Source organism: Nyctibius grandis, chromosome 17 (genome assembly GCF_013368605.1).
Source record: "Nyctibius grandis isolate bNycGra1 chromosome 17, bNycGra1.pri, whole genome shotgun sequence".
Classification (NCBI taxonomy): domain Eukaryota; kingdom Metazoa; phylum Chordata; class Aves; order Nyctibiiformes; family Nyctibiidae; genus Nyctibius; species Nyctibius grandis.
In genome coordinates this window covers 8,962,595-9,428,713 of record NC_090674.1, presented here as the reverse complement: position 1 = coordinate 9,428,713, position 466,119 = coordinate 8,962,595, and the positions used below count along the sequence as shown (strand labels likewise).

Here is a 466,119-nt window from a genome sequence, read left to right as displayed (position 1 = left end):
TCCCGGGGCACCGCCCGCCGCAGCGGGAAGCGTCGCTTGAGGCGGTGGCGCGCATGCGCCTCAGCCCCGCCGCGCATGCGCCCTGCGCGCCGCCCGCGTGGCCCCGGGGCGGTGGGAGCCCCCCGGGGGTTGGGGGTCGCCCCCTCCGCCATGGCAGCGGCTCCCCCTCTTCCATGGCCCACGTCCCCTGGGGTCCCTCCGTCCCCAGTGGGCCTCCCTGTGCCCTATGGAGTTCCACCTTCCTCCATGGGACCCCCCATGCCCCGTGGGGACCCCATCCCCTATGGGCTCTCCATCCGTGGGGGGGGCTCTGCTCTCTCCTGTGGGCCCCCCCTTTCCCTCATGGGGCTCCCCAATGCCCCGTGAGCCCCCCATGGTTCCCCCCTACCCCCATGGGGCTCCTTCTTCCTCCATGGTCTCCCTGTTTCCCGTGCGACTTGCCTCACCCTCATTTAGTGTGGCCAGCAGGACTAGGGCAGGGATCGTCCCCCTGTGCTCGGCACTGGTGAGGCCACACCTCGAGTCCTGGGGTCAGTTTTGGGCCCCTCACGACAAGAAAGACCTTGAGGTGCTGGAGCGAGTCCAGAGAAGGGCAACGGGGCTGGGGAAGGGTCTGGAGCACAAGTGTGATGGGGAGCGGCTGAGGGACCTGGGGGGGTTTAGCCTGGAGAAAAGGAGGCTGAGGGGAGACCTTCTCGCTCTCTACAACTACCTGAAAGGAGGGGGTGGTGAGGTGGGTGTTGGTCTCTTCTCCCAGGTAACAAGTGATAGGACAAGAGGAAACGGCCCCAAGTTGCCCCAGGGGAGGTTTAGGTTGGAGATCAGGAACAATTTCTTCCCCAAAGGGTTGTCAAGCACTGGTACAGGCTGCCCAGGGCAGCGGTGGAGTCCCCATCCCTGGGGGGATTTAAAAGCCGTGTAGATGTGGTGCTGAGGGACATGGGTTAGTGGTGGCCTTGGCAGTGCTGGGGTAACGGTTGGACTCGATGATCTTCAAGGTCCTTTCCAACCAAAACGATTCAGTAATTCTATGATTCTATTTTAATACACGTTTTTTAATGCCAGAGCTGCCCCTCCAGGCAAGGCCCGAGTCACATCCCCCGCCCCGTCCTGGGAAGATCGAGACATTCCCCTCCCTGATCCCAAACCAGGCACAGCCTCCGGTCCCGGCAGATCCTCCCTTTCACGGGCAAAACCCCTCCTAATCATGTGAGTTAGAAAACGCCCGGCAGAGAACAGATTGTTCCTGTCTGCTGCATCGCCGCGTGCGTGTAAATAGTTGTGTGTCATTTACCATCTGGCAGAGAGAGCCGAGTACCGAGACAGCGACGGCGCTGGGTGCCAGGCGGGAGCTCTACCGGCACCGCGAGTGGTTCATACGGCTCGGAGGCTGCCGGCAGCTCGGGGCAGAGCACGGTACAACCGGTGAGCCATAGTCACACCTAGGACCATCAGACTGGGAGACCCCAGCCCCTCCTACCAGGGTGGTGGTTGCGGAGGGGAGCCAGGAGGGATGGGCACGGGGTCTGGATGCATTTTAGGGGGCCATATGCCTCCACTTGCCTATGAATGAGCAAAATGCACGAGGACGAGCTCCTCAGAGGACTCTGGTCCCCACCAGCAGCTCCAGTCCCAAAGAGATGGCGGCTGTGTGTGCCTTCAGGTGGGGACCCTCCACCCACCGTGGCTTTGCGAAGGCGTTTCGATGAGCCTGGAGTCACCGCAGGCACACAGAAACGGTGAGTCAGGCCCCAGAATTGCCAGGCAGGCTCAGGTTCAGTAACATTTTTTTGGAGCCGAGGTTGAGGGTTGTTCAGGGTTCGTTTGTTTTTTTTTTCCAGGTGATTTCTGGATTCAGAGATTTGGGGGCTTGCGTTTCCCAGTTTGGTTTTGGTGTGGGGTGGGTATTTTCTGTAATGGGGAGATTCATTTTCTAAAAAAGGACCCCTCCGCCAACTGAAATTGTCCCATCTTCATTCCTAGGAGGATTTGGGTACACAAACCCCCCTGCCTGGTGTGAGGCTCACAGCAGACCTGCAAACACTGGGGGTCAGGTACTACCAGTCCACGTAAGCAGAGTCTCCCACCCACTCCGCCAAAGCACGAATGACTCCGCAGCACACGACGAGCAACTCCTCAATCTGTTCTTTGGGTTTTTCCCCCCCCCTTTTAATTGCTTGTGATCACTCTGAAGCTTTAACCCAACCTCAGTGAACGTGATTCATCTTGGCTGCTGTTAGGGCAGAACGGGAAGGTTACAACGCTGCGTCAATGTGATACATCCTGCCCAGGAAATAATCGCTGGCGTGGTGGGGCCGTAGAGCCTCTTGAATTGCAACAGCCTAAACGCAACAAACAGCCGCTTCATCCATACGAGTCCTTTCTCCGTTCTTCTTTATGGAAAACTGGGCAGACTCCCAACCTGTTTCCATAGGAACGGGCTGGGAGACTGGGAGAACCGCCGGCTGCCCAAGGCCCGGTGTTACCGGCTGCCTCGCGCCGGCAGAAGCTCCGGCGGCCTCCTGCCATCGCGGCCACGTAAAGCCGAGGCGATTTGTGCTGGAGATAAGGAGCTGATAACCCGCTTACGTGCGGGTACCTGCCTTATCCCCGCTGATTTTGGTGGAGGATGGAGGGGGCTCCTTCGCTCGCTCAGCACCAGCATCCTGCGATGTTGGGGCTCATCCTGCCCTCCTGCTTCCCTGGGGGCTCCCCCAAACCCACCCACTTCGCCGGGGCTGAGCAGAAGCTTCCCCGCGCGATGGCAGCATTTGTTCAATCTCCGGCGCCGGCCGGAGATGCCTCAGGTGTCTGCTTTGTTTTGCTTCTCTCTTATGAAATGAAATGCGAGGAAATAAATTGTAGCACAGCTCCCCCGCCCGACTTTTCTGTTCAAATGCCAGTTCTCGGCTCAGGCTATTGTTCCGCAGAGTTTCATTTTGAAGTGCTTTATTGGAGGCTCTAAAATATCACTTCCTCGCTCTTGAAGGCAGCCTGTTCCTACAAGAGAGATAAAAAGCTGATGGCTTGCCTGCAAAAGGGACGTTTTGTTACTTCTCCTAAATCAGCTGACTGCATTTTTTTAATTGCAGGCAGCCCTGGGAGTGGTGGTGCATTATTAGCCTTGCCGGTGCTTGCTCCCCTCCGCCCCAGGGGCAAGCTCTGCTCTCGCACTGCCGAGGCAAGAGGTGCAATTACGTCTTGGCCTTCGCACAGAAGCGCCCGTCGAATGCTCCAGGCTCCTCGTATGCGGAGCGAGGAATTGGGCCGAGTCAGTTCCCACGTCCTCCCAAATGTTGCTCTTTCTTGTGTCTGGCCACAGACACACAGCTGGGAACCAGCGTGGAAAATCTCCAGAACTCCAGTTTCCCCTTGGAGGGGAAAAAAATACTTTATTTTCTTCTGATAGATTTTTTTTTTGTAGCTATAAGCGTGGTGCAGGTAACGCCCAAGAGACGCTGCCCCATCCTGAGCCTGGCTTTGGTCTGGGCACCACAGAAAGCTGCTGGTTCCCAGAAAAGTGATTTTTTTTCCACCCGCTTTGCCTCCTCCTGCTCCCGAGGGGCTGGTTCCCAGCTGGGGAAGCAGCAGAACTATCCAGGGCGTTGCACAAGCTTTTTCTCTCAAGGCTCCTTGCAGCTCGACGAAGGAGTGAACCTGAGCTTCGATACAGCCCCGGCAGCTGCCATGTCTGTGCTTCCGAGACGTCAGCAGCGATTACTCATCTCGAGAGCTCCCGGTGCAGAGCACAAGGGAAGGGGGGGACTCTGCTATGTCTCCTGGCACCTCTGTCCCCATGTTGCTTATTCCTCTCGGGCATCAGCGTGCTCCAGGGACACGACGGCGCGCTCCCACGGCCTTCAGCCTTGGCTCTGAGCCGCCAGAGAGCCCGGCGGGGAAAGGCAGGTGGGGCTGGCACAGCTGCGGCGGGCGAAGGAGCCGGCGCGGTGACTCCCACGGCAGCTGCGAGCGGTGGGAAGCAGCACGGGTTTTATTCCGGCTGTTACAAAAGGTACCCTTGAAAATAAGCAGGAGAAGGCAGACTGCGGCGCAGCCACCCGCGTGGCCGGGGACGCCACGTGAGCACAGCCTTCACCTTTAGCTCTTGGATGCTAACGGCCTCACCCATTGTGTTTTTATAGCCATCGTGGCATCTGCTTGGCAAGACCTACCCTGCGGGGGTCTCCTCCAGCCCAGTGCCACGATGGCCACGGGCTTCTCTGGCTGAGAGAGGGTCTCCCACCATGACAAAGCGTGCTTCAGTCTCTGGCGTTTTCTTCTTGGCGTGGCTCCAGCCTGCTCAGCCTCTCCTTTACCGAGTTGTCATCTCCTGGGTGATGGCCAAAGCATGGCTGCAGGGGGTCAGACGGGGACCCCAGGCAGACCTCGGGCCACCCAGCACCTCTCAGAGCTTGTTCTTGGAGGGGAACCAGCAAGGAGAAGGGGGTTACTGTCACCGCTCTGAATTAGTGCACCTGATGCGGCGGTTCCCAGAGAGTGAATCAGTTAAATTAATGAATCCTCCCTAATACCAGAATTCAAAGAGCTTCCTAATACGTGCCAGTCGACACGACATTAATACTCTCTTCTGTGACCTTTACATCGCCACCCAAGCCCAGGTTCCCCTTTTTACCCTTTCATATTTAATATTAAATCCGATTTAGCTGCAAGAGGGCTTTATCGTGCGCTCAGAAAAATCGAAAGGATTTCACAGTCCCTCCCTGGGGCAGAGCTGCGGGTGGGAAAAGCGTCGGCCTGAGGGTAGAAGGCATCCCAGGGTAAAAGGCATCCCGTGCAGAAGGCTCTCTGCCACTGCTCCCCTCCTCACCACGCATTTTCCCCTGCATCGCCCGCGGTCCGTGCCGCAGGGCTCCCTGCTGACCCCACAATTTTCTTCAAGGTCAGCGCTCAGCAAACCCCGGGGGCGGCAGCTGCTGCTCTCCTCTCCTCTTTGATTTATGTTGAGCACAGAGAGACTCTAATGGACCATCTCGCAGGGGAAAACCTGGCGCAGCCGGGTCTCCGAAGGGCTTCCTGGTGTGGAGGACTCCTTTGTGCCTCCCACGGGATCCTATTACACCTCCTGCGCTGCTTTTGCTTTATTCGCTGCGGATTATTATATTTTTTTTTTCTTTTTTCCCCCACGCAGCACAAATTGACTGCCAGAGCCAGCGCTGATGGAGAGGCAGGAGGGCGGCTGGAGGGAGTGATGGATGGCACAGGAGGTGCCGGTTGCGGATCTCAGGGACATGTACAGCACTTTAATTGGTCGCCCTGTACAGATTTCCTCCCAAACAGCGTTTTTTTAATCTAAAAGCAAGCAAGAAACTGGAACGTGTCTTGCTTCTTTCATGACTTCCCTGGAGGCAGCAGCAGCACATTAAGGAGAAAGAGAAGGAGGAGGCAAAAAAAAAGAGTCAGAAGCACCAGGTGGCTGAATATCTTGCAGCCTAATTGATTCCTCTTTAATTAGTACAAAACCTGTTGCTCTCAACCAACGTTCAGTGCCAGCTTTGGAGCAAGCAGCATCCTCCCCGGCCCTGTGCCAGCGCGGCTTGGCGTGGCGGAGGGAGGAGAGGAGCCGCAGGGAACGGTGCGGGGTTGGTGGTGCCTCTTCCGTACCTGGGAAGCGAGGCCACCTCCGGCTCCTGGGACTTCCTTCGAGGCAGCGAGAGCAGGAAGGGGGAGAACCGGCTGTGTCAGCGTCCGTCGCACACCGAGGGGCTTGGACGGGACCGTGCGGAGAAACTGCGACTTCACAGGGATTTCTGTGCCTGTGCCTTGGGAACCGCTCACGCCTTGTCGCCCAAATCCACCAAAAAAGTTATTTTTCAAATGGCAAAGAGCTCAACTTCATCTTCAGGGAACTTGCTTCTCTGCTTTTTGCCTCCTGACTTTCCAAAAGACATCCAAGCCCTTGCGTGGGTTTGAAACCAGCCTCTGCGTTGGCAAGGGCTGGGTTAGGCAGTGACTTTGCCAAGCACATCAAACCTCCCCCCCTGCAATACCCGGCCACATCTTAAGCACTTCTGGAAATGCCGCCGTATGGTTTGAGTTCTTTGATCCTTCTGACCTGTGCGAGGGCTTCCCCCAGCACAGGGTGGCTGCGGGGACTCTGCTGTCACCCAGCAGACCCATGAGTCAGAGCCCACTCCTGGCCCTGGGTCTCTGGTTCTGTCGAAATATCGTCGTGGATGAGGTGATAACTTGTCTGCAGGCTTTGCAGCAAAGCCCCTGCCACCAGCCGGCTCGCGACGGTTGCTGTTGCTCCAGCACAGCAGCTGCTCCCCAGCAGGAAACCCAGAAATACCCATTTAGGTAGAAAAATGTCATTTACCATCGTGTTTTACAGCTGAAACCCTTCCAACTCTGCGAGCACCGGGCCAGAAGGCTCTGGGAAATGGAGATGGCTTCTTCCATCCCCGTCACCACGCAAAGAGACACGAACACCATTGACACGAGCCTGGCACCTTCTCGTGCAGACACATCCTCCGTGGGCGCTCTTGGGAATTGCAGGGAGAGGAGAAGCAGCTGATGTGTAAATCATAGAATCATAGAAGGGTTTGGGTTGGAAGGGACCTTAAAGATCATCTAATTCCAACCCCCTGCCACGGGCAGGGACACCTTCCAGCAGCCCAGGTTGCTCCCAGCCCCATCCAACCTGGCCTTGAACACCGCCAGGGAGGGGGCAGCCACAGCTTCTCTGGGCAACCTGGGCCAGGCTCTCACCATCCTCACAGCAAACAATTTCTTCCCAATATCTCATCTCAATCTCCCCTCTTTCAGTTTAAAACCGTTCCCCCTTGTCCCGTCACTCCATGCCCTTGTCAAAAGTCCCTCTCCCACTTTCCTGTAGCCCCTTCAGGTGCTGGAAGGTGCTAGAAGGTCTCCCCGGAGCCTTCTCTTCTCCAGGCTGAACAGCCCCAGCTCTCCCAGCCTGTCTCCAGAGCAGAGGGGCTCCAGCCCTCGCATCATCTCCGTGGCCTCCTCTGGACTCACTCCAACAGCTCCATGTTGTGGCCTGAGCGAGAAGCTCAGGAGCTAAAATACACCCTTGCACGCAGACCCAGCCCCGCGTGTCATCACCGGGCAAAAGTGCCACCGTCACAGGGTGCAGCGACTAACGAATCCCAGAATGAATGAGGTTGGAAGAGCCCTCTGGGCTCATCGAGTCCAACCATGGCCCTGACACCACCATGGCAACTAGACCAGGGCACTAAGGGCCATGTCCAGGCTTTTCTTAAACCCCCCCAGAGATGGTGACTCCCCCACCTCCCTGGGCAGCCCCTTCCAGTGTCTAATGACCCTTGCTCAGAAGAAATGCTTCCTAATGTCCAACCTGACCCTCCCCTGGCCAAGCTTGAGGCTGTGTCCTCTTGTCCTATCCCTAGTTGCCTGGGAGAAGAATCCCAGCGGTACGGCGCAGGAGCAGGAGCTGGAGCATCCCTCTCCAGGCTCTGGAGGGCTCAGGAGCGGTTTTCACCACGCCGAGCTGCTCGGCTTGATGTTGCACAGACCTCTGCGAAGGCGCGATCTGGCTTGCAGACCTCACACCGCCGCGCGGATAATTAACAGTAACAAACGACCCCGTCGGTGCCTGGAGTCCCAAGGCTGGGGTGATGAATTAGCAGCTGAGCAGCCTCGATTTTACCTTGGAAAAGGAGCTGATCTGAGATGGAAATAGCTGCAGGACAGACCCTCAGCTCGTTTTATTTCTGCAGCGAGCGCAGGAGGGGGTTTACAGGAGGTTTTTTCTGCCTGGGCTCGGGAGCTGTGGACCAGATCTGGATTGCCCAGCTGGAAGCCGTGGCTCCCCGTCGCTCACCGCCCGCCCCATCCCCTCAGGAGCAAAAGCTGCTCCGCGGGGAGAGAAGCTCAGGGCTCACGAGCCGGAGAAAACGCCGGCGTGCAGAAGCCGCAACTCAGCGCTGGAGCCATTTTCCTGCGGAGCCTGATCCAAAGACCCCCCCGGTCCCCCCCTGCCCTGGGAGCTGCCTCCCACATCCCACTCGCTCCCAGCAGGCGGGTGCCGCTTCAAACCCCTGCCTTGCACTGCCTTTTGCCTGTGGTTTTCCCCTCCCTTGCGGAAGGCCAGCAGTTCCCCTCTGTTTATAAAAAGCTCTATCTGTAAGGAACTGCTGAGCAAAAAAATAGCTTTTACCGTTTTTCCCCCCTCTTTTCCTCCAAAATGTGTTTCCCTCCTGTCACCGCACACCTCGGTGCTGCCGTGGGCACGTCGCCTTGGGGTGGGTGAAGATGCTCAGACCCTCTCATCGACAGCAGCATCCTCCCTCCCTCCCTCCCACCTTCCTCGGGCTGGGAAAGCGAAGGGCAAACAGCCTCAGGGAGGCGGAGATCGGCGTTACGGACATGATTCTCTTTCTCCTCGGAGAAGCCTTAATCCGAAGCCATTAATAAAAACAGATTTCATGCCACGTGCAAAGATTAAATGAATTTCGCCTTGTCTACGTGGGCAGTATCAGAAGCACAGCTGCCTTCGTGCTGCGCTAAGCCGCTAATACTGGAAACGAAGCGCGAGGGTTTTAATCACTTATCAAAGTGTCCCCCAGACCGTTAGAGGTATTTTTAGGATTTACAGGTATTAGCTCAAAAAGAAAAAAAAGCCCAATTTATTGATTCATTGCAATTCAACTGCTGCACATCACCCTCCTCCTCCTCCGCTGGCCCCGCAGCCGGCTTAGCCAGGGGGATGTGGTGCCTGTTGGCACCCTCCTACCCCACGTATGGGGGCATTTTGGGGCAGCTGGTCCCTCAGGCTGCTGCCTCAGTGCCAGCTCGCTGGCGGTGAGAGCCAAAGCTCATGGCGCAGCCTTGCCAGGCTCTGAGCAAGGCTTTGGACTCGTCGCCTGGATTTAGCGGCGCTCAGCAGGAAAGGCTCCAGCTTCCCCTTCCCTCTACTGACTCCTTCCCCCTGGGGCAGTTTTTTTCATGCCCTTTGCACCCCAGCCAGCTTCTATCCTCATTTATTTCGAGGTGAGGGATGAACTGAGCCATTAGCTGAGCTGGAGGGAGCAGCCCAGCTCTGATGTTCGGGTGAGCAGGAGGTAAATCCTTGGGAAGCCTCAGGGCAGAGACAGAGGAAAGAGCATCCATCGTGCCATCAAGCTCCTCTGCTCTCTCCTTGAGCCACAACCCAAGCGCACGGGAGCCCCGACCCTCTTCAAAGAAGCCCCTTGTGGGATCTGCTTATGGAAAACCCCGCACGTCAAGAAAGATGTTGAGGTGTTGGAGCGAGTGCAGAGGAGGGCGACCAAGCTGGGGAAGGGTCTGGAGGGTCTGACCTCCGAGGAACGGCTGAGGGAGCTGGGGGTGTTTAGCCTGGAGAAGAGGAGGCTCAGAGGTGACCTTAGTGCAGTCTACAACTACCTGAAGGGAGGTTGTAGCGCAGTGGGAGTCGGCCTCTTCTCCCAGGCAACCAGCGCTAGGACAAGAGGACACAGCCTCAAGCTTGGCCAGGGGAGGGTCAGGTTGGACATTAGGAAGCATTTCTTCTCAGCAAGGGTCATTAGCCATTGGAAGGGGCTGCCCAGGGAGGTGGTGGAGTCACCATCTCTGGAGGGGTTTGAGAAAAGACTGGACATGGCCCTTAGTGCCCTGGTCTAGTTGCCATGGTGGTGTCAGGGCCATGGTTGGATTCGATGATCCCAGAGGGCTCTTCCAACCTCATTGATTCTGGGATTCTGAAAACAAGGCAGCTGCCTGGGAGCCGGGGACTCCTGAGAGGCAGCAACTCGTGCGTGTGGTTTTACAAAGCACCCAGCAGCTCCCGGCGTGGAAGCTCTGGAGATGCTACCCCAGCATCCCGGTGTCACCGCGGCAAAAACACCTCCACCGTCGCTCCCCAACCCCGGCAGCAGGAAGAAGAGAAGCCCCCGAGCCCAGCAGAACAGAGGGGTCTGAGGCGTTTGTAGCTGTGACGTATATATCATATATTTGTGTGTGTAACTATACATCCATCGCTGCATACTTACACACCCGCACAGGTAAATATTTATAGATACTGACCTCTTCAAGATTAAAGTCCAAGGCACTTTTTACAGTGAACAGGTTAAAGCCATAGTTTAAAACATGCCTGTTTCTGGGTACAGCTCTTGGGTTTATGGCAATGCTGTGGGGACGGCTCGGTCCCCGCTCCCCCTCGCCCGAGAGACCCAGCCACGACGGGACCAGAAGGAGGGATGTGAGCCCGGGGCTGGATCCTGACCACGGCTCCCACTGGGAGGGTGTCGGTGTGCTGAGACCTCAGCATGGGTGGGGGGAAGAACACTTTGGGCAGAAGAAGGAGCGGAGCTGGGCGCACGTCTCGCAGCGCCCGGAGCACCCAGCTGAGAGCACCCGCTGGGCAGGCGGTGCCGGAGCCCTGCCCGGTGCCCCACGGGGCTCATCCCACATGGAAATAACTAATCCCACGGAGCAGCTTTTCCTCTCCCCTACAAAAACTCCTCTGTGCCACCCCAAGCCCTCTGGGTGCCTTTGGGGAGGGAGCTCAGAGCAAGGAGAAGGTGAGGACCAACGCAGAGCTTTGCAGCAGCATCTTCCCCTTCTCAAACTGCTGAGAAATCACCTTCCTCCCCCTCAGCAAACCTACCTCGTGGCCCATCACGCAGGGCTCCGAGCCAGCTGGGAGATGCTGGGCAGAAGAAGCCCGAGGGAGAGGAGTACGGAGGGTCGAGCACCCTAAAAATCCCCAGGCAGACCCAACTGGCAGCAGGAGAAGCTCAGCCCTTCCCTCCCAGGGGAACCAGCCCCTCGTCCTTTAGCAGAGCTATAAACCCCGGCCGTGTCCCAACGAGGGGCAACTGCCCCCGACAACCACCCCACAAGTGGGGGTGGATGTGTGGGGCCAGGAACAGCCCCAGCCGGGCAACCCCAACAGCCACCCTCCGCCAGCTGGTTTCTGCGGGGCGGATTTCAGGTCTAGGGGCCAGCAAGGAGCTCCCAGCAGCTCGTTGCTGATGGGACCTGACCCTACTGGGTTTAACTGGCCTGGGGGGGCGGTCAGGCCAGCACAGTTGTGACAGTAATAATGGTGACAACGATGACAGCACGGCAGTGACGGCGACTCTGACGGGGAAGAGCTGGTGTGGGGGCTTCTAGGCTTTCTCTGGACAATTGGTCGCTTAGGAGCTGGTCGTTCCCAGACATGGTCACGCTCCGTGCAGGAAAACCGGCCGGGAAGGGGCATCAGGGCAGCAAAAGAACATTTGAAGACTTATTTTCCTATAAATCTTGATCTGATGGGAATCAGGTCCGGCAGCTGAGGGGCTGGAGGGAAGGAGGAGATGCTCGCCAAGGCTGGAGGAGCACCTCAGCTCCAAGGCGGAGCGGTCCCTGCAACCTCATCGCGTTATTGGGTCGACGGTTGGACTTGATGATCTTTTAGGTCTTTTCCAACCTTAATAATTTATGATTCTCTGATTCTCTTTCGTGCTCGGGGGCTTTGTCCTCCTACGCCATCACAGCCTGAGGTTGAAGGGAGCAAAAGCCACAGCTTGAAGCCCAAAGTGGACAATTCCTGGGGCACAGCGGCTGCGTTCCCTGGGGATAATTCTCCCTGGGGAGAGCGGGATCGCTCCCCAGAACACAGCACCTCGCCTACGGCAGTGCCAGCTCACCGGACAGGGCTGCCCTTACCCCAAAGCTTAGAAATTAGGGTGTTGACCTGAGAAGAAAAAGCGAGCGTCCTATTTCTGTCTCCTTCGGAGCAAAACCCCGCGCAGCCCGGCTCCGCGTCTCGGGAGCCGAAGCAGGCAGGATCAGTCCCGCGTGTTTCGGCAGCCGGCGCGGCACAGAGCGGCTTTGCCAAGGAGGAGGAGGAGGGTGTTTGCACCCTCACGCTTCCCTGGGCACGAGGGACTCCTGGATCCTGCCCGTGCTGAGCCAAAATGTGCCGAAAGCCCGACACGGAGGAGGGGAAAGCGCCGCGCCCAGCACCGCTTCTCCATCTTGGGGAAAAAAAGGGGAATTTTGGCTCTTGCACAGCTTGAGCCAGGGGACCTGGGTCCCTCCTTCAGATCGAGGACATGGGGGGGGGCGAATGGCTTTCCAGAAACTTCTGAGACCCCAAGAGAAAAAGAGGAGGGGGGGGGCAGAGCTTTCCCTAGGGAGAAGCAAAGCCCCGGTGCCAGCGGGCCCCGTGGCTCTGGACCAGCTAAAGGCCAGTTTCCAGGTAGTGGGATAAGGATAATTCCAGGTAATAAGGATAAGGAGGGTGGGGAGCCTTTTCGGCTGGGGTCCTGCGCCCCCTCCTCGGCCACCCCTGGCCTCTGTCCTCACCGGCGGCGGCGGCTGTACTCAGAAACAGACATTTTTTTGGCAGCAGGCTGGCGTGGCTGCCCGCCGCCGGCCGGGTGTGGGTACAAAACCATCATTGAAAGTTACAATAACCTTGATAATATAGCAATATATTTCATAGTTAAAATAAACTATTATGCTTTCCCCTATTTTTTTTTTTTTTAAAAAAAAAAAAGAGAAGCGAGCGGTACAGAGGCAAGATGCAAACCCAGGTCGAAGCTCCTTAAGTCTGGACAGAAAGGGCTGTGAGTTTGCAGAGGATGTGGTATTTTTCGGGTGGTTTTAGGACGTTTCCTCGCAGGCGGCGCAGGAAGGAGGAAAGAAAAGAAAAAAAAAACCCCGAGGCTGCACCGAAAATGAGCCTCGGCTGTGGCTGGGTGGGTCCTGGAGGGGGTTTGGGGTTCGGGCCCGGCGGGGTGGGGAGTTGGATGGGTCCTGGCTGCGGGAGTCGGCGTCTCTTTGGGATTCTGCCTCTGCGTCGCAGGTTTTGTTCTTGTGCTTTTCCTCCGCCTCGGTCGCTGGGCCCAGCTCTTCTCTCTGCTTGTCCTTGGTGCCCTTTGGCATCCAAAGTGATGCTCTCAGCTGGGGAGCATTTACCGGAGCCGGTTACCGGAGGCGTGCCGGCCGCTGCCGGGAAGGGAAGCTCCAGCGTGGGCTACCACGGTCCCCCCGGCCATGAGCTGGGGGCTGCTGCCGGCACCGAGGCTGCTCAGCTGCCGGGGACCGAGAGCAGGGCAGCAGCTCCAGGTGTGCACCCCCAGACCCAGAGCCCCCCAACACCGGGGACACCGCGGGCTGGACCATGCCTGGCCCTCACCCTGGCCTCAGGGCGGCTCCCCGGTCCCGGCAGCGGGGCTGGGTGGGGGGTTAGTCCCAGTGCTGGCCTCGGCGAAGTGCAGTGGGACCAGTGGGTCAGGGCTACTGGCACCAGTGTTGAAACACTGGCAGGGGGTGGGTGTAATATGGGGGTGCAGGGGGTGGGATGCAGGGGGTGGGATGGGGTGTAGAGGGTGGGGTGGGGGCTGTAGGGTGGGTGGGGTGTAGAGGGTGGGGTGGGGGCTGCAGGGTGGGTGGGATGTAGGGTGTGAGTTGGGAGGTGCGGGGTGTGGGATGGGGGTGCAGGGGTGTGTGGGATGGAGGGTGTGGGATGGGTGCAAGGGTGAGGCTGGGGGATTCAGGGGTATGGGATGGGGGTGCAGAGGTTGCAGGGTGTGGGATGGGGGTGCAGGGGTGTGTGGGATGCAGGGTGTGGGATGGGGGTGCAGGGGTGTGTGGGATGCAGGGTGTGGGGTGCAGGGGTGTGTGGGGTGCAGGGTGTGGGGTGCAGGGATCACCCCGCCCCAGCCCCGCTCCTGTCAGCCCCGGTGACATCCCGCTGAAGCCGTGACTCTGCCCCCAGACAAGGATCTCCTGCACCGGTTGCACTCCCGGAGCTCTCGCCGCTGGTCCTTCCCTCCCCGCCAGCGCTCGGGTCCCGGCGAGCCGGCACCGCCCGGCTCTTCTCTTAATCCGGTTGATTTCCCACACTTGATCGCTCGCCCGTAAGGACGTTCCCGCTGGCGATATCGATTCTGGAGCATCGATGCTTCCAGGCCACCTCTCTGCACCTCCCCTCGTGCACAGACCCCGCTGCACGTCGCGGTTTGAACCCTGGGTGACGTGGGGAAGGGTTTTTCTCCGCTGGCCGCCTGCAAGATGGGGCAGACGCTGCGTTTCGGGCTCGTTCTCAGAATTTGCAACCATTTCTCCATCGCCACGCTGGAAACTTTCTTCACGGAGCTTCTCCTGCCGCGGAGGTAGGGCTGAGGGTCACCCGTTGGCACCCGGGGCTAAGAATAGACCTTGGGGTGCTGCCAAGGCAGCGACGCTCTCCCAACCGTCCTGCCCACCCTGCAATTACACTAATGACAAGAGCTTGGACGACGAGGGGGAGGAAGAGCAGCTCATTCCCAGAAGCCAAATCATCTCCCGCCGGCTGAGGACCAGAAAAAGCCGGTGGCATCGCCGCGTGCTCCCCCGAAGGTGACGGTGACCACCACGGCTCGCTCCCGGGCTACCAACGGGCTCAACGCAACCTCCTGCACCACCAGCAGCTCATTTTGCAGCATCGCCTTGCAGCCTTCCTCCTCCTCCTCCTCCTCCTCCCACCAGGGCTGGAGGAAGCTCTCCTCGTTAACTACGGCTCGTTTTCGAGGTGACTTCGATTGCAGGGCGCGAGGAACAAACCACCTACCGCCGGCAGCGAGAGGAGGTTCGGGGCTGAGCCGTCCCTGCCCACGTGCGCGCGAAACCCGGCGTTAATTAGGGGAAGGGGAAAGAGTTACCAAAAAAAAAAAAAAGGAGGAGATTACAGGCTGAGTATACCTGGAGTAACACAGTGACTTTGATTACAATTAACTGACACCGCTGGGTGAGGTGTAATTAATATCGCGGAGTAATTACACGGTTCCTTCATCTGTTTAAAAAAAAATAATAATATATATAAATAGCCTCTGGTGAGTTTTCGTGGGAAGCAGCAAACCCCAGCCCCAAAGCTGGAGCCCAGCAGGGCTCCGTGGAAGGAGCTGGCAGAGCCCCAGAATTGGGGAGGAAAAAGGGGGAAAATGGGGAAAGGAGGATAGAAAATGGCTGGTTCCAGGTGGAGCCAGGTGATGCCCAAAGGTACGTCAGGAAAAATAAAAATAGAAATAAAAATAGAAATAGAAATAAAATAAAATAGAAATAAAGCATGAAGGGCTGCGCTTCGGCCGGCACGGGCAGCGGCTGACACCCAGCGCCGCGCCACGGCCGAGGTGGCACCGGACGGTGCCACCGATCCCCACCAAACCCAGCAGAAGCAGCACGAAGGCGACGGGCTTTGTTTTAAACAGATGAAGTCCCTGCTCCCCCCGCGCCCCGGCTACTCCATCCCTCGCCAGCGAGCCCCACGCTCAACCCTGGCAGGTTGGGGCTCGAGCGCGGCTGTTCCCGGTGCGAGCCGAGGTGGTTGTAGCTGATGGGGTTGGTTTTTTTTTCATCCAGCAGTTCTGAGCCCGGTGGCTTCCAAAAAATGATGGGGAGGGGGGCGGGCCGGTGTCCCAGCGCTGTGAGACCCCTCCAGGTGCCCAGGCTGGCCTGCCAGCCCTCTCAATGGCCATTGACATCGGCTCCGGGTAGCCCCGCGTCCCCACACGCTTTAGGCACTGCTTTCCCGGCTCCCACACGTGTCTCCACGCAGATTATGACACCAAGGACCAGCAAGAAGAAGTGTCCTTTGTTCTGCTCGGGGGAGGAAACACTCACAGCTCCAGAGAACCCCCCCCGCCAGGGCAGGTTACGCCGTCACCCACCCGGCAACGCGAACGGCGGCGGGGGGGGGGGTCGTGTGGGTCCCGGGATGGAGCGTGGGCAGCGTAGGGCAGAGCCTGTGCCAGGAACCACCACGTTGGCATCCGCCCGGCGGGGCTTTGCGATGGGGGGGGCGAGGGGAGCACCCCGGGCCCCAGCGGGGTCCACACCGGGGAGGGCAAACTCTCCCTCCGACGTCTCCATCGCTTCAGTGCTTCGGACTTGTTGTTGTTGGTTTTTTTTTGTTTGTTTTAGTTTTGTTTTCTAACGTGAAGACCTGAGATTGAGCGTGGGTTTTCCGTCTGCCACCGGACGCCGCGGCGCGTCGCCTGCCATCCGTCCCCTTCCTTCACCACGTGTAGAGGCACCTGAACGGGGATGCGATTCCCGATACCAAGGCGTTGGCAAAGCTCCGAGCGTCGCTCGGCGCTGCTGCTCCCACCAAAGGGTCCTACGGAGGTTTGAGGACCAGAAGAAAAATCCACGGAGACCTTGGGACACTCCCCATGTCCGTGGAGGTGGTGGTGGGGGGGGCTGCGTTTTAGCAGCTGCTTGAGCTCGTGTAAGGGGTGGGGAAGGAGGTGGAACTGACCCCGATGGGGCTTTCGGAGAGAGGAGTTTGGGGGGTGCCCACGGGCACGCCGACCCCCCGCGCGTCCAGCACGGCGGCGAGGAGACGCTGCTGCTGCTGGCGCAGCATGTCGGCCATGAGCAAGGGCAGGGAGTTGAAGCTGGCGCTGAGCTGCTCCAGTTTGGATTCCAGGCTGCCGATCTGCTTCTCCAGGTCCTCGCTGCGGTCGTTGAGTTCGGTGATGAGGTCGTACATCACGTTCTGCATCTGTGGAGGGAGAGGAGAGGGGGGGGAACAGAGGGGACAGCGGAGGGGTTAGTGCCACTCTGAACCCTTCAACCCCTTTCTGTGAGCAAAGGCCCAAGAACCACCCCGTCACAGCCTGCTCCAGCAGCTATTTCTGGCAGATATCTACTGAGCCAGAGCATTTCGTGGTCGCAGAACCAGTCCCATCCTGGCTGGGATGGGAAGGGACCTCTGGGGATCCCCCAGCCCACCCCCTGCCCAAGCAGGGTCACCCAGAGCACGTCGCACAGGGTCAGGCCAGGCGGGTTTGAATATCTCCAGAGAAGGAGACTCCCCCCTCCCTGGGCAGCCTGTGCCCGGGCTCTGGCACCCTCACAGCAAACAAGTTTTTCCTCACATTCACATGGAACTTCCCGTGTTTCAGTCTGTGCCCGTTGCCCCTTGTCCTGGCGCTGGGCACCACTGAGAAGAGTCTGGCCCCATCCCCTTGACACCCGCCCCGAAGGTATTTGTGAGCATTGAGAAGATCCCCCCTCAGTCTGCTCTTCTCCAGCTGAACAGCCCCAGCTCCCTCAGCCTCTCCTTGGAGCAGAGATGCTCCAGCCCTCGCACCATCTCCGTACCCCTCCGCTGGACTCTCTCCAGTAGCTCCTTGTCTGTCTTGAACTGGGGTCCCAGAACTGCCCCCAGTTACTCCAGGTGTGGCCTCACCAGGGCAGTGTAGAGGGGCAGGAGAACCTCCCTCAACCTGCTGCCCACACTCTTCCTCATACACCCCAGGACACCATTGGCCTTCTTGGCTGGTCTACCATTGGCCTGTCCTGGCCAGTCTTGGTTCACCTTGCTGGCTCATGGGGACCTTTTTGGCCATCAGAAGTTCACCAAATCATCCAGCCCCACTTTAGTTTTTTCCAAGTGACAAGAGAAACACTCGGACAGCCTGGCCGAGCCGAGAGGTCACCGCGGGGACTTGCCTTGGAGAGGTCGACCAGAGTGTTGGCTTGGTCACTCAGCTTCCTCTGCTCCATCTTCACGCTCCTCAACCTGGGGAGGAGGAAAGAGCAACGTGGCTGCAGCCCCTTCCCCAACTGCAAAGCACAACCAGACCCCTACCCACATCTGGGGCCATGGGAAATTCTCCCCACGTCCCTGCCAGGGGCTGGACCATGATTCCCCCGAGGCTGGGGCTCAGCATCCCACCATCCCAGTCCTCCCACCCGGTGCGCAGCCCCTTACTGGTGAATGGCTTGGAGGAATTTCCTCTGGTGCTTCCTGACTTTGGCGTGGTCGATCTTCTTCAGCAGCTTGGTGTGCTTGTAGATGAGCCACGTCTCCCGCAGGACGTTGGCTGCCGCGTTCTTGATCTACAAGAGGAGAACCGGCTGCTGCAGGTCACCAGGCCCCGGCCGCACAGGATCTCACCGAGACACCGGTTTGGCTCTCGCTGTGAGCTGCCGGGTCGTGAGCCGGTGCTGCAAGAGCTCTTGACTGGTCCCAGCTGGAGCGAGGCGCTCGGCTCCGCTCCCGCACCGTCTCCCGCGTCTCCGCGAGGGATCACGGGCGGCTCGAGCGGGGGCTGGTCTCAGCCCCCGGTGCGCCCGCATCCCCATCCTACCCCGCACCCACGCTCCGCCGCCGGGCTCCTCATCCCCTAAACCTCGTACCCTAAACCTTGAGGAAAATAAAATTAAAAAAAATAAAATCCCCGAGTTTTTCTCGGTTCCTGCATCCATCCGCCGCTCTCGGGCTGTCGGCGCGAGGACGCGGCTTCCGCAGGCTCCTCGGCTGAACCGCGGCTCTGCTGCTCGCTCCGAGATGAACTGGCCGCCGCCCGCCTGGCGCGGAGCCTGCGGATCCGTAGCCATGGCCAGGGGGACTGGCTGCTTTCCCCACCCCAAGAACCCCGGCCATCCCTGGGGTGTCAGGCCTCCTGCCGGCTCCTGCTCTCGGGGTGCACCAGCCACCCCCCGGCACTGGGATGTCACCCTCCCGAGGGCTGCACCAACCTTCGCTTCGCCACCGTCCCCCCCGTATAAAATATCCCTCCTGCCACCGGCGCGAGGAGCCCGTTACGCCACGCAGCACCGTCGGGTTGCCATGGACCTGCACCCAGGGGTGCCGACACCTCCCTCCCACCGTGGTACCCACAGGACCTGCACCCAGGGGTGCCGACACCTCCATCCTGCCGTGGTACCCATGGGACCTGCACCCAGGGGTGCCCACAGCTTCATCCTGCCGTTGTACCCGTGGGACCTGCACCCAGGGGTGCTGACACCTTCATCCTGCTGTGGTACCCATGGGACCTGCACCCAGGGGTGCCGACACCTCCCTCCTGCTGTGGTACCTGTGGGACCTGCACCCAAGGGTGTTGACACCATCCTCCTGCCGTGGCACCCACGGGACCTGCACCCAGGGGTGCTGACACCGTCCTCCTGCACTGGTACCCACAGGACCTGCACCCAGGGGTGCTGACACCTCCCTCCTGCTGTGGTACCCATGGGACCTGCACCCAAGGGTGTTGACACCGTCCTCCTGCCGTGGCACCCACGGGACCTGCACCCAAGGGTGTTGACACCGTCCTCCTGCTGTGGCACCCACGGGACCTGCACCCAGGGGTGCTGACACCTTCCTCCTACCGTGGTACCCACAGGACCTGCACCCAGGGGTGCCGACACCTCCCTCCTGCTGTGGTACCCATGGGACCTGCACCCAAGGGTGTTGACACCGTCCTCCTGCTGTGGCACCCACGGGACCTGCACCCAGGGGTGCTGACACCTTCATCCTGCCATGGTACCCACCATCCCCAGCTCCCACAGCGCGGTACAGCCCCCCCAGCTCCCCCCACTCCCCCGTGGCACCTTACCCGCTTCGTGAGCTGCGTGTCCATCATGAAGTTGTGGACATGCTTCTCGGCTTTGGTGAGCTCCAGCTTCCTGGCCACCACGGCCACCACCAGCGCCGTGCAGCCGGCGCCCTGCGCGGGGACACCAGCCAGGGAAAAACCTTTTATCACCCTCCAGCCTTTGTGTGACAACACCCTCACCATCGCGACCCCCTAATTAACTAAAGCTCCACGGCCCCCCACCCACATCCCCCTAATGAGGAGATATGACAGAGCCTGGGTGTCCTTGAGCAGCTGACGATGTCCTGGGTAATTAAGGGGCTGATTTATGAGGTTGGTGATCAGCAACGAGCCTTTGCCCGTTAGAAATGGCCCGGCTAAGCCTGGTTACTGGTGCCACCGCGGGTTGGGGACCTGCCCTGTGTGATGGGGACCCTGCTGCTCCGGAGAGGGGTCTGGGGTGGAAGAGTGGTGGGGAAGCACCAGGTGACCTTGGGGAGAGCGGGGAAGGGGACCCCTGAATCGGGACCCCCCCGAATCGCCGCGTCTCCCAACGGCGACAGCTGGGAGCTGGCTTATCCCGGTGATTAGGTGCGGAGCGATGCTCCGGTGCTCTGCCCGCACCAGCTGAGCCGCTCCCCCCTCCCGGCACTCTGGCAGAGGCCCCCGATCCTGGCAAAAGCTCCTTAATTTATTAAAGAGTCATTAATTAACGTGCTCTGAGCTGAACCCTTTCATGGCCCCGAAGGTCCCGCTGCGTCGCTCTCGGCTCCCAGCCGGTCCCAGTGCCGTGGTTCGGGGAGCCCAGGGGACCCCAGTGGGGGGGTCCCCATCCCTGTTGGGGGGGGGCTGTGATTCTGGGTGGGCGCTGGAGTAACGGCTGCCTGGGGGGGAGCTCTGGGGTGGATCAAAGACTTGATATATGATATAAAATTAATAAAAGCCAACGGCTCTAACGGTGCACGGTGGTGGCAGAACCGAGCTCGGGCTGCCCCGGCTGGGAAATGGGGGACAGGGACGGCTCCGTCCTCAGGCTCTGGAGCTGAGGGGGCAGAACCGGGGTGCTGGGGGCTGGGGTGGGTCTGTGGAGGGCCCCTGGCTGCTCCTTTGGCCCGTCCCCAGCTGGGACATCTCACGGGCGTCCTGGAGCAGGTACAGCAGGAGGTCCCCAGGGGACGGTGACCTTCTGGCCACGAGGAAACATGGAGCGGTGATGCTGGGGGGAGCGCAGGGGGGTGGAGGGCTCCCAGCTGGTCCTTGCTTTCGGTGGGAGCCGGCAGCATTTGGGATCGCTCCGGGCGATGGAAGCCAGCCGGCGCGAGCGGGGACGGCCAAGGGATGCTCGGGGTCCCCTGGGGACGCCCCCGGCCCCGCCGCCATCCGGCTCCCCCCTCCCTCACTGAGCGCGGATCCAAACCCACCCCAAACCCATCCCCGCGGGGCAGGGGACCGGCTGCTGTCCCACACCCCACGCGACTGCAGCACCCACTGGACACGCACCCAGCCTGCGCCATCACCTCCTCACCCAAACCGCCCCGTCCTGCTAATTACCGTGCCGACAGTAATTGCAATTAGAGCTCGATCAGCTCCCAGGCTGTGAGACCTCGCAGGCGAAGCCGTTACACCTCGTGCGTGGACAAGCCAGTGGGGAAGTGGGTCCCCATAAAACCTGGTGGCCCTGCTGCTGTGGTGGGCACCGGCAGAGCCCGTGGGACTGGCACCCGGCTCGTCACGGCGCTTACCATGATGCCGGTGAGCAGGCAGACGCCCTTCCCGCAGTAGGTGTGCGGGACCATGTCGCCGTAGCCGATGGAGAGGAAGGTGATGGAGATGAGCCACATGGCACCCAGGAAGTTGCTGGTTACGTCCTGCTGGTCGTGGTACCTGTCAAGGAGACACGGGCGTCATGGCACGAGGGGAACCGGGGTTAATAACGCGGCAGGATGCCCCGCAGCAACGGCGGTTGCGCAATTTCTGGCACAGGGAAACCCACATGGATAAAATCAGAGCGAAAAGCTCAAGGGAAAGGGCTTCTGCTTTCGGTCAGACCTGTCACCACATCCCGGGCCCGCCGCCCGCGTCCCCGGTGCCACGTGGTGCAGCGGTGAGAGCCGGCTGATGGGAGAAAGGGCTGCAGCTCTGCGAAGCCCCCGGGCACGGCGGGTCACCACCGGCATCCCTCCTCGGTGTCCCCCCCTCCATCCTCCTCGGTGTCCCCTCACCCCAGGGGGACAGTGCCGTCGGTGGCCCCGGCAGAACCGCCGGGGACGGACCCTGCCGAGCCTCTGGCACACACTCGGCTCTCGGACGGCGGCGGCGGGGAGGGACCGCTCGCACGCTCGAGATGAAGCACACGTGGAGCAGCTGCGGCTTCGGGGATGCTGCGAACTTCCCGTGGCCACGTCCCCGCTGAGCTACGAGGTCACCGACCGCCCTGGCCGGCCCCGTAGCCGGCTGCGGCTCTTCCGGCAAACCCACCCCACCGAGCCCGGCCGAGGCGTGCGGGGATGCTCCTGCCTGCGCCATCCCCCTCCCCGGCAGGCTTCTCCCAACCTCCTCACGAAACCATTCGAGGGAAACCAGATGGAGCTGTTGGCAATGCTCCCCCCAGCGCCGGTTCATCCCCAGCTCCTCGCTCCCGCAGCACTTGGGTTTTCTCCTCTTCCGAAATGTTTTTTCCCCCCAAGGAGACTCGAGTGAGATCCTGGCACACGAGAAAGCGCCCAGAGCCACGGGGAGAGCCGCTGCCGCGCTCTGGGAGACCTGGAGCCCATCACCGTGGCCACGGTGGGGCTCCCCAAAATCCCAGCAGCGGTGCGCACCCCTGCTCCGTTCCCACCCCGGGAAAGGCTGTTTGGGGGGGGCAGGATGTGAGCTCTCGAGCCACCACGGGCACGACCCCGGGAGCGTCGCGCTGGGGAAGAGGGTTATGGTGCAGCCGGACAGACGGATGTTGTCTTTTCTGAGAAGCACTTTGAGCAGAAGGAGCTGATAAATGAGGGGGGGGCTGCCACGTGCCGCGGCAGGACGAGGGGCCGCCCGCTCGCGCCGCAGTTAGACCCCAGCGCCGGTTCCCATCGCCCCCTCGTCCACATGCCCCCACCAAGGGCACGGCCGCTCGTCCCTGATGCCACAAGCATCACCCCAGCACTGCGCCGTGCCACCGCCGAGCTGAGCGTGGCCACGCCGGGGAGCTGCGGCAGCACCAGCTCTGTTGGACAGGCAACCAGCGACAGGACAAGAGGACACAGCCTCAAGCTGCGCCAGGGGAGGTTCAGGTTGGACATGAGGAAGCATTTCTTCTCAGCAAGGGTCATTAGCCATTGGAAGGGGCTGCCCAGGGAGGTGGTGGAGTCACCATCTCTGGAGGGGTTTAAGAAAAGCCTGGACATGGCCCTTAGTGCCCTGGTCTAGTTGCCATGGTGGTGTGAGGGCCATGGTTGGACTCGATGAGCCCAGAGGGCTCTTCCAACCTCATTGATTCTGGGATTCCATGACAGACACCAGGGAGCTCCGGGCTGTGCCCTCGCACGTGCGCACACACACTTGCCACCGACCGCGGGCGCCGTCGGCGAGCGGGGCCGGCAGCGTTGCTGGCACCACAGGCAGCTCTGTGTGGCGAGCGGGCGAGTTGCTAAGCGACTCGATGCCTTTGGAGAGCTGCGTCCCCCCGGCACGCACGGCAGGATGCCAGGCAGCGATGCTGTGCCTGCGGGCACTAGAGCAGCCCACGGGGCCGAGGGGACATGCCACAGCCATGCCACCCCAGCCAGGGGACCACATCTCGGAGTGGCAGACCCATGTCCAAGCCGCCTGACCCCAGTGGTTCTGGTTGGAGATATCCCCACAAGTGACAGCAAACTGGTTTCCAGCACTGGTGCAGCAGCCTGCCATCGATGGGGACACGGGGACACATCCTGAGTGGCCTTGCTGGGAGCTGTGTGGCACCCAGGGCTGGGCCATGCCCCAGGGATGGTGCATCCCTCGGGGATGGAGCATGTCCCAGGGGTCCTGCATTCCAGCAGGTCCTGCATCCCCCAGGTCCTGCATCCCCCAGGTCCTGCATCCCCCCCGGTCGGTGCATCCCCCTGGGTCAGTGCATCCCCCCGGGTCGGTGCATCCCCCCGGGTCAGTGCATCCCCCCGGGTCGGTGCATCCCCCTGGGTCCTGCATCCCCCTGGGTCAGTGCATCCCCCCGGGTCAGTGCATCCCCCCAGGTCCTGCATCCCCCCAGGTCAGTGCATCCCCCCGGGTCCTGCATCCCCCTGGGTCAGTGCATCCCCCCGGGTCGGTGCATCCCCCTGGGTCCTGCATCCCCCTGGGTCAGTGCATCCCCCCGGGTCAGTGCATCCCCCCAGGTCCTGCATCCCCCCAGGTCAGTGCATCCCCCCAGGTCCTGCATCCCCCCAGGTCAGTGCATCCCCCCGGGTCAGTGCATCCCCCTGGGTCGGTGCATCCCCCCGGGTCCTGCATCCCTCTGGGTCCTGCATCCCCCCAGGTCCTGCATCCCCACCCTGGCCAGGACCCGCCTGGGTTTGTCTCTGCCACTCTAGACAGAGGCAGGCGGTGGCAGCTGTGGTGCCGGTGATCAGCAGTGCTTCATCTGCATCGTTTCTATTTTTTTGTTGTTGCTAATGGTTCTTTATTCACATTTGTGTTTTCCAGCCCAAGCCCTTCAGGTGCAGAACCGACTCCATGCGCATCCCCCCGGGAGCCCGTCCACCCGCTCCCCATTTAGGAGGCGCAAATAAAATGCAATTAAGCAGCTCACGACTATCCGGCGCTTCCTGAGAGCATCGTTAAGGGATCAGGAAGGCTTCAGGAAGGCCAACACAGATGGTAAAAGCTCGTAAAATCTCAGCGAGCCGCTTCGCTCCGCTGCTCCTTAAAGCTGCTCTAAAGCCCCTTCACGGGGGGACTGGGGTGAGGGGTCCCACCCTGGGGAAGAGGAGGGGTGCCCTTGGAAGCACCCAGAAGCAAGCTGGAGGCACCTTGGAGTGCTGGTGGGTGCACTCCTGGTCCCGAGGTTGGCATGAAGCTGCCACAAGGATTTCGTGCCGTTTCGCCAGCCCACGGCCACCAAATCGTGACACGCGCGGTGTCTTCGGCGCATTCCCACAGACCAGCCCCGGCTCCGAGCGCTCTGCGGGGCCGTGAGCCCTGCTTTGGTGGCAGCAGGGTGACACTCAGCCTCCCGGGGATGGTGATGGCCCCGCGCTGGGACAGGACACAGGACACCCTGCGAGGGACCTGCTCTCCCTGCCGCGGGAGGGACGGGTGCTGCCGGCACCTCGCGCCGCAGCCGGGGAGAAACCCCTCCAGCGCAGCGCTGGGTGGGCTGGGGGTGCCCCGCCACAGCCACCCCCTGGTTCCCTTTTGGGGACAAAGGAGGTGTCAGCGCATCCCCGAGAGATGGAGGTGCCGGGGCCGGTCGCCACAGCAACCCCCCACGCCGAGCACGCCGCTGCCGGCGTGATGCCATCCGGCAGCGGGTTTGTCACCGCCGTGTTGTCATGGCAGTCGCTGGCAGCGACGCCAGAGCCGGAGCCGGGTGCTGCTGCTCGCCAGCCTCGGGGCACCTCCAGCCTCTCCCCGTGCATGGTCCCCCCGGCTCCCACCGCTCCCCGTGTCCCCCACCCAACCTCCTGGGGCTCCGGCTGGCACCGCGCGCTGACCCCTCGCAGGGGGACCCTGCGTGTCCCCAAGCACAGGGCTGTCCCTGCCTCTGCCTCCTGCCCGGGATGGGGGCTTGTCGGTGGGAACCTGCAGCTGCCGAGCCCCCGGATCTCTGCATCGCTCCCACGGGGCGCTGGGACATCACAGCTCCGCCGAGCATCCCGAACGGCTGAGCAGCCCAAACCGCCACGTGTCCCGAACTGTTGAGCATCCCAAACTGCCCCACGCATCCTGAACCGCTGAGCATCCTGAACCACCACACATCCCAAACCACCACACATCCCAAATCCTGAACCACTGGGCATCCCAAGCCACCACACATCTCAAAACACCACGCATCCCAAACCGCTGAGCATCCCAAACCACTGAGCATCCCAAACCACCATGGGTCCTGAACTACTGAGCATCCCGAACTGTCGAACATCCCAAACCGCTGAAAATCCCAAACTGCTGAGCATCCCAAACCACCACACATCCCAAACTGCCACACATCCCAAACCACCAAGCATCCCGAACCACCATGTGTCCTGAACTGCTGAGCATCCCAAATCACTGAGCATCCCGAACCGCCACACATCTCGACCCACCGAGTATCCTGAACTTTTGAGCATCCCAAACCACCACACATCCCAAACTGCAGAGCATCCCAAACCACTGAGCATCCCGAACCGCCGAGCATCCTGAACCACCACGTGTCCCAAACCACCACACATCCTAAACTGCTGAGCATCCTGAACCACTGAGCATCCCAAACCACCATGAGTCCCAAATTGCTGAGCATCCAAACCACTGAGCATCCCAAACCGCTGAAAATCCCTAACTGCTGAGCATCCCAAACCACCACACATCTCGACTGAACACATTACTGTGTCCAGTTCTGGGCCCCGCACTTCAAGAAAGATGTTGAGGTGTTGGAGCGAGTGCAGAGGAGGGCGACCAAGCTGGTGAAGGGTCTGGAGGGTCTGACCTACAAGGAATGGCTGAGGGAGCTGGGGGTGTTTAGCCTGGAGAAGAGGAGGCTCCGAGGTGACCTTAGTGCAGTCTACAGCTACCTGAAGGGAGGTTGTAGCGCAGTGGGAGTCGGCCTCTTCTCCCAGGCAACCAGCGACAGGACAAGAGGACACAGCCTCAAGCTTGGCCCAGGGAGAGGGTCAGGTTGGACATCAGGAAGAATTTCTTTACAGAAAGGGTTATTAGTCATTGGAAGGGGCTGCCCAGGGAGGTGGTGGAGTCACCATCTCTGGAGGGGTTTAAGACAAGACTGGACATGGCCCTTAGTGCCCTGGTCTAGTTGCCATGGTGGTGTAGGGGCAGCGGTTGGACTCGATGATCCCTGAGGTCTCTTCCAACCTGGTTGATTCTGTGATTCTGTGATTCTGTGACCCACTGAGTATCCTGAACCACCAGACGTCCCAAACCACCACACATCCCAAATCACTGAGCATCCCAAACCACCATGCATCCCGACCCCCCGCCCTGCAGCCCCAGCCCCTCTCACCTCTCACACACCCGGACCGTCCACGCAGCGATGATCCAGAGGGAAATGCTGAAGACCAGCAGCACCGTCCCGGGGCAGATGGTCATGAGGGTTTTCATGACGAAGCGGGTGTTGAAGTTGATCTTGTTGAGCGCCCCGATGCTGCGCGAGGAGGCGTCGGTGAAGAGCTTGCTGTGCAGCAGCATCACCCGAGCGATCAGGTAGAGGCGTAGGAACATGGGGATGGACAGGATGATGTCCACGTCCGCCTCCGCCCGAGAAGGCGTGTAGGAGAAAGCCAAACGGGCTGTCCAGAAAAATTTGTACTCCCCGGGGATGGGGTGTATGGCACAAACCAGCATCTCCAGGCTGATGTAGAGGATGCGCTCGTACGTCATCGCTATCCGCCAGTCGTCAGCTCCGTTGTCGATCACAAAGAGCTGCCAGGACAAAAAACCACACGGTTACCGGCTGCCCCGGCTGCCCCACAGCATCCCACCGTGGGCAGCGGGGGGGGACCGACACCAGAGCCCCAGGGAGCTGGGGACGGCTCCAGCCAGGAGGGCTGGGGGTGGAAAAGGGGAATGAGCCTCCGCCGTCCCCTCCGCTGCTCTGCCTGCGCGTTCAGGGGACGGTTACGGCGCTGGGGACACCCCAGAAAGCTTTAGGGTGCTCAGCCTCGAGTACACGCCCAGGCATGGCATAGGGGTGGCTCACACCGACCCGCTCCGGCACAGCCTCCCGGCCTGGGGCACAGAGATGGGCGAGCCGCGGTGCCACCGAGCACCGGCACAAGCTGCCCTGGCCCCTTCGCTCCCGCCGGTGCCACACCGGTGTCACCGACAGCCACCGTGCCCCGAGTGCCCGGGCGACTTTTTGGGGAGGGACCGCCACAGCCAGAGCAGCCGGTGATGGGATCCGGTTGTCATAGCAACAGCCGGTTCATTCTGGGTACCGGCTCCTCTCCCACCGCCGGCGACAGAGTTGGGGTCTCTGCCGGAGCCGGGGGCACGGCAGCTCGGGTTGGCCCCTCCAGGATGGCACCAGACCCCCGGGGGTCACCGGCCCCGGGCAGCCTCAGGGCGAACCCGCTGAGGCAGGACATCGGCTTGTCCCTGGCACAACGGGGACACCGGTGTCACCTACGGCAGCGGGGACGCGCCCGCGGCCTCCCTGCGAGCAGCGCTTGGCAAAGCCACCGCCGGGAAAGGCTCCAAGGGGGATGTGGCAGCCGGCGCTACCGTCACCAGCGTGTCCTCGACCCCTTGTCCCAGGGGCCGGGAGCTGCCGTGGCTGCTCCAGCCCGGCGCGGTGGGTGGGAGCGTGGCCCCGGTTGGAGCCGTGCCTGGGAACAACCGGAGACCCCGGCGCAGCCTCGCCGGCACGGCACGACACAGGGTTCTCCCCCGGGGATGGCGAGAGCTGCCGGGACTGAGTCACGTTCCCCCGGCCACCTCCCGTTCGTGCCTGGGAAAGCTCCGCTCGCCTTTGAGCTGCTTTGTTGGAGAAATTGTTTATATATCTATAAAAAAAAAACAACCCTGCTCCAAGCTGTCAAGGGAGATTCCTCAGGCAGTCAGCGAGCTGACAGCCCGGTTCCTGCCGGGAAAAGGGTGTGAAAAATAAACAAATTAGCGAGAGGAAAAAAAGGCAGGGAGCCCTTTGGACTGCGCGGGGGAGGCTCGTGCCTGGGCCGGGTCGGGGAAGGGAAGGAGCACGAGGAGGGGGATTCAGGCAGGATCCCCCCGCGCCAGCCCCAGGCATCGCTGCGGGTTGCCATGGAAACCCTGGTGCAGGCCAGCGGTACCCGATGGGGCATCCCCAGCATCCCCAGCATCCCCCCCAGCATCCCCAGCAGCATCCCCAGCAACATCCCCAGCAGCATCCCCAGCACCCCCAGCATCACCCCAGCATCCCCAGCAGCATCCCCAGCATCTCCAGCATCACCCCCAGCATCCCCAGCAGCATCCCCAGCATCCCCAGCATCCCCAGCATCACCCCCAGCATCTCCAGCATCACCCCCAGCATCATCCCCAGCATCTCCAGCATCACCACCAGCATCCCCAGCATCATCCCCAGCATCCCCAGCATCACCTCCAGCATCCCCAGCATCACCCCCAGCATCTCCAGCATCACCCCCAGCATCATCCCCAGCATCTCCAGCATCACCACCAGCATCCCCAGCATCATCCCCAGCATCATCCCCAGCATCTCCAGCATCATCCCCAGCATCCCCAGCATCACGCCCAGCATCCCCAGCAGCATCCCCAGCATCCCCAGCAGCACTCCCAGCATCCCCAGCAGCATCCCCAGCATCCCCAGCATCACGCCCAGCATCCCCAGCATCCCCAGCATCACCCCCAGCATCCCCAGCATCATCCCCAGCATCCCCAGCATCACGCCCAGCATCCCCAGCATCCCCAGCATCACCTCCAGCATCCCCAGCATCACCCCCAGCATCCCCAGCAGCATTCCCAGTATCCCCAGCAGTATCCCCAGCATCCCCAGCATCACCCCCAGCATCCCCAGCATCACCCCCAGCATCACCCCCAGCATCCCCAGCATCCCCAGCAGCACCCCCAGCATCCCCAGCAGCATTCCCAGTATCCCCAGCAGTATCCCCAGCATCCCCAGCATCACCCCCAGCAGCACCCCCAGCATCCCCAGCATCCCCAGCATCACCCCCAGCATCCCCAGCAGCACCCCCAGCATCCCCAGCATCCCCAGCATCACCCCCAGCATCCCCAGCAGCACCCCCAGCAGCACCCCCAGCATGCCCAGCATCATCCCTAGCATCCCCAGCATCACCCCCAGCCTCCCCAGCAGCATCCCCAGCATCCCCAGCAGCATCCCCAGTACCGGCTCCGGCAAGAGAAGGCGCGAGCGCATTGGTCACCGCGGTTCCAACCGCTGTTGGGGGTGGAAAAACCTTCCCAAGGACCCCACGGCGCCCCGAGGACGGGGACGAGGGGGCTGTGGTCCCCCCCAAACCCTGCACTCCGGCGTGCGCCGCGGTGCTAAACGAGTGCTGGCAGGGGACGGCACGCTCCGCACCACGCCGGGGCACCGCGGCGGTGGCACAGCCTGTCCCAAGGTGCCATCAGGAGCATTTTGCTGGCCTGCGGCCCTGACTGGTGGGTGATGGGCGTGGGGACACCCCTGGGGACACGCTGCCATCCCAGCCCATCGGGTGACAGCCGGGGAGGGGACACACAGCACCCCAGGAGCTGGCCTCAGAACCCTGGGCACAGCGATGCCCCGGGGAAACTGAGGCACAGCGTGAGCTGGAAATGTCCCAAAGGACAATTAACGCAATTAATATTGAGGGATGAGGCTGGAGCTGCTGTCCAGCCTTTCCAGGAGGCCGGGGAGGTCCGGCAGTGCCGCGGCGGGGCGAGAGGGGCGAGAAGCTGCGGATTTACGTCCCCACCAGCCCCGCTCCCGTCCCCGCCGGATTATCAGCAATCCCTTATAAGCACCTCAGAGATACCGGCGCGATGAGCAGCCACCACGGCTTTATCCGGAGCAAATCAAGCCAAACCCAGCTCATTCCCTTCCCCGCCACCGTAACCAGCCCGGCGGAGCAGCCGGAGCCGCGCGGCCGAACCGCGGTGACGTTGGGCACCCACACCGGCACCGGGACCCCGCGGTGGGATTTCGGCTCCGGTGTAGCGGGGGGGAGGAGGCGTGAGGCCGTGGGGCCGCTTGTGTTTGCACACCCAAGAACAACAAGCGGAGGAACCCGGCGAGCGCGAGGGCACGGCGCGGCTGCTGACCCCAACCGCCGCCACCCCCCCGGGGTAAATATTATTCTAGTAAAAAAAAAAACCCACCCCAGAGCGCTCAAATATTTGTTTTGAGTGACCCAGAGCCGGAGCGGGGCGGGCCCAGGATGGTCCCTTGCAGGCAGGAGACAGGCAGGGAGTGGGGTCCCAGCCTCCAGCCCCCCCAGAGCTGCCCCATTCCCCAGCCTCGAGCCCCAGGGGCTTCAAGCCGGGGGGGTTTGGTAGCCCTTCTTGGCGATTCGTTCCTCCCGGCCCCCCAAAACCATGTCGGCGGCGTCGTGCCGAAGCCGGATCCCGCGGGGAAGCGCGACCTTCCTGGAGCAAACCGGGCAGCCCCTTTCCTCCCCCGGGGCGGGCAGGGAGGAAGGGGCCGGGCAGCCCTGATTAGGACAGGATTTCACAGCTTTCCTTGGCACCTCGGCTGCCCCGAGCCCTTCCTGCCCGCAGCCTCCTCCAGCCGCCGGCAGCTCCGCCGGTCACGCCGTACCCGGGCGGACCCCTCGGTGCCCGGCGTCGTGTCCCCCAAGACCCCTCGCCATCCCCCTGCGACGCTGCCAAGGAGGGAGGATGCTCCACGTACCCACCAGAGAAGCTGGCAACCCCCCAACCATCCAACCCCGGTGACCCCTCGCGCCGCGCCGGCGACGCCGGGACCTACCTGCACCTCCCGCGTGTGGTAGGCGATGATGAGGCCGAGCAGGATGACGGTGGAGAGGCTGATAAGGCATTTCAGGGCCAGGGAGAACATGGAGTCCTGCAGGGCGAGAGTGGGGAAGGCGTTAAGGGGCAACCATGCCAGTGCTGACCGTGATGCCAGGCTCTGGGCAGGGCATTAAGGGGGCACCGTGCCTGCGCTGGCCGCGACGCCGGGCTCTGCACCACCGGGGGGATGCTGGCACCCCCCAACACCCACTTACGCCAGCACCGGCACGTCGGCCGCGCTGGGTCCCAACCCGGGTAGCGAGGGCACCGCCGGCACCACGGGCATCACTGGCACCATGGGCATCACCGGCACCGCCGGCACACCCTGCCCGGTGTAATTACCAGCCTCCTCTCACCAGGACGCGCAACGCCACCGCCCCGGCTGCATCCAGCACGAGCCCAATATTATGGCACCCTAATGGATGGTCTAATTAGATCCTTTCACTAATTAGCTCGTTGTAAATTAAACCAGCCCCTGGTTCGCTGGTGACCGAAGCGGCTGCTCCCTGGCACTCGGCTGGGAAGAGCAGGACGCACCGTCCCCTCCCGCGGGCTCCCCTCCGGACCCCGGTTCGGCCGCCGGCGAGGCCACGCTGCTGCTGGCCACCACCCGGCCCCGCCGGTGCCCAGGCACCCACTGAGCACCAGCGGCCCCTTGCCAAGGTGTTGTCTCCAAACCAACCTGCCCTGCCACCGCGCCTGGCCCAGGCCTCCACCCCATCCCCGGCACGCCGAGACCTGGCACGCTCATGGCATGCTGAGACCTGGCACACTCATGGCACACTGAGACCTGGCATGTTCATGGCACACTGAGACCGTGCCATGCTCCTAACACGCTGAGACCCGGCACACTCATGGCATGCTGAGACCTGGCACACTCATGGCACACGTGAGACCCCAGCACACTCACAACACGCTGAAACCCAGCACACTCATGGCACGCTGAGTTCCCAGCACGCTCATAACACCCTGAGACCTGGCACACTCATGGCACGCCGAGCCCCCCACATGCTCATGGCACACTGAATCCTGGCACACTCATGGCACACTGAGCCCCCAGCATGCTCCTGGCGCACTGAGACCTGGCACACTCATGGCACAGTGAGACCCAGCACACTCATGGCACCCTGAGCCGATAACACGCTCATGGCATGCTGAGACCTGGCACACTGATGGCACCCTGAGACCTGGCACGCTCATAACACGCTGAGTCTCCAGCACACTCATGGCATGCTGAGACCTGGCACACTCATGGCACAGTGAGACCTGGCACACTCATGGCACACTGAGACTGCAGCACGCTCATAACACGCTGAGACCTGGCATGTTCATGGCACACTGAGACCTGGCACGCTCATGGCATGCTGAGACCTGGCACCCTCATGACACACCAAGACCCAGCACCCTCACGTCACCCCGCACCCCCCCTTTGCCCCCAGCCCCCCGTGCCACCTTCACCCTCGCCCCTCTCCCTCTCCCCCCCGCTCTCCAGGAGGGACCTTTTGCCGCGGAGGCGTCGGCGTCGCCGCATTGTTCCCGACTTGGCTCCGGCCGCGCCGATTGTTGTGGATATAATGGCTGGTGCTGAGAGAAGCGCCGGGGACCAAACGAGGGCTATTAATAGCCACACTCCGGGCTAGGGCCAGACCCGGGACTAATCCTGCTTTACCCAAACCATGGGGCTGGTGCGCCACCCGGGGACCCACCAGCCCTTTTGGCAAAGGTCACTGGCCCTGGGCGCTCTCTGGTTGCCCATCAGGGGTTACTGGGGAGGGGGATTATAGATGGTTGCCCACTGCTGTGGTGCTTGGGGAAACCAGGAGCCAGGGACCCCCCCTCTGTGCTGGGGCAGGGGTCGGGGCCGCGGCTGCACGGTGGCAACGCTGACTCACGGGGGGTCTTCTCCGGCTGACGCAGCAGCTCTGTAGCCAAACAAGGGTGGCCGGTTGCCCTCTGGCACCAGGCACGTGGGCCCAGGGAGCCCTGCGAGGGCTCAACAGGTGACGGGTGCGGGTGGGGGACAGCGGTTCGGCCCCGATCCTGCCGAAAGGGGCTGGGAACCGCCGGGGAAGAGGCTCCGGCAAAGGGAAGCGTCCTCCTCCCTTGGCAAGATGCCGGCCGGAGCAGAGGGAACCGGTGGCCACCGCGCTCCCACCAGTAGCCGTGGGCAAGCAGGAGCCCCCCGCCACCACCCTGGCACCTCCGTGGGGTCCCCAACACCCACAGGACCCCCCACCCATGTCCCTCCCTCCACCTGCTCCTGCTCCGGCGCCTCCACCGCCCGCGCCGCCCTCCCCACCGCCGCCCGCGCCGGATCGCGCCGAGCAGCCCCTTCCCCACCCCGGCGGCACCGCGGCACACGGAGGGCGGGGGGGGGTCCCGGCCACCCCCTTTCGTCCCGCTGACGCCCATGGGTGCCCCGCGGGCCCCGCCGGCGCGGGTGCCGCCGCCTTCCCCTCGCCGGGTGGGTATAAATAACGTGACAGATGTCGGTACCGAGAGTTATTCGTGGCACTGCCGGGGAGCGGGCGCTGGAAGGGGCGTGGGGCGAGGGGGGGGGGGGGAATCCTAAATAAAATCCATCGTCCTGCGATAAAAAATGAATTAAAAAATGGAAGGGAAAGGGGTGTGGAGGAGGAGGGAGGGCTCCGCCGCGGGCACGGTGCCTCGAGGGGTGCCCGGGGACGGGCACGGTGGGTCGGTCGCCAGCGCTGCTGGCGCGTGGGGCAGCTCTGGCAGGACCCGGCCCGGCACACGCGGCCCCGGTTACCCCCAGCCCGGCACCTGTAAGGCCCCGGGGATGCCCCGTTGGTGCCCAGCCGGCCCGTACGGCCCCGTCCCGCGCCATACGGGGGGCAAACGGTGCCAGGTTTATCCTATGGGGCAGCATAGGGGGTAAATCACACCGCGCTCACCGCACCGGGTGTCAGATGGGGCGGCCAGCTCCGCGCTCACCCCACCGGGCACCGGCCAGCACCAACAGCCCCGTGCCCACCCCACCGGGCACCGGCCAGCACTGACAGCCCCGTACCCACCCCACCACGCACCGTCCATCACTGTACCCAACCCACCAGGCACTGTCCATCACCGTACCCACCCCACGGGGCACTACCCAGCGCTGACAGCGCCATACGCACCCCACCGGGCACTGGCCAGCACCGTACCCACCCCACCGGGCACCAGCCCCATGCCCACCCCACTGAGCACCGTCCATCACTGTACCCACCCCACCGGGCACCATTCAGCACCGTACCCACCCCACTGGGCATCGTCCATCACCGACAGCCCCATGCCCACTCCACCGGGCATCGTCCAGCGCTGACAGCCCCGTACCCACCCCACTGGCCACCATCCATCACTGTACCCACCCCACTGGCCACCGTCCATCACCGTACCCATCCCATGGGGCACTCTCCAGCACCGTACCCACCCTACCAGGCACCATCCAGCACCGACAGCCCTATGCCCACTCCACTGGGCACCATCCATCACCGACAGCCCCATGCCCACCCCACCGGGCATCGTCCAGCGCTGACAGCCCCATACCCACCCCACTGGCCACCGTCCATCACCATACCCACCCCATGGGGCACTATCCATCACCGTACCCACCCCATGGGGCACTCTCCAGCACCGTACCCACCCTACCAGGCACCATCCAGCACCGACAGCCCTATGCCCACTCCACTGGGCACTATCCATCACCGACAGCCCCGTGCCCACCCTACCAGGCACCATCCATCACCGACAGCCCCGTGCCCACTCTACCAGGCACCATCCATCACCGACAGCCCCGTGCCCACTCTACCAGGCACCATCCATCACTGCCAGCCCCATGCCCACTCCACCAGGCACTATCCATCACCGACAGCCCCGTGCCCACTCTACCAGGCACCATCCATCACCGACAGCCCCGTGCCCACCCCACACCCGCCCAGGCCCCCGGGGGTACCTTGGAGTAGAGCCCCCAGGAGAGCTCGGTCTCGATGACCATGACGACGATGCCGAACATGCCGAAGATGAGCGCGTAGTCGCTGAGGCGCTTCCTCTTCTCGAAGAGCGCCCGCCGGTGCCCCAGCCGGTACCCGATGTTCTGCGCTTTCCGCTTGGGCCCTTTGGCGAAGGCGGCGGGCGGCGGGCGGGCGGGCGGGCGGTCGGGCCGGCGGGCGGCGGGCGCGTGGTTGTCCTCCCGCGACACGACGATTTCGGGGGGGCCGGCGGTGCCGAAGAGCTGTAAGGGTTGAGCCTCGGGTTCGGCTTCGATGAGGTTGCGGCGGGAGGCGCTGAGGCGGCTCAGGGGTTTCATCACGCCGCCGCTGTACTTGCACGAGCTCATGGCGATCTCGGTGAAGGGGTTACTGTCGCGGCGGTGAACCAACGGGCTGGCTTGACGGTGTTTGGCGCTACCGGAACCGGTGGGGTGGTCGCCGAGGTTGAGTTGGCTGCCGTGGCGGGAGGAAGGGTGGAGGGCGGCGGGGGCGGCAGGAGGAGGAGGAGGAGGGGCCCGGAACGACCCGGGCGAAGAGTGCAACAGGCTGTGTTGGAGCGGTGGCAAAGCGGCGGCGGGTGCCCGGTCATCCCCCGGTAACGGGCACCGACCGTCTTCATCCAAATCACCCACCCCCGAATCATGGAGATGCCCCGATGTTTCCATCACGGCGCCGGTTCACCCTCGCCTTTACCGGACGCCGCCGCCGCCACCGGCCGCTGGCTCATGAATGGGCTCCCGTGCGCTCGCCCGCCGCCGCCGCCGCCGCTCGCTCTCGCCGCCTCCGCCGCTGCCGTTAGCCCGGCCCCGCCGCGCCATTGGCCACGCCGGGGCTCCCCGCAGGCTGACATCATCCCCGCCCGCTCCCCGCTTCGTGTATCCCCCCCCCAACCCCACCCTCCACGCACCCCCCCTCCCAGTTCTTCCTTGTGGTCCGTCGGGGTGCACCGGTGCCGGTACCGGCGTACTGCCGGTACCGGCACCGGTGCACCCCGACGGACCACAAGCCCCGCACAACCCCGCTTTCACCCACCCCGAGGACCCCCTGCACCCCCCTCGATGGCTGCAGGACCCCTATAGCCCCCCCCCTTTATATAAAACCCCATTAATCCCCTTACAGAACCTGGAGATTACGGGGCAGCAGCTGCCACACTGGGGGGGGGGGTCACCCCATGTGTCCCCACCCCATATGTGTCCCCCCCCCACCCCAAAAATGTCCCCAAGGAGGAATCAGGGTGCCCCCCCCCTATTTCTACAGCAATAGGGTGCAGGGGATAGGACCCTAATCCCTCTCCCTGAGCCCCTTGGGCCCCCCCCACCAAGGACACCCACCCCCCCTCCAGCTGTGCCCAGCTGTTGCGGGAGAGGGAGGAGGTATTAGGGCAGGAGGTGGCTGCTGGGGAAGGGGATAATCCGCAGGGTGAAGCCTATTAGAGACCCACCAGCTGGCGGAGGGGGAATTAAACTGCACCACGGACCCCCCCCCCCAAAAAAAAACCCACCCGTGTCCCCTCAGCCCCGTGTGATGTCCCCGCCCTCCGGGCAACGAGCCACGGCACCGCGGTGGCAGCGGGTCCCGGTGTCGGAGCTTTATTTGTAGCAGAGGGGGTTGGCACGAGGCGAACTGGGTGGTGATGCCATGTGGGGGGGACACCCCCCCCGTCCCCAAGCCCCGGCGGAGGGTCACCGGGCTACAACCGGCTGCGGAGCGACCGCAGCAGCGTCTCCAGCTGCTCGTCCAGCGCCAGCTCGTCGCCGTCGTTGGTGATGACCCAGTCGAAGGTGACGCCCTGGTCGAGGCCGCACTCGGACTCGGCGTCGTCCACGCCTGGCGTGAGGGTCAGGGTCCGTCCGTCTGTCCCGCACCGCAGCGTCACCCCCCGCCCCAGAGCCAGGGGCTGGTGGAGGCGGCGGTGCCGGTGGGGCAGCCGCGGTGCCGGCACGGTGCCACGCTTGCTCGGTCGCTCACCGGTGACGAAGGCCCAGTTCCTCCTCTTCCTCGTCTCCTCGGTGGCCACCACGCGCACGGTCTGCACCGCGGCCCCGTACACGTCCCGGAACCACTCCACGTCCGAGAGGCGCCGCGTGTCGCTCACCACCTGCGCGGCGGCTCCGTCAGCGCCCACGTCCCCCGTGTCCCCCCGTGCCACCCCCACCCCGCGCCGCTCACCCACACCGGCTGCGCCGCCCCCTCCACGGCCGCCCGGCAGAAGAAGCCGGGGTCGGCGCGGCGCTTCTCCTCGCCCCAGCGGATCATGTCCTGCCGGTACGTCTCCTTGTAGGCGCTGGCGTCCAGGAGCCGCTGGAAGTCCAGGCCGTGCTCCTGCGGGGACAGGGGGCAGCGGGCACGGCCTGTGCCATGGGGCACAGCGTGGCATGGCAAAGCATGGCATGGCTCAGCACAGCACGACAGCGCAGCACGGCACAGTTCAGCACGGCACAGCATGGTACGGCACAGCATGGCGCAGCATGGCATTGCATGGCATGGTGTGACGTGGCATGGCATGGTGTGGCATGGCACGGCACAATATGGCACAGCATGGCACGGCGCGGCGCGGCAAGCCGTGGAATGGCAAGACATGGCGTGGCACGGCATGGTGTGGCACGGCATGGCATGGCATGGCTCAGCACAGCACGACAGTGTGGCACGGCACAGTTCAGCATGGCACAGCATGGCATGGCACAGCATGGCGTGGCACGGCACAGTGTGACACGGTACAGCATGGTGTGGTGTGGCACAGGTCAGCACGGCATGGCACAGCACAGCACGGCACGGCACGGTGTGACATGGCACAGCATGGTGTGGCGTGGCACAGGTCAGCACAGCATGGCATGGCACAGCGCAGCACGGCACAGCATGGCACAGCATGGTGCGGCACGGCGTGACACGGCACAGCATGGCATGGCATGGCACAGCACGGTGCTGCATGGCACAGTTTGGCATGGTGCGGCACAGCACAGCGTGGCACAGGTCAGCACAGCGCAGCATGGCACGGCACGGCGTGGTAGGACATGGCACAGCACGGTGCAGCACGGCTGAGCGTGGCATGGCGTGACGTGGCACGGCACAGCACGGCACGGCACATGTCCTGGCACGCCTGGGCACGGCATGGCGTGTCGGGGCGCGGCCGTACCTTGGCGTACTGCTCCTTGAGGGGCCCGGAGAGGCGCAGGACGGTGCAGACGTCGGGGCCCAGCCTGCGGGAGGGGGGTCAGCACCACCGGCACCGGCACCGGCACCGGCACCGGCACCGGCACCGGCACCGGGACTGGCCCCGCCCCCCCAGCGCTGGCCCCGCCCCCGGCACAGGCCCCGCCCCTGGAACCGGCTCCACCCCCCTGTACTGGCCCCCTCCCCCGCCCCGCCCCGTTCCCCCCCGGTACCGTGCCCCGGTACCTCCCCCCCCGGCCCCGTTCCCCCCCCCCGGTACCGCCCCCGCAGCTCCTCCGCCACAAAGTCCTTCCCCGATTTCCTCTTCCCGCTCAGCAGCAGCACCGCGCGCGGCGCCGCCATCCGCCCGCCCGGACACGCCCCCCCGGCCCAGCCCATCGCGCCACAGGGGAGCCCGACCCTCTGGCCCCGCCCTCACCCCTGGGAACACCCCCTTCCCCCCCCCCCCAGAGTGGTACGGCCCGAGGGAAGGGGGCGGGGCGCGGCGGCGCTGACTCCGCCCCCTCGGTGGGCGCGCCCGCCTCACGGCGCCCCCTGCAGGCGGGGCCGGCGCAGCGCCGCGCTCCTCGGCGGGGGGCGGAGGGGGCACCCCGGAACCCCGCTGAGACCCTGCGACACCCCCGCATCCCTCCTCCCCCCCGCACCCCCCTTCCCCCAGCACCCACTTCCCCCAGCACCCCCCGTTCCTACTCTGCCCCCCCCATACCACCCCGTTCCCCCCCAGCACCCCCTTTCCCCTCGCACCCCCTCCCCCCCACAGCACCCCCCTTCTCCCACAGCACCCTCCTTTCCCCAGCACCCTTTTCCCCCCACCACCCCCCTTTCCACCTGCACCCCATTATCCCCAGCACCCTCCTCCCCCCCAGCACCCTCTGCTCACTCTCTGCACCCCCCTTCCCACCAGCACCCCCATCCCCCCCAGCACCCCATTCCTCCTCTGAACCCCCTTTCCCCAGCACCCTTTTTCCCCCAGCACCCCCTTTCTGCCTGCACCCCATTACCCCCAGCACCCCCTCTTCTCCCCCAGAACCCCATGTTCCCCACTGCACCCCATTACCCCCAGCATCCTGTTCCCCCCAGCACCCCTCTTTCCCCCAGCACCCCGTTCCCCCAGCACCCTTTTCTCCTCCAGCACCCTTTCCCCCCAGCACCCTCTCTTTCTGCCTGCACCCCATTACCCCCAGCACCCCGTTCCCCCCAGTCCCCCCTATCCCCCCAGCACCCCATTCCCCCCACCACCCTTTTTCCCCCACCACCCCCTTTCTGCCCGCACCCCATTACCCCCAGCATCCTCTTTCCCCCAGCACCCTTTCCCCCCAGCACCCCCCCTTTCTGCCTGCACCCCATTACCCCCAGCATCCTGTTCCCACCCCAGCACCCCTCTTCTCCCTTAGCACCCCATTACCCCCCCAGCACCCCATTACCCCCCCAGCACCCCATTCCCCCCAGCACCCCCTTTCCCCCAGCACCTCTTTCTCCCAGCACCCTTTTCCCCCAGCACCCCCCCTTTCTGCTTGCACCCCATTACCCCTAGCACCCTTTCCCCCCCCTGCACCCCCTTTCCACCCCCCCGCACCCCTTCCCCCCACACCAGCCCGGCTCAGCCCAGCGGTGACTTTATTGGTGGTGGCCCTGCAGCATCACACCGTGCACGTGGTCGGGGATCCGGCGCTACCCGGCCCGGGGGGGCACGACGGCAGCCCCCGACCCCCCAAAAAACACCCTGTGGGGTCCCCCCCTTGCCTGGGGGGGTGGTGGCGGTGCTGGATGGCAGCTCGCGGTGGGGCAGCCGCCGCGGCTCTACCCCCCGGTGCCGTGTCCCCCTCTGCGACCCCGCTCCTTCCCGGTGACGCTGCAAGAGAAGCGGGTGCCGTTATGGGGTGCCATGATGGGGTGCCGTTATGGGGTGCCGTTATGGGGTGCCAGGGCTCAGCCCCCCCCCCCAACACCCCCTCCCCACCCCGTACCCGCCGTAGTGCCGCAGCACGTAACCCTCGAAGGCGTCGGCCGCCTCCTCGTCGCCGCGCTCCCGCCGCGCCACCTCCTCCAGCAGCTCCTCCACGTCGTCCACAAAGTCGACAAAGCGCAGGCGGTCGTGGGCGAAGGCGCCGTCGGGCCCGAACGCTCCGTCCAACCGCGCCGCCAACCCCCCGAAATGCTCCCCCCACCCCAACCTCCCCATAAACCCCTCCAACAACCGCAGGAATTGCTCCTTCTGCACCGGCTCCAGCGCCGTCCCCAGCACCTCCCGACCCTCTTTGCGGGCGCAATCGGCCACCCCCGAGCACCCTTGGGGTGCCCGGTACCGGTTGAACGACGGCAGCTCACGCTGGGGGGGTCCGTGAGACGACTTCCCCCAGGATTTGCCCTGTTTGTGCTCCCGGTGGGGCCGGGGGTCCTTCCGGGGGGGTTTGCCCCGCTCCCTCCTCTCCTGCTCGCGGGGGGCCGCGCCGGCACCGTGCCGCTTGTGCCGCTTATTCTCCTTGTGTGGCTTCTTCCAGGGCTCGGCCCCCGCCAGCTCCCGGCCCAGGCGCTGCTCCAGGGCGCTCAGCTCCTCCACGAGCCCCTCGAGACCCCCGGCGCCCCGCGCCCGCTCCAAAGCACCCGCCAATTCCCGCCGCACCGCAGCCAACCGGGCACCCTCCTCACCCGCGCCGGGGGGCCGCTCCGCCGCCGCCGGCTCCCCGGTGCTGCCCGGTGCTCTCCGTAGGCGCTGCAGCTCGGCCCGGGCGTCGCGGAGGGCGGCGGTTTCCCGTTCCAGCGCGGCACGGAGCCGGGCGTTGTCGGCGGCCAGGCTGCGGTGCTGCGCCCCGGCCGCCGCCGCTTCGGCCTCGCTCTTGCGCAGCAGCGCCTGCAGCTCTTCCTTGTGGGTCTGGGGGAGCGAGACGGGGGGGACATGAGCAGCGCCGGGACGTGGCACCCGGTTGCCACCCCGGCACGGCCGCACTCGCCCACCTGCAGCTCCGCCTGCATGAGCCGGATCTCCTGGTTCTCCTTGGCCAGCTTGTCGAGGAGGAGGCCCACGGCCTGCGCGCTCTGGGGGTCCCCGGTGTGCGGCGCGGGGGGCTGCGGCGGTGAGTCCTGGTGGGGGGGAAGGATGGGGACCCCCGGGGTGCTGGGGACACCCCTCGGCCAGCGCCGGGGGGCTGAGCCCCGCCGCGGCCCCCCCGCTCCTTACGTCGCCGTCGGCGGGCGGCGGTGCCTCCTGCTCCCCGGCCGCCACGTCCCGGCTCACCACGCTCTCCACGGGGCCTGGGGGGGGACACCGGACGGCGACGTCCCACCGTGGCCGTACGGCGGGGCTGCCGCGGGGCCGTGTCCTGCCCGGGCGGGACTGTGCCCTCTACTCACCGTCCGCCGGGTCGTAGATGCCACCTGGGGAGAGGAAGGGACAATGAGGGGGGTGCCGGGACCCCCACCCTTTCTCTGGGACCCCCACCCTACCACTGGGACCCCTGCCCTGCCTCTAGGACCCCCACCCTACCTCTGGGACCCCCACCCTGCCCCTGGGACCCTCACCCTGCCTCTGGGACCCCCACCTCGCCTCTGGGACCCTCACCCTGCCTCTGGGACCCTCGCCTTGCTCCTGGGACCCCTGCCCTGCCCCTAGGACCCCCACCCCGCCTCTGGGACCCCTGCCCTGCCCCTAAGACCCCCACCCTACTACTGGGACCCCTGCCCTGCCCCTGGGACCCCCACCCTTTCTCCGGGACCCCCACCCCACCTCTGGGACCCCTGCCCTGCCCCTAAGACCCCCACCCCACCTCTGGGACCCCCACCCCGCCTCTAGGACCCCCACCCTGCCCCAGGGACCCCCACCCTGCCCCTGGGACCCCCACCCTTTCTCTGGGACCCACACCCCACCTCTGGGACCCCCATCCTGCCCCTGGGACACCCACCTTGCCTCTGGGACCCCCACCCCGCCTCTGGGATCCTCGCCTTGCTCCTGGGACCCCTGCCCCACCCCTGGGACCCCCACCCTTTCTCTGGGACCCCCACCCTACCACTGGCACCCCTGTCCTGCCCCTGAGACCCCCACCCCACCCCAGGACCCCCACCCCACCTCTGGGACCCCCACCTTTTCTCTGGGCCCCCCACCCCGCCCCTGGGACCCCACTCACCGGTGACGACCAGCAGCCCCACGGCCACCAGCGCCAAGGCGCCCAGCAGGTACTTGCTCATGCTGAGCCCGTCCTCAGCACCGGTGTCCGGTGCCCCCCGGTGTGGGGCAGGCGCGGAAAGGGGGGCCCCGGCACGGGGCTCGTGGCCCTGCCGTCGCCGCAGCCCCTCCAGGTCATCGTCGCTGCTGGTGCAGCTCCCCTCCTCCCTTGGTGGCCCTGGGGAGGGACGAGGGGACACCCAGGGAGGGTTGGCACGCTGGCACTGCCAGCACAGACCCCCCCGGCTGGTCCCCTGCGAGGGTCTCACCTGCTCTGGGGGGGTCCGGGCAGCGTCCCGGCTCAGCCTCGGCGTCGGGCTCCTCCTGCTCGGCACCATCCGGCACGTCGGGCTCGGAGCCGCCTGTCCCGGTACCGGGGTGCCAACGCTCCTCCAGGTCCTGCGGGCACAGGCGCTGGGGTCTCACGCGTCACCGTGGGGCGAGCAGGACCCCAGCCACCCCCCAGCTCCCCGGCTCACCCCCAAACCGCTGCCCTCGGGGCGCGGGGGCTCGTCGGCGACGGCGGCTGCGCCGTCGGTGGCCGTGGCTGGGGAGAGGCAGAGAGCGGCGGTGAGCCGGTGGCACCGGGGGGACACCGGGTCTGCCCCATCCCCGCGGATGCCGCCTGCCTGTGTCGGTGTCCTGGGTGCCTTCCTCCTCCTCCTCCGGCTCCTCATCCTCAGCCCCGTGGGAGGCCGAATCCTGCTGCGGACCCACCGTCTCGACGGGCAGCCCCTGGCAGGAGGCGGAGGGGGGTGGGTGGCACCTTCGGCCTCATCCCCCGTCTGCCTCCCTGTGCCCGCAGCCCCGGGGCCCCCCGCGGTGTCCCCCCGCCCCCCGCACCTCGCTGCCCGCCAGCACCCAGCTGCTGTCCGAGTCCCGCGAGTCCGAGTTGTCCGCCATGGCGACGGTCCGGGGCCACCTGCAAGGGGATGGACAGAGGGATGGAAGGAGGGGGGACAGGGGGACGGAGGGACAGAGGGATGGAGGGACAGGGGGACGGGGGGACCCATCCCAGCTCCCGGCACCACCGGGGTCTCACCGGGAAGAGCCCCCCCCGGTCCCCGCAACAGCCGCTCCCCAAACCCTGCCCCGGGAGCCGCCCCAGCCGCAGCACCGGCCCCCCCCCGTGTCCCCCCCTCCCGGCCACCAGCTGCCGCCGCCGGGTATTTTTAGCCGGTGATGCCGCCGGGCAGGTGCACGGGGGGGGCCCGGTGTGGGGACACCGGCACCGGGGATCTCGGGCAGCCCCCCCGCACCCCCCGGGACCCCAGAACCGGCCCGGGGCGGGGGGGTGACAGCCCTGCCGGTGACACCCCCCCCCCACTTCCCCATCCCCGCGGTACCGGACGGTGCCCGTTCGAGCCGCGCCCGCCGCCCCCCCCCGGTACCGCCGAGCACCCCACGGAGCCCCCCCCGGTTCCGCTCCCCCCCCCGCTCCCCGGGGCCCCTCCCCGGTACCTCCTGCCGCTGCCGCCGGTAACTTTTACCCCCCCCCGCAGCTCCCGCTACCGGTCACCGCCCTGGGGACGGGGCGCGCACGTGACGCCCGCAGCCAATGGGAGCGCGCGGCGGCCGCCACGGACCAATAGGATGGCGCGGGGAGGTGTGGGGGGGCGGGTTCATGTGGGGGGACCCCTCCGGTACCGGACACCCCCCCCACACTCATTCCCCATCCCCGGTGGGAGCGGAGCGAGACACGGACACGCCGGTTCGAGAGTTTTTATAGCGACGGTACAAAAGTTTCCGTTAACGATCGGTTAAAACACGGCGGGGGGGGAAGCGGGGGGGGGAACCGGGGCTGCCCCGAGCACCGGGAGTGGCTGGGGGTGGCACCGGGGCTGCCCCGAGCACCGGGAGAGGCTGGGGGTGACACCGGGACTGCCCCGAGCACCGGGAGCGGCGGGGGAGGGGGCACTGGGGCTGCCCCGAGCACCGGGAGTGGCCGGGGGTGGCACCAGGGCTGCCCCGAGCACCGGAGGGGGGGCACCGGTACCATCCCAAGCACCGGGTGTGGCAGGGGGGGAGCACCGGGGCTGCCCCGAACACCAGGGGATGGCACCAGGACCATCCCGAGCACCGGGGAGGGAGCCGGGGGCACCGGGACTGGGAGCCATGGCTATGGCGGTGGGCACCGGATCCCCCCCCTCCACCCCGCCCCACCAAGGGGGGGGTCTGGGGTGGCACCGGGGGAGCCTCAGCCGCCCTCTCTGAGGGCCGGTGCACCGGGGCTGGAGCCTCCCTCACGGCAAAGGGCTGGCGACGGTGTGGCCAACACCGGCCACGGTGGGTCCCAGCAGCAGCCGGTACCGGGCCCCGTCCCTCGGGGGGGTGAGAGCTACATAAAAAAAAAATGGGGGGGAATTTGGTCCTAAATCGTCCTAAATCATCCCAAATCGGCGGGGGAAGCCGGTAGCCGGTGGCGAGAGGGTGGTTCAACCGTCGTTGGCGGCCACCAGCTGTCCCATGCCCTCGCGGACGTAAACCGACTGGATCTCCTTGGTTTTGAGGCAGAAGTCGCAGGCCCACACGGCCGAGGCCTCGGTGGTGAGCAGCCCGTAGGCGTTCTCCGTCATGCCCGTGCACTCCCGGTGAAACCATTTCTGACACGAAGCTTCGCATAAAATGGCGTCTTGGTCATCGTTAACCTCGTTACGACAAGCGCCGCATGGATACACCAACCCGGGAGGCGGTTGGTGACCGGAACCGCCCGCTGCTTTACCGGGAGGAGGAGGAGGAGGAGGCGGCGGCGGCGGCGGGAGGCTGTTGGTTTCGGGGGTACCGGCGCCGCGGGCTGCGGTGGCGGGGGCGAAGGTGGGTTGTGCCCCGTTAACGGCGGCGGGAGAACCCGAATGTTGCTCTTGGGGGAAGGTGCTGGGAGGGGGGTTGAGGTTTTTCCCCCCTTCCTCACCGCCGGCGGGGAAAGCGCCGGGATCGGCCCCGGCGAAGGGGCTGGCGGTGGGGGGCAGCGGGGGCAGGTTCTGCCCGGGGCGCTGCAGCGGCGACTGTCCAAAGAGGTTCCCGGGCTGGTTGAAGCGTTGCGTCACCGTTGGCCCCCCGGGAGGGTTCAGAGCCGGTCCTGGCCCCATATCCCCCCGCGGGGGTTGCCCCAGAGTAGGGGAGATCATAGGCCCGAAGCCCCCGACCGGCCCCTGCAGGAGCTGCCCCGTCGGGGGGCTGAAGTTCTGTCCGAGGGGCTGCCCGAAGGGCTGCGCGGGGAAGCTCAGCCCCCCGGGCTGGACGTACGCGGGGTTCTGCGGGGCCATGCTGAAAGCCGGCCCCATCTGCCCCGGGGCGAAGGGAGGGGGTTGTCTCCGCAAGGGCTGTGGCCCCCCGCCGTAACCGGGAGGTACCTGCGGTGACATCCCCCCCCCGCCGCCCTGGACGCGGAAGCCACCGAAGGGGACGGGGGTGCCCAGGAAGGGGGCGGGGGCCGCCCCCACTTTGGGGCTGCCGAAATCATCTTCGAAGGGGTTGGAAGCCACCAGATGATCCACCATGGGGGTGGGCGGCGGGGCGAACTCCGAGAGGTGCGAGTAAGCGGGACCCTGCGGGGGAGAAGGCGGCGGTCAGGGCGGCGGTCGCCCCTCCCGGTACCGGTGCCGCCCGGAGCCCCGACCCTACCTGCGTGTTGGATTTGCGCCGCTTCTTTTCGGGGCTTTTCATCTGCAGCCCTGCGGGGACAAGCGGGGCCGCGTCAGCCAAGGCCGCGTTAACCGGGGCCGCGTTAACCGGGGCCGGTTCCCCCGCCCGCCACCGGCCCGGCCGCCCGCGCTCACCTGCCTTCCCCTGCTTCCGCCCGGGCCCGCCGGCGGCAGCGCTGCCCGCAGGGTGCGGGGGCCCCGGCGGGGGCGGCGGGGCCGGGACGCCTCCCTCCAGCTTCTCTGCGTGCGGGGCCGCCATGGCCCTCACAGCCGCCGCGCCGCCATGGCCCCGCCGCCGCCACCGCGGCTCGACCGGAACCGGAAGTCGCGCGGAGCCAATCAGCGCGCGCAGGGCGGGGTGATTGACGTATCCACGACGCGCCTGGCGGAGGAGGCGGGGTCAGGGCGGACCAAGTGCAGCGCGCTGGTGGAGGGGGGGCGCTGAGCGGGACGAACCATGTGCAAAGTCGGGGGGGGGGGGGGGATGGACCAATCACAGCGCGCTGAGGCGGGGTAAAGCAGAGCGGGACAGACCATGTGCAGCGCCCGTAGGGGAGCGCGGGACGTACCATGTGCGAGGCCCGCGGGAGGAGAAGGAGCCATGTGCCGATCGTAGGGACGACGCCGACAGCCGGGGCGGGGGGGGCTGCGCCCGGTGCCCCCCCCCCCGGTATTCCCCCCCCCCTCCCGGTGTCCCCCCCTCCTCACACCAACCAGGGCCTAAAGAAATACCAACTTTAATACCAACCGCCGGTTCCTTTGGTATAGCGGGGCCCGGGGGTGGGCTGCGCTTTGGCTTGGGGGGGGGGTAACACCGTGCATGCAAGGGGAGAGGGGGGGGACACCCTCCCACCCCCCCCCACCCCGTGGCTACCGGGGCCAGTGATAGCCAACCGGGCCCCCCAGGGGGTGGTGGGTACAGGGCGGGGGGGTGCGGAGGAGCACGTCCCGGGAAGGGGCACGGCCGGGGCTGGGAGAGCGGGGAGGGGGGGGGGCTCTGTGTGTCCCCCCCCACCCCAACCCCGCGGCTTTGCATAAGAGTGTGGGACCTGCGGGGGTCAAGGCACAGAGTTAACACGTCAAGTGATGGGGGACAGGGGGTGCGGGGCCGGGCGGGCGTTGTGCTTGGGGGTGCTGAGCTCCCCCGCAGCCCCCCCGGGCAGGGGACGAGGCCTGTTTGCCCCCCCACACCTCGGGGGGGGGCTCGGCTCTGCCAGCCCTGAGCCTGGGCCCACGCCGGTGGCACGGCAGCGGGGCATTGTGGTAGGAGCTGAGCTGCTGTGCAAAGGCCGGAGCTGGGGGGAGGCGGGGGGGGCTTTGGCAAGAAGAGCCCCCCCCCCAGCCCTGCCGACAGCTCACGCCACGCTGCCCGCACCCCCCGGCCCCACGTAGGCAGAGGGGGCCAGTCCCCATCCCCAAGGCCAAGTCCATGCTCAGTCCCAGGGCCGAGCACCCAACAAGAGTCCAAGGGCTCCCTGGGGGCAGCGAGCAGGGCTGGGGGGGGGGGCCGTGTACGGGGGCCCCCCCACCCCGGGGCGCTCACAGTCTCCTCTCCACGGGCTGCTGCAGGCACATCTCGCTGCCGGCCGAGATGATGGGCAGGTGATTGTCCATGTGGTAGCTGATGAGGTGGCTGACGCTCTCGAAGCGGTGGTCTTTCGTCCGCACCTGGAGGGGGGGGGGACACCGGGGAAGGGGCACTCGGGAGGCTGCCGATGCCCGTGGGACACCAAAGCCACCAGCACCGACCCGGGGGGGAGCAGCCCCTCACCCCCACGCTCCGCCAGGCCTTCTCCATCCCCCAAGCCAGCCTAGAAGCACCCCCAAGGAAACCCAATGCCCTGGGGTGGGCTCTTGTGACCCCCCAGCCCCCCCCCGAGCTGTCCCCGGCACATTACACGGACTCACCACTCCCTCGGGATCGACGAGCAGCAGATGTTTGGGCTGTCCCCCCTGCAAACCCGTCAGCACGTACTGGCCGGGGGTGGTGGTGCTTTCCCGCACCAAAAAGTCGCCGTTGACCTTCAGCAGCTTCTCGGCCTCTTTACGGTTCATCTTCCCGTGGTACCAGGGCTCCCGTCTCAGCTGCTCCTCCATGGAAGCCACCACCTGAGGCGGGGGCAGCCCCACGGGCACGGACGGGGGGACACGAAGGGCGTCGTCGAAGGGCTCTGCGGGGAGAGAGGAGTGAGGGGGGGTCTGGGACCGACCTCACAGCCACCCCCAGGCCTGATTGCAGCCGCTGTGGCACTCACTCATGTCGAAGAGGTCCCTCTGGGCGCTGCCGTTGGCCGTCGCGGCGGGGCCGGCGGCCGACGCTTGCCGGGTCTTGTCCATGTTCTGCACGTTGACGTAAGAGGGGTCATCGAACAGGACGGACGCGCCCGCCGGAGCCGGGTATTTCTCTCTCCCTGCTGTCAAGAGCACCGTGGTCAGTCAGGGTCTGGGGGCCAGGAGAGCAGCCGGGGACTGGCCACGGCCACCACGTTACCTTGGGCAGGAGCGTGCTGCTTCCGCGGGTCGTAGTCCCCGCCCGACGTCTGGCCAACGGGCTGCAGGGAGAGGCGGGTGGTGAACCCCGCTGCACCCCCCAGCCCTTCCCGCTCCCCACCCCCACGTGCCACGGCTCCTCGTGGTGGGATAACCCCGAGGGAAGCACCCACGTGGCCCGGTCGGGGTCCCCACATCTCCCTCGTAACGTGGAGCCCCACCACGAGGACGTGCCCAGAGCCTTACCAGCGTGGCCCCCAAGTGATTGGGGCTCTGAGCAGCCCCGTCCCGCAGCCGCATGTCCACGACCCCCCCGATGGGAGGTTCCTTGCCGGGGAAATCGTTATAGTACTGGTGATCCGGGGCTGGTTCCTCCTCTTCCTCATCCCAGGCAGAACCATCAAACCCCGCCATCCTGGGAGGGCACAGCAGAGATGAGCAGCTGGCAGCGGCTGCGTCCCCCAAAACCAAACCATCTCGGCCACCTTCCTCCTCCTCCTCACACAGCCCTGCCCTTACCTGTCGTGGGGGGTCACCAGCTTCGGGGGGTTCTTCAGGTACTGTTTGAAGCGCAGCTCGAAGGCCTGCCCGATGGTGCTGATCACGTCCTGCGCCAAGCCCTCGGGGCACTCCAGGATGTGGCACGCTGCGGAGGGAAGGGTGGGATGGCACCGGGGGCACCCCAGTGTGAAGTTCTCCACCCTTAAGCTTGGCCTTGTGCACCCCAGAGCTTCCTTAGGGGGGGGCCCAGTCCCTCCCCACCACCTAAACACCCACAAAACAGCTCTGGCATTTAGGACCCGCGGCCTCACCTCTCTGATTAACGGGGTCTTTGGCAACGTAGGCGACGTACTCGGCTGTGTCCTGCGGGCGAGATGCCGGCGGTGAGACGGGGCTGCCGGCGAGCGCGGTGCCCGAGGCGTCGGGGTAAGGGCAGGAGAGGCACCGATCCCCGGGACGGGGCAGGACGGGGACGCTGCGTACTCACCGGGTCTCCCCCCGACGCGAAGGAGATGGACTGCATGTGGTGGTTGGCGATGATCTGCAAGGCAAAGAGTTTGTGGCACGCAGCCAGGAGCTCTTTGGCACCCAGCTGGCCTGGCACGGGGGCTTACAAGCCATTATGAGCCACAGGCCAGCAGGAAAAGGGCTGGGACACCAACAGGGCCACTGAGAGTGGGGACAAAACCAGGAGAGCTGGCCCCAGCCGAGGGGACTGAGGTCTCACGCTCCCCAGGACAGATCCTACAAAGCACGTGGGGTATCGCTCCAAGCTCTTCGCCCCCAGGGGAAGGTGGGCACTCGGCAGGTCACCCAGCCCACCCAGACGTCCCTTAGGGACGGTGGGGACATCCCCTGCCCCGGCAGGTCCCAGGGTTGGGGACAGGAGGATTTGTACACGTCTAAAGCCGGCCCCTCCCGGCTCTCACCTGCTTGCAGTCGGACGCCATGAGGTTGAGGCTGCTGGTGGAGATGGTGAGGGTGATGGGCATGCCGGCAAACTTCAGGTTGCTCTTCCCCAGGATGGAGTTCAGGGAGCGACCGCAGGGCTGGGGACAAATGGCAGCGTGGGGAAAGGGGTTGGAGGGGGACACGGGGCACGTCCTGCCACCGTCCTGCCGAGCCGCAGCAGGAGGTCGGAGCCCCAGGGCTGCCCAGGTCGGGCACGGCTGGGCTGGGATCCGGCCCTCAGCCCCGGCCACGCTGCCCCTCCCCGGCACCTCCCCAGCCCAGCCTCACCTTCCTCCTCCTCACGGCTCCCTTGGCGCCCGGCACGGCCTCGCACACCAGCCCGATGGCCTCCCTGCAGGGAGCACAGCGGGATGTCAGCGTCCCCCCCCCCAATTCCTCCATAATCCCCCCAGCCACGGGGCTGAGGACACGGGCACCAGCGCAGAAGGGACAGGGTGACAAATGGAAACCCCTGGGGCAGCACCGGCTGGGGCTCTGCAAGCCAGGGAAGCTTGGCCCCCACCGAACACCCCCCAGGGGCTCGTGTGGGGCTCAGACCCCCCCCCGCAAAAAGCAGCAGCCCCCGGGGAAGAGGCAGAGCTCACCTGGTGACCTGCGTCCTGGTGTTAAAATCCAAAGCCCTCATGGACTGGAGAACTTCCACGCAGCCCATGTACTGCGGGGAGAGAGGCAGGGTCAGCCCGGCCAGCCCTGGGGTTTGCTCCCCACGCAGCCGGGGAGGGGGCCGGCACCCCGAGCCCCCCCCAGGAATCCCACTGCCCCCCAAGGAGCACAGCAGGTCCCCAAATCCCCACCGTGACCCTTCCCCACGCCCCCCTCGAGCCCCCAGCACTCACCCGGACGTGGTAGGAGACGCCGGGGCCCATGACCTTGTCATCGGGGTGCAGCCAGCCGCGGGTGGGCTTATTGACGAAGCTGCCGTGACGGGTCCATTCGTCACCCCCCAGCTGCCCCCCTTCCACCCGCGTCTTCTTCCCACAGCTCAGCTTGTTCATATCCTGAGAACAAACAGCGACAGCACCCGCTGAGTCGGCGCCGGCAGCACCCACCGGTGCCGGTGCCCCGGTGAGCTCCCCTGGGTTGCCGCCGGCCGAGGAGCCCCGCAGGCTGAGCAGGTTGGCGGGGTTGGAGAGCTTCAAGTTGGCCATTTTGGGGAAGAAAGAGCAGAGGGTGGTGGGGCTGTCCTCCGATTCGGGCGAGAGCTCCCCGAGAGCCGCCGCGGGGCCGAGGGAGGAGGAGGAGGAGAGGGAGGCAGGCAGGGACCGCGTGCCTCCGAGGGGCTCCACCGGGGAAGCCGGGCCCCCCGTTGCCTCCTCCAGGGAGGAGATGGACTCGTTCCGCAGGTGGCTGTATTTGCTCTTCTGCAGGAGATCCATGCTGGAGAGCGGAGAGCAGGGCCGGGATCGGCCCGTCCCGCGCAGCACCGGGGTGGAGGCAACCGGCTGGGTCTCACCGGGGCCCCACGGAGAGTCCGAGCGCCGGCAGCCGCCGGGAAGCCGCCTCGGAGCAAAAGCCTCGGCCGTGCTCCGCGCCACGTCCACGCCAGCCCCGCATGGCTGGCAGGGAGAGCCGGCCCCGCGGTGCCGGGGGGCTGCCCGGTCTCGAGCGATCGGCGTCAACGAGGATGCGCGGGGAGGAAAGGGGGGTGCCGGCTCGGGTCGGGGGGCTCAGCACGCTCGGTCCCCGGCCTGGAGGTCCTCAAACTCCGCAGCCCCGCACCGCTCCGGAAACAAATCCCATTGTCTGCAGCCGGGGCAGAATCGGGCCCTCTCTGCCCCACGGCCGGGTCCGGCACGGCTGCCCCTGGCCGGCTCGCTGCCCTGCCGCCGCCAGCCGCTCCGAGGAAATCAAAGGCATGAATATTTAAAGTCCTGAGACAAGGCAGCCACAGAGCGCATCCAAGCCCAGCCCAGCCCCGCTCCCAGCACCATCCAGGAGCGAACAAGGTCCCTCTGTGGTGACCAGCGCTACGCAAGCCACGTGCCGGCGGCGAGCAGCCGCCGTTGGCTCCCCGGGCTCTGCCGGGGGGGAGCGGTGCCCAGAGCCGGGCGGGCTGCGATGCCGAGATGCCGCCGGTACCCGCAGCCTCCAGGGATGCAGGGACACGCAGTGCTCCGAGATCTTGGTGGGAGGAAGAGGAAGATGCCGGCGAGCAGGGTACAGGTGGGCTGCGCGCCGGGCGAGGAAGGGCTCAGCACCAGCGAGGAGCCGGCAGGAGAGGCGGCCGCTGCTAATTGCTGCTGCTAATTGAGGCTGCTGCTGCTTCCCGCATCCTGGCTGGGCGCTGAGCGGCGGCGGCTCCTCCCGGGAGAGGGGGAAGAAGGGGCTGCCGGTGCTGGGAAGGGCCGTGCTGACTCACGGGCGACGGGGCAGGCTCTGCCCGCGGCGGGGGCTGCGGGAGGGCTGGGGCGCAGCGCAGGAGGGGCGAGGGGGGGGGAGCCAGCGCTTCTCTGGAGCGGAAAAATCAAGGTCACGGGCGGAGCTAACGGGAGGCGAGTGTGCCGGGGGGCAAACCTCGGCCCCTTCTACCGCGGGGAGCCGGGCTGAGCCCCCATCTGCGGGTTGGGGGGGTCAGGGGCAAGTTTCCCCCCATCCTTAATGCATCCCCCATCCCAGGCCAGCCCGATGGCACCTGCGCCGCTCCCACACCAGCGTCCCCGGGGTGCAAGAGCTCTCCCCACCTCCCGTGGGTTGCAGCAGGGATTTTGGGTGCCCAACCCTGTAACCCACCACGGGCCAGGGCCTTCCCGGGCACCAAGCACTCCATCAAACCAGTCACCGAGCCAAAACGGGGTAAATCCAGCCCAAAAGGATGGGCTCTCCCTGACTGGACCCACCGCCGGCTGCCTGGCACACCGCCACGGGGACAGGGACGGGGCTGGAAACAGCCGCCTGCGGCTGACGACGGCGGGTCCGTCACCCTCCTCCTCCTCACGTCGCCTCCACGACCGCCAGCCCCCACCTCAGCCGCCGCCGGTGGCCCCACGGGCGCAGCGAGCCCGCGTCCCACGAAGCGTTCGTCCCCGCCGAGGGCCCCTCGGCGCTGTGACCTTCCCGTGGCCGGCACCGCGCCGCTGCTCGAAAGAAAAGCAGGAAACCCGGGGCCGGGGAGCCAGGAAGCCGCCAGCCCTGCGAGGGGCCAGCCGGAGCCCCCGGCTGCTGGGGGGGGGAGCCCAGTTGGGCGGCATCGAATGGGGTTTGCCCACGAGGGTCCGGCTGCTGGCAGACGTGGGGCTGGGGTCCCCCAGCACGGGCTGAGCCCTGACACTTCCCCAGGGCCGTGCTGGGGTAAGAGCAGGAGGGAATTGCATGGGGGGGGTCTCCTCAGCCCCTTCCCACCACCCCAGGGCCAGGCTGTCACCCAGACAAGGGACAGGGCTGGGAGTAGCCGTCCCCGCCACGCACCGAGGGGCTGGCACGCCCCGGGAGCTGCAGCCCCCTGCTCAGACAGGCCTCTGCTTTCAGAAAATGGAATAATTTCTGATTTTATCACAAGCTCCCGAGGCCAGCCGGCCCACGTCACCCCGCACCGGCTGCCAACACGCCGCTCCCAGCGCTCGGAGACCAGCGGTGCCACCGCCGTGGCTGCCCCCGCCAGCCCCAGAGCCCACCCCAGGGTGTCAGAGACCCCTTCAGAGTGCAGAAAACAAACCAAGACGCGTGTAGAGCAGCAGAACAACAGCCCTGCCTGAACGGGCAGCCCTTCCCCTCACCAGCCAGGCCGGCAGCGACCTCCTGCCCCTGCAACCGAGGGGAGCAGCCAGAACAACCACCCCGAGGAGCTCCCAGGACACGTCCCGGCCCAGCCGCTCCTCGTGCCCCAGCAGCACGGAAAGGATCAGCCGGATCCTCCCCGGGGAGAGGGACCCGGGCTGCTTTGGGGCGCCCGAGGCTGGGACTTCGCGTATAGCCCCAGGGGTGAGGAAGACGAGTAAAGAGGGGGACGCTCGGGGCCTCGCTACCGGGCCAGCGCCCAACATCCTCCCAGGAAACACAAAGTGGGAGCTGAGTCAGAGACCTGGAACACGCCAGTGGTTTGGCAAGATCTCGCAAGCCAGGAGCAGACAGCAGCCGGCCGCTGCCGCACGTACGCACCTCACCCGGGGGCAGGAGACCCCCAGGATCCCACGGCGGCGACACCGGAGCCATCCCCCGGCCTTCGGGGCAGGGAGGAAGCAAAGAAAAACACTCAAATCCAGCCAACAACTGTTTTTTCCCCCCCTAAACATCACGACAGCACCTACACGTTCCTGTGGGCAACCTCTCTGCTGCTCAGAAGGGCCCGGAGATGCCACCGGAGACGTGGGGAGGAGGCGGGGGCCCTGCCAGCGAGGAGAGGGAGGAGGCAGGATCCACCACCGAAGCCACCTGAGCCTCCACCGAAGTCCTTACCACGTACTCCATCGGCGGCGGAGGGCAGGGCAGGCCCCGGGCAGGGAACAGAAACACACAGCCCCTCTCGTCTGGCACTCCGACCTGCGGTTCGGGGACAAACAGGCAGTTAGCCAGCCCCGCCGAGGCGGTAGCCATGGCGCCAAGAGGCAAACCCTGCTCCTCCTCGCTGACCGCAGGCGGACGGGGCCGTAGCAGCAGCACAAGGCGCTGCCGACACACGGGGGGAGAGAGCCAGGGAAGCCTCCGGAGGGAGGATGGAGCTGGGATGTGCCAGGGCGGGAGCACGAGGCCGAGCCTGGCTCTGCTCCGGCCTTGCCCACGCCGGCAAACGGTGTTGTGGGGGCTGAGAGTCGCTCCACGACGCGAGACAAGTGTCGGAACCGATCCCTGCCCGGCCCCAAAACCAGCGCCCAGAGGCCACACACAAGGGGGGAGAGCGGAGGCAACCCAGGGTGGGCAGAGCTGCCCCCTCCTGCCACCCGCCGCAAAAGGAGGTGAAGAAGGGAGTCGTGGGCAGAGGCTGCGAGAGCGGAGCCAGGAAACCCTGCGAGGGGCAAACAAGCGAAGCAGGAGCAGCTCCGGAGCCGCTGCTCTACCCGCTCCCCCCGCCCAGGCGCCGCGGTGGAGGCCGGGCAGCGCCAGGGCAGCAAATGTGATTGATTTCCTTGCAGCTCTTATCTGGGGCCCAGGCGGGCGCTAACACAATTAGCTGGGGAGACAGCGAGATAACGAGAGCCCTGCCCGGCGAGAGCGGCGGCACGGCCCGGCTCCACCGCGCCAGGTCACTCGCTGCCGAGCAAAGGTGGCGACGAGGCGCTTTGGACGCCGAGGGCCGAGGTTGGCGGCAGGGAAGGAGGATCGGGACGGCGACTCGGGGTGCTCAGCCTCGCCGAAGCCTCCTCGGGGGCCAGCTGTGCCCCACAGCGAGGGGACGGCGCAGGTGGCCCAGCCACGGCGCTCGGGTGGGAAGAGACGGCGTCTTCGACCCCTCTGGCCCAGGCCAAGGGCAGGGCGGCCCCGGGGAGCGCTGCCGAGAGCTGCCCTTTGCCCGCAGGCTTCCGCAGCGCCGGCGGGCAGGGCCCGGGTCACGTTTCCTCAGAACCCGCATCCGGGTGAGGCCACACGAGAGATTCAACCGGAGGAGCAGGGAGAGGCTGCGAGGGACTGGGGGGGGAAGGCGAAGGCCTGCAAGGGGGAGTGCCCACCCCTGCCCACGACAGCCGGCTCTGCGCAGGAGACTCGCCCCCGCCACCCCCCAAAGCACCGAGGCGCAGGCAGGGCTGAGGCAGGACGGCGGGAGGGTGCACCGGGCAGCGCGGAGGCCAAGGATAGAATCACAGAATGGTTTTGGTTGGGAAGGACCTTGAAGATCATCGAGTCCAACCGTTACCCCAGCGCTGCCAAGGCCACCACTAACCCATGGCCCTCAGCACCACATCTACAGGGCTTTTAAATCCCCCCAGGGATGGGGACTCCACCACTGCCCTGGGCAGCCTGTGCCAGCGCTTGACAACCCTTTTGGGGAAGAAATTGTCCCTGATCTCCAACCTAAACCTCCCCTGGGGCAACTTGAGGCCATTTCCTCTCCCCTCAGCCTCCTTTTCTCCAGACTAAACCCCCCCAGGTCCCTCAGCCGCTCCCCATCACACTTGTGCTCCAGACCCTTCCCCATTCCCGTTGCCCTTCTCTGGACTCGCTCCAGCACCTCAAGGTCTTTCTTGTCGTGAGGGGCCCAAAACTGCACCCAGGATTCGAGGTGCGGCCTCACCAGGACCCCTCCAAACGCAGCCGGTGCCCTGTCCCTGCTGGGGGTCACGCCAGTTTGAGGTCCAGGGGCGGGGGGGGTTCCCCCAGGCCCGGACAGCGTCCCTCGAGCTGGTCTCCTCCTGTGTACGGCACCGGCGTGCTGAGCTGCCACACCGGGGGAGGTCCAGGGCACCGGGGGGGGGGTCCAGGACACTGGAGTCACCCTGACACCTGGAGGCAACGGAGCGGCTGGCACAGCCTGGCACCACCTCCGGCCCTGGCTGGGCCGCCGAGGGGAGGGGACCGGCCCCCCCGCACCAGGCACGCAGAGGCAGCGGGGAAGGGCGGCCCAGTCCCCGCAGCACCGGGGGACGCAGCACCGGGCTCCGGTGGCGGTTGCGGCGGGTCCCCCCGTCCGCTTCGCAGAAGGTAGCGGCGGCGGCGGCGGCGGCGAGCGGTGCGCGCCAGCGAGTGGGGAGGCCTCAGCCCCACCGGCACCGCCGCCGCGGGGGCTCCCCGGGACACGGCCCGGCCCCGCGGGGCCTCACCCGCCCCGGGAGCTCGGGGCCTACGCGGGCCCCACACGGCGCAGCCGCTCCCACGGGGCTGCGCAGGCCGCGCTGACCCCGCCGCGGCCCCCCCCCCGCCCCGGGCCGGCCCGCGCGCTCACCGGGGCACCATGGGTCTCGCGCCGGTCTCCTCCGGTCACCGGCGCCCGCCCTCCGCCCCCCCCCGCCGCGCCGCCACTCACTTCCGGCCCGCACCCTCCAGCGCGGCCTCACCGCGCCCCCGTCACGTGACGAGGGGACCAAGAGCGGGCCGCGCCCAGCCCGCGAGGAAGCACAGCCATCGCCCCGCCCCGCCTCGCGAGCACCGACCAATGGGATGTCTCCTCGCCTCATGACGTACCGCCCACCGCGCGGAGCGGGCCAATGGGAGCGCGGGGCGGCGGCATTTGAAAGCGCCGGGAGAGGGGGGGCCGCTAACGGCCCGGTGAGGCGAGGGGCGGCGGGGGCTGCCGGGAAGGGGGCGGACCGCGGCCTGCCGGCATGGCGCACAAACAGATCTACTACTCGGATAAGTACGACGATGAGGAGTTCGAGTACCGGTGAGGAGGAAGAGGGAGGCCCGGTAGCGGCTCCGGGGCGGGGGGTGCGCGGCCCGGTAACGGCTCCGGGGCGGGGGGGAGGGGCGTTACCCCGGTAACGGCTCTGGGGAGGAGCGTTACCCCGGTAACGGTTCCCGGGCGGGGGGCGTCCCGGTAGCGGCTCTGGGGAGGGGCGGGGGGCGTCCCGGTAACGGCTCCCTGGTAGGAAGGGGGGCGTCCCGGTAACGGCTCCCTGGTAGGAAGGGGGGTGTCCCGGTAACGGCTCCGGGGCGGGGGGGAGGGGCGTTACCCCGGTAACGGTTCCTGGGCGGGGGGCGTCCCGGTAACGGCTCCCTGGTAGGATGGGGGCGTTACCCCGGTAACGGCTCCGGGGCGGGGGGGGCGTTACCCCGGTAACGGCTCTGGGGAGGGGCGTTACCCCGGTAACGGTTCCTGGGCGGGGGGCGTCCCGGTAGCGGCTCCCTGGTGGGGAGGGGGGTGTCCCGGTAACGGCTCCTGGGCGGAAAGAGGATTGTCCTGGTAACGGCTCCCTGGGGGGATCGGGGGGGAAAGAGGTGTCCCGGTAACGGCTGCTCAGTAAGGAAGGGAGGAGTGTCTCGGTAATGGTTTCGGGGAGGAAGGGACAAGTCGTGGCTCCCCGGTGGGGCGGGAGGGGAATTATTCTGGTAACAGTTCCCCGGTGGGACGGGAGGGAAGCTGTCTGTGTAACGGCTCCGGGGCGGGGCGGGGGCGACTCATGGCTCCCCGGTAGAATTATCCCGCTGAGGGTTCCTTAGTGGATGGTAGTGGGGGGGGGGGGTGTCCCGGTAACGGCTCCGTGTCGGGGCAGGGCCCGTTAAGAGCTCCCCGGTGGAGAATCTCCGGGGTCCCTCGGGACACCCTTAACCGGGGCTGAGGGGTTGTGGGGGGGTGCTGGTGCCCCGGGACACCGCAGTACCGAGCTGGGGGGGTGCTGGTGCCCCGGGACACCCCGGTACCGAGCTGGGGGGGTGCTGGTGCCCCGGGACACCCCGGTACCGAGCTGGGGGGGTGCTGGTGCCCCGGGACACCCTGGTACCGAACTGGGGGGGTTCTGGTGCCCCGGGACACCCCGGTACCGAGCTGGGGGGGTGCTGGTGCCCCGGGACACCCCGGTACCGAACTGGGGGGCTCTGGGGGGGCCGCAGGCACGTGATGCTCCCCAAGGACATCGCCAAACTGGTCCCCAAAACCCACCTGCTGTCGGAGTCGGAATGGCGGAACCTGGGGGTGCAGCAGAGCCAGGGCTGGGTGCACTACATGATCCACAAGCCAGGTGAGCCCCGGGGACACCGGGGGGGGGGACGGGGACACCGGGGGCGGACCCCCGCCTGACCCCCCTGTCCCCCCCCAGAGCCCCACATCCTGCTCTTCCGCCGGCCGCTGCCCAAGAAACTTGAGAAGTGAGCGGCCCCCGAGTCGCCGAAGCCCCCCCGAGAGTTGAGACGGTGCCTTCTTTTCCTCCTCCTCCTCCTCGGTGTTCCCCGGGGGCTTTGCCCTGCACTGGCCGGTGCCCCCCCCCCGGTGCCACCTCGGTGTGGCGGTGGCTCAGCCCCGGTACCGGGGTCCGTCCCGCTGTGAGGAACCTCAATAAATGGATGTTTGCGAGCTGCTGTCTGCTGTGCTGGGGGGGCGGGGGGGGCTGCCGGTATCTCAGAGCATCCTGCCTGCGGGGTGCAGCCGTGCTCCCGGTAACCGGGGGGGTACAGGGAGGGGCCTTCTCCCGGTGGTTTGGGGGGAGGGGGGCGGGGGGGCTCTCCCGGTACCGGGCGGGGGCATCTTGTGGGTGGGAAAAGATGCAGGGGGGTCCTGAGGGGGTGGGGGGGCTCCGGTGGGGGGGCGGGGCGGAGCGGAGCTCCCGGTGCCCCGGGGAGGCGCACGTGCCACCGCCCCCAGCCTGCTGGGCGAGCCCACGGCCGCAGTGTGGGGGGAGCGGGCGTCGCTCCCTCCGCTCCCCGCTGCGATGGTTCCGTCCCCGCGGGTCCCGCCTCTCAGCCGATTCGTATTGGCAGCGGCTGGTGACGGGCGTGCGGCTCGACCAATGAGAGCGCGGGGCGGTGTCGCGGCCTGTGCGGGCGGTGGTGACCGGCCGGGTCCATGTGGGGAGCGCTGAGGGGGGCGGGCGGGGCCTTGCGCGCCGCTGCCTCCCGCCCCATGGCGGCCTCCAGCCCCACGGCGGCCCGGGGCTCCGCAGCCGCCACCGCCGGTATCATCGTCATCGGCGACGAGATCCTCAAGGTACGGGCCGGGGGTGGGGGGGGGGGGCTGGGGACGAGCCGGGGATGCGGGGTCGGAGGGGCCGGGGCCTGGTCCGGGCCTAGGCCTGGGCTGGGTCCGGGGCCTGGTGTGGGGCCTGCACCGGGGCCTGGGCCTGGGCCTGGGCCTGGGCCTGGGCTGGGGTCGAGGCCTGGTGTGGGGCCTTCTCTGGGGGTCCAGGCCTGGTGTGGGGCCGGGGCCTGCTCCGGGGGCCGAGGCCTGCTCTTGGGGCCGGGGCCGGGGCCTGGTCTGGGGGCCGGGGCCTGGGCCGTGGCCTGCTCCAGGGCTGGGGCCTGCTCTGGGGCCGAGGCCTGGTCCCGAAGCACCCCGCTGTCACAGGTGTCTCCGTCCCCCCCAGGGCCACACGCAGGACACGAACTCCTTCTTCATGTGCCGGCGGCTGCGTGCCCTGGGCGTGAGGGTGGCCCGGATCTCGGTGGTACCCGACGAGGTGGACACCATCGCCAGCGAAGTAGCCGCCTTCGCCACCCGCTTCACCTACGTGCTGACCTCAGGGGGTATCGGCCCCACGCATGACGACGTGACCTTCGAGGCCGTGGCCAGGGCTTTCGGGGAGAAGGTCGCCCCCCACCCCGAGCTGGTGGCCCTGGTGCACAAGTTCTTCGGTAAGACGGAGGCGCAGTGCCCCGAGATGAAGCTGGCTCGCGTCCCCGAGTCCTCCCGCCTCAACTACGGCACGGACGGGCGCACGGGCAGCGCCTTCAAGTACCCCCTGGTCAGCGTCCGCAACGTCTACATCTTCCCCGGCATCCCGGCGTTGATGGAGCGCGCCCTGGACGGCCTCGCCCACCTTTTCCGCAGCGAGCGCACCCGTTTCCACTCCCGTGCCATTTACGTGGCGGCCGACGAGATCTTCATCACGCCCGTGCTGAACCAGGCCGACGCCGCCTTCCAGGGCCGCGTCAGCTTGGGCTCCTACCCGGACTGGGCCAATAACTATTACCGCGTGAAGCTGACGTTGGACTCGGAATCGGAGCAGGACCTGGAGGAAGCTTATCGCTTCTTGCTGGAGAAGCTGCCGCCGGGCGTTGTGGTGCCGTTGGTGACCGATTGCGTCTCGCCGGCGGCTGTGGAGGTTTATGGCCTGGCTGAGTCAGGTAGAGGGAAGCGGTGGTGCAGCACCGGTGCCTCCGCGCTGCTCCTGCGCAGCCCAGTAGAGCCGGGGCAGTGGGAAGACTGGGAGTGGAGCTTACCTGTTGTGGTGTGCTGGGGGGCTTGAGGGGTGCTGAGGCTTCGCTGGGGCCGTGGCTGCAATGGGCCTCGTCCCACACAGGTGGGAGTGGGACCCATAACCCCGGTTAAAGCTGTCCGGTGCCGGTCTCTGGGAGCGGTGCTGTGGCTCCCCCGTGCAGGCAGGATCCCTGTCCCACCCCTGGCACAGGCCTCCAGGCTGTGGTGCTGGCGGTGTGTCTGGAGACAAAACGTGCCCGGAGGGTGAGGTACCGCAGGCCCTGGGGCACTGACCGTCCCCTCCCGGCAGGCTCAGCCCTGGGGCAGAAGGTGGCAGCGGCGCTACGGACCATCGAGGAGGCTTTGGACCGGTACAGCCTGGCCCAGCTCTGCGTGGGCTTCAACGGGGGCAAAGACTGCACGGCCCTGCTGCACCTTGTCCACGCCGCCCTGCAGAGGTACCCGGCCACGGGGCTCCACCAGCCCGGCGCAGGGGGTCCCATGGGCCCCAGGCGGGGCCACAGGGCTCTCCCCTGCCCCGCTTTGGGGGACGAGTGGGTTCCTGGGGCCCAGTTTGCGGGGAGCGGGCGGCTGCCCTGCCTCCGGTCGCCGTTTGAGCACCGGGTCTCCCCGCAGGCGCTACCCGGCGAGGCAGGAGAAGCTGCAGGTTCTCTACATCCGCATCGTGTCCCCGTTCCCCGAAATGGAGCAGTTCATCCAGGCGACCGTCCCCAGGTCCGGGGCTCAGCGGGGTGGGCTGTGGGGGGGCAGGGGGCTGTGCAGCATCTCCCCCAGCTCAGCGGGCAGCTGCCTGTCCTGCCCGCGCAGGTACCAGGTCGAGCTGTGCACGGTGGAGGGCTCCATCCGGGAGGCGCTGGCCCGCCTGAGGGAGCAGCGGCCGCAGCTGGAAGCCGTCCTGATGGGCACGCGACGGACGGACCCCTACTCCCGCACCCTGACGCCCATGTGCCTGACGGACCCTGGCTGGCCTCCCTACATGCGGGTCAACCCCTTGCTGGTAGGTGACTGCCACGTGCTCAGGGGCTGTCCCTGCTTGGCAGGGGAGCGAGCCTGGCACGATGGGGCTGGAAGCCAGCACTCACCCACCCCACTCCCAGGGGTCTTCCCTCCCCTTCCCCCCTCTCCCCAGAGCATCTCCTGGTGGAGCCATGCTGCCATGGTGGGTGCCCCTTGCTGCGGCCAAGCTGCCAATGCCATCAGGCGGGGCTGGTTCCTGCCCGCTGGGGTCTGGGGGGGCACCAGGGGGGGTGGTGGGTCCTGTGGGACCCCCAAGGCCCAGCTGGCTCTCCCGAGGGGGCAGCCCCTCTGCCTCTGCACCAACCCCTACCCAATTCCTCGTGCAGGATTGGACCTACCGGGACATCTGGGAGTTCCTGCGCAAGCTCTTCATCCCTTACTGCGTTCTCTACGACAAGGGGTGAGTGCCCGGTGCTGCCGTCCCCGCTTGGCACTACCGGTGCCCCTGGGCACAGCCTTGCAGCCGCCTCCTCCCTCCGCAGCTACACGTCCCTGGGCAGCACCACCAACACCCTGAAGAACCCGGCGCTGCGCTACACCGACGCCGGCGGCCGGGAGAGCCACCGCCCCGCGTACGAGCTGGAGAACGAGGAAGAGGAGCGCACCTCCCGCCGGTGAAGGCCCACGGGCCGTGTTTGGGGAGGCTCTGCTGGCAGCCGGCTCCCCTGGCACTGCCGAGGATGACACTGAATAAACCCGCTGACTAAACCCGCTGCGCTCAGCCCGTGGCGTGCAGCGCGCCGGCGCCCGGCCGCGCCGATCCCTGCGGGCCCCGCGGGGCTCTGGCAGGAGCGGGACGCGGGGGTGAGGCCGGCTCTGCCCGAACAAAAGGGTCCCCGGGCAGTGCCCGCTCCCCGCGCCCGCTATTGTGGAGCCTTTTGATGCTCAGAGAATAGAGCAGGTTCCAGCGCTTGCCGGGGCCCGGCGTGTCGGCGCGGCTGCCTCCCCCCCGCCGTCAGACCCCGCCGAGCCCTCGTCGGCCATGCGCCTCCTCCGCACCGCCGTGACCCGTCCGAGGCGAGCGGTGGCACTGCCGGTGCCCGCCGGAGCCTCGCTGGGGCCGCGCCGGGGCTCCTGGCTGCTGCGGCTGCTGCGGGAGTTCGTCTACCTCCTGCTCTGCAGCTGGTGCATCCGTGAGCTGCTGGACTAAGGGACGGACCCCCCCCACCGCAGGACCCCCTGGCACCCCCCCTGTCTGCCCTGGCATCATGGGTGAGTGTCCTACCCTCGGCTGCCTGCTTGGCATGGTGCTGGGGGGGTGACAGGGGCCCAGCTGTGGTGCTGGGGGGGTGACAGGGGCCCAGCTGTGGTGCTAGGGGGGTGACAGGGGCCCGGCCGTGGTGCTGGGGGGGTGACAAGGGCCTGGCTGTGGTGCTGGGGGGGTGACAGGGGCCTGGCCATGCTGCTTGGGGGGTGACAAGGGCATGGCCGTGGTGCTGGCGGGGGTGACAAGGGCCTGGCTGTGCTGCTTGGGGGGTGACAGGGGCCCAACCATGGTGCTTGGGGGGTGATGGGGGCCCAGCTGTGGTGCTTGGGGGGTCCTGGGGGCCTGGACATGGTGCTTGGGGGGTGACAGGGGCTTGGCTGTGGTGCTTGGGAGGTGACAAGGGCCTGGCCGTGGTGCTTGGCAGGTGACAGGGGCCTGGCTGTGGTGCTTGGGGGGTGACAGGGGCTTGGCTGTGGTGCTGGGGGGGTCACAGGGGCCTGGCTGTGGTGCTTGGGGGGTGACAGGGTGACGGGGGCCCAGCTGTGGTGCTCCTGGGGGTGACAGGGTGCAGTCGTGGGGCTCTAAGCGGTTCCTCACCCCCCCTGTGCCTCTCTCCCCTCCCCAGGACCGCTCGGCCGATGGAGCTGATGGACCCCCAGGGCTGGCACCCCCCCGGCTCCAACCTGTGCCCACCCCCCCCCACCCATCCCAGAGACCCCAATAAACCTGCGCAGCACCCGAGGGCTGCGTGTGTTTGGGGGGGGGCCCTGGGACCGCGTGAACCCCCCCACAACCTTCTGCCCCTCACCCCGGGTAGCACCCATGGGCGGAGGGGGCCTCTGAGCTCCGGTGCTGCCGGTGCCTGGCCCCGGCGCTGCCCTCGGCCGCGTCCCCGGTGCGGGGGGACGCTCCGCGCGCCCCGGCCTCGCCGGCAGCGCCTGGCGCCAGCGCGGCCGCCCTTATCTCGGCGGGAAGCCGGGAGCAGGAAGCGCGGCCCGGCGCGGGATCAGGGTCCCGTTTACATTAGCTTTGTTGTGGAGCCGGCTCCCACCCGCGCCCAGCACCCGCGGGGGGGCCCTGGCTCCAGGGTGCTGGGGGGCAGCGGGGACCCCCAGCTGGGGTGCCAAGGGGGGGGTCAGGTTGTCCTTGTGTTGGGGTCCAGGGGCTGGGGGACGGTGCCCTGTGGCTGCCCCCCCGCGGCTCCCCCTTGCCCAGCTCAGCTCCCGGGGCCGCATCCTGCCCCGCCGGGCTCCTGGCTGTGCCCACGGGGCCACGCTGGTTCCGCTAGCCCACCGCTAGCCCACGCCTTGGCACCTGCCCCGCTGTGACCTGGCCCTGGTGGTGACGGCGGCGGCGGCTCAGCCCCGGGACGGGGCGAATCAATGAATTCCCCAAACGGGGAGATCCGGGGGAGGGTCCGGCCCGGCACAGGAAAAACTCCTGGCGACGGCGCGGCGCGGGCAGAGCGGGGCCGGCCGCCCCGAGGACGCGGCCCCACGCGCAGCCCCGGCCCCTCGCACCCGGCTCCACCGTGAGTGAGACCCCGGAACCTTCCCCGGGGACCCCGGGGTGGGGGGCTGCGGGCAGGGGCGTGCGGAGCCGGACCCTCGCCGTATCGGCACGGGGGGTTGGTTTGGGGTCACCTCTCCGTGTCACCTTGGGGACAGGCAGCGACGTGGGGGACGGGCTCTTGGGGTGGCCTCACCGGGAAGGGGAGCGCGGCTTTACCGGGGTGGGAGGACGTGCCAGATCCTCACCGGGGACCCCGGCGACCACCCCGGTTGGTTTTGGGGTCACCTCGGGGATGCGTCTGTGGGGACAAGCAGTGACACGGGGGATGTGCTGCCCCAAACTGGGGCTGGGCGGCCTCACCGGGAAGGGGAGCGCGGCTTTACCGGTGCCAGCTCCTCACCGGGAACCCCCACGGCCACAGCACCCTGGCAGAGAGGGGGGTGACACTCGTCCCCGTCCCACAGCTCGTCCCCATCCCGCAGCTCGTCCCCGCCGCCGCCCCATGTTCCGCTCGCGCCGCGCCGCGCTGGTGAGGCGGCTGTGGCGGCAGCGCTGTGCGGCCGCCGGCCCCGACGACGCTCCCGGCGCCCTCAAACCGGCGGCTCACGCCCTCTTCAAGAAGCTGAAGGACGAGGAGCTGGAGCTGCTGGCGCAGGCGGTGGAGAGCCGCGGCGCCTGGGAGTGCGGCTGCGTGTGGGTGCCGCGGGGGGAGCCGCGGGGGGCCAAGGCGCCGCTGCCCCCCCAACTCTTGCTCTGCCGGCTCTACCGGTGGCCCGACCTTCGCCAGCTCCACGAGCTCAAACACCTCTGCTACTGCGCCGGGGGCCGGGGGGGCTGCGGGGACGCGGCCGCGCTCTGCTGTAACCCCCATCACTTCAGCCGCCTCGCGGCGCCCGGTGAGTGCCGGCGGCTCCGCCGCAGCCCCCTCCTCACCCCCCCACCCCTCTGACCTCTGGGCTCCAGGGGGACTTTAGGGGCTTCTTGGGGGGTGGGACACTCACCCCACCCCCTTTTTCCCCCCTTAGAGACCCCACCACCCCCCTACTCGAAGGCATCCTGTGGGCCCCCTCGGCCGGACGAGCCGCAGCACCCCGGCACCCAGCTCCTGGAGTTCAGCTACGGCGGCGGCGACCGGCGCGGTAAGAGGGTCCCACCGCGGTGAGAGGGTCCCACCCCGCTCTGCCCCCACCCCGCTGCGGGACGTAGAGCCCCAAAATTGGGAGGAAAGGCTCCGGCGAGGGGTTCCTGGAGGGAACCAGCCCGGGGCCTGACCCCCCCCACTCGCCTTCCCCTGTTATTTTTGGCGGCGCCGGGCTCCCCGCCGGAGGAAACGCTGCCCACGGGGACGCACACAATGTGCCTTGACGCACACGGCCGCCGCTCTGGCCTGGCTGCTGGCCACCGGGCCGCTGCGTGCCGCGCCTCCGCCTTCCCCTCGCCCCGGGGACCCCCCTCACCGCGGTCCCCAGGGACGGTTTGGCCCTACGTGTGGGCACGCGGCGGCTCCGGTGCCTCCGGGGACATCCCTGGGGTCCTGTGTCCGTCCGTCTGTCCGCTCCGCTGGCCCCTGCGTGAACTGGGGGGACACACGGACCCCCCTGTGCCCACCCTCGGCCCCTCCGGGTTCACGGCGCGTGGCTGTGCCGGCGGCGACGCCTCTCCTTCCTCTCCCCCACCAGACACCAGCCTGTCGCGGAGCACCGGTAAGGATGGATACTGGTGCAAACTGGCTTACTGGGAGCACCGCACGCGCGTGGGTCGCCTCTACACCGTGCACGAAACGTCGGTGAACGTCTTCTGCGAGCTGCCGCGGGGCAGCGGGTTCTGCCTGGGCCAGCTGCCCGCTGCCCACCGGAGCCGCGCCGTCCGGCGAGCCCGCGGCAAGATCGGCCGGGGGCTGCTGCTGAGCCTGGAGCCGGGAGGCGTGTGGGCCTACAACCGCAGCGAGCACCCCATCTTCGCCAGCTCGCCCACCCTCGCCCCCCCCGGCGCCCCCGGCCTCACCGTTCTCAAGGTGCTGCCCGGTTATTCGGCGAAGGTGTTCGACTACGAGCGGGTGGGGGGCGCGGGGGGCGGCCGGTGGCTCCCCGGGGAGGGGCCCTGCGACCCCCACAGCGTCCGCATCAGCTTCGCCAAGGGCTGGGGGCCCTGCTACTCCCGGCAGTTCATCACCTCCTGCCCCTGCTGGCTCGAGGTCCTGCTCAACCGGCCGCGCTGAGGGGCTGGGGGGGGCCAGGGACCCCCCCCAGGGTGGGGGCGATGGGGGACAGGAGCCAGGGGACCCTCTGCCCCAGCCCCATGGCGGGGCCGGTGCCCCCCGTGCCTGGCTGCCCGCCCCGCCGGCACCCGCAGGTCTCTCACTGACGCAGGGCGCTATTTAATCGCTTTCTCTTTTATTTTTAATTATTTTAAGGGTTAATTTTATTTTAATTTATCTTATTTTTTTCTAAAAAAAAAAAAAAAGCCAAGCACGATGCGGGAGCCCCCCCCCGGCGCTGCCAGTGGCCAGGGCCAGGCCCGGGGAGGCCAGGGGCCGCAGGAGGGCATGGAGGGGCATGGGGGGCACTGGGGGGAGCTGGCACGGGTGGGGTGAGGGGCTGGGAGCACAGCTGGATGAGTGGGGGGGCTGGGAGCACAGCTGGAGTGTGCATGGGGGGTGGGGAGCACATCTGGAATGGGGGGACTGGAGAGCGCAGCTGGGTGAGTGGGGGCTGGCAGCACAGCTGGAGGGGGTGAGGAGCACAGCTGGATGAGTGGGGGGTAAGGAGCACAGCTGGATGTGTGGGGGTTGGGAGTACAGCTGGATTAGTAGGGGGCTGAGGAGCACAGCTGGATGGGTGTGGGGCTGGGAATCACAGCTGGAGTGCGTGGGCGGTTGGGGAGCACATCTGGAATGTGGGGTTGGGGAGCACAGCTGGGTGCGTGGGGGGTTGAGGAGCACAGCTGGGTAGGCGCTGATGAGAACAGCTGGATGGGTATGGGGCTGGGAGCACAGCTGGATGGGGTTGAGCACAGCTGGATGAGTGGGGGCTGGGAGCACAGCTGGATGAGTGGGGGGTTGAGGAGCACAGCTGGATGGGTATGGGCTGGTGAGCACGAATGGGTATGGGCTGGAGAGCACAGCTGGATAGTTGGGGGCTGTGGGGCACAGCTGGATGAGGGGGGTTGGGGAGCACAGCTGGACGAGTGAAGGGGCTGGGAGCACAGCTGGAGTGGGGGGTGAGGAGCACATCTGGAATGTGGGGCTGGGTAGCACAGCTGGATGAGTACGGGGCTGAGGAGCACAGATGGGTATGGGCTGGTGAGCACATCTGGATGGGTATGGGGCTGGGAGCACAGCTGGATGGGTGTGGGGCTGGGAGCACAGCTGGATGGGTGTGGGGCAGGGTCTGGGGCAGGTGGGCACAGCTGGAGGGAGTGTGAGGCAGGTGAGCCCCCCTGGGGCGGGCGCGGGGCCCGGTGCAGGGTCTCCCGGGGCGGGTCCCCGGTCCGGGGGACCCCCGGGCCCCTCCAGCTGCTCGGGGGCGAGCGGGGGGGGGGCCCCCCCGGGGGTGAGCACCACCTCGGGGGTCCCGGGGTGCCCCGGTTCTGGTGTTTGTAACCCCAATAAACGGTGTCACCGGCACCACAGCCCCCCCCGCCTCCTCTCCCGTGTCCCCACGCGTGTCGGTGCCGCCGAGGCCCCGCTCCCGGGACCGCCAGTGCCCTCTGCAGGCGACCGCCCCCGGGCCGCGATGACCGCCCGGTCCTTCCTGCCACGCCGCCGGCCCCGCTGAGACGGGCCTGGCGGCTCCGCGGCCCCCGCCCGGTGTCCCGGTGTCCCGGTCCCACGGGCACGAGGTGAGTGTGGGGCCGCGCCGTCGGGGCCACCCCCCCTTCCCAGCCACCGGGAGAGCCGGTACCGGCATAAAGCAGCGGCTACCGGCTAGAGGCGGCCCGTGGGGACGGGGGAGGCCGGTTATGGGCCGGTGGGGACGGGAGCGGGTGGTGGCGGCGGCGCGGAGGGGGGGTTCCCCTTACTCCCCGCCGCCGCCCCCACCGGGACCCCCGAGCCCGGTACCGGACAGACGTGATGCAGGTGCACGGACCGATGGGCGATGTGCACCGGGGAGGGGAGGCAGGTGGACGGACAGACCGACCGACGGCAGCGGGGGTCGGGGCCCGGGGAAGGAGCAGCAGCAGGTGCCCGGTACCGGGGCCCGGTGAACCGGGGAGGGGAAGAGGGGGGGTGGGTGCTGGGGGGGTGCCCCCCGGCGCGGCCGCCCCCCCCCCCCCCCCCCCACGGCTGACATAACGTCTGCGCGGGGCCGTGTTTGCCTTGGCAGCCCCCGGTGGCGGCGGCGGCGGCTCCGGTTCCTCACACTTTCCGCCAGCTCCGGGCAGCGACCGGGCTCTGAGTCAGGAGCCGGGGGGGGCCGGCGGTGGGATGGCGGCGGGGGGGGGGACCGGGGTGAGGTGAGGTGAGAGCCGGGCCCGGCCCCGCCGCCGCCGCCTCCCGGGGACCGGCGGCCGCCAAACAGGTTGCGCCGGGTCCCCGCCCAGGCACCTGCGGAGGGGCCGCTCCCGGGGGGCCGCCGCGCCCGGCCCCAGCGCCGCCGGGAACGGGGGGGTTGGCAGGGGGGTGCCCCGCCGCGCCCCTCGGCATCCCCCGGCTCCCCGCATCCCCCCGTGCCCGGTTCTCGGTGCCCGGTTCTTCACCCCCCCCGCCCGGTGCCCGGTTCTCGGCTCTCCGCCCCCCGCGCCCGGGACTCGGTACCCGGTACTCCATGCCCCCCCATGCCTAGCTCTCCGTGCCCGGTACTCCATCCCCCGCCTCAGTGCCCGGTCTCCCGGTGCCTGATTCTCCACGTCCCCTCCCGGTGCCCAGTTCCCGGTGCCCGGTTCTCCACGTCCCCTCCCGGTGCCCAGTTCCCGGTGCCCGGTCCTCCATTCCCCTCCCGCCCCGTACCCGTCTCTCCCATGCCCGGTACTCCACCCCCCGCCTCAGTGCCCGGTCTCCCGGTGCCCGGTTCTCCGTCCTCCCCCCCAGTGCCCGGTCTTTCGGTGTCCGGTTCTCAGTGCCCGGTTCCCTACCCCCGCCCCGCTCAGTGCCCGGTCTCCCGGTTCTCCATCCCCACCCCCGGTGCCCAGTTCCCGGTGCCCCGTTTTCCATCCCCCTCCCGCCCCGTACCAGTCTCTCCCATGCCCGGTTCTCTACCCTCCCCCCGCGCCTCAGTGCCCGGTCTCCCGGTGCCCGGTTCTCCGTCCTCCCCCCCAGTGCCCGGTCTTTCGGTGTCCGGTTCTCGGTGCCCGGTTCTCTACCCCCGCCCCGCTCAGTGCCCGGTCTCCCGGTTCTCCATCCCCACCCCCGGTGCCCAGTCTCGCGGTGCCCGGTTCTCCACACTCCCCCCACCCGGTGCCCGGTCTGACGGTGCCCGATTCTCCACCCCACCCGCTCCTTAGTGCCTGGTCTCCCGGTGCCCGGTTCTCGGTTCCCTGTTCTCCATCCCCCCCCGGTGCCCGGTTCTCTCGGTGCCCGATCCCCCAGCCCCCCGGTGCCCGGTCCCCCAGCGCCGGTTCTCCATCCACCCCCCCCCTCGGTGCCCGTTCTCCTCCCCCCCCACCCCACCCCGTACCCATCTCTCCCGTGCCCGGTTCCCCCGCCCCTCCCCGTGCCCACGGGGCGGAGCGGGGCGGGCCGGCCCCGGGGCTCAGCGGCCGCAGCGGGCGGGGCGCGTTCGGTGCCAGGCACCGGCCGAGGCACCGGGGGGGGGGCGTCCCCCCCCCCCGACCCCATCCCCCCCCCCCAAGCCCCGGGGGTCCCCCCCCAGCGCGGCCCCGTTAATCGCCGCCGTCCCGCGCCTCTGACTCAGCTCTTCCCCCCCCACCCCGCACCCCCCCGGTCCCCGGGGGGGGCCCCCACCCTCCCGGGGGGGGTGTGGCAGGGTTGATGGACAGCCCCTTCCACCAATAGGAAGCCGGAGCGCCGGCTCGCTGCCCAATGACCGGGGAGGGGGGGGCGGGCCCTTCCTGGAGCCCCGGTGGTGGCGGGGGGGGGGGCGGTGGCGGCAGGTGAAGGCGGAGGCGGGGCCGGACCCCCCCCACACCCCCCCCGGGAACCGGCCCCGTAGTTCGGGTGGGGCCGTTCAGGTGAGCGACGGGTGGGAACGCCGGGACGGAGGTGGGGGGGTACCGGTACCGGGAGGGATTTTCCAGCGCGGTTTACGGTGAGTCGCGTGGATCCGGGATGCTACCGGTAACGGGCGGGTACGATCGGGGTGCGGAGCACCCACCGCCCCCGGCGCACGGCTCCGCACCCCGATCGTGCCCGCGCCGGACACCCGCGGGGTGTGTGGGGGGGGACACGGTCACGCGTGGGCTCTGCCCGGTCTCTCCCGTTGCCCCGGACAGGTCCCCGTTGCTTCCAGCGGCGGGGCCGGTTGTGGTGCTGCCATCCCGGTGGGGTCACCCCACGGGCGACGGGGTGCTGCCACCGTCCCAGCCTCAGCCGCATCCCCGGTGTCACGGCACCGTCGTGGCGGGGGGGGAGCTCAGGACCCCCCCCAGCTGCACCGGTAGAAGGCAGAGGGGAACGGAGGGTGGGTGTCCCCGTGTCCCGGTGACTTACCGGGCCTGGCACCGCTGGCACCAGCGGTGGGTCCGTACAGGGGTGCCCACCGGGCCCGGTGATCCGGTAGCACCCGCCGAGCACCGGTGGACTCTGCCCCGCGCGCACCCAGCCCTGCTTTACCTGTCCCCCCCCGTCCCTGGCTGGCTGCCCCCCCGGCCGGCTGTTTGCCCGGGGTGGGGTGCGGTATTTACCCTCCCGCCGCGGCCGGACCGGAGCCGCCGTCTTGGGCTGCGGCCGCCCTTGACCTGGGGGGTTGCTTTTGCCGGGCGAGGGGACGCGGTGCTGAGTCGGGTGCAGGGTGAGTCTCGCCGTGCCTCAGTTTCCCCCCCCTCGCCGTAACCAGGCTGGCAGCGGGCTCACGGGGAGGGGGCTGGGGGTCCCCCGGCGACTCGAGGCCGCGGCGGTGATGCCGGTGCCGGGGCTGAGCTCGGGAACGCGAAGTGGAAGCTGTGGGGCAGGGGAGGGTGTGGGGCAGCGGCGCTGGGGGTGCCCTGGGTGGCGATGGGGGCACTGGGTGGGTGAAGCCCCCAGGCCTGGGTGTGGAGGGGTGATCAGCGGGTGGGGGCCTGATCCTGGGGACCCTCTGAGGCCGCCCACCCCCCCCTTGTTGGCCGAGGCCGGCGCGGCGCGGCTCTGCCAGCTGCTGCCGTGCACCCTCGGTGCACACGTGGCACGAGCGCGACGGGCCTCAGCGCAGCGGGCGGTGGGCGCAGCGGGGGGGTTCAGGGCCAGTGTGTGCCCCCCCCCACCCTGCACCCCAGTAGTCGAGGGGTGGCCGCTGCCCGCCGCGCCGAGCAGGAACTTCTCCTCCGGGGCGGGCGGCGGATGATGAAACCACGGAGAAATCTCCTGGCAGCGCGGGCTGCTGGCGGGAGCCCCCGGGAACCCGCGCTCCCCCGCCGCCGCCGCCTCCCCATAGTAACCCCCCGGCGGGCGCTGGCACAGGGGAGGCCGCCCTGGCTTGGCAGGGGAGCTGGCAGGGTGGAGGGGGGGTGTTTTGGCGCCTGGCCGGCTCGCCATGGCAGCGCTGGCGTCCCCGCCGTGCCCCGGGAGCTGCGTGTCCACACCCCAGCGAGCCCCGGGGCGGCTGGAAGGACCCGGCGAAGGGGCTGGGCTGAGACCCGTCAAACTCGCTTCGTGCCAGGGAGGTGACACGCTTGGGTGGCCGCACAAGGTGGGGGGGAAGGTGGTGGTGGTGGCCGGTGACCTTCAGGGCAGCGGCCACGCTCCGTGGCTGGGGATGGGTGGCAGGTCGGTGGGAGCCGTGGGTGCCCCGTGTCCCGCGGTGCCGGTGGTGGGGCTCGGCGGTGCCGCGGGCGGGCGAGGGGGGACGGAGCGGTGGCGAGGGAAAATGAAAGCAGGTGATGCGGAAGGAGAAGTAGGTCAGGCGAGCGCTGGCCTCTCCCGGCAGCCTCGGCTGCGCGGCGTGCTCCGCTCTGCCCCGGCTGTCCCCGCCGTGTCCCCATGGGCAGCGGCTGGAGGGGGCGGTGAGTAGGGCGGGGGGGGTCCTGGCGCTGGGTGCCGGGCAGGGTGGGTGTCCCACGCCGCCAGCCCTGGGTGCCGGTGGGCTGGGGAGCGCGGCCGGGCTGGCTGGCACGCGGTGGGCACGGCAGCGCCCCAGTGATTTTGCTTCGGTTCCCCCCACCGGTGGGTATCACCGGGGCCGTGGGGCTGCGGGCGAGGGTGGGCAGGGGGATGCTCCGCTTGTGGCTGGCACCGGGGAGGGGAAGGGGATTCCCGTCCCGCTGCGGTTGTGCCGGGCACGGTGGGGACACCCCGGTGGTGCTCGGGGTTGGGGACGGCCCCGTGTGCCGTGGTGGGGCTCCACGGCTGCCCCCCAACTCCCCTCCACCACGGGGCTGTGAGGCCGTCGCCGCGGCGTGGGGCTGGCCGGGGCGTCGCTGGCGGTGCCGGTGGGTCGGGGAGGCCGCGGCGGGCACGGCCTCGCTGGCGGCAGCTCCGTGGGCTCGGGGCTCGGGGGGATTAAAGGCTCCTGCCCCCTCCTTCCCCCCGCCGGGATCAGCCGTGGGCAGCGGGGAGCTGGCGGCGGGCAGCTGCCGTGGGGGCGGAAGCCGGGCTATTTCGGGGGGTGCAAAGGGGGGGGCCGTGGGCTGGCACTGTCCTTGCCGGGTGACCCCACCGGGACCGGCACCGCTGGAGCATCGGGGCCTGTCCTGTGCCCGCTCCGGCTGGCGGGGCTGAGTCCCCGGGGTGCCCCGAGGACAGGGACCCCCGGCAGGGAGGAGGAGGAGATGCCACCGGCGCGGTGGGACCCGGGGGTCTGGCTGCCCTCCAAGGTGCTCCCGTGACTGTGTGCCAGAGGGGAGCGGGACCAGCCGCGGGCAAGGCTGCCTGGCCCAGGCTGAGGGCTGGCAGCGCCGCGTCCCGCTGCCACCGGCACCGCTGGGATGGGGATGGGGCTGCTGGGGTGCTGGGGACCAGGGTGCTGGGGACCAGGGTGCTGGGACAGGGCTGCTGGGGATAGGGGTGCTGGAGATGTGGCTGCTGGGGTGCTGGGGACCAGGGTGTTGCGGATAGGGGTGCTGGGGTGCTGGGGACAGGGCTGTTGGGGTGCTGGGGATGGGTCTGCTGGGGTGCTGGTGACGTGGGGTGCTGGGGTGCTGGGGACCAGGGTGCTGGGGTGCTGGGGATGGGGCTGTTGGGGTGCTGGGGTGCCCCTGGGCAACCGAGTCCTGCTCCATCCCAGCGCGGTGCTGGGCAGGGCCGGGATGCAGTGGGGTGCCCAGCTCCACCGTGCCCCTCGCGGTGCTGACAGGGGTGACCTGGGCACTGGCTGGACTTGGACCCCTCCGAGTGCCACCCCCCTGACCCCAGCCCTGTCACACCGGGGTGATCCAAACGTGGGGTTTGCTGGTGACCGTTTCCTTCCCGTCCCCCCCCACGCCGTCCCCCCGCTCCGTTTCGGCAACCCCTTCCTTCCTTCCCTCCTTCCCTCCCCGTGCCTGGCCCCGCTCCCCGCACCACCCTGGCCAGGAGCACCCGGGGACACGGCCCGTGCCCAGCCTCGCGTGGCCTCTCCCCGGCGCTGGCGATGGCAACGCTCACCCAGAGGTGACCCCCAAGGGCCACGCGCCCTCGGCTGTGTCTGGCCACCCATGGGCGAGCAGGTGGCTGTGGGACCCCCGTGTCGTGGCAGGTCAGGGTGCTCCGTGTTCGTGGGAGATGGGGGTGCCCGTGGCTGGGGTGGCGTTGGGAGAGGGGTCGGTGCCATGCGGGAGCCGGGATGGTGCCGGAGCTCGTCCCGGCTGCGTGTGGGATGGCTCCGTGTCCCATCACTGGTGCCACTGGCCAGGGTGCCACTGGCCAGGGTGCCACTGGCCAAGGCAAGGGTGGAGCGTGGAGGAGGATGGATGAAGGTCAACCCAGCACCTCCACTGCTGGTGCCCACCTTGGCTGGGCACCCTCGGGTGCCCCCCCCGAGCCGGAGCGAGCAGCAGTTTGTGGCCGTGGCGGGCGCGTGGGGCCATTGCGACACCCCCCCGGGGTGGTGGTGGGGGACACACGGGACGTGGTGACTCACTCCGGCGGGGCCTGGCCACCAGCGGGAACCCTGAGTCAGGGCTGCGTGCCCATGCCGTGCCCCTCCCTGCCCGCCTCGCCCACCTTATCTCCCGCCCTTGGCACCTGGCACACCTGGGCTGGGGGGGCTGGCGCCGTTCCCCTCCTTTATGGGGAGCAAAGGGCAGGCGGAGGGTTGGCAGCCGGGTGCCACGTCCCTCCCGGTGACACCTGGGACCGTGCCCCCCGCCGTGCCCACCGCCGCGGTGACCGGCGAGCCCGGAGCATCGCGGCAGAGCCATGGGTGATGCCACCTGAGCCCCGGGCATCCGGCTGACCCGGCGCTTGCCCGGTGATGGAGGCGTCAGGATGCCGTGCCGGGGCGTGCTGGCCCACGTAGGCGAGATGCCGGCGCGGGCGCTGACCCCCTGTGCCCGCTCGCTGGCCCCCCGGCTCTTGCACAACCCGGCTCTTTCCGTGAGCGTTGCCGGAGCCGGAGGCCCCCCCCTCGCCCGCCCGCGCGGCTGCGCCGCCACCGGGCTCTTCCCCTTTCTGCTCGGCCTCGTGCTGCCGGGAACACCGGCACGGCCGCTCAGAGCCTGGCCGGGGCTGTGCCAGGGTGCCACGGCGGGGCTGCCCCCCAAAAGGGGATGGGGAACCACTCCCCCCCCCCCCAAAAAAAGGGGGGCAGCCCCACCGTGGCACCCTGGCATGGCCCTGGCCGGGCTGGTGTGGGCGGCCAGGGCGGGGGCCAGCGGTGGGGTGTGGAGAGCGCTCCCCGGGCTGCTAATTAATTGCTGTTTAGCTGGGGATGCAGAGGGTGTAATTAGGGGGGGGGGGATGGCATGAACCTACAGCCGGCCCCGGGGGGCTGCGGTGGGGACAAGGGGGGCCGGTGCCCCTGCCCAGGGAGCGGAGGGCACCAGGCGCCGCGGTGCAGCCGGGACTGTCCCCACGGCCCCCCTGCCCCGGGTCACCGGATCCCCGCCACGGGCCCGCGCTGACCCGCTTTGGGGCCGTCCATCTGCGGGGTTAGGGGGTGGCTAGTGGGGCCGGGCAGGCAGTGGCACGCCGTGCCCAGCCCTGCGGAGCGCAGGCGCCCTCCCGGCTCAACCGGGGCCGACGGCGGCCAACGGCGAGCGCCCAGCGCCCTACCCCGGGGCGGCGGGAGGGCGAGGACCCATCGACGCCTCGGCGCTGGCGGGGACCGGGGGGTAGGTGACGGCGGCGGCGGTGGCGAGGAGGGGGATGCCCGTTGTGCCAGCGTTGGGAATTTCCTCCTGGTGGGAACAGGGGTTAGGGGCTGTCCCCCCCGCCCTGTGCCCGGTTCCGGCGTGGCGCCCCGTGGCACGGCGCCGGTTACGAAGGGTTAATGCCGTGTGTGTTCTGGGAAGCGGGGCTGGGAGGTGCGTGACCCGGGGTGTGGGCGTCGACTCCTTTTGAGGTGGGATCCTGCGCTCAAGTGCACCAGGGGAGCCGGGGCCAAGTTCACACAGCGCCTCTCCCCTCCCTCGCCGCGCCACGGACCGCCGAGCCGGCCCCGCGGCACAGCCACGCCAGGTGAGCCGCGTGCCCACCCTCGCCGTCGCGGCCGAGAAGGTGCCGGGGTGGCGGGGAGCCGGTGTGGTGGTGCTGGGGGTGGTGGGGACGTGGTACGGTGCCACCGGGCATGGGTATGGCTGCTCTGGCACCGACCGGGTGGCTGCCGGGATGCCGGCGTCGCCCGAGCCCTGCACCGCCCTCGCTGCCGGTGGGATGGGATGGGAAGGGACGGGCGGCGAGGACCGGGTCACCGGGGCCTGGCAGAGCGGGGCCGGCACCCCACGGCGGCGATGCCAGGCAGCTGGACGTGCCTCTGCTTGGCCAGGGTGGTGGGGAAGGTTTTGGCAGCGGGCCGGGGGCCGCGATGCCAGCGTGGGGTCGGCGCGGGGGCTCGGCTGCTCGTCCCTGCCACAGGTGCCGGCGTTGGCACCGCAGCCGTCTGTTCCACCGTGGCAGGGCTGCCCGTGCCCAGCCTCCAGCCCGGCTGTTGTGCCAGGCTGGCACCGGGCCCCAGGGAGCCGCGGCGGGGCTGGGCCGTGGCGTTCGGAGCCCCTTCCCCGGTGCCGATGGCCACGGTGCCTTGGCCGCGGCACACAGCCGTGCCCGCCGGACAGCTTGAGGTGCCCAGGGACCGGGAGCTCTCCGGGTGGCACCCGAGGAGCCGGCCAGCGCTGGGGTGGTGCCGTGGGGCTCGTGCCCCGGTGCCGCGGGGTGTGGGGGGGTCTGTTTATCCTCTTCTCTCTTCAAACCATTTCCTTTCGGCTCCGCTCGCTGGTTTCTGCTTCTTGCGAAGAGCGGGACCGCTTCCCCCCTCCCCTCGGGCACCGCGACCCCCCGGCACGCCGCCGGCACATGCCCGCTCCAGGGCCACCAGCCCAGCCAGACCCTAGCCCACCGCCTTGTCACCCCCTGGCACCGCGGCAGTGGGCGCCGGGGCCACCCACCGGCTCCGTGCAGGGCGATGGGTGGGTTGGGGGATGCACGGCCCCACCCTGGGGTCCCCATCGCAGGTGCCGAAGGGGGTGGGGGGCCCCGGCGGGGCGAGGGGCCGGGTGCTGGGTGCCGGGCCGGGTGCTGGTGCCGCGCTCACCTTCCTGGGTGACTCATTCTCCCCGGTGCGGCTGTGAAGTCCCTCGACAGCGTTTGGTGGCTCTCGGGACCGAAAGTGGCGACACTCGGCAGCAGCTCCGGGGTGGGGGGGGACCCCTGTCCCCCTTCCCCATGGAGGAACAGGTTTGGGGAACCCCCAGGCACCGCGTCCCACCCCACATCTCCCACCATCCCCAAGCCATGACCGGCGCCTGGCACAGCCTGGCACCGTGCCCGCGTGCTGGGTGCCATCGTGGCTTGGTGGCACGGGACGCAGCCAGTCCCCACGCAGGGTGGGTGCTGCAGGGCCGGACCCCCCCCCCGCTGTGCCAGGGCAGCCGGACCCCCCCAGGGCTTCGGAGAGGGGGGGGCTGGCAGGTGAACGGGGGCTGCGGTTGTGCCAGCAGTGCGATGTCAGGGTGACCTGGGCACGTATTGTTCCCGTTGCCACCTGCCCCGGCACAGGAGCCAGCTCAGCGTGGGGAGCGACCCCCCCCCCCCTTCCCCGGCCGCTGCCGCAGCCGAAACAGGCCCGGCCGCAGGCATTGACGTAACCGAGAAAGCCTGGGCACGGCGGGGGCGCGGGCACGGCCGCCGGCCCCCTCCCCACCCTGCGCACCCCCTTCGCCATCGCCCAAGGAACGCCGGGGGGGTGTCGGGGGCGGCTCCGGCGCCCTCACACCTCGTCCCCCCTCGTTTCCTTATCGCCGCTGCCATCTCCTCGATGGCGGCATGTGACTTCGCTCCGGCGAGGAGGATGCGCGGCGGCGGCGGGGGGGGGGACAGGGGAGGGGTGTCGGGGAAGAAGCCGTAACGGGCGGTTTGGTTACGATGGAAAATCCCCCTCCTGCCGCCGCTTCGCCCCCGCCCTGCGCCAGCCCCGCGCCTGCGTCCGCAGGCATCCGGCCCCGCGCCCGCTCGCGGGGGTCCCGGCACCCTCGTCTTTGCCGGTGAGCTCCGGCGGCACCGGCAGCGCCAAGGCTGCTCCTGCTTGGGCCATGGCACGGTGAGGCCGGTGGCTGTGCCGGTTCCTCGCAGCACAGGGGTACGGCCGGGGCCTTGGCCGGTGCCGGAGCCCCCACATGGGCACGTGCCGGTGGGTGCTGGGCACGTGCTGGTGGGTGCTGGGCACATACTGGTGGGTGCTGGTCACATGCCGTTTGGTGCTGGGCACATGCTGGTGGGTGCTGGGCACGTGCTGGTGGGTGCTTGGCACACACCAGTGGGTTCCAGCCCCGGCCCTGCAATTGCCCCGTGCCCGGGTGTCCCCTGGGGCCGGGGGTGCCACAGGGACCAGCGGACAGGGGGGTCCGTCCCGCCGCCGTCAGCGTTCGGCCGAGGGAAGCAGTGATGGAGGATGTGGGTGCTGCCCCATCCCGTGACAGCCCCGGGGGTGCGCAGGGCTCCGGGGTGCCCTCGGCGGGCGCCGTGTCCCTGTCCCCCCCCTCCCTGCAGCGCGGCGCGGGGCTAATCCTGCCCCCGCTGCTAATCCCGCCTTAATCCCACCGGGGGCTGTCGCTGCCCGTTGGCTCCCAGGGCCCTGATGGCTTTAATCGCCCCTAATCCCCTCGCCCCCGCCCCGGCCAGCAGCAGGGACCCCACGGCCGGCGGCAAAGGGTGGGCTGGTGGCCGCGGGCGGTCGGCACTGCCCGGTTCCCAGTTTCAGGGGCGGCTGCCGCCTGCCATGCCGGTCGGGCCTGCTCGGCAGCGGCTGGGGCGGCTCCGCAGCCGGTTGCTCCCGGGGGCCGTTCCCAGCCGCCTGCCGAGGCAGCCCCAAGCTGGCCGTCGCCCAAGCGTAGGGAGCGGCCGGCGCGGGGATGGGCCCCTACGCCGGGGGGCCACCGGCCGCGCCGCCCCTCCGCGGGCAAGAGGGGGCACGTCCCCCCGCGCCCGCCGACGGCACGGCGTGGCTTGGCATGGGCCGCGGCAGTGCCGTGTGCCAGGGCGCTGCAGCCACCGGACGGGCCTCCCACCCCAGCGTCGCCCAGCAGCACTGGTGTCACCTGGCAGCACCAGTGTCACCCAGCAGCACTAGTGTAGCCCCGGTGTCACCCAACAGCCCCGGTGTCACCCAACAGCCCCAGTGTCAACCAGAAGCACCAGTGTAGCCCTGGTGTCACCCAGCAGCCCTGGTGTCACCCGGCAGCACCAGTGTCACCCAGCAGCCCTGGTGACACTGAGCGGCACCAGTGTCACCCAGCAGCACCAGTGTAGCCCCGGTGTCACCCGGCAGCACCAGTGTCACCCAGCAGCCCCGGTGTCACTCAGGGGCACCAGTGTCACCCATCAGCCGCAGTGTCACTCAGCAGCGCCAGTGTCACCCAGCAGCACCAGTGTAGCCCCGGTGTCACCCGGCAGCACCAGTGTCACCCAGCAGCCCCGGTGTCACTCAGGGGCACCAGTGTCACCCATCAGCCCCAGTGTCACTCAGCGGCACCAGTGTCACCCAGCAGCACCAGTGTAGCCCTGGTGTCACACAGCAGCCCCGGTGTCACCCAGCGGCACCGAACAGCCGGGACGCCGTTACCCCCAGCTGGCCGTGGCGTTGCAGGCCAAGTTGCGGCACCGGTGCTGCCGTTGCTGCGTGTCCCCTGCCTGGAGGTCGAGAGGGCAGAGGGGTCCCTCTTCCCACAGCCTCCACCACGCGCCGGCTCCGTGGGGACCCGCATGTCCCCACTATGGGCACCCCTAAGCACTGGCGCCGGCTGTGCCGGGGTTTATGGCTGCGGCCAAGCCTTGCCAGGCGCAGCGTGGGAAAGGCCCGGCTCGCTCGGGCAGGGCTTGGCTCGGCTCGGCTGGGCGAGGAGCGGCCCCGGGCTGGGGCAAAGAGGGAGGGAGGGGAGCCGGGCCCCCACCGGGAGCGGGGGCAGGAACCGGCGGTGCGGGTGCTGATCCTAATCTGCGGCGGCAGGAAGCGTGGCCCCCGTTCCCAGCCCGGCTGGGCTCCGCGGGGCGGCCCCCCGGCCCTCGGGGCCCTCTTCCCGGCACTCGCCCGCCCACCCGTTGCCCGCCGCCGGCGAGGCCCGCGTTCCCAGGATGGGGCTGCCGGGAGCCGGCGGCTGCGCCCCGGTTGTGCCAGGAGGCCGAGGGGCCCGGGGTGGTGGGTAGGTGGGTGGGTGGGTGGGCTGGCGCAGGAAACGCCGCGGCTCGGCGCCGCGTTCAAAGGCGCCGTGCTGAGATTTCCCCCCTTTGCTGTGGCGGCGCGGGGGGCCGGGCGCCGGTGGTGGAGGAAGCGCGGGGGGCTGCGGCAAGGGGGCCCTGCCACCTGCCGACCTCGGCGTGGGGTACGGGGGGGGGTGCGGGCAGCCCACCTCGGTGTCCCACCAAAACCCCGTGCCGTGGCGGTTTCCTCGCGGCCTGGTTCCGCGGCGAAGCCGACGCTCGTAGCCGCGACGTTTCCTCCGTGTGCCGGTTGGCGACCGTCCCCGTCCTTCCCGCAGGTGAGGAGGACGATGGCCAGCCCGGAGGACGACCTGATCGGCATCCCGTTCCCCGAGCACAGCAGCGAGTTGCTGAGTTGCCTCAACGAACAACGGCAGCTGGGGCTCCTCTGCGACGTCACCATCAAGACGCAGGGTCTGGAGTACCGCACCCACCGCGCCGTCCTCGCCGCCTCCAGCCGCTACTTCAAAAAGCTTTTCGCCGGACCGGGCCCGGGCCAAGACGTTTGTGAGTTGGATTTTGTCGGACCGGAGGCGCTGGGAGCGTTGTTGGAGTTCGCCTACACGGCCACGCTCACCATCAGCAGCTCCAACATGGGCGAGGTGCTGCGGGCCGCGCGGCTGCTCGAGATCCCCTGCGTGATCGCCGCCTGCGTGGAGATCCTGCAGGGCAGCGGCCTGGAGGCGCCCGGCCCCGACGACGGCGACTGCGAACGCGCCCGCCGCTACCTGGAAGCTTTCGCCTCCCTCCCCGAGGGCGACGCTCTCCCCCCGCCACCCCCTCGCCCCGCCGCTCGCCGCAGCAAGAAGACCCGCAAGTTCTTGCAGGCCCGCGGCGCCCGCCTCAACAACCACGCCGAGGAGGAGCCGGCGCCGGGCGCCGAGGCCGAGGGCTGCGGCAGCCCCCCGCCGCCCCCCCAGCCGCCATCGCCGCCCCTCCCCGAGGGGCTGCCGCTGCCCTACGAGAGCTTCGAGCTGCCCGAGGAAGAGGAGCTGCCCCCACACCCCTTCCCCTTCCCCTACCAGCCCCCCTTGTCCCCCGAGGAAGCCGCCTCGGATGACGACGCCATCGACCCCGACCTCATGGCCTACCTGAGCTCGTTGCACCACGAGTCGCTGGCGCCGGGCCTGGATACGCCCGACAAGCTGGTCCGCAAACGCCGCTCGCAGATGCCCCAGGAATGCCCCGTTTGCCACAAGGTCATCCACGGCGCCGGCAAACTGCCCCGCCACATGCGCACGCACACGGGCGAGAAGCCCTTCGCCTGCCAGGTCTGCGGGGTCCGCTTCACACGGTGAGTGCCGCCGGGCCAGCCCTCCCTGCCCGATGGGGACCCGGTGGCATCCCCCGTGGCACCAGCCGCGCTGGTTCCTCACCACATCCCTGGCACGGTGCGGTGCGGGTCTGTGGGGTCACCCCATGGGTGCTGCTGGACCGACCCTCCCTGCCTGACGGGGACCCAGAGGCTTCATCCATGGCACGTCCCCTGCCAGCTGTGCCGGTTCCTGGCCACATTCCTGGCACGGTGCAGGTCCATGGGGTCTCCTGCACCCCACGGTGGTGCCGGACCATCCCTCCTTGCCTGACGGTTACCCAGTGGCATCCCCCATGGCACCTCCCCTGCCAGCCGTGCCGGTTCTGCGCCGCATCCGTGCCACGGTGCAGTGCAGGTCCATAGGGTCACCCCATGAGTGCCACCAGACCGTCCCTCCCTGCCTGACGGTCACCTGATGGCATCCCCCATGGCACCATCCCTGCCACCCTTGCCAGTTCCTGGCCACATCCCCGGCACGGTGCGGGGCAGGTCCGTGGGGTCACACCATGAGAACTGCCAGACTGACCCTCCCTGCCTGGCGGGGACCCAATGGCACCCTCCATGGCACCATCCCTGCCACCCTTGCCGGGTCCTGGCCCCATCCCTGGCACGGTGCAGTGCGGGTCCATGGGGTCACCCCACAAGTGCCACCGAACCACCTCTCCCTGGCCAACGGGTACCTGGTGGCAACCCCCATGGCACCTTCGCTGCCAGCCTTGCCAGTTCTTGGCCGCATCCCTGGCACGGTGCAGTGCGGGTCTGTGGGGTCACCCCGTGGGTGCTGCTGGATGGACCCTCCCTGCCTGATGGGGACCCGATGGTGTCCCCCATGGCACCATCTGTGCCAGCTGTGCCAGTTCCTGGCCACATCACTGCCATGGTGCGGGTCTGTGGGGTCACCCCACGAGTGCTGCTGCACTGTCCCTCCCTGCCTGCCACCCAGGTGCCACCATCCCTCTGCCAGCACCTCCACGGCACGATACAATGCAGAGACCCGTGAGAGTTGGGGCTGTTCAGCCTGGAGAGGAGAAGGCTCCGGGGAGACCTTCTAGCACCTTCCAGCACCTGAAGGGGCTACAGGAAAGCTGGAGAGGGGCTTTTGCCAAGGGCATGGAGTGACAGGACGAGGGGGAACAGTTTTAAACTGAAAGAGGGGAGATTGAGATGAGATCTGAGGAAGAAATTCTTTGCTGTGAGGGTGGTGAGAGCCTGGCCCAGGTTGCCCAGAGAAGCTGTGGCTGCCCCCTCCCTGGCAGTGTTCAAGGCCAGGTTGGATGGGGCTTGGAGCAACCTGGGCTGGTGGAAGGTGTCCCTGCCCGTGGCAGGGGGGTGGGAACTGGGTGGTCTTTAAGGTCCCTCCCAACCCAAACCAGTCTGTGACTCTGTGATTCCCTGGCGATACGGAATCCCAGAATCACTGAGGTTGGGAGAGCCCTCTGGGCTCATCGAGTCCAACCATTGCCCTGACACCACCATGGCAACTAGACCAGGGCACTAAGTGCCATGTCCAGTCTTTTCTTAAACACCTCCAGAGATGGTGACTCCACCACCTCCCTGGGCATCCCATCCAGTGTCTAATGACCCTTGCTGACACCACCCACCCCGTACCAACATCCCCCCCTTTCTCCACCCCCCCAGGAACGACAAGCTGAAGATCCACATGCGCAAGCACACGGGCGAGCGCCCCTACTCGTGCCAGCACTGCAGCGCCCGCTTCCTCCACAGCTACGACCTGAAGAACCACATGCACCTCCACACCGGCGCCCGCCCCTACGAGTGCTACCTCTGCCACAAGGCCTTCGCCAAAGACGACCACCTCCAGCGGCACCTCAAAGGGCAAAATTGTTTGGAAGTACGGACCCGCCGCCGGCGCCGCGACGAGCCCCAACCGCCGCCGCCGGCAACCGGAGCGCCGGGGCTCGACCTCTCCAACGGGAGGCTGGAGGGGTTACGGCTTTCCATCGCGCGGTACTGGGGGCCGGCACAGCCCGAGGAGGAGGATGAGGAAGCAGAGGGGGAAGAAGGGCAGCAGGCGGATGGCGACGTGCCGGTGGAGACGGCGTAGGGCCGTGCCGGGCCGCGCCAGGCCGTGCCGGGCCATGATGGGCCGTGATGGGCCATGATGGGCCGTGATGGGGTTTCTCTTCCCGTCTGGCCCCGTCACGGTTCATTCCCAGTTATGCAAAGTGGGGTGGGAGGGGGAAACTCCCCCTCCCCGCCCCCGGCTGATTTGCACAATGGGGTGTGTGGGGGGGTCCCCACTCCCCCACCGTGCCCATGTCCCCCCGGCTGGGGTGGGGGGGGCACAGTGGGACCGGGGTATCCCCCCCCCCACTCCAAATGGGGTCGGGACCGAGCAGGGGGGCACCCACAAACCGACACCCCCCCTCCCCTGCTGCCAGCCGGGGTGAGCACGGGACCCCCTGCCCTGTGCCCCCCCCAGTTGCCAGCAGAGACCCCCCGTTGTACATAGCTTGTGTGCCCCCCCCCCAAACACCCCCCAAACCCTGAGCAGCCCCCCCCCCCCCGGCGAGCCCCCCCCCTCGCCCCTGCACTCCCGGCTGCTTTAACTCTTGGTTGCACTATTCGGGTGAACCCAGCCCCCAGGGTGTGGGGCAGCCCCGGCCCCCACCCCAAAACCCACCCCCCAGGCCCTGTGGGACCCCCCCCCCCCATTTCCCCTGGGGTGACCGGGCTCCAGCGATCACCCCTTTGCCCTTTGCACATGCCCCCCCCCCCCCACCCCAGCTCCCCCCACCCCCCAGGGCGCATCCCCCCCCACCCCAGGGCGGGGGGGGCAGGGGACCGGCACTATTTGCCTCAAAGAAGAGTTTATCTATATTTAAAAAGATGATGTAATATATTCCCCCCCCCACCCCCTTCGCTGCTGTCCCCCCCCCCCCTCCTCGCACGTCTGTCCTTTGCCATGGGGTGCTGGGAGGGGGATGAGGGGACACCCCCCCCCCGCCCCAGTCATGGCTTTAAAGTGCCTTAATGGTGAACTTGAACTTTTTTCGGCTACTTGAACCTCTCTGGTGTCAGGAACCAAACGAATCATGGGTGGGCGGCCCCCCCCCAGCTCCCCCCTCCCCGCCCCACCGGGCCGCCTCTGTCTGTCTGTCTGTCTGTTTGTGGTTTGTTTTTTTAAACGAAGGCTGCTTGGTAATAAATGGAGAAGCAGGGACCCCCCCCGGTGCCCGGCTGTCTGTCCTGGGGGGACGGAGTGGGGCTGGGGGCACTGTGGGGATGGGGGCACTGCGGGGACAGGGACAGGGCTGGGGGCATCACAGGGATGGGGACAGGGGCCCTGTGGGGATGGAGATGGGGGCACCATGGGGCTGGGGATGGTGGTACCATGGGGCTGGGGGCCCTGTGGGGACGGGGACAGGGACAGGGCTGGGGGCACCACAGGGAGGGAGATAGGGGTACCATGGGGCTAGGGGCATGGCAGGGATGGGTATGGGGGCACTATGGGGCTGGGGGCACCATGGGGATGGAGGTACCATGGGGATGGGGATGGAGATGGGGGTACCATGGAGCTGGGGGCCCTGTGGGGACAGGGACAGGGCTGGGGGCATTGTAGGGATGGGGACAGGGGCACTGTGAGGATGGAGATGGGGTGACCATGGGGATGGGTATGGGGGAACCATGGGGCTGGGGGCACTGTGGGGCTGGGGGCCCTGTGGGGACAGGGACAGGGCTGGGGGCATCATGGGGATGGGGACGGGGGCACCGTGGGCATGGGGATGGTGGTACCATGGGGCTGGGGGCGTCACAGGGATAGGGACAGGGGCACTGTGGGGCTCAGGGTACTGCAGGTATGGGGATGGGGGCACCATGGGGCTGGGGGCACCATGGGGATGGGGACAGGGGGACAATGAGGCTGGGGGCATCATGGGGATGAGGGTACCATGGGGATGGAGCTGGGGGCACCATGGGGCTGGGGGCCCTGTGGGGACAGGGACAGGGCTGGGGGCACCACAGGGATGGAGATAGGGGTACCATGGGGCTGGGGGAATGACAGGGATGGGTATGGGGGCACTATGGGGCTGGGGGCACTGTGGGGCTGGGGGCACTGCAGGGATGGAGCTGGGGCTGGGGGCACCTCGAGGTGGGGACCACCATGGGGTACCGGCCACCAGCTCAGGGCACCAGGATGCTGGTGCCTCAAGGACTGGGCGCTTTTATTATATAAAAGCAGCGTGGCCAGCAGGGCGAGGGGGGGATTGTGCCCCTCTGCTCCGCTCTCCTGAGACCCCCCTGCAGTGCTGCGTCCAGCTCTGGGGCCCAACAGCAGAAGGACACGGAGCTGGTGGAGCGAGTCCAGAGGAGGCCATGGAGATGATGCGAGGGCTGGAGCCCCTCTGCTCTGGAGACAGGCTGGGAGAGCTGGGGCTGTTCAGCTGGAGAAGAGCAGACTGAGGGGGGATCTTCTCAATGCTCACAAATACCTTCGGGGCGGGTGTCAAGGGGATGGGCCAGACTCTTCTCAGTGGTGCCCAGCACCAGGACAAGGGGCAACGGGCACAGACTGAAACACGGGAAGTTCCATGTGAATGTGAGGAAAAACTTGTTTGCTGTGAGGGTGGCAGAGCCCGGGCACAGGCTGCCCAGGGAGGGGGGAGTCTCCTTCTCTGGAGATATTCAAACCCGCCTGGCCTGACCCTGTGCGACGTGCTCTGGGTGACCCTGCTTGGGCAGGGGGTGGGCTGGGGGTTCACCATCATCTTCACAACCCCGACCCTGCCGCAGGCGGTGTCGCTGCTGGAGTCTTGCTACCGGCGTTGGCCGCTCCTGCACCGCTGGATGCACCGGAGCTGCGCGGTGTGCGGGGTGCCCGAGACCCCCCGCAGAGATACGTGGTGTAGAGTCACAGCCTGGTTTGGGTTGGAAGGGACCCTAAAGACCATCCAGTTCCCACCCCCCTGCCACGGGCAGGGACACCTTCCACCAGACCAGGTTGCTCCAAGCCCCATCCAACCTGGCCTTGAACACTGCCAGGGAGGGGGCAGCCACAGCTGCTCTGGGCAACCTGGGCCAGGCTCTCACCACCCTCACAGCAAAGAATTTCTTCCTCAGATCTCATCTCAATCTCCCCTCTTTCAGTTTAAAACCGTTCCCCCTCGTCCTGTCACTCCATGCCCTTGGCAAAAGCCCCTCTCCAGCTTTCCTGTAGCCCCTTCAGGTGCTGGAAGGTGCTAGAAGGTCTCCCCGGAACCTTCTCCAGGCTGAACAGCCCCAGCTCTCAGCCTGTCCTCGTGGCAGAGGGGCTCCAGCATGAAGGCGTGAGGGCGCCCGGCAGTAAAGGTTGTGACCCCCCTCTGTGCACAGTGTGAATTGGGGGGGATCTGTGGGGTGCACCTGCAGGGGTGGGGGTCTGTGGGTGGGGGAGCGGTGAAAGGGGGTGTAAGGGTGATGAAGGTGGGTGTCTCCACAGCACGGGATGGTGAAGGTGGGGTTCTTCAGAGCATGGGATGGAGGAGGTGGGGGTCTCCACTCTAGTGGGTGATGAAGGTGGGGGTCTCCAGTGTTCAGGGTGACGAAGACGAGGGTCTCCAGTGAATGAGATTGTGAAGGGGGGGGGGTCTCTGCTGTACTGGGTGATGAAATTGGGGGTCTCCAGAGCATGGGGTGGTGAAGGTGAGGGGTCTCCACTCTACTCGGTGATGAAGATGGGGGTCTCCAGAGCACGGGATGGAGGAGGTGGGGGTCTCCACTCTACTAGGTGATGAAATTGGGGGTCTCCAGTGTGTGGGATGAAGGTGGGGGTCTCCAGAGCATGGGATGGAGGAGGTGGGGGTCTCCACTCTACTGGGTGATGAAGGTGGGGGTCTCCAGTGTATGGGATGGTGAAGGGGGGGGTCTCTGGATCATGGAGTGGTGAGGGGGGGTCTCCACTCTACTGGGTGATGAGGCCGGGGGTCTCCGCAGCACGCCATGGCCAAGGCGGGGGTCCCGCTCCCCAGCAGCAGCATTCGGGGGGGGGGGCTCGGGGCCAGCAGCAACCTCCTCCCACCGCACACGGAGCCACCCCCCAAGCACCGCCCCGTCCCCCCGTGTCCCCCCCGCTGCTCCGGGGGCGATGCCGGCATCGGGGACGGGGCGGGGGGGCGGCGGGCGGAGCCGGGGGGGGGAACCGGGCGGAGCCGGGGGGGGGACACGGCCAGGAAGTTCCTCCTCCCGGGCCGGGTGGTGGCGGTGGCGGTGCCATGCGCGACGGGGGTGGCCACGGGACCGGGACAGCTCGGGAGTCACTTGCCCGGGGCTACCGAAGCCCGTTTGGGCTACGGGGGGTGGGGGGGGGTGATGGGGGTTTGGGTGGTGCGGGTGTTACTCGCCACCGGGCTGCTACTCGCCACCGGGGCCAGCGGGAGCGCTGGAGGTGAGTGGGGATGGCGGGGGGGGGGGTCCGTGTCCTTGTCGCCTCCGGGGACCGGGGGGGACCGGGGGGGTCGTTGGGGGTCGGGACTGGGGTGAGACCGGGGCTCGTAGCCCACCGGGATGCTCGGTGACCCCCTCGGGGTGCTCGGTGCCCCCCCAGATACTCGGTCCCCCCCCGGGATAGTCCGTGGCCCCCCCCCGGGATGCTCGGAGCCCCCCCCATCCCGTGTGCTCGGTGTCCCCCTCCCCCGGGACGCCCGGTGTCCCCCCGGGATGCTCAGTGGCCCCCCCGCGATGCTCGGTGGCCCCCCAGGTGCTCGGTCGCCCCCCCGGGACAGTCCGTGCCCCCCTCGGGGTGCTCGGAGCCCCCCCGGGACGCTCGGTGCCCCCCCGGTTTCTCGGTGCCACCCCCCGGGTGCCCAGTGCCCCCCCCCAGGGACTGTCACTCCCCGGGCTGGTGGGACCGTGGGGAGGGGGGGGGTCTATGGGGCACCCCCCACCCCTCCAGCACCCTCCGGCCTCCAGGAGGGTGGGGGGGTCCCCTGGAGAGCCAGGAGGAAAGAGGGGGAGTGCGGGGGGGTGGGGGACACTGAGTCAGCCGGGCCGGGCCTCCCAGCCCTGCCCCAGTCCCCGAGCTGGTTATACTGGGAGGCTGGGCCGGGGCTGACGCAAGGCCTGGGGGGGACCCCGGGAAGCCCGTCCCGAGGTGGGGGCGTGCACCCCCCCCCAGTCCCCCTGTCACCTCCCACCGTGGGGGTCACCTCGGGTGTCCCCCAGGCTCCGCTGGGAGCTGGGACCCTGGGGGGTGCGGCCAGGTTGCCTGGGGGCACCCCGGGAGGTGCTGGGGTGAGTGTGGGTGTCCCCGGTCCTGCTCCGCACCCCGAAAGCCTGCCCTGGCCCTGGGGGACCGGGCAGTGACAGGGGACAGGGTGTGACAGGGGACTGGGCTGTGATGGGTGACCATGGGGGGACAGGGTGTGACAGGGGACGGGCAGTGATGGGTGACCATGGGGGCCGGGATGCGATGGGTGACAAAGCTGTGACGCAGCGGCTCTGGGTCCCCCGCAGGTGACAGCGGGCGGCAGCGCCGTGCAGACCTGGGACGCTCCTGGCACGTCACCCCCTGGGTCCTGCGGGACAACCGGACGCTCAGCCTGGCCGAGGCGACCCAGGTGAGCCCCGAGCCGTGTCCCTGGGGTGCCCGCGCCACGCGGGGGCTTGTGACAGTGGGGTGGGGGGCTCCCTGCACCCCGCCACCTCCCCATGCCCCCTTCCTGGCACCCAGGTCCCCTGGCCCCAAGCCCCTGGTGGCCCAAGCACCCCAGTCCCGGGTGGCCCAAGCACCCAAGCCCCCGGGGGTCCGAGCACCCAGTCCCCAGGGGTCCAAGCACCCAGAGCCTCTGGGTGCCCCAGGGGTGGTGGGGAGGGGACTCCCAGAAAATGCCCCCCCTCTCCTGATGCCGGGAGGGCCCTCCTGGATCGGGGCACCCACACCCCGCTCCCGGCACCCCTCCCGGCGGGGGCGGAAGGGCCCGGCCCACCCCACCGCCGTTGGGAGCCTCGCTGGCGTTTCCGCCGCGCCGCACCGGGCAGGAAGCACGAGGGGTGGCGGGTGCGGGGGACACCCGGCTCCGTCCCAGCCCACCCCCCCCGCCCGCCCCGCTGTTCCCCGGCACAATGAGCTCGGGAGGGAGGGACGCTTCCTGCGGGGTGCGGGGGGGTCCCTTCCGTCCCCTCCCTCCGGGCACACGCCAAGGCCGGGCGGGTCCCCCCCACCGACGCCCCGCCGGGGGGTCATGGCGTCGCAGAGGGTGGGGAGGGGACCCGCGGGATGGGGTCCCCGTGGGGCAGAGGGTCCTGCCGTAACGGGTGCCCGTGGCAGGGGGGGGTTCCCTGCTCGGCTGCGGGTCCGGTTGGAGCTGGAGGGGACGCGGTTGGTGCTGGAGCTGGAGCAAAACTGGTGAGTGGGTGACTGGGTGGGGCAGAGCGGGGTGGGGGGAGAGGGTGGGGGTCCCGTGGGGTCCGGCTCCATCCGTGGTGCACGTGGGGTGGGGTTTGGGGGCTGTGGTGCATGTGGGATCCCTTGTTCCAGGATCCTTGTTCCATGGGCACCACTTCTCCATCCATGGTGCCCATGGGGTGGGGTTTGGGGGACCCTCTCTCCATCTGAGGTGCCAAGGGTTGGTGGTTCCTTGTTCCCCTTCTCCATCCATGGTGCCCATGGGGTGGGGGTTCCTTGTTCCCCTTCTCCATCCATGGTGCCCATGGGGTGGGGGTCCCAGGGACCCTCTCTTCATCTGTGGTGCCCATGGGGTGGGGTTTGGGGGACCCTCTCTCCATCCATGGTACATGTAGGGTGGGGGGGGTCCCTTGTTCCCCTTCTCCATCATGGTACACGTGGGGTGGGGGTCCTGGGGACCCTCTCTGCATCCGTGGTGTACGTGGGGTCCCTTGTTCCCCTTCTCCATCCATGGTGCCCATGGGGTGGGGTTTGGGAGACCCTCTCTCCATCCATGGTGTCAAGGGGTGGGGGGTCCCAAGGACCCTCTCTCCATCCGTGGTGTACGTGGGGTCCCTTCTTCCCCTTCTCCATCCATAGTACATGTGGGGTGGGGGGTCCCAGGGACCCTCCCTCTGCCCATGGTGCACCCGCCGCAGGGTGGGGAGCTCCCAGGGTCCCCATTTTCCCCAGTGCTCAGAGCGGGGTGACTGGGGGGGGGTGTCCCTGCTGCGGGGTGACGCGTGGCTCTGGCAGGGATCTGGTGCCGGGCGCCGGGACGCTGCTCTACTACCTGCCCGACGGCACGCGGGCGACGCAGGAGGCCAGCGAGCGGGTAGGGCCCGGGCGCGGCGTGTCCCCAGCGGTGTCCCCGAGCCGTCCCCGTGCCCTGGGGGGGGACCCCAGGACAGGGCCACCTCCTGACCCCCCCCTCTCCGCTGCAGGAGCACTGCTGCTACCGGGGCACGGCGCGGGGTGTCCCCGGCTCCTGGGCCAACCTCTGCGCCTGCGCCGGACTCAGGTGAGCCCCGCGGTGCCGGCGGTCCCCAAAACGGGCTGTCACCGCGCCCGCTGATGCCTCCTGTCCCCTTCCCCAGCGGCCACCTCCGGCTCTCGGACACCAGGAGCTACGGGCTGGAGCCAGACGCCGGGAGCTCGCCGGGGCGGCACGTGGCGTACCGGCTGCGGGTGCCGCGGGCCTGCGGGCAGGACCCCCCGGACCCTCCCCGGGCGGTGGCGGAGGGGACAGAGCCCCCCGGGCCGCAGAGGGTAGGTCACCAAGGGTGGGGGGTCTTACCCCACCGAAGAGGGTCCCGTCACCCACACCCCGACCCTCCTCCTCCTCCCCAGGGCAAGCGGGCGGTGGCGGAGCAGCGCTTCGTGGAGCTGGTGATGGTGGTGGACCACGCCGCGGTGGGTGCCGGGTGCTGGGGGGGTGCTCCCCCCACAACCCCCCCCCCACCCCCACCCTGACACCCCTCCCTGCACCCTCAGTTCCAGAATTACCCCGACCTGGAGCGTGTCCGCGTCCGCGCCCTGGAGATCGCCAACCAGGTGGATGCGGTGAGTTGCCACCGGGCACCGTCACCCCCGGCGCGGTGCTTGGCTCGGGTGGTGCCAGGGGGGTCTCTGATCCATCCCCTGTGTCCCCCCTTGTCCCCCCCCAAGTTTTTCCAGCCGCTGGGGGTGCGGGTGGCTTTGCTGGCGGTGGAGGTTTGGAGCGAGGGCGACAGGATCGCGGTGGGCGGCAGCGCCCGGGCCACGCTGGAGCGGTTCCTGCGCTGGCGGCACGAGGAGCTGCTGCCGCGGCTGCCCCACGACAACGCTCAGCTCCTCACGTGAGTCGGGGGACGAGGGGACACGGGGGGTGGCACAGATGTCCCCCCCCCGCCCCCCAACCCCTCCGCTTTCCGTCCCCAGCGGTGCCCGCTTTGCCGACGTCGCGGTGGGCATCTCGGCTCAAGGCTCCATGTGCTCCCCGGCGCGGTCCGGGGGGGTCAGCATGGTCGGTACCACCCTGTCCCCTCCCTGTCACCCCCCAGTGTCCCCACCCTGACCCCCCCCCACCCACCTCATCCCCCAGGACCACTCTGTCAGCGTCCTCGTCGTCGCCTCCACCGTAGCCCATCAGCTGGGCCACAACCTGGGCATGCGCCACGACGCCGCCGGGCGCTTCTGCCACTGCAGCGACCTCCGGCACGACCGCGGCTGCATCATGGCGTCACCCACGGGGTGAGGACGGCGGGCACGGCCCCGGGGGGGTGGCGACGAGCCCCCTCCCCACCTCACCCACCCCTCGCTCCGGCTCCGCAGGCTGACGCCCGGCTTGAGCTTCAGCAACTGCAGCGGGCAGGACCTGGAGCGCAGCCTGCGGCGCGGGCACGCCCGGTGCCTCGCCAACGTCCCCGAGCCCCCGAGCCTCGCCGGGACCCCCCGCTGTGGCAACCGCTTCGTGGAGCGTGGCGAGGGCTGCGACTGCGGCCTCGGCGTGGTACGGGGGGGCACAGGGTGGGTTGGGGTCCCCCCCTGCAGCCGCCACCCGCCCTGTGCCGTGGGGGTGGCACGGGAGGATGCCGGTGGCACCGGCTCACCGCAGCCCCTGTGCCGTGGGGGTGGCACGGGGGGATGCCGGTGGCACCGGCTCACCGCAGCCCCTGTGCCGTGGGGGTGGCACAGGGGGATGCCGGTGGCACCGGCTCACCGCAGCCCCTGTGCCGTGGGGGTGACACGGGGGGATGCCGGTGGCACCGGCTCACCGCAGCCCCTGTGCCGGCAGGAGTGCAGCGATCCCTGCTGCAACAGCAGCGTGTGCCAGCTGGTGCCCGGGGCCGAGTGTGCCACGGGGGACGCCTGCTGCCAGGACTGCCGGGTGCGTGGGGACGGTGGCACCGGGGTGGGTTTCTTGGTGGGGGGGGGGTCCCTGTTTGACCGTGCCCACCCCGTAGCTGCGCCGCGCCGGGCACCCGTGCCGGGAGCCGCTGGGCGAGTGCGACCTGCCCGAGTTCTGCGACGGGCTCTCGCCGCGGTGCCCCCCCGACGCCTTCGTGCAGGATGGGCAGCCCTGCGCCGGCGGGCGGGCGCGCTGCTACGGCGGTGCCTGTGCCACCTACGAGGGCCAGTGCCAGCAGCTGCTGGGGCCAGGTACGGCGGGGCCGCGGTGGGGGGGGGGTCAGGGGCTGGGGCGGGGGGTGCTGAGCCGCGCTGTGCCCACCCTGTCACCGCTGCAGGTGCCAGCCCTGTCTCTGCCTCCTGCATGGCCTCGCTGAACGCCAACGGGGACGAGCGCGGGCACTGCGGGCACCTCCCCAACGGCTCCTACGTCGCCTGCGCCCAGCCGTGAGTGCCACCCCCCTGTCACCGTCCCCCCCTCGCCGCCCCCATCCCACCCCTGACCCCTCTGTCCCCGCAGGGACGCCGGCTGTGGGATGCTGCAGTGCCAGCGCGGCAGCACCCGCGGGGACACGCCAGAAGGGTCCTGCCAAGGGACCCTCGTGCCCGGGGACGAGGACGTGAGCGATGCCACCATGGTGCTGCCTGGCACAGCGTGTGGCACCGGGAAGGTGAGCACAGGGGCGGTGGGAAAGGGTGGGGGGGCACACGTGGTGCTGACACCCCGTCCCCCCCGCCAGGTGTGCCTCCAGCGCCGGTGCCAGGACGTCACCGCGCTGGGTGACCCGCAGTGCCAGAGCAAGTGCCACGGGCGCGGGGTGAGTGTGGGACCAAGGCGGGGGGTGGGGCGGTGGGTGCTGCCGGCGCCTGAGGTTCGGTGTCACCCGCTCAGGTGTGCAACAACCACGGGCACTGCCACTGCGAGCGGGGCTGGGCACCCCCGGGCTGTGACACCCCTGGCGCGGGGGGCAGCCAGGACAGCGGCCCCGCCGGCCTGGAGCGAGGTGAGGGCAGAGGCGGGCGGGTGCCACCGTCACCGCGATGGGGCACAGCCGGGGGGGGATCCCTGACGTGGCGCTCTCCGCAGGGGGCAGCGCCGTGCCCACCGCCCTGGTGCTGAGCGCGGCGCTGGGGCTGGCGCTGGCGCTGGGGCTCTGCTGCGCCCACCGCGCCGGGCTGCACAAGCGCCTCTGCCAGCTCGGCAAGGGCACGTCCTGCCAGTACAGGTAACCGGGCCGGCGGCGGGTGGCACGGGGGGTGGCACACGGGTGGCACGCGGGTGGCTTCTGCGTGCGCCGTGGCACGTGCCGGAGCTGCCTGCCTTGCATGTGAGCACGCACACGCGTGTGCATGCGTGCGGCGCGTGCCGTGGCGGCGTGCATGGCGGGGTCCCCGCGCAGGTGACAATCTCTGTGTGTCTGTGTGCGTCCCCCCCGCACGGCGCAGGTGGCAGGGCCTGTCATGCGTCGTCCCCACGCGTGGCACCGCGGTTCCTCAGCCCTGTGTCACCGTGGTTGCTCGTGCCATGTCACCGCGATTCCTCGTCCCATGTCACCGCGATTCCTCATCCCACGTCACCGTGGTTCCTCGTCCCATGTCACTGTTGTTCCTTGTCCCATGTCACCGCAGTCCCTCGTCCCCGTCTCACCACGATTCCTCGTCCCACGTCACCGTCGTGCCTTGTCCCATGTCACCGTCTCTCCTTGTCCCATGTCACCGTCGTTCCTTGTCCCATGTCACCGCAGTCCCTCGTCCCCGTCTCACCATGTTTCCTTGTCCCATGTCACTGTCGTTCCTCGTCCCACGTCACCACGATTCCTTGTCCCATGTCACCACAGTTCCTTGTGCCCGTGTCACCACGATTCCTCGTCCCACGTCCCCGACGCTCCTTGTCCCACGTCACCGCGGTTCCTCGTCCCTTGTCACTGTGATTCCTCGTCCCATGTCACCGTCGTTCCTCGTCCCATGTCACCACGATTCCTTGTCCCATGTCACCATCGTTCCTTGTCCCACATCCCCACAGCTCCTCGTCCCATGTCACCACGGTTCCTCATCCCACGTCACCATGATTCCTCGTCCCCGTGTCACTGCGGCTCCTCGTCCCCGTGTCACCATGATTCCTCGTCCCACGTCCCCACGGCTCCCCGTCCCCGCCGCTGTCCCCCCCCCGCCCCCCGCTGAGTCCCCCCCAACTCTCTCCCCACAGCGCTCAGACCCGGGTGCCATTCCTGGGTCCAGAAGCCCCAGACGGCCGGAGCGGGTAACGTCACCGGAGCGTGGGCGCGGGGCTGTCCCTTGAGCCATCCTGCTTCGCAAGGCCACCGGTGCTGCGCTCTTCCCCTGACAGTGCCGCCCGCGGGGGTGCAGGGTGACCCCGGGGGGGGGGTGCAGGATGTCACCGGTGCCGAGGGGTCCGTTCCTGCTGGTGGCGGCGGCGTGCGGGTGCCGGTGCGGGTGCCGGTGCGGGTCCCTTCGCCCCCCCTCACCCTGCCCCTCTCCTCTGTAGGATCGCGCAGCCGCAGCCCCGGGCACGGCCCCCCGAGCGCCCCCGACCACCGCAGTGGCGTCGGGGCACCGAGCTGCAGGTCCTGAGCAAGGTGAGGGGGGGGAGGGATGGAGGGGGGGGGATGCTGTCGCCACGGTGACAGCGGCGGTTGCCGTAGGGACCGGGGTTGTTGCCGCGGAGGCGTCTGCGGGTACCAGCTGTGGCACATCCCCACGACACCCTGGCACAGCCTGGCACTGCCCTGTGCCACCGGGATCAACGCCCAGGCTGGGGGTGGCCACAGTGGCCACCACCCAAACCCCGGCTGGGCCCCGCTGTGGTTTTGGGGGGGGGGTCTCTGCTTGGCGGTGGGCACGGGGGGGGGTCCCCGCATGCTGCACGGCTCCGCGCCCGCATGGCACGCCCGCCCCCCTCTGCCCTCTCTCCGCAGCCGGCTGCCCTCGGCCCGGCCCGGCCCGACCCGCCCGCCCGGCCTCTCCCACCGGACCCACCACCCAAGGTAACGCCTGAACCGGGGTGGGGGGTCCCCGGGAGCACCCCCCCGGCCACCGCCGCACGCCCACGGCACCGGCTCCCGGCAGAACCGGCACCCAGAACCCCTCGCTGCTCCCTGCTCTCTCGCTGTCCCCCCCCCGCTGTCACACTGTCCCCCCCCAGCTGTCACACTGTCCCTGCTCTCTCTGCCCAGGCCCCCCCCTCGGACAGGCCGCCCCCCCCCACACGCCCGCTGCCCGCCGACCCCGTGACGCCGGGCGCTCAGGTAACGGCAGCACCGGCGTGTGGGGCAGGACGGCAGGTGCCTGAGGCCCCCCCCACCCCGGGGCAAGAAGGGGTTTTGCCCCCCCCCCCCCCTTCCAAAGCGCTGACACCCCCATTCCTCTGCAGCCCCCAGGTCCGGCCAAGCCCCCCCCGCCTCAGCGGCTGCTGCCCTTGAACCCCCCGGGACCTTCGCTGCCCCCCAGCGAGACCCCCCCGGGTCACCCCTATGTCACGGTGATTCCCTCCAGGTGAGTGTGGGGTGGATGGGGGGCGGCAGAGGGTGGGGGGGCTGTAGGGGGCCAGAGTGGGGGGCAGGTGGGGGCTGTGGGGTGCAGGTGGGGCCTATGGGGTGCTGGAGTGAGGTGCTATGGGGTGGGGGGGCGGTCGGGGTGGGGGGATGTGGGGGGCACAGAAAGGGGGGCAAGTGGGGGCTGTAGGGGCCAGGGGGGGTCTGTAGGGTCCAGAGTGGGGGGGCTGTAGGGGGCCAGAGTGGGGTGCAGGTGGGGGCTGTGGGGTGCCAGGTTGGGGGGGGGGGCATGGGGTGCCAGTGTGAGGTGCTAAGGGGTGGGGGGCACAGAGAGGGGGGCAGGTGGGGGCTGTAGGGGCCGGGGGGGGGGGTCTGTGGGGTCCAGAGTGGGGGGGCTGTGGGGGGTCAGAGTGTGGGTGGTGTGGGGGGCCAGAGTGGGGTGCAGGTGGGGGTTGTGGGGTACCAGCGTGGGGGGCTGTGGGGTGCCAGGGGGGGTCAGGGTGGGGGGGGGGAGCTGTGGGGTGCCAGGGTGGGGGTGGGCTGCAGGGGCCAGAGTGGGGTGCAGGTGGGGGGAGCCAGGAGGAAATGGGGTGCTGGGGGGGGGGGCTGGGGGCTGCAGGGACCAGGGGGGTGGTGAGGGGGCAGAGAGGGGTGCAGGGGGGGGTTGTAGGGGCCAGAGTTGGGCGGGGGGGCTGTAGGGTGCCAGGGTGGGGGGGGGGGGGTACATGGCACTGGAGTGAGGTGCTGAGGGGGGGGGGCATAGAGGGGGGCAGGTGGGGGCTGTGGGGTGCCAGGGTGGGGGGGCTGTGGGGTGCCGGGGGGGGCTGCAGGGGCCACAGTGGGGTGCAGGTGGGGGCTGGGGTCTGCAGGGCCCGGGGGGGTGCAGGGGGTCGGGGGGGGGGGTCAAGGGCCCTGTGGTGGCCCCCGGCCCCGTCACCGCCCCACTCTCTCCCCCCTCCCCCAGGCCGGCCCCGCCGCCGCCGCCCGCCGCAGCCCCCCGGGAGGCCTGAGCCGTGGGGAAGGCCCCGGGCCGGGGCCCCGCCGCCCGCTTGTGCCCCCCCCTCGCTAATAAAGGGGCCGTGACCCTCCGTGAGCCGCCTCCGCCGCACCGGGCCCGGGCCCGCGCCTACAACTCCCGGCAGCCCCCGCGGCACAGCCGGAAGTGCCGCCCCCCCCCCCCGCGGCGGGAAGTGGCTCCCGCCGGCAGCGCCCCCTGGCGGGGAACGAGCGACACCGCCGCGGGGGGCGGGGCCCGGGGGTCACGTGGGTGCGGGCACGTGCGGGGGGGGCGGGGCTGTCACACATGGACACGCGTGTGCGGGGACACGGGCACGTGCGGGGACACGCGTGTGTGCGGGAGCCTGGACACAGGGACACGCGTGTGCGGGGACACACGTGTGTGCGAGAACCGTCACAGCGCATGTGCACACGCGTGTGCAAGGGCCCCGCGTGTGCAGGGACACGCATGTGTGCGGGAGCTGTCACACACATGGACACACACGTGTACAGGGACACACGCGTGTGCAAGGGCCGCCCCATGTGCAGGGACACAGGCATGTGCAGGAGCCGCCCGGTGTGCAGGGGCACACACGTGTGCGGGAGCTGCCACACACGTGGACACACGTGTGTGCAGGAGCTGCCCCATGTGCACGGGCACACGGCTGTGCAGGAGCTGCCACACCTACATGTGTGTGCAGGAGCTGCCGTGTGTGCAGGGACACACGTGTGTGCATGAGCCGCCACACACATGGACACGCGTGTGCAAGAGCTGCCCCGTGTGCAGGGACACATCCATGTGCAAGAGCCACCGCACCCGCATGCACACAGGCATGTGCAGGAGCTGCCACACACGGGGACACACGCATGTGCAAGAGCTGCCCTATGTGAAGGGACACACACGTGTGCAGGAGTTGACACGTACATGGACACACGCTCATGCAGGAGCTGCCCCGTGTGCGCAGGCACACGCATGTGCAGGAGTTACCACACCTCCTTGCACACGTGTGCCCTGTGTGCAGGCACACACACGTGTGTAGGAGCAACCCCATGTTCAGGGACACACGCGTGTGCAGGAGCCACCTCATGTTCAGGGACATACGCATGTGCAGGGGTTGCCACACACGTGGACACATGCATGTGCAAGAGCTGCCCCGTGTGCACGGGCACATGCGTGTGCAGGAGCCACCACACCAGCACACACATGTGTGCAGGGACACACGCGTGTGCAAGAGCTGCCCCATGGGCACGGGCACACACGTGTGCAGGAGCTGCCACACACATGAACACGCGTGTGCAAGAGCTGCCACACCCGCACACACACACTCACACGTGTGCAGGACCCGCCCCGTGTGCAGGGACACGCGTGTGCTGCCACACACATGAACACGCGTGTGCAGGAGCCGCCCCGTGTGCAGGGCCGTCCCCGTCGCCCCCCCGGTGCCGGTGCCCGGTGGGTGCTGATGCCCGGGGGGGGCGCGGGGAGCCCCCGGTGCTGCCAGTGCCGGTGCCCGGGGCCGTGCTGGGCGGTGCTGGTCCATGTTCACGGTACCGGGGCGGTGCCGCCTGGGGTTGGCATTACCGGGAGGGTACCGGGGCTGCCGGATTGGGGCGGGGCTGCCGGTGCCGGTGCCGATGGATGGCGGAGGTGCCGGTGGGTCGGTGCCGGTCCCGGTGGCTCGGTGCTGGTGCTGGTGGCTCGGTGCCAGTCCCAGTCGATCGGTGCCAGTGGCTCGGTGCCGGTGCCGGTGGGTCATTGCCGGTGCCGGTGAGTCGATGCCGATTCCGGTGGCTCGGTGCTGGTGCCGGTGGCTCGGTGTCGGTCCCAGTCGATCGGTCCCGGTGGCTCGGTGCCGGTGGCTCGGTGCCGGTCCCAGTGGCTCGGTGCCGCCGGCTCGGTGCTGGTCCCAGTCGATCGGTACCAGTGGGTCGGTGCCGGCGGTTCGGTGCCGGTCCCAGTCGATCGGTGCCGGTGGCTCGGTGCCGATGCCGGTGGGTCGGTGCCGGTGGCCCGGTGCCGGCGGCTCGGTGCCGGTCCCAGTCGATCGGTGCCGGTGGCTCGGTCCCGGTCCCGGTGGCTCGGTGCCGGCGGCTCGGTGCCGGTGGCTCGGTGCCAGTCCCGGTGGCCCGGTGCCGGTGCCGGTGCCGCCCCCCAAGGGTTAATGGTACTCGGGGAAGTTGCCGGGCGGCGGCGCGGGCGCGGATTGGCCCGAAGTTGGCCGGGGCGGGCCGGGCCGTGCCGTACCGGGCCACCCCCCAGCCCCGGCGGCCCCCGGCCCCGCCGCCCCCCGCCGCCCCCCGAGCCATGCGCCCCGCGCCGCTGCTCGGGCTCCTGCTCTGCGCTCCGCTGCTCTCGGTACCGGGGCCGGTGCTCGGCCTCCGCCACGGCGTCCATTGGAACGGCAGCAACCCCAGGTACCGCCGCCGCCCCGGGCCCCGCCGCCGCCGCCGCCTTTGTGCGCCCCGGGCCCCGCCGAGCCCCGCGCACCGGGAGGGGCGGGGGGGGACCGGGGGGCTGCGGGGAGGGGAGGGGCTGGGGGGCACCGGGGAGACCGGCTGACACCGAGACGGTGAGTGACTACCGGTGGTACCGAGCCCCGGCGGGTACCGAGCCACCGGGCACGCCCGGGTGGTACCGAGCCGGTGAGTATCCCCGGTTGTACCGAGCCACCGGGCAGCCCTGGTGCTCCCGGGAGCCCCCCCGGGTGATACCGAGCCCCGGGTGATACCGAGACGGTGAGCGCCTCCCGGTGGTACCGAGCCCCAGGAGGTACCGTTCTACCGGGCACCCCCGGTGGTACCGAGCCGGTGAGTGCCTCCCGGTGGTACCGGGCCCCGGGGGGCACCGAGCCACCACGTACGCCCCGGTGATACCGAGCCGGTGAGTATCCCCGGTTGTACCGAGACACTGGGCAGCCCTGGTTCTACCGGGAGCCCCCCCGGGTGACACCAAGCGGGTGAGTGCCCCAGTGGCACCGAGCCCCGGGTGGTACCGAGCAGGTGAGTGTCCCCCGGTGGTACCGAGTCACCGGGCACCCCCGGGCGGTACCGACCCGGTGAGTACCCCTCGGTGGTGCAGTACTGAGCCACCGGGCATCCCTGGTGGCACCGAGCACCAGGGTGGCACCAAACTGGTGAGTATCCCTGGTGGTACCGAGCCACCGGGCACTGCTGGTGGCACCAAGCTCTGGGTGTCACCAAGCCGGTGGGCACCCCCGGTGGCACCAAGCCCCAGGTGTCACCAAGCCGGTGGGCAGCCCCGGTGGCACCAAGCCCCAGGTGGCACCAAGCCCCAGGTGTCACCGAGCCGGTGGCCAGCCCGATGGCACCAAGCCCCAGGTGGCACCAAGATGGACATGGGGTTGGTGGGCACCGAGCCTGAGGTCACCCTGGGTGCCATCAAGCTGGTGGGTGGCACTGCCAGGGCTGTGGATGTCCCCGCTGGTGGGGGCCATAGGGCATGGCCCAGCCCGTGCCCAGACAGGGGTGCTGCCCGCCGGCTGTGCCATCACCGGGGGAGCGGGGAGGAGGGTCGGGACGCTGTGCCAGGGGCTGCGCTCCCCCACAGGGGTCTTGTACTGGGCAGGGCCGGGGGCTACCGGGGCCCTGTGGATGGGAGCCATGGGTGCCATGGGGGTGCTGCGTGCCCCTCGACAGGGCCCCGGTAGCCCCCGGCAGCCTTCGGCCGTGCCCGGGCTCGTCCTGGCCAGCGTCGCCCGCCGGGGTGCTCTGAGTCAGCGGGCAGCCTGCGCCCTGTGCCCGCAGAGCCCCCGGCCCCGGGGGGCACCCGGGGCCTGAGTCTCCCTGGCCCGGGCACCGCTGCCAGCGCGGTGATTAACGCACTGGCCTGTGCCGTGGCTGCCGGAAGTCTGTGCCCGGTGTAAACACCGCCTGTGCCCGCACCGGGGTGCCAGGATGGGGCTGGGGGTGGCCAGGGTGTCCCCACGAATGCCCTGCCCTGGCAGGACGGGGTGACCCTGGCAGCTGGGTGGCAGTTTGGCAGCACCATCCCCATGGCGGCGAGGCCTTGCCGGGCCGGTGCGTGCCCAGGCTGCGGCAGGATCGGGCCCGCTGGGAGACGTGGGGGCAGGTTACGGGGCAAGAGGGGCTCCTGCCCTGGCACCTGCCCCGGGTGGGGGGGACCTAAGCGTGTGCACACGCATGTGCGTGCGTGTGGGGGTGTCTGTGCCACACCAGCCTGGCTACACGCGCTGTGAGCTCACACCGGTGCCAAACCACCCGGGCTGAGCCCCCTCCCCTGCCTGCCCGGCTGGCAGAGCCCCCCGTGCCCCCTGCCCCGGCTAATCGTGCCGCCGGCAGCGTGGCGTGTTGGTGCCAATCGGTGCCCCCCGTGCCCCCCGCCCTGGTAGCCATGATGCTGCCGTCGTGGCATGTTGGTACCAATCAGTGCCCCCGGTGCCCCTCACCCTGGTTAGCCATGATACTGCCGTCGTGGCGTGTCAGTGCCCCCCGTACCCACCGCCCCGGCAAGCCATGATGCTGCCATTGTGGCATGTTGGTGCCAATCAGTGCCCACCCGTGCCCCCCCGCCCCAGCTACCCGTGATGCTGCCATCGTGGTGTTTCAGTGCCACTCGGTGCCCCTGGTGCCCCCTGTGCCCCCCGCCCCAGCTAGCCACGATGCTGCCGTCGTGGCGTGTCGTTGCCCCCCCGTGTCCCCCACCCCAGCTAACCATGATGCTGCCGTCGTGGCGTGTCGGTGCCAATCGGTGCCCCCCCGTGCCCCCCGCCCTCCCTAGCCATGATGCTGCCGTCGTGGCATGTCGGTGCCAATCGGTGCCCCCCCGTGCCCCCCGCCCTCCCTAGCCATGATGCTGCCGTCGTGGCATGTCGTTGCCCCCCGTGCCCCCCCACCCCAGCTAGCCATGCCGCCGGCGTCGTGGCCCCCTGCCAGGGTGTCAGCGCCGATCAGCGCGGAGGGCGCTGAGGCGGGTCCCTGCGGGGCGAGGGCCTTTGTGCCGCGCTTGGGCTCCCACCGGCCGCGCTGGCCGAGCCCATTGAGCTCCAGCGGCCCGCGGCTAATCCGAGCTGATGCCTGGTTGCGTGACACACCCCGGGGGGGGGGGGGTACCTGTGAGTTATTTTGGCAAAAACCTTTGCCCACTCGATGGGGGTGCCCATCCCCGGTGGGGGTGATGCCAACGCCGCGGTTGCCCCGGCCCCGGCAGGTTCCTCCGGGACGACTACGCCATCGAGGTGGCCATCAATGACTACCTGGACATCTACTGCCCGCACTACGAGGGCACCGTGCCCGCCGCCCGCGTGGAGACCTTCACCCTCTTCATGGTGGGCATCGAGGGGTATCGCGGCTGCTACGAGAGCCCCGACGCCTTCAAGCGCTGGGAGTGCAACCGGCCCCGCGCCCCCTTCGGCCCCGTCCGCTTCTCCGAGAAGATCCAGCGCTTCACCCCCTTCTCGCTGGGGTTCGAGTTCCAGCCGGGCAGGACGTACTACTACATCTGTGGGTGCCCCCCCGGGCGGGCAGAGGGGTGGTGGTACCGGGGGGGGGCAGAGGGGTGGGGGTACTGGGAGGGGGTGGGGGGAATGAGGGGGTGGGGGGGATGTGGGAGGGTTGGGGTGAATGGGGGGGGGGGTGTGGGTGCAACTGAGGGTTGGGGTGCCCCGGGGGAGTTGGGGGGGCACAGATGGGGTTGGGGGGCACCAGGGGTGTGGATGCAACTGGATTGGGGTGCACAGGGGGAGTTGGGGGGCATGGGGGGAATTGGGGGGCACAGGGGGAGTTGGGGGACACTGGGGGGTTGGGGTGTGTGTGGGGGAGTTGGGCTGCCCCAGGGGTCTGGATGCAACAGGGTTGGGGGGCACAGAGGGGGTTGGGGGGCACTGGGGGAGTTGAGGGGCACAGGGGGAGTTGTGGGGCACAGAAGGGGTTGGGGAGCACAGAGGTGGTTATGGGGCACAGATGGGGTTGGGGGGCACGGGGGGAGTTGGGGTGCCCGAAGGGTCTGGATGCAACGGGGTTGGGGCAAATGGGGGGGGGGCCTGGATGCAACTGAGGGTTTGGGTGCACAGGGGGAGTTGGGGGGCACTGGGGGGTTGGGGGGCACCAGGGGGTCTGGATGCAACAGGGTTGGGGTGAATGGGGGGAGCTGGGGAGCACAGGGGGGGCTGGGGGGCACCAGGGGTGTGGATGCAACTGGAGTGGGGTACGTGGGGGGAGTTGGGGTGTGCGGGGGGAGTTGGGGGGGCACAGAGGGGGTTGGGGGGCACAGAAGGGGTTGGGGGGCACTGGGAGGGGTTGGGGTGCCCCAGGGGTCTGGATGCAACAGGGTTGGGGCAAACGGGGGTGGGTGGGGGGGGGTTGTATGCAACCAGGGTTGGGGGGCACAGGGGGTTGGGGGGGCACCAGGGGTGTGGGTGCAACCAGGTTGGGGTGCACCAGGGGAGTTGGGGGGCACAGAGGGGCTTGGGGTGCACAGGGGGAGTTGGGGGGCACTGGGGGAGTTGGGGGGCACAGATGGGGTTGGGGGGCAGAGGGGGGTTGGGGGGCACAGAGAGGTTTGGGCACAGGGGGAGTTGGGGGGCACAGAGGGGGTTGGATGCCCCCGGGGGGGGGATGCAGGGGGAGGTGTGGGGGGGTGTGGGGCGCCCATCAGGGGGCACCCCAACCCCGGTTTTCACCCAGCCCGAGGTGGGGTTTGGGGGGGGCACACACACACACCCGCCCCCCCCCCATGATGTGCCCCCTGTCCCCAGCTGTCCCCAGCCCCGAGAGCGCCGGGCGCTGCCTGAGGCTGCGCGTCTCCGTCTGCTGCAGGAGCACCAGTGAGTCCTGGGGCACCCCCCCCCCCGCCACTGGGGCAACTGGGCCCTGCTGGGGGCGGGTACTGGTTTATACTGGGGCCTTGGCGGGGGGACACCATGTCGGGCAGTGACACCGGCTGTGCTGGTTTCAGCGCCGGAGCCTGTGACGGAGGGTCCCAATTCGCAGCCCCGCGGACGTGGGGGGCCGGAGGGTGAGTGTGGGGTGGGCAGGGGGGGGGGTTGGGGGGCTGGCAGGGGGGTCAGGGGGTGAGTGTGGGGTGGGCAGGGGGGTTTGGGGGTGCGTATGGGGGGCTGGAGGGTGAGTATAGGGTGGGCAGGGGGGTTGGGGGGCTGGCAAGGGGTTGGGGGGTGAGTATGGTGTGGGCAGGGGGTTGGGGGCTGGCAGGGCGTTGGGGGGTGAGTGTGGGGTGGGCGGGGGGGGGTTGGGGGGGCTGGCAGGGGGTTGGGGGGCTGAGTATGGGGTGGGCAGGGGGGGTTTGGGGCTGGCAGGGGGTTGGGGGGCTGGCAGGGGGTTGTGGGGGTGAGTGTGGGGTGGGCAGGGGGTTGGGGGGCTGGCAGGGTGTTGGGGGGGTGGGTGTGGGGTGGGCAGGGGGTTGGGGGGCCGTCGGGGGGCTGGGGACCGGCTGACCTCGTGACCCCTGCCCCCCCCAGCCCCGGTGCCCGCCCGCGCCGCCGTGGCCCCGCTGCCGCCCCGCACCCCGCTCCTGGCGCTGGGGCTCCTCACCCTGCTCCGGCTCTGACCCTCGGCGGTGCCCATGGGGGGTGGGGGGCACGGGCTCCCCTGCCCCCCCCCCCCCCCACCCCCCCCCACACTCCCCCTCCGCCGCCGTCCCCCCAACCCCACATCCATGGGGCAGCCCCAGGCCGCGACTCACCCAGCGGAGCTGAATCGGGGCCACAGCGCTGCGGGCTGTGAGGTGAGGGGGGTCTGGGGGGGGGCTCTGGGGGTGTCCCCCCCCCTGCCACCCCGCAGCACCCCATAACCGCGCTCTCCCCCCCCCCCAGGGATCTCCCCCCCATCGCCAGCTCTGCCCCACGGCCGGCGCCTCATCTCGTGCCTCCCCCCATGGACCCCCCCCACCCCCCCCCGACACCTCAGGGGACCTTGGGGACCCCCCCAGCCCCGGAGCAGGGTGGCAGCTGCTCCGCGGGGCCCCTCCGTGTCCTCCGGCGAGGACACCCCGATCTGTCTTCTGGGAAGACGCCGTCTGTCCGTCCGTCCGTCCATGCCCGGCCCCGCGGTCGGGTTCGCACCCGGGGACTGACTGAGCCGAGCAAATACAGTGTTGGCAAGAGCGTGGTGCCCCCCGTGCCCTCCTGCCCGTCCCCTCCTGCCCACGGTCCCCCCCTGCCCGTGCCCACCTCCCTGACATCCCCTCCTGCCTGTGCCCTCCTGCCCATGCCCCCATGCCCACCATCCCCTCCTGCCCACAGTCCTCCCCTGCCCGTGCCCACCTCCCCATGGTCCCCTCCTGCCTGTGCCCACCCACCCGTGGTCCCCCCCACCTGTGCCCACCTCCCTGACATCCCCTCCTGCCTGTACCCCCATGCCTGCTTTCCCCTCTCTGCCTGTCCCCTCCTGCCCACAGTCCCCTCCTGCTTGTGCCCACCTGCCTGCCATCCCCTCCTGCCTGTCCCCTCCTGCCCATGCCCACCTCCCCACAGTCCCCTCCTGCCTGTACCCACCTCCCCGTCCCTTCCTGCCCATGCCCACCTTCCCGCTGCCTCCTCCTGCTCATCCCCTCGTGCCCATGCCCCCATGCCCGCTGTCCCCTCCTGCCTGTTCCCACCACCCACAGTCCCCTCCTGCCCGCTGTCCCCCTCTGCCCGTGCCCTCTTGCCCCTGTGCACCTCCCCACAGTCCCCTCCTGCCCGTGCCCACCTGCCCATGATCCCCCTGTGCCCACCTGCCCCTGCCCACATCCCCACCGTCCCCTCCTGCCCACGGTCCCCGTCCCCGCAGGGACACCGGAGCACAGGCTGGGGTGGCCGTTCCCGGGGGGGGGGCAGTTGGGGGGTGCCCTCACCCTCTCCCCACACCCCTTAACGCCAGGGCGATGAATTGAGCCCCTGTCACAGGGCGAGCGTTAATTACAGACGAGCTGCCCCTAATTAGCGCCCGGCAGCGGGACACGGAGGCGGCTGCCAGCGCCTGGGGGGCGGGGGGGAATTGGGGGACCCCCCCCAAATGGGTGCCCACCCCCCAACCCACCAAGTGGGTGCCCTCGTAGCCCTCGGTGGGGCTTGGGGTGCCCTGCCTGGGTGGCCCGAGGTTCCTGCCCCCCCCACCCCATGGGTGCAGCCCCCCCCCCCCATCCCATTACCCCCAAAAAGGGGGGTGGGGGGGGCCCAGCTCCCCGCGGGGGCCACCAGGAGCCGCGCAGGCGTTGCCGCCCGCTTGCCGCAGCGGCGCTGGGCACGTCCGACGGGTTTTATGGCTCCGCCGCAGAGGAGTCGCTTGGCAAGAGGCTGAGCCAAGGCAGCAGCGCCCGCGCTGCCCCCCCCAGCACCCTCCCCCCCCCCCCCAGCACCCCATCGCCACACAGACAGGGGCACCCCCACCCCGGGGGGGCAGCGGGGGTCTGGCCCCACTGTGGGGCTGGCAATGGGGCCCAGAGGCTGCCTGGTGTGGGGAGGGGGGCACCATGCCCTGTGGGACCCCCCCCCCCCACCTCATGCAGGGGTGTTGGGGAGACTGGGACCCCCCCCCCTAGTTTGGGGGTGATGCTATGGGGGGGGTCTGCACCCAAGGGACCTCCGTGAGGGATGCTGGGAGCGACTGTGACCCAAGGGACCCCGTGTGGGGTGGGGGCACCCCCCAAAGGACCCCCATGGGGGGTGTTGGGGGTGGTGGTGCCATGGGGGACACCCGTGTGGGGGTGCTGTGCCCCATGGGACCCCCATGTAGGGACACCAGGGGTGATGGTGACCTGGAGGACCCCCATGGAGAGGTGCTGGGGGGGGGGCTGTGCCCTATGGGACCCCCATGTAGGGGTGCTGGGGGGCTGTGCCCCACAGGACCCCCATGTAGGGACACCAGGGGCCAACCGTGCCCTGTGGGACCCCCACAGAGGGGTGTCACAGGTGACAGTGACCTGGGGGACCCCCATGCAGGGATTGGGGGGGGGGTCCCCATTCCCCCACCCCCACACCCCCTTCCCCAGCCCCCTGGGTGTTTCCGAGGGGTCCCTGCGGGCACCCAGGGGTGGGTGCTGGTGGGTGCTGGTGGGTGCCAGCCCCTTGCCCTTGAACCTGGGGGGTGGGGGGGCTGCTTGGCATGCGGGAGCCGCCGCCGCCAGCCCCCCATGAGCGAGGCCATCAATAACGTGCTCATTGCTGGCGCGGCCGCCCCACAGCCCAGCCCCGGCCCCCCCACGCCATCGCCGGCCCCGCGCCCCCCCGCGCCCCCCCCACAATTGAATCTGCTCCGGGAAGAGGCTCCGTCAGCCCCGGCCCCGCTGTCTCGCCAGTCCCTGTCTGGGGGGTGCCCCCCACCCAGTTCCAGCTCCCCCCCACCCAATTCCAGATCCCCCCCACCCTGTTCCACCCCCCCCAACTCCACCTCACCCCCCAGTTCCAGCCCCCTCCAATCCCATCTCCCCCCCCCAATTCCATCTCCCCCCCAGTCCCACCCCCCAACACCCAATCCCAGCTCCCCCCACCCAGTTCCAACTCCCCCCCACCCAATTCTAGATCCCCCCCACTCAATTCCAGCTCAGCCCCCCAATCCCATCTCCCCTCCCCAGTTCCAGCTCCCCCCACCCAATCCCAGCTCCCCCCACCCAACTCCACCTCCCCCCCCAATTCCAGCCCCCCCAATTCCAGCTCCCCCCCACCCAATTCCAGATCACCCCAACCAGTTCCAGCTCCCCCCACCTCCAGCTCCCCTCCACCCAGTTCCACCCCCCCCCAAATTCCACCTCCCCCCCAATCCCATCTCCGCCCCCCCAGTTCCAGCTCCCCCCCCAACTCCAGCTCTCCCCCACCCAATCCCATCTCCCCCCCCCCAATTCCAGCCCCCCCAATTCCAGCTCCCCCCCACCCAGTTCCAGCTCCCCTCACCCAGTTCCACCCCCACAATTCCACCTCACCCCCCCAATCCCACCTCCCCCCCCAATTCCAGCTCCCCCCACCCAATTCCAGATCCCCCCCACCCAGTTCCAGCTCCCCCCACCCAGTTCCACACCCCCAATCCCATTTCCCCCCCCCAATTCCAGCTCCCCCCCAGCCTAATCCCAGCCCCCCCACCCAATTCCAGCTCCCCCCCCAACTCCAGCTCCCCCCACCCAGTTCCACCCCCCCCAATCCCATTTCCCCCCCCCAATTCCAGCCCCACCCCCCCCAGGTTGCTCAGGCACTGGGACACCCCTGTCCCACTGGCGTGAGGGTCCCTGGGTGCCCCCACACCCCTCACCACCCCGGGGTGCTGATGAGGTCAGGCCACCCCAGGACCCCCCCCAGGACACACAGGGTGGGACACGGCACCCTGTGACCCCCCGCCAAGGGCTGGAAGGGAGGAGCAGGACCCCCCAAGGGCGGTGGGGTCCCTCCCTGCCTGTCTCCCATGGGTGCAGCCCCCACCCAGGAGCATCGGGGAGATGGGAAATGGCTCCGTGTCACCATGGAAACGGGGCCACCCGCTTTGCCACGCCGAGGGGACACGTGGGGACACGTGTGCCGAGCCCCGAGGAGCGCGGCACCGGGGCGTCCAGCCACGATGCACCGGGGTCACACCGCGGGGTCACACCACGGAGCCCATCACCCGCCTCGGGTCCCGCTCCAGCGTCACCCAGCACACATGGTGACACCCCAGCGCGGTGACACTCCGGTGTGTTGTCACCGCAGCCGGTGTGCGGGGGCCGGGTCCGGTGCTGGGACCCTCTGTGGGTCCCCCAGGATGGGGCTGGTGGCCCACGGGACCCCCAGCCCAGGGGGCTGTGGTGGGTGCCCACCCAGGGTGGCATCTCCTGAGGGTGCCCGAAGGGGGACGGCTGGGTCCTGGCACCGAGGGCTGGAGCTGCAGGTGTGACGCTGGGGCACGGGGGCTGCGGTGAGTCCCCGGGGGGCTGCACAGGGGGTCCCCCCTCATGCCAGGGGCCCCGGCGTGGTGCCCCTGTGCCCGCTCCCCGCGTCCATCGATCCACCCCGTGCTCCTTTGATCGTCCGCCCGCTAACGAGCTTCCCTGGCAAAGCCCTCGTTAGCCACGCCAGAGCTCTGGGCCAGCATCTGCCTTGGGTGGCCATGGGGCTTGGTGTGCCCGGCTTCACCGCGGGCAACCCCCCGGGTGCCTGTGGGTGCCAGTCCTGGGGACAGGGATGGGGACAGGCGGGTCCTGGGGGGTGGCAGGACCCCCCCACCTACCCCAGCCAGGGTGCACCCGCCTGGGGTGAGTCACCCGGGGCCGGCTGCTGACTCAGGCGATTCCCACCAGGTAGCCCCCGCTGCCGGCGCGTGGGCCATGGGGTGAGGCAAGAGTGGGCAACTGGGACCCTGGCACCGCTTGCCACCCGTGGTGGGGTGGTCCGAGGTGAGAGCGGCGTGGGTGCTGGTCTGTGCCGGGCACCGCGGTGACCTGCTTATACCCGGGATCACCTGGGGCGGCATGCGGGGACCGTGGCTACCGGGAACCACGAGGAGCTGGCCACCCACACCCCCACCTGGCACCTATGGGTGCCCGCATGCCCAGGGCTGGTGGGATTTGGCAGGGGGACACTGTGGTTCTTCCCCACCACGGGGCTGGCAGGCAACGGGGCTGGTAGCCACACACGGCTTCACCCGGTGGCTCCGCCGGACCTGTGGCTCGCCAGGGAGGTGGCCCGGTGGCCATCAGCCCTGCCACCCATCCTCACCTCCCCGGTGCCGTATCCCTGCCCTGGATGCCCAGCGCCAGGAGACCCTGCGGGCACGGGGAGGGGGGCCAGCACCCCACGGCCTCGCCGGGGCCGAGCTGGCCCAGACGCTGACGCGGCGCGACCATCCGTGAGGCCCCTCATGAAAATTTAACCACCCGGCGCGGCGAGCAGACACGGGCAAGCGAAGCAGGGCGGCCACGAGCCCACCCTGGCAGCACCACGCCACGAGGAGCTGGCAGGAGCCGGGGGCTACTCAGCACCGTGCCAACATGCCAACACAGCCGGCTACCTGCTCCCGAAGCCGTGTGCCACGTCCCCGTGGCCTTGGCCGCCGTTGCCGTGGCTGGCTGGCCGCGTGCCCGCACCCGGCTCCTCCCGGCCCTGAGCTCAGCGTGTTTGCGGCGCGGCCGGTGAATATTTCATGCCCGGCGCTCACCGGGCCCTCCCTTGGTTACCCCCCCGCCGCCTCCCCGCGCCCGCGCCGTGTTTATTTATTTAATGAATTATTTATCGCCCCCCCCTCGCCCGCAGCCGGGCGCTGCCCCCCCCTCTGCCTGCTGCCCCCCGCCCGCCCCGGCTCCCTCTCGCCGCGGTGATTTATGAGCCCGGCGCTGCGCCGCGGCTGCGACACGCCGGCACAGGAAGCCGCGGGTAAATATTAACCAGGGTGGGTGGAACCGGTGCCCGGACCTGTCGGGCACGCGCGGCCGGTGGCAACCCCGGGCTTGCCCTGCTGTGGGCATGGTGGCTACCATGGCTGGTGGCCACCATGGCCAGTGTCAACCATGGGGCCACTGGCCATTGCCCACCATGGCTGGTGCCCATCATGGCCAGCACCCACCATGGCCTGTGCCCACCACAGCCAGTGCCCACCATGGCTGGTGCCCACCATGGCCAGTACCCACCACAGCCGGTGCCCAGCACAGCTGGTGGCCACGACGGCTGGTGCCCACCATGGCCGGCACCCACCATGGCCAGTGCCCACCACAGCTGGTGGCCACCACGGCCTGTGCCCACCACAATAGGTGACCACGACAGCCAGTGCCCACCACGGCCGGCACCCACCATGGCCAGTGCCCACCACAGCTGGTGGCCCCCACAGCCGGTGCCTACCACAATAGGTGACCACCATGGCCAGTGGCCACCACAGCCAGTGCCCACCATGGCCAGCAGCCACCATGGCTGGCGCCCACCACGGCCAGTACCCACCATGGCCAGTGACCACCATGGCCAGTACCCACCATGGCTGGTGTCAACCATGACCGGTGACCACCACAGCTGGTGCCCACCATAGCCAGTGCCCACCACGGCCAGCACCCACCATGGCCGGTGCCCACCACAGCTGGTGCCCACCATGGCCAGTGCCCACCACAGCTGGTGCCCACCATGGCCAGTACCCACCATGGCCTGTACCCACCATGGCTGGTGACCACCATGGCCAGTGGCCACCACAGCCGGTGCCCACCGTGGCCAGTGCCCACGGCTCTCGGTCACAGCCGGCGGATGGGGGGCTTGGCTCTGATCCTCCCCTGCTCTGAAGCCGAAACCGGCTGGATCTTGGTGCGACGGGCACAGGGTGGCCACAGAATTTAGGCACGGGCAACCATGCCCCTGCTCTCCTGGAGAGCTCGAGGCCACCCAGTTGCGGTGACCCCGGCTGTGCCCACCGCAGACAAACCCTCCGTGAGCCGGTTGCCACCGTTGGGCTCCGTCCCCGAGCTCCCAGGTGACGCTGGTGGGTGCCAGCACCCAGGTGCCAGCACCATCCTGTCCCGGGGTGCCCCGGTGCGGGGGTTCCCCCCGCGGTGCCACGCGCGGTGCCACGAGCCGGGGGGGTTTGGGGAGGGGGGTTACACGCGGAGGCGTGTGTTGCCATGGGTTTGCCGCGCCGTTGCCATGGCGCCAGCGCGGGGCTGCCGGGGCCCTCCCAGAGGTGCTCACCCCCCCCAGGGATGCCCAGCACCCGGTGGGGGCCATCACCACCATCACCACCATCACCACCATCACCACCATCACCGCACCGGGGTGTCCCGGCAGCCCCTCCTGCCCCCCCCCAGCACCCCCCGCTCCGCCGCGCCGGGGCAGCCGGGGCCCTTTGCCACGTGCCGTGTTTTCCTTCACTTCATTTCTCCGGATGAATAATTAATAAAGGGTTTTTTTGGTCCTTCGGGCCCTTCCGCCGGCCCCTTCCCCCTTCCCGGCAGGGGCTGGGGGGCTGTGGCACAGCCCTGCCACGGGCACCGCCGGTGCCAGGCCCCCCCCGGCGCTGAGTGGCACCGGGGGGGCCTCAGGTGGTCACCACCATCCCTCCGTGGGCTGGGGCATGGCCACAGGGGTGGTGGTGGCCGGGAGCCACCGCGGTGGGGACGTGGGGACACGGCGTTGGGCCCTGCCACCCCAGCGAGCCCAGCCGCGGGTTCGGTAGCCTCCTGGTTTCGTTTGCCAGCTCCTCGGGCTGCCAAATCTCCGGGCCGTGGGTGAAGCCGGCGGTACCGGAGCCGTCGCGGTCGGTGCGCACGCGCTCAGCCCCGCTCCGGCGTGGGAGCGCCCGGGGAGCTGCGCGTGCCCGGCGCTGGTGCGAGCGTGCTCGTGCGCGCACACGTGTGTGCACACGTGTGCCGGGGCGGGGATCCCCTGGCACGCGGGGAGCGCCGGGCGGTGCCAAGGGATCTCACTGGGGAGCTGGCACCCGGCTCGATCCCTTCCTGAGTGGCTGGCGGGGACTGGCACCCAGGGAGCACCCACTGGCACCCAGGGAGCACCCACCGGCACCCAGGGAGCACCCACTGGCACCCAGGGAGCACCCACCAGCACCCAGGGAGCACCCACTGGCACCCAGGGAGCACCCACCAGCACCCAGGGAGCACCCACTGGCACCCAGGGAGCACCCACTGGCACCGCGATACCGGCACCCAGGGAGCACCCACCAGCACCCAGGGAGCACCCACCATCATCACGGCTGCCGCTGCCCCCCCAGCCCCACGGGTGGGTGCTCCTGGGGCAGGACGGGGCGGGTGGGAGCGCCCAGCACCCTGGCCGTGCTCCCCCGGCACCCTGACCCCAGCCCGCCCGTGCCGGTGGCCAGTGGCTGGTGCCCACCCTCCCGCTCGCCCCCGTGTCCCCGTGGTGACCAAACCCCTCTGCCAACCTGGCACCAGCGTCGCCCCCGATGGGGGTCCCAGTGACACCCCAGTGCCAGCGGGACCCGTCCCTGTGCCCGCACCCACGGAGGTCCCAGTGAGACCCCAGTGTCGGTGGGACGTGACACTGGTGTCCCCCGCCACAGGGGTCCCAGTGACACCCGAAGGCCGGTGTCACTTGATCCCGGTGCGACAGGGCCCCGGTGCCCCCACCCGCGGTGGCACCCACTGCCCGGTGCCGATGCCAGTGCCATTACTGGGTGCCTGTGCCATTAAAGGGTACTGGTGCCGTTACTGTTCCCGGTGCTGTGTTACCGGGGGCTGGTGCCGTTACTGGGTGCCAGTGACATTAACGGGTGCTAGTGCCATTACCGGTCCCAGTGTCATTACCGGGTGCCAGTGCTGTTACCGGGAGCTGGTGCTGTAACCAGTCCCGGTGCCGTTCCCGGGTGCCGGTGCCGTTCCCGGGTGCCAGTGTCATTACCGGGTGCTAGTGCCGTTACCGGACCCGGTGCCATTACCAGGTGCCGGTGCCATTACCGGTCCCGGTGCTGTGTTACCGGTCCCAGTGCCATTACTGGTCCTGGTGCCATTCCCGGGTGCTGGTGCCATTCCCGGGTCCCAGTGTCATTACCGGGAGCCAGTGTCATTACCGGGAGCCAGTGCTGTAACCGGTCCCGGTGCCGTTCCCGGGTGCCGGTGCCGTTACCAGTCCCGGTGCTGTTCCCGGGTCCCGCTGCCATTACCAGGTGCCGGTGCTGTTACCGGTCCCGGTGCCGTTCCCGGCTGCTGGTGCCATTACCGGGTACCAGTGCTGTAACCGGTCCCGGTGCCGTTCCCGGGTGCCGGTGCCATTACCAGTCCCGGTGCTGTTACTGGGTCCCTGTGCCGTTACCGGGTCCCGCTGCCATTACCGGGTGCCGGTGCCGTTCCAGGTCCCGGTGCCGTTCGCGGGTGCCGGTGCAGGCGGTCCCCGGGGGTGGCGGCGGGCGGGCGCGCGCACGCGGGGGTGCGGCGGCGGCGGCGGGCGCGCGCGGGGCGGAGCTGGGCCCCGGGAGCGCGCTGGGGCGCGGGCGGCTCCGGTCTCTCCATTCATCGTGCTCGGTGGCGGCGGCAGGATGGCTGCTCGGTTGGTCCCGTTCCTGTCCCTATTCCCGTTGCTCTTGTTGTTACCGGACCGGGGGCTACCGGGAGCGCTGGGCAACCGGCACACCGTGCACTGGAACAGCTCCAACCTACAGTGAGTGCGGGGCGGGGAGGGCGGGGGGGGGGAAGCCGCCGGTACCGGTACCGGGGAGGCACCGGGGGTGTCTCCGGGCTCGGGGGTGCAACCGGGAAGGACGCGGCGGCGATCGCGGTGAAGGATGAGCGCAGCGTGGGGGAGGGATGTGTGTGACACCGGGACTGCGGGACCCCCCCGCCCGGTACCGGTGTGTTGCCCCTCCCGGTACCGCGCACCTCGCCGTGCCCGCGGAGGCGGGGGCTGCTCCGGGGACCGGCCAGACCCGACCGGCTGCCCCGGGGCCGCGCTACCGGGTGGGGCGCGGGGGTTACCGGCAGGGTCGGGCTCGGTGGCTCCCGGTGCGGACACGGGCGGGTCGGTGGTACCGGGGACCGAGCCCGCCGCCCCCCCCGCTCCTTCCCCGACGGTGCTGCGGGAAGGGCACGATCGGGACCCCCCCGTCTGCCGGTGCGGGGGGGTGGTCCCGGTGCGGTGCCCCCGGTGCCAGACGCACCCCCCGCCTGTCTGGGTGCGGGAGCGGCACCGGTGGCGGAGGGGGGGTGTGACGGGCGCCCGCCGCCCCCTCCCCGCTCCGGTGGGCACCGGTGCCATCACCGGGGCAGGAGCGGAGGGTGGCGGGGCTGGGGGCTCCCGGGGGGGGGGGGTGCGGGGGCGATGGGGGGGGGTGCGGTGTGGAAATCGCCGTCACGCCCACGGTCACCGGGGGAGCGAAGCCACCGGGAGCGAAGCCACCGGGAGCCCCGGGGCGGTTGGTGGCCACAAACCGGTGGCCACGGCCCCGCGGCACCTCCCTCGCACCCGTGTGTCGGGGGGAGCCGCACCCTGCCCTCGCCCACCCGGGGGGTCTACGAGGGGTGCGTGGCACCCGTGTTTGGAGCTGGGGGACGCGGGCACCGCGCAGGCTTTGGGGTGACAACGGGCACGTTGCGGGGGGCGACGCGTCCGTGTCCCCTCCCCGGGGACCGGGATGCGCTGCCGTCGCCCGTCTCCTCGCCGGTGCGAGCGCTCAGGGTGTGGCGGGGCCGTTCGCCCGTAGCCGGAGCAGCCCCCGGTACCCATGGGTGCTGGGGGGGGGGGGGTGCCAGCCCTGCGCCCCTTTGTCCGTCCCCCGGCAGCTCCGTCCCCTCCCTCTGAGGTTGTGTCGCCAGGCGGAAGCCGAGCCCGGGCCCCATAAATTGTGCGTGTGTGCGACGTGCCGAGGCGCAGCACAATGGCGAGGCTCCGGCATCACCAACCATCACCCTGCCATCGCCCCACCATCACCCCACCATCGCCCCACCATCACCAACCATCGCCCCGCCATCGCCCCACCATCCCCCCGCCATCGCCCCACCATCACCCCGCCATCGCCCCGCCATCCCCCCACCATCCCCCTGCCATCCCCCTGCCATCGCCCCACCATCACCCCACCATCGCCCCGCCATCACCCCGCCATCCCCCTGCCATCCCCCTGCCATCCCCCTGCCATCGCCCCACCATCGCCCCACCATCACCCACCATCACTCCGCCATCACCCCACCATCACCCCGCCATCACCCCACCATCGCCCCACCATCGCCCCACCATCACCCCGCCGTCACCCCACCGTCACCCCACCATCACCCCGCCATCCCCCCACCGTCACCCCACCATCACCCACCATCCCCCCACCATCGCCCCACCATCACCCCGCCGTCACCCCACCGTCACCCCACCATCACCCCGCCATCCCCCCACCGTCACCCCACCATCACCCACCATCCCCCCACCATCGCCCCACCATCACCCACCATCCCCCCACCATCGCCCCACCATCCCCCCGCCATCACCCCACCATCCCCCCGCCATCCCCCCGCCATCACCCCACCATCGCCTCACCATCACCCCACCATCGCCTCACCATCACCCCACCATCACCCCACCATCACCCCGCCATTCCCCCGCCATCGCCCCACCATCACCCACCATCACCCCGCCGTCACCCCACCATCACCCCGCCATCACCCCGCCATCACCCCGCCATCACCCTGCCATCGCCCCACCATCGCCCCACCACCACCCCGCTCCTCCAACCGGACCCCACTCGCCCACCAGCCTCGTCCCCCTGTGCCATGACATTGCCGGGACATCACCACACACCGTCACCGACGGGGGGGTCACCTCTCCGTGCCCCCTCACCGTGCCCCACCGCGCCTCCCAAGGCATGGCACGGGGTGGGGGGATGCCGGTGCTCCCCGGCCACACCAACCCGGGGGTGCCGCAGCCAGACACCCTCCCCGCACGAGGCTGGGGGCCCGGGGGCGGCGCGGCGGGGGCCGTTGCGGCAGAGACGCGTGTCCCAGGGACTCCGGGCGCGCCGATATTTATTGTTCAGCGGTGCGGCAGCTCGGCCGCGATTGTCGCCGCGCGGCGAAGTGTCTGGGTGAGATAAATTATGGGGTGGGGAGGGCGGAATTGAGCTCCCAGCGAATCCCAGCAACCCCACGGTGATAAACCAGCCCTGCGCGGCCCCGCGGGGGTCTCCGGGGACGGGGGACGCGGGGTGGCTCCTCGGGGACCGTGCCAGGCACCCCAGAAATGTATCCGTGCCGCCCTGGGCACCGCCGTGGTTCGCCTCGGTGGGAGGATGGGGACCCCCAGGCTTGGGGAGCGGGGGGCTGGCGGTGGCTTGTCCCCCTTGGGCACGTGGCCACGGTCCTCTGGCCACCACAGCGGGTGGCTAGTGGGGCTGGGGTGGCCACCGAAGGGGCCGGGCACCCATCCTGCAGCAGGGTCGGGGTGCTGATGGCGAAGCCCCGGGGGAGGCGCGAAGGTGGGGTGTGAGGCTGGGGGGCAGCGGAGGCTTGTTGGTCCGGCTGCGGTGTCCGTCTGTCCCGGGGGGCACGGGACAACCCTTGGCCGGTCCCTTGCCCTTTGCTCCCGAGCGCTGCTGGGAACAGGCGTGGTGGCACAGGGCGAAGGTGCGGGGTGGCCACGTGCCACCCAGCGTGGCATTTTGAGGTGGGGGGGGGCTGCATCCCTGGGGTGCCCTGTGGTGTGTGGGTGGGGAGTCCTAGGGGTGTCCCCAGCTGAGCCAGGCCCCGGCGTGCTGATGCCACCTCCATGCCGATGCCACCTCCATGCCGATGCCACCCCCGTGCCGACGCCACCTCCGTGCCGGGTGTCCTGTTTGGGGACAGCGGTTTGTCCCCATGCATGGGCACAGGCACAGCCCCCCCCGACGCTGCTGCATCCCCCGGGAGCCCCCCCAGGGCGGGTTGGGGTCCCCAGCTCCGGCGCAGGGACCGAAGGTGCTGGTCCCCGAGGCCTTGGTGGCACCGGGTGCCACGGAGTGGGGCAGAGCGGGGTGGCCGTGGGATGGGGGTGCCGGTGCCTGGGCGGGTTGGAGCCCAGGGATGTGCGGGGAGGGCCCGGTGTCGCGTGGGGTGCAGAGCACCCATGGGTGCTGGTGGGGGGGGCAGAGGGTGCCGTGCCACCTGTGTCACCGCGCTGGGTGGCACCGAGCCCCAGCAGCGCAGCCGGGGGTCCCGTGGGAGAAGGGGCCGCGGCGTTGGGGTCCGGGGGTGTCGTGGGGTGCCCGCTCCTTCCCAGGGTTGTTAATTGAGTCACCGGTTGCAGATTGATGGTTTAATTAAAACCCAATTAGAAACCTCATCGATCTCGTTAGCGAAGCGGGAAGGTACTGGGCTTTAGCCGGGATTAAAGGGATCAGGTGGCTGTCGGTAGGGATTGGGGGCGCGCGGGCACCCGGGGGGCGATGCCGGGGGTCCCGTGGTGGGCTGTGCCCGTCACCCCAGCGTGGGTGACACCGCGGTCCCTGCACCCGCCACCGCGTCCCCTGGGGGAGCAGCCGCCGTCTCCCCAGGAGCGTGGAGGTGGCCCCGGGGACACCGTGTGCCGGCGATGGCTTTTGCGGCTGCGCCGGGGCGAGTTGGGGGGGGATGGCGGAGCCTCGAGGGGGGGGGCTGTGCCGTGCCGTGGCACGGTGCCGTGCCGTCGTGCCACCCGCACGCGTGGGCTGCGTCGCGGGCGCTGTCTGGGCGCCGTGACTGTGCCTGCGTGGGGACGGCTGGCACCGGGGCGGGGGGCCCGGGCTGCGTGATGGGTGCGGGTGGGTGGGGGGGGGGTCTGTCCGTCCGTCCGTCCATCGAGGGCAGAGCGGCCGTGGCAATCGATGCGCCTTCGCCTCTCGCCGTTGCGGGGTGACGGGAGGGGGACGGCGTCAATCAATGGCGCTTGTTTGTTCCCCGGCTGATCGATGGGGCCCCGGCTGTGACAAAAGGGCAAACAAAGGACCCGGCTGGGCTCGGCGGGGGGACCCCAGTGCCGGGGGGCACCAAACCGTCACCCCGGTCCTCACCGCTGCCGGCGCCGACGCGGGATGCTGAGCCCACGCCGCCCCCCAGGCCTTGCCACACCGCGGGGCCGAGCCGCCGCGGCACGGGGGGTGCGGGTGGGTGGGGGTCTGGGCCCCCCCGTGCCGCCGGGGCCGTGCTGCAGTGCACCAGCGCCTGATTTATGGTGGTGGATGGGCGCCGAGCCCCCGCCCCGGCTCACCGGTGGCTCCCGTTTGCCAGGTAGCCTGTGTCTTGCCAGCGCGAGGCCGGTGGGCGCCGGGCCCAGCCTGCGCTCGGGATGGCTTTGCCAGGGGACACCCATCCATCTGCCCGGCCCCGACAGGCTGCTGGGAGGTTCCGCGCCAAACCCTGCTCTAGAAACGCAGCCGGGCAGAAGCGATGCTGCGCTTAACCCTTGGGGCACTGCCGGAGCCCGCCGGGCCCCGCCGGCTGCCGGAGCCCGCGGGGGTCCGGCCTGGCCCACGTCGCCTGTTGCTGCGGCTTCCCGACAGCCGCGGGGGCTGGCAGGGGGCTGGCACGGGGCTCGTGCCGGCTCTGCGGTGGGTTTCGGTGGCGATGGGACGCTGAGAGCATCACTCTGGGGGTCTGTTGCCATCCTCCTGCGCCAAAACAGGGTCTGGGGGCTTCCCACCCGCTGCTGGGGCTGGGCCGGTGCCGCTGGCGGTCACGGTGCGGGAGCCGAAGCTGCTGCTGGAGTCCCCCGGCCATGCCCTGGGCCACAGTGGCCCCGTGGCTCTGCCTGTTTGGGGCCGTTCTCCGGCCTGGGAGGGTTTAGCCGGTGCCTGGAAGCTCCCGGCACGCGGTGGCGACCGGCGACATCCATGGGACTCACCGTCACGGTCCCCAGTGTCACGGTGCCAGTGTGCCCTGGCACAGGGGGGTGCCCCGGGGGCCGTCGCTCGTTAGCGAGGGCTGTTTATGAGAAGCTTCTTAACGAGCCCCGGCGCGGGGTCCCCGGGGGGGTGCGTGTGCCTCGACACTGGGTGCCGCGGGGGAGCTGGGGGGGGGGTCACAGCTCCCCCGGCACAGCCGCGGCCCCACTGCGGTGAGCACCGGCTGCCGGCCCCCTCCCCGTGCCGGCGTCCCCCACCCCGCGTCCCGCACGGAGTTAATTACAATTTTCTCCTTGGGGCCATTTCTTTAATAACGAACCTTTTTCTTTTCCCCCTCCACCCCCCCCAAAAACCCTTCCCACCACATCAAAGGAAGAAGATGAAAGGTCCCGGCACCGCGCGGCACAAGGGCGGCTGCCTCAGCACCTCGCTGGCACGGGAGCCGCCGCGATGGGTGCCGGGCGGCGAGGGGGGTGCCGCGTGGGTACCCCATGAGTGACAGGGTCTCAATGACCCCCCCCCATAGCCGTGGTGCTGTGGGAGGTGGCACTGTTTGGTGGCCGACACCACGTCCCCCCGCTTCGGTTCTCGCTGCCGTGGTGCCGCGGGGGTGCCAGGGGCTCCCCGAATAGCACGCGGGGAGGGGGGCAGTTGTGTAGGGTAGGGTGGGGTGCTGGGACCCCCCCCATAGGGTGAGGGGACCCCAAGTGCTGGGCAAGGGGCTCACGGAGCCGGGTTTGCCGTGATGGTGGGGAAAGGGGCCCTGAGCCGGAGCGATGCACCACGGGGAGCCCGGTGACACGTGGCACGATGCCGCGGTCCGTGTCCCTGGGGGAGGCAGGAACAGGGACCTCCCAGTGCAATGGGGTGCAGGGGGGCACCGGTGCGGTGGGGGGGTCACATCGGTGCATGGAGGGGTCACACCAGTGCATGGAGGGGTCACACTGGTGTGTGGAGGGGTGACACTGGTGCGGTGCAGGGTCACACCGGCGCGGTGCAGGGTCACACCATGTGTGGAGGGGTCACACCGGCGCGGTGCAGGGTCACACTGGCATGGTGGAGGGGTCACACCGGCGCAGTGGGGGGTCACACCGGTGCATGGAGGGGTGCTGAGGCAGGGGGTGGAGCGAGGGTCCGGTTGGGGCTTGGCGGTGCCGCGGCAGCTCGGTGCCGAGCCAGCGCCTCGCAGCGCGGCTGGTAACGAGTTGGCAGGAGCAGCGGGTCAAGGCGGCGGGGAGGATTACCACGGCCGGGATTTCCGTCGGGGCCCGGATTAGGAGCCACCGGAGCCTCTGTGAGCTGGATCTGAGGGGATTGCCGCTCCTAATCAATGCAAATGAGGCTCCCCCAGGGCCAGCCCTTTACAGCATTAACGAACTAACGGGATTAACGAGAGCGGGGTGAGAAATCCTCGCTCTGAGCCACGGCACGTGGCGGGGCCGGCACCGCGGTGGGTGGCCGCGGTGGGTCGGCTTGAGGGCTGCCGGGGAGCGCCGGGGTCTCGTGTTCACCCCGAACCACCCAGGGCTGCATGGGGGGGACCGGGGGCCGCATCCTGCGGGGTCCCTGGTGCCCGTCAGCCCCATGGCTGGGTCAGTCTCTCTGTCCCGCTGGGTCTGTTCCCTCCTCGAGGCTGCTGGCAGGACCCAGCACCGCTGGCTCATGCACTGGTGCACCCACAGGGCATCCCACCCGTGTCCTGGCACCCATAGCAGGGTCCCTCCCAGCCCAGCTCGTGCCCCCCAACACGATGACACCATCACAGAATCAACGAGGTTGGAAGAGCCCTCTGGGATCATCAAGTCCAACCATTGCCCTGACACCACCATGGCAACTAGACCAGGGCACTAAGACGGTGACTCCCCCACCTCCCTGGGCAGCCCCTTCCAATGGCTAATGACCCTTGCTGAGAAGAAATGTTTGGAAAGGAGCTTTTGGTTGGGAAGGACCTTAAGATCATCGAGTCCAACCGTTACCCCAGCACTGCCAAGGCCACCACTAACCCATGGCCCTCAGCACCACATCTACACGGCTTTTAAATCCCCCAGGGATGGGGACTCCACCACTGCCCTGGGCAGCCTGTGCCAGTGCCTGACAACCCTTTGGGGAAGAAATTGTCCCTGATCTCCAATCTAAACCTCCCCTGGGGCAACTTGAGGCCGGTTCATCTCATCCTATCACTTTTTACATTGGAGAAGAGACCGACCCCCACCTCCCCATCCCCTCCTTTCAGGCAGTTGTAGAGAGCGAGAAGGTCTCCCCTCAGCCTCCTTTTCTCCAGGCTAAACCCCCCCAGGTCCCTCAGCTGCTCCCCATCACACTTGTGCTCCAGACCCTTCCCCAGCCCCGTTGCCCTTCTCTGGACTCGCTCCAGCACCTCAAGGTCTTTCTTGTCGTGAGGGGCCCAAAACTGCACCCAGGATTCGAGGTGCGGCCTCACCAGTGCCGAGTACAGGGGGATGATCCCTGCCCTAGTCCTCCTGGCCACACTAGTGCTGACACAAGCCAGGCTGCTGGTGGCCTTCTTGGCCACCTGGGCACACTGCTGGCTCATATTCAGCCACCATCGACCAACACGCCCAGGGCCTTTTCCAGCCACTCTTCCCCCAGCCTGTAGCGGGTCCTGCCCCTTCTCCAGCCTCCGCGGCCCTTTCGAGGGGGACGTCGGCGTTCGGGATGGCACAGGGGTGTCCCTGACCCCCGCCTCGTCCCTGACCCCCACCTTGTCCCCCCCATTTCCCTCACAGCCTGCGACGGGAGGGTTACACGGTGCAAGTCAACGTCAACGACTACTTGGACATCTACTGCCCGCACTACAACGCCTCGGTGCCGGAGCACCGGCTCGAGCAGTACGTCCTGTACATGGTGAACGCCGAAGGGTACCGGACCTGCAACACCAGCCAGGGCTTCAAGCGGTGGGAGTGCAACCGGCCCCACGCGCCCCACAGCCCCATCAAGTTCTCGGAGAAGTTTCAGCGTTACAGCGCCTTCTCCTTGGGCTACGAGTTCCGCGCCGGGCAGGAGTACTACTACATCTGTACGTGGGGTGGGACCCCCTGGGTGGGACCCCCCCACTACATCTGTACGTGGGGTGCTGGGGTGGGACCCCCTGGGTAGGACCCCCCCACTGCATCTGTACGTGGGGTGCTGGAGTGGGACCCCCGGGGTGGGACCCCCCCACTACATCTGTACGTGGGGTGCTGGGGTGGGACCCCCTGGGTGGGACCCCCCCACTGCATCTGTACGTGGGGTGCTGGGGTGGGACCCCCTGGGTGGGACCCCCCCACTGCATCTGTACGTGGGGTGCTGGGGTGGGACCCCCCCCCCCGCTACAGCCCCCCGCCATCACCGGTTGAGCCCCCCGTGTCCCACACCAGTTGGTCACCCTGCGTCCCACCCCAGGGCTCCCGTGGGTTCAGGGGTGCTGGTGGGGGGCAAAAATCAGGGTGCTGGTGCAGGATTGGGGTGCTGGGGGGGTGCCCGGTTTGGGGGTCACCCCCCCCCGGCCCCCCCAGCCCGGCTCTCCCCCCGCAGCCTCACCGCCCCCCGGCCCCCGCCGCTCCTGCCTCAGGATGAAGGTGTTCGTGTGCTGCCCTTCGGGTGAGTGACCCCGGCCACCCGTGTCCCCCATCCCTCCTGTGTCCCCCAACCCCTCCGTGTCCCCCAACCCTCTGTGTCCCCCAACCCTCCCATGTCCCACATCCCTCCCGTGTCCCCCAGCCCCTCTGTGTCCCTCATCCTCCAGTGTCCCCCACTGCCACCATGTCCCCCAACCCTCCCATGTCCCCCAACCCTCCCATGTCCCCCATCCCACCCGTGTCCCCCATCCCTCCTGTGTCCCCCAGCCCCTCTGTGTCCCTCATCCTCCAGTGTCCCCCACTGCCACCATGTCCCCCAACCCTCCCATGTCCCCCAACCCTCCCATGTCCCCCATCCCACCCGTGTCCCCCATCCCCCCTGTGTCCCCCAACCCTCCCGTGTCCCCAACTCTCCCATGTCCCCCACCATGTCCCCCAACCCTCCCATGTCCCCAACCCTCCCATGTCCCCCACCATGTCCCCCAACCCTCCCGTGTCCCCCAATCCCCTCTTGTCCCCCATGCTCCCGTGGCCCCCACCCCCTCCGTGTCCCCCAGTCCCCCCTTGTCCCTCACTCCCTCCGTGTCCCCCAATCCCCCCTTGTCCCCCATCCCCGCCTTGTCCCTCAACCCCCCCATGTCCCCCATCCCTCCCATGTCCCCCCATCCCACTCCACGAGGTGACCCAGCCGCGTGACCCCCGTCCCCTCCGCCCCGTCCCCTCTCTCCCTCTCGCAGCGTCGCACTCCGGCGAGAAGCTGGCCCCCACCCTGCCCCAGCTCACCCTGCGGCCCGAGGTCAAGATCGAGGACCTGGGTGAGTCGGGCCGAGCCCCTGCCACGTCCCCCCGTCACCGCGGGGCTGGGGGGTCGGGACCACCCCCCCGGTGCCACCTTCACCGCCTCCGTTCTTCTTCTTCGCAGAAAACTTCAACCCGGAGATGCCGAAGCTGGAGAAAAGCATCAGCGGCACCAGCCCCAAGCGGGAACACTTGCCCTTGGCCGTGGCCGCCGCGCTCTTCCTCATGACCCTGCTGGCTTCCTAGCTCGTGCCGCCGGCGGGGGCCCGCGGCCAGCGCGGCTCTGCCCGACCGGGACCCCCCGACCTTGGCAGAGCCGGCGGGGAACCACCGCGGGACCCCCACCACCACCCCGTCACCCCCCCATCGCCCGGAGAGCCACGCCGTGGGGTACGGGGGGGCTGCGGCACCCACCGGGACTCACCCCCCATTGCCCAGAGAGCCACGCCGTGGGGTACGGGGGGCTGCGGCACCCACCGGGACTCGCCCGCCATCGCCCCACTGACGGCTCCAGCCACGCCGCGGGGTACAGGGGGGCTGCGGCACCCACCGGGACTCGTCCCCCATCGCCCCACCGACGGCTCCAGCCACACCGTGGGGTACGAGGGGCTGCGGCACCCACCGGGACTCACCCGCCATCGCCCCACCGACGGCTCCAGCCACACCGTACCTACCGCCGCCGCCGGAGTCCTGCCCGTCCCCCAGGTTGGGGGGGGCCACCCCAGGGCCCCCCAGCGCCGGGCAGCCTGTACATACCCATCTAGGCCCTATACATACTGTACAGAGAGCGCCTATAGATATCTATACTGTACCATAGGCAGCGCCGCCGGCCCCCGCCCCGCCGCGGCGTCGGCTTGTACATAGGCCAAACGTGTTGGATTTTTCTTCGTCTTCCGTGAAGACTTGACCTATGCAAACGCACAGACACTTTTTTTTTTGGGGGGGGAAAAAGAAAAATAAAAAAGATTAAAGGAAACGGGGAAAAAAAAGGAAATGGAACAAAAAAAAAATGGAAATGAAGAAAAAATGGAGATGAAAATGGGAATGAAAAAAAATGGGAATGAAAAAGAAAATGAAAAGGAACAAAAAAAAGTGAAATGAAAGAAAAAAAAGAAACAAAACGAAAGAAAACGAAACAAAACAAACAAAAAAAAAGAAACAAAACAACAAAACAAACCAGAAAAGAAAAAAAAACAACCGAAAAAAAACAACTCAACCTTTTTTCCAAGTGCTTTGGCTGGTGATTTTCATATTCTGCTCTTAGTCTATTAAAAAAAAAACAATAAAAGGATGAAAAAAAAACAACCCCAAGCCCTGTCACGGCAGCGTCCAGCGTCAGTGCCCCAAGGTGGGGGTTAATACCCCAAGGTGGGGGTCAACACCCCAAGGTGGTGGGGCAATACCCCAAGGTTGGGGGTCAATGCCTCAAGGTGGGGGGGTCAATGCCCCAAGGTTGGGGTCAATGCCCCAAGGTGGTGGGCCAATGCCCCAAGGTGGGGGGGGGTCAATGCCCCAAGGTGGGTGGTCAATGCCCCAAGGTTGGGGGATCAACGACCCAAGGTGGGTGGTCAATGCCCCAAGGTGGTGGGTCAATACCCCAAGGTTGGGGGTCAATGCCCCGAGGCTGGGGGGTCAATACCCCAAGGTTGGGGTTCAATGGCCCAAGGTTGGGGTCAATGGCCCAAGGTGGTGGGTCAGTGCCCCAAGGTGGTGGGGCAATACCCCAAGGTTGGGGGTCAATGCCTCAAGGTGGGGGGGTCAATGTCCCAAGGTTGGGAGGTCAATGCCCCAACGTGGGGGGTGCAGCCACTCTCCCCCCGAGGCAGCGTGGCACCAGGGGGTGACCACAGCTCTTCTCGCTGCAAACGACCTGCTGCAGACGTGGCCTCGGCCGAGGGGGTCCCAAGGGCCACAGCGGCGGCGCGGCCGCTCGCCCCACACCCCGGCGGGCGCTGCTGGGTGGTGTCTCGCGTCCCGTCCCGCCGGCCTGGGCTTGTCCTGGTGCGGGAGGAGCCGGCGAACCCGTCAGACGGGTCCTCCTGGTGCTCCCGGCAGGCGCCGGGGCTCCCCGCGTCCCACCCCGCGCTCCCACAGGCCTGGCCCGCTGTGGGGCTGGGGCACCCCCTGCCCCAGAACCACCCCTGGCCCTGGGGGCTCAGGGTGGGTGGGTATGGCATGGCCGGGGCGGCATCACCCGGCACTGCCGAGGGCGGGATCCCCCCTGGATGGGGCCCGGTCGCAGCCCCTGTCCGGTGCGTGGCCATGGTGGTGGCACGGTGGGCTGGGGACCCCGGCGTGGCCGCGTTGGCCGGTGTGTCACCGGGGGAGCACGGGACGGAGCCAGCGGCCCCAGCGCAGCGAGCCCCGCTTGCCAAACCCCTCCCGCCGCTCGCCTCGGCCTTGGCACTGCTCCCCGGCACTGGCAGCACCGCTGTCACCCCGGGGGGACCCAGCTCTGCACCGTGCCCTTGGGCGGGGCGCAGCGTGGCACACCGGGGCCAGCCACGAGACTCCTGGGGTGTGGGTACGGGGGTCCCCAAACCCCGCTGGCTGCCCTCGTGGGACCCCAGCGCCGGCACAGCCAGCTCCGCGTGCGCCGGGACCGGCCGCGTCGTCCCCATGGTGTGTCCCTGGCCGGCCGCGGTGAGGGCCAGCGTGACTGGGAGGCCTCGGGGCCACGGCCGTGCCACGCGCGGCCTGGCGCCGGGCCGTGCTACCTGCCGGGCCGCACGCAGCCACCGCAGCACGTCACCACGGCCTTTGCTCCTGGCCGCTGGCCGGCCGGTGCCGCTTCCTTCCCTGGGCTGCGGTGACGGTGACGTCAGGCCGGGGCGCACATGGGTGTCCCGAGAAACCATAAACGGTTGGTCACGAGCGCGGTGGCCTCTGGCCGGCACCGCCTGCCCCGTGCCGGGAGCGTTTACGGTGTGAAATGGCTTCACTCTTTGTCCCACGAAGGGCGGCGCAGCCGTGGCCGTGGCCGTGACCGTGATCACGCGCACCGGCACCGCTGGCACCCCCAGCGCCCACCCTGCACGCGGTGCTGCCCGCCGTGACTGTCCACCGCTCGTCCCCCTCGGTCCCGCACGGGGAGGTGACGGGGCACCCTCCAGCCCCAGCTTGTCCCCAGGGCTGTCCCCAACAGGGGACACGAGCTCGTCCTTCGTCCCCAGGTCCGGCCACCCATGCTGGCGCTGGCACTGGCACCTGGCCAGGTCCCCGTGGCTTCGCTCCCAGCTCTGCCCCGGCGCTGGGGACCACAGTGAAGGGGACAGAGGGACCCCCGCAGCCGATGGCGCTGGGGACCACGTGCCGTTCCCACAGGATGTGGGGGCTTGTCACCATCAGGGCTGGCACCAGCCACGCCGTGGGGACAGCCCTGGGCGCTGGGCTTTGCCACGGGCTGCATGTTCCCCCCCATCACCACTCCCTGCCTCAGTTTCCCCAGGATTGTGGCACAGGCCGCAGCGGGGGCAGCACCAGGGCGATGCCAGGACCCCGGGGAAGGAGGCGGCTGCGGTGCTGACCGTCCCTGTGGCACGTGTGAGCCCCCGGGGGGGGGCTCCCCAGTAGGAGCCGCGGCAGCGTCGGCTCCCCAGGAGCACGAGGCCTCGCGCGGTCGTTGCGGCGCTGGGTGTGATGTCAGCCGCGGCCGCGGCGAGGGAGGATGAAAGGGACGGAGGGTGTCCCCTTGGTGTGGGTGGGGAGGGAGGGGGGACACGGGGGATACGGGGGGGGACACGGGGGATGGGACAAGGGTGGGACATGGGGGACGTGGGGGGGATACGGGGGATACGGGGAGGAGATGGGTGGGACATGGGGGACGTGGGGAGGACACGGGGGATACGGGAGGGACACGGGGGACACGGGTGGCCCACAGAGCACCCAGCCCCCAGCCTCGCCCGCGCAGGAGCCCCTCGGCTGCTCTCTGGTTCCCGCCGCGGTGCCGGTGCCTGCCCGAGCCCCCTGCACCGCGCCAAGGGGAGGGTCCCTCGGTGGCCACGCAATGTCACCCGCCACCGATGTCACCCGCCACCGATGGATCGTTGTGGCAGAAACAAGAGGGAAGTTGGGTGGCGAACGCGGCCCGAGTTGTGCCCATGGTGCCCATAGCCCCCCCCAGCACCCAAGGGTCACGGTGTGGGGGGGGGGTGGCACGATATCGAGTGGGGTGGGGGACGGGTGCTGGAGCGAAGGCCTGGGAGAGCGGAGGCAGGGGATGGGGGCAGGGGAGGAGGAGGAGGAGGAGGAGGGGGGCTGCCCCTGTCACCCCCAGCCCCTCCTGGGCCCCCCCCGCTGCAGCTCCCCAGGCCCCGCTAGCCCAGGGGCTCCTGCTGGCCACCAACATCTCGGGTCAGGGGGTCCCCATGGCGAGGGGACAGGCCTGCAGGGTCCCCCCCCTCTGCCAGGGTGTCCCCACCACCACCCATTGGCCCCTGTCCCAAAGGGGACAGTCACTGTTCAGACCCTTCACCCCGAGCCCCCGGGGGGGTCCCACACTCTTCCCCCCCCCATCATCACCCACCACCCCACGGGGTGACCCCCACCCATCACCCCATGGCGTTACCCCCCCCATCATCACCCACCACCCCACAGCGTGACCCCCCCCCCACCCACGCAGGACCACGAGTGACGGTGCCACCGAGCTCCACCTGCCCCCCCCACCCCGGGACCCCCCGCAGGTGATGTGGGGGGGGGGGTGTCCCTGCCCGGTCCCGGTCGCTCGTGGGGCTCCCCCCCCCCCCCCTTTCCCCGTGTTGTTGTTGTGTCTCGGTGCCGGTGCTCGGGGCGGGGCGCGGGGGGCGGGCGGGGCACCGGGGGGGGGGATGGCGGGGCCGTACTTAAGGCGGGGCCCGGCCCCGGTGCCCCCGCCCGGTGCAGCGCGGCCCGAGGAGCTCATGGAGCGGCCGTGGGTGCCCCGGGAGCGATCGTGGGTGCCCCGGGAGCGATCGTGGGTGCTCCCGGTCCTGCTGGGGCTGGCGTTGTGCTGGGGGGGGGGCCGCTGCCGAGCGCCATACCGTGTACTGGAACAGCTCCAACCCCCGGTAAGTGACCCCCCCCCCACCTCCGTGACCCCCCCCCACCCCTAAAATCCCTCCGGTAACCGGTAACCCCGAGGGCGCGGACGGTACCGGGCGCTCCCCGGTGGCCTTTGTCCGAGGTGGGGGGGGGACACGGAGCCTCCGTGGGGTTTTTTGGGGGTGGGGGGGTGTGGGGGAGGTCGAGTGGGGTGTTGGGGGGCGGCGGGGCCGGGGTTTAACCCCGGTGGGGCCGGTGGTGGCAGGGGGGTGCTGAGCCCCGACGGGGCGGGCCCGGTGCGGGGCCGGTCCAGGTGCGGCTGGCGGAGGTTGGGGGGGGTCCGGGGGGGCCCTTTCCGTTCCCAGGGCTGAGCCGGGGCCTCTTCCTTCCCCGCGGGGGTGGCGCGGAGCCAGTCCCGGCGCCGGGGCCCTGGGAAACGTGTTGACAAACACCCGGGGCCGTCACGGCTCCGGCCCCCCCGGGCAGGATGTCCTGGAGGGGGGGGACACGGACACACACCGGGACTGGGGCCCCCCCACCAACCCCCCCGGGCACTGGCCTCCGGGGTGGGGACCCCAGCCCAGGTACCGGCACCCCAAGCTGTAGGGGGGGGGGTGGGGGTGTCCCAGGGCTGTGACCCCCCCCTCGGTTGTAGGGGTGCCCTCCCCAAGGCATCAGCCCCCCCCAGATTGTAGGGGTGCCCCACCACCCTTTAGGGGTGCCCCCCCCCCAGGTACCAGCCCCTCAGGCTTTAGGGGTGCCCCCCCCCCAGGTACCAGCCCCTCAGACTTTAGGGGTGCCCCCCCCCCCCCAGGTACCAGCCCCTCAGGCTTTAGGGGTGCCCCCCCCCCCCCAGGTACCAGCCCCTCAGGCTTTAGGGGTGCCCCCCCCCCAGGTACCAGCCCCTTAGACTTTAGGGGTGCCCCCCCCCCCCAGGTACCAGCCCCTCAGGCTTTAGGGGTGCCCCCCCCCCCAGGTACCAGCCCCTCAGGCTTTAGGGGTGCCCCCCCCCCCCCCAGGTACCAGCCCCTCAGGCTTTAGGGGTGCCCCCCCCCCAGGTACCAGCCCCTCAGGCTTTAGGGGTGCCCCCCCCCCCCCAGGTACCAGCCCCTCAGACTTTAGGGGTGCCCCCCCCCCAGGTACCAGCCCCTTAGGTTTTAGGGGTGCCCCCCCACCCAGGTACCAGCCCCTTAGACTTTAGGGGTGCCCCCCCCCCACGTACCAGCCCCTCAGGCTTTAGGGGTGCCCCCCCCCCAGGTACCAGCCCCCCAGGCTCTAGGGGTGTCCCCCTGTCCCGTGACCCCCAAGGCTGTCGGGGTGCCCCCACACCCAGCCACTAGCCCCCTAAGTTTTAGGGTTACCCCTTCCCCAGGCTGTGATGCCCCCCCCCCCCCAATTTGTAGGGGTGACCCCCAGCTGTAGGAACCCCCTCCCACCCCACACTGGGCACCAGCCCCAAGTTGTAGGGCCGTCCCCCCACCAAGGGTGAGCAGGGGCTGACCCCCATGGGTGGCCACCGCAGCCAGCGGGGTGAGAGGACCCTACAGAGGGGGGACCCCCCCCCCCCAGCTGCCAGGCCATGTGTCCCCCCCCCGGGGTGAGGTGTGGGGAGCAGCCGGCGCTGGAGCCAGGCCGGTTGCCCCACGGGCGAGCGTTGGGCTGGGCAGGGTGCGCGTCCCGACGGGTCCCCTCCCTGCTCCCCGGGGAGCGCTGGGAAAGGGGGGTGCAGTCACCAACCGGGGGGGGGGGGCTGGGTTTGGGGTGGGGGGGGTCCTCCCAAAGACACCCTGGGTGCTGCGTGGGGAAGGGTGGACCCCAGGTTGCCCCACGTTGGGCTTCAAGGAGGTGCTTGGCCTCGTTAATCAATGGGGTGGGGGGGTTTGGGGTGCAGGGTCCTGGGGAGGTGGGACCTCAGGGATTTGGGGTCCCAGGGCTGTGTGACCCCCCCAGGTATGTGGGGTCTGGGGGGTGTGACCCCCCCCAGGGGTGCAGGGTCCTGGGGAGGTGGGACCTCAGGGATTTGGGGTCCCAGGGCTGTGTGACCCCCCCAGGTATGTGGGGTCTGGGGGGTGTGACCCCCCCAGGGGTGCAGGGTCCTGGGGAGGTGGGACCTCAGGGATTTGGGGTCCCAGGGATGTGTGACCCCAGGGTATATGGGGTCTGGGGGGTGGGGGACCATGGAGGTGCAGGGTGCTGAGGGATTTGGGGTCCCATGGATGTGTGACCCCCAGGTATATGGGGTCTGGGGGGGTGGGGGACTCCAGGGGTGCAGGGTCCTGGGCAGATGGGGAATTGGGGTCCCAGGGATGTGTGACCCCCAGGTATATGGGATCTGCAGGGTGGGGGACCCTGGGGGTGCGGGGTCCTGGAGAAGTGGGGTCTCGGGGATTTGGGGTCCCAGGGCTGTGTGACCCAGGTATATGGGGTCTGGGGGATGGGGGACCTCAGGGATTTGGGCTCCTAGGGCTGTGTGACCCCCCCCCCAGGGTCGCAGAGGAGGGGGAGCCCCCCCATTCCTCACCCCCCCCCACCCCCGCAGGTTCCTGGGCAGCGATTACACCGTGGAGGTGCACCTCAACGACTACCTGGACATCATCTGCCCTCACTACGAGGGGGGGGCCGCGGCCCCCCGCCCCATGGAGCGTTACACCCTGTACCTGGTGGAGCCCCCCGAGTTCCGGGCGTGCGAGCCCCGCTCCAGGGAGCAGGTCCGCTGGGAGTGCGACAAACCCGCCGCCCTGCACGGCCCCGAGAAGTTCTCCGAGAAGTTCCAGCGCTTCACCCCCTTCACGCTGGGGAAGGAGTTCAAGGAAGGGCACAGCTACTACTACATCTGTGAGTGCCCCCCCCCGATGGGGGGGTCCCCACCAGTGTCCCCCCCCACCCCAGCACCCCGTAACCCCCCTCCTCCCTCGCAGCCAAACCCATCCAGCACCACGGCGAGGCCTGTCTGAGGCTGAAGGTGACGGTGGTGGGCAAAGGCGGTGAGTAGTGCCAGGACTCCCCCCCAATTCCCCCCCCTTATTTATTTATTTCCCCCCCCCTTATTTATTTATCCCCCCCCCCTTACTATTTATCCCCCCCCCTTACTATTTATCCCCCCCCTTACTATTTATCCCCCCCCCTTACTATTTATCCCCCCCCTTCCTTATTTTTATCCCCCCCTTCCTTATTTTTATCCCCCCCCTTCCTTATTTTTATCCCCCCCTTCCTTATTTTTATCCCCCCCTTCCTTATTTTTATCCCCCCCTTCCTTATTTTTATCCCCCCCCTTCCTTATTTTTATCCCCCCCCCCTTCCTTATTTTTATCCCCCCCCTTCCTTATTTTTATCCCCCCCCTTCCTTATTTTTATCCCCCCCCTTCCTTATTTTTATCCCCCCCCCCGCCTTATATATGTCCCCAGCCCTTATTTATCCCTCCCCCCCTTATTTATCCCCCCCCTTAATTTATTTTATCCCCTCCCCCCTTATTTCCTCACCCCAATTCGTGGTGTTGGTACCTGGTTTGGCAGCCGAGTCCCACTGTCCCCTGCCAGCGCCAGGGTGTGGGTGCTGGTGGCTTTGTGGGGGGGACACACACACGACACTGTCCCCTGGTGAAACTCGATTTTTTTGGGGGGGTCGCGGAGCTGCTGGTCGCCGGCGTGACCCCGCGTTTGCTTTGCAGCTCAGGCGCCGCCTGTGCCCGTCCCCACGCAGAAGGGCAGGATCCAAGCGGGTAGGTCTGTGGGTGGCCCTCGGGGGTGACAGCGGGTGGCCCCGGGGGTGACGCGCTCGGAGGGGGACGCTCAGGGCTCCTTTGTCCCCCGCAGACGACGCGGCCGCGCACGTGCTGAGGAGCGTGGGGCAGAACTCGGCCATGCGGGGCAGCAGCCCCCTCACCTTCGTCACCCTCCTCCTGCCCCTCCTGGTGCCGCAGGGGCTGTGACCTGCCCTGTCGTGTCCCCGACGCCACCGAGGCTGTGACCGCTGGGGACGGAACAGAGATGCTGGGGGACCCCCGTGGTCCTCACACATGTGGGTCCCCCCCCGACCCCGGGGTGACCTGCCCTGCGCACATCTGGGCGAGGAAAGGATTTGAGGGACCCGAAGCCCTCGGGCCACCGTGTGTCCCCTGGATGTCACCGGTGGGATGCTCTTGGCAGCCGGTGACTGAGCCGCGGCGCTGGAGGGGGCCGCGTGGCCCCGGACTGGAGGGGAGCGGGGGGCTGGCACCCCTCACCCCACGGAGCTGAGCTCGCCCGGGGGTCTCAGGCTGTGTCCCGCAGGCGGGGACACTGTGGTGGCCTGGTGGCCAGCCATGTGCCACCGGCGCTGGCTGCGGCAGCACCTTGGGGCCACTGTCCCTTGGTGTCACCAGCTCTGGGAGCCTGGACATGCTCGAGGGGGCCCGGGCAGCCACCGGAGCGGGGCCCTAGGAAAGACCCCCCCCATTTCCCCATCCTTCCTGCTGTCCCCACCCTCGCTGTCCCCCTGTCCCCTCTGCCCGGTGCTGGAGGGGCTCCCAGTGCCCTACACGGGGGTGCTTTACCACCCCCCCTTTTGTACAGCTTTATAATACGGGACTTTTTATATGATTATCTTGAATAAATAATGAAGACCACCCTGAGAGGCCTTGGGGGGGGGGGCGTGAGCTGGGGGGGTGTGACCCCCCCCAGGGGTGCAGGGGCCTGGGGATGTGGGACCTCAGGCATATGGGATCTGTAGGGTGGGGGACCCTGGGGGTGCAGGGTCCTGGGGAGGTGAGACCTCAGGGCATTGGGGTCCCAGGTGTGACCCCCGGGTATATGGGGTCTGGGGGGTGGGGGACTCTGAGGGTGCAGGGTCCTGGGGAGGTGGGACCTCAGGGACATGAGGCCTCTGGAATTTGGGGTCCCAGGGATGTGTGACCCCAAGGCATATGGGATCTGGGGGGTGAAGGACCCAACGGGTACAGTGGCCTAGGGAGGTGGCACCTGAGGGCTTTGGGGTCCCAGGGCTGTGTGACCCCCGGGTATATGGGATCTGGGGGGTGGGGGGACCTCGGGGGTGCAGGGTCCTGGGCAGATGGGGAATTGGGGTCCCAGGGCTGTGTGACCCCCCGTATATGGGATCTGCAGGGTGGGGGACCCTGGGGGTGTGGGGTCCTGGAGAAGTGGGGTCACAGGGGATTGGGGTCCCAGGGCTGTGTGACCCCCAGGTATATGGGGGGTGGGGGCCCCAGGGGTGCAGGGTCCTGGGGAGGGGGGTCTTGGGGAATTGGGGTCTTAGGGGTCTGAGGCCCCTGGGATTTGGGGTCCCCGGGCTGTGGGACCCCCAGGCATATGGGACCTGGGGGGTGGGGACCCCCCAGGGGTGCAGGGTCCTGGGGAGGTGGGACCTGAGGGATGTGGGGTCCCAGGGCTGTGGGACCCCCCCAGGCATGAGGGGTCTGGGGGGTGCACGAGGCCCCTGGGATTTGGGGTCGCGGGGGGGGGCGGGGGGGACACGGGACACCGGGGCTGGTATGTGTCCCCCGCCCCGCGGGGCCGGTCCCGCCCCTCGCCGCGGTGTCGGGGCTGCCGGTGCGCGGCCGGCCCCTCCCCGGTAGTGCGTCCGGGCCGCCCCGCCCCGTGCCCGTGCCCGGTGCCGCCATGGCCCCGGGGCCGCTGCTCGCCGCCGCCTGCCTGGCCTGGACCCTCGCCATGTTCGGGACGGGCCTGTGAGCGCCGGGGGGACCGGGGGGGTCACTGGGGCCAGTTTGGGGGTGCAATGGGCAGGGCACTGGGGGGGGGGGGAGTCTGGGGGTGCAGTGAGGCCCGTGGGGGGGGTCTGGGGGTGCTATAGGGAGGGCACTGGGCCCAGTTTGGGGGTGCAATGGGGGTGTTAGTGGGGTGGGGTCTGGGGGTGCAATGGGGGGGGCACTGGGCCCAGTTTGGGGGTGCAATGGGGCAGTTCAGGGGCTGCAGTGGGGGCCATGAGGGGGGCCTGGGGGTGCAATGGGGAGAGCACTGGGGGGGGACTGGGGGTGCAGTGAGGCCCATTGGGGGGAGTCTGGGGGTGCTATAGGGAGGGAACTGGGCCCAGTTTGGGGATGCAATGGGGTTGTTTGTGGGGGAGGGTCTGAGGGTGCTATAGGGAGGGCACTGGGGCCAGTTTGGGGGTGCAGTGGGGGCCGTGGGGGGTCTGGGAGTGCAATGGGGGCCGTGGGGGTAGGGGGCTGTCTGGGGGTGCAATGGGGAGGGCACTGGGGCCAGTTTGGGGGTGCAGTGGGAGGGGTTTGGGGGGTGCAGGCGCTGGGGCCGCTTTGGTGGGGCTGAGGTTGGGGCGGTGACAAAGCTGAAGGCAAAGGACAGCAGGGAATGGGGTGGGGGGGTCTGGGGGTGCAGGGGGGCACCGGGGGAGGGAGGGCTGGAGGGGAAGGATGGTCACAAGTGTGTGTGTGTGGGGAGTATTTGAGGGTGCCCGGTTTTTGGGGGTGCCCCCCACCACCGCCGGGTACCAGCCACCCCCCCCTAAGCCCCCTCCACTCTCCCCAGCTCCGACCTGCGCCAGATGTTGGCGACCAAGAGCGTGGAGAACATCCAGTTCCTGCCCTTCCTCGCCACAGACGTCAAGTAGGGAGGGGTTGAGGTGTTGGGGGGGGGGGTCCTATACAATTTTTGGGGTGCAGAAGCCCCCCCCCAAGCTGCGGTGACGAGCGGCCATGCCGTTCGCCCCGCAGCAACCTGAGCTGGCTGGGCTACGGCTGCCTGAAGCGGGACCGGACCCTCATCGCCGTCAACGCCGTCGGGGCGACCCTACAAACCCTTTACATCCTGGCGTATCTCTACTACAGCCCCGCCAAGGTGGTTGGAGGGGGCTGGTGGGGTCGTTGTTGATGGGGGGGATGCCCTGACAGCCCCCTCCCCTCCGCCCCAGCGCCCCGTGCTGCTGCAGTGCCTCGTGCTCCTGGCCGTGCTGGCCGCCGGCTACGGCTACTTCACCCTGGGCATCGGCGACGCGCGGCTGCGCCTGGCGCGCCTGGGGCTCTTCTGCAGCGCCTTCACCATCGGCATGTACGTCTCGCCGCTGGCCGACCTGGTACGTGGGGCTGGGGGGGGGTCCGTGGTGGCGGTGGCGGGGCCACCCCCGGCCCTGGGCTGAGCCTGACGCCGGGTTCTTGCAGGTGAAGATCGTGCGGAGCAGGTCGACGCGGTGCCTGTCCCTCCCGCTGGCCGTCACCACCTTCCTGGCCTCCAGCAGCTGGACGCTGTACGGCCTGCAGCTCCGCGACCCCTACATCACGGTGGGTGCTCTCCCGTCCCACCCCATCGCACCCCATCCCCACCCCACCCCATCCCCACCCCATCCCCATCCCATCCTCACCCCATCGCACCCCATCCCCATCCCACCCCCATCCCATCCCCACCCCATCCCATTCCCATCCCACCCCATCCCGTCCCCCCCCCCCCGCTGCCACCCCGCCAGCCCCTGTCCCGCTGCCTCGTGCCTGTCACCCAGCAGAGCCCGTGACTGGCCTCGCCAAGATTATTGATTTTAATTAATTAGCTGGTAAAAAGCCAATAAATCTCCCCCGGCAACGCGGGGCCGGCGCAGCGGCTGGGTAGATCCGCTCCCCCCCCCCGTGTCCTCCCCCAGGTCCCCAACGTGCCGGGGATCGTCACCAGCGTCGTGCGGTTCTGGCTCTTCTGGCGGTACCCGCCGGGCCAGGACAAACCCTACAGACCCCTGCACGCCTGAGGGGACCCCCCACGGCCCGACGAGGGACCCCCCCCAGCGTGAACCAGCCCCACCCGCCGACCCCCCCGGTGCCACCGAGGTCCCCCCTGGCAGGACCAGGGCCCTGGGAGGGCACCTCCTGCCTCCGCCGCCGCCCTCGGTGCGTTGGCGATGGATGGGTTGGGCTCAGCGATGGGGTTGGGGTGCTGGGACCCCCCCCACCCCAGTCCCCAGGGCACCCCCTTGTCCCCAGGGACCCCCGCTTGTCCCCGGGGACCCCTGTCCGGCTCTGCCGCAGCGCCGGGGCTGCCGGGCAGCTCCGTGGCTCATTTTTTTTATACCACTTCCAAGTGCCTTTTAATAAATCAGAGACTTCCCAGCGCCCGCGTGGTGTCCCCTCCCTCGGGGGGCTCTTGTCCCCACGGCCGCTTTGTCCCCAGGGTGGTGACGGGGTTGGGGACACTCATCCTGGCACCCCCTTGGGCTCCGGCAAAGCCGCCTCCAGCAGCGGGGAAGCCTCAGCCGTGGGATGGCAGCGGGCACGGTTGGCACCGGGGACACGGCGAGGTGCCACGTGTCCGCCCCCCCCCCCGCAGGTCCTCCGGGCGCGGTGACGCAGCCGGATGAAGGCAGCGGTGACGAGGCCGTTGGCAGAGCCCCGGTGGCGCGGCAGAGCCTCGTGCCGCGGCGCAGACGCTCGGTTCCACCTCGGCGGTGTGGCTGGAGGGGGAAAGCCGAGCTCCCGGCCCCAACCGGCGTGGCTACCGGCGTGCTCCGGCTTGTTGCCGCGGCGCTGGGGCTCCCCTCGCTCACAGGTGGCTCTGCCCCGGGGCTCGCTCCCCCCCCAGCCTTGTTTCCCAGTTCCCCCCCTTCCCCCAGTGCCGGTCGCTCTGGCTGGCATGTGCCACGGGTGGCTAGTGGGAGCGGCCGCGCCGTGGCCCCACGTGTGAGGCCGGAGGCAAGCGGAGCATCGCCCTGTGACGCGGGCACGTGTCCGTGCAGGGAGAAGCCGCCGCCGGGCTGTGAGTAGCCCCTGGATGGCCACGAATAGCCTGCAGAAGGCTGTGAGTAGCCGACAGAGGGTTGAGTAGCCCATGGAGGACTGTGAGTAGCCTATGGATGGCCATTAGTAGCCCATAGAAGGCTGTGAGCAGCCTGCAGAAGGCTGGGAGTAGCCCACAGAGGGCTGTAAGTAGTCCATGGAAGGCTGAGTAGCCCACAGAAAGCTCTGAGTAGCCCACAGAAAGCTCTGAGTAGCCCCTGGATGGCCATGAGTAGTCTGCAGAAGGCTGTGAGTAGCCCATAAAAGGCTGTGAATAGCCCACAGAGGGCTGTGAGTAGCCCCTGGATGGCCATGAATAGCCTGCAGAAGGCTGTGAGTAGCCCACAGAGGGCTGTGAGTAGCCCACGGAGGGCTGTGAGTAGCCCATGGAGGGCTGCTGCCCTCACCCTGCGCCAAGCCTGTGGCCCCTGCCCCGGCTACTCCCGGCCCGCCATGGGCTCCTCAGAGCCTTCTACACCCTGCTCTGAGCCACCACCGTTGCTGAGGAACCAGCTAATTAGTAGCTGCTACTAATTAGCCCGAGTCCTCCCTCCCCGGCCCAGCTGCGCCTTTGTTTTCCCCCGCACGAGGACGCGCAGCCCGTCATTAACCGGGTCCCCGGGGTCGGTATGTGAAGCACCCGCCGAGGCAGGTCCCGGCACGCGCCGCCTCTTCCAGCCGGGCCGGTACCGCCGGCTCTGGGGCACCCCCGAGCCACAGGGACACCCCGGGACAGGGGCCACCCCGGGCCCCCCCCGCCGCAGGGCACCCGTCCTCCAGCCCGGTGAAGGCCGGGAGGGAGGGGAGCGGCAGCCGCGGCGGCAGGAGTGGGGAGAAGCCCCCCGTGGCGTGGGCTGAGCCCCCCGGTGTGGGCCGAGCCCCCCCGGTGTGGGTTGAGACCCCCCCGGTGTGGGCCGAGCCGCCGAGGGGAGCCCCCAGGCTCTGGCTGCACCGTCCCCTCCGCCCCAGCAGCTTCTCTCCCCCCTCCCTCCCCCGGTACCCGCCCGGCGCCGCCGCGGTGACTCTTCGCCAGCTCCCGCCCGCCGGTGCCAACCACATCTGAGGGAGCAGCCGCCCCCCGCAGCACCGGGAGCCCCGCGGCCGCCGCGGGGTGGGTGCGGTGCCCAGAGGGGACCCACACCCGTGGGGTGACCCCTCCTCTGCGCGGAGCACCCCCAATACCAGCCTCACGGCTGGAGGCCACCCCCGTGCCCCGGTTCCTCCCCACCGCGTGCCCCGGTTTCCCCCCCGCCCCGGGAGCACCGTTCCAGCACCGGCAGCCGCCGTCCCGCCGCTTTATTGGGGTCAGCAGCGCAGCCCTCGTTGGCGCAGGTCAGCCCGCGCCGCCCTGATGTGCTCCTGCAGCTCCACGGCGGCCTCCTCGCAGTCGTTGAAGGTAGCCAAACGGTAGCCGACGGTAGCCAAGGAGTAGCAGCCAAAGGCCACCAGCAGGTAGATGGGCAGCGGCAGCAGGGCCTGCCGGTACGGTGCCGGTAGCCGCAGCCCCGGCAGTGTCAGTGCCAGCGCGGCCCAGGCCGAGCCCAGCAGGGCGAGTCCACAGAGCCACTGGCCCAGCTTGGTCATGGCGGCCTGCGGGGAGAGAGCGGGGCCGTGAGAGCCGCACCGGCCCGCGCCCCGCACCGATCCCCGCCGCCCCGCTCCAACCGGGCTGGGCTTCGCCCCTGCCGGAGCCTTCCGGTGCCTCCCGAACAGGGCCCGGCCCCCTCCGGTGCCTCCCGGTGCCTGCCAAAGAGGGTCCGAACCCCTTCGGTGCCTCCCGGGGCCTCCCGGGGCCTCGCGAACTGGGCCGGGCCCCCTCCGGTGACTCCCGAACAGGGCCCGACCCCCTCCGGTGCCTCCCGGTGCCTCCTGAACAAGGCCCGACCCCGAAACCGACACCGAACCCCTCCGGGCCTTCGCGATCCGGCCCCGGCTACCGGTTACCGGCCGCCCCCCGCCAACCTGGCTCGGTCCCGGACCCACCGCCCCTCTCCGCGCGTTGATGACGTCACAGCAGCGCGCCGCGCCGCGGGGGCTGCCGGGAGCTGTAGTGCGGCGCCGTGTCGCACTGCGCATGCGCGGGGCGGCGGGCTGAGGGCGCCCCCTGCGGGCTGGGCAGAACGTGGCGGGCGGGACCCCCCCACGGTGGGCCTGGCCGGGCCCCGGTACCGCGGGGAAGCGCCGGGCTTTGGCCGCCGCCGCAGGAAACATCTGGTTTCCTCCATGTCCGGCCGCGGCGGGGGAGTGGCGGGGGAGCCGCCTGTGCCAGCCCTCCCACGGCTGCCGGGGCCTCGGCCCTTCCCACGGCTCCCGGAGCAGCCCCGGTGCCCGGTGTCCGCCCCGTCACGGGGAGAGCACGGATGTGCCTTTGTCCCCCCGGCCAAGCGCGGCAGCCTCGGCCGTGCCAGCGCAGGGGTCTGGTGGCAGCTGGGGATGGAGCTCACCCCTCCGCGGCTCCCCGTCCCCATCACCCGCCGGAGCACCGAGGCACCGGGACCCCCCCGGCCCCCACCCCCGACACCGGGCCAAGCCCCTGCGGCACCGGAGCCTGCTCCGACCTGCCCGGCTCCCCGGGGATTCTCCTCCCTCGCAGGTCCAGGCAGAGGAGACGCCGTCAGCACATTTTCCCTGCGAGGCGGTGGGGGGGTTCGGCGACCGCATCCCCACCCCAACCGCGCTCTACCGGGATGCACCGAGCCCCGCACCGGTACCAACGGGGCAGGGAACCCACCCCGGGCCCACAGAGTGGTTTTGGTTGGGAAGGACCTTTAAGATCATCAAGTCCAACCCTTAACCCAGCTCTGCCAAGGCCACCACTAACCCATGGCCCTCAGCACCACATCTACACGGCTTTTAAATCCCCCCAGGGATGGGGACTCCACCACTGCCCTGGGCAGCCTGTGCCAGCGCTTGGCAACCCTTTGGGGAAGAAATTGTCCCTGATCTCCAACCTAAACCTCCCCTGGGGCAACTTGAGGACATTTCCTCTCCCCTCAGCCTCCTGTTCTCCAGGCTAAACCCCCCCAGGTCCCTCAGCCGCTCCCCATCACACTTGTGCTCCAGACCCTTCCCCAGCCCCGTTGCCCTTCTCTGGACTCGCTCCAGCACCTCAAGGTCTTTCTTGTCGTGAGGGGCCCAAAACTGCACCCAGGATTCGAGGTGCGGCCTCACCAGTGCCGAGTCCAGGGGGACCATCCCTGCCCTAGTCCTGCTGGCCACACTAGTGCTGACACAAGCCAGGCTGCTGGTGGCCTTCTTGGCCACCTGGGCACACTCTTGGCTCATATTCAGCTGCCATCGACCAACACCCCCAGGTCCTTTTCCAGCCACTCTTCCCCAGCCTGTAGCGGTGCGTGGGGTTGTTGTGCCCCAAGTGCAGGACCCGACACTTGGCCTTGTTGACCCTCACACAGTGGCCTCAGCCCAGTGATCCAGCCTGTCCAGACCCCTCTGCAGAGCCTCCTGCCCTCCAGCACATCAACGCTCCCACCCAGCTTGGTGTCATCTGCGAACTGACTGAGGGTGCACTCGATCCCCTCGTCCAGATCATCGATAAAGACATTGAACAGAACTGGTCCCAGTACTGAGCCCTGGGGAAGGAACCAAACCTGCAGCAGCTGTGGACAAGAAGCTACAAAGAAATGGGTTTATTGGGGGGGGGGGCTGAGAGCCCCGATCCGGGCTCGTGAGGAGGGGGCTGCCCCAGGGAAGGGGCTGGCGGGACGTCAATTCCTCTTCCTGCCTTTGCCGACGGCTTTGGCGGGCGCAGCGACGGGCGCTGCCGACTGGTAAAGGGTGGAGGAGATCTTGTTGATGTAGTAGAGGCCGACCATGGAGAAGATGAGGCTGTGAGGAAGGAGGAGAAGAGGCCGCTCAGCTGCTGGCAGGCAGGGAGACGCCGTGGCCGAACCGACACCTTCCCCGGCAATGTGGTTGCCCTGCCCGGTGCCCCATTCCCCTCCCGGTGCCCCGTTCCCCTCCCAACGGCAAACACGCGCCGTTAGGATCCCCGGTAGCAACGGCAGCAGGTTCTGGACTTACCAAGTGGTCACGCAGACACGGTGAATGAGGCCAGAGGCGAAGAGAGCCAGCAAGAGGCAGGTGAGGACTGCGGGGGTGATACCAGACGGGTTAGTAAGAGGAGGCCTCAGAGTCGGCCCCAAAAGGCCCCGCTTTGTGTAACCTTTAGACAGACCCGATTTTTCTTTCAGTAATTTTCCTTTCAGCTAAAATAAAGTTCTGTCTGTCACTGACTCTTGCTTGCTTAGTCTTAGAGAATCCAAGGTCTCTGTTAAATTCCTCACTAATTACAAAGAAGGGCCAGAGAAAGATAAGCAAGACTGTGAACAACATCTTTGTAGTGTCTTAAATGACTTGATTCACAGCTGGTGCCGGGAGTAGAGACAAATCCTGTAAGAACCAGAACAGGATCTTCTCCTTGGAGCCACCTGCGTGTGTCAACAGAAAGGCCTCGACCACGCTGGCACAGGAGCGGGGTCATAGAGCAGAACTATCACAGAATCCCAGACTGGTTTGGGTTGGAAGGGACCTTAAAGCCCACCCAGTCCCCACCCCCCCGCCACGGGCAGGGACACCTTCCACCAGACCAGGTTGCTCCAAGCCCCATCCAACCTGCCCTTGAACCCTGCCAGGGAGGGGGCAGCCACAGCTGCTCTGGGCAACCTGGGCCAGGGTCTCACCACCCTCACAGCAAAGAATTTCTTCCTCACATCTCATCTCAATCTCCCCTCTTTCGGTTTAAAAATGTTCCCCCTCGTCCTGTCACTCCACGCCCTTGGCAAAAGCCCCTCTCCAGCTTTCCTGTAGCCCCTTCAGGTGCTGGAAGGTGCTAGAAGGTCTCCCCGGAGCCTTCTCTTCTCCAGGCTGAACAGCCCCAGCTCTCCCAGCCTGTCTCCAGAGCAGAGGGGCTCCAGCCCTCGCATCATCTCCGTGGCCTCCTCTGGACTCGCTCCACCAGCTCCGTGTCCTTCTGCTGTTGGGGCCCCAGAGCTGGACGCAGCACTGCAGGGGGGGTCTCAGGAGAGCGGAGCAGAGGGGCAGAATCCCCTCCCTCGCCCTGCTGGCCACGCTGCTGGGGATGCAGCCCAGGACACGGGTGGCTTTGGGCTGCCAGCGCACGTTGCCGGCTCATGGTGAGCTTCTCGTCACCCATCACCCCAAGTCCTTCTCCTCAGGGCTGCTCTCACTCCATTCTCCTCCCAGCCTGGATTTGTGCTTGGGATCGCCCCGACCCACGGGCAGGACTATGGGGGGATTACGAGCACCAGAGATCACCAAAGACCCCTCCCCAATTTAGCACGCATGTGCAAACCTATGCATAAGGTTTCTTGGAACAGATGGGCTTTTCCTCAGGAATTGTATGAATATTCATTTATCTATAATGCATATAACGAGCGTGATTTTGTGCCTCAGCACGCATGCCAGGAGGAGAGATCCCCCACGCACCCAGCGCTGCAGTAAACTATCATTTCGTTTGGGGAGTTTTCTTGGTTACTATTTTCTGGTAACAGGGGGACAAAAAAATAAACGAGGAGAAAAGATGCGGCCCCGACACGTCAGCCCACGGCACGTGTGTCCCCCCCCAGTCCCTGCAGCACTTACTCTCCGGGAATATCTTGGCCTGGAAGCCTTTACCGAAGACGAGGTTCTCCAGGTTGTTGAAGGCCTGGTTCAAGGGTTAAGGGACAGAGAACAGCGGGGCTCAGGACCCCCCAGCCCCGCTCCCCGCGGCCCCCCCGAAGGATACGGTGAGGGAGCAGAGGAAGAGCGCGGAGCCCAGCAGCCCGCCCTGGATGGTCAGCCACTCGGTGGAGGCCAGCTGCCGGCTGTACATCTGCATCCCGGCGAAGAGCAGCAGCGACAGCAGCGAGGAGAGCGCCAAGGAGGTGCCCGTGCCTACGGCTGGGGCAGCGGCGCCGCCTCAGCGAGCCCACCGGGGCCACGGCGGCAGGGACCGCGGGGCCACGGGCGCCTCATGGGCCCGGGCCTTCCCGCAGCCCTCCGGGGCCCAGGCCACCCTCCCCGGAGCCCAGGCCGCCCCCCCAGGCCCGAGCCTTCCCGCAGCCCCCCCAGGCCCCGTCCCGTCCCCCGTTACCCATGATGCCCCGCGGCGTCGCCCCCGGCCCAGGCCCGTCCCGGTGCCGCCGTTCTGCGCAGGCGCACTGAGGGGACACGACAGCCAGGCCCTTGGGGGCCGCAGTGCGCATGCGCGGGAGCCCCGCCCCTCCCCGCGGGCACGGCGTTACCGGCGGGCTCGGGCGCCCCCTGGCGGTCGGGCGCGGCGCTGCAGGCCCCGCCGGTTTGAGCGCCCCCCAGCGGCGGGGAGAGGCTCAGCGGGAGGCACCGGGAGACCCCCCGCTCCCCCTCCCCAGCCCCGGCCCCGGTGCCCCGCTCAGCCCGCCCGGGCTCCACCCCAGGCGCCGCTCCCCGAGCCACGCTGCCGTCCCACCGGGCCCGGCGTGGGGGGACCTGGGGTGCGGCGGGAGCCTCCCGGTGCCGCCCCCCCACAGCCGCCCCCCGCCGCCCGCCCCCCGCCGCCGCCACCGGGGCGGGTCCCACCGAGCATGCGCGCCGCCGCCCCCCGCCCTCTCCCCGGCTCCGCCGCTCCCTGCAACACACCGGGGCATCCGCCGCCGCTGGGACCGGCACCGCGAGCGGGCGCGGAGCCATGGCCGAAGGCGAGGACCTGCAGACCTTTACCTCCATCATGGACGCGCTCGTCCGCATCAGCGTGAGCACCGGCGGCGGCGGCGAAGGGCGGGGGGGGGAGCACGGCGGGGCGGCCGGGCAGGGCCGGGCGCTCCCCCGGTACCGGGGTCGCCATGGCAACGCGGCGGGGCCCGATGGCGGGGGCGGGCGGGATGGCGGGGGGTGCCCTTGAGGGCCCCACAGGCCGCGGCGAGGCCTCGGACCCGCGGCCCGACCGACCGGGCCTGGGGCTACCGGGGGGGGGATCCCCGGGGACGGCTGGTACCGACCCGCACCGAGCCACCGCCGGCGCCGGGAGCACCGGGAGCTGCTGCACCCCCGTGGGCAGGGGCCCTGGTCCCCATCCTGGTCCTGACCCTGATCCTGGTGCTCATCGTGGTGCTGGTCCTGGCGCTCGTCCCAGTGCCAGTCCCGATCCCAATCCCAGTCCTAGTCCCCAGCCTGGTGCTGGTCCCAGTGCTGGTCCTGATCCTGGCCCTGGTGCTGGTCCCAGGCCTGATCCTGATCCTGGCCCTGGTGCTGGCCTCAGCCCCAATCCCCATCCCAGTTGTAGCCCTGGTCCTCATCCTGGTGCTGGTCCCAGTGCTGGTCCTGATCCTGGCCCTGCTGCTGGTCCTAGGCCTGATCCTGATCCCAGTGCTGGTCCAGGCCCTGCTGCTGACCCTGGCCCTGGTTGTGTTCCCAGCTCTGATCCAGTCCCCGTCCGCAGTCCCATCTCTGTACCCAGTCCCGTCCCCATCCCTAGTCCCATCCCTGGCCCCGTCCCCGGTCCCCATGATGGCCCCAGTCCCATCCTCAGTCCCCGTGGTGGCCTCGGTCCCCATGGTGGCCCTGGTCCCATCCTTGGTCCCCATGGTGGCCCTGGTCTCTGTGGTGGCCCCAGGCCTGTCCCCAGTCCCCATGGTGACCCCGGTCCCAATGATGTCCCTGTGCCCATTCCCAGTCCCCATGGTGTCCCTGTGCCCATTCCCAGTCCCCATGGTGGCCCCGGTTCCCATAGTGGTCCTGGTCCTGTCCCTGGTCCCCATGGTGGCCTCAGTCCCATCCCTGGTCCCCTTGGTGGCCCTAGTCCTGGTCCCAGTCCCCATGGTGGCCTCGGTACCCATGGTGGCCCTGGTCCCATTCCCAGTCCCCACGGTGTCCCCAGTCCCATCCCTGGTCCCTGTGATGGCCCCAGTCCAGTTCTCGGTCCCCATGGTGTCCCCAGTCCCGTTCCCAGTCCCCATGGTGTCCCCAGTCCCCGTGGTGTCCCCAGTCCCATCCCTGGTCCCCGTGATGGCCCTGGTCCCATCCCCGGTCCCCATGGTGGCCCCAGTCCCGTTCCCAGTCCCCATGGTGGCCTCAGTCCCATCCCTGGTCCCCGTGATGGCCCTGGTCCCATCCCCGGTCCCCATGGTGGCCCCAGTCCCGTTCCCAGTCCCCATGGTGGCCTCAGTCCTGTCCCTGGTCCCCATGGTGGCCCTGTGCCTGTCCCCAGTCCCCGTGGTGGCCCCAGTCCCGTTCCCAGTCCCCACGGTGTCCCCAGTCCCGCCGGCGGCAGGTGACGCTCCCCACTCTCTCCCCAGACCAGCATGAAGAACATGGAGCGGGAGCTGGTGTGCCCGGTGTGCAAGGAGATGTACAAGCAGCCGCTGGCGCTGCCCTGCGCCCACAACGTCTGCCACGTCTGCGCCGGCGACGTCCTCCTGCAGCACGGCTACCTCTGCTGCGACCCCACCTCCGAGCCCTCCTCGCCCGCCGCCACCCCGGCCACCCGCAGCCCCCGCCTGGGCCGCCGAGCCGTCCCCAAGCCCGACCGCCTCGATCGCCTCCTAAAGTCAGGTGGGACGAGCGGAGGGGACGGTGGCCCGAGTGGTTGTGGGGTGCTGAGCCCCACCTGACGTCCTCCCCGTGTCCCTCCCGCAGGTTTCGGCACCTACCCGGGGCGCAAACGCGGCACCGTGCACCCTCAGACCGTCACCTTCCCTTGCCCCGCTTGCCAACGGGACGTCGACCTTGGCGAACGGGGCTTGGGCGGCCTCTTCCGTAACTTAACCTTGGAGCGGGTGGTGGAACGGTACCGCCAGACCATCAACATCAGCGCCGCCATCATGTGCCAGTTCTGCAAACCCCCGCAGCTGGAGGCCACCAAGGGCTGCACCGAGTGCAAGTCGAGCTTCTGCAACGAGTGCTTCAAGCTCTACCACCCTTGGGGCACCCAGAAAGCTCAACACGAGCCCACGCCCCCCACCCTCACCTTCCGCCCCAAGGTATGACCCCCCCCCAGTTGGGTTCTTCCATCTCCACTTGGGTGCTGGGATGAGGGGACACCATGGACATGGGGGACACGGAGCCCCGATGAGGTCCCCTTGCTTCAAGCTCTTCCACCCTCACCCTTGGGGCACCCAAAAAGCTCAACACGAGCCTACACCCCCCACCCTCACCTTCCGCCCCAAGGTATGACCCCACCCCAGTTGCGTTCTTCCATCTCCACTTGGGTGCTGGGATGAGGGGACACCATGGATGGGGGGACACGGACCCTCGCTGAGGTCCCCTTGCTTCAAGCTCTGCCACCCTTGGGGCACCCATAAAGCCCAACATGAACCCACGCCTCCCACCCTCACCTTCCGCCCCAAGGTATGACCCCACCCCAGTTGGGTTCCTCCATCTCCACTTGGGTGCTGGGATGAGGGGACACCACGGAGAGGGGGACACAGAGCCCTGATGAGGCTCCCTTGTCCCCCCACGCAGGGGTTGATGTGCCCAGAGCACAAGGAGGAGGTGACGCACTACTGCAAGACGTGCCAGCGGCTGGTGTGCCAGCTCTGCCGCGTGCGCCGCGTTCATACCAGCCATAAGGTCACGCCGGTGCTCAGCGCTTACCAGGCTCTCAGGGTAAAGACCCGCTGACGCCGCGCTGGGGACACGGTGGCGAGGATTTTGGGGTGGGGAGGGGACACCAGTGGAGCTATGGCACGGATGAGGGCCAAGAAAGATGTTGAGGTGTTGGAACGAGTGCAGAGGAGGGCGACCAAGCTGGTGAAGGGTCTGGAGGGTCTGACCTCCAAGGAACGGCTGAGGGAGCTGGGGGGGTTTAGCCTGGAGAAGAGGCGGCTCAGAGGTGACCTTAGTGCAGTCTACAACTACCTGAAGGGAGGTTGTAGTGGAGTGGGAGTCGGCCTCTTCTCCCAGGCAACCAGCGATAGGACAAGAGGACACAGCCTCAAGCTTAGCCAGGGGAGGGTCAGGTTGGACATTAGGAAGCATTTCTTCTCAGCAAGGGTCATTAGCCATTGGAAGGGGCTGCCCAGGGAGGTGGTGGAGTCACCATCTCTGGAGGGGTTCAAGAAAAGACTGGACATGGCCCTTAGTGCCCTGGTCTAGTTGCCATGGTGGTGTCAGGGCAATGGTTGGACTTGATGAGCCCAGAGGGCTCTTCCAAACTCATTGATTTTGTGATCTCATCTCCTCTCCTCCTCGCAGGAGAAGCTCACCAAGAGCCTCGCCTACATCCTGAGCAGCCAGGACACGGTGCAGACCCAGATCGCCGAGCTGGAGGAGACGGTGAAGCACACGGAGGTGAGCGCGGGGCTGTCCCCAAGCGGGGGGTGGCACCGCCCCGCGGGTCCCCTCCCCGTCCCGCGCTGACCGCGCCGCGCTCGGCAGGCGAACGGCTCGCGGGCCAAGGAGGAGGTGTGCCAGCTGATCCAGGGGCTGTGCGCCGTGCTGGAGGAGAAGCGGGCGGCCTTGGTGCGCGCCGTCGAGGAGTGCCAGCGGGAGCGGCTGGCCAGCCTCCGCGCCCAGATCCAGGAGCACCAAACCCTGCTGGAAAATTCGGGGATGGTGGGTTACGCTCAGGAGGTGCTCAAGGAGACCGACCACCCCTGCTTCGTCCAGGCCGCCAAGCAGCTGCACAACAGGTACCGGCAGCCTCAGCACCCTCCGGTGCCCGGGAGGCGGTTGGCACGTGCCACCCCGACGTCCCCCCGTTCTCTCTCGTGTGCCGTAGGATCCTCAGGGCCACCGACTCGCTGCAGAGCTTCCGTCCCGCCGCCACCGCCTCCTTCAGCCATTTCCAGCTGGACGTCAGCCGGGAGCTGAAGCTTCTCACCGACCTGGCCTTCATCCGAGGTAACGGCAGCGCCGCACGGGCACCGGCTGTGCCCCGCACGGAGGCACAACCCTTCCGGGCTCCTCGGAACCGGAGCTCAGCCGCAACCACGGCGGTCCCCCCCCCGCTTCCCCGTCAGGGATGGCCCCAACACCCCCCCCAAACCCCGTCCTCGCCCCTGCCCAGGCAGGGTTGGCGGTGCCAGGTGAGGGCAGGAGGAGCGGCGGAGGGTGAGTACGGAGCGGAGGGTGCCGCGCCGCAGGGCAGGAGCCGCGGGGCCCTGCCGGACCCGCCGGCCGCTTTCAGACCAGCTTCTACCTCTCTTTGTTTGTAGGCTGCGGCCGCTGCCGAGGCGTCACCGAAGTAACCGAGGCAAGTCCCATCCCTGCCCCGGAGCCCCCCGCTCTCTCTGTCCCATCCCACCCGCCCGCCCCCCTCCGCCGCCATCCTCCATCCCCGCCCCGCTCCTCCTGCCCTCCGTCCTCCTCGCCCCATTTCCGTCCCCTTCGTGCCCCATTTCCGTCCCCTCGCCCCATTTTTGTCCCACTCTCACCCCACTTCCATCCCCCTCTCGCCCCACTCTTTGCCCCATTTCTGTCCTCCTCTCACTTCATTTCTGTCCCCTTCGCGCCCCATTTTTGTCCCACTCTCGCCCTATTTCCATCCCCTTTGTCGCCCCATTTCTGTCCCCTCCTCGCCCCATTTCCATCCTCTTCATCACCCCATTTCTGTCCCCCTCTTCACCCTATTTCCACCCCCTCTACACCATTTCCATCCCCCTCCTGCCCCGCTTCCATCCCCTCTCACCCCATTTCCATCCCCCTCATTTCCCTCCCCCTCCCCACCCCATTTCCCTTCCCCTCTCACCCCACTTCCATCCCCCACCCCATTTCCCTCCCCCTCTCACCCCACTTCCATCCCCCCCACCCCATTTCCCTCCTCCTCCTGCCCCATTTCCCTCCCCCTCTCACCCATTTCCATCCCCTCTCACCCATTTCCACCCCCCACCCCATTTCCCTCCCCCTCTCACCCATTTCCATCCCCTCTCACCCATTTCCACCCCCCACCCCATTTCCCTCCCCCTCTCACCCCACTTCCCTCCCCCACCCCATTTCCCTCCCCCTCTCACCCATTTCCATCCCCTCTCACCCATTTCCACCCCCCACCCCATTTCCCTCCCCCTCTCACCCCACTTCCCTCCCCCACCCCATTTCCCTCCCCTCTCACCCCATTTCCCTCCCCCTCTCACCCATTTCCCTCCCCCTCTCACCCATTTCCATCCCCCACCCCATTTCCCCCCCCTCTCGCCCTACTTCCCCCCGCCATCTCTCCGCCCTTCCTTCCCACCCTGCCACCATCTTCCCACCCCCATCCCATCTCCTCCTCCTCCTCCTCCCTCCATCCTCTCTCTCTCTCTCTCTCTCTCTCCTCCCTCTCCCCCACTTGCACTCAAGCCTCTCTGCTCCCCCCAGAGCCCCACAGCAGCGACTCCTCTGTCTCCCCGACTCTCCTCTGGTTACCTACACACGATCTCTCCGCAGTCCAATCCCCCCTTTAGACTCCTTCTGGTTGTACGTCCGTGCGTCCGTCCGGATTATCCCTTCCCCTCCGGCTGCCTCCCTGCCCGCCGCCGTGGCGGGGACGCTGCCTGATACCTGCCGATACCCTCTTCCCCCCCGCCCCCCCTCCAACCCCGCAGCGCCCGAGGCTCCCGTCATCGACACTCAACGCACCTACGCCTACGACCAGATCTTCTTGTGCTGGCGCTTACCGCAGCACTCGCCGCCCGCTTGGCACTACACGGTGGAGTACCGCAAGACGGACGCCAAGGCCAAGGGGTTGAAGCTGTGGCAGCGGCGGGAGGAGGTACGAGGCACCAGCACCCTCGTGGAGTACCTGGAGACCGACAGCGTCTACGTGCTGCGGGTCAAAGGCTGTAACAAGGCGGGATTCGGGGAGTACAGCGAGGATATCTACCTCCACACGCCGCCCGCCCCAGGTGAGCTGGGCACGAGCCAGCGGTGTGCCCAGGTGGCCAAGGTGGCCAGTGGCATCCTGGCCTCTATCAGGAATAGTGTAGCCAGCCGGTCTGGGGAAGTGATCATCCCTCTGTACTCGGCACTGGTGAGGCCGCACCTTGAATCCTGTGTCCAGTTCTGGGCCCCGCACTTCAAGAGAGATGTTGAGGTGTTGGAGCGAGTGCAGAGGAGGGCGACCAAGGTGGGGAAGGATCTGGAGGGTCTGATCACCGAGGAACGGCTGAGGGAGCTGGGGGTGTTTAGCCTGGAGAAGAGGAGGCTCAGAGGTGACCTTATTGCAGTCTACAACTACCTGAAGGGAGGTTGTAGCAGAGTGGGAGTCGGCCTCTTCTCTCAGGCAACCAGCAATAGGACAAGAGGACACAGCCTCAAGCTTGGCCAGGGGAGGGTCAGGTTGGACATCAGGAAGCATTTCTTCTCAGCAAGGGTCATTAGCCATTGGAAGGGGCTGCCCAGGGAGGTGGTGGAGTCACCATCTCTGGAGGGGTTTAAGACAAGACCGGACATGGCCCTTAGTGCCCTGGTCTAGTTGCCATGGTGGTGTCAGGGCAACGGTTGGACTCGATGATCCCAGAGGGCTCTTCCAACCTATTGATTCTGGGGTTCTGTGAGGGGTGCCGGGGGGCTCAGAGCACCGACGTGGAGCACTGCGCTGGTTGCTCACACCTTCCTCCTCCTTGCAGTCCTCAATTTCTTCCTGGACAACCGTTGGGGCTTCAACCGGGACCGGTTGGCCATCAGCAAGGACCAACGTGCCGTACGCAGCGTCCCCGGCGTCCCCATGCTCTTCGCCGCCGAGCGTTTGATGACCAGTTGTCACCTTTCTATCGACTTGGTCATCGGCGACGTGGCCATCACGCAAGGCAAGAGCTACTGGGCTTGTTGCGTGGATCCCAGTTCCTACCTGGTGAAGGTGGGCGTGGGCTTGGAGAGCAAACTCCAGGAGTGGTTCCAGGTGCCGCAGGACGTGGTGAGCCCCAGGTGAGCGGGGGCCGGGGGTTCGGTGGGTGCTGGGGGGGTTCCTGCCACCACGCCGGCCACCGCGTCCCTCATGTGTTCGGACTCATCTTCCACAGGTACGACCCCGACAGCGGCCACGACAGCGGCGCCGAGGACACGACGGTGGAGGCGCCGCCTCCCTACGCCTTCCTCACCATCGGCATGGGCAAGATCCTGCTCTCGCACGGCTCGGCGCTCACCTCCCGCGATCCCAACGGCTGCACCGTGCCCTTGCCCCCGCGCATCGGCGTCTGCCTGGACTACGAGCAAGGCAAAGTGAGCTTCTACGACGCCGTTTCCTTCCGGGAGCTCTGGGAATGCGGCGTGGACTGCTCGGGGCCCGTCTGTCCCGCCTTCTGCTTCATCGGAGGAGGTGCCCTGCACCTCCAGGAGCTCGTGGCCACCAAACAGGAGCGGAAAGTGACCATCGGGGGCTTCGCCAAGCTGGATTGAGCCCGTGCTTGCCGTGCCACCCTGCCCCAATTGCCCGGCGAGCTCCAGGGGTCTTGGCGGGGGGGGGACAGGGGTGAGCAGAGCACAGCGAGGACGACCCCGGTGCTGCCCAGGCGTTTGTGTGGTGGGATGGGGGTTGGGGACATGGGGACAGCTCTGCCGTCCCCTCCCCATCCCTCCTGCCCCTCGCCTCGGCTCAAGGCTGCGGGCAGGGCTCAGCCCTAGAGATGAACCAGGGAGGGGGGTGGTGAGCGGGATGTGGGGCACTGCGGGGACATGGGGGGGGGGTGGCAGGTGGCAGCGGGGGTGACAATGGCGGGGAGGGGAGCGGCTGGGGTGGGGGATTTGGGGACAGAGAGGGCAGGGGGAGGCTGGGCTGGGGCGAGGTGGGACGGTTTGTTTTCGAAATGGCTCAATTTCAACGCGGCTCACGCGGGCGGGCGCAGCCGCCACCGGGTCCCTGCCGCGGGCTGGGGGACCTCGGTGTCCCCCACCCCCTCCCTGGCACCGCGGAGCGCCACTGGCCGCTCTGCCCCGTGCCCACGGGAGCCCACGCGTGCTCGGCCAGCCCTACCCTGCACGTGCTCCGGAGGGACGCGCTCGGTCCCCGTCACACTGCGGGGTTGGGATCCGACCCGGCGCCGCGTGGGGCCACCGTCACCATCGTGGGGCCACCGTCGCCATCGCGGGGACCCCGTGCCGGCGGCCCCGCGCCGGGATCGCTCCGAGCTGCTGTAATTTCTCCCGGGTTCTGTTACGATTTGCTGTATTTTCATGGTTTCCTACAATAAATTGCGATGCCGGATTCCTCCAGAGCGCCGGCGCTGGGTGCCATGGGGTGCTGGCCGCTCCCCGGGGTGCGGCACCCATCGGTGGGGCCATGGGGCCAGGCTGGCCTCTGGCCGTGGGGCTGGGCTGGCCTCGGGCCGTGGCTGGCGGGGGCCAGTCCTGCCCCGGGGCTGACGTGTCCAGTCCCTGCCTGGCCACGTGTCCCGGGGTATCGGGGTGCCCCTGGACCCCTATAGCATTAGGGGGAGGGTCCCATGGGTGGCTGGTCCAGCCCAGGGGGCTGCTGGGTGCTGGGGCGTCCTCGTGGGGTGGGTAACAGGGGCTGGACCCCCGACTTGGGTACCCACATCCCATGGGGCAGGTGGAGGAGCCACATATGGGGCTGGGCCCCCTCACCAGGCTGGACCACCAGCCCCCTCTGTTCGGGGCTAGTGGGGCTGCGGTGGCTGAGCCGAGCTTGGGGACCACCAGGCTGGGCTCAGGGACCACCAGCCCAGGCTTGGGGACCACCAGCCCCCTCTGTTTGGGCCCCTGGGGCTGCGGTGGCCGAGATGGGCTTGGGGACCGCCAGGCTGGGCTTGGGGACTGCTGGGCTTGGGGACCACCAGCCCCCTCTGTTTGGGGCTAGTGGGGCTGTGGTGGCCAAGCTGGGCTTGGGGACCACCGGGCTGGGCTCAGGGACCACTGGCCACCTCTGTTTGGGACTAGTGGGGCTGTGGTGGCCAAGATGGGCTTGGGGACCACCGGGCTGGGCTCAGGGACCACCAGGCTGGGCTCGGGGACCACTGGCCACCTCTGTTTGGGCTCGTGGGGCTGCGGTGGCCAGGCCACATTGGCTGCGAACAAGCGGCTCTTTGTAGGGCCCAGCCCCGGCGCCCGTTTCGGTTCCTGGAGCCCTGCCCAGGGCGGGGGGGGCACACACAGCCCTGCCCAGCCCCACGCCGGGGTTCACCCCCCCAGCCCCTCACGTGCCCCCCGACACCCCCCGGCACACCTCGGGGTCCCCGGGCAGCCACGTCCCCCACCTGGCGCCCACGTGCCGCGGTCGAGGCGCCCACCGGCCGCCCGGGCCTGCTCCCGGCGCAGCGCCTGGCCCCGGGCCCGAGCTCACCCGGGGTTTCTCTGGGGCACGGCCGTTTCCTTGTTTTCCTTCGGCCTTTTATATTTTTGCCAGCGGTTGCCAAAAAAAAATCCCGCCCGGCCCGGCCCCAACCGCAGCCCCGGGGGCCACCCCCAGCCCAGGGCACCGCCGGCCCGAGGGCTCCTGCCCCGGCACGTCCCGGCACAGCCCTGTGCCACGCAGGCCAGGCCCTGCTGCAGTGTGGGCCCCACTGGGGACACCCCAGAGCCCCTCGTGGTGTCCCACAGCCCCTCAGTGTGTCCCACAGCCCCTCGGCGTGACCCCCAGCCCCGCCGTGCTCCCTGACAGCCCCCAAAGCCATTTTGGGGCTGACTCGGGGTTTGGGGGACCAGGAGGGAAGCGGGACCGTGTCACGGTCGCATGTCCAACCCTCACCACGCTCACCCCCCAGCTCGCTGGGCCCGTTGTCACCTTTCGGTTCCACTTGCGCAGACACGGGGACAACTGGTTACGTCCAATGAGACACGTCTGCTCACTGAGATGGAAACCGAGAGTGCGGGTGGGGTGTGAGCAAAGAGGGACAGCGTCAAGGGACGACAAGGTCACACCTTGGGGGGGGACGGGGACACCCAGGTGACAGTAGGTACAATGACAAACAACCCCAGCACGGACACCAGGTCTACCCAGCACGAGAAATGAGAGCGGCCCCGAAACCGGGGTCACCGGGGGGGGTGACGGCCACGCGGGGGATGTCTGAGTGGCCACACTGGGGATGTCCCAACAGCCACAGAGCCAAAAGGGGTGGCACTGCCCCACGGGAGGCACCCGGCGCGCTGGGAAAGCCCCTGGGGCATCACGGTGTGCCGGGGCTCACCGCAGCCCTGCGGGACACTGGTGCCATCCCGGGGGCTCACCACAGCCCCAGGGGCACCGGTGCCCGATGGCACCCACCCTACCGGGCTCACTGCAGCCCCAGGGGACACCGGTGCCCGATGGCACTCATCCTTTTATTGTGATTGCCAAGCCCCCTGCCACCCCCCGCCCCGCTGAGCCGAGCCGGGCGCCGGCACCCCTCATATATATATATTTATATAAAATAACACCACATAAAAGCAATCGAATCCCCGGGGGCGAGCGCAGAGGAGGGGGGACGAGCCCAGACCCCCACCCACGGCGTGGGTTGCAAAGCCAAGCGAGCGCAGGGGCGCCCGGGGAGGGTGCGGGGGGACCCTCCCTCCCCCCTCCAAATCTTTGTTCATCCGGTTCCATCCTGTGCTGTTCCAGAACCATCCGCCCCCGGGGCCGGTGCTGCTCCCCCTGGGGAACTGGGGGGGATCCGCAGCCGCCCCCTCCCCTCAGCAGCTGCCCTCAGAGGTTGTCGGAGGCGGCGGCGGGGTTGGTGTAGGTGAAGGTGCCCGTCCCCGCGCCGTTGCTGCTGGCCACCTGGGGGGGGGTGACAGGGTGTCAGAGCCACGTTGGGGACCCCCCCCCTCAATCATCCCCCACCCAGGGGGGGTAGCATGGGAACCCCCCACCCCATCACCACCGCGGTGCTCAGCCGAAAAATGCCACGGTGGGCAGGTGCCCCCCTCAGCCACAGGCACCCAGAGCACCCATGGGTGCCCCGTGCCCCCCCGTAGCACCCATGGGTGCCCCGAGGCCCTCCCACCCTGTGTGCAGGAGCCGAAGCGGCCCCGGCGGGTTCCTCACGGGCGTGATAAGCCGGCCCGGCAGGAGCGAGGGTAAATATTTACCCAGGCCCCTGGTGTTTGGACAGGGCGAGCGGCCCGCAGGGAGCCGGGCGGCTGGGGCGGCCCCCGCCCGCAGCGGGGCACGGGGGGGCTCAGCGCAACAGGGCAGGGGGCACGGCGACAATCCCCCCCCCAAAAACCCCACAGCGCTTGGGGGGAACCGTGCCCCTCGCGTGTGCGGGCAGGGCCTGGCGCTGCGCCTGTGGCGAGGCTTACAGAGGGTGGGGTGTGGGATAGGGGGTGTGGGATACAGGGTGAGGGATACGGGGTGCAGGATGTGGGGTGAGGGATATGGGGTGAGGGATACGGGGTGAGGGATATGGGGTGAGGGATATGGGGTGAGGGATACGGGGTGAGGGATATGGGGTGCAGGATACGGGGTGAGGGATATGGGGTGAGGGATATGGGGTGAGGGATACGGGGTGAGGGATATGGGGTGAGGGATATGGGGTGAGGGATACGGGGTGCAGGATACGGGGTGAGGGATATGGGGTGAGGGATATGGGGTGCAGGATGTGGGGTGCAGGATATGGGGTGCGGGATATGGGGATCACCCCCCCAGCCCCAAGCCCAGGTGTGGGATACGGGATGTGGGGTGTGGGATACGGGGTGAGGGATACGGGGTGAGGGATACGGGGTGAGGGATATGGGGATCAGCCCCCAGTCCCAACCCCAGGTGCGGGATATGGGGTGGGGGTTTGGGGTGTGGGATATGGGGTGCAGGATATGGGCATCAGCCCCCAGCCCAAACTCCAGGTACGGGATATGGGGTGCGGGATATGGGGTGAGGGATATGGGGATCAGCCCCCCAGTCCCAACCCCAGGTGCAGGATATGGGGTGCAGGATACTGGGTGTGGGATATGGGGTGAGGGATACGGGGTGAGGGATATGGGGTGCGGGATACGGGGCTCACCCCCCAGCCCCACTCCCCAGCCCTGGCAGCAGGGTGCCCCCACCCCGCAGACTCGTGGCCGAGCCCGGGCAGGGGCAGCAGCCGCCCAAGGTCACAGGCAGCTCCCCAGGGCCGGGCCAGCTCGGCCAGCACCAGCCACTGCCCGACGCCGCTGCTCCATCCAGGCGTGACAGTTACGGTCCCCTCGGGAGGGGACAGCGTGTGGCCAGGGCCACCCGTCCCTGCCCCCCCGCCTCCGTTAGCCATTAACCCGAGGGACCTGCCCCGCTCCCCGGCTGCACCCAAAGCACCTTCCCCTGCACCACCCTGGGGACGCCGGGTGTGAGGAGCCCCGGGGACGGTGGCACTGGGTTGTCACCTGGCTGTAGGGGTTGGGCTTGCTGGCAGGTGGCACGTAGCGGCCGTGGCTCTGGTACGGGGGGTAGTCGGCCATGGGGTGGTAGGAGTCCTTGGTGCTGAGCAGGTCCAGCTCCCCCCGGCTCTTCCGGCGGCACGTGCAGGTGGTCTGGGGTGGGGAGAGGGGTCAGGGGGGCTGACGGCACGGGGACGGGGACAGCGGGGCCACCAGTGATGGCGGGTGGGGACAGGGATGGGGATGGGGACAGAGAAGCCACCAGTGATGGTGGGTGAGGACAGGGATGGGGACAGAGGGGCCACCAGTGATGGTGGGTGGGGACAGAGCTGGGGCGGGGACAGAGGAGCCACCAGAGATGGTGGGTGAGGGCAGGGATGGGGACAGTGGCCTCACCATGAGGAAGCAGGTGAGGATGCTCAGCAGCAGCAGGATGCAGACCAGGACCAGCAGAGCAATGGCCCAGTCCGGGACCACCGGCACCGGCGCCGGGGACGTCACCTCCGCGGTGCCTGGAAAAGAACCGGCGCGGTGGCTGCGGCGCGGGGCAGAGCCGGGGGGGCTGATGGGGCCAAAGAGCCCCGCGAGACCCCCGGGCCGGGCCAAGCCCTCCTCCGTGGGGTCCTCCCAGTGCTCTCCACCGCGGGCACCGGGAACCCACGAGCCCTGAGCTGGTGCCCCCGCCGAGGAGCTTGGGATGGGGTCGCACTTGCAGACCCCCCCCCAAAACACCCCCAGGGGGCTCCGGCCGCCCCTGCGCCCCCACCCCAAGCTCCCGCTCACTCCGGATGCTGGCGAGCTGCAGGTCCATGACGAAGCCGTTCTGGTCCAGGCTGTCCCTCAAGCGCTGCTCAGCGACGTCGCTGGCGACGGTGGCGTCGCCGTGGCCGAACACGAGGGTGGATTGTACCTCCACCGAGCCCTGGCTGCAAGAGGTGACATTAACACCCGGATTGTCACCCCCCTGTCACGTTAACACCCGGATTGTCACCCCCCCTGTCACGTTAACACCCGGATTGTCACGCCGCCGCCGCGCTCACCTGAACCGCAGCTCGCTGCAGCCCTTGTAGATCTCCCTGCCCGCGCAGCTCCCGCAGCCGTAGACGTATTCGAACTGGGGACAAGGACAAGGGTGACGGCCACCTCCCCGGCAGATGCCCCGTCCCCTTCGCGGGACCCCCCCGGCACTCACCATGGTGAGGACGGCACGGCTGAGGCGCCGGTACTCCTCGGACACGGGGTCGCGCAGGCTCTCGTTGAAGCTCCTGTTGAGGATGCGGAAGGACAAAGGGACACGGAGGAGAAGCTGGACGGCGGTGGGGAGGACGGCGGTGGCTTTGCCGGGGTGGGCAGCGGTGCCACCACCCAGCACGGCCATGGGGGTCTGCATGGGCGCCGTGCTGCCCTGAGCCGCGACGGAGCTTTTCCACGTGGGGATGACCCGAGTGCTGCTGTTCCCGTTGCCGTTGGCGCTGGAGGTGGTGAGGATGGCGCCACGAGCACCCGTGGGGAAGATGGGACGCGTGGAGCTGCCCTCGGTTGCGTTGGTGCCCAACGGGGTGTCCCAGTTGCTGCTGCTGGCGTTGGAGATGGCAGGGATGGGCGCCGCGGTGCTGTTGGTTGTGGAGATGTTACCGGGTTGGAAGTTTGTGGTGTTTGTGGCGGGGGGGAAGATCGTGGTGCGGGAGGGGATGAAGGTTTGGGTGCCGTTGGTGAACGCCCATCTGGGGATGGTGACGGGTGGAGCGGGGGCCAGGGGGGTGGCGGTTGTCTCGGCGGTCGTCTCTGTGGTGGCGGTGGTGTCGGTGGTGGTCGTCTCCGTGGTGGTGGTGTCGGTCACAGTGGTCTCCAGGAGGGGCATGATGGTGGCTGGGTCACACGTTCCTAGAGGAAACACCATGAGTTGGTGGCCGGGACGAGGCCTTCAGGAACACCCCATGACCAGGGCTCGCACTGGGCACACGTGGCACCGCCGCGGCTGGCACCGGCTCGGCAGATCCCCCCCGCTCCTGAGGGGACCCCACCATGGTGTGGGGGGGGGGCTCGGGCACAACCCCCTCAAACACCCCGCTCAAACCTCCTTGGGTGCAGGTCGCTGGGCTGGGAGGGTGGGGTGGCACCCGTACCCCCACCGCGGACCCGCGTGGCCTGGCTAGTGGCCAGCGCAGGCGGCTGCGGTGCCGCAGGAGCCGGCGGCACTGGAGGAGAGCCCGGGGTCCGGCCACACCTGCATACCTGAGCCCGGGGCACAGCCTGCTCCGGCACAGCCCGGCCCAGCCCGGCGCTCGACCCCGGCCAACCCTTGCGGTCACGGCTACGAGGGGCCACAGCCAAGTCCCCACATCCCGTCTTTGCTGGGGACAACCCCGCACCCCCGGGGCCAGCCCAGGAGGGACGGCGATGTCCCTGCCACCGCGGTGCCGAGGGCCACCGGCTCCGGCGTCCCCCCGGTCCCCGCTCAGAAAGCAGCGCAGGGGACCCCGCTCCCGTCCCCCTGCCCCGTGACGTCCCCGCTCGCCCACGTCCCTCCGGCTCGGGGTCCCACCGGCCGCAGCCCCTCACCCGTGCCCAGCACCGCCAGCAGCAGGAGGGTGGCGAGCGCCATGGGGGTCATTCCCGGGGGGTCCCGGCGCCTCTCGGGGCTCCGCGGCGGCCGCTCTCCCGTTAGCCGGTGACACGCTCCGCGAGCTGGGGACCAGGAACTGGCGGCTCGGCGGCGGCCGGAGCTTTATAGAGCACCTGGCGCAGGTGGGGACGCCCCACCCCGCCGCTGGCCCCGGCCGAGGGGGGGTCCCCTCCGCCCCACTTGGCGCAGGGCACAGGGGGGGACACCTCGCAGATGGGGTCCCGGTGGCAACCTCCACCCGGGTTGGGTCCCCAACGCTCCCCCCCCACCCCGCTCCGGGGGGGACACCGCTGGCAGCGGCCCCGTGTCACGGGTGGACGTAGGCTGGGGTGGGGGCACGGGGAAGGGACGGTGGCCGGGTGTCCCCGGGTGTCCCCGGGCGGGGGTAGGGTGCAGCGTGTGCCCAGCGCCATGGGTCGAGCCGCAGCCCCCAGGACCCGGTGGGGAGGATGGGGGGGGACACAGCCCGCCCCCCCCAGCCCCTCAGGGGGGGCCTCATCCTGCAGCTCAGCCCCGGGGTTAATCATTACCGGCCGGCCACCGCCTCGCCCCACAGGCAAATAAACACCGGTGACCCCCCCACAACCGCTTACGCACGTGGGGCCCCACGAAATCCCAGTACCTCCCAGTAACCTCCCTGCCAGGGCCCAGGGCCCCCCATGTGGGGCACAAGACCCCCAATGGGCACAGGACCCCCCTCCCCACTCAGGGCACGGCCCCTGGCCCAGGCTGATGCCCAGTCGGATGCCAACGCTCCCCCCCAGAGGTACCAGGTGCCACCGGTGTCGGGGCGCAGGGCCTCCCCCGCCCTCCCCGGTGACACGTGCTCCTGGCACGGCCGGGCCACACCGGCCTCTCGGGGCCCTCCCTTGGCCCTGCCCTGCGGGAGAGTCACGATTCCCGGGGGGGCCCCGATTCCCAGCAGGGCCCCGATTCCCGGGGAGGGCTCAGCCCCCCCCCGAGCCCGGCACCCTGCCCAGCCCCCCGTGGAGCTGAACTGCCACCCGGGCCGTGCCGGGGGGTTTCCGAGGTGTCGGTGCAGAGGGGCCGGGACCCCCCCGGTATCAGCGGGGCGAGGGATGGGTGGTCTGAGCATCAGGATGAGTGCGCTGGGACCCAGCTGCACCCAATCCCCCCGATGGGGTCCCCAGCTTTGGTGCCAGGCGAGGGGAAGGTGGCAGGGGACAGGCAGGGGACAGGCAGCGAGTGGGTGACCGTGACGTCCCCGAAAGCCCTCCGTCGTGGGGAGGGACAGCGATGCTGAGTCCCACCACCCTCACCCCGGGTGGGTGTATGTCCCCTTCCCAGCCCCCCCCAGCCGGCTCAAAGCGGGAGGACACGGCTGCATGGGGAGGGGACGGGGACACTGAGTCGTGTCCCTGTCCCCTGTCGCCAGCCCGCGGCGACAGCTCCAGGCACCGGTACCGGGCTCGGGGGTCGCGTGGCCACGACCCCCCCCGGCCCCCACGCGTGCCCATAGGGCTGAGTGGGGCGGTGGGTCCTGGGTCGCCCCGTCCCCACGGGCCGTACACGAGGGTCGCCCCCCCCCCCGCCCCACGGTGGCCCTTGGCCTGCGGCGCCCCCTGGCGGGCCACACCCCACAAAGCGCTCGTCCCGGTTCCACCGGGTGGCACCGGGATCGGAACCGGGACCGGGATCGGGATCGGGATCGGGATCGGGACCGGGGCCCCACGGACGCCCCTCGCAACCAGGGGAAGGGTTCGGTACGAGCCCCCCCCCCCCCGCGGTGCACCCCCACACACACCGGAGGGGGGGCGGGCGGGCCGGGATGCGCTCGGTACCGAACCGTGATGTCACCTGCCCCGGCCCCGCACCGGTGGGCGCAGCGCTGCCGTGATGCCCCGGTACCCCCCGGGGCAACGGGATGTGCCCCCCCCCATCCTCCCCACCCCGCCTGCTGCGGCCTCGGGGTGGGAACGGGCAGCGGACAAGGCTCACCCAGGCACCGGTACCGGTACCGGCACCGGCAGCGGCACCGGTAGCGGTAGCGGTAGCGGCACCGGTACCGGCACCGGCGGAGCTGCCCCGTGGCCGCATTGCCCTTTTAAGAGGGGGGCCCGGGGCCGCCGCCGCGGGGCGGGAGGCGGGGGGGGGGACGGGGACGGGACCCGCCCGGTGGCGGCTCCGGGGCGGGGCGGGCCGGGAAGCGGGGCGGGGGGGGTGTGTGGGGGGGGAGCCACATTCCGCCGCGTTGCCGGGCCACCGGTTACCGTGACAACCGGGCAGTGCCGCCGGGGCTCGGCGCGCGCCGCGCAGTTCCCACGGAGCGGCCCGAGCGGCGGCGGCGGCGGCGGCTCCGTTCGCACCGGGGCGGCGGGAGGGCCGGGATGCGGTGCAGTGTTGTACGCTCCCTTCCCAATATTGCACTCGTCCCGGCCTCCCGCCGCTACCGGGATTTACCGGGAGAACCGGAGAGAACGGCGAGGAACGGAGCTGAGAGTACGGGGAGATGGGGAAGGGGGGGGTGCCCGGTACACCGGGACCCCCCCCCCGAGGAAGCGGGCGCGCAGGCTAAAAAACACTCAAAACTTTATGGCCAGACTTCGGGCAAGGCGGGGGGGGGGGCTCCGGTACCGGCAAGTGCAAAGTCCGCGGGGAGCCGGGAACGGGGCCCGGCTGGGGGGGGCGGGGGGGCTGTGGGTACCGGTGGCGGAGCTGGTGGCGGGGGGGGAGGTCCCGGGTCACTCGCGTCCCTCCAGCAGGAACCGGCGGAAAGGCTCGAAGTCGGCGGGGATCGTGTCTGCGGGGCGGGAGGGGGGGGGTCAGGAACCGGAGAGGGGGGGCAAGCCCCGGTAAAGCGGGAGAGCCCCGCACCGAGGCTCACCCCCCGACTCCCGACCCGACCCCCGCAGCAGGGGTAAAGGAGGAGACACTCTGCGAGCTCCCCCTCCTCCCGGTGCAGGGGGTCCCGGTGTCCCCGGGGAGGGGTCAGCCCAGTGCTCCCCGTTGCAGTCCGGTGCTCCCCGTTGTAGCCGCTCCCCACCCCGATGCAGGGCGGGGGGTCCCGGTGTCCCCCCGGTGGGGTGCAGGGGGGTGCCGGTGTCCCCGAGGGGCGGCAGCCCGGTGCTCCCCGTTGCAGCCCAGCGCTCCCCGTTGCAGTCCCGCTCCCCACCCCGGTGCAGGGGGGGTTCCCAGTGTCCCCACGGTGTGCGGGGGTCCCGGTGTCCCCGGGGGGGGGGAGGCAGCCCGGTGGTCCCCGTTGCAGCCCCCCTCCCCATCCCAGTGCAGGTGGGGGTCCCGGTCTCCCCCCGGTGTGGTGCGGGGGTCCCGGTGTCCCCGGGGGGGGGCAGCCCGGTGCTCCCCGTTGCAGCCCCCTCCCCTCAGTGTGGGGGGGTCCCGGTGTCCCCACGGTGGGGTGCGGGGGTCCCGGTGTCCCCGGGGAGGGGGCAGCCCGGTGCTCACCGTTGCAGCGGTACTGCAGGTTGGACCAGATGATGTTCTCCTGGGAGAAGCAGAAGACCCCCAGCCGCCCCCCCCTCATGGTGGTATCGATGATCACCCCGGAATCGGCCACCAGCCGCGGACCCTCGTACAGCCGTACCCTACGGGAAGGGCAACGGTTACCGGGGCACCGGGGACCCCACCGGGGACCCCACCGAGGCCAGCGCCGGGGATGGGGGTACCGGGCTGTGAACGGGAAATCCCCCTCCCCCCGCTCCGGGGTGGGATGGAGGCACCGGAGCATCTCGCCGGGGCTGGACTCCCCCCCTCCCCGGACCGGAGCGGGACGGGACCCCCCGGAACGGGACCGGACCCCCCGGAGCGGGGCCCCCCGCCGTGCCCGGGATGGAGCCGCCGCCCCCCGCCCCCATCCCGGCCCCGCCGCTTTTGTCGGCCTCTTTGCATGTGAAAGGCGGTGGCGAGCGGCGGGGTCGCCATGGCGACGGGACAATGGCCACGGGGGCCCGGCGGGGCGGACAGGCCCGGCCCGGGGAGGCCCCCCGCCCCGCAGCGGCCGCCCCGACGGGATCCTTAAAGGGGAAACGCACCCCCCGGACCCCACCGGGGCTGGACCCCCCCCCGGAACGGCCGGCATCCCCCCACCGCTGTGGTCCTACCGGGGCTGGACCCCACCCCCCGGGGCTGGACCCCCCTCACCGGTGTGGTCCCACGGGGGCTGAATCCCACTAGGGCTGGACTCCCCCCCAGGGCTGGATCCCACCAGGGCTGGATCCCCTCCCAACACCAGCATCTTCCTGGTTACACCGTGGCCAGTGCAGCCCCCACCCTAGTAGCCCCCATGTCCCCCCCACCCCAGTAGCCTCCATGTCCCCCCCACTACCCCAGCAGCCCCCATGTCTCCCCCACCCCAGTAGCCCTCGTCCCCCCACCCCCGCAGCCCCCATGTCCACCCCGCTCCCCCAGTGCCTGGCCCCCCGCTCACCTGATGTAGCCCACCTGGGGCCTGTGGGCCAGCTGCCAGCGATAGGACGTCTTGTCCCTCCAGCCCACGTTCCGGGGGTCCTTCCAGAGCAGGCGGACGTGGTCGGGCGTGTGGCCCGTGTGCCACAGCGCGTTGCGGAGGTGCTCCCCGGGGCCCGTCAAGGACTTCACTGCCTGCGGGTGCAACGGGGTGTCACAGGGTGGGGACCCAGCCCAGGGTGACCCGCTCGAGCCCATTGGGTGGCCAGCACCCACCTTGAGCTGTAGCCCCGGCTCGGCCACGGCGCGGAAGGGGGTGGCTTGCCAGTACGTCTGCTCCGTTTGCTTCCACATCACCACGTAGAAGCTGGCGCTGTCCTGGTAGCTGAAGATGAAGCCGGCGTAGTCATCGTCGGTGACGGTGTTGACGTGGAAGGTGCCCTCGAAGTCCACCCCGTTGAAAGCCGTGTAGCCTACAGGTGGGCAAACGGGACCCTGCACCCCGGGACCCTGCACCCCAACCCACCCTTCACCCCTCTACGGGGTGAAGAACCGTCCCACTCCATCCCAGCACGGGGGGGACAGGAGCAGAGGGGCTGCCCCATGGGGTCTGCAGGTGGGACCCCATCTCTTACCAACAGCCAAGCCCGGGTCACTGTTCATGGTCTGCACGATCTCCATGCCCTAAGCAGGGGACAACTGGGTGAGGGGCATCCCCAAGGACCTCCTGGTGTCCCCCTCCCCGCCCTGCTCCCACCCCAGAAACACAGGGGGCAGCACCCACACCTGGTTGAGGACAACCCAGTTGGGATCGATCTGGGCGTCCCCTTCGGGGTCGAGGATGACGGTCTGGTAGGCGCGGAAATCGGTCAGCGTCACCTCGGCGCTCTCGGGGCACACGTCCAGCTGGTCCACCACCGTGTCGTTGTCAAAGTCCTCCTCGCACACGTCACCCACACCGTTCCCTAGGGACACGCACCCCGGTCAGGGCTGGGTCAAGCCCAGGTGGCTTTGCCTCCCCTCGCCCACCCTACTGTCACCATCCGAGTCCTTCTGGTTGGGGTTAGGGATGAGGCGGCAGTTATCCGGGCCAGGTGGCACGTAGTCAGGGACGCCATCGTTGTCATCGTCATTGTCACAGTCATCCCCCAGCCCATCGTTGTCCGAGTCCAGCTGGGAGCTGTTGGGGACCTCGGCGCAGTTGTCCTTGGTGTCCTGGTGCCCATCCCCATCGCTGGGAGCAAGAACAGGGTCAGAGCCAGCGCCGTAAACTGGGGGACTGTCACAATATCCCAGCACCCTCACTGACCCCAAAGACCCCGTCATCCCACCCCGCAGGTCCCCATCATCCCACCCCGCAGGTCCCCGTCATCCCACCCTGCAGGTCCCCAACATCCCACCTCACAGGTCCCCATCATCCCACCTCACAGGTCCCCCAGCCAGGAGCCCACCTCTCCCCAAGGAACGGGATGGGATGGGGAGGTGACCCCGCAGCAACGCGGTCCCCACCTGTCCTCGTTGGTGTCACAGATGTCTCCTACCAGGTCGCTGTCCATATCTGTCTGGAGGAGACCAGAGCCCTAGTTCAGAGGACACCCCAGGGCAGGGGGGGTCCCCTGTCCCCGTGCCGGGCAGGGTCCTGCCCACCCCACGCCCCTGCCCCAGCCTGGCCCCGGCCATACCTGAGTGGGGTTACTCATTTCAGGACAACTGTCACAGGCGTCCCCGACGCCATCCTCGTCCCGGTCCGTCTGCAGAGGGTTGGGGACCTTGGGGCAGTTATCCAGCATGTTGGGAATCCCTGTAAGGACAGCGCTGGGTGGGTGGATGCCCTCAACACCCCCCCCCGGCGTCACAGCGTCCCCGCCCTGCCAGCACCCCGCGCAGCCCCTCACCGTCCCCATCGATGTCGTTATCGCACGCGTCCCCCTCGCCGTTACTGTCCGTGTCCCGCTGGTCGTTATTGGGGACGTTGGGGCAGTTGTCGCAAGCGTCCCCGAAGGAGTCGGTGTCTGAGTTCTGCTGGTCCTTGTTGGGGAAGAGGCGGCAGTTGTCCTGCGGGGAAGAGGACAGGGACACCCAGGCTGTGGTGGCTGGTAGACAAGAAGCCACCGTCCCTCACGGGACATCTCCAGCACGTCGAGTGAGACCATCCCAGCGCCACAACCCCCCGATCCCAGGAGAAGCATCTTGAGGGCATCAGCATGGAGCCAGAGGGAGAAGCCCTTTGCCCGGCACGGCCCCCCAGAGCCACGTCCCGCCCGGCACAGCCACCTCCACATTCTTGATGCCGTCGCCGTCGGCGTCATCGTCGCACTGATCCCCGATACCGTCATTGTCGGCGTCCTCCTGCCCCGAATTCGGTGTCAGGCGGCAGTTGTCCTGCAGACACGGGCAACGGGGAGGAGACGAGGTTCAAAGCACAACCCTGCCATGGGCTCCCCGAGCCCTGGGACCCCCGGTCCTGAGGATGCCACCGTCCCTCTCCGCTAGCCCACCTGCTTGCAGTGCTTGTTATTGTCGATGCAGGGCAGGGGCTCGTCCGGGTAGCCGTCGAGGTCCGTGTCTTGCCCACACACGTTGCCGTTGCCAGCCCAGCCCACGTTGCACTGAAGCAAGAAGAAATCAGGGGCTGGGAAGCGAGGCAGGGGCTCGGTAGCACCAACCGCCGTCCGTGCCGATACCCCCCGTACCCCCCTCTGCCACCCTCCCACTCACCGCACAGGCTATTTCCCCGTTCCTCTCGAACACGCAGAAGCCGTTGACGTCGCAGGGGTTGGAGGTGGAGATGCTGCAGGACTTCTGCGGGACGCAGCCCGACGTTTGGTTCCCCACAAACCCTGATTTGCAGGGCCCACACTTGTAGGAACCCTGAGAGAGACAGAGAGGGGGTAGGGGCAGGATTCGGGGAGCAGAGGGGTGCTGGGTGCCAGGCAGGGGAGCGGGGACAGCCCTTCTCACCAGCGTGTTGGTGCAGATGGAGTTGGGGTCGCAGCCACCGTTGTTCCCGTCGTTGCATTCGTCGATATCGGTGCAAACCTACGAGAGGCACCGGAAAAAACGTCACCCCGGAGCCCGTGCCCTACCCAGGAAAGGTGCCCCCAAGGCACAGCACCCTCCACCCATCCCCACAGCCTGGAGCACCCACAGGGACCCAACTGAGCGCCGCGGCACCGCGCTCACCTGCTTGCTGGCCCGGGCGTAGTCAGCCCCGACGCCGGAGACGGTGTTGCCGCGATAACCACGGGGACAGGGCTCGCAGCGGAAACCAGGCACCGTGTTGATGCATTTGGAGCCGGGGAAGCAGGGGTTGGCGTGAGCGCACTGAGGCACAGGGGAGAGAGACAAGCTTCACCCCTGGGCACGGCGTCCCACCCGCAGGGTGGGCCCTACCCCGGGGGGTCCCGGCGTGACCCTTCCCCGGCTTGAGGACGCATCGAAGGGGAAGCATCATCTGCCCGCACTGCTCTGGCAGCACCGGGGGGACTCGAGTGTCACCTGCTGCCCCATCCCAGGCGCGTGCCCACCTCGTCGATGTCGGCGCAGTGCGTGCCGTTGCCCTCCAGCCCCGGCGGGCAGGGTCCGCAGCGGTACCCGGGGTACTCGTACGTCTCCATACAGTCCACGCCGGTGAAGCAAGGGTTGGGGTTGCAGCGGGAGCGGTGTTCGTGGAAGCCTGAGAAGAGGAGGGTCGAGCAGGGGGTGAAATGGGGCGAGCCTTGGCTCCCCCCGAGGTGGGAGCAGAGCCTCGCCAGCACTCACCGCAGACCTGGCACTCCATGATGGTGTTGCGGATCAGAGACATCTCCTTCACCTGCGAGGCAGGAGAGCACGGGGTGTCAGGGGGGTGCAGCATTACCGGCTGGCACCCTGCTCTCGGGGGGAGCCCATATAGAATCATTGAATCACAGACTGGTTTGGGTTGGAGGGACCTTAATGCCCACCCAGTTCCCACCCCCTGCCACGGGCAGGGACACCTTCCACCAGACCAGGTTGCTCCAAGCCCCATCCAACCTGGCCTTGAACACTGCCAGGGAGGGGGCAGCCACAGCTTCTCTGGGCAACCTGGGCCAGGGTCTCACCACCCTCACAGCAAAGAATTTCTTCCTCAGATCTCATCTCAATCTCCCCTCTTTCAGTTTAAAACCGTTCCCCCTCATCCCATCACTCCATGCCCTTGGCAAAAGCCCCTCTCCAGCTTTCCTGTAGCCCCTTCAGGTGCTGGAAGGTGCTAGAAGGTCTCCCCGGAGTCCTCTCTTCTCCAGGCTGAACAGCCCCAGCTCTCCCAGCCTGTCTCCAGAGCAGAGGGGCTCCAACCCTCGGATCATCTCCGTGGCCTCCTCTGGACTCACTCCAACAGCTAATATCACCCTCACCTGGTCCCTAATGTCTTCCCGCAGCTCGCTCAGGATGCGGTTGAAGAGGGTCAGCTGCGTGACCAGCGCCTTGGTCTGCTCCCCTGCCAGGAGCAGAAGGGACAAGGTCACACCAAGACAGACTCAGCATCCCGAGGCCATGGGTTGGGGACGGCCCTTCCTCCTCCTCCCCGGCCCACACACGACCCCTTTCCCCTTGCACATCCCATGCCCTCAGATCTGCCCCATCCTGGGGGGCCCTGAAGGCACTGGGAGCACTGGGACAGGTTGTGGAGGGGTCTCAGCCTCCGTGGAGCCCCGAATGCTGCCAGGGAACAGGGGGAAGCAGAGCAGGGACTCACCCAGGATGGAGGCCAGCGCGCTCATCACTGCAAGAGGAGAGACGAGATGTCACCGACCGCCACCACCAGAACCCAGCAGCGTCACCTCGCAGGGTCACCCCTGGTCAGCGCGGGCACAGCACCAGGAGCTCCCCCCTGTGCGGGGACTCTGGAGCGGGAGAGGCAGGACCCCCCCTCTGCGCCACGCGCTGTCACCTCCACGTGCCACAGCACACGTGGGTGACCCCGTACGCCCTCGGCGCCGTCCCTGGACGTGCCGTCACCTGCGCTGTGAATGGACTCGTCTCCTTGGAAAGGGCACTCGCTCAGGGCCCCGACGCGGCTCATGGACCCTCCCAGGATCAGCTTCATCGACTCCACAAACCCCTGACGCACGAGGGGAGATGCCATCAGCCACGGGGGACTCTGCCTGTCCCCAAGGGCGTTTGGGGGGCGGGGGGTTCAGCCCCTCAGGGTGTCCCCAGCCCCTCAGGGGGTCCCAACACTCACCTGCATCCTCTGATACGCCTTCTGCCCCGTGCGCACCTCGATGGACTCCACCTCTGCCAAAGGGATCTCCGACAGCTCGGGCAGCCCCACGCTGGAGTCCACCTGCTTGCAGTCCACGTAGAGCTCCACGCTCAGCATGTCCCCGCGCAGCCCGCTCAGGCGCACGATCACCGTGTGGCTCTGCCCGTCCGCCACCGGCGCGTGCTGCAGGTTCACCGAGTGCAGCTTGTTGTCTTCCCGCAGGTAACGCACCAGGACTGCGGGGGAACGGGGAAAGGGACCGTCAGTTCTCCCCCCCCGCCACGACCCCAGCGCCCGGCAGCACCCCGGGACCAGCGGGCACCCACTGCTGTCCCCAACGGGCCCCACGGGTGGCAAGAACTCGGTCCCTGTTTCTCTCTGAGACAGAACCCCAGAATCAATGAGGTTGGAAGAGCCCTCTGGGATCATCGAGTCCAACCGTTGCCCTGACACCACCGTGGCAACTAGACCAGGGCACTAAGGGCCATGTCCAGGCTTTTCTTAAACCCCTCCAGAGATGGTGACTCCACCACCTCCCTGGGCAGCCCCTTCCAATGGCTAATGACCCTTGCTGAGAAGAAATGCTTCCTAATGTCCAACCTGACCCTCCCCTGGCCAAGCTTGAGGCTGTGTCCTCTTGTCCTGTCGCTGGTTGCCTGGGAGAAGAGGCCAACTCCCACCCCACTACAACCTCCCTTCAGGTAGTTGTAGACTGCACTAAGGTCACCCCTGAGCCTCCTCTTCTCCAGGACAAACACCCCCAGCTCCCTCAGCCGTTCCTCGTAGCTCAGACCCTCCAGACCCTTCCCCAGCTTGGTCGCCCTCCTCTGGACTCATCAACGAGGGCCAACGCGTCGCCGCGTGGCAAGCACCCACCTTTGTTGACTTTCCCCACCACAGACACCTCCAGCCACCTCGTGTTGTCCTTCTTGGAGTAGAGGCCAAAGAGGGTCCCCCCCTGTTTGGGGGGGAGGCGGAAGGTGGAGAGGAGATAAACGTCGTTCACGGTCAGGAGCTCCATGCGGATCTTGTGCGTGATGCTGGCCATCTGCCGGGCTTCGCTCACCAGCAGCAGGTCGATGACTGCGGGAAGCCGAGCACCGGGGGGGGGTCACATCCTGACCGGAGCCCCGGTACCCGGCCCCGCTGCAAGCCCGAGGGGTGAGGGGGTGTCCCTGGACCGCAGGGCCCCGGGGAGGGGAGGGGGGGACCCGGTGAAGCCCCGCAGGCTCCGGGCCCCGCCCAGCCCCGGTCCCGCGCGGTGGCGCTCCAGGACCGGCAGCACCGCGGCCGCATCACCGAGAGGGACCCGCGGAGCCCCCGCCACCGGCGGGACCGGCGGCACAGCGGGGTCCCCGGCACGGAGCCTGCCCTGCTCCCCCGTTCCGCAGCCGGGGCTTCCCTACGGGGGGCGGCTGCAGCCCCCCCGCCGGTACCGAGCATCCCGCAACCGGGGCGGGCAAGGGCTGGAGGTGCCGGGCCGGTCCCCCGGGATCGCGGAGCGGGGACGCAGCTCGCGTGGGGCTGCGGTGGCACCGCGGAGCTCCCCCCCGCCCCACTCCCCGGGACCGCCCCGGTGGACAGCGCGGAGCAGCTACCGTGGCCGCCCCGGTAAGGCGCAGCGGGACCGGGAGCCGCTGGAGACACGGCCCGGCGCTCGGCACCGGTCCGGGGCGCTCCGGGGAAGCCCGGAGATCCCTGTCCCACCGCCGCACGGTTGCCCGCCCGCTCCGTGCAGCCGGTACCGGGCAGATCGGGACGAGCCCCGGCCCCGGGGGAAGCCCAAACCGCTCACCGAACCCCCGCTGACCCGCGCGGTACAACCGGAGCCCTCCCGCCGCTCCGAGCCGGCACCGGGACCGGCGGCACCCTGCCCCGAGCTGCCCCTGGGCAGAGCCGGCCCCGGGGGGGGGGCCAGTCCCGAGCTCCGGGGATCAATGTCCCTCTGTCCCTCGCTGCCAGACCTCCCAGGGCGAGCGGAGCCGCTGTCAGCGGCCCCGGGAGCGGAGCCGGGGGCCTCCGGTTGGTAGTAACGGGGCCAGGGAGCCCCGGCCGCCTCGCCCCGTCGGGGCCACCCCGCCGCCGCCCCGGTAGCAGCTTTACCTTGTAGCCCCGGGCGAGCAGCACCGGCGGCGCCCAGTAGAAGTAACGCCAGGAACGCGGCGAGCGCCGGGTCCCCCGCGGTTACCGGTGCTCCCATAGCCTCCGGTGCCGCCGGTACGGAGCGGAGAGCGGCGGGGCGGGGTGGTGCGAGCGGGGAGGGGCCGGCGAGGAGGAAACAAAGAGCCGTCAATCACGGACGCGCATCCCGGGGACCCCGGCGGGAGCTCGGGCCGTAGTCCCGGTGGCGGGAGAGGAACGGAACGAGGCGGGGAGCAGCTCACCGGACCCGGGGCTACCGGCTGCCCGTTCCTGGCGCAGCTCCCGGTTACAGAAATGGAGTGTGGCAGGCGTCGGTTCACCGGGAGGTCAGGCAGTCTGGGGCCGCCTTCTTGCGAGCCAGAACCGCCCCAGCAGCCCCGGAGCATCCCAGCTTGGGAGAACCGGGGGATCACCGCCGGTAGCCGAGGGCACGGGGATGGCGTGGGGCTGCTTTACCGGGGGTACCCCACGTTGAGATGTTGGTCCCCGGGTCGGGCGGTGCTCCCCGGGGCCAGGCGGAGCCCCGCCAGGCCGGGAGGTGCCCCCCAGTGCGGGAGAGGAGCGAGCGGAGCCAGCCCGTTTGGAGACGGTTCAGCGGCATAAATCAGCACCGGGACCCGGCCCAAGCCCCGGTGCAACATCATGAGCTCATCCCGGGAGCTCCTTTCCCTCCGCCCCCGGGGCTGCGGGGACTCCGCGGGGGTACCGGGGACTCCTTGGGAGCCCTCACCGTGGCTTCAGGCGGCGGCGGCAGCGCGGTGCCCCCGCGGGCATCACCCGGGCACCGGAGCTCGGCCGGGGATGCTCGGGCCGGCCGAACCGCTCCCCGCTGAGCGCCGGCCAAGGCGGGCGGGCGGCCCGCGGCTCCCCCGGTTGTGTTTACTCCTGTTTCCCCCCGGTTCCATAACAACGGGCCGGGCCCAGCCCCGGGGGCCGCCCCAGCCCCGCACCCCCGGCCCCAGCCCCGCGCCAGCGGCTCGGTGCTCGCCAGCGGCCCCGGGGACCGGGAGGGGGGAACCGGGCGTGGGGGGCGGCTCCTGAGCCGCGGCCCCGGGGACCGGGAGGGGGGAACCGGGCGTGGGGGGCGGCTCCTGAGCCGCGCACGGGGAGTTTCCCTCCGTCCCTCCGCTGCCAGCGGGGCCCGCCCCTGTCTGCTGTGCGTGGGACCGTGCAGGGCGGGATGGTGCGGGACCGAGCGGGGCGGGACGGTGGGATGCGGGGCGGGATGGAGCGGTGCGGGATGGATCGGTGCGGGATGGAGCGGGGCGGGGTGATGCGGTGCGGGACAGAGCAGTGCGGGGTGATGCGGCGCGGGGTGATGCGGTGCGGGGCAGCGGGACGCATTGCGGGATGGAGCTGGGCGGGGTGATGCGGTGCGGAACGGAGCAGTGCGGGGTGATGCGGGGCGGGACAGTGGGACGCGGTGCGTGACGGAGCGGTGCGGGGCAGCGGGATGCGGTGCGGGATGATGCGGTGCGGGACGGAATGGTACCGGGTGATGCGGTGCGGGACGGAGCGGCACGGGGTGATGCGGAGCAGCGGGACGCGGTGCGGGACGGAGCGCGGGTCCCGGCCGCAGGCACCCGGCAAGCGCAGCCACCCCCATCGCAGGGCTCAGCTCCGCCGGAGCCGCCGGTGCCGCCGGTGCCGCCCCGTGGCGGGGAGGGAGGCGGGGCCGTCCCGTGCGGTTCCGGGTCGGCGGAAGATGGCGGCGCCCCTGGAGCTGTTCTGCTGGGCCGGGGGCTGGGGGCTGCCCTCGGTGGACCCCGACTGCCTGGCCGTGCTGGTGAGCGGCGGTGGGGCCGGGACCGGGTCCGGGGGGCCGGGACCGGGGCCGGTAACGGGGCCGGTGCCTCCCCCCGCTCCCGCTCTCCTCTCCCGCAGACCTACGCGCGCTTCACCGGGGCCCCCCTGAAGGTGCACCGGGTCACGAGCCCCTGGCGGAGCCCCTCCGGTAAGGGCCCCCCCCCCGCACCGGGACTACCGGTACCGGCACCGCCCGGGACCACCCGCTGCCCCCCGTCCCATTGCACCCCCCTCACCCCATTGCACCCCCCCACCCCATTGCACCCCCCGCCCCATTGCACCCCGTGCCCTATTGCATCCCCCCCGCCCCATTGCACCCCCCCACCCCATTGCATCCGCCCCATTGCACCCCCCCACCCCATTGCATCCCCCCCGCCCCATTGCACCCTCCTCACCCCATTGCATCCCCCCACCCCATTGCATCCCCCCGCCCCATTGCACCCTCCTCACCCCATTGCACCCCCCTGGCCCCATTGCACCCACCACCCCATTGCACCCCGTGCCCTATTGCACCCCCCACCCCATTGCACCCTGCAGCCACAGCCCCTCAGCACCCCTGACCCCCGGCGGGGTGGCACCCCGGCACCCCTGACCCAGAGCAGGGTGGCACCCTGGGCACCACTGCCTGCAGCCACAGCCCCCCAGCACCCCTGACCCACGGCGGGGTGGCACCCCGGGCACCCCTGACCCACAGCAGGGTGACACCCTGGCCACTACTGCCTGCAGCCACAGCCCCCCAGCACCCCTGACCCACAGCAGGGTGGCACCCCGGGCACCACCTCCTCCAGCCCCCCTCTCCCTGCCCGCAGGGCGCCTGCCTGCGCTGAGGACGCGGGACGAGGGCACCATCTCCAAGACGCAGCAGATCATAACTCACCTCAGGAAACAGGTAGGTTGGGGGGGTGAGGGGTACCCAGGTGAGGGGCACGGGTGCCCCCCTGGGACCTGGGGAGGGGCTGGAGGGCAGGATTTGGTCCTTCCCCGTGGCAGAAATACAACGCCGACTACGACCTGTCGGCCACGCAAGGGGCGGACACGCTGGCCTTCGTGTCGCTGCTGGAGGAGAAGCTGCTGCCCGTGTTGGTGAGTGGAGCTGTGGGACCATCTCCGGGGTGGGGGGTACGTGGGGGACACGGTGTCACCCAGGACTGGGTGCGCTCCGTGGGGCTCAGGGGTGCCGGGAGGCAGCGAAATCCTGGTGGTTTGGAGCATCAGGAGCAGAAATGGGGGTGCTGGGGGGTGTTGTGCGACCTTGACCTTGATGCTCCTTCAGCCCTTGATGGGTCTCTGGGGTGGCTGATCCCTGTGCCGGGCACGGGGCTCTGCGGGGTGGGTACGGATTGTCCTCCCGCTGCAGATCCACACGTTCTGGGTGGACGCCAAGAATTACGTGGAGCACACGCGGAAATGGTACGCGGAAACGGTGCCCTTCCCCTTGAACTTCTTCCTGCCCAACTCCATGCACAAGCGGCACCTGGAGAGGCTGCAGCTCCTGTGGGGCGACGACTACATGGAGGATGAGGAGAAGCTGGAGAAGGAGGTGAGGAGATGAGGCATCACGGGTCCTCGGTGCGTGCACGGAGGGACCCGGGTGAGGCCAAAGTGGGGTGCAGGGTTTACCCTGAGCTGAGCACCCCCCTGTCCCGCTGCCCTTGGCACCGAGGCGGTTGGCTCCGTGGGGTGACCACCCTCTTGTCCTTCTCCAGCTCTACCGGGACGCTCGGGAATGCCTGACCCTCCTCTCCCAGCGCCTCGGCTCCCAGAAGTTCTTCTTCGGAGACTCGTAGGTGGCCGTAAAAGGCGGGGGGGAAGGTGCTGAGGGCTCCTGGCACCCAGGCAGGATTGAGACCCCCATGTCTCATTGGCTACAGGATGGGATCATCCTGCTCTCCTTGTCCTCACCTCAGGGGGCTGGAAGCAGAGAGGAGGAGGAGGAACCACTTGTCCCCTGGAGCGCACGGGGCTGGGGGTGGTTGATGCCTCTGGGTGGCTTTGGGTGGGGCTGGCAGGAGGTGGCAGGGCCGGTGACCCAGTCTCTGTGCCCCAGGCCGGCTTCCCTCGACGCCTTCGTCTTCAGCCGCCTGGCGCCGCTCCTGAAGGCCAAACTGCCCAACGGGAAACTGCAGCAGCACCTGAAGTCCCTGCAGAACCTGTGCAACTACTGCACCTCCATCCTCAGCCTCTACTTCCCCTGGGACGGAGGTGAGATCCTGGAGGCCATCTCTAAGCGTGTGGAGGAGAAGGAGGTTGTCAGGAGTAGTCAACATGGATCCACCAAGAGGAACATGGATCCACCAAGGGGAACATGGATCCACCAAGGGGAACATGGATTCACCAAGGGGAAATCATGCTTGACCAATGTGATGGCCTTCTATGGTAGCATGACTGGTTGGGTAGATGAGGGGAGAGCAGTGGATGGTGTCTACCTTGACTTCAGCAAGGCTTTGGGCACCGTCTCCCACAACATCCTCATGGGAAAGCTCAGGGAGTGTGGGTGAGATGGGTGGACAGTGAGGTGGATCGAGAACTGGCTGAAGGGCAGAGCTCAGAGGGTTGTGGTCAGCGGTGCTGGGTCTAGTTGAGGGCCTGTAGGGAGTGGTGTTCCCCAGGGGTCAGCACTGGGTCCAGTCTTGGTCAACTTATTCATCAATGACCTGGACAAAGGGACAGGGTTTAACCTCAGCCAGTTTGCTGGTGACACCAAACTGGGAGGAGTGGCCGATCCCCCCAAAGGCTGCACTGACGTTCAGTGAGACCTGGCCAGGCTGGAGAGTTGGGTGCAGAGGAACCTCATGAAGTTCAACAAGGGCAAGTGCAGGGTCCTGCACCTGGGGAGGAATCACCCCGTGTACCAGTACAGGCTGGGGGTTGAGCTGCTGGAAAGCAGCTCTGATGAGAAGGATTTGGGAGTTCTGGTGGACACCAAGTCCCTCACGAGCCAGCAAGGTGAACCAAGATTGGCCAGGATAGGCCAATGGTAGACCAACCAAGGTGGCCAATGGTGTCCTGGGGTGCATGAGGAAGAGTGTGGGCAGGAGGTCGAGGGACATTCTCCTCCCCCTCTATGCTGCCCTGGTGAGGCCACACCTGGAGTAACCGGGTCCAGTTCTGGGCCCCCCAGTTCAAGAAAGACCAGGAGCTACTGGAGAGAGTCCAGCGGAGGGTACGGAGATGGTCAGAGGGCTGGAGCATCTCTGCTCCGAGGAGAGGCTGGGCTGGGGGTGACCCGTCCCCCCTCTCTGTCCCCCCCCAGGTGACCCCCTGACCAGCACCCCGCGGGCTGCGGGTGCCGACGGCGGCGAGGTGGAGGAGGACCCCCACAAACGCCGCAACCAGCTGCTGTCGGTGCTGGTGGGGCTGGCGGCCATGCTGGGCTACGCCTTCCTCAGCGGCATCGTGTCCATCCAGCGCGGCAGCGCGGGGCCGGGCGGCCGCCAGCCCGTGGCCCTGGAGGAGGAGGAAGAGGAGGAGGAGGAGTGAGGAAGAGCAGCACCAGGGTCAACTCTGGGCACTGGAACTGACTTTTTACGCGGGGAGTTTGGCAGCGTCGCTCCCCGGGGGTACCCCAGCCCCCTCCGTGGGGACGCGCCCCCCCACGCCAATAAACCCCCCGCGCTCCCTTTACACCCTCTCGTCCTCCCAGCAAGCGCAGGGCCTTTCCCAGTATCCCCAGTTGCACAGACTGGAGCACTGCAGCGATGCACCACACCATTGCTGGTCCTGCTCTGCCCCGGCACCGCACCCCGCGTCCTCCCCGCAGCTCTGCCCTCGTCCCCGGTACCGCACCCCGTGTCCTCCCCGGTACCGCACCCCGCGTGCTCCCCGCAGCTCTGCCCTCGTCCCTGGTACCGCACCCTGTGTCCTCCCGTCCTCCCCCGTACCGCACCCCGCATCCTCCCCGGCCCCGCACCCCGTGTCCTCCCCGCAGCTCTGCTCTCGTCCCCGGTACCGCACCCTGTGTCCTCCCTGGTTCAGCACCCCGTGTCCTCCCCAGTACCGCACCCCGTGTCCTCCCCGGCACCGCACCCCATGTCCTCCCCGGTACCGCACCCCGTGTCCTCCCCGGCACCGCACCCCATGTCCTCCCCAGTACCGCACCCCGTGTCCTCCCCGGTTCAGCACCCCGTGTCCTCCCCGGTACCGCACCCCGCATCCTTCCTGCAGCTCTGCCCTTGTCCCCGGCACCGCACCCCACGTCCTCCCCGGTTCAGCACCCAGTGTCCTCCCCGGTACCGCACCCCGTGTCCTCCCCGCAGCCCTGCCCTCGTCCCCAGCCTCGGGGCTCTCTGGGGACGGGGTGACCTGTGGGGTTTTATGTTCCCAAAAGCCCCTTTGGGGCAGCTCGGCGCATCCCCCCTCCGAGCCCTCCGCCTCCCCCCTGCCCTCCCTGGATCGAGCAGCCACCACATCCCAGGGGCTGGTGTCCCCCCCCCCCACGCTGCCACCAGCCCGGCGTCCCCCAGCCCCGCGGCCGCTGCTTTACGAGCGTGTAAACGGAAAAGCGGCGCGGGGCCAGGGCTGGGGCGCGGTGCCTGGGGCCGGCACAGAGCCCCGCTTGTCCCGCTGCCACCACCGGCATCCCGACCCCCGGGGACAGCCTGTGCCGGTGTCCCCGGGCTGAGCTCCCCGGACACGTACCCCACGTGCCACCCGCGTGGGTGTGATGGCCACGGGGCCACCGCTGGCTGCGGAGCCTCCTCCGCGCTGGCCTAGTTCGAGGGGCCCCACGGGGAGGGGGATGACTCAATGCAGCCCCCCCCATGCCCGCTCCCCCCATAACGTCACTCGGGAAATATGTGCCCGATGCTCCCAGTTCCCATTAGCCGGGGAAGGGGGTGGGGGGGTGATGGCTGCTCCGGCAGGAAAAACCACAGCACGTGGCCGGGAGGAGAAACCGGGGCTGCTGCCGTCGGGCTAAATCCTGGCTCCGGGTCCTGGGCTACTGCTGGCCCCGGGTCCCTGCCAGCAGCTGGCCCCTGCCCTGCCTGAGGGATGCTGCGGTGGGGAGGGAGATGTCACCCGTTGGGGTGCCCCAAGGGACCCAGGGAGAGGCAGGATGGAGCCCATGGGGCTGAGCGGGTACCTCCAGCCCCATATCTGCATCCTCCAGCTCCTGGCATGGGGTCCTGCCCGCTGAGAGATGCTGTGGTGGGGAGGGAGGTGTCACCCCTCGGGGTGACAGCTGGGCGAGGGGGTGACCAAGGGACCCAGGGAGAGGCAGGATGGAGCCCGTGGGGCTGAGCAGGTATCTCCAGCCCCAAATCTGTGTCCTCCTCCAGCTCCTGACACAGTCCTGCCCTGCCGAGTGATGTGTCGGTGGGGAGGGAGGTGTCACCCCTCGGGGTGCCCCAAGGGACCCAGGGAGAGGCAGGATGGAGCCCGTGGGGCTGAGCGGGTACCTCCACCCCCAAATCTGTGTCCTCCTCCAGCTCCTGCTGAACGAGGTTGTAGAAAACCTGGTTTATTTTATGAAAACATCTAGAAAAGAGCAGACGCCGTGGTCCCCCCCCGCGCAGGGACCCGTCCCCGAACCCTCTGCCAGCCCCTGGGCCGGGCACGGCCGCGCTAGGCCGGCTGCTGCCACAGGAAGGTCTGGATGGAGTCGCGGGGAGCGGTGGCCTTCATGAAGCCGACCCGTGGGTCAGAGACCCCGAAGGCCACGTCCACGGGGGAGCTGTGGGGATGCGAGAGGGGCTGGAGGTCAGAGTTGGGGTGGGGGGAAGCCGGGCTCCGAGCCGGGGTGCGGGGGCTGAGCCACTCACCGATTCAGCACCACGAGGACGACGGCGCCGTCGGGGCGCAGGAAAGCCGAGTGCTCCAGGTCGCAGCCGTGGCACTTCTTGGTGACGGCCAGCCCCACGCGCTGCGAGCCCTCGGGGATGAACTTGCTGCAGGGACAAGCAGGGCCTGAGTGTGGCAACCAGGATGGGGCTGGAGCTGGCAAACCTCTCGCCAGCCACCCCCGACCCACCTGAAGTGCCCCAGGTGGTAGAACATGGGCTGCTTGTAGAAGATGTCCTTGCTGCTGTCCACGATGACGGGGCTGTCCACATAGTTCTTGCTCCAGTTGGGTCCCCCCTCCAAATCCAGCGCCAGGTTCCAGTCGGTCCAGCCCGTCACGTAGTTGTTGAGGTTCTGTGGGGCAGGTGATGGCGCTGAGCAGCGGGTGGGTGCGGGGGTGGCCGGCGCATTGGGTGTCCCCCACCACCCAACCCTACCGTGAGGATGCTGTGGCTGTATTTGCTCCCGCGGTCCCAACCGCCCAGCACCACCCTGGGCTCCCAGAAGTAGGAGCCGGTGGAGGCTTCCGTGGAGAGGAGGAAATAATCGGGGAAGAGGTGATGGGTGATGGAGAGCGTGAGGTCGATGGGTGCCAAGAAGTCCAAGTACCAGTGGATGCCGATGCCGCTGATGTAGCGGGCAGCCACGGGATCTTTGAGAACCTGGTAGGAGAAAGGAGTCACTGCCTGTACCAGAGTCTGGGCAGAGTCACCGTGGGGTGGGAGAGCTGCTGTGGGGTTGGGAGAGTCACCATGGGGCTGGGAGAGCTGTCGTGGGGCTGAGAGAGCAAGCATGGGGGTGGGCGAGCAACCACGGGGGTGGGCGAGCAAGCATGGGGGTGGGCGAGCAACCGTGGGGATGGGAGAGCCACCATGGGGCTGGGAGCATGACCATGGGGCTGGGAGAGCGATCATGGGGCTGGGAGAGTGACCATGGGGCTGGAAGAGCAACCATGGGGCTGGGAGAGCCGTCATGGGTCTGGGAGAGTCACCGTGGGGCTGGGAGAGCCACGATGGGGCTGGGAGAGTCACTGTGGGGCTGGGAGAGCAACCATGGGACTGGGAGAGTCACCGTGGGGCTGGGAGAACAACTGTGGGGCTGGGAGAGCAACCATGGGGCTGGGAGAGCGTTGTGGGGCTGGGAGCACAACCATGGGACTGGGAGAGTCACCGTGGGACTGGGAGAGTCACCGTGGGGCTGGGAGAACAACTGTGGGGCTGGGAGAGCAACCATGGGGCTGGGAGAGCAACCATGGGGCTGGGAGAACAACCGTGGGGCTGGGAGAACAACCGTGGGGCTGGGAGATGTGCCATGAGGACTCACCACCTGGGCCCAGTAAGGCAACATCACCCTCTGGTCATCCAGGATGATGAGCTGGACGTGGCGGTGGGAGCTGTTGGCCAAGGCGGGGCCCAGGTCCCGCGCGATGAAATCCCGTTGGTGCTCGGGGGAGAAGCCCAAGCACTGGAAGGGGTAGAAGACGATCTCGCCGGCCGTGGGCTCGTTCCCCGCCGTCACGGCCCAGAAGGTCAGGTTGTGTTTGGCGTATTCATCCAGGAACCTGGGCGTTGGTGGAGGGTGAGCGGCTCCATGGCGGCGGCGCCGGCCCCAGCCCCGGGCACGGTGACCCCGGTACACGCCGCGCTCCCGCGGCCCCTCACCGGATGAAGTACTTGGCCCAGGCCTGGTGGTACTTGTCTCCGGGGCTGCCCTTCAGCGTCCCCCTCCCCGTCATCGCACCGTTCGTCTTCATCCAGGTCGGGGATGTCCAGGGGCTGGCGTACAGCGACAGCGGCCGTTTGGCCACCGCCTGGGCTGCCTGGAGGATGGGGATCTGGGGAGAAGCGGGATGGCAGCGAGATCTCTGAGTGCGCCCCAGCGCCGGCGTCATGGGCAGCGGGATGGATCCTCTCCCGCCACAGCAGTGGAAGGTGCTCCCCTTCCCCATCCCATCACTCCCCATCCAAACCCCATCCCCACCCCATCCCCATCCAAACCCCACCCCCATCCCATCCCATCCCATCCCATCCCATCCCCATCCCATCCCCACCCCCACCCCATCCCATCCCCATCCAAACCCCATCCCCATCCCATCCCATCCCATCCCCATCCCATCCCCATCCCCACCCCATCCCATCCCCATCCCATCCCAACCCCATCCCCATCCCCATCCCATCTCCATCCCATCCCATCCCATCCCATCCCACCCCACAGCCCTGGCCCCTCAGCGCTCACCTTCATCCTCGTGTCCTCCTCCGTCAGGTTGAAGTGCTTCAGCTCGAAGTCACCCTCCGCGTCGGCGTAGGTGTACAGGCGCACGGAGAAATCCGTGCTGGCCATGGGGACACGCACAAGGTTGTACTCAATGCCTGGGGACAGGGCGGGCGGTGATGGGTGTCCTTGGGGTGGCTTTAGGGGTGCAGCCCTCCAGCAGCCTCCCAGCCCGGATTGACCAGCCCCACCAACCCCATGGCATCGTCCTGCTCCAGCCTCACCTTCCTCGGAGAAATAAGAGCGGAGCAGATGGTCCTGGGCATCCTTGGACAGGGACTGGATGTTGATGGCAGCCGAGTCCGTGATGGAACCACCAAACCCCTTCACCTTCTGGTACCGCTGCGCCGTGTCCAGGGTGAGGTGGAAATCTGCGGGGGACGAGCGGCGTGGTGGCCACCGCACAGGGATGGGGCTCCATCCCCCGGCCGCGGCGGGTACCTGGGCTCTCGGCGTCGCGCTGGAAGCTGCCCTCGCCGCGCTCCAGCCGCTTGCCGCCCTTGCTGCTCTCGTACCTGACGTAGGCGCCCGGGGCCGGCAGCACCACGGGGTCCAGCGTGTCGCAGTACGCGGCGCTGCAGGCGCACACCAGCGAGCCGTGACCGAAGTCCTTGGCGTCGCAGGGACGGGCGCCTGCGGTGGGAGGGACAATTTTGTGGGACAATCAGGGCAACCAACATGGATTCATGAAAGGCAGGTCCTGCTTGTCCAACCTGGTCTCCTTCCATGACCAAGTGACCCGCTTAGTAGATGAGGGCAGGGCTGTGGATGGATCTATCGAGACTTCAGTGAGGCATTTGACACCGTCTCCCACAGCATCCTCCCAGACAAACTGGCTGCCCGGGGCTTGGATGGGGGGACTCTTCACTGGGTTAAAAACTGGCCCAGAGAGTGGTGGGGAATGGGGCCAAGTCCAACTGGCGGCCGGTCACTAGCGGTGTCCCCCAGGGCTCAGTTCTGGGGCCGGTGCTGTTCAATATCTTTATAGATGATCTAGACGTAGGGATTGAGTGCACCCTCAGTGAATGTGCAGATGACACCAAGCTGGGTGGGAGTGTCGATCTGCTGGAGGGTAGGAAGGGTCTGCAGAGGGGTCTGGACAGGTTGGGTAGATGGGCCAAGACCAACGGCGTGAGGTTCAACAAGAACAAGTGCCGGGTCTGACACTCTTCTCCCAGGCAACCAGCGATAGGACAAGAGGACACAGCCTCAAGCTTCACCCAGGGAGGTTCAAGTTGGACATCAGGAAGCATTTCTTCTCAGCAAGGGTCATTAGACACTGGAAGGGGCTGCCCAGGGAGGTGGTGGAGTCACCATCTCTGGAGGGGTTTAAGAAAAGACTGGACATGGCCCTTAGTGCCCTGGTCTAGTTGACATGGTGGTGTCAGGGCCATGGTTGGACTCGATGACCCCAGAGGGCTCTTCCAACCTCAGTGATTCTGGGATTCTGTGGGAGGATACACGGGGCACACACAGCTCGCCCCTTCAACCTGCGATGGACACCAAACCCGCAGCTTTGCCACCCCAAGCCGCTGCCGTCCGTGTCCTCGGGCACTTACCTGCTGCCCACGACACTGCCTGCACCAGCAGGAGCCAGCCCAGCACGCTGGCACACCCAGGGGACATGGCACCTCCGCCGACGGCAAGCACCGGTGCTGGGAACAGGGTGGTGGGCATCAGGCACCGGCTCCTCTCCCCCACCCCCAGCACCAGCACCCCCTTGCCAGGGCTGAGCCCCGGCCGCCCTCCCCGCTCCCCATAACCCCACCCCAGCCCCGCCGGTGCCCACGAATGGCTCCGGTGACATCCCGGCCAGGGGTGCAGCCCCCGGGTGCGTGCGTGTCACCCCACGGCCACCGGCGCAGCGTTCCCAGCCGCCCACGCCAGCCGTACCCGGCAGCTCGGTTCACTCCCATCACCTCCCTCCCACTCCTTCCTCTCTCATCCCACAACCGTGCCATGCCGTGCCGTGCCAAACGCCGCTCGACCCCTGCGCCGTGGCAAACCCCTCTGCGCTCCCAGCCCCATAAGCGCACACCCAGAGCGGTTTGGGGCTTGGCACAGGGGGGTCCCCCCCGCTCTCTGCCACCCTGCCCCGACCTTCCTGTCACTCTGGGCAAGGAGCTCCTCAACGAGGGCACAGGAGGAGCCATCTCTGCACCTCGGGACCCCGGTGCCAGGCAGGGGGAGGCGAGAGTGGGATGGAGCCACCAGATGGTACAGGGTGGGGACCGGGGCTGCCCCGTAGCTGGGGGCGATGCCCAGCCAGCGCCGTGGGCATGGCCTCAGCGTGGTCCCACTGTCCAGGGCCAACTGTCCCCATCGATGGATGAAGTCACTGCGGACCCGGGGTACTCACCTGCTGCCAGAAAACCCTCTCGCCGCGTCTCGGCTGGGACCGGCTCTCTGGTAGGAGGTGACGGCGGTGACGGTGGCGTCTGGCGGAGCAGGAAAGGTGAGTCCCGGAGAGGACGAGCCAGCTCGTGGGGCTCCGACGAGGAACCTCGAGGATGATTTTGCAACCTCGCTCCTATGAAAACTTTCGACACTCGCCACAGGATTTGCAAAGCTCTCCTAGAACCAGTCCCAGTGGCCACAGGCAAACTGGGTGGGGGGGTAGGATGGGCATCACCCCCCCCCGAGTGCCTCCATCACCCCAGCCAGGACCCCCCTGCAGCCACCCCACGAAAGCAGCCGTGTCCCCCCCCTCTCCAGAACACCCTCGGGTGCCCACCCAGGTGTCCCCGCCGGGGGGGTCCTGTGGCTGCTCGGCCTCGTGTCCCACCTGGCAGCGGCCAAGAGCCACCATGGCCAGTGCCACGGCTTGTGGCTGCGCCGGTGACTTCCCCGGCATGGGGCAGAGGTGCCGTGGGGGCCGCGGGCAACCCCACGAGCAGCCATGGCAAGGACAATGGCACCGTGCTCCTCGCCGCCCCAATAAGGAGGTGATGGGCGCAGCAGGGGTGCCTGGGGGGTCCCCCTGGTCCCTGCTGTGGGGCTGTGCCCCCCCACGCCCCAGCCCCACGCTCGCAGCTGGGTTGGGTGGAGCAGGAGGCGGCGGTTTATCATCTGCAAAACAAGTCTGGGCTCAGCACCTTCTAATTTGGGAGTTTTCCTAATTACAGGCACCTGCTCATCAGGAGAAACAGGACTTGGGGGGGGACAGAGCCACGGGAGAGGTGGCATCTGCCCAGCCTGGTCCTGGTGTCCCCATGATGCTGCTTGTGTGGGTGGCTGGGGGGGCAGATCCTTACCTGAGGACCACAGACCCTCACCTGGGGACCTCAGACCCTCACCCAGGGACCACAGACCCTCACCCAGGCACCTCAGCCCATCACCCAGGGACCACAGACCCTCACCCAGGGACCGCAGACCCTTGCCCGGGCACTGCAGCCCATCACCCAGGGACCACAACCCCTCGCCTGGGGACCGCAGACCCTCACCCAGGGACCGCTCCTCTTGCTGCAACCAGAGCAAGGACCTCCCAGCCCAGCCAGTGGGGACGATGGGGACGATTCCTCCAGCCTCCCCCCAGCCCCTCGCACCCGCCGTGGGTGACGTTGCATCCCTTGGGTTCCCCCGGCAGATGCGTTTCCAGATGGCCTGGGAGGGCGGGGGTGACACAGAGGGGCTGTGCCGAAGCGTTTCCCTGCACACACGTCCCCGAGCACTGAACATCTCGGGGGGTGGGGGGGCTCCGTAGGCACCTGCCCTGCGCAGCAGAGCTTCGATGGGCCTGGGGAAACACGGTGCCGTTGGGGCCAGTGCTGCCCAAGAGCATCGACCACGGTCACCACGCTGGAGGGAAGGGATGGCATCCAGAGGGACCTGGACAGGCTGGAGAGCTGGGCCTGTGCGAACCGCATGGAGTTCAGCAAGGCCAAGTGCAAGGTCCTGCAGGTGGGTCGGGGCGATCCCAAGCACAAATCCAGGCTGGGTGGGGAATGGAGTGAGAGCAGCCCTGAGGAGAAGGACTTGGGGTGATGGGTGACGAGAAGCTCACCATGAGCCGGCAACGTGAGCTGACAGCCCATAGCCACCCGTGTCCTGGGCTGCATCCCCAGCAGCGTGGCCAGCAGGGTGAGGGGGGGATTCTGCCCCTCTGCTCCGCTCTCCTGAGACCCCCCTGCAGTGCTGCGTCCAGCTCTGGGGCCCCAACAGCAGAAGGACACGGAGCTGGTGGAGCGAGTCCAGAGGAGGCCACGGAGATGATGCGAGGGCTGGAGCCCCTCTGCTCTGGAGACAGGCTGGGAGAGCTGGGGCTGTTCAGCCTGGAGAAGAGAAGGCTCCGGGGAGACCTTCTAGCACCTTCCAGCACCTGGAGGGGCTACAGAAAAGCTGGAGAGGGACTTTTGACAAGGGCAAGTAGTGACAGGACGAGGGGGAACGGTTTTAAACTGCAAGAGGGGAGATTGAGATGAGATCTGAGGAAGAAATTCTTTGGTGTGAGGGTGGTGAGAGCCTGGCCCAGGCTGCCCAGAGCAGCTGTGGCTGCCCCCTCCCTGGCAGTGTTCAAGGCCAGGTTGGATGGGGCTTGGAGCAACCTGGTCTGGTGGAAGGTGTCCCTGCCCATGGCAGGGGGTGGGACTGGATGGTCTTTAAGGTCCCTTCCAACCCAAACCAGTCTGTGATTCTGTGACACAAGCCCAGGACGGACAGACGTGCTCCGTGAACACGGCTGAGCCGGCGCCCGGTGCCGCCCGCACGCTGCACTTCAATAAAACAGCTGTTAAACCTCTTTTTTTTTTTTCTTTTTCCATTTTCTTTTCCTTTTTCCCCCAACATCAGCAACTCCCCAGCTCACACACGAGGGGATTTTGCCAAGCAACGCTCTGCCTTTCTCATTCCAAGACTTCAAAGGTGCTGGTAACGTTCCCAAAAGCTGGAGCGAGCGAATGTAACTGGTATTTAAGGAGAGCAAACAGGAGGGCCAGGTAATTGCGGGTGCCGGCTCCACGTCGGTCACGGCCAGGATAGAGGGGGTCTGTGTGGTGCCCACGTTGGTGGCTGGATGCGGCTGGAAGAGACGGCGTCGGTGTAATTTGTCTGCAAAATTTGGTGGATGGGGGGATGCTGCTATGATTTACTGTGATTTTTCTACCACGGCTGCCCTGGACAGTTTGATTTTTAAAGCAAAAAAATAAAAGAATAAAATAAAATAAAAAGACATCGGCTGGGGAAAAGCGAGGGCACATATGAAATGAATCAAGAGCTGGCGAGCGGCTGCGTCTGCAGCTGCAGCAATAAACGCGGCAGCCACACGCGGGCCACGGGGACGGAGCCCGCCGGGGCACCCCCTCGCCGAGGAAAAACCGAGCGGTTTCCGAAAGCGTAGAGGAAAACACTGACGGGGGGGTTGAGGGGAGCGGGGGGGGGACGGCGCATACCGGAGGGAGCACGTCACGGCTTTACTTGGCGCCCGAGACACACGCAAAGGTTTCATGGGAGCCACGTGTGGAAGCGTGGGCCAGGAGACGGCGTGGGAGGAGATGTCGGGGCGTGGGGGACCTTGGTGGGACCCCAGCGCCGGGGGCACACGCGGACCCTTGAGCAGGGGGCAGGACCCCCCTGGTCTGTCCCGCACCCCCGGTCTGTCCCGCACCCCCGGCGGTGGGTGACCACGTGCTTCCACTATTGAAGGATGATGGTGGGGAGGGGTAGGGGGGGAAGAGGTGACCACTGGAGACCCCCCCCGGCCACGCGGTGCCGTCACTGCTGGCGCCACAGGTAGGTCTGGATGGAGTTGGCCGGAGCCACGGTCTCGATGAAGCCAACGGCGGGGTCCTCGATGCTGAACGGCACGTCCCAGCCAGACCTTGGCGGGGGAAGAGGGGCTGAGCGGGTGGGCACGGCCAGAGCCGAGTGTCCCCCGCCCCCACCGTGTCCCCACAGCCCGGGCTGCCCCACTGACCTGTTGAGGACCACCAGGACAATGGCACCGTCGGGGCGCAGGACGGCCACATGCTCCAGCTGGCAGAGGAGGCACCGGCGGCTGCTGCGCAGCCCCACGCGCCGCGAGCCCTCGGGGATGAATTTGCTGCGGGGAGAGGAACGGAGAGGGATCGTGCCCCCGATCTCGGGTTGGCGGCAGCGCCTGAGCTCCCCCCACCCCGGCCCTGACCCACCTGAAGTGCCCCAGGTGGTAGAACATGGGCTGCTTGTAGAAGGTGTCCTTGCTGCTGTCCACGATGACGGGGCTGTCCACGTAGTTCTTGACCCAGTTGGGGCCCCCCTCCAGGTCCAGCGCCAAGTTCCAGTCGGTCCAACCGGCCACGAAGTGGTTCAGGACCTGGGCAGGGAAGGGGGTGAGCAGGGCTGAGCCCCCAGCCCGCGGCGGGCAGTGCTGGTGACAAGGGGACACCGTACCGTGAGGATGCTGTGGCTGTAGCGGTCCCCTCGCTCCCAGCAGCCCAGGGACACGGAGAAGTGGTAGGTGAGGAAGCCGCTGCAGGCCTCCGTGTAGAGGAGAAAATGGTCGGGGAAGAGTTTGTGGGTGGCTTCCAGGCTACAGCTGGCTGGGACGAGGCCGTCCAGGTACCAGTGAACCCCAACGCCAGCGACATAGCCAGCAGCGGTGGCATTGCCCAGGACCTGGGGGTGGGGAGCAGAGGAGACGCCTCGCACCAGGGCCACCAGCGCCCTGAGCCCCGTGGGGACGGACACACAGAGCCCATGTGCCAGTGGGGTCCCCTGGGGCCACCTGCACCCCCTTTTGTCCCCTCTTACGGGCAACGTAGGCTCTGATGCCTGCAGCCCCCTCCCTCCAGCACCTGCACCCCAAGCAGCAAGACACGAGCAGCACCCCGATGTGGCTCCAGCACCCCGATGTGGCTCCAGCACCCTGATGTGGCTCCAGCACCCCGATGTGGCTCCAGCACCCTGACAGGGCTCCAGCACCAAGACGGGTACAGAGCCCCTTGGTGGCCCCCTCCTTGGGGGGTCTCGCGCCACGGCACTGCCTGGTCCCCGGGTGCTGCCTTTTCGAGGTGACGGAGGGACGCGCTGTGCCCTTCCCTACAGCTCCAGCCTCGCTCGAGGCAGTGGCAGGAGCACGTTTTGTTTCCTTTCCTTTGAATTTAAGGTAATTTCATAGAAAAATTCCCACAAACGGCTCTTCGGCATCGCGAAGGGTGAGCCGAACTGTCCGAAACTCTGCTTGCAGCGCTGCGGGAAGCTGGGATGGAGATGTCACCTCCTGTTCCTGCTTCAGCCCAGCACCCGCAGAGGCGGTTGCTACCGAATTAGCCAGCTCCAGCAGACCCAGAATCACAGAACCCCAGAATCAATGAGGTTGGAAGAGCCCTCTGGGATCATCGAGTCCAACCATTGCCCTGACACCACCATGGCAACTAGACCAGGGCACTAAGGGCCATGTCCAGTCTTTTCTCAAACCCCTCCAGAGATGGTGACTCCACCACCTCCCTGGGCAGCCCCTTCCAATGGCTAATGACCCTTGCTGAGAATAAATGCTTCCTCATGGCCAACCTGACCCTCCCCTGGCCAAGCTTGAGGCTGTGTCCTCTTGTCCTGTCGCTGGTTGCCTGGGAGAAGAGGCCGACTCCCACCCCACTACAACCTCCCTTCAGGTAGTTGTAGACTGCACTAAGGTCACCTCTGAGCCTCCTCTTCTCCAGGATAAACACCCCCAGCTCCCTCAGCCGTTCCTCATAGGTCAGACCCTCCAGACCCTTCACCACCTTGGTCGCCCTCCTCTGGACTTGCTCCAACACCTCAACATCTCTCTTGAAGTGCGGGGCCCAGAACTGGACACAGGATTCAAGGTGCGGCCTCACCAGTGCCGAGTACAGAGGGACGATCACTGCCCCAGACCGGCTGGCTACACTATTCCTGATAGAGGCCAGGATGCCATTGGCCTTCTTGGCCACCTGGGCACACTGCTGGCTCATGTTTAGCCGGCTGGCGATCAGCACCCCCAGGTCTCTTTCCACTGGGCCACTTTCTAACTACTCTTCCCCCAGCCTGTAGCGCTGCATGGGGTTGGTGTGGCCCAAGTGTCAGACCCGGCACTTGTTCTTGTTGAACCTCACGCCGTTGGTCTCGGCCCATCGATCCAACCTGTCCAGATCCCTCTGCAGACCCTTCCTACCCTCCAGCAGATCCACACTCCCACCCAGCTTGGTGTCATCTGCACATTTACTGAGGGTGCACTCAATCCCTACGTCTAGATCATCTATAAAGATATTGAACAGCACCGGCCCCAGAACTGAGCCCTGGGGGACACCGCTGGTGACCGGCCGCCAGCTGGACTTGGCCCCGGTTTGCCTCGTGCTCTGTCGAGGCCTGTGGGTTTCATCTTTAGCTGAAACCCCAAATTAAGGGTGGGAAAGGGGGAGACAGAGCAGGGGGGGGCTTTGCTGTTCACCACTTTGGCCCAGTGCGGGAGGTGGATGCGTTGGTCGTCCAGGATGATGAGGCGGGTGCGGTGGGGGCTGCGGGCCAACGCGGGCCCCAGGTCCCGCACGATGAAGTCCCGCTGGTGCGCGGCGGTGAAAACGATGGTGGGGAACTCGGGGGGGGTGAGGAGGGCTGCGAGGGGCTCGTTCTGCACTGTCACCGCCCAGAAGGTCACGTTGTGGGTGGCGTATTCATCCAGGAACCTGGCGCGAGGAAAGGTGGGGGCAGCGTCAGCCGTACCCGCCCGCCCCGACCTGCTCCCCGGTCCCTTGAGCATCCCGGCCCCGGGGGACGGTACTTGATGAAGTAGTTGGCCCAAGTCTTGTGGTACTTGTCCCCCGCCTGCCCCTTCAGCGTGCCCTTCCCACGGATGTCCCCGTTGCTCTTTATCCAGGCCGGGGTGGTCCAAGGGCTGGCATACAGCAACAGCGGCCACTTGCTCATGGCCGAGGCTCGGTGCAGGAGGGGGATCTGTAGGGAAGGGGCAGAGGGTCCGTCTCAGCTCCACTGCAGCCCCCCCGCCGGCCCTGAAACCATGAGGCTCAGGGTGGGAGGAAGGGGAGCACCCAAGGGACCTCTGCACCACCCCATGGCACGGTGCCCCAGCTCTGCGCCCTGCCAGCCCCAGCCAGGGTGCGCCGGGACGTGCCCCGGAGGAGGTGCCAGCTCCCGAGGGCTGTCCCCACGTGCCCTGCCACCCCGCGTGGGGTCCCCGTGGGAGATGGGACAGGCACCGATGACTTCCACCTCCCACCTTCAGCTTCACGTCCTCCTCCGCCAGCTCGAAGTGCTTCAGCTCGTAGTCGTCGGGGACGTCGTCGTAGCTGTAGGGACGCACGGAGAAGTCGCTGCACGCCATGGGGAGCCGGACGAGGTTGTACTCGATCCCTGCGGAGCGGAGGAAGAGCATCAGGCAGTGCCAGAGCAGACGCCCAGGTGACGGGCGGGGACGGGCACAGCCACCTCCCGGGTCACCAGCGCCCTCGTCGCTCACCGCTCTCGGAGAAATAGGAGCGGAGCAGGTTGTCCTGGGCCGGCTGCGACAGGGAGAGGATATTCATGGCAGCGGCGTCGGAGAGGGACCCGCCGAAGCCCTTCACGTGCTGGTACAGCGCGGAGACGTTGAGCGTCAGCAGCAGCCCTGCGAGGGTGACCCCGGCTCAGCTGGGGGTCCTGGGTGGCACCCACCGCCCACCTGGCCGCAGCGGGTACCTGGGGTGCCCGGGCCGGGCTGGAAGCTGCCCTCGCCACGCTCCAGCCGCTTGCCGCCCTTGCTGCTCTCGTACTTGACGTAGGCGCCCGGGGCCGGCAGCTCCACGGGGTCCAGCGTGTCGCAGTACGTGGCGTTGCAGACGCACACCATGGCGTCGCGCCCGAAGTACTTGGGGCTGCAGGGCCGGGCGCCTGGGGGGGCACGGGCAGGGTGGGGACAGCCACCGGCTTGGGGACGTGTCCCTGCCGGAGCTCCCCTGCCCACCCTGGGGTGCTCCCTATGCCCCCGCACCCCGTCCCCTCCCCGGGCACCCCAGCTCTGGTGCTGCCCTGGGGCTCCTGACCCTGTCACAGGGCACCCTGGTGCCCAAGCCACGCTGTCCCATTGCCACCCTGCCATGTCCCTTTGCCACCCCGCACTGTCCCATTGCCACCCTGCCATGTCCCCTTGCCACCCCGCAATGTCCCATTGCCACCCTGTGCTGTCCCATTGCCACCCTGTGATGTCCCATTGCCACCCCGTGATGTCCCATTGCCACCCCACGCTGTCCCATTGCCACCCCGTGCTGTCCCCACGCTCACCCGCAGCCTGGGGCATCGCCTGCAGCAGCGGCAGCAGCAGCCAGCCCAGGACACCGACAGCCCCCATGGCCCCTCCGCGTCCCCCTCGGCTCCGGCGGGTCCCGGGGGGCAGATCCTGCGGGCGGGGGCACCCCCAGAGCCCAAGCGGGCACAGGAGGGGGTGCAGGGACAGGCTGGATCGGTGCCATCTCCTCTCCCCCGCTCCTCCTCTCTCTGCCCGGCAGCTCCTGCCCCACGCTCCGTCCTCATCCTCCCCCCCGCAGCTACAACGACCCTCTCCTCACAGGACACTGAGGTGGGTCCATCCCTCCCAGGAACCCACAACCCACCCACCTTCACCTTGGCTGCTCCCCTACCTGCGCTGCCGCCAGCCTTCCTCCTCCTCCTCCTCCTCCTCCTCAGGCAGCTCCAGTCTCCCCACCTCACCTTTACGGGGAGACCTCCCTTCGCAGCACACCCTCTCCCACCCCCACGGCTCCTCCTTGCTCTTCTCGCCCGTACCTACCGCAGGGCTTGGACCCGGACATTCCTACGTCTCCTCGCCGCGGGGCCGGGGAACACGGGGGTCCCCCCTTCGCCTCCCGCTGCCTCCGGAGAGGAGAGACGGGGACATCACGGTGGCAGCGCGTGGGGCCCCACCGGCACAGGGAGCTGCAGCTCTGAGAACCCACCACGACGCCCTGAAGGAAGAGCCGATCCTGTCTCAGGTCAGGCAGGGGCTGGAGGGGTCCCTGGCAGTGCCTATGGGCACCGCAGGGCACCCTGCGAGCGAGCTCTAACAGCACCTTGGGTGATTTATCCCTGCCCATCACCCCCGGTCCCCCATTCCCCCCCAAAGCTGCCGTAGCCACGCACCCAGCGGGTCCAGGACCCCCAGGTGAGGGTGGCGAACGTGGCTGCAAGACCCTTGCAGCAAAAGAACCCCTTAGGTGCAGCCGCGCAGGAGCTGGGGACGTTGCCGTGCCCTGCCCGAGCCTTTTGCGTTGCACAGTGGCACCAGTAGCACCAGTAGCAAGCTGGCAAGCGCCCCAGCTCCCGCACAGGCAGGGCTACGCCGTCAAACCAGACCCATGGCGGGGAACCCTAAAACCAGCCGTGCCAGGAGCAGAGCTCTGCGCCCCTGGACCTGGGGACAAACCGCTCCGGGAGCGCTGGCAGCTCCTCTGAGAACATCCATCCCAGTTTGAAGAGCCACAGCTGAACTGGGCCGGCTCCCCCAGGCACACGGACAGCACCCGGTCACATCGCCCAGGACATCCCCGCTCCCGTGGACACGCACCCATCGCTGTGGGGATGCCCTTGAGGGGTGACCCGTGGGGGGACCGTGGGCACGCACACGGGCACCCATCGCTGCTGGATGCCCTCGCAGGGGTGACCCGTGGGGACACAGACAGCGCCCAGCTCGCAGCCCCCCCTCCGCCTGCCCGAGAGCATCGGAGCCGGGGCTCGGCGTTTCCCCCCACAGGGTTAATCCTCCCCGTTACTCTCCCTCCCTGGGTGGAGCAGCTCTTGGTGACTAATTTTTTCCTTTTCTGCCATATCAGATCCAGCTGTGGGGCAATTCGATTAATCAAAGTTCCTCCTACACCCCCCCCCCACCTCCCCAGCGCTGCCCTGTCACCGTCCTGCGCCTCTGCAAGCCACGACGGGGGGGACCGAGCCACGGGGGACCCCGAGCCATGGAGGGACCGAGCCACGGGGGCACCGAGCCACAGGGGGACCGAGCCACGGGGCGCCCGGGCCAGCTGCCACTGGGGACGGGGCAAACAGAGCTGGGCACCCCCCCCCCGGTTACAAGTCACGGGGCAAACGGGCAACCCTAGAAAGAAGCTCCTGGCCTCGTCCCTCTGCCCCGTGGGTCTCCCACCCCCAGCCACGTGCTACACCCGGCCTAATAAATCCTAATTTTTTTGGGGGGGGAGTTAATAAATCAGCCCCTGTTGCCCCCCACGGTCACCAGCTGCCTCCTGGGTGGCTGCCACCCCCCCGGGGTGCCCCGTACCCCCTTTCCCTCCCCATTTTGGGGGTCTGGCTCTACCTGTCCCCCACCCAACCGCAGCCCCGCAGCTCCCGGGAGCAAAACCCGCTGCGGAGGCTGCTGGGACTTGTCCCTCTCTCATCCCTGTCACCACCGTCCCTATCTCAACCCTATCGACACCCCAGCTGATAAGAGCTTCTTGCTGAGCTGGAAAAGTGAGACCCAGGGGAAGGGCAACGCCTCGGCGCGGCGCGGGTGGCACAGGGAGATGTGGGGAAGCCCCACCAAATCCTTCCGGAGCCGCTGCTCGGCGCCGCTCCCGGCACACGGTTTCTCACGGCGTTCGCGGCCCTGCCCCGTGAGCGGGCGGAGGAGCCGGGAGGGGGGGGGAATTTTGGCCCTATGGCCAACCCCAAGTGGGGATGGGGACCCTGGGAACGCGGCGTTGAGGCCGAGCTGCCTTTATGGGGACGGCGACTAGGAAAAACATCGGTGCCAAAGCGGGAGCCGGGCGCGGAGGGACTCGCTGCGGTGACAGGGCAAGCTCCAGGGTCCTGCTGGAGGGACGAGGACGGGACCAGTGACCACCAGCAAGAGCCGGTCTCCCCGTGCATCCCGGCATCCCGCCTCCCGACATCCCACTCCTGACATCCCAGGATGCCGGGATGCACAGGGAGACCCGGTTCTTGCTGGTGGTCACTGGTCCCGTCCTCCCAATCCCAGCAGCCACCAGCACCGCAAAAACGAGCCAACGCTTTGCACAAGAATTAATGAGCCAAACCCAACGACGTCGGAGGATTCGGCCCGGCTCCAGTTCACCAGGAGCCAGTTGGGTCCTTCAGAGCTCTGCGGCACAGGGACGAGGACACGCGTCCCGGGATGATTCAGCGTCCGGACGTCGAGTTTTATTACCAGGGTCAGGAAAACATTAAAGGAAGGTGGTGAGTAAGAAGCTGGGAAAGAAGCAGCAGGTGGAGGAGCGGTGCTGCACTGGGATGCGGGATGCCGGGAGCGGGATGCCGGGAGCGGGGCTCGTTGTCACTGCGATCCTGGAGAAATATTTCCCTCTCGTGGACAAACACAAAGAGCCTCAGGGCAGGAGCGGGGGATGCTCCGTGCCCCTCTGCACAGCCAGCTCGCCCCAGGACCCGGGTGTTGTGGGGTCCCAGGGTTCCTGTCCCGGTGGCATCACGGCGTGGGACGTGCCAGCGCCCCAGGGTGACCCTGTCACACACTCACCCGCCACCCTGGGCGCTGCTGGAGCTGTCCCCAGCCTGACACTGGGCCACATCCTTCCCACCTCAACCCGAGCTGACCCAGCTCAGCCCCAGCCTCCCTCCCTCACCCTGCCCGCAATCGCGACCTCCCTGCCCTGCTCCTCCACCCAGCACCCTCCCTCCTTCCTGGGTGTGCCGGTGCTCAGCACCCACTCCTGGCCCCGTGCCCGCTTACCCAACCTGCCCCGGCTCCGGGACGGTGCTGAACCCCTGGGTGCACCCTGAGCGTCCTCATCGCAGCGGGGAACCGCTCTGCCCCAGCTGCTCCATCCCTGCAGGGGACGGTGTGCCCCATGGCAGGGGACACTGTGCCCCATGGCAGGGGACAGCGCGCCCCATCCGGGCATCCCTCTCCCTGCCAAGCCCCAGGAGAAGCTGGCAGCTGCCCTGACCTCACCATGGAGCTGGTCTCACCTCCAGCCCCGCGGATCCCCCACACACCCTGGGTTAGGTGGGACACGGCCCACGCACGCCCCCAGCCCCGCTCCAGGCTCCGAGCGGCTCCAGCTCAGCACAAAAAGCCCTGAAAGCTGAAGCTTTGCCGCAATCCCTGCCCAGGGCTTCCACCAAGGTGGACGTCCAGGTGCTTCACCCTCTGCTCCCACTCCAGGACCCACAGTACCTGCGTGCAGGGTATTTTTTGGGCTCCGTTCCCTGGGTGCCACCCACCCACAGCGCCCAGGAGGGACCCAGACATTTCATTTCCAGCCACAGCCATAGAGGCAGCGTCAGCGTTTAATGTCGGAGCAGCAGCAAACAGCCTGTGGGATCTCCCCCCCGAGGGGCACCGGTGCCCCCGACCCTCCTGCAACGCGCACGGTGCTCCCCGGGCCGGCTCACTCCTCCGCTCGCCCGAGCGCTTGGCAATGGTGAGCTGCCCCCTCCGAGCCCGTGGGGCTTCTCTCCTGGTCCAGTCCCTGGCCAACCATGGGCATCCCAGCCCCGTCACTGCCGCCGCTGCCACAGGTAGGTCTGGATGGAGTTGGCTGGAGCCACGGCCGCGATGAAGCCACCCGTATCGGCCAAGCTGAAGGTGACGTTCTGCAGGGACCTGGAGGGCGAGGAGCAGCGGGGTCGGAGCTGCGGCAGCTCCCGAGCACCAGCAGTGGCCAAGGCTCAGGAGGATGAGCCACGTGTGGCCTGGCAGGATGAGCCACCACGCTCACGGGTCGCATCACTCACCGGTTCAGAACCACGACGACCACGGCGCCGTCGGGGCGCAGGAAAGCCGTGTACTCCAGCTCTGTCTTCTTGGACTCTCTGGAAGCAACAAGCCCCACACGCTGGGAGCCCTCGGGGATGAACTTACTGCACAGGCACGGAGCAAGAAGCACAGAATCCCAGAATCAATGAGGTTAGAAGAGCCCTCTGGGCTCATCGAGTCTAACCATGGCCCTGACACCACCATGGCAACTAGACCAGGGCACTAAGGGCCATGGCCAGGCTTTTCTTCAACCCCTCCAGAGATGGTGACTCCACCACCTCCCTGGGCAGACCCTTCCAATGGCTAATGACCCTTGCTGAGAAGAAATGCTTCCTGATGTCCAACCTGACCCTCCCCTGGTGAAGCTTGAGGCTGTGTCCTCTTGTCCTATTGCTGGTTGCCTGGGAGAAGAGGCCGACTCCCACCCCGCTCCAACCTCCCTTCAGGTACTTGTAGACTGCACTAAGGTCACCTCTGAGCCTCCTCTTCTCCAGGCTAAACAGCCCCAGCTCCCTCAGCCGTTCCTCGTAGGTCAGACCCTCCAGACCCTTCACCAGCTTGATCCCAGGAGGCAACCCCAGGAAAGGAGTCAGACCCCAGCAGAGCTCTCCTCCCACCAAACCTCCCCCTCTCCCTTCCCAACAACCTGCTGCTGCGACCACGGAGCTGGAGCCCGGGCAGCTGGGGGGGGGTCCCGGGGGGGTCCCGACCCACCTGAAGTGCCCCATGTGGTAGAACATGGGCTGCTTGTAGAAGACGCCTTCGCTGGAGTCCACGATGACGGGGCTGTCCACGTAGTTCTTGACCCAGTTGGGGCCCCCCTCCAGGTCCAGGGCGAGGTTCCAGTCGGTCCAGCCCGTCACAAAGTGGTTCAGGTTCTGCAAGGGGACAGCCCAGCCGTGTGCCCGAGGAGCGGGGTGCTGACGGACGGGGGAGTGCGCCGGCAGCCCCCGCCGGTGCCCACGGCGCAGGGTGGTGGCCTCACCGTCAGGATGCTGTGGCTGTACTGGTTCCCCCGCTCCCAGCAGCCCAGGATAACGTCCCTCTCCCAGAAGTGAGCCCCGATACACGCCTCCGTGGCCAGGATGAAGTAATCGGGGAAGAGCTCGTGAGTGGGCACCACCGTGTCCTGGATGGGACCGATGAAGTCCAGGTACCAGTGGATGCCGATGCCGTGGATGTAGCGAGATGCTTCTTCATCCTCCAGGACCTGGCAGGGAGGAGAGTTGGCCACCACTCCGTCCCCCGGGGCAGAGAGCCGGCACCCCAGCCCTCGTGCCACAGGATGGAGCGACCAAGCTCACCACTTTGGCCCAGTGCGGGAGATGGAGCCGGTTGTCATCCAGGATGATGAGCTGGACGTGGTGGTGGGAGCTGTTGGCCAACGCCGGGCCAAGGTCCCGCGCAATGAAATCCCGTTGCTGCTCGGCCGTGAAGCCCAAGCACTGGAAGGGGTAGTTGTTGATCAGCCCGGCCGTGGGCTCGTTCTCCGCCGTCACCGCCCAGAAGGTCACGTTGTGTTTGGCGTATTCATCCAGGAACCTGGGCGTTGGGGACAGGGGTGAGCCCTGAGGGTCTCCCCAACGCCACCGTTGAGGATGCCCTGGGTATCCCCCCCGTCCCCTCGCCCCAGGAACTCCTCACCGGATAAAATAGTTGGCCCAAGTCTTGTGGTACTTGTCCCCCGCCTGCCCCTTCAACGTGCCCTTCCCCACGAAGGACTCGCTGGTCTTCATCCACGTTGGGGAGGTCCAAGGGCTGGCGTACAGCGAGAGCGGCCGCTTGCTCATGGCCGACGCTCGGTGCAGGAGGGGGATCTGCAGGGAAGGGGCAGAGGGACCACCTGAGCCGAGTCACCCACGCCCCGAATCCCGCTCTCCTCCTTCCCACCGCCTGCCTTCAGCTTCGTGTCCTCCTCTCGCAGGGTGAAGTGGGCGAGCTCATAGTCGAAGGGGACGTCGTCGTAGGTGTAGGCGTGGAGGGAGAAGTCGCAGCTGGCCATGGGCACCCGGACGAGGTTGTACTCCAGCCCTGCCAGGCGCAGCGGGGTGGGACGGGAGGTCCCCAAGCCCCCGCTGACTCCCAGGCAGAGACCCGCAAGGTCCCCCGTCACCATCCCTCCCTGATCTTCTCACCTTCCTCAGAGAAGTACGAGCGGAGCAGGTTGTCCTGGGCCGGTTCGGGCAGGGAAAGGACGTTGATGGCAGCCGCGTCGGTGATGGAGCCACCGAAACCCTTCACCTTCTGGTACCGCTGCGTCGTGTCCACAGTCAGGACGAGATCTGCGGGGAGGGGAGCCGGGGTGACGGCAGGTCACGGGCAGGGTTGGGCCCGTCTCCGCCGGCCGCAGCGGGTACCTGGGGTGCCCGGGCCGGGCTGGAAGCTGCCCTCGCCGCGCTCCAGCCGCTTGCCGCCCTTGCTGCTCTCGTACTTGACGTAGGCACCCGGGGCCGGCAGCTCCACGGGGTCCAGCGTGTCGCAGTACGTGGCGTTGCAGACGCACACCATGGCGTCGCGCCCGAAGTACTTGGGGCTGCAGGGCCGGGCGCCTGGGGGGGCACGGGCAGGGTGGGGACAGCTGCCAGCTTGGGGACGTGTCCCTACCGGAGCTCCCTCTGCCCCCTCCCCGGGCAGCCCGGGTCCCCGCACCCCGCTGCCACCCCCAGACTCACCCGTGGCCCGGTGCGCAGCCAGCAGCAGCAGCCAGCCCAGGGCACCGGTGGCCCCCATGGCCCCTCCGTGGGTCCCGGTAGGTCCCAGAGGGTGCAGGACCTATGAGCAGCGGCACCGTCAAAGCCTCTTGTCCACAGTGGCACCCCGAGCCGCTGCCGGTGGCACCTTCAGCTGGTCCCGGTGGCACCCCAAACCAGTGCCGGTATCACCCTGAACCGGCCCCGGTCTCACCCTGAATCGATCCTGCTAGCACCCCAAGCTGGTCCCGGTATTACCTCGAACCGAGCCCAGTATCACCCCGAACCGATCCCGGTATTACCCCGAACCGACCCCGGTACCACCCCGAGCCGGTCCCAGCAGCACCCTGAACCGACCCTGGTATCACCCTGAGCTGGTCCCGGTAACACCCCGAACCGACCCCGGTATCACCCTGAACCAGCCCCGCTATCACCCCGAACCGGTCCTGCTATCACCCCAAACCGAGCTCGGTATCACCCCAAGCCGGTCCCGGTAACACCCCGAGCCGGCCCCGGCCGCCCCCGCAGCCCCGGGGCCGCTCCCGGTCTCACCTTTAAGGCCTCCCCGTTCCGCCCGCGCCCGGGGCACCGGTGCAGGAGCGGCACCGGGCAGGGTAAGGCCACGGGTGCGGGCCCGGCCCTGCCTCCGCCACGGTAACGGGGCCGCGGCCCCGGGGGAGCCCTCTCACCCCCCGCTCCGCTCCCGGTACCGGGGGGACCCCAGGAGGCGCGGGCGGGCACCGGGCACCGCGTCCCCGCTCCGCTCCGCCCCCGCCCGCTCCGGTAGCGGCTGCGGACCCGCCACGGACCCGCCCCCGGGGACGCCGGCGCCCGGTGTCCCGCCGCTCACGTGGCCGATCAGCTGACCCCGTCGGCCCCGCCCCTTACCGGCGCCACCGGCCCCGCGCGCGCGGGCACCGCGTTTATTGGGGCTGTAGCGAAGGGGCCGGCGCGGGGGGCCCGGCCCCGCGACGCGGCCGCGGGGACCCCCCGAGGGGGGGGACTCGACACCGGGCACGGGACGGGCACGGCCAGCGCGGGGGACCGGGGACCGAGACCGGGACCGGGACCGGCCAGTGTGGGGACGGGGCTAGGGGGCGGGAGAGGGGACAGGGGTCAGGGCTGGGGACAGGGCTGGGGACAGGCACGGCCAGCACAGAGGACGGGGCAGGGGACAGGCACGGTCATCCCAGGTGACAGACATGGCCAGGACAGGGGACAGGGCAAGGGGACAAGGCATGGCCAGTGTGGGGGACAGGCCCGGCTGGCAGTGGGGACAGGGCAGGGGACAGGCCCAGCCACCCCAGGGGACAGGCACAGCCAGCATAAAGGACGGGGCAGGGGACAGGCAGAGCCAGCACAGGGGACAGGGTAAGGGGACAAGGCATGGCCAGTGTGGGGGACAGGCACGGCTGGCACAGGGGACAGGCACGGCTGGCACAGGGGACAGGGCAGGGGACAAGGCATGGCCAGCACAGGGAGGGGACAGGGCAGGGGGACAGGCCCATCCATCCCAGGGTAGAGGCATGACTGGCACGGGGACAGGCACAGCCGGCACAGGGGACAGCGCAGGGGACAGGCCCGGCCGTGTCAGCCCCCCAGGGGACCAGCCCCTCGCCCTGGCCCCGCCGGGGCAGCAGCAGCAGCAACGTCCGAGCAATGTCCGATGGCCGTGGCCCACAGCGGGACCCCCGTCCCCGCGCCGGGAGGGTCCCCGCGGTGAGGCCGGGGTGTCCCGTCAGAGGACACTCTCCTTGCAGGTCCCGCTGAGGCTGCGCGGGAGGCCGCGCTCCAGGCGGCGGGCGGACAGGAGCCGGCGCAGGGACGAGGTGGAGCTCAGGTCCCCGCAGCTCTGCAGGTGGATCCCGTCGTGGGGCCGCTCCGCGCCGCGCCGGGGACCCTGCAACGCCAGGGGGACAACGGTGGAGGGGTCCCCACCTGCCACCCGGGTGGGGTGGCGAGGGACGGCGCAGGCGTGTGGTGACGTTAAGGACGGGCTCGGTCCTCCCGGGCTGCGCCAGGTCTCGGGCGTCCCGTAAGCCGAGGCTGGGATGTGCCAGCAGTTACTCAGGGGACAAAGTCAAAGCCGTTGTGACACGCTGGATTTCCCCCCTCGTGGCTGCAGCGGGAGGGCGGAGGGAAAGGGGCTGCGGCGCCACGAAGGGCTGGGCGAGGACGGGGCCATGGGACGGGGGCTCTGCCTGCGGGCCCTGCCTGCAGCTGGGGTGCCAGCGCCGTGGGGTGCTGATGCCATGGGGTGCCAACACCGTGGGACGCTGACACCTTGGGGTGCCAGCGCCATGGGATGCCAACGCCATAGGGTGCTGATACCATGGGGTGGTGACGCCATGGGGTGCCAACCCGATACCGTGGGGTGCTGACACCGTGGGGAACTGACACTGCGGGGTGCTGACACCGTGGAGCACCAACATCATGGGGTGCATGGCAGGGGAACGGCCCCCAGAAGGGCCAGCGTGAAGGTGCTGGTGGGGCCTGGAGGGTGGGAGAGGGCGTGGGTGGGGGTCCCTGGGAAAGGGGAGCTGTCCCAGTGCCCTGGGGCACCGCGGCTACCAGAGCTCACCTGCTTGTGGCCCTGGGTGCTGTGCCCAGGCACCTCCACGCCGGCTACCGGGCTGCGCTTGGGTCTCTGCAGGAACCTGGCCACCAGCCCGCGGGTGCCCCGGCAGACTTTGAGGTCCCCGAGGGAGCGGGTCGTCGTCTTGGCCAGCTGCTGCGTCACCTTCTTGGAGGGCAGAGGCTTGTCCTTCCCCGCCGAGCCGGCCCAGAGCAGCGGCGGGGACTCACAGTGCGAGCGGCCGAGCAGGCAGGTCTCTGAGCACAGCCCTGCCGAGACACCGCCGTCCGTGCCGGGACGCTGCTCCCCGCCACGACCTGTCCCCGCTGTCCCCTGCCCAGCCGGTGGGACCGGTACCACCACTGGTCTCCATCGTCCCAGCCCCAGCAGGGTGAGTCCCAGTCCCGAAGGGCTGCAGGAGCCCTCCCGTGGCGCCAGGGTTGGAACGAGGTGATTTTTAAGGTCCCTTCCAACCCAAACCGGTCTGGGGTTCCCCCCCCCACACACCCTCCCCACGTCTACGTCCCCGTGTGTCCCAGCACCCCGACCTGTATCCGCGGAGGAGTCGGACACGGTGTCCTCGAGTGCTTTGGTATAAAGTACATCCCTGAAATCTGCTGGCAGCAAAAAGAGCCGCGCTCAGGCTTCGGCAGCACCCAGCACCCCCCACAACCCACCCAGCACCGCCCCAACTCACCCAGCACCCCCCAAACCCACCTAGCACTCCCCCAACTCACCCAGCACCCCCCAAACCCACCCAGCACCCCCCAACTCACCCAGCACCCCCCAAACCCACCCAGCACCACCCCACCCCACCCAGCACCGCCCCAAACCCACCCAGCACCGCCCCATCCCACCCAGCACTCCCCCAACTCACCCAGCACCCCCCAAACCCACCCAGCACCCCCCAACTCACCCAGCACCCCCCAAACCCACCCAGCACCACCCCACCCCACCCAGCACCGCCCCAAACCCACCCAGCACCGCCCCATCCCACCCAGCACTCCCCCAACTCACCCAGCACCCCCCAAACCCACCCAGCATCGCCCCAACCCACCCAGCACTCCCCCACTTCACCCAGCACCCCCCTGAACTAGCCAGCACCGCCCCATCCCACCCAGCATCGCCCCCACCCACCCCGCACCCCCCAAACCCACCCAGCACCCCCTTCCTCCCAGCCCAGCAGCCCCCCACCCCACCAATTCCCCCAGGACAACCGTCCCCCGCCTCAGCCTGGCCCTAATCCCACCCCGCCACGGACAAACACAGCCCAAACCCGCTGCGCATCGCTCGGACGCGGCACCGCGCACGTCCCCATCGTCACCTACCGGCGTCGCTGGCCATCAGGACGCCGGGGTCACTGTGCGACCTCACGAGCGGGCGCTGGCTCGTCCCCGGCGCTGGGGATGAGGGGCAGGAGGCCTCGCTGTTACGCCGGGGGTGACAGAGGCGTCCAGCGCCGGGTCCCCCGGGCCGGCCAGCCCTGCGGCCCTGCGGCGAGCCCTTCTCCTTGAGCCGCACCTCGGGGAAGCAGGGCCCCACGCAGCGCGCCAGCCCCTCGAGGCGGTTGCAGCTGTGGGTCACGGCTCCCCCCACCAAGACCCCGTGGTGGCCGGGTTCCTCAGTGGAGCAGGAGTAAGAGCGTTCCCCTCGCGCCCGGGGTTGAGGCGTCTCCTCGAAGGGTCCCTGCAAGCCCAGCGTGGGGCTGCGCGCGTGGTGGCTGCAGCGGACGCAGTCCACGCTCAGGCAATAGTCGGCGCGGCTGCGCTGGATGGAGCGGAAGAGGACGTAGTCCATGGAGCGCATGGAGCCCTGCAGCTCCAGCAGGCACGAGTCCTCCGAGGGGCTGCTGTCCCCAGGGATGTCCATGATCTCGGACATGATGAGGGACCCGCTGTCCATGGACACTACGAGGAGCGGGTGAAGAATCACACACACAATGGTTAAGGGTTGGAAGGGACCTCTGGAGATCATCTAGTCCAACCCCCAACCACAGCGGGTTGTCAAAAAGGGTTGGTGCCCCCCCACAGCCCCTCTCCCATCCTCACCTTCTCCGCTGAGGACAATGGAGGGGACGCGGTCGCAGGTGCAGGCGTGCGAGGTGTCCGTGAGCTGCGAGTCGAACAGGGTGACCTGCGGGACAGCGCGGTCAGCGAGGAGCCCGGCCAGCCCCTGCCTGCGGTGCCACCCCCCCCGTTGTCCCACCTGGCTGTCCCCCCGCAGCCCCATCACAGTCTCGTAGGAGGGGGGGAAGTCGGTCGGGTAGAGGGGCACAGGGCTGTCCATGGAGCCGTTGTAGGTGATGCTGCGGGGGAAGAGCACAAAAGCCACGTCGGGTGGGACGAGGCCTGTTTGGGGACAAACGGGTCCCCAGCTCCGGCACCGCGGTGGCCCCCGCTCCCAGCTGGGTACCTCTGCGCGTCGGTCTCGGAGCTGCAGGTGTATTCGGGTGGGTAATAAGGGGGTGGCGGTACCGGGGGCACGAACTCCTCGAAATCCATCATGCTCTGCAGAAAGGTGTCGGGGGGGGACGTGCACTCCAGCGTCACGGAGCTCGAGCGCTGGGGGACCAGCTGCAGGGAGAGGAGGGAGAGCTGGGACCCCCCCCAAACCCAGAGATCCAGCGAGGGACGCGTGTTCCTGGGACGGGGGTCACACCCTGCCCTGGCACCCCGGGACCTGGGTGCTGCTCCCCAACCCCGTGTGCTCCCAAGGCCGGGGCTGGGGACTCACCACATGGACGATGTCGAGGGAGAAGATCTGGATGCAGCACACGACGGCGGAGAGCGTGCAGATGACGGTGGAGAAGACGGTCAGGCCGCAGACGCTGAAGAGAAGATCCTGGGGAGGAGCGGGGTGAGCTGCAGAGCGCGCCGGGGTGCGCGGCCGCTCCCCAGGGACCCCCCGGTGTCCCCCACCTTGAGCGCCACGCGGATGCTCCGGCAGTCGGGGTTGGGGAACATGGTCAGCATCTCGCCCTGCCGGCTGCAGGACGCGGGCAGGGGCTCGGAGCGGGCCTGGCAGCAGACGCACGAGTCCTTCTCCTGGGGACAAGGGACACCGTGAGGGACCTCTGGATGCCGTGCTGTCCTCTGTGCTCCCCCCTGAGAGCCACCGGCGTGTCCCACCACCACCAGACCCCCGCTCCACAGCTCCCCGCTATCCCCAGAGCCCTGCAGCTGGGGACGAGCCGTGCTCAGCCACCCCAGGGGACACGGGGGACCCCCCGCCAGCCCCCCTCACCCTCTCGCAGGCCTCCAGGGACTTCACCAGCTGCGCGTTCTGGCAGGACAGGATGGACCCGGCGAGGCTCAGCATCACGCCCAGCACCGACAGCAACGTGAAGAAGGTGACCTGCAGCGGGGAGGAGAGGGGCTGCGGGGCGGGCGGGGGGCCGACGTCTGGGGGCATTGGGGGCCGCTCGGTCCCCCCGTGCTGCCCTCCCCAACCCGGACCCCCATCTGCAGAGGGGTCCCCCCAACACCTACCACCAAGGTGAGCGGCCGCTTCCAGGAGACGATGCCAACAAGCCCAGACAGCGCCAGCTACAGCCGCACCAGCCCGAGGATGAGGAGGATGAGGATGAGGAGGGGTCTCTCCCAGGCAATAGGGCCCAAAGCAGCCCCCCCCCAACCCTTGGGCAGAGCCCCCCCCCCCCCCAAAACCCTGCGGGCCCAGAGCCAGCCCAGGGCCATGGGGGCAGCCACGGCGCCGCCAGCCTGGAGAAACTGCTGATTCAGGGCACCGGGGAGCCTGGGGACTGCGGGCCGGGAGCTGCGCCGCGGGGTCACTGCGGGGGACCCCAGGCCTGTGGGGGACCCCACGGACGCAGCAGCAGAGCGTCCTGCCGTGTGGCTCGGGAGCGGGGCAGGGCCACCCGGTCCCCTGCCCTGCAGCACCCCACACACCCCACCCCGCCTGCGGCCACGCAAACCCGCTCGGGGTTTGTCTAGAAGGTTGTCACCGCGTACCCCCCCACCCCGGGGGTCCCCATCCCTCACACAGTCACCCTAAGGGACCCCAAGGGATTCTCCCACAATGCACCACGGGCAGAGGGTGGGGGAGCAGCGGGGCTACGCTCCCATGGGACCGGTGACAAATTCAGCGTCCGAGGAGCCGTATGGACCCGGGAGACGAGGTCTCTGTGCCAGCCCCCTCCGCGCGCTGCCCCGACCCCGGACTCACCGAGAAGCCGGCCCAGGACGGGCAGGAGTGGCGGATCTTGGCGGAGGGCGTGATGGTGGCAGCCACCAAGCTGAAGGTGACGATCAGGACACCCAGGATGACTTGGACGAAGCCCAGCACGAGCAGGATCTGTAACCAGGTCCGCTGGACGCGGAGGTGGGTGAGGCTGCGAGACGTACGAGCGGTCAGCGAGCGGCTGGAGTCGCTGGGGGATGGCATGGCTGCCCCGGGGGACGCGTGGGGACAGCCAGCCCCAGGGCCCCGGGGCAGCCGGCGGCACCGAGCCACGACGGGCCCGGGGGGGACGCAGGGACGGACGGTCTGCGGTGAACGGGAACGGGCCGGGTTCCACCTTTCGCCTTCGCTGGAGGATGCTGACAGCGGCTCTTCCCTGCCCGCCCCAGGGGTGGGTGCTGGGGGCAGCACCCACGGCCACGTGAGGACCCCCGAAAGCTCCCGGGGGGTGTCCTGGGTACAGCACCAGCTTCACCAGTACCGTCACATCCCAGTCCAGAGCTCCGGGCCGGGGCCAGAGCACGGCCCCGGGGTCCCCTCCTCTGTTGCCGGCCCTGGAGCCCCACCGGGTCCCCCCCGGGGGTTCATGTCACCGGGGACACGGTGCCCGGGCCAGGCCGCCGGTCCCCGGGGCAGCACCGGGAGCCGCTGGCGAGGGTCCGGCCGCCGCCCTGGAGCATCCTCCGAGGGGGTAACGGGCGCAGGGGTCCCCGCTGCCAGGAGCACCCCCGGGACTGACCGGTACCGGCGGGCAGTTACCGGTGTGCTCAGCGCCTTTCCAGCCCCGGCCCCGGCGGGATGCTGCCGGGCATCGCCCCCGCTCCGCCGGGATCCCCGCTCCGCCGGGGCCGGTGGCTGCGGCAGGAACCGGGGGGGGGGCGGACCGGACGCTCCCGCCACCGCCCCCCGCCCCGGGGCCGCCCCTGCACGGCACGCCGGGAGCTGTAGTCCCGCCCGCCCCCCCCCCCCCCCCCCCCGGGAGGCTGCGGCACCGGTACCGGCCCCAGCGCCCTCCCCCGGCCCCTCCCGCTCCCAACGCCCGGCCACGGCGGAGGCTCAGAGTGAAACTTCATTTATTCCTTAAATAAAACCTCAAGGCGGTTCGGCGTCGGGCACAGCAACACACGGGAGGCCACAGCGGGAGCTGGCCTGTGGCCACAGGCCACCACCGTCACCCATGTCCCCCCAGATGAAGGCACGGACCCTGTCACGAGCCCCGGGAGCAGCGGGGACAAACCCAGGGGATGGGGCGAAGCAGAACTCATGAGACCCCATCCCAGTGCCACCAGGCCCAGGGAGCCCCGAGGACACTGGCACATGGTGGAGGGGGGGGGGGACACCAGGGGCTAGCGGGGACACAGGGCACGTGCTGGGCAGCGCTGGGCACAGGGCTCAGCCCCTCAAAAAGGGCAAATGCCCCTGGGGAAGGGGCAAGGGGCTGGGTGAAGGGTGCTGGGGCAAGCGAGGGGTCACTGGTCCCAGGGCAGGCAGAGAAAAGGGAGGGAGAAGCTGTTCCCTGCCTTGCTGGAGGTTAGGAGGGAGGGAGGGAGGTACCAGGACCCCTCCTCGATGCCCAGCCTGGCTCTAGGGTCCCCTACATGCCCATCCTGGGCACATGGGCTAATGGCAGGAAGCCCCATGGCAGCACAGACACCACCACCCTCTCCTTATCCCTGTGCCCAGAGTGGGCTCAGCCCAGTAGAGAGGGAGAGGAGGGGGAAAGGGACCGGAGTGGGGGCTGCCTCTGAGCTCAGCACCCTGGGGACAGAGCCAGAGCGAGCCCCCCAGGGAAAACGGTGACGATTTTCTGGGCAGAGAATGGGGCCTTGCCTCAAAAGGAACCGGGAAAAGCCTCCAGGGAGGAGCTGGACCCACACTGGGCACACTGGGAACCCTCCGTGCCTCAGGGGACACAAGGGGCATCACCAGGTGGGGAAACAGGAGAGCCCTGGCCAACACAGGACCACTTCGGTCCTGTCACACGTCTGGAGGAGGCTCCTGGTGCTGGGAGGGAGGGCGGTGACAGGCACAGGGCTTGGCCACAGCACATCCCATCCTGCTCCTTCCCCAGTCCCACCGAGGGTCGGGGACCAGCACAAACCAGAAGAGCCTCCATCCGGTGAGGAAAGGGGTGAGGAGCAGCAGGACGATTCGGGCACCAGCACTTCCAAGCTGGGATGAGGCAGGCTCTGACAGCCGATGCAGACACACGGGGATCCAATGGAAAGTGCAACTTGGATTTCCTCTTCCTCAGAAAGAGCCCACGTGCGGTGAGGAGCCGGGGCCCTACCCCAGCCTGGCTACGGCGCCCGGAAGGCGTTGGTGGCGGCCCCGGCGGCAGCGTTGGCCGCCGCGGTGCGTACGGCCTGGTTGGAGAAGACCCCGGCGGCAAATTCCTCCTGGGCTTTCTGGAAGCTGGCGCCCGTCCGGCGATACAGAGAGTGGATCTGGAAGAGAGCAGCAGGCTCGGGGTGAGCACACCGGGTCGCAATGAACAGAGCTGTGCCCCAGCGCCCACCAAAACCCACCCTCGCCCTCCCAAAGAGGCGCCTGGCCCCGAGGGTTGCCCCAAACTCACTTTTTTCAGCATAATGATGCCCAACACAGCCACCGCCGTGAAGAACAAGGACACCAGGATCATCATCACGGCCACGGCCGTGTTCTTCCGCAGCGCTATCAGGCTCAATATCCAGCCGCTGTAAGACAAGAAAGGGGGTTGCCAACAGGTTCCCCTTCTTCCCTGTCCACCTCCTCCCTTTCTGGGGTAGGGAAAGGGCGAGCACACACGCACCTGAACCCCCAGTTGGGTATCCCGATGGCCTGCAGCACGTACATCACGTTCTGGGCAAAGAAGATGAAGAAGAAGACAAAGAAGTTGAATGAACTGTCGCTCCTGGGGAGAGAAAGAGACCAGAAGAGGTTAAGCTGCAGAAAATAACTCTCAAACCTTCCTCAAAGCGGGGGACGTGAGGAGAATGTGTGAGCCCCAGAGGCGCAGACGGTGGTTAAGGGATTTATAGCGAGGAGAAACACGAGGAAGGCAGCGCAGGATCTCCAAGACAGAAAAACACGTTCCTCCTTAGAAGAGCCTCATCCAAAGCAGGGTTTGTTCCTCAGCCAGAAGCTCAGTGCAGAATCACCACGGCCCCAAAGACCCAAAAAGGAGCTGGGACACCAGCAAGCCCAGTCGAGCAGCCCAGTCTCCCCAGTTTCAAGCAGCAGCTTTGCAGCCATCCCACCCCGTCGCTTCGCTGGCGTGAGAGCTCGAGCAGATACACACCTGAAAGCTTTGTACATGGGCCTGTACCAGCAGACAAAGGAGCAGGGCGTGTAGAGGAGAGCCCAGAGGATGGAGAGGCCAAAGCCAGAACCGGATGAAGGATCCACACAAAACCAGGCCAGCGAGGACAAGAAGTTCAGGAAGAGAGCGATGGTGCTGGCTGAGAGAGGGGACGTGGGTCAGACAACCCGAGCAAGGCTCCCCCCTCCCCGTACCAGGGGCTCAGCACCCCAGATCTGGGGATTGAGCGTTAATCGCAGCTTGGTTTTAAACGGAAAGAGGGGAGATTGAGGTGAGATCTGAGGAAGAAATTCCTAATGAGGGTGGTGAGACCCTGGCCCAGGTTGCCCAGAGAAGCTGTGGCTGCCCCCTCCCTGGCAGTGTTCAAGGGCAGGTTGGATGGGGCTTGGAGCAACATGGTCTGGTGGAAGGTGTCCCTGCCCGTGGCAGGGGGTGGGACTGGGTGGGTTTTAAGGTCCCTCCAACCCAAACCAGTCTGGGATTCTCCGGAGCAGCAGCGCTCGCTCGCAGGCCGGACACTTGTTCCTCTCCCTCCTTCTCCCCCCAGAGATTTTTTCTCCCCCCCTGCAGGGCCTCACCCATCCAGAGGTAATACATGGTAGAAACGGTCTTCTGGAAGTCAGCGGGGATCTCCACGGGGATGTCTTGGTAGAAACACGGTTTCACCGGGCAGAAGGACGGTAACGGCGGCCAGTTGTTCGCCCTCGCTGCAGAGAGAAGGGGGTTGAGGAGGGGCAGGAGGGGCCGGCGGCCGCCCTCCCTCCGCTGCCCCGCAGCCCCACTCACTCGCGGTACCGCCGAGGGCCGCGTTCTGCAGCTCCCGCTCCCGCCGGTCCAGCTCCTCCGCTTTCCGGTTCAGCTCCTCCTGCCGCTTCAGCAGCTCCGCGGTGGCGGCGGCCGCCGAGGCCTACGGGGACGGGGAGGGAACGGGAACACAGGCCCTGGGGCTCCTGCCTTCCCCCCGGCCCACCCCGCGGCGGGTGCCGCTCCCCCCCCCGGTACCTGCGTGCCGTACGAGCCGTAGTTCCGGGGCTCCGTGGGGCTGGATTTCCGCGGAGGCTGCGCGGCTGCCGGTGGCGGGGGGGGCATACCGGGGGCTGGAGCCACCGACGGGGCATAGTACGGCGGCGGCGGCTAGAGAAAGAAGAGAGGAGGGCCGTGAGGGGCCGTTCGCGGCGACGGGGGGGGGGTCTGGTCACCGGGAACGGCCCGGGGGGGTGGTCCCGGTAACCGGGAACGGGCCTGCTCGGTCGTCCGCCGCCTCACCGCGCTGCTCTCGAAGGGGTTGTAGGCGTCCAGCGCTGCGCGTTCGGGACCGGGCTGAGCCTGCACCGTCGCGGGGTCCTGCAAGAGACGGGGCCGGTAGGACCGGGAGGACGGCGGGACCGGGAGGACGGCGGGACCGGGAGAACGGCGGTCGCCGCCGCCCCTCCCCTGGGAGGTACGTACCTGGAAGGGGTTGTCCGGGAGCACCGCGGGGCCGCCGCGCTGGGCCATGGCCGGGACCGGGACCGGACCCGCCGCCGCCGCCTCAGCCCCCTCCACCGCCTCAGCCCCGCCCCCTCGCTGCCGATTGGCCGCCGCGCCGTGACGTCACCGGCCCCGCCTGCGGCGCTGAGGAGCCTCGCTGCAGGGCGCCTCTGCGCACGCGCGGGGCCGGGCCGGGCGGGGGTGAGCACGTGGTGCGGTCACATGGCCGAGAGTCACGTGCCGGCGCATTTCCCCCTCCTCGTGCCCCCCCAAGCGCAAGGCCTGCCGGGAGCGCGTTCCCATGGCAACAGCGGGCCCACGGCAACGCCGGGCCCGGGCCAGGCCTCAAGGCCGCCCAGGCCTCACAGTGTCCCCCCTGCCCGGTTCCCGGTGTCCCCTCCCAGGGCCGGACCCCCGGGGTCTCCCACACCCCCCCGGGTCCCCCATAGCCCCCTGGGTTCCGGCTCCCCCACCCAGGCCCGGCTCCCTTCAGCCAGGCCTACCCCCACAGCAGGCCTGGCCTGCGGGGCCCCCTGAGGCCTCACCTCCAAACCCCTCGGCTGGGCTCCCCCTTCTCAGCGGAACGGCCACGGTGCTGTTCACCTCCAGCCTGCATGGAGCCCCCTCAGGATTTACCCTCGGCGGGGCGCAGCGGAGCAGCTGTTTCACTGAGCCCACCCGAACCGGTAGCAGACTTCATAGCAGTCAGGGTGATACCAGACAGTTTAGTAAAAGCAGGCCTCAAAGCAGGCCCTAAAAGGCCTGCTCTGTGTAACCTTTAGACAGAACCAACTTTTCTTTCAGCAATTTTCCTTTCAGCTAAAATAACAGTACGTTCTGAAGCTAATGGCATGTTTTGAAGACAGGGTCTGCTTCTGGGACTGCTAACACTGATTCTTGCTTGCGCTTAGTCTTAGAGAATCCAAGGCCTCTGTTAAATTCCTCACTAATTACAAAGAAGGGCCAGAGATAAGCAAGACTGTGAACAACATCTTTGTAGTGTCTTAAATGACTTGATTCACAGCTGGTGCCAGGAGTAGAGATAAATCCTGTAAGAACCAGAACAGGATCTTCTCCTTGGAGCCACCTGCGTGTGTCAACAGAAAGGCCTCGACCACGCTTGCACAGCGTTATACAGCTGACAGCATCACTGGGGGGGGTTATGACCACTAGAGCCCACCCAAGACCCCTTCCCCAATTGAGTACACATGCACAAAGACAATTACATATTAGCATATGCATAAGAATAGGCGGGCTTTACTCATAATTGTATGAATATTCATTTTTCTATAATGTATATAACGAGTGTGCTTTTGTCTGCAGGTGTGCATGCCAGGAGGAGAGATCCCCCATGCACGCAGCTGCAATAAACCACTGTCGGCTTCTAAACTGTCATTTGGGTTAGAGTTTTCTTGGGTACTATTTTCTGGTAACAAGGGAAGATTTCGTGGCACGAGGAGCAGCTTGGGGAATTGAACTGCTGTGTCTCCTGGACCAATTATTTACAGGGATCCCCAATTCCATCAGCGACCAGCTGCAGGTGGACAGCACACCCCACCCCATCCTGAGCAGGGATTCCTCAGCAGCGCAGGACGTCTAGCCATACCTGTATCTAGTTCCCATCCCAGCTCAGTGCTCAGCAGCAACTGCACCTCCCTACCAAAAATATTCTTTAGCACAGACTTACAAACTTACACACAATTCCATGACCTCCCACTCCAACCCAGACAGCTGGCACCCTGAGCCCTGCTCTCTGCTGGCAAGGTAAAAGCTGTAGATACAGGTTTTGGACACCAGCGTGGGTTTGTTTGGGTTTTTTTCAAGTCTGAGACAGACCACAGGTATTATTTGGTCAATCTAATTCTCATCCAGACTCACCCAGGGGCTGGCTACACACGCAGTGGGACACGGTCTGCCCCTGCTCTCGTTCCCTGGCACACACTGCCCGCCTGGCTGTGCGATACTGCAGGAGGCAGGTGAAAGCTCCCAGCCCAAGCTCTTTAAGTTGGGATAACAAGCTCAATGTCACCCCTCCCCACACTCCCCCCACTGCTAACTCCAGGTGAAGCCGGACTTTTCCTTTATCCCCCTGCCAGAGCCAGGGCACAGTCTGCCACAGACAGATGGTGCCACAGCGAAGCCATAAGCTCCCGCAGAACTGACCGTGCGCGCGCGTGCCTGCTCCCTTCCTCACACCACCCCAGCTTCCAGACACGCTGGCAAAGCGTTTACACGGAGCTGCCGTCAGGTCTGCAACTTCCCCAGCAATTCCCACGGCAAAGCCCGAGCCAAGGCCCCAGCCTCACCGCAGAGCTGGTAAGAGCCACAAAGGCACAGACAGACACCGGGGTGGGTGACAGCGGAATGTGGGCACCTAGACATCATTTGCCAACAGCCATCACCACTAGCCAGTGCTCCAACCCCATCCAGGGAGCAAGAGGTTTCTCTAATAACGAGAACACATATCCTGAAGTACCCACTGTCCCCCTTTTACTACCCCCCACACCCCAATCTGCCCAGGACCCAGAACAGCTCGTACCCAGCGCAAGCTCAGACACTAGGCCAGCGTCCAAGCTTGGGAGGAGCGGCGCGGGCAGATAGAGCTGGCTTTGTTCCTGAAATCGCCTTCAGTCCCACAAAGTAGCTTTCTTCCCACAGGCCGTGCCTTCCCCCCTCCGCAGGGCGCAGCACACAGCCACCACACACGAGCACAACCAACCAGAACAGCCCCGAGAGGAACTGCTGCTGCTCCAAACCCAGCCCAGGTGGTTTATTCACTTCATATTTATTTTTCCACAAAGACTGTACAAAATTCTTATAAAACTCTGGTGTGGGGATGGGCTATGACATTGATCCAAAAAATAATTCCCATGCAGTCCCACCAGTTTCATAACTTACAAGGAAACAGATAAGCTACAGAGAGCAGCGAGTCCTGGAGTTATTTACACCGAGGAGGAGCGGGAGAGAACGGGAGACAAAGCAACACGTGACCAGAGGTATTTACAATATGGACAATACAGGCTCCCTCGCCTCACGGTAACGGCAGCAGCAACAGCAGGAGGTGGGGCCTGTGGTGCTCAGAGGCCGATATAGAATATGGGCTTATTTACAGTATCTCACATATTAACAGCTTTACAAACGTCTCCGGGGAGTTCTCCTCACGTATATTTTTTAAAAAAAAAAAAAAAAGCACCAAGTGTCTGAATAGAAATCACAGGGGCCTCCACGGGGGCTAGAATGTGAGGGCAGGCTGGCACCTGTGGCGTCACCGGCTGATGTCTCTGCTAGAGTCCCACATTTTTGTGCTCGGCTCCATCTCCAACATGTCAAAGAAAGGGTGCTTGAGGGCCTCGCCCAGGGTGATGCGCTTGGACGGCTCGTACTCCAGCATGCTCTCGATGAGGTCGAAAAGGCGGTGATGGTCCTCAGCCTCCGAGGTCAGGTAGCGCTGGGGAGATGGAGGGGAGAGGTTAGGGCTGAGGGCACCCCACCCTGTCCCATCGCGGGGCATCCCCTGGGCTGAACGGCTACGCTGGGGGAAGACTGGTTTGTCTAGACCATCGCTCATCCTAGACCTAAGCTCTGGGCCGCTTTACCAAGCACGGCACTGCCAAGTTTCCTCCCCCCTGCCATCTTTCCCAGGCACTTCCTGAGGTCTCTGTGCCCTCCTCCTCCTCATCCATTTCAGATTAAGCTCAGGTTGATGCAGTCTTCCTAGTTTATGTCTGGGACAGCCAAGGCTCCTTCAGGAAGACACTGGTCTGACCCTTTCGCTGGCCCAACCTTGCCCACAGGAAGAATCTTCACAACTGGGCCAGGCACTATAAGACTCTGCAATGAGAAAAGGATAAAGCAAGGGGGTGTTCCTGCCCACCCCGCCTTACCCGCAGCAGCTTGCAGTTTTCCCTAACATAGCGGCCGGCAGAGGTGTTCTCGTCCCAGTCCAGGCGACCGTGGTAGAAATATTTCTGTTTCCTGCCAGAGTAAGAGGTGAGAACAGGTTACACCCACGCACAAAACGTCTTGCAGCAACAACGTGCCTCTCAGGACACTGCACCAGCACGGACAACTGGCTCAGCGGGCAGCTTCACAGCTCGAACCCTCAGAGAGAACCACTACATGTTGAAGCAGGAGAGAGCTGGCAAAGCCTGGGGTGCCCAGGAGGCCTTGCTCACCTCGTCTTCCGGATCATCCGAGAAGGAATTGGCCCCAAGATCCTCTCCATCATGGCCAAGTGCTCCCGGTTGTCATGTGTCTGAGAGAGAGAAATGTAAAGGGAAGGCATGGGACAGATTCCAGTCGTTCTACCTCCAGCCCTGGGGTGTTCCCCCAGCTCAGAGCCCCTTGTTGGGCAAAACCTCGGTCGTCTCTACAAGACTGCGGTGATGGAGGGAACCCCATCAGTCCCAGAGGCTCCTGGCTGTACCGGGAAACAGCCAGCAGCCTCTTTCACCAGTTGGGAGGTAGCCACACAGAATACAGTTCTCACCTGAAACAAGGTGAAACCCACATAATACTCAAAGATGATGCAGCCAATGCTCCACACATCACAGGGCTGGCTCCAGCCAAGCTCTAAAAAACAATGGTTTTAAAATAAAAGATCCAGTCATGGCCTAAGACTCCAAATCCCTCTCCCTTTTAAAAACAAAACGACTGGAAAAACAATTCCCATTCCAGCCAGGCTCCTGATATGCCGGCGGCAACATAATGCGCAGCTGGTAGCAATGCCAAACCACCAACTTATAAGTTATTGACCCCCCCCCCGAAAAGAGTCAAGCACTTTATTTAAAGTGCTTCTCATCTCCCGGGGTAAACCCAGGACAGCTACTGAATGATGTGGAGGCCAAACGCTCCTTAATCCAGCGGGCAGCACCCAGAGCCCTCGAGGCGAACGCCTGCCTCTGCAGACAGACCGAGCGGTACCCACCCAGGATGACTTCCGGGGCTCGGTAGTGCCTGGTAGAGACAATGGTGCTGTGATGCTCGTGATCAAAGGTGGCACTGCCGAAATCCACCACTCTGATGGCCGTGCTCTTCACGCTCCGCTCGTCTCGCTTCTTCACGAGGGAGAACGGTATCAGTTACTCAGGATGTGGACTTAGCCCTTTCCTTACACAGCTGAGGCTTCGCCACACGGAGGGGAAGGCTTCAGAGGGTACACTAGCGCTGCCACAGCCCCCAGACAAACTCCCACCATCACGCAGGTCAGCCTGCAGTCCCTATGGCTTACTTACAGACCACACAGGCTGTTCATGTGGGATAAAGGCCCTGAACGAGTGCATGAACGTTGTTAGTCAACCCTGTGTCTCCTGGGGCCACACTCTGCCTCCTCCCACCCGCTGCTAAAGTCAGGGATACCAAGAACCCAAGAGAAGATCTCCAACACGAGGCAGCGCCGTTACCTTTTCCAGGTTATAGGAGAGCTCGTAGTCCGAGTTCACGAAGAGGATGTTCTCCGGCTTGAGGTCAGTGTGAGTGAGTTTGTTGTCGTGCAGAACTGAGGAAGCAAACAAGAGTCGGGGTGATGAAACAGAAGCGAAGCGAGGCTGCACCCACCCGAAGAGCGAACGTCATTCATTCAGTTTGCTCATACTGGCACCAGTTTAGCCCACATCTAGAGCTGGGTGTGAACAGTCAGGCTAGTCCAGGCCAAGACGTCTCAGCAGAAGCACAGACTTATCATATCAATCACCAGAACGTGTGTGTGGATGCTAAAGTGCCCCGAGCTACTGCCAGCCCACATGCATCAGAAAACATTATAAATCAGAAGAAAAAGGATTTATTCCAAGCATGCGTTCGCTGCTGGAGGGGCAGGAAGCCTCAGCCTCCGAATGGGCACAGCGGCACCGCAGCAAAAACTTGCTGCTTTGGGCCACCAGTTGCAGAACTGAGAACTGACACAGACGTTGGGAGCTTCACAGCTCTCCAGGTCGGTCAAGGAGCAGCACAGAAGAGCAGTGAACACTTACATTTCACGGCCTGGCACACCTGGTAGGCCATGTGCCGTACTTGGTGGATGGGGTAAGGCAGATAGTTGTTGTCCTTCAGGAAATCGAAGGTGCTGAGCCCCAGCAGTTCGAAGGAGATGCACATGTGGCCGTGGTAGTCAAACCAGTCAAACATCCTGACGCAAAGACTGAGAGGAAAATTGCGATTGGGGACAGATCTGCACGTACCACTCAGCTGTGTCATCCCTGAGCCAAGCTCCTCCTTTCCTTCCTCAGTCTGTATCCCACAACAAGCCAATACCCTCCGAAAACCAGCTACAAATTCAGTCACACAACATCAAGCACCTCCCTCATCCCATCCCTGCAGCTGGACCCTTCCATTTCAACATCAAGCGCACACTCACTTCGCGTTCTCGGGATCCTTCTCGTTGATTTTCTCCAGCACGTTGATTTCCAGCCGAGCAGCCTCTTTGTATTTCTCCACGTTTTTAATGATTTTGAGAGCAACGCGTGCACCACCCCTGAGGAGAAACAGGACGAAAGCGTCAGATCACCCCTGAGCTGGGTCTGAGAGCCTGCGCCCTGCAAAAAGGCCTCTGTGATCCAGCCTCATCCTGGAGCAGCGCAGCCTTCCAACACCCCTCCTCAAGCCAGAAGGCGGCCGGTATTGAGCGGTGCCTGCCAAAGCAGCGCCTCCTCCCTCCCTACAAACAGCCCCGAGGCTCCCCCCGACCCCTCTCATGGGTGACCCAAGAGGGCGAGCGCCCAGACCCACAGAGGAGTATTGGAAACCAAGAGACTCATTTTCTCCCCCAGGCTCCCCCGTTAAGCACAAAAGGCTCCGTCGCCAGCTGTGGTCTCTCTTCTTCCCCCCCTCCCCGTTCCAGCAGACGTACCTCCGGTGATCCATGCACTGCACCACTCTGCCGAACGTGCCTTCCCCTAAGGTGCTAATAATTTCATCTGGGAGGGAGAGAAAAAGAGGAAAGCAGGTAAGAGAGTGAACACGACCTGGCTGCAAGGCATACACAAGGCAGAGGAGAATGCATTGCAACACCTAACCTGCACACAGCTTGAGAGACCGGAGCAGCGGAAGGCTGACACCGGCTGCACAAGGCAACTTTGCCCTAATTCCCTCACACTTCAGTAACAATACAAAAATATAAACGTAGCTTTAACAAAAGGGGAAGGAAAAAGGAGAGGGTTTCTCTTTTAATAAACAATGAAAATAAAACGAAACAGAAAGATAAGACAGATCTGCGACTGCGATGGGAGCTTAACTAGAGAGCTAAATTATGTTACGATTTGGCTGTACATCTTTCTTGTAGCCAGTCGCCGACGCGATAGATCAGATGCCCCTCGTCGTCGTCCTCCACACTCTTGGCCCTTCTGCTGCTCTGTCGACTCCGCTGCTGGCCCAGGCAGACAGGGGAATTCATCATTCACCAATCACATTTTCAAACCAGCGCAGCAGCCAGCGTCACGCATTGGGTGGTTTGGAAATTCACATGGTTGTTTGAGGAGGGGTTGCAGGAGGAGATTCCCAGCCAATTCATACGGCACAGAGGAATATATAACGATAGGGATATTGCAAGGGAACATGTCAAGATACAACACACTAGCTCAGAAAAGAAAAAAAAAAAAAAACAGTTCGCTTTTCGTTGTAGCAAAAAAAAAAAAAGAAAAAAAAGAAACAAAAAAAGGAAAAAAAAGAACCTACAAACAGCCCCACCCGAACCAGTGTGAGAGCAGAGACGGTGAGAACAAGGGCTAGGAGGGGCAGTGGAAGGGGCCAGCTGCTCTGGCTCCTAGGGAGGGGCTTGGAGAGGAACGGCGCTGGCCTCCGGTGACGCCGAGAGAGCAGAAAAGCACAACCCCGCAGCCAGGCGCTCGTGGCTGCGGGGAGAGGCTCGCTTCGGCCCCACGGCAGCCACCGAGGAAAGGCAGCAGAAGGGAGGTGCTGGGAAGTGCTGCACAAGCAAAGGGCCAGGCTGCCCCACACAGACATTCCCCACCCCGTTCCAACCCCCAGCCCCAACACTCAGAAAAAAAGATGAATTGAGAGATTTCAGCAGCAACTCTGGGTACAAGGATCCATCCAAAACCAGAGAGGATTTACGAGTGAACGCCTGGGGGCAAGATGTGACACTTCTTCCTAGACCCTCCCCCAAAGAAGCTGATCCTGGAAGGACTAACTTCCAGGAGAGAAGCAGAGGCTCAACAGGGAACAGGGACAGCCTGGGATGAGGCAGATCAGAGGTTTATGTCAGAGAAGAGAAAATCCTGCCTTCACTTCTTCAGCTAAGCATCCCCACACCTGGGAGCAACCGGCCAACAGACTTGGGACCTGAATCCAGCCCACAATCCCATCCCTGGACATACAGCCAGAACAGACCAGACAACACCGAGAGCTCCACAGACAGAGCAGAGAACGTGTCTGAGGTCTTAACAGAAGTGGAAGGTGAACAGCAGAACAGACAAGAAGAAAAAGCCAGGGACGCTGCTGGGCAAGAGCCTGTGACGGTTGCTGCCTCCACAAGGCCCACGAGCTCTATTCCTTTCCTTGCACAAGATCCCCCGTCAGCTGGGCCCACCCAGAAGGATCCTGCTCTGATACAGGACCTAACCCTGAGAAACAAGGCGGGGGGCTTCCTGCCACAGAACACAGGCCCCAAGCAGGGACCACGGGGACTGAGCCGCCTGTCGCAGACAGACCGAGCTCTCTGGGACCAGGATCAGCTGAACGTTTGCTTGTACAAACCTCGCACGAGCCGCTGCTTGCCTGGGCTTCCTAAAACAGCTCTGAACGAGCATCACCCAACAAAAAGCAGCGCTCTGCAGGGATAAAGGAGCTGAGGACTGCAACACCACCCCGGGGGGACACGCCAGCCTCGCCGAGGCACGCCTGTCCTCCTCCCACCTCTGAGCAGGCAATGCTAAGAGAGGCCCTGAGCTGCCCGCGCCCAGCTGGCACGGGGCAGCCGCTGCCGAGGTGCGTCGGGAACCGCTGTCTGCATCAAAGGCTTTTCTAAGCATTCCTCAAGCTGAGTCCGAGAGAGCGTTAGAAAGGGAGTTTTTTACTTACCCAACTCGCCACCTGGGAGAGAAAGGTTACAGGGGAGGCCCAGCACAGCAGGATACTCACCGATGAGGAGCGACTAAAGGACCGGCTGCGGCGCCGCCTCCGCCTGTGCTTACGCCGGCTGCTTTTGCAGCTCCGGTAGCTGCCCTCGCGGTCCCGGGAGCGTTGGTACTCGTAGGAATGACGGTACTCGGGTTCATAGTAGGCTTCCCCTCGCTCGCGGCTGTAATCGTTCCGCCGGTAGCTGTCACAGTAACGCCGGTCGTAGGCCCTCCTGTCTGCTGAGTGGTCATCGTAGCTAGGGGGGGACACAAGCCGAGGGGATTCGGTTACAGACACCGCCTGGGGAAGTCACGGCTCAGAGCACACAGGGCTCAGGCCACCCAGAAGCTGCGTTGACCACAGCTGCCTCCAGCCGGGCTGCAGAAACACCACAGGGCTCGAGGTCCCGCCTCGCCTTTGCCGACTCACCTCCTGGATCGAACGTGGTAACTGTCCTCCCGGCGGTGCCGACGGTCACGTTCGCTGCTGCTCGATCGCGACCGCGTCCGCCGTCTCTTGTGTTTGCGACTTCTGTAGCGCTCGTGGTAGCTGCCTCGGCTGCTGCGCTCCGACGAGCGGTACCTTCTAGAGTGAGGCATCTACAGGGACAACAGACGGTGATGAGGCAATTGCCAGGGAGAGAAAGCAGCGCCAAGGAGGGGAGGGAGGCAATCAGCAGCGCACCCGGGTGTGCACGGGGGATTTGAGAGGGAGGGAACGAACTTCTGAGCGATCCCAGAACCTCACAGAGAGAGGACGTGACCACCCACGCGGGCTGTGCTCGCTGCGGTTCGGTTTTCCACGCTACTTTCCCCCTTCACCCCCCCCATCTCTACTGGCAGCAGCTCCAGAAGCAGCATTTGCACTTTTGGGGCTTCCACCTTCTCTCTTTAAATTACGATGCTCACCAGGAAGGAGTGAAACACCACCAAGAAAAACTGAAGGAAGGTGAAACGGAGCTCGGGATATCACCGGTGCTTGGCCCAGAGTCCTTGCGCACCAGTGCTGGAGACACCCAAGCGGGCAGCTCCTGAAGAGACGTCTCTGGTTTACTGCCAAGCGACACCTACACTTCCCACTGCAAGCGGGGACGGCCCTACAGCACATCCAGGGAGCAAAAACGCCCTTTCCACGTGCAGAGGCATCAACGAAGCCTTGTAGACCCCACCTCAGAGGGAAGGAGCGCTCACCTCTGCTGCCCTGGTGGGATGCGGGAGTCAGGGGCGGAGGAGAAAATCCCTCACTAAGAATCACAGGAGTGGTGGGGTTTGGAAGGGACCTTAAAGCCCATCCAGTTCCCACCCCACTGCCACGGGCAGGGACACCTTCCACCAGACCAGGTTGCTCCAAGCCCCATCCAACCTGCCCTTGAACACTGCCAGGGAGGGGGCAGCCACAGCTTCTCTGGGCAACCTGGGCCACGGTCTCACCACCCTCACAGCAAAGAATTTCTTCCTCAGATCTCATCTCAATCTCCCCTCTTTCAGTTTAAAACCGTTCCCCCTCATCCCATCACTCCATGCCCTTGTCAAAAGCCCCTCTCCAGCTTTCCTGTAGCCCCTTCAGGCGCTGGAAGGTGCTAGAAGGTCTTCCTGCAGCCTTCTCTTCTCCAGGCTGAACAGCCCCAACTTGTCCACTCCCAGAGAGAGGAGGTCCCACACCAGGCCTCAGCCCTGCCGTGCTCGTTCTCAGGATCCCGCTCCCATTCCCACACCCCGCTCCACAACCCCAAGCCGTTCCCCGCACGTATTTCGGTTCCGAAGCACCGAGCAACGCCTGCCTCGGCCCCGAAGGAGCTCCCTTTGCCCACAAACCTCTCACCGGGCATTTTTTTTCCCCCAAAAAAAGGTTCACTCCTGCACCCGGCTGCCTCCGCACCTACGCTGACGTTCCAGGCAGGGCTCCCAACAGCCAAACCCACCCCCGGTGATGCGGTAACCGGTGGCCACGGGCTCCCTAACACCCCAACAAGCTTCACCCTCCAGAGCAAGGCCGGGCTCTGCGGGGCCGCTCACGGTTCCCGGTTCGAGGGGATTCGGTCTCGCTGCGCCCACGGCGGGCACCGAGCGCGGCACCAGGACGCCGCTTCCAGCCTTTAATTAAAGGCAGCGTGTGAAGGTGACGCTGGCGGCCCGCCAAGCCCGGGGCCCCGTACCGGGGCGTTTCGCAGCAGCTCTAGAACCGGTTTGGGGACGATGATGGCGGCCGCGCTCGTTGCTCCGCTCCGAGGCCGCCGGGTGGAGCCTTCACCGTACGCGGGGCCGCGCCGAGCGCCAAAAGCGGAAGCACCGGGGGTCCGACAGCGAAGAGACGGCCCGTCTGCGAAGGGGGACGGGGCCCGGACACCGGGAGAAACCGGGGCCGAGGGAAGGGGCGGCGGGTGGGGGAACCTCCCGCCCCGGTGCCACCGGGCCAGGCCGCGGCCTTCTCGGGCCATCCCGCCCCGCCAGCGCCCCCCCGCCCCGGAAACACCCGGGCCGTTGAGCTGCGGCTGCGGCCCCGTGAGGAGCCAACGGCCCAGGCCTGCCCGCGGGGCCGCCCCCGCCAGCCACGGAGGCCGCGGCCTACCCCCGCCCCGCCCCGCGCCGCCGCGCCCCGCGCCGCACCGTTCTCGCAGCCAGCCCGGTACGTTTATCCCACAGGAAATCCGTGATGGCGGCCGTGGGCCCCCCGGGAATCCCGGGCCCCCGCTCCAACTGCTCCGGCTCCGCCGCCCGCTGCCGCCGCCCGCCACCGATCCGGGTCCCGGCCAGGCCGCGCGCACCGCCCCGCGCACGCACGCACGCACGCACTACGCACGCACGTTACGTCGCACGGCGCCAGCCCCGCCCCGGTCAGGGTGGGGCGGGGCCGAGGGGCGGGGCGTGGCGCCAGCCGTCGCTCCCGGAGCCCCGCCCACCCCGCCCCGCCCCGCCCCGCCCGCCGCGGGGTCCCGCGCGCCGCCGCCGCCGCCGCCGCCGCCGCCCGGGCCTCGCTGCGCCGCCGCTCCGGTGCCGCCGGCGCCTCCCCGCTGGCGGCGGGGCCCGGCCGCCGCGCCCGCGCCAGGGTGTGCGCAACAGGCGGGCGCCGGCGGAGCTGCGAGAGCCGGGGAGAGAGCGGGACCGGCGACCGAGCAAACCGGGAACGGCGAGCGAGCGCCCGCCCGGGGCCGGGCATGTGCGGCGGGGCGGCGGGCAGGGCGCCCGGGCAAGGGCGTTTGAAGGAAACGTGAAGCGCGGCGGCGGCGGAATGGACGCGGCGCCGGGCCGGAGCCCGGAGCCACGAGAGAAGCCGCCGGTGCTGGACGGGGAAGCGGCGGGGACGGCGGGCGCGGTCCCGGCATCACCGGCGGCGGTGGAGCAGATCGTGGCGGAGGGCGAGGCGGCGGCGGCGGCGGCGGGGGGCACGTTCGTGCGGCGGCAGCTCGGGGCCATGCTGCAACCCGCCGTGAACAAGTTCTCGCTGCGCATGTTCGGTAGCCACCGGGCCGTGGAGATCGAACGGCAACGGGTGAAGTCGGCCGGTGCTTGGATCATCCACCCCTACAGCGACTTCAGGTGGGACCCGGGCCCCGCGCCCACCCCGGCCCCGGTGCCACCACCCCGGTCCCGGTCCCGGCGCCGCTGTCCGTGGTGCTGAGCGCGGCTCCGCCGCCCGGCGGCCCGACCGTCGGGGGCAACAAGTGACGGGCACCCGGGGGCTCCACACCGGGCTCGGGGGACGCGGCTTCTCATCGCAGCCGGGCGAGTCACCGCGGGGCCGGCCCTCACCGGTACCGGGGGCCGCGCTGCCCCAGCCCCTTCCCCATCCACGGGTTATCCCGGTCCCACCGGGAGCACAGACAAGTTTCTTCTGCCTCGGCCCCTCGCTGGTCCCCCGCAGCCCCGGGGGCTCCCACCGGGCCGGGGCAGCCCAGCCGAGCCGGGGACCTCGGGGCATGTGAAGGAGGAGGAGGGGGCTCCCTGTCTTCGCCCCCTCGCACAGATTTACCCCCCGCTTCTCGACGCTGGTTTTAATTTCTGTCCCCGGTGAGAAGCCGCCCCGTCCCCACGGGGACACGGGCCCCACGGCGGAGCCTGCCCGGCACCGGCTTCATCTCCGCAGCCCCCCCGGGGGAGCTGCTGGAGGAGGGCAGGGCACCCAGCGAGGAGCCGGGCCTGCTTCACGGTGTCACCGGGATCACCGGGAGAGCTCGGGGATGGATGATGTGGGAGGAACCGGGTGTCACGGGGATGTTGAGTCATATAGGGTGGGCTCTCCGTACGGGGGATGAAGCTGCCAGGCAGTCATCTCCCACAGCGAGCTGTGACACGGCTCATGTCCCCAGCCTGGCGAAGCACCCCGGAGCGGGGCCAGCACCCGCCGCCCGTCCCCGGCACCTGTCGCCAGCTCCCCTCGCCGCTGGGCCCCGACCTCCCGCGCACGCCCGCTCCCCTGCGCTGCTCCGCGTGACCCCGAGGGCTGCGAGCCCCGTAGAGCCCTTTTCCCAGGGGGAAGCTGCCCCAAAGTTTGTGACCCCGAGCTCGGCAGGAGCGGCTTGCGCTGAAGGTGACATGAAGCGAGCTGGCAGGTAGACAGCCGGCGGGATTACGCCGGCCTTTATCACATTATGGGGATACATTAAGGCCACCGAGATCAGAGCCCCGCGCGTTCCGCCGGACACAGAGTAAAGGACAGGGCCTGCCCTAAAGAGCTTAAGCCTAAAGCTGAATCAAGAGCTCCCGGCAGGTTCAGGAGGTTGAGGGGGGCAGGCGGTTTCCCTGCTCGGTGTACCACGTTTTTTGGGGGTGTGGGAGGCAATTCCTCAGCCAGGTCAGGTCCCTTCCACCTTGGCCGGCCTCTCGTTGCCCGCCCCAGCAAACCTTGGCCATGGGCAAGGAGGTGTTAATCTGTGCGAGGCTCCTCGGCCCTGGGGACCTCCCCTGCCAGGCTCTGGTGTTCTCTCGCTGAAGGAGCCTCACGTGATGCCACGACTTCTCCTTCCTCTTCCTCTTCACCTGCGCAAAGCCCCACTGAGGACACGGGGTACAAAACACCCGCAGGCTTCTTGTCACATCCAAAGGCTGGTTTGGCTCCACGAGGCACTAGGAGTTGCCCTGAGGTCACCTTTGGAGATATGGGTTTATCCCCACAACCCAGGGCTGGGGCTAACGGGGGCACCCAAAGGTGGGAGCTGGACTTGTTTTTCTGTAAAGACTTTGAGCGGGGAGCCCGGGAGTTGCCAAGCTGTCGCAGGAGCTGTCACAAGCCTCGTGAAGAATGAAAACATCCCGGTCATGTTTGCGTGTGAACGGGGATGCTGAATTTCATGGCATAAGCCAACACTAATCAGCTGCTGCCCGGTGTCTCTTGGCTTTCCCCCCGAAGCCTCTAAATTGCAGAATCACAGAATCACAGACTGGTTTGGGTTGGAAGGGACCTTAAAGACCATCCAGGTCCAACCCCCTGCCACGGGCAGGGACACCTTCCACCAGACCAGGTTGCTCCAAGCCCCATCCAACCTGGCCTTGAACACTGCCAGGGAGGGGGCAGCCACAGCTTCTCTGGGCAACCTGGGCCAGGGTCTCACCACCCTCACAGCAAAGAATTTCTTCCTCAGATCTCATCTCAATCTCCCCTCTTTCAGTTTAAAATCGTTCCCCCTCGTCCTATCACTCCATGCCCTTGTAAAAAGCCCCTCTCCTGCTTTCCTGTAGCCTCTTCAGGTGCTGGAAGGTGCTAGAAGGTCTCCCCGGAGTCTTCTCTTCTCCAGGCTGAACAGCCCCAACTTGTCCACTCTCAGAGAAAGGAGGTGGATTAGGGGGTCCTGCAGCCCCAGGGCTGTGTAGCTCCCGCCCAGCGCTCGCAAGCAGCCCCTTTGGGGTTAGCCGTGTTCCTCCCACCTTCCCCATGGTGGTGGCGCTTGTCTATCCTTGCTTGGCTCTTACCTGGCTCACCCGTGCCACAATCCTGACCGCCTCCCTGGCCCCCGAGTCCCTCGGCCGCCCCGGGAGCTCGGCGCTCGGTTTGCATAACCAGCAAAGCTTGTTCTAAATCCTGCTAAGCCAGCCCGGGTGGTGACGGGGAGCCGGTGGACGCCGGGGAGCTCCGGAGTGCAAAGCCCACGTCTTCCCTGAGTGTTCCCCAGGGCAGATGTCAAGTTTGGGGTGAGGACAGACACTGTCATGCCATAAGGAGAAGGAGGAATGACAGCCAAGCTCCTCGAGTGCAGCCCTCCGTCCCTACACGCCCAGGGTGACGTTTGCACCCCAGACCCTTGGCCCTGCTCTGCCCCAAAAGCTGGTGCAGAATTGCTCCTCTCCGCACACGTACGCTTGTGTGTGTCCCAGCCAAGCAGCAAGGTCTTCGTCATGGGTGTGGGCAGGCCCGTGTGCGTGTGTCCTGAGCGCCCGACTCTCCACGATGTGTCACACTCTAACCTTGAACCTGGTTTTTTTTTCTAACCGGCTCTGTCCTGCCCTCTCCCCTCTTCTCTCCGCCCCACTCCATCCCCTCTGCGCTCTCTCCTTGCAGGTTTTACTGGGACCTCATCATGCTGCTCCTGATGGTGGGGAATTTGATCATCCTGCCCGTGGGCATCACCTTCTTCAAGGATGAGAACACCCCTCCCTGGATTGTTTTCAATGTGCTTTCGGATACTTTCTTCTTGGCTGATCTGGTGCTGAACTTCCGGACAGGCATTGTGGTGGAGGACAACACGGAGATCATCCTTGACCCTCACACCATCAAAATGAAGTACTTGAAGAGCTGGTTTCTGGTTGACTTCATCTCCTCCATCCCGGTTGACTACATCTTCCTCATCGTTGACCTGGAGACCCAAGTGGATTCTGACGTCTACAAGACAGCCCGAGCCTTGCGCATCGTCCGCTTCACCAAGATCCTCAGCCTCCTGCGCCTGCTGCGCCTCTCGCGCCTCATCCGCTACATCCACCAGTGGGAGGAGGTGAGAACCCCTTGGGGGTCCAAGGCTCAGGGTCTCAGGATCCCTGGCTGTGGGGTACAGCTGGCTGGAGGGTGGGGGAAAAGAGTTTCTCTGTAGCTCAGCTCCTGCCTCTTCCCCAGATCTTCCACATGACATATGACCTGGCTAGTGCCGTGGTGAGGATCTTCAACCTCATCGGCATGATGCTGCTGCTGTGTCACTGGGACGGCTGCCTCCAGTTCTTGGTGCCCATGCTGCAAGACTTCCCCGAAGACTGCTGGGTCTCCATCAATCACATGGTGGTGAGTGCCCCCGGGGCAGGGGCGATCTGAGGCACCTGGACAGGCTGGATCACTGGGCTGAGGCCACTGTGTGAGGGTCAACAAGGCCAAGGGTCGGGTCCTGCTCTTGGGGCACAACAACCCCACGCACCGCTACAGGCTGGGGGAGAGTGGCTGGAATAGGACCTGGGGGTGTTGGTCGATGGCGGCTGAATACAAGCCAGCAGTGTGCCCAGGTGGCCAAGAAGGCTGCCAGCAGTGTGCCCAGGTGGCCAAGAAGGCCACCAGCATCCTGGCTTGTGTCAGCACTAGTGTGGCCAGCAGGACCAGGGCAGGGATCGTCCCCCTGGACTCGGCACTGGTGAGGCCGCACCTCGAATCCTGGGGTCAGTTTTGGGCCCCTCACGACAAGAAAGACCTTGAGGTGCTGGAGCGAGTCCAGAGAAGGGCAACGGGGCTGGTGAAGGGTCTGGAGCACAAGTGTGATGGGGAGCGGCTGAGGGACCTGGGGGTGTTTAGCCTGGAGAAAAGGAGGCTGAGGGGAGACCTTCTTGCTCTCTACAACTGCCTGAAAGGAGGGGGTGGGGAGGTGGGGGTCAGACTGTTTTCCCAAGGAACAGGATGAGAGAAAATGGCCTCAGGTTGCCCCAGGGGAGGTTTAGGTTGGAGATCAGGGACAATTTCTTCCCCGAAAGGGTTGTCAAGCGCTGGCACAGGCTGCCCAGGGCAGTGGTGGAGTCCCCATCCCTGGGGGGATTTAAAAGCCGTGTAGATGTGGTGCTGAGGGCCATGGGTTAGTGGTGGCCTTGGCAGTGCTGGGGTAACGGTTGGACTCGATGAGCTTAAAGGTCCTTCCCAACCAAAACCATTCTGTGATCTGTGACACTGGCCGTGCATCTTCTGCGGGGAGGAGAGGGTTTGGTTGCATATAACGTACTCTAAGGCTGGAGCTGCCTGGATCCACGTGCAGCAGCGTCTCTCTGGTCGCAGCCCTGCAACAACGGTGCGATGGGGTAGGGGCAATGCCCGCATCACCTTCCCATCTCAGCCCACCTTGGCTGCTGCTGGACGCGGAGCAGCCGGGGGAATCCCTCGTACCCTGCCAGGAGGGAACAGGGCAGTGGGGCTCCTGCCTCCTCCCCAGACCAGGGGCTGGCGCGGGCTCAGGGCTTCACACCGTCCCCAACGCCTCCTCCTGCAGCCCAGCTCTGCCCTTGGGGCTTGGACACCTCAGAAACCTTTTTCTCGTTGGGGCTCTGGACTCCCTGGCTCAGGGATGGGGGGACTGGAGGGTTCAGCCCAGCAGCTCCTTCCCACAGACCCCCCCAGCGCCGCTGTCCCCTTGTCCGCAGAACGATTCCTGGGGTACGCAGTACTCGCACGCCCTCTTCAAGGCCATGAGCCACATGCTCTGCATCGGCTACGGCCAGCAAGCGCCCGAGGGCATGACCGACGTCTGGCTCACCATGCTGAGCATGATCGTGGGGGCTACCTGCTACGCCATGTTCATCGGCCACGCCACCGCCCTCATCCAGTCGCTGGACTCGTCCCGGCGCCAGTATCAGGAGAAGGTCAGTGCTGTGGGGTGGTGGGTGCCTGAGTGCTGGGGGAAGATGCCGTGGCACGAGCGGGTCCAGCTCCAGAACCAGCTTGGTGCTGCCCTGCCCTGTGGATTCCTGCCCCGATCTCTGCCTGAGGGGCGTGGGGTGGGGGGGTCAGGCTGCCCATTTGGGTAGAGACGCCCCATTAATGATGTTGGGGTTCACCCTGGTGTAGTGAAGCCCCATCCTGGCCTCTGCCCTGGGACCCTCTGCGTCCTGAGTGCGTGGGGGTCCTGTCCCCTGCCCCGGAGGTGGCCTTTGGGGTAGGACCATGGAGCCAGGGCTGCCTGGATCCCAGCTCCGGCAGCGGAGGAGGGGGAAGCGTTGGCCGGCGCGCGGTGCGGCTGGTTTCAGCGCAGCCCTGAGTGGCTCTGCCTTGTCCCCGCAGTACAAGCAAGTGGAGCAGTACATGTCATTCCACAAGCTGCCCGGGGACACGCGCCAGCGCATCCACGAGTACTACGAGCATCGCTACCAGGGCAAGATGTTTGATGAGGAGAACATCCTCGGGGAGCTCAGTGAGCCGCTCAAAGAGGTACGGGCAGGCACCCTGGTGCTGGTGACTTGGGAGAGGGGGGCCGGTGCTTGGTGGGGTCCAGCTTGGTGATGTCTCTCCTGACCTGCTCCTCACCCCACAGGAGATCATCAACTTCAACTGCCGCAATCTGGTGGCCAACATGCCCCTGTTTGCCAACGCGGACCCCAACTTTGTGACAGCCATGCTGACCAAGCTACGCTTTGAAGTCTTCCAACCTGGGGACTTCATCATCCGCGAGGGCACTGTGGGCAAAAAGATGTATTTCATCCAGCACGGGCTGGTCAGCATCCTCACCAAGGGCAACAAGGAGACGAAGCTGTCTGATGGCTCCTACTTTGGGGGTGAGGCTGGGCTGGGGGAGCTGGAGAGCAGAGGGGAGCGAGAGCTGCCAGGGTGGCAGGAGCTGGGGCATCCCTGATGTTTCTGCTTGCTGCACCCTCTGCCCATCCCCTTGGTGTCCACCTCACACCAGGCTCTGGGGCTCCAAAGTCCACCACCCCTCTTCTTCTGGGGTACCTTGTCTAGCAGATTGAATCAGAGGGACCAGCAGTGAGCGCCTTGAATTCTGGCTGGCTTGGGCAGAGGGGACATCCACCCACCCCACCTCTGACCAGAGAGGAGGGTGGTTTAGCACAGAGCATCTGAGCCAGTTTATAGGCTACAAGCACGGGTTTGGGAGAGAAACGGGCCAGGCAATCACAGCTGCCGTGCCCAGGGATGTCTCCATGGCCTGGGCTGTGCCTGGCCAAGGACACGGCCGTGGCTGTCCAGCCTCCCGGGTCTGTCCCTCCTCCTGAGTCATGCAGGGTGTGGGAGTGCCGGGCAGCCCTGTCGTCGCTCCGGCTGCCGTCAGCTGGGGAGGCTGTTGGGAAGGGGCTGGCTGCGTCACCCTGACACCCGAACCTGTCTCCCTGCAGAAATCTGCCTGCTGACGCGGGGCAGGCGGACGGCCAGCGTGCGAGCTGACACCTACTGCCGCCTCTACTCCTTGTCGGTGGATAATTTCAATGAGGTGCTGGAGGAGTATCCCATGATGCGCAGGGCCTTCGAGACGGTGGCCATGGACCGGCTGGACCGTATAGGTGAGGAACAGCCCCTGGGTCCAGGACAGCTGCCTCTGCGCCTGCTCCCAGGGCCACCCCAGCCCCGTGGGTGATGGCATCACGGTCCCCGTGGATGATGGCATCACAGACTCCATGGGTGATGGCATCATGGACCCCATGAGTGATGGCATCATGGACCCCATGGGTGATGGCATTACGGACCCCGTGGGTGATGGCATCATGGACCTCATGGGTGATGGCATCACGGTCCCCATGGGTGATGGCATCATGGACCCCATGGGTGATGGCATCTTGACCCCATGGGTGACAGCATCATGGACCCCATGGGTGATGGCATCATGGACCACGAGGGTGATGGCATCATGGACCACGTGGGTGACGGCATCACGGACCCTGTGGGTGACAGCATCATGGACCCTATGGGTGATGGCATCACAGACTCCATGAGTGATGGCATCATGAACCGCATAGGTTGTGCTGTCTGGCATTGGCCAGCTGCTTGTCCTCGTCCCCCCTCACCTGTGGAGGACAAGCAGGACCCCAGCCCCCAGCCTGGAACCTTTGGAGCCAGGACTCCCCTGTTTTGTCCCTTCTTCTCCCTCTGCCCCAGCCCAGACCCTCCCAGGGTCTTGCTTCCCTTGGACACACCGGTGAGGTTTTACTGTCCCTTCCCCACTGCCACCCTGCCCTCCAGTGTCCCCGAGAGCCAGCGCTCCCAGGGCCGGTGACACCGTTGCCTCCCACCTAGGCAAGAAGAACTCCATCTTGCTCCGCAAGCGAGCCGAGCACAGTGCGGGGCCCATCAACAACGAGATGATCCAACAGATCGTGAAGCACGACCAGGACGTTGCCCACAACATCCAGGACCTGCAGCAGATGGCGATGGGCCGGGAGCTGAGCGGCAAGCCGGTGATCTGGGAGCCCTTGGTGCACGCACCCCTGCAAACGGCCGCCGCCACCACCAACGTGGCCATCGCCTTGACCCACCAGCACAGCTTGCAGGCCCACATCTTCTTGCCACCTTCCTCCATCTCCAGCCCGCTCTCACCCGAAGCCACCCTGCTCACGAGGCAGGTGCGCAGGTCCCAGCCCAGCCTGGGGGGCTCCCGACCCTCCTCCGTGAGCTCCCCGTCGGGGGTGCAGTCCCACCTCCAGACGCCCGCCGCCGGTTCGCCTTCTTCCCCCGTGGTCCAGTCCCAGGCGCCCCTGGAGAGTGGAGGCCAGAGACCGAACCAAGGGGCGCAGCCCCTGCCGCGTGCTGCGCAGAAAGGGGAGCTACCGGCGACGGGCAAGCAGCCCCCAGCTGGCCCCCAGCAGCCCCCGGCCGGCCCCCAGCCCCAGCAGCCCCCGGCCGGCCCCCAGCCCCAGCTCTCCAAGTCCCGCGGCACCTCGGTCTCCACCTCGTTGCTGCAACAAGTGACGGGGGCTCCGTCCCCCAGCTCGGAGCAGGCGCTGCCGGCGGGGAGAACTCTCCATTACAGCTTGTCCCGAGCCACTGGGTCCCACATCTCTCTCCTGATGCAGCCCCAGCAGCTGGTGAAGCACAGGAGCATCCAGGGTCTGCCGGTGGGGCGGCTCACCCAGGACGTCCGCCTCCTTTCCGCCTCCCAGCCCTCCCTTCCCAATAAAGTGGCCCAACAAGCCGACGGGAGCTCCTTACAGCAAGGCAGGAAATCCGTGGGGAATCTGGCCCGTAGATCCTCACCCTCGGTAGCCGGACTCCTCGCCAAGCCGTGTCCAGGGATGCCAAGCCAGCCAGCACACTCACAGCAGATGCCTTCAGGATCGCTGGCTCAACCCAGCCGCCCCGTGGTGGGAGCAGCCACCCCGCAGGCCCCGGTCTCCACGTCCAGGCAGGCAGCAGGTCCTTCCTCCCGTAAGAGCTCCGTGGCCTTCAGCTCCGAGGTGGAAACGGGGAAACCCAAACTCCCGTCCAACATGTGAGTCCGCGGCGGTACCCGTGCGCAGGCAGGAGGGACCCGGGCACCCCGGCGGTGGGAGAGGCAGAGCATCTGGTGAAGACCCCCCCCAGCCTTGTCAGAGGGAAAGACGAGGTGAGAGGCATCACCCAAGGCCATGGAGTGGCTGCTCCGGGCATGGGGACACGGCAGGGATGGGCGTAGGGCAGAGCTGGCCCAGTGGGATGAGGAGGGGGCTCTTCTGGCTGCCCCAAGGTGGGGGACCCTGCCCAGGCTCTCCCCTCCTTGCTCCATCACCATCTGTCCTCAGTCCTGCCCTCCTGGAGGCAACAGGACGGGGTCAGAGCCCTCGGCCAAACTCCGGCCTCCCTGGGGATCCCGGCTCCCCAGAACGGCTCCCTGGGGGCCAGACCCCTGCCGCGCTCTGCCCTCCCGCCCCACGGCCTCTCCTCGGGGCCACGCTGGCACTGGGGGCTCCTCCAGTCTGTCCTTTGTCACAGCAGTGGCTGCCATGCGCCCACCTCGATCCCCAGAAAGCTCTGCCCAGCGCCTTCGCTTTTTGGGAGAGGAGGGAGAGGAGGGAGAGGAGGAAGAGAAGGGAGAGGCAGCCCCCCCCTGGCACCCACTGCCAGAGTGAGGGGGCTGGAGCCCACGGCAGGGTCTCCCCAAGCAGGCAGAGCGCAGGTACCCAGGGCCAACGGGGGCCATGTCCCCCCACCCATCCCTGAGGCCATGGCAGGTCCTTTGGGGCACGGTGCCAGGACCTGGGGGTCCCGGGCAGGGTCCCCCTGGTGTGACGAGTGCCAAGCGGCAGAGCCGGGGGCACACGGGTCTCCCACTGAGCAGCCCCCCCCAGGCGCCTCTCCCCGGTTTGGGGGAACATCTTGCCTCAGAGGTGCTGGGTCCCCGCGGGGTTGGGGTGTGCCCCCACACCCGGGCGCTGCCGCCTGGACCCTCACCATGCTCTGGCAAAGGGGCAACCCCGGGGGGCACCAGGCTGCCTGCGGCTCCGGGGAAGGTGCTCGGGGGGGAAGGCCCGGGGGGCACCCCACTGCCTGCGGCTCCGGGGAAGGTGCTCCGGGGGGGAGGCCCGGGGGGCACCCCACTGCCTGCGGCTCCGGGGAAGGTGCTCGGGGGGGCAGCATAGGGGGCACCCCACTGCCTCTGGCTCTGGGGAGGGTGCTCGGGGGGGGGCAGCCCAGGAGGCACCCCACTGCCTGCGGCTCCGGGGAGGGTGCTCAGCCGTGGGGCCGCCTCCCCGCACCCTCCCGGGGCTCCGTGCGGGAGGGCAGGGGTCCGGGGGGGTCCCCCTCGGCCAACCCACATGGCCCCTCCAGAGCCAGTAGTCAGCAACGTGTGTTCGAGTCGTGGCTCTTCCAGCGTCGCTTTGGGCCAACCGTGTCACCAGTCCTGGTTAGAGTAGTGTCCCCTCCCGACCCCATCGCCCTGCTCAAGCTGCTTCCCGCTACCGGAGTCAGGAGCCGTGGCTCGGAGCCGTGCTCCGGGGGCTCGCCAGAGCCCCGGCGCAGCGGGCGAGGGGCTCGGTCCACGCGATACCTCTCGAAGCGAGATCTTCAGTTCTCCCCTCGTCGTGTTTTGGGATGTTGGGACCAATCCGGACCGTGGGGCTCCGTGGGGAGCCCAGTTTGCGGGGTACAGCAGGAATCCCGGCCGACGGGATGTCCAGCACTGCCTTTTATTTTATTTCCATGGACTTCAACTCCCCTTCCCCGCCCAGCCCCACGTCCTGCTCCATCCCCACGCTCGGCATCTCCCCGGCAGCCCCTCGGGGAAGGGGGGTCTGCAGCCGGGCGCCGCGTAGTCAGACCTTCCCCGGGCTGTGTTTACACTGCGTGACGTAGATGTTTTAGAGGTCATCGTAGGTGTCCCCCTCCGCAGAGCACCGCGGGCCGGCCCGGATGGCGCCGAGCACGGCTCCGCTTCTGCTGGCCACACTGCCGGTGCACCGGCCCCCTGCCAGGAGCCAGGGCCACCCCGTGCTCCGGACCCCGTGCCGGGAGCCTCGTCAGCTCGTGGCCCCCCAGCACCCCGCGCGGGCGCAATCTTGCCACCAAAGACCACGATCCTTCACTCTTGCACTCACGGCGGTCGATGTACAGAGCTTGTAGTTTTCATATCGCAGAGAATTTAAAAGCGTTTTTTGTTTTTTTTATTTATTTTTGGTTGTTGTACATAACGGATTTAAATAATAAAGAGAGATTCTGAGCTGGTCTGGGGGAGCATCCTTTGGCGCTGGATCTACCGGCACCCCCAGCGTGCTGCCCGCGGGGATGGGATGGGATGGGATGGGATGGGATGGGATGGGATGGGATGGGATGGGGGGGGGGATGTCACCGTCCCCCTCCTATTTAAAATCCAGATCCGATCCTGGTCCTCCCTGGAGCCAGAAGCAACCGGGGCGTCCCCAGCTGCCTCCCCGCAGACCCCAGAGCCCAAAGACAACACGTCCCCTCTCGCCCACCCCCGTCCCTTTAGGTCCTGGGGGAGATTAATGTTTAATCTCGGGTTATTTTTCCCCTTACGTTTATTAACTTAGGGGAGAGGGGGAGGTTTGATATCGCTTGATTGCAGAGCGGACTCGAAGCATTAACGAGATTAAATGAAGGTCAGGCAGCGTGAGGTGGGCCGGGGTGCCCGAGCCGTGGTGGCCGGGGTGCCTGACCCACAGCAGCCGGGGTATTTGCCGTGGGGCTGGGGGGACGGCTCTGCTCCGGCTGCACCCCGTGATGCCCCCCCGGCTCTCCCTGCCCGCAGGACGCCGGTGGTCACCCCACCACGGGCGAGAATTAGGCTCCGTGACACCCGATGAGATCAGAGCTGATTAGCGGTTTCTTTCTAATTTGATTATTTCAGATTACACCGACGCCAGCCTGATTAAGAATAGGCGTAAGGCTGACAGGTCCCCTGGGCCAGCACCCTGCTGAGGGCCGGGCCCCGGCTCTGCCCGGCCGCCGAACCGCCCCGCAGAGCGCGCCGAGGCTGCCGGGAGCGAAAAAGAGCATTTTTTTTTATTGGAAATATAATTCCAACCCGAACGTCTCATCCCCAGCCACGATTTACCCACCGTCTGCAGGGCCTGGGCTGCGAGCACAGCTGGGGTTGGGGATGAAGGGACCCGCTGGGTCCCACCGTGTACCCCAGGGGTGAGGGCAGAGCCCCGGCCAAGGGCACCCGATGGCGGAGCGGGGCAGGCGGCTGCGGCGATGGCGGGTGGGGATTAGGAAGCAGCGAGGCCGGGATTGATTAAAGCGGGGTTAGCGGGGATTAGGGGATTACAGCAGCTAAGCGGGAGATTGCCAATCAGCGCGGCGGGTGGCGAGGAGGGAGCTGCAGGGCCAGCGGCCGTGTCCCCCGTGGCACGGCGCAGGGTGCCGCCACCGCGGAGCCGTGCCCACGCGGCGAGTCCCCGGCCGTGGGGGCAACGGGAAGCCAAATCCCCGCGCCCGGGATCTCACCTGCGCCCAAAGGGGTGCGGGGCACCCCACCCCTGCGCTGCGACCCCCCCCCGTGACACCGGCACCCCCCCAACACCTGCACCCCACACATGAACTGCACCACCCTGTTACACCACACTGCACCCCGCACCCCCTAGCTCCTGCACCCCCCACGCAACCCCCCACGTACCCCTCCCAGCTGCCTGCGCCCACAGTGCGCCCCCGCACCCCCCCATGCACCCCCGCATGCACCCCCAGGCTGCCCACTGCCCGCACCCCTACACCCCCCCCAAGGAGCCCCCCTGCTCCTGCACCCCCCATGCCCCCCCCACCCCACCATACTCCCCCCCCAGCTCCTGCCCCCCCGCACCCCCCATGCCCCCCCCAGCTCCACCCCCCGCCCCCGCAAGCCCCGCCCCGCCCCACGCCCCCGCGCTCCGGCCGGCCGCTCTCTCCATTCCCTCCCTCCACCAATCAGCCGGCTTCGTCCCGCCCTCCCCTCTCTCCCACTGGCTCAAACCTCCTTGGGCTCATCCTCATACGATGGAGCGGGCCAATGAGCGCGGGCGCCAGCCATGCCCGGCGGCTGGCTCCGCCCCCCCCGCGCAGGGCATGCCGGGAGTTGTAGTCCACCGGCGGGAAGCCCCCGCTGCCCCGTCTCCGCCTCCGAACTACACTTCCCGGCGTGCCCCGCGCCCGGCGCCCGGGAGGGGCGGGGCCGCCTTAAAGGGGCCTCCGGGGCGGCGGCGGACGGTGGTGGCCGCGCTGTCGGTCACCATGAGCGGGGCGGCGGGCGAGCGGGAGGAGTTCATGCGCTTCTTCCCGCAGATCGTCCGCGACCTGACCGAGGGCGGCCTCGGGCACCCGGAGGTGGGCGACGCCGTGGCTCGGGTGAAAGAGGTGAGGAAGGGCCGGGGGGGGTCGGCGGCACCGGCGTTCTCCTGGGGACCGGGGGGGCGGCGGGACTGGGGTGGGGGGAGACGGGGGGCCCGGGACTCCCTGGGGGACCGGAGGGGCGGCGGGATCGGGGGTGGGGGCAGTGGGCCCGGGGCACCGAGGGGGATGGGGGGGGCCCAGGGCTCCTTTGGGGACCGGGGGGAGCGGCGGGCCCAGACCCGGGGGACGGGAGGGACGGGGGGTCCAGACCCGGGGCTCCCCGGGGGACGGCAGGACCGGGACTCCCCGCTGATGGCTTCTCTCTACCCGCAGGTGCTGGAGTACAACGGGCCGGGGGGGAAGTGTAACCGGGGACTGACGGTGCTGGCAGCGTACCGGGAGCTGGCGAGCCCCGAGCAGCGGGACCCGGAGAGCCTCCGCTGCGCCCTGGCCGTCGGCTGGTGCATCGAGCTGGTGAGAGCCCGGCCGGGGGGATCCGGGGGGATCCCCTGGGGACCCCCCCAGCCCAGCCTCTTGCCATCAGCTGGTGCATCAGGCTGGTGAGAGCCCGTCCAGGATCCCCTGGGGACCCCCCCACACCCCCTAACCCAACCTTTTTCAGTTCCAAGCCTTTTTCCTGGTGGCTGACGACATCATGGATGCGTCCCTCACCCGCCGGGGACAACTCTGCTGGTACAAGAAGGTGAGAGCGTTCAGGGAAGCCTCTGTCTGCTGGGGGTCCTGTGAGGTCAAGGTGTTTTGTGACCCCTTCCCTTCTCTCCTGGTGCAGGAGGGGATCGGTTTGGATGCCATCAACGACGCCTTCCTCCTCGAGTCATCTGTCTACAGGCTGCTGAAGAAATACTGCGGGGATCGCCCCTACTACCTGCATCTGCTGGAGCTTTTCTTGCAGGTGAGCCTGGCCCCGCAGATTTACCTGGGGTCTGGGCCGTTTCGGGATGTTTGAGGGTGTGCAGATCTCAAACCATTCCTTAAGCTCCTGGGTATCCTGCCAGACATGCACCTTCCCTTCACAGAATCCCAGAATCAATGAGGTTGGAAGAGCCCTCTGGGCTCATCGAGTCCAACCATTGCCCTGACACCCCCATGTCAACTAGACCAGAGCACTAAGGGCCATGTCCATTCTTTTCTTGAACACCTCCAGAGATGGTGGCTCCACCACCTCTGTGGGCAGCCCCTTCCAATGGCTAATGACCCTTTCAGACTCTAAGAAGAGCCAAAATGGAGCTTGGGTTTGGGGTTTTCACTGTGATGTGGGGATTTTCCTGGGGGGGACTGTGTGAATAAATCCTTTCTTTCCTCCGCAGACTGGCTACCAGACTGAGCTGGGGCAGGCGCTGGACCTCATCACTGCTCCCGTTTCCCAGGTGGATTTAAATCGCTTCAGTGAGCAGAGGTAAAGAGAGAGAAGGGAACAGAGAGGAAACAGCCTCAAGTTGCCCCAGGGGAGGTTTAGATTGGAGATCAGGGACAATTTCTTCTCCAAAAGGGTTGTCAAGCGCTGGCACAGGCTGCCCAGGGCAGTGGTGGAGTCCCCATCCCTGGGGGGATTTAAAAGCCGTGTAGATGTGGTGCTGAGGGCCATGGGTTAGTGGTGGCCTTGGCAGCGCTGGGTTAAGGGTTGGACTCGATGATCTTCAAGGTCCTTCCCAACCAAAATGATTCTGTGATCCTAATCTATAACAGAGGTGCCAGCCCAGCTGGGGCGGGGTGGCTCTGCCCTTGCAGGCTGTGTAAGGGACAACGGGCTTGCTGAAACGCTGCTGTCACCTGCCAGGCTTTGGGGAGCGAGCCTGGCTCACACCGTCAGAGCTGGGGAGCTGGTTTGGAGGGAGACGCTGCCTTTCTCCTGCCGACCCTGATCTGCAGAGCCCCGGTGCGAGGGGAAGGCCTGGGCTCTCGTCGCTGAGCGTGGTTCCTCTGCCGCAGGTATAAGGCGATTGTGAAGTACAAGACGGCGTTCTACTCCTTCTACCTGCCCGTGGCCGCTGCCATGTACATGGTGAGTGGGAAACGGTCTCCGGAGGGGCCGAACCCTCGCTGTGAGGCTGTTGAGGAGGGCAGGGGGTTTGGAAGGTGGTGGGAGGCAGGTACTGGAAGGTTTTATTCCTTTTTCCCCCCCGCTCTTAGGCTGGTATTGACGGGAAGGAGGAGCATGACAATGCCAAAGCCATCTTGTTGGAGATGGGTGAATTCTTTCAGATCCAGGTAGGAGGTGGTTCCCCGTCCCACAGTGCTTGTAAGACACTGGTTGTGGCGCTCACGTGTTTCCATCTTTGGACAGGACGATTACCTGGACTGCTTCGGCGACCCGGAGGTCATGGGGAAGGTTGGCACAGATATCCAGGACAATAAATGCAGCTGGCTCGTGGTGGAGTGTCTGCGGCGGGTGACTCCAGAGCAGAGGCAGATCCTGGAGGTAACACCACCAGGCTGACAGAAACCCCTCTGAAGATGGGGGAGAGGTGGTGCAGCCTCCCTCCCCGAGGACACGGTGTAGAGGGAGTGTACGTACACCTGAGAAGCCGTGTGTCACCCTGTGTAGCTGCAGGGTGGGAGAAGGGTTGGTTGTTGGGAGTAGGGTAAGACGGTAGCAGGGAGAGCAAGAGGTGACTCCTGCCACTGCTATGGCAGTGGCCGTAAAATGGACCTCAGCCTGACACCTCCTCCTTGTTCTCCTCCTTGTTCTCCTCCTTGTTCTCCTCCTTGTTCTCCTCCTTGTTCTCCTCCTTGTTCTCCTCCTTGTTCTCCTCCTTGTTCTCCTCCTTGTTCTCCTCCTTGTTCTCCTCCTTGTTCTCTCAGGAGAACTACGGCTGTAAGGAACCCGAGAAGGTGGCGAAGGTGAAGGAGCTCTATGAGACTCTGGGCATGAGGGCTGTTTTCCAGGAGTACGAGGAGAGCAGCTACGGGCGCCTGCAGGAGCTCATCAAGAAGCACGCCCACCGCCTCCCCCACGAGATCTTTCTTGGCCTGGCACGGAAGATTTACAAGCGACAGAAATGATGGTGGAGCCTGGCTCTGGGGACTGCTTAGTCTTTGCTTAAGCGGGGGAGGGGTTGGTAGGGTTTGGCCCCATCACCGCCACCCTGGTCCCTACCTCACCGTCCAGAGGGTCTCGTGCCGGGGGGAGGCGGGGTTTGTGCCTCATTTGTGAGCGTTAGTGTCAATAAATATAAGTTATTGTGGGGGTGTCGTTGGCTGGAGGGTGTGTGGCGGGGGGGGGGACACGCATCTCTGCTGCTTTTGGGGCAGGGGTGGGAGCACTGTCCCAGGGAGGGGGTAGAGAGGGCATCTCTGGTGCTTTGAGGGGGGGGGGAATGGAGCACCGTCCCGAGGCAGGACCAGGGAGCGGGGACCCACACAGCTCCGGTGCTTTCGGTGGGTGGGGGGGGGGTACCGGAGCGGGGGTGTCATCTCCGGTGCTTGGCCGGGGGGGACCGGGGCATCTCCAGTGCTTTCGGGGGGGGGGACGGGACGGGACACGACCTGGAGCACCGTCCCGGGGTGGAACCAGGGAGGGGGGGACACACATCTCCGGTGCTTTCGGGGGGGGGGGGGGGGGGAGGTACGGGAGCACCGCCCCAGGGCGGGGCCGGGGCTCCTCCCTCCCGGCAGCCGCATTCGCCGCCGCAGCGCGACGAGGTGAGCAGGGCTGGGGGGGGACCGGGGGGGCTCCGGGGAGGGGGTGGCTGGATGCTCGGGGACCGTGTCAGAGCCCCCTGCCCGAGCCCACCCGGGCTCTGAGCCGCCAGTCCCCGCACCCCTGCCCGGGGCCACCGGTGGGTACCGGGAGCCGGAGCACCGAGCGATGCCGCGAGCTGCAGCGGCTGCCAGGTCTCAGCTGCCGGGGCTGCAGCATATTTCTGGGGTCGGGCATGTCCTCACCCCTGCCTTGAGCCAAGAGCACCGGCCGTGCCGCCCTGCCTTGGCCAGGAGCTCCCCGGCTGAGCTTTCAAGGGCGTTTTCTCCTTGGCGGCATCTCCGAGATGCTCCCGACCGCTGAGACTTGGCAGAAGGGTTCAGCCCTGTCGCTGCAGCCGCCTGGATCGGCCCCGCTGATGGCCGGCAGCGCTGCCATGGGTGAGGTTATCGCCAGAGCTGCCTCGCACCACGCTCAGGCTGTGCTCCGGGGATCGGCCACCGGCTCCCTGGCCACCAGCAACGGGCTGCAGCCCCTCAGTGGGGAGCTGTGGGGCAGCCCCTCTCCGCTGGGTATATTCCCATCTCTGAACCCACAGGCCATCGCGTCGGTCCCCTGCAGCCGGCCCTTCCCTGCTCGGTGGCTGCCGCAACGTCACCGCCCTTCTCGCCCTGTCCGTTCCTCTCCAGGTTTGTGCTGCCACGTTCTTCCCCCGCAACCCGCCTGAAAGGGCCTTTGATGTTTGCAGGGAGCTGGATGGTCTGAAGAGAGGAGCTGTGGTTCTCTCCGAGGAGCCCCGGCACGGCAGCATCATGCTGGCTCCGAAGAAAGGCCTCCTGTGCAACCTCAACCACATCCATCTGCAGCACATCTCCCTGGGGCTGCACCTCTCCCGGCACCCGGAGCTCCAAGAAACCTCTGCCTCCATGGGTGGAGGAGACCAAACCGGCTGCACCGACTGCCCGGAGAACTGTGAGCAAGTGGATGCCAATTCCAACAATCCCTCCTTGAAATGCCGATGTTGTGAGTCCCACGCTCAGCAGCCGGTGACGCTGGGGCTCCAGAACCAGGCAGCTCCAGAGGATTTTCCCTGCCTGCATGCTGGGGAGGAGGTGGCTTCCCCTTGTGATCCCCTCGGTGATCTGGCTTCCTCCTCCTCCTCCTCCTCCTCCTCTGTCAGTAGCTGCTCGGATTTCAGCTTGGATGACTCCCCGGTCTCTGTGTACTGCAAGGAGTTCTCCAGAGAAGAGTCTCAATCCCCTGAAAATCAGCCCAACATCGTTCCTGTAGAAGACACCCAGGATGGCCAGTCCTTGGCTGACCAGAGTAGGACGTGTGATGGAAGAGACGCCAACCTCAACCCCCCGGTGCTCCGGAGATCGGCTGCCCTGGCTGGAGAGAGCCCGGACAGCCTCTGCAGCAGCACCTCGCTTGACTCCCAGCGCGACGAGACCTCTCCCAGTGCGGCGCCGCAGGGGACCACCACCATCTGTGCCAGCCTTGACCCTAACTGCAACTCCCTCCCCAACCCCGACACCGCGCCTCTGGCACCGCCTGTGCCAGGACGGTGGGATGCCGGTCTGAGGAGCACCCCTGAGCCGCGGCCCCGGGCTGGCAGCATCCCCCCACCCGTGCCCCCCCGGCCCCGGAGGTGGCTCCAGGTTCTCAATGCCCACAGAGTGGAGCAGCCGCTCCTGCCTGTGGAGCCGGAGCCCAGCTCAGGTGACCTCTGCAGGGACATGGGCAAGAAGACCATCACCTCTTTCCATGAGCTTGCCCAGAAGCGGAAGAGGAACACCACTGGGCCTGCTCTTGCCCAGGCCAGGGCTGACCGGAGCGACTGGTTGATCGTATTCTCACCCGACACGGAGCTGCCGCCCTCCAGCGAGCTCCTCTCCAACGCCGCAGGCCAGGAGCCAGCCCGGCCCCAGCTCCAGCACGACTGGCTGGTGAAACCGCCCAGCTCCAGGCAGAGAGAGGTGACCACGTTCAAGGAGCTGCGGTACCGCAGTGCCTCCAGCAAAGCCAAGGGCCGGCCAGCCGGCGAGCGGGCAGAGCCGGTGGCACCTCAGCACCCATCTGCACCCCTTGAGATGGCCGCAGGCAGCGACGGCTCGGGCTGGATGCCACCCGTGTTGCTGGGTGGTGGACACTTGGTGGCACCTATGGAAAGCCACCAGCTGAAGAGGAGGAGATCCCGACCGGGACTGCAGCCCATCGCGGAGGGACAGCCAGGGGACGCAGAGGAAGGGGGGCTGCCACCGCGAAGCTGCTCCCCAGGAGAGAAAGGGCTGGGCTCTGGTTGTGATGAAGACGCCCTGGTTCGGAGGCTGGGGGGACCTGGTGGGCACCGCTCGGTGCCGGGGACGGCTGAGAGAGGAGACGAGACCTGCGAGGGGGGTAAGAGCTTGGGTCGCCTCTTCTGGGCTGGGGACAGGGGTGTCACCCTTGAGGGGACGGAGTGGGGCACGGGGGAGCTGCGGGCGCGGTGGCCGCGTCTGGGGCTGCAGGATCCGGGGGGCGGCTGGTTCGATGGTGTCTGTGCCGAGCGGGGCCGAGGGGCCGCTGCTGCCCTCCGCACCCCCGGCTGGGACACGCGGCCCGGGCGCTGCCGGCGGCCCCGGGGCTGCCCCGCCGCGGCGGCACCTCCTCACCCCGCCCCCGGGCTCTCTCCGGGCCCTTCCTCTTCCCCGGCCCGGCCCGCGGGGACAAGGCCCAGGGTGGGCAGCGGGGCCCAGCCCGGCCCGGCCCCGCTCCGCCACGGCCTCCGGCTCCATGGGCAAGCGCGGCCCCGCTGCCCCCGGCGCCGCCCGCGGTGAGTGGGGCCGGGCCCCGGGGCTCCCGGCGGCGGGCGCGGCCTGGGCCTCCCGCGGCCTCCCGGGCCCTCGTTCCCCCTTCCCCAGGCCCCGGGCCCCGCTTCGCCCCCCCGGCTCGGGTCCCACTTCACCCCCCGGGCCCAGGCCCCACTTCGCCCTCCGGGCCCCGCTTCGTCCCCCGGGCCCGGGCCCCGTTTCGCTCCCCCGGCCCCGGGGAAGCCCGGCCTGACCCGCCGCCCCCCGCGTTTCTCTCCCTCCAGCCCGGCCTTCGACATCCGGAGCCCGGAGGGAGTCCGGGGGGAGCCCGGACGGAGCCCACCGACCCCGGGGAGAGCAGAAGAAAGGTAACGCCCCCCCACTTCCCCCCCCCCCCCCCGGTACCGTCTCCCCCCCTGCCCCAGTACCGGCTCCCCGCACCGTGCTCGGGGCTGAGCGGCCGCTGAACCGGGGGCCGGGTTCCCCTCCGGGTCCGTGCCGGTCCCTGCCGAGTGGGGCTGCGGGGGTGGAGGGGCCCCGGGGAGGTGAGAGGGGGTCGGTGGTGGGGGTGGTCGGTGTGTTGGGCACCGCGGGGCAGGGACAGGGACGGGCAGGGGCAGGGACAGCGTGGTCCAAAAAGCAGCTTCATGCAATAAACCAAATCTCACGCGCTCAGGACAGATATTGTATTTATTCTGCCCAGGGCGCTCGGTGGGATCATCCCCAGATCAAGCACACCCACTGCAAATCCCAACACCTTTTTTATACACAAGGAATGCCATTAAATCATCCTTTTATTTGCATAACACACTGTTCATTGGTCAATATATCTGATTGCAATTAACATAAACGCTTAGTCACTCTTACACCATCTGTGCGTGCGCAGGGGAAGGGCCTTCACCTGGGCAAGGGTCTTTTTGACCTGTGGGTGTGATTTTTAGTATTATAATGGCAGTAGTTCAACTAAGGACCCTTGAATCCCTGCTTTCTTTGCCAAGTTGATCACCTGCATAAGAAATCCTCTGTCTTTGTTCTGAATTTGTCGTTCCGGAGCTCAGCATACCTATTCTTAGCCTTACCTTAGCAATTGGTTGTTGTCTTTCTTTATTACCACACCTGAACTTAGCAATTGTTTTTCTTGATTAATTCACCTGTAAAAGTTAATAGTTAAGTTTTAACTCAGCAATAGGAATAAGCACTAGATAACAATAAGCCACGTTACCCAGCCCCGATGCGCCGAGGCGGGCGCCGCAGCGGCGATGGGGGTCGCGTGCCGCGTTGACGTCTCCCTTTCCGTTGCCCGACAGCCCTGCTGGTCGCCGTCAGCGCCGCCGTCGATAAGGTTATCGCCCACTTCAGCACTGCGCGGAACCTGGTGCAGAAGGTGAGGGGCTGGGCTGAGGCTCTGACCAGGCTGGGGTGGGCAGGAGGGGCTTTGGGAGCTCCAAGGGGAGGATCCCACCATCCTTCCCTGCAAGCTCAGGGTTAGGTGCTGCCCCGTTCCCCTCCTTCTCCTCTCCTTGTGCCTCCCGACTTCAGGCCCAGCTGGGAGACAGCCGGCTCAGCCCAGACGTGGGCTATCTGCTGCTGCACACCCTCTGCCCTGCGCTCTACGCCTTGGTGGAGGACGGGCTGAAGCCCTTCCAGAAGGATGTTATCACAGGCCAGAGGAAAAATTCCCCCTGGAGCGTGGTGGAAGCCTCCGTGAAGACAGGTCGGTGTGAGGAACGTGCTCCTGGAGATGTTGGGATCAGCATCTCAGGGTGCCTGGAGTGTTTTTCCAGTCCGGACTGGAGGAGGATGTGGCCGCAGAGCAGTGACTGTCTGTGTCGTGTATTCCACAGGCCCCAGCACCCGCTCTCTCCACTCCCTGTGCTGGCACGTGGCCGGGTTGGCCCCTCTCAACAGCTCCAGACAGAAGTTTCACGCCTTTATCCTTGGTCTTTTGAAGTGAGTATTGGCCCTCGATGGCCCAGCCTGTCCTTGCTGCCATGGCAGGTTGGAGCAGAGTCCCAGGAGCTCTACCTTGGGTTCCCTTTGTCTTGTTCAGCATTAAGCAGCTGGAGCTGTGGATCTCGCACCTGCAGAAGAGCCCAGGTAAGGACACAGTGCCCAGAAGCTCCCCACCCAAGTCCTGTCTTGCCAGGGTGATCATCCCGTACCCGTTCCACCCACAATGCTTGGCTGGGTTTTCCGTGGTAGACAAGGGTGTTGTTTTCCATGGCTCTTGTGCTGATGAGGGTGGTCAGGTAGATGATTTGGAGCATCATTTGGACCTGCTATGACGGACCAGCTGGCCCTGGGAGGGACGTGTGGGCAAGGGCAGGGCCTTCTGCAGCTGTCCGGTGCTGTCCCTATCATCTCGTAGGTGTCATCTCCATGCTGTATTCACCCGTGGCCTTCTTTGCCCTGAGTCAAGGCCCTCTTCCTCACCTCGCTGATGAACTGCTGCTGCTCATCCAGCCCCTCTCCGTGCTGACTTTCCACCTTGACCTGCTCTTTGAACACCACCACCTCTCCGTGGATGTCAGACCCTTGTCCCGTCGGCTGGACTCACCCCCGTCTCCTACCCATCGTGCCGCTCAGGCCCGGGGGGCTGCGCAGCCTTCTCTGGAAGGCCAAAGCGGTGCTGCAGGGGCCAGCCTGGAAGACGAGATGCCCCCTGATGCTCTGGGGAGGGCAGTGGGTGCAGAGGGCAGCAGAAGGTCCCAGTCCCAGGCAGCCGTGTGCGGGCTGGTCCCTGGCCCTCAGGTGGGGGCTGCCCTGCAGCAGACCTTCCAGCACGTCCTACGGTGGAGTGACCAGCTCGGTCGCACTTTCCTGGGAGGTGATAGTTCCCCAGAGACCCATGGGCCTGAGGCAGGCCCTCAGGATGCTGGAGCTGGTCTTGGTGGCTGGTGGGGTCAGCTGAGCCAGGCCTCCAGGATTTACGCTGCTCCCAGCAAGGAGAAGTTCCCCTTCGTCTGGTGGACAAAGCTGCGGACGGCTGTGGGGGATTCCAGCCCCGGCCAGGCTGTGCGACCCCAAACAGCCGTGAATGAGCCCGGAGACACGGAGCTGCAGCTTCTTCAGACCAAAGCTGGCCCTGAACTCTCTGGTCCAAAGCCCAGCAGCAGCGCTGACACCTCTGGGACCTCTTCCCCTGAAGAGCTCATCCTGCCTGCCGGAGCTGGAGCACCTATCGAGCCAGATGATCCTGCTGCTGGAGAGAAACTCCTGCCTGCTTCTCTGGAGCCTCGTGCGAACGGGAACCGGGCAACCCCTTCCAGCCCAGAGGCTCGTGGTCCTCCTGGTCCTGACAGGGGCAACTGGCTGGGGCGGCTCTTTGGAGCCACCAGCCCCTCTGCCAGGAGCTTCCCTCCCAGTCCTGACACCATCTCAGCGAGGTCCAGGTAAGACCCAGCTTGGGTAGGCAGGGCTGGGGAAGCAACATGTGTACAGAGAGCACACCTTGGGGCTTGGTGGCCTCACGCGGTGTCTCGTCCTGCCCCTTAGCCAGGTTGTGCTCCTGGGCTGTCAGCACGTGTCCCAAGTGCTGCTGCCATCCCCTTGCCTCAATCCTTTAGAGCAGCAGGAGCTCATGGTGGTGGCTCGACAGAGCCCTTTGCTCCCAGACCACCAGAACAGTTTTTCTGAGCAGGATGGGTGGGAAAAGGCTTCCCAGAGGAACCTGTGGCTTCCTTTGCTTTGTGGCAGGAGACCCTCTAGCTGGCTGTCCCCCAGCACGCGCGTCCTGGCCGTGGTGGTGAAGGGGCTGGCGGCTGAGAAGACCTGTGATGAAGAACAGCCGGAGAGGACCCCGTCCGACACGCCCCAGACCCACAGGTGACGCAGGGCGCCGTAGGGTTTGGGGCTGGGAAGCTGGTGGGGGGGATTTTTTTGGGGCAGGGAGGGGAAGCAGGGGCTGTTCCCAGACAGAGCCTGGATCTCCTACACGCTTGTCTGGGGACAGGTTGACACTTTTCCTTGGTGCTACCTTGCACCTTGACTGCTCCCCCGGGGATTCCCCCCTCTCCCCTCCTGAGCTTTGGGTGAACCTGTGTGTCTGCCTAGCTGAGATCACTTGTTTTCCCCATTTTGGGGGGGGAATTTTGAGGATTTCCTTTCTCCTGTGTGCTTTCTGGCTTCATAGCAGCTTGTTTGGGGCAACTCTGTGACAGTTCTGACCAAATCATGGCAGGTCAGAAGAGCTGTAGTGTCCAAGCGAGCATGGAGGGTGAGTGGCCGTCCCCCACCGCGTTGGGCTGCCTCCCTCCTCCCCAGCCCTCGCTGGCCCTGACCCAGATCTCCCCTCCATGTCTGTGCAAGCCTTTGCTCCCGCTCCGAGGGTCTCCTTGGCAGGATGGGTTTAGGATGTGGCTTCTCCATCATGTCCATCGTCAGATGGCATCTCTGCCTGAGGAGGGAGGACACCAGCTCTGGACACAAGCGTCAAAACCTCTCCCGAGTCCCGTGGGAGCTTCTCTCAGGGGTCCCTGGGAGGTGAATCCCTGATGGTGTTTGTTGTACAGGGCAGTTCGGGCGCTGTGTGACCACACGGGCACCACCGACGGTCACCTGAGCTTCCAAAAAGGGGACATCCTGCAGCTGCTCTCCACCGTGGATGAAGACTGGATCCGCTGCTGCCATGGAAACAGCACTGGCCTGGTTCCTGTCGGCTACACCTCCCTCATCTTGTGAGGAGGCGGAGGAGACCTGAGGAAGCAGCTGAGCTTGCTGAAGCAGATGCCACCTCCGCGAAGGACCGGTTCCTGCCACGGCTTCACCGCCTTCAGGGCTTCACCACCTTCAGGGCTTCATCACCTTCGGCGTGGGCGGTTCTGCAGGGGACTCTGCCTTGGTGCCCATCGCTGCTGCTCGTTCGCATGACGTTACCGTCTGCCGTGGGCACGTCCCCGTGAGCCACCGCTGTGCGTGTCCCCACAGATCTGCTGGCACTTCACTGTGGCCACCGGTTGGGACCTGCTCTCGCTCATGTTTCCTCAGCGGCCGCCCACGCCTGTGCCAGGGGAGGGAAGGACCCTGTCCCTGCGGGGTACTCACAGTCCTCTACGTTGTCTCTGTGCCATCGTGTCCTGCCACTGCCACCACCTCCACGTGCCCTGCTTTGCCCTGTGGCCAGGGCTGGTGGCCCAGGCCACCAGTGCGCAGGCCCAGCACTCTGTAAATAGTTGTAACCACAGGAACGAGCTTATTCCAGGGGAAGAAAGCTGGAAATAAAGGTTGTGACTCACGTGCCCACGCGTGTGAATGGATCGTTGTGGTCGGGGGGGTGGAAATGGCCACGTGGCCCATCCCTGTGTGGGTAGCCCAGGCTGGTGCTGGGGCTACGGTGAGTAAATGCTCTTGCTCGTGCTGGTGCTCAGTGTCCCAAGGTCAGCTGTCAACCGCAGAGCCCAGGACGGTGTCATGCCCTGGCACGGCGTAGGAAGAGGTGGCTGCAGCCATCCCGAGCCAGAAATAACCCTGGAAAAGTGTGTGTCACCCCGGCTGGCTGAGAACCAGCACCACGAGACGGAGCTGCACAGCACTGGGAAAGGCTGTTGGGTTGTTTATTTACAGACTCCCATCCTGGCTGGGGTGGGAAGGGACTTCTAGGAGATCCCCCAGCCCACCCCCTGCCCAAGCAGGGTCACCCAGAGCACGTCGCACAGGGTCAGGCCAGGCGGGTTTGAATATCTCCAGAGAAGGAGACTCCCCCCCTCCCTGGGCAGCCTGTGCCCGGGCTCTGCCACCCTCACAGCAAAGAAGTTTTTCCTCATTTTCACATGGAACTTCCCGTGTTTCAGTCTGTGCCCGTTGCCCCTTGTCCTGGCGCTGGGCACCACTGAGGAGAGTCTGGCCCCATCCCCTTGACACCCGGCCCTCAAGGAGAAGGTGGCCCAGCTCCAAGCCAGCAAGTGGGACCGTGAAGAGCTGGAGGATCTGCGCCTGCTCTTCCCGGAGGTGGGTGGGAACCCAGGGGGGCTGGTGGGGGGTGACGCCCACCTTCAGCATCCTCTGGAGACCCCTGTCTTCATCAACCCATACACCGGAGACCCCCACCTCCTCCATCCCATGCTGCGGAGACCCCCGCCTTCATCACCCTGTACACTGGAGACCCCCACCTTCCTCACCCCACACAGTGGACACACCCCCCCCACCTTCACCATCCCATGCACCAGAGACCCCCACCTTCACCATCCCGTGCTGTGGAGACACCCACCTCCTCCATCCCATGCTCCGGAGACCCCCATCTTCATCACCCTTACACCCCCTTTCACTGCTTCCCCCACCCACAGACCCCCACCCCTGCAGGTGCACCCCACAGATCCCCCCCAATTCACACCATGCACAGAGGGGGGTCACAACCTTTACTGCCGGGCGCCCTCACGCCTTCATGCTGGAGCCCCTCTGCCACGAGGACAGGCTGAGAGCTGGGGCTGTTCAGCCTGGAGAAGGTTCCGGGGAGACCTTCTAGCACCTGAAGGGGCTACAGGAAAGCAGGAGAGGGGCTTTTGCCAAGGGCATGGAGTGATGGGACGAGGGGGAACGGTTTTAAACTGAAAGAGGGGAGATTGAGATGAGATCTGAGGAAGAAATTCTTTGCTGTGAGGGTGGTGAGACCCTGGCCCAGGTTGCCCAGAGAAGCTGTGGCTGCCCCCTCCCTGGCAGTGTTCAAGGCCAGGTTGGATGGGGCTTGGAGCAACCTGGTCTGGTGGAAGGTGTCCCTGCCCGTGGCAGGTGGTGGGACTGGGTGGTCTTTAAGGTCCCTTCCACCCAAACCAGTCTGTGATTCTACGTCGCGTATCCCCCGTCCTCCTCGCTGCTCTCCTGGGAGATGCCGGAGTCCCTGGGGGCACAGATGAGGCACGTGCGGCCCACCTCCCTCCAGCACACCCGGCAGTACCGGGTCTCGCAGGTGGGCTCGGGGCAGAGCTGATCCTGAGGGGTCTCGGGCACCCCGCACACCACGCAGCTCCGGCGCATCCAGCGGCGCAGGCGCGGACAGCGCTGGCAGCAAGACTCCAGCAGCGACGCCACCTGCGGTGGGGTTGGGGTCGTGAAGATGACGGTGACCCCCCCACCCCGGCAGCCCAGCGGGGTCCCGGCCCCACGTCCCCGTCCCCGCTCTCACCAGTCCCGGGTGCTGCAGCGCCTGCCGGGCAATGCGCTTCTGCTGCCGGCGCACGAAGTGCTGCCGCTGCCGCAGCAGCCTGTTGTAGAAGTAAAGCACGCGGCTCTTCTCCCGCTGCGCCGGCAAAGACCGTGAGGGGTGACCAAAGCCACTGACCACCCCCCCAAACCCGCCCCCGGGAGCCCAGCCGGGCTGTGCCGGGCTTTCGGCTGACGCCACCACTCACCTTGGGGAAGTAGAAGGCGGCGATGGCGCGGCGCAGGCGGTACGTGTAGACCTGGGCCAGGCAGAGCAGCGCCAGCACAACCAGGGGCACGCAGGTGTCCACGTACTGCTCCGACCTCATGGCGCGGGGCCGCGGCAGGCAGGCTGGGGACAGAACGGCACCGCTGGGTCACCGAACCACCCCAGAACGGCTGGGGTGGGAAGGGACCTCTGGGGATCCCCCAGCCCACCCCCTGCCCAAGCAGGGTCACCCAGAGCACGTCGCACAGGGTCAGGCCAGGCGGGTTTGAATATCTCCAGAGAAGGAGACTCCCCCCTCCCTGGGCAGCCTGTGCCCGGGCTCTGGCACCCTCACAGCACACAAGTTTTTCCTCACATTCACATGGAACTTCCCGTGTTTCAGTCTGTGCCCGTTGCCCCTTGTCCTGGCGCTGGGCACCACTGAGAAGAGTCTGGCCCCATCCCCTTGACACCCGCCCCGAAGGTATTTGTGAGCATTGAGAAGATCCCAGCTCAGTCTGCTCTTCTCCAGCTGAACAGCCCCAGCTCCCTCAGCCTCTCCTCGTAGCAGAGATGCTCCAGCCCTCTGACCATCTCCGTACCCCTCTGCTGGACTCTCTTCAGTAGCTCCTGGCCTTTCTTGAACTGAGGGGCCCAGAACTGGACTTTTGCCAAGGGCATGGAGTGACAGGACGAGGGGGAACGGTTTTAAACTGAAAGAGGGGAGATTGAGATGAGATCTGAGGAAGAAATTCTTTGCTGTGAGGGTGGTGAGACCGTGGCCCAGGTTGCCCAGAGAAGCTGTGGCTGCCCCCTCCCTGGCAGTGTTCCAAGGCCAGGTTGGATGGGGCTTGGAGCAACCTGGGCTGGTGGAAGGTGTCCCTGCCCGTGGCAGTGGGGTGGGAACTGGGTGGGCTTTAAGGTCCCTCCCAACCCAAACCAGTCTGTGATTCTGTGATTCTAAGTCCCCCTGGGGCAGGGGCGGCCAGGAGCTGGGGGGGGTCCCATCCCCTGTGGGGGAGCTCACCAAAGTTGGACGTCTGCGTTTGGGTGTCTGAGGAGGTGTTGAGGGCTCCGATGGTGCTTCGCAGGAGCCGAGCCATCAGGGAATTGCCCGACACGTGCACGGCCAAGTGGTGGCTGCCTGTGGGATGGGAGCACATGAAGGGTGTTGGGGGGCCACCCTTGGGGCCGTGGGGCTGGGGGCTGCCCCCCGCCTTGGTGCCGTGGGGCTGGGAGTGCTCACTGTGGAAGGAGTACTGCACGAAGGAGTGCTGCTGGATGATGCTGAGCATGGTGGAGAGCGTGCGGTCCAGGCCGCAGGCGAGGAGGAGGAAGAGCAGCGGCGGGATGCACCCCAGCAGCTCCACCACCTGCGGGGAGCGGAGTCTGACACAGCCTGTCGCCCCCCCCAGTGCCTGTGCCCCCCCCCAGCCCCCTGGCAGCCCCTCACCATGTTCTGCATCTCCTGTGGCTGCACGGTCAAGCGGAACGGGAAGATGACGTCCGAGAGCTCAGCGCGGCACAGGGGCAGCAGCGTCCGCTTGTGCTGGGGGACGGGGAGTGGGGTGGCTCAGCGTAGGCCCCCCAGGACACCCAGTAGGGGTGGGGGTCCCACCCTCCGCCCCTTCTCGCTCCCCCCCCCCCACCTGCTTTCTGCGTCGAGCATCGATCTGGCGGAAGTAGGTGGTGATGTAGAGGTTGTCAAAGCGGATGTCCCGGCAGTAGCTCTTGGTGTAGGAGAACGCCCTGGGGAGATGCGGGGGTCCAGGGGGGAACAAGGGACCGGCTGCACCCCCCCAGGACCCCCCCATTGTCTTTGTGCCCCCTAGACCTCCTGGGGGAGGCCCCCACCCCTCCGTGCGCTGCAGCTGGCACAGCGGTGCCCCCCCCAACCACCCCCCCACACACCTCCAGGACTCACGAGATGAAGACGAGGATGAAGGTGAAGGAGAGCAGCAGGCGGAAGAAGGTGAAGGCCCGGTCCAGGCGGGCGCTGTGCTGCCGCAGGTGGGAGGTCACCTCCTCCATCACCTGCTCCACCGGCATGTCGATGCCCACCAGCATCTCTTGGTGCTCCTCCTAGGGTGGAGAGGCCGTGGGACCGGGCAGGATGCGGCCCTCACCCTGGTCCCGGGCGGAGGGGACAGGCACCCACCTGGACCACAACGCTGGCGCTGAACTCCTGGCTGAGGCTGCCAACGGAGTCGTTCACCTTGTCGTACATCTGCCCGAAGTTGCTGTCCACGGGGATCCTGTCCCTGCACCAGGTCTTCATCACTGCGGGGACAGAGCGGGGACGGTGCCGGGACAGAGCCAGGACCCTGGGCATCGCCCCGGCACAGGCTGTGGCTGCTGTCCCAGGGGCTGCGGGGAACAGAGCTGGAGCCACCCCACCGAGGGATGACGGGGTGGGGGTCCCACACATCACCCACCCTTGACAATGTTGCAGAGGAACTTGAACTTCATGGGAATGCACAGGAGGTGGTTGATGATCGGCACGTACACCTTCTGCATGCAAAGTTTGTGCTTGGCGTCGAACCAGTCCCGGCAGCGCTTCATGCCCAGCTGGATCACGTCTGGGGGGGAGCAGGACCCCTCAGCTGCCCATGTACCCCCCCCAGACCCCCGGCCCAGACACCACCTGGGCTGTCCTGCAATGGCAGCCCCGTTCCCCACCCCACTCACAGTCACAGCGCAGCCTGGTCTTCATCTCGTACTTCTCCTGGGTGCTGAGGTGCTTCTGGGGCTCCACGCTCCGGCGTTCCCGTAGGTTGTACCCCTCCTCGCTGGCCACCTGATCGTTCAGCTCCACGAAGGCGCGCGAGATGTTCTGCATCTCCTCTCTCAGCGTGTCCCCGCCCCGCTGCCGGGGTCAGACACACACACAGAGGCTCAGCCCCGCTCCCCCCCTCCCCAGACCCCCCCACTGCCCACCCCGGCCCCTCGCCTCACCGCCATGTCCTCCATCACCCGGCGCATGGGGGCCATCGACACCCTCCAGAGCTCGCGGCTGTGGTTGACCTGCAGCTGGGCCACGCAGCCCAGCGAGCGCGTCACCTCCTCCAGGTTGTGCCAGGTGTTGGTCACGGGCCCTGGGACCGGCACGGGGTGGCTCAGACCCTGCCAGCCCTCAGGACTCCCCATCGGGGAGGGGACGGGGATGCGGGGGGACTTTACCCGAGTAGATGGAGGCGAGGACGATAGAGAGGACGTAGACGCGACCCTCCTTGCCCAGGAATTTGGGGGCCAAGAGCATGGTGGCACAGCGAAAGTGGGGGGACGTGGCCCAGCCCAAGGCAGTCACCCCTGCAGGGAGTGGAAAGCTGTCCCCACGGTCCCACAGAGACCCCCCCCAGGGGTCCCGATGACCCCCATCACCCCCGGCCCCTCCCGGCCCCATCCTCACCTGACACCCAGCAGGTGACCTGCACCTTGTGCGTCTCCGTGATGTTCATGGGGACGATGAGGAGATGGCAGAGCGCTGAAACACCCAAAATGTGTCTGAACCCCCGATGCCACCAACCCCCCCACCGTGCCTGGCACCAGGGTCCACTCACCGAGACCGAGGAGGATCCCAACGCCGGCTCCCAGGAGGAACTTACTGCAGCGGTACTGGTCCGGCTGGCTCCAGAGGAACCGACTACACGCGGCAGGCAGCAGCAAGCCCACCACTTGCTTGAGGGCTGGGTGGGGAGGGAAGGGTCAGCCCTGCCCTCTGCCACTGCCCCACGGGCAGCCCTGGCTGGGGGGGCGGGCTGGGAGGGGAATCTCACTGGTGTTGGGTGGTTTCTGCCTCCTTTGTGCCTCTGTCCCATTGGAGTGCTTGCGCCTGCGGGCCATCACTGACCCCATGGCTCTGTATCTCCTCCTGGTGACAGCGGGATGGTCCCCTCGAACACACAACGGTGGGATGATCCCTTGGAACCCACAATGGCAGGATAATCCCTTGGAACCCACCACGGTGGGATGCTTCCCTGGGACCCACCACAGTGGGATGTTTCCCTGGCACCCACAATGACACAGTGATCCCCTGGAAACCACTCCGGTGGGACGCTCCCCTGGAACCGGCGCATTGTGAGCTCATTCCACCTGCCACATCCCCGTGTCCGGGCCCTGAGAGAGCACCAGGAACCTGGGAGAGCCCAACATGGGGCTGGTCTCACAGCAGGGCAAAGCCCAGCAGGGGCTGAGCGGCCAGGGGAAGAACCCGACACTGCAGTCCCATGGAAAGTGGAGCCGGCAGAAGCGCCGGCCAGAGAAGGCGAGCAAGGCGCGGGAACTGGCCCGTAGCGCCGGCGGCTTCATGCTGGGCATGACCCTGGCCAGCACATATGGTGGCCTGTCGCTGCTGGTGCAGGGGCACAACATCTTGTTCTGCCTGGTCACCACCATCAGCCTGGGCGCAGGGCTGGGGCTGGGCATGGCCTTCTCCAGCAATATGCGCTTCACCGTGCTGCTGTCGCTGCCCCACTTATTCACCAGTAAGGAGCCTCCAGTCCCACCACCAGCACCTGGGGAGGGTGCTGAGTCCTCGCTGAGCCCCAGGACCCCACTGTCTCCGCAGGGGAGGGGAAGATGCTGATGCTGCTGCTGGCGCTGGGCATGGCCGTGCAGGGTCCCTGCACCAACATCCTGCACAACTTCTCCCGCACCGCCGAGTCGCTGTCGTGCGGCGCCGAGCTCGCGCTCAACCAAACGGCCGAGAGGCTGCACCGCGCCAAGGAGCCGCTGCTGGGTGAGACGGGGGGGGAGCGGGGGGATGCGGTGGGATGGGGAGGGTCCCTCCCTGGGGAAGCCCCAGCGGCGCTGGCCGGCCCCAGGCTGCCATGGCCCCTCGGGGGACGCTCAGGGGTCCCTCTCTCCGCAGACATGCTGGCCAAGATCAAGGACATCTCCCAGAAAGCCAAGGTGCTGGGCGACCACGTCCACAAGTTCTTCCGCTCCGTCATGGACTCCGTGAGCTACGTCGGTGAGAGAGAGGATCCCCGAGGGTCTCCCCGCCTCCAGCACCCCCATCCCACTCTGTCCCTGTCCCCATCACCCTCTGCCTGTGCCCCCAACGCCACCTCCCTGCCCACAGCCCGAGCCCTGCGCACCGTCTGGGAGTGGTTGGCCAACATCGGCCGGGTCTGCAACCAGGAGCTGGGGACGCCGTACCGCCGCTGCGTGCGCCTCTTCGACCAGGCCAAGGACAAGTGCGAGCGCACCATCCCCTTCCTCTACTTCCTCTGCTACATCATCACCGCCTTCAAGCCCCTCTGCGGGCTGGCGAGCTGTACGTGGGTCCCTGCCCCTCTGCAGCGGGGACGGGGGGAAGTGGCGGGGTGGACCCCTGCCCACCGCAGGGACCCCACCCTGGCAGAGATCCCCCTTCTCTGCAGATGCCCTCGTCTTCTGCATCGTCCCAGAGTACATCCAGTCCTTCCTCAGAAGGAGAGTCGTAGCCCGTGAGTATCCTGGTGCCATGGAGGTGGTCCCTCCCTGCCCCCCCTTCTGCCCTGACCCCAGCATCGTGCGGCCCCTTGTCACCCCCCTCCGCAGCTCTCGAGAACTCTCTGGATCGCGTCCGCCAGGAATTCGAGTTCAACATCTCGGCCGTTCACCGCTTCGACGTCAGCCTCAACGCCAGCAAGAGCCTCGGGGAGGTGGCCCTGGACATCATGGAGGGCGTGCGCCTGCACATGAACCCCACCCGCCACTTCCTGGGGCTCTTCACCCACATCTCCTTCTTCGCCATCATCTACATTTACATCCAGTAAGTGGGTTGGGGTCCCGCTCCGACCCCTCCATGGGGACGGGAACCCAGCGAGCTGATGCCCAGCATCCCCTGCTGTGTCCCCAAGGGCGCTGCGGTACCGTCACCGGTACCTAAAGGACGACACCTTCGACAACATTTACATCACGCGGCGTTTCGTGGAGCTGGACCTGCGGCGGGCGGAGATGGGCAAACCCACCGTGCTGCCCCTGACGTTCTGGGAGGGTTACCGCTACATCCACCCAGGTCAGCCCCGCGCCGGGGGACATCCGGGGAGCCGAGGGGTCCCGGCACGGCACGGCCTCATAGTACTCTTGTGCTGGCCCAGGCGTGCTGTGGCTGTCACGGCCCGAGCGGCGCCGGTACGGGCTGCAGCTGGTGGGGGTCCTACGCCACGTGCTGCTGGGGCTCAGCATCATCCTGGCCGACTACAGCCTCTTCTGGCTGCTTGACCTGATCCAGAATCAGCTGCGAGGGGAGATCGTCGCCAGGGGTGAGTTGCACCCACCGTGCCGGGGCAGCAACCACAGTGCCGGGGCAGCACCCACTGTGCTGGGGCAGCACCCACTGCCCACTGTGCCAGGGCAGCACCCTTGGGTGTTGGGGGCTTTGGGGTGGTGGGTGCCCTGTTCCCTGGGACTGAGCCACTCGCCCCGCAGCGCCGGCGGTGACGGGCATCAGCGTTACCGGGACGGGCTACGCCAGCGAGATCTACCGGGATATGGTGTCTGCCTTCGATGTGCTGCAACAGGGCAACATCTCGGTGCTCTCCCAGCGCTGCCTCCTCCAGCCCGTGGAGCCCGACTATGGCATCTACATCACCATGGGTGAGCACGGGGTGCTGCACCCTCAGCGTGCTGGCTGGGGTGGGGGTACGGGGGGGGGTTTCGCCCTTATGTGACTTGTCCTGTTCCTGCCAGGTATCCTCTATGGCACCTGCCTCTTCATCGCCGTCTTCGGTGGCCACGTGGCACGCCTGCGCCGGTTGGTATGTGCCACCTACTACCCGAACCGCGAGCTGGTAAGACCCCCCCCCAAAACCATCTCCCCGCACCCCCTCAACAACCGCCCACCCTCACCCCCGTCCCCACCGCGCCAGGAGCGCATCACCTTCCTCCACAGCACCATCCTGGCGCGGCGAGCGGGGCTGGCACAAGCCCTGAGCCAAGCTGCCACGCGGAGCACAGCCGACGCCAGGCAAGGCGATCTCCTCCTCTACCTCACCTCCAAGTAAGCTCCTTTGAGATGCATCCATGGCGTTGGAGTTATCCCGATGCCGTAAGCGCCTTGCTGGGCATCACCAAATGGCAATGCCATCCCTGGGGGCTCTGCGGCATAGGTCCCCCTTGCTGTGGACCCCCCGGGGATGGCATTGCCCCATGGAGCACCATCTCCTTGCAGGTTCCCTCTCTTTGGCAAGATAACTCGCCTCTTGGGCATCCGACGTAAACGGTGCCTGGCTTGTGGGATGGCAGAGCAGCCGGATTTCACCGCGTGCCTCACGCCCGATTGCAAAGGTAGAAACTCCTCCTTTATTTGGGATACACCCCCTCCCCCAAAATCTCCGCCCCCCTCACAGCCTTGTTTTCCCCAGGGCTCTATTGCAACGAGTGCTACCAAACCCTGAACAACATTTGCTCCGTTTGCATGAGTCCCTTGATTTACTGGGACATCGGGGATCAGGAAATGTGAGTAGGGGGGTGCCGGGAGGCCAGGGAGGATGCAGCGGGTTTGGGAGTGTGCAACACCCCCCCCTCAGGTTGGATCGATGGGCCGAGGCCACTGTGTGAGGGTCAACAAGGCCAAGTGTCGGGTCCTGCACTTGGGGCACAACAACCCCACGCACCGCTACAGGCTGGGGGAAGAGTGGCAGGAAAAGGGCCTGGGGGTGTTGGTCGATGGTGGCTGGATATGAGCCAGCAGTGTGCCCAGGTGGTCAAGAAGGCCACCAGCATCCTGGCTCGTGTCAGCACTAGTGTGGCCAGCAGGACTAGGGCAGGGATCGTCCCCCTGGACTCGGCACTGGTGAGGCCGCACCTCGAATCCTGGCGTCAGTTTTGGGCCCCTCACAACAAGAAAGACCTTGAGGTGCTGGAGCGAGTCCAGAGAAGGGCAACGGGGCTGGGGAAGGGTCTGGAGCACAAGTGTGATGGGGAGCGGCTGAGGGACCTGGCGGGGTTTAGCCTGGAGAAAAGGAGGCTGAGGGGAGACCTTCTCGCTCTCTACAACTACCTGAAAGGAGGGTGTGGGGAGGTGGGGGTCAGGCTGTTTTCCCAAGTGATATGATGAGAGGAAACAGCCCCAAGTTGCCCCAGGGGAGGTTTAGGTTGGAGATCAGGAACAATTTCTTCCCTGAAAGGGTTGTCAAGCACTGGCACAGGCTGCCCAGGGCAGTGGTGGAGTCCCCATCCCTGGGGGGATTTAAAAGCCATGTAGATGTGGTGCTGAGGGCCATGGGTTAGTGGTGGCCTTGGCAGAGCTGGGTTAACGGTTGGACTCGATGATCTTAAAGGTCCTTCCCAACCAAAACCATTCTGTGATATGTGATTCTAACCCACCCCCTCCCTGCCCCTACATCCCTACAGGGATTCCAGCGACGAGGAGACAGTGGAGCTGTGGTTGGGCGCCATGCGGACGCTACGGGGACAGGAGCGAGGACGGTTGTTGCGGCAACGTATCCGGGAGGTAGTGAAGGGCCAGGGGGGCGGCCGGAGGTTGCCCCCCGAGTTGGTGAACCGGCTGCGAGCTCAGCTGAAGGAAGAGGCGAGCGGGGCGAGTGATGGGGGCAGCAGCGGGATGGATGACGAGGACAGCTCGCTCTCCAGGTAGGCAATGGGGTTGGCGATGTCGCCGGCACCCCTCGGCACTGGGGGTGCCGGTTCCCAACACCGCTTTCCCCCTTGTGCCCCTCAGCCTGGATTTCAGCTACCAGGAGCAGCTCGAGAGCAGCGACAGCGAGCTGGAGGAGGTGGTGACCCTGCAGCCACCCAGCAGAGAGACCAGGGCCCAGTGACAGCAGGACAGTGGCACATGGCGGCGAGGACATGGCTCCGGGGATGTGGCTGGAGCCCAAGCAGCGCTGGGGGAAGCTGGGAGCTGCCGGAAGGGGTTGGTAAATCACAGAATCACAGACTGGTTTGTGTTGGAAGGGACCTTAAAGACCAGCCAGAGTCCCCTGTCACTGATGCTACCAAACTGGGACGCCAGCCAGTGTCCTCCGACACACAGACCCCAACCCCAGGGATGCCGCCAGGGTCCCCTGGCACCGTTGCTACCAAGGCTGGAAGAACCAGCATCACGGCCCTTCCCCGGGGAGGGGGGAGCTGGGGTTTTTTTTTTTTAGTTTTCAAATCAATCCTGCTTCAAAAACAAATGAACAAAGAAAAAAAAAAGTAAAAGAAAATAGAACCACCAGGGAAAAACAGGTCGAAAGGTTTTTATTAATGTAAAAATAATTTTAAAAAGACAAAAATCCCTTTTTTCACGCCAGCTGTCCTGACCGTGTCCCTGTGCCTGAGGGTGTCCCCCAGGGCCCCGGGGCTGGGCTGAGCCCGGCAACTGGGCTGGGGGGGCTCGGCCAGGGACCCCAGACCCGCCCGGCTGTGGGGGTGCTGGGTCCATCCCACGGGGGCCCAGCAGAGGTGGCTGCGGGGGATTTGGCGAGGGCAGACTGGGCCCCGCTGCCCCCCTGGGAACAGGAGACAAAGGGGAGCAGGGTTATGGGCAGCTGTGCCGTGTCCGAGGCCAGAGCCCAGGGCCCCCCGCCCACGGGGCCAAGCTCAGGTACACCCCGAGAGCCCAGAGCCAAAGGCTGCCCACCCCCCAGAGCCCCCCAAGCTCCCGCAGCCCTTGGTCCCCTTGTTTGAGCAGCCGATCCAGGGGATCAGCAAACACCCTCCTGGCTCCTCCTGGCCCTGCAGGCATGGCAGGCCCTGCAGCCTCCTGGCCTCCTGACATGGCAGCCAGGCAGTTTTGTCTCTGGCGACGGCATTCGCAGCTCCAGGCCTGCTGGGCCAGACCCATCGGCCCTCGCCTGCCTTTCAGGAGCTGCAGCTCCAGGTGGCATTTGAAAACCATCTCGCAGTGCAAAATGCTGGGCTTTGCCCCAAAATGTCCCTCCGCCCTCCCCTGCTCCCACCCGCCAGCTCCAGAGAGAACGGGAGGACCGGGAGCCGTGGCCCTGCCTAACGCCGAGCGTGGCTGTGGGGCTCTGTGCTCACCCCAAGGGTTTCGGGCCCTCAGGGGCGGACCAGCACCCGCTAGTTTTCCCCGTCACCCTAAACACAGCCCTTTGCTGAGCATTAAACACTGGGAGAGCACCGAGCCAAGGAGCTGCTCTGGCTGTGCCTGTGCCAGGTCCTTTGTGCCTTTGACACAGTCTCCCACAGCATTCTCCTGGAGAAGCTGGCAGCTCATGGCTTGGACAAGAGCACTGTTTGCTGGGTAAAAAAACTATCTGCACAGCTGAGCCCAGAGAGTGGGAGTGAATGGAGTTAAATGCAGTTGGCGGCCGGTGACCAGTGGTGTCCCCCAGGGCTCGGTCTTGGGGCCAGTTCTGTTTAATATCTTTATTGACGATCACGACAAGGGGATCGAGTGCACCCTCAGTCTGTTCGCAGATGACACCAAGATGGGTGGGAGTGTTGATCCACTTGAGGGCAGGAGGCTCTGCAGAGGGGTCTGGACAGGCTGGATCGATGGGCCGAGGCCACTGTGTGAGGGTCAACAAGGCCAAGTGTTGGGTCCTGCCCTTGGGGCACAACAACCCCACGCACCGCTACAGGCTGGGGGAAGAGTGGCTGGAAAAGGACCTGGGGGTGTTGGTCAATGGCGGCTGAATATGAGCCAGCAGTGTGCCCAGGTGGCCAAGAAGGCCACCAGCAGCCTGGCTTGTGTCAGCACTAGTGTGGCCAGCGGGACTAGGGCAGGGATCATCCCCCTGTGCTCGGCACTGGTGAGGCCGCACCTCGAATCCTGGGTGCAGTTTTGGGCCCCTCACGACAAGAAAGACCTTGAGGTGCTGGAGCGAGTCCAGAGAAGGGCAACGGAGCTGGTGAAGGGTCTGGAGCACAAGTGTGATGGGGAGCGGCTGAGGGACCTGGAGGGGTTTAGCCTGGAGAAAAGGAGGCTGAGGGGAGACCTTCTCGCTCTCTGCAACTGCCTGAAAGGAGGGGGTGGTGAGGTGGGGATTGGTCTCTTCTCCTGGGCAACTAGCAACAGAATGAGAGGAAACGGCCTCAAGCTTCGCCAGGGGAGATTCAGGCTGGATCTTAGGAAGAATTTCTTCACTGAAAGAGTCTTTAGGCATTGGAACAGGCTGCCCAGGGCAGTGGTGGAGTCACCATCCCTGGAGGTGTTCAAAATACGTCTAGATATGGCGCTTCAGGACATGGTTTAGCGGGCATGGCGGCATTGGGTCGATGATTGGACTTGATGATCTTTTGTCTTTTCCAACCCTAACAATTCTATGGTTCTCCCAGCGGGATGCGCAGGGAAGACGAGTGCTGAGCAAATCTCTGCAGAGGCCCCGGGGCGGGCGGTGGCTGCAGGCTCTGCCTTTCCTTCAGGCTTTTGTGGCAAAGGAAGGGATCAAGGGCTCAGCCCGGCCACGCAGCCAGTGAAGACGGGACCCAAAGGGACAGGACACCCCCAGCATCTCTGCCCAGCACCGCCAAGCCATGGGCCATGCGCCGCGGCAGGAGGGCTGGGAGCCCCGGGGCAGCTGGGGACGCAGCTGCCTCCTGTCCCGGTCCAGGATCCCGGGCCAGGGCACCACATGGGCACCGGCTGGGATAGCCAGGGGGAACGGGGTGAGCGCTGTCCCCAAAGCCACCACCGGCCCCATCGCACTCACTTCCCTCTCCTGCCCTGCTGCAGGGGTGCTGGGGGGTGTAGGGACACCCTCCCCACCTGGCAGTGCCCCTGTGCTGCTGCTTTCCTCTCCCTGGATTTATATACCCTTGGATACATTTGTATATTGCAGTTATATATTAAAAACAAAAAAAGGAGGGGGAAAAGCAGGCAGGTGCTCCCTCAGATAGGAGGAGGCCTTCTGGTGCCAGCGCCACCCCCCCGGGGACTCAAACCACCTCCTGGGCCAGGACTCCCTGGCCCCCAGAGCACCGTTATGGGCGTGCAGGCTCTATGTGCAGGGAGCCAAGGTGGAGGAGCAGGGGTTCAGCCAAGCCCCCGCAGAGGCTCCAGCAGTGCCCCCGGCCGCTCCACGGTGACGGTGGAGCCTCTCCGACAGAGCCGGAACCTCGGTCAGCTCTGCGCCGGCCTCAGGGAGCAGGTGGCCCAGCTCCAAGCCAGCAAGTGGGACCGTGCAGAGCTGGAGAATCTGCGCCTGCTCTTCCTGGAGGGAGGTGGGAGCTCGGGGGGGCTGGTGGGGATGACCTCACTTTCAGCATCCATGCTCGGGAGACCCCCACCTTCATCATCCCATGCACCAGAGACCCCCACCTCCTCCATCCCACGCTGCGGAGACCCCCGCCTTCATCACCCTGTACACTGGAGACCCCCACCTTCCTCACCCCACACAGTGGAGACCCCAATCTTCATCATCCCATGCACCAGAGACCCCCACCTCCTCCATCCTGTGCTTCAGAGACTCCCACCTTCATCTCCCCATACAGTGGAGACCCCCACCTTCACCATCCCGTGCTGTGGGGACCCCCACCTTCATCACCCTTACACCCCCTTTCACCTCTATTATTTATTAACTTTAATCTTGTTACTGACTCACAGCATTTCAGTAGGGGCTGGATGGCTTTTAATTTTTTTTTTTTCAAGTTTTTCTCATTGCTTGTGATTTCATACCAAACTACTCACATTTTTTGCTCTGGACTCCCCAGTAAGAGACATGGACAGACTGGAGAGCATCCAGCAAAGGGCCACAAGGCAACGGCAGCTTGTCTTAGGGGCAACTTTTGGGCCAGTGCTCGCTCAGATGGACCAAGAACCACGTTTCATTCCTCTGCCTCCCAGTGGCAAAGGAGCCCATGCTTCAGCCAAGGGGCTCTGTTCTGCTGCGAGGATAAAGCCGCTCCCTTTTTTATTCGGTTCTCATTTTAATTTCTCTCTCTGGAGTTTTTTACTCTCAGACAAGGGACATTATATCTTAATTGGGATGTTATTTGGTTTCCCTTAAGTAGGTTTGATTGAATTCCAAATCACGTGTCTGACACAACTCTGGTCTAATAGAGGGGTAAGTGCACTGCCACAGCGAGATGCAGTAACGACGCTGATGAAACCGCATCTCCTGTCTACGCAGGACCCCGTCTCAACACAGAATCACAGAATCCCTGACTGGTTTGGGTTGGAAGGGACCTTAAAGACCATTCAGTTCCAACCCCCCCGCCATGGGCAGGGACACCTTCCACCAGACCAGGTTGCTCCAAGCCCCATCCAACCTGGCCTTGAACGCTGCCAGGGAGGGGGCAGCCACAGCTTCTCTGGGCAGCCTGGGCCAGGCTCTCACCACCCTCACAGCAAAGAATTTCTTCCCAATATCTCATCTCAATCTCCCCTCTTTCAGTTTAAAACCGTTCCCCCTTGTCCTGTCACTCCATGCCCTTGGCAAAAGCCCCTCCAGGCACTGGAAGGTGCTAGAAGGTCTCCCCAGAGCCTTCTCTTCTCCAGGCTGAACAGCCCCAGCTCTCCCAGCCTGTCTCCAGAGCAGAGGGGCTCCAGCCCTCGCATCATCTCCGTGGCCTCCTCTGGACTCGCTCCACCAGCTCCGTGTCCTTCTGCTGTTGGGGCCCCAGAGCTGGACGCAGCACTGCAGGGGGGTCTCAGGAGAGCAGAGCAGAGGGGCAGAATCCCCTCCCTCGCCCTGCTGGCCACGCTGCTGGGGATGCAGCCCAGGACACGGTTGGCTTTCTGGGCTGCCAGCGCACGTTGGCTCGTGTTGAGCTTCTCGTCACCCATCACCCGCAAGTCCTTCTCCTCAGGGCTGCTCTCACTCCAGGTACTGGGGGTTTATATGCTGGGAATAGGCACAAAATCTGTGGATTTAATGGTTTACTACCGACCTGCCCTCATACACGACCACGGTTACCCAGCCTCCGACTACCAGTGTCTGTGCTGCTGCTCCTGTCTCTCCTGCCATCATCCCTCCTGCCCAGGAGAACCATCAGCATCAAATTATATCCTCGGAAAAACACCCTCAGCCATCAGGCAAGTGGATAATGGAGAGAGACGGGGCAACAACCCCCGTAAAAGAGTCAGAACACGACGGCAGCGGCTGAGACGAAGAGGCAGGAAAAGCAAATCGAAGCTGAACGGCAAAGAAAACCCCACAAGGCATCGATAGGAAAAGATTTTTTTCCATTTAATACTAGACTCTCTCAGGATTGAGATGCAGGCTTTTTATGCAATTACATCCAATGTTAAAATTGGTAATACATAATTTACAAAGATTAAACATCAAAACAATGATCTATTTAGATATGCTTTGTAAAAAGGAAATATATTAGCAGCATTTATTTTCAGCAATCACACAGCCTACACCCATGCAGACTAAAGAGTTCATATCTATTTGCAATAATGTAGTGCTTCCTGGTCTTAAAACAGCGATCCTGGTGACACACCGGTCTTCTCGTTATTATAAAATAACCGAAAAAATAAAAAAAGTCATTAATTTCTACACCAGTAAGAAAAAACAATTCTTTGCACTTACCTAACATTTGATTGTCTAAAAAACATTTTGTTTAGTCTTTCAACAAAAGAAAGATAAAATGACAGAGCTAGTGTCTCGCTTCTGTACGCACTTTTATTTTTTTTAAAAACTTTTTTTTTTAGTGTTTAACACCATTTGAGACGACAATTTCTTGTTTTAAACTAAATGAGACAACTCAAAGATTTTGGACATGCGATATTCCTACTACACGCACGAGTATTTTATACTCAGGGTTCCTGGTACTGTACAGTGCTTCTCTACAGTAAGAAAATATTCCAAACTATTTTCTTATTTCTTTTTTTTTTTTTTAATAAAATATTTTTTCTCAAAGGGTTTTTTTTCCTTTCTTCTTTTTTTTTTTTTTTTTTCTCCTTTTCTTTTTTTAAATCAACACATAAAAGTTAATGGAATGAGTCATGTTCCACTAAGAGTAAAATAATTATAATAATAACAAGAATGTACATTAGGACAAGCTTGGTCCATTAAAAAGGAACATGTAACTACTGTATTGCTTTACATCCACGCAGCAGATATATATACAACTTGGCACATTAAAAACTGGTTTTCTTCGAAGAACACCTAAAACAGGACTGTATATGCATATGTACGTCCGAAAGACCAAAAAAAAAAGCAAAAGCCATTTGCAAGGGGCAGCGGACGCCGACCACCCCCTCCCTCTGCCACAGCCCGGCCTCGGGGACCGGGAAGGTCGCGGGGTTCGTTAAGGGCGATCAAGAAATCATCTCTGGGGGCAGAGGGAGAAGGCGGCGCCACGCTGCCTCTTCATTTCAGAGACGGACATTTTTAAGCTGTACAACCAGAACACGAGAATAGTGTTAGCAGTTGATATATTCTACAGTTCACAACAAATACTCGCTCCGAATACTGCTTGACGGTTCATGTAGTGAAGGTTTCTTTTTTTTTTTTTCAATTTTTTGTCCTTTTTTTTTTTTTTACTTTTAACAGATTTTAATTCGCACGACACACTAGACACACGAGAACCACAGCTTATCAAAAAAACCAACAGCAATGGTGTTTGTCAGGATTTGACTCGCTTTTATGAAATCTCTCTGCAGGAAAAAAGTGAAAACAAACACACAAAAAAATATATCACACCCCGCTCCCTCCCCCCCGCTCCGACGCAGAACAAGTGCCTCAACCAGCCAAACTCCTGCTTTGCTCCAAGGTGACTGCGGAAGCTTCTCCTCGTCACAGACCAAAGGTACAACCGTGAACCTTGCGCACGTTTGGGTACGTTTCTCAGCTTCTCGGAACTTGTGCAAATCAGAGGCCGCAACTTTAGGGCAGCCTTTAATTTTTAAGCCACTGGGCCTTCACCCTCCCATCTGGATTTCGTTCACTGGCGTGGGCCGTGGCGGTGCCAACAGTATCTTGTACAATCACAGGTTAATTGGTGAACACGGGGAATAATCTCACCACAGGAAGTCAGTCCTTATCCTTCAACCTCCCCATTTTTATTTTTTTTTTTTTAATTTTTCCTCTGAGTGGGAATATCAAGCAAAAATAAATTAAATTTGACCATCCTGGACAATAACCACGAGGTTTTTCTCAGTACCTAACATCAATACAAGGCACGCCCAACAACACACACACCATAAGAGCACTGCAGAGCAGGGCAGGGCAACCTGCCAACCCAGACATCTAAGTGCTAACTGTATATTTGTCAGTTTGCTGCTGCCCTCTTTTCCTTGGCTGGCGCAGAGGAGGTTGGGCTCCTGCCCTCAGTCCTCAGCAGACCTTATAGCACGCTCCAGACCACAGCTTCCTCTCGTAGCGTCACTTCCTGAAGCTGCTCTCCGGGATGGTGAGAGTGCGTCGCCTCAGTTTTCTTCCTGATCCTTCCTCCAGCAAGTAAGTGACATCAATAGCTGCAACAGACATAGGATCACAGACTGGTTTGGGTTGGAAGGGACCTCAAAGCCCATCCAGTTCCAACCCCCCTGCCACAGGCAGGGACACCTTCCACCAGCCCAGGTTGCTCCAAGCCCCATCCAACCACAGGCTTTTGGTAAAGAAGGTGACAGGAGTAACAGTTTCCTATTTCCCGGATGTTTCCATCCATAGTGGAATCCAAAACTGCACTGGACGAGGTGCTGAGCAACCTGATTTAAGTTTGAAGTTAGCCCTGCTTCGAGTCATGTTTGGACCAGATGACCTCCAAAGATCCTTCCAACCCAAAATATTCTCAGTCCATGATTTACAGAATCACAGATAGTTTGGGTTGGAAAGGACCTTAAAGACCATCCAGTTCCCACCCCACTGCCACGGGCAGGGACACCTTCCACCAGCCCAGGTTGCTCCAAGCCCCATCCAACCTGGCCTTGAACACTGCCAGGGAGGGGGCAGCCACAGCTTCTCTGGGCAACCTGGGCCACGGTCTCACCACCCTCACAGCCAAGAATTTCTTCCTCAGATCTCATCTCAATCTCCCCTCTTTCAGTTTAAAACCGTTCCCCCTTGTCCTATCACTCCATGCCCTTGGCAAAAGTCCAGTTCTGGGCCTTCCAGTTCAAGAAAGGCCAGGAGCTACTGAAGAGAGTCCAGCGGAGGGTACGGAGATGGTCAGAGGGCTGGAGCATCTCTGCTACGAGGAGAGGCTGAGGGAGCTGGGGCTGTTCAGCTGGAGAAGAGCAGACTGAGGGGGGATCTTCTCAATGCTCACAAATACCTTCGGGGCGGGTGTCAAGGGGATGGGCCAGACTCTTCTCAGTGGTGCCCAGCGCCAGGACAAGGGGCAACGGGCACAGACTGAAACACGGGAAGTTCCATGTGAATGTGAGGAAAAACTTGTTTGCTGTGAGGGTGCCAGAGCCCGGGCACAGGCTGCCCAGGGAGGGGGGGAGTCTCCTTCTCTGGAGATATTCAAACCCGCCTGGACTGACCCTGTGCAACGTGCTCTGGGTGACCCTGCTTGGGCAGGGGGTGGGCTGGGGGATCCCCAGAGGTCCCTTCCCACCCCAACTGTTCTGGGATTCTGTGATTATTTTGCATTAACTCCCAGAACACGAAAGAGACTGGACAGAGCTCATCTCTAGGCTTTAAATTAAAAACACAGACACACTTAACCAGTGCTTCCTCTGCACCCTCATTCTCCAGCTTAGACAATACCTACAGAAGTTCCACAGAACCCAGTGGAAAGCTCATTAAAGGTCAAAAGAGACTTCACAAATTCTCTTCAGTCTTTCTCTGCACATCTGTTAAGTTTCTCGGTTGTAAACATGGAATGATGAGGGGGGGAGTTTGTCTTCAGAAAGTTTTTGTGGTTACTAAAAATGTTATACAGAACACTGTGTCAGTTGTAGGATATTTCAGGAGGAATTAGTGGAAACTGCTACCGTTGCAAAAGAAAACACTACTGCAAAGAGAACTAATTATATTAATAAGGTCTACTAGGAATACGTTCAGATAAAAGCATTCATTTTATCACCACAGTCTGCAGTGAGCTAAAACCAACCCTGTAGAAGAAATGCTACAGTTAGCATAAAATCTCACCATTTTTCCCTGGGATTTTCTCTAAGAGGTTTAGCAGGATTTGATTAAGTCTCTCTCTCTGCATATGCCGCCTTTCCTCCGGAGTGCACAGCTGCCTTGTGTCAGAATTGCTTTCTTCCACCTTTTTATCAGTTTCAGAGGTCTCATTAGAGGCTGCCTCTTTTTCTGGCTCCTCTACGCCAGGCATCTCACTTGAAGGTTGATCTTGGGTTCCTAATACATCCTCGATAAGTGGAAGAGAATCTTCTTCTTGGTTTAAGTCTTTCATCTGTTGTTTTGAGCGATCTGTTTTCCAGGACGATCTAGCAGGAAAAGAAGAGTTTAATTACCATAATTTTTCAGACACTCACCTGGAAAGGCCAATTACTAGTGAGTCAAGGACTTCTCAGTAGGTGGGAGGCTTTCTAGAGCCTCAGTCATTTGACTTCATACATGCATTCAAACCCACAGGAGCCTACGTTCCTATAACCTTCCTTGCACAACGTCAAACGCGGCCTTTTAAAACAAATTGCTTTATTTCCATTTGTAAAGGTTTTTATTACAGAATCACAGAATCAATGAGGTTGGAAGAGCCCTCTGGGATCATCGAGTCCAACCATCACCCTGACACCACCATGTCAACTAGACCAGGGCACTAAGGGCCATGTCCAGGCTTTTCTTAAACACATCCAGAGATGGTGACTCCACCACCTCCCTGGGCAGCCCCTTCCAGTGTCTAATGACCCTTGCTGAGAAGAAATGCTTCCTGATGTCCAACCTGAACCTCCCCTGGCGAAGCTTGAGGCTGTGTCCTCTTGTCCTGTCGCTGGTTGCCTGGGAGAAGAGGCCGACTCCCACCCCACTACAACCTCCCTTCAGGTAGTTGTAGACTGCACTAAGGTCACCTCTGAGCATCTTCCAAAATAGTTGAGCTCAGCACTTACTGATGTTGTTCTGCAACAGTCACGGCTCTTGATGGGTATTTTTAAAGTCTCTAAGAGAACTGAGAGAGTGCTTGGCCCTGGCTCTTACTACAACGCAAACACGGGCTGTCTGTTCAGGGATTTGACCTCCCTCAGTGCAGGAAGGCTGGATGCTCTCGTCCTGGGCTCTGCCCTCTCCCATATTCAGCTGCTTCTGCTAACTTGCAAAATGGCTTCTGTACTCCTCCTTACGTACATCATTAAGGAACACTAAGGCTGCTTCTATATTCTATTCCTCCTCCACTTGTTCCCTTTTATCTCTTTGAAAGTTTAGAGGATGCTTTAAATAATTCAAATTTATTATTCCCACAGCACCCAGGGGAAATGGGTAGGAAGAAGAGTGGACACTTGACAAACAAACAGGATTACCTCATCTCTTCTCAACGAACAATCTAGTAGGTAAGACTCACCTGCCTCCATTTCTCTTGTAGTTGTCTGGCACATAATGAGGCTATAACAACAATAAAGATTACGGTTAAAATCAAATAAAATTCACAGTGGAAGAAAGTGTTGGTCTATGTAATATTCTGGAAGTACCAATACAGGACTCGCCTGCCTGACACTTTGAAATGCCAGCGCATGGCTGGAGTATCTCACACATCAGATGAATTCAAAGGAGAAGGCAGAATAATAGAATCACAGAATGGGTTTGGTTGGGAAGGACCTTTAAGATCATCGAGTCCAACCGTTAACCCAGCACTGCCAAGGCCACCACTAACCCATGGCCCTCAGCACCACATCTACACGGCTTTTAAATCCCCCCAGGGATGGGGACTCCACCACTGCCCTGGGCAGCCTGTGCCAGGGCTTGACAGCCCTTTTGGGGGAAGAAATTTTTCCTGATCTCCAATCTAAACCTCCCCTGGGGCAACTTGAGGCTGTTTCGCTTGTTACCTGGGAGAAGAGACCAACCCCCACCTCACCACACCCTCCTTTCAGGCAGTTGCAGAGAGCGAGAAGGTCTCCCCTCAGCCTCCTTTTCTCTAGGCTAAACCCCCCCAGGTCCCTCAGCCGCTCCCCATCACACTTGTGCTCCAGACCCTTCACCAGCCCCGTTGCCCTTCTCTGGACTCGCTCCAGCACCTCAAGGTCTTTCTTGTCGTGAGGGGCCCAAAACTGCACCCAGGATTCGAGGAGAGGCCTCACCAGTGCCGAGTCCAGGGGGACGATCCCTGCCCTAGTCCTGCTGGCCACACTAGTGCTGACACAAGCCAGGATGCTGGTGGCCTTCTTGGCCACCTGGGCACACTGCTGGCTCATATTCAGCCACCATCGACCAACACCCCCAGGTCCTTTTCCAGCCACTCTTCCCCAGCCTGTAGCGGTGCGTGGGGTTGTTGTGCCCCAAGTGCAGGACCCGACACTTGGCCTTGTTGAACCTCACACAGTGTCCTCAGCCCAGTGATCCAGCCTGTCTGATGCACTATCATGTACTAAGGATAAATTAGAGCCAGACTTATGATCTGATTCTTCATATCTACTAAATAAATTTCAAGCCATAGACCATCATGATAAAAATCATCTTTGCTCTCTGCACAGCAGAAGTTTGGAACCATCTCTGAACTTACTACAAGAATCTCTCTGCTTCCAGGAAGAAAAGCTCTTACTTGCAAAAGATCTGCCAGATCTGAGACCTCTGCACTCAGAGACAAAATAGTGCTGGGTGGGAGGATGTGGACAATGAGGAGTTGCTACTTCCATGGAATAGGGGAAAATGAGACAGTGAAACAAACAGATATTCAGATGGAGGATGTTAAGGGAAACTGTACTTCATGATTTTGCTGCCTGTCTGCTGTTTTTTTTTGAGAAAACATCCATTTTCAGTGATAATTATGTAAAAGTAAGCAGTGTGTCATTTGATAGAGCAGGAAAATGGAAATAGGAAAATACTGCTTTTCTGTGTTGGGAATCACTACTCAAAGGTACTGCTGAAAACCCATTTTTTAAGCAACTTCATTAATTACACCAAAGAAAGCCTGACATGGGCTAACAAACTCCCACTGGACTACGTGTTGTGCGATTCTCTGAAACATATAAAATTACTTTACAGTTGCAGAATTGCGACCAAAAAGTGAATTTTAAGATTTCCTTCACTCAGGAGTGGCTTAAATGAAATTAGCTTCTAGATTTTAGTCTGAAACCATAATTTCCAAACTTATACATCCAATTTACACAACCATTCAGTTCAACATCTGTTTGCCTTTGAACTGCGTATTCTCTGTCTACAGTTAATTTTTCTTTCCATGTTTTCTCTCTAGCCAACTTTTCATCCAGACTGTGTATGCTTTATGTGTCAGCTTCCTTTGGTTTACCGAGCTTCATTCATAAACAGAGAGCCAAGGGCTTTCCAAAAATATATCCAGTCTTCTAGTAAAAAGTAAGGAAGAGAAACACTTACTGAAAAGTCTCTCTTGGGCGTGAGTTTCTTGGGGAAGTGGTCAAAGGCGTAGGGCTTGGTGCAGACAGGATAGCGATTGCGGTGGATCTTGTAGAAGAGATGAGCTGATTTATCAAGGCGGTAATCACAAATATATACATCCTGCTCCTTCACACCTTTTGGCCTCCCTGCAGTTTCGAAACAAATAGGAAAAACCATTAATGAGATTGAAGAGGAAACACATGGTACACCAGAACAAGCCATACACCGTGTCAGAGAAGTATGAGGCTGTCAGAGCTGTTCAGTGGGATGACAGCATTCTTATTTGTCCTCCTTGATTCAGAATCATAATAGTGGACACATCACTAGTTCAGTTTAAGAGGAAAACCTGTATATTCTAATCAGATAGTACCCAAACTTTTAAAAAAACTATTATCAACTGCCATCGCTTTCTCTTCTGTGCCCACCACAATCCCACCCTGCTGCTCTCTCTTCGCTGCCCCAGTGCTTGCCCAGCCTGTAAACATTGGCTACTGCCTTTTTTACAGCAGTACCTATTTTAGCACACTTCCCAAGTTATTAGAAAGGTGTATTCTATTTAATTTCTCATCCCGTTAAGTCTCCTTACCTTTGCAGTAGGTGTACAGGTCAAGAACACAGCACGTTCCCACCACAGCCTCTAAGGGGATAATTTCATACAACGGCACCCGGAAGAGCTCGTTGTGATAAAACTTCCGAGAAGGGGAATGATGTGTTTCATGTGGACGGAAATAATGATGACCAAATGCAAACCGCTCCTCTCTGAAGGTGGAAAGGTAAGAGAAAATGGAAGGAAAAAAACAAAGACTGTTTCTATAAGCCCTTAATGCAACTTAAGCCTTACTTCTATAAGCCTTAATTACAACTTAACACCCTCCACTTTATTTTGAATTATCTACCTTGCACTTTTGCAACGACTGTGATGAAAAGCGAAGTCACATGAATATTACACATTATTTATCCCCGTCAGTAAGTGGAAACACTCCCAGTGTGATTTTTATGAACACGGCAGACTTACAGCGCTGCTATCTATGGAGCATAGGCATTAAATCACGTTACAGGGGCTTAGCAAGGCAGTGATCGTTAGCTGAGCCAGCTCGGCTCTCAGGGTGTATTCTCAGCCTATTCCAACAGGGAGGAAAGTGCATCAGCTTCTATCTCTTAGCCCTTGCTTAAACCTCCAACCTTACACGTTTTGACTTCGCAGTCGTGGAGCACAAGCAGAGACAAGCGGGAAATCATCAAGCCTTTGTCACCGAACCGTGTTCAGCCCTGTGTTTTTAAGCTATGACAAGACTTCCACAAAATTACTGTGGTTTGACAGACAGGGATAGGGCAAGTCTCAAATTCAAAAGATGCCTTGAACATACTTCTCATTTTTCCAGAGTTTTTCAATGCGGAAAATATCGAGTTTCTCCCTGTTGATGTGGGACAGCAGCCGGTAGGACTGCCGGACAGGGTGTCCATCTGGAGTTCTACGGCTGTCTCGCATCAGGTAAACACAATCACCTGGCAATAGGCACAAAATACACACCCGTAAAGAACGTTTCGTGAGTGCAGCACACCGAAAATAGAGGAGTAAATGGTTTCATTAAAACTTAACGTGACAGAGCTACCTGATGCTGAATTGTGGAGAGCGATGCAAAACCAATGCAGAATCCACCAAAGGAGGAAAGGTTACCTTGATCATTGTCACAAAAGTTTTATAGCAAGAACTAAACCCAGACTGAAAATAATAATGTGTAATGAATCAAGATAAATTATGACAGACTGCAGCATACGTAATAAAGTATGTTTTGATTAGGAAAACGTGTAGAAATTAGTGATAGCTGCAATATTTAAAGAATAAATCTTGAAGATTTAAGAGAGAAGATACTTAGATTATTATTAAGGAAATAAATCACTGATCGAGAAGCCCCAAGCCTTTGATTATTCCAGCAGAACTCAAATAAGACACATAGCTCAGCAAAGGTAAAAAGAACTCCAAAAGGGCTGAATGAAATTAGGCCTGGCAACTAAAAAAGTCTTTCCTAGTGCAGCCTGAACTTCTATTTATTCATTTCGTCCCAAGAGTGAATTAACTCTTTAATTTCTCTGCTCTGATCTGTGAAACGGCATTAAAAGTACCCCCTCTCCACCCCCCAGACTTGAGTGCCATTCTTACTTGTATACTGCACCTTTTTTGTGACAATGACTATCATTTGAGAGGGAAAAAGCCTTAATCAATCATGTTCACAAAGAACCTGAAGAGTCTCAGAGAGAGCATTTGGGAAACTCAAAGTATTACTGAAAATATCGTTGGCTTTAGTATATAGTATTTAAAAATAATTTCCCTCTTTTCTGTTATTTATTGCACAACGAACAAAAACTTGGGAGGTCCCAAGTCATAAAAACTTAAAGAAAAAATAAAAACATAAAAGGAAAAAAATAAAAACATAAAAGAAAAGTGTTTTTCTTAAGAAAAACTACCCTGGGTAAATCAAAGGTCATACAGCATAAAATTCTAGTTTTTGGGAATAAATACTTCTGATTGTTTAAATATGCTGCCTGCTGACTTCAGTGTTTGTTCCCTAATTTCTACACCGTTGCACTTCCCTACACCGCTCGTGATTTCACAGATCTTTATCATATCACCCTCAAATCACCTGCGTAGACTCTGCTCACAGCAAAGATGTTTCGTATCTGATTATCCTTGTCATCGTGCTTGTTTTTACAAGTAGAAAGATACACTTTTTGAGATGGGGTGGCAAGAACAGTACACAGCACGCAAGAGACAGACACACCGTAAAATGACTTATTCTATTTTGTTCGTAATAATTCCTAACATTCAGTTTGCCTTTTTCATTCATTTCTCTGATGTATCCATTAAATTGCAATGACTCCAGGATTTGTTTTCCCCAAGAACACACCTATTTTTGTGTATGTGCAGTTATGCCTATTTTCCTTCCATGTACGTTACTGTTATTTAATTAACGAGCAGGTTCAGTCTCTGTTACTTCCACAGCTAAGTAAAAAGATGCTGGGGAACCACCAAGCACCGTGTGGCCCCAGGTTCATGAACACCTCAGTTTTGTTCTCCCTTAGCTTACAGCCAAGTTTAGGATGAAAGTTAACGACGTGTCGTTATATTTTCATACACATAATCTCATTTTTCAATCTTGTGTAAGTTTAAAAGATGCTCCTAAGGACTCCTTATACGTAAAAATCGCTTTAAGGTTTTATGTTGTCACCTGTCACTGTGACAGTGGAGTACGACGTTAAAAACATCCTGATTTAAAACAGGGATGACACGGGCCATATGGGCACTGACGTCTGCCTACAACCACGGAGCGAGCGTTTAAACCTTCCAGTATACCAGGATCGCTATTAAACAAATAGAAGCAGTAGCTGTAGGAAGGAGAGTGAGTTTTATTCCAGCTTGATTAAGTTAAAAATGGACTGAAGACAGAATGATATCGGCTTGCACGTAAGCTAGCAGAGAGCAAGCTCTTCAAGGATTCAGCGTGTATTTGCTCGTGATCAGCCTGTACTCACCCACTGTACCAGCTCTCCTTACTACCTGAACTAAAGCTGGCATAACATCATCTTCATCTTACTAAGTTAAGGATTACTTTTAAGGAACCCACCTCTCTGATTTCTTTAAAAGATTCATAGAGAAAAAAAAGGTACACGCTGAGAGCAGCTGCTGGCCCCAAGCAGAATGTAAATAAAACCACTTATTTTTGGCTGTTATTTCAAATTAGCTCCTTTCAACTCTTCTTTCCTACCTCTTCAGTGAGAATAATGCAACTAGTACTCATTGTACCTAAGTAAAAAAGGAGTACTCAGGAAGAAATGCACACGGATACTCTCTTGCCCTAAGGATCGGGAAGCTGGATTTCAATTCGAGTTTATCCAGACATTACTAACTACTGAAATAGCTACCCCTCTGCCTCGAAAAATGAGTTTATAGTTCTGTGTTTTCAAGGAAGAAATGCTGCTGCTATTGCTGGTGCATCAGAGATAATGATACACGACGGTTTCTGGCTACGTGGGTTTTCCAAGATCCATTTTGACGTCTGTTTATCACCTGAGGCAGAATTCCTTGGTCACTCTGCAGGATGTCACGGACCAATTGATAAGATTTATTTGTGTTATCTCCTGGTTTTATGTGCTAGGTAATTTTTGAAGAGGAAGCACGTCTGTAGTATATAACTCACCTACCTCAAGTAGAATTGTCAAGAAATTAAAAAAAAAATCCTCCGATCAGAGACTGAAGAACCCTCGCTTATTTAGAGGGATTTGTTCACAGTCAAGCGTGTGCACTCACACAGTTGGAAGCTTTTCAGCCTTGTTCCTCAAAACCATGAGTTCTCAAGCTTGGAACTGGAAGACAAACTAATTTAACGTACAGACACAGCTCCCCAGCAGTGAGGGTGGACCAACTTACACAGGAAGGCAATGGTCTCAAAATTGCACTTGTAGTCTTTATTGCAAGATCAGCTTCTTTTCTAATACACAACACGTGCCTCAGAACTTTTGGTGGAGAACTTGAGACTCCACGGATTTCTCCCTTATTTTTATCTCCCTTATGAGGAGAGGCTGAGGGAGCTGGGTCTCTAGCTTGGAGGAGACTGAGGGGTGACCTCATTAATGTTTATAAATATGTAAAGGGCAAGTGTCATGAGGATGGAGCCAGGCTCTTCTCAGTGACATCCCTTGACAGGACAAGGGGCAACAGGTGCAAGCTGGAACACAGGAGGTTCCACATAAATATGAGGAAAAACTTCTTTACAGTGAGGGTAACTGAACACTGGCACAGGCTGCCCAGAGAGGTTGTGGAGTCTCCTTCTCTGGAGACATTCAAAACCCACCTGGACGCGTTCCTGTGTGATATGATCTAGGTAATCCTGCTCCGTCAGGGGGATTGGGCTGGATGATCTTTCGAGGTCCCTTCCAATCCCTGACATTCTGTGATTCTGTGATTCTCCTTTTTCTACTGTAGCTGTGTATTCCTTTCTAGCACCTTCTGGGTACACACCTTGCTTAATCCATTCCCTGTAACTGCAGAGGGATTTGGTGCCTAACAGTGGTAGTTCGGTCACGGTACACGGAGTTTAGCTGCGTAAGGACTGACGTTTCTCTAATTAAAGCCACCAAGATCAGATTAGAGGTACGTGAGTGAAACATAATGTGTTGTGGCATATTACCTTAATGCTATGAATGACTGGAAGATGCCACAAAGCCCAGCTAAAACATAATCCATTTTAACAGAAAACATAAAAGCAAGTACTGATACAACCCTAGAAAGTGAGTTAGTCTTCGGCAAAGAACCCAGCAAAAAAACAAGAAATGAGAAAATCACATGGCTGAGATCTAGACAGGACAGACAATGCAGAGCAACAATGAGAAAGGAAGACTGAATGCAAACTCTAGAATCCTGCAGATGGGATAAAGAATACAGTGTTCTTTGACCTTTTTAATTCTCCACTTTCCTGAAGACTCTCCCATTCCCCTCCAGCAAACACACCAAGTGGTTTTACTCATTCAAGAGCAGTTCTCTAAATAATTATATAGGCTTCTTTCTAACCTTGTGTGTATCTGTAGGATGAAATAAAAAATAATAATAATAATCAGTGAACTGAACTGTGTGGCTGTGTAGCTGCCTCTGAAAGATTGAGGGCTTTAAAGTAATGTCCAGAAAGATACAGTTTAGGGAATAAACAAGCAATGAGTCGGATGTTTTGATGACCATTCTACACTAAAATACTGAAGGCCTAAGAGCCACCTTTGCCTTTAATCCTGAATGTTAACTACCACAAGTTGGCTCAGCACCTCCCTTCTACAGCCAGGAGAGCTTTATCTGTGCTAAAGGTAATTAATATTTCTTCATCAACCAGCCTGTGAGAACTCTTACCGTGTGTCACTCCCATAACAGCAAAGAGTGCAGCTTTCTACTTGTAAAAAGATAAAAGCATTTCAAAACAGGGTGATGCCAGAAATCTCTGTATGTTCTTATCTGATGGAAATCCCAGCAGCCACCAGAGTTAGCACATACCTTGGCGCAGCAGCAGATCATCCCGTAACAAACATATATAATAAACACAGCCAGGCTGGGCGTAGTGGGGACGAGGAATCATGGGAACCTCCTGGATGAAAAAAGCAAGAAAAAAAGAAGGAAATTCTGAGACCCTCACCATGATCAGTGCAAAAATGGGGCTGACATCCTTCTGGAAATATGCAGAAGTGGATAGAGAAGAAAAATTGACTCTTAACGTGATTAAACCTAAACCAAGGAAGCTACACTATCAAGTGAGAATCCCACACTGGTCTTGCCAATCTCAAGAAATATAAATGCAAGAGCTGCTTTAAGTTTATAACTGTAGGAATGAAGAGGACACTTTTTCTTTTACCCTGTTCACAGATCGAGGTTCACACTGCTCGCACAAGTAGTGTTCAACGTCAGAATTCACCCCCATACAGTCACAGTGCTGCCAGACCTAGAAAAACAGATACAACCTAATTAGAAATTCTGATTTTATTTACAAATTGCATATTCTCAAAAGTGGTATGGAAAGCAAGAAAACAAGCCTCCCAAAGGAAAATCAAGATTTTCTTTGAACTACTTCACACTGTGTCAGAAGAGAGACAAGATGCCCATGCAACTGTTTGTGTGAAAGCCCCAGACTGTTTAAATTCTGCTCGGTTAAAGACAGGAGTTACTGGCAGTTTCAGAAAAGTGCGACCACCTCTACATAGAAATGCAAGTTGCATTTCATAGAATCACAGAATCGCTTTAGTTGGGAAGGACCTTTAAGATCATCGAGTCCAACCGTTAACCCAGCACTGCCAAGGCCACCACTAACCCATGGCCCTCAGCACCACATCTACACGGCTTTTAAATCCCCCCAGGGATGGGGACTCCACCACTGCCCTGGGCAGCCTGTGCCAGGGCTTGACAACCCTTTCGGGGAAGAAATTGTTCCTGATCTCCAACCTAAACCTCCCCTGGGGCAACTTGAGGCCGTTTTCTCTCATCCTATCGCTTGTTACTTGGGAGAAGAGACCAACCCCCACCTCACCACACCCTCCTTTCAGGCAGTTGTAGAGAGCGAGAAGGTCTCCCCTCAGCCTCCTTTTCTCCAGACTAAACCCCCCCAGGTCCCTCAGCCGCTCCCCAGCACACTTGTGCTCCAGACCCTTCACCACCTTCGTTGCCCTTCTCTGGACTCGCTCCAGCACCTCAAGGTCTTTCTTGTCGTGAGGGGCCCAAAACTGACCCCAGGATTCGAGGTGCGGCCTCACCAGTGCCGAGCACAGGGGGACGATCCCTGCCCTAGTCCTGCTGGCCACACTAATGCTGACACAAGCCAGGCTGCTGGTGGCCTTCTTGGCCACCTGGGCACACTGCTGGCTCATATTCAGCCGCCATCGACCAACACCCCCAGGTCCTTTTCCAGCCACTCTTCCCCCAGCCTGTAGCGGTGCGGGGGGTTGTTGTGCCTCAAGTGCAGGACCCGACACTTGGCCTTGTTGAACCTCACACAGTGGCCTCGGCCCATTGATCCAGTCTGTCCAGGTGCCTCTGCAGACCCTTCCTGCCCTCAAGTGGATCAACACTCCCACCCAACTTGCTGTTATCTGTGAACTGACTGAGGGTGCACTCGATCCCCTCGTCCAGATCATTGATAAAGGTATTAAAGAGAACTGGCCCCAATACTGAGCCCTGGAGAACACCACTTTTCCTCTGTGAAAACAGAATCTCTCAATTCTTTCGGAGAGGAAATGAAGGTCTGAAGAGGTAATTAAAGCTATTAGCTACATGGAATCTGCTGGCAGAAGTTCCACTCATTACAGAGAATAGAGAAAGACCACCAGGCTCCATTTTGTGTTTCCCCTGCCTCACCATGCACTTTTCACACTGGATCATGAGTCCTTCATCTTTGTAAAGGCCACAAATGCAACGGATCACATCCTCGTCCTTCTCATGCCCATTTTCTTTTTCACAGACCGATGTCTCGCTGCTGTCAGCTTCACTTGCTGTTTCTCCCACGATTTCATCAATTTGGGCAGACGCCTCATGGCGAGCATTGTAATACGCTTTCCGTAGCCGGCACACATCACGCCCAGTGGGAGATTTTCTGCCGTAATATTTCTGAATAAAAACAAAACACAGAAACAAAAAAATTTTGTTTCCAGGTTCCACGCTTTTGGTGCATTCCTCCTGTCTGTATGCACCCTTAAAGGTGTCTGCATGTAAGCTGCATCCACCAACAGACAGAATCACAGAATCCCAGAATCAATCAGGTTGGAAGAGACCTCTGGGATCATCGAGTCCAACCATTGCCCTGACACCACCATGGCAACTAGACCAGGACACTAAGGGCCATGGCCAGGCTTTTCTTAAACCCCTCCAGAGATGGTGACTCCACCACCTCCCTGGGCAGCCCCTTCCAATGGCTAATGACCCTTGCTGAGAAGAAATGCTTCCTAATGTCCAACCTGACCCTCCCCTGGCCAAGCTTGAGGCTGTGTCCTCTTGTCCTAGCGCTGGTTGCCCAGGAGAAGAGGCCGACTCCCACTGCACTACAACCTCCCTTCAGGTAGTTGTAGACTGCAATAAGGTCACCTCTGAGCCTCCTCTTCTCCAGATGGCATACACCTCTCAATCTACTTCCTTATTTTGAACAGCAGGTCCATGTATCTTACATGTGACACCGAAGAACAATGTACCTCTTCTAAAAGGTACTGAAATTTCTTTAGGTTAGCTATTCATGCATGTTCTTGACCTTCTGTTTCTCTGACCTAAGGCAACCAAAAAGCACTAAGAGTAAGCTGAAGCACATGAATTACTATCAATGTCTGCTCATCAGAAAAGGATCATCAGAAGTTATCTTTCTCTAAAATATTTTTTCTTCTTTTATTACTGTAAGTCAGCAAGAGCATTCACGGATTCACAGAATGGTTCGGGCTGGAAGGGACCTCTGGAGATCATCCAGTCCAACCCCCTGCCCAAGCAGGGTCACCCAGAGCACGTTGCACAGGGTTGTGTCTTGGCAGGTTTTGAATACCTCCAGAGAAGGAGACTCCCCACCCTCCCTGGGCAGCCTGTTCCAGTGCTCTGTCACCCTCAAAGTAAAGACGTTTTCCCTCATATTCAGATGGAACTTTCTGTGTTTCAGTAAATTAAAATGTTTCAGCATTAAACTAGGGTATAACCCACTGTCTACACAATAGCTTTAAGGCCAGAGAGAGCCTCACCTCTGCATTCCGGAAGACCTTCAGCATGTCGCCATCAAAAGCTTCCACAGTTTTATAATAGCCAGTCAAGATCTGTTTCTCAATTGTGGCGAGGTCCAATGGGTCAGAGATCTTTTCATAATAGTCTGCGTTTCTAAAATGGGAATGTAGGCACAATGTCATTTTCACTAGCATTTCAAAGCTGTGCAAATCCACTATAGAAAACTATGGGTTGCTCTCAGAAGCAAGTACTTACTTTTTCTTCGGGGGCAGGTTCAGGAGGGGAGCTGCAAGAGCCTGCCTGGAGGAATCTGTAACAGGAACACACAGTTTAGCAACATTTACTTATAGAATCACAGACTGGTTTGGGCTGGAAGGGACCTTAAAGCCCATTCAGTTCCAAGCCCCCTGCCACGGGCAGGGACACCTTCCACCAGACCAGGTTGCTCCCAGCCCCATCCAACCTGCCCTTGAACACTGCCAGGGAGGGGGCAGCCACAGCTGCTCTGGGCAACCTGGGCCAGGCTCTCACCACCCTCACAGCAAAGAATTTCTTCCTCAGATCTCATCTCAATCTCCCCTCTTTCAGTTTAAAACTGTTCCCCCTCGTCCCATCACTCCATGCCCTTGTAAAAAATCCCTCTCGAGCTTTCCTGTAGCCCCTTCAGGTGCTGGAAGGTGCTAGAAGGTCTCCCTGGAGCCTTCTCTTCTCCAGGCTGAACAGCCCCAACTCTCCCAGCCTGTCTCCATAGCAGAGGGGCTCCAGCCCTCAGATCATCTCCGTGGCCTCCTCCGGACTCAAGTTTTACTTGAGTAAAACTTAAAAAGACAAGTAACTAACAACATTCAAGCTACGTTAAAAAAAGGTTCTACCATCTGAGGCACAGGGAATTGAAATGCTTTTGCATTTCTAGAAGTTGGTGGCTGTAATCTGGCTACATGTATCAAAATAGAGGATAGTTTCCTTGCAATTCTGTCCATTGCACCATTTTGCTGAACTACTGAAAAATCAATATAAAAGGATAGCAACATCTGCAGATTCTGGTGGCAGAGGAAGGGGTTGAGGACAAAGCAAAGTGATTACTGGTAGCAGGAGAAAGGAGCAAAAAAAAAATTAAAAAAAGAGGTTATTTAACATCCTGAAACAAACTCTTTTTTTTCTAGTATTTTCTATTCAGAGTCCATTGTACCCCAGGTTGAAAAAGTCTCCATGGAGATTTTTTTAGGAGTGTCACCTTCACCTTTATAGGATATGATGCTATCACATATTTCTTTGAAGATCTGTGCTAGGCGGGCAGCACGAGCCACTTCAATATTCTCTTCAGCTGCAGCCAAGCGTCGTGTTCTCACAGAGCGGGAGGTCTGAAGCGCTGAAAACTGGGTCATGAAGACATCTGAAAGAGGGCAGAAAGCAATTCTCTCTAAACAAAAAATTGAAGATCAAATTACAGCATCTTTTCCGATCCAACAACTCCACCACCAATTACTAAAATTAACATGTTTTCTAAGCTACTGTAACAGTAAAAGGCTTCAGTTTTGTATTCCCAAGTTGTCTCTCAGTGCTTATAGCTCATCTAAATGGTTAAGCTGGTTATCGAAGTATTTTATGTTGCTGGAGTAAATACAGCATGTCATTGAATTCACCCAAAATACTCACTTCTCATGCACCTGACAGCGGGGACCAAATCCTGCATGGCTGTGAAGATTATGTTCCTATGAATAGTGCTATTTTTTGGAGCCGGATTAATATTTTTTTTTCTGATAGTCATATTTTGTCCCATTCCCATAACTGACTGCATGCCAAAAAGCTTTGTTCTCTGAAGGCCTAAAATCCATCGAATTATGAGGATAAATGACAATTTTCAAAGTCAGCGGAACTGTTTCTGGTCCAGGGATACAGGAAGCAGAAAAGGGCCCTTCTCTGTAAGGCTCCAATCATGGCAAATGGTAAATATCCTCCTCCTCCTCCTCTGATAAACCACTCTTGATGAAATGCAAGACATGAGAACTTCTACCAGGACTTGAGAGACATCAGGGCTGCTGGAGGAACACAAATGAATCCAGCAACCAGACAAATGGTTTATATAGCACAAACTTCTCTTTCTTAAGAAAATAGCATGAAGCGTTTCAGAGGAAATTGCAGAATCCCGTAACGCAAAAAATACATTGAAACAGTGAAAGATCTTCTGTCTTACCCTGCTATAGAAAGGTAAGGGCACACATACACAAACCAGGTGGTCTGTGTATGTATGTCAGGTTCCAAGGCCAGGTTGGATGGGGCTTGGAGCAACCTGGTCTAGTGGAAGGTGTCCCTGCCCATGGCAGGGGGGTTGGAACTGGATGATCTTTAAGGTCCCTTCCAACTGAAACCACTCTGTGATTCTAAACACATATAGAATCATAGAACCGTTCTGGTTGGAAAAGACCTTTAAGATCATTGAGTCCAACCGTTAACCCAGCACTGCCAAGGCCAACACTAACCCACGGCCCTCAGCACCACATCTACACGGCTTTTAAATCCCCCCAGGGATGGGGACTCCACCACTGCCCTGGGCAGCCTGTGCCAGTGCTTGACAACCCTTTTGGGGAAGAAATTGTTCCTGATCTCCAACCTAAACCTCCCCTGGGGCAGCTTGAGGCCCTTTCCTCTCATCCTATCACTTGTTACTTGGGAGAAGAGACCAACCCCCACCTCACCACACTCTCCTTTCAGGTAGTTGTAGAGAGCGAGAAGGTCTCCCCTCAGCCTCCTTTTCTCCAGGCTAAACCCCCCCAGGTCCCTCAGCCGCTCCCCATCACACTTGTGCTCCAGACCCTTCACCACCTTCGTTGCTCTTCTCTGGACTCGCTCCAGCACCTCAAGGTCTTTCTTGTAGTGAGGCTATATGGGTATATATAGGTATATATAGGCAGTTATCTGTATAGCATTCCCTGTACGTATTACAAAATATATATGGATCTTGTGGTAACTCTACATCCGATCTATACACAGAGCTTACTCAAACTCTTCACGGGCATGTCATACAGGTTCTCAAAGTAGCAACCTGAGGAACCTGTGTTGGCCTCACCAGATTTAATGTTGCCGTCATCTCGACAGATTCCGTTCCAGCGGTTGTACAGTGACGTGGTATGGATATTGTCACTGACGTGCTTCACTTCCTCTTGCTTTTGTCGAATCTTTTCCCAGTTTCGTACCAAAAAGACATGGTGTTTTAGCACAAAATTCCTACAGAAATTAGAAAAGCATTCAAGAATCACCTTCTTACTGGGAAATTAATTCCTTAACGTGGGGCAAAAGACAGATATTCAGAGGTACACCTCTGACGTCAGTGGGGAGGAATTCCACCTGAATTGGTTAAAGGAGAACTAAGCACTGCTTACTCAGACATTTCATGATGCCCTATCTTATAGAAATAAAGAATTTCAACATTTGCACAACACACCATTTCTGAGGAAAAACCCACTGAACTCATTCCTTACCTTTCTCTGTTAGACATGGGCTTCATCTGAAGCTGTGGTGTCAGCCTTGTTGGTGCGTTCACACTTTCACTGGGTTCCTCAGGGATGTGGCCCCTCTGGAAAACAGATCATTCTGATAGACAGGAAAAACTGTGCCAAGAACTTAGCAAAGCAGTAAAAGTAGTTCCTGAGACAGAACCTGTAGCATTTCTCTGTAGTTTAAAATATACAAATACACAGTTTTTCGGTCTGATGGCATAAACTGATTTCCTAGTAAGCTTTATCCATGAAAAAAAAGCTGTTGTTACTACTTACTCTCTTCTTTAGTTTGTGCTTTGACTTCCTTTTCTCTTTCGACCGTCCAGGTCTTCTGTGGGTGCTCACAGGCTGATTGCTTTTGCTTGAAAGTCCATTCATCCGCTGACTTTTACCCCCAATTATTCCTCTGCATTTGTCAAAACCACATTTGCAGAGTTGCTTTTGGGGGGAGAAAACAAAAAGAGAAATTATTTTAAATAAAACCCAAAACATTTAGATTATCTCTCAATATTATAAAGAACCTGTTCTGTCAAATAGAACACAAAAGGTTTTTAAGACTTTACAGAACTGTTTGTCCTTGATGAGTTTTTTCAAGGTCTTGCACTGTGATCCTTACCTGTTTTTCAACATTAAATGAATGAAAATTGTAGTCGTAAGTCAATTCAGTACCAGCAGGCATGTCTTTAAGCGCATACAATCCAATCCGGTAAACACCATTAACAGACCTGCAGGGAAAATACAATAAAATATCCCCAATAATTAAAAAGAAAATTGTCTTTGCCCACATAGTGGAAGTGTTAGAGACAGGAAGCAACACTTCTGCTGCGCCCTGGATTATGCTTGTTCTTCATTTGTACTGTTCTCTTGTTTATCTCTTACAATAAACTTTGAAAGCCAAAAAAGTGAATATAGTATCTACAAAGTGTAGGAAGTTGTGCTTCAAATAGAGAAGCTACAAACTCTACTGGCTACCACAGCAGATCTACTTATTGACTGCCAAGATTCAGGCTCTCACCCTACATCAAAAGCTTACACCGAACATCACACCTCATTTCACAAAATGTACTAAAATTAATTGCCCCTCCAATTCTTTTACTTATTTTTTGTGTTGGATTTTAAAATTTAAAACTCGATGGCTATTGCTTAAATCCACTAGAATTATCTGAGAATCACACGCTACTCTGCTGTCCTGCCACCACAGCTGACTCCTATTACGATCATCTGCTGTTTCACTGGTAAATTATTCATTATGAATTTCTCAGAAATACTTCCTACTAGTCTGGCACTGCATTTCTTCTGATAACATAGGACTGATATGACACCGGGTGTGCTGAAATCAGACTACTTCCCTGTTTGCCTGCTTTAAAAAAAATATATGAATTGCTAGAAGGATATATACACCTAGATTATTTTATGGCACCACCTAGGCTCCAAAATCTGCAGCAGGTTAACAGTACGACAAACAACGTCGGATTTGCCTTGCCAGAAAACTTAGATCCTGTCTCCAAGACGTCCAACACTTGAAAACATTACATTACCTCTCTTGTGCAACGCAAGCATGATAGGAAACATTATTTACACTGTTCAGCTTGATTCCCCTCCCTGTTTTTAGATCAGTTTCTCTCAGATGATCTGGTTATCTAGATCTTAGTCACCAGTCTTCCAGTAAACAGAATATATTTTTCTTACCATTTCTGCATCTCACAGTTAGGATTACAGCTGTGGTTGATAAAACGAGCCTCGTTGCCCATCCGATAACTATCTATCACCATTCCGCTGTCTAAATTCAGGCAGTAATGATCACTGTGATTATGGTACTGTTCAATCATCCGGTTCCTAGGAAGCAACACAGGAAAGTTATTTGTGATTCTGCTTGTTGCTGCAAAGCAAACAGGGAGTAACATAGTAATAGTGCATTCAAGAATTCTGAGAGAGGGTTCGAAGAAAAAACAATTATAATCTTTTATATTTTATAGAACCGTACACCTAGAGATGGAGGAAAACCATTATTATACCTATTTTTATAAGTCAAGGCCATTGACAGAGCTTGGATTAGAATTTAGAAATTTGCTCTTCTGGAATGCTCCCTTTTGGGTTCTGCAGATTATTTGTCTACATTTCATGTTGATAACCTGTGTATGGAAGAGAAAATGCAAGTATACATTCTTTGGTGTGTATATGTACACATGTGTACAACAATCAGCTTTTCCCTTTCATTATCTGGGACGGGACAGTTCTGGAATGACATCCGTGGTTTACAGCTACCTCTTCTTAGCAAGAGAGCAAGTGACAAGAGTCAGTTGTGTCAGCAGTTATCTCTGTATGAGAAGAGTGCATTTGTCTTCTGATGGAGCTCACAGAGCAGCAAGTACATCCCTCCAATCTCAATTATCCTATGATGTTATGTAGTTAAAAAGACTATAATTTTTCTTCCATTGCTTATTAATGCTCCCACTTATTCTTTTTATTTCATACCTACCCTGCCCCTTTCTGCCCCTCAATTCTCTCTTGCACAGTTCAAACCCTGCACAGTACTCATCATTATATCAAATTCACATTCACTAATGGCATTTGACATTTACAGAGCAGATGTGGGAGATGACGTATTCCAAACGCTGGTCGTTCCTCTCTATTTGACTGAGAGAAACTTGGTTGATGAAAAAAGCTGAATTCGAAGCCATCCTTTGGGTGGCTGGGACCACAAAAGCATTTTTTTCCCCCCCTGCTCTCCCCTTCGTTTCTGTCTAAGGATTTCTCAGCAATGATAACAGATGCTAAAGTCATTTATTGAGCCTTCCATGCTAAAGCAGCAAATAAATATTTCTACCTGAATTCTTGCTCACTAACAACTTCTCCCAGATATTCAATGATAAACTGTCCTGCTTTCAGGGGTTCTTTGGTTCGAATACCCCATCCTTTCTCCTCAGCCCGGAACCTCTCCAGGCACTGCACCCATTCATGCCTCTGTATCCGCTGATTACAGCACTGTTCACCACAAGGGCAGGTGTTTGGTGAACACTCCGCAAAGATCATCCTAAAACAAAAAACAAAGCAGTTAAAGGAAGGTGAATGGCATAGTTTTAGATCTATCATACAAGGACAAAAAAATAAAAAAAAAGTAAAAAAAATTCCTCTGCTAAACAAAAGTTATTAAAGAACTAAAATGCTTCTTGTTTTCAAGGTATAATTCATACAAAGATTCACAGCTTGGCTCCCACTGCTATTCAAAGAGAAAAATGGAGCTTTTAATGGGATCTTTCTCTGAAGAAAGAGGTGGGGGAGCATACAAGCAGCACAAAAAGTTATCCTGCATGCTCTGTAACAGTGCTTTTATTACTGGGGTTGCGCCCAGCACAACTCTTAAGATATTATTAGCTGATGTGAAATAACACATTTATTGAAATTCTCTTGTTGTAGGCAGTCAACCTATTTCTAACCTGTTAAGACAGTCCTCCACACAGCCCTTTCCGTTGTCATCATCTGGTTTCTTACAATTGCAGGTAGTGGCCTCATAGCCAGAGAGAGGCTTTACATCCACATAGACATCTGGAGAGAAAAAAAAAACACAACGAAAAAAAAAAACCAAACAGGGAAAAGAATTCCTTCCAGGTGAAAAAATAGAACTATTTGTCTACAGTATTTTCATTCCAATTACAAAAAGCGAAGAAAGAAGGTGGAAGTGTCTTTGGTAGGGTGAAGGCTATGACAGAAAGGAGGGGTGTCACGTGAAAATTCCACAGTTAACATATTTTAGTAGCAAGACTTTACTTACTAGAACGGATTTTTTTATAAAGTGGCACATCTGGCTTTTTATACAACTAAAAGGAAGAGAAAGAAAATTTTAATCCATTGCATAAGTGCATCTGTTACTCAAAAGAATCAGGGAAATTACGTTGTGTACATACATAACAGTTTTGTAATCTTTACTAGAAAATACATCTGCATTCTCCTCTTTAGGCTCAGACCACGTTAGCAAATAGGTCAAAAAAAGTACCTGAATAAGTAGAATTTAGGCTTAAGGAGTTAGCTGAGCAGTTTTTCTAACATATTGTTTATTCTTCCCACACTATCTAAACAGATATGGATTAACAGATATCATGAGGACAGGCTATTCTGAACAACGTTGTTCTTGTCAGTACCAAAAAGAAGAAGAATTATTCAAATCTACTTCGGAGAAAGCACCTTTGGTGGAATTACCACGTGCCAACACTTAAAAAAGTAAAAAAGGAAAATTAAGGTGCTTATCAAAACTGTGATTACAGCCCAGAGATATGCAGATTCATCTTCTAATTAGAGAAACTTCTGCAGATGCAGATGATTGGAGGGAAAAGGGACGCTTAGATCCCATTTCCTAATTTCATATACATTCCATCCTTTCAAAGAAGCTTTAAGGAATTATTTCAAATTATTACATATTTCACATGTTTACTGCATGAATAGCCTTCCCTCGGTAACATCCATGGCAGATGGACACCGTACAGACTCTGTAACCATTGTACAAACAAAACTACTCTGTAAAGGTTTTCAATATTCTAGGTAGATATGGAAAATGTCGAGGAAATAGATCACATATAGTTATTATTTATGGAATCCTGAATAGATAGGATAGGTAAATAATCTTCAATACATGGCAAGGAACCATCCTCGGCTGAAGTGTCAACAACGATCATTATTTTTAGGTCAGATTTTGGTGGGGTTACAAAGAGTAGCTGGAGCCACAACCACTGGGGAATTTGTCTTGCTCATTTACATGCTGAAGTTACATGTCTGCGAGCGCTTTCTTGCAGCAGAGCTGGGGACAGATTTACCCTCCAGCCTTAAATCCTGTGTTAAATCACTTGGTGGAAACTTCTCAGGGAAAAAAATATTCCTATTTTTAGGTTTGCACATATTTAAAGCTCTTTAAAAAGAATGCGACTGTTAAACAGTTTCTCTTCTTTCCTCAGTATGAAAATTTCAGCTTGCAAGTGAAAAATAAATTCCACTCTGCTGGGACTGATCCAAGAAAAATAAGGTCTGAAATTTCTCAGTGCTCTTGGCAGTACATCTGAATTCTCCCGAGGCGTGTCTAAAACAAGATCATTGCAGAAAGCAGGCACACTACCACAATAAAAGTCTGCAGCAAAATTAATGACTTTTTTTTTCAGCACAAACCCACGGGATTGCTATTTTGCAAGAGATGGAATAATGGAAATGATTCCCATTAAATACATATGCAAATCCTTTCTTCCCCTCATACAGTGGCAGCAACAAGAATATTCATCAATATACAGGATATATAAACACGGCTTTCACATAAGAAACCTGCTATTTTCTTTCTAAGACTTCTGATCATAATCTTGGCAACCAGTAACTTTTTCTCGCGTACCTGATTGTGTTTCCACTGCCAGAGGATGTCGTAAGGCAGCTGGAAGTCAATTCTCTTTTGTCTGAGATACTTTCCTGAAACAAAAAGGTTGGTAAGTCGCACACACTCACATTCACATATCCCCGAGAGGAAAAAGGGCTGCTCCTGGGCCCACCGCCAACTTCTGACAGGGCCTCTCGACGCCTGGAAGTCAGAAGAGCAGAATCCTCCCAGAACATTTTGTTTGTTAGTGGTGAGCACAGGGCAGAGCCCTCCACGCCGCCACCTTTTGCATCCCCCCCCGTTGTCGTAGGCAGGTTTAAACCTGTATCGACAGTGAGGAAAGCTGCTGTCTTAGACACGAGATGCCTGGTGAGGTGGGTGGCAGAGGGGACCTGCCTTCTGCTTGGAGGACTGAACATTACGGATGCCATCGAACGCCAACAGTCACAGTTAAACTCTTAAAAGCAGAGCCAGGAATCACAGAATCACACAGAATGTCAGGGATTGGAAGGGACCTTGAAAGATCATCCAGTCCAATCCCCCTGCCAGAGCAGGATTACCTAGATCATGTCACACAGGAATGCGTCCAGGCGGGTTTTGAATGTCTCCAGAGAAGGAGACTCCACAACCTCTCTGGGCAGCCTGTGCCAGTGTTCAGTCACCCTCACTGTAAAGAAGTTTTTCCTCATATTTATGTGGAACCTCCTGTGTTCCAGCTTGCACCCATTGCCCCTTGTCCTGTCAATGGGTGTCACTGAGAAGAGCCTGGCTCCATCCTCATGACACTTGCCCTTTACATATTTATAAACATTAATGAGGTCACCCCTCAGTCTCCTCTTCTCCAAGCTAAAGAGACCCAGCTCCCTCAGCCTCTCCTCATAAGGGAGATGTTCCACTCCCTTAACCATCTTCGTGGCTCTGCGCTGGACTCTCTCTAGCAGTTCCCTGTCCTTCTTGAACTGAGGGGCCCAGAACTGGACACAATATTCCAGATGCGGCCTCACCAGGGCAGAGTAGCGGGGGAGGAGAACCTCTCTCGACCTGCTAACCACACCCCTTCTAATACACCCCAGGATGCCACTGGCCTTCTTGGCCACAAGGGCACACTGCTGGCTCATGGTCATCCTGCTGTCCACTAGGACCCCCAGGTCCCTTTCCCCTACGCTGCTCTCCCCTACGCTGCTCTCCAGGAACGCTGTGGGTGTTCACGCAGGGCGGGTCACTGGATGTGAGCTACCAAAGGGACAACAAATAACTGCCAACACTGAGCACAACCCTCTGCCTCACAGTGAACACTAGTAACCTCCGTGCAGAAATCTCAAAGCTGACACTTTCTGCTGAGCTTTTCTGCGCACACGTGAATACAATGATTTAGCACAGAGAACAAACAGGCATTCAAAAAAATCTGTGTGCACAATTCATGCAAGATGGTAAAAACCACAATATTGTACTCATAGAAACTGCATTACTTTTGAAAATAGTATCCACTGTGTTCCTACACCAAAAGAGATGTAAGAATGAACTCAAGAGTTGGCAAACACGTTCTTAAATGTTTCGGAAAGACTTCAACATGATCCATATTTTCAGCAATAACTGGAACTTATTTCCAAGGCCAGGTTGGATGGGGGGTTTGGAGCAACCTGGTCTAGGAAAGGTGTCCCTGCCCGTGGCAGGGGGGTTGGAACTAGATGATCTTTAAGGTCCCTTCCAACCCAAACCAGTCGGTGATTCTGTGATTTGTCTCTATTCTAACATCTGCTGTCACCCCTAACCTCTCCCCACAAGGAAACTGACCCATCACATCCTTTGTTAACATAAGACCTGAGGTCTGACACAAGCGCTGAGTTAGTTCTAGCCAAGATGAAAACGGTCTCTTATCATTTTGTTGGAATAGTGTGTCACAAAACTGCAGCGAGAAGTGACTAAGGATGAGGTGTCAGTCCCGTGTCTGATTTTCCCAGCTTTTCTAAATGTTAACAAGTGCCTTTACGTTCCTCCAGCAACAGCCTGTGGTTTCACGTAAATTCACATACATACCCTCACCGCTGGAAAATACAAATTGTAATGTTTTCCTTACAATTTACTCCTAAATTACTTTTCGTTTTCAATGCTTTATTCATCCATAGCAGGTTCCAGGAAAGAGCTAAATCTGCCGGGAATTTGCTTGCACTTCTATGACCTCAGCGGGCAAAACAAAAGGCTCTTTCAGGTGCCCTGGCACCGTGCCTGGCGTGCACGGAAGGTCCCTCCAGCCTTGTCAAGTGGGCACTAGTCTGGTGGAGTCCTAAACCTCGTTAACTCTGCTCCGCAGTTAAACCACTCCCCAGCTACCCGACACAGAGTAACTGAAGCAGCTTTATCTTCAGTGCAGGAGCTTGTTCACGTCTGTTAGCACACACAAACGCAGGGTCGGGGCCTCGTGAAGAGAAAAGAGAACGGGCTCGGGGCGCTGCAGGCTGAACCTCAGCATCCCGACAGATGGTTCGGTCGCGCAACAGAGTTATGTGACCCAATTCAAAAAGGAATTGAGAAAGGTCACACTTTTGAGAATGTAAATTAACACCTTCAGTTCTGAAACCTGTTTTGCAGTTACTGATTCCCACAGATCAAACTCTTCGCCTGCTATTACCTCTCTGTGAAAGTCAAAAGTTGTGTATGGAGCAAAACAAGTTCAGTTAAAGAAGTAAAACCCGTTAAATATTTGTATTTGATGGGACAAATATTCCTACTGAACAATGTGGAATTCCCCAAACTCTCTTTGCGTGACAGCACTTGAAGTGAGACATCACAGCAGTTTAAAAGCTGAAACAATTACATGAAAAAGAAATCAGTCTTGGTTTGTCCTGGGAAATGACATGAGCTGCAAAAACATTAAGTCTGGGAGCTCACGGCCATCCCCTCCAGGCCCTCCAGTGCAGTGGACTGGACTTGTTCACAGCATCCTGGAACTCCATCAGTTCCTTAGGTTAAGGCTTCTTGCTGCAGAAGGCAAAGAGAAGCCCTAAACCTCATTTCTGTTCTGCCTGAGATCGCAAAATGGGGATGAAATAAAAACGTGCAGAATAGCTAAGTTTTTCATTCTACCTCACTTTTATCCACGCTGAAAGACAGAGAGCATAAGTGACATGGGGGAATTCATTATCGCATCCTTAGTTTTTGAGATTTAACATGGTCATAATTGGCTATTCTACTGTAGTATCAGTTTGAAAAGGAGATTACTGTACTGCATTTAGGCACAAGTATTATAGAAGTTAAAGCAGGTTTTAAACTAGACGGGTATTTTCTTATGGTAAACAACAAATGTGAACAAAGTTCATGTAGCACAAAAAAAAAAAAAAGTCTCTCTTGAGTAAAACTTTTACACTGAACAACACAGACAGATGAGTACGACCTTTGGCAAAGTTCATATGCTGAAAGCCACGAGTAACCTGGCAAGGCGATGAAATAAGGAAAGAAAAAAAGGAGAGAGGCAGAGAGCTCGGGGAGCCCAAACAGACTCCTTCCATGTCACCGAAGTGTGATACTTGTTTCCCAACAACTCAAACACACATAAGTACCCACCAACGTGAATAGGGGCTGGAAACAATCCGTGCTCGTGCTCTCCAGGGGTGTACTCCAGCTTTTCTTTCTTTAGTTGTATGAGGCGGCTCTTCGGACTGTGGGTGACAGCGACAACAAAAACAGATCAGAATGAGGAACACTTGTCATCTGCAGAAAACACATTTTCTGTTTTAATTAAGGCATGAACATGTAGAACATCAGGCAAGAGAATAATAACAGAAATGGCCAAAAAAACTGATTTCCAGGTTGATTGCCAAATACGCTTACCACATCCATTTCAAAACTCATTATTTGATTTTTCTCCATAACTACTATCCAGGCAACACCTAACGAGACACCATCAACTTAAAATTCTTAGTAGGTGATCTATAAGTAATAACTAAGATTACAAAAATAAAAGAAGCTCAACAAATCATACCTGATGTTGCCTGTTTAGATATTTGACATGTTCTACACTTACAGTGCCCACTTTCCTAATTTACTAAGAGCAAATGTTCATGTGCTACTTCTTTGGAAGGCTGTTCATCAATGAAAGCAAGAAAAGAACTGAAATTAGAGTTAAAAAAGCAACGAGAAGCCCCTTTTATGGATGGAAAAAATAGGAATATGGAATGAGAATGTCTGTATGGGTCAGGCAGATGTCAAAGCACTTGCTCAGTAACCTGTCTTTTATAAACATCTCCTTTTGGCTACTGACAAAGCACGGAAAGAAAAAACTGCTGTGGTTATATTTAATACTGTGGCCCTGCAACATTTAGAAGAGACTTGTAAATGTTAAACATACCAAAGATTAAAACTATATTGAAGCCTATCAAAGTTTACTTATGTTTTTTAAGGGGTTTATTTTAATATCTGGACGTACAACTGCAAGCTGATTCGATAAAAAATGGGATTATTGTTTAAGCAGTGAATGCAAAATACAAGTTAAAAACAAATTTCGAGATAGAGATATCAACAACTGAAAGTAATTACTTGTCAGAAACCGAACCGATGGATTGCAATAATTTGTGCTTCCCAACACTTTCTGGATTTCTGGTACTTATTTGACCAGTACAAGTTAAATTTTAGTGGAATAAAAGCTAAGGCACGCTGCTGAAATGAGGGCTCTGTTGAGCTAAATTCTGTATATACTCTCCATTAAACAACTCTCCTTTTAATACAGTTGCATGGCAAAGCTCTAGTTATTATTACACTTGCATTTAACTTCATGTACACAGGTGGACACAGAGCTAAGCTAACAAAAAAGCAGTAACATTGCCTCAAACAAGAAAGAATTTTCATGTTTTTAAAGAATATGACTCTCTGTTTACTGATGGCACGAATTAATTTCATTTGCTTTGGCAAACACAGCTCCTTTGCCCACCAGGCAAAAAATATATTCTAGAGAGGATTAAAAAAACCCCCCAAAAAAACAGGAAAAAAAAGAAAACAAGCCCCAGCTCACATCTTCTGTCCTTCCAAGTTGTGCTTCGCTGAATCACTAAGAGTTGCAAAGAAAGGCCATAAAATAACTACTTTAAGACCTGGAAAGCAAGTTCTTATGAAGAAGGAAAAGTATTTTCAGAAGGCAAAGTGTGAACCTTCATTTCCAAGAGGCATTTCAAGCAAATCCTTAAACCAAAGGCAGGAAAAAAAATAAAAAAGGAAAAACATTCAATAGAAAAGTGACTTAATTCAAGCCAAACGTGGACCCTTTAACACCCACATATTCACTGCAAAGGAAGCCGATGCAAAAATAAATGATGGTAAATAAACAGCAAGGAGGAAACCAGTCCAGAAAGGAAATGCAGAAGGCAATTATCTAAAAACACAAAATATAACATGAATTTCTTCGGGCACTGCAGACACACCCGTCTTAGACCTAGTCACAAAGAACGCCAGGGAAAGCACCTACTCTGTTTTCCTTCCAAACACAGCGATGAAGTATTGTCAGAGGCACGTAAAAAATTGTTATGACACATCAGTAAGCTGAACAGAGGCCATCAATACCTTTGGGACTGCAGAGGGAAAGGCTGAGGTGTCAAAATAAAGCGTAATTATTCAGGAAAAAAAGGGAATATACTAAAATAATCAAGTATAAACAAGACAAGTAGTTTTATAAACATAAATAACATGCAAAAAGAAGCCTCATGAATTTAAAAAGGTCTCTCCACGCTATCAAGAAAAGGTCTGGACTAAGAGACCCACATATTCCCACTAGGAAGATAAGGAGTTATTTTAGGCTGGGTTTTCTGGGCACGCAATAAAGGTTCTGATTTTGTGGTTAGCTGCTCTCTTCCTGAGAAGACCCTGTCACTCTCCTGACGCACGCTGATAGCCTCGCAGAAGCTTAAATTCAGTGCCAGGGCCCCAAGTGCCACCAAAATGCCCTTATGACCCCAACCAGCCTCATGGGGAGGTTCCATCCACACCCTCTGCCCACGGCCCCTGCAGATCCATTGATGCTCAGCCCTGGACGTTCACTCCCTGCCTGGACTGCCTTGTGGGTGCGCCCATCTCCAGCTTGGCCACAGCCACGGGAGCTGTGGGGCACAGAATCACAGACTGGTTTGGGTTGGGAGGGACCTTAAAGACCACCCAGTCCCACCCCCCTGCCACGGGCAGGGACACCTTCCACCAGCCCAGGTTGCTCCAAGCCCCATCCAACCTGGCCTTGAACACTGCCAGGGAGGGGGCAGCCACAGCTTCTCTGCGCAACCTGGGCCAGGCTCTCACCACCCTCACAGCAAAGAATTTCTTCCTCAGATCTCATCTCAATCTCCCCTCTTTCAGTTGAAAACCGTTCCCTCTCGTCCCGTCACTCCATGCCCTTGTCAAAAGTCCCTCTCCCGCTTTCCTGTAGCCCCTCCAGGTGCTGGAAGGTGCTAGAAGGTCTCCCCAGAGCCTTCTCTTCTCCAGGCTGAACAGCCCCAGCTCTCTCAGCCTGTCTCCAGAGCAGAGGGGCTCCAGCCCTCTGAGAATCTTCATGGCCTCCTCTGGACTCGCTCCACCAGCTCCGTGTCCTTCTGCTGTTGGGGCCCCAGAGCTGGACGCAGCACTGCAGGGGGGTCTCAGGAGAGCGCAGCAGAGGGGCAGAATCCCCTCCCTCGCCCTGCTGGCCACGCTGCTGGGGATGCAGCCCAGGACACCGTTGGCTTTCTGGGCTGCCAGCGCACGTTGCCGGCTCATGGTGAGCTTCTCATCACCCATCACCCCCAAGTCCTTCTCCTCAGGGCTCCTCTCAATCTGGATCTGGTGGCCGAGCCACACTCTGGCTTCCTGGCTTGACCTAGGATCTGCCTGGCAATCCTGGACTGTGTCTGACCCTGGTTACCATCACTAGACCTGATCCTGACCTGCAGATTGACTTCCCCACTTAACCTTGGCCTTGCCTTGTCACCACAGACTGGTCTGGCAATCCCGACTCTTGGCTGACGCTGGGTACCACTGCCTGGTCTGTCTGACTCGCCTCACTCAGGGCTGTGGGACTGACAACAGGTTTCCTTTGCTACCACTTCAATCACATTCTGTTTGTGTCGTATTTTAGCTAAGCGGGAATACTTACTAGCTAGATACACCTCGCTACAGAGCGGGCAGATCGCAGGAGTTCCCAGGACTAAACCAACTCCTAGGATCAGGTGGCTGCGCTGCTATCAAGGACAAGTACCTGCTCATTTTCATACCATGCTCTTTAAGACGTTTCCCTCAATCATCAGATAGAATGATTGTTGCAGTCGAAAAGCAACAGGTCTCTCCAGAAAGCCAGGATCGCTCCCTCCCCTTTTCAAGGAAGCCAGTTACAACAGGGTGAGACCTCACCAATAAACACAGAGAAATGACACCTTCGAACGTTTCAGGCAGCATACGTTCAACAGTAAGCTGGAGGAGTACGTTTCTGATCCCTTGACAGACTGAAACATAAGCCTGGCTAGATAAGAAATGCTTCCCCTCGCTACAAACCACTGCCTAGAGTCGTTTGGTTCAGTTTCTGTGGGGATAAATTTAAAACACCCATTTTGTACACGGCCCACTCAGCAACCACAGACTAACGTGGCCTCTCTTGCAAGCTCCCAATAACAGAGCAATGGCGAAGTGACTCTTCTCAGAATCCCAGAATCAATGAGGTTGGAAGAGCCCTCTGGGATCATCGAGTCCAACCATTGCCTTGACACCACCATGGCAACTAGACCAGGGCACTAAGGGCCATGTCCAGTCTTTTCTTAAACACCTCCAGAGATGGTGACTCCACCACCTCCCTGGGCAGCCCCTTCCAGTGTCTAATGACCCTTGCTGAGAAGAAATGCTTCCTGATGTCCAACCTGAACCTCCCCTGGCGAAGCCTGAGGCTGTGTCCTCTTATCCTATCGCTGGTTGCCTGGGAGAAGAGGCCGACTCCCACCCCGCTACAACCTTCCTTCAGGTAGTTGTAGACTGCACTAAGGTCACCTCTGAGCCTCCTCTTCTCCAGGCTAAACACCCCCAGCTCCCTCAGCCGTTCCTCGGAGGTCAGACCCTCCAGACCCTTCACCAGCTTGGTCACCCTCCTCTGCACTCGCTCCAACACCTCAACACCTTTCTTGAAGTGCGGGGCCCAGAACTGGACACAGGATTCAAGGTGCGGCCTCACCAGTGCCGAGTACAGAGGGACGATCCCTTCCCTAGAGCAGCTGGGTGCACTATTCCTGATAGAGGCCAGGTCTCAGGCCATCCTGAAGATGAGAACATTTTGTACCACTCTCCAAAGGCTGTATGTCAGGCTTAGACTGAGAATGTCAGTCTAAAGTCTCAGGCAAATTAAGGATGGAACAAAGACCAGAACCACAGTCTTCTTTCCTGTACCTCCATTTCTCTCCATCCCTCTCCTTCCTTTCTTTCCGATACAGTGTTCCATTTCTGTTCCCCCTCTCCAGCTTCTAGTGTCTTCTCCCTACACTCTTACTGTGTTGGCTGGGATTAGCTCTCCGTGGAACACACAATTACATTTTCGAGGCGTGGAGCCCGATTTTCTCTCTGAGACCATAGTCTGACAAACATTTTAGGTCAGTACAAGCTGGCTTTGATGCTCCCCACCTGTGCTGGTGGAACTGCGAGGTTAACTGCACCAGGAAACCTCCTGTGGAAGGCTGGATTTCTTCTGAATCACCATCCCAGCCTGGTTCAGCTGCCCTGGTCATCATGACGGGACAAAGGGAGGGACAGCACAGGGACAGGAATAAGCCACAAAGGTGAGGAGAAAGTAAAACTGATTCTTTTAGAGTAATGTTAGCTTATGCCAACTCAAAGCAGTTGCTCAACTGCAACCTTAGACCGGCATTTTCATTCAGTTGGCTGATTTTTCAATAGGTTCGCATCTTAAAATGTCCAATTACCTACTCTGAGTCACCCTGCAGCTCCACAAACTCTGACATCAGCAAAATGGAGGCACTGTAGGAGTAACACATGCCCATTGCGTGGAAATACCACGTCCCAGAAGAGCAAGAGGCCTGCACTGAACTACAATGTCTGTGCAATCAGAGTCTTTGAGCAGCTCTGGACACCTAACGACGGGTGAGATGCAATTCAGGGCTGATCACAGCAAATTCTACAGATTACACTTCTGCAATGAGGACTCATATTTGTTATGACTGACAAAAATCATATTATCTAAAAATATTTTATTTCCCTAAACAATATACAATATTTTGATTAATTAATAACTAGGTTAACATCAGATCAGCTAATGCTGCCTACAAAATAACTTTCGGAAATTGAGGTAGAACTGAGACTGACTCCAGAAACCGTTCCTTTTGTTCTTAGTTCATTTGCAAGGAATCACAGTCTGAGCTTTCTTCACTGTGTTTCGCAGCCCAGAAAGCCAACCGTGTCCTGGGCTGCATCCCCAGCAGCATGGCCAGCAGGGCGAGGGAGGGGATTCTGCCCCTCTGCTCCGCTCTCCTGAGACCCCCCTGCAGTGCTGCGTCCAGCTCTGGGGCCCCAACAGCAGAAGGACACGGAGCTGGTGGAGCGAGTCCAGAGGAGGCCACGGAGATGATGCGAGGGCTGGAGCCCCTCTGCTCTGGAGACAGGCTGGGAGAGCTGGGGCTGTTCAGCCTGGAGAAGAGAAGGCTCCGGGGAGACCTTCTAGCACCTTCCAGTACCTGAAGGGGCTACAGGAAAGCGGGAGAAGGGCTTTTGCCAAGGGCGTGGAGTGACAGGATGAGGGGGAACATTTTTAAACCGAAAGAGGGGAGATTGAGATGAGATCTGAGGAAGAAATTCTTTGCTGTGAGGGTGGTGAGAGCCTGGCCCAGGTTGCCCAGAGAAGCTGTGGCTGCCCCCTCCCTGGCAGTGTTCAAGGCCAGGTTGGATGGGGCTTGGAGCAACCTGGTCTGGTGGAAGGTGTCCCTGCCCGTGGCAGGGGGGTGGGAACTGGGTGGTCTTTAAGGTCCCTTCCAACCCAACCCAGTCTATGATTCCATGAGTCTATGATTCTAATAAAGTTTCTAGAGCAAGGTGAGTTGGAGTGAAATCCCGTTGTGGCAAACTGTACGATCCAAGTGTCTGCAGAGAAATAACGCAGACTCTTCTCTTCTAACAGCAGATTAAAACTGTCAATGAGGTGACAAACCTTTTCTGTGCTGTTGTTTATGTAGAGAGAGGCTGTAAATTGTAACAGCAAACCTCAGTAAAACTTTCACTACTTCCTACATTCTGAGGATGTTTAGGAAGTATTTAAGAAAGATCCAACAGAGCAGGAGAATGGTTTTTAAGGCATTGTCTGCAACTGAATACTACAAACAGACATACAGAAAATGGTGAGTACAACACCCATTAACAGGGAATGCAGAGACTGGTTTAGTGGAGACGGTGGTAACACTTAACTGTACCATCACTAGAGGGTGCCGCATGGTTACCGAGCTGCATTTTTGTTCTCCACTAAGATCATGTTTTCATACTCCTGCAGCAGGAAGCTATATAAAGGATAACACCACGAACGTCTGCTCTCCTCTTGCACTGACATATGTCTGACTGTGCAGTGGAACTGGAACAGCAAGTTAAATCAGCAGAAAAATTAATTATAAAACAAGTGAATATTGTTCTGCTGATTTAGTTTGCTGAACCAGTTTAGTAAAGAAGAGACCCATGAAGGAATGGTGGGATCAGCCCTTCAAGCTGCACCGTGCTGTAAGACAAGACACCTCAGCGGAGGTGGCCACAGTTCTGTCATAGAATCACAGAATCCTTTTGGTTGGAAAAGACTCTTAAGACCATCAAGTCCAACTGTAAACCTAACAGTGCCAAGGCCACCACTAACCCATGGCCCTCAGCACCACATCTACACGGCTTTTAAATCCCCCCAGGGATGGGGACTCCACCACTGCCCTGGGCAGCCTGTGCCAGGGCTTGACAACCCTTTTGGGGAAGAAATTGTCCCTGATCTCCAACCTAAACCTCCCCTGTTGCAACTTGAGGCTGTTTCCTCTTGTCCTATCAGTTGTTACTTGGGAGAAGAGACTGACCCCCACCTCGCTACACCCTCCTTTCAGGCAGCTGTAGAGAGCGAGAAGGTCTCCCCTCAGCCTCCTTTTCTCCAGACTAAACACCCCCAGGTCCCTCAGACGCTCCTCATCACACTTGTGCTTCAGACCCTTCACCACCTTCGTTGCCCTTCTTTGGAAGAACTCAGCATGTGGAGAAACAAGCAAAGGGGAAGACCAAATCAGATCTCTTTAAGTTTCCAGGGAACTGCAACACAAAATGCGATGGGAGAGGGAGGGTTGTAAGCAGAGCCCAGCTTTGTCATGGCCTTCTCCAGGGTGAACTCGATTCCATCATCATCCACAATATCTACAAACCTTGACTTTCACGTTCTGTATTCATACATCTTTTCACATGACATGTTTGCTTACTGTCTATGAAATAAAGGTCCACCCTTGGCTGAATAGGTCTGACAACGTAGTAACATTTTATAAAATGAGAAGAGACTCTCTCAGGTCTCTTCCTAAGGCAAGAGACCTAATTTTTATGATGGAATATTTGAATGTTGCAAGATTGTGTTTACCAGTGACAGAACATCCAAACGCTGAACATTCTAGCACATATGCTTTTAAACTGTTAGAAATGTAACCAGTCTCACTGTGATCAGCCCTAGGTCTTTATTTCTTCCTTAGAGTCTTGATCCTTTCATCGATGCCCTCATTCTACCATGGAAAGAGAAGACACCAGGAGCAGCTGATAAACTATACTAGCAATCTCTTAGTGGTCTCTGTAACATTTTTAAGTGGGCTACAACATCATGAGAAATTGCCTGGTTTTCTCTCTTTTTCATCTGTCAGATCATATGATAAAAGAAGTGCAAATTCTTGACTTCCACACATTTGTTCAAATGGCTGTAGAGAACTCAGATAACTATAAATGGAAGCAGAAGTGAGCTGGTTATCAGAAACAGGAGATGCTCACTTCCTAATGCACACTAGGTTTTGAGCCAACCAGTGAAAAAAATAAAAGAATGCTGGATTTTTACTCTAAACATCTCATAGAAAGTGAAGGAGACAAACCTCACTTAACTGTGAAACGAACAGGGTGCATATCTGAAATTCTTTCACATAAAAGATGACCAGTTGTCATCATTCAGTCAATAAAAACAAAAAACTAATGGTCCCTTTTATGTAGATACTGTACTTGGTACCTGAACACCTCAAGCTCTCCCAGCACTTTTACTGCCGTGATCGTTAAGACTGTCGAATGACGCTCTCTTACCTTCTTCAAGGTCGATACTCAAACACTTTCAGATTGGTGGAGGCTGCTTTCTGACTGGGGTTACATTTTAAATCTTCACTGGGTCAGACTCTGATAATTATCATGCATGTAATTTTTCACAGGCTTGAATTAAGTTGATGGTTTTATTTCAGCTACTCATTAGTAGCAGCTCTTTATGGCTCTAGTTGAAAGGAGACAGTTTCCACCGGACTATCAGACAGCAGCTTTTCACTGGTATTACTTACTCTGTTGTTTTGTACACATCAGAGTAGAGTCCTGCCTTCTGGTACTTCTTCTTTGGGGGTCGAGGCGCTTTTTTCTCACGCTGGGCTAGAGAAGGCAAAGGCTGTCCAGTGTTTTCAGATTCATGTGGTTTCCCAAGGGCATCATGTGGACTGGGAGGTTCAGCTACTGTCTCAGAAAAACTGGAAGAAAAAGTAAAGATTGAAGATTATCTTACCATATTTCTTGCCATAAATATTATCTTGCCATATTTCATTATTCCTCTCTATAAGCTGGTCAGCAGAAAAAAAAAGTCTGTGTTTCTGGATGACCAGATGTCTCAGCTTTTTAAAAAAATGCGATTCAATGATCACGATCAAGTGGTGGTTAAGCGTAATCATAAGAAATGTATGATCTTTTTATAGTAACATTATTATTAATTATTACAAAAAGAATGTTGTTTGTACTGCTAATGTTTATCCCTTAGAGCCTCAGTTGAGTAATGTAGAAGGTGGCTTATGCTATCTGCTTTTGTACTCTAAAAATAGTACGTGGTAAACCTTCTCTTGGCCTTCAGGAAAGCCACACAATGCACACTTTGAACGCGTGGTTCCAGCAACATTCTGTGCATCTAAATGCTTATGTGACAGTATTCCCTTCTGAAACGCCAACAGATGGTTATTTTTCAGAACTATTCTGAAAATGCACGAAGGAAAACTTCTGGAAGAGTTTGATCTGTTTGTATTGATGACTTTGGGGATCAGCATGTGAAGACTAGACCAGGGACAGATTTCTGGTGTGATCCTTTACCAGCCAGTGATTGCACAAGTGCACACCTTAACTCCTCCTTGCCGCTTTGGTTTTATTCTTTATTTGCTGTGTATCAACTGATCTCACCTGACATTCTGTGTTGCTTGTAAGTATTTGTTTGTAACGCACATGAGTCACACTCCTAAAGACTCCCATGGCGCAGGTAGCTCTTGCAGTTCCTCATTCCGCACATGATGAAGGAACAGTTTTTTCTACGGTATCTCATCAGTAAACCTGTTACCAACTCATTAAAAGTATTCTTCACCAAGACAAACATAAAACTTGCTTTGAGACACAAGCACAAAACCAACAGTTTTAGATTACCTGAGATTCCATCCCGTTTGGGGTGTGTTCAGTAACTTAGGAAGACCTTAAGCATACTTAACACTCGCATATTAGCTCCCTCTAAACTGACCTCCTTAATAAAAACAGATGTAACAAGCAGAGCTCATTAGAGTAGGACTCCTTCATGGGTTGAAATGTTATAAAATCAACAATGACTATAGTGAGGGTACAAAATTGTAAGGGAATTACCTCTTATTGCTCTCCTGTTCCTCTTCTGGTAAAGACTTTTGTCGCTTCCTGGCCTGTTCCTCTGCAAGCCACCTCTTTCTCTTCCAGCCTTTTCGGTGATCTGTATTCAAGTTCACACTCTGCACTACAGCTTCAATCACATCTGTGATGGTATCGGGTCCAAGATGTAAGGGACTGCTGCTTTCTTCTCTTTTTTCTAACTCCTGACTGACCAGTCGAGCCGCCTGGAAGGCTTGCATCGATACCACAGCCTGCATCGGGTATTTTCGGGGCCTACCCGGCCGGCGCTTCACAAAATTATTCCCTGTCCGTGACTGCCTTTGCAGCTTCTTGGCTTTCAGAATTTTATTGACGTGGTCAAGATTTTTTTTTGTCGCCAAGATCTTGTTATAATTGCACATTTTCCTAGCTTGTCGCTGCATGGCTTCAACCACGCTTCTCTTGAGATGATGTGGGGAGTAGCTGTTTGGGAGTCTGTCTGAGAGGAGTGAGATACTATCGCTGCACGAGCTGCTGGGAATTGCTGGAGCTATGAGGCTGTCCTGTTTCCCCAGACTTCTCTCCCTGTTGTGGTTTCGAGCAGGACTAGCTGATGGTGGAACAGACACGTTTGCAATGACTGCTTCTAAGGTTTTGTCCAAAGTAGCCTGACCTTCGTGTTGTGCCATGCGCTGCAGCAAGGTATCCACTGAATCATCAACGGCAGTCGCCAGCCTCGCTCCCCGCGTAGGGACTCCGATCACTGAAACACAAACGCACTTACAGATACTGAAACAGACTTGAGATATAATCAAATAGGGCTGGAATTAAAATAAAATAGTTGGATAGACTGACAGCCTTTTATATCCTATAATTGCCCAGAATATTCAACGACAAGACAGCAATTTTTGTAACACAAGTTCTAACGGGAAAGGGACCGAGCGATGCAAGTCAGTAAAGTCTACACTTTATATCATCAGTTTTCACATACAATTAATTTATCTTTATTCACACACAGTCCCCCACTTCCAACAGCAAAGAGCAATGAGGGCATTCCCTGTGTACGTACAGTCCAGAATTATTCTCAAGTTTCTTTCTATTCAACACTAAAAATAAGAAACCCTCTGTGTACAGAAAAATTAAATACTGATTAAAAAATTGAGCAACAATCTGAAATGTTTTCAAACTAATTTTTCTTTTTTTGTAGTTTGGAAGCACTGAAACAACTTTTTCATTGCTCTTGCAGTTTCTTTAGCAAAAAAACAAGCGTAATGATGACAGAACAGACTGCAATAAAGAACAGGTTTGGATAAAGGTAAATCAAAATATCTTTTTAAATCTTCACTGGGTCAGACTGATAATTAGCATGCATGTAATTTTTCACAGGCTTGGATAAAGGTAAATGAAAATATCTGGACAAAATAGAAAGGCTAAATGACACAGGAAATAAGGTTAGATCTCACTTTTTAAACAAATGTTATATGCTTTAGAGCTGCAAACTGGTATCTGAAAAAGAGAATTTCCAGGTCAACCATATAGATTATGCTGTATTAAAAAGGGATTTGTTCCAAACTAAGAGCTTCCCAAAGCTGCCCTGCTGGTTCTTAGTGATAACATTTAATCAGAAGAAACCCTGTTCTTTCTGGAATAAAATGGATGCTGCCTTCTCACAAATATACCACAGTTGCACATTAGCATTTACAAAATGTTACTGTAATTGCGAACGATTATTTAGATTAGATCTACTTAAACTAGTGGGTGCAAGGCTATAGACTGAAGAGTAGGTACTAGTGTAAAGGTAACTTAAAGGGAAGACAACAAAATGTTTTTATAAAAGGGTTTCTATCATTTGGCAGGAGGGAGATTATGCATTAGCTGACAAAGATAAAGCACAGACAGTTTAAAATAAATATTATTTAGTCCTAGTGCTCACTAGTCCAAGTGTGGTACTCTGGAGAGATGTATTCCTCATTAAGATTCCAAAGCCATGAATTTGCAGTGCAAATGAAAACATGCTTCAGAGAGTGCACGATTTAAAGGAGGAAGAATCAGCATAACAAGTTCTAAAAATCCTCCTATGAACAACGTTCTTCTGACAGGGTGAAAAAGGAACAGAGAAACATACTTGTCGGGTCACTGCTGTCAGCCTAAATGTAATCACTTGGAAAACCCAGCAACCTGAACAACTCTGAAAGGACTGGAAGGATTTACACTTTCAGCATTCCATTTTAGATGAAATAATAAAGATAAATTACCCTTGGTTTTCTTACGGTCTTTAAATCCACATCGGGATGGAGCTGAGGGTTCCTCACAGAAATACCATCTGTTCAGCACCGTGAGCTCTGCAAACAGCCGCCCCATCTACTGATAACCAAACTATACACCACATTTGGACACCAAGTCGAATGGATGTCCTTGAACTAGTGTTTCTGTTGGGAAACTGATCCAAAAGGATGGGACAACTGAAGGCTGGGATGCCCAAAACAGCTGCAGCCCCGCTCAGGCACGCTCGCAGCCCTTGGTAATAAAGCAGCTCTCTGACAAACGCACTGAAATCCCACGTGCATGCCAGATCTACGGAAAATATAACAAAGACTGGTCTTTTCAGCTGCGTCATCAGTTCAACGACTTTGAAGTTGATAAACTTGTGATTCATCTCATTCTTATGCTCTCCTGCACAAAACATGCCTGAACTTCTAACACCCTCCTATACACAGACTCACACCGAGTGCAGTTGCTCCTTTAAAAGGAGTAAGTAAAGGAAAGTTAACAAGACAGAAAGGAAAAAAAAGAGATAATCCTTCTTCACCGCTGATTACTTCCTTTAGCATATGCTGAATAAAGCATCTGTTGCAAATATCTTTGTGAAGGGAGGATGAAAGAGCAGTTTTGGCACATTCTTTCTATAGGAAAATCATAACTAGTTTTGTAAGTACCAATCTTAAGGATGTTTACTACAAATTTGCAATCAACTTGGGTGCCAAAGAATGCCTGAATTCTGCTAAAAGGAGTTATTTCTACAACTGGGTTTCTTACAGGATTGGTCAACATTATGTGTTTTTTTGTGTCCAGTCACAGGTAAGCTCACATCGCATTTGTCCCAGAGGGTCTGCAAACAGGGTCTGGTTTTACTACATGGCTGAAAAACGTGCCAGTAATATACAGGATACGAACATTTTCACATCTTCCCTCTGACAATTTGGTCAATGAATTGTTTTGTAGGTGTGAAAATGGGACAGGTAGCAACAGGCACACATTCACACACAGTGTGACTGCACCAGTCTGACCTCCTTACAACAGCAAGCTCAAAACACATCACAAGTACCTCTCCCTTCCTCAAGAAGCGAATAAAGACAGACTTCCTCAAGCAGCAACCTGCACAGTACACCAGCCCATGGCTGAGAAAGCCAGCTCCCTCAATGTCCTATCAGCACACGTTTGCTCAACTTCATGCTGACTTTGCGCATCTGAGACTTGGTCCTCACTGGACAGAATTGCTGAGGATGCTACCAGAGCTCCCACGGCTTTCAGTACTTCCATCTCTCTCCTACTATCATTTTTGACCTGCCCAGAGTCATTCACAACTGTATCATTAGCGATGACTGGGATGAGCTGCTTGTCATCCTCCATGACCTTAGTGGGATTCTCACGTGCTACGAGGAAAGCGTAACGCCACACCCCATCTTGGTCCTAACAGTTATCTACCCAAGGGCAGAAAACCATCTGCCTTCAGAACAGTGCAGAAGTCAAGCTCTTCCCCACGGAGGAATTAATCTATTCATCTAATTCATTGATTAACTGTAGTGTCACAGGTCTTGCTAGCATTAAAGCACTGAGCTTCATGAAGACTAACTCAACCTCATGAGGAACCAAATTCCATTCTGCCATAGCTATGGCGCTGCTTCTGTGAGTGCCAGCTCGTTTCTCTGTTCTACAATCCAATTTGCAGCACTTATATCCTAAAATGTAAGTGGAAAAACTCAGTACCTCCATGAACATATTGCTGCCGTTAAAGTTCTCCTAGCAATGCTGTCTCAGCTGTCTGTAGTAGCAGAGGTCTTAGCATAGCAGTGGTCCCTAAAACAAGGCCACCAAATATTACTTGCCTGTAGAAGATGTGCTCTCAGATGTTGATCTCTTTCTGGAAGGGCTGCAATTTGTGCTCTCTGACTGCCTCTGGGAAGGTTTGTCCTGTGTTGGCAAAGTGCCTGAAAAGCAGATCAGGGAAGAGAAAAGCACAAAAAGAAATCATTTCAGTCTGGCAGTGCCAATACAACACACTGTAGATGCTAAATATTCAAACTAAGACTACTCCTTTTTAGCTTTACTAGCCCTTGCTTGCTATGATGCACGTAGGTGGAGAAGGATGGAAATGGACCATCAAGAAGGGATTTCTCACAGGCTAATGGCATAGGTAGGACAGCAAACAAGCCACGAGAAAAAGCCACTTAATAACATCAGAGTTATTTGCTTTTATGTAAAAAATGAAAACAAACAACCCCCCCCCATATTTCTACTCTCAAATGAACCCTCTAGCTTCATGCCTTGATTTTCACAGAACAGTTGAGTTTGGAAAGGACCTCTGCAGATTACCTAGACCAACCACTCTGCTCAAACCTGGGTCAACTAGAGCACGTTGCTCAGGGTCACCACGTTCAGTTGGGTTTTCAACATCTCCAAGGATGGAGACTCCACAGCCCAGAGCTCAATCACCCTTACAGTAAGACACTTTCTTCTGATGTATGGACAGAATTTCTTGTACTTCAGTGTGTGCCCGTTCCCTCCTGTCTTGTCACTAGACACCACCGAGAACAGTGTGGTTCCTTCTTCTTTACTCCCTCCTGTCAAGCACACGTACACATTGGTAAGATCTCCCTTGTGCATTCTCTTCTCCAGGCTGAGCGGTCCCAGCTCTCCCAGCACCTCTCTGTGTGACAGATGCTCCAATCCCTTAAGTCATCTTTGTGGCTTTTCACTGGCCTCACTGCAGCATGTCCGTGTCTGTCTTGTACTGGGGAGCCCAGAACTGGACACAGCACTCCAGATGTGGTCTCCCCAGGACTGAGTAAAGGAGAATAATCATCACCCTCGACCTGCTGGCAACACTCTTCCTCATGCATCCCAAGACACTGTTCCTCCTAAGAGTCTTTCCAGCCCATTGCACCAGCCAGGGATGGTCCCTGTGAACAGCGGCACAATCATCTGGTGTATCCATCACTCCTCTCCGCTGCATCCTCTGCAAACTTGCTGAGGGTGCACTCTGTCCCATCAGCCAGGTCATTAGTGAAGAGGTTCAATAGTACTGGAGCCCATACTGATCCCTGGGGTACACTGGGAGTGACTGGCCCCCAGTTGGGCTTCGTGTTGCTGATCACAACCCTCTGCATCTGGCAGGTCAGCTGATTTTCAATCCACCTCGCTTTGTAACAGCACTTCTCGTCCACTCCTCAGGCAGAACTGCTTCATGTGAGACACTATAAACTGCAGGAAGCTGCAAAACTAGGAAAAAAATTTCTTAAGTACCTTCTTTAGATTTGTCTCTTGCTATTTGTTTCTTTGTCTCCAGCCCTCCCTGCTGAAGAGGTGGGTGATGGTGGGGTTGAACTGGTGTGGGACCAGGCTGGGAAGCCCTAAAACCCCTTTTCTATTCTTAAACTTTTCCTTTTTAAGATCCTGTCACACAAAAAAAAGTATTCTGCTTCAGTCAGCCATGGCAAACACGTAAAAACCCCATGGTCGAAACAAATGAGAGAGATTATTACCTGAACACAAAGAAGTGTAATGCACTATCGGATTTTAGGCACCTGCAAAACATGTTTCACCACATGTTCTGAAGGCACAGGGCTTGGTATTACAAAAAAATCATCAGATATTGGCTTGTCACTGCAGGAGGTCATCAGGCAGCAGCAATCACAATTACCATTCTTTAAGTTAAAAATAATTTTTAAAAAACTATAGAAATCACATCACTGTTGAAAGGTTAAGGGACAAAACTGGTAACGACATCTTTGGTGATGAGGAAACACCTATTTCTGTTTTCTTTCTTACATATACATATTTTCTTACTGTAACTTGTTTTATTTCCCTAAAACTTAAACTTCACGTGCTTCAACACGTGAATTGAGATCCTAAGGTAAAGACGATGGGAGAATCCTGGAACGCACCAAAGTGATTTACCAGAAATCTTCAGGAAAATCTCCTTCGAGATCCCGTCTTGCCTCAAAGTTTGGATTTTTTTTTATCATGGGTGGTAGTAGCTCATGGTGTTACATCTGAGATATGTTTGATTGATAAAGGAAATAAACAGTAGCATTCTTCCAAATATTGTAACTTCTTGACGAGGCAGAGAAATAATTTTCTTTTTTATTAATTCTTCTCAAGGAGGGCGCAATCATAAGGCTGCTGGACATTGTCCCAAGTTGCAAATCATACTCCTGGTGAAGATTTTCTGCTTTTCCTGCATGGCATCTGATGGAGAGAGATGGTGCTGGTGGGCTCTTAAAGAGGGCTGCTGTGCTGTCTGTTCCTACAACATGTGGGTAAAAAGGAAGCTGCGGTGGAGCCTGCAGGAAGACTACACACGGTTGCTTAAGGTCAGAAAGGGCAGTCAACTCACTGAGCTGTGTGGTGTGGTCGCCACGCTGGAGGGAAGAGACGCCATCCAGAGGGACCTGGACAGCCTGGAGAGCTGGGCCCGTGCGAACCGCATGGAGTTCAACAAGGCCAAGGGCAAGGTCCTGCACGTGGGTCAGGGCGATCCCAAGCACAAATCCAGGCTGGGTGTGGAATGGATGGAGAGCAGCCCTGAGGAGAAGGACTTGGGGTGATGGGTGACGAGAAGCTCAACACGAGCCAGCAATGTGTGCTCGCAGCCCAGAAAGCCAACCGTGTCCTGGGCTGCATCCCCAGCAGCGTGGCCAGCAGGGCGAGGGAGGGGATTCTGCCCCTCTGCTCCGCTCTCATGAGACCCCCCTGCAGTGCTGCGTCCAGCTCTGGGGCACCAACAGCAGAAGGACACGGAGCTGGTGGAGCGAGTCCAGAGGAGGCCACGGAGATGATCCGAGGGCTGGAGCCCCTCTGCTCTGGAGACAGGCTGGGAGAGCTGGGGCTGTTCAGCCTGGAGAAGGCTCCGGGGAGACCTTCTAGCACCTTCCAGCACCTGGAGGGGCTACAGGAAAGCGGGAGAGGGGCTTTTGCCAACGGCATGGAGTGACGGGACGAGAGGGAACGGTTTTAAACTGAAAGAGGGGAGACTGAGATGAGATCTGAGGAAGAAATTCTTGGCTGTGAGGGTGGTGAGAGCCTGGCCCAGGTTGCCCAGAGCAGCTGTGGCTGCCCCCTCCCTGGCAGTGTTCAAGGGCAGGTTGGATGGGGCTTGGAGCAACCTGGGCTGGTGGAAGGTGTCCCTGCCCGTGGCAGGGGCGTGGGAACTGGGTGGGCATTAAGGTCCCTCCCAACCCAAACCAGTCTGGGATTCTGTGATTCAACTGTTTTTTTTCTCTCCATAATGAATTTTTCTACTAAGAACCTACAAGGTGTATTGATTTTAGAAAGCGCAGATTAACACAAATACCCGGGGCCCTCAGAGGATTATACAGGGGGAATAATTGTTCTAAGGAGGAACAGGCTGTAAAATATAATAGGAAAAATAAAGGGAGGAGAATTCGGAGGACTGCTGGGATGGCAAAGCCGTTCGTAACCCTGCTCGCTGCCAGATGATGTCATACCTTTGAGGTCCCTCTGTCACCGATTCGGTGCTTGCCGTCGTGGCCGCCAGCCCACCCCGGGTGGCACCTACCCGCTGCCCGGGTCCCAGCTCCCCGAGGGGCCCTGGCGGCACCTGTACGACCCCCCCTCCACGCCACAGGGACCCGCTCAGCCTCCGCCGCCCCGGCTGCCCTCGGCCCGCGCTCCCCCCCCCGCCCCGGAGCCACCGGCCAGAGGCAGCGGCGCGGCGCGGCCGGCAGAGGGCGCCGCTGCCCGCCGGCGGGGCTCGCGCGGGCCGGTGCCGCCGCGCGCAGCTCGGTGCGGGCCCGGCGGCGGGAAGGGCCGAGGGCTGCAGGGGAGCGGAGCCGAGCTCCCCCCGCCGCACCGCGGGGCAGGGACACGCGTGGGCGCGGCCGCGGACACGCACACGCTGCCTGGGATCGCGGGGTTTGCAATCGCGATACGACACCCGACACGTGACAAGGGAGGTTTGTCCTGTCTGAACCGACAACCTGCACACGCAGCTCCCGTCACGCTGCGGCTGCAGGCCGCAAACCTGCCCCAGGACCCGAGCCTCCAGGGATCCCCCAGCTCACCCCCTGCCCAAGCAGGGTCACCCAGAGCACGTCGCACAGGGTCAGGCCAGGCGGGTTTGAATATCTCCAGAGAAGGAGACTCCCCCCCTCCCTGGGCAGCCTGTGCCCGGGCTCTGGCACCCTCACAGCAAAGAAGTTTTTCCTCACATTCACATGGAACTTCCCGTGTTTCAGTCTGTGCCCGTTGCCCCTTGTCCTGGCGCTGGGCACCACTGAGAAGAGTCTGGCCCATCCCCTTGACACCCGCCCCGAAGGTATTTGTGAGCATTGAGAAGATCCCCCCTCAGTCTGCTCTTCTCCAGCTGAACAGCCCCAGCTCCCTCAGCCTCTCCTTGCAGCAGAGATGCTCCAGCCCTCTGACCATCTCCGTACCCCTCCGCTGGACTCTCTCCAGTGGCTCCTTAGAATCACAGAATCCCAGACTGGTTTGGGTTGGAGGGACCTTAAAGCCCATCCAGTTCCACCCCCCTGCCACCGGCAGGGACACCTTCCACCAGACCAGGTTGCTCCAAGCCCCATCCAACCTGGCCTTGAACACTGCCAGGGAGGGGGCAGCCACAGCTTCTCTGGGCAACCTGGGCCAGGCTCTCACCCCCCTCACAGCAAAGAATTTCTTCCTCAGATCTCATCTCAATCTCCCCTCTGTCAGTTTAAAACCGTTCCCCCTCATCCTGTCACTCCATGCCCTTGGCAAAAGTCCCTCTCCAGCTTTCCTGTAGCCCCTTCAGGTGCTGGAAGGTGCTAGAAGGTCTCCCCGGAGCCTTCTCTTCTCCAGGCTGAACAGCCCCAGCTCTCCCAGCCTGTCTCCAGAGCAGAGGGGCTCCAGCCCTCGCATCATCTCCGTGGCCTCCTCTGGACTCGCTCCACCAGCTCCGTGTCCTTCTGCTGTTGGGGCCCCAGAGCTGGACGCAGCACTGCAGGGGGGTCTCAGGAGAGCAGAGCAGAGGGGCAGAATCCCCTCCCTCGCCCTGCTGGCCATGCTGCTTGTCCTTCTTGAACTGGGGTCCCAGAACTGGACATAGTTACTCCAGGTGTGGCCTCACTAGGGCAGTGCAGAGGGGGAGGAGAACCTCCCTCGACCTGCTGGCCACACTCTTCCTTTCATTTGTAGATGGAACGCAGGCAGTAAAGGCTTTGCAACTGCCCTGATCCCTGCCGAAGGGCTGATACTGTTTTCCTTTCCCTTTCCTTCCAGGAATTGTGAGCAGAACCCCAAGACCAGTTCATGATAAGTTATCAGTTGTTTGAAATAACTGAAAGCTACAGAAGTTGACTAAAGACCACTGCGAACTTCAGATGAACAGGTAACAGCGTCCCACAAAAATCTTAAAGACAAAATGTTAAAAGCCTCGCAACCTTTGTCAGCATAACTGCATGTATGAAACAACCAGCTTACAGCATGTAAACTTCTACCTTCCCAAGCACAAATCCAGGCTGGGCGGAGAATGAATTGAGAGCAGCCCTGAGGAGAAGGACTTGGGGGTGATGGGTGAGGAGAAGCTCAACACGAGACAGCAACGTGCGCTCGCAGCCCAGAAAGCCAACCGTGTCCTGGGCTGCATCCCCAGCAGCGTGGCCAGCAGGGCAAGGGAGGGGATTCTGCCCCTCTGCTCCGCTCTCCTGAGACCCCCCGTGCAGGGCTGCGTCCAGCTCTGGGGTCCCAACAGCAGAAGGACACGGAGCTGGTGGAGCGAGTCCAGAGGAGGCCACGGAGATGATCCGAGGGCTGGAGCCCCTCTGCTCTGGAGACAGGCTGGGAGAGCTGGGGCTGTTCAGCCTGGAGAAGAGAAGGCTCTGGGGAGACCTTCTAGCACCTTCCAGCACCTGAAGGGGCTACAGGAAAGCTGGAGAGGGGCTTTTGACAAGGGCATGGAGTGATGGGACGAGGGGAACAGTTTTAAACTGAAAGAGGGGAGATTGAGATGAGATCTGAGGAAGAAATTCTTTGCTGTGAGGGTGGTGAGACCCTGGCCCAGGTTGCCCAGAGCAGCTGTGGCTGCCCCCTCCCTGGCAGTGTTCAAGGGCAGGTTGGATGGGGCTTGGAGCAACCTGGGCTGGTGGAAGGTGTCCCTGCCCGTGGCAGGGGGGTGGGAACTGGATGGGCTTTAAGGTCCCTCCAACCCAAACCAGTCTGTGATTCTCTGAAATACTGACCTTCACTAGAGTCCTGTTTGCCAAAACGTGCCCGTTTCTAACACAACTTGCACACAGGCAATGTCGGAAAATATCTCGCGTCAGCTAATACCATAGAAAGAATCTGTCAGTGAATTCAACCAGGCAAGGTTCATGTTCAAAAGTCTCTGGAAAGGATGCATATTTTCCATATAGAATACTTTGAAATAAAATATCATGAACATCCCCTGCGGGTCATATAGAACAATTTTAGGAGGCATTCCCTGATGCTGGTCTCCAACTACTCGTTTTAACTGCTCTGATTCAGGGTTCTCTCCACCACGCACCTATATTGCATCTGGTTTAATAAATAAACCAGCTTTGATGCACCACAGGGTTTTTTGCTCCATCTGTGCTGTGTTTGGAAGTGCACAAAACCATCTAAGTCTTTCCTGGTAATAGTTTCAGAACCACAAGTCAGCCCTACAGTTAAAAACAACACACAACATGCAACTTCACACTGATCTTCTAAAAAAAAAAAAATAAAAAGCCAGGATTTTTACTTTACTGGGGCTTTTCCCTAGATGCAGTTTTAAGTTTTCTGATCCACTGCATGCACCTGATGTGGGGCGTTAGGAGCTCCTTGCAAATGGGATGAAGCCTGAGCTGAAAGCCAGTCTCACAGTAAAACCAGCTGGTTTCCATCGCGGGAAATACACTTACTGAAAGCGATACACAGCACCCGAGGAACCAAACATACTGCGAGAGGGAGAGCGACTCAGAGCCTTCACGAACACGTTTCAGCTTAAAACATCTCGGCTTTTTCCCTTGATTAGGTTGTGCCTCATAAAAACTCAAGTCAGATCATTAATGGGAATCCTCAGGAAATTCCCAGAACCGCATGAGCTACCACAACCAATTCTTCACTCTTCGGAGACAAATTTAACCCTTTTGGTGACCCAGCACTTTGAATTTTTCTTTCCATCGCTGTAGGAGAAGCAATCTCATGGCTTTATTGCTTTCTCCTGACTTCCCCCCGCCCTGAGTAGTTTGAGTAATATAAAATAGTATGAAGTAATATGAACTTGTAAAAGAATCCAGCCACTTCCAACTGCCCTTAAAATAAAGAAGCAAAACATAAAACCTCCAAATGCCATAATAAAAGAGGAAAAAACCCTTCCATACATACGTAACTAGAGCAGGGAGGTGGCAAGAGGCATCAGAACGGGAGTATGACAAGAAGAGGAGGAAGATGAGAGTAAGGAACGCGAGGAGGTATTATTCATTGCTTCTAGCTGGTTGTTTGCTTGGCTCTTAGTCTGTGAAATATTAGTCACAAGTGGGTTTGGACAAATGATTTAGATTTCATGGGAGAGCGCAGGCAAGCACTGGAGGGAGGGAGGAGAAGCTATCGGACTTCCTTGACACATCAGAAGTAAGAAGTGAGAGCACAAGCCACACTTCTTGTCTTTTGCGGGTTATCTTTGTCATGTGGTGGTGGAACACTGGCCCAGGTTGCCCAGAGAAGTTGTGGCTGCCCCCTCCCTGGCCGTGTTCAAGGCCAGGTTGGATGAGGCTTTGAGCAACCTGGTCTAGAGGAAAGATGTCCCTGCCCATGGCAGAGGGGTTGGAACTAGATGATCTTTAAGGTCCCTTCCAACCCAAACCATTCTATGATTCTATGATTCATTCTATGTGGCCTCACTAACGTGTCCATGGAAGTGGATAAAATGGGAAAATTATTCCCACAAACATCTGTAATAAGAAAGTACAGCATGAAGTGACAGTAGGGAAATTAGAATATAGTTTCTTCAAGTCCTAAATTTCACATTAGGTTTTTTTTTTCCTTAATACTACGCAAATGACAAAGTTGACAGCTCCAAAGTCTCTTCCTTACACAGCAACCCTCCGCCAGCGCCGCTGCAATTTGCTGTGCACAGTCTCAGCTCGTTCTGTTTCAGTTTTGCTTGAGGCTACGTAAGATGAGTTTCCCAACTATCAATAAAGCAGTCGTTACAAGGTTTGGTCTTAGGCATTCCCAGCATCATTTAGCAACTGTTCTGAGGTACTGCTAGAGGCCTCAAGTCAGAGATCAAAAGCTATGCTGTAGTAGAGATTATCAAAATAACTAAAATGGGGTTAGAAAAGAAAAAGGAAACGTTTTCTTAAAGGGAAATGTTATTCACAATAGTAGTACCGAGAGCTAGTCTAAAGCAAACCAACCACACTTCAAAACAAATAGAAATATGGCTTTTAAAGTATCAAAAATCATGAGAAATTTTAACTCATTTCTTCAGAAAGTTAAAATTGTCAGGAAAAAGAAAAGACCTTTTCATGAGAAAGCATCCTTCGCGTAACTTTATATACTGCTATGACAAAGCAAGAAAAATCTGGTGGGAAGAAGTACTTACACACTCCCATGAGCAGCTCTGGAAGAGACGCTACGTTAGTCTGGACCAAACGCTGCTCAGAATAGGGACGCTCAAAAGCGAAAGCAAGAGCAGTACTGAAATTCCACACAGAATGATTCCTCCACAGCCAAAGCTATACTTGCCCTCCTTTCCTAACGTGATTGGTACAACATCAAACAGCAGGACTCAGAGGAAAGTACGCACAATTAGAGCTCCCTTACCTGACAGCGGCGGCAGTGCCTTCTCAATAGAAGGCAACGGTTCCTTTCTGAGAGGTCGATTTAGCGAGGTGTCTTGTGCACTGAAGAGTCCGGGGCTGTCAGTTAATTTTTTACGTCCGTTGGTGCTGGTAGAGTTTGCGACTCTGCAGCTGCCTATTGCACTTGTGAAAAGATTTGTGTGCTCGTCGTTGCTGGCTGGCTCAGAGCTTGGAGTAAATCCCCCCAGGGACAGAGTCGGGGAATTTTCCGAACAGTCTATCTGTAGCGGTGTCTGTAATCCCAGCGCTAACGAATTAGACTCTGAAGGCTCTCTCCTGACCCACTGTTCATCTCTGCTTAGCAAACCCTTTGAAGGTGACAAGTGTGGACAAGACATGTGACATCTGTGTTTCTCTTTATGTTTGTACCTCTCACCAACAGCCTCCTTGCCGAATCTGTAGCGCTTCAAGGACTCCAGAACCGTTCGAGAAGAGCTATTAGCCGTTATAGTGTCCATGGAAACCTGCGGTTGTTCAGAAGAACGATGTTCTCTGTGTTTATGGCGATGTCTATGCTTATGTTCCAGCATCCAGCCGTAAGCCATTTCAGGTGGAACGCTGGGGTACGTGCTCATCGACAAGAGCGGAGTCCTACTTGTGGTGAGGAAAGCCTCCTGGCGTAAAAGTTTATGCTTCTTCTTGTGATATTTGGTGGGATTGAGAAGCAAATGGCCTGTATGCATGTAGGAAGGTGGTGGCAGGGGGGTAGTAAAAGATGGAGAAGGTGGAGGAGGATAAAGAGTTGGAGGGTACCTTCCATAATAACCTAAGCCTATGGGAGCCGCTGCAAGGGGGGAAGGAGAATAAGGCATGCCGTAAGAGGGATAGAACCCGGTACTGGAGAGAGGAAAGCTGAGACTATGCATAAAAGGCATCTCTGCCATAGCCTCCCGCATTTTTGGAGGCCTGCCTCTCTTCTTCTTTAAATCGGGTTTCCTAATGTAGTGCAAAGGATCTAAAGGAAAAGTAGGATGGGTATAGAAACTATTGAAATTTATCCTAAAAATGGTAGGCAGTAAATCTTGGGGTATAAAATGGTGACTTCTGTGGGTTATTCTAATTTCACTTAATCGACTTATTAATTCTTCTAATTCGGCGAGGAAATCTGGGTCCTGCCTACCTCGCAGCTGAGGATACTTCTTTTTCCTTTTTCGCTTCTGCCTCTTCATTTTGTCGTAACTCAGGTAATCGTGACTGCGGCGCTTACATTTGTGTTTATGCTTTTCTTTGAGGTTACTTAAAACGGTGGAAGTTTCAGGTGGAATGAGGGAAACGTGATCAAACGAATGCCTTTTCTTCTTCTGCCCACAGAACTTCTCCGCTCGATCTGAAGTGCTGTTGTTATCTGTTCCTATTCCACTGTCGCTGGGAATCGTCTCGTCGCTGTGAGACTCGCTGACCGGGGAAGGAGTGGCTTCTTTCAGCGATGTCAGCTCGCTCAAGTGAGAAGGAGAGTTTGGCAACAACGTAGGTGGAGATAATCTCCTCCTTCCCTTCGCAGCTTTCTTCATCGCGAGCGTCTGAACAACACTTCCCTGTCTGGAGTGTAGGTGTAAATACGGCACTGAGCTGGGCTCGATAAATCCTGCGTCGCTGCTGACTGGGCTCTGTCCCCCACTCACTGCAGACGACTGGGAGCAAACTGGAGACGGGAGAATCTCGGAATTATTCGCTGTTGAAGGCAGCAAATGGGGAAGTACTTGTCCCAGTGACGTACCAGGAGCTTGTTGAGCAGACTTCTCAAGAACTGTCAAACTGGCAGAACTGCTGGCTAAAATACTGTTCAGGACAGCTTTAGGTTTCCTTCCTCTCCTTTTTCCTATGTAAATCGTTCCTTTCTTGCTGACGTTTATTTGCTGGCCTAATTTTGAACCAAATGTGGCAGCAAGAGTTGACACTGTGTTGTGGAGTTTAGATTGCACTTTCCCTTTGTTATTTGGTTCCACTGTACTAGACAGAATCTGATTCAAAAGTTTCTTTCGCTTCAGAGTTTTCATTTTATTTATTTTTCGAATAATTGTTTTCATTAACTGTCCGTTATTTCTCTTGGCAACTTTTCTGTCTGAGTCTACTTCCAAATCAGTCATGCTACAGATATTAGGTTTTTGGACTTCTTCTGGCCCTCGGAGCTGGTCCTTTCTCTCAAAAAAGTCCCCACTTCGATGTTGATCACTTTCAGACTCTATCTTGCTCGAGTTATCTGTTGCAACAAAAGGTGCCACAGAAAGAATAGGTGGCTTCATTTTAATTGATGACCTGATCTGTCTCTTAGGTCTCCCTCTCTTTTTAGGAAAAGGTTGTCCTGATAAACACTGTTTTAGGGAGGGAATTTCTACTTCAGGCTGCAAAATTGGAGGTTCTTGCTCTTCTTTTGACTGCACTGAAAAGACTTTTGATGCTGGGATCTTTAGAGTCCTTTTGGGGGGACCTTCGAGCTCTGGCATCTCCTTGGATTTAGGTCTTCCTCTTTTGGGTTTATACATGTCAGGTAAGAAATCATCTGACATACACAAACCAGAGGGTTGTTTGTGAGTACTGTAGAACTTTGGAGTTTGCTTGTCCGTCTCAGCTAACAGTGCAAGAGACTGGCCGTTAGCGTCATTCAGCTTTGGCAACTGATGTTTGACAAATTCGTGCTCCACAAATGAAGACGATCCTATGTTTTTCAAGAATTTGGCCTGCTCCAAATTACTGCTCGATAGTGCACTGTATGAAATGTTTTTAAAAAGCTCTGACCTTTCTAGTTCTAGACCTTTTGGAGGTCGACACGTGTTTCTTGACACCACTTTAGTCCATCGTGGTTTCCTTCCTTTTCTTTTCTTTAACGGTTTTGATTGCTGAGCAGCGCTCAGATTTTTTGCTCCTTGGCAGGATTTATCCGATGCAGCTATTGCACCAATCTTTAGGAACTGCTTGCTACTGAACAAGCTTGTAAAACTAACTACTGAAGGGGTGACAGTAGCGTGAATGCTTGTTTCAGCTGCCAAAATAGGCTTTTTCCCTGTAGAAGGACTAGTTCTTGAAGTTTCTACGTAAGTAGCTTTTGAATCGTTTAAATCTTTATCAGCACCTTTAAATTCAGTGCTTAGAGTGTGGTTCAATGTTCTGTTTATATTCAGAAGCGTACTGTCAGAAGGAAACTGAGTTTTGCCAATCTGATCTGAAATCCCTTCTAAGAGATCTGCTGTGGAACTTAAATGCAACGGGTTAGACGCTAACTGTGAAGAGGCTGTTGAGAGGCTCCTGTTTAAGGTGGTACCAGACACTGTGGGTGAAGGTGAGGGGAGATTTCCCTCTCCTACTGCGCTAAACGGGGACTTTGCTGTCGATACATCTGAGGCACCGCCTGTTCTGAAGTCTGGTGAAGTGCAATATACTGGAGGCTGTTTTTCATGCTTAGATGTTTCATAAATCCCTTTTTCACTGGTTGAGGAACCATCCTGTGGAACACAGATTCCTTCATTAAACATCTCTTTGCCTACATCAGCAATTTCTTTCCGAATTGAAAATTTTTCCAAGATACTTTCTTTATTCTGTCTCATAATATGCTTCTCAAATGTTTTGCTAGTAGTATTGTCCTTCAGTAAATCTGTAGTCTCATGGCTTTCAAGGCTACTGAGGTTTGAATTGCAAGGAAGCTTAAAGGGCTCCGAGGCAGGCATAAGAGCGTCTGCTTTCAGGATTCCAGAGTCCTTGTTAACCAAACCAACCGCGCTGCCCATTCCTGTTGGCTTCTTTCCGGAGTCCTTGCTAACCAATCCCACCGGACTGCTAATTCCTGGTATCTTCCTCCCAGAGTCCTTGTTAACTGGTCCCATTGAGCTGCCAATCCCCGGTGTCTTCCTTCCAGAGTCTTTGTTAGTCAGAACTGTCGTATTGCCAGTCCCTGGCATCTTTTTCACAGAATCCTTGTTAACCAATGCGGGAGGACTATTTATTCCCAACAACTTCTTCCCAGCATCCTTGTTAATCAATCCAGCTGGAGTGCCAACCCCTACTGGCTTCTTGACAGACTCCTTACTAGTCAATCCAGGTGGAGTGCCAATACTCGGAAGTTTCCTCCCAACATCTTTGCTGATTAATCCAACTGCAGAGCTGCTCACCGGCTGTTTCTTTCCAGAGTCCTTGTTAACTAACCCAGTCGGAGTGCTGATCCCTGGTAGCCTCTTGCCAGAGTCCTTGTTAACCAATCCAATTAATGGGCCAATCCCTTGCAGCTTCTTCCCAGAGTCCTTGTTCACCAACATGGCTGCACTACCAATCCCTAATGGCTTCTTCCCTGAGTCCTTGCTAACCAATCCAACAGCGATACCAGATCCTGGCAATTTCTTTACTAAATCTTTATTAACTAACCCACTTGCAGTTATGGTTCCTGGTAGCTTCTTCCCAGAGTCTTTAACCAAACCAGATGCACTTCCATTTCCAGGCTTCTTCTGCTTTGTTTTGGAAGACTTTGCAGGGGGACAAGTTGCAATAAGTTGAGCCAATTTTTCCGTTACAGTTGTCGCTCCGTTAATTTGTGTTCTATCCTTTAAGTCAGAATTATGGCTACTGATAAGAGTTGGAGGAGATGACTTTATATAATCTGTCATTTCAGAGTGCAAGGGGGTAACTTTCTTAGATAAAGGATTTGTTTCTACTTGTATACCTTCTTCCACATGTAATTCAACTGTTGCAACTTCTCCAGCTTTCTTGTATGACTTTGAAGGGTCCTAGAAGTTAATAAAAAAAAAAAAATCTTTAGGAACAGAGCACAAAGACTCTCTCTGAGAAACACAGTATCTTTTTATGTTGAGATGATTAATACCTGCTTTTGATAACAGGTATATAAACACACACTTCACGATCCTATTAATTTTAAAGCAAATATATTTCAGTGGACATGTTAAGGCTTTTCTGATGTTAAGGAAACCCCAACTCGCTCCCAGTCCTCAAATGCAAACATTTCATCTGTTCCCCAATTATAAACGTTCTCCAAATTAATGTTTATTAAAATAACCACTAACAACAATGTACTGGGCTAACTATTTACAGTGTGATAGCACTTGAAGACCTCACACGCTACTAAGAAGCAGCCGAGCAACGCACTGCAAGGGCAGGCACTGTGTAAATCTGCCCCTGCACAGCTCTCTCCGTGTTTCTCAGTCTTGTCCCATGATACCCTCAACCACTGTAGTAACAGGTTCTTCTCACAGCAGGCTGCTGAGAGTACTAACATAAATCAAATTATTCTGTTGTTTGTATGGGGTGTGGGACACACACACACACACACACACACACACATGGAGTAAATGAAACTTCACAGAATCACAAAATCAGTGAGGTTGGAAGAGACCTCTGGGAGCATCGAGTCCAACCATTGCCCGAACACCACCATGTCAACTAGACCAGGGCACTAAGTGCCATGTCCAGAAACCCCTCCAGAGATGGTGACTCCACCACCTCCCTGGGCAGCCCCTTCCAATGTCTAATGACCCTTTCTGAGAAGAAATTCTTCCTAATGTCCAACCTGAATCTCCCCTTGCAAAGTTATTTTCAGTTCTGACCTAAGCAAATTTGAAATCTATCCTGTAAAGGTTAAAAAAAAAAATTGCAATACCCATTACTTCAATAAATCCTATTAGGAACATCTCAATAAATTAATCTTTTATTTTGGAAGGATATTCTTCTTTATGTACAGTGCCCAACATACCTCTGAAATACATGGGATACATTCACTCCAAGCAGGGGCTAAGAATGGAAGACTCTGATCCCTTATAATTACATATACACACAACCTGAAAACCTTCTGGGATCTACTATCTCAAACATTAAAGAAAGTGAGAGGTATCAATGCCACACCTGCTCATCCCTCTGCAATAAAAATGAGTAAGACAATTGCATGGTACTTACTGTACTTGATTACAGTCAGCATTAGCTTGATCATGTTCATGGTTGGCCAATATCTAATTATGCTGAAGAAAGATACAGCCTGGATTCCTTTGAAATCATTTGATAAACAGCAAACTTTGGTGCTGATCATGAACAAAGTATTTGTTCAGTCAGCTACACCAGCATGACTTAAACCGAAGACGACAGGCTGGATTCAGCCTGACAGTTTCCTAGAGATGGGCAGGAGTTGCTTGGGTGATGTGCTGCCCGAGCTGTCAGAGCCTCTGCAGGGCATAGCCGGGCACTCCAAATCCGAGCTGCCGCCTTTCCGCCGGGCTGGAGCAAGAGGGGGGTTTCTTTCTGCCCAGTACAGGCCTGGCACTTACGTGGAAACTACTGAGTCAGCGCGACACGACTGCAAACATGGGATCCAGCCGCTTCAGCTGACACTCTTGGACATACCTGGGGTAGGCTGTGAGTGCTGGAGATCTTAACTACATGGCAGCAAAGTGGTTTTCTGATCGACCTGACCAACCTACCTTCATGGAGTCACCACCTCTTTTCTACGGTCTGAAATTTTGGAAGGAACTTTGGGAAAAAATCTTTATTTTCTTTGTTCAGTGGACATGATGAATGTGTTTAGGTGAAAAATTCACCTAAATACTGATTTGGAAATTCAACTCTTCTTTCCTGTGTTTGTTGAGCCACCTGTGGATACACTCCCTTTCTTCTTCTCGCTCTCCTGTATAGTCTCTTACCCCACTAGGTAGCTCCTGGGTATCAAATGCCTCTTGCAAGCTACACCTTTTCCTATCCTCTGTTTCCAAAGAGCTTGGAAGTTTTATTAGATATTTCAATAAAACAAATAATAAAACCCTGCCAAACACTAGCTTTGATCTAAATAAGATGCCAGGATTATGAAAACGTGACTTCAGCATCAAACAAAGATTCTTTGAAAGCTGAAGGCATTCGCCCTGAAAAAGTTTCTTTCTCATCTAGGGTGAGTGAATTTTCCAAGCACACTGAAAATTATTTCAAAGAACATGAAAAACAAAACAAGAAACTTCTATTGAGATGACAGACAAGAAGTCAAAAAAAGTTTGTTTTAAAAACAAAAATTTTATATGGGAAATTATTTTCCTTTGTTTTCATAAAGCCACTTAATAATCAGTATGATCAACAGAAACAGCTTTTCTTGGAGGGGTAGTGGTGTGTTTTTTCCAAGGAAAAAATTTCATCTGATAACAGTTAACAGAGACATCTTGATCAAAATATCTAACTTTCTTCAGAGAAGGTTGTACTAATCTGGCTCAGTAAATCTGCAGATGACCCCAAGCTGGGTGGGAGTGTGGATCTGCTGGAGGGTAGGAAGGGTCTGCAGAGGGATTTGGACAGGTTGGATCAATGGGCCGAGACCAACGGCGTGAGGTTCAACAAGAACAAGTGCCGGGTCTGACACTTGGGCCACAACAACCCCCTGCAGCGCTACAGGCTGGGGGAAGAGTGGTTAGAAAGCGGCCCGGTGGAAAGAGACCTGGGGGTGCTGATCGACAGCCGGCTAAACATGAGCCAGCAGTGTGCCCAGGTAGCCAAGAAAGCCAATGGCATCCTGGCCTCTAGTAGGACTAGTGTAGCCAGCCGGTCTGGGGAAGGGATCGTCCCTCTGTACTCGGCACTGGTGAGGCCGCACCTTGAATCCTGTGTCCAGTTCTGGGCCCTGCACGTCAAGAAAGATGTTGAGGTGTTGGAGCGAGTGCAGAGGAGGGCGACCAAGGTGGTGAAGGATCTGGAGGGTCTGACCTACGAGGAACAGCTGAGGGAGCTGGGGGTGTTTAGCCTGGAGAAGAGGAGGCTCAGAGGTGACCTTAGTGCAGTCTACAACTACCTGAAGGGAGGGTGTAGCGGGGTGGGAGTCGGCCTCTTCTCCCAGGCAACCAGCGATAGGACAAGAGGACACAGCCTCAAGCTTCCCCAGGGGAGGGTCAGGTTGGACATTAGGAAGCATTTCTTCTCAGCAAGGGTCATTAGCCATTGGAAGGGGCTGCCCAGGGAGGTGGTGGAGTCACCATCTCTGGAGGGGTTTAAGAAAAGACTGGACATGGCACTTAGTGCCCTGGTCTAGTTGACGTGGTGGTGTCAGGGCAATGGTTGGACTCGATGATCCCAGAGGGCTCTTCCAACCTGATTGATTCTGTGGCTGCTGCAGTAGCTGAAAAAACACTTAAAAACCCCCCCAAGAAGCACAGAGTCAGAGTTCCTTCTTGCAATTCTGTATTATTAAAAATTCCAAATTTTCTGTTAGAGTGAATGGGAGGTATTGCTGTCACGAAGGAGTATCATACAGGAAGAATAAGCCTATTGCAAACAGATGATAAAAATTAAACTTAAGTAGTAACTTCAGGAATAACAAGGACGTTTTCCCCATGGAAGGCAACAATGGAAGAAAAGAATTTGACTACATTGCTCGTACACTGAGGAAATCAAGTACACCTCTCAGCTTAAGCCAGCATCAGTACAACTCTACCAGCACCAGTCACAGCAGAAGTGGTGGTACATACCAGTAAGTATTTTTAAGAAAGTTATCTAAAAGCTCGTGAGAACAGATCACCCCGTATGCCTCAGACTAGCCTCGATCACTGCCTGTTTCTTTACTAGGTCCACACTAAAATCCTTGACGTACCAGAAGCTAAATCTCACGAGCTGTTACGATCCCCACCCTCCCAGCCTAAATGTGTTTCCAGAAAGTAAACAAGATTTCACCAGAAATATATCCCTGATCAAAGTTCTCCTTTTGGGGGAGGATGGCCACGAGCATCGGTTGGGGTCGGATGTTTCCGAACCGGCTCCAGTAGTAGAACAAAACCCACCAGTCGTATCGGTTACTGGTTTTAAAGCTGTGGTGTAAAAGGGACTGTGGTCTACGGAGACTAGTTTGGCACTTAGCCCAGCTTTTCTGTGGCAGCTGCAATCTTATGTAAATTATGTTGGAGCGTCACATTTCAGGAACTTCCCCCTAACTTAGCCACCCTCATACTCACAAAACATAGAGCTGGGAGGCGGGGAGCAGCCATGATATGTCTTACTGCACTGGAGACAAAAAAAGGTGGCATGCTTTCCTGAAATAACTTCTATTGTGCAAGCAATCGCTCCATTAGATGGGAAGGAGAGATCTGACGTCCCAAACGTGTTACAGAGCGCTTCCAGGGAGCACAGCGCTTCTGAGCCTCAACCGTCGGCGTGGCCTCGTTCACGCGCAGCTCTACAATGTGTGTCTAGTCTCTTGTTGTCATTTTGGCTCCTGGTGCTGGAAGCTGGCCTTCAACGCAGTGCCTTTAGCACTTCACTTTTGTGTTCTGTGGAGTAGAGAGCCCTACTTCACTGCCTGACCTGAACAGTTTTATATCAGAGGAAGTGTAAAGTTAGATTGTAATGCAGGTAGTTTTGTGAGGACTACTGACAAATCACTCACAGAAAAAAAAAAAAACCAAACCAAAACCCCCCTAACATCTTGTAGGTGTTTCAGCCAGCTAACTCACCTCATCTGTCTGCAAACAAGCACACACTTAAAGCTTCTTCACTGATACCTTTATAACAGAATCAACCAGGTTGGAAGAGCCCTCTGGGCTCATCGAGTCCAACCATTGCCCTCACACCACCGCGTCAACTAGACCAGGGCACTAACGGCCATGTCCAGGCTTTTCTTAAACCCCTCCAGAGATGGTGACTCCACCACCTCCCTGGGCAGCACCTTCCAATGGCTAATGACCCTTGCTGAGAAGAAATGCTTTCTAATGTCCAACCTGAACCTCCCCTGGCCAAGCTTGAGGCTGTGTCCTCTTGTCCTATCACTAGTTGCCCTCTTCTTCACTACAACCTCCTTTCAGGTAGTTGTAGACTGCACTAAGGTCACCTCTGAGCCTCCTCTTCTCCAGGCTGAACACCCCCAGCTCCCTCAGCCTTTCCTCGTAGGTCACAGGGATTTATGTTGCAATGCAAGTTGTCTATGCCACGTAAAAGTCTAAAACATTTTTTCTTGGATTTCACACATTTTCAATCAAGAGGTTAGACCTATTCTGTGTTACTGTGGCTTTCAGATGGTAGGCTTCACCTAGGTGCAAAGCCATTAAAAATATCTAGATTACATGACATTAAAAACCATTTTGTGCTTTAAAAACGAAAACATTTATTCCTGTGCAGTCTTTAGCTACAACTGTCTGGCTTAAAACTCTACCCAACAAAAGAATCGCCTGAAGCAATTACATAAAACATGTAAGTTTTCATAATATTTGTATTATTGTTAATTTTGCACTGACCTGAATTTAAAATTTTAAACCTCTTATGTGGACATATGGTTTCTAGACTGGCATCATTAATTTGAAAGAATAACAATTCCAGGTTATTTTGATATAAACTATTAACACGTTATAATCAATCATTCCAGAATCATCATAGGCACCAACAGCAAAAAAATGACTTTACTTCTAAAAAAGGCATTTATTGTTACACTACAGGATGATCTCAGGGTTTATGACGACTAGATTGTTATTCACTGTTGTTATTATTATTGGTACTTATTTGCAAAAAGCTTAAGAATAGATCACCTTTCACAAGAACAAGGATTTCTCCTATGAAGTCTGGTGTAAAATTCACTCTTTTCACACTAGAAACAAATTAGGAAACACAAGATAGTCTCAGCTTCCAAAAGCTGAAATAGTTAGAAGAAAACAGATTGTTAATGACAATTTTGTTTGTTAATTCTCAAGAGCTACCAGCAAGCAATAAGGATTTTTAGATGTACATATACACACGCACAGAGAGATGTACCCATTATTACTTTAGCTGTTGTACTCCTGGCCAACGCAGAGGCTACAATTCATGAGGAATCACAGAAATGCTTGTGTAGTTGTGGCATCACTATATTCTACACAAGTTCCCCAAATAATGAGTGAGAAAGTGTGTTTGCTGTTTATTTTTCACCACCAAGACTTTTTAGTCTTTTCTAAAAGCAAGTTTTAGCTAACTACCAGGAAAAAAAAATGACTTTGGGTAAGCAGTCTAAGATGACAACTTACATCCCGCATCCTGCAGAAAATATTCTTGAGCTACTCAAAAAGAAAGAAAACAAAACACTTCTTTAGGTTTGGTACTTTTTTGCTTGAAAATGTGCAGTGCGTGGCTGCGATTTCATCAGCAAACTCTCCTGTAGAGCTTCACTACGTAACCGAGGGCAATAGAAAGAACGACAGAACACCGCACTCAGTAGTTTTACAAAGAAATAAGGAGATGGAGCAAAAGGGCATGTACCAACTCGCTTCCCTGTTTTACCAGGACTATTGAAGAATTCCAGCAGGCTGTTACCATCATTTCTTGCCCTCCTATTTTCTAAAACTTTAGTAATGCAACTTCGCTGTGTCATTGGCTACACTTACCTTGCGTGCATGGAGAAACCATTCACACCCCCCTTGTGCTAAAACCAACAGAAGCAAAATTTATCTTCCTGGCTAAGGCTCAGGTTTTTAGGCTCAGCAGAGGTACGTTAGCCATACAGCAGTGTCTACCAGCCACAGGAGCCTCTTCGCAAAGAGAGAAATCCAAGTTTCATATTCAGTGTGAAAAAGCAAACTGAATACCATTTTGTATTCCAGTACCTTCTAATTTTGTTCCTCTTAACATCTGGAATCTCAGCCATTTCTAGGGCTCTCCTGTTCTCTGATTTTGTCTTCAGAAGACTATCAGCTTCTTTGTCTACGCGTTTCTGGAGGACACATTGTAAATATACAATTTACCCACCTCACCTAACCCCCTCATCTTTCAGACTGGAGATAAACCCTCTACTAACATACCTGAAGACACTGCCCAATTAAAGAGTCCTTTCAGCAGTGAGCTTGAGAAGGCAGCACAGCTGTCATAGATGAGAGTGCAAAGTATTCTCCTACTATTTTAATTTTTACACTAATATTCCCAGGAGAAGATTTCCACTATTTCTCTTTGTGTCTTTAGTAGTTAACTGAGTATACAAGTGCAAAATTGCCATTCAAATTCTGTATTCCTCCTTTAAAAGTACAGAGAGTTCAGTTCCACAGCTCAAAGTCTTACCACACCTTGCTCCGAATTGGGCATATATTCACTTTTTTCTCCCCTCCTCTCCATGGAAAGGAAAGATTAAGGGATCGCTTTCATTTTCTGAAGTGTAATTTGCAGTGCTAAAAGTTTATTCCATTGCAGTTAGAAAAAAAAAATCCCTTGGGTATCATATTCAGGACATGCAATGGTTTTAAACCATGTGGACCATTTGTTTCTAGCAAGACACTTAATCACACTTGCTAGAAATCAGTAGGATGCTGCAAACTCACTTCTAACAATTCAAAGTGCCAGAACAGCTGCAGGGAACATACAGAGTTAAACACCTTGAAAACTATTTCAGTACAATTTGAGAGAGAGAGCAGAGTATCTAAAGTGAATTACCACTAGTCAGGGATTTGAAACTATTTTAAGTAACGCAAATTTAACGCAACAGATCCGCGCTTCGCTACATGACGCATTTAGGTTGTTCACCAGCCAAGGAGCAGGAGTAACTCCACTTAGAATAGCTGCAATTAAAAAGTGATATGGTATCAATGATATCATATATAATATCCATAATATTCAATAAGATCAGTAATATTTGTTTCCCAACGTTCTAATTTTCATTTGACATACAAAGGCTCTCTTGAAAATCTAGTATATAAACAAAGATATTAAGGATGAAGAATCCATGCCGTCACCATCTGAGTTTAAATATTAATTATTCTCCCTGGTAAAACTTCCCAGGGCACGATATCTTGATGCAATGGGAAAGTTTCCATACTTAACAGCTGTCTTTGCTAGTGAGAGATTTTCAGTTGCAAGTACCACCTCAAGAGAGATCAATGACTGGATATTCCAGACTGGCCCAATATTTAACTCATCGCAATATAGTCTTGTTCAAAAAAAAAAAAGAAAAAGAAAAAAATAAAGTCATCAGTATAATGACACATTGTGATCTACTCTTCCACATTTTTTCAAGATGAAGTTAGAGAAATCATTAGAAATAATAAGCTTATTCTGAAATGCAAGCATTTCAAATAAAGGCCCTAGCCAAAGTTTTAAGTTACGTAATGAACCACTTGAGAATTTCTTGTTTGATAGGCTGATGGAAAACGCCTTTCTGTTTATAATGGAGAAAAAAAAAACCCCAACGTGGCTGCACGTTACAAGTCTGGAAAAAGTAACTTTAGTCATTACCCGTAACATACAGCACACGTTCTTTCAGGGCATAATTTATTATCTCTCTTTGAAGATCCTCTTCCTCAAGGAAAACTTAAGTCTGCGTAGGCCAGGGGAAAGGAAAAGGTTTGGGTATGTCAGACAGACATCGTCTCAGTTCAAGCTAAAGGAATTGCCCTTTCCTTTGGGTAGGCTCTGCCTCAGGAGATATGCCAGGGCAGGTTCGTAGCCTTACGAACAGGACACAGGCCAGAGAAATGAAAAACCTTCAGCCTTGGGATCCTTTGAAACAGGAGCCCCGTGAACAGCCAACCCATGCGAAGGAAGGGCTCTCACTGCCAGGGACTCGTGTGCTCTTGCTGAATTGCCCGGCACTGCGAAGTTAACAAGGCTACAGAAGGGAGGTGTAAGGAAACTGGGAGAGAGAAATATGCACTCATAAGCAAACACAGATGGGTGCAAGAAAAATGGGAGCGTAGAGGAAAACTTCAGCTTTCAATCAGTAGGCATGGACTAAAAGAAGACAGATTATGGAGGGTATATTTTAACATTCTATTAGTTAGCAAAACTTTTTTGTATATTGGAAAAAAGAGCATGCTGTAACAACACACTTTAAAATTTAGCATCTATGCATCTGCATTTCTAATTCTTGCCATTTATCCTATTTCCCTATCTGTTATTGCTGCTCTTACTTGTTACATCATGCAGATCATAAAAACAAGACATCCTCAAGGCAGGGCTATCTCCTTACGCTTGGAAAATACCTGGCACATCTCTCAAGCCACTGCATTTATATGCAGTTTATCATCGGGCTGTTTTCTAACATATCTGGAAAAGGATTTTTTACTTTTCAGACACTGCTTGACACATTCATCGCAGAGGGTCAGTTAAGACATGCAGCAAAAACAATGGTTCTAAGAGGTAAAGAAAAAAATATAAATGCAAATACTAGAGACAAGCAGAGCTAACACACAGCCCCATTTAAATGGACAAGAGTGCCCGCTTTCTTCTATAGAAGAGGCTAAAAATTACTCTAGTACTTTTCAGAAATTTACCTATGATGTTCACTTCAAGTCAACATGGGAATTATCTTTCACTACTGTTAAAAAAAACAACGTTGGCAAGCCGTGAAAGAGCAAAAGCATTTCTTCCTGTCGATGGAAATGAAATCAAACCATTTTTAACTTGTGAATCTTCAATATCAGAGGTTACATGGAAAACCAGTAGAACATGATTGTGCAGAGATGCCAGAAACTTCTAAATACAGTTTAAATTTACCATGACTTGCAAAACACGCCATAGACACACTGCTTACTTGTTTTGAAGGACAGTGCTCGTTCTTCTCATCTGTCATCTTCCCACTCTTCGGTGCCCTTCTTGGTTGCTTGATGCTGGTTTTTATAGCAGGCCGGCACACATAATTCTCAAGGTTCTTGGGAGGCTTTTTCGTTCGCTTTGCTTGAAGCCCAATCTTCAGCTTCAAGTTTCCCTCCGAAAAGTTTGTTTCTTTCACTGAAAACTGTTGCTGTGCATCAGTCAGAGCCTCATTCTTCCCGTTCTCCGTACTGTTCCCCTCCCGATTCTTCTTCTTACTGTCGTCTTCTTCCTTGGTGCAACTTTCTAGCTCTACTTCTCCTTTTCCCACCAACGTGCCAATGTTTACTACAGAGGGGCTTTTCCCAGAAAACCCTTCAGAATCAGAACCCAAGCCTAACATAGCAGTATTCCGAGGGTCCATCACAGGCGGAATATATGCCTTCGGGTAATTTTAGGGAAGATTTACAGAGATATGTTCCACAGAAGATCTGTTCTACTACTGGCAGCCAGCATCTTTTACTCTGAAGACAAAAAAGAAAGACAGAAGTAGACTTCAACTTTCTAGCAGAAATTAAATGAATATTAAAACCAATTAGAAAGCAAACAATCCTATCCCAGACAAGCACAATTATGCAGCTGATGTCTCAAAACACCAACCCCCCCTGTAACCTACTACAAAAATACAATTTATCTGTAAAACCACTTTTAGACGATAGGTGAAAATCTAAAGAATGCGACTATTATAATTTCCAGTTCACCCACAGGACACTTCAGATGATGGTTAAGGCTTTTAACATTAATCATCAAAATAACTTGTTATTTCAAAGCAGAGCCCAGCCACTCCTAGTGCAGCTACTCTTAATCTGACCCGCTGAAACAGTTGCATCAAAGGAACGATGCAGCTACTTAAACCTATGATAAAGCATCCAAAACCCAGAGACAATCCAACTTTAATCATCTGAGTCACTAGGAAAGTTGAGCTTAACCCAAGTATGCACTGGTTTCCAAACACGCCACAAAATCTGCGTTTTAGTCGAGGACTTTCCACAATTCAGGAAGAAGGATGGGAGAACAGAAAAAAAACCCAACCCCATCAAACAACCCCACCAAATACATTCACACACTAATTTGTATTTCCTGGAGCATGAGAACAGAAAAGTCCACACTAATACCATCAGAGACACTGTAATGTATTTATAATTAACCTATTTATCACAACGTTCCTTGTAGTGTACTGAAAAAGCATCAGGTCTTTTTGACACTGCTATGACAACACATCGCCCGCACGCCCACCGACCCCGTGGGTACGGCACACCGAACCCCTCCAGATCAAACCCACTGAGCCTTGACAGCAGCTCGGGAGAGGAGTTCTCCTTTCTCAAGTTCCAGGAGCCAAAACAGAACAATCCAGGTGGACATATTTGGTTTAGGGGCATTCTAAGCAGAAAGTGTTTAAATATCTTAATCATTTAAATATTTTAATCATTTAAATATTTTAATAATTTAAATATCTTAATAATTTTTGAAAACGAAATATGTCAGAAGCAGGTCTGAAAAAAATATCGATGTACTGAAAAGAGCATCAGAGGAGCTAACCCAGCGTGGTTTTCTGTTCTCCTATACAATCACTAAGGCGAAATTGTAAGGAATGCTACGAAAAGATTTCAACGATTTCAGTGAATTTCAAAATGAGTTTCAATGGTTTCGAAAAGGTTTCGATGAGCTCAGCAATTATCTACGACATTTGGCCTCCGGGCAGGTCAGCACATGCACACCCGAGCCCATGAGCACATGGCAGGTCCCAAAGCCATCCCAAAGTCATAACACCTCTTGTCCTGAGAGTAATTAGAAAACCAGCCGTGAGGAGGTGGTATTTTGAGGTGGCTCAGGAAACACACGCGCTGTATAAAAAGGGAGAAGGATAAGGAATGTGAAAGGCGATACTGGGAGAGGACTAAGGCAACTGCAGCGGACACAGGTTGGAAGTCAGATGCCAGGATTAGTGGGGACAGAAGAAACGGTGCTGAGAAGACAAAATGCAAATCACCAGAAAGCCTAAGCTTCACCGGCTACGGCCTCAGAGAAAATGAACTTATTTTCACATGTTCTATGCACATCGTTAAAGGGGATTTCTATCTGCAGCTATGACTTTTCAACTAAGAACATCCTGAAAGATCAAAACTGGTATTATTACTCAGAAGACCAGAGGTAATTAGATAAAAATCTCCATTTTACAACTAGAAAAAATGGGGAGAGCAGTGTGACACAGGGGGCTAGGAAGCAAGTCTACAACTTGCTGAAGGCAAGTATTGTATTGCAGTCTACAACTGCCTGAAGGGAGGTTGTAGTGCAGTGGGAGTCGGCCTCTTCTCCCAGGCAACCAGCGATAGGACAAGAGGACACAGCCTCAAGCTTCGCCAGGGGAGGGTCAGGTTGGACATTAGGAAGCATTTCTTCTCAGCAAGGGTCATTAGCCATTGGAAGGGGCTGCCCAGGGAGGTGGTGGAGTCACCATCTCTGGAGGGGTTGAAGAAAAGCCTGGCCATGGCACTTAGTGCCCTGGTCTAGTTGCCATGGTGGTGTCAGGGCAATGGTTGGACTCGATGGTCCCAGAGGGCTCTTCCAACCTGGTTGATTCTGTGATTCTGCGAAGTCAGGGACGGTTCCTAGTTCAAGGCCCAATGTTCAGTCCATTAGGCTACACCGTGTAAATGAAAACGGGCTGCTTCCTACGTGCCGATGAACACAGGAAAACTGGCCAGCAGGAAAATCATTCTAAGCCAAAGCATTAATTTTTATTATTCAAGTTGAAGAAAAAGAAAGAATCCTACAAGGCCATCACACAACTCTCAAATCTATGTCCACACCAATGTCTCCTTCTCTAGTGACTGCGGTCCAGAACAGCTACAACACTTCAGTCATTTTCTTAAATTAAAATTCATTAAGCTTAAAATCTGAAACCAAATTGAATTGAAACAGCACCATCTATACTGCTGTATTTGGCTCCATATTTACTTAATAGCAAGACTTTTAAGTAAGTAATTACGCTGGTACACTGACCTTAGAAACTACAAGACCAAGACAAAGCGCACATTGAGAATTACAGAACTGTGCTAAAATGTTATTCTGTGATAACACAGGATCAGTAACTACCCTAGAAACAAAGTCACAAAACTGATGGCTCTCATAAACACATAGCAGGTCATTTTATTTATCCATTAATGCCTCTCTACACAGACAACAAAAATGCTAATCCTGGACCTAATCATCATTTTGCCTCGATCACTGTAATCTTCTCCTCTCCGACTCTCCAATTACCCCACTCTAATTCACAGAAAACATCGTCTGCCAATTTGATCATTTTCATAACCACGAACTGATTAGATCTCATCTCTTTGAATCCCACGAATGCTTTTTCTTCCCTATCTCATCAAGTTCAAGCTTCCTGTCACTGTCTTCAAGGTGTGTGTAACTGTACCTTGGTTCTTCACTCGCTCCCATTCTCTTTCACCAGTGACACCCATTATATGTGTTTGTTTTTTTTATTTTTCCCCTTTTTTTTTCAGTAAGGCCATTGCTTTCTCTGTGCCACCCTTCACACTCCGTACACCCTGCCTGCACCAGCCTACGGGATCTGTCCCATTCTTCTTGCAGGTTGTGCCTTAAAATCTCCTTGTGGGTGTTAATGCAAATGGGCAGCCAAATGAGGACGGCACATCAGAGGCAGCTCTAAAAGCTCGTACGAATTTACCCTGAAAACTCCAACGATTTGGTACTTTCAAGACCTAAAACTATCATATTTACCTGTGCGATATAAGGCACAGATTTGTGTCTTCGCTTTCCACATTCGTTCCATTAATTTGCAAGTCTTGTTTTTAATTATACTACAGGCTTCTGCAGGTCAGAAAAACGGATTATGGACTTGCAAGGTACCTGCTTCGATGATACTGATCCCCAAATGAGATCTTTGCATGTTTCTACAAGGATCTTTGCAAGAAAAGCACTATATCCACCTGCTGTGCCCAGTAAGATTCACGGGAAATTAAAGCACTACAGCCTGATTGCCCATGCCCACAATTAAGTATTTCCTAAGCTTGCACACTGTCAGTTAACCACACCGCTTCACAACTTGGAAGGCTAGAAAGTACCGCTACAATCAAGCGGCACAGCATCCTACAGCAGGCCAAACCCTCTGCTCAGCAATTCCTACCCCACTGCTCACATTTTGCAGACCCGCAGCAGGTCTTCCCAAAGCAACAGCAACATTTTTTATTGAAAGACTTTTTTTTTGGATGAAAGAAGCTGCCATTTCTCTGGGGTCTCTATTCCAAGACCTAATCCACATTTTGCAACAACTTTCATCCATGAGATCTTAGATGAACATAAATTTTGCCAGATTAAGAACCATCTAGTATCAAATCTCTACACGGCCTTCCAAATTATGATCGACATGTCTCAAACGTCTCCCTAAGAAGCAAAACACATCAAACTTCCAGTCTCTCATCCAGTAGATTCTGCAGATCTCAAATCCCTCCCGTAATTGTTCGTCCCCCAAAAGATTAACGAGGCAGCATTTTAACATCCGTTTTGACAGGCGCTACCTAGAACTAAATGGTGTTCATTAATGATTTTTCTAATGCCACATACAGTTTTAACAACTATTAGTCATTCTTATCCCCCTGTTGACACATCCAAAGCCCTTTTTGCCCATCGTCTGCTAAGATTTCTGTTCTTCTGATCCCCTGCTTTTCTACTGTCAGCTCCTAGATATGTTTTCCTCCCCTACCCCTTTAGCAATGAGTTTTTTTTTCCTCTGTCCAATTTACTAAGTCATCTTCATTTCTGCTCCTGCTTTTGTTGACAAAAACATATTGTGATTTTATATTTGGAAGGTGAGTACTTTTCTTTCGGTTCTTCCCATTGCTTCAGCTCCAGGGGACATTAAAAAAATTCAGCTGAGTGTCTAAAATCCCAGAATATTACTAGTAACTCTGTAGCCTCCCACAATCCCTTCCCATATTCCTTGACTTCTTTCTTCTGCTACAGAAGACAGCTACTACACTCAGAAGTTCTTTCTCAAAAAGAGAATAAAATATTGTCATAAAACCCCCACTATATTTCTCTACATCACATACCCTAAGCAGCAACACCGACTGGAGGTCACTGAAATAGATGTTCAAGGACCTCGGAATACCTGTGTATTTTTAAAATGTTTAGAGATGGAGACACTTGTCAGAAATAAAGCTACTGTTTGTGTTTTATGAGGTGACAAATATAATATTTTACAAGTAGAATCTGTTCGATGTGGTTTTGACAGCCATAAAACAACAGAGTACCTGCCTTGTCAAGAAGAAAACTCTACAGAAGTTGTTCATGGCAAAGACAGGTCGGGCCGTGGTGGGGGAGCACATGGCAGCAGGACACTTATTTTGCAGGAGGAAAAGCGGAGGGCAGACATGACCACGCTCTGCGAGGACACTCCAGTGGGAAGTAAACTTTCTAAGCAGATATAATGTTTCTTCTGATGTATTAACCTTACTCCTTCTGATATCATACCTTAACTGAAAAGTCTGGAAACATGGGATTGAATTTTGACTCGCCTGATGATTTTGTTGTTTCGCTATTCATACGCAAATTAATATGAAATTGCTAAACAAAACCTGTATTTGATCAGACCAAAGAGTCGTTTAGCCTTATACTGTCAGTCCCAACATTAGCCAACACTGATTCCTTAGGGAAAAGTACAAAAAACCCAACGTATGCTGTGGTAATTCCGCTAAAATAGTCTCCCAGCCTCTAAATTTGTGATCCAGGAACTTCCTGAGAGGTATATCTCCATGTCCAACGTCTTTCAGTGGATTTTTCTAAACAAAAAACTCTGTTAGTTATACCCACCTAGTAAAGGATACTGTAAGGGACAGAGCAAACCAGTATTTCACCTTTAACTCCTGACATCATGTGCAAACCACGCCTTCGGTTATGCCAAAAATACCCCCGTGCTAGGCTGGCCACACACGCCACGTGAGCCGTGCTGACAACAGGTAATGCCGTGACACAGAAAATAAGGAACAAACACAGATTTTGCTTTCACGGAATAATCACAGTCGATCTGCAGATCAGATTTTTTTTTCTTTTTGAATGCTGTGAGATGAAACACACGACCTGACCGGAGTGGAAGAAACGTGTCCACAATGGCAAAAGCCAACCTTTTGCAATGGCAGCACAAATTAATTTAAAAAAAAAAACCAAAAACAATAATCCATTTGACAACAATACCTATCTAAAATTAACTGTGATTCGGTAACTATATGGGCTATTTCCCTTTTTCTCTTGTGATACATCAATCAGCCTGTCTCTCGCACCAAGTGTTTGAACTGTTTTCTGTATCCTCGAGGACAGTTTAAACTTCCGAAAACAACGGAAAACAAGCTGCTGCTTTTTGTAAATAATGACTCAAATTATTTTACTGTTTGTTATCACTCAGACATTAAGTGCTTTTTAGATGCCTGTCGACTGCCTGTAGCAATCCAATGTAACTAAAGTCCAAAAAGAAGTTGCGATAATTTTGTCTTTAAAACCAAGAGGTACTTAAACCCCCTCAAAATAAAAAAATGACCGTCTTATACTCTTATACAGTTTGGAAAAGCTCTGGAAGCTTTCATTTTCGAGTAAGAATGCTTCTTAAGAACTCGAGGAGGCAGACAGATGATGATTTTAGAGCCCATCTCTACCCATATGTTGAACCAGCTGCTAGAACTTCCCCATTCATGCAGAGGCAGAAGCACCAGGGATGGTCTCAAGGTCCTCGAGGATGACCGCGCGAAACACAGGTCTTTCAGGAATCAGCCCAAAAAGCCTACAAACTCCTACGTTTCTTGGAAAACATTGCATTTGCAGGTGTAATCTACATCAATGCAAGGAAGACAATCAAAATAAACAACGGAAGATGCAAAAAAGGTACGTTGCTCTTGAAAATGAAAACTATATATTTAAATGTATGAACGTAAAGTCACAGATTTTTATCAAACATCCATCCCGCACTCCCTGCTCCCCAAAACTCCCCTAACAAGACTGGAAAGCCAGCGTAAGAACCCACTATCTCAAGTTTCCCTGCCTGGCTCCTGACAACATACAACTACCAGGAGAGCGAATGCGTGTCCTGAGGCCATCTGATGGAAACCCACACTCCGAGCAGCTTCTAGTTCTCTGCTAGGTAATTAACAGGGTGAAGGAACCACAAACCAAGGGTGAAAAAGAGAAGTTAGAAAGTCAGGAGACTATCTGATAAGAAGAAAAGGACAATAACAGAGTTTGGCTTCTGATCTGAGAGATGGGTAAGGCTTGGATATGTTGGCTCAACCATCAAATCATAAAACTAAAATGGGATTAAAAACCCAATAAAGGTAAAATTTCAGAAGTATGATTTTGGGGAGGTGGATTACAAGCAGAAAAGTCTACAAGCCACTGACCTAAACCAACCAATATCCCAACAAGCAAAAAAAAAAACCCAACGATCTGCCAGAACGACCCCCGCCTCCAGCCCCCCGCGCTCTGCCCACCACATCCACCCTACACAAACATCCAAACTTTCGGGGATGCGGAGACTTAACGCACGGACCTGATTTCACCAAGAAACTTCCTGCAAGCCCACACGGGCACCTGCCCGCCGAGGGACCCCCCCCGGGGCCGGTACCGGGGCTGACCCGCGTCCCCCCGGCCCCTCCAGCGCGGCACCGGCCCAGCTGTCAGGTGACATCCCGCCCCCCCGCCCCGCTCCCCCGGGGCCCGACACAACGCATGAGCGCGGCTGTCAGGCTCTCTCCACCCCCGCAGGGCACAGGCCCGGCTTCGGGCGTCCCGCCGGCACACGGCCTCGGCGCGGGCACCGCTCCTGTCACCGGGACCCCCCCCCCGCTCCGCCCCGGGGATCCCCCGCCTCCCTCCCCGGCGCGGGCCCGGCTGTCAGGGATCCCCCGCCCCCTCCCCGGCGCGGGCCCGGCTGTCAGGGATCCCCCGCCCCGCTTCACGCAGAGGCCCTGCCGGGATCCCCCGCTCCACTTCGGCCGCGGGCCCTGCCGCGGTCCCCGCGCCCGCCCGCCACCGCGGACCCCGCCGCCGGGGATCCCCCGCCGCCGCCGCCCCGCCAAGCTCCGCCGCCGGGGATGCCCCGCGCCCGCCAGCGAGGCCCGGGGGCGGCGCGGCGGGCCCGCGGCGCGGCGGGGATGCGGGGCAGCGCGCGCCTGGGCGCCGGTGCGGGGCGGGGCGGCCCCCGCGGCGGCTCCCCGGCCAGGCTCCCCTCCCCCCGGGCTCCGGGCCTGAGGCGGTCCCCAGTCCCCGCCCGCCGCCCGCCCGCCCGCCCGCCCGCTCGCTCGCTAGCTCCTCACCGTGTCAGCGACAACACGGCCGGGGCCGAGGACGGGCTCCTCCGCGCCGCATCTTCCCGGCCGCCCGCGCGGACGGGGCCAGGGCGGGACCCGGACCGACCGGCCGCCGCTTCGGCCCTGCTCCGAGCCGAGGCAGCGAAACCAAAATGGCGGCGGCTCCTGCTCCACCGCGAGCGAGCGCCCGGCGCCCCGCCTGCCCCGCGCCCGGCCACGCCCCCGCCCGGCCACACCCCCTCGGCGCTAGCCACGCCCCCGCCGAGAGAGGGCGCCGGTAGCCCCGCGGTGGGCGGGACCCGCGTCATCCCGCCCCGCCCCGCCGGTCCCTGCGCGGGACCCGTAGCGGCCGCGCGTCATCCTCGGCCTCCCGCGCGGCGGAGCCTGTCGGCAAGGCGGGCCCGGCGCCGGCGGTGAGTACCGGGGCGACCGGCGCCGGCCCGGGGGGATCGCAGGGTGCCGGCCGCTCGCTTTGCCGCTTGCTTGGCGGCGGCGGCTGCTGCCCGCTGGGCTCGTCCCCGAGGCGCGGTGGCGGCCGCTCGGGCAGCAGCGGGGCGGAGGTCGGGCCCGCGCGGGGCGGCAGCGTGCGGGGACTCGGGGCGGTAACGGGGGGCGATCCGGCAGGCAGGCTGCGGGAGGGAGGGAAGGGGCAGAGCGGCGGCGGGGGACGCAGCTTCTGGCCTGGAGGGAGGCGGGAATGGCGGAGCGGCCGGTTGCCTTTAGTTCCCTTTCGCACGTTTTAGAATCCGAATGGTTTTGGTTGGAAAAGACCTTTAAGATCATCGAGTCCAACCGTTACCCCAGCACTGCCAAGGCCACCACTAACCCATGGCCCTCAGCACCACATCTACACGGCTTTTAAATCCCCCCAGGGATGGGGACTCCACCACTGCCCTGGGCAGCCTGTGCCAGCGCTTGGCAACCCTTTTGGGGAAGAAATTGTCCCTGATCTCCAACCTAAACCTCCCCTGGGGCAACTTGAGGCCTTTTCCTCTCATCCTATAGCTTCTTACCTGGGAGAAGAGACTAACAGCCGCCTCGCTACACCCTCCTTTCAGGTAGTTTTACAAACAGAACTTCAGCTTTGCCTGTTTTCTCTCATGGCCACCATTTCTAGATCAAGTTGAACGAGGTACTTTATGCCTCTTTGTTATCTCAGTCCTATGTATGTCCAGAAAAAGAGAGAATAATGGAGCACGGTGGAGAGCACATTGGAAGGAAAACTGGGGAGAACACACGGTGGGAACAGGTCCCTGAACTGGCAGTGGGCCAGCGGGCATTGGTCGTCCCAAGACAATAACACTCTTGTTAGCTCAAAGTTGTTTCCATCTTCTACTCCTGTGTTTCTGGCACTTGCCTTCAGGTTCCTGAAGCCAGTAGGAAATATATAGACAGCAAGTGACCAGAAATTTGTTTTAAATTTAGTCTGGAGGGGTGATAGGTTAGGATTACTTATTGATGTCTGCAAATATATCGTTCAGGGTTCTTCACATAATTTTTACTAGCAAATTATATTCCGATCTATAAATCATTTCCTAAAGACCACAAGCAGACATGTATTTTTTCTATAATGGAATAGTCTGCTGAGGTGGACAGTTCTTTAACTTGATCCAGGTACAAATCAGTGAAGTGGCTGCAGTTTTAATCTACTCTTTCGCTAAAGCTCCTCTCCCACAGATACACAAACCCTAGAGAAGAGATTTTACAACTTGTGTTAAAGTTCAAGGATTCTGTCACAATGTTGAGGGTGCCCAAAATAAACAGAAACTTTCAGGTTCTTGTGACTCCTTAATTTTACTAGTGGTGTTTGAGAAAACAGCTTTCCCATCCCTACTTTCTTTACTGTTAAACCTGTGATTTGAAACAAATGGGATAGATTCTCATGCGGAACAACTGGATTTCTCCTTCCTCTTCTGCTGTCCATGGCGAAATAAAGTGACTAAAACAGGCTGACATCTTCACTTATTCTTGAAGCCGCAAAACTGAGGCTTGTTTTTCAAGTATGGATTGTGCATTGATTGTTAGATGAAAGAAAGTAAAGCAGCTTTACAGAATTAACGTCCTTCAGTGTGGAGTTATTTTCTCACTCTGTGCAGTAACACTTGTAAATGCCGTTCTCTGCAGTTAAATCATCTTTGTCTTGCTTAGCATTAACGCTGCGGTTAACCACCGCTTCCACCAAGACAGCTACTCCTCCTAAGAAATTACAAGGTAATTATCTTGCTTTGAATGCATTGTGTAACTTATCACAACCAAGAATTCTTAAAGCATCTTTGTTAGGTATTGTCATTCTTTTCTTCTAAGAAGGTGGTATGAAGGCGGCCTTGAATGCCGGCAGAGATGACAGATTTAACTAATTTACTTACCTTTTTGCCTTTATTTTTGCATCACAATTGCTCAAGTGTTTTCTTTTGGGTTCTTTCTCCTGTCGTAATCAAAGATGGCTGAGCAGTAGATACTAATATATGATTAAGATGAAGCTGGAAACACAGAAGCACCTTCAGTCTCTGCATTATTCCAGTTTCTTCAAAATAATCACTGTGTAGCCCTTGCTCTTACACCTCTTTCATCTGCAATCAGAACAGATGCCCTACCCCAATAAAAGAATCTGTCCTCACTAGGTGAATGAAACATCTTTACTTATAAAGTAAGGTTTTTTTCCTAAATGTCTCTCTGAAAAAAGGCTGCAGAGCATTCTGGCAGTTTATCTGAATTATTTGTGTGCCGAGATTTTAAACTCTTTGGGCAGGAACAGTTCTCTCCCAGCATAAGATACATTAAACATCATAAAAAAAACCTAAAAAAATCCACTTCTCTCTCTGCAGAAAAAATGCTGAGAAGCCTGAAAGGACTTGTCTACCATCCTCTAAAGGTAAGTCCTGTAATAGCGTGATGCTGCTTCCAGTATTTCAGCTGTCCTGGGACCTGGAATGACAATTTACAACTGCAAAAAGTGAGATTCTTCTTACTTTCATCATCTAAAAACTCAGTGTCTCCTGTCAGCTGGTTGTGTAAATTCCCATTATGGGCAAAGGAAAGAGAGATGGCTTTTAAGGCCAGGTTGGATGGGGCTTGGAGCAACCTGGGCTGGTGGAAGGTGTCCCTGCCCGTGGCAGGGGGTTGGAACTGGATGATCTTTAAGGTCCCTTCCAACCCAAACTGGTCTGTGATTCTGTGTTTGTGTGTGTGACTCCTCCATTTCTCTCCATTGGCTGGAGAGAACGTGCAGGCAGGCCTGGATACTTGGCTTAAATAAGACATTTGTTAGAAGACTAAAGTTTAGCATTCTGAAATGTCCAGACTGCAGAAATGCTCCATCTTCAGTGCAAGTGTTTCTCAGAAAACAGAGAATCTACTTGCTCTGCGCTGCTGGAAAGTACAGAGGAAGAAGCCCTTTACACAGAACAGAACCACGAGCCTTTCACAAAGCCTGTGTGGCTGGTGGGAAGATAATTTTGCCAAAGGTGGCTCGGTGCTTCAGGTGGGAGTAGTAATATTAGCTCTGCCACAACAACACAGCAGCACTATGATATCAGTAAAACTTCCTTATATTATAAACAGCATAATGAATTAATGTTGCATATCTGGAGTGACTTGTAATGGTAAAGAATTTCAGCTGGTTTGTTTGCTGTTGTCTTTTAAATGCTTTTTTTACTAGTAGGTAGTGATATGCAGCCATTAAAGAGGATGGCTGTAGAACTACTTGTTTCCAGAGATGAGATTCTGGTTGTACAGTACTGTACTTATGATGGCAGCCTCTATGAAATAAACAGTCTTTTCTAGAGCCTGAGATATGTGGAATCATGTAGGAACAGCTCCACCTTATGGCACACGACTTGGTGATTAATCTCCACGTACCACGTGATAGTTTGCTGCCATTTCAGGGATCTGAGTTACATTACTCTGTCCTTTGGCAGATGGAAACTTACTCGAAAATCCACTCTGCACTACGAGCACAAACTGCATTAAAAGATGACGTGAAAACGTGAGAATCTTACGTGCATGTTAGGATTTACTATGCAGAGCTCCACAGCGAGCCAGAAGGGTGTATGTAGATGTTTCTGGCATTCTGTGTGGAGCCAAGGGGATCAGTGATAAGCCACTGTTCAGGAGGAGGGACCAAGTGGCATCTTGCTACTATAAAGTCAGAGTACAGAATGCATTAGCAGTGGTATTTTAGGTTACTCAAAGGTATTCTTGCAGCCTGTTGAAAATGCAGATGTGCTTGGGCATGAATTTTGGAAACAGAAACACAGTAATTTATAAAAGGCAAGTCTTACCTCCCAAATTCAGGATAACTGTGAGCAGGGTTGTATTCACTGCTCTAGGAGCTGGTCTTGATTTTGTAGCACTTCAAAGAGTTAGGAAGGATTTAATGTCTCCAGGTACTTCGAAGCTGCTTCTACAGCCCAGCGCAAGCTACAGTCCACAAAGGAAAAGCTCCAAAGCACTGCAAGGCTAGATGGTGATTTTGAGGAAGATATATCATGCTAAGGCTCAAAGAAGTGATGCTCTAAACCGGCATCCTTCCACGAGACAGACGTAGTAATTTAAAGATATGTTCTGTTGATGGAAAAACAGAAATTCTATGTACTTGGCAGCAAGAGCAGAGGACTGGACTTCCAGACACATCCCTCTCACACTTGCATCCTCTCTTACTGTGCTGTCTTCTACTCCCTTCATAGAACTTTCGAGGAACTGGCTTTTGTACCATAGAGAATCCAACTCCTGCTGATCTTCTGAGATTGTGCTTTTAAAAAAGGGGTATTGCTAATACTGGTTTGACTAAGTATCATTCAGCTAAAGTCTTGAGCTGAGTCTAGACACACGTAAAAACTGAACATGGTCAGAGCAAGAGGTTAATCCTGGCTTAATTTTCATTCACGGTTACACAGGTCAGGGACAAGGATTTGTACGGTGCTCCAGAGAAAGGATGTGTGCAGAGCAGTGAGCTTGCCTTTTCTTGTAAGTGAGCAAAGCTCAGAGCCCAGAGACATTCCCTTGAGGTTTGAGGAGGAGGGAATGTGGAATGTTCAAAGAAAATGAGAGGGACTGGGATTCCAGGCTAGAAATGACCTAGGGGTGACATTTTCTAGGTGAATAGGTGACAATAGTTGCTTGCTCTAGTTATTCACGTATTAAATTAGCATCTTAGTGCCTTGCTCTAGGCTGTAAATTAAGTCACTTCTGTGGCCTTAAAACTAAGCCAAATAAGACATCGTAATTGATCGTTTGGGTTTGAGGAGGAAAAGAACATCGTGGGAACAGGAGAAGGTGGTGTTAAAATGCGATGACAAAAGTGAATGTTTGTGATCTTCCATATTTCATTGCAGTAGTTTGTTCTGTAGGTATCTCTACAAACCGCTTTAATTCCTGCCTCAAAAGAAGAGTGCTGAAATGCTGATTCAGGAGTCCCCTGTGCGTTTAACCTGGGATGTGGGGCAATCGGACATTACACTTTCTTCTGAGCCCTCGTGGCTTTCAAATGACCCCCTGAGGCAAACTTGGCTGACAGCAGAATTGCATCATGCCACAGAGAACTGAAACAGCTGCTCCTGTCTCTAAACTTTAGTTTATGGCCACTCTTATCTGTGCAGCCAGACAAAATAGGAAACTACTTGCTGTGTTTACAGCGGAGCCTGCAACTGTTCCAGTCAGTAATAGGAAGGGTGGCTTTCAGTTTTGCTTGCTTTGGTTACAGCTTCTCTTTGGACTACACGCTTTTTTTTTAATTCATTGACAAATGCTCATATTTTCTTTCACCCTAACGTAATAAAACACTCGTCCTTCTACTACTCGCTTTCTTGCCTGTTTTGGCTAGGCTTTACAGGCATGCTTCAGCTGTCTGTTTGTGGAAAAAAGAATTAATCAGCTTAGCTGGCTGTTTCAGTTTCTCAGCCACGTCTGTATGATAATGAAAGAGCGTGTATGCAGGGACGGAGTTAGGAAAATCAGTGCAGGGAATGTAATTATAAATATCAAATAGTGGGCAGCGCTGCACTAATCCCTCAATAATTGAGGTCATTATGGAATACTAGACAGCTTGAATTTGCAAGGTACTATTCATCAGTGTAGGCAGAAACATTGTGGGAACTTGCCCCCAATAAGACCTTAATGGCTGTACTTGTGCTCTTAAGCACTCTTGAAGGGGATAACTCTTCCAGGTACAGGGCTTGGCTCTCCAGATGACTTAAGTGAATGGAAATGGTTTAGAAGCCAGCATCTAAATGTGAAATGTGGTTGTAAAGCGTGTGGTTTTTCCTGATGAATTTACATTCTAATGATGAATTTTTATTCTAATTGCAGAGAATTCTATTCTGTATTGCACGCTGCCCTGACCCCATAATAATGTGCATGCAATGAGTGTACAAAACAAACTACTACCTGGATTTTTTACCGGTAATCTTTAACTGCTGAGAAGTTTGTTCTCTGTTTGCCTTTTTCTTTCCTTAGTTGGACCATGGGTACGCCCTCCATACGGCAGCCAAGGATTGCTTAAGCTCTGTTGTCAGCCAGGGTGTCCAAACACCGGCAGAGATACCCAGAGCGGTTTTCTACACCAGCGAGAATGACCCGGTGAGTTACTGCCACAATTGTTGTTGTCAGACAGCAAGTGCCTAAATTCCATCAGTCTGTGGATGTGCTGGAGCCAGGAGTGCTTACTGGGATTGTGGTGTTGTAGGAAACGTAAGGGAAGGGAGCACACACCTAATAACAGGCCAAAGGAAAACAGGCAGTGCACTTGCCTGGGTTTAAACAAGACAGGGCTGGTCCTCTGCCTGAAACCTCCTGGGAACAAGTATTGATTCCTTCTCTATAGTTGCCTAGATGAGATAGATTGTGTATTGTAGAAGCTCAGATGTAGTTTAGCTTGTCATCAGACAGCATTAATTTCAACTCCAGGGTTATTCTTCCCTGACTAACCTCCCTAAATTGGCTATGAAAGGGGATAAAAAACACACCCCAGATGACCTCAGCACAGCACAGCTCTCCAGCATCACAATTCCAGCCTCACACTCTCCGTCTCAAGCACAAAATGAAGTGGAATAAACGAATGGAATAAGCCTTTGAGGTGCTTTTCTGCTGCCTCTGTAATTGGAGTCTTTCACTACTGATTCCTCTGGGGTCTCTATGGAAACAGCAGCATGCAGATGATCTTCCTCACGTGACGCGAGTGTCTCTATAGATTGCACAGAAGAGTCCAGATGGCAAGGATTGTCCCCGCTGTCCTATGCTTACCATTTATGTTGCCAGGCAGCTGGCTTTGGCATTCTCACTTCACGTGCCTGATGTTTGGCGACAACTGCCATTGCTTATTAATTCATCAGATCAGTGTTCCTCAGACTCGCAGTTGCAGATCCCATATTGCAGCAGAGAGGCTCCGCCAGCTCGCTTCATCAGCAAACCCGGTAGCTCTGCCTGCACCCGTGCTCGAGCACCATGAAGTCCCATTAAAAATGGATTAAGACAACCAGATGAAAACTAAATTTTTAATAAGACTCAGCTTTTATATACCTTTCCATTAGCAAAACTCAAAGTGGCTAAACATGAGGATAAAGATACTGACCCACTTTACACGTGTAGGAGGTGAAGAGTGAAGGAATTTGCCCAAGGTTATGCAGCAAGGCAGGGATGAAACTGAGAACGAAAATGGTCTCGAGTGCTGCTCTTCTGTTCGAATATGTAGATAACACCGCCAGGCAGAACCACAGCTGCTGTTAGTCTGTGTCCAGCACGTGCAGGAAAACCCTAGGGAATCCAGCCCAGAGTCTGAAATGCAGCTCTGTGTGGAAAAAGACTGAAGTCTCTCTTAATAGTCCTCCTCTTTAGTCTGTCTCCAAGTAACCTCTCCTTACAGCAGAGGAGCTATTGACTAGACAGGTTTTTTTAATTTTCTTCCTATTGCTAAGACTTACTGCCCAGTAAACACCAGATTGGCAACTCAAGCAGCTTAGAAATCAGTTTGCTGAAGTTACCAAATGGGTTTCTTCATGTAAATAGTTTGGCAAACCTGTGGGTACCTCGAATCCTGCAGCTGTACCAAGGTAAACCGTACAGCCCAGGACACAGTGACCCCTCCTCAGTAAGGTATGGAACAAAGATGTAGTTACTGTGGGCTTTTCAGAGCGGAGGGGGGTCAGAAGAGAAGAGAACAGGCATGTGGCATGCTGGAAGACTGAAAATCTGAACAAAGGGAGGGAGACTCCCATGGCAAGAATCCTGGGGCTAGAGAATTCATGGGTCTGTGGTAGAACTGCAGCAGTTGCACAGGAAGAGTGGGAAAAGCAAAATACTCATGGCAAAAGCAGGCAGTAGTCAAACGTGTGGGTACAGCTGCTCACATGGTTTCGTGGGAGGAATACAGCAGGCAGCGGGGCCAGGGTAGCAGTACTCATCACAACCTTTTTTTTCTCCATCCATTCATCCTGGTCAAACCATTTTGTCAGCCAGACTGCACAGGTGAGCAACCAGGCCCACACCAGTACGGCCTCATCAGTTCTGGGCCTCAGTAAATTAAGCCCTGAGTCTACACCAAAGCTAATAAGGAATATAAGGAAAGTCTGGATCAGCCCCCAAATCTGCTAAAGCTGGCAGAAATAATGAGTGCTGCTTTTTCTTTCTGAATAGTAAATAAAACTACTTTTCCTGGATCTTTATTATGCAAAATAAAGAAAACAAGGAAGTTGTTACATTCTGATTCCATCTCAACCAAAACGGAAGCAAGAGATTGGCATGCACAAGAATACAAGGAGGATTTTTTGCCTTTGAATCCATGGAAAAGTGCAGAAAGTGCAGAGCAGGACATGATATAAGCTTCAAAGCTTGGCACAAAGCTGCTGAAAAAGCCAGACAAAGCTTGGCACAGAAGTTGCTAAAAGTACTGCAGAATAGTCTATAAACTGTCCAAATTACCCAAGCCCCAAAAACTGATGACTAGACCAGGAGCAAATAAATAAGGACTTTGCAAGTATTGCATGGTAAGAAAATAGAATAATGAAGGGAAAAAACAAGGATGTGTAACAAGGCATGAAATGGGTATTAAATTTTCAGATACCAGTAACAACCACTTCTTGGAGTGTGTAGTCAGAGATCTTAAAGTAGTCACTATAAATAAATGCAGAATGATGCAAGTCCAATGGAGGAATAATACCACTTACGTCATACCAAGAGACTTGAAATCAGTGCCCCAGAAAACAGAGTTCTCAAGCAGCCAGTACTCGGTAGAAAGGCAAATGGCATATTAGGAATTACTACTGAGAGACAGCAAAGAACAAACCAGAAAACATGATTTTGTCACAGACTTAAAGTAACTTCGAATCTATCATAACTCAAAAGGGGATCATATTACTGGTAAGATCTTGTGGTGACCAGAAGTATAAGTGGACTAATAAAAAATGAGGTAAATTCAGGAAGCACAGGGCTGCCGGTGCCCACAAAACACAACGAGCTCAAGGAATCCCTTTATTGTTCGTTGCCAGGTAGGATATCCTTTCCTTAGACTCCTCCTAAGCATCTGCCAGTGGTGTCCTGATACTACAATTCCTGCTTTGCTTTAACATGCTAGTTCTGACTCTTAGTAAGTAGGCACTTGCTTTGACTGAGCGTTCCCTCCCTGTCCCATTCTCACCCGCCTTCTGTATCCACAAAAAAAAAAGGTATCGTCCGTTCCCCGAGTGTTACAGTTTGCATTTTACCTTCCCAGGCCAACCACGGAGACCACCACGAGGGTCGCCACTATAGCATCCCACTGGAGGAGGTGAAAGCTGTGTTTCCACACGGGCTGCCCTACCGCTTCCAGCAACAGGTACTTCTTCTTAGAGCACGTTTGTAGGGAGGGGAAAGAACCGGATCCATCGCGTAACTACGGTGCTTTCCTGTTGGAATAGAGAGAGTGACGTGCTGCAGTTATTCCTGGTCCTTACTGTTACTTCCTACATCTAAAAGATACCAGTCAACCTAACCAGAATAGTGGCAGAACAGTGTGAGGATTCATTAGGCAATATTCTATGCAATATTTTTCATCTCTAACTTCCGAGGACATAATAAATTACAGAAGTATTTTCCAGTTACTTTTCTGTATGAAACAGGCTGTCCCGTGAAATAAGTTTATATCAGCAACAAAAAAAAGTCGTCTTGATTTCTGTTGTGAGACAGATCATGCTGTGGCTGGCTCAGGTAACACAGACCCAGCCCACGTGAGTTGGGGAACAGATTTCGTAGCTGTGAGTTAGCAGTTCTGGGTGGTTGACTTGACTCATTCACAGGCCAGTCGGCGTCATCTCTGGGAAGGTGAGGGCACAGCTAATCCTGGAAACCATTTCCAGGCACACAAAGGACGAGAATGTCATTAGGGCAGTCAGCTCGGTTTCACCAAGGGAAAGTCATGCTTGATAAACCTCTCTGATGATATGACTGGCCTGGTAGAGGAGGGGAGAGCAGGGGACATTGAGGCCCTGCACAGCACCAGAGATGGAGTCACGTCAGGAGCAGCTGTAGAGCGCCAGCACCCGGCTTCTTGTTCACGTTCTGTTCCTTTTCTCAGATCAAGACCTTCAATGAAGCCTGCTTGATGGTGCGAAAACCAGCTCTAGAACTTTTCACTTACCTGAAAAGCTCCAACTTGGCACACCCAGCTGTCAGATACGTGATCTGTATCTTTTATCACTTACTTGATGGTAGAATGCGAATTATAGAATCACAGAATCATTTTGGTTGGGAAGGACCTTTAAGATCATCGAGTCCAACGTTAACCCAGCACTGCCAAGGCCACCACTAACCCATGGCCCTCAGCACCACATCTACACGGCTTTTAAATCCCCCCAGGGATGGGGACTCCACCACTGCCCTGGGCAGCCTGTGCCAGTGCTTGACAACCCTTTTGGGGAAGAAATTGTTCCTGATCTCCAATCTAAACCTCCCCTGGGGCAACTTGGGGCCGTTTCCTCTCGTCCTATCACTTGTTACCTGGGAGAAGAGACCGACCCCACCTCACCACCCCCTCCTTTCAGGCAGTTGTAGAGAGCGAGAAGGTCTCCCCTCAGCCTCCTTTTCCCCAGACTAAACACCCCAGGTCCCTCAGCCGCTCCTCAGAAGAGCTGTGCTCTAGTAATGCAAGCAGGTGAGGTTACACAGATGTGGGTGATGTTTTCATCCTGTGCTGACCACAGTGGTTTAGTCTTCAGGAGGGGGTTCTACCACGTCTGTTGTCAGCAAAGCTAGTCCGAGAGGTTCGTGAACCTCTCATATACTTTTATCTTGAGCCAGATTCGGCTCATGACACAGATCCATAAACAGGGTTTTCAGCACAACTAAGGGAATGGGAATCATCAGCTCTGATGCAGTGGGGTGGGAGGATTCAGAGAAGGAACTCCAGGCTAGGTTCGCTGCTGAACAAAAGCATGACAGAACACCACCCCTGCTTTTATGACCTTTGAAATTCCTTGCTGCCTTTTGCAAAAGAATTACAGTCAAGTAGAAATTGAAGTGGGTTTTTTTGGAGACTTTCCTTGACAGTCCACATTGGAGACGGTGAGAAAGGAACGGGGAAGACCATGACTCTGTGTCACGTGGTTCACTACTGCGCAAGGCAAGGCTGGCTGGTGCTGCACATCCCCGACGGTAAGAACCCCGATGCTGTCTGTGTTACTACATGAGATCCACTTGCTGATCTGGAAGATGCTCCTTCAACTGAAAGGTGTAGGGTAGGCAACAGCAGCTTTGTTTTTTCTTAGAAGGCTTATAAAGCACAAACCCCCAAAATAAAGTAGAACATAATTAGTTATTTTCTCATGCTCTCAGGTGCTTATAGTCTTTTTTTTCCCCCATTAACGAGTGTGACATGAGACATTGTGTGGGGCTGTGTGACCTCCACTGTTCTCAAGGGAGAGTCTTGTCCATCAACGAAGGCACTTTTCTTACCAGCGTAGCAGAATAAGAGATACAAACACACACCCCACCACCCAACTCGTACAATTATTTTGACTTCAAAAAAAAGGCAACTGTTTTCTTTTGCTTACAGCTCATCTCTGGGTGAAAAACTGCAGGGAGCTTATGCAGTCTTCCTATAACAAAGACCGGCTCGATCAGCCTTTGCAAGCATCTTTCTGGCTCAAGAACTTCAAAACCTCAAATGAGCGCTTCCTAAAAGAGGTTTGTAGAGCCTGTCCAGTCGTTTTGGTCAGTAGCTCAGAACTAACCCCCAGGATCACCTCTCAGGGACTGCACGTGCTTCTGGTCACTGAGCACCTTGACACGAATTCTAGATTTGCTCATTTTTGAGAAATGCTTCAAAGAATCAATGAGGTTGGAAGAGCCCTCTGGGCTCATCGAGTCCAACCATTGCCCTGACACCACCATGGCAACTAGACCAGGGCACTAAGGGCCATGTCCAGTCTTTTCTTCAACCCCTCCAGAGATGGTGACTCCACCACCTCCCTGGGCAGCCCCTTCCAATGTCTAATGACCCCTTCTGAGAAGAAATGCTTCCTGATGTCCAACCTGAACCTCCCCCGGCCAAGCTTGAGGCTGTGTATAGGCTCGTGTATTGATGCATGCGCTTGTACCGCATACGAACCCACAAACTGCCCTTCACTGGAATTCAATTTCTGTAGAAAAATAAGTACTTTGAAATCCCCCGCTGTGGGATGGCTATTTGCGACAAATACTTCCCCTCAGATTCTGCACTAGTCTTTAACCCTGGCAAAGAACCAGGACTCTTGCCATCCAGACTTGCCAAGCTGCCTTTGCAGCTTGTAGGTCCCCGTTTAATTGTAGTTCTCTTCCTGCAGATAAAAACACAAAAAAAATACGTGTGGGGCAAACGAGAAAGCACGGAGGAGGGCAGACCGCTGGGTGAAGTGGTGGAGCAGGTAAGGAACAGCAAGTGCTTCTGGCTTTGTCTCACCTTTTATTAGAAGATCCCGTCATTGTGGTTGTAGAACAAAGTGCTTCTAAAGGTCTTACAAATACCAGTTCTAGGAAGTGAGAGGTGTTTCCTATCAACAAGGTGGCTCCAAAAAAACCTTGTGGAAGAATGTGATAGATTTGTAAAGGAAACTGTACAGAGAGCTTGGGTAGAAGCACGGATTAGAATGTGGAAGTTCCTACTACTTTGACACGCAGTCCCTTAGAGCAGGTTGCTCCTCGGAAAGGAACAGACTGTTGGCTGTTGTTTTATCTTCCTTCCCCCTTCAAAAGGGCCGACAGTGCCCCAGGGTGCCAGCATGATCTATGAACAAGAGAACCAACCTGATTTACGTGCCTTTTCCTACTTAAAGGGTTTAGCTCGCGTGAAAAACGCCAGCGACGCCGTAGGGGTTGTGCTGAAAGAGCTAAAGCAGCAATGTCATCTCGGCTCATTCCGACTTCTCGTGGCGGTGGACGGCGTCAACGCGCTCTGGGGAAGGACTACGTTAAAGAAGGAAGACAAAAGCCCTGTAAGAAGTGATCTGCTCTGATGATTTCTGCATTCCTGCTGGAAGGGAGAGCAAGGGGGAGGGCGTTCGATTCATTTTTAAGGCCTGTAGTAATCCCTGAAAGACAGAATCACAGAATCAATCAGGTTGGAAGAGCCCTCTGGGATCATCAAGTCCAACCATTGCCCTGACACCACCATGGCAACTAGACCAGGGCACTAAGGGCCATGTCCAGTCTTTTCTCAAACCCCTCCAGAGATGGTGACTCCACCACCTCCCTGGGCAGCCCCTTCCAATGGCTAATGACCCTTGCTGAGAAGAAATGCTTCCTAATGTCCAACCTGAACCTCCCCTGGCAAAGCTTGAGGCTGTGTCCTCTTGTCCTATCGCTGGTTGCCTGGGAGAAGAGGCCGACTCCCACCCCGCTACAACCTCCCTTCAGGTAGTTGTAGACTGCACTAAGGTCACCTCGGAGCCTCCTCTTCTCCAGGCTAAACACCCCCAGCTCCCTCAGCCGTTCCTCGTAGCTCAGACCCTCCAGACCCTTCACCAGCTTGGTCGCCCTCCTCTGGACTTGCTCCAATGTTACGTTTGGCTTTGCTAGCTTGGAGGGACCTGCAAAATTCCTGATGTGTTTAGCCTGTTTTTAGTGCAGAAAGTTCTCAGGAAGAAAAAAAGCATGTGTGTGTCTTGTTAAGAGTAGGAAAGGTCTGGGCATTTCTCTGTGTAACACTACTAAGGCTGAACGCCAGAGTGCTAACTCAAAGCAAAGAAAAAAATACACCTAACTGATGCAAATAATCTTGCCAGTGTCATTTAAGGTAGGGGAGGGGAATTTATGTCTCATATAGAAACTGCCGGCAAAAAAAAGTGATGCAGACAATCTTCCCCAGGTTTCTCCAGAGGAGCTGACGCTTGTGTACAATCTGAGGAAGATGATGATGAACGACTGGGTGAGTTTTTACTACACGACTTTTGACAAGGGATGGAGTGACAGGACGAGGGGGAACGGTTTTAAACTGAAAGAGGGGAGATTGAGATGAGATCTGAGGAAGAAATTCTTTGCTGTGAGGGTGGTGAGAGCCTGGCCCAGGTTGCCCAGAGCAGCTGTGGCTGCCCCCTCCCTGGCAGGGTTCAAGGCCAGGTTGGATGGGGCTTGGAGCAACCTGGGCTGGTGGAAGGTGTCCCTGCCCGTGGCGGGGGGGTGGGAACTGGATGGTCTTTAAGGTCCCTCCCAACCCAAACCAGTCTGGGATTCTGTAAGTTCAGTCTGCGTCTTTGGGCGCGTTATTCTCAGCAATTCCAGCTACACACCGATAAGCACAAAGCTACAAATCTAACATCACCCGAAAGCCATTGATAGGTAAGAATGACACAGTTAATGCCAGCACTGGAGACACCAGCTGTGCGTTCCCTGTGCTGCGTGTGTCCACGGAGTCACCAGGGCTAACTTAGGAACATTTTAATAAGTCCTTTATATAGAATTTTGGAATTGAAGTAAAGATCAAAGAAGACAATACCTCACTTGTTCAGAATCAATCCGTAACTACTTCACAAACACTACACTCGCAGCGAAGAGGGTTTCTAATCTCCCTTTCCTTTAGAGCGGAGGTGCCGTTGTGACAACCCTCAGCCAGACCGGCTCGCTCTTCAAACCCAGCTCTGCCTATTTGCCCCAGGAGCTGCTGGGGAAGGTGAGCCTGGGCCTCTCGGGGTTTTTTTTTTTTTCTTCCCTTGGGGGAAAAAAGAAATCCAGGTTTGGGACCTGCGTTCGGGTTGGGGCGACAGACTTCGCTTTAGCCTCTCTTCATATCACAATACGCCTTTATTCTCCTCTGAACTAACCCTGTTTGAGCCCCTACGCGGCCGAGCTGCGCCCCCCGCCCCCGGGCAGCTCCCGCGGGGCCTCACCCTCCGCCTCCCCCCCCAGGAGGGCTTCGATGCGCTGGATCCCTTCGTCCCCATCCCGGTCCCCAACTACAGCCCGCGGGAGTTCGAGAGCTGCTACCGCTACTACCTCGATCGCAAGTGGCTGCAGCACGACCAAGGTCAGCTCCGCGCCGGGGCGGGGGGGAACGGACCCCGCCGACCGACCGGCCTCCGAGGGGGCGGCGGGCCCGGGGGGGTCCCCGGAGGAGGCCGCACCCCCCCAATAACGCACCTTGTGTCTCGCAGCGCGCACGGAGGACGGCAAGGAGGAGCTGCGGTTCCTGAGCGGCTCCAACCCGCGGCAGCTGGAGCGGCTGGCGGGGCCGCTGTAGCGCAATAAAGGCCGGAGCGGCGGCGGCTCCTCCCGGTGTCGGTGTCCGGCTGCTCGGGGGGTGCCGGGGGGGGCGGGGCCCCGGCGGTGACGCGCGTCCGGTTTTCCCGCCACGGGTGGAGGGGCGGGACGCGCGTGCGCGCTGGGGGCGCGGGGCGCGATGCCGGGGGAAGCGGTGACGCTGCAGCTGGGGCAGTTCGCGGGCTGCGTGGGGGCCCACTGGTGGGGGCTGCAGGTGCGTGGCGCGGCGGGGCCGGGGCGGTGCGGGGTGAGGGCCGGGACTGGGGCGGTGCTGGGCGAGGATCGGGATCGGGGCGGCGCGGGGTGAGGGTCGGACCAGGACCGGGGCAGCGCAGGGCGAGGGTCGGGACCGGGACCGGGACCGGGACCGGGGCCGGCACCGGGGCGGGGCGGAGTGAGGAGCAGGACCGGGGCGGCGCGGGGTGGATATCGGGACTGGGGCTGGGTGAGGACCGTGACCGGGATCGAGGCAGCGCGGGGTGAGCGTCGGGACCGGGGCGGCGTGGGATGAAGACCGAGACCGGGGCCGGCGCGGGGCGAGGGTCGGGACCGGTGGGGCCCAAGGCGCGGGTCTGACCCGCTCCCCCCGCAGGCCGCCGCCCTGCGCAGCCCCGCCGAGGCCGCCGAGCTCAGCCCCGCCGCGCTGTTCCGTACCGGGCGGGCGGCGGGCGGCCGGGAGACGCTCACGCCGCGCCTGGTAGCGCTGGAGCTGAAAGGTACCGCGGGGCGGGGGGGGAGCGGGGCGGGCGCGGGGCGGCCCCGCCGTGACCGGCCTCTCTTGCAGGCGGCGTGGGCGCGGTGAGCCCCGGCGGCGCGGGCCCGGAGGCGCCGGTGGCCTGGTGAGTGCGGGCCGGGGCCGGGGGCGGCGCGGGGGCCGCCGGCAGCTGCCGCCGGTTTGTGTTGCAGGGACGGGGAGGTGGCGGCTTACCTGGAGTGCGCCGGGGGCTCCGCGCCGCGGGACGCCGGGCGCCGGACGGTGAGGGCGGGCGAAGCGGGGCCGGGGGGGACGCGGCGGCTGCCCGGACCCTGCTGAGGGCGGGACAGAAGGACCGGGACAGGCTGGAGAGCTGGGCCCGTGCGAACCGCATGGAGTTCAGCAAGGCCAAGGGCAAGGTCCTGCACGTGGGTCGGGGCGATCCCAAGCACAAATCCAGGCTGGGAGGAGAATGGATGGAGAGCAGCCCTGAGGAGAAGGACTTGGGGTGATGGGTGACGAGAAGATCACCATGAGCCGGCAATGTGCGCTGGCAGCCCAGAAAGCCACCCGTGTCCTGGGCTGCATCCCCAGCAGCGTGGCCAGCAGGGCGAGGGAGGGGATTCTGCCCCTCTGCTCCGCTCTCCTGAGACCCCCCTGCAGTGCTGCGTCCAGCTCTGGGGCCCCAACAGCAGAAGGACACGGAGCTGGTGGAGCGAGTCCAGAGGAGGCCACGGAGATGATGCGAGGGCTGGAGCCCCTCTGCTCTGGAGACAGGCTGGGAGAGCTGGGGCTGTTCAGCCTGGAGAAGGCTTCGGGGAGACCTTCTAGCACTTTCCAGCACCTGGAGGGGCTACAGGAAAGCTGGAGAGGGGCTTTTGCCAAGGGCATGGAGTGACAGGACGAGGGGGAACGGTTTTAAACTGAAAGAGGGGAGATCTAAATTAGATATTATAGAATCACAGAATCGTTTTGGTTGGAAAGGACCTTTAAGATCATCGAGTCCAACCGTTAACCCAGCACTACCAATAGATTAGATACTAGGAAGAAATTCTTTGCTGTGAGGGTGGTGAGAGCCTGGCCCAGGTTGCCCAGAGAAGCTGTGGCTGCCCCCTCCCTGGCAGTGTTCAAGGCCAGGTTGGATGGGGCTTGGAGCAACCTGGTCTGGTGGAAGGTGTCCCTGCCCGTGGCAGGGGGGTTAGAAGTGGATGGGCTTTAAGGTCCCTCCCAACCCAAACCAGTCTGTGATTCGATGATTCTATCATGGACTCCATGTGGGTTTACTTCACTCGTGGCATTTGCTTTAACTCCCTGCCCGGTAACACGCGGGAGGCCGAGGCAGAGCATCACGTAACAGCCGTACTGGGCTTTTCCCGTAGGAAGATGCTTCCTCTGACGTAAAGGGAAGGTCCAGCACTTCACTTCAAGGTGCGTGTGCATTTTCTGTGTGTTACTTCTTTCTGTTTTGTCCGGTTTTTGGCTTTGGTTGACTTGCTGGGATCAAAGAGTTCCCAAAAGGTAGAACAAGCCCTGTGAGAGCAGGGTGATGGTGGACAGTTTGGCAGTGAACAAGCACGAGGGAAGATGGAAAACCATGGGATAAGAAGTCTTTGCTTACAGAAGGATGGGTCTAAGAGCAGCAAATAGATTAAGAAACTGGACAAGATAAAAAGCTGGTTTTGGTTTCTTTATTCAAGGGGACGTTCGGAGTTGAAAAGACCTTCACTCTTCACATCCCTCTCGTTCCAGGCGCATCTCGTGCCCCAGGCACATCTCCTGCCCCTTCGCGACTCGCTGTTTCCCAGGAAGTTTACTCAGGCGGCAGCGTGCAGGTCTGGTCCGATTACCTCAACGTCCACTTGCATCCCAAGAGCGTCTACGTCATCCGTCAGTACCTGCACGATGGGTACGTCCGAGAGGTTTGGGGCAGAGTCTGTTGTCCAGAACAGGAGCTTAGTTTTGCCTTCAAGGAAAAATGACGAGGGGATAGAAAAAGCTTTTTTTCCCCTTTTTTTTTTTCTTAGAGACTGTGGTTGTCTCGAAGCTTTTGGGCAAGGTGAAAGTCTCCTGCAGGATCCTGGCTGCGTAGAGGAGTTGGAAGATAGGTTGCACTTCTATGTTGAAGAGTGTGATTATCTGCAGGTTTGAAGCTTCATCTAAGCTCCCTTTTCTTTTAAGGAACTTTCTGTTCAAGATTAAGCAGAATTTCAGGTGCTGCCGTTGTTTTACACAGGGATTTCAAGTCCTCTGTGACCTACACAATGGATTCTCGGGAGTTGGTGCGAAGGTGACAGAACTGCTCCACGATGAGTATTCGGGAAAAGGAATCCTGACCTGGGGCTTGACTCCAGTCACGAGCGATGAGGAAGTAAGTAAATAATGGAGGAAAAACCAGGACCAGGCGCCGCTTTCGTGCCCAGTCTGGATTAGGCCCTTTCTGGTTTGTATCTTTAAGATCGTAATGGTTGGATTTTTTTTTTTCCTCTCAAGGATTGTCAGAAGAATTTTTACAGGCTGATGAATGCAGCCCTGGGAATTGTCCATCTCACCAGTCACAGCTCGCTCTTCTGTCCCCTGTCGCTCGGTGGGAGTCTAGGAATCAAGCCACAACCTCCCGTCGCATTTCCATATATAAACTATGATGTAGGTACCGTACAGAAACAACCCCCACCTTGGCTGGCTCTCTGCTTTTTCAGATTTATCACTATTTCAGCAATGGTTTTTCATCATGGTGTTCTAAGCAGAGAAGATTATTTTTCCTGCTTTTTCACTGTTAGCCGAGACTTCGCTGCCAATGTTTCATTCCCATAAGTTTTTCATACTCTTAAAAACATAAACATGTTTCTTTTTTTGCGGTTGTTCAGTTGCTGTATTGCCTTCAGTTTTGGCACTGAAAAAAAATGCTTTACTGCATTGCTTCTCCTATGGAGACAGGCTGAGAGAGTTGGGGCTGTTGAGCCTGGAGAAGAGAAGGCTCCAGGGAGACCTTCTAGCACCTTCCAGCACTGAAGGGGCTACAGGAAAGTGGGAGAGGGGCTTTTGACAAGGGCATGGAGTGATGGGACAAGGGGGAACAGTTTTAAACTGAAAGAGGGGAGATTGAGATGAGATCTGAGGAAGAAATTCTTTGCTGTGAGGGTGGTGAGACCCTGGCCCAGGCTGCCCAGAGAAGCTGTGGCTGCCCCCTCCCTGGCAGTGTTCAAGGCCAGGTTGGATGGGGCTGGGAGCAACCTGGTCTGGTGGAAGGTGTCCCTGCCCGTGGCAGGGGGGTGGGAACTGGATGGGCTTTAAGGTCCCTCCCAACCCAAACCAGTCTGTGATTCTGTGATTATTCTTCACGTGCAGAATATGTAACTCAGCCTTGTCTGAGCACTAAGCAGCTGCTGACAAGAAAACTGGCAACAGCATTTGTCAGCAAATCCTTGCTTATCCAAACCCTGCAGTAAGCGTTAAACACAGCCTCTACAAAAGCACAATTTACAATGTGCTTACGTTAAATATACCAAAATCAGTTAAGGCACAGGTGAATTTAACTTGTCCTCTAACTAACTCCCCCATTTGTCTCCCTCCACAGGCATCACTGAACTACCACAGCAGCGCGATTCTGGCAGCAGCGCTCGACACCCTCACCGCTCCTTACCGGCTCTGCTCCTCGCAGGGCTCTATGATGCACCTTGCCGAAACGCTTAACTTCTGTGGGAGGAAGGTAAGGACAGAGCAAAGAGCCACCTCCCCTCCTTTCAGCTCCACCTGAACTGCCGTAGGCGAGAGCTGCTGTTCTGCTCCGCAGCCAGGACATGAGGAGCGTGTTGTAGATCGTGACTTGTCACCCCCTCTCTGACTCGTAGGTCGTGGCTGCGTGGGCTTCTGTTCCCTTTCCTGCCCCACACGGCTACTCGCTCGCCGATACTTTGTGTGCCTACCAGGAGGACGTGCCCTGGAAGCTTCTGTCTTCGTGTAGGGAGCAAAAAGTCAGCTGCTGTTTTGCTCAGTCTGTTGTGCTACGGGGAATTCACAAAGAAAGTCACATCAGGTAATCGGCGTTTGAACCGCACCGTTCCCTTCAGAGCTCTGGCTCAACAGCAACGATTCCTTATGGAAGCTATTGACAATCCTTCTGTTAGGAGTGTCAGCTGCATGGTGGTGGGGGGAAAAGTCTAGTGATCCAGCCAGTTAGATGCTGGTGAATGGAGTTAAATCCAGTTGGTAGCTGGTCACAAGTGGTGTTCCCCAGGGCTCAGTATTGAGGCCAGTTCTCTTTAATATCTTTATCAATGATCTGGATGAGGGGATCGAGTGCACCCTCAGTCAGTTCGCAGATGACACCAAGCTGGGCAGGAGTGTTGATCCACTTGAGGGCAGGAAGGCCCTACGGAGGCACCTGGACAGGCTGGATCACTGGGCTGAGGCCACTGTGTGAGGGTCAACAAGGCCAAGTGTCGGGTCCTGCCCTTGGGGCACAACAACCCCACGCACCGCTACAGGCTGGGGGAAGAGTGGCTGGAAAAGGACCTGGGGGTGTTGGTCGATGGCGGCTGGATATGAGCCAGCAGTGTGCCCAGGTGGCCAAGAAGGCCACCAGCATCCTGGCTTGTGTCAGCACTAGTGTGGCCAGGACTAGGGCAGGGATCGTCCCCCTGTGCTCAGCACTGGTGAGGCCGCACCTCGAATCCTGGGTGCAGTTTTGGGCCCCTCACGACAAGAAAGACCTTGAGGTGCTGGAGCGAGTCCAGAGAAGGGCAACAGGGCTGGTGAAGGGTCTGGAGCACAAGTGTGATGGGGAGCAGCTGAGGGACCTGGGGGGGTTTAGCCTGGAGAAAAGGAGGCTGAGGGGAGACCTTCTCGCTCTCTACAACTGCCTGAAAGGAGGGGGTGGTGAGGTGGGGGTTGGTCTCTTCTCCCAGGCAACAACTAATAGGATGAGAGGAAATGGCCTCAGGTTGCCCCAGGGGAGGTTTAGGTTGGAGATCAGGGACAATTTCTTCCCCAAAAGGGTTGTCAAGCACTGGCACAGGCTGCCCAGGGCAGTGGTGGAGTCCCCATCCCTGGGGGGATTTAAAAGCCGTGTAGATGTGGTGCTGAGGGCCATGGGTTAGTGGTGGCCTTGGCAGTGCTGGGTTATCGGTTGGACTTGATGATATTAGAGGTCCTTCCCAACCAAAACAATTCAATGATTCTTTGCTACCTACTTTATAACAAAACAGCTAAAAGCAGCTGGGTCACTGCCATTTTTCAGTCAAGTCCCCTGGAAAACCATGAACTGATTTTCTTTGCAGCAGCTGTCGAGGAAAGCAGCCCGCTTCTCCACTCCACATGTGCGACAGCACTGAGGAGATTCTGCAGCGTTACTTACACACCCTCTTTCCTGGGGCATTCAGGTTGGTACCAGTCTTTTAACTGGCAACTGGAGGTAGAGCGAGTTGTGGGTAACTATTCCCCTTCTTCCTTACAGCACATCCCATGTGCTCGAGCAGCCGTGTCATACCCTGCCTCCGTACCCCCAGTTTTTTTCTCCTCTTCTGACCAGACAAGGTTTCCTCCAGGACAAACCTCCCCATCATTCCTCAGCAGGTAACAAGTGTCCCTTAAACTGACTGTGCAACAGAAAAAATCATGTCAGGGCAGTAGGGTCTAACAGAGGTAAAAGAGAATTATTTAAAAAAAAAAAACAACCCACTTTTGAGTGTTTGTAGGGCAAACATGAGTGTTAATCAACTCTTACGCTACACTGAGTTGACCTAAAGCAACTGCTTGTGAGGTGGAACAGGGTGGGGTAACAAATGTTGATTGGTATATTTAAATGATGGTGTTTTTCCCTGCAGCTGTTGAAAGCATCCCTGTCCTAGCAGCCCTGCAGTCGTCACCCGTTCTACACACGCTCCTCTCCAGCTTATACAAGGATCTACAGAAGCTGAACACGCGGCGGTGGCCCAGCTTCTTCTCTGCCGGCATTGAACAGGGTGACTTCCAGGAGGCCTTAGAGGAGTTAAGAACTTTATCTCAGTGCTATGAAACAGGGTTTGAAGCAGATGAATCTGAAGATGAAGCAGATTCAGACTAACTCATCTTTATTACTAGAGAGAGTGGAAGGAAGAATCTCTTTTAAGATCACTTTCAAAATAAAGGGAATGGCTTTAAAGATGGCCCAACTGCTACTTTCTTTTCATTTTGGCAAAATCCTGTTAACAAAGGCTGGCGTAAGTTGTCCAGCTCCTCGCAGTTGTGTTGTAAAGGAGGAAAGCTGCTTTTTTGGGGGCTGTTTTTTGTATGTTTGGTGGGGTTTTTAAACTTTGCAAAGTGAATTTGCTCTGTCTGTCAGAGGAAGACCACACAATAAATACAGGATTCAGATTGTAACTTTCCCACGTACAATCGACACAAGGGGAAAACTTACAAAAAAACCCAAATCATGTGTTTGTTCCACATGAGAACAGCCATCTTATGATACAATATGTACATGTTCTTTTCAAAGGCTGGTGGCCCCATCTTCCCCGTGGAGTGAGGTCAGTGTCCACAAGCATCACTTCTGTCCTTTCACTGTTGAACCACGTAGGTTCTAGAGGATGTTCCCACCCTCACACCTTCCTTCGTTCCTTCAGTTTAATACAGATCTAGAAGTGCAGCTTGTTAGAAGTGTAGCAGGAAAGTGAACCAAAAAAAAAGGTGCTAACTTAAGTACCTGTGCAAACATTTTTCCTTTACCCACAGCACCTGTCTAGCAGCAAACTGGCAAACAACTCTCCTTCTGAGGCAGTCAGTAGTTTAACAAGGCAGAAAAACCTTAGTCATCAGGTTCTTCCTCAGAAAGCAGAAGATCTTTATCTGACAACTGGTCTGTGTTACTGGTACTAGTTGCATCCTCCTCATCTTCAGAGCTCCCATCACAGGACGTATGAAATAGCCTCATCAGTTCTCTGAACCTGTGGGATACCTGAAGAACAAGGGAAATCCAAGAAGACTCGTGACTTAAAAGGTAGTAGGAAATGGAAGTTTCATATTATGAAGTTCAAGGTGTTTTGTGCTTTCACATTAAAAAAACCCACAGTCACATTTTATGTGAGATTCAATCATAGAGGGAAAGAGAAATGGAAGAGCACTGGGTTGTTGTTTTCTTTGGAAGAACTATGATTTGTGGCCAGCAGGACTAGGGCAGGGATCGTCCCCCTGGACTCGGCACTGGTGAGGCCGCACCTCAAATCCTGGGTGCAGTTTTGGGCCCCTCACGACAAGAAAGACCTTGAGGTGCTGGAGCGAGTCCAGAGAAGGGCAACGGGGCTGGTGAAGGGTCTGGAGCACAAGTGTGATGGGGAGCGGCTGAGGGACCTGGGGGGGTTTAGCCTGGAGAAAAGGAGGCTGAGGGGAGACCTCGCTGTCTACAACTGCCTGAAAGGAGGGTGGGGTGAGGTGGGGGTCAGTCTCTTCTCCCAGGTAACAACTAATAGGACGAGAGGAAATGGCCTCAGGTTGCCCCAGGGGAGGTTTAGGTTGGAGATCAGGGACAATTTCTTCACCCAAAGGGTTGTCAAGCACTGGCACAGGCTGCCCAGGGCAGCGGTGGAGTCCCCATCCCTGGGGGGATTTAAAAGCCATGTAGATGTGGTGCTGAGGGCCATGGGTTAGTGGTGGCCTTGGCAGTGCTGGGTTAACGGTTGAACTCAATGATCTTAAAGGTCTTTTCCAACCAAAATGATTTTATGATTCTCTAACATTTAAGATTCTACTGATTTGCAGGTAAAAAACTGGTGGTTTAGAAGATTCCTAGGCAGTGATGTGGGGAAGGTTAAGAGACAAACTCCGACAGATTCCTTGTATTGAAGTAGAAGGCTGAAGACCCCAGCAGCAGTCACTGAAACACTCCTGGTACCAAATGTCAGGCTAGACTATCGATGGTAACGTTGTAAGGACCATGGCAGTCAGGAGTTTTGGCTCCACCAGAACAGATCAGGGTTTGGTTTGGTTTCGTTTTTTTTATTTGCAATTGGGATTATTCTTCTATGATGCAGCATCAAATTAAAGTTTGGGAGACTAATGTGACAGCAGACCTCCACCTTTCCTTCCTTGCCCCCGACTTCCCCCGTAGCAGATGCAAGCTTTTCCATGCCAACCCCTCACCTCACTGGCAGTCTTGTTGCCCAGTTTCTGCGAGATGGCATGGAAGGTTTCCAGATGGGCTCCTTTCTCCTGACAGGTGGTAAGGATGACTCTGTCAGCCTCCCTGCAAAACAGGACAATAGTTAGGACAGCAGCCAAAACCAAATGCTGACACACTTCAACCGCCACGAGCCCAGTGGGTTTGTTCCTTTACTGCTGCTCCCACCACCAATCACAGGATGTATCTTTAAGCAGAGCTACATTTAACCTGTTTTTAAGCTTTTTGAAGGAGAAAAAAAAATGCTTTCCCAGCCTGAAGTACTACAACAATTACACTGCCACAAGCAGACAGTATTTCTCATAGGACTGAGATGGAAGCTATGACAGAATGTGGTTAGAGGGAACAAGGCAGGAATATTCAAAGGGGGCAGAGGACATTAGAAAGTGGGAATACGAAATTAAAGGATTCTCTCTAATATGAAGCCAAAATCAGAATGCACAAAGGACATAAGATGCAGCTCAGGCAGATATACCTGGTCCAGAGAACAACCTTCTCTCCAGTTGAGCTGACTTTGCTGTTCTTCGCACACACAGTTGCTTCTGTGACTCGCTGCTGCTGCTGCTCCTCTTCCTTTTGCCCCAGGGAGGCAGGAACCACTCTATATTCTACCTGCTCAGAATGCTGATGCACCTGGAAGCAGTTGTTTGCATTTGACTTTAATCTGCTCTCAGGAACATTTCCAGTGCAGCCCGTATCATCTCTTTCCAAAGTATCAGGGGACTGTGAGCTGCAGCTCTTACCCACTGGTGGTTTTCTACTCGGCGTTACCCAGCCCTGCTTTGCTTCAGGTTTTCCTTCCAGAGGCAAAGGTGGTCCCTCAAATTCTTTCACACCTAATTTTGAAGCATGACCAGAGAGAGCGAGCTTATCTGATGAATCAGAATGAAGCCCTTCAGTCTGACACAAACTCTTGCCAGAAGAGGAACAAGGTCCCGTTAAACCTTTCACTGTAGCAGAACGAGAAGACAGCAGCAGATCTCCGCTCGGCCCAAGGGAAGCATCTGCATTTCCTTGACCTTGCTGGTTTAGTCCCTCACTCTCACTTCCCACAGTGCAAGGGCAGTTTTTGGTTTCTTGAGGTAGTTTTGGAGTAGCTTTTTGTAGAGGTGTCCATCTCGGGCCAGTGACAGAGGAGTCACTGTCCTTTGCAGTATTCCCAACTCCTGTGTCTTGAACCTGGTTATCGGGCAGTGCAGCTTTTTCAGAAGATGCGTGGTTGCCAGAGACGATCTTTCCTTCCAGGTGAGATCCTGGTAAGAAACCCAAACAAGTTTAGACTAGATGTTAGTAAGAAAAACTTCTGGAGGCTTTATTAATTTACTTTTTAAGAGTGTTTTCTTTTTTTTAAATTATTCTAGGGCATAACGCTGTAAAGGAGAGCACAGTTTAGGAGCAGCTTTATAATTTTATCTGCAGTTTACCCATCCTGTACTTCAAAGAAGACACTCTGCAGACCGTTTTCTTCACCGTTGTGGGTTACTACAACCAGCTGCTGTGTGAAGAAGTGCTGAACACATGAAAAAACTTAAGTGTGTTGCACCAAAACAAAATTTCTCAATTTAAATCACCAGATCTAATCAGTGGGTTGTCTCCAACAGGTGCATTAATTGAGATGTGGTTACTGAAGGAAAGAAGAGATCTCTTGCAGGTTGTTTATCCTGCAATAATCATGTTTCCCCGTGTCTGTACCAGACTGAAGGAAAAACCAAGTAACACGAAGGAGATAATTTAAAGGAAGATTAGAGAGGAAAAAAACCCAACACTATCATGGACTGGTAGACCTGGGATTTGGGTTAGTAGGCTAGCAAGAGAAGCTTAAGTGGACCAATCATTCTGAAAAGGGGAAAATAGTTATCTAGTCAGGAAAGCTTTTTTTGAAGGGAATGCTCTGGACAGATGCATGTTTAGAGCATCCAGAGTGGATGAACACAAGGAAAAAAATGAAAAAAGATTATCAGAAGTTCCCATATCTCAATAAATTCACGTTAGGAAGTTCTATATCTCTTTTCATTTGTGATGAATGACATTCCTGTCTGTACACAAGACTTTCACATACCTGAAGCCAGAGAGTCAACTTTACTAGACAGGGTTTTTGTTCTGCTCTGGACATCCTCTCCCTCATCTCTGTTCTCCAGGTTTTCTTCTGCAGGTTCCTTAGACATTCCAGAATCCTTCCCTTCAGGCTGAGGACTTGATTCTTGTTGAACAAGGCTGGCAGTCAGCTCTTGAGAATCTTTATTTTTATAAAATTTGTTTTCACACACCTGCAGATCAATATATAGGCATACACTTACCGATGGGGTCTATCAATCCAAACCTAACACCTCGGCCTTTGCTTCCAAAGCATTCCTTGTCCCTCACAAAGGCTTCGATTTGGCAATATGTTTGCATATAAAAAGCTGAATCTTTTAAATTATTATTATTATGAACAGGCACTGTTCTTTTCACATAGTGGCCACACAAGCATCTTCCACTAAAAAAGCTTATTAACTCGAAAGAACATCAAAATTAACACTATTCAGCACAGCAAGGAGGGACAGTAGAAAGTGAGGAGATGGACAGGGGAAGGCCAGGTAGTGCAGTCAGAGCTCTGGAGACACTACTGGTCACCTTCCGATTTACTTTCTTCCTCAACACATGATTTTGGAGACATAAGGATGGAGGCTGGACAGATCATCACAACACGGGGACTCTTGGCAGGACTCTACTTTCCACTCACCACTCCAATGACTTGGCCTATCAACTAACCTTACTACTACAATGGCTGCAGGTCCTCCTTTTGCTTTTCTTTAGCTTGAGATCGCTACTCCCTTCATGGCAGGAACATGAACATTCCTTCATCCCATCTACCCACTCGACCTCCTGGAAACAGACATACTCCAGCTGACAAACGTGCACGGTACACAAAGATGACAGTCAGGGGAAGGTTAACCCCCAGGTGAGACAGGAAGGGCTGAGCAGCACTCTGTGCACACCCAGAGAGAATTAAAGCGATTATGCTGCTAGCGAGCAAAGCACAGTGGAAACATTTCAATCCCTTTTCTTCAAATCTTTTTAGGCTGTTGTCATGTCTCTTGATAAGACACATTTCTCCTCATGGGCATGCATTTGCTCGGAGTCCAGATACGTAGACTAGTGAGATACCCCAGGCCCACCTTGTCGTTGTTCTGGCCTCCGATCTCTTTACGCTTCTTATTTTTTGAGGCTGCATGCATCTTGGGTGGTTCATCCTCTTCTTCCACATCTGGCAAAGAAACCTCTTCAAACCCATCAAACTATAAGAAAAGAAACACACAAAACCTGCTCTATCATGATAGCTCTTCAGCAGACCAAACTTTATTTTCCTCATGAAATTTCTGAATATTGAGAATTCCAGGATAGGACAAGTTTAGGATGAGAGGAAATGGCCTCAAGTTGCACCAGGGGAGGTTTAGGTTGGAGATCAGGAAAAATTTCTTCACTGAAAGGGTTATCAAGCATTGGAACAGGCTGCCCAGGGCAGTGGTTGAGTCACCATCCCTGGGGGGATTTAAGACTAGTAGATGTGGTGCTGAGAGACATGGGTTAGTGGTGGACTTGGTAGTGTTGGGTTAACAGTTGGACGCCATGATCTTAAAGGTCTTTTCCAACCAAAATGATTCTAAGTTCAACTGTGTTAGAAGAGACATGAATGCTGTAAAAAAATTTGACAAGTTTGCTTCAGTCCACCAACAGCTATCCCACCCTGCTGCTTCCCTCTCTGGAAACTGAGCCTCAATTTGAGTTCTTCAAGTTCAAACACGTCTAGTATCTCTGCTTTTATCTTTTCTGGTCTTGGGGAAAAGATTGCTCCACCTTATATTCCTTCTCTTCTGTCCAGTTGATCTCCTCAAAATCTCCCATGCGGCTGGCTGAGGGCCGTAAGTGATCAAAGAAAATGGAGAACTCATCCTGCAAGTGGTCGTGTCCTTTCAAGAGTTGCCACATTTGGGTCTTCAGCTGAAAAAGAGAAATCCAGAGAAAATGAGTGTTTCATTCCATGTGGTCACATTCTTCTCGGAAGGATTTCTCAAAGTGGAACATCAAGGCTTATTAGACCTCCAGCATGGAAGTTTATGTTTGCATTGGTACTACTTTATGAATATTCTGAGATCATTCCACATCCAGCTATCAAGTTACCATAGAAATATCCCTCCAAAATTCTAGGCAGACTCTGTAGGAGGCACTAAGCTAAAATTTCACCTGCAAGGTGATAAAAGCAAGGTGGAGGTAGGAGAGAGGAGACACACAGGCCAGTTAATTGTAAAGCCTCTTGAAGAGGCAGCTTCAATTGTCTACCACACCCCACAGCGGGAGATGGCACTTGATAATCTCTTGTGGTCTCAAAGAGCAGCACGTGGGAACAGCGAAGCAGGCTAGCTAATTGCATTGTCAGGGGTTTTGGGAGAAAGGAGATACCTGGATGCCCGATTACCTCTGCAATCTCCTGGGGGAGGCAGTCTGCACAACTCTGCAGGACTTTGATGATCTTTTGATGGTGGGCAGGATTTTCAGCAAAACAAATCTCCAGCTGCCTGAGGAACTTCCGGCTTTTTTCAAATGCTTGCTGCTCTTCAAACTGACCAAAAGAGAAAGATGCACCCCTCATGTTCAAGAACATATTTCCAAGCATCTCTAGTTGGCTTAAGCAAGACATAAAATGTCTTGCTCTTTGTTTTCCATTTGTATTGACACCCATTGCAAAAGTGGGAAGAGGTGGAGGAAGAGAAACAAGGCTTTGTATAATCAATACTTACGTGAGCTGTAAAGTTTTGTTTCAACCGTATGCACATAAGACAGGAAAATCCAGAAAGAATGGAGAGGTGAAAACCTCTCTCACAAAGTGGAAGGCTGATTTGTGAGACAAAGGAACCATTCCACTTGGCTGAATCTGCACGTTGTCTCTGCAGTCAGGTTCTGCGATGTAACTGGGGAAAGGCTGATTCTCCACAGTAATACTTAGTATGAGACTTAAAACAAACACTAGACTTTTCAATTCTGATTAATAAAACAGCAAGATAAGCAAATAATTTACCAGCTGTTTACCTTCCTTGCCCTAGGAAGAATTCCTTATTCTTTCACTCCCACAAGCATTCACATTATCTGCTTAAAATTTGGTCTCCTTCTTTCATTCCACCTACCAGTCCACACTCCAAAGCTTGTTCTGGTAAAAGAAAGGCAGCAAAATCTGTGAGCAGCTGGGGCCAGTCATGTAACAGTTTCTGTAAAGTGGAATAGAGATCCACAGCTGTTCGCTTGTCCGTGCTAATCTCAAACTCATAGATAACACGAAGGAAGTCTTCGTACTTTCCAGGAACATGCTGCAAGGCTTCACGCACCTGGAAAGAGCAACAGACCCTCACAGGACTACGTAACATCCAGGAAGAAAACAAGTTAATTTCGTAATCTTTGATCTCTTGCTGCTCAGAATTTACACAGCGCTTCCAGTTTTGTTGAGCCAACCAAGTCTCTTCCTTAATGATAAATTTGAACTGCTCACAAGAGAGAAGGGAACCAAATCCAGGCTTACGAAATTCTGAAATTAAGAGGCCTGGTGTCGTGGACTGACTGCATCCAGCAGCTAAGCACCCCCACAGCCACTCACTCACTGCCCACCTCCCCCAGGCAGGATAAGGGAGGGAAGAGGAAAATCAAAAGCAGGAAAACTCATAGGTTGAGATAAAGACAGTTTAGTAAGTACAGGACCACGACATGGGGTGCTACGAAGAAAGATAACTCCATCCTGACCAGATCCAGTGCACCCAGTTAGAACTGGCAGTTATGTGGCTCAGGCATGAACTGTGCTAGAGGACTCACGAGTGTCCCGTGTTCCTGTTTCTGGGTTACACACTGGTCTGGCTCACCCTGGTTAGATAGGCTTGTGCAAATGCCAGATCTTTCTGTTCTCGCAGGGGATCTCTCTCCAGGATGTCCTCATCATACAAGAGGAGCAGCTTAGATGTATCTTTGCTAGCACGAGCCCGTCCCCTCTTATTTCTGGTTCTGTGGGAGCTCCTGCTCTTCCCAGGGGCTTTCATATTTTCTCCTGCGAAGAAGCACAAAGCAAGTTGTACAGGTACTTGTCATACATTCTCTGGCCTGGCAAACAACTGCTCTTCTAGATCAATATTGCAATAGAAAAGTAGTTTTTCAGAGTTAGTCAGAGTTTTCAGAGTTAAGTGTTTGCGCTCTCCTGTAGAGGTGTATGAGCAATTTTACTTTTCATGGCTAACATATTTTAAATTGGTTGTTTATTTTTATAGCATCTGATGGGAAAAATCTCTGGATACAGTGAGAAACCCATCCTAGCTATTACTCAGCTAGCAATCTACTAAGAACTAATAGGTACATCTACTGCATACCAGGGGCAAAAAAAATCGTAGTGGGTGAACAGAGATAGGGTATGAGCATCAGAGGTGGCTGGAACACTTGCAGATTATTCTTTTAGCTTATTATTTACATGAATAGAGTTAACATCACAGATAAATAACTGGTGTCACATAACAGTGGATGAAATAGTGTACTAAGAGTTGCTACACTGAGATTTTTACGTCTTTAGATTAGGAAACTGTTGGTCTAATGGGCTGAGGTCCACCTCCTCAAAGTGCCCTGCTCAAATTCATCTACCACTTGCTAAATTCTATTAAGGTATTATTTTGTTGCATTTATTTTTCCCCGACATGACCTTATAACGCAAAATTCAATTTAGCAAAGATTTGACTATTTAATCTAGTTCTTATATAGGTATTGGGTATTAGCTGACACAAACCACATATGTTACGTCTGCACATTTTTGAAGCATAAGTGCATTACAACGGACTAAAGACACTCTGTTCACACAAGGGCTTCTATGGTAAGAACAGTTTTTACAGAATTGTGACTGTGTTGCTAAATTTCATTTCCGCCTGGAAAGCACCACTAAGCTCAGATATCCTAAGTGAAATTAAATGCAGGTTAAATTAAAAGCAAAACTTTCCCCATTGTTTTGCTTTTAATTCAGAGAGTGCCTCTATTTCCCCATGCCCTGTGTCAAAAGAAACCCACAGAACTTACCTGCTGGCATTCTGTGGGCTTCCACCTGCGGGGCCATCTTTGTCAAGGTGAAGGCAGATTTAGGTTCCTCTGATATATCTCCACATATTTCATCATCTTTCTGTAAACTCTCTATTCCTTCCCCTTCCTCCTCCTCCTCTTCCTCAGGCTCAGAGTTCTCTTCCTGGGAATTCTCTTCTTCAGAATCTCCTTCTTGGCTTAAACGTCTCTCTGTTGCAAGCCAAGTAAGTTTTTCCATTGTCTCCTTAGCAAGTAACAACAAGAAAAGGTCACATTGTTTTCTTTGAGTGTTCGTTTTAATGTCATTCAGCAACTAGCTCACTCCATCATAACTCTAATGGCCAATTTCACAGATCAACATCTGACCTACTAGAGGATGCTACTGATAAGACAGAATTCAACAACAGCCAGAACTGCCTATTTTTGTATCATGCACAAAATTAAATTTCAATCTGCCACTTAGAAAAGCCTTAAGTTAGGTGGGATTCCTTAATCAGAGAATCATAGAAGGGTTTGGGTTGGAAGGGACCTTAAAGATCTTCTAATTCCAACCCCCCTGCCACAGGCAGGGACACCTTCCACTAGATCTACTAATGATCACCTTAGTTCTTAAAGGCTTGCTGGAATTGCAACCTGGAAAATAATTTTCACTTAAAGTACTTCTTATTAAAGAACAGCCTCAGTTGAGGAAGTCCTCACAACTCAGCAGAATTTAAATCTGCACATTTGAAAGATATTCCTTTAGTTTGGACTTAAAAGCTTCTCAGAAAAACGTGCTGTCCAATTTCTCTGTTAAACAGCACAATACCATGCTGTTACATAGTTAACAGTCCAGCTTTCCAACTGGATTCAAGTTGTGATTTGCCGTGACTTCACTAGAGTGTTTCAGGACACCAATATGTGTCATTAACAAGTTTTTTAGTTTTGTTTGCTCTTACCTGAAGTTCTGGCACTGAAAGAATAGATTCTTCTGAGGCTGATGACATTTCTTCATCCTCGTCTTGTGTAAAATCATCAAAGTCATCTTCTTCCTCTTCTTCTTGTCCTTCTTTCTCTCCTCCAGCTTCAGGGCCAGCTGGTGTCCCGACAGACTGGCCATCTACACTGGATGAATCCTCTGGTCTTCCTAGTGGACTACTAAATTCTGCCTCAACATCTGCCGTGTAAGAAAGATTCTTTGGAGACTCACTGCTTACTTGCGGTCCAGTGACAACACCTGCATCCATCTGCTGTTCACCACGGGGAGAAGACTGCAAAGCCCGTCGTTCTTCTTCTCCCTTCTCGTCACACAAAGTATGCTCCTTTTTAATGTCCTTCAGGTCGTCTGAACATGAACATGCAGCCTCCATGTTCAGCTCCTGGCCAAGATCTAGCATGAATTCCTCCTTCACTTCATCACATAAAAGATCCCTCTTCTGTACTGGATTTACTTCCTTGCTAGCATCATTTGAATCTTCAGGCTCAATTTTCACCGGTTCATCTGGATCTTCTAAATGAGGCAAAAGGTCCACAGACAATGGCTCTGAAACGTTCTCATCTCCTTCTACCACTGTCCAGCTACAGCAGTCACTCTTATTTACGTTTTCCTGACTACTATTATTTGAAGTGGCAGGATTTGTACTACAGTCCTGCTTGGGAGAGACAGCGGAACATGAAACGTACAATTCTGGGGCTTCAACCTTGGGCTCCACCGTGGGATAGGGATTTTTGTTGTTTCCAGCAGGGCAGGAAGGAACCAGATTCAGCTGTTCTTCAGTTTCACCAACAGATGATGCAGAAAGACCAACAGGGTTAGGAGAGACTATCAATGAAGGGATTGAAGAAGTCACCAGGGGCTGATTTAATGGACAGGGGAAAGTGGATGGATTTACCAATAAGGTTGTAACTGGAATAGCCTGAGCGCCTCTACCAACTGTTGTATTTATGGGCTGAATCATATTGCAACCATTGCCTATATTAACCACTTTCACTGTGGTAGCAGGGACAGTAAGGATGACAGGAGAAGGTTGAATCAAAGGTGAAGTCTTTATCAGTGGGGCAGATTTTGTCCCTTTTTTCTTTTGGTATCCCTTACGAACACAAGGTTTACGTATTTTCGTTCCAGGCAATGCCGGCAACATCAGTTTTGGCTGAAACGTTACTGGATTTGACACTAGAGCTGGTGGTACAGCAGCTGGCAAAGCTTGTCTGGAGTCCGAATGCGAAGTGGAGAGCACATTCTGAAATTCCAAACCATCCCCACTTCCTACCACTGTGGGAACACTCAAAGGCTGCACTCCCGGCACCGTCTGCATAACTGTAGCTGGCTGGATTAGCCGAGGAATCTGAACCATAACTTTACTGGGAGGAGCTTCTGACTGGGACAACTTCACAGTTTTCTGGATGTTAATAGGGTTGGAACTGGGCTGCACACAAGGACTCGGTCGAATGAGGACAGGCTTCAGAGCTGAAGACCTTTGCCTCCTCCATGCTCTCCTAGAGAATCGATTGGCAAGAGGCTTTAAGGTCAGTACTAGTCCCTTTGGCATGAGTAGAGGATATTTTTCATCATATTCTGTGTCTGAAGTTTCCTTTCCTGTCCCCAAAAAGACAGATTCTGCATCAGGTGAAGCTGGCATCTCCCTGGCATCTTCTGCTAATTGCTTCAACTCCCCCTGAATGGAGGGCAAGCTTGCCTAAAGGGAACAAGAGTTTATTAGTCCAGTCCATAGGCTATTCCTCTATTACCACCTTCAAACAGCACCACAGAAGGTGACAGAGAGCAACTTGCTTCTAAAAGGAAAGTGTTTATTTACTTTGTACTGCTGGATATTACTTTATATTTACTGAGTATTACTTCATATTCACGAGTTTTACTCCAAAGTCTTCAAAAGAATCTGAGAGCCTAAAAGAAACTACAGAACTGAATTCCTTTATAAAGGTTCCTTTAGTAAATACAAGACTTTGTCAGAAGGAAGCTTCACTGTAACGATGAAATACAATGGGCGATTCAGAGAACTGGATTTTGTGGCATGCGAGTCTAATTCCTTCCTCAGACACAGTCCTCCTTGACTGACTCGTAGGCATGGTCCCTATGCCTCCAACTTAAGTCTTCCTTGTGCAAAGAATCTCAGAGAAAGAATCCTTACAAAGTGTGAGACAGTTGGGTATAACAAAAATAACAGCCACACTGCAAGTGAAGATGACCTTAAAAAAACCCCACCCCAAACCCCCAGATTTCTTCTTTCCTCTTAGAAGGTGAGGTTTTAAGGGAGAAGAACACGCCCTCTCTCATGGTGTAATACAGTGGGAAAGATGGCAACGCCGCTAACCATAAGGCACAGGTCCAACGAGGTTGATTAACAAAGCCAAATAACAAAATCAACACGTCAAAGCAGAGACATTAGAAATACACCCATGTAGCAAAACAAGGATGTGACAACACCGTACATCCGTGCTAACTTCAATCATGCAGCTGGGCAAGACAAGCACCCAGAGTAGTGTGTAATACTTCAGGTTGCTCAGTACTACTGTTCTTGCTATGTTTACTAGCTACACTCAGGAGAACACAGGCTCCCACGCAATACAATCAGACTACCTTCTGGCTTCAGAGCTGTAGGCTAACCAAACAACTCACTCTGGACCTAGGTTGTAAAGAAAACACACAAACAAAACCCCCCAAAAGAAATCAACCAACCAACAACTACAAAAACCCCTGTGCTGGACGAAGAATAGCAGAAACTACCTTTAGCCAAAATGGCAGGCGATGTTCTTCCCTCTCCACAGGTGGCTTCCACTCGTTAGGCTGGATTTCCTCACAGCACTTGAACAGAACGGGCAACTGTTTTGTCTTTTTATAGTACTATGTGGAGACAGGAGAGAAGGCAAGACAACTGTGGTCAGATCACCTGTCCAATAACTGCTGGGATGGAGGATAAGGCTTGTGCTCTGTAAAGGTGTTCATGTGAATAAAGCGATTCTCGTTACTGCTACTTTAGTAAGGTACTACCCACAGAAACATTAAAAAAATCATAGAATCACCGACTGGTTTGGGTTGGAAGGGACCTTAAAGACCATCCAGTCCCACCCCCCTGCCACGGGCAGGGACACCTTCCACCAGACCAGGTTGCTCCAAGCCCCATCCAACCTGGCCTTGAACACTGCCAGGGAGGGGGCAGCCACAGCTTCTCTGGGCAACCTGGGCCAGGGTCTCACCACCCTCACAGCAAAGAATTTCTTCTTAATATCTCATCTCAATCTCCCCTCTTTCAGTTTAAAACCGTTCCCCCCTCATCCTATCACTACATGCCCTTGTAAAAAAAAAAGAATAATAAATGCTGAACAAGAGCTCACTGCCATCTTGGTTTCTCTTGAAAGAAAGGATGAAGTTCTAGCAGATGTGCAGGCACACTGGCTTTAAGTGTTTCTGGGTTCTTATTCTCTCTTCAACAGTGTCCATTGGCTTATGGGACAGGATATTAGGCCAGCTGGACCTTCAGCCTGACCGGAGACAGCGCTTTTGTTTAAGCTTCACTACTCGAAGTGTATTTGTATGAATTTGTCAGGATTACTGAAGCCACAGTTGTACTAGGGCTGTCTGCAAGCGCTGGGCTCTAAAGAGTCAAAATAGTAATATAAGGACTTGCAAAGCACAGAGGACAAGGTCTTTTTGAAGAAATCCTCATTGCTAATAAAAGGATGACATTTTCTTTTGAGAAAGTGTCAGCACATATACAAAAAGGTCCTTGGAACAAACAGCACATCTCTTCTTGCATAATAAACACCATCCAGACACACAGATCTGAAAAGTACCAAACCATAATCTGAATGCATCACTTACTCTGATGATATTATCGGGAGCTCGATTCATATTGAGATTCTTGATTCGTACTGTAAGCTGGTGGGCAGTTTTTGTTGGCAAGAGATACTTGCTGATCAAAGGCTTTGGAAACTCTGTCCCTTCAAAATGTTTCAAACCTAAAGCTAATAAACTGAAGAAGGAAGGAGGTGGGGGAAAAAAAAAAAGAAGATAAAAAGTCTTTTAGACAGTACAGCAGATTGCTATCTGGATGTGCTGTTGCACAATACACAGACACCCCAAAAGTTTGCATCCTAGAAATCCTCCTTAATAAAAATGTCTCATTTGTATGCATTTTATTCAATAATTTTAAGCACCTACTTGTCCTCTGCCTTGGTGAAGATAATCTTGTCCCGGGGAGGGTTTGCTTTCAAGGAACATATTGGTAGTAACTCTGGATACATAAAGACTCTCCTTGTTGCCAAAATCCATGCCACTTGCTTGGGCAAACATGGGAACTCATTGGCTGTGAAAAGAATTAACAGGTAAGGATAGATGTATACATGGACAAATAATGTTTTTCCACAACTGACTTCTTGAAAACACTGTTTCTTTTACTCCCTTCATTGCAAAAAGAGACAGACTTTCTCCCTTGTTTTCAGAATTTGCATATTTCCTACTTTTTGCCCTTAAGTTACATCAGTAAAAAGTAAAATTATTTTCCCCTTCCAACTTTTATTTTGCTCTATAATGAACAAGCACTTGTAAAAGGCTCTGTTTATTTCAAGTGAGTTTACTCTCTGGGTAGCAGAAAAATCACAAACCAAATATTTGAAACCAACAGTTTGGAGATTTTTTTTAACTAAAACACTCCAATGAAGGGACTATTTCCTTGATGTGTGTTAACTAACACATCTGGAACAACTATTTCCAGTTTCATAGTTTCTTGATGGACTTCTGCAGCTCAAAACATCACCTGCAGAACAATAAATGGCAGGATTATGATGTCAAAGAAAAATCAACAGCTCATATAACATGCTTTACTGTGTTGCAAGTTTAAGAAGCAAAAAGGCAGTCAATGAAGCGGATGGTTTTATCTAGAAATGCCTCACAAAATTAAAAAAGAAAGAAATTCCATTCCAGTCTGAACTGTATATCATCTGGAGGGGGCACAGCATGCAGTAACTCCCACTGTAAATGCTTTCCCACCTCTTGTCCCTTCAAGTACTTACCACTCTTCTTCACAGCTTTGCGAGGGCTCCAGTCAACCTGGACTTGGGCATGAAAATCTTCAATGAGCTGCAGTGCTCCCTTCAAGTTACACGGCTCGAACATCGTTTGAAACTTCGGATTGAAGGGCTGGCGAAGAAGCGTAGAGCTTCGAGCAAAGTTACCCAGCTCGCTCTGCAAAGTCAAACGCAGAAGAAGATAAAAGAACCTGCCTTCAAATGGAAGGTAAAAAACAAATACATGTAATGCAATAAAGCAAAAAATAAAAGCTGGTGAAGTGACAGGCATAAAAAAAGTGTTACAGGTTTTATTTCTGAGCATTACAAATCTAGGAACAACCAGAGGAATTTTTTCTTTTTTAAATTCCCTCACTTTCCAGAACCTTTCAAGGTCACAGAATGTTCACTAATTACATAAGCTGTATTTTTTCAATTTTGTTTTCAGTATTTCCAAGAAACCAATAAAAAAATCCCCGAAGACATGCCAATTCAAAGCACTGTTATTAGTCAGCACAACGTGAATTATTTCTCTAAGTGCTGAGCATACTCATAGTAGGCTAACAACAACATTCCATTATTGAGTGGTAGTCTCTCTCAATTTAATGGGATCAATTAAATAAATTAAGCTCTCTAAATATCTCCAGTGACCAGCAATCATTAAAATTCATGTAGCTCTGATTTTAGACATATCCTTACCAAAAACATCCTGGTAGTACTGGCCTCTGAACTTAAAGCAGGGTTGGAACTTGCTAGAAGATGGATTTGAGTCAGAAGCTGAACATGCTTGAAGAATAAAATTAGACAAATGTTTTTTTTTTCAGTGTATCAGAAATCCAAGAAACTGGAAAGCATAAGTATATAGGCACAAGAAATATCTCCTGAGCACCACAAAAATCACATTCTGACTTCAAAAAACCTTTTAAGCAACAGAAAATTGAGGGGAAACTAATAACCACTGGCAGGAAGTTTATTACACAGATTTTGAACACATCATCTGTTTAAGTCTTAGGGAAGTTTCTCAGCTTTTGTGCCAAAGTCTCATACCATAACAATCAATACAGAAAGGATGGTTTTTTCTAATTAAATACTCAAGTATTTCTTCAGAAACAATGACTTTGGCTATCAGAACTCCCCGTACGCACACAAACACCATACATCTTGCTTTGCAGATGAAAAAACAAAAATGTCATTTACTCTACACGTATCATGCAAGATCCATTTCTTTAGCTTGTGTTTGAGAGGTCTGTGTCCTTTCCTAGCTGCCACAGACCAAGACGTGACACTGTATGAGGTGTGCAGAATAATAAATGAGTACTCAGCAAGACTTGTATCAAGTTCACACAAAACCAGTGCACTTTGTCCTCATGAGATCGAGTTGACAGTAAGTTTTGAGAAGTCCTCTTGAACTATTGTATGGACATGGAGAATTTCTCTAAGTACAGCTTCTCATCTGTGCTGCTGACAGCTTTTAAAATGTTCAAACCGAATTGCTCCACAGTGGTGGGAAGAGCAAAAAAAGAATCCAAACTACATCAAGAGCAATATTCTCAGAAAGTAATAAAGAAGTCAGTGAAAACAGAGGATTTTGACAGATCAGTCAGAATTCAAACATGGCCAAGGCAGCTATCTCACATCAGAACAATACAGATGGCAAGAAATAAGTTCTACTTCACACATTGAATTCAAATGGTCTCTCCATGTGGAATCAGGCATGTAAATATCACCTATTAAAGCTCCAGCTTCAAATGTAGCCTTTTCAATTAATTTCTTTAAGGAAGCACACCAAAGTGCTTGCTGTACCATTGGCTTTCCCCGCCCCTCGCAGTACACAGCAAATATCCATTAGGTCAGACCAGATAACATTTTATTACCTGCTGCATCTGCTGCTGGAGCCTCTTTCTTTGCGTACCGTCCAGAACAAGGCTCTGGAGAGGCTTCTCATTTTGAGGTTTTGATTTTTCTGTCTCTTGTGGTGGCTTGATTGAGGACTTTTTCATTCTCAGCTGCTCAAGCTGTTCCTTCACTGTCCGGTGTTGTTCATTCAGTAAATTGGCCAGAGGCTCTTCAAATCTGTTTGAGATCAGGCAGACCAAAATATAATAAGCATATGATTTAATAACCATTCACATTTATTTAGAATATTTTACTCTATATCTGGGATGCACAGTCTAAGAACTATCATCTCTGACTACTCAACACTTTGACTCTATACTTCAACTTGAAAAAACAGAGTTATTTATACAGTTGACTTATACATAAATCTTTTAGTCTACCACAGCACCGCTGTAGTTCTGGGATGCAATGCTCCAACTGTTTATTCCAAGGACAGTTAACAGTCTAGTCCACCATTCCCAATCATATCCCACGTGTGTTCCACTTAAGTGCTCAGATACTCTCAACAGCAATCAGGATCTAAGATAATTTAGAATACATTAGAACCAATCCTATTTAACTTATATCATCAGGCAAGGGCTGAACCCAAGGTTTATGGGTGGCATTTTACCACGAGAGTCTCCAGAAAGATCACACACTGACTCAAATGCTGTTACTTAAAGAAAAAAGAAATAAATTTAAGTATTACCTAGCTTTACGCAGAGTACTCTACTAGACATCTGCTGAAACTATACTAAGAGCTACTCCTGTAGCAGAAAAGGATGTATATATTACCATCCTTTCAAAAACAGCTTCAACTACTCACTGCTTTATGATAGATTTTTATTTATTTTAGCTATACCAGTTAATATTCTGTTTTCTGCTAATTATCAGCTTCAATTCTGTAACAGGCCTGAAGTCAGTTATAAGTAAAGCTGTTCCATAATGCTTCTAATGCAAGGTATCATAAGAACAATAAACCTAGCAAATGGGTATTTTGTCACAAAATAACTTTAAGAATTCTATATACAGACAAAACTGGGAAAGAAACAATTGGGAGGACTGCCCACCAAAGAAAAATTAATACAACTAGTCATTACCAAAGATAAATGCATGATAATAAATACAAACAATAAAAGAGCATAAAGTTTTCTTGCTTTTAGTCTGTAGCTGGTTTAAGAATTGCTGCACTCCCCTCTGGTACTGCTCATCCCAGAGAGAGTATCAAGAGACTCCAGCCTTTGTTTTAGCTCCTTTCCCAAACAGATACAGCTTGATCTTGAGCTGATCTGCCCCATAAACAAGGAGACACCATTCACACCACAGTTCACCTTTAGCCAGTTTCTGTAATCAGTTAAATAGAGCAGTATTATTACCTAGAAAGAAATGTTTTAGACCCTTTCCTCCTCAAGGCACTGTTTCAAGTATAACCCACACCAAAAACCATCAAAAGCCAATTTCCAAACTTTACAGTCATTTCAGACCTAGGCCTCAGCTTTCTTACACAGTCGTTTTCCTTAGAAAAGGCCACCATTACATCCAAGCTATTTCCTTAAAAGATAAGGTGACACACTTGGTCAAACCAGCTCCTCAAGTGTTTGTCATCAAAAAAAATGTAAGGGCAGAAAGTGAACTTAACCCTTCTCCTTAACAATAAAAAAAAATTTAAAAAAAATTTTAAAAGGCAAGAAAACAATTATTTTTCTGAAATTATTTCAGAACACTACACCCACCACCACCACAATGTAAAGCACAAGAATTAAGAGAGAGACTGGCTACCACTTTGAGGTTGGGACCTTCTTTGCACAGCTCCTACGGAGCTTTGATCACGTATGCAGCAACACCCCAGCAGCCAGTGTTTCTCTACCCATTACTTTGAAGTATCTTTGCCAGTCATGCAATATCCTGCTCCACTAACCACTGCTAGTTTAACAGATGAAGTAACTCAGCAGGTAGTGAAGCAATTTCTTCAGAGTTACTCCAATAAATGGGGAATATGGGGATGAACTTGAGAAATAAACACAATTTAAATACACAGGGATAATATATATAGTGTGAAGATTAAAGCAGCAGGAAAAGAATCCTCCACCAGAGATGCTGGCCTGTTGGAACAGATCACCATTCTGAAACACCTGCGCTGTTTTGAGCTATGATACAGAACAGCCAGCACCCATCTTTTAGTGCAGGCATTCTTGCTGTCTCTTTCTGAACAGTTAAATTTTCATTGTGGTCGTCGTCTTCTTCAGATGCATCACAATCAGTAAAGTCAAAGGTGGAAGGCAGAAAAAAAGAGGGTCAAGTTAAGTGTTCAATCTCATAAATTACAATGGCTCAGAGCTTTCAAAACAGTGGCCTGTGCTGAAACCAAACCATAACCAAATGATCCTACCTAAGTGCCTGTGGTGTATTAAAATTTGGCCGTGACTCTGTAACATTATCTTCATCTTCTGGACCTTCATCTTCCATGTTCGAGAAACCCATCTCGTCCTGAAACTGACAGCGAATGTGTAGCAACAGTCAGGAATGGAAAGCTCAAGTACTACATTTACCATCAACTGTCTTTAGCTAATAAAGCTCATGATGATCCTCTTAGCATAGACATTCGTCTCTGCAGGGACTTAAGGAAGTTCCTATATACGTTCCTTCCCAAGGCTAAAAATTACACTCTTATGGTAAAGCCCTTTGCACACAGTCAGCACTAAGCATCTTACAGAGACCACCCCTTTACGGCTTTAGAGATTTTATGGCAGATCTGAGAAAGATCTATCCTTCAGTGCTATAACCCAATTTATCACTTACTGTCTCAAACAGCTCCTCCATCAGTTCATTCACTTCCTTTTCTGCAAGTAAAATTAAAAAGAAGTATGAAGATTCCTTTTCCAAGAAACACTAAGCAATCCCATCATAGTATCAAGTCTTTAAGGATTCTCTCTTGCAAAGGGAAACCTTCTTCTTGCAAAGAGAGCATTAAAAAGGAAAGGCCCCTGATATTATATCCCTTTTTAATGCTGGGCCCCAAAAAACTTCAGCTGAGACTGTTTAGATTCAACAATATAATACGAAAACTAATTTTCAGAATTAAATTTAAAGTCGTGTTAACCTATAATAAGACCTAAACCAAGTGCGCTTTATTGAGAAGATGACAAGTGGTATGTTTATAAAACTAACTCGAAGATCGTTAAGGACTTGGAGAAAATTTAATCACACTCCAGTCATGAGGCAAGCATTCAATTCTGAATTGGCTGAAGCTCTACAAAAGACTCTGCTATCACAGAAGTATTATTCTTCAGTTTTGCTATGGAGTAAAGTTGCAGCTGATAGCACAGCAGCTCTGGCTAGATCCTTTCATGTATTCACAGAAAGGCAGCTTTGCATAGAAAAGCTGTTCAAGTCAGTATGCAAATTTTCTAAAATTAGCCTACCCTGCAAAATCTTTGCAACAAAACACTCACTTTTCAAAATTAATTCCTAATCCTAACAAGAGGTGAGATACCCAAAGGACTTACTGGTAATTCTCACAGCACGATCATTTCTGAAGTCTTCTGTATCTGGTTCATCCAGATCTTCCAGGAAGTTGTACTCAGGGTCATCATCATCATCTGCTTCATCTAATAAGAAGCATGTTTTGAAAAGTCATTACCCTGCCCCAACACCAACCAGCTGCCAGAGGCAGAGGCACTTCATTTACTGCCTGACCGGGCACAAAGAGGGCTAGGATTGCTGCTTGAAATTAACTGTACATTCCTTTTTATGGAAGCGATATCAAGCCCATCCTCTTTTCAAACTGAGCTACTAGCATCCTTATTTGTAGCCATTCCCATTTAGAAAAGCTGGATTTATTTTCTGTGACCCGAGTTTCAGCTAAATTTAGAAAGAGTGAAGTAGTATTATTTCAATTTGTGTTTTATATTCAATTTGCACAACTGTAAGCAACCAGTAAATTCCAAACAAAAGGAAGTCAAGCCCCAAAGCTTGTTCTTGTTTCTTCTCGAAGAAAAAATAGTTGTTTCTACCAAAACCAGTCACGTCCCTAACAAGGATCATGACACACTCTGATAGATTCAGATCTATCAATGCTGCCAGCTTCATGACACAGCACAGTGGATTAAGGGCTGAAACACACAACTTTCCTTTATGGTTGCCAGTGACTGCATGTGCTGGCTAGTAAATATTTACAGGTGAGACACCTGAAGTCTAAAAACCCTCACAAATGTCCATGGAGAAGGTGAGGAAAGCTGATGGCACACAAAACACAGGCATATTACTAAACAAGATAATGGCTGCAGCCAAGAACATCCTGTATAAATAGAAAGAAAAAGCTCCAGGCTTTCAGTGTAACCCTCAATTCCAGTGAACACCACCAGCACCACATCTGCCATATACCTTCATTCTCCACATCGTCGTTCATGAGTCCTCCAAGCCACCTTTTCCATTCTTCATCATCTGCAGTGTTGGGATCGTACATATCAGGTGTGATATCTGGGGCTCGGAGCTCAGCCTCCAGCTGCCCAAGAGGAACATCCTTCAGGGGTCTCTTCGATCGGGTTCGGAAGGCAATGAGGCTGTCTTCCAGAGACTGAAAGGTGAGGGAAAAGCACAATGGAATTACAATGTCTCTGCTTTTCTCAGTTTCTCCAGCAGTGGGGCTTTCAGCCCAGCCAAAAAGGTCCAATACCAAAAATATTACCTTCCTGCCACAAAGAATCATTTACTTCGGTAGTCCAAGAAAACTAAACTTTCATTACTCTCACTATTAAACAGTTATTGTTTATAAATGTATAATTGTTCATTTATCTCATGCTAAACTCTTATCTGCTACCAAAGAAGCAACCTCCGCTTGCAATATTCGATTCTTTCACGTATGTTTTACTCTGTTTGCCCTCTTCACTATCTGAAATTAATCTTGAGCAGCAGCACAGGACTGTTTCTTCGTGACTCCTCACCCTTGCACAGTAACACAGATCAGTCATATTTTTCTCATTATTAATATGAAACAGTGGTTCTCTCTACAACCAAGCTTCCTCAAGTGTTAATAGTATAGCTGCCTGCAAAACACAACTAAGCTGACAGGATATCTTTCAAAAGGAAAACTATTTTCATCAGTTATGTAAATGTCACAGCATTACATTTAACAGTCAAAACAACAGCAGAGAGAGACTTATGAGCAGAAAATGTAGTTATAATACAAGAAACTAAAAGTATACATGACTAACAACACTTACTAACAGCTACGTCTATTCTCTCACAGAGCTAGTGTCCTACACACTACGGATATTCAACTTACTATTTAAAGTTACAAAAGGACAGCAGAATGCAGTAAAAGTCATAGCAGAGAACAGCAGAAAGCTACCTCCTTCCTAACAAATCTTACTCAAACTAAACCCACGCTATTATAGCATCCCCCAAAGCAGTACCTGGTAAGAATCCATGCATACTGGGCTTGAAGCCAATTCCTCATCCACTGCGTGCAGCTTCTCCATGAACGTGCTGTCTTTGTTTTGCTTTGGTTTAGGAGGTGGTGGAGGTCCCATGGGAACTACTTCAGCACTGATATGTCTAACAACAGGCGTAGTAACCTTCTCCATCTAATTAAAAAGGCCTTTGCGTTAAAAGGTTTTATTTAGGACATAAATTTCCAAGGACAGAATAAGTCTCTTCTTCTGCTTGCCCAGAGTAGCACAATAGAAATGAGAGAAATGCTATGCAGAAGGAAACATTCTTTATATTACACCCACTTTGATTTTGAGAAAGTACAAATAAATTTACTATTCAAAAGACTTGCAAGAAAGGAGACACTTGGAAGATGTGACTATCAGTCTCAACATTCCTAGAGCTGATAAACTTGAACACTAGTAATTGTGGCACACTCCCAGCCCTCCCAAAAACAAACCCATGGTGAGCAGAATGTGGAAATATCAATACATTACTGCTTTTTATCTGACTCCAGTGTCAGTAGTCAGTTCTCACAGTTGCTTTCTCATTCTTGTCTGCTGATACTCAGCTCTTATCACACTGCACACACTCCTTCTACTGATCTGACAGGGCATACAGTCACCACAAATACCTTTATGCTTTTATCAAAATCACTTTCTCCTCCCAAGCCAAGAACAGAAAGCAATTCTCCTGCACTCCGCTCAAAAATAATCAGAAAAATAATCATTATCTGAAGAAGAGCCGGTTGTTTCCACTGCCAGTGTTTTAAGTACTTGTGTTTATTTTAGACTAAGCTCTTTCTGCAAGGGTTGCACTTCACTGCTTATGCAGGAGCCATTGCAGTGGGACCCTAAAGCCACATAGCACCTGTAATGCGACCACAACTTTAAGCAATAATATGTATTTTTGCTTTTGCATTAATAATTTAGGAATAACAAAAGTTGTTTCTAAAGAAAGCAAAAACTCTCTTGCAAGTTTACCTCGCAGAGTGTCCCTCCCTCTTCATCGGACGATCGCCTTGTCCTAGATCGTTTTGCTCCCCGAGGAGAAGAAGCAGTGCTCTCTACATCGCTTTCCAGTAAGCTCTATAGTGCAAAAGATGCAGAATGCAATCAAACAATCATGCCACAATCAAACATTGCTTCAACTAATATTCCAAAGACTCTTTTTTAGCCAAATGAATAATATAGCATCGAAGAAAGATTACTAAAAGGTCCGGGATGACTTAAAAGTTTTCATGTGTTAAAATAAAGAGAGCGTTCTACTGCCTCAAACATGCAGACAACTCCACGCTGAACAGAACAGCTCTTTGTACAAGTTGCATTTACCTCTTCTGCAGTCTCGTCCTCATCCTCATCATCAGGCTGGTATTCTTCATCAGATGAATCATCTTCCTCAAGAGGAATGTCCACAAACTGAGGAGGCTGTAACAGAACAGAAGAAAGGTGACAACTTTTTACAGGCAAGATAAAGAGTTGTACTCTAATGGTGCACGATCAGATCAAAGATTTCTAACTGAGGAAATACCCCGAAGCTCAGAAAGGCAGGCAACTACTGAAAAAGGCTGAAGAAACCAAAGAAATTACTAAAGTAAGACTGGGAAAGCAAAGTAAGTGGTTTGAAAAGGTGCAAGAACGGGCACAAATGATTGAGCATTTATATGACGGAAACACTGCATCAGCAGACACTACCTCAAAGACATGTTTCTAGTACTTGAATGGCCATTCACTCCTGCTACACTGCTGAACCCCACCTACACCTAGGTAACACATCCTTTGGAGCAGGCAGAGGTCAGGAAAAAAAAAACCTGAGATCCAGGCCATATTTCCAGGCAGTGCTACAGGGTATAAAACAGTCCAGGGAGGAGCACCTCACAGCACGAGGCCCGGACAGTGGCATTTGCTATCAGGAGTTTCATCCAGGTAGAGGCTGCTGCAGTACCAACATGGTAGTTCACTTACCTTCACCTCATTTGCCTTCTTAATTGGAGAAATATTCCACGTTGGAATCACCTAAAGATAGCAAAAACACTTTTAACTGGCTCTGAAGAAGCATGGTGTTGCATAGCTTAGAAAACCTATTAAATCAAATGAGTACTTGAGCTTGAGGCCTTGTTCTCCAAAGTAGCCAAGTAACAACAGACTTCAAACAAAGCCCTTCTAAACTGCCCACGTGATCTCTACAGGCAATAACTTCAGTATAATGGATACTGTCAATTCACTGTATTTTCTACCTCTGACCTGGTTCTCTTCTGCTCATCTAAAACGAATTATTTTTTTACATTGTTTTAGCTTATTCTTTCATTTTAAGAATAAATCACATAAAAGCACACTTTACTCTTCTTTTAGAATACTCAACAATCAAAACCATTCAGGTAGGGGGAGCATGCAACAGGAAAAGCAGATGATGTACTTACCACTCCTTTCTCCACAACTTCCTTCAGTTTGGAACGAGTCATTTTGGGCTCCTGAGAGTTTAAAACAAAACAACAGCAACCCATTCAGCTCTCTTCCTTAACTGCAAACTTTTCCCCAGTAACTCTTTACTACAAGACTTTTCTCTTTTTTTACATTTATTACCTTTTAGACACGATCAGAGTAACATCAAAAATAACTCCTCATAAATCTGTTTCATAATTTACACTCATACACAGACACTACTCACTACATCCAGGTGGCAAATCTGGTAATGAAATATAAATTATGGTACTATGTATTCTACCTGTTCTTTCCATACCACGTCATGGACCAAGAAGACAGACTGGTGAAGGTATCATGCATTTGGACAACTGAAAAACCAAACTGAAAAAGCTTTTAACTTACAAACAAAGGTATATCTTCTGTCTCACTGATGGCTGCTTTCATCATGGCAACCACATGCTCATTTGTGATCACTTCCTACAGGAACACACAAAAAAAAAAGTATTCTTTACATTCTGTTTTTTAAAAAGAAACAGATGAGGTTAAAATAAAACTAGACAGAAACATGATGGAGAAATATTCAGTGCAGAATATACTTTGTAATTATACTATAATAAAAAGAGATTGTTAAATGATCAGACAAGAAAATATAAAGCACAGCAGTGATACAAACATTTGCACTACATTCTCTGTGAATGCTCCACAGAATAAATTTCCAGCAGAAGGAAAGAAAATAGTTGAAACAAAAGCCCACGTCAGTTTCCCTTCCCTCATGTCACATAATCAGTAAAATGTGCTGATCCCAGCCACATGAGAAACGCTGCTATGAAGCTGCAACAGAAAACCTGAATCCTTAAGCACTCACAGGCTTCCAAAATAGTAAGGGTCTAATTCTCTGGAGAAAGTATGTAACAATCTACTCTTTGAAACACTGTGCTACACCATTTCAGAAAACATTGTATATATTTAAAAGAAACAGGACAAGGCAGAAGAGACCCAGTATCTGTGACCACATTTCCTGAATGCCACCAGAAGGTTCCAGGGAAGGTAGGCGACTGTGAGATATTTACAGCCCTCCCACAGTGCCATGTGACAGAGAAAGGCGTTAATTTATGGCACTTGCACAAAATCAGCTGGTGAATCTGCCTGAAAGAATCACGGCAGTCTCCAGTTTGTTTGCCACAGGGATGGCAAAAAGGGAAAAATATCTGAGATTTTTTTTTAAAAAAAAAGCACAGTTTTTGATCCTATGGGAAAATACTATTGCTCTCCAGACCCTCCTCACAGGCTAAACCGAAATCTACCCCTCATACTAGTAGAGAATTAGAGTTTCACTTCACAGCTGTTACAGCACAGATACTCTTCTTGCAGTTCCTTTCTAGCTGGAAGTTGTGTGATGGACTAAAAGGTTGACTGGGGTCATTAACTAAGGGTAATGCATTTCTGTCAGCACCACTAGAATTCCAGCAGGGCTTCATCATGAAACAGTTCACTCAAAACAAGAAACAGCGAGTTCACAGTTTACATCTCCTCATCTGGAACCAGAAGCATGCATTTCAGTTCAATTACTCCTGCTACTGCTACTATAGTACAGTAAAACAGACCCATTTGCCACTGTAAACAAACGTAAGTCAGGGATCAACACCTACTAACAAAGCCAGGTCCAGGTGGCTTACGCATACACCACACAACTCTCTCCTTATAGCTTTTTATAGGAGAGATTAGGACATGGGTGCCCACCGAGGCTTCCTTGTTCATGAAATCGAGTGCTACCATTAGTACTGAAGTCTAGACTGCACTTTCTTAAAAAGCTGGGCACTTCACCGTTCCCTGTCACAGTCCCACCGCACTCACATGCAGGATGTTTCGCACGTTGACAACCGTCAGGTTGTGTTGTTTGGCTCCATCTTCTAAGGTGCGATCAAGGGTATCATCTAGCTTGATGTCACAAGACAAGGATCCCTCCTCTTCTTGGCTTTTCCCTTCTCTTTTCCGTTTGGTTGCCTTCCTCCTCTTCTTCCTTCTCTCAATATCTTCTCCATCTTGCTCCTCTGAAAATTAATAAAAACGGAATCTAAAAATTCAGATACTTCACATCCAGCACATTCTGACAGTATGAGTTTAAAAAAAAAAAGGTACAATTCTACAGATACTGAAGTGGCAGCAGCCTTCCAACAGCTGATAAGGAGATCACTCAAATGGAAATGGCAATGAGAACTAGAAAGTCTTTTGAATAATGGATTCAAATTCTGCAGGATCTGAGTGAGTCACATTAGTCAAGCAAATCAAGGTTATGTATTTGCCACCTCTACTAGACTGCTTTTACAGAATGGTCTCAGCAGCCTTTTTACACCTTTTCCAGAAGGAGGTGTTTTAAGTATGCCAGCAAGATTAAAACAGTTGCAAAACTCCAGACACCATAGAGCAACAGCAGATCACAGCTTCCGGGACTTGAAGTGTTTCCCAAGCGGCGCTGTTTTGCTGACTCAGGGAAACGTAAGAATCATGGCTTCCTCTGAAGGAAAGCAGTGTTTTTAGTCACCAAAAATCGCAGCGTAGATTTATTTAGCCACTGATTTACGGAGCACAGGATGAAAACTTCAAAAAAGGTTACACCTAAACAGTTCCTGCCGTGGTGTACACAACTGCAGAGTTCTGCATCTACCATATCAAGTCACGGGTCTGCTCCTTGCACAAAGCTTACCCAACAGAATAACCAGCCCCAAATCCTCATTTGCCTCATCAGTCTGCTGGGGCCACTCACCAGCTCTGGTGTTCTTCAGTGGCTTCATCACGGTAGGATTTCTAACAGCCAGCTGGGAAGAACTTCTCACTGGAGACTCCTGCACTGCAGCTTGGTTTTCAGTCAGATACGGATCTCTCTGTGAATTCACTTCCACCTCTGTATACAGCTTAGGCGCTTTCCCTGTAAACAGTATACACTAAGTTGTAGTCAGACATGCCACAGGGACACAGAGGAGCAAGGCTACAAGGTTGCAATTACAAAAGCTTATGGTGGCCCATTCAAATCTGTTAAATCAACTGCACAAGTCTAACCCAGCCCGTGAAAGTGACCCAGATACAGTGAACACCGCAGCAGCAGTCCCATCCCGCTGGAAACAAACCCAGGCAGAGACCCCCACCTCCACCTATTTCAGTCTTGCTCCCTCCACTATCAGTTTTGCCCAGCTACACTCAAAACCGTTCCTGTCTGTCCTGGTTTCATGGGATAAAATTTATAGACTCAAGTTTCTGTTAGAGTTTTCTTTCAGTTTGTGGCCAGCCAGAGGGATCAGGGCCATGAGCAGTTAAATCCAGGGCAGCTGCCCCAGGCTGGCGAACAGGTGTGTTCTGTATCATTAACATCAAGTTCACTACAAAAGGCAAAGCTTGCTGGGGAGGAGCAGGGTTCTTTTTGCTCTCCTCTCTTCCTCATTCCCAACACTTGCTGTTCCTGGAGCAGCTTGCCAGTGCTCTATAGATAAGTATAATTTTGTGTGTTTTGTGTTGTCACTGATATTGGTTTCTTTATTTTATTAAATCTGTTTAACTTCAAACACACGAGTCTCCCTCCTTTTCCCAATTCCCTTCCTCAGTCGGGGAAGGGACATTGGGTGAGAGAAAAACTGTTTACTGTTTAGTCCCGGGTGTGGACTAAACAAAGACACTGTCAAATGATCCAATTGCCAAAAACTGATGATTTGTTGAAAACGTGGTTGTACTCCCTGTTGTATAAACACAACTGCAACAACAGAAATCAACAGGGAGGGGCAGGCACTCCTTCACCCAGACAGGTTATTCGCAGCTACAACAGCATGGTTGGCTGCAACCTTAGGACAGTTGATTGCAACCTTAGGATGCAGTTTCACAGCCACCTTGGGCCAAGTCAAAACCACTCGACTGCTGACAGGGGTGGCTACGTACCCTTCCCACTCCTGCTCTGTGCACTCCTAGAAAACAACTGTGAACCGATCCCTGTTCCACTCCCCTTTCTCCTGATACAAAATCAGCCTTCAGTCAAATCAGTGACCTAATCACAGCAGCATGAGAACCAGAGACAGCACTTTTCACCAGGAAACGAGGAAGCACTGTCCCTTTTTGCTGCAGCCTGTAGTTAGATGGGCTTACAATGATTGTTAAAAAACATCTTAAGCCAGGATGAAAACACACTGTCACCCAATAAAACCAGCTCCAGTTGCTGCTCTGGGCTGGCACAGCTTTTTGTGTAGCTGTGTAGATCAGATCAAGGAGTTGATCCAGGTGGGAGAGGGAAAAACAACAGCACCCCCACACTTCCCACGCTTTTTTTTTTTGCCAGATCAATTCTCCAATCTCATTGACTCAGAGAGAAAGATGTATGCCAGGAAAAGGAGAAAAAGGACAGGCAATTTGGGGAAAGAGAGAACAATCACTTATTTCCATAGACTTAAAGATGACTGGAGCTACAAAATGAGCATCAGTGATGGTGAATACCTCTCCTCTCCCTCACAAGCTTGTACATCACATTTTCACTTAGGGAACCTCAGAGCAAGCCAAGTTCACCCAGGCTTTTTACACAAACTTCCAAAATACTCACGTTCCACAACAAATTTTGATATTAACACAAGTTGTACTTGCATCGGATCACAGTAGAGCCCCACACAAGTGCCCCTCTCGATTACTTTTCCGACTGCTTGAAAGAATTACCTTCCGAGAATGAAAGCAAATGTGGACAAAAAACTCTGAAAACCAGTATTTTTGGAAGGAGCAGCTTGTGCTTTCGCCAGTCTCACACCTCACTAGCCAAATATTTGTTTCTAAAAACTAAACACAAGGTGACTGTTTCAAATCAAAGCCTGGATTTACAAAGACTTGTCTAAAGATTAGCTGAAAGGAACGTACCCTGCACCATACAGAAGCTGTGAAATATGAATTTTCACAGTCTGTGAAAGTGACTGATCGCTATTACAGGCCATAAAAGATTAAATGTAGGGGCAAGACTGGGAAAATGTGTGCAAGTTTGTAACACTGTGTATTTTAGGTTGGAAATTTAAAAAAAAACCAACTTCAGAAGCACTCAGTGTTCAGCAGTGCTAGAGGCAAGCGGCTTAAGCTCTCCAAGAGTTTTCTAATGTTTTAAAGGAAGAAAATGTCCAAACTTTGAAAATGGGACGCCTGCTAACCTGTAACACCTCAGAAAAAAGAAAAACCACCACAAAAACTAAGCAGCCAAAGGAGAAGCTTTATATAAACACGCCTCCCTCAGCTGAGCCCGGTGAGGAGCAGAGCTCACCAAGGCGACACCGGCAGCAGAGAGGGGCTGGGGGGGCAGCCGGGGTACTGGCGTGTGGAGAACCACCCAACACCCCCTAACACACACACCGCGACGGGCAGCGCACGCCTTTACCTTCCGCCACCGCTTCGGGACTCCCGAGGCCCTCGGGGAGCTGGGCGCCAGCGCAGGCCTCCTTCGTGCCCGCCGCCTCCTGCCCGCACCCCGGGGCCGCCCTCACGGGGAGCCTCTTCCCGCCCTTCACCGAGGCCTCCCCGGGGCCCCTCCACACGCTCGGGCCGGAGGAGGGCGATCCGCAGGCTCGGGCCACCGGCGAGAGTTTGGCGGAGGAGCCGCCATCGGCAGCGCCCGCCGAGGAGGATCCGCCGGCGCCGGGCAGCTCGCCGTCCTCCCCGGCGCCGCCGCGCTCCCGCGGGCTCTGCGGCCCCGCCGCCGCCGCCGCTCTCCTTTTCTTGCAGGGCAGCATCTTCAGCGAGAGCGACATCCCGGCGCCCACCTGGAAGACAGGAAAGCGGCTGGCCGCGGGGCACCGCCGCCCGGGCCCGGGCCCCGCCGCCCCGTCCCGCTCCCTCCACAGGAAGCGGAAGCGCCGCGGGGCCCTCCCGCCACGCAGGCGCCGCGCCGCCATGTTGGCCGCGCGCGGGGCGAGGAGCCGCCGCCATGTTGGAGGGGTGCGGGGGGAGTGTCCCGCCGTGACGAGGCGGGGCAGCGGGGGCGAGCGCGGCCGCCGCCATCTCTGCTGGGCGACGGCGCCAGGCGCGGCGCCCGCTGCCCAGCTCCGGTGTCCCCCCACTCCCCGCCGCCTCAGAGGGTCTTCCTGTGCGGGAGGGAGGGCCTGCCCGGTACTGCTGCCCGCACTCCCCGACGGAGCCCATCGGCCCCGGTGCCGTCCCCTCACGGCGGGAACGGGGTTATCGGCCCCGCGAGCCCACGCACACGCTCTGCTGCCACCCGGTTCGTGGCCCGGGAGGCGCGGCCGGAGCCCCGACACTTGCCGAGTCACCGCCGGGCGGCTGCGGGGCGGGGCGGGGCCGGCCGCCGCGGGTGGGGGAGGCGGGCCGGGCCGCCGGGCGGGGCCGGGCGGGGCCTGCGCCGCATCGGGACCAGTCGGCAGCTCCTGCATCCCGGGCTGCGAGCATCCTCCGGGCGGGGGCCGGTACCGCGGCGCCTCCGCACCGGGCTCCGCAATCCCGGTTGCCCCGGCCTAAGCTGGGCCATGGCGGAGATCACCAGTGTCCATCCCGGCTTCGGTGAGTGGGGCCGGGCCGCGCGGAGGGCCCCTTCCTCCGCCCCGGGAGCGCCCAGGCGAGGCCCCGCGCGGCGCCATCGGCCCCGTTCGCTGCGCGGAGACGAGCCGCGACGGCACCGTCCCCCTCCGCCCCCGCGGGCCGGTCGTCGTTCCCCGGCGGCAGCCAACACCCACCGCCGGTAGCTGGGGCGGTGCCAGCGCTCGCCGCGGGAGAGGGGCCGCGGCCCGGCCGTCGGCAGCGGAGCCCGGGCCCGCGGGGAGCAGGTGCGCGGCCGGGCCCGGCGGCCCCCGCCGCATGACGTGATGTCTGTGCCGGGCCGCGCCGCGCCCCGGCCTTTGTTCGCGCCTCCCCGGGGGCTGAGGCGGCTGCGGCACCGGCACCGGCGGCCCGACAAGGCGGGGCCTGCCGAGGCGGCCTGGAGGCCGGCAGACGGGCTCTGCGGGCGGCGGCGGTGCGGGCCTCCGGGCCTGGGGAGCGGGGCGGGGGCGTCACGCCGCCCACGGACCGGCGGGGCGGGGGGTACAACCGGGCCGGGCCGGAGTGCTGGGCGGGCCCCGGTGGAGCCGGGAGCCGGCCCCGGGACTGTCGGTAGCGCCTGGGTGGTGATGGAGAAGGTACAAACCCTGCTAAATCATGGGAGGCGAGGAGGCCCGGAGCCAGGCCGGTGCGGCCGCGGTCCAGCCTGGGCACGGACGTGGCGCGGCTCCCTGGGGCGCCGCTGGAATAACTCCGCCGAGTTGGTACTCGCTAATTTTTAAGATGCTTTTTTTCTTGTAGCCCGGTGGGTGACAAGGGCTGGTACCGCAGCGTTGGGTGTCTGTGTCGGTTGGGTTTCTCCAGTCCTGAAGATTCAAACTGCTGCTTCTTTCTGTCCTCCAGCAATTGACTGACCTTCCCCTCAGACCATAAGGCCCCGTAGTTAAAGCACAATTACTACATTTCCTTTAAATTTAATAATTCTCCATACTATATCATTTATCTAATGTAAAATGTATCTACTTTCCTTTTACATTCTCTGTCTCCTGGAATCCGGGAGCCACGTGCTCTCATAATTTAACCATTAGCCACCATTAGCCATTAGGGTATAATTAGCAAACATCAGTTTTAAAAGGAAGTTTTCAATGATTTTTCATTAGTTGAAAAATAATTCCATATCCCAAAAAGTTGGTTTTGTTTCAGTTAAATCCTAGCATCACAACAGAACAAAGATCTCTTCTGCAAAGTTTGGATAAAAAAGCGTGGTTCTGCTTTTTGAGAGAGGAGACAGGCTGCGGTGCCATTTAAAATGGACATTGGGCATAGTTGAAGTGCTTTGAAAGTTGCAAAAGCTTGACTAAAATTGGTTTTAGGCAGCTTTACGTTTTCAACCGTAAGGAATTATGGAGACAGGATTAATGAGTGTATGGACTGATTACATAAGGAGGAGTCTTCAGCCAGGAAAAGAGGGGTGTCAAGAGCAGCACAGAGTAGGGAACCATCGCTCCCCGTTTCCTCTAAGGCAAGAACAGGCATCAAGTGAAATGAGGTTGGCGCAGGCTCAAAATAAAAGCCCTTGTTTCCTCATGCCACGTAATTAAGCTGAAGAACTCTTTGCTACAGAAAATTATGGGAGCCAAATTTCAGAGTTAAGATAATTTGATGGAAGAAAGATGACAAAGACTTATTTGATGCTTTCTAGTGTGACTGCTGGTTTCTTCTTCTAAAATTATCCATCAGATCTGCAGGAAATGAAGGTGCAAGAGCTGATTCTATGAAGACACAATAGAAACAAACCATATGCACACAAAAAAGAGATCAGAATAAGAAAGGAGTTTCAGCATTTGTGCTTTTTTGCACATCCACTGAAGCTTTTAATATCTGTATATGGCTGAGTTGTATTCAGATGAGCTATTAAAGGCCACTTGCGCCATTTAAATAATAATAAATTTGGTTTTTTGGGGGTGTTTTGTTAATATTATGAATTCTTCTGGCTTTAGTTAATTCAGTCCAAGGCTATACTTGCAGTGGGGCCTGAGACAGATTTATCTGTCTACTCAGTCCCCATTGCAAAAGACTTCCAGTTTCAGTCTGGGAAGGCTTCGGTCTAACCAAAAGTGATTTTGCTATTTTTGCACAAAGGAGATGTATTCTCTTGAAAATCACAGTTTTCCCTGAGCCTGGCAGATATTCAGATTATAGTCTGGCAGTCTTGTCTTCTTGCCTGTTAACCTCAATAAATAGTAATATGGAAAGAACAGGGAAAATATGAAATCAAGGTGCTCTCTATAGCATCAAGTATGAGGTTGGGAGATTGTTTTCTCCTGTTATGGTACAGAATGAAGACAGGAAAATCAGACGAGCTTACGTTTTTTAGTAGCTGTTCCATTTAGCTATTGCCATGATTGTCATGACAATGATTTTTGGTTTTCCCTTTTACTATGGAAGCAGTTTGTACCATTTGTAAAGAAAAAGACCTAGGGCTAGAGGGCTTTATGTTTGCTTGCTTCCATTAAAAAAAAAATTGCTTTAATGATGATTAAACCAGTAACACAATAATAAGTTATAAAAAGAGCCTGGTTCTACCTTCCCTATAACCTCCCACCAAGAAATTGAAGACAGCAAAAATATCTCTCCCTTTTCCTTTCCTTTTGAGACTGAACAAACCCCGCTCTTTTGGTCTCTCCTCATTTTCTATCTGTTTTCCATTCTCCATTCACTCCAACTTTTTAATCATCTTGGTGGCCCTTGACTGGAATTGCTGGAGGGAGTCAATATAATGTACCGGGGAGCTCAACGCTACTGGTTTCATTCTGTGTCTTGGTAATACTTCTCAAAAGTCAACCGTTATAAATAGAAAATAACTAGTGTGGTTGCTAAAAATGAACGCAATGCTTTTTCATTCTGGCTTGTCATTGCTGAAGGACATAGTACTGTTCTTCAACAACAGCATCCTGGCTTGTGTCAGCACTAGTGTGGCCAGCAGGACTAGGGCAGGGATCATCCCCCTGGACTCGGCACTGGTGAGGCCGCACCTCGAATCCTGGGGTCAGTTTTGGGCCCCTCACGACAAGAAAGACCTTGAGGTGCTGGAGCGAGTCCAGAGAAGGGCAATAAAGCTGGTGAAGAGTCTGGAGCACAAGTGTGATGGGGAGCGGCTGAGGGACCTGGGGGGGTTTAGCCTGGAGAAAAGGAGGCTGAGGGGAGACCTTCTCGCTCTCTACAACTGCCTGAAAGGAGGGGGTGGGGAGGGGGGGGTCGGTCTCTTCTGCCAGGTAACAAGTGATAGGACGAGAGGAAATAGCCTGAAGTTGCCCCAGGAGAGGTTTAGGTTGGAGATCAGGAACAATTTCTTCCCCAAAAGGGCTGTCAAGCCCTGGCACAGGCTGCCCAGGGCAGTGGTGGAGTCCCCATCCCTGGGGGGATTTAAAAGCCGTGTAGATGTGGTGCTGAGGGACATGGGTTAGTGGTGGCCTTGGCAGTGCTGGGTTAACGGTTGGACTTGGTGGTCTTCAAGGTCTTTTCCAACCAAAACAATTCTGTCATTCCATAGTTGACATAAGCTCTAGAAAATATCAAATAATCCCTAAATCCAAATACTGGATTTTCTGTCCATTTGTTTTGGACATGACATTGGATTTCCACATGACATCTTGTGTATACCGTTGGCCCCACACCTGCCGTGAGGGGCTAAGACAAAACAATCAACCATTTGAGGCCAAAGTGATTTTTAAAAAAAATTGTTAATAAAGGATAACTCCAGATTCGGTGTTATGGCCATATTTATGACTTCCTTCCTGTTTTTAAAATCGAATTGTGTAATGTTTCTGAACAGGGCATTAAAAAAAAAAAAATGCTTCCTGTAAATCCTGAAAATCAAGAAACCATATTCCTGTGGAGGTGCTGGTAATGTGGGAGCTTGATTTGGCAACATAAGGCAATCAACTGTTTGAAATTCTTAGCACATGAAACACAGGTCAGGCATGCCTTAGGAGTGCAAAATGTTTCCCATGTGGGAAAAGATAAATTAAAGCAAGTAATTTTTTATTCTGGGGAAGCTTTGATACCAAGATCATTGAATTAAGAAGAACACGATAGTACCGTATAGATCTCCATGCAGCCGTGCTTGGCCCCGGCGGGGCATGGCCATCACAAAGGTACGAGCTCGTTCCTCACTGCCTTGTCTCTCCGCAGATGTCTCTCCAGTTGTGGCAGGCCTCATCGGTGCTACCGTCCTTGTGGTTTCTGTCTCAGTAACAGTTTTTGTGTGGACATGCTGTCACCAGCAAGCAGAAAAGAAGCACAAAACCCCACCGTATAAATTCATTCACATGTTGAAAGGCATCAGTATCTATCCGGAGACCTTGAGTAACAAGAAGAAAATCAACCGAATCCGGAGAGACAAGAATGGCACTCCTAAGGAGACTGGAAGGGGAAACCTCTTGGTGGATGCTGCTGAATCTGGTTTAATAAGCTCCGACAAGGCTCCAGATGGCCCAAGTGCAGCCCCCCACGTCGACCAGCTCCCAATAAAAGTAGATTATGGAGATGAACTAAGTCCAGATCAAAGCCTCACTCCAGCAGGAAGTAAAACCTCCTCCCCATCTTCTCCAGGGGATGACGTCATGTTGGGTGAACTGACTTTCTCAGTGGACTACAACTTCCCTAAAAAAGCGCTGGTAGTTACCATCCAGGAGGCTCACGGCCTGCCAGTGATGGATGAGCACACTCAGAGCTCTGACCCTTACATCAAGATGACAATTCTTCCAGATAAAAGGCATCGAGTGAAGACTCGTGTACTTCGCAAGACGCTAGACCCGGTCTTTGATGAAACCTTCACCTTCTATGGGATCCCATACAGCCAGCTCCAGGATTTGGTGCTTCACTTCCTCGTGTTGAGTTTCGATCGCTTTTCTCGAGATGACGTTATCGGAGAGGTCATGGTGCCCCTTGCAGGGGTGGATCCAAGCACTGGAAAGGTTCAGCTGACCAGGGAGATCCTCAAAAGGAACATACAAGTAAGTCGCTTCATGTAGTGTGACACAAGACTCCTTGCATTGTATTTGATCCCGGTGCTTTTGATCTGGGAGCCTCCATGTTCTAATAAGTAGGAATATTAAAAATCCTGAGACATGAAACCCATTTTTCCACAGATACATATTATTGGTATTATACGGCTGTGCTCTTTCAGTTAGGCAGTTCTCTGCTCTGTGGTTATGGTGATTTGATACGGCACGGTCACTATTTAGGCACAGAAATGATGAATGTTGTAACTGATGATGCCAAGAAAAAAGGCAAAGTCCCCATCTCTAAGTAACAGAGCTGATGTGATCTCTGTTAGATCACTTAGAGAGGGAAGTTTGTCTGGTCTGACCATTTTAGACGCCTATTCTTGTAATTATCTACATGTGAATTGTTACTGTAAGCTGTAAGTGGGAATCCATCAACGCAGCAGAGTCTGAGGTGATTCCTCTTGTCCTGGAGCAGATGGCTAAATCAGCTCAGATGAATCCCACCCTAGATAACTCTGTTTTTTCTCACTTGAGAACAAAGTGTGTCTCAGATGGTTTTGTCAAATTTAGACATCTAAAATTCAGGTGAAATGAATCCCACTCTCAGTGTCTAGTGCTGTAAACCAGAAAGATGAGCAATCCGTATGAGATATTAAGGCTTTCATTGGGGAAGATGTCTTCTGTCCTCAGAAAATACACTATGCTCAGGTAGGAGGATGAGGTGGTACTTAAGAGTTTTATTTTATTGCTTAGTTTATTTTTGCTACCCATCCTTCAGGTTCAATAGAAAAAGGCATTTGGGCTCACTTATTGCCTTAAGGTATTGGAAATTGTTGCTGGGCTCTATAAAATACTTCATTACGTCCTAGAGTGGCAGTTTTTTTACTTGAAAAGTTTTTTCTACTATATGGGACATTGAACTTTTTTTTTTTTTAAAGTTATTTAAAGGAGACTCTATGTCAGTGATGCAAAACAAACCAAAAGAATCCCAACAAAACCAGAGTTCTGGTAATTATTTTGCTTTTCTTAGGTTCTTGGGATGCTTTACATTATGATAAAACAAGTGGCTGGTTTAGGTTCTTTTAATAGTGCTCTTTTCAGTGTGTTGACTGTATCACTTGGAAGTAATAGATGAAAAATAGAGGAAAAAGGACACGCTAGATTTAATCAAGGATGCAAATTATTTAGCATTTATTAGTAATCAAAAAGAGATTTATCTTGGTCTCAGGTGTGCATTCTTGAAACTCTGTGTAGTTCCACAGTGTCAAAACAGCCATTACTGAACAAAGTTTTCAATGTCAGGAAGGTTCAAAATCTGGAATACAGAATTGCATTTCAACCCCCGTAAATTATTGCGTGGATCCAAGCCAGTGAAGGTGTACATCCCATCCTCATGAACATTCCCAATAATTTCTAACAGACAATCTAAGAATGCAAATTATTTTGAAGTAACTGCCTTAAAGTACTTCAGACCAAAAGAACCCCAAAACTCTAACAACATACACCCCTCTGCCCCCCCAGTACTCTCTCTGGCTGTTGTATTCTGGTATCCAAGGAGCCAAAGTTCTGAATATTTCCCTTCTGGGGCCAGGAACTTGCTCATGTATTTACTCTCCTTCCAAAATTTCACATGAGCAGCAATAGCCTTCATTCCTTGCGTTTGGAAAACTTGTCTTAAACACACAGGAACTGCTCAAAGAAAAAGAAAGCACCAAAATTATAATGAACATTTTCTGTGTTTAAGTTTACACGCACCATTTTTTCCCACTCGGCTGAATAACAGCAGTTGAAAGAACAGCGTCACCTCTTGGGTGATCGCCAGAGCATTTAGTGTGACATTCACCAGTTTGAAATGAGAAAAATTCCTTCATTTGGGCCCCCCCCGACACCCTTTGCTCTGCTGGGTTAACAGTACCAGACACCGATGGGGGCAGGAGGAGGGCAAAGTACCAAGAGTCAAACCCTCAGCAGGCAGCTACTCGAGTTGTTGCAATAGCTCTGCTGTCGGTGTGTTACTGACACCGCACCGTTTCATACCCATTGCTAATACTGTTTGCCTCGATAGCAAATGAACTTCATCTAAATTAGTGCCATCTCAATGAAAGTTAATGAACACCATCTGGAAACCAAAACTAATTATCTTAATATTATGTTACTCTTCGAAAGGATATACAGCAAGTTTAACTGAGTAGATCTGGTTTTATCTTCTTTCAGCCTGTACCTTTGCAGACTAAACTGGTGGTGAAACTGTCAAAGCACACCTAAAGAACTTGAGGTGCTCGGCCATCGAAGCTCCACCAAAAGTCCATGAAACTTAAGCTCCTAAAACCCACAGATGCCTCTGGTAGCAGACCTCAAAAGGCAGCCACAGCCACTGCTTCTCTCAGAAGTTGCCCACGAGGTTTGCCCTCATGGAAACACAGAAATCAAGGGGAGAGACTGTGGTGATGCTTACTGTGCTCCACAGGTGTAGGGTGAACAGCACAGGACGATTTATCTTATGCCACTCGCTCCTTCTTCCAGAGGCTCCATCTGCCTGAGGCACTTCAAACGACCTCCATGTAATTTTCCAACTTTTTAGGCATTTAGCACAGGGAAAGGCAATTCTGGTGACCTCCAACATTTGCCCCATTTATAAGACCATCTTGTCCTAATAAGTTCTTTCTGTTTCTTTTTTTCACAGAAATGCATTAGCAGGGGGGAGCTGCAAGTCTCCCTGTCTTACCAGCCTGTGGCGCAGAGAATGACCGTCGTGGTGCTGAAAGCCAGACATTTGCCAAAGATGGATATCACTGGCCTCTCAGGTAGAAGCTATTTTCTCCAGCTCTAAATGTGTAGAAAAAAAAAATCACCAAGTTCACTTTCAGATCTTTTCACCCGTCTTATCTGAAGATTTTCTTTGTTTGCACACTTTTTCCTCAAACTCTTTCTGAGGGCCATGGATCACTCCGAGTGATCCATCACTCACCAACAGATGGTCATACAACCGAGACCAAACCCTTCCCGCTGCGAGACCAACAGTTGCATCTTTCTGGCGTCATCTGGTTTGTTTATGAGGACAATATTTCCCAAATTCAGCAGATCTCCATGTCGCTTTTGGCCAGACTCTGCAGGCTTTGTGCCTCCAAGCTGCTGTCGTTCATCATTGCCCTTAGCAGCATTTTTTCCACGGCACGACTGCTGCTTGCTGCCTCTACCTCAAACCCTAGAAGAGGAGGGTGAAAGAGCGCAAGCGTAAAAAAGAGGAGGGATAGACTCAGAATAGAGAGGAATAAATTCGTATAACATTAGAAACAATTCTGTTTGTTTTTTCTTTTTTGTTGTTTTCGCTGGTTTTGTTCTGCTATTTGAAGCGAAGAGCAGCTGTTCTGGCTTTCCTATTTCGCAGGCACAGATTACACAGAATCACAGAATGTCAGGGATTGGAGAGGACCTCGAAAGATCATCCAGTCCAATCCCCCTGCCGGAGCAGGATTACCTAGATCATATCACACAGGAACGCATCCAGGCGGGTTTTGAATGTCTCCAGAGAAGGAGACTCCACAACCTCTCTGGGCAGCCTGTTCCAGTGTTCAGTCACCCTCACTGTAAAGAAGTATTTCCTCATATTTATCTGGAACCTCCTGTGTTCCAGCTTGCACCCATTGCCCCTTGTCCTGTCAATGGATATCACTGAGAAGAGCCTGGCTCCATCCTCATGACACTTGCCCTTTACATATTTATAAACATTAATGAGGTCACCCCTCAGTCTCCTGTTCTCCAAGCTAAAGAGACCCAGCTCCCTCAGCCTCTCCTCAGAAGGGAGATGTTCCACCCCCTTAATCATCTTCGTGGCTTTGCGCTGGTCTCTCTCTAGCACTTCCCTGTCCTTCTTGAACTGAGGGGCCCAGAACTGGACACAATATTCCAGATGCGGCCTCACCAGGGCAGAGTAGAGGGGGAGGAGAACCTCTCTTGACCTGCTAACCACCCCCCTTCTAATACACCCCAGGATGCCATTGGCCTTTCAGACTCCTGAATCCCCTTAGCCAAGTTTCCTTCAGGATTGTGGGAAAATGGTTGGAATCAACTTGAGATTCAATAATAGCCTGACTGATAGCAAATTTATTCCTGGTTTTGCAGTTTTCTCCTGTACACCTCAGAAAGAATGTGGACTAGGCTTAATTCTCTATTGTAGGCCTTAAATTTTACTCTTTCTTAATTAAAAAAAAAAAAGTCTTTCCATGTGCGGTCTCCAATTAGAGGATAAATTTTTCAGGAACTGTTCTTCTACCTGCTGAATCTTGCAAGGCTAACATAATTTCTTTATATGATCTTTATATTATGCATAAGCTCATCATTTCAGTTGGATAAAAAAAGTGAAAATTAGCCGGCGTCAGCTGGGCAAGTGACATCCAGCTTCAAAACTTGTGTTATGTGAAAAAAAAAAAGCACTGGCATCTTAATTTTAATCCCAAACAAGCATCCGTATGAAGAGCGAGCTGATAAAATAACACTGATAAATAATGACTGACTGATAAGTAATAACAAGCCGATAAAATAAAAGACTGATAAAATAACAAAGTGAGGCTGATGGAAAAATGAAGGCTTGGTTTTAAACTTTCTTTTTCAGTACCTTCCACTATAAAAGTTTTCCATCTGCAAATTATTAAAACTGTTTTAATGCTTTGTTGTGCTATTTCCTGAAAGAGGGTAAAAATATATCATGTTATAGATGACAGTGAAAAGTGAAAGTTTTGGCCAGTCAGGCACTGACCTTACCACCTGTTTGGTATTTTTAGGATTAATTACAGCAGTTTATATGTGACTTGCTCCCCCCCAATTCCGAAACTCAGAAAGAACTTGCACTGCTAACATCAGCTGGTTGCTTTGCAATGAGAAAATATGCCAACAATGCCCCCCCCTCCTGGGGGAGCTGGAGTGAGCAGCCTCGAGTCATCATTTACTTGAGCTGGCTCAAGTTCAGCAAGCTAAACCCTGTCCATTACTTCCAGGAGCGTTACTGGGCTGTGTTATTAGTCTATTTCTCTCTCTCTTCTCCAGCAGATCCGTATGTTAAGGTGAATGTTTATTACGGAAGAAAGCGCATAGCAAAGAAGAAGACTCACGTGAAGAAGTGCACTTTGAATCCTGTCTTCAACGAATCCTTCATTTACGATATCCCCGTCGATCTCCTTCCTGACATCAGCATTGAATTTCTAGTTATCGATTTCGACCGTACCACGAAAAACGAAGTGGTGGGACGGCTGATTCTGGGAGCGCACAGTATCACCGCAGGTGGTGTGGAACACTGGCGAGAGGTGTGTGAGAATCCTAGAAAGCCAGTTGCCAAATGGCACAGCCTGAGCGAATACTAGCAGAGGTTGCGGCAGTGACAGCCGACTCGTAGAACAGACTTAAACCTTGTTTTAGCTGTAGAACTAAACTTTCGTAAGAAGCAGCAGCTCATTGGTTCTCTAGTGATGTGATTTTGCAGGGCACTAAAATTCTAAAGAGCATTAAATGAAAAAAAAAAAAAGATACCACGACTATATATAACAGTGTAATCACGCTATTGCATGCCTAATACAAACTGAAATTAGTATAACTACCAATATCAAGTTGCAGGTTTTAATACAATTATCTGTCACTATGGAAGTTGTGTTTGTGCCGAACTGTCTTTGCTGGTATTCACCACGATTGGCCTGTCTTTATTAGGCTTCTCCCAAAGTTTCTGAATTCTGCTGTTTAACCTCTAGTTTCTTGTTAGTTTGCCTGCCCATCGGTTCTTGCAGTTCTGTTCTTTGCTGCTCTGGAAGTACGAACCACGTTTCCAGAGAAAGGTGGTTTAGAATTCTGCACTATTAGCGCAAAAGGAAAATACAGGGGAAATGGCACTTTCCTTCAGAGAAGAAATAATTGTCTTGTCAGGTACTGAAATACTTGCCGTTGCGATGTACTTATTGTGGAGCCGTAAGGGCACATCAAAGATTGGCATCTAAAATTCAAACGCCAACAAACTGACGGTGTTGCTTATGCCACACGGAAGTTAGCACAGGCATGATCTCACAGACTCTCAGAATTGGGGAAACTCCGCTCTATTTTGGTTTATTTACCCTCGTCTGTGCATGAAGGGCCCAAGAAAAAACCAAAAACTGACGTGTCATTGATTGGTAAGGAAAATCTTCCTGATATTTTTAAACATTAAATGTGAAATTCCTCATGATGGATAAGTTCTGTTAATGGCGTAACATGCCTGCCATAGGAAAATATCTTGGGGGAAGAGGCTTTAAGTGAAAAAATTACAAAGCTTCCCTTCGTTCATACTTGAGTGAATTTGCATTCTGTATGATCTTGGTGTTACCTAAGAGCCAGCTCTCAAGAAAGGAGTAAAGAGGGCAAAGCCTGTCACTACAAAATGTGCCGGACTCTTTGAGAAGTTAATTTGCAGAGTTTCAAGGCACCTTGAGTTAGTTCTTAGATTGTGAACGACTTCTGAGACGTAGGATGTGCTGACCACCACCTCTCAAGTGTAAGAACGTTACTTGATGAGTGTGACCTGTAGCACTTTGGGCTATTGACCCTGAATCGTCAGTAGTTTTGAGCAGAAGTTCATAAAGTTCCACAACTGGAAGTTTGGAAGTAGCTGCATTGGATCTCGTGGTGACCACATGAGCCTCTGAACTGGTTTTGTACAAGACAGCGACATCCTGGCGAGTAACTCCATTTGGCTTCTTATTACATTCAAGCCAGGAAAGATATAAGGATGATAATTGGCAGCAAATAATTGATTGTAAACAGTGTTGGTAAACTGAGCGGAAATAGTTACAACAGGCTGTAGAAATTAAAATTGTTTCTGAACTCTCCAATGGAAACCTGAAGCAGGAGTGAGCTTGCAAAGAGGCAGGTAGAAGACCGCAAATTTTCAGTCAACGTTTCGTGGCTTCCAGGCAGCCAGTCTGTTCTGTGCCCTGTGGAGTGTAAATAATGTATTATAATTACAAAGTTTTAAGATCATTTAACTACTTATGGGACTTGACTCCTGAATTTTAGAGTCCTGTTGGAAAAATGATCCTTTCCACCTTCGTACTAATGAAAGTAGAATTGAGCAGGTCTTACTCTGTTTCCTCTCCAGCCATCATGTAGAGCAAGAGCTGCTGAGAGGGCTCTTTGTGCGAAGGGTCAGCACTTTGTTAGTTGGCAATACTTCGGCATCTCTTCCTAAGAAATTATTTTTGGAAAGCTGAATTTTCTCACTCATAGCTGGTTACTCATTGAAACTTCCTTCCAGGCAGAGTGTCTTTTTAGCAACAGAAGTCGCGTTGAAGCTGAAGCTCTCTATTTCTCAGCCTTGTGTGGCAGACAGAAGCGTGGACTTTGTTCGTGCTTTATTGATCCTGATTACGAGGATTTCTGCCTGAGGTAACGGCAGATTTTATCCTTGTCTTAAATGCTTTCTAGCTCGTGCTCTATTAGTGGCTCCCAGCCACAAACCAGAGAACGAGTTCTCCCTTGGAAATTGCTGTAGATCTATTTCAATCCTAGTTTTTGCACTAAGCAATTGTATTGCTGAAGTTTAGCAACTGTCACAACTTTTCCTCGGAACATGCTTTCCAACACCGCTCCAAACCCAGTCCCGTCTGACTGGGACCTTCTAACAGCAACAACAAAGTTCCCTCTTTTTCCCTTCGGTGTGTAAAGCATGCTTAAGCCTAGGTGATCTCCTTAAGATTCCTTTAGTTGAAAAGGAAAGATGAACTTCTTGTCAAGGAAACATGCTCAGGGTAAATAGACTTAGGCTATCGGGCAGATAGGAGTAGCTCCAACACTCTTCTGGAATAATAGGAAACTGAAGATGTGCAGATATATATTTTTTAAAACGTAAAATAGACAGTAAGTGACGGCGGACTCACTGTAAAATCTCCCAGGTGTGGTTATTCTTTACCTTGTGTCTTCTATTGTAAAATTAACTTGGACAGTTACAACTTTGTGTGGAAAAAAAAAGAAAAAAAAGGCAAAAAGCCTAACTCAACATGTGTGAAACTGCATAATGCTATAAGCTAATCTACATTATGTAATGCTATCTTGTATGTTGAATTTGTTAACGCACATTGAGAGTGCAAATAAAAACTAAATCACTTTAGCTGCTGACTGTGCCATGTTTGACCGTAGGCAACGCATACATGACTATACTGAATACTGTAAGATTTTATTCCTAAAAACCTGCATTTCTGCTCTGACAGTTCCCAGGAAAAGCACACACAAAATAAATCTCAAAGAAACAAAGAAACATGACAGAATCCTGGCAAATTAAGTGTAACACTATTACTTAAGCACTAGCACATACAAAAACTGCCAGTAATCTATACAGCATTATGATTTGGTATAATTGGGCATGAATGGATATGCATTAGCTAAGCTGAATCTAAGTGAAAAAAGAGGACAGTAGATGGGCAAAAAAAGAAGCAATTTGACTCTAGCGTGTAATTTAGAGGCATCTCTGGATTCCTAGTCAAAACTGGATTCTCCGGGAACACTTTTGTCCATCTCGCTCTGTGCAAGATGCAACAGTCTCTCCTGAAGTGATCTGGCTTCTGTGACTTGCTTTGCTGCAGCTCCCCATCAGCACTACGCAGAACAATATCGCTAGGCACAAAGCCGTGTCTAGAAAATGCCAAATGGTGCAGAGCAGGGAGCTGTGTTTCCCCAGCAACACAGACTACAGCAAGCACTTTAATGCCGTACTTCACTCTTTTTGATAGCTTCCCATGTAGCAAAGGACAAATCTCCAGAGGTGTTTTAGGTGTCTCAAAAGAAGCCTCAGGTCTCATCTTCAAGGAACCAGACAGCTTCAGCCCAAGCTTTACAAAAAGATTGCCTCACGTCCCAGCAAAAGGAACGTGGCCGGTGCTGCAGCTCTTCACACACGATTCTGCACCAGAGGTAAGGATATCACAAGCTTCCCTGCCCTCCACACTGAGTGTAAAGCGCACTCTTTGCAGTACCTTGCATGCCTTCTCTAACACAAATACACCGCAGTTACCACTCCAACTTCACTCCGGGGGAAAGATGAGAACGATCAAACTGCAGCAGACGCCGTTCCTGTCACCAGGTTCACCAGTGACATTCTCAGCTATTTTAGTGCTGCTGAGGAAGGAGCGGCTGCAGCACTCGAGAAGTTTAATTAGCTGGATCTGACTCCCGCTCTGGTGATGCAGTTCCACTATATCGCTCATCAGTGGCAGTCAGACGAGGTGCTGAACGCACACAAGTACCAGAAGCCACCGAGATTACGCTGGTGGTGATCCCCATGACTTGTGTGTGCATTCAATGACTCAAGACACGGTGGCTTCTTTAACACCTATGCTTACCATTAATTACATCATTCTCTGCGCTGCGATTGATCGCAGTGTTTAACCACTTTCAGTTATTTATCATGGTAATAACCGCAGTTGTGAGAGCAGTTGGCTAAAACTGCTCAGCCAAAGCGCACGGTCGCTGATTATTTCCTCCTTATTGTGCAAGATGTGAAAGAAAATCTCTCTTCATCCTTCTCTGCTTGGCTTCTGCATCTAATACTGCATGCCTTTCACAAACGTCCCGTTTCAGGTTCTTACACCATTCAGCTGAAACAGAAACAAAAGAATTTGCATAAGAAAAAGCAAAAAAGGCAAACAGAATGGGTTTGTCAAACCATGAAAAGAGAAATGGTTTTGTGGAGAGCATGGAAGCTCAGCTCTGACTCTCTTCCCACCTTCCTTGTTGCCGGTGCTGGTGCCATTTGAACCAGCAGGGTTTTGCACTGCTTTCAGCACAATTGGGTCTTTCCTCCTCTGACAGCTTCTGCCTCACCCGATTCCCCGTAGGAGCGAGTCGTTTTGCCACAGCAATGCGATTCACTTTCGATGGCAGACGCTGGGGCAGGGCTCTTTCCATATTTCCTTTGAGCAGGCAGAGTCAGGAACAGCTCTGTCTCCTTCCCGAGCGCCAAACTGGCCGGACTGCGCTAAGAGGGAAGAAGCTGCCATCAGACGGGTCCCTCTGAGGGGCTTGAGAGTGCCCTTATTTCTCCCTCCTGTGAGTGCAGCAACTGGATCTCGAGCATTCAACGAGCCGTTCCACCACATCAGACAGGTCACAGGGCCCCAGCGTTAACACCGTTACTGTCGAAACGTGAAAAGTCTTCTCCAATAACCATTTAAAGCCCAGCTAGTCCCTCTCGGGGCCCACAGCACCAGAAAGCCACCGTGCCTGCGCACCGCAGGTCTGTAACGTAGCACCCGCCTGGACGTCTGCAAGTGCTGTGTCTGAACCCCTGGTTTCACTTCTGTGCTGCAAAAAGTACATGAGTCTTGGGGAGATACTGTCTCCATTGGGCCAGATGGGAAACGGGACAGGAAAAGGAAAACATACCAAGAAATAAGTAGAAAGTAAGAAAAGTGGCAGAAAAGGCAATGCCAAGGAAAAGAAAACAACACAGAAAATCAACCCCCCCAAAAAACCACAACAACCCTCCTTTTACTATATTGCACAACAGTTCTACCCTTCTTCTCAACATGGAAGGGCCCGTATAGACAATTTTTAGACTCCACATCAACACAGAACCTGTTGCATCGCATACATCAGCATATTAATTCATCTGGTCCTGAAATGAGTCATCTCAAAGGACTCAATAGCCACTTCGGGACATCCCGTTATCACTGAAGAAAAGCAGCCAGTTGTTGGGGAAAAACATACTAGAAGTGTATCCAAAATAACTGAGAGCATGGAGAGCGTCTTACCCCTCCCCACACTCCTGCAGGGAGGCACAGGAATGCTGAGCACCTTTGGGCTGAGAAGGGTGAGGTATGTCCTAACTCACAACATACTCAGGACACATTAATTTCAGCTGGGACAGGGGAAGGGCTGGACCTCATTTGCTGTGGCAAAGCACAAACTAGAAGGTAGCTGGCGTGTCCTGCAGAGCAAGGGACAGCTCAGGAGCATTCAGCTTCAGTCTTGGAAACTTACTTGCAACCGGATTTATACAGGTGTAAAACAGCACATCAGCAAGCTGCCCGTGACTCAAATACTCGACTTAATCATCTGGTTTCTGTGTAGTATTTTGTTTCACTCCTCCAGGCTTGTGACACGAGTGTTGCTGCTTTAATTCAGCAGGAATTTGGGCAGGTTTTGGTTTCTTTTTAGTTCTCACTTACATGTAATTAACCTCCGCGTATCTTAAATTTTACCAGCTCTGCACTCTTGTAAACAACTTCTTGTTATCTCAGCAAAAGTCTGTCCTTTATTAACAGCAAGGAGCTGTTATAGTTTTGCATTCCTGTAACTAAATCACGCAAAGTAAATCTCTATCAGCAGCACAGAATATATGAAAGATTTTCTTAGTACACTCGGAGCGGACAGTAAACAGGCAAATTTGCTCAACTACACACACACGCTGACTATGGCAGTGTCAGACCCTTCTTAGCTGAGATTTCTTCATTCCTGGTGATGGATACGGTTTGTGGGCAGATCTGGATAATTACAGCATAAACAGCTTTGAGCTTGGCCTCGGGGAGATGAAATACTGAAAAGCTCTCTCTTCCCATCCATTTGACACCTACGTGAACCCTCGGAGACGCGGGCAATCAGTACGCAATGGTACCCCTTTCTTTGATCCATAAGGCAGTTTTTATTTCAAGTCTCCATTACAGTAAGCTTTTACATAAAACCCCCACTCCTGTAACTATTTAGATGACGGATAAATGGCACTTAATCATGTTGGAGAAAGAATTGTAAGATCGCAGTGGCAGGGTGGTGTGGGTGTGTCCCTCTATGACGTCAGCCGTGTCACAGAGCCGCTCCTCGCCGTAACCTAGCGCCCCACACCTTCCCTTCATTCCCTGCGAGACCTCGGCGAGCTCGCAGCTCCAGGGGACACGAGAAGTCTCTCCTGTACCTGAGACGCAGAGGACTAAGGGAGGCGGTGGGACAGTGCGGGAGCTGTCTGGTGAAGCACAGGCGAGGGCATCGGAGAGGGGGTGTTTCCCAGCAGGAGACATCAAAATCCTTCCCCTGGCAGCCTCGCGTGCTGACCCAAAGCAAGAACATGACGAACCTGGAAGCGCTGATCACCAACATCGAGCTCTGTAGCAAGCTTGACGGCTACAGCACGGTCACGTTTCCCACCCTCAAGAAGCTTTCCGTCCACGGTAAGGCCTTTGGGAGCTCTCTGACGAGCATCACTGCAGACAAGATGAACGGCACGAATCGTTGTGGGAAGTGGGGTTGGTCCCTGCGGGGGAGGCCCCTCGGGACACCCCGAGTCCCGCAGAGTCTGATGCATGCAGCACCCTCCCCTTGCCATGGTGGAAGTCCCATGGACGGGTTTCCCTCGGCACTGGGTCACACTCAGGGAGCTGGCCCTGAAGGGAAAGATGTCCTGTTGCAACAAGGCCGAGGCCAAAGCTTCAGCCTGTATCACAGATGGGTTTATCTTGGGAGGCTTGTTGAAGCACACTTGCATCTGACACATCTTTGTCTACAGATGTGCTGAGGGGATGTGAGCTGGCTGACTTAGAGCTTGACGTGTCTTTCCCTTGCTTTCCAGATGTCGTTACTATTTGGAGCAGTGTGTCTGAGCATGTTCGGCAACAGCTCCTGAAGAGAGAGGTGGGATCCTACCCTACCCCTCCCCTTGCCCAGGTGGCTTCAGGGGTCTTGGCAGCCCTGTGCCAGCAAGTGCCGTTGTTCTTCCCAGAACTGCACTGCGATTTACAATTTGCCACAAATGTGCCAAAGAACAGCTTCTCCATAAATTGAGAGACATTAAATAAATAAATTTTAAAAAATTAGTAACGTAAAATATATATTTTATGTATATGAGATACATAAATGGAGAAATAAATGTCCGGTTGAGGTGTGCAAAAGTATTCTCCACCAGGAGCTGGCAGGGCACAAGGCACCCCCCCTTGCAAGCTCTCACAACTCCTCACTCTGTTTTTCAACCTACAAATGCTTGCCCTTCTCTTTTTTTTCCAGCCTCAGGCTGTCAGTGTAAAAGGACTGGGGACATTTCATATTAAAAAATGGCTCTGTTTTGGTAATGGCGAGGTGCTCACGTTTCAGAAACCTGTGTTTTCTCTGTCCAAGACTGTTGCACAGATCCGTGAGCTGCAACATGCTTCTCTACCCATTCCTGGTAAGAAGAGCAATGAAATTCTTTGTTTTCCCCTACATCCATGCATTTGGGGTTTATGCTGGTTGCTGTTTAGAAGCGATGTGAACACATCAGAGGCCTTCAGAAGGCCCCGAGAACAGCCTCCATGGGATGACACAAATAGCCCACCAATGCCTAGAAAGGGGCCATTTCATTTGGACTAGTTTTTATTAAGGCTGTACAAAGTTGGACCATCTCTCCATGATCTGCTTTAGCAACAGGCTTCGTGCCAGCCACATTTAGTGACCTGTAGGATGCTGCTGGCTGATGGTCATTTATTGACTGTTTACCATAAAGCCGTTGAGATGATGCTGATGCTTTGCTCTTGCATCTCACTGGATCTTGTGGAGGCAAATGCCCACAGGCCCTTAGAGCTACTTTTATGCAGAGAAGTGGGTCAAAGTTGGTCGTGGAGAGCCTTGACCAAGAGATGGAAATGAAAGCTAGCACAGAAACCTGCCGACGGCCAGATCTGCTGCCGTTTCTGACCATTGCTGCCATTGCTGTTTCTGCAGCGTGCCATCGATGGGGCCTGTGCAACACTAAGAGCTTGGTGGTTTGTTGTGTTTATATCCAAGTCTTGCAGCTCAATGGCCCGACACCACATACTCTGCCCATGGGAACCAGCCCCATTCTTCCCACCTTGTCCTGACCTCCTGCGCAGCGTGGACGCAGATGGCCGGGGTCCTTGGACACAGATGGACGAGGTCCTTGGTTCCTCTTTCTGTTTAGCGAATAATGGCTGTGGCTTGGCACATCCGTTCATGGAGTGATTTGACCTTAACTTGAGGAGGGGCCTACATCAGCTCCTTTAAGGAGCTGTACCGGGTGGTTAGACCAGGCAGTGCTATAGCAATGCATTTTGCCTGGGAGCTGCTGGCACTTTCTTTGAGTCTGCTCAACTGCTGTCTGAGTTGCAGTCTTCCTCCTCTTTTCCAGACGAGATGAAGAAAGTGTCAGTGAACTACAAGAAGATCCACTCGGATATCCCCTATTCTGAGGAAGTCGTGAAGAACTGTATGCAGGAGACCCTGAACTTTTTCTACTTCATCCTAAGAAACGGAGAAGACACGGACTTCATTTTCAAGGATGTTGGCACTCTTGCTATCCGGGGAACAGATGTGACAATGGCATTTTGTGAAGGCTTTTTACTAATCCTCAACAAGTCTACATATGTGGTAGAGAAGTTGCTCACTGTAAGTTTCTCGTTTTTCCAGTGCTACTTAGGGTGGGTTTGACATCCCATCAAAGGGCTGGGGAACTGAGCGCTGCTGCCCAGCTGTAACCTGCTGGGTCACTTGGGCTAGGCATGGTCTGTAGCAGTGAAAGCTTTCTGTAGTTGCTTTCTTTTGTTTGCTGTGTTTCACGGGTGCTGGGAAGGTGGGCAAGGGAAAGCCCTGGAAGGGCCTTGCCATAAATAGGAGAAAGGCCAAAGCAATGGCAGGGGTGGTGATGTTCACCCCACGCTCTGGACATGAGGCTGAGGTGCAGAGACACCAAGGCCTTGCTGAGATGAGCCCCTCGTGGCTGCTGGCATGCTGTTGGTATAGTTCTCCTGGCCTGATGGAAAAGAAGGAGCCAGTGGCTGGGTTCCTCCACGCTGCAGAGGCGTGCAGACTCTTTGGGAGGAAGAAGTCTTTGGACTTGTCTGGGGACAAAACTAGTTCAGAACCATTTGCTCTCGATTCAGCAACAGTTAAAGCAAGCCACCTCACTGTAACCAGCAGCCAGGAACCCAGGCTCATAATGGGCTTTCCCTTCTGTCTGCCTCCATTGACTTCTTCCCTCATAAACATGGAGTCTCCTGCCTGACGCCATCCACTCTCATCCTTGCAAAAAGGCTGGCGACGTTCCTCGTCCTAGCAGATGATATGCTGTGTAGCTTGTTGTAGCAAGGGGTGGGGCACTTGGCCAGAAGTTTGCTGAGAGGCCACTAACTCTTGGAGCTATGGAAAGGCCATTGTGAGCACTGAGTTCATTTCCCTGGAGTCACATCAGATGTTTCTGTCTCTGTTGCAGAAGAAATGGGTCATATCCGACAAAGAAGTCGCTCTGTTTCCAAGCCGTTTTGGCCGTGTCCACCAGTTTCCACAGTGAGTATATTTGTTTCTGCGGCCTTGTCTGACCAAGCACAGATGTGCTCAGCTCATGTTTGCTGGCACTCTGTCAAATCACTGGTTTATAGTTCATGTCATCCTTGCTTTTGCTTAGTCTGGAGTTATGCATCCTCTGTTACTGATTGTCGTTTGCATTTCACCATTTCTGCCATCAGAGGGAACTGGTTTGCTAGGCAGAGGAATTTAGGCAACCCTCCTAATGTTTCATCTGCTCATTCTCTTTCCATTGTTAGAGACTGCCCAAACATTTAACAGAAATAAGTCCTAATATTTCCATTGTTTTGAACATAACATGGAAAGCTTCTCTTAGAGGGTGGATCAAAGACCAGAAATGTGCAAGTCCTCTGTGATGTTTCTGTGTCTTCTGTGAAACTCACGTGAATCAAAGTATCTCCAAAACGCCTTCTTGGGTCAAGATGGCACAGGAGGATGGAGGCAAAAAACCAAAACCTCTGTCTAGTGAGGGGCTGCTGAGCTGTTCATGAGGCCAGCGCTGCTCGGTGGTTCCCTTAATGGCCTGGGACGTGAGGCTGACTCTCTAGAGGTACCTTGACATTGATCTGGCAAAGAAGGCCTTTTCTCACAATGGTGCCTTCTTCCTCTTTCCAGGTTTGAGATTAGGGCAGTGCCTCGAAGGATTTTTCTCAGAGATGAAGAGACATTTCCAGAATTCAAGAATGCTTTGAGCAGCACGGGCATAAGAGGTAATGTTAGTGACTGAGTGCTGGCAGAGCTTTGTGCATTTGCCTGTCTTCATTACTGGTGGGTGTTTAGGGCCCAGGCTACAACAGATGCCTGCGATGGTAGAGGCACCCTGTGTGCCTCTATCTACCCCTCCTGGCAAATCTCAAGGGATTCGTTTTGGAGCAAGATCCCAGGAGGGCTCAGCACCTCCACCTGCAGTTGATGGTGCTGAAGTATGTTTTGCCCCCATGCTCCATGCCCTGGAGAGAGATTGTTAGGTGCCCAAATCTGTCTCTGCTCAAAATCTGCTGTGCAGAGGAAGGACTAGCCGCAGCAGGAGAAAACTCACACCAAAGAGAATATTGTGGCTATCGAGGATTGAACAGGATAAAGGGCTGGTGCCCGGAAGGGCTTCAGATGTCCCTCTGAGAAAACAGGTCTCAGAAGGAATCCCAGTGCAGCCTCAAACAGCTTCCAACATTGCAGAGCAGATCTTTGCCTCCTCCTGCCTGTCCTAAGAGGTTTTCTCCTTTCGTGCTTGCAGCGGCTGTTCCTCACACGTTACGCCCTCTGGGAAGTGGCATTCCTGCAGACCACTTAGCGAGAGCTAAGATGGAGGAAGAAGCAGAGGAGAAAATGGAGGGGAAAAAGTCTCCTGGCAGGTGAGACTCTGACAGGACTCGATCAGAGTGAGTGGCTTGTGCTCTAGTGCTTGTGCGGGATGTTTTCTAGGCTCATACAATAATGGAGGTTGGAAGGGCTCTCGGGAGGTCCTAGTGCAACCGGCTGCTCCAAGCAGAGTCAGCTATGAGCTGAGGTCAGAGCAGGTGGCTCAGACTTTAGCCGGTCTTGTCTTCAAAGCCTTCAGGGATGGAGACTGCCCAAGCTCTCTGAGAAACCTGTTCCCCTCTTCCCTTTGGAGCCAGTGTTTGTATTCACTCAGAAGGGCTGTTAACGCCCGTCAGCACACAGTGCATTTCCTTGCAGGATGGGAAGTCTCACAGTCTTTGGGACTGCTTTGCAGTGGTTGTTGTAATGGCCAGGAGAGGGGTACCAGTATGTCCAGGTGCCTGTCATTGCACAGGATGCAAATCCTCTCGTTGTTCCATCAAGAGGGCTACTTCAAGGTGCATGTCCCAGAGTCTTCCTTACGGAAAAAACTCATCCCCTTTATTTCCTTGGTGGCACATCTGAGCGTTCCAGCTCAGGGTTATCCCTGTCTCTGTGGAGGGGAAGACAATTGGGTGAAGAGAGCTCGCTCTGCTGCCAAAGCAGGTGAGCAGTGTGAGCACAGGATGGAGAAGAAACTCTTCCTGCACTCCTGCTGACTCTCCCCGGTGTGTATTTTCAGACTGCTGCCACTACATGCAGGCACAGAAGGAAGGCAGCAGAAAGAAACTCCTTTGGAGAGCCCTCAATTGCCGTGGCTTGCTTCGGAAGGACACAGGCATGCAGGACAGGTACGTGATATGGATTGAGGCAATTGTTGTGTCTCTTGATTGTAGAAAATCAAGTGAGGATATCTTAGAGAAACAGGTACATAAAAAAAATACGCAGATAGCGATTCTGAGTAGATGTCTTACTGTGGCTCATTTTCCCATCCAATTACCTCTTTTGGGTATTGTTCATCTCAGAAAAGGAGCTGTAGCCCTTTTCAAAAAGTAGCTCTTTGATGACTTAGTTCATTGGTCATAACAGAAGAGCTTTCTGGTTGCATCTGTAAGAACTGTCTGTTGACAGAAACTCGGAAAAAGGGGGGAGATGAGAGAGAAAAGAGCATTATTTAGAGAAAAAGACAAGACAGATGAGACTAACCGATACTATTGCATTTCTGGTTCTTGTAGAAAGGACACTCATTTGGGCAGAATGGCAGAAGAAAACTGGAGGCAGCCGTGGCCAAAAGTGAGGAGACAGAAGAGAACAGAAAAGCAGTATGGGTCACCTTGCCAGAACTGCCTCAACAACGAGCTGGGAGAAAAAGCTACAAGTTGTGGAGAGCCTTGGTATGGGAATATCATCATGATGGGAATATCATCAGAGCAGGCTTTTTCTGGGCGGAGGGGCACTGAGTCGGGAAGGTCTGCCAAGTCCCAGCAGCGTCACTCCCTCCAAAGAGCAGGGCGGGTGGCTGTGGTTTTCATTCTTGCCTGCTCACTGCTGTGAGAAAGGAATTGCTGGTAGAGGCCAAGGGGCAAAAGGAGCATCTGGCCAGGGTGAGGGCATCAGTGGGCCTGCTCTGTCCCTGGCAGGGAGGCCACCTCTGCCCAGGCGCTGGCTCTGGAGCTCGAGCCGGATCTCTCCCACTCACACGGATTGAGCCAGCTCCAGCCGGCAGTGTGAGGCCAAGAGCACATCTGTTCTCACATAAAGCACCAGCGTGAGCAGTGAGGATGTGATCGAGAGTTTGACTAATGTCAAGCCAGAAGTGGCCTTGGAGCATGGCTTCCAATGACACTGTTGGAGAAATATTCTATCCAACTTTTGCCTTTAAACTGAAAGCAAGTAGGTGTGGGCCACCCAAATCCAGACCTCACCTTATTTTTGTTCCGCCTGTGGCAAGACCAGCTTCTCCCCTTTTGAAACAAACTCAGGCCACAGACTCCTGTCATTTGTCTGTCTTGCAGCTGAACCCGTATGAGCAAGACATCCTGAGCTCCCCAGAGACCTCCGATACAGAAGAGGCTCTAGAAACGGAAAAGGGTCTACAAACGAAAGAGGGTCTAGACATGGCAGTGCGTCTACAAAAGGTGGAGGCTTGGATTCAGGCGAGGAGGCAGCTTCGAACTGATCTGGAAAACTTAAGGAACATTGAAAAATGGCTGCGTCAAAAACCTTCCCTCACCAGTCAAGAAAAAAGATGCTTGCTAAGACTAGAGGCACGCAGAGCAGAGAGGAGGGCTGCTCTCAAACCAGCCCAGACCGGCAGCCTGGACGTAAGTACAGAAGTGCCCGGGAAATAGCATCTGCTGTCAAATCCATAGAGTGATGCTGCTTTTCCCAGCTGATATCACAGTGACAGGCATGGTGATCCTGGATAATGGTGATCTCAGGGTATTTTCTAATCCTTTTCAGCGCCAGAAAGCCACCTGCAAAACTGGGGTGGTTTAGAGGGCAGTGCAGTAGTAAAGCAAGGGGTTATTGTGAGTAATTAGATTCTCAGTAGTCCCTTGACCACACGGTGCCTTGCAGCTGAGGTGCTACAAGCTGTCTCAAACAATTAGTTTGGCTTCTGAACACTCTGGTGAGAGAAACACTTTTTCTGGGTAACTGGCAAGAAGAAGAAGGAAGAGAAGTTGAAGCGGTTTCTATGTCTGGGGCAGAGTCATCTTCTGACCATGTAGTTGACCTGTCCACCAGACTGTGATTTGTCCCTTAAGGTGCTGCTAAGCCCTTTGTGATGTTCATCTTTGAGGCTCCGTGTAAGGCGCTCCACTGGAAACCTAACAGTGACTCCCTCAATTCCTCACTGCCAGATGTTCTCCTTGGAGCATCTTGGGTTGGAAGAACTCTGGTAGAATCCAGGGCTGCCTCCTCTTGCCAACGTGCTGCCCCACAGTCACCAGCAATGGGGGGAGGCTCTGGCTCCCTGACACAATTGGAAACGAGAAAGGTGACTGCAGGACTTTTTTCACCTGAGGCACCTGTGCCTGGTGTGCTGCTCTTGTGCTAAGCCCTCCAGGGAGTATCTGGATGGGAACCGAGCTCCCAGAGGAGCGCTGGTCCCTCTGATCCCAGTGCAGGGTGCTGACTCCTCTTTGCACACACTTTTGAGATGAATCCCTGCCTGTAGCTTCTCTGAAGGGAACGCAGCAACTCCAGGGCCCCACTGAATGCTAATCGGGACCTGCCCTTTACTTGCAGAACAAAGACAGCCCGATAGAATGGAAAGAAAAGTGCCGGCTGGTGAGATCTGGGGATGGCCCCGTTGATGACCACTGCCTGCCATCAACTCTAAAGGGTGACTTTGGAGAACTGGTTGACTGCTACCGCAGGAATGTCCTCACGAGCTATCTGAGGAGCTGCAAGCTGTGCAAAGAGCGCAATGTTCACATTGCTGAGGCAACGCTGCAGAAAGGTACAGCAAAGACCAAGGGCCTGATGTGAATGTACTAAATGTGGCACGTTCATGTCTCTTCCCAAGCCCACAAGCGTGACTGATGTCAGGGGGTGCTGCCGACAGAGCATGTTTGCAGCCCTTGGAGGGCCACGGCACATGTTGCTGGTTAGGATCAGCAGTATCATCAGCAGGGCCAGAGCAGGGCTGAGATATCAAAGGGTGCTGCAGATCGGCCAGGGCCCTCTCCCGTTGCCCCTGGGATGGCAGCCGAGTTCAACCGAGAGTGCAGCTCACGAGGCAAGTTTGTGGTGATGGGGCAGGTCCAAGGTCAAGCCAGGAAGTCAGACCATGGTCAGGATCAGCAGGTCCATAGCCAGGAACAGACATGGCTGTGGCTGAGCTGCAGACTGCCACACCTACAACACCTGAGCCGATACGGGGCTCCTGATCCCAGGGCGAGGCATGACTGTTTTCTCTGTGCCCTTTGCCAACAGGCCTGCTGTATCCAGGAGACAGGATCATCAAGGAGGGAGAAGACATAAGGAAGATCAGGCAGCCTGGAGGCTACTACAGCACAGGACGTGCTGGTTCTCTGTCACCTGAGAGCACCTCCACATCAGGATCTGCGTCTGGAATGTTGCAGAAATTTTCACATAAATTGTTATAGAAGTTCTCATGAATTAAGCAAATAAAAATCAATAGAGGGGAAAAAGAATTAAGAATAGAATAATAAATATAAGTCTATCTGACAAACACAGGTGGGCTTTCACAATCCATGAATATTGTTCTCAAAGCTCCTTGTGTAATCCTGACCTATGACTGAACAAATCATCAATCAAAGCTTAATGAGTAGCTAAGCAGGAGCAGGCCTAGAAGTATTACTTTCTGATGCCTTTAGTAAAAAGAATGTACGGTTAACCTTTTCTTTACCTTAAAAGAAATATAGGATACTTAGAAATAAGCATTAATAGAAATTAAGTTCTAAATAGACTTTAGCTATTTTAGGTTAATACTTAGGAGACGCTGGCAGTGGAAACCAGAGTCTGGTCAACCCGGATCAAGATGGGACACTGATCACAGCAAGAACATGAAGGATGGGGTATGGCCAGAGCCAGAGGTGAACCAGAAGATAAAGATCAGCTAACCAATGGAAAAGAATGGGCTTTTGTGGACTCGTGGTCGGTCGCGGTTTCCCATGGTCGGGCCTGGCGGGGGGCGGTTGGGCGTCATTGACGGGTGAGGAAACCCTTGCTGAGTCTTTTAAACATTAAACGTGAAATTGTTCATGAGGAGAAGTTCTGCTACAGCCGCGTAACATGTCTGCGGCAGGAAAATCGTTTCTCGTTCGTTCGCTGCCCGTGGGTTCTCACAGTTCTGTTCTTTGCTGCTCTGGAAGTACGAACCGCGTTTCCAGATAAAGGTGGTTTAGAATTCTGCACTATTAGCACAAAAGGAAAATACAGGGGGAAATAGCACTTTCCTTCAGAGAAGAAATAATTCTCCTGTCAGGTACTGAAATACTTGCCGTTGCGATGTACTTATTGTGGAGCCGTAAGGGCACAACATCAAAGATTGGCATCTAAAATTCAAACGCCAACAAACTGACGGTGTTGCTTCTGCCACACGGAAGTTAGCACAGGGATGATCTCACAGACTCTCAGAATTGGGGAAACTCCGCTCTATTTTGCTTTATTTACCCTCGTCTGTGCATGAAGGGCCCAAGAAAAAAAACAAAAACTGATGTGTCATTGATTGGTAAGGAAAATCTTCCTGATATTTTTAAACATTAAATGTGAAATTCCTCATGATGGATAAGTTCTGTTAATGGCGTAACGTTTGCCATAGGAAAATATCTTGGGGGAAGAGGCTTTAAGTGAAAAAATTACAAAGCTTCCCTTCGTTCATACTTGAGTGAATTTGCATTCTGTATGATCTTGGTGTTACCTAAGAGCCAGCTCTCAAAAAGGAGTAAAGAGGGCAAAGCCTGTCACTACAAAATGTGCCGGACTCTTTGAGAAGTTAATTTGCAGAGTTTCAAAGCACCTTGAGTTAGTTCTTAGATTGTGAACGACTTCTGAGACGTAGGATGTGCTGACCACCACCTCTCAAGTGTAAGAACGTTACTTGATGAGTGTGACCTGTAGCACTTTGGGCTATTGACCCTGAATCGTCAGTAGTTTTGAACAGAAGTTCATAAAGTTCCACAACTGGAAGTTTGGGAGTAGCTGCATTGGATCTCTTGGTAACCACATGAGCCTCTGAACTGGTTTTGTACAAGACAGTGACATCCTGGCGAGTAACTCCATTTGGCTTCTTATTACATTCAAGCCAGGAAAGATATAAGGATGATAATTGGCAGCAAATAATTGATTGTAAACAGTGTTGGTAAACTGAGCGGAAATAGTTACAACAGGCTGTAGAAATTAAAATTGTTTCTGAACTCTCCAATGGAAACCTGAAGCAGGAGTGAGCTTGCAAAGAGGCAGGTAGAAGACCGCAAATTTTCAGTCGAAGTTTCGTTGCTTCCAGGTAGCCAGTCTGTTCTGTGCCCTGTGGAGTGTAAATAATGTATTATAATTACAAAGTTTTAAGATCATTTAACTACTTATGGGACTTGACTACTGAATTTTAGAGTCCTGTTGGAAAAATGATCCTTTCCACCTTCGTACTAATGAAAGTAGAATTGAGCAGGTCTTACTCTGTTTCCTCTCCAGCCATCATGTAGAGCAAGAGCTGCTGAGAGGGCTCTTTGTGCGAAGGGTCAGCACTTTGTTAGTTGGCAATACTTTGGCATCTCTTCCTAAGAAATTATTTTTGGAAAGCTGAATTTTCTCACTCATAGCTGGTTACTCATTGAAACTTCCTTCCAGGCAGAGTGTCTTTTTAGCAACAGAAGTCGCGTTGAAGCTGAAGCTCTCTATTTCTCAGCCTTGTGTGGCAGACAGAAGCGTGGACTTTGTTCGTGCTTTATTGATCCTGATTACGAGGATTTCTGCCTGAGGTAACGGCAGATTTTATCCTTGTCTTAAATGCTTTCTAGCTCGTGCTCTATTAGTGGCTCCCAGCCACAAACCAGAGAACGAGTTCTCCCTTGGAAATTGCTGTAGATCTATTTCAATCCTAGTTTTTGCACTAAGCAATTGTATTGCTGAAGTTTAGCAACTGTCACAACTTTTCCTCGGAACATGCTTTCCAACACCGCTCCAAACCCAGTCCCGTCTGACTGGGACCTTCTAACAGCAACAACAAAGTTCCCTCTTTTTCCCTTCGGTGTGTAAAGCATGCTTAAGCCTAGGTGATCTCCTTAAGATTCCTTTAGTTGAAAAGGAAAGATGAACTTCTTGTCAAGGAAACATGCTCAGGGTAAATAGACTTAGGCTATCGGGCAGATAGGAGTAGCTCCAACACTCTTCTGGAATAATAGGAAACTGAAGATGTGCAGATATATATTTTTTAAAATGTAAAATAGACAGTAAGTGACGGCGGACTCACTGTAAAATCTCCCAGGTGTGGTTATTCTTTACCTTGTGTCTTCTGTTGTAAAATTAACTTGGACAGTTACAACTTTGTGTGGAAAAAAAAAGAAAAAAAAGGCAAAAAACCTAACTCAACATGTGTGAAACTGCATAATGCTATAAGCTAATCTACATTATGTAATGCTATCTTGTATGTTGAATTTGTTAACGCACATTGAGAGTGCAAATAAAAACTAAATCACTTTAGCTGCTGACTGTGCCATGTTTGACCGTAGGCAACGCATACATGACTATACTGAATACTGTCTCTCCTGAAGTGATCTGGCTTCTGTGACTTGCTTTGCTGCAGCTCCCCATCAGCACTACGCAGAACAATATCGCTAGGCACAAAGCCGTGTCTAGAAAATGCCAAATGGTGCAGAGCAGGGAGCTGTGTTTCCCCAGCAACACAGACTACAGCAAGCACTTTAATGCCGTACTTCACTCTTTTTGATAGCTTCCCACATAGCAAAGGACAAATCTCCAGAGGTGTTTTAGGTGTCTCAAAAGAAGCCTCAGGTCTCATCTTCAAGGAACCAGACAGCTTCAGCCCAAGCTTTACAAAAAGATTGCCTCACATCCCAGCAAAAGGAATGTGGCCGGTGCTGCAGCTCTTCCCACACGATTCTGCACCAGATGTAAGGATATCACAAGCTTCCCTGCCCTCCACACTGAGTGTAAAGCGCACTCTTTGCAGTACCTTGCATGCCTTCTCTAACACAAATACACCGCAGTTACCACTCCAACTTCACTCCGGGGGAAAGACGAGAACGATCAAACTGCAGCAGACGCTGTTCCCATCACCAGGTTCACCAGTGACATTCTCAGCTATTTTAGTGCTGCTGAGGAAGGAGCGGCTGCAGCACTTGAGAAGTTTAATTAGCTGGATCTGACTCCCACTCTGGTGATGCAGTTCCACTATATCACTCATCAGTGGCAGTCAGACGAGGTGCTGAACACACACAAGTACCAGAAGCCACCGAGATTACGCTGGTGGTGATCCCCATGACTTGTGCGTGCATTCAATGACTCAAGACACGGTGGTTTCTTTAACACCTATGCTTACCATTAATTACATCATTCTCTGCACTGCGATTGATCGCAGTGTTTAACCACTTTCAGTTATTTATCATGGTAATAACCGCAGTTGTGAGAGCAGTTGGCTAAAGCTGCTCAGCCAAAGCGCACGGTCGCTGATTATTTCCTCCTTATTGTGCAAGATGTGAAAGAAAATCTCTCTTCATCCTTCTCTGCTTGGCTTCTGCATCTAATACTGCATGCCTTTCACAAACGTCCCGTTTCAGGTTCTTACACCATTCAGCTGAAACAGAAACAAAAGAATTTGCATCAGAAAAAGCAAAAAAGGCAAACAGAATGGGTTTGTCAAACCATGAAAAGAGAAATGGTTTTGTGGAGAGCATGGAAGCTCAGCTCTGACTCTCTTCCCACCTTCCTTGTTGCCGGTGCTGGTGCCATTTGAACCAGCAGGGTTTTGCACTGCTTTCAGCACAATTGGGTCTTTCCTCCTCCGACAGTTTCTGCCTCACCCGATTCCCCGTAGGAGCGAGTCGTTTTGCCACAGCAATGCAATTCACTTTCGATGGCAGACGCTGGGGCAGGGCTCTTTCCATATTTCCTTTGAGCAGGCAGAGTCAGGAACAGCTCTGTCTCCTTCCCGAGCCCCAAACTGGCCGGACTGCGCTAAGAGGGAAGAAGCTGCCATCAGACGGGTCCCTCTGAGGGGCTTGAGAGTGCCCTTATTTCTCCCTCCTGTGAGTGCAGCAACTGGATCTCGAGCATTCAACGAGCCGTTCCACCACATCAGACAGGTCACAGGGCCCCAGCGTTAACACCGTTACTGTCGAAACGTGAAAAGTCTCCTCCAATAACCATTTAAAGCCCAGCTAGTCCCTCTCGGGGCCCACAGCACCAGAAAGCCACCGTGCCTGCGCACCGCAGGTCTGTAACGTAGCACCCGCCTGGACGTCTGCAAGTGCTGTGTCTGAACCCCTGGTTTCACTTCTGTGCTGCAAAAAGTACATGAGTCTTGGGCAGACACTGTCTCCATTGGGCCAGATGGGAAACGGGACAGGAAAGGGAAAACATACCAAGAAATAAGTAGAAAGTAAGAAAAGTGGCAGAAAAGGCAATGCCAAGGAAAAGAAAACAACACAGAAAATCAACCCCCCCAAAAAACCACAACAACCCTCCTTTTACTATATTGCACAACAGTTCTACCCTTCTTCCCAACATGGAAGGGCCCGTATAGACAATTTTTAGGCTCCACATCAACACAGAACCTGTTGCATTGCATACATCAGCATATTAATTCATCTGGTCCTGAAATGAGTCATCTCAAAGGACTCAATAGCCACTTCGGGACATCCCATTATCACTGAAGAAAAGCAGCCAGTTGTTGGGGAAAAACATACTAGAAGTGTATCCAAAATAACTGAGAGCATGGAGAGCGTCTTACCCCTCCCCACACTCCTGCAGGGAGGCACAGGAATGCTGAGCACCTTTGGTCTGAGAAGGGTGAGGTATGTCCTAACTCACAACATACTCAGGACACATTAATTTCAGCTGGGACAGGGGAAGGGCTGGATCTCATTTGCTGTGGCAAAGCACAAACTAGAAGGTAGCTGGCTTGTCCTGCAGAGCAAGGGACAGCTCAGGAGCATTCAGCTTCAGTCTTGGAAACTTACTTGCAACCGGATTTATACAGGTGTAAAACAGCACATCAGCAAGCTGCCCGTGACTCAAATACTCGACTTAATCATCTGGTTTCTGTGTAGTATTTTGTTTCACTCCTCCAGGCTTGTGACACGAGTGTTGCTGCTTTAATTCAGCAGGAATTTGGGCAGGTTTTGGTTTCTTTTTAGTTCTCACTTACATGTAATTAACCTCCGCGTATCTTAAATTTTACCAGCTCTGCACTCTTGTAAACAACTTCTTGTTATCTCAGCAAAAGTCTGTCCTTTATTAACAGCAAGGAGCTGTTATAGTTTTGCATTCCTGTAACTAAATCACGCAAAGTAAATCTCTATCAGCAGCACAGAATATATGAAAGATTTTCTTAGTACACTCGGAGCGGACAGTAAACAGGCAAATTTGCTCAACTACACACACACGCTGACTATGGCAGTGTCAGACCCTTCTTAGCTGAGATTTCTTCATTCCTGGTGATGGATACGGTTTGTGGGCAGATCTGGGTAATTACAGCATAAACAGCTTTGAGCTTGGCCTCGGGGAGATGAAATACTGAAAAGCTCTCTCTTCCCATCCATTTGACACCTACGTGAACCCTCGGAGACGCGGGCAATCAGTACGCAATGGTATCCCCTTCTTTGATCCATAAGGCAGTTTTTATTTCAAGTCTCCGTTACAGTAAGCTTTTACATAAACCCCCACTCCTGTAACTATTTAGATGACGGATAAATGGCACTTAATCATGTTGGAGAAAGAATTGTAAGATCGCAGTGGCAGGGTGGTGTGGGTGTGTCTCTCTATGACGTCAGCCGTGTCACAGAGCCGCTCCTCGCCGTAACCCTGCGCCCCACACCTTCCCTTCATTCCCTGCGAGACCTCGGCGAGCTCGCAGCTCCAGGGGACACAAGAAGTCTCTCCTGTACCTGAGACGCAGAGGACTAAGGGAGGTGGTGGGACAGTGCGGGAGCTGTCTGGTGAAGCACAAGCGAGGGCATTGGAGAGGGGGTGTTTCCCAGCAGGAGACATCAAAATCCTTCCCCTGGCAGCCTCGCGTGCTGACCCAAAGCAAGAACATGACGAACCTGGAAGCGCTGATCACCAACATCGAGCTCTGTAACAAGGTTGACGGCTACAGCACGGTCACATTTCCCACCCTCAAGAAGCTTTCCGTCAACGGTAAGGCCTTTGGGAGCTCTCTGACGAGCATCACTGCAGACAAGATGAACGGCACGAATCGTTGTGGGAAGTGGGGTTGGTCCCTGCGGGGGAGGCCCCTCGGGACACCCTGAGTCCTGCAGAGTCTGATGCATGCAGCACCCTCCCCTTGCCATGGTGGAAGTCCCATGGACGGGTTTCCCTCGGCACTGGGTCACACTCAGGGAGCTGGCTCTGAAGGGAAAGATGTCCTGTTGCAACAAGGCCGAGGCCAAAGCTTCAGCCCGTATCACAGATGGGTTTATCTTGGGAGGCTTGTTGAAGCACACTTGCATCTGACACATCTTTGTCTACAGATGTGCTGAGGGGATGTGAGCTGGCTGACTTAGAGCTTGACGTGTCTTTCCCTTGCTTTCCAGATGTCGTTACTATTTGGAGCAGTGTGTCTGAGCATGTTCGGCAACAGCTCCTGAAGAGAGAGGTGGGATCCTACCCTACCCCTCCCCTTGCCCAGGTGGCTTCAGGGGTCTTGGCAGCCGTGTGCCAGCAAGTGTCGTTGTTCTTCCCAGAACTGCACTGCGATTTACAATTTGCCACAAATGTGCCAAAGAACAGCTTCTCCATAAATTGAGAGACATTAAATAAATTAATTTTAAAAAATTAGTAACGTAAAATATATATTTTATGTATATGAGATACATAAATGGAGAAATAGATGTCCGGTTGAGGTGTGCAAAAGTATTCTCCACCAGGAGCTGGCAGGGCACAAGGCACCCCCCCTTGCAAGCTCTCACAACTCCTCACTCTGTTTTTCAACCTACAAATGCTTGCCCTTCTCTTTTTTTTCCAGCCTGAGACTGTCAGTGTAACAGGACTGGGGACATTTCGTATTAAAAAATGGCTCTCTTTTGGTAATGACGAGGTGCTCACGTTTCACAGACCTGTGTTTTCACTGTCCAAGACTGTTGCACAGATCCGTAAGCTGCAACATGCTTCTCTACCCGTTCCTGGTAAGCAGAGCAATGAAATTCTTTGTTTTCCCCTACATCCATGTATTTGGGGTTTATGCTGGTTGCTGTTTAGAAGCGATGTGGACACATCAGAGGCCTTCAGAAGGCCCCGAGAACAGCCTCCATGGGAGGCCACCCAATAGCCCACCAATGCCTAGAAAGGGGCCATTTCATTTGGACTAGTTTTTATTAAGGCAGTACAAAGTTGGACCATCTCTCCATGATCTGCTTTAGCAACAGGCTTCGTGCCGGCCACATTTAGTGACCTGTAGGATGCTGCTGGCTGATGGTCATTTATTGACTGTTTACCATAAAGCCGTTGAGATGATGCTGATGCTTTGCTCTTGCATCTCACTGGATCTTGTGGAGGCAAATGCCCACAGGCCCTTAGAGCTACTTTTATGCAGAGAAGTGGGTCAAAGTTGGTCGTGGAGAGCCTTGACCGAGAGATGGAAATGAAAGCTAGCACAGAAACCTGCCGATGGCCAGATCTGCTGCCGTTTCTGACCATTGCTGCCATTGCTGTTTCTGCAGCGTGCCATCGATGGGGCCTGTGCAGCACTAAGAGCTTGGTGGTTTGTTGTGTTTATATCCAAGTCTTGCAGCTCAATGGCCCGACACCACATACTCTTCCCATGGGAACCAGCCCCATTCTTCCCACCTTGTCCTGACCTCCTGCGCAGCGTGGACGCAGATGGCCGGGGTCCTTGGACACAGATGGACGAGGTCCTTGGTTCCTCTTTCTCTTTAGCGAATAATGGCTGCGGCTTGGCACATCCGTTCATGGAGTGATTTCACCTTAACTTGAGGAGGGGCCTACATCAGCTCCTTTAAGGAGCTGTACCGGGTGGTTAGACCAGGCAGTGCTATAGCAATGCATTTTGCCTGGGAGCTGCTGGCACTTTCTTTGAGTCTGCTCAACTGCTGTCTGAGTTGCAGTCTTCCTCCTCTTTTCCAGACGAGATGAAGAAAGTGTCAGTGAACTACAAGAACATCCAATCGGATATCCCCTATTCTGAGGAAGTCGTGAAGAACTGTATGCAGGAGACCCTGAAATTTTTCTACCTCATCCTAAGAAACAGAGAAGACACAGAATTCATTTTCAAGGATGTTGGCACTCTTGCTATCCGGGGAACAGATGTGACAATGGCATTTTGTGAAGGCTTTTTACTAAGCCTCAACAAGTCTACATATGTGGTAGAGAAGTTGCTCACTGTAAGTTTCTCGTTTTTCCAGTGCTACTTAGGGTGGGTTTGACATCCCATCAAAGGGCTGGGGAACTGAGCGCTGCTGCCCAGCTGTAACCTGCTGGGTCACTTGGGCTAGGCATGGTCTGTAGCAGTGAAAGCTTTCTGTAGTTGCTTTCTTTTGTTTGCTGTGGTTCACAGGTGCTGGGAAGGTGGGCAGTACTGCTTTTGCTGGGCAAGGGAAAGCCCTGGAAGGGCCTTGCCATAAATAGGAGAAAGGCCAAAGCAATGGCAGGGGTGGTGATGTTCACCCCACGCTCTGGACATGAGGCTGAGGTGCAGAGACACCAAGGCCTTGCTGAGACGAGCCCCTCGTGGCTGCTGGCATGCTGTTGGTGTAGTTCTCCTGGCCTGATGGAAAAGAAGGAGCCAGTGGCTAGGTTCCTCCACGCTGCAGAGGCGTGCAGACTCTTTGGGAGGAAGAAGTCTTTGGACTTGTCTGGGGACAAAACTAGTTCAGAACCATTTGCTCTCGATTCAGCAACAGTTAAAGCAAGCCACCTCACTGTAACCAGCAGCCAGGAACCCAGGCTCATAATGGGCTTTCCCTTCTGTCTGCCTCCATTGACTTCTTCCCTCATAAACATGGAGTCTCCTGCCTGACGCCGTCCACTCTCATCCTTGCAAAAAGGCTGGCGACGTTCCTCGTCCTAGCAGATGATATGCTGTGTAGCTTGTTGTAGCAAGGGGTGGGGCACTTGGCCAGAAGTTTGCTGAGAGGCCACTAACTCTTGGAGCTATGGAAAGGCCATTGTGAGCACTGAGTTCATTTCCCTGGAGTCACATCAGATGTTTCTGTCTCTGTTGCAGAAGAAATGGGTCATATCGGACAAAGAAGTCGCTCTGTTTCCAAGCCGTTTTGGCCGTGTCCACCAGTTTCCACAGTGAGTATATTTGTTTCTGCGGCCTTGTCTGTCCAAGCACAGATGTGCTCAGCTCATGTTTGCTGGCACTCTGTCAAATCACTGGTTTATAGTTCATGTCATCCTTGCTTTTGCTTAGTCTGGAGTTATGCATCCTCTGTTACTGATTGTCGTTTGCATTTCACCATTTCTGCCATCAGAGGGAACTGGTTTGCTAGGCAGAGGAATTTAGGCAACCCTCCTAATGTTTCATCTGCTCATTCTCTTTCCATTGTTAGAGACTGCCCAAACATTTAACAGAAATAAGATCCTAATATTTCCATTGCTTTGAACATAACATGGAAAGCTTCTCTTAGAGGGTGGATCAAAGACCAGAAACGTGCAAGTCCTCTGTGATGTTTCTGTGTCTTCTGTGAAACTCACGTGAATCAAAGTATCTCCAAAACGCCTTCTTGGGTCAAGATGGCACAGCAGGACGGAGGCAAAAAACAAAACCTCTGTCTAGTGAGGGGCTGCTGAGCTGTTCATGAGGCCAGCGCTGCTCGGTGGTTCCCTTAACGGCCTGGGACGTGAGGCTGACTCTCTAGAGGTACCTTGACATTGATCTGGCAAAGAAGGCCTTTTCTCACAATGGTGCCTTCTTCCTCTTTCCAGGTTTGAGATTAGGGAAGTGCCCCAAAAGATTTCTCTCAGAGATGAAGAGACATTTCCAGAATTCAAGAATGCTTTGAGCAGCACGGGCATAAGAGGTAATGTTAGTGACTGAGTGCTGGCAGAGCTTTGTGCATTTGCCTGTCTTCATTACTGGTGGGTGTTTAGGGCCCAGGCTACAACAGATGCCTGCGATGGTAGAGGCACCCTGTGTGCCTCTATCTACCCCTCCTGGCAAATCTCAAGGGATTCGTTTTGGAGCAAGATCCCAGGAGGGCTCAGCACCTCCACCTGCAGTTGATGGTGCTGAAGTATGTTTTGCCCCCATGCTCCATGCCCTGGAGAGAGATTGTTAGGTGCCAAAATCTGTCTCTGCTCAAAATCCGCTGTGCAGAGGAAGGACTAGCCGCAGCAGGAGAAAACTCACACCAAAGAGAATATTGTGGCTATCGAGGATTGAACAGGATAAAGGGCTGGTGCCTGGAAGGGCTTCAGATGTCCCTCTGAGAAAACAGGTCTCAGAAGGAATCCCAGTGCGGCCTCAAACAGCTTCCAACATTGCAGAGCAGATCTTTGCCTCCTCCTGCCTGTCCTAAGAGGTTTTCTCCTTTCGTGCTTGCAGCGGCTGTTCCTCACACATTACGCCCTCTGGGAAGTGGCATTCCTGCAGACCACTTAGCGAGAGCTAAGATGGAGGAAGAAGCAGAGGAGAAAATGGAGGGGAAAAAGTCTCCTGGCAGGTGAGACTCTGACAGGACTCGATCAGAGTGGCTTGTGCTCTAGTGCTTGTGCGGGATGTTTTCTAGGCTCATACAATAATGGAGGTTGGAAGGGCTCTCGGGAGGTCCTAGTGCAACCGGCTGCTCCAAGCAGAGTCAGCTATGAGCTGAGGTCAGAGCAGGTGGCTCAGACTTTAGCCGGTCTTGTCTTCAAAGCCTTCAGGGATGGAGAATGCCCAAGCTCTCTGAGAAACCTGTTCCCCTCTTCCCTTTGGAGCCGGTGTTTGTATTCACTCAGAAGGGCTGTTAACGCCCGTCAGCACACAGTGCATTTCCTTGCAGGATGGGAAGCCTCACAGTCTTTGGGACTGCTTTGCAGTGGTCGGTGTAATGGCCAGGAGAGGGGTACCAGTATGTCCAGGTGCCTGTCATTGCACAGGATGCAAATCCTCTCGTTGTTCCATCAAGAGTGAATGTGGCAAAGTCCAACTGGCGGCCGGTCACTAGCGGTGTCCCCCAGGGCTCAGTTCTGGGGCCGGTGCTGTTCAATATCTTTATAGATGATCTAGACGTAGGGATCGAGTGCACCCTCAGTGAATGTGCAGATGACACCAAGCTGGGTGGGAGTGTCGATCTGCTGGAGGGTAGGAAGGGTCTGCAGAGGGATCTGGACAGGTTGGATAGATGGGCCGAGACCAACGGCGTGAGGGTCAACAAGAACAAGTGCCGGGTCTTCCACTTGGGCCACAACAACCCCATGCAGTGCTACAGGCTGGGGGAAGAGTGGTTAGAAAGTGGCCTGGCGGAAAGAGACCCGGGGGTGCTGATCAACAGCTGGCTAAACATGAGCCTGCAGTGTGCCCAGGTGGCCAAGAAGGCCAATGGCATCCTGGCCACTATTAAGAATAGTGTAGCCAGCCGGTCTAGGGAAGTGATCGTCCCTCTGTACTCGGCACTGCTGAGGCCGCACCTTGAATCCTGTGTCCAGTTCTGGGCCCCGCACTTCAAGAAAGATGTTGAGGTGTTGGAGAGAGTCCAGAGGAGGGCAACCAAGCTGGTGAAGGGTCTGGAGGGTCTGACCTATGAGGGATGGCTGAGGGAGCTGAGGTTGTTTGGCCTGTAGAAGAGGAAGCTCAGAGGTGACCTTATTGCAGTCTACAACTACCTGAAGGGAGGTTGTAGCAGAGTGGGAGTCGGCCTCTTCTCCCAGGAAACTAGCAATAGGACAAGAGGACACAGCCTCAAGCTTCGCCAGTGGAGGTTCAGGCTAGATATTAGGAAGCATTTCTTCTCAGAAAGGGTGATTAGACATTGGAATGGGCTGCCCAGGGAGGTGGTGGAGTCACCATCTCTGGATGTGTTTAAGAAAAGACTGGACGTGGCACTTAGTGCCCTGGTCTAGTTGACATGGTGGTGTCAGGGCAATGGTTGGACTCGATGATCCCAGAGGTGTCTTCCAACCTGATTGATTGATTCTGTGAAGAGGGCCGCATCAGGCTGCGTGTCCCAGAGCCTTCCTTACGGAAAAAACTCATCCCCTTTATTTCCTTGGTGGCACATCTGAGCGTTCCAGCTCAGGGTTATCCCTGTCTCTGTGGAGGGGAAGACAATTGGGTGAAGAGAGCTCGCTCTGCTGCCAAAGCAGGTGAGCAGTGTGAGCACAGGATGGAGAAGAAACTCTTCCTGCACTCCTGCTGACTCTCCCCGGTGTGTATTTTCAGACTGCTGCCACTACATGCAGGCACAGAAGGAAGGCAGCAGAAAGAAACTCCTTTGGAGAGCCCTCAATTGCCGTGGCTTGCTTCGGAAGGACACAGGCATGCAGGACAGGTAAGTGATATGGATTGAGGCAATTGTTGTGTCTCTTGATTGTAGAAAATCAAGTGAGGATATCTTAGAGAAACAGGTACATAAAAAAAATACGCAGATAGCGATTCTGAGTAGATGTCTTACTGTGGCTCATTTTCCCATCCAATTACCTCTTTTGGGTATTGTTCATCTCAGAAAAGGAGCTGTAGCCCTTTTCAAAAAGTAGCTCTTTGATGACTTAGTTCATTGGTCATAACAGAAGAGCTTTCTGGTTGCATCTGTAAGAACTGTCTGTTGACAGAAACTCGGAGAAAGGGGGGAGATGAGAGAGAAAAGAGCATTATTTAGAGAAAAAGACAAGACAGATGAGACTAACCGATACTATTGCATTTCTGGTTCTTGTAGAAAGGACACTCATTTGGGCAGAATGGCAGAAGAAAACTGGAGGCATCCGTGGCCAAAAGCGAGGAGACAGAAGAGAACAGAAAAGCAGTATGGGTCACCTTGCCAGAACTGCCTCAACAACGAGCTGGGAGAAAAAGCTACAAGTTGTGGAGTGCCCTGGTATGGGAATATCATCATGATGGGAATATCATCAGAGCAGGCTTTTTCTGGTCAGAGTGTCACTGAATTGGGAAGGTCTGCCAAGTCCCAGCAGCGTCGCTCCCTCCAAAGAGCAGGGCGGGTGGCTGTGGTTTTCATTCTTGCCTGCTCACTGCTGTGAGAGAGGAATTATCGGTAGAGGCCAAGGGGCAAAAGGAGCATCTGGCCAGGGTGAGGGCATCAGTGGGCCTGCTCTGTCCCTGGCAGGGAGGCCACCTCTGCCCAGGCGCTGGCTCTGGAGCTTGAGCAGGATCTCTCCCACTCACACGGATTGAGCCAGCTCCAGCTGGCAGCGTGAGGCCAAGAGCACATCTGTTCTCACATAAAGCACCAGCGTGAGCAGTGAGGATGTGATCGAGAGTTTGACTAATGTCAAGCCAGAAGTGGCCTTGGAGCATGGCTTCCAATGACACTGTTGGAGAAATATTCTATCCAGCTTTTGCTTTTAAACTGAAAGCAAGTAGGTGTGGGCCACCCAAATCCAGACCTCACCTTATTTTTGCTCTGCCTGTGGCAAGACCAGCTTCTCCCCTTTTGAAACAAACTCAGGCCACAGACTCCTGTCATTTGTCTGTCTTGCAGCTGAACCCGTATGAGCAAGACATCCTGAGCTCCCCAGAGACCTCCGATACAGAAAAGGCTCTAGAAACGGAAAAGGGTCTACAAACGAAAGAGGGTCTAGACATGGCAGTGCGTCTACGAAAGGTGGAGGCTTGGATTCAGGCGAGGACCCAGCTTCGAACTGATCTGGAAAACTTACGGAACATTGAAAAATTTCTGCGTCAAAAACCTTCCCTCACCAGTCAAGAAGAAAGATACTTGGAAAGACTAGAGGCACGCAGAGCAGAGAGGAGGGCTGCTCTCAAATCAGCCCAGACCGGCAGCCTGGACGTAAGTACAGAAGTGCCCGGGAAATAGCATCTGCTGTCAAATCCATAGAGTGATGCTGCTTTTCCCAGCTGATATCACAGTGACAGGCATGGTGATCCTGGATAATGGTGATCTCAGGGTATTTTCTAATCCTTTTCAGCACTCACCACCAAAGAGCAGCCAGCCCAAGAAGAAGCGTGTCATTCCCCTTATTTGTGCACCATACCCCCAGTCTCTTGTCACGCTGCATAATCTCCTGCACAAAAAGAAGCTGAAGATGGTGCATGTATTCAAGAAGGCGGGTATGGATGGGAAGAAGATCAAGAGAGCAGACTTCATTGAAGTCATCAAGGAGGTAAGTGGGGAACAGAAAGGTAAGGAACTGCTGCAACTCTGCCCTATTTTCCTGCATGCCAATCCAGAGCAAATGGAAGAGCTTCAGCAAGGGGCGTTTTCGCTTGCCTTACTCTCAGACAATGGTTCCTACAACCTGTGAAAAGCTGAAGGGCAAAGGGAAGGGAAAGCTGCAGAGATGCACCTAGAGCAAGTCCCAGGCAGGAGTAGAAGCCCATTGCCTCACAGACTTGGAAGACAGTCACTGCCTTTGTGCCATGCTCCCCTGCAAAACCATCTGGAACAACAGCAAAGCTCGCCCCTCCCACTCTGGCACAAGCCTTGATCTTTTGGTGATCTCACTGCCATTTTCTGTTTGTGTTGCCAGACCAAAGTTCCCATCAGCGACAAGGATCTGGAGGACGTGATCATCTTCTTGACTTCCTCAAAACCAGGGAATTTTACAACCCTCCAAGATCTGCTTGACTGTCAAAATCAGTGGCTGGAAATGAGGAAAGGACAAACACAAGTGTCCAAACCAGGTGAGAGGAGAGCATTGGGTTGGGAAAGCATCCCTATACGGACAGAAAATGCCAAAGTGATCCAGAAGTCCAGAATATGGCTTCTTGAGACATTGTCCTAGAGCAGAGGGGCCAGAAAGAGACTTCTAGGGAAAAGCTGAAGGATCCAGGGGATGTACAATACCGTTGTCAGCCCAATTGCAGAAGACAGGTTATCCAGGCTTTCAGATTGGGATCAAACTCTGAACCCTGCGGTTTAACATCATGGCCTGGATTTAGTTTGTTAGCATTTATCATCCAGCTCATCCAAAGCAGACCCCTTCTCCAACTGTTGGTTGCAGCTGGAAAACACAGATTCAGAAGAGCTGCTTTATAGTGAGCTCTGTTGGGAGTTCCAATGAGCACAACATGTCAAACCCATTTGTCTTAAATTTGGATCACATGTTCCTTTCTGCTACGCTCTAACGTGACTTCTCTGGGCTTTTGGTTTGGTTTGTTTTCTAATGCATCCTAGGTGTAGCAGCTCAGTTCCAGAAAGCCACCTGCAAAACTGCCACTGGTCCACCATCTGCTGGGGACACAGCCAAAGTGATGATACCTCATCCTCCTACTGAGCCCAAAAGAAAGTTAATACACTTGGAAGTTCCACCAGTCAACACGGAGCCAGAACAGCGACATCTGAGCTATGATGAAATGGAAGAGGCTGGAAAAATCATGAGAGAGAGGAGACGGCGGAATGAGGTACTGTGCATGTGGCAGGAGAACACGCGCACCTGCATGCCTTGGCGAACACGCGGTGGTTTAGAGGGCAGTGCAGTAGTAAAGCAAGGGGTTCTTGTGAGTAATTAGCTTCTCAGTAGTCCCTTGACCACATGGTGCCTTGCAGCTGAGGTGCTACAAGCCGTCTCAAACAATTAGTTTGGCTTCTGAACACTCTGGTGAGAGAAACACTTTTTCTGGGTAACCGGCAAGAAGAAGAAGGAAGAGAAGTTGAAGCGGTTTCTATGTCTGGGGCAGAGTCATCTTCTGACCATGTAGTCGACCTGTCCACCAGACTGTGATTTGTCCCTTAAGGTGCTGCTAAGCCCTTTGTGCTGTTCATCTGTGAGGCTCCACTGGAAACCTAACAGTGACTCCCTCATTCCCTCACTCCCAGATGTTCTCCTTGGAGCATCTTGGGTTGGAAGAACTCTGGTAGAATCCAGGGCTGCCTCCTCTTGCCAACGTGCTGCCCCACAGTCACCAGCAATGGGGGGAGGCTCTGGCTCCCTGACACAATCGGAAACGAGAAAGGTGACTGCAGGACTTTTTTCACCTGAGGCACCTGTGCCCGGTGTGCTGCTCTTGTGCTAAGCCCTCCAGGGAGTATCTGGATGGGAACCGAGCTCCCAGAGGAGCGTTGGTCCCTCTGATCCCAGTGCAGGGTGCTGTCTCCTCTTTGCACACACTTTTGAGATGAATCCCTGCCTGTAGCTTCTCTGAAGGGAACGCTGCAACTCCAGGGCCCCACTGAATGCTAATCGGGACCTGCCCTTTACTTGCAGAACAAAGACAGCCCGATAGAATGGAAAGAAAAGTGCCGGCTGGTGAGATCTGGGGATGGCGCCGTTGATGACCACTGCCTGCCGTCAACTGTAGAGGGTGACTTTGGAGAACTGCTTGACCGCTACCGCAGGAAGGTCATCACGAGCTATCTGAGGAGCTGCAAGCTGTGCAAAGAGCGCAATGTTCACATCGCTGAGGCAACGCTGCAAAAAGGTACAGCAAAGACCAAGGGCCTGATGTGAATGTACTAAATGTGGCACGTTCATGTCTCTTCCCAAGCCCACAAGCGTGACTGATGTCAGGGGGTGCTGCCGACGGAGCATGTTTGCAGCCCTTGGAGGGCCACGGCAGATGTTGCTGGTTAGGATCAGCAGTATCATCAGCAGGGCCAGAGCAGGGCTGAGATATCAAAGGGTGCTGCAGATCGGCCAGGGCCCTCTCCCATTGCCCCTGGGATGGTAGCCGGGTTCAACCGAGAGTGCAGCTCATGAGGCAAGTTTGTGGTGATGGGGCAGGTCCAAGGTCAAGCCAGGAAGTCAGACCACGGTCAGGATCAGCAGGTCCATAGCCAGGAACAGACATGGCTGTGGCTGAGCTGCAGACTGCTACGCCTACAACACCTGAGCTGATACGGGGCTCCTGATCCCAGGGCGAGGCATGACTGTTTTCTCTGTACCCTTTGCCAACAGGCCTGCTGTATCCAGGAGACAGGATCATCAAGGAGGGAGAAGACATAAGGAAGATCAGGCAGCCTGGAGGCTACTACAGCACAGGACGTGATGGTTCTCTGTCACCTGAGAGCACCTCCACATCAGAAAGTGAATCTGGAAGCCAGGAGGCGGAAAATAGGTTTGTTGAAAGAGGGCTTAGGTCAGTCCCCTCCTGCTGCCCGCTGTGTATCACCCCTGTGTGCTCAGCCCCCACGCTGTCAGAGGCAGTGCCGAGGCACTGGAGTGAACCATTAGGATGCTGCAAGGGAGCAGCGAGCGACAGCGAAGAGGCAGATCCTCTTCTCAGCTACACGGCCACCCTGTGTTTTAGCTAAGTCACTGGGTTGCAGTGGTGCCCGTGAACAGTCTGTGGTGCCTGGCAGGAGCCTTGCAGACTAGTTGGGACTAGCTCTGTGCTCTGAACTACAGAGGTGACAGAACTTCTCAGACTGACCCAATGCTTGTCTGAAATGCCCTCAGAGAGTGTTTATTCTTGTGGAAGAAAGACAGTCCTGAAAAATATCTTCTTTGTTTCTCTCAGATAAAGTGTTCTGATACTACAGTGATGGGCAACATACCAGCTCTTAAGAAAGCTTCACAAGCTGGCATTTCCAGAGTCAGTCACGTCTAGCAAGGACTGACACAGTCTGCACAGCTCTGGCAGAGCTTCCCGGGGCCTGGAAGCCCAGATTGCTGCTCCTTGTCAGGCTCACTTTTGCCCTTCCTAAGAGAAGCGCTGAAACTGCCCAGAATTTTATTGCTGTAAAGCACGCTATTCTCACACGTATTTTCTTCCTTCCCATTTTTCTCCCCTTTTTTCCACAGGCGTCTTAAGAGGAGCAAGATGCAAAAGACAAACGACAACAAGTTTTGGCCAGGCCATCTCCTGGACAAGCTATGTCTTTACTTCCCTGAAAAGAAGCATGACAGGGCACATGCCTTGTTCAGCTATGTCCAGCGAACCAAGTCCCGCTACTACGGCTTCTAAAGCCCTGACTGGAGCTAGCTCCTCAGCGAGCCAGGACGCTTGGCCTCCAGAGACGCTACCTTCAAGGAGACCAACTCCACCTGAAGCTCTTCTCCAAGCAGCAGGAGGTGGGTTCACAGCTTTGTGATCCCTCAGTCAGCTCAGGGGATCTGGACCCCGCATCTGCTACCAGCTGTGGTTCCAGATGAGTCCCAGGGGCAGCTGCTGCCCCAGTTGTACCGTTACTGGCCAGAGCTGCCTTGTGCAGGTGCTGGTGTCCAGGTGTCAGGAACCGGCGTGTGCTTATCTGTGGATAAGTATACTTTTGTCTGTTCTGTGTTATCATTTATATTGATTTCTTCATTTCATTAAATCTGGTTAACTTCATCCTACAAGTCCCCCTCTATTTTTTCCCAACTCCGTTCCTCATTTGGGGAAGGGACATTGGGTGAGAGAAAAACTGCTGTTGTTTAGCCCTGGGTGCGGGCTAAACGAAGACAAATAATAAATACATTTTGGCTAAAAGCAGTGAGTCCTTGGCTGTTTTGGCCGTTTCCGTCAGGGTATAACGCACAGAGCTGGGACGAGCGCTGGATCTGTGAGAGAAGCTGTCAGAGACCTGCACTCCAGCAAGGGACCTCTGTCCCAGCATCAGCCTGTTTTCCCAGCTGGGGCTGTCAGCAAGTCTTTCATCCACCAGAGTGGGGACGTGCTGGTGAGACTTGAGGTATGAAGGGTTGTCCTTGAGCTCCCTTGGGATGCTGCCCTGAAGCAGGATGGACTGGGCAGACAGGGCAGGAGGTGCTGGGAAGGATGTCCATCTGGTGCTGAGCTCGTCAAGGAGGGCTGACGTGGTGGCAGAGGCTGCAGGGCTGGAGCAGGGCTCCCCACCCCACACCTCAGAGATGATAAATGAGCGGAAAGCAGGAGCGGGGGCTGGGTGGGAGGGGGAGTGGAAGGAATGGGATATTGGTAACCAGGCTGGCATTAAAAACAGAACAGAGTATAACGAAATAATAGCAATGCTACTTGAAAAAGAAAGAGGTTGTGGTTTGCAGACTGTCAGCAAAGGGGGAGAACACCTTTGGAATACATCTAAAGTCATGCTGGCTGAAAACAGCGGATCCCGTTAAGGCCGACACAGAGTCTGACTTGTGAGGGTCTTCTCAGAGCACGTCAGATGACACAAAGGACAGACCACACAGCCACTCTTTATCACAACTCTGCTCTCTAGTTGCGACTGAAGGGTAGAGGAGCCAGACAGAAAAGGCTTTGTACATGGTTCTAGGCTGCCTTGCTGGGATAGTGCAAGTCGGCATCATGTCCCTACCTGCCACATCTACATAGCTCCAGCCCATCACCATGGACCTTTGCAGCAGAGCTCACCCAGCTGTACCGGAACATGAGCGCAGACCCCTCACCTCTGCCCGCTTGTCCCGGGTGCTCTCGCACTGACTGTGCCTCTTCACGGGACGCCTGGATTTCTCTGGACTTGCCCCAGCCTAGCCCCTATTGGTGTCCCCGTTACCAGTACCAACAGGGATACTGTACATCAGAAGATGATGCTTTTTAGAAAAAATAATAAATATATTTTGGCAAAAGTAGCGAGTCTGTGGTTGCTCTAGCAGTTTCCATCAGGGTATAATGCACAGAGCTGGGACCAGTGCTGAATGTGTCAGCGAAGCTATCAGAGACCTGCACTCCAGCGAGGAACCTCTTTGTCCCAGCATCAGCCTGCTTTCCCAGCTGGGGCTGTCAACAAGGCTTTCAGCCACCAGAGTGGGGATGTGCCAGTGAGACTTGAGGTGCGAAGGGTTGTCCTTGAGCTTGCTGGGATGCTGCCCTGAATCAGGAGGGACTGGGCACTTGAAATTGACCTTTTAATGCATTCTTCATACGGAGCTTTGGAGATTAATTGCTTTTTGGGAAGCAAGATTTGAGTGCCTGTGCACTCCCATAAGCAGTGCTGCCTCCCAGAATACGTCGTCCCTTCTCCACTTCTGCTCCTCCCAGGCTCGTGTAAAACAAGGAAATGCAATAGTGTGAAGATTCAGTAATTCACTGTCAACAGGTGTATGTTGACGAGACCTGGTGGAGAGCAAGGCCTGACAGGGCTGTGAGGTTACAGAGCCCCGCTCTGACGTGCTGTGCCGCACCAGCTGCGGGCAATGCTCCGGCAGCGGCAGTAGTTGTGTCGGCGGCAGCAGCAACATGGTGCGAGCGTGGGGGGGCCGTGGTTCTCTTCCGCCTCCTCTTCCCCCTCCTCCTGGTGGCCCTGCAAGCCCAGGTCACCCAGGTGTCTCCAAGACGAGTACAGGGAGCAGGTAGGCAGGCAGGGGGCCAGCACCCAGCCCCAAGCAGTGCCGCGTGGCATCCACCACACCTTAACGGGGTGGCAGCGGGGCCAGGGCTGGGGCTGGGCCAGGGAGAGCAGCTGGGCTGGGTGAGCCAGGCAGGCACCAGGGTGCAGGCAGGGTGGTCAGACACTCCGTGGGGAGGCGTAGAGGGACTGCAGCTGCTTCAGGGGCATTTTCTGGGTGAGCAGAGGCTCTGGGAGCGGTGGCGCAGGAGAAGAAACCCGGCACTGAGTCCCCGTGGGGCCGCCCGGCTCTGTGCCACTCTGCCCTGCCCCAGGGCAGCCTGTCCCCAAGATGCACGTTTGGCTGGAGATGGTGAGCAAGCGGCACCACAGCAGCCAGGCGACAGCCCACGGCAGCGCTTCTCCCCGGTACGCTTGGAAGTTCCACCAGTCAACACGGAGCCAGAACAACGACATCTGAGCTATGATGAAATGGAAGAGGCTGGAAAAATCATGAGAGAGAGGAGACGGCGGAATGAGGTACTGTGCATGTGGCAGGAGAACACGCGCACCTGCATGCCTTGGCGAACACGCGGTGGTTTAGAGGACAGTGCAGTAGTAAAGCAAGGGGTTATTGTGAGTAATTAGCTTCTCAGTAGTCCCTTGACCACACGGTGCCTTGCAGCTGAGGTGCTACAAGCCGTCTCAAACAATTAGTTTGGCTTCTGAACACTCTGGTGAGAGAAACACTTTTTCTGGGTAACTGGCAAGAAGAAGAAGGAAGAGAAGTTGAAGCAGTTTCTATGTCTGGGGCAGAGTCATCTTCTGACCATGTAGTCGACCTGTCCACCAGACTGTGATTTGTCCCTTAAGGTGCTGCTAAGCCCTTTGTGCTGTTCATCTGTGAGGCTCCGTGTAAGGCGCTCCACTGGAAACCTAACAGTGACTCCCTCATTCCCTCACTCCCAGATGTTCTCCTTGGAGCATCTTGGGTTGGAAGAACTCTGGTAGAATCCAGGGCTGCCTCCTCTTGCCAACGTGCTGCCCCACAGTCACCAGCAATGGGGAGAGGCTCTGGCTCCCTGACACAATCGGAAACGAGAAAGGTGACTGCAGGACTTTTTTCACCTGAGGCACCTGTGCCCGGTGTGCTGCTCTTGTGCTAAGCCCTCCAGGGAGTATCTGGATGGGAACCGAGCTCCCAGAGGAGCGCTGGTCCCTCTGATCCCAGTGCAGGGTGCTGACTCCTCTTTGCACACACTTTTGAGATGAATCCCTGCCTGTAGCTTCTCTGAAGGGAACGCAGCAACTCCAGGGCCCCACTGAATGCTAATCGGGACCTGCCCTTTACTTGCAGAACAAAGACAGCCCGATAGAATGGAAAGAAAAGTGCCGGCTGGTGAGATCTGGGGATGGCCCCGTTGATGACCACTGCCTGCCGTCAACTGTAGAGGGTGACTTTGGAGAACTGCTTGACCGCTACCGCAGGAAGGTCATCACGAGCTCTCTGAGGAGCTCCAAGCTGTGCAAAGAGCGCAATGTTCACATCGCTGAGGCAACGCTGCAGAAAGGTACAGCAGAGACCAAGGGCCTGATGTGAATGTACTAAATGTGGCACGTTCATGTCTCTTCCCAAGCCCACAAGCGTGACTGATGTCAGGGGGTGCTGCCGATGGAGCATGTTTGCAGCCCTTGGAGGGCCACGGCAGATGTTGCTGGTTAGGATCAGCAGTATCATCAGCAGGGCCAGAGCAGGGCTGAGATATCAAAGGGTGCTGCAGATCGGCCAGGGCCCTCTCCCGTTGCCCCTGGGATGGTAGCTGGGTTCAACCGAGAGTGCAGCTCACGAGGCAAGTTTGTGGTGATGGGGCAGGTCCAAGGTCAAGCCAGGAAGTCAGACCACGGTCAGGATCAGCAGGTCCATAGCCAGGAACAGACATGGCTGTGGCTGAGCTGCAGACTGCTACGCCTACAACACCTGAGCCGATACGGGGCTCCTGATCCCAGGGCGAGGCATGACTGTTTTCTGAACTACAGAGGTGACAGAACTTCTCAGACTGACCCAATGCTTGTCTGAAATGCCCTCAGAGAGTGTTTATTCTTGTGGAAGAAAGACAGTCCTGAAAAATATCTTCTTTGTTTCTCTCAGATAAAGTGTTCTGATACTACAGTGATGGGCAACATACCAGCTCTTAAGAAAGCTTCACAAGCTGGCATTTCCAGAGTCAGTCACGTCTAGCAAGGACTGACACAGTCTGCACAGCTCTGGCAGAGCTTCCCGGGGCCTGGAAGCCCAGATTGCTGCTCCTTGTCAGGCTCACTTTTGCCCTTCCTAAGAGAAGCGCTGAAACTGCCCAGAATTTTATTGCTGTAAAGCACGCTATTCTCACATGTATTTTCTTCCTTCCCATTTTTCTCCCCTTTTTTCCACAGGCGTCTTAAGAGGAGCAAGATGCAAAAGACAAACGACAACAAGTTTTGGCCAGGCCATCTCCTGGACAAGCTATGCCTTTACTTCCCTGAAAAGAAGCATGACAGGGCACATGCCTTGTTCAGCTATGTCCAGCGAACCAAGTCCCGCTACTACGGCTTCTAAAGCCCTGACTGCAGCTAGCTCCTCAGCGAGCCAGGACGCTTGGCCTCCGGAGACGCTACCTTCAAGGAGACCAACTCCACCTGAAGCTCTTCTCCAAGCAGCAGGAGGTGGGTTCACAGCTTTGTGATCCCTCAGTCAGCTCAGGGGATCTGGACCCCGCATCTGCTACCAGCTGTGGTTCCAGATGAGTCCCAGGGGCAGCTGCTGCCCCAGTTGTACCGTTACTGGCCAGAGCTGCCTTGTGCAGGTGCTGGTGTCCAGGTGTCAGGAACCGGCGTGTGCTTATCTGTGGATAAGTATACTTTTGTCTGTTCTGTGTTATCATTTATATTGATTTCTTCATTTCATTAAATCTGGTTAACTTCATCCTACAAGTCCCCCTCTATTTTTTCCCAACTCCGTTCCTCATTTGGGGAAGGGACATTGGGTGAGAGAAAAACTGCTGTTGTTTAGCCCCGGGTGCGGGCTAAATGAAGACAAATAATAAATACATTTTGGCTAAAAGCAGTGAGTCCTTGGCTGTTTTGGCCGTTTCCATCAGGGTATAACGCACAGATCCGGGCCCCGCTTCTGGATACAATAAATGTATTAAATAAAGAGTGTATAGTCAAGCTGAAGGTGTGGGAGCTGGACTGGCCACAAAATACACTTTTCAAGTGGGAGCTTTTCTGCTCGCCTGGTGACGGGTAACGAACACCACGCTTCCTGAGCCCAAGGCTGTAGAATTGTAAGAATGCAGTGGTAGGAATTTTTTCATTCCACAGATTTGTTCATGCCCTTTAAGAAAGGGTTTACCACTGGAACAGCTGAAACAGCTTCTGAATTTCTAGGGAGAAGCCTAAAAACTCAGCTCTTAGTCATCTGCTTCCAATGAGGTAAGAGTTTTTCCCCTAATTTGTCTCTAGCTCTTACCACAGTATCTACATATTTAGGAATTTTTAGTATGAATGTCTGCAAAGTAATTTGTTTCAGCCTACATCTGAAAGCCACGTAGCTTTCAAGGCACCAAAAAAGATGCAATAATAGCCTTTTCTTTTGGTCTAAATTACATTTCCTGTATTTATGGTGAACACAACAGAGATGTAGCAAAATTATTGAAGAACCTGTACCTATCACCCAATACACTTTAATGTGGTGACTTTGGACAAACCTGCCCAATCCATAGTAAATAACACGAGCAACAGCACGGTCAATGACAGCACAGCATTAGGAGAAGGTAGTTGTGTTTCAGATCTTTACTCAGTATGTATCGAAGGATTAAATAGGGAGTGAAATAGCTGGTGATCTGTGTTTGGGTATTTTGTATCTCACCTGTGACTCTGAAGCAAAGCTGTCCTGGAAGAAAAAGGAATGTCATCAACTCTGCAAAAGGATAAAAACCAAAGAAGCATGAGCAAGGCGACACTGCTCACAGCAGATGAATTATTGAGAAGCCCTGAGAGAACACGCGTAAGAGTCAGTGTTGTTCAATATGCTCTTAACTAGACTATGAAATTGAGCGAGCCGTGATGTGTCATGGCTTTCGAGGTATTAAAAGCTACACAGACCTAGAGTATTTCCTAGTAGGCTTAGAAAGGAGCGATACTATTAAATGACCGGATGAAAACTGCACACCGCATGAAAACACACACACAGAAGAAAGTAACACTACCAAAGCTGTCACTGTTGTAGTACTTACTACTACTTAGAAAATATCCTGAAGTCATTTCACATTGCTAAAAACATCTTGCACGTCTACCAAGTTTTCATTAATTCCTAGTTTTTCAAAGCTTTTTGGATAACGAGCAGCTTCCAAAGTGTGCTTTAAACTCACTCCTGATCATCAGCTAGGTGCTGAGGGACAAAGATATTCTGTCTGTTACGTGAAGGAGAATAAAGGAAGAACCACAACATCTGCACGCCACGTATGTGATTCACAGCTGTCGACTGGAGAAAGCGTTGAATAAAAATCTGGAAGAGTTAACCTTCTAGGAATCCTGCATTTAGTCCAACATTGTAGTCCAAGAGGCTTTCTCACAAAAGTCGAAGCGGGTAACACGTACCAGGCTATCAGCCAGGGGAAGATTTATCTGCTGACTCATCTGTTTAGACAGCAAAACACATACAGTTGTAAACCTGATCAGGGAGCTTACTGCCCCAAGCACAACAATTTAATCATGTCTCTCCAGAGCAGACAAACACACGCCTGCGTTACTGCTGCGAACGACGAGATGATTCTTACAAGACCCAGTTACAAGAGGTGGCAGTTGGGGAAGTTGCCTCCAAATGCCTGGTGAATACACCAGGAGACATTTATGGTGCGTGCAGAAGGTAAAACGTTCTCTGTGCCTCTACCACCAGATCGTCATTCACACAGTCCTACAAGGAGAGATCCTCTAACCCAACACAAGTGGCCACAGTAGCCTTTCGTTAGTCATAAAGCGAGAGTTATATGCAAATTTGGCTACGGTATAAATACCTAACGGGAATCAAAAATGACGACTAGACCAAAGCCCAAAGGAGTCTAAACCCAGCTGCTTTCTGCTAGTACAAAATAATAAAATGAAATAACCAATGCACAGAGAAACCGAGGCTGTGGGAAATGCAGCAGGATTGCTTTGGCCGGTGCCCCAGTACTCAAGTATCTGGGCAAAGATTTAGACACTTACCTCAGGCAGCTGCCACTGCCCCACTCGTAACTAAAACTGAGAAAGACAACTCGCCTTAAGCCGAGCATACAAAGGTAAAGTAGGACAGTTGCAAAATTTCCAGAACGTATTTAAACGATTTAGCACTAGATTCCCATCACAGAATTTTTAGGCTTTGCGCCACTTCAATGTAACGTACCAACTCCTTTTTCTTTCCAAGCAAGATTAAGCATTTTCCAGAATTTCCAAACACACCACAAGCTTTCCTTCTTCAGCACTCTCGGGCTAAAAGGCCTTCTACCCGTAACGCTAGACACCACAGATCAAAACATCAAATGCAAATGTTTGTATTAAAAATTATATATTGTGTCAAATAAAACAATAATTCTGTGTACAAATTTATACATGACAAAAATAAAACTCTTTTTGAATAACACTGTGTAAAAAAAGTGCTTGCTGCTGTTCTGATGTAATAATTCTATAAGCAACAGGCTCACAAAGGGCATTAGTAAACACTTAAATTGCATTGAAGGAATCACATAAGGCACAGACATGTTATTTAAAGGTGAAAACAGTCCCACACAGCTTTCAGTTCTGCTGACCTTTATGTATTATCTGAAAACTCCGAATGTAGGAAGCTGACTAATATTTTATGTTAACTTACTGTATCGAGGAAAAGCACAGGGAAAACTTGGCATCACCATCAGGCCCCTGTTCAGCATTTCCAGAAGGCTGGCTGGAAATAATTTTTACGATGACAGCATCAGCGACTGCTTTTAAAGCGACTTCTTAGCGGTTGCCCCCTCCTTCTCCTCAAATTTTCTGCTAGATGGTTTTCCCAGGATTTTTATCCGCATTATAGACAGCATTTAATCCAACAATGAATGACCAGGAGGGCTTTCAGTCCTAAACCAGTAACCACTGAAGAGATGCACACAGTTGCTCACACAGTTAACATATAAGAGGTCTTAAATTCTAAACACTCTGAATTATTCTCAGCCTTTTTCAAACAACGTACGTGTGATTATTACCAGTGTAGCATAACACTGGAGCACTGGAAGTGTGAAACAGAAACCAATTTAAAAGTTTAGCTCAGCCACAAACAAAATCAAAAATTTAACACCCCCTCTGAATTTCTCGTTATAAGTTTTTTTAAATCTTCTACAAAGAAAATACTCTTAAAACCAACAGGCACAGAATTTCCAGTTGTATCTTAAGCAATATGGAGTTTAGCAAGGAAAAAAGCTTAAGTTTATAATATTTGCTATCCTCGCTTCTTGTACTAATCCTTTTACATACGAATTTTCAGCTTTGACTGCACTGTCACGTGCAGCACACTGAGACTGACATTACAGATCTGATTTTTGATCAGTAAGATTAACACAGTAACACAGGTGACTGGAGAATAATAGAAGCTACACTACACTTAGTCCAGCAAGCTCTTTCACTCTTAAGCTGAAAGATTCTAGGCACTTAGTTCTCTGAGAAACTTGTTTTACCCATGTCTGAGTTACCTAACTAGGATTTGTTCTATCATTAAAAAACAAAATGAAGAGGAACACAGACATCCGTTTCTCTGCTGGATTTAAATTGTATAACCAATGTAAATCAGCTCAAAAGCAGAGAATCTCTCTACGTATGCAGGGTCTGCCCCAGAAGCATTTTCTTAACCAAATTATTCTTTACTGAGCGTAAGAAAACCCGTACCTGCACTGCCTGGACCGCCTGCGCATGGAAGGTCAGGGATGCGAGTATCTGTCAGGACTGTCACTGTGCCCAGCTAATTGCTTCCTTCCACTGCACCAGCACGTCTACTTTTAAGGCTGCATTGGAAGAATCTTACCAGTATTAGGGATATTAATTCTGGGCCCAGATACCTCAGTATCAGGCATTTTCTCTACAAAGTAGTTATCATAGAATAATTTGAAATGACTATGTTAGTGACTTCTACGTAACAAAGATACTGGCTCCTTTAAGACAAGAACATAAAACTGAATGTAAATAAATAAGCCAGCGCACCATTACAGCTATGATTTTTAACAATCAAGTCAGAAAACTCCAAGCTGTGGTTTCTACAGCATCGTTACATTACACATGCTATGGCAACACAGTAAATGCTATACACAGTAGGAAAATGCTACATATTCATGCACTGTTGCCAAGGTATAGCTGCCATAGGAACCATAATTTGCTTTTTCTGACTTGTTTAGAATCCCACCTACAACACTGCTGATCAACTGATAATTTAGATAAACTTGTATAAGTATTCCACATTACTTTTGCTGGAAAAAAAAAAAAAATCTATTCAATGAGAACACAAGAACTCTAGCACAGCTCCGTCCAACGACATCTATGCGCAGCCAAGGCTGCTAGTCAGGATACACACTTTGTAAACTACTTTTCAGCACGATCTCGACAAGCTGCCCCTCGTGGTGTGGGTTACTGTTCCAGAGAGCAGCAAAATTTTCTTGTGCAAACAACTAGGAAAAAAATTAAGTTAGGTTGGGTAGCACTACAGCAATATTTTACACAATTCAGCTTCCAGTACGCAGTGACCGAAGACCAACATTGAAAAGTGCAGGGACATAAACCTACCAGCATTTGTAACCAACGACATACAAGCAGTGTTTGCTGGATGCAGTAAAAAAATGACAACCGACAAAAGTACAACTGTTACTGGGTCTTAAGTTAAAAATCCAAAACTAAGGGAATATCATTCTAAACAAAAATAATTGGCAAAAGTTATGCATTCCCTCATAAAGGTCCCACCAGGTTTAAAATACGCTGTCAAAATGCTGTCACTAAACCGCTTTGGTTACAAATGGCTGTTCCCAGGTTTTGTTTTATTTTGCAGAGGAATTCTCTCTGTTCAAGTCACTGAATCCTTCTTCCTTCTAAACGGTGACTTCAGTCTTTTCCACACGCTGCTTTTAGGTTTTGATTTTTTTTCCATTGCCATTACTGCTTCTTTTTCTTTCCTGCGGATTTCTCGCACAAGGGCATGAAATACATCATCAATATAATAACGGTACGCAGCTGAAGTTTCAAAAAAAGGGCAGTTGAATTCTCGTGCTAAAGCAGAGCCTTCTTCTTTGGAGACCTGAAAAAAAAAGTTCATACTTGTCAAGAAAACCAAAACCAGAAAGTTTATTTCTTTACCATTTCTTGTTCTGCTTGCTCAGTAACGGGGCATTCACCCTCCCGGCTCCAGAACAGCTCATTCCCACTGATCTCAAAATCTTTCTCTACAAACCTGTTTTTCTTTCTCTTTCACTCATCGCTCTCTAGCAATGCAATCATCTGCGAGAGACTCTCTGGACATTCATGAAACAACAAAGTCCTCCGAAAGAACATTCTTTTCTTGGAGCTTAATCTAGAAGTTGGCTAACACGAGCAGTCCTCAGCCCTAACACAAGCATTTGTCAGTTTGGTAAGCTAAGGGTATTTCTTTCTCCTGGTCAAAATCTATTATGTTTGTCAAACCACTTCCCAGAACCAAGCAAAACCTTTCAAAAAAAAAAAATCCAAACCAAAACAAAACAAAAATCCCAGTGTTGCCGAGGCAATAGAAAAGCAACACCCACTCCTCATCCTGTACTTTACATCTCTTAGCGCGGGTGTTCTACCATAGTTTTCCTGCTACAACGCACACTGACAATTCATCAGATTTCAGGTATACAAACAGCACGTCTGGAACTTGTTTTCCAAAGTGCGTTTCCTTCGAGGGAAGCTCTGCTCCAAACTGGTTTCCCACAGACAGTAGTTACTGTTTTCTCAAGCTGAAAGTAATTTTCCTTTCTGTCCATTCTTATCCAAGTTCTCCATTATTACACTCTTAGCACGCCTGCACCTGCAATTTGTACTAGTATGTGCAAGTGGTTTACGGAATGCTAAATCTCTATTAACAGTCACCTCCTTTCAGGAATTAAAAAAAAAGCCCAAGAGCAGCTGAAACCCAAAGCATCAACTTGAAGACTTGACTTTTGTGATTGCTACATGCATTTGGTTATTCAACACATTCCGGGTTAAACAAGTACTTCTCTACTGTTTAACTTATTATATAGCAAACATGCGAAAAAATTAAGAAAGGGAGTATAACCTCTCATATTACTACATTTTACAACGGAAATAGCTTGTAATTGTGGGCCTCTCTTGTGCCATTTACCTGCCGTAGCTGTGTCAGATCAGATTTATTCCCCACCAGGACCACGGGAGTGTCATCAGTGCGTCGAACACGATAGATTAGCTGTTTGAACTCACGCACTTCATGGAAACTGCGCCGGTCTGTGATTGAATAACAGATGATAAATCCCTCGCCAGCCCTCATGTACTGGTCCCTCATGGCTGTAAACTCTGCCTAGAAACAGACAATTACATTTCAATTGCACAAATACAATGACTTCCTAATTTGCTCAGAATGGGAAACACAATATGCATTCCAAAAACAGCTGCATAGGAACTCTGTAACAACCTGGTCATCTATCTTCTCGTCCTGTTACATACAGGACAAGATATTACATATGTTTGAGATTAACACCAAGTTTCCCTCACTATAGAAATCATATCAACATGTCATTTATCAGCCAATACGTACTGCTTGTTGATCATGAACAGCAAGGTGCAACAGAGAAAGCAGTGCGTGAAACCAGAGTATCAGCTGAGCTGCCTAAATATAGATTGTATGATACAGATGGTATAGGCAACATGATGTTTAGAAGAAGTAAGAGAGCTCAAGAAACAATGTGGAAGAAAAGACAGGCATACTTTTATAGGATTTCTGTCTCTACACCTGCCTATTACAGACTTCTTAACATCCTCCCAATTCACTTATTATTCCTCACATACCTGTCCTGCTGTGTCCAAGATATCCAGATTTGCAGGTTCGTCATCAATGCGTATTCGTATTTTATAAGCATCCTCTGAATTCAAGGCACATCGGAAAGAACAAGATTGCAATACAATTGCAATACTCATTAGTCATCAATTCACAAAGAGAATGTTACGCTAGAAGAACCTAATCTGGTAATATTACTATACTACATTAGCCTGATCTTCATTTAGCAACAAAATTAAATTTTTAATTGTTCTGGTGTGATTTATTATCCTCCCAACTGTTTGCTAAAATCATGCCGTTGTACATGCTATTTCTGACAGACATGTGACCACAACCTATAAATTCATTTTGGACACCTTGATGGAAAGCACAGAGTAAGAGCATTACATTTTTCTCAATGCCAGAAAATACCCGTGATTCAAGAGAAGAATTGGCCACCACCAACTACCATTTTCTTAAAAGTAAGACAATAAACATTCTGTCCCTCTAAGTCAGCACTCCCACATTCCAACAGTCCACTTTCAACAAGAAGCTGGCTGGTTTTCCCACTTTTACTTTGACAGTGTAACTGTTGGTAAAGGTTTCTCTTAAGAGATGCTGCAAAATTTATGCAAATTCTAAAACACAGAGCACAGTTTGGCCTAACAAATTAATAGCAGAGAGCTGATCTACAGCATAGACACTAGATTTTTTGAATAGACAACTAATAATAATTTATCAGCAGTTTTTCATCATGTCTGCTAACATACAAATACAGATAGCACGAGGCCTGAATATATGATAGGAAAACCATCAAAGATCTAAAAGTCAGGATATGTATCCCAGTCCTCACAGCAGTCTCACAACTCTTAATGAGGTTACTCTTAAATGAGTAACCTGAGGGACTTGGGTCCTCAATTTACAGCCAAACTTACAGCTTTCTTTAAATTGCGTACTTTAAAGCAATGGACTCCAAAACAGTTTAACCTGCTAAGAGAGGGAGTGAGCAGCAAAGAGGTTTTTCTTACCAATTGTGGGATCGTGATCCTCTGGAAACCGGTGACTGATGAACTGCATGGTCATGGCTGGAAACAAAAATCACAGACGCAATTGCACAAGAGTCAGTAAACATCTGCCGCTTCAGCATTCAGTTCACAACATGCTCAAGCACATTATTTCACTAAAAGTTAAACCATAAAACCATACTCGGTGCAAGACTCGAAATAAATATGGTAGAAATAACTCAGGAACAGAGAACTACGCCCTTGTCCTCAACAAAGCACTCCGAGTTTCAGAAACAAAGCTGGACACAGCTGAAACGCGGAAGACGATGATACACCACCCTCCGAGACACCCGGGTGCGGGGGGTGGGCGCGGAATAGCGCCCAAAACCGGACTGTTTTGTTCAATAAACATGTCACCCCGCAGCTGCCGAGTCGAAGCCCCCGGCGCGCCGGCCGCCAGGGCTACCCCGCGCCTGAGGGGAACACGGCGGCCCCGCCCGCGGCAGGAGAGCGGCTTCTCAGGGCCGCCCCCCGCGGTTCCCCCTCTCCGGCGGCGGATGGGCCCCACCGTCCCGTCCGGAGGAGCCGTACGCACCGCTCTTGCCGACGCCACCGGCACCCAGCATCACCAGCTTGTACTCGCGGGACTGCCCCGGACCGCCGCCACCGCCCGGGCGGGCTCCAGAATCCATCTCCTCAGCGCCGAAGAAACCGCGGACGCCGCTGAAGAGGAGAAAAGAGCGTGAGCACCGACAGCCCCTCGCCCGGCCCGGCCCTGCCCCGCCGCCACCTCCTTCCTCCTCACCCTCAGGCTCCTCCGCGCCGCATCCGACTGCTCCGGCCCCGCTCCGAGCTGAGGAAGCGACACCAAAATGGCGGCGGCTCCCTCACCCCCAGCGAGCGCCCGGCCGCGCCCCCGCGCCCGGCTCGGACGGCGGGGCCCGCGCATGCGCAGTGCCAGCGGGGTCGGGGCCAGCACGGCCCGCCGGGGCTCGGTACCCGATACCCGGTACTCGGCCCGCCGCGGCCCGGGGCTCGGTACCCGGTACTCGGCCCGCGGGCTCCCGGCTCTCGGTACCCGGCCCCCGCGCCTAAGGGCCCTCCTGGACCTGCATCGCGAAACGTTACCTAAGCACACGGTCTGGCAGCATCAAAGTCAAACCTCACCCAAAAAAAAAAACCACAGCAAGAAGCAAAATATTTATACATTTATTTATAATGAACGTATGGTTCTAATTATTTACAACACCTAGGAAAGACAACGTTTTGTACAAGTGAGCCAGCAAGGTCTTTCAGTGTGCAGCAGCGACACACGTCCCCCTTTTTAACACTCTCATTTCAAAAGCTGACCAGCACCTCGGCGCAGTCCCACGCATCGTACAAGAGTTCTTTCTGCAACAGCCCCCCGCGCCAAGAAAGCCCGTGTTGCAGTTCATGTCCGTAAGCAATCCAACAACTTATTCCCAGGTTCCACTTCCAAGGTTCAAGGCGAGAGGAAGGCCTGCGCTGGGGTGGCTGGCGCTGCGCGGAGGCTGGTGCCTGCCTTGTCTTTGTTAAACCGAAACAGAAGGGGTAGAATCGAGTAAGTGAACGAGTGAAGAGCTGGGGGCGAACCTCATGAGGAGTTCTGTCCAAACTGCTCAACGGGAACGCATCCAGGGGAGATTGGAGATGATTAAGTACCAGCACTACAGCACCAAGTCCACCTGGGGACTAGCGGCAAGACGAACCCAGCCAAAAAACCAAGCATCGCCCCCGCCCCGACATCGGGCTAGAACGAGAAGTTGTGGGGTTAGTAAAACCACATTTTAAAGAAAAAACAGTGCTGAGTTACAGGAGATGCTTAAAGTAAAAACAAATGAAGAGTTTTAAGAAATGGGATCCTTCAGTTGTTCAGAACTACTGCATATTCCTTTCCTTTGTTGAAGTCCGAACATTAAAGCTGGGGTCACCGTGAGCTCAACGGGACTGCAAACACGGGCTGACAGCAGAAACACTCAACAAAATACGAACAACAGGTGTAGAATGAAGTCAGCGTGACTGACTTTTCACTTTTCAGTTATCCGGGAAAAATGCAAAATGCAGACCCACAGGCTTCCCTAGTTTCTCTTTACAGTACTTCCCCCACTGTATAAGGAACTGGCCCTGTCAGAATACAATTTCAAAAATTCTTTATTTCTTGACAAATTCACTGCAGAAATAAGGATTTTAAAAATAATGGAGCCCTTTCAAGGGGGAATACCGAACCTTTAGCTTCTGCATATGTAAAAACAATTTTGCAAAGTTCGTTCCGTAATATACATGCATTATTGCTAGAGGGAAAAAAAAAGATGAATGAAAACTCTTCTGTAGCTTCTATGGTGCCATCCAAAATGGCATCTGTTGTTTAGCTCGCTGTTGTGAGGAAGGGTACTGGTATCCCAAACTCCATCCCTGTGAAAAAGTACTTGCGTTTTTATGGCCACCATGTTCCTCCTCTTCATCTGATGAATCTCCAGCATATGCCACTAATCCAAAGCCCTTTTCTGCAGTTTTCATCTTCTTAGCTTGATGATCTAGGAGGGGAAAACAAAACAATCCCCCCAGCCCCCAAGAAGGAAAAATAAAAATAAAAAGAGATAAAATGCCCCAAAATGAGTTAATTAAAAAAAAAAAAAAGACGTTAATTGTAAATTGTTAGTTGGACACCATTTTGAGGTCACAAGGCCAATGGTCATCCAAGGTCGAAGGCCACACGAAACAGCACCAGCAACAGCACATGTGATCCATCAGAACCATGTAAGAGAACAGAGAAAGAAGAAAGAAACACACAAAAAAGGTCAAGTTAGCAAATGGGTCTAAGTGATGGCAATTTCACCGTTAAAGAGATAAACATGTAAAGAAAAGTAGAAATTTTGTTCAAAAGAAAGCTAACAGAAGAGCAATCTCTGGGACCAATACTGCAGAAAAACTAAGGTTAAACAGGCTAACATGAGGTACCTGCAGACCTGAAAGGCACTGAACTACCAGGAGAGGTAAAATGATTACATGTTTTACCAAGTTGCAAATACTTGATGCATGAAAGGAAGAAATCTGACAGCACTTCTGATGTTTGCAGACATAACTCATGTCCGTAAATACACACCTGAACCATAACTCCCACCGACACTCCTCAGTGCCCCTAGAGATAGCTGTTCAGAGTGTAAAGCCACGTGATATCTGTGTTACAAAACAATCCTACAAGATCCTGTCCCTCAGCCGACTGATGGGTCAAAAATACCTGCCTTTAGTCCTTCACTTAATTACACTCTCCTCATTCATAGATATTTATTAAAGTTTGAAGAGAAGCATCGTGTGTGTATAATCACAGTGAACATAAGTGATTTTAGAGCAGTGCAATATGACCTGCTTTTCGCTTGAACAATGCGGTATGAAGAACAGTCAAAAAATCACCAATTTAAATGAATGTTAAGACCAGCACAAACTCATTTGGGAAAGGAAACTTGACTTACAAGTGTATCTTATTCACTGCACTCACCATGGCTGCCTGGTAAAGACCCTGCACCGTTTCTTTCTTCAGGTTCCGATTTCATCCCAGTCACAGGAAAAGCTGGCGGAGGCATCAACTGCCTGTTTAAACCAATGAAAGCCTTTATTTTTTTCTTTTCTAAAACAAGCAAAGGCTCAAAGGTAATAGCAAACAAATTCATAACTCAGTCCTTGATCTGACGGATCTAGTGGCCTTCTAGGATGGAGTGACTGCATCAGTGGACAAGGAAAGAGCAATTGATGTCACCTACCTGGACTTCTGTAAGGCCTTCAATACGCCCACCCCTCTGCAACATTCTTACCTCTAAATCGGAGAGAAATGGATTTGATGGACGGACTAGCAGGTGGGTAAGGAACTGGCTGGATGGCTGCGTCCAAAGAGTTACAGTCAACAGCTCAATGTCCAAGTGGAAACCAGTAACAAGTGGTGCCCCTCAAGGGCCCGTACTGGGACCAATACTATTTAATGTCTTCATCAACAACAGACAGTGGGATCGAGCACACCCTCAGCACAGTTGCAGATGACACCAAGCTGAGTGGTGCAGTCTATACATGAGAGGGACGGGATGCCATCCAGAGGGACCTTGACAGGCTTGAGAAATGGGCCCGTGCAAACTGCATTAAGTTCAACAAGGTCAAGTGCAAGGTCCTGTACTTGGGTCAGAGCAACCCCCGGTATTAATACAGGCTGAGGCATGAAGGGATTGAGAGCAGCCCCATGGAGAAGGACTTGGGGATACTAGTGGTTGAAAAGCCAGACATGAACTGGCAAGATGTGCTCGCAGCCCAGAAAGCCAATTGTGTCCTGGGCTACATCAAAAGCAGCGTGGCCAGGAGGGGATTCTCTCCCTCTACTCTGGAGACCCCCCCTGCAGTGCTGTATCCAGCTCTGAGGTCCCCCAGCACAAGACATGGACCTGTTAGAGCAGGTCCAGAGGAGGGCCACAAAAATGATCCGAGGGCTGGAACATCTCTCCTATGAAGAAAGGAGAGAGAGAGTTGGGGTTGTTCAGCCTGGAGAAGAGAAGGCTCCGGGGAGACCTTCTAGCAGCCTGTCAGTAAGTAAAAGGGGCTTATAAGAAAGACAGAGACTTTTTACCAAGGCCTGTAGTGACAGGACAAGAGGTTTAAACTAAAAGAGGGCAGATTTAGATTAGACATAAGGAAGGAATTCTTTTCTGAATGGTGATGACACACCAGGTTTCCAGAGATGTTGCAGATGTCCCCTCTCCCTGGAAGTGTTCAAGGTCAGGTTGGACGGGGCTTTGAGCAACCTGATCTAGTAGATGTCCCTCCCCACAGCAGAGTGGATGGGCTGGATGCTCTTTAGAGGCCCCTTCCAACCCAAAGCATGCTATGATTATATGAAATAAAGTACAAGCCTGACAGTTCTGTGGCTTAATGCACTGAGTGCATAAGGAAGAGTAGTGATGCCTGATGACTTCAAATAGCTACACTGAATTTAGGACTCCATACAAGATGGAGAACACAGAAAACTTTACCAATACCCTTGATGTATTTCATAATGACCAGAAAAGGAAAGGGACCATCAAGTAAATATTTCCCTGAAACTTCAGGCTGCAAAATTTCAAGGTTACAACTTTTTCAGATTTGTTTTAAAACTGGAATCATTTAAAGTGTAGGTGCTAACCTATTTGACAAGAATGTCCTGTTATCTCACGAAGGTGGCAAAATACCAGACCCAAAGTAAGAGCATACAGACTTAGGGAAGAGTGGAAATTAAGCCATTTTCATTATGTAGCATGAAAAAGTAACCCTTGCATCCCTTCTCCTTAAAAAAAAACAAACCACAAAAAACCACCCACAACAAAACAAACACCCCCCCCCCCAACCCCTAAGTCACAGAAGAGGACATGAAACATAGATCATCTCTGAAATAAGCTTTCCATCAGAACCAGAAAAGACCTGAACACAATTCATTCATCACTCACCTGTCCCTCTCTCTCTCCTTTCCTGAGGAACTTGCTGGCTTCGATCCGGCTCCATCGATTTCACTCTGACTGGAGAAGCCTGTACCTAAATTAGTCATATGAATGGGTCCATGCTATGAGCAGAAAAACACACGGCATTAGCAAATCTACAACTACAACATAAGCTATAGCTCCTTAATGATAATGACAGGAAACCCAACTTTTCAGAGCATATTGCCAACTAGCAGAAGAAATCACTAATCGCCATTGCTACACAAAATGCTTTCTCCTAAAAATACTGAGGGTAACGTAGTAAGAAACACGCCTGAGCACCAATATGGAAGACACCACCACCTACTCCACCTTTTCAGTAGTTCAGGACGGTAAAGAGGGCTGCTTAGTTCACAGATGAACTTATTACCTCCTCAGTCAGCTAATTCTGAACACTCTGTAGGCCTCATGCCTCAGTAAACTCTGCTTGAGATACTAATATTAGGTCTGACATATAGGCAGTTCCTTATTGTCTCTAGGCAAAGCTTTTATTAAGGGTTTCTGCCTGTGACCAGGGGTGTATCATCAGAGAAGCACTTGCCGAAACCCCCTTTTCTTACATAAAAGTCTGAAGAACTCAACGTTATTTTAACAAAAATCAATTGTTTAACATTTGCTATCTAAAAAAAAAAAAAAAAAAAAAAAAAAAAAAATCAAATAAATCTCTTAAAACTAGGCTTCTTGAAATCCTCTTAAGTGCAACCTGCAGGAAAGGTGAACGGGAAAATCTGGAAGTTATTACCACATTTCCCTCCCACTCCTCTAACAAGCCCACCTAAAAGACCCACAAAAAACCCCAAACAAAACCCCAAATAATCTCCCTTTAAACTAACCAGTAACACGCTATTGTCATCTCTTTGACCTGAACGCACCACTATTCTTCACTAAAGATTGAGGGTATGGAAAGCAAGCTGCCAATGAATCAAGTAAGTCAGAGTTTAAGAACAGTGCATCCACTCAAAGAAACCAAAGCGTGGTCTCGATGCTTTGTAACAATCGCTGCCATCTGCCAAAGGTCTTGCATGACTGTTGCCAAATAAACTGTGCTAATAATCTCTCTCCAGCTAAGTTCCATTTTGGTGAATGAAGTAAAATTGCCGATTTTATTCCACCTGATATCCCAGCAGTCCTGACTCTCTCTCATCTGGTAGTTCCTCGGTGAAGCGTCTCTTTTGACCTTGGGGATGGGGTTGGACTTGTGGCTGTGTACCAGTCGGCATGGTTGTTTTTACTGGGGCAGCAGGAAGAAATGGACCGCTCAGTGGACTCTGGCATGCAGAAGTTGAAAACAAAACACAAGAAAACTTGATAATATGCATATGAAGTATTAATTCAATGTAGAGCTTCATACATTGGAGCAGAACACACAACTAGTTTCTCTTTGCAGAACCGAAAAGAAGCTAAAAGGAAATTCACAACTTAAAGGTAAAACAAGTATTTCATTTATAGAATGCTCCCACCTCAAACTAATCACTATCATAGAATCACAGACTGGTTTGGTTTCGAAGGGACCTTAAAGACCATCTAGTTCCAACCCCCCTGCCACGGGCAGGGACACCTTCCACTAGGTCAGGTTGCTCAAAGCCCCATCCAACCTGGTCTATCTGTAACTCAAACTCATTGTACCTACGTAGCCGCATCACAGCCTGCAATAACGCTTTTCATAAACAAGCGACTGCTCCCTGCAAATATCCTTTATGTTAATAGGTGGCTTTGATATGAAAAATGCAGCATGAAGCAGCCATAGCAACAATTCAGTTGCTTAGATAGAAGCATCAGCAAAGCAATAACCAAAAAAAAAAAAAGCCCTGAAGAAGAATTCTCCATCTGGAACTACTTTAAGTATTTTATTATTAGCAAAGGAACAGCTTAGTAAATTGACAACTAGAGGGCAAATAATTAATCTGTGGCAGTACCTGGCCAGTGCTGGCTGGAGGCTGTACTTGAGGTATGGGATACTGTGTTGGCACAGGCGGAACTCCGGCAGGTAGTGTTGTTAGGACTCCAGGTGCCAATGGCACTGCAGGCGGGACTATGCCTGGTACACCATATGGTGGCTGAACTGGTTGTTGAGGAGGAGGAACAACAGGATAACCAGACTGATACCCATTGGAAGGGTAATACGGTGGCTGGGAAGGTACGCTGTTTATAGCTGCAGGCTGCGTGAAGCCTGGTGAGAGAAAGGGGGGAAAAAAGGGTCATCTTCAATTCAGTTAGAGTCACAAAAATATCAAATTTAATTACCAAATGTAAAAGAAGCTGGACTCCTTTTCAACTAAGGACTTAAAAGACTTCCACAGGTAAATAAATTCCACAAAACTAACTGTAAGTACAGCCCTGCAGAATGCAACTCCAAAGACTTCATTATTGCTAACGCTTACCTGCTAAGGGTACCGCAGTGGTTATCTGATTCACAAATCGGGAGTATTCAGCATGAACCTAGAAAGAATTTTCAAAGATTAGACAATAAACATCTATTTACTACATTAACCTTTTGCAGGCAAAAGGCATCTTACCACGTATCCCCACAAAACTGTAAGGGGACTCTGATTACAGAATATACTATGCACAAAAGCAGCAATAATCCAAACATAAAAACTGAACACAAAACCCCACCAACACCCCGCTGAACATCCCACTAATCCTGCTGGTCTCTGTGACACATTTGTGTAAAATACAGCATAATCTTTCACAGGAAACAGAGAGGCAAACTAATTACTTCAGTAGATACAAAATACTCAGAGAGTCTAAAGCTTCCATATATTTTTCAAAAGAGACTTTGTAGCCCATACTCAATTATCAATACTAACAGAAAGACTGTCTCACAGGATTTTACTCTGTTTGCATTCTTATAAGAAAAGCTGAGAAATTAATTTTCTATGTGTACATGTGAGAGATTTTCTAAAATTTTTTTGGTGCAACAATCACTTTAGGAAAGACAAAGCAGGCAGCGTGGCTCTGGACAATGTTTAAAGCTAAACCAAGGGCAGCTACAGGAATCAGAAAAAAGCAGGACTCCTTTGCGTTTGCATACAGTCAGACAATCCCCTGCCCTCCACCCACAGCTCTGCTCAGGAAGCATTTGCATTTTTTTCCCCCCAAATCCCACTACTACAGCTCCATCCTGAGAAATCTTTATTCATTGTACAAAAACTAGACAGTAGTACTCAGAAGGAAAAACCTATTAGCAAGTCAGAACACATGGACAGTTTTGCTGAGAGCATAAAAAAAAAAATCATGAGCCAGGCACACGCTAAAGCTACGACAGGCTCTGAAATCTCATACTTGTATGAGCTACTCACGGTTTGCAAGAGATTCTCACACAGCTTTTTAGCAGCTGCCAGCCCTTCTGGCTTTGGGTGACTGAAAGCATATACAAAAAAAATATCTCATAAGCACAAATATTTCCACCAAATTTGTGAGCTACTTCTTTCATCAGCAATCTGCTGTCAGATCTTATCCCTTTAACGGCCTCAACAGGACTCTAGCAGCTCTGCAGCTATTTAGCCCAACCCCGTGAACAAAAGCGACGAGTATTTCTTTTCTACATGAAAATCCAGGTTAGTCTAAATACCGCAAGAAACAAGCACAGAATACGACTTGATTGGTCAATACATTTTGTATTTTTCCCCTAAAGCTCAACACTGCAACCCAAGCCCAAAAAGGACACAGCTTTACCATGTTCCCAACAAAAGCAATACCTTACGGTTGAATATCACTTTATACCACATCACCGTACGGTTGATATATTTATCACTTCAGAGAGATTGCTATTAAAAGTCAGGTTCAAAAGCTATTTCATTTGCATTAAGCCAGTCAGAATTAATTCCCCACGTTGATTAAACATTAGGCTACATTCATGACTGCTCACTTGGATATTTTTTTTATTTTTCAAAACCCCTCATACCTGATGTAGATGTACATGGGTTCAAAAGCTTCTCTGCCCGATGCTGGTTCTATGCAACCTGAGCCTTTCCCACGAAGAAAGACTTTGGCACCTGTTTCAATCTGAATGTGCTGCAAGTAGGAGCAACCAGGCCCTTCTACCTTCTCCTTCACATTAAAGGTAGGTACAGCATGTTCCAGACCAACAAATAACTTGTCCTGAACATAATGCATCTGTAAATGTAACAGTAAAAGATTATTATTTCCCTCTAAGAATTAGGATCTTCATTTCGCTGGAGGCCAGAAATCTTATTACTATGACAGGCAGAACAGTTAAGTGTCAGATGGCACAGTCAGCCCTTTGCTTTTCTGTAAGTAGGACTGCTCTCTCCATCCCTTTTCTTTTAGGAGGCTACTGTCATCTGAGTCTCACTCTTCAGACTCAGTCTGATTAGTCCTCCAGTTTTCACAATATGCAAGGGTTTTTTTTTTATTTTTGGGGGGCTATTTTTTTTTTTTGTGGTTGGTGTTTTGTTTTGTTTTTTTTAAATAAATAGCACATCACGTGTATACTTTGTAATAGATAAATCTTGTAGTCAGTGATATTCAATGAAATTCATATAAATTAATTACTCACCCCTGACTGGAATGGAGGTTTTTGGCCAACTGCTGGAGACAACTGAGTAATAGGGGCTGGCTGGTGATAGACAGTAACTGTAGCTCCGTTGAATGTCGGACTAGAACCCGTGGCTGCTTTCACTACTCCATTAGTAATTATCTCTTTAATTCGGTTAACAGCTCCTAGTTGACAGAACATGAAATTCATTTATATTTTGGCCCTTGTCAACTGCCCAGATTAACCAAATCCTGAAATGACCAGGTTACTTTCCCATATTGTGTGACAGCAGATCTACAGGCAAAAAGATTGCATCTGACAGCGGGCCCAATAGTAGCATTCCAGGACTGGATCACAACAGATGGCAACAAGCATCAGGGTTCTTTCTCCACTCCCACCCTGATAAAGCTCAGGCTAATACATGCAGGTGGGCAGTTTTAGGCCCACACATTTTAGCACATGCCAGAAACATTTACATTAACTCTGTATAGAACTTACATCTGCATGAAAGAGCAAACTAATATGTGAGAAATTGTTTACTGGCTGTGGAAATCAAGGTAGCTGTAAGTGGGCAGCTTCAAGTTTCAAGAGCCAACTGAGGGCAAGCCCGTGAACTGATACACAGAACAAATGAACACCTGAACAATTTATAGCTTTTGTTTCCAGCAGGCACGGGCAAGGCAGGAGTTCTTTGTACTTCTAATGGAAATGTAGATATTTCACAAAAAATGTTCATACTTGTATATTAAAGGGAAGGTCCCCCTGTCACACAACTATTGTAATGGGACCTCAGCGTATCAGTGAATAAACTCGTACATAAGAGCTGTACCTGCCGAGGAACATGACCCACTCCCCCCACCTTCCCTGTAGTCTATCCAAAGTTTTCATTTCACGCCTAATGCAGCACACAGCACCTTAGGGAGTTTTGAGCAGAGATCTTAACATCAACATTTAAATGGGGTCTGTTATCAACACCGAGATATTTATCATACAAATCCATACCTGTCGTAACAAAGCCCCTTAGTAAAATCCCTTTACCACAAATAATGACAGAAAAAGCAAAATGCTTGGCACACTTACTGTCAACCAATTCCCGTGTCTGACCCTGGACATGAAGATACAAAGGACGATCTCTGAAAAGGAAATGTCAAATATTCCATTAAACCCACAGAGAACATACAATAATGGATTCCATCTAATTCTATTACAGTCATCTAGACACAAAGTCTTCCATAAAGATTTGAAATACTCTTCAAATAAGGAAGTAAATACATACTCATTGAATATTTCAGTGCTCAGTAAGCAAAGCTTTGCACTGAAAACTAAAAACATTCAAAAGTTATTTACATGACAATTTATTAAAGTTAAACCACTGAAAACTTTAATTTGCTTGTTCACGTGAAAGGTTAACTAACTAAAAGCACCGACTCTATGAAATATTAGCTCTCTTTGTAATTGGAAAGCTGCCCATTCTCAGCAAAATGCACAAGAGATCCAGTATAGTGTTCAGTCAGAGGAAGTTCAGCACAGTCTGATCTGTCACATTTGTGGTTTGTTTGGTTTTTATTTCACTCTATCAATATTAAGCAGGTAGGAAAGCAGCTATGTACTCAGTACTATCATAATGGTGAACATATTTGAAACACTCAATTTGCTCTGGTGCCCAAAGGTGACATTGCTCATGAAAAACAAAACAAAACCGCAGCACTTCGCCACCCAATGAGGGGGAAAAAAAGCAAAAACACCAAAAAAATACAAACCCAGGTCCCACTTTTGCTTTCTCTTCTGCAGTCATGAATCTCCCTCGAGTAGAGACAGCTGCTCCACTCAGTCGACTTATCTACAATTTAAAAAAACTCAGTGACAAGTTTGCCAAAAATAAACAAAGCACACACAAAAAACTCAAAGTGGTTTAAGCTACGCTGTTGTATAAAAAGACCAGGTCATTAGTAAAGTGGTGAGAGAATGAGTGGTGCCTGCTAAACGATAGAGCTATGCTACCTTAACCTCACCACATGACATTTCAGTGCATAAACCAAGCAACTACTACACAAAGTGCCTTAGAAAAAACGATGAGTTTTGTAAAGAGAGGAAACAACCACTAAATATGGTTTATTGCAAGCTCTTTTAACCTTACAAACAGGAACAAACGTGCTGCCAAGCTTAACAAATCAGCCATAGATCCTGAACATACCTCATCCTGAGTCTGTCCTCTCGTCAGCAGGTTTCTGCACGTGAGGGGGACATCATTGATTTCTACCTCTGCCACCACAAGGTCATCTTTGCTTTTACTCGTAGCTGGACCTTTTCCCAGAGCCTGCAGCTTCAAAAGACAACCGTTGCAAAAGACCAGTGGTTGGAAAGCAGAGAGAAATGATGCAACAAGCAAATCGACCCTAGTACTCCAGAGGTGAATATCCTTTTCATTCTTCCCTTTCAGCTGTTGAACCCAAAAGCTTTACAAATATTAGCAGAAAGCACATTATATCTACCATTTAATAGTCTATTTCTTCACAACCTTGAGCCCAAATAAAAACACAAGTTTTATTGTCAGCACATTTTAATATAAGTAATTACTGTTTCTATTCTATAAATGGAGAAACCGATGTAGAACTAAGTAAAGTTGCTCAAATGGAAACCAAGGCATCTCACACTTGAATTGGCACCTGACAGAAACCTGTGAGAGTAATAAACCATATAATTCATACTTCTCTCAACTCCCCTTACACAGATGTAGAGCTTAGAATTTCTGTTCAAGATCTAAACTTATCCACACTGTGACTACACTTCCGCCCTCCTTTTTTTAAAACAAGGGCACAATATTTTGTGCCAGTAGCCAAGTGCTAAGAAAGAAAAAGCCACGGAGTCACAAACAGATTCAGAAGATATGGCAGAAGAGTTGGAGTTACAACAAAGACCTTATAGCTTTTTCCACGTATAGAGCGTTAGTACATCCTTCAAAAATTCTGAAATGCTTTTGGGGACAAAAACATAAAAAAGACTATAAAAAGAGAACCTTCCAGGAACATCCACAAGGTATCCAGCCACTCTCATGAATATCACATGAAGCACAGCACTTGCATAAGAGCCAGATGGCAGCTGTAGAGGGACAGAAGTCTAACGCACTGTACACGCATTCTATTTCTCCATTCCTTCCACTTCTTTTTTAAAAAAAAAAGTACATTCATTAACCTGCAGGCTCCTTAATTTCCATTCACTCACAATCTGAAGTGCCATCAGAGTTAATTACTCTGGAAATGTCATCACTGAAATTTCCTACCAAAAGCAACATACGCAATAAAAAAAACAATCCCATTTGCAAATTAATTAATTGGTTAAGTGGTTCCCACAGCAATACAATTTGTCACAGGATGCCAGAATGCCACCAGAGCTTATGGAAAAAACTAGATGGAAGAATGAGACATCACAGTATCTACCAATTTTTAGCGGTGTCAAAGTGCCAGTCAGCAGATAGACTTTACTTCCACCTGGTGTGACTACGGAGGCTACCTGAACCCAAGCCACACATTCTTCAACGCTGAAAATTTCATATCCTCAGGTGGATGTTAAGTATTGAGAAGCACACGCCATCATGCAGCAAATAACGTGTAAAACCACCTAGGAGTGCTGATAGCAATGATCAAAGAAACGCTCACTACTAAACCCCACGTGTTAAAAATGCTGTAACGATCATTTCGGATACCGAACCTACAGAGAACCAACTGCGGTGAATACATGGCACGGCACACTTGCCACTCTTTCTTATATCATCTGTGAATAAATCCAATGACAAAATGAATACTCATTTTTATCCTGCCTCACAAGGCAAACCCTTAGAACGTAACTGGCAGTCCCACCAATACCATGCACGTGAAAAAGAAGGTACAATACACCGTGAAAACATACTCTTCTTGTTAACTTTATATTTGAACAAGCTTGGAAGGAAACTTGAAACAGCTTTCTAAACTTGGCTCTAGCACAGGCTAATAACACGCAGAAAAACAAGACTGCTCCTGTTACTGAAACTGGAAAACAGGCTTTAAGTTACACTTACTTTAGAACAGAAAAGTCCAGTTGGAAGGGACCTAAAACTGTCACCCACTCCAACTGCCTGTCGCTTCAGGGCTGACCAAGGCTCAGGTCAGTGCTGACCACAAGCTGACCACGTTGTTTAGAAGTTGGACATAGGGCCCCTACTGACAACTTGTTTAAGCATGAAAATAATTTGGTCTCGTATTTTAAACTGGCTGTTTTGTACAGCAGTTTTTACATCAGCTGCACTACTTCGAAAATACTTCAGAAAAAAGTTTATCATCTTCCTACAGATTGCTTTGGTTAAGCCTTATGGAAGAGCAGCAGGACTGAGCTCACAGCTATGCCGCTGTTTTCTGATAGTCTGAAAAAAAACTTTAAAAAGGTTTCCCGATTGTTTTTGGTTATATCCTGCTTTACCAGGCGAACCTCCACCATTTTTCATCTCATTCAGAGCTATTCATACACGCAAAGGTCGCAAGTCTCCAGAAAACAGCCATGACAGCCCCCCTCGCCCAGCCCCTCCGGTCCTGGCGCTCCCACCGCCACAGCACGGCTCCTGCCGCCCCTCCGCCACCCACCTTGTCCGCCGTGCTGGGCGCCGGCTTCAGCTTCCCTTTGGCCATTAACATCGCGTTGATTTTGGCGGCCACGGCCGCGGCCGCATCCAGCGCTCCCGAGGGGGCTGCGGAGCTCTCGGAACCCGCCACAGCGGAGCCGCCATCTCCGCCGCCGGGAAAGGGGCGCCCGGGCAGCGGCGCGGTGCCAGGGAGAAGGAAAGCGGGGGCCGGGCCGGGCTGGTCCCACTTACTGCGGCGCCTGGAAAAGAGAGAGGCCTCAGTCCCGGCCACCTCACCGCCCGCTGCCCCGCTGGAGAGCCGGGCCCAGCCGCGCCTCGGAACCACCGCACCGAGGCCCTTCCCCAGGGGCGCCCGAGGACCCACGGCCCAGCCTCACCCGCCCGCAGCCCCCACGTCGCGCTGCCCTCCGCCACCCGCTGACATGGCTCCGGCCCGGCTCCACCGCCTCCGCGCCCGCCGCACCGTCATTTCCGGCCTCCAGGCCGCCTGGAAACGCCCCTTCCGGCCGCTGCCACGGCGACGGCGCGTCCTCTGGGTGGTGTCCCCTGAGGCGGGGGGGGGCCGGAGCCGGCACCGGGCGGGCGGGGAGGGACGGGACGGGGCGCAGCGGCCGGGCCTCGCTGTGCACGACCGCGGGAAACCGCGCACCGGCCGCGCAGAGCCGCGGGCGGGGACAGGCCGGAGAGCGCGCGCTGCGCGGGGCGGCCGGCGATGACGTCACAGAAGACGGCAGCTGCCGTCGAGCACGCACGCTCGGGGCACTTCAGGCTGGGGACCTCACGCATGCGCACTGCTGCCCCAGCGGGCTGCCCAGCAGGCAGCTGACGCATGCGCACTACCCCCTGCCGCCTGGGCGCGAGTCATGCTGCGCGCTGCCCCCTGGCGCATGCGCACTCTCCTCCCCCCCCGCATGCGCACTGCCTCCTGCTGGGATGGCGCCTGGAGGCTATGGCCGGGGCAGGGGCAGCTCCCGTCACGTTGAGCCCAAGGGCCCCTGAACGCCCCCCTGAACCCTGCGCCAGGTCGTGTGGAGAAGAGGGGGAGCTGGAGGGGCCGTGTACATGCCTGGTCTCTCCTTCTGTTCACCTTCGCCTCCAAAGCAAGGGTCGCCATGAGGTGACATTCTGAGCTGTACTGAGAGGTTTTAGGAGCACTTAGGTATTTTAGGTATTGGGGGCACTTGGAGGGTCTTCGAGGTCGCCCTCTCAGCTTAAAACTCTGATTTCCTGTCATAAAAGAAATCCCATTTTCCTCCCTCCAATTCAGGAGTGAGTATTGTGACCAGGACACACATAGAATCATATAATAGGATCACAGAATTGTTTTGGTTGGAAAGGACCTTTATGATCATGGAGGCCAACCATTAACCCAGCACTGCCAAGCCCACCACTAGACCATGTCCCTCA

At 57.9% G+C, this 466,119-nt stretch overlaps 39 protein-coding genes, 1 long non-coding RNA gene and 1 other non-coding gene across 65 annotated transcripts; 20 read left to right on the top strand and 21 right to left on the bottom strand.

Annotated features, from left to right (window-relative positions):
* Positions 1-16,183: 16,183 nt before the first annotated feature.
* KCNN3 (potassium calcium-activated channel subfamily N member 3) lies at positions 16,184-35,595 on the bottom strand. The gene is made up of 8 exons (XM_068414716.1): positions 34,894-35,595; positions 30,898-30,993; positions 26,476-26,894; positions 21,044-21,185; positions 19,323-19,433; positions 17,696-17,823; positions 17,434-17,503; positions 16,184-16,480 (listed from the first exon to the last, which is right to left on the bottom strand). The coding sequence occupies exons 1-8, from the start codon at positions 35,593-35,595 to the stop codon at positions 16,184-16,186; spliced, it is 1,965 nt and encodes a 654-aa protein (XP_068270817.1).
* Positions 35,596-36,503: 908 nt separating this feature from the next.
* PMVK (phosphomevalonate kinase) lies at positions 36,504-38,461 on the bottom strand. Of its 2 annotated transcripts, none has more exons than XM_068414955.1 (5): positions 38,361-38,461; positions 38,064-38,127; positions 37,100-37,252; positions 36,899-37,028; positions 36,504-36,784 (listed from the first exon to the last, which is right to left on the bottom strand). In XM_068414955.1, exons 1-5 carry the CDS (start codon positions 38,441-38,443, stop codon positions 36,621-36,623), a joined length of 594 nt encoding a protein of 197 aa, XP_068271056.1. In that variant the 5' UTR covers positions 38,444-38,461; the 3' UTR covers positions 36,504-36,620. The 2 variants fall into 2 exon arrangements, with proteins under 2 accessions (XP_068271056.1, XP_068271058.1); XM_068414957.1 differs by having other exon boundaries at positions 36,504-36,757.
* Positions 38,462-39,701: 1,240 nt separating this feature from the next.
* Positions 39,702-43,821, bottom strand: PBXIP1 (PBX homeobox interacting protein 1). Of its 2 annotated transcripts, none has more exons than XM_068414943.1 (11): positions 43,722-43,821; positions 43,104-43,182; positions 42,890-42,995; positions 42,740-42,807; positions 42,530-42,659; positions 42,223-42,438; positions 41,453-41,476; positions 41,280-41,353; positions 41,057-41,182; positions 40,069-40,973; positions 39,702-39,953 (listed from the first exon to the last, which is right to left on the bottom strand). In XM_068414943.1, the coding sequence occupies exons 2-11, from the start codon at positions 43,161-43,163 to the stop codon at positions 39,902-39,904; spliced, it is 1,761 nt and encodes a 586-aa protein (XP_068271044.1). In that variant the 5' UTR covers positions 43,164-43,182; positions 43,722-43,821; the 3' UTR covers positions 39,702-39,901. The 2 variants fall into 2 exon arrangements, with proteins under 2 accessions (XP_068271044.1, XP_068271045.1); XM_068414944.1 differs by lacking the exon at positions 43,722-43,821 and adding an exon at positions 43,303-43,378.
* A 31-nt stretch (positions 43,822-43,852) lies between these two features.
* LOC137671402 (uncharacterized) lies at positions 43,853-44,886 on the top strand. Its single transcript, XR_011049417.1, has 2 exons — positions 43,853-43,994; positions 44,775-44,886. It is a non-coding gene; the product is annotated as an uncharacterized lncRNA (long non-coding RNA).
* Positions 43,969-46,188, bottom strand: PYGO2 (pygopus family PHD finger 2). Of its 2 annotated transcripts, XM_068414946.1 has the most exons (3): positions 46,040-46,188; positions 45,885-45,934; positions 43,969-45,808 (listed from the first exon to the last, which is right to left on the bottom strand). In XM_068414946.1, exons 1-3 carry the CDS (start codon positions 46,161-46,163, stop codon positions 44,696-44,698), a joined length of 1,287 nt encoding a protein of 428 aa, XP_068271047.1. In that variant the 5' UTR covers positions 46,164-46,188; the 3' UTR covers positions 43,969-44,695. The 2 variants fall into 2 exon arrangements, with proteins under 2 accessions (XP_068271047.1, XP_068271046.1); XM_068414945.1 differs by having other exon boundaries at positions 45,885-46,188.
* Positions 46,189-46,625: 437 nt separating this feature from the next.
* On the bottom strand, positions 46,626-56,747 carry SHC1 (SHC adaptor protein 1). 5 transcript variants are annotated; one of them, XM_068415171.1, is made up of 13 exons: positions 56,679-56,747; positions 50,704-50,865; positions 50,452-50,522; positions 50,135-50,198; positions 49,825-49,944; positions 49,383-49,436; positions 49,207-49,258; positions 48,914-49,040; positions 48,641-48,809; positions 48,396-48,456; positions 48,160-48,318; positions 47,813-48,075; positions 46,626-47,572 (listed from the first exon to the last, which is right to left on the bottom strand). In XM_068415171.1, the coding sequence occupies exons 2-13, from the start codon at positions 50,860-50,862 to the stop codon at positions 47,444-47,446; spliced, it is 1,428 nt and encodes a 475-aa protein (XP_068271272.1). In that variant the 5' UTR covers positions 50,863-50,865; positions 56,679-56,747; the 3' UTR covers positions 46,626-47,443. The 5 variants fall into 5 exon arrangements, with proteins under 5 accessions (XP_068271272.1, XP_068271271.1, XP_068271273.1 ...); XM_068415170.1 differs by lacking the exon at positions 56,679-56,747 and adding an exon at positions 52,830-54,341; XM_068415172.1 differs by lacking the exon at positions 56,679-56,747 and adding an exon at positions 54,112-54,341.
* Positions 56,748-56,997: 250 nt separating this feature from the next.
* On the top strand, positions 56,998-58,742 carry CKS1B (CDC28 protein kinase regulatory subunit 1B). Its single transcript, XM_068415173.1, has 3 exons — positions 56,998-57,116; positions 58,283-58,410; positions 58,489-58,742. Exons 1-3 carry the CDS (start codon positions 57,058-57,060, stop codon positions 58,539-58,541), a joined length of 240 nt encoding a protein of 79 aa, XP_068271274.1. The 5' UTR covers positions 56,998-57,057; the 3' UTR covers positions 58,542-58,742.
* Positions 58,743-59,214: 472 nt separating this feature from the next.
* FLAD1 (flavin adenine dinucleotide synthetase 1) lies at positions 59,215-62,327 on the top strand. The gene is made up of 7 exons (XM_068414814.1): positions 59,215-59,372; positions 59,749-60,508; positions 60,892-61,039; positions 61,218-61,316; positions 61,410-61,599; positions 61,946-62,019; positions 62,102-62,327. Exons 1-7 carry the CDS (start codon positions 59,232-59,234, stop codon positions 62,235-62,237), a joined length of 1,548 nt encoding a protein of 515 aa, XP_068270915.1. The 5' UTR covers positions 59,215-59,231; the 3' UTR covers positions 62,238-62,327.
* A 1,947-nt stretch (positions 62,328-64,274) lies between these two features.
* Positions 64,275-66,768, top strand: LOC137671235 (mothers against decapentaplegic homolog 6-like). Of its 2 annotated transcripts, none has more exons than XM_068414662.1 (4): positions 64,275-64,357; positions 64,803-65,234; positions 65,364-65,477; positions 66,018-66,768. In XM_068414662.1, exons 2-4 carry the CDS (start codon positions 64,841-64,843, stop codon positions 66,554-66,556), a joined length of 1,047 nt encoding a protein of 348 aa, XP_068270763.1. In that variant the 5' UTR covers positions 64,275-64,357; positions 64,803-64,840; the 3' UTR covers positions 66,557-66,768. The 2 variants fall into 2 exon arrangements, with proteins under 2 accessions (XP_068270763.1, XP_068270764.1); XM_068414663.1 differs by having other exon boundaries at positions 64,300-64,357; positions 64,821-65,234.
* Positions 66,769-80,550: 13,782 nt separating this feature from the next.
* Positions 80,551-83,640, top strand: ZBTB7B (zinc finger and BTB domain containing 7B). Its single transcript, XM_068415061.1, has 2 exons — positions 80,551-81,554; positions 83,214-83,640. The coding sequence occupies exons 1-2, from the start codon at positions 80,551-80,553 to the stop codon at positions 83,638-83,640; spliced, it is 1,431 nt and encodes a 476-aa protein (XP_068271162.1).
* Positions 83,641-87,512: 3,872 nt separating this feature from the next.
* ADAM15 (ADAM metallopeptidase domain 15) lies at positions 87,513-97,433 on the top strand. Its single transcript, XM_068415117.1, has 25 exons — positions 87,513-87,957; positions 89,025-89,129; positions 89,841-89,916; positions 90,712-90,790; positions 90,900-90,976; positions 91,053-91,224; positions 91,306-91,368; positions 91,450-91,518; positions 91,624-91,793; positions 91,876-91,960; positions 92,039-92,187; positions 92,269-92,446; positions 92,732-92,824; positions 92,901-93,096; positions 93,183-93,291; positions 93,365-93,515; positions 93,585-93,662; positions 93,737-93,848; positions 93,932-94,070; positions 95,051-95,104; positions 95,351-95,441; positions 95,781-95,849; positions 96,039-96,110; positions 96,236-96,357; positions 97,321-97,433. Exons 1-25 carry the CDS (start codon positions 87,513-87,515, stop codon positions 97,364-97,366), a joined length of 3,000 nt encoding a protein of 999 aa, XP_068271218.1. The 3' UTR covers positions 97,367-97,433.
* Positions 97,434-99,657: 2,224 nt separating this feature from the next.
* On the top strand, positions 99,658-104,926 carry EFNA4 (ephrin A4). The gene is made up of 5 exons (XM_068415010.1): positions 99,658-99,767; positions 102,541-102,833; positions 104,087-104,155; positions 104,287-104,346; positions 104,807-104,926. Exons 1-5 carry the CDS (start codon positions 99,658-99,660, stop codon positions 104,893-104,895), a joined length of 621 nt encoding a protein of 206 aa, XP_068271111.1. The 3' UTR covers positions 104,896-104,926.
* A 9,340-nt stretch (positions 104,927-114,266) lies between these two features.
* Positions 114,267-124,183, top strand: EFNA3 (ephrin A3). Its single transcript, XM_068415029.1, has 5 exons — positions 114,267-114,388; positions 122,309-122,598; positions 123,096-123,161; positions 123,877-123,954; positions 124,062-124,183. Exons 1-5 carry the CDS (start codon positions 114,267-114,269, stop codon positions 124,181-124,183), a joined length of 678 nt encoding a protein of 225 aa, XP_068271130.1.
* Positions 124,184-128,823: 4,640 nt separating this feature from the next.
* Positions 128,824-133,550, top strand: EFNA1 (ephrin A1). The gene is given in 6 exon segments (XM_068414466.1): positions 128,824-128,931; positions 128,933-128,982; positions 131,496-131,791; positions 131,875-131,940; positions 132,625-132,675; positions 132,770-133,550. Coding segments are annotated over 6 exon segments (675 nt in total). The 5' UTR covers positions 128,824-128,835; the 3' UTR covers positions 132,886-133,550.
* A 998-nt stretch (positions 133,551-134,548) lies between these two features.
* SLC50A1 (solute carrier family 50 member 1) lies at positions 134,549-137,016 on the top strand. The gene is made up of 6 exons (XM_068414467.1): positions 134,549-134,637; positions 135,455-135,532; positions 135,640-135,763; positions 135,837-135,998; positions 136,084-136,203; positions 136,557-137,016. Exons 1-6 carry the CDS (start codon positions 134,570-134,572, stop codon positions 136,656-136,658), a joined length of 654 nt encoding a protein of 217 aa, XP_068270568.1. The 5' UTR covers positions 134,549-134,569; the 3' UTR covers positions 136,659-137,016.
* Positions 137,017-138,960: 1,944 nt separating this feature from the next.
* DPM3 (dolichyl-phosphate mannosyltransferase subunit 3, regulatory) lies at positions 138,961-139,721 on the bottom strand. 2 transcript variants are annotated; one of them, XM_068415069.1, is made up of 2 exons: positions 139,663-139,721; positions 138,961-139,269 (listed from the first exon to the last, which is right to left on the bottom strand). In XM_068415069.1, the coding sequence occupies exon 2, from the start codon at positions 139,261-139,263 to the stop codon at positions 138,985-138,987; it is 279 nt and encodes a 92-aa protein (XP_068271170.1). In that variant the 5' UTR covers positions 139,264-139,269; positions 139,663-139,721; the 3' UTR covers positions 138,961-138,984. The 2 variants fall into 2 exon arrangements, with proteins under 2 accessions (XP_068271170.1, XP_068271169.1); XM_068415068.1 differs by having other exon boundaries at positions 139,642-139,703.
* Positions 139,722-141,311: 1,590 nt separating this feature from the next.
* Positions 141,312-143,885, bottom strand: KRTCAP2 (keratinocyte associated protein 2). Its single transcript, XM_068414866.1, has 5 exons — positions 143,795-143,885; positions 143,447-143,601; positions 143,302-143,365; positions 141,721-141,787; positions 141,312-141,525 (listed from the first exon to the last, which is right to left on the bottom strand). The coding sequence occupies exons 1-5, from the start codon at positions 143,796-143,798 to the stop codon at positions 141,405-141,407; spliced, it is 411 nt and encodes a 136-aa protein (XP_068270967.1). The 5' UTR covers positions 143,799-143,885; the 3' UTR covers positions 141,312-141,404.
* A 411-nt stretch (positions 143,886-144,296) lies between these two features.
* TRIM46 (tripartite motif containing 46) lies at positions 144,297-152,219 on the top strand. 2 transcript variants are annotated; one of them, XM_068414647.1, is made up of 10 exons: positions 144,297-144,430; positions 145,974-146,229; positions 146,314-146,657; positions 147,139-147,282; positions 147,871-147,966; positions 148,054-148,307; positions 148,397-148,518; positions 150,198-150,497; positions 151,221-151,518; positions 151,614-152,219. In XM_068414647.1, the coding sequence occupies exons 1-10, from the start codon at positions 144,368-144,370 to the stop codon at positions 151,987-151,989; spliced, it is 2,253 nt and encodes a 750-aa protein (XP_068270748.1). In that variant the 5' UTR covers positions 144,297-144,367; the 3' UTR covers positions 151,990-152,219. The 2 variants fall into 2 exon arrangements, with proteins under 2 accessions (XP_068270748.1, XP_068270749.1); XM_068414648.1 differs by lacking the exon at positions 151,221-151,518 and having other exon boundaries at positions 151,614-151,916.
* Positions 152,220-155,227: 3,008 nt separating this feature from the next.
* MUC1 (mucin 1, cell surface associated) lies at positions 155,228-159,520 on the bottom strand. Its single transcript, XM_068415228.1, has 7 exons — positions 159,439-159,520; positions 158,069-158,760; positions 157,917-157,990; positions 157,660-157,802; positions 157,273-157,391; positions 156,883-157,029; positions 155,228-155,302 (listed from the first exon to the last, which is right to left on the bottom strand). The coding sequence occupies exons 1-7, from the start codon at positions 159,488-159,490 to the stop codon at positions 155,228-155,230; spliced, it is 1,302 nt and encodes a 433-aa protein (XP_068271329.1). The 5' UTR covers positions 159,491-159,520.
* Positions 159,521-162,064: 2,544 nt separating this feature from the next.
* THBS3 (thrombospondin 3) lies at positions 162,065-171,671 on the bottom strand. Its single transcript, XM_068414297.1, has 23 exons — positions 171,216-171,671; positions 169,989-170,195; positions 169,092-169,348; positions 168,866-168,968; positions 168,603-168,629; positions 168,262-168,344; positions 167,648-167,699; positions 167,413-167,561; positions 167,069-167,209; positions 166,847-166,924; positions 166,604-166,756; positions 166,384-166,494; positions 166,160-166,267; positions 165,781-165,940; positions 165,568-165,686; positions 165,395-165,447; positions 164,926-165,119; positions 164,672-164,850; positions 164,521-164,569; positions 164,162-164,358; positions 163,908-164,080; positions 162,926-163,065; positions 162,065-162,263 (listed from the first exon to the last, which is right to left on the bottom strand). Exons 1-23 carry the CDS (start codon positions 171,310-171,312, stop codon positions 162,205-162,207), a joined length of 2,889 nt encoding a protein of 962 aa, XP_068270398.1. The 5' UTR covers positions 171,313-171,671; the 3' UTR covers positions 162,065-162,204.
* Positions 171,672-172,498: 827 nt separating this feature from the next.
* Positions 172,499-176,684, top strand: MTX1 (metaxin 1). Of its 3 annotated transcripts, XM_068414296.1 has the most exons (9): positions 172,499-172,532; positions 172,866-173,040; positions 173,139-173,208; positions 173,870-173,949; positions 174,051-174,143; positions 174,418-174,600; positions 174,767-174,843; positions 175,108-175,262; positions 176,314-176,684. In XM_068414296.1, the coding sequence occupies exons 1-9, from the start codon at positions 172,510-172,512 to the stop codon at positions 176,538-176,540; spliced, it is 1,083 nt and encodes a 360-aa protein (XP_068270397.1). In that variant the 5' UTR covers positions 172,499-172,509; the 3' UTR covers positions 176,541-176,684. The 3 variants fall into 3 exon arrangements, with proteins under 3 accessions (XP_068270397.1, XP_068270396.1, XP_068270395.1); XM_068414294.1 differs by lacking the exon at positions 172,499-172,532 and having other exon boundaries at positions 172,693-173,040; XM_068414295.1 differs by lacking the exons at positions 172,499-172,532; positions 173,139-173,208 and having other exon boundaries at positions 172,691-173,040.
* A 1,941-nt stretch (positions 176,685-178,625) lies between these two features.
* Positions 178,626-182,738, bottom strand: LOC137671304 (lysosomal acid glucosylceramidase-like). Its single transcript, XM_068414767.1, has 10 exons — positions 182,672-182,738; positions 181,554-181,745; positions 181,337-181,483; positions 181,077-181,210; positions 180,503-180,675; positions 180,165-180,402; positions 179,279-179,503; positions 179,032-179,195; positions 178,823-178,948; positions 178,626-178,734 (listed from the first exon to the last, which is right to left on the bottom strand). The coding sequence occupies exons 1-10, from the start codon at positions 182,736-182,738 to the stop codon at positions 178,626-178,628; spliced, it is 1,575 nt and encodes a 524-aa protein (XP_068270868.1).
* DAP3 (death associated protein 3) lies at positions 180,444-354,346 on the top strand. 3 transcript variants are annotated; one of them, XM_068414771.1, is made up of 13 exons: positions 180,444-180,448; positions 341,459-341,506; positions 345,088-345,210; positions 348,338-348,439; positions 349,178-349,286; positions 350,161-350,253; positions 350,654-350,784; positions 351,423-351,503; positions 351,912-352,070; positions 352,943-353,002; positions 353,654-353,743; positions 353,980-354,097; positions 354,225-354,346. In XM_068414771.1, the coding sequence occupies exons 2-13, from the start codon at positions 341,465-341,467 to the stop codon at positions 354,308-354,310; spliced, it is 1,194 nt and encodes a 397-aa protein (XP_068270872.1). In that variant the 5' UTR covers positions 180,444-180,448; positions 341,459-341,464; the 3' UTR covers positions 354,311-354,346. The 3 variants fall into 3 exon arrangements, with proteins under 3 accessions (XP_068270872.1, XP_068270869.1, XP_068270870.1); XM_068414768.1 differs by lacking the exon at positions 180,444-180,448 and adding an exon at positions 338,956-339,047 and having other exon boundaries at positions 341,460-341,506; XM_068414769.1 differs by lacking the exon at positions 180,444-180,448 and adding an exon at positions 339,069-339,074.
* Positions 186,822-191,388, bottom strand: LOC137671356 (lysosomal acid glucosylceramidase-like). The gene is made up of 10 exons (XM_068414857.1): positions 191,322-191,388; positions 190,740-190,931; positions 190,522-190,668; positions 190,282-190,415; positions 189,826-189,998; positions 189,496-189,730; positions 187,479-187,703; positions 187,238-187,401; positions 187,024-187,149; positions 186,822-186,927 (listed from the first exon to the last, which is right to left on the bottom strand). Exons 1-10 carry the CDS (start codon positions 191,386-191,388, stop codon positions 186,822-186,824), a joined length of 1,569 nt encoding a protein of 522 aa, XP_068270958.1.
* GBA1 (glucosylceramidase beta 1) lies at positions 195,292-199,305 on the bottom strand. The gene is made up of 11 exons (XM_068414483.1): positions 199,023-199,305; positions 198,453-198,552; positions 198,138-198,329; positions 197,916-198,062; positions 197,678-197,811; positions 197,425-197,597; positions 197,085-197,322; positions 196,766-196,990; positions 196,495-196,658; positions 195,759-195,884; positions 195,292-195,627 (listed from the first exon to the last, which is right to left on the bottom strand). The coding sequence occupies exons 2-11, from the start codon at positions 198,508-198,510 to the stop codon at positions 195,522-195,524; spliced, it is 1,563 nt and encodes a 520-aa protein (XP_068270584.1). The 5' UTR covers positions 198,511-198,552; positions 199,023-199,305; the 3' UTR covers positions 195,292-195,521.
* ENTREP3 (endosomal transmembrane epsin interactor 3) lies at positions 199,404-206,059 on the bottom strand. Of its 2 annotated transcripts, none has more exons than XM_068414692.1 (12): positions 205,231-206,059; positions 204,534-204,590; positions 204,289-204,399; positions 203,964-204,089; positions 203,779-203,886; positions 203,458-203,618; positions 203,251-203,350; positions 203,094-203,178; positions 202,374-202,952; positions 201,594-201,662; positions 201,052-201,314; positions 199,404-200,370 (listed from the first exon to the last, which is right to left on the bottom strand). In XM_068414692.1, exons 1-12 carry the CDS (start codon positions 205,447-205,449, stop codon positions 200,209-200,211), a joined length of 2,040 nt encoding a protein of 679 aa, XP_068270793.1. In that variant the 5' UTR covers positions 205,450-206,059; the 3' UTR covers positions 199,404-200,208. The 2 variants fall into 2 exon arrangements, with proteins under 2 accessions (XP_068270793.1, XP_068270794.1); XM_068414693.1 differs by having other exon boundaries at positions 201,594-201,659.
* On the bottom strand, positions 206,302-210,105 carry SCAMP3 (secretory carrier membrane protein 3). The gene is made up of 9 exons (XM_068414267.1): positions 209,996-210,105; positions 209,813-209,890; positions 209,549-209,680; positions 209,333-209,453; positions 209,125-209,253; positions 208,526-208,685; positions 208,037-208,138; positions 207,824-207,941; positions 206,302-207,692 (listed from the first exon to the last, which is right to left on the bottom strand). The coding sequence occupies exons 1-9, from the start codon at positions 210,041-210,043 to the stop codon at positions 207,546-207,548; spliced, it is 1,035 nt and encodes a 344-aa protein (XP_068270368.1). The 5' UTR covers positions 210,044-210,105; the 3' UTR covers positions 206,302-207,545.
* On the bottom strand, positions 212,783-221,852 carry CLK2 (CDC like kinase 2). Of its 3 annotated transcripts, none has more exons than XM_068414264.1 (13): positions 221,695-221,852; positions 219,518-219,687; positions 219,110-219,344; positions 217,280-217,376; positions 216,861-216,927; positions 216,369-216,485; positions 215,986-216,152; positions 215,419-215,513; positions 214,944-215,073; positions 214,506-214,588; positions 214,192-214,271; positions 213,901-213,991; positions 212,783-213,464 (listed from the first exon to the last, which is right to left on the bottom strand). In XM_068414264.1, exons 2-13 carry the CDS (start codon positions 219,685-219,687, stop codon positions 213,282-213,284), a joined length of 1,515 nt encoding a protein of 504 aa, XP_068270365.1. In that variant the 5' UTR covers positions 221,695-221,852; the 3' UTR covers positions 212,783-213,281. The 3 variants fall into 3 exon arrangements, with proteins under 3 accessions (XP_068270365.1, XP_068270366.1, XP_068270367.1); XM_068414265.1 differs by having other exon boundaries at positions 217,280-217,373; XM_068414266.1 differs by lacking the exons at positions 217,280-217,376; positions 219,518-219,687; positions 221,695-221,852 and having other exon boundaries at positions 219,110-219,198.
* HCN3 (hyperpolarization activated cyclic nucleotide gated potassium channel 3) lies at positions 222,145-233,618 on the top strand. The gene is made up of 8 exons (XM_068414981.1): positions 222,145-222,624; positions 225,581-226,010; positions 226,130-226,291; positions 227,623-227,841; positions 228,260-228,406; positions 228,510-228,750; positions 229,327-229,491; positions 230,222-233,618. The coding sequence occupies exons 1-8, from the start codon at positions 222,317-222,319 to the stop codon at positions 231,415-231,417; spliced, it is 2,868 nt and encodes a 955-aa protein (XP_068271082.1). The 5' UTR covers positions 222,145-222,316; the 3' UTR covers positions 231,418-233,618.
* FDPS (farnesyl diphosphate synthase) lies at positions 235,558-238,929 on the top strand. Its single transcript, XM_068414750.1, has 9 exons — positions 235,558-235,747; positions 236,057-236,197; positions 236,346-236,426; positions 236,514-236,636; positions 237,052-237,140; positions 237,674-237,746; positions 237,875-237,952; positions 238,029-238,163; positions 238,547-238,929. The coding sequence occupies exons 1-9, from the start codon at positions 235,625-235,627 to the stop codon at positions 238,745-238,747; spliced, it is 1,044 nt and encodes a 347-aa protein (XP_068270851.1). The 5' UTR covers positions 235,558-235,624; the 3' UTR covers positions 238,748-238,929.
* Positions 239,798-247,413, top strand: RUSC1 (RUN and SH3 domain containing 1). Its single transcript, XM_068414484.1, has 9 exons — positions 239,798-241,784; positions 242,461-242,544; positions 243,484-243,560; positions 243,716-243,890; positions 244,021-244,126; positions 244,227-244,273; positions 244,545-245,568; positions 245,873-246,001; positions 246,688-247,413. The coding sequence occupies exons 1-9, from the start codon at positions 240,197-240,199 to the stop codon at positions 246,854-246,856; spliced, it is 3,399 nt and encodes a 1,132-aa protein (XP_068270585.1). The 5' UTR covers positions 239,798-240,196; the 3' UTR covers positions 246,857-247,413.
* On the top strand, positions 247,827-258,599 carry DCST2 (DC-STAMP domain containing 2). Of its 2 annotated transcripts, XM_068414714.1 has the most exons (15): positions 247,827-248,122; positions 254,086-254,256; positions 254,389-254,490; positions 254,602-254,796; positions 254,903-254,968; positions 255,063-255,276; positions 255,365-255,522; positions 255,605-255,769; positions 255,936-256,103; positions 256,197-256,297; positions 256,376-256,506; positions 256,678-256,793; positions 256,871-256,964; positions 257,862-258,101; positions 258,190-258,599. In XM_068414714.1, exons 2-15 carry the CDS (start codon positions 254,097-254,099, stop codon positions 258,287-258,289), a joined length of 2,010 nt encoding a protein of 669 aa, XP_068270815.1. In that variant the 5' UTR covers positions 247,827-248,122; positions 254,086-254,096; the 3' UTR covers positions 258,290-258,599. The 2 variants fall into 2 exon arrangements, with proteins under 2 accessions (XP_068270815.1, XP_068270816.1); XM_068414715.1 differs by lacking the exon at positions 247,827-248,122 and having other exon boundaries at positions 254,010-254,256.
* On the bottom strand, positions 248,507-253,361 carry DCST1 (DC-STAMP domain containing 1). The gene is made up of 16 exons (XM_068415115.1): positions 253,295-253,361; positions 253,079-253,204; positions 252,928-253,002; positions 252,699-252,827; positions 252,474-252,613; positions 252,207-252,384; positions 251,954-252,097; positions 251,677-251,798; positions 251,443-251,600; positions 251,168-251,267; positions 250,972-251,067; positions 250,765-250,891; positions 250,546-250,662; positions 249,520-249,662; positions 249,294-249,407; positions 248,507-249,199 (listed from the first exon to the last, which is right to left on the bottom strand). Exons 1-16 carry the CDS (start codon positions 253,359-253,361, stop codon positions 248,954-248,956), a joined length of 2,082 nt encoding a protein of 693 aa, XP_068271216.1. The 3' UTR covers positions 248,507-248,953.
* On the bottom strand, positions 263,588-338,797 carry ASH1L (ASH1 like histone lysine methyltransferase). The gene is made up of 28 exons (XM_068415024.1): positions 338,641-338,797; positions 330,255-330,777; positions 315,786-320,535; positions 306,845-306,946; positions 302,760-303,501; positions 301,439-301,618; positions 292,476-292,570; positions 288,933-289,006; positions 287,337-287,382; positions 287,002-287,110; positions 286,392-286,598; positions 285,254-285,400; positions 284,181-284,289; positions 283,841-284,002; positions 283,547-283,641; positions 283,135-283,292; positions 281,308-281,460; positions 280,323-280,377; positions 280,088-280,220; positions 278,733-278,981; positions 277,240-277,326; positions 276,885-276,975; positions 272,218-272,356; positions 271,437-271,609; positions 270,830-270,996; positions 268,842-268,882; positions 267,470-267,771; positions 263,588-265,845 (listed from the first exon to the last, which is right to left on the bottom strand). Exons 2-28 carry the CDS (start codon positions 330,675-330,677, stop codon positions 265,754-265,756), a joined length of 9,081 nt encoding a protein of 3,026 aa, XP_068271125.1. The 5' UTR covers positions 330,678-330,777; positions 338,641-338,797; the 3' UTR covers positions 263,588-265,753.
* A 123-nt stretch (positions 354,347-354,469) lies between the features above and the next one.
* Positions 354,470-361,163, top strand: MSTO1 (misato mitochondrial distribution and morphology regulator 1). 2 transcript variants are annotated; one of them, XM_068414494.1, is made up of 14 exons: positions 354,470-354,544; positions 354,923-355,046; positions 355,115-355,169; positions 355,237-355,306; positions 356,404-356,452; positions 356,774-356,930; positions 357,049-357,166; positions 357,258-357,392; positions 357,515-357,667; positions 358,599-358,730; positions 358,873-359,057; positions 360,304-360,402; positions 360,477-360,595; positions 360,847-361,163. In XM_068414494.1, the coding sequence occupies exons 1-14, from the start codon at positions 354,470-354,472 to the stop codon at positions 361,083-361,085; spliced, it is 1,710 nt and encodes a 569-aa protein (XP_068270595.1). In that variant the 3' UTR covers positions 361,086-361,163. The 2 variants fall into 2 exon arrangements, with proteins under 2 accessions (XP_068270595.1, XP_068270594.1); XM_068414493.1 differs by having other exon boundaries at positions 360,301-360,402.
* On the bottom strand, positions 361,076-391,810 carry LOC137671137 (GON-4-like protein). Of its 3 annotated transcripts, XM_068414490.1 has the most exons (31): positions 391,365-391,810; positions 388,743-388,904; positions 387,833-388,029; positions 386,381-386,455; positions 385,975-386,025; positions 385,520-385,570; positions 384,887-384,982; positions 384,539-384,643; positions 383,540-383,710; positions 382,509-382,701; positions 381,632-381,733; positions 380,925-380,965; positions 380,515-380,618; positions 378,125-378,323; positions 376,950-377,036; positions 376,257-376,428; positions 375,406-375,550; positions 375,067-375,217; positions 373,972-374,088; positions 371,186-372,922; positions 370,248-370,491; positions 369,059-369,240; positions 368,336-368,533; positions 367,630-367,773; positions 367,011-367,154; positions 366,332-366,451; positions 365,925-366,038; positions 365,233-365,440; positions 363,649-364,426; positions 363,137-363,239; positions 361,076-361,955 (listed from the first exon to the last, which is right to left on the bottom strand). In XM_068414490.1, exons 1-31 carry the CDS (start codon positions 391,732-391,734, stop codon positions 361,806-361,808), a joined length of 6,711 nt encoding a protein of 2,236 aa, XP_068270591.1. In that variant the 5' UTR covers positions 391,735-391,810; the 3' UTR covers positions 361,076-361,805. The 3 variants fall into 3 exon arrangements, with proteins under 3 accessions (XP_068270591.1, XP_068270592.1, XP_068270593.1); XM_068414491.1 differs by lacking the exon at positions 365,925-366,038; XM_068414492.1 differs by lacking the exons at positions 361,076-361,955; positions 363,137-363,239; positions 363,649-364,426; ... (1 more) ...; positions 365,925-366,038; positions 366,332-366,451 and having other exon boundaries at positions 367,066-367,154; positions 368,336-368,416; positions 368,502-368,533.
* Positions 391,811-392,362: 552 nt separating this feature from the next.
* SYT11 (synaptotagmin 11) lies at positions 392,363-405,610 on the top strand. 2 transcript variants are annotated; one of them, XM_068414496.1, is made up of 4 exons: positions 392,363-392,500; positions 396,671-397,494; positions 400,172-400,292; positions 402,535-405,610. In XM_068414496.1, the coding sequence occupies exons 1-4, from the start codon at positions 392,467-392,469 to the stop codon at positions 402,843-402,845; spliced, it is 1,290 nt and encodes a 429-aa protein (XP_068270597.1). In that variant the 5' UTR covers positions 392,363-392,466; the 3' UTR covers positions 402,846-405,610. The 2 variants fall into 2 exon arrangements, with proteins under 2 accessions (XP_068270597.1, XP_068270596.1); XM_068414495.1 differs by having other exon boundaries at positions 402,532-405,610.
* Positions 405,611-424,820: 19,210 nt separating this feature from the next.
* On the top strand, positions 424,821-441,645 carry EFCAB12 (EF-hand calcium binding domain 12). Its single transcript, XM_068415114.1, has 17 exons — positions 424,821-424,923; positions 425,322-425,383; positions 425,753-425,912; positions 426,871-427,127; positions 427,970-428,043; positions 428,677-428,771; positions 431,114-431,222; positions 431,268-431,298; positions 432,387-432,695; positions 432,835-433,029; positions 433,396-433,549; positions 434,043-434,269; positions 435,073-435,286; positions 435,763-435,943; positions 439,385-439,589; positions 440,407-440,645; positions 441,483-441,645. The coding sequence occupies exons 1-17, from the start codon at positions 424,821-424,823 to the stop codon at positions 441,643-441,645; spliced, it is 2,778 nt and encodes a 925-aa protein (XP_068271215.1).
* A 3,004-nt stretch (positions 441,646-444,649) lies between these two features.
* RIT1 (Ras like without CAAX 1) lies at positions 444,650-450,976 on the bottom strand. The gene is made up of 6 exons (XM_068414317.1): positions 450,895-450,976; positions 450,685-450,812; positions 450,114-450,170; positions 449,118-449,191; positions 448,438-448,629; positions 444,650-447,372 (listed from the first exon to the last, which is right to left on the bottom strand). The coding sequence occupies exons 2-6, from the start codon at positions 450,779-450,781 to the stop codon at positions 447,142-447,144; spliced, it is 651 nt and encodes a 216-aa protein (XP_068270418.1). The 5' UTR covers positions 450,782-450,812; positions 450,895-450,976; the 3' UTR covers positions 444,650-447,141.
* A 308-nt stretch (positions 450,977-451,284) lies between these two features.
* Positions 451,285-465,181, bottom strand: KHDC4 (KH domain containing 4, pre-mRNA splicing factor). 3 transcript variants are annotated; one of them, XM_068414985.1, is made up of 14 exons: positions 465,090-465,181; positions 464,714-464,951; positions 462,295-462,423; positions 461,861-461,940; positions 461,181-461,233; positions 460,122-460,285; positions 459,507-459,718; positions 458,902-458,962; positions 457,981-458,038; positions 457,516-457,769; positions 456,712-456,867; positions 455,570-455,682; positions 453,607-453,698; positions 451,285-452,644 (listed from the first exon to the last, which is right to left on the bottom strand). In XM_068414985.1, exons 1-14 carry the CDS (start codon positions 465,179-465,181, stop codon positions 452,445-452,447), a joined length of 1,902 nt encoding a protein of 633 aa, XP_068271086.1. In that variant the 3' UTR covers positions 451,285-452,444. The 3 variants fall into 3 exon arrangements, with proteins under 3 accessions (XP_068271086.1, XP_068271087.1, XP_068271088.1); XM_068414986.1 differs by having other exon boundaries at positions 462,295-462,417; positions 465,090-465,169; XM_068414987.1 differs by lacking the exon at positions 451,285-452,644 and having other exon boundaries at positions 453,609-453,698; positions 455,570-455,654; positions 465,090-465,169.
* LOC137671691 (small Cajal body-specific RNA 4) lies at positions 459,820-459,948 on the bottom strand. Its single transcript, XR_011049437.1, has one exon. It is a non-coding gene; the product is annotated as a small Cajal body-specific RNA 4 (non-coding RNA).
* Positions 465,182-466,119: the final 938 nt, after the last annotated feature.

Excerpts from the sequence above, each read along its gene's own strand:
- KCNN3 (XM_068414716.1), bottom strand. The coding sequence starts at position 35,595 with ATGGAAACATCGGGGCATCTCCATGATTCGGGGGTGGGTGATTTGGAT. Across the intron at positions 26,895-30,897 it reads ACCACACGCGGGAGGTGCAG|CTCTTTGTGATCGACAACGG; the intron begins GTAGGTCCCGGC and ends TTGTCCTGGCAG. Across the intron at positions 17,824-19,322 it reads ACACGCAGCTCACGAAGCGG|ATCAAGAACGCGGCAGCCAA; the intron begins GTAAGGTGCCAC and ends CTCCTCTTGTAG.
- SYT11 (XM_068414495.1), top strand. The coding sequence starts at position 392,467 with ATGGCGGAGATCACCAGTGTCCATCCCGGCTTCG. Across the intron at positions 392,501-396,670 it reads CAGTGTCCATCCCGGCTTCG|ATGTCTCTCCAGTTGTGGCA; the intron begins GTGAGTGGGGCC and ends GTCTCTCCGCAG. Across the intron at positions 397,495-400,171 it reads TCCTCAAAAGGAACATACAA|AAATGCATTAGCAGGGGGGA; the intron begins GTAAGTCGCTTC and ends TTTTTTTCACAG.
- THBS3 (XM_068414297.1), bottom strand. The coding sequence starts at position 171,312 with ATGGGAGCACCGGTAACCGCGGGGGACCCGGCGCTCGCCGCGTTCCTG. Across the intron at positions 165,120-165,394 it reads TGTGACACCAACGAGGACAG|CGATGGGGATGGGCACCAGG; the intron begins GTGGGGACCGCG and ends TCTTGCTCCCAG. Across the intron at positions 164,570-164,671 it reads ACTGGGTTGTCCTCAACCAG|GGCATGGAGATCGTGCAGAC; the intron begins GTGTGGGTGCTG and ends TCCCCTGCTTAG.
- MTX1 (XM_068414294.1), top strand. The coding sequence starts at position 172,708 with ATGCGGTGCGGGATGATGCGGTGCGGGACGGAATGGTACCGGGTGATG. Across the intron at positions 174,144-174,417 it reads AGAAGCTGCTGCCCGTGTTG|ATCCACACGTTCTGGGTGGA; the intron begins GTGAGTGGAGCT and ends CTCCCGCTGCAG. Across the intron at positions 174,601-174,766 it reads AGGAGAAGCTGGAGAAGGAG|CTCTACCGGGACGCTCGGGA; the intron begins GTGAGGAGATGA and ends GTCCTTCTCCAG.
- ENTREP3 (XM_068414692.1), bottom strand. The coding sequence starts at position 205,449 with ATGCCATCCCCCAGCGACTCCAGCCGCTCGCTGACCGCTCGTACGTCT. Across the intron at positions 204,591-205,230 it reads CGTCCTGGGCCGGCTTCTCG|CTGGCGCTGTCTGGGCTTGT; the intron begins GTGAGTCCGGGG and ends GTGCGGCTGTAG. Across the intron at positions 204,400-204,533 it reads AGCGGCCGCTCACCTTGGTG|GTCACCTTCTTCACGTTGCT; the intron begins GTAGGTGTTGGG and ends TCCCCGCTGCAG.
- CKS1B (XM_068415173.1), top strand. The coding sequence starts at position 57,058 with ATGGCGCACAAACAGATCTACTACTCGGATAAGTACGACGATGAGGAG. Across the intron at positions 57,117-58,282 it reads GATGAGGAGTTCGAGTACCG|GCACGTGATGCTCCCCAAGG; the intron begins GTGAGGAGGAAG and ends GGGGGGCCGCAG. Across the intron at positions 58,411-58,488 it reads CTACATGATCCACAAGCCAG|AGCCCCACATCCTGCTCTTC; the intron begins GTGAGCCCCGGG and ends GTCCCCCCCCAG.
- RUSC1 (XM_068414484.1), top strand. The coding sequence starts at position 240,197 with ATGCTGGCTCCGAAGAAAGGCCTCCTGTGCAACCTCAACCACATCCAT. Across the intron at positions 242,545-243,483 it reads CCGGGGAGAGCAGAAGAAAG|CCCTGCTGGTCGCCGTCAGC; the intron begins GTAACGCCCCCC and ends GTTGCCCGACAG. Across the intron at positions 246,002-246,687 it reads GACACGCCCCAGACCCACAG|GGCAGTTCGGGCGCTGTGTG; the intron begins GTGACGCAGGGC and ends TTTGTTGTACAG.
- FLAD1 (XM_068414814.1), top strand. The coding sequence starts at position 59,232 with ATGTGGGGAGCGCTGAGGGGGGCGGGCGGGGCCTTGCGCGCCGCTGCC. Across the intron at positions 61,040-61,217 it reads GTCCACGCCGCCCTGCAGAG|GCGCTACCCGGCGAGGCAGG; the intron begins GTACCCGGCCAC and ends GTCTCCCCGCAG. Across the intron at positions 61,600-61,945 it reads TGCGGGTCAACCCCTTGCTG|GATTGGACCTACCGGGACAT; the intron begins GTAGGTGACTGC and ends TTCCTCGTGCAG.
- KRTCAP2 (XM_068414866.1), bottom strand. Across the intron at positions 143,366-143,446 it reads TCTTCCTCTGCTCCCTCACC|GCCTTCAACAACCTGGAGAA; the intron begins GTATCCTTCGGG and ends CCCTTGAACCAG. Across the intron at positions 141,526-141,720 it reads CGTGTCTGCGTGACCACTTG|CCTCATCTTCTCCATGGTCG; the intron begins GTAAGTCCAGAA and ends CCTTCCTCACAG.
- LOC137671356 (XM_068414857.1), bottom strand. The coding sequence starts at position 191,388 with ATGGGGGCTGTCGGTGTCCTGGGCTGGCTGCTGCTGCCGCTGCTGCAG. Across the intron at positions 187,704-189,495 it reads TCCCGCACTGGGCCAAAGTG|GTCCTGGGCAATGCCACCGC; the intron begins GTGAACAGCAAA and ends CCCCACCCCCAG. Across the intron at positions 187,150-187,237 it reads TACCACCTGGGGCACTTCAG|CAAATTCATCCCCGAGGGCT; the intron begins GTGGGTCAGGGC and ends CTCTCCCCGCAG.
- EFCAB12 (XM_068415114.1), top strand. The coding sequence starts at position 424,821 with ATGACGAACCTGGAAGCGCTGATCACCAACATCGAGCTCTGTAACAAG. Across the intron at positions 431,223-431,267 it reads GACACAGGCATGCAGGACAG|AAAATCAAGTGAGGATATCT; the intron begins GTAAGTGATATG and ends TCTTGATTGTAG. Across the intron at positions 431,299-432,386 it reads AGGATATCTTAGAGAAACAG|CTGAACCCGTATGAGCAAGA; the intron begins GTACATAAAAAA and ends TCTGTCTTGCAG.
- RIT1 (XM_068414317.1), bottom strand. The coding sequence starts at position 450,781 with ATGGATTCTGGAGCCCGCCCGGGCGGTGGCGGCGGTCCGGGGCAGTCC. Across the intron at positions 450,171-450,684 it reads CGGTGGCGTCGGCAAGAGCG|CCATGACCATGCAGTTCATC; the intron begins GTGCGTACGGCT and ends TTTTGTTTCCAG. Across the intron at positions 448,630-449,117 it reads TCTTGGACACAGCAGGACAG|GCAGAGTTTACAGCCATGAG; the intron begins GTATGTGAGGAA and ends GTCTGTTTCTAG.
- DPM3 (XM_068415069.1), bottom strand. The coding sequence starts at position 139,263 with ATGACCAAGCTGGGCCAGTGGCTCTGTGGACTCGCCCTGCTGGGCTCG.
- ZBTB7B (XM_068415061.1), top strand. The coding sequence starts at position 80,551 with ATGGCCAGCCCGGAGGACGACCTGATCGGCATCCCGTTCCCCGAGCAC. Across the intron at positions 81,555-83,213 it reads TGCGGGGTCCGCTTCACACG|GAACGACAAGCTGAAGATCC; the intron begins GTGAGTGCCGCC and ends CCACCCCCCCAG.
- LOC137671304 (XM_068414767.1), bottom strand. The coding sequence starts at position 182,738 with ATGTCCCCTGGGTGTGCCAGCGTGCTGGGCTGGCTCCTGCTGGTGCAG. Across the intron at positions 181,746-182,671 it reads GGCAGTGTCGTGGGCAGCAG|GCGCCCGTCCCTGCGACGCC; the intron begins GTAAGTGCCCGA and ends CTCCCACCGCAG. Across the intron at positions 180,676-181,076 it reads AGGAGGACACGAGGATGAAG|ATCCCCATCCTCCAGGCAGC; the intron begins GTGAGCGCTGAG and ends GCTTCTCCCCAG.
- DCST2 (XM_068414714.1), top strand. The coding sequence starts at position 254,097 with ATGCTGATGCTGCTGCTGGCGCTGGGCATGGCCGTGCAGGGTCCCTGC. Across the intron at positions 254,491-254,601 it reads GGACTCCGTGAGCTACGTCG|CCCGAGCCCTGCGCACCGTC; the intron begins GTGAGAGAGAGG and ends CCCTGCCCACAG. Across the intron at positions 258,102-258,189 it reads GAGGACAGCTCGCTCTCCAG|CCTGGATTTCAGCTACCAGG; the intron begins GTAGGCAATGGG and ends TGTGCCCCTCAG.
- HCN3 (XM_068414981.1), top strand. The coding sequence starts at position 222,317 with ATGGACGCGGCGCCGGGCCGGAGCCCGGAGCCACGAGAGAAGCCGCCG. Across the intron at positions 226,292-227,622 it reads TCTCCATCAATCACATGGTG|AACGATTCCTGGGGTACGCA; the intron begins GTGAGTGCCCCC and ends CCTTGTCCGCAG. Across the intron at positions 229,492-230,221 it reads GGACCGGCTGGACCGTATAG|GCAAGAAGAACTCCATCTTG; the intron begins GTGAGGAACAGC and ends CCTCCCACCTAG.
- PYGO2 (XM_068414945.1), bottom strand. The coding sequence starts at position 46,163 with ATGGCGGCCCCGCACGCAGAGAAGCTGGAGGGAGGCGTCCCGGCCCCG. Across the intron at positions 45,809-45,884 it reads GGCGCAAATCCAACACGCAG|GGTCCCGCTTACTCGCACCT; the intron begins GTAGGGTCGGGG and ends TCTCCCCCGCAG.
- PMVK (XM_068414955.1), bottom strand. The coding sequence starts at position 38,443 with ATGGCGGCGCCGCGCGCGGTGCTGCTGCTGAGCGGGAAGAGGAAATCG. Across the intron at positions 38,128-38,360 it reads GCGGAGGAGCTGCGGGGGCG|GCTGGGCCCCGACGTCTGCA; the intron begins GTACCGGGGGGG and ends CCCCTCCCGCAG. Across the intron at positions 37,253-38,063 it reads TCAAGGAGCAGTACGCCAAG|GAGCACGGCCTGGACTTCCA; the intron begins GTACGGCCGCGC and ends CTGTCCCCGCAG.
- MSTO1 (XM_068414493.1), top strand. The coding sequence starts at position 354,470 with ATGCCGGGGGAAGCGGTGACGCTGCAGCTGGGGCAGTTCGCGGGCTGC. Across the intron at positions 354,545-354,922 it reads CCCACTGGTGGGGGCTGCAG|GCCGCCGCCCTGCGCAGCCC; the intron begins GTGCGTGGCGCG and ends CTCCCCCCGCAG. Across the intron at positions 358,731-358,872 it reads TTAACTTCTGTGGGAGGAAG|GTCGTGGCTGCGTGGGCTTC; the intron begins GTAAGGACAGAG and ends TCTGACTCGTAG.
- EFNA4 (XM_068415010.1), top strand. The coding sequence starts at position 99,658 with ATGCGCCCCGCGCCGCTGCTCGGGCTCCTGCTCTGCGCTCCGCTGCTC. Across the intron at positions 102,834-104,086 it reads CAGGACGTACTACTACATCT|CTGTCCCCAGCCCCGAGAGC; the intron begins GTGGGTGCCCCC and ends CCCTGTCCCCAG. Across the intron at positions 104,156-104,286 it reads CGTCTGCTGCAGGAGCACCA|CGCCGGAGCCTGTGACGGAG; the intron begins GTGAGTCCTGGG and ends TGCTGGTTTCAG.
- SHC1 (XM_068415168.1), bottom strand. The coding sequence starts at position 51,243 with ATGGATCTCCTGCAGAAGAGCAAATACAGCCACCTGCGGAACGAGTCC. Across the intron at positions 48,319-48,395 it reads GCAGCACGCTCCTGCCCAAG|CAGGGAGAGAGAAATACCCG; the intron begins GTAACGTGGTGG and ends TGCTCTTGACAG. Across the intron at positions 48,076-48,159 it reads GAGGGACCTCTTCGACATGA|AGCCCTTCGACGACGCCCTT; the intron begins GTGAGTGCCACA and ends CTCTCCCCGCAG.
- LOC137671235 (XM_068414662.1), top strand. The coding sequence starts at position 64,841 with ATGTTCCGCTCGCGCCGCGCCGCGCTGGTGAGGCGGCTGTGGCGGCAG. Across the intron at positions 65,235-65,363 it reads CAGCCGCCTCGCGGCGCCCG|AGACCCCACCACCCCCCTAC; the intron begins GTGAGTGCCGGC and ends TTCCCCCCTTAG. Across the intron at positions 65,478-66,017 it reads CGGCGGCGGCGACCGGCGCG|ACACCAGCCTGTCGCGGAGC; the intron begins GTAAGAGGGTCC and ends CTCCCCCACCAG.
- ADAM15 (XM_068415117.1), top strand. The coding sequence starts at position 87,513 with ATGGCCAAGGCGGGGGTCCCGCTCCCCAGCAGCAGCATTCGGGGGGGG. Across the intron at positions 91,794-91,875 it reads GACAACGCTCAGCTCCTCAC|CGGTGCCCGCTTTGCCGACG; the intron begins GTGAGTCGGGGG and ends TTCCGTCCCCAG. Across the intron at positions 95,105-95,350 it reads GCCCCAGACGGCCGGAGCGG|GATCGCGCAGCCGCAGCCCC; the intron begins GTAACGTCACCG and ends TCTCCTCTGTAG.
- TRIM46 (XM_068414647.1), top strand. The coding sequence starts at position 144,368 with ATGGCCGAAGGCGAGGACCTGCAGACCTTTACCTCCATCATGGACGCG. Across the intron at positions 146,230-146,313 it reads CGATCGCCTCCTAAAGTCAG|GTTTCGGCACCTACCCGGGG; the intron begins GTGGGACGAGCG and ends TCCCTCCCGCAG. Across the intron at positions 147,283-147,870 it reads GCGCTTACCAGGCTCTCAGG|GAGAAGCTCACCAAGAGCCT; the intron begins GTAAAGACCCGC and ends TCCTCCTCGCAG.
- EFNA3 (XM_068415029.1), top strand. The coding sequence starts at position 114,267 with ATGGCTGCTCGGTTGGTCCCGTTCCTGTCCCTATTCCCGTTGCTCTTG. Across the intron at positions 122,599-123,095 it reads GCAGGAGTACTACTACATCT|CCTCACCGCCCCCCGGCCCC; the intron begins GTACGTGGGGTG and ends CTCCCCCCGCAG. Across the intron at positions 123,955-124,061 it reads GGTCAAGATCGAGGACCTGG|AAAACTTCAACCCGGAGATG; the intron begins GTGAGTCGGGCC and ends TCTTCTTCGCAG.
- DCST1 (XM_068415115.1), bottom strand. The coding sequence starts at position 253,361 with ATGGCCCGCAGGCGCAAGCACTCCAATGGGACAGAGGCACAAAGGAGG. Across the intron at positions 253,003-253,078 it reads TGGGATCCTCCTCGGTCTCG|CGCTCTGCCATCTCCTCATC; the intron begins GTGAGTGGACCC and ends TGGGTGTTTCAG. Across the intron at positions 252,614-252,698 it reads CCTCGCCTCCATCTACTCGG|GGCCCGTGACCAACACCTGG; the intron begins GTAAAGTCCCCC and ends TGCCGGTCCCAG.
- PBXIP1 (XM_068414943.1), bottom strand. The coding sequence starts at position 43,163 with ATGGCGGACAACTCGGACTCGCGGGACTCGGACAGCAGCTGGGTGCTG. Across the intron at positions 41,183-41,279 it reads CGCCGCCCGCCGACGGCGAC|GACTCACCGCCGCAGCCCCC; the intron begins GTAAGGAGCGGG and ends CCCCCCCACCAG. Across the intron at positions 39,954-40,068 it reads GTGCTGCGGCACTACGGCGG|CGTCACCGGGAAGGAGCGGG; the intron begins GTACGGGGTGGG and ends CTTCTCTTGCAG.
- LOC137671137 (XM_068414490.1), bottom strand. The coding sequence starts at position 391,734 with ATGTCGCTCTCGCTGAAGATGCTGCCCTGCAAGAAAAGGAGAGCGGCG. Across the intron at positions 388,905-391,364 it reads TCCCGAAGCGGTGGCGGAAG|GGAAAGCGCCTAAGCTGTAT; the intron begins GTAAAGGCGTGC and ends TACTGTTTACAG. Across the intron at positions 369,241-370,247 it reads AGCCCACAGAATGCCAGCAG|GAGAAAATATGAAAGCCCCT; the intron begins GTAAGTTCTGTG and ends GCTTCTTCGCAG.
- SLC50A1 (XM_068414467.1), top strand. The coding sequence starts at position 134,570 with ATGGCCCCGGGGCCGCTGCTCGCCGCCGCCTGCCTGGCCTGGACCCTC. Across the intron at positions 134,638-135,454 it reads GCCATGTTCGGGACGGGCCT|CTCCGACCTGCGCCAGATGT; the intron begins GTGAGCGCCGGG and ends CACTCTCCCCAG. Across the intron at positions 135,764-135,836 it reads TCTACTACAGCCCCGCCAAG|CGCCCCGTGCTGCTGCAGTG; the intron begins GTGGTTGGAGGG and ends CCTCCGCCCCAG.
- GBA1 (XM_068414483.1), bottom strand. The coding sequence starts at position 198,510 with ATGGGGGCCACCGGTGCCCTGGGCTGGCTGCTGCTGCTGGCTGCGCAC. Across the intron at positions 196,991-197,084 it reads TCCCGCACTGGGCCAAAGTG|GTCCTGGAGGATGAAGAAGC; the intron begins GTGAGCTTGGTC and ends CCTCCCTGCCAG. Across the intron at positions 195,885-196,494 it reads TACCACATGGGGCACTTCAG|TAAGTTCATCCCCGAGGGCT; the intron begins GTGGGTCGGGAC and ends GTGCCTGTGCAG.
- DAP3 (XM_068414771.1), top strand. The coding sequence starts at position 341,465 with ATGCTGAGAAGCCTGAAAGGACTTGTCTACCATCCTCTAAAG. Across the intron at positions 350,254-350,653 it reads GGTGCTGCACATCCCCGACG|CTCATCTCTGGGTGAAAAAC; the intron begins GTAAGAACCCCG and ends TTTTGCTTACAG. Across the intron at positions 353,744-353,979 it reads CCCAGGAGCTGCTGGGGAAG|GAGGGCTTCGATGCGCTGGA; the intron begins GTGAGCCTGGGC and ends CTCCCCCCCCAG.
- CLK2 (XM_068414264.1), bottom strand. The coding sequence starts at position 219,687 with ATGCCTCACTCTAGAAGGTACCGCTCGTCGGAGCGCAGCAGCCGAGGC. Across the intron at positions 215,074-215,418 it reads TCTCCTATAACCTGGAAAAG|AAGCGAGACGAGCGGAGCGT; the intron begins GTAACGGCGCTG and ends TCCCTCGTGAAG. Across the intron at positions 213,465-213,900 it reads AAAACTGCAAGCTGCTGCGG|CGCTACCTGACCTCGGAGGC; the intron begins GTAAGGCGGGGT and ends CCATCTCCCCAG.
- KHDC4 (XM_068414985.1), bottom strand. The coding sequence starts at position 465,181 with ATGACGGTGCGGCGGGCGCGGAGGCGGTGGAGCCGGGCCGGAGCCATG. Across the intron at positions 460,286-461,180 it reads GACACGGGAATTGGTTGACA|GAGCTGTTAACCGAATTAAA; the intron begins GTAAGTGTGCCA and ends TCTGTCAACTAG. Across the intron at positions 455,683-456,711 it reads CAGGACTGCTGGGATATCAG|CATGGACCCATTCATATGAC; the intron begins GTGGAATAAAAT and ends TTCTGCTCATAG.
- FDPS (XM_068414750.1), top strand. The coding sequence starts at position 235,625 with ATGAGCGGGGCGGCGGGCGAGCGGGAGGAGTTCATGCGCTTCTTCCCG. Across the intron at positions 236,198-236,345 it reads TCGGCTGGTGCATCGAGCTG|TTCCAAGCCTTTTTCCTGGT; the intron begins GTGAGAGCCCGG and ends AACCTTTTTCAG. Across the intron at positions 238,164-238,546 it reads AGCAGAGGCAGATCCTGGAG|GAGAACTACGGCTGTAAGGA; the intron begins GTAACACCACCA and ends TTGTTCTCTCAG.
- SCAMP3 (XM_068414267.1), bottom strand. The coding sequence starts at position 210,043 with ATGGCCCAGCGCGGCGGCCCCGCGGTGCTCCCGGACAACCCCTTCCAG. Across the intron at positions 209,681-209,812 it reads ACCCCTTCGAGAGCAGCGCG|CCGCCGCCGCCGTACTATGC; the intron begins GTGAGGCGGCGG and ends TTCTTTCTCTAG. Across the intron at positions 209,254-209,332 it reads GGCCCTCGGCGGTACCGCGA|CGAGGGCGAACAACTGGCCG; the intron begins GTGAGTGGGGCT and ends TTCTCTCTGCAG.
- MUC1 (XM_068415228.1), bottom strand. The coding sequence starts at position 159,490 with ATGACCCCCATGGCGCTCGCCACCCTCCTGCTGCTGGCGGTGCTGGGC. Across the intron at positions 157,030-157,272 it reads TCCTCACCTGCTTCCTCATG|ACCACCTGCACGTGCCGCCG; the intron begins GTGAGGCCACTG and ends TCCCCACCCCAG. Across the intron at positions 155,303-156,882 it reads AGCCCAACCCCTACAGCCAG|GTGGCCAGCAGCAACGGCGC; the intron begins GTGACAACCCAG and ends ACCCCCCCCCAG.
- ASH1L (XM_068415024.1), bottom strand. The coding sequence starts at position 330,677 with ATGGACCCTCGGAATACTGCTATGTTAGGCTTGGGTTCTGATTCTGAA. Across the intron at positions 303,502-306,844 it reads TGAGAGCACATCTTCTACAG|TGATCGGAGTCCCTACGCGG; the intron begins GCAAGTAATATT and ends TTTGTGTTTCAG. Across the intron at positions 292,571-301,438 it reads GATGTGTACAAAACAACAGA|TCCGAAGAGCCGCCTCATAC; the intron begins GTAAGTAATACC and ends TGTCACCCACAG.